Source organism: Scyliorhinus torazame, chromosome 1, assembly GCF_047496885.1.
Source record: "Scyliorhinus torazame isolate Kashiwa2021f chromosome 1, sScyTor2.1, whole genome shotgun sequence".
In the NCBI taxonomy this organism is placed as follows: domain Eukaryota; kingdom Metazoa; phylum Chordata; class Chondrichthyes; order Carcharhiniformes; family Scyliorhinidae; genus Scyliorhinus; species Scyliorhinus torazame.
This window is the reverse complement of record NC_092707.1, coordinates 58929613-59466739: the sequence shown is the minus strand read 5'-3', so window position 1 is coordinate 59466739 and position 537127 is coordinate 58929613. Positions and strand designations below refer to the sequence as shown.

Genomic DNA, 537127 nt, shown 5'->3' with positions numbered 1-537127 from the left:
ATATCTATCTCCCCTCAATTTAAAGCTATGTCCCCTCGTGCTAGACATCACCATCCGAGGAAAAAGGCTCTCACTGTCCACCCTATCCAATCCTCTGATTGATGTTGGGTGTGGGGTAGATTGACCAAGTTGTGATCTTTCTCACAATCTAAAATCCTGCTTTATTGGGGAGATGTGGGGAAACATGCCTTGAGGTTTTATGGGGCTGCTGATAGTGTGGAACTGTGCCCCAGATTCATTCAATGCCTTTGAGCAATTGAGGAAATTAAAAGAAATAAATCAACATTATTTTTGGTTGACTGTAACTCAATATAGTGGTTATATTACTGGTAATCCAGAGGATTGGATCAAGAGAACCTGAATTGACTTCATCATTGTGGGTAGGTATCTTCTCCCTGGGGTGAATGGTATGGGGTACTCGGTGATCATTATCTGAGATCATACTCTGCATTTTGTGCACCTGATGTTGGAGCCAGGCTGCTCTCCTTGACCCCTGTGGAGCCTGGACACAGGAATAAGAGATTTGTGAGCGTAGATCCTCTGCCATTGGGGAGGACGTTAAGTTCAATGGGAATGAGGCGGCCTCACCTTCCACTCTCTGGGAAACCCTGAAGGCAGTTATTAGGAGGGAGATAATCTCTTATAAGGCGCATAGGGATAAATCTGGGGAGGTGGAAAGGTTGATTCCATTCTCAAAGTGGACCGCCAGTACTCGATCAACCCGACACCGCAGTTATTGGTGGACAGAAAGAAATTGCAACTGGATTTTGAGGATTTTGTTATATTCGTCCATGGGATGTGGGCATCGTTGGCTGGACCAGCATTTATTGCCCATTCCTGAGGGCATTTAAGAGTCAACTACATTGCTGTTGTTCTGGAGTCACATGTAGGCCAGACCAGGTAAGGACAACAGATTTCCTTCCCTAAGGACATTAGTGAACCAGATGGGTTTTTACAACAATCTACGATGGTTTCATGGTTATCTGTAGACTATTAATTCCAGATTTTTACTGTATTCAAATTTCACCATCTGCCGTGGTGGGATTTGAACCCGGGTCCCCAGAGCATGACTCTGGGTTACTGGATTACTTGTCCAGCAAGAATACCACTGCCTGCAACCCCACCCCCAATGTCAACGGGTAAGACAGTGAGCCAGCTCCATCACTCAAGGGGAACTTTTTAGGAGTATGGGAAGAAGGCCAATCGTCTGTTGGCTCACCAGTGGGGACGGCAGGTGGCCTCCTGGGAGATAGTGCAGATCAGGGTCTTGGGTGGCAGGTTGGTTTCTGCCCCAGTGAAGGTTAATGAAGTGTTCGAGGTCTTCTACATGTGGGCATATGAATCGGAACCATCGGAGGAGGATTCATCAATGGGGCAATTTTTAGATAGGAGCAGGAGAGAAGGCACAAGTTGGAGATGCCACCATGGCCAGAGGAGATCATGACCTGTATTTAGTTAATGCAGACGGGCAAAGCACCCTGTCCGGATGGGGTTCCCCATTTAATTTTGCAAACAGTTTTCTGGGCAGTTGGTCCCACTTCTGATGGATATTCATTCATTCATAGAATTTACAGTGCAGAAGGAGGCCATTCGGCCCATCGAGTCTGCACCGGCTCTTGGAAAGAGCACCCTACCCAAGGTCAACACCTCCACCTATTCCCATAACCCAGTAACCCCTCCCAACACTAAGGGCAATTTTGGACACTAAGGGCAATTTTGGACACTATGGGCAATTTATCATGGCCAATCCACCTAACCATATGTTTAATGGTTCCATGTTGCTGGCCGCACTGGTGCAGGCATTGAATTCCTTGATCCTGAAGAAGAACAAGGATCCCATGGAATGTGAGTCATAGTCAATTTTGTTGTTAAACGCTGATACTAAGTTGTTGGCAATGCATTTGGAGCCCTGCCTCCTTGGGGTGATTTCGGAGGAGCAGACTGAGTTTGTTAAGGGCCGGCAGTTGTCGGCCAATATTAAGAGATTGTTAAATGTTGTGTTTCACCCTCGGGGACCGAGCCAGAGGTGATTATTTTGATGGGCGCGGAGAAGGCGTTTGATAGGATTCAATCTTTGAGATCCTGGGGCAGTTTGGCTTCAGCCAAAATTTATTGCATGAATTAGGCTTTTGTACACGGCCCCAACCACTAAGTTCAGGTTATTTCCACCTGAACAGGGATACAAAGCAGGGGTGTCTGTTCTCTCCGTTTTTGTTTGCCTTAGCAATCGAGCTGCTGGCCATTGCATTGAAATCATCTACCACGAGGCGGATAGAGCATCAGCGATGGAGCATAGGGCGTCCTAAAATGCACAGGGCGTCCTTTTCTGCAGACAATTTGTTGCTATATATCACGGACCTACTCTCCAATGTGGGGGAGAAAAAGCAGTTGCTTAAGAAGTTTGGCTCCTTTATGGGGTACAAGCTGAATTTGGGCAACAGTGAATTTTTTCCAGTGAACCCTCCGGGGAGGGGAGCTGATCTGGGGAGACTGCCGTTTCATCCAGCTAGGACTAGCTTATGCTATCTGGGAATCCGGGTGGCCCATGACTGGGCATGCTCCATAAACATAACTTTTCTTGCCTGGTGGATGGGGTGAAGGCCGATTCGAAAAGGTGGGATGTCCTCCTTAAGACCTTAGCAGGAAGGGTACAGATAGTGAAGATGAATATTCTCCCGAGGTTTTTGTTCCAGATCTCCCAGTCTTCCCAAGGCTTTTGCAGGGTTAATCAATTGATATCTACCTTTGGGCTGTTGAGACTCCTCTAGTTCATAGGATGTTTTTGCAAAGGGAGAGGCAGATGTGGGGGCTGGCACTACCTAATCTGTGATGTTATTACTGGGTGGCAAACATTGTTAAGGTGCTGGGGTGGTTCAAGGATCTGGACTCTATATGGGGCGGATGGAGGAGGTTTTGTGCATAGGGTCGAGTCTGAGTGCTCTGGTTACTGCACTACTCCCATTTTCCCCTGCTAGATTCTCTTTGAGCCTGTGGTAATAGCCAGTTTGAGAATTAGTTTAGCATTTTAAACTGGGTTCCAGGTCACAGCTGGCTCCGATTTTCAGGAACCATAGGTTTGTGCCATCTGGCTTAGATTCGTCTGAGGGCATGGGAGAGGGAGGGGTTGGAGAGGTTTAGGGACATGTTTCTGGAAGGCCGGTTTGCCAGCCTAGACGAGTTGTTGGAGAGGTTCCAGCTCCCAAGAGGGAATGTATTCAGGTGTGCAATTTTTTTACACCGAGTTTCCTTAATTTTCCCTGGTGCCGTCGCCTTCGCTGTCTGTAGTTGAGTTAGGGGAGGACAAGATTTTGGATGTCTATGTATGAGCAGATGTTGGTAACAGAGCAGGCATAGTTGGAGGAGGTAAAGGGGAAGTGGGAGGGTAAGCTGCATTTGGAGTGAGGTTCTTCACAGGATCAACTTCACCTCCTCGTGTTCCTGATCCTGTTCAAGGTGGTGCACAGGGCACACCTGACTAGGAAGGGCATGAGTGGGTTCTTCTTGGGGGGTGGAGGATAGGTGCTCTCGCGCGCCAGCGAATCCAATGCACATGTTTTGATCTTGCCCGAAGCTTGTTCATTTCTAGGTCTCCTTTTTTGATACCATCTCGTGGATTTTGGGCCCATTGGCGGCCACTTTTACAGTATATAGAACTCGCCGGTGCTGCAGACTGGGATGAGGACAAATTTCCTAGCCTTTGCCTCGCTAATAGCCTGGAGGTGAGTTCTGCTTGGGTGGAGGACCCGGTGCTGCCTCAGGCCTTGACCTAGTTGGAGACTTGATGGAATCTTTACACCTTGAGAAGATCACGTATATCGTGAGAAGGTCGGTGGAAGAGTTCTCAAGGTGGCACCCCTTCAATATTTTCAGGGGACTTAATACTGTCAGCTGTTAGGGAGGGTGGGATTTGTCTTTTTATTTTGATTGAGGTTTTGTTTTCTTTGAGGGGAGAGGAGGATTGGATGGGTGCACTTTTTTTGAAAATATTTTATTAAGGCATATATAATGTTAATTTTTAAGATGAAAAACAAACCAAATAAAAACCATACCCAGCCAATATGGCTTACATACACAATTCCCCAATCCCCCTTTCCCACTATTTCCCACCTCAACCAGCCCCCATGCCTCCCTCTTTCCCTGACAGTTTAATTTTCCCCAAAGAAGTCGATAAACGGCTGCCACCTCCGGGCGAACCCTATCATCGATCCTCTCAGGCCGAACTTGATCTTCTCAAGCCTGAGACACCTGGCCATGTCACTAACCCATACCCCCGATTTCGGGGGCTCCAAGTCCCACCACGCCAACAAGATCCATCTCCAGGCTACCAGGGAGCAAAGGCCAAAACATCAGCCTCTCTCGCCCCTTGGACCTCCGGGTCTTCCGACACCCCAAAAATCGTCACCGCTGGACTCGGAATCAGCCGTACCTTGAGTACCTTTGACATGACATCAGCAAATCCCTGCCAAAATCCCCTGAGCCTCGGACATGCCCAAATTTGATTTGTGGGCCCTCCCACACACCGCCCACACCTATCCACCCCTTCAAAAAACCTCATCCGGGCCACAGTCATATGTGCTCCGTGGACCACTTTAAATTGTATCAGGCTAATCCTGGCACACGACGAGGACGCGTTGACTCTACTCGGGGCATCTTCCTTCAGTCTGTAATTCCCTGCCCAATTCTTCTCACTTTTGCTTCACCTCCCCTATCAGGGCCCCCTCCCATTCCATGAGCTTTTAAATTTCTGGGTCCATCCCCTCCCCCACTCCCATTTTTTGACACTATCTTGTCCTGTATCCCCTGGGGCGGCAGGTGCGGAAAGGTCGAGACCTGCCTCCACACAAAGTCCCTTGTCTGCAGGTAGCAGAACCCATCGGGCAGCTCAAACTACTCCAAGTACAGAAAGCTGCCGTCGATAAATCTCCAAACCGCTCGATCTGATGGGTGCACTACTGGTATAGCATGGGGTTGGGATTTGCAGTTTTGTGATTTTTGTTATGATGGAAAATCTTGTTTGAATAAAAATATTTCTGTAAAAAATGAAACAAAAACAATGTGCAATTCTCCCTCTTCCCAGTGGACACGATATAACCTGACATAGAAATTGCTCCCGTCCCTGGTGGTCATCAGAACATCTTCTGCTTTATCTAAAGTTACATTTGCACCACACAACTGCCAGGCAATGACCATCTCTTACAAGAGAGAATCTAACTTGACATTCGATAGCATTACCATAGCTGAATCCCCCACAATCAACACCCTGGGGGGTTACCATTGATCAGAAACTGAACTGGACTAGCCATAATATTGTGGCTCAACACCATCCAGGACAAAGCAGTCCGCTTCATTGCTCCGCCTTCCACAAACAATCAAACCCTCCATCACCGATGAACGGTGGCAGCCATGTGTACAATCTACAAGATGCACTGCAGTAACTCCTAAAGGTCCCTCAGGTAACACCTTCCAAACCCATGACCACTACCATCTAGGACAAGAGCAGCAGGTACCTGGGAACCCCACCACCTGGAGGTTCCCCTCCAAGTCACTCAGTACCCTGACTTGAAAATATATTGTCGTTCCTTCACTCACTGGGGCAAAATCCTGGAACTCCCTCCCTAACAGCACAATGGGTGTACCTACACCTCCAGGATTGCAGCGGTTCAAGAAGGCAACTCGACACCAACTTCTGAAGGGCCAACTAGGGATGGGCAATAAATGATGGCCTAACTAGCGATGCCCACATCCCGTAAATTAATTTTTTTTTAAAGATCAAAAAAGGACTATATCCGTGGGATGCAATGTACAAATCACTAGATCGTAGGGAACAGAGGATTAAATGCTGCCCTCATCCCTGCTGGCCACATTCGTGTGTGTGACATGAAGCTGGGCACAGACCCTTGGCATGCAACACCAAGTATCACTGCCTGATTAGATTCTGTCTGTCCCTGGTGTTGCAAAGGAAGGGTCTGGCCACATTGCCCAGATAGCTGCATTCAGGTGCACCGTGACAGATAGACACCTTTGACTACAAGTCTATCAGCAAATGAAAATGGTGGATCTGGTCTGATGATTTCCTGCGCTGACTGCTGAACTAATTTGGCAGAAGGTCTCATGGGCAGAACTCTCAAATAAGCACCAAAATGTAGCTTGATTGGTGGTGAAAAGGGCCTTCCCTGTCAAATCCTTCCTGTACACACAATCTCAGTGCCAGTGCGTCCTTCCCTCAACCTGGCTGAGGTAAAAGGTTATCACTTGCCTCCTTTGCAGAGCAGGGCTGGAAAGAAGTGCACTTTCTTTTAATCAAGGTTCATCCTGAGCAACTCCTTATCTCAAGACTCAGTGCTCCACAGATGTTCCCTGGGACTCATACTGAGATCAGAATCAACTGCTGCTGGAGGAGCATTGGTGAGAGATGCTCCTTGGGTGGCCCAAAATTTGTTGCTCTTCCTGTCCAAGAGCTGTCCTCGAATGTGTGTTGCAGACTGCTACATTCCAAGATTCAGGATTACATACTGAAGGGTGGACAAAAGCTTGGGGCTGGCATCATAAAGGCTCAATGGAAAAAGACCACTAATGAGGCTCTCACACCATACTATAAACCAAGAGGTTGGAAACCAGGTAAAACCTTTTGGGCTGTATGTTTGACATGGAATTGTACATTGCACATAGAGCCTGTTATGGCAATTGTAGAGAGGCACTCCCTGTACTTCATGTAATGTTGAATATGAACTGTTATGTGAGTTTTATAAATAAAGTATATTTTGCAAAAAAATAATTCTGTTTGTAAATGAATATACCCTGAAGCATGGTGAAGAGTACAGTATGCTTAAATATGCTAACTACTTGAAATTGCCTGTGGTCGGGGCGGCACAGTGGTTACCACTGCTGCCTCACAGCGCCGAGGTCCCAGGTTTGATCCCTGCCCTGGTTCATTCTCTGTGTGGAGTTTGCGCATTTTCCCCGTGTTTGCGTGGGTTTCGCCCCCACAACCCAAAGATGAGCAGGGTAGGTGGATTGACCAAGCTAAATTGCCCCTTAATTGGGAAAAAAAAGAATTGGGTACTCTAAATTTATTTTTTAAAAGATAGCTGAGACAGTTACAGTTTACATGCTGTTCCTTTTTGGCACCACCCTCAGTAGTGATCACTGTATATGTATATACATAAAGGGTTAATGTGTAGTCAGTCTCGTCAGATGATCACAAGGTGGCAACACTAACGGGGTATAAATACAAGCTCAATCTGTTTTCTCTCTCTTCAGGTGTGACTAGAGAACAAAAGTGTAGAGTTAGCTCAGAGTGTAAGTACAATATTCATAGTTTAATCTAATTCCATCTTGCTTAATTTAACTGCAAGTAAAAGTATTGAAGAATCAAACTCGCAAGTTAATTGGTTAGTTACTCAATAAATTATTTGTTATCGCTGGACGACTTTGAGTATTCATCATCATCAAAGTTTATGGGGTACAGGTCTCTGGCACAGAGTCTGTCCCTGTTGCTCAGAGGGGAAGGGGGGAGAGGGTAGAGCATTAGTCATTGGAGACTCCATAGTTAGGGGGATAGATAGGAGATTCTGTGGGAACGAGACAGACTCGCGGTTGGTGTGTTGCCTCCCAGGTGCCAGGGTGCGTGATGTCTCAGATTGTCTTTTCGGGATCCTTAAGGGGGAGGGGGAGCAGCCCCAAGTTGTGGTCCACATAGGTACCAACGACATAGGTAGGGATAGGGATGTAAGGCAGGAATTCAGTGAGCTAGGGTGGAAACTTAGATCTAGGACAGAGTTATAATATCTGGGTTGTTACCCGTGCCGCGTGATAGCGAGACGAGGAATAGGGAGAGAGAGGAGTTGAACACCTGGCTACAGGGATGGTGCAGGAGGGAGGGTTTCAGATTTCTGGATAATTGGGGCTCATTCTGGGGTCGGTGGGACCTCTACAAACAGGATGGGCTACAGCTGGACCAGAGGGGTACCAATATCCTGGGGGGGAAATTTGCCAATGCTCTTCGGGAGGGTTTAAACTAGTTCAGCAGGGGCTTGGGAACCTGAATTGTAGCTCCAGTATACAGGAGGTTGAGAGTAGTGAGGTCATGAGTAAGGTTTCAAAGTTGCAGCAGTGTACCGGCAGGCAGGAAGGTGGTTTAAAGTGTGTCTTCTTCAATGCCAGGAGCATCCGGAATAAGGTGGGTGAACTTGCGGCATGGGTTGGCCATTTCGTAGACATGGATAGAGCAGGGACAGGAATGGTTGTTGCAGGTGCCGGGGTTTAGATATTTCAGTAAGCTCAGGGAAGGTGGTAAAAGAGGGGGAGGGGTGGCATTGTTAGTCAAGGACAGTATTACGGTGGCAGAAAGGACGTTTGATGAGGACTCGTCTACTGAGGTAGTATGGGCTGAGGTTAGAAACAGGAAAGGAGAGGTCACCCTGTTAGGGGTTTTCTATAGGCCTCCGAAAAGTTCCAGAGATGTAGAGGAAAGGATTGCAAAGATGATTCTTGATAGGAGCGAAAGCAACAGGGTAGTTGTTATGGGGGACTTTAACGTTCCAAATATTGACTGGAAACGCTATAGTTCGAGTACTTTAGATGGGTCCGTTTTTGTCCAATGTTTGCAGGAGGGTTTCCTGACACAGTATGTAGATAGGCCAACGAGAGGCGAGGCCATATTGGATTTGGTACTGGGTAATGAACCAGGACAGGTGTTAGATTTGGAGGTAGGGACCACAATTCGATTACGTTTACTTTAGTGATGGAAAGGGATAGGTATATACCGCAGGGCAAGAGTTATATCTGGGGGAAAGGCAATTATGATGCGATGAGGCAAGACTTAGGATGCATAGGATGGAGAGGAAAACTGCAGGGGATGGGCACAATGGAAATGTGGAGCTTGTTCAAGGAACAGCTACTGCGTGTCCTTGATACGTATGTACCTGTCAGGCAGGGAGGAAGTGGTCGAGCGAGGGAACCGTGGTTTTCTAAAGCAGTCGAAACACTTGTCAAGAGGAAGAAGGAGGCTTATGTAAAGATGAGACATGAAGGTTCAGTTAGGGCGCTTGAGAGTTACAAGTTAGCTAGGAAGGACCTAAAGAGAGAGCTAAGAAAAGCCAGGAGGGGACATGAGAAGTCTTTGGCAGGTAGGATCAAGGATAACCCTAAAGCTTTCTATCGATATGTCAGGAATAAAAGAATGACGAGGGTAAGAGTTGGGCCAGTCAAGGACAGTAGTGGGAAGTTGTGCTTGGAGTCCGAGGAGATAGGAAAGGTGCTAAATGAATATTTTTCATCAGTATTCACACAGGAAAAAGACAATGTTGTTGAGGAGAATACTGAGATTCAGGCTACTAGACTAGAAGGGCTTGAGGTTCATAAGGAGGGGGTGTTAGCAATTCTGGAAAGTGTGAAAATAGATAAGTCCCCTGGGTCGGATGGGATTTATCCTAGGATTCTCTGGGAAGCTAGGGAGGAGATTGCTGACCCTTTGGCTTTGATCTTTAAATCATCTTAGTCTACGGGAATAGTGCCAGAAGACTGGAGGATAGCAAAAGTTGTCCCCTTGTTCAAGAAGGGGAGTAGAGACAACCCCGGTAACTATAGACCAGTGAGCCTTACTTCTGTTGTGGGCAAAATCTTGGAAAGGTTTATAAGAGATAGGATGTATAATCATCTGGAAAGGAATAATTTGATTAGAGATAGTCAACACGGTTTTGTGAAGGGTAGGCCGTGCCTCACAAACCTTATTGAGTTCTTTGAGAAGGTGACCAAACAGGTGGATGAGGGTAAAGCAGTTGATGTGGTGAATATGGATTTCAGTAAAGTATTTGATAAGGTTCCCCACGGTAGGCTACTGCAGAAAATACGGAGGCATGGGATTCAGGGTGATTTAGCAGTTTGGATTAGAAATTGGCTAGCTGGAAGAAGACAAAGGGTGGTGGTTGATGGGAAATGTTCAGACTGGAGTCCAGTTACTAGTGGTGTACCACAAGGATCTGTTTTGGGGCCACTGCTGTTTGTCATTTTGAAAAATGATCTGGAGGAGGGCGTAGAAGGATGGGTGAGTAAATTTGCAGATGACACTAAAGTCGGTGGAGTTGTGGACAGTGCGGAAGGATGTTACAAGTTACAGAGGGACATAGATAAGCTGCAGCGCTGGGCTGAGAGATGGCAAATGGAATTTAATGCAGAAAAGTGTGAGGTGATTCATTTTGGAAGGAATAACAGGAAGACAGAGTACTGGGCTAATGGTAAGATTCTTGGCAGTATGGATGAGCAGAGAGATCTCGGTGTCCATGTACATAGATCCCTGAAAGTTGCCACTCGGGTTGAGAGGGTTGTTAAGAAGGTGTACGGTGTGTTAGCTTTTATCATAGAATTTACAGTGCAGAAGGAGGCCATTCGGCTCATCGAGTCTGCACCGGCTCTTGGAAAGAGCACTTTCCCAAGGTCAACACCTCCACCCTATCCCCATAACCCAGTAACCCCACCCAACACTAAGGGCAGAGGTAGAGGGATTGAGTTTCGGAGCCATGAGGTCATGTTGCAGCTGTACAAAACTCTGGTGTGGCCGGATTTGGAGTATTGCGTGCAATTCTGGTCGCCGCATTATAGGAAGGATGTGGAAGCATTGGAAAGGGTGCAGAGGAGATTTACCAGAATGTTGCTTGGTATGGAGGGAAGATCTTATGAGGAGAGGCTGAGGGACTTGAGGCTGTTTTCGTTAGAGAGAAGAAGGTTAAGAGGTGACTTAATTGAGGCATACAAGATGATCAGAGGATTGGATAGGGTGGACAGTGAGAGCCTTTTTCTTCGGATGGTGATGTCTAGCACTAAGGGACATAGCTTTAAATTGAGGGGAGATAGATATAGGACAGATGTCAGAGGTAGGTTCTTTACTCTGAGAGTAGTAAGGGCGTGGAATGCCCTGCCTGCACCGGCAGTGGACTCGCCAACACTAAGGGCATTCAAATGGTCATTGGATAGACATATGGACGATAAGGGAATAGTGTAGATGGGCTTTAGAGTGGTTTCACAGGTCGGTGCAATATCGAGGGCCGAAGGGCCTGTGCTGCGCTGTTATGTTCTATGTTCTAAGAACGTCTCGGCATAAACAATTGAGTAACACATATTACTTCAAGTAATTTAACACCCTCCACCCCACCTCTTCTCCACTGTCTCCCCCCCCCCCCCCACACAGACACACACATACACACACACACTTCCCTTCTTTCGCTGTTTCCAGGTCTTATCCTGGGCCCTTTAATTCACTGTGAGCAGTTCCCTCCTTTTCCCTTCCCTCTCCCTGTTGCGTGGCCTCCCCTCCTTTTCCACTCTTCCCATTCTTTTGTCTGCCTGCTTTTTGAGGATTATTTTTTGTATGGCCTTGTGTTGGGCCCACTCGTTCCTGTGTCAGTCTCTCTTTTTTAAATCTTTATTATTGTCACAAGTAGGCTTACATTACCACTGCAGTGAAGTTACTGTGAAAATCCCCTCGTTACCACACTCCGGCACTTGGCCGGGTACACTGAGTGAGAATTCAGAATGCCCAAATTACCTAACAAGCATGCCTTTCGGGACTTGTGGGAGGAAACCGGAGCACCCAGAGGAAACCCACGCAGACATGGGGAGAACGTGCAGACTTCACACAGAGAGTGACCCATGCCGGGAATCGACCCTGGAACCCTGGCGTTGTGAAGCAACAGTGCTAACCATTGTGCTACTGTGTCGCCCTGGCCTCCCCCTTGGTGTTTCCACCAGTCTCTCCCCCTCTGTTTTCCCCCCCCCCTCATGTTTCTGTCTGCTCCCGTGAGTTCCCCTCCCCACCCCCGCTTTATCAGTTGTTAGCTTCAAACAGGTCTTGGAACAGATTGGTGAATGGCCCCCACGCTTTGTGGAAACAATCTTCAGACCCTTGTATGGTGTACTTAATCTTCTCCAGGTGGAGAAATTCCGATAGGTCTGCTAGCCAGTCTGCAGCTGTGGGTGGTGCTGCTGATCGCCAGCTGAGCAGGATTCTCCGGCGAGCGATTAGGGAAGCAAAGGCCAGGACGTCATCCCTCTTTCCCATATATAGTTCTGGCTGGTCCGATATCCTGAAGACTGCCACTCTCAGGCACAGCTCCACCCTCAGCCCCACAACCTTGGACATTGCCTCGGAAAAGAAAGACTTTCCAGAACCTGGCAAGTCTGGGTCAGGACCAGAACGTATCAGCGTGGTTGGCCGGGCCTCCCTGGCACCATTCACATTTATCCTCCACCCCCAGGAAGAACGTGCTCATTCGGGTTCTTGTCAGGTGCGCTCTGTGCACCACTTTTAACTGCATGAGGCTTAGCCTTTTCCAAGAGGAGGGGGAGTTGGCCCTGCTTAGTGCTTCACTCCAGGGTCCCCATCCTATTTCCGTCCCTAGCTCTTCCTCCCATTTTCCCCTTGTTTCATCCAGTGGGATGGGAATGCTGGCTTAGTAAGGATCCGGAGTGTCATTCCCGTACAGGAGGACTCCTTCATCTTTACCCTTTCCGTGTTTGGTTCCTTCACCCATTCACTCTCTCGACCGTGGCTGGCCAGTGGTACTATTGCAAGTTCAGGAGGGCCAGGCCTCCCATGCTTCTTTTCCTTTGTAGTACTGCTTTGGGGATTCTTGGATTTTTCCCTCCCCTCACAAACGCCATAATCATTTTGTGTATTGCTTTAAAAAAGGGCCTTGGGGATATAGATCGGTATGGATCTGAACAGGAAGTGGAACATAGAATCATAGAATTTACAGTGCAGAAGGAGGACATTCGGCCCATCAAGTCTGCACCGGCTCTTTGAAAGAGCACCCTACCCAAGACCACACCCCCACCCTATCCCCATAACCCAGTAACCCCACCCAGCACTAAGGGCAATTTTGGACACTAAGGGCAATTTATCATGGCCAATCCACCTAACCTGCACATCTTTGAACTGTGGGAGGAAATCGGAGCACCCGGAGGAAACCCACGCACAAACTGGGAGAACGTGCAGACTCCGCACAGACAGTGACCCAAGCCGGAATCAAACCTGGGACCCTGGAGCTGTGAAGCAATTGTGCTAAACACTATGCTACCATGCTGGAACAGGGCAGCACATTCATTTTGATCGTCTGCACACTCCTCGTCAGGGAAAGCCGGCGTGCATACCATCTCTGTAGGTCCTTTTTGACTTCCTCCACCAGACTGGTCAGGCTCCACTTGGGCTATCTGGATCCCCAGGTAGCGGAATTTGTTTCGGGCTATTTTAAATGGTAGACCCTCCACTCTACCCCTTCACCAGGAAATCTTCGCTTTTGCCCTGATTGAGTTTGTAGCCCGAGAAGGCTCCAAACCCTTCCAGGAGCTTAGTGATTTCTTTCATGTCATTTTGCGGGTCCGAGATGTAGAGGAGCAGGTCATCTGCGAAGAGTGAGACTCTGTGCTCTCTGCCTTCTCTTCAGATTCCCCTCCAGCCTCTCGCATCTCGCAGGGCGATCACCAGCTGCTCCATTGCCAGGATGAACAAGAGGGGGGATGGTGGGCATCACTTTCTTGTGCCTCTGTGCAGCTGGAAGTGTTCAGAGCTGGTGGTGTTGGCCTGAACGCTCGTCTTGTGGCTGTTCTCAGGAGATTCAACCTTGCTGTAAACGCTGTCCATAGCCCAAACCGCACTAGTTTCTCAATGAGGTACTTCCACTAGACTCTGTCGAAGGTCTTCTCTGAGTCCAGGGAGACGATCACCTCTGGTGTTCTCTCCCCGGATGGGGTTAGTATCACCCTTAACAAAATTTGTCCGGTCCTCTGCTTTCAGCTCTGATATGCAGTTCTCCAGTGTCTTGGCCAGGACTTTTGCGAGTATTTTCGCGTCCACATTGAGCAGCGAAATGGGTCGTATGATCCGCATTCTATTGGGTCTTTGTCTTTTTTGGGTATCAGTGGCCTGCGCTAGCGTAGGAGGCAGGGTGCCCCTCACTAGCGAGTCCGCAAACTTCGCTCGCATGTGCGGGGCCAGAGCCGGCGTGCATTTTTTGTGAAGGTCCTGGCACCTTCCCCACCTGCATGGAGCTGATGCTCTCCATGACCTCTTCCTGTCCGATTGGTGCTTCCAGCTCCCTCAGTCTATCGTCCCCCACAACCGATATGTCCAGTTTATCGAGGAACCGTCAATCCCTGAGTCCCCGTAGGGGCCCTCGGAGGTGTACAGCCCCCGTTAGAAGGCCTCAAAAGCTTTGTCGGCCAGGAGGTTTGTGTCCAACCTCCAAACGGGGTGTTGGGCCTGGCGCGTCTGCAGCCTCACATCCATGTACTGTGGAGCGTGGTCGGAGATTACGATTGCGGCGTACTCTGCTCTGACTATTTCTGAAAGCACCGATTTTCCCACTACAATGGAGTCAATGCAGGTGTAGACCTTGTGAACTGGCGAGCAGAACGAAAATTGCTTCTCACCTGGGTGTAGGAACCGCCACGGGTCCACTGCCTGTTCCCATGAAAGTTCCCAGTTCCTGAGCCATGCCTGCCCTTTTCCCCATTCGGTGATTTGATCTTTCCTTTAGTGGGTCCTGTACACAGTTGAAGACCCCCCCCCCCCCCCCTCCCCCCCCATGTTCAGTCAGTGGGTATCTATGTCGGGGATTTCCGCCATGGTACATAGATACATAGAAGCTAGGAGCAGGAGGAGGCCTTTTGGCCCTTCGAGCCTGCTCCACCATTCATCACGGTCATGGCTGATCATACAACTCAATATCCTAATCCTGCTTTCTCCTTGAGCTACCATTCCTGGCATACTTTTCTTCTTTATAAATTCCGTGTTGTCCCAGTTGGGTATGTACATGTTTACCAGGACTACCGGTGCCCCGTCCAGGTCACTGCTGACCATGATATACTGTCCCCGTTCATCTTTGTCTCCATGAAGACAGTCTGTTGCTAACTTTTGGTTGGTTCAATTGGCTCTGTTTTATAACCTTTGCTCTTGAGTCGCCAGGTATCTTTATGATACCGCCACGAGGTTCAAGTTCAAGTAATGATCAATAACTCAAAACATCAATTAGTAAGATTCAAATCAATACACATTTATTATACACAGTAATCACTACTCATGCATAAATTCTACTTTCTAAGCTATTTCTACAACTAACAGGCCTATACTTAGCTTCGAACTGGCCCACCAGGTCAGGGGAACAAATGGCCTTTCGTTTGGATTCTGAAACTGCGGGATACAAAGCTGGTATGGACTGGTAGTTAGGAGCACCTATCTCATAGCGAGAGTTGACTTAAGACTTACGTTCTTGGAGGCAGCTGGACAGGTCACTCTCAGGGGTTGCTTCGCGTTGCTGAGTGACCCTGTCAAGAAGGACGGTTTGAACTTGGAGGCTTAACTTTATAGTCCCCAGGGGCTTCCCGCCTTTCGGGGCGGACCCTGTACCTGGTTCCAAGTGATTGGACTTCATTCCAATCGCTTGGTTCGATTTCTACAATACTGGAGCGGGGTTCCCTGATCGATGGGCGGTCTTGAGGTGTCCGTTAACCTCTTTTGTGTTGGCTCCTGCTGGCGCCGAGGAGTCTGGCTTGGCTTTGTTGATCCCAAATGTTTCCATTGTACCTGGGGATCGCGCATTAGTATGTAGACGCCTACTACATTATTATGCAGATGGCTGCTTGTATCGATGCTGTCTGGGCTTTTGCAGAGTTTAATACACAGTAACTTGCACCTGCTGGTTTCTACCTGTGTTGGCTGAATTTCCCTGCAGCCTTTGCTGTTCTCCATTTTACGGCGGGAGTTGGCCAACCCAGGTGGCTACAAACCCTCCTTGTGATCCTAACGCAAAGCGTGAAGGATCACATAACTGCGTTGTTTTTCATTCCCTGACCCGGCGAGCACTCTTCTATGGCCTCTACACTGACCATAACTATGCAAAAAATTTTAACTGACAATTCTGAGGAGCGCTATGTCAAACAGGGACATGCATTACAAAACAAGAAAATCGGAACCGCTAACTATCCTTAATAAACTACACTCACTCAAACATTTCATCACACTAACTTCCTAAACCATACAAACAAAATTATCGCAGTATTATACACATTTTTCTGGCTTGGCAGTCAAGCTCAGGATTGTACAATCGCTCATGAACATTTCTTTATTTACAACAAATCGCAAACTCTTTATTGTAGATCGCGGGAGTCGGGGGTCTGGTCATGTCCGAAAATAGGGGATCTGATCCTATATACCAGGGTGCGAGCGCGGTAGGCTCTCCTTCTCCAATTTCTCAGACGAATAGTCTGCACGATGCTGCAGAGTATCGCCAATACCAATAGGGATTCTATCAAGTAGGACAGGGAGTACCAGGTTATAAACCTGTCACACCAAGATGGTGTGGTGTCGCTTGTGACTGGGCTCTGGGTACTGTGGGGAAGTGAATCATTAACGGCTGGGGGGTATTGAGGTCATGGGGTTCACGTTCGCGCGCAACCAAATGTCCATTAGGGTGATGAGCCACGCGGAGGAAGTCCTCATGGTTCTTCTTCTTTCACTTCTCTTCTCTTCTCTTCTCTGGTCCTGGAGCTTCTGGAGTTCTGTGGGATCAAGCATAGTGTCTGTTACTATCTTGGTTTAATATCTCGTATGATAGCCGGTCTGTCCTTTAGTGCCAATTACTCCCTTTATAATTGGTCACTATGTGTGACTCCCTCATTTTTTTTCAAAAACTGAATTTCAGGACAAGACACACTCACAAATACTGAACCAGTGCGAGCCATCTCGCAGACTGTGCGGTTTACCATCCAAATGTTTGAGGATGTAAATAGCAGAGGGTTGGCAACCTAAGGGTTACCTGAAAACAAAAACAAAACTTTTTGAACTAAATTGCCAAAATGAGGTGCGTATGGGCCGCGACGGGTAAGAGTTGGATGGAGTCCCCGGGTAGGTCGGCGACCAATGCCGTGTGCGCCCTACCCGAGCGTAACTGACCAGACGGGGGTCCTCAGGCAGGGCGGGTCCCAATGCTGTTTCTCCACTGCCTGAGCAACCGACAAGAACGGGAAAGAAATGTAGTCATCGTGGGGGGTTGCTGTATTGGTTCTTCCTTCGAACCAGAAGGGCAGTTACGAATGGGGGTCTGTGTTTCTGTGGACAGACGAGTTCCTCTGAACTGGCGTCTGGGACATTAACAAGTCTCTGCATGCAAGTTCTCAGAGGTTTCGGCCGAAAGGGCGTGGGGCTGTGGAAAAAGAATTCCGGTCTGACATACAACATTTAACAGTACAAGTACAAACAACATCAGAAAGGACACCGTTTCTCCCAAGCGGTTCCTTTTAAAACATCATCTGGACACCTCAGTTATCGGTTGCGAATAGAGTCGCAAAGGGGTTCTCGTTTTGGGAGTCAGTCTCAAAGTCGTCACCTTCTCCCGGATGCCAAACTCTCGAGAGTATCAGGGCGGATAGTGCTGCATGGTGTGATTTGGGATTACTCCCGTCATTCCGGACGAGTCTGTATGAATTATCTCGGTGCCAAAAGGTGGTGTCCAGTTCTGTGGGGACGGAATTGGGGTCGTCATTGGTGGTCGGTGATGGGGTTTGCTTAGGAAAGTGATCGTGAATGGATCACTCGAATCGTGGTCAGATTCGCTGGGTGTGGGTCCTGTTGCATGGGGATAGTAGGGAGGCGTGCTGTGGCTATTATCCGAGTCACAGTCGCTGTCGCTGCTGCTGCAGTCTGTGGGCGTTCCGGGGCGGAGTGTATATTTTGGGGGTGGGGTCGGGGTTGAGCCCGTGGCTGGGCTGGACGTGTTGGGGGAGGGGAGGGTTACATTGGCTGTGGGCGGGGCGTGGTCTGCTGCATCGAGCATGACGTGGTGTGCGTGGTTAGACTGTGTTCCATACGCCTTCATCTGGTTGATCTGGAACCGCGTAGTCTTTCCATTGGGGTACTTTATTTTGTAGACGGAAGGGCTTACTTTGTCCACAATGGAGTATGGACCCGAGTACTTTGGTGACAGGAATGTGCTGGAGTTGTATACGGAGTGCATGACTTGCTTTCCTACACTGAACTCAGTCGCATGCACTTTCTTATCGAAATAAGCCTTGCTCTGTTTCTTTCTTGTGTCCAATTTCACTGCGGCTGCTAGCTGAGCCGTTTTTACATTTTCCACTAATTGTTTGACTGCGTTCTCGTGTGTGAGGGCCGTCACTTCGGGGCTGGTCAAATCTAAGCCTAATAAAAATTCTGTGCCTTTCATGGGGCGTCCGGTCATGAGCGTGTGTGCGGTGTAACCTGTGGAAGTTGAAACTATATTTCGCAAAAACATCAGTGCAAAAGGGAGGACTGAGTCCCAAGTGGTGCTTTGCTGGACCATTTTTCTGAGGGTGGATTTTAGGGTCGGATTCATGCGCTCCATGATACCACACGACTGGGGGTGTGCAATGTGGAATTTTTGGGTAATGCCAAATATCGTGAGGACGTTCTTCATGACACGTCCCGTAAAATGGGAACCTTGGTCGGATTCAATGCTGCGGGGGAGTCCCCATCTTGTAAAGATGTGGTGGGTTAAAATCTTGGCTGTGGTCTTTGCCGTGTTAGTTCTGGATGGGAATGCTTCCACCCATTTGGTAAATGTGTCTATCACCACGAGTACATATTTATAACCATTCCTGCAAGGGGGCAATGGTCCAATATAATCAATCTGGAGGTTAGTCCAGGGGCCATTAACGGGTCGGGTGTGACTAAGCTGAGCTTTCTTGGCGTATCTGTCCGGATTGTTCTGGGCACAGATAAGACAATTATCAACGTAGTGAGTTACATCTTCCTTCAAACTCGGCCACCAACAGAGCTGCCTGAGGTGGGCTGTAGTGGGATCGATTCCCTGATGTCCATCACTATCATGGAATAAACAAATCAGTTGATTCCTGTCATGTTCAGGAACCACATAAAGGGTGTCTTTTAACACCACACCGTCATGTGTGGCCAGTGTATTCTTAAACCTATCAAAAGGTGCTGGGAATCTTCCTTTCAAAATCTCCCTGAGATTGCTGTCCTGCTTCTGGGCCTTCCCTAAATCCTCAGTATTAGTCTGCGTGACCCGAACTGCATTCACTGGTGCGCTTTCTGGGAGGTGTCCAAAAATATCCATGCCTGGAACCTGCCTTTGCCAATGTGTTGGCTTTTACATTTCCAGGGGGGGGAGGAACGATGGTGACTTCGAACTTTGACTATTCCAAAAGTCCTGTTCTGTGCTCTCTCTAAAATATGACGGACCAATGGGGCTGAGGGGAGGGGTTTTCCATCTGCAGAAACAAATCCTCTTGCTTTCCACAGGGGTAAGAATTCCGTAAGGCTGTTGCAGACATAGAGGCTGTCCGAATATATGTCTGCTGGGTTGGGGAAGGAATCTGGGTGTTCCACTATGTATGCGATGGCCGCATGTTCTGTTGCCTGTGCGCCTAAGTGTCCTGGAAGTTTTATTGCTATTTCTTCTAGGGCGCATCCCTGCGCGTCCTCGACATAAATACCGCATCCTGTTATGCGCTTCCCTTCTAATATTGTGGAAGATCCATCCACATATATTCTAATGGGTTCGCATGTGTCTGTGTGCTTGGGGCTCTGAGTTGAACTACCTATCTTTCTGGGGGGTGTTTTAGCAATAAAGGGGCCTGTGTTGTTGTGTGGCATGGGGCAACTGGGACCTTGTAGCTGCTGTGGGTGGTGTTCTCTTTCATATCTGGGGGCTAGTCTAGCTGGTGGGGGTCTCCTGCAATCTCGGGCGAAGTGTCCTGACTGCCCACAGTTGTAACATGACCCCTGGGGCGCATAAGGTGGAGCAGGCTCTCTGGTGCATTGTTCCCTTGGGTATGGTTCCCTGGGTGGGGGGTCGGGGCTGTTGGTGTCTTTGCTGGTTCGGGGGGCATTGGTGGGCTGACTCCGTGGCTGTTTCAGGGGGGCTTGACATTCTCGTGCGTGATGTCTTAACTGTTCACAATTGTAGCATTCCTGGGATTTATGCTGCTGTGGGCTATTTCCCTCATTTACCCATGCGGGGTTCTGGTGCGTCCTAACTGGATGCATGTCTGCCTGCTCTTCCTGCTGTTCTTCGGGTTTCCTAATTGTGGGTTTGTTTTGTACAGACTGCTCCCAGGCGCGGGGTAATCTTTTAAAAACCCATTTCTCATTCTGGGCTTCCTCTGAGGGGTCATAATTCGTACAGGATTTTTGTCCTGCCTCTGTGGCATGGGAGATAAGGGCGCGGGTCCATTTGGCCATGTTGTCTGGGGACAAATGGGCGTGGTCTAAGTCTCCGAAAACTGCTGCGAAATGGTTCCACAGGCGTCCAGCAAACGCTGTGGGGTGCTCGGCTTTCTTTTGCCTGCATTTGTTGAGGTCTTCTACGGGGTCACCCCGGTTATACCCGATCGCATCCAGGATCGCGGTATGCATTTCTGCAAGGGTGCCTCCTCCTACATTCTGTGGGTCGGGAAGGGCTGCTACGACCGAAGTGTCTAGACTCAAAACTGTGAGCTTTACTTGCTCTCGCTCATCCAGGCCGTACATGGTAGCCTGCTGTTTTACTCTGGCAAAGAAGTGGTGGGGGTCTGAGGTGGGGAGGAACGGTTTGATTTTATCGCACGTGTCCCGTAATTGGGTCACTGTTAAGGGGGTGGTGTACAGAAATTCCGTGTCGTCCAATGTGGCTGTGCGGTGGGTGGTTACTGGGTTCATTGGAGCCTGAACTATCTGCTCTGTGGGGTTTGGGGCGCTTTCCTCTTCTGGGGCTTTCCCTGCGCACATGTTCCCTGAACATATCTCTGCGCTGTCTCACTCAATTCTTCCCAATCAGGGCCGTCTTCCTCATCTAGCTGTGACCCAAAGGTTTCCTGGAATCCTTTTTGAACTGAAAGCAGATTTTGCAGTTCTGCAATCTGCTTCCGTCACTTTGTGTGGTCTAGTGGGCTTTGTTTTTGCTCCGTGGTGGCAGCATGAAGTGCTCTTAACGTTGCCTTTAGGTCACTACACTGCCTCTGCAATGCCTCTACCTGCTTCTCAGTTTCCTCTCGTACCAGGACTGCACGTAGTTTGTCCTGATGGGCCTTTTCGTACTGGGATTGGAAGCTGCTTAAGTGCGCCAGACAAGACTGGTGTGCCCTCTTGGCATCATCCACCTCTCCGTCTTTTGCTGCTAACTTCCATCTTAACTCTACGTTCTCTTTCTCTACCTCACTGACATCGACCTTACTCATTCGATGTATGCCTTCTATCTCTTTCTGGAGCGTCCTAACGACCTCCTCTGTGCCTCGCAATTGTGTCAAACAGGACACGATTGCCATCGGCTTGCGAGTTTTTCCTAAGCTCTTCTTGTGAATCTCGCTCAGGTTCTCCCACCACGTATGTCCTATACTCCCGGGACCTGTTTCCTCATTGTTACAGAATTCGCTCCAAAGGGGCCATCCTTTCCCTTTGAGGTACTTCCTGATTTCTTCTTCCCATACGGGACATTGTCCTACTCAACTGCTGCTGGTCGCTGCGACCGCAAATTCTTCTGGGTTCATGAGGTGTTGCATTGCCTGCATTGCCATCTTTCCTATCTGAATGCTTCTTTAAATTTGGAATAAGGGGTATTAAGGCGGTGCTGTAATTACGGGTACGGCTTTCGCTATTTTCCGGAATACAAACTCCCGACAGTTTTGTCGCACCAAAAATCTATCAGTATTACCTTATCGTCCTGTTAGTTATGCATGCATTTACACACTTCCGAATAATGAGGATTGATCAGAACTGCTTGAACACTTGTGGTTTTCTGTTTCCAATTGGATCTCTAATTCAAATTTTTGGGTTCTTCCAGAGTGGTTAAGCCGCTTCTAGTTTGGGTCGCGTCAGATGTCGCCAGTAATATGTTGCAAACTTTTGGTTGGTTCAATTGGCTCTGTTTTATAACCTTTGCTCTTGAGTCGCCAGGTATCTTTATGATACCGCCACGAGGTTCAAGTTCAAGTAATGATCAATAACTCAAAACATCAATTAGTAAGATTCAAATCAAAGCACATTTATTATACACAGTAAATCGCTACTCATGCATAAATTCTACTTTCTAAGCTATTTCTACAACTAACAGGCCTATACTTAACTTCGGACTGACCCACCAGGTCAGGGGAACAAATGGCCTTTCGTTCGGGTTCTGAGTCTGCGGGATTCAAAGCCGGTATGGACTGGTAGCTAGGAGCGCCTATCTCGTAGCGAGCATTGACTTAAGACTTACGTTCTTGGAGGCAGCTGGACAGGTCACTCTCAGGGGTTGCATCGCGTTGCTGAGTGACCCTGTCAAAAAGGACGGTTTGAACTTGGGGGCTTAACTTTATAGTCCCCAGGGGCTTCCCGCCTTTCGGGGCGGACCCTGTACCTGGTTCCAAGTGATTGGACTTCGTTCCAATCACTTGGTTCGATTTCTCCAATACTGGAGCGGTTCCCTGATCCATGGGTGGTCTTGAGGTGTCCGTTAACCTCTTTTGTGTTGGCTCCTGCTGGCGCCGAGGAGTCTGGCTTGGCTTTGTTTATCCCAAATGTTTCCATTGTACCTGGGGATCGCGCATTAGTATGTAGACGCCTACTACATTATTATGCAGATGGCTGCTTGTATCGATGCTGTCTGGGCTTTTGCAGAGTTTAATACACAGTAACTTGCACCTGCTGGTTTCTACCTGTGTTGGCTGAATTTTCCTGCAGCCTTTGCCATTCTCCATTTTAAGTCGGGGGTTGGCCAACCCAGGTGGCTACAAGTCCTTTTGCAATTAAAATTGCTACCCCCCTGGACCTCGTCCCGTAGCAGGAATGGTACGTCTGTCCCACCCAACTCTTCCTACCCACAGTTGGTCCTTCTCATTCAGGTGCGTCTCCTGGAGGAAGACTGTATCAGTTTTCATAGTTTTCAGGTGGACAAAGACTCTGGTTCTTTTCACTGGGCTGTTAAGTCCCCTAATGTTCCAGATGACTTTCCTGGTGGGGGGTTTCTGTCCCTCTCTTCCTGCAGGATCAACCATACTTACCTGGTGGATGCGCCCCTTCACTCCGGGGTTTCCCTTTGTTAGGGGGCCATCCAAAATGGCCATGGTCACCGTTCTCACTATGAGGCTGGGCCCCTGCATTCTGGGGTTTCCCTTTGTCCAGGGGGGCACCCAAAGTGGCTGTTTACGGTGCCATCTTGTTCCATCTTCCCGAGCCTGTCCTGCTGAAGCCAGCCTAGAACCCTTCCCTTCCTAATTGCAATGTTCCCCCTGTGGTCCCGATTGCCCCCTCTATGCCCCTCTCTGCCTCCCATGCCCCCCCTCAGTGCCCCCCTTTCTATTTGCCCCCCTACCTTACCTCCCATCCCCGTGCTCTTCATCCCTCTGCCAGGCGCTCTCTCCCCACTGGGTAATGCGCCGTGGCCCCCCCTCTCTCATGCTTCCTACCGTTACCTTTCCCTGCTAGCCCTCCTGGGGCTGCTATGACCACCTCCTATGCTTGTTCCGTTGCTGTCCTCCCTGTCTCCTCCTCACCCTCCCCTGTGCTCTGCTGCCTTCACCCCTTCCTTCCTATGAGCTAGCTCTCTTACTCATGGCGAGGCAATGCAGTCCCGCACAAAATTGTCCATTTCCATCACTTTTTCTCGGCCTCTTCTTCACTGCTGTCTCGTTTACTTTTTGTCCAGTCCGTTTGTATGGACGAACTCGCCCACCTCTGCCGGGGTGGTAAAATAATGTTCCTTCTTCTGGTATGTCACCCAGAGCCTGTCTGGGAATAACATCCCCAATTTCACATTGCTTTTGTACAGGTCCGACTTCGCATGGTTGCAGTCGGCCCTGCGCTTTGCCAGGTCTGCCCCAATGTCCCTTATTCTGTGTCCCTCCCAGCTGCTTGCTTTTGTCTGCCGAGCCCACCGCAGGATCCTCTCCTGATCCTGGTACCTGTGCAGCTTGGTTGTTATCACCTACTGCTGCTCCCTGACCCTGGGCTTTGGTCGGTGTGACATGTGGGCCTTGTTGATTTCCGAGGCTTGGGGAAGTTGCCCCTTCCAATCAAATTGCCCTGCAGCTCGGCCATGTAGTCAGTTGGGTCTCTGCCCTCAATTCCCACTGGCAAACCCACTATTTGAATGTTTTGTCGCCTGGATCGGTTCTCTTGGTCCTTCACCTTCCCTTCCAGGCTCCCTTGGGTTTCCACCAACCTCTTTATCTCGGCCTCCAGGGCGAGGATCCGGTTGCTGTGGTCCGTCGATGCCTTTTCGAGTTCTTGGATTGTTTTCCCCTGGGCCTTCAGCTTCCTTCCCATCCCGCATGGTGCCCAGCGCCTCAGCCTCCGCCACCCTGACTACTGTTTGAATCTCCACCTTAATCTCGGCTTGTATTGTGGTCAGTCCTTAGTTAGGAACGTCTTCCAACCATCTCCAGGTGTGGTGGGAGGCCGCTGTCCGGGTCACCAGTCTCCTTCTCTCGGGGGGTGGCCGGGAACCCCGCATCCCGTGGGCCCGCCGACCTCCTCGCTCGCTGCTCCTTCCCTTTTCCGCCTTTTCTGCCTTCCCTGTAGCCTCTTGAGCTACCTCTTCCTGGCATACTTTTCTTCTTCTCTCTCTTTGTTGGTGAGGGGCTGAATGAGTCCGATTTTCCAGGCTAAATTTGGCCAAAAGTGGAGGAGAGCCACCTGATGTGCAACTGCTCAGCACACCCCTGTCACCGGAAGTCTCTCCCATCATTTTCTTTAAAAGTTCCAAAGTTTTAGAGATTTTACATCCCCAATCAACATTCAAATATTAATACATGAAAAAAACGCTGTTCACGATAAGTAATATCGAGGAACAATTCCGTTGAGCATTTATAGAGAGCAACTATAACTGGAGGTTTCAGAAGTTGTTAACTGAATGTTTTGTGCAGATCACAATGATCTTGGATACTTTCAAAAAATCTGTGGCTCTACTGAGCCACCGACCCATTCACAGTCCCACTTTCGGTACCTCACCTCCATTCCCCCCACCCCGATGTTACTCAAAATCTTTGTTCCTATAACTGTATGTTGCTATTCCACTTGGCCGACATTGTGGTTGGTTACCCATTTCTTCCTCTGGTCTCCCCCGTTCCCAAAAATGTGCACCTACTCTGTGCCGTTAGTAAGGCTATTTATTCCCTTCATCCAATGTCCAAACATTCCTTTCCCTATGCTCAATAGTCTATTTAACCAATGCCCATGCACCCTTAACCCAGTACCCACACATCATTTATCCAGTGCCACTCTCCCTTTAGCCAATGCCCAAAATCTACCCAGAGTCTGTAACCAGTGCCCCCACCCCTTTACCCAGTGTCCACGCCTTTTTTTATTGATTTATAGAATGTGACCATTGATGGCTAGGCCAGCCCTTAAGAAGGTGATGCTGAACTGCATTCTTGAATTGCTGTAGTCCCTGAGGTGCAGATACACCCACTGTGCTCTTCGGGTGGGCGTTCCAGGATTTTGACCCAACCACAGTGCAGCAACAGCTATATATTTCCAAATCAAAATGGTGAATGACTTGGCGGGGTACTTCCAGGTGGTGGTGCTCCCATGTATCTGTTGACTTTGTCCTTCTAGATGGTAGCAGTTGTAGGTTTGGAAGATGCTTCCTAAGGAACCTTAGTGAGTTCCTGCAGTGCATATCATGGATGTTACACATTGCTGCCATTGTTCATCGGTGGTGGAGGGAGTTAATGTTTGTGGAATGGTTGCCAATCAAGTGGCTGCTTTGTCCTGGATGGTTTCGAGCTTCTTGGAGCATTATTGGAGCTGTACTCATCGAAGTAAGTGGGGAGTATTCCATCACACTCCTGACTTGTGTCCTGCAGTTGGTGGACAAACCTTGGGAAGTCAGGAGATGAGTTACTCTCCGTAGAGTTTCCAGTGCGTGACCTGCCCTTGTAGCCACAATATTTATATGGCTAGTCTGTTCAGTTTCTGGTCAATGGTAACCCCTAGGATGTTGATAATGGGGGATTCAGCGATAGAACATAGAACAGTACAGCACAGAACAGGCCCTTCGGCCCTCGATGTTGTGCCGTGCATTGTCCGAAACCAAGATCAAGCTATCCCACTCCCCATCATTCTGGTGTGCTCCATGTGCCTATCCAATAACCACTTGAAAGTTCCCAAAGTGTCCAACTCCACTATCACAGCAGGCAGTCCATTCCACACCCTAACCACTCTGAGTAAAGAACCTACCTCGGATATCCCTCCGATATCTCCCACCCTGAATCTTATAGTTACGTCCCCTTGTAACAGCTACATCCATCCGAGGAAATAGTCTCTGAACTTCCACTCTATCTAACCCCCTCATTATCTTATAAACCTCTATTAAGTCGCCTCTCATCCTCCTCCGCTCCAAAGAGAAAAGCCCTAGCTCCCTCAACCTTTCCTCATAAGACCTATCCTGCAAACCCGGCAGCATCCTGGTAAATCTCCTATGCACCCTTTCCAATGCTTCCACATCCTTCCTATAATGAGGTGACCAGAACTGCACACAATACTCCAAATGTGGTCTCACCAGGGTCATGTACAGTTGCAGCATAACCCCGCGGCTCTTAAACTCAAGCCCCCTGTTAATAAACGCTAACACACTATAAACCTTCTTCACAGCTCGATCCACTTGAGTGGCAACCTTCAGTGATCTGTGGACATGAACCCCAAGATCTCTCTGTTCCTCCACATTCCTCAGAATCCTGCCGTTGACCCTGTAATCCGCATTCCAATTTTTTCTATCAAAATGAATCACCTCGCACTTATCAGGGTTAAACTCCATCTGCCATTTTTCGGCCCAGCTCTGCATCCTATCAATGTCTCTTTGCAGCCGACAACAGCCCTCCACCTCATCCACTACTCCACCAATTTTGGTGTCATCAGCAAATTTACTGACCCACCCTTCAGCCCCCTCCTCCAAGTCATTGATAAAAATCACAAATAGCAGAGGACCCAGCACTGATCCCTGTGGTACACCGCTGGTAACTGGTCTCCAGTCTGAACATTTTCTATCCACCACCACCCTCTGTCTTCTATGTGATAGCCAGTTACTTATCCAATTGGCCAAATTTCCCTCTATCCCACACCTCCTTACTTTCTTCATGGGCTGACCATGGGGAACCTTATCAAACGCCTTACTAAAATCCATGTATACCACATCAACTGCTCTACCTTCATCTACACACTTAGTTACCCCCTCAAAGAATTCAATCAAATTTGTGAGGCAAGACCTATCCTTCACGAATCCGTGTTGACTATCCCGGATTAAGCTGCATCTTTCCAAATGGTCATAAATCCTATCCTTTAGGACCTTTTCCATTATCTTCCCAACCACCGAAGTAAGACTACCTGGCCTACATTACCAAGGTCATTCCTATTCCCTTTCTTGAACAGAGGAACAACATTCACCACTCTCCAGTCCTCTGGCACTATCCCCGTGGACAGCGAGGACCCAAAGATCAAAGCCAAAAGCTCTACAATCTCATCCCTTGCCTCACAAAGAATCCTTGGATATATCCCATCTGGCCCAGGGGACTTGTCGACCCTCAGGTTTTTCAAAATTGCTAATACATCCTGCCGCAGAACATCTACTTCCTCCAGCTTACCCGCCTGAATCACACTCTCATCCTCAAAAACATGGCCCCGCTCCTTTGTGAACACTGAGTATTCATTCAACGCCTCTCCTATTTTTTCTGACTCCATGCACAAGTTCCCACTACTGTCCTTGACCGGCCCTACCCTCACCCTGGTCATTCTTTTATTTCTCACATAAGAGTAAAAAGCCTTGGGGTTTTCCTTGATCCGACTCGCCAAGGACTTCTCATGCCCCCTCCTAGCTCTCCTAAGCCCTTTATTCAGCTCATTCCTTGCTACCTTGTAACCCTCAAGCGACCCTACTGAACCTTGTTTTCTCATCCTTACATACTCTTCCTTTTTCCTCTTGACAAGACATTCAACCTCTTTTGTGAACCATGGTTCCGTCACACGGCCATTTCCTCCCTGCCTGACAGGGACAGACCTATCAAGGACACGCAATATTTGTTCCTTGAACAAGCTTCACTTTTCATTTGTGCCTTTCCCTGACAGTTTCTGTTCCCATCTTATGCTCTCTAATTCTTGCCTAATCGCATCATAATTACCCCTCCCCCAATTATAAACCTTGCCCTGCCATATGCCCCAATCCCTCTCCATTGCAATGGTGAAAGACACCGAATTGTGGTCACTATCTCCAAAGTGCTCTCCCACAAACAAATCTAACACTTGGCCCGGTTCATTACCCAGTACCAAATCCAATGTGCCCCCCCACCCTCCTGTCAGCCATTTCACATATTGTGTCAGGAAACCCTTCTGCACACACTGTACAAAAACTGCCCCATCCGAACTGTTCGACCTATAGAGGTTCCAATCAATATTTGGAAAGTTGAGGACTTCCGGGTGCGGCGATGACCAGCTGAGTCGCACGTTTCGGCAGCTCCCTGTGAAACGGACTTTTGGGCTCTTGATAGGAGCCCCAACGGCAATTTTAACGGCTGAAAACACCGTGTGGTAAACCAGAAGGGTGTTCCCCCTGGACACGGATGGAAAAAGGAGAGGAAAGTGGCCGGATTGCAGCGGATCCTTTGGAACAACGGCAAGGAAGGCAAGCAGAAACCAAGATGGCGTCGGAAGGTGGCAGTTTCATATGGGGCCCTGAACAACAAGAGTTTTTGAAACGCTGCGTGGAGGAGATAAAAAAGGAAATGAAGAAAGAGTTGTTGGCCCCGATATTACAGGCGATTGAAGGGCTGAAAGAGGAACAAAAGACCCAGGAGCAGGAGCTTCGGGTCGTGAAGGCGAAAGCAGCAGAAAATGAAAACGACATACAGGGCCTGGTGGTGAAGTCGGAGATACAGGAGGCACACCAGAAACGATCTGTGGAGAGGTTGGAGGCACTGGAAAATAACGCAAGGAGGAACAACTTGAGGATTCTTGGCCTTCCTGAAGGTGTGGAGGGGGCGGACGTCGGGGCATATGTGAGCACGATGCTGCACTCGTTAATGGGAGTGGAGGCCCCGACGGGTCCGTTGGAGGTGGAGGGAGCATACCGAGTTATGGTGCGAGGATCGAGAGCAGGAGAAGCTCCCAGAGCCATAGTGGTGAGATTTCTCCGTTTTAAGGATAGAGAAATGGTCCTTAGATGGGCGAAGAAAACTCGGTGTAGTAAATGGGAGAACGCGGTGATCCGCGTCTACCAAGATTGGAGTGCGGAGGTGGCGAGAAGGAGGGCGAGCTTTAATCGGGCCAAAGCGGTACTTCACAAAAAAAAGATAAAGTTTGGAATGCTGCAACCGGCAAGACTGTGGGTCACATATCAAGGGAGGCACCACTACTTTGAGACGGCGGATGAAGCGTGGACTTTTATTGTAGAAGAAAAATTGGAATGATTGGACTACGAAAATGAACGTTTGGACAAAGTGGCGGGACGAGTGGGGGGGGGGGGGGCGAAGAGGGATTGTATGATTAATCCTGCGGTATGGTAACTTTTCTTTCTCCCACAGGTGGTGATGGGGGGAGGTGGGGAGGGAGAGGAGATGGGGCGTTGGCCATGGGAGGCGGGGCCGAGGGAGAGGCGCGGGCTTGGTTCCCGCGCTATGATAATTATGGCGGGAATAGAGAAGCAGGAAGGAGGGGGCGCCGCACGGGGCGAGCCGTGATCACGGGGGGAAGCCGAGGTCAGCCAGAGTTTGCTGACTTCTGGGAGCAACATGGGGGGAGTAATTACGCTAGCGGGGGGTCTAGCGGGGGGGGGGGGAGGGGGGAATTACTGGGTTGCTGCTGCTGGGGAAAGGGGGGAGTGGGTACGGGAAAGGATGGGCGGGGGGGCACCATCTGGGAGAAATACAACCGCGTGGGAACTGGGCGAGAAGCTGGAAAAAGATGATGGCTAACCGGCAAGGGGGGGGGGGTGGGAAGCCCCCCAACTCGGCTGATCACGTGGAACGTGAGGGCGCTTAACGGGCCGATAAAGAGGGCACGAGTACTCGCACACCTTAAGAAACTTAAAGCAGATGTGGTCATGTTACAGGAAACGCACCTGAAACTGTTAGATCAGGTTAGGTTGCGCAAAGGATGGGTAGGGCAGGTGTTCCATTCGGGGCTGGATGCGAAAAACAGGGGGGTGGCTATATTAGTGGGGAAGCGGGTAATGTTCGAGGCAAAGACTATAGTGGCGGATAACGGGGGCAGATACGTGATGGTGAGTGGCAAATTACAGGGAGAGATGGTGGTGTTGGTAAACGTGTATGCCCCGAATTGGGACGATGCCAATTTTATGAGGCGAATGCTAGGACGCATCCCAGACCTAGAGACCAGAAAGCTGATAATGGGGGGAGACTTTAACACGGTGTTGGAACCAAGGCTGGATACGTCGAAGTCCAGGACTGGTAGGAGGCCGGCAGCAGCCAAGGTGCTTAAGGATTTTATGGAGCAGATGGGAGGGGTGGACCCGTGGAGATTCAGTAGACCTAGGAGTAAGGAGTTCTCGTTTTTCTCCTATGTCCATAAAGTCTATTCACGCATAGACTTTTTTGTGTTGGGTAGGGCATTGATCCCGAGGGTGAGGGGAACGGAATATACGGCTATAGCCATTTTGGATCATGCCCCACACTGGGTAGACTTGGAGATAGGGGAGGAAACAAGAGGGCGTCCACCCTGGAGAATGGACATGGGACTAATGGCGGATGAGGGGGTGTGCTTAAGGGTGAGGGGATGCATTGAAAAGTACTTGGAACTCAATGACAATGGGGAGGTTCAGGTGGGAGTGGTCTGGGAGGCGTTGAAGGCGGTGGTTCGGGGGGAGCTGATATCAATAAGGACACATAAAGGGAAGCAGGAGAGTAAGGAACGGGAGCGGTTGTTGCAAGAACTTTTAAGGGTGGACAGACAGTATGCGGAAGCACCGGAGGAGGGACTGTATAGGGAAAGGCAAAGGCTGCATGTGGAATTTGACTTGCTGACCACAGGCACTGCAGAGGCACAATGGAGGAAGGCGCAGGGTGTACAGTATGAATATGGAGAGAAGGCGAGCAGATTGCTGGCACACCAATTGAGGAAAAGGGGAGCAGCGAGGGAAATAGGGGGGGTGAGAGACGAAGATGGAGAGACGGAACGGGGAGCGGAGAGAGTGAATGAAGTGTTTAAGACATTTTATAAAAAATTGTATGAAGCTCAACCCCCGGATGGGAGGGAGAGAATGATGGAGTTTTTGGATCGGCTGGAAATTCCCAAGGTGGAAGAGCAGGAAAGGATGGGATTGGGAGCACAGATCACGGTAGAAGAAGTGGTGAAAGGAATTAGGAACATGCAGACGGGAAAGGCCCCGGGACCGGACGGATTCCCAGTTGAATTTTACAGAAAATATTTGGACTTGCTCGCCCCGCTACTGACGAGGACCTTCAACGAGGCAAAGGAAAGGGGACAACTGCCCCCGACTATGTCAGAAGCAACGATATCGCTTCTTTTAAAGAAGGAAAAGGATCCGCTACAATGCGGGTCCTACAGACCAATCTCCCTCCTCAATGTAGATGCCAAGGTCTTGGCCAAGGTAATGGCAATGAGAATAGAGGAATGTGTCCCGGGGGTGGTTCATGAGGACCAAACTGGGTTTGTGAAGGGGAGACAGCTGAACACGAACATACGGAGGTTGTTAGGGGTAATGATGATGGCCCCACCAGAGGGTGAAACGGAGATAGTAGTGGCGATGGATGCCGAGAAAGCATTTGATAGAGTGGAGTGGGATTATCTGTGGGAGGTGTTGAGGAGATTTGGGTTCGGAGAGGGGTATGTTAGATGGGTGCAGCTGTTGTATAGGGCCCCAGTGGCGAGTGTGGTCACGAATGGACGGGGATCGGCATATTTTCGGCTCCATAGAGGGACAAGGCAGGGATGTCCTCTGTCCCCATTACTGTTTGCACTGGCGATTGTGCCCCTGGCGATAGCGCTGAGAGGTTCCATGGGATGGAGGGGAATACTTAGGGGAGGAGAAGAACACCGGGTATCTTTATATGCGGATGATCTGCTACTATATGTGGCGGATCCAGCGGAGGGGATGCCAGAAATAATGCGGATACTTGGGGAGTTTGGGGATTTTTCAGGGTATAAATTGAACATGGGGAAGAGTGAGCTGTTTGTGGTGCATCCAGGGGAGCAGAGTAGAGAAATAGAAGACCTACCGTTGAGGAAGGTAACAAGAGACTTTCGTTACCTGGGGATCCAGATAGCTAAGAATTGGAGCACATTGCACAGGCTAAATTTGACGCGGTTGGTGGAACAGATGGAGGAAGATTTCAAGAGATGGGATATGGTAGCATTGTCAATGGCAGGGAGGGTGCAGGCGGTTAAGATGGTGGTCCTCCCGAGATTCCTTTTTGTGTTTCAGTGTCTCCCGGTGGTGATCACGAAGGCTTTTTTCAAAAGGATAGAAAAGAGTATCATGGGTTTTGTTTGGGCCGGGAAGACTCCGAGAGTGAGGAAGGGATTCTTACAGCGTAGTAGGGATAGGGGGGGGGCTGGCGCTACCGAGCCTAAGTGAGTATTATTGGGCCGCTAATATCTCAGTGGTGAGTAAGTGGATGGGAGAGGAGGAAGGAGCGGCGTGGAAGAGATTAGAGAGGGCGTCCTGTAGGGGGACCAGCCTGCAGGCTATGGTGACAGCCCCATTGCCGTTCTCACCAAGGAACTATACCACGAGTCCGGTGGTGGTAGCTACACTGAAGATTTGGGGACAGTGGAGACGACATAGGGGAAAGACCGGAGCACTGGGGGGGTCCCCGATAAGAAACAACCATAGGTTTGCCCCGGGGGGAATGGATGGGGGATATGGAATGTGGCAAAGAGCAGGTATAACGCAATTGAAAGATCTATTTGTGGATGGGAAGTTTGCGAGTCTGGGAGCGCTGACCGAGAAATATGGGTTGCCCCAAGGGAATGCATTCAGGTACATGCAATTGAGGGCTTTTGCGAGGCAACAGGTGAGGGAATTCCCGCAGCTCCCGACACAAGAGGTGCAGGACAGAGTCATCTCAAAGAAATGGGTGGGGGACGGTAAGGTGTCGGATATATATAGGGAAATGAGAGACGAAGGGGAGACTATGATGGACGAACTAAAAGGGAAATGGGAAGAAGAGCTAGGGGAGGAGATTGAGGAGGGGATGTGGGCAGATGCCCTAAACAGGGTAAACTCGTCGTCCTCGTGCGCCAGGCTAAGCCTGATTCAGTTTAAGGTATTACACAGGGCACATATGACTGGAACACGGCTCAGTAAATATTTTGGGGTGGAGGATAGGTGTGCGAGGTGCTCGAGAAGCCCAGCGAATCATACCCATATGTTTTGGTCATGCCCGGCACTACAGGGGTTTTGGATGGGGGTGACAAAGGTGCTTTCGAAAGTAGTAGGAGTCCGGGTCGAACCAAGCTGGGGGTTGGCTATATTTGGGGTTGCACAAGAGCCGGGAGTGCAGGAGGCGAAAGAGGCCGATGTTTTGGCCTTTGCGTCCCTAGTAGCCCGGCGCAGAATATTGCTAATGTGGAAAGAAGCCAAGCCCCCGGGGGTGGAGACCTGGATAAATGATATGGCGGGGTTCATAAAGTTAGAGCGGATTAAGTTCGTCCTAAGGGGGTCGGCTCAAGGGTTTACTAGGCGGTGGCAACCGTTCGTCGAATATCTTGCGGAAAGATAGATAGGGGAGAACAAAGACGGCAGCAGCAGCGGCCCAGGACTTGGGGGGGGGGGGGGGGGGGATGGGGGAGGGGTGTGTGGCCTGAGACAAGGCAGTTGCCAATTAGGGCTAGTTTTTATTTTTTGTTATTTAATATTTATTTATTTGTTGTTGTTTTTGTTTAAATTTAAAAAGGTCATTATTATCTGTATTGTTACAATGTTGTGTAAAGGATGCACAATGTACTGTGTTGGTTGACCAAAAATTTTCAATAAAATATTATTTAAAAAAAAAAAAAATATTTGGAAAGTTAAAGTCACCCATGACAACTACCCTGAGACCTCCACACCTATCCATAATCTGTTTTGCAATTTCTTCCTCCACGTCTCTATTACTATTTGGGGGCCTATAGAAAACTCCTAACAATGTGACCACTCCTTTCCTATTTCTAACTTCGGCCCATATTACCTCAGTAGGCAGATCCCCTTCAAACTGCCTTTCTGCAGCTGTTAAACTATCCTTGATTAACAATGCTACTCCTCCACCTCTTTTACCACCTTCCCTACTCTTACTGAAACATCTATACCCTGGAATTTCCAACAACCATTCCTGTCCCTGTTCTAACCATGTCTCCGTAATGGCCACAACATCGCAGTCCCAAGTACCAATCCACGCTCCAAGTTCATCTACCTTATTCCGGATGCTCCTTGCCTTGAAGTAGACACACTTCAACCCACCTTTCTGTCTGCCAGTACACTCCTGCGACCTTGATACCCTCCTCAGTACCTCACTACTCTCGACACTGGCTTCTGGACTACAGCTCATTTTCCCAGCCACCTGACAAATTAGTTTAAACCCCCACAAAGAGCCGTAGCGAATTTCCCTCCCAAGATATTGGTGTCCCTCTGGTTCAGGTGCAAACCGTCCTGGCTGTACAGGTCCCACCTTCCCCAGAATGTGCTCCAATTATCCACGTAACTGAAACCCTCCCTCCTACATCATCCCTGCAGCCACGTGTTTATCTGCACTCTCTCCCTGTTCCTTACCTCACCAGCACGTGGCACCGGCAACAAACCAGAGATGACAACATGGTTTGTCCTGGCTCTCAACTTCCACCCTAGCTCCCTAAATTCCTGTTTTAAATCCCCACCCCTTCTCTTGATAGTAATACCACTGAATGTCAAACGCTGATGGTTAGCGTCTTGTCGGAGATGGTGATTGTCTGACACATGGGTGGCCCTGATGTTAGCTGCTGTTGCCAGCTGAAGCTTGGTTATTATCCAGGTCCTGTTACATTTGGACATGGACAGCTTCAGTATCTGAGGAGCTGCAAATGTTGCTGAACGTTGTACAGGCAGAAGTGAACATCCCCACTTCTGACCTTATGATTGGAGGAGGAAGGTTATTGATGAATCAGCTGAAGATGGGTGGGCCGAGGACACTACCCTGAGGAACTCCTGCAGTAATGTCCTTGGTGGTAACGGTAGAGTGGGGGATACGCCGGGCCATGAGGTTGCAGATTGTGGCTGATTACAATTCTGCTGCTGCTGATGGCCCACAGCACCTCATGGATGCCCAGTCTTGAATTGCTAGATCTGTTTGAAGTCTGTTCCGTTTAGCACAGTGGTTTTGCCATGCAACACCATGGAGGGTATCTTCAATGTGAAGATGGGACTTTGTCTTCACAAGGACTGTGCACTTGTCCTTTCCTTTATCCAGTGCCCACACTGCCTTCACCCAGTGTCCACACTCCCTTTTACCCAGTGCCTATGCTCCCATACCCAGTAACAACACATCTGTCCACATTCATTTTACCCACTGCTTACAGTCCCTTTCCACAGTACACAGTGCCAAACTCCCTTTGCCCAGTAAATACGCATATTTTACCCAATGCTACATTGTCTTTACTCAATGCCCACATTATGTTTCTATGTTCACATTCCCAAAGTGCAGTGCCAGCACACCCGTCGCACAGTGCTACGATTCTCCTTTACCCAGTGACCCCACTTTTTTTATTCAGTACCTATATTCTCTACCACACCCAGTGTCCATCAATTATCCCTATCCCATGCCCACGCAGTTTCAACCCAGCACTCAACCTTCCTTCATTCAATGCCGACACTCCCTGTGCACAGTGCCTGGAGTTTCTGTACCCAATCATAACACATCTTTTTTAAAATATAAATTTAAAGTGCCCAATTCATTTTTTTTCCAATTAAGGGGCAATTTAGTATGGCCAATCCACCTACCCTGCACATCTGCAGGTTGTGGGGGTGAGGCCCATGCAGACACGGGGAGAATGTGCAAACTCCCCTCCCCGGACCACTTACCTGAAGCCCTCAAAGCGATGGCCAAAGGTTTAATCGCCAATACAAACAGGAGGGAGATCATTGGACACCCCTATCTCATTCCCTTGTTTAATTAAAAGTACCCCAAGCTCATGGTGTTGGAGTCTTATATAACAAACACATCCACATCCTTTGGCCCAACCCAAACCTCTCCAAAACCGAAAGAGGCATCTCCATTCTACTCTGTCGAAAGCCTTTTCAGCTGCAATGAAGTTACTGTGAAAAGCCTCTAGTCGCCACACTCTGGCACTTGTTCTAGCACACTGAGGGAGATTTCAGAATGTCCAAATTATCTGACGGCGCGTCTTTAGGGAGGAAACCGGAGAACCCGGAGGAAACCCATGCAGAAAGAGGGAGAATGTGCAGAATCGAACCTGGGACCCTGGTGCTGTGAGGCAACAGTGCTAGCCACTGTGCTACCATGTGGCCTTTTAAACTACATTTAAACTACAATCACCGCACATTGGAATTCAGTTGCTGACCCTTAACAAATCCTGTTTGATCTTCGCCTATCACCTCAGGAAGACAGGTTTCCAACCTCAGCAACAACACCTTAGCCAATAACTTAGCATCCACATTAAGCAATGAGGTAGGACAGCATGACCGACACTCCCCAGGTCCTTATCCTTTTCAGTAGAAGGGAACTCGATGCCTGTCCAAATGTCGAAGGCCCTGGGCCAAAGAGTTCTTAACTCTGGGGGCAGCATAGTAGCACAAGTGATTGGCACTGTGGCTTCACAGCGCCAGGGTCCCAGGTTCGATTCCCCACTGGGTCACTGTCTGTGCAGAGTCTGCACGTTCTCCCCGTGTCTGCGTGGGTTTCCTCCGGGTGCTCCAGTTTCCTCCCACAGTCCAAAGATGTGCAGGTTAGGTGGATTGGCCATGATAAATTGCCCTTAGTGACCAAAAAGGTTAGGAGGGGTTATTGGGTTACGGGGATAGTGCTTAAGTGGGTCAGTGCAGACTCGAAGGGCCGAATGGCCTCCTTCTGCACTGTATATTCTATGTTAAGCATCTCTGCTAATAACCTTCCTCGAACGTCACAGCTTACCCGTGACAACAGATCAAACTGCATCTGCAGCTTCTTCCTGCTTGCCTGAAGCTCCAGGGTTGGGTGTTTCGAATACCTACAGTCCACCTCAATAATCCAGTCCACTAGCTTCTGCCACTTCTCCATAGACTCCCTATCTACATGTGCTTTATGCAATATAATCTCCCCTCTAATCACCGCCTTCAGGGCCTCCCACTAAACGGAGGGCAAGACCGATCCATTCCCATTACGTCCTGCGTATTCATCTTTAGTTTTCGATGTACACCCACAGAACCCCATGCCTGCCAATTAAAAAAAAAAATTTAGAATACCCAATTCTTTTTTTTCCAATTAAGTGGCAACTTAGGGTGGCCAGTTCACCTACCCTGCATATCTTTTTGGGTTGTGTGGGTGAGACCCACGCAGACACTGGGAGAATGTGAAAACTCCAAATGGACAGTGACGGGATCGAACCTGGGTCCTCGGCACCATGAAGCAACTGTGCTAACCATTTCACCCCCGTGCTGCCCTCCCATGTCTGCCAATAACCCCACATCCAGCCTCCACGCCGGGCGCTGAACCATAATCTGAAATGACAATGGCCAAGTACTCTGCTTTCCTTACCCTGTGAAGAAGGGACCTTCCCACCACAAAAAAGTCTGTCCTAGAATATACCTATGCACTGGGAATAGAACAATAATTATTAACCCTCAGGGTGCATAGACGCCCATGGATCGGCCACCCTATTTCCACCATAAATACCAACAGTGCCTCTGCCACCCCCAAAGGGGAAAACAACTTCAGTTTAGAATGATCAAGTCTTGGGCCTAACACACAATTTAAATCTCCCCTAAAATCAGCTGATGTGAGTATTGAAGACAACAGATTCCTTTTGAATGCTACATCATCCCAATTCGGGTGACCCAGTGACGATCACATATCTATCACCCTGATCCCCCACTGCCTTGTCCGCCAGAAAATTGACTCTTTTGTTGACTAAAATTGCCTACCCCCCAGCCCCACTATCGAAGTCTGAATGGAATACTTGGCTCACCCACCACCTCTACGGCCTGACCTAGTTCCTCACCCGCAGATGAGTCTCCTGCAAAAGCACCAGATCAGCCCTTAAATTCTTCAGCTGCCCGTTACTCATTGCAGTGTGGATACTCCCTATAATCCAGTGCTGACAATCACTGGTTACAGTGTAACATTCCGAATGTAATGCTGGAAAATTTGGAAGAACTGGGTTCACTCCCATCTCAATTCTAATACTCAAGTCATTAATTTTTTTATAAATATATTTTATTACAGTTTTTCGATCAAACAAAAATTTCCCATTTTACAACTTTGTAATAATATATACATTGATCGTTTTTTAAAAATAAATAATATGCTAACTAACGGCAACTGCCAACAACAAAATAAGAAACAACAGAAATAGTAACTAAAATAGTAACTTCGTAACATCTAATATAAATAACTAATATATAAACACACACATAAAACCCCTGAGAACCCAAATGAGCCCCCCCACCCCACCCTCTCCCCCCTGGGTTGCTGCTGCTACCTTTCCTATTTTCCCTTATCGCTCTGCGAGATAGTCGAGGAACGGTTGCCACCGCCTGGTGAACCCTTGAGCCGAACCTCTTAGTGCGTACTTTATCTGCTCCAATTTTATGAACCCTGCCATGTCATTGATCCAGGCCTCCACACCCGGGGGCTTAGCTTCTTTCCACATAAGTAGAATCCTTCGCCGGGCTACTAGGGACGCAAAGGCCAAAACATCGGCCTCTCTCGCCTCCTGCACTCCCGGCTCATCTGCAACCCCAAATATAGCCAACCCCCAGCCTGGTTCGACCCGGACCCCCACCACCTTTGAAATCACTTTTGCCACACCCACCCAGAACCCATGCAATACCGGACATGACCAAAACATGTGGGTGTGGTTCGCCGGGCTTCCCGCGCATCTCCCGCACCTATCCTCCACTCCAAAAAATCTACTCAGCCTTGCTCCAGTCATATGCGCCCTGTGTAGAACCTTGAATTGTATCAGGCTGAGCCTGGCACACGAGGACGAAGAGTTTACCCTACTTAGGGCATCTGCCCACAGCCCCTCCTCAATCTCTTCCCCCAGCTCCTCCTCCCATTTTCCCTTCAGCTCCTCTACCATCGTCTCCCCCTCGTCTCTCATTTCCCTATATATATCTGACACCTTACCATCACCCACCCATGCCCCCGAAATCACTCTGTCCTGGATCTCTTGCGCCGGGAGCTGTGGAAATTCCCTCACCTGTTGCCTCACAAATGCCCTCACTTGCATATAGTGAAATGCATTCCCAGGTGGCACCCCATATTTTTCTGTCAGTGCTCCCAGACTCGCGAACGTCCCGTCTAAGAACAAGCCCTTCAATTTCGCAATTCCTACTCGCTGCCAATATTTAAATCCCCCATCTATCCTTCCCGGGACGAACCTATGGTTGTTCCTTATCGGGGACCACACTGAGGCACCTGTCACTCCCTTATGTCGTCTCCACTGCCCCAAATTTTCAGAGTTGCCACTACCACTGGGTTTGTGGTGTATTTTTTCGGGGAAAACGGTAACGTCGCCGTCGCCAGTGCTTTCAGACTAGTTCCCCTACAGGATGCCATCTCCAATCTTTTCCACGCCGCTCCTTCCCCTTCCCTCATCCACTTACATATCATTGACACGTTGGCGGCCCAATAATAATCACTTAGACTCGGCAGTGCCAGTCCCCCTCTGTCCCTCCTGCGCTGCAGGAACACCCTCTTTACACTCGGGGGCCTTTCCAGCCCACACAAAGCTCATAATACTCTTGTCCACCTTCTTAAAAAAGGCCTTTGTAATCAGTACAGGGAGGCACTGGAACACAAAAAGAAACCTCGGAAGGACCACCATTTTAACCGCCTGCACCCTGCCCGCCAATGACAGGGGCGCCATGTCCCACCTCCTAAAGTCCTCTTCCATCTGCTCTAGCAGTCGTGCCAAGTTAAGCTTATGCAAGGTTCCCCAGTTCCTGGTCACCTGGATCCCTAAATACCGGAAATCCCTTGTTACCCTCCTCAACGGTAAATCGGCTATTCCCCTGCCCTGTTCCCCAGGGTGCATCACAAACAGTTCACTCTTCCCCATATTCAATTTATATCCTGAAAATTCTCCAAACTCCCTGAGTGTCTGCATTATCTCAGGCATCCCCTCCACTGGGTCCGCGACATACAACAACAAATCATCCGCGTATAATGACACCCGATGCTCTTCTCCTCCACTTCCTAGAGCCCCTCAGCGCTATGGGCAGTGGCTCAATTGCCAACGCAAACAGTAACGGGGACAGGGGACATCCCTGTCTTGTACCCCTATATAGTCGGAAGTGGTCAGATCGTTGCCTATTTGTAATCACACTTGCCACCGGGGCCCTGTACAGGAGCTGAACCCATCTAATGAACCCCTCTCCAAATCCAAATCTCCTCAGTACTTCCCACAGGTAGTCCCACTCCACTCTATCAAATGCTTTCTCTGCATCCATCGCCACCACTATCTCCGCCTCCCCCTCCGGTGGGGGCATCAACATCACCCCCAGCAGCCTCCGTATATTAGCATTCAATTGCCTCTCTTTAACAAACCCCGTTTGATCATCATGCACCACCCCAGGACACAGTCCTCTATCCTCGTCGCCATCACCTTGGCCAAAAGCTTGGCATCTACGTTCAAGAGGGAAATAGGCCTGTATGACCCGCATTGCAGCGGGTCCTTGTCTCTTTTCAGGATCAACGATATCGTCGCCTCCGACATCGTCGGGGGTAGTGTCCCCCTTTCCCTAGCCTCATTAAAGGTTCTCGTCAGAAGTGGGGCCAGCAGGTCCACGTATTTCCTATAGAACTCCACCGGGAACCCATCCAGTCCCGGGGCCTTCCCTGCCTGCATGTTCCCAATTCCTTTTACCACCTCCTCCACCTCAATCTGCGCTCCCAGTCCTGTCATCTCCTGTTCCTCAACCTTCGGGAACTCCAGCTGGTCTAGGAAACGCATCATTCCCTCTTTCCCTTCCGGGGGTTGAGCCTTATATAGCCTCTCGTAAAATACCTTAAACACCCCGTTCACCCTCTCTGCTCCCCGTTCCATCTTTCCCTCCTCGTCTCTAACCCCTCCGATCTCTCGCGCCGCCCCCCCTCTTCCTAAGTTGTTGGGCCAGCAGCCGGCTCGCCTTCTCTCCATATTCATACTGCACTCCCTGTGCCTTCCTCCATTGTGCCTCCGCCTTACCTGTGGTCAACAAGTCAAAGTCCGTGTGCAATCTCCGTTTTTTTCCCTGTATAGCCCTTCATCTGGAGTCTCCGCATATTGCCTATCCACCCTCAAAATCTCCCTCAACAATCTCTCCCTTTCTTTACCCTCTTGTTTCCCCTTATGGGCCCTTATGGAGATCAGCTCCCCTCTAACCACCGCCTTCAGCACCTCCCAGACCACTCCCACCTGGAACTCTCCATCATCATTAATCTCTAGGTACATTTCAATACATCCCCTCACCCTTACACATACCCCCTCGTCCGCCAACAGTCCCATATCTAATCTCCAGAGTGGGCACTGTTCCTTTTCCTCTCCTACTTCCAGATCTACCCAATGTGGGGCATGATCTGAAATGGCTATAGTCGAATACTCCGTTCCTGCCACCTTCGGGATCAGCGCCCTTCCCAGAACAAAGAAGTCTATCCGGGAGTACACTTTGTGGACATGGGAGAAGAAGGAAAACTCTTTACTCCTTGGCCTAGTAAATCTCCAGGGATCCACTCCTCCCATCTGCTCCATAAAGCCCTTAAGCACCTTGGCCGCTGCCGGCCTCCTCACGGTCCTAGATCTGGACCGGTCCAGCCCTGGGTCCAGCACCGTGTTGAACTTCCCCCCACATTACCAACTTTCCCATTTCCAGGTCCGGATTGCGCCCCAACATACGCTTCATAAAGTTCACGTCATCCCAGTTCGGGGCATATACATTCACCAGCACCACCGCCTCACCTTGCAATCTGCCACTCACCAGCACGTATCTACTCCCACTGTCCGCCACTATGGTCTTCGCCTCAAACAATACCCGTTTCCCCACCAGTATTGCCACCCCTCTATTTTTCGCATCCAAGCCCGAGTGGAATGCCTGTCCCACCCATCCTTTTCTTAATCTGACCTGATCCGCCAGTTTCAGATGCGTCTCCTGAAGCATGACCACGTCTGCCTTTAGCTTCTTTAGGTGCGCAAGTACCCTTTCCCACTTAATCGGCCCATTCAACCCTTTCACATTCCACGTGATCAACCCCCCCCTCGTCGACTAGCCATCCCCTTTTTTAGACCAGCTCCTCACCCGGTTCCCACGCACCCGCTTATCCCCCCGACGGCGCCCTCCCGTCCCTCCCATTCCATCCCGTAACAGCTCCCCCTTCCCCTTAGCAGCAGCAACCCAGTTAACCCCCCCCCCGCTAGATCCCTCTCTAGCTTAGTTGCTCCCCCCATATTGCTTCCGGAAGACAGCAAACTCTGGCTGACCTCGGCTTCCCCCGTTTATACTTAGCCTCCCATTATGTGAGGCCCCCTCCTTCCTGCGCCCCCTTTTCCCGCCACAATTTCCATAGCGCAGGAACAAAGCCCGCGCTTCCCTCTCGGCCCCGCCCCTGATGGCGCAGCTCCCTCTCTCCTTCCCCCTTCCCTTCCCCACCGGCGCCCACATTTCTTCATGTCCCCCCCTTCGAGGGGAAAGAAAATTTTCCCCCATCTGATTCACAGTCCCTTACCACCACCTCACTACTTCATTTCAAACACTCTTTCTCTCTTCAATAAATGTCCTCGCCTCTTCTGCCGTCTCGAAGTAGTGGTGTTTACCCTGGTATGTAACCCACAGTCTTGCCGGCTGCAACATTCCGAACTTCACTTTACTCTTGTGGAGCACTGCCTTGGCCCGATTGAAACTCGCCCTCCTTCTCGCCACCTCCGTACTCCAATCCTGATACACGCGGATCACCGCGTTCTCCCACCTGCTGCTCCGTGTCTTTTTCGCCCATCTCAGGACCATCTCCCTGTCCTTGTAGCGGTGGAACCTCACCACTATTGCTCGAGGTATTTCTCCTGCCTTTGGTCTTCTCACGAGGACTCGATACGCTCCCTCCACTTCCAGGGGGCCCGTCGGGGCCTCAGCTCCCATTAAGGTATGAAGCAACGTGCTCACATACGCCCCAACGTCGGCTCCCTCTGCCCCTTCGGGAAGACCCAAGATTCTTAAGTTCTTCCTCCTCGAGCTATTTTCCAGGGCTTCCAGTCTCTCCATACACCTCTTATGCAGTGCCTCGTGCGTCTCCGTCTTCACCACCAAGCCCTGTATCTCGTCCTCATTCTCGGCAGCTTTTGCCTTCACTCCACAGAGCTCCATCTCTTGGGTCTTCTGCGCCTCCTTTAACTCCTCAATTGCCTGCAGCATCGGCGCCAGCACCTCCTTCTTGAGCTCCTCCACACATCGCCGGAGGAACTCCTGCTGTTCTAGGCCCCATACCAACTGGCCTCCCTCCACCGCCATCTTGCTTCTCACTTCCCTTCTTTGCCGCTGCTCCAGAGGATCCTCCGCAATCTGGCCACTATTATCTCTTCCGTCCATTCACATCCGGGGGGACTCCCTTCTATGTCGCCTCACAGTGGGTTTAGCCTTCGAAAATTGCCGTTGGGGCTCCCGATAAGAGCCCAAAAGTCCGTTAAAACGGGAGGTGCCGAAACGTGCGACTTAGCTGGTCATCGCCGCACCCGGAAGTCTCTACTCAAGTCATTTATAATTGTCTGAATTAATTAGGAAAGTTATCCAAGGGCAATACGGTGGCGCAGTGGTTAGCATAGCTGCCTCACGGAGGTGAGGTCCCATTTTCAATCCCGGCTCTGGATCACTGTCCGTGTGGAGTTTGCACATTCTCCCTGTGCTTGCGTGGGTTTTGCCATGCTAAATTGCCCCTTAAGTGTTTAAAAAAAATTTGATACTCTAAATTTATTTTTAAAAATAATTTTTAAAAATAAAGCACATTAAGGTGATTTGTGATAAGAGGTAGGGATACACTTTGGAAGGAGTAATGTGACAAGGACGTATTCAATAAATGACTTGACATTGGGACGTTCCGAGGAACAAAGGGACCTTGGCATGTTTGTCCATAAATCTCTGAAGGCAGAAGAGTAGGTTAATAGGATGGTAAAAAAGGTATATGGGACATTTGCCTTTGTAAATCAAGTAAGAAGTCTTACAACACCAGGTTAAAGTCCAACAGGTTTATTTCAAATCACTAGCTTTCAGAGCACTGCTCCTTCCTCAGGTGAATGAAGAGGTAAATTCCAGAAACATTTCTCTAGACAAAGTCAAAGAAGCAAGACAATACTTTGAATGCGAGCATTTGCAGGGAATTAAGTCTTTACAGAGAGAGTGGTAATCCCAAGTTAAAGAGGTGTTAATTGTCTCAAGCCAGGACAGTTGGTAGGATTTCGCAAGCCCAGGCCAGATGGTGGGGGGTGAATGTAATGCAACATGAATCCAAGATCCCGGTTGAGGCCGTACTCATGTGTGCGGAACTTGGCTATAAGTTTCTGCTCGGCGAGACCATGCAGACGCTGCGACAACGAATGAATGGACATCACGCGACCATCGCCAGGCAGGAATGTTCCCTTCCAATCGGGGAACACTTCAGCAGTCAAGGGAATTCAGCCTCTGATCTTTGGATAAGCATTCTCCAAGGCGGCCTTAATGGCATGCGACAACGCAGAATCGCCGAGCAGAAACTTATAGCCAAATTCCGCACACATGAGTGCGGCCTCAACCGGGACCTTGGATTCATGTTGCATTACATTCACCCCCCACCATCTGGCCTGGGCTTGCGAAATCCTACCAACTGTCCTGGCTTGAGACAATTAACACCTCTTTAACCCCACTCTCTGGCTCTGTAAAGACTTAATTAAATGCAAATGCGTGCATTCAAAGTATTGTCTTGCACCTTTGACTTTGTCAATGTAAATGTTCCTGGAACTTACCTCTTCATTCACCTGAGGAAGGAGCAGTGCTCTGAAAGCTAGTGATTTGAAACAAACCTGTCGGACTTTAACCTGGTGTTGTAAGACTTCTTACTGTGCTCACCCCAGTCCAACGCTGGCATCTCCACTTCACATTTATAACTCAACGCATAGATTACAAAAGCAGGGAAGTCATGTTGGAGTTGAATAGAACTTTGGTGAGGCCACGGCTAGAGTACTGTGTGAAATTGTGGTTGCCACATTATAGGAAGGATGTGATTGACTGGAAGGGGTGTAGAGGCGGTTCACCAGATGTTGCCTGGGATGGAACATTTAAGTTATGAAGAGAGGTTGAGAGGTTCGATAGGCTTGGGTTGTTTGTGTTGGAGCAGAGAAGACTGAGGGGTGACCTGATCAAGGTGTACAAGATCATGGAGGGCATGGACTGGGTGGATCGGGAGCAGCTGTTCCCCTTAGTTGAAGGGTCAGGTATGAGGGGACAGAAGGTCAAGGTGAGGGGCAGGAGATTTAGGGGAGATTTGAGGAAAAACATTTTTACCCAGAGGGTGGTGACAGTCTAGAATGCACTGCCTGGGAGGGTGGTAGAGGGGATTGTCTCACATCTTTTTAAAGTATCTGGATGAGTACTTGGCACATCAGAACATTCAAGGATATGGGCCAAGTGCTGGCAAATGGAATTAGGTAGGCAGGTCAGGTGTTTTTCATGCATCGGTGCAGACTTGATGGGATGAAGGACCTCTTCTGCGTTGTATTATTCTGTGATTCAGTGATGTGTGGTGTCACTTCCTAATGATTGATTTCTTTTCGGGCTCATGTCCCAAAAGACTTAACTGATATGTCTGAGGTGTTCTGGAAAGTTTAAATGTCTATGTGTAATTTTTTACCAACTGCTGATGTCTGAAATATGTTACTTATTTTATGATCTCAGTTGACGTTATAACTGGACGGGAAGATTCCAGAATGGAACCCTGGCTCAAAAGTCTGTAACTTTTTGGTCGGCATGGTGGTGCAGTGGATGGCACTGCTGCCTCACGGTGTCAAGGACCCAGGTTCAATCCTGGCCCTGGGTCACTGTCTGTGTGGAGTTTGCACATTGGGCACTCTTAAAAAAAAAAAAAAAATTTTTTAACTTTTAATTTTTTAAATAAAATAAGGAGGAACAGGACCACTAATCAGTTTCAACAACAAAAAGAAAACATTTATTAAATATGAAAAGTGGGATTATTATGTAATACTCCTTTACTTCCTTCTTATCTTAATAAATATACCTATTTTTATATTGACATGGATTACAAAGTACAACTTACGCTACAATGGTCTCATTAACACAAAGTCTCTTTAAGCACACAGATTGGCTGTGGTCAAATACACACACTCCACTTTAAATCATAATTAGTGTCTGTGGAATTCTCCTCCAGATGATTGTCAAGCGAGAGTTTCCAAATTCCACTCCCAAAACATGTTTTGAGACAAATGCAGGATTTTAGACATATTGGATTGTAAACATTTGTCAATTTAAGGGTTGAAAGCTTGGGGTTGGAGCATGTTGACTGTATTAGTCATGTCTGAAAAAAAATCTTGTTTTCCAAGACCAGAACGCTTTTAGGAGCCAGAGATGAATTGACCAGGGTAATGTGTTTTCATCCTGGGCTAATGCAATGTTGTTTGACTAGGGTAGTCCCTGCGGAGTTGATGTCTGGAGAGTTAATTTGGCTTGGGGAGATGATAGATGATATCATTGCTGGCTGGAGTTAAGGTATTCAGACATTTTGAGAACGTTTTTGGGTTTTAATTTTGATCTGGCTACCTTTGTAGACCACAAGTAAAGTATTTTTCTCCCAGTAGGATAATTACAAAAGAGTAATAGAATTTAAAGCAGAGCAGATTTGTCTGAGGAAAAGGAAAAAGCTGAAACAAAGCAGTTGAAACAACCTTTTGAAGGCATCCAGCCAGAATCTGCAGGGTTCTAACGGAGGCCAAATCTGTTCTGGAAAGCAATAATTACTCCGTGCCATTGAGATGGATTGAGAGCTGTATGTTTTTTTCCCTTTCCTGTTGTTTACTTGGGAATAGTGAAAGTAATTAATCACTATTACAGTATTGAGTAGTATTGTTTAAAGGGTAATTGTGAGCTATTTTTGGGTGTGTTGTTAAAGAGTTTAATAGTGTATTAATAATTAAGATTTATTTTAAAATACCAAATTCCCATTTTTTTGTCCAATCACTCCTGGAGCAAAGTATTCTTTCTGCACAGTCTTACAAAAATAAAATAAAATATTGGAGTTTCGGTCCAGTATCCTAGCCACTGTTGGGGTCTAGTCTGGGATCATAATAGCTTTAAAATCTTCTCTCATAATAATGCTTTCCCTTGGCGGTTTGCATTCTGAAATCCAGTCCAGGCTTTATAAATGGCTCTTTTAAACAAAGCCTGCTCCACGTCTCACATCTGATCCAGTCCAGGTTTTACACCATCCCTTTAGGATTTCTTTTGTCTTAAAGGATTTTACACAAAATCCAAGGTTCAGTCATCAATTTCGACAATTATTTAAAATAATGTCTCCCAAACTGTAGTAATTTCCCACAAACCTTTGCACTACTGAGATATCTTTCTGGCCTCTCATGGTCCGATACCTTTTCAACTCTCTATGAATTTACTGAACAGTACGCTTCTCTGCCTTACAAGGCTCCATTTGCTTAGCAACCACTGCTGGTTTATTTACTCTTCACGCTGTAACCTTCTTTAAGCACAATAGAATCACGGTGGGAATTGAAACCAACCCCGCATATACAAACACCTTTGTCCAGGATGAATCTAACTGTAGGTTTTACCCTTCCATGGACAGAACATTAAATTAAACACACTTAAAACTATCTCTTATTTCTAATGTTTCTAACGAATTTCTAATTTCTAACGAATACAAATATAAACCAGCACGAACACTACCTGAAATTAGTGCTGACACCCCTATATCGAGTTCTAACACTCCCTGTATCCAGTGCTGACACTTTCCATTGTAGCCACCTGAGTTGGCCACTTCCCAACTTAAAATGGAGAACCGCAAAGGCTGAAGGGAAATTCAGCCAACACAGGCCAAAACTAGCAGGTGCAAAGTGCTGTGTATTAGACTCTGCAGAAACCCAGACAGCATCGATACAAGCAGCCATCTGCATAGTAATGTAGCAGCCATCTACATAGTAATGAGCGATCCCCAGGAACAATCGAAACATTTTAAGGTAAACAAGGCCAAGCCAGACTCCTCGGCGCCAGCAGGAGCCAACACAAAAGAGGTTAACGGACACTTAAAGACCGCCCAACGATCAGGGAACAGCTCCAGTATTGGAGAAATCGAACCAAGTGATTGGAACCAAGTCCAATCACTTGAAACCAGGTACGGGGTCCGCCCCGAAGGGCGGGAAGCCCCTGGGGACTATAAAGTAAAGCCCCCAAGTTCAAATCGTCCTTCTTGACAGGGTCACTCAGCAACGCAAAGCAACCCCTGAGAGTGAACTGTCCAGCGGCCTCCAAGAAAGTAAGTCTCAAGTCAACGCTTGCTACGAGATAGGCGCTCCTAGCTACCAGTCCATACCAGCTTTTGAATCCTGCAGACTCAGGACCTGAACGAAAGGCCATTTGTTCCCCTTACCTGGTGGGCCAGTCCGAAGCTAAGTATAGGCCTGTTAGTGATAGAAATAGCCTAGAAAGTAGAGTTTATGCATGAGTAGTGATTTACTGTGTGTAATAAATGTGCTTTGATTTGAATCTTACTTATTGGTGTGTTGAGTTATTGATCATTACTTGAACTTGAACCTCGTGGCGGTATCATAAAGATACCTGGCGACTCTAGAGTAAAGGTTATAAAACAGAGCCAATTGAACCAACCAAAAGTTAGCAACACCATACAAAGTGCTGACTCCTATATCGAGTACTGACACTTCTAATATACAGTACTGACACCCCTATATCATGCTGAAAATCCCGTATTCAATGCAGACTCCCTGGGCTGTATTTTCCGGTCGGTGACGCCAAAATCAAATTCGGCAATTGGCCGGAGAATCCAGGTTTCCGACCAAATCGGGTCGGCGCCGCTTTCGCGATGCTTCGCCCCCTCAAAAGCAGCGTACTCTCCGAGGACATTGCCTGAGGCCCGCCTCCCCGATGCTCTGGGCCGAGTTCCCGATGGCGTCGGTCGCGTGTGCTATCATCCGTCAGGAACTCGGCATGGCAGCTGCGGACTCAGTCCAGCGCCACCACAGTCGGGGAGGGCTGATCTGCGGACGGGGGGACTGTATTAGGAGCTGGGGGCACTGTGGGGGGGTGGTCTGGGGCGCGCGAGCTAGCCAAATTACGTGGGCCGGGTCTGTGAGCAGCCTCCGCCATGTAGCACAGTGCAGCCGCTGCAGGCCGCCGCTATGTGCATGCGCAGCCACCAACCTGGCAAATTCTCCGGGCCATATCGGCAGCTAGAGCTGGGTGCTCTACAATGCCGGCATGCTAGCCCTTAGCAAAACGGAGAATCGGTGGCCTTTTTGCGCCATTGTTTTTGGTGTAAATCCCCACCATTCCCACACCGGCATGGGGACATAGCCCCAGAATTGGAGAACCCAGCTCCCTATTTCCAATGCTGACACTCTCCAGTGCTGACTCTCCCTGAATCCAGTGTTGACACTCCCTGGAGCCTGTAGTGAAGCTCCCTGGAAACTGTGCTGATGTTCCCTAAACTCAATGCTGACTGCCTATATCCAATGGTGATATCCTCTGTATCCAGTGCTGATAATCTCCATATTCAGTACCATCACTCCTTGTTTCTAGCACTGGCATTCTCCATATAGAAGCAGTCACATCCCATATCCAGCACTAACATTGACTGAATCCAGTGCTGACACTCCTATATCCAGTTCTGATACTCGCTATATCCAGTGCTGACACTCCCTCATATCTAGTGTTGACACACCCCGTGCCCAGTGAAAGCTCGTTATATGCAATGCTCACACCCCTCATATCCAGTGCTGACCCCCTCATGTTTAGTGGCAACGCTCCCCATATCCAGTGCTGATTCCCTATTTCCAGTGCAAAACACTCCCTGTATCCAGTGTGGATGCTCCCCGTATCCTTAGAGTCATAGATGTTTACAGCATGGAAACAGGCCCTTCGGCCCAGCTTGTGGGCTGACTCAGTGTTGACACCCGTGTATCCATTGCTGCCACCATCATAACCACTGCTGACACCACATATTCAGTGATGAAACTCCCCCCATTCCAGCACCCACACTCCACGTATTCATTGCCAAAATCCCTGTATCCAACGCGGACATGCCCTACACACTGTGCTGATCTCTATAATTCAGTGGTGACATTCCCTGTATCTACTGCGAACACACCTTATACACCATGCTGATCCCTATATCCAGTGTGGGCACTTCTCATATCCAGTGCTAACACCTTCTCAATCCAATACTGATCCCTATATCCAGTTTTGACAACCCTGTATACAGTGTTGACACCCCATCCCATATCCAACGCTGGCAATTCTCCATTTGGGGCAGCACGGTAGCATAGTGGTTAGCACAATTGCTTCACAGCTTCAGGGTCCCAGGTTCGATTCCCGGCTTGGGCCACTGCCTGTGTGGAGTCTGCACGTTCTCCCCGTGTGTGCGTGGATTTGCTCCGGGTGCTCCGGTTTCCTCCCACAGTCCCACAGATGTGCAGGTTAGGTGGATTGGCCATGCTAAATTGCCCTTAGTGTCCAAAATTGACCTTAAGTGTTGGGTGGGGTTACTGGGTTGTGGGGATAGGGTAGAGGTGTGGACTTGGGTAGGGTACTCTTTCCAAGAGCCCGCATAGACTTGATGGGCCGATGGCCTCCTTCTGCACTGTAAATTCTATGATTTCCAGTACTGACACGCCCTGTATCCAGTGCTGACTCCCAATTTCCAGTTCTGACATACCCTGTATCTAGTGTTGACACCCCTATGTCCAGTGCTCACTCCCTGTATACAGTGCTGAAACACCCTGTATTCAGTGAAGACTCCCTGCAAACTCTGCTCACACCACTTCATATCCAGTGTTCCCCCCTCCCTCTATATCGAGCGCAGGCACTCTCCGTATCCAGTGCTGATTCCCTATCCACAGCCAGTGCTGACACTGGATTATCTCTGTGTGGGAGGTGGCGCCTGACGTCAGTTGGCGGGGCCGGCTTGTTGGGCTGGTTCGTTCACTGGAGCTCGGGCTCGGTGAGCAGAGAGGCCGGGTCGGGGGCGAGAGCCGGAAGCAAAGTTACCTCAAGTCCAGGTGAGTTTAAAAAAAAAAAACCCAGAGCTTTTGAAAGGGGAGCACCCCCTCCCGCCCCAGGCGGTCGGTTCACTGGAGGATTGGCCGGCGGGCGATGGCGGCCCTGGGACGGTGAGTGCGCCTGGGCCTCGGCTCTCTGGCTGGGCCTTTGGGAAAGGAAGCGGCTGGAAACTCCGCGTTGTCGGCAGCGGTTGGTGTTCCGAGCCGGGTTAATGTTTGAATGTGAACTTTGAAATCGTGAGTAAATGGTGACGGCGGGAACACCCATTCCATTCCCCCTTTTCTCTATCGACGGCGTTTTCCTAATAGAGAGGGACCGGGGAGACACACTGGTTGTCACTTCCAGCCGTCCTTTTCTCCACTTATCAGTGAGCATTTGATTATTCGGATTTTATTTTTAAGTATACACTTGCTGCTTCTCTCACATCGTTTTGCCTGTCAGATGACATGGGGAATGTGCCAACTCCCACAAGCGTTCTTTCACTTCAGTTCCTGCCAGCGTCTGCTCTGTTACTTTTCTTTCTCAAGTGTCCACTAAATTCATAACCTGTTGCGCACTATTGTAGACTGTGTCTCGAAATTATATCCACAAAATGAATAATGAAGTTGCATGAGCAACCCACGTTGTTGAATTCGTTTGTCATTAATAAATAGGTATGCCTGATGTTACTTCCATCAGATTTGTTTTAAAGTGGTTTAATCTGACTGGCAATAGGATTAAGTAGTGACAAACAGGTGAACTCTTCAGCTGGTCTTTTTCTGCTTGTCATTTTCGTAAATTTATAAGACTAGTTTTGTGTTCTTTACAGCTGCAGTTATCAGGTTTTTTTTTCGAATTCCTGTGTTACCGCCTAGCGGTTAATTCTTTAAAAAAAAATCCACGTGCAGAGATAGAGTTAATTGGATTGTACGCAATTGTATCCCAGTTTTAAGTCTCGCCATGGCGCCGCCCTCTCCCTTGCTCTATATCTCCTCCAGCACCACAACCCTGGCTGGATATCACCACTCCTTCTTTAGTTCTAGCCTCTTGAGCACCTCTGATTTTAATCCTTCCATCATAGGTGTTTGTGCCTTCATTTGCCTGGGCTCTGGAATTCCCCCTCCTTAAACTCCTCCGCACCCCTCTTTCCTCCTTAAAAACTATCTCCTTGACCATGTTTTTGGCCTTCTGTCTAAATATCACCTTCAGTGACCCAGAGTCCAGTGGACAATGTTGACATAACTGCAAGTCAGGATGTTATTGTGGCTTGGAGACGATCTTGCTGATAGGGTAGCACAAGTGGATAGCACTGTGGCTTCACAGCACCAGGGCCCCAGGTTTGATTCCCTGCTGGGTCACTATCTGTGCAGAGTCTGCACGTTCTCCCTGTATGTGCGTCGGTTTCCTCCGGGTGCTCTGGTTTCCTCCCACAGTCCAAAGATGTGCAGGTTAGGTGGATTGGCCATGCTAAATTGCCCTTGGTGTCCAAAAAGATGAGGAGGGGTTATTGGGTTACGGGGATGGGGTGGAAGTGAGGGCTTAAGTGGGTTGGTGCAGACTCGATGGGCTGAATGGCCTCCTTCTGCACTGTATGTTCTATAGTGGTGGTGTTATGCTGCACTTGTCCTTCTAGATTGTGGTAGTTGTGGGTTTGGAAAGTGCTGCTGAAGGAACCTTGGTGAGTTCCTACAGTACATCTGTAGGAACATACAGATACAGATAGGTACATACTGCTTCCAATGTTTCATCATTGGCAGAGGGATTAAATGTTTGTGGAAGGGGTAGTAGCATTCAAATAGGCTGCTTTGCCCTGGATGATGTTGAGCTTGAGTGCTATTGGAGCTGCACTCATCAAGGCAAGTGGGGAGTATACCATCACACTGCTGACTTGTGACTTGTAGATGGTGGGCAGGCTTTGGGGAGTCAGAAGGTGAGTTAACTTGCTACAGGATTCCTAGCCTTTGACCTCCTCTTGTAGCCACAGTATTTATATGGCTAGTCCAGTTACGTTTCTAATTAATGGTAACCCTCAGGATGTTGATAGTGGGGTTTCAGTGATGATAATGTCATCGCATGTCAAGAGACGATGGTTAGATCTTCTCTTGTAGGAGATGGCCTTGAACCGACACTTGTGTGTTGCGAATGGTTATATGCTACTTGTCAGCCCAAGCCTGGATATTGTCCAGGTCTTGCTACATTACTTCAGTATTTGATGAGTCTCAATTGATGCTGAACATTATGCAGTCATCAGCAATCGTCTCCATTTATGATGGGAGGCAGGTCATTGATGAAGCAGCTGATGGTAGTTGGGCCTAGGACACTACTGTGAGGAATTCTTGCAGTGATGCCCCAGAGTGGAGATGATTGACCTTCCTTTGTGCCAGGCATGTCTCAACCTGTAGATGGTTTACCTCCAGATCCGCATTTATTTCAGTTTTGCTAGGGCCCCTTGATACCATAGTAAACCGTGGCTTTGGTGTCCTGGGCAGTCACTCTCACCTCATTCCTTGAGTTCGGCTTTTTATCCATGTTTGGACAAAGGCTGCAATGAGGCCTGGAGCCATGTGCCTCTAGCAAAAACAAGACTTGGGAGTTGGTGAGCAGGTTTGATAGCACTGTTAATGACATCTTCCATCACTTTGCTGATGATTGACAGGAGGCTGAGAGGTAATTTACTGGATTTAGACTTGCCCTAATTGGACATTACTGGACAATTTTTCAGTCTTGAATGTTGTAGTTTGAATTCCCACCCCAGGTTTTAGATGTGTAATATAAGACGTTTCAGTGTTCTTGTAAGATCAACAGGGAGTTTTCATGAAACCCTGGCTGTCACCCCTCACCCAACAACACCAAAGAAAAAATTATTGGCCAGCTCTTTTCATTAGCTGTTTGGTGCTCGATGACTGCTGCATTTACCTAAATTAACAATGATGTCTTCTTGGAAAGTCATTGGCTGTGGAATTCTTGAGTGTGTGATACTATGCTCATGCATTTTAAAAATTAATTTATGGGATGTGGGTGTCACTGGCTAGCCTGTCACTAATTGCCCTTGAGAAGATGGTGATGAGCTGCCTCCCTGAGCCACTGCAATCCATCTGGTGTCGGTACTCTCTCTCCGTGCTATTCGGGAGGGAGTTCCACGATTTTGACCCAGTGACAGCGAAGGAATGGCATTGTATTTCCTTAGGAGCGTGAGTGGCCAACACATAAATAAATAAATAGCCAGGACACGATAGAAAGAGGAAAGCGAGGGAGGACCGGGGAGTTTTTGGGGGGGGGGGGAACAAGGTGAGGAGCAAAACCCATCAAGAAAAAATGGGGAACAGCAGTAAAAAAGGGGGGGGGTCAAGGAGAGAGGAGCTGGAATGGGGGGGGGGGGGGGGGCGATAGGGAGGATTGTAGGCTAAGCCAGCCAGACAGCAATAGACTGTAAATAGAAAAACCTAAGAAGGAACCTTTGTGACTGTACAATAAGTGAAAACGAACAGCAATATATATAATTTTGAAAATGCCAATAAAAAGATTTTTAAAAAAGTTTGTTGTTAAATGTCTTAATAGGAATGTAATGTGATGAAACATTACAATAAATTTGCTTTGGTGCAATTCTACATTGCCACACCCAAATGGTCATTTATTAGGTGTGAACCTCTGTTAATGTTGACATATTCACCACAGGGTGTATTTATTACAGCTGCTTCTGATAATACCCGTTTTCTATTGATAGTGGCTGAACAGCGATTAGGAGTGGAATAGCTGGCAGCATTGTTTCACTCTTTCCCAATCAGGGATGCTGAAGTCAGTTGCAGTATCTTCACCATTAACCTGGTGCGACCAAGCAGATTAAACTTGGCATGTTCTTGCTCTGCATGGCTTAGTTCAATGTCAAATGGCGTTTCGAGTTCATTGATTACAATTTGTAATATCTCCAAAGTACTGTTGAAGATTTATGCATTGGTTATACCCCTGAAAATTGTGCCAGTGAGTTTATGCTTGCTACTCATGGCAGGTTACTCCGATCCTCTTGCAAAAAAATGTTTTGTTAAGAATAATAGCCGCTGAATACATTCTCAGTGTTCTGGGTGGCTGGGTAGAAACATAAGGAATCTAATTTTTTAAAAAATAATTAAGAAGAACTTTTTGCTGTGTACTGGTTGCACGAGAGTAAAACACTATCAAAACAGAAGCCAACTTTGGTCCTATTGGAGGGGGTGTATTAACTATCTTACACTGTCTTAAAGAACATAGTCATTTTGAGAATTTTTTTTTTAAAAGGAACCAGCAGTGAAGTTTTCTGTCCCTCTCCCAGTGCGTACTTTATTTAGAAGGTAAAAGTAATTTTAAATTCTCCATTAAAATACTTTTAGGATTTATTTTCAGTCATAGAATCATGGAATCTACAGCGCAGAAGGAGGCCATTTGGCCCATCGAGTCTGCACTGGCCCTTGGAAAGAGCACCCTACTTAAGGCCACACCTCCACCCTGTAACCCAGTAACCCCACCTACCTTTTTTTGGACACTTGAGGGTAATTTAATATGACTAATCCACCTAACTTGCACATCTTTGGACTGTGGGAGGAAACCAGAGCACCCGGAAGAAACCCACGCAGACACAAGGAGAAAGTGCAGACTCCGTACAGACAGTGACCCAAGCCAGGAATCGAACCTGGGACCTTGGATTTGTGAAGTGGCAGTGCTAACCACTGTGCTACCGTGCAGCCCACTTTTTTGTAATTACAAAATAGCGTTTGCTTGTTGACTAGAAAGCCTAGGTTCTGTGCCTGCCTTGACTGCTAGGCATTCAGACTTCCCCAACAATTTCAATTTCACTAATCTTGGCTGCGATTCTCTGGGGCAGAGCCGCATGCTTTCAGAGGTGGAAAGAATCTCTTTCTGCATTATTCAAGACTGCCTTCCAGTGGCTGACATTCTTCAGTGTTACTCTGTGATTGGCTGATAGGAAATTTGCTTTTATTAGGCATAATTAATTATTCTCTCCCTGGGTGGGACACCCACTTTGACTATTGAGAACGCTGCACATTCATTGTCCTAACACTTGGTATAAAACATGTTGTGCCACTGTTACAATAGCCTTCTTTGCAATTATTAAACAATTTAATACTTGATGTGATAATGCCTTGTCATCTAAGAGGTAAACCTTATTAAACATTTGTTAAGTGGTTTGGAGTAACATAATGTTAAGATTGCATCTTCAAACTAGGTTAAAGATCAGTGATCAAACTAGTAAACCAATGACTGCAAATGTATTTATGCTTGTTTCTGTTGCGCTGGATTTTTACAAACAAACTGAAGAATTGCATTAAAAATATCTTGCCCCACCAGCTGCTTAATGGGCATTGGCTTGTGTCTGCTGTTCTTGGTGAATTTGGCATCTGGCTATACATAATGCATTAAATGTTGCAAATTTTGTAAAAAAGCACTATTTGGAGCAGCTAAATGATGTTTAGAATACACATTTCTTATATTTGATTCCTTGAGGAATCCTTTATTTGCCCTTATTTTTGGTTTCTGAACATCTGCACTCAACACAATTGAAAACTTGTAGGTTTTATTTCTGAAATGTTATGATGTAAAAGGAGGCATTACATGTGCTTTGATTTGTTTCCTTGTCTTTAAAATAGATGTGTCTCATTCACTGTTATTAACATCTTTGCATCTGTGCTCAGTAAGCGTGATACTGCAAAATTACACCTTATTAAAGCATAAGAAAAAAAGAACATACATTTGAAAAATGCCAGTGTATTTTGGAGCCTGTTACCTATTCTGCTAATTTGGTCCACAATGAATATTGGACGTGTTTTGACATTAAAATGTTTTTTTTCTTTTTACCTAAAAATAATTTTGAATGAAGAATCTACTAAATGCAGAAACAACTGATTTGTTTTTGGTCATGGATTAATGAGCGCTAGCAAATACTTTAGAATAATTAAGTAGTGGAAAGCTATAATATATTAATATGGATGCTTGGGAATGCAATTAATGATATGAATAAGACATTAAGATTATTCAAATAAACAATACATTTTTAATGATGGACCTGAAAGAGTTTGTTTATGTATGTATTTGTGTTCCTGTCGTATAATCAACATTTAATCCTCCTCAAATGTGTAGTTTAATCTCAATTCATCATGGACAATTGTTCTGGTGCAGATCAAACAGCTGTCGATTGGGTTTGCATGCACTCATAAGTATAGGTAAAATTACTTTCCAAAGGCAGGGATTAGAACTGTTATTTTGTCTTGAATGAGATGGGGGCATTGTCTTGCATGAAGTTAGAATTTTAAAGTGAAGGATGTAGGAGATTAGGAGTTGATGTTTGTCACCCAGAACAGGAGTTATGAGGTGAGCAAGGATTTATTGTGGAACAGGATACAGGTAGTAGTTTTGGATGAACTGAAACTTGGGGAGGAAGGAGGCCAAGCAGGTGAAATAGTTGAGCCTGCAAGGATGAGAGTTTCAGTAAGTAGGCGACCTTTGTGTCTCACCTTATTCAAGACTAGATATCAGATGGTTAAGTTGATAGACCTGGATATTTTCAGCATACATGTGGAAGTTGGGTCCATGTTTTTGGATCATGCCACCAAGGAGTAGTATATAGCTATGAAAGAGATGAAAGCTCATCATGGATTCTTGAGGGACTCCAAAGGTAACAGTGCTGGGTCAGAGGGGAGGCTATTGCTGGAGATGCACCACCTACTATTGTACAGGTAAAAGTGGAAATGAGGAAGGGAAATCACATTGAGCTGGGCCATGTAGGAGGCTTTGGAGAGGGCTACTGGTGTCATTAGTTGTGTCAAAAACCACAGCGGTTGAGAAGAACAATTGCAGCTATAGAAAGTAATTTGTAACTTCAATACCAGATATTACAGTGCTATGAAATCTGTTTAGAGAGATTAATACATGGATTTGCAGAAAGATAAGCATGGATTTGGGAGGCAGGAAACGGTTGTAGATTGGGCAGTAGTTTGCAAGGTTGGGGGGATGAGTGGGGTTCTTTCATGAGGTTGTTGATGCCAGCAGTTTTGAAATGGAGGGAGCTTGTAATAATAATCGCTTATTGCCACAAGTAGGCTTCAATGAAGTTACTGTGAAAAGCCCCTAGTTGCCACATTCTGGCGCTTGTTCGGGGAGGCTCGTACAGGAATTGAACCCGCACTGCTGGCCTTAATCTGCATTACAAGCCAGGTATTTAGCCCACTGTGCTAAACCAGCCGCTAACCTGAGGAGTGAATTATTTGCAATGTCAGCCATCCATGAGACCAGGAGAAAAAGTTGTGGTTCATCAGTTTAGAAAGTATGGGATCAAGGAAGTAGGAAATGGGTCTCTTGGACAAGATGAACTCCGAGGGCATAGGAAAATAGCACAGAAACTAGAGAAAGACATGGGTTCAGGCCTGGGCAGGAGATGGGAAGGTTTGGTGGGGAAGAAGCAGCAGAGATGCTAAATGGATGATAATTGTTGTTTCAACGTAATTCATTAGTTCATGGGTTCCTTGCACTTCTGTGGGGTGTAGGAGTTAAGAATACAGAGAGATGATTGATGTAGAGAAAAGCAATTGGATTATTTTAACTTTCCAGTGTGATCCTGGCAAAGTGGGTTTTGACGGAGGCGAGTGAGGCTTGATGTGCCCAGCAGATCTGGTGATGGGTTGCAAAACCAGGAGTGCATGAGGTGAGCTTGAGTTTGAATCACTTGGATTTGAAGAGCAGAGGCATTCATGGTAGAGGTTGGTTGGTATGGGAGAGATTAAAGGTTTTATTGAGTATAAAGATATCAAAGTTAGAGATGAAGGCATGACAAAACGGGTTGACAGCTGCAGAAGTATTGTAGTGCATTTAAGGTCATGGCAGTCAGCAACTTGAATGTGCTATTGTGAATGACTTGGGAGAGTTGGCTTTCCATGGTTGAAATGAAATAAAAGTAGAATTGGAAGGCAGTAGAAGATGTGGGTGATGAGATACAACAAGTAATTGGAGATTACTTAATCTATGATCAAGACCGTGGGAGTAGAGAAGACATGGAGATAGCAAGGTTTGGGAATTAGCCATGAATAATTTAGGGGGGGGGTCATGTGTATGGAGACGAGAGCTTTAGAGGAGACGGGAGGACAATGGAATCAGAGGAGAGCGTAATGTGTTGATCTGTAAATTGTGATCACTCGGGTTGAGGGTTGCTCCATAGAGGTTGAAGAAAGAAAAGGGATATAGAGGGGTTATAGGGTATGAAGGTAAAAGCAAACATGTTTTTCTTAAGGTGATGTAATGAGATGAAGTGTTCGAAGAGATGATGGTGAGGTGGGATTTCGCAATAAGGACCATGTGGCAATCGTATTTCGGGCAAGACTAGAAATTCCACAACAATGTTTTCTTGACTACAACAATGAAACTTCTGAGATTCTTGATCTTAACGTGTAGTTCAACCAGCTCAGTAGAAAATCACTTGACCAGTTTAGTTTGGCTCTCCCTCATGTAGGAACTGATATAAAGCAGTAACAGAAATAAACTTCTTTGCTGTCACTTAATATTTTCGCTGTTTGCATCTGGAGCGTACCAAACCATGTTGTAACTTTGAACTCCAGCAACCAGATGCAGAAAGACGTTTTGATTGCACATGGATAGTTTGAGTCAGTATGTTCTGCGTAGGTCTGTGCTGACTTATACCACCGACTGTAAGATCTACAGTTTTCTTTGATCTATACAGAAGCCGTGGTTTTCAATCAGACAGTGGTTTTTAATATATAATAATAATGTGGGTGACATGGTAACTTGGAGACTTCTATTTTCATCTGTGGGAATTGGGTTTGAATTTGTAGTGGACAGAGTACTTCTTGTCTTGCTGCAAGAGTTGCATGTCAGATGAGTTTGTTATTGCTACAAATCTAGGGCATAAAACTATTCTGAACCAAATTGGTATCCTAAAGAAGCAGAAAAATGGCTGGTGCGAGAACTGTAAACATTTTCATTAATATTTGTTAATGCTTTCACAAGTCGGTGCCTTGTGGCAGTCCACATAGAAAAGATTATTTTTTGGAGCAGTTTGCCAGACTTATCCTTCGGTTTTAAGAGACCATTAATATTCAAGAGGATCCTTAATAATGGGAATTCCATACTTATTAATGCATTTTATTTGTCCTCCTTTCGTAATCTTTTTGAAATACCTGACTCTTTTAAATCTACTGAGTAAGCCTTCCCTTCATGGTTTATCCATCACAATCTATACTGCTTCTCTTTGATTACCTCATACTCTAGTACTCAGGCACTCCATCCCTGATTATAGATTCCACTAATTGCCCTAGAACTGTCCGTCCCTCTTAAAATAATAGAATGCCTTTTGCATTTTCCAATCCAAAGACCGTTTTCTCACCTATTTTAATACCCGGGTTCAGAAACCATCAGGGTCTGTTTGTTCAGTCTCAGTCACATTATTTTTTCCAATGCCATTTTCCCCCTTCGACTTACTTTTAGACTCCCTTGTACTGTTTATTTTTAAAAAAAATTTAGAGTACTCAATTATTTTTTTTCCCAATTAAGGGGCAATCCACCTAACCACATCTTTTGGGTTGAGGGGGTGAAACGCACGCAGACACTGGGAGAATGTGCAATGCAAACTCCACACAGACAGTGGGCCGGGATCGAACCCGGCTCCTCAGTGCCATAGGCAGCAGTGCTAACCACTGTGCCACTGTGCTGCCCGACTCCTTGTACTGTTGATATTTTGTCCTTTTCCTTTACTGTGAAGTAGGTACAAATTTGGTTAACAAACCTGCCATTGCCGTATCCATTACAGTCTCACTTGTATCAGTCCTAATGGCCCACAAACTGCATTATTGTTCTTTTAATATATTTCTAGCATCTTTTACTGCTAAGTTTGATATTACTGCTAAGTTTGATAATCCTATTAAGTTTTTCTTTATTTTTTTTGAATCTCATTATTTTCTTTGTATCTCTTTGTCATTTTATAGTTCTTCCTGTCTGCTGCATCTCCACATGTCCTTGCGTTTGTGTAATTCTCTAATTTAGCTTAATATTGTCTTTCATCCATTTGTTGACAGTAGTTACTTTGCCATTTACCTTTCAGGGGTTAGTACTGTTTTTTTATTTTGCCAACAATTACTTTTCCTAGTTTTACCCATTAAATGTTCATCACTCTTAACGCAGTGAGTTTATTTCACATCCCTTTGAAATTTATGACTTGAATTTAAAGCTGGGTTTGTGACTCTCTTTCTCACAAAAGTAGAAATTTGTTGCCTTTCTGACTTGAGCGTTTAGCTTCTCCCAGGCTGGGAAGATTAAAGTAAGGAAAAGGTGAAACTCCTCGGTGAAATCTGATTGTACAATCTGATGTCATTTTCATTGTGTCAGCCATGAAGCACGGTGGGATTTATTTTCTTCAGGAATACAAATGGGAAACCATGTCTGCTTTTGGACTTTATGTACCCAGTTAAACATCTTCAAATAGTTGTTAATAGTACCGCATTAAGTGGTGAAATTTCAGAGTTTTAATACTAACTGCTTAATGATGTCCTAAGCACAGCAAGATCTTTTCTATTCACCTTTTCATAATATTGCACTGTCAGAATTATACCAAATGCAAGACCTGTATTAGAAACTGAAATAGGACCAAGTTGCAAAAGCAGAAATGAATTAAATTCCGAGGTAAAGGCAGCCTTTTAAGTAAATCAGATAAATTGTGTGTGATAGTCAATTGCCTGATACACTAATGGTGACAAACAAAAGGTTGCAAGGCATATTATTGCAAACTAACTTGGGTAGCTAAAAGTGGAGGAAAGTAATGAAGGATGTTCCCGATAGTCCAGAATCAGTGGTCACAGTCGAAGGATATGGAGTAAATCATTCAGGACTGATGATGAGAAGTTTCTTCACCCAGAGAGTGGTGAGCCTATGGAATACACTACCACAGAAAGTAGTCCAGGCCAAAACATTTGTGTGTTTTCAAGGAGGAGTTAGTTTTGGCTCTTGGGCTAAAAGGATCACAGTCCAAAGATGTGTGGGTTAGGTGGATTGGCCATGCTAAATTGCCCCTTAGAGTCCAAGGATGTGCAGGTTAGACTACTGGTTTATGGAGATAGGGCTAGATGGACTTGGTAGAGTGACCAATCGAAGGGTTAGTGCAGACTCAATGGCCGAATAGCCTCCTTCTGCATTGTAGGGATTCTATGATGTTGGTGGGTGGGGGGAGGGCGGAGAATGGGAGCTGAAACAGGTTACTGGGCTGGAGGATGAGCCATGACATTGAATAGCGGAGCAGACTCGAAGGGACAAATGGCATACTCCTGCTCCTATTTCCTATGTTTCTATGCAGTAATTATAAACTGAACAGCAAAATTAAAACTGTCTAGAGCAGTTAAAAGTTAATGGATATTTGTTTTGTGGTGATGGGTCACTTGTTCAAAGTCTTCACTTTACTGGTAACTTGAGAATCATAAATTTTGCAGGAACTTTAGTCATGTGTAATGCCATGTGATTATAAGCTACATTTTGGATTCAGTTGGACATCATTGTTATATATAATTAGTAAAAGCACATCTAGTGAGTTCATCTTGAAGCAGTAAGGATGGCCATTAGCTTAAATTAAATCAGGTGGTGACCAATTTCACTACTAAAGCAATCTTTTAAAAAATGAAACCGAGCTCCAGAGGCTTCCTGTACTATTTATATTTTAATGATTGTTGGTAAGCTCTTTCTAAATAATAAATATTTTAGCACCAATTGGAGACTGATGATCATTGCATATTACATGTGCTTAGCATGCATATGTCGAACTAAGCTTTCTCTTCATCCCTAAGTGACCAGGCAGTAAATGAATGTTTCCTTGCTCACGTAGACTTAAGAAGGACAGCACTCTTAGTATTTTATGGAAGAGGGGTAAGAAATGTACCACAGGGCCTAGATGTAGTCTAACAGGAACTATAAAGCACCATGTGATTGCATTAAACTACAGATTAAATGTATTTCTTCCATTCACCAAGACACCAAAGTTGTCAGATGATATCTAGGGTTAAAGTTACACCTGTTAAAAGTCTTTGCGTGAGCTATTAATCCTTTTCTAAACCCATTTCCTCCCCATAACTTTCAAGGTGTGTGCTCATTCCATTGACATTGGACAGCAGCCACACCCTTGGGTGTGTGTGTTCATTAAAGAGCTTTGGTTTGAATTTTGTTTGACTATTGTCCAAAAATGATGTAAGCCTTTGCGCACTATTTTCATATTTCGGTACCTTATTTCCATTTTAGTATTTTTTGTTTTTCATTATATGCGAGAAAACGCAGGCAGGGAGAATGGCGTCATGGCGGGAGTGGAAAATATCATGCAAAGGCCAAAAATCGTCTGGGCCTGTCGGACAATTAGAATAAGGTGTTTCACAACGGTGCACAAGAAATGTGCAGCTGGCAACCTGCATGTCACTCATGACTTTGAGGTTAGTTTGCGTAGCTTGCATCACACAGCTCTTGCAGGAACCAGCGGAGTCTTCACAGGCAGCACCACATCACTTTCAATGGGTTGTCACAGGCAGGTCTCCACCCACCAGACCAGTGGTAAACGGGTGTGGCTTTTGATGGGCAGCAGTGTTAGATTTGTTCTGGGGAGGGCAGCACGGTGGCGCAGTGGTTAGATCTGCTGCCTCATGGCGCCGAGGTCCCAGGTTGTATCCCGGCTTTGGGTCACTGTCCGTGTGGAGTTTGCACATTCTCCCCGTGTTTGTGTGGGTTTCGCCCTCACAACCCAAAGATGTACAGTGTGGGTGGATTGACCATGTTAAAATTGCCCCTTAATTGGAAACAATGAATTGGGTACTCTAAATTTAAAAAGAAAATGTCTGTTCTGCGGAAGTGGGTTATTTGACCTCTGGCAGGAAAGAAGGCTGCAGGGCTAGGACTCCCCTGGGAAAGGGGGCAACTGGCCTTGGGCAGGAGAAGGGGCTACATTGCCAGAAGGGGCCGGATTAGAGCAGTGCTGAGTGAAGAAGCACTCCAGTTTACATTGAGCTTGAAAAGACTGTCCTTGCCGAGTCCAGAGCGAGGGCTTATCAGTCCATTCTCAGTCATGCCCAGTTGTGCGCAGGGCATGATCTTAATGTCACATGCCTCGGTCTGTGGTGTTTCTGGCATTGTAATGGGCTGCAGGTTGCACACTCAGTCAAGGGTGACATCTGCAGCCAACAGATGGGGAAAGGGCACTAGTGGGCTATCTGAGACTGTATGGGGATGTATATGCTTAACTGTGTAAGTGGCCTCAAGATGGGGTGGGGTGAGATCAAAAATGTTCGGGGACTAACAAATGGATGTGCACTAGAAATTCCCGGTCAAGGAATACAGCGGGAGGATGGAGCTGTCCGTGAAGGGACAATATGAACTCTCTGGGATGATGGGAGGGGTTTCCATATTCTCTCAAGGAGTGTCCAAGCTGGTTTGGCAGAGAGTTTTCAGCATTGTCCAACCTGCAGTGATTGCACAGTACAAAATTAAAAAGAGGAGAAGCTCTGCTGGTGAAGGCTGCAGGTGGATTGGAGGGAACAAAGAACAAAGAAATGTACAGCACAGGAACAGGCCCTTCGGCCCTCCAAGCCCGTGCCGACCATGCTGCCCGACTAAACTACAATCTTCTACACTTCCTGGGTCCGTATCCCTCTATTCTCATCCTATTCATGTATTTGTCAAGATGCCCCTTAAATGTCACTATCGTCCCTGCTTCCACCACCACCTCCGGTAGCGAGTTCCAGGCACCCACTACCCTCTGTGTGAAGAAGGTGCATGTATTGGTGAAGGTCGGGTAGCAGTTGAAGGGATTCATAACTGAACTGTGCCTTTACAAATGAGGAGTGACACAGCTGAGACATGTTGGGAGCTTTTCAATGACACTGCAGGGAATCAGGAAAGTGAAACAATGATGCCCATTCATGCAAGTCTAATTTCACGAAGTTGCACAAATTGGGGATTTTCACAGTAACTTCATTGCAGTGTTTATGTAAGCCTACTTGTGACACTAATAAAGATTATTATTATCCTCCTTGTTTGCAGCATGGACATTCCCCAGAGTGATCATGTCCTCCAAAGCAACTGGAGAAGCTTCAGAATTCTTTTAGAAAGTTGGTGCTGGATGGTTCAAAGTAGGGAAGGACAGGCATCCCTTAAATAATCTTGTTCGAATTGAATTTGATTTATTGTCACGTGTACAGAGGTACAATGAAAAGTATTGTTCTGCAGACAGTCCAGTCCGATCGTTCCATACATGAAAAAACATAGGACATGCATAAATACACAATGTAAATACATAGGTACAGGCATCGGGTGAAGCATACGGAGTGTAGTACTCAGTAGAGATCAGTTCAGTCCATACGAGGGTCATTCAGAAGTCTGGTAACAGCTTGGAAGAAACTATTTTTGAACCTGTTAGCCCATGTTCTCAGACATTTGTATCTCCTGCCTGATGGAAGAAGTTGGAAGGGAGAATAACCCGGGTGAGAGGGGTCTTTGATTCTGCAGCCCGCTTTCCCAGTCAGTGGATGGAAGGCAGGCTTATGTGATGGACTGGGCTGTGTTCACAACTCTCTGTAGTTTCTTACTGTCTTGGGTCGAGAAGTTGCCATACCAGCTGTGATGCAGCCAGATAGGATGCTTTCTATTGTGCATATGTAAAAATTGATGAGTGGGCATGCCGAATTTCCTTAGTTTCCTGAGGAAGTATCGTCGCTGTTGTGCTTTCTTCGTTGTTGCGTCTCCGTGGGTGGATCAGGACAGATTTTTGGTGTTGTGCACACCTAGGAATTTGGACCTGTCAACCATCTCCACCTCGGCACCATTAATGACAGGGCTGTATATGATATTTTGCTTCTGAAGTCAATGACCAGCTCTTTAGTTTTGCTGACGTTGAAGGAGAGTAAGTTGTCATTGCACCACTCCACTGGATTCTCTATTTCCCTCCTGTACTGTGACTCATCGTTGTTAAGAGATCTGATCCACTATGGTCATATAAGCAAACGTATAGATGGAGTTGGAGCCAGATTTTGCCACAGTCGTGTGTGTGTATAGGGAGTATAGTAGGGGAGCTAAGTACGCAGCTTTGCGGGGCCCTGATATTGAGGACTATTGTGGAGGTGTTATTTATTCCTACTCATTGTGGTCTATGGGTCAGGATGTCGAGGATCCAGTTGCAGAGGGAGGAGCCAAATCCTAGGTATTGGAGCTTTGATATGTGCTTGGCTGAGATTATGGTGTTGAAAGTGGAGCTGTAGTCAATGAATAGGAGTCTGATGTGGGAGTCCTTGTTGTAGAGATGCTCCAGGAATGAGTGTAGGACCAGGGAGATGGGGTTCGCTGTGGGCTGGCTGTGGCGGTATGTGAACTGCAGTGGATCAAGGCATTCTGGGACAATGGAGTTGGTGTGTCTCATGACCAACCTCTTGAAGCACTTCACAGTGATAAATGTCAAGGCGACTGGACAGTAGCCATTGAGGCACATAACCTGGTGGTTCTTTGGCACCATTAAGATGGTGGTCTTCTTGAAGAAGGTGGGAACTTCGGAACGTAGTAGGGAGAGGTTGAAGATATCTGCGAACACATCTGCCGGTTGGTCCGCGCAGGATCTGAGTGTATAGCCAGGGTCTCTGCCAGGACCCGTCATTTTCCGAAGGTTCACTTTCAAGAAGGCCAATCTGACTTGGAAGCTGTGACGGTAGGTATGGGTTTGTCCGAGGCTGCTGGGGCAGTTGACAACGGTTTGGTGGTTTCTTGCTCGAACTGAGCATAGAATGCATTCATCGGAGAGGGATGTGCTAGTGCCGGAGATTCTACTCTGCTTTGCTTTGTAGCCCGTTATTAGATTTAAGCCTTGTCACAACAGCCAAGAGTCTGTGACGTTAGTCTAAGAATCTAGCTTAGCCTGGTATTGTCTCTTGGAATCCCTGATGGCTTTGCGGAGGTTGTACCTGAATTTCTTATATAGGTCAGGGTCGCCTGTCTTGAATGCCTCAGACCTGGCATTCAGTAGGGAATGAATCTCCCGATTCAACCATGGTCTCCGGTTGGGGAATGTACGTACTACCTTCTTTGGCACGCAGCCTTCTACACACTTACTAATGAAGTCTGTGATGGTGGTGGCATACTCATTTGGGTTGGCTGCTGAATTCTTGAATATGGACCAGTCGACTGACTCCAAGCAATCGTGTAGCCTTGGACTAGCATTGCACCACCTTCTTAACCTGATTCTCCTGCTTAAGTTTCTGCTTGGGTACTGGGAGAAGGAACATCATCTTCTGGTCTGAATTTTCCGAAACGCAGTCGGGGGTTGGATCGGTAGGTGCCCTTGATGTTTGTGTAACAGTGGTCAAGAATGTTGGCGCCCCTGGTGGGACAGGAGATGTGTTGGCAGAATTTTGGCAGTACACTCTTGAGGTTGGCCTGGTTGAAGTCCCTGACCATGATGAACAAGGCCTCCGGGTATTCTTTAAAAAAAAAAAAAAAAAAAAGTTTTTATTGAGGATTTTTAAGTTTACAATGAGGAGGAGCTTAAGCAAGCTAATGTCAGAGGGGAAGAGACCAGAGCATGGGCGAGACTAGGCAGGTGTGCACTTAAGGCCTTGTGATAACCACCAGGAAGATGATGCATTGCAATAAGTACTCTTGGAAAAACTGTCATGATCAACAAGTACACGAGCATTGCAATTCCTCGCATTTCAACCATGCACCTCAATATGAGAGTGAATTGTTACACATCAGGCTCGCGTTCTCCTGATCTTTTGAATGATGATGAAGCCTCTGGAACATATGTCCTCTACTGAGACAAAAAAGCTATGTCCTCTACTGAGGCAAAAAAGCTATCTCGAGGGGTGTGTCTCGGCATCAGAAAGTGCTGCTTCTTCAAGGATCTCTCCAGCATCCCAGTTGCAACAGCAACCTAAAGAGGCAGAAGCTGTTGTACAATCCCCAGTGGGTTTGTAGCTATATGCCTTCAATCTGCGAGGCTCCTGAAGGAGATCCATCCAAAGCAATGGGATAGCACTCTTTGTGGAACATGGTTAATCTGACAATTCACATTTGGAACAAGGCAGCGAATGATGTTCCGCTGCTTTAGAGATGACTTTGTTGACTGTGATGTATTCTTCCCAATCACAGTGACATCCGCTGATCTCTGGGATGCTGGGCTGCCTCAACATTGTCTAAAGCAACACTCCGCAATTCCAAAGCATGCTCAACGGCTCTATTGCTGCCAGAGATCATCATTTGGAATTAGCATCAGTGAGCTCGGTGAGTGCTCGGGTGAAGGGATGCACAGCTGTGTATCCCACTTTATGCCGAGAGCCTTGTCCTTGTAATACGTGCAACTGCTGGGTGAGGTGCTCAAGGTTGTGAGCGACAGGACAATCCTATGGCAAAGAGGGACAGAGCTTCGTCACCTTGAGGTAGCAAAGTGACCCCACTTATTGGTGAGGTCAGCAGGTGTACACTCAGTCAACGAGGTTGGCAGACAGTATTGCACAGAAGGTTGCCAATAGGTTCATAGCATGAAAACCCTGCCATGAGACACAGCATGATATATGACGGTGCTTTGTGTGAACACATCTCTCCTTGTACACTACACATTCCACCTTTTCAAGAATAGAGATGAGATAGAACACTTCTGCCTCGGTCTTCCATAGCTAAGAATAAACATGACATGACCCTGCAAAGTATGTGAATGACGTTTGCTCCACAAGCACACTTGACATTTAAAGTTGAGGCACCACTTGTCAAAAATAATCTGGAAAAGCCCACACACTGATGTTATTGAAGCACATGACATAGACGAGAGGCCCATGATAGCAACATCTGCAATAAGTGGGGATAGGGACCAATGTATCACACCTGACTGGCAGCAATACTGCTCTTCACAAAAATGAGGTATACTCAGAGGAGAGGTGAAATGGGTGCGATTCTATTTACATTTGTGAACATGTGAACACACCGCTGTGCTAAATGTTTCTAATTTTCATAACCCTAATGCTACGTCTGGGTGTATCCTGGACATCCACAATGAAGGTGCAGGCAGCCTGCTGAATACTGTGCTCTGTTTGGGATGATTTTGGCAAGTGTCCTCTGGAGAGCCCTGCTCTGCTTTGGGTTTTCTGCTGTAGGGCAGGTGGAACTTCAGCCTGTAGAGTTGGAGGTGACAGGGTCACAAGAAGAGGGGATTGAGGTCACCTGGGCGGATGGCCCATCTGCTGGTCCCTATGTGTGCCAGAGGACCCCTGGCTGACTGAGGAGAAGGGACAGCTGGAGTGACATTGATCTAGGGCCGAGCCCGGAGGCTCGTCATGTGACTCTGTCTCAGCAGATTCCTGTCATCCCGGTGACAGTGATCTCTGATGCCTCTGCCTGTTGTGGACCAGATTATGCGCTGTCCTCACCAGATTGTGACTCTGAGCCTGCTCTATAAGAAGATCCCACTGAGGTGTGTGTATCTTTGCTGGTGGAGGGTGTGGGTGAGCGTTGTAACAGATCTTCTGTCATGGTGTCATTGGGGTTTGGGCTAACGGCATGGCTGTCGGGTGCTTGGCTGAGGTTTCAATCAAAGAAAATAGAGATAATTCATGCATGGCAGAGAATTCTAAAATAGTACAATGCACTCAGCCTGGTGGTTTGAGGGATGAACTGATGCAGGATCCTCGTGGATTTTTGCCACCGACCTCGCTGTCGCTGCAAGTACACGTCCAGTCTGGCCAGCTCTGTGGTTCAGTTTTCAAACCGAGAGGACCTTGATTTCCGACATCACCCCTGGTCTGGGACTTCTTCCTGTGATGTTTTCGAACTTTATCGGGCATAAAGATGGATGAAGAGAGTGTGAGCAAGATGCATACCAAGGCAGATGACCAGGATGTGTGGGCGGTGAGTGGAGTCATGGACAGGGTGAGGACATGAATTTCAGAGGATATGAGGCTGGATGGATGTGAGAGTGAGTGGTGATGTCACTTGAGCTTGCAGCATGTGTTGATAGGCTTGTGAGTTGAGAGTGATGAGATGGCTGGCATACCCTGGTGGAACATTCATCCTCACCCTGTACTAGATGTCTCGCCTCTTCTGTATTGTATTAGCACAGACCACTGCTGCCACCAGCCTCCCAAGCTGGATTGGTTACCTCCTGGAGCTCCTGTGGCCAGAGCATGGGTTGAGGTCATTATGAGGGGGCCTCCACAACATCAAGCAGGCAACCCAATGAGGCATCAATAAATCTGTGGCTGCTGTCGTCTTGCCCATGGACGGTGTTTCTTTGAGGCAATCCTGGGCTGCCGACATGAGAAACCGGTGCGTGGCTGTAGTTTTGATATGGCACCTGGAGTGAGGAAGCGATTTCACTGCAAGGCTGGCAAATCAGACGCCACCCACCAGCGAGTCGTCGTGTTTCCCATACATGCTTCATCAGTGGGGAGCAGACGATGCCACTAATGCGGCCGGTGGGTAGAACACCGGTTTTCATACCTGCTGCTACACTTATTGCGATGCAGGAAAAATCCCGTCTTGTAGAGTCTATAAACTCTCAGAAATCTTAAGGCAATGGCACAGTGTGCTTTTTTAAACACAAAAAATGCTGCTGCCTCATGGCGTCGAGGTCGCAGGTTCGATCCTGGCTCTGGGTTACTGTCTGCGTGGAGTTTGCACATTCTCCCTGTGTTTGCGTGGGTTTCGCCCCCACAACCCAAATAATGTGCAGGGTAGGTGGATTGGGCATGCCAAATTGCCCCTTAATTGGAAAAAATGAATTGGGTACTCTAAATTTATATTTTTAAAAAAAAAAAGGTGTTTTCTCATATTTGGTTCTAAGGTTGTTCAAGAGGTGTAATCAATTTTACAAAAATACCTTTGACAAAGCGATGAATGTTTTATGAAAAGATTGTTTTATGAAAAGATTTATCAAAGAGCTGAGTAGGTAAGCACTTTTATTGTAAATTGGTAATAAACAAAATTATGCTGAATATGTACATTCCTCTCCTCACAGTACACGTGTGTAATCCAGGAAGAATAATAATGAAATAGGAGACTGATGTATTGGACACTGCCTCAACAACTCTTGGAATCTTGCCTCATGCCGCAGGATCCTATTTATCTTATTACTTCATCAGATTTTGTATTGGGAGTGTCTAGATTTTGTTTTGCTGACATAATGAGGAGTTGTGTAATCTGAAAGCTATTAATACTCTGCTTTTAATGTTAAATGATGAACTAGGAATATTTGTTAATTGTGTAATTTGGCATGTATTTAGTTAAAAGGTTTGAAATTCCCACATAGACTTTTTCTGTTTTTACTTTCCAGATTTTTTTTCCAACAAGGTTGCAATAATTTATTTTTAAATGAGTGTGAAATAACCTTTTCACCCCAGTTTTATTTTGTGTCAGTGGGCAGCTAGCTTTTTCAAAATGTTTTTACTTGGGATGTGGATGATGCTGATAAAACTTACTGCACATCCTTCGTTGCTGTAAGAAAGTGGGATTGGGTCATCTTGAATTGAAGTACTCATGAAGATGATACTCCCAGAATAGTGTACAGCAACACAACATTTATTAAATAGTGACTTTAATGTAATGAAACATTCCGAGGCACTTCACAGCGGCATAGTTAAGTAGGGAGTTCCAAGGTTTTCGATCAATGATATTAAAGGAAAGACAGTATATGACCAAATTAGTAAAGTAGATGACTTGGAAGGGAACTTTGAGGTGATGGTTCCTGTGACATTGTTGCTCTTGATCTTGTAGGTAGTGATGAAGGAGCTGGGTGGTACCTTAGTGTGTTGTGGTCGTGCATTTTCAGATAGAGCATATTGCCACTACTATTTACTGGTACAGGAGGGTGTGGGTATTGTCCAGTGGCCAGGGCATCGATCAGGTGAAACACTTTGTCTTGGATGGTGTGGAGCTTGAGTGTTATTGCAATTATATCCATCGAGATGACTGGTGGATATTTCATTGCACACCTGAATGAGCATGGCAAGTGGTGGACAGGCTTTGAGGAATCGGGAGGTGAGTCATGTGTCAGTGTTTTATATCTGACCTACTCTAATAACCATTTTGTCCTGTGGCTGGTGCAGTTCAGCTTTGCTCAATTTTTGCACTGTTGAAGATCAAATGCGGATGTGGTAGCCACTTGTCAATCCAGGTCTGGAGGCTGACCAGGTCATTCTGTAGGCTTTACTATCTGATGAGTTGCACATGGAGCTGAAAACTGTGGAATTTTCAGTGAATTGTCCGACAGGGGTATCATTTGGTAAAGGCGGAACCACAACAAGTCTGGTTTGAGACCACTCAGCTGACGATGCCAAAAAAAAACCCTACATAATAGCTCCCCTTCGAGAATAAAAGGTGAGGAGGCGATCTGATAGAGGTGTTCAAAATCTTGAGGGGTCCAGACCATATAGATGGCCCGAGTCTTCCCATTGGTGGCAGGATCGGGAATGAGTGGACACAGATTTAAAGTAATTGGCAAACAAGGCAATGGAGATATGAGGAAAAATATCTTTATTCAATAAGTAATTTGGAAGGGTTCTGGAATGCACTGCCTGAGAATGTGGTGGAACAGATTCAAGGAACATTAAAAGGACTAGCCTTAAGGTTTCGTACCTGAATGCTCGAAGCATTTGAAATAGAATAGGTGAACTTCAAAATGTGTTTATTCCTATTTGATGCAAGAGTAGAAAGGGAACTGTGGCAAAACCATTGCTTACAAGGGAAATTAGAGATAGTATTAGATTCAAAGATGAAGCATACAAATTATCAAGAAAAAGCAATAGACCTGAGGATTGGGAACAGTTTCAAATTCAGCAAAGGCGGATCAAGGGATTGATTAAGAAGGAGAAAATGCAATACGAAAGTAAGCTAGCAGGGAACATTAAAAACTGACTAAACGCTTCTATAGGTATGTAAAGAGAAAAAGATTTGACAAAAATAATGTAGGCTCCATACAGTCAGAATCGGGGGAATTCATAACTGGGAACAAGGAAATAGCTGAGGAACAAAATTCGTACTTTCTTTCTGTCTTCACAAAGGAAGTTCTGAGAAACATAAGTTTTAGTGAGGAGCTGAAGGAAATCAGTATTAGTAGGGAAATGGTTTGGGGGAAATTAATGGGATTGAAGGCGGATAATCTCCAGGGCCTGATGATCTTCATCCCAGAGTACTTAAGGAAGTATCCCTAGAAATGGGACCATTAGTGGTCATTTTCCAAAATTCTTTGGACTCTGGAAATGGTCCCTACAGATTGGAGGGCAGCTAATATAACCCGGCTATTCAAAAAGAGAGATAGAGAGAAAAGAGGGAACTGTCAACCAGTGAGCTTCTCTTCAGTACCAAATAAGGGAGATGCTAGAGTCCAAGAGGCTGGTTTAGCACACTGGGCTAAATCGCTGGCTTTTAAAGCAGACCAAGGCAGGCCAGCAGCACGGTTTGATTCCCGTACCAGCCTCCCCGAACAGGTGCCGGAATGTGGCGACTAGGGGCTTTTCACAGTAACTTCATTTGAAGCCTACATGTGACAATAATCGATTTTCATTTCATTTCATTTTCATTGGCAAGGATTTCGTAGCATATTATTTGGAAAACAGTGGTATAATCTAGCAGTCAGCATGGATTTACGAAAGGGAAATCATGCGTGACAAATCTACAGGAATTTGTTTGAAGATGTAACTAGTTTTGTTGATCAGGGAGAACCAGTGGATGTGGTTTCTTTAGACTTTCAGGAGGCTTTCGATGAGGTCTTCCATGGAAGATTACTGTATAAAATTAAAGCAAATGGGATTGTGGGTAATGTTATGGGTTAGATAGAAAAATGGTTAGCAGACAGGAGGCAGAGTTGCAATAAGTTGGTCTTTTTCCGATTGGCAAGCAGTGACCAGTGGGGTACTGCAGGATCTGTGCCAGGATTCCCAACTTTTCACATTATATATTTATGATTTGGACGAGGGAACTAAATGTATTATCTCCAGATTTGAAGATGATAAGTTGGGTGTGAGGGTCAGCTGTGAGGAGGATGCAGAGATGCTTCAGCGAGATTTGGACAGGCTGTGTGAGCAGGCATATGCAAGGCAGATGTAGTATAATGTGGATAGATATGCTAGGCATCATAGTTTGAGGATAAGGGGAAATCCTAGGACTGAGGTGAGGGGCAATTTCTTCATCCAGAGAGTGGTGAATCTGTGGAATTCACTACCACAGAAAGTAGTCGAGGCCAAAGCTTTGTGTGCTTTCAAGAAGGATATAGTTCTTGGGGCTAAAAGGATCAAGGGATATGGGGAAGGCGGGATCAGCCTTGATGATCAGCCATGAAATGACTAGCAGAGCAGGCTTGAGGGGCCAAACGGCCTACTCCTGTTTCAATTTTCTAAGTAATTTCTATTTTCAAAATAGAACTGGATCATTATCTGAAGAGAAACTTTGCAGGGCCATCGCAAAAAAGCAGGGGCATGACACTGGTGAATTACTCTTGCTGAGAACCAGCACGAATATGCTGGGCTGAATGGCCGCCTGCGTTGTAGCCATTCTACGATTTATTTTTTATTTATGGAATGTAGGTGTCACTGGTTGGCCAGCAATTATTGTCCATCCCTAGTTACCCTTTAGAAGGTGGTGGTGAGTTGCCACCTTGAATCGCTGCAGCCACTGAGGTGTGGGTACACCACTGTGCTCTTAGGGAGGAAGTTCCAGGATTTTGCCCAGCGACAGTGAAGGAATGGTGATATTTCCAAATCCGGGTCGTGAGTGACTTGGGGAACCCCCAGATTGTGAGGTTCACGGGTATCAGCTGCTCTTGTCCTTCTAGATGGTAGTGGTTGTGGGTTTGGAAAATGCTGTCTCAGGAACCTTGGTCAGTTACTGCAGTGCATCTTGTAGATGGTAAACAGGCTGCCACTGTTCGTCGGTGGTGGAGGTTTTGAATGTTTGTGGAAGGGGGAGCAATCGAGCGGGTTGCTTTGTCCTGGGATGGTGTCGATCTTCTTGAGTATTGTTGAAGCTGCACACACCCAGTCAAGTGTAGAGGACTCCATTACACTCCTGACTTGTGCCTTGTAGATGGCAGACAGGCTTTTTTTTGGTGGGGGGAGTCAGGAGGTGAGTTACGTGCCGTAGGATTCCTAGCCTTTGACTGCCCTGGTAGCCACAGTATTAATATGGCCAGTCCAGTTCAGATTCTGATCAATGGTAACCTCCAGGATGTTGATTGTGGGGATTCGGCGATGGTCAGATACTCTCTCGTAGGAGATGGCCATTGCCTGGCACTTGTGTGGGGTGAATGTAACTTGCCGTTTGCCAGCCCAAACCTGGGTATTGTCCAAGTCTTGCTGCATTCGGACATGGACTGCTTCATTATCTGAGGAGTCGTGAATGGTGGTGAACATTGTGCAGTCATCTGCAAACATCCCCACTTCTGACCTTATGATTAAAGGGAGGTCATTGATGAAGCAGTGAAGATGGTTGGGCCGAGGACACTATCCTGAGGGACTCCTGGAGTGATTGAATAATGCATGACATAAGCCCAGCAGGTAAATTATTTTTGGGAACAAGAAATTAGATGGATTTGAGGGTTTGTCCTGTCCACTCTGTGCATTGGCTTTGTAACTTTAAGAACGGAGTAAAGTTTTATTTAAAAAAAAACACCGCATAACCTGAAAGTAGCTAAGGCAGCTGTGCGCAAGGTGGAGATTTTGTGAAAATAAACACTGAATCAATTTATGGCAAGAAATCCAAACCCTCTGACGATGGAAAACTACACACTATGTATGAAGGGATTTCAATATTCTTTTTAAAATGGAAGCGACCAAGACGGTGCCGAAGTCAGCAGATGGTGAAATATTCACTGATAGAAGTGAGCAAATGTGTTTCTGTCCTGCACAGTACTCCTGTGAGCTGAACATTTCCCAGTCTGCCCTTGATCTCTCACAGCTTCCTGCCATAGATGAGTTAGATTAAGAAGCCTCATCACTTGAGCTCAATAAAACCGTAGACCAACTTGCCAACAACAAGCAGGAAATCCCAAGCCCAACTGCTCAAACATGGAAAGTCCCATTCATTGCCACAACTTTTATGACCACCTTCTTCTCTGTAGGAAGGTGGGTTGTTCAACAGGAGATGCGTGGTGTCAAACTTATCATACTACACAAAAGTACATTGAGACTACAACAGCTACAGGGGCAACTCAATCCTCAGCATGACAGGCAAGGCGCCACTTAAAAGACTCCATTTTATGTGCAGACCAAGTGTACTCTGAAGCACGGTGCGGTTTCCTCGGCAACAAATCTGCTGTTTGCTGGTGCTGTTGGGGAGAGTTTAAACTAATGTGGCAGGGGCATGGGAACCGATGCAGGATATCGGAGGGAAGTAAAACGGGGCCAGAAACAAAAAGCAGTAAGGGGGAAAGTGTAAGGCAGAAAAGCCATAGTCAAACATCAAAAAGGTCCACAGTACAGCGACTGAGGAGAGTGTGAAAGGGGAGGTGGTCAATGCAGGATTGTTGTACCTAAATGCGCGCAGTATATGGAACAAGATAAATGAGCTTGTTGCACACATTGAAATTGGCCAGTACGATGTTGTGGGCATCACCGAGACGTGGCTGAAGGGGATCCGGGCTGGGATCTAAATATACAAGGATATGTGTCCTATCGAAAGGACAGGCAGATGGGCAAAGGACCCGGGGTTGCATTGTCAGTAAGGAATGAAGTTAAATCGGGACTTCCGGGTGCGGCTATGCAGAGCTAGGTCGCATATTCAGTAGTTCCCGCTTGGAACGAACCTTTGGGCTCTTTTACAGGGCCCACGCGGCATTTGTTTGACATTTCCCAGTGTGGGAAGAAGACTGCAACATTCCCCCGACAGTGTCCCCCAGGAATGGTATGTCTTTTGGTTACCAGACCCGGCAGAAACAGTAAAGGATTTGGCTGTAACTGCAGGGGAGAGAGGGGCCTCTTCCAGCATGCAGGCGGGGGAAGGGCAAGCTTAAAGCTGCAAGCTGACTTGAGGGCCTCTATTAAAGGTGAATTCTAGCAGCAGAGCGAACCACTGTGAAAAGATCTACCAAGGCCATTGAAGAAGCAGGGACGAGGATTCCGGTGGCGGCCATGGAGGTGTAGGTCGCGCATTCGGCAGCTTCCGTCTGGAACGGACTTTCAGACCTTGTCCAGGAGTTTCCATAGACATTTTGGGGCAGATTGGTGAAGCGAACACTGCCAAAAGGATTCCCTCTCGAGACTTCCGGTTGCGGCTATGCGGAGCTAAGTCGCACATTTGGCGGCTCCCGCAAAAATGGACTTTTGGGCTCTTTTCGGGGCCCCCAAGGGCACTTTTTCGACGTTTCCCGGTGTGGGGAAGGAGTTAATAATAGCTCCCTGTCAGTATATGGCTTTAACTAGGAGCAGGGTGGCAAAAAAGGTGGTGGTGGACCAGAAGAAGGGAGGGAAGAAGGACAAAATGGCGGCGGGCGGAGACCAGGCAGCGTGGAGGCAGTGGGCGGAGGAGCAACAGGAGGGTATCCAGCGCTGCCTCAGAGAGATTAAAACGGACCTGCTAGAGCCGATGAAGGCTTCTATTGATCAGCTGCTGGAGACACAGACAGCCCAGGGGGTGGTGATCCGAGAGGCTCGACAAAAGATCTCTGACAATGAGGACGAGATCTTGGGCCTGGCGGTAAAGGTGGAGGCGCACGAGGCGCTCCACAAGAAATGGCAGGAGTGGTTCGAGGAGATGGAGAATCGGTCGAGGCGGAAGAATCTGCGGATTCTGGGCCTCCTGGAGGGGCTGGACGTGGGGGCTTATGTGGTCACCATGTTCAACTCGCTGATGGGAACGGGGTCCTTCCAGGGGCCCCTGGAGCTGGAAGGGGCCCATAGAGTGTTGGCGAGGAGGCCCAAGGCTAACGAGCCTCCGCGGGCGGTGCTGGTGCGGTTCCATCGGTCCGTTGATCGGGAGTGTGTGCTCAGGTGGGCCAAGAAGGAGAGGAGCAGCAGGTGGGAGAACGCGGAGGTTTGAAAATACCAGGACTGGAGTGCGGAGGTGGCGAAGAGGAGGGCCGGGTACAATCGAGCGAAGGCGGTGCTGCACAGGAAGGGGGTGAAGTTTGGCATGTTGCAGCCGGCGCGACTGTGGGATAACTACAAGGACCGGCATCATTATTTTGAGTCTCCGGAGGAGGTGTGGGCCTTTGTTCAGCCCGAGAAGCTGGACACAGACTGAGGGTCGGGATGGGCGATTGGGGACTGCGGTGGATATGTTATGCCTATTTTTGTTTGGGGGGGGGGGGGGGGCACTTTGCATTGTTTTGGGTTTCTTTTTCTCTGTTTTACTCTTTAGGGTTGGGGAGGGTGGATGGGGCGGGTTGGGCACTGTTTTGGTTGGTGGCGGGGGCTGGTAGGTGGAGAGCGCGGGCTTTTTTCCCGTGCCGAAGACTGGGGGGGGTGGGGCCAGGGTGGGGAAGCGAGGATTGTTTCCCGCGCTCAGAATGGAGGGGGGAGAGTCTGTGGATGGGGAGCGGGAGAGGAGGGTGTGCCACACAATGGGAGGAGTCGAAGAGGAGGCGGGAGTGGCCTGGGTCAGCAGGAGTCAGCTGACTTGCGGAAGTGCGAGGGGGGGGGTGGGGGTAGGAGGATGAGGAGAGAGAATCGAGTTGCTGCTGCTAAGGTCCAGGAGGAGCTGGAGCGAGTGAGGAGGAGGAGGAGAGGAGGGGGGGGGGGTGTTCGAGACGGGGCTATGCCGCTGTGGGGAATGGGCCGGGTGTGGGGTGCGGGTGCGTGGCTGGCCGAGGAGGGGGTCATGGCTAGTCGGCGGGGGAGGGGGGGGCGGGTAGACCCCTGATCCGGCTGATAACCTGGAATGTAAGGGGACTGAATGGGCCGGTTAAGCGGGCCCGCGTGTTCGCGCACCTGAAGGGGCTTAAGGCGGATGTGGTTATGCTTCAGGAGACACACCTGAAGGTGGCAGACCAGGTGAAACTGAAGAAACGGTGGGTAGGTCAGGTGTTTCACTCGGGGCTAGATTCCAAAAATCGAGGGGTGGCGACCTTGGTGGGAAAGAAGGTGTCATTCGAGGCGTCGAGCATTGTGGCAGATAATGGCGGTAGGTACATAATGGTAAGTGGTATGTTGCAGGGAGAGAGGGTGGTACTGGTCAATGTGTATGCTCCGAACTGGGACGATGCGGGTTTTATGCGGCGTATGTTGGGTCGGATCCGACCCAAACCCCATTATACATACTCCTGATAACCCGCCTGAAAAAAGCCTTTGGAATAAACACGGGGAGGCCCTGGAACAGGAACAAAAACCTTGGGAGCACCGTCATTTTGATTGACTGCACCCTACCCGCCAAGGACAGCGGCAACGTGTCCCACCTCTTGAACTCCTCCTCCATTTGCCCCACCAGCCTTTTAAAGTTAAGCCAATGCAGGGCCCTACAGCTCCTGGCCACCTGGACCCCCAAATATCTGAAGCTCCTCTCCGCCCTTTTTAGTGGGAGCTCGCTAATCCCCCTCTCCTGGTCCCCTAGCTGAACTACGAACAGCTCGCTCTTCCCCATATTGAGCTTGTACCCCGAAAAGTCCCCGAATTCCCTAAGGATCCTCTCTACCTCTGGCATTCCTCCCACCGGGTCCGTCACATCCAGCAGCAGGTCGTCCGCATAAAGCGACACCCTATGCTTCTCCCCACCCCGCACCAACCCTCTCCAGTTCCTCAACTCTCTCAGTGCCATAGCCAGGGGTTCAATCGCCAGTGCGAAGAGCAGGGGGGACAGGGGACACCCCTGTCTTGTCCCTCGGTGCAACCGAAAGTACTCGGACCTCCTCCTATTTGTGGCCACACTCGCCATCGGGATCTCATACAACAGCCTAACCCACCTGACAAAGCCCTCCCCAAACCCGAACCTCTTCAGCACCTCCCACAGGTACCCCCACTCTACCCTATCTGGAAAAGGCATGTAAAAAAAAAAAAAGCAATATTACAATAATCATGGGGACTTCAATATGCACGTGGACTGGGAAAGTCAGGTTGGTAGTGGATCCCAAGAAAAATAAATTGTGGAATGTCTAAGAGATGTTTTTTGGAGCAGCTTGTGACAGGGCCTACTAGGGAGCAGGCAATTCTGGATTTGGTGATGTGTAATGAGGCAGATTTGATTAGGGAACTTAAGGTGAAGGAAACATTAGGGAGCAATGACCACAATATGATAGAATTTACCCTGCAATTTGAGAGGGGGAAGCTGCAATCGGATGTAACGGTATTACAATTAAATAAGGGTAACTACAAAGACAGGAGGGAGGGAGGAGCTGGTCAGCGTTGATTGGAAAAGGAGCCTACCAGGGAAGACAGTGGAACAGCAATGGAGGGTTTTTTGGAGGTTATGAGGGAGGCACAACAGAATTAATCGCAAGGAGGAGGAAACATGTTAAGGGGAGGACAAGGCATCCATGGCTGACGAGGGATGTCAAGGACAGCATAAAAGCTAAAGAAAAAGCATACAAAGTGGTGAGGATTAGTGGGAAGCCAGAGGATTGGGAAGCCTTTAAAAGCGAGCAGTGGACAACTAAAAAGGCAATAAGGGGGGAGAAGATGAAGTATGAGTGCAAGCTAGCTAGTAATATAAAGGAAGATGGGAAGAGTTTTTTTCAATATATAAAAGGTAAGAGACAAAAATACACATTTGACCACTGGAAAATGTGGCAGGAAAAGTAATAATAGGAAACAAGAAATGGCAGACAAATTGAATAGTTACTTTGCATCAGTCTTCACGGTGGAAGACACCAGTGGGACGCCAGAGCTCTAGGAGTACCAGGGGGCAGAAGTGAGTGCAGTAACTATTACTATGGAGAAGGTTCTGGGGAAACTGAAAGGTCTGAAAGTGGATAAATCACCTGGACCAGATGGACTACACCCCAGGGTCCTAAAAGAGATAGCTGATGAAATTGTGGAGGCATTGGTGATGATCTTTCAGGAATCACTGGAGGCATGAAAGGTCCCAGAGGACTGATAAGTGGCTAATGTAACATCCCTGTTTAAGAAGGGAAGGAGGCAGAAGACGGGAAATTATAGGCCGGTTAGCCTGACTTCGGTCATTGGTAAGATTTTAGGGTTTATTAAAGGTGAGATCGCGAAGCACTTGGAAGTGCATGATAAAATAGGACTGAGTCAGCATGGCTCTGTCAAAGGGAGGTCGTGTCTGACAAATCTGTTAGAGTTCTTTGAGGAAGTAACAAGCAAGTTAGACAAAGGAGAACCAGTGGCCGTGATTTATTTAGATTTCCAGAAGGCCTTTGACAAGCTGCTGCATCGGAGACAGTTAAATAAGTTTAAAGCCCATGGTGTTTAGGGTAAGATCCTGGCATGAATGGAGGATTGGCTGACTGGCAGAAGGCAGAGAGTGGGGATAAAGGGGTCTTTTTCAGGATGGCAGCCGGTGACTAGTGGTGTCCCTCAGGGGTCTGTGCAGGGACCACAACCTTTCACAATATACATTAATGATCTGGAAGAAGGTACTGAAGGCACTGTTGCTAAGTTTGCAGATGATACAAAGATCTGTAGAGGGACAGGTAGTATTGAGGAAGCAAGGGGGCTGCAGAAGGATTTGGACAAGCTAGGAGAGTGGGCAAAGAAGTGGCAAATGAAATACAATGTAGAAAAGTGTGAGGTTATGCACGTTGGAAGGAGGAATTTAGGCATGGACTATTTACTAAATGGGGAAATGATTAGGAAATCTGAAGCACAAAGAGACTTGGGAGTCCTTGTTCACGATTCTCTTAAGGTTAACGTGCAGGTTCAGTCGGCAGTTAAGAAGGCAAATGCAATGTTAGCATTCATTTCAAAAGGGCTAGAATACAAGACTAGAGATGTACTTCTAAAGCTGAATAAGGCTCTGGTCAGACCCCATTTGGAATATTGTGAGCAGTTTTGGGCCCCGTACCTAAGGAAGGATGTGCTGGCCTTGGAAAGGGTCCAGAGGAGGTTCAGAAGAATGGTCACTGGAATGAAGAGCTTGTCGTATGAAGAACTGTTGAGGACTCTGGGTCTGTACTCGTTAGAGTTTAGATGGATGAGGGGGGATCTTATTGAAACTTACAAGATACTGCGTAGCCTGGATAGAGTGGACGTGGAGAGGATGTTTCCACTTGTAGGAAAAACTAGAAGCAGAGGACACAATCTCAGACTAAAGGGCCGATCCTGTAAAACAGAAATGAGGAGGAATCTCTTCAGCCAGAAGGTGGTGACTCTGTGGAACTCTTTGCCGCAGAAGGCTGTGGAGGCCAAATCACTGAGTGTCTTTAAGACAGAGATGGATAGGTTTTTGATCAGTAAGGGGATCAGAGTTTATGGGGAGAAGGCAGGAAAATGGGGATGAGAGAAATATCAGCCATGATTGAACGGCGGAGCAGACTCGATGGGCCGAGTGGCCTAATTCTGCTCCTATGTCTTATGGAGTCGCTCACACAAAAACTCAGCTACAAAGAATCATGGGCACTCTCTGCCATGCCTGTAACATGTTCTCCCTGACAATAAAAGTTAAGACAACTGGTCATGGACAAGGTATTGAATCTCTGTTCTAGATCATACATAGTAAATGGTACCCCACTGGACATGGTTAGCAAATTCTGCTACCTTGGGTCCACAATGACAGACAATTGCCCATTTGTGCAGACCGTAAGTCAGAGAGTCATAGACGTTTACAGCGTGGTAACGTGCCCTTCGGCCCAACTTGTCAATGCTGCCCAGTTTTTAACACTAAGCTAGTCCCAAATTCCTGCATTTGGCCCATATCCCTCTCTACCCATCTTACCCATATAACCGCCTAAATGCTTTTTAAAAGACAAAATTGTACCCGCCTCTACTACTGTCTCTGACCGCTCGTTCCAGACACTCGCCACCCTCTGAAAGAATTGCCCCTCTGGACCCTTTTGTATCTCTCCCCTTTCACCTTAAACCAAAGCCCTCTAATTTTAGACTCCTCTACCTTTGGGAAAATGTATACTAAAAGCAGCTACCACCTTTTGTTGACTTGTGAAACATGCATGGGATAATGCAAAGCTGAACATTAGGACAAAGCTGATGGTTTATGAGACCTGTGTTCTTCGCACCTTGCTGTATGACTGTAAAACATAAGTGACTTACAATTGGCAGAGCTCAAGTGTGCATGCGCTAGTCAAACAGCAGCTTTGGCACATCAGGCACATCCACAGGATGAAAGACGGTTCGCGTACTCAAGGACCTTCTCTATGGTGAGGTAACTGAAGACCTGTGGGGTGCCCAAGACTCCATTTCAAAGATGCTTGCAAGCATGACACGAAGATCCTAATCACTGACTGTTGGGATTCAGCTGGCAAAAGAGGGAAATGCTGACACCTCCTGTGGGCTGACATGCACTAACACTAAATTCAAACAAGCCATGATGTCACTTGGCAGCCTTTTTGGCATTTGTGTCAGAACTTGCCTCTCAAAGATTCGCCTTCATGGCCATCAGCAAAGGTGTACCAAGTGACAACACCCCACCTAAATGGATTGTTTGCTGTTTGTCCATCATCTTTCTTAGATGGAGGGATGCCAACATGCAGTCTTACTCCTGACCTTATGAGGGAGGTAAGGAGTTGGCAAACAGCTCAAGTTGGTTGAACTGGACTCCAGCCACCACCTTGAGGAACTTGAGGTTGGGAAGATTGTCTTGGTCTCTGACTACCATGTTCATCTGTGTGTGTCAAGTATGACTGAAACCACTCGTGAGTTTTCACTTTGATCCCCATTGATCTCTATTTTGCTAGGACTACTTCTCCTACTTAGTCAAATTGCCTTGATATTAAGTGCAGTTACACTTTATTTCTGGCATTCAGTGCTCATGCTCACACCTTAGATGTACCGAAACAATTGGGTGATTTAAGGTATTTCTTAATTAAGACTTTCTCTTGGAAAACAAGTTTGTTTATAGAGTTGCTGTGTAGATTACTATATACAACGACTTTAGTTATTTTCTCCAAACACAACTTTATGTGGGACCTACCCGTTACAAATCCCCATAAGTTCAAATTTCTCAAACGACTCAGTCGCTGTTCTTAATTATAAATTCCAATAACTTCTCACAACAGATGTTATGTTAACAGGTCTATAATTTCCAGGTTTCTCTCTTTCACCTTAAATGTTGTCTTTGGTGCAATAAGATAACCGACCATTGGCATCAGCGCATATTTCCAAATGAGGAAGGGAATGGAGTGCCTTGTTTATCTGTTGCTCATGTATTTACTCTCTACCCAGGCAACCTGACTACCAGAAAAGCAATTGCACTTTAAACATGCTTGTCTCAGATTAATGTTCCCCGAGTAACCTGGCCAGTCTGTAGTATATTAATACCGACTACCTCATACTTAATTTATTTTGTAGATCATTGCACGTTTGTTTCCTTGGGTAAGTCTTCATTTTAATTTAGGAGTGTTTGCTTCGGATTCAACTAATGAATGTCGTTTGTCATATTATTTTTGTTTAGTTGAAGGAGAGTTTTTTTTTCCAGTTGGCTAGGCAACTGTTGAGCACAGGAGTTTTAATGTTCTCCGATCCAATTGCAATTCTTTGGCATTGGGACAGAGAAGGCCGTTAATATTTATGAAATCTAAAAATTACTCCGTACAGAATGAGGCCTTTCAGCTCATCGTGTCTTTGCCAGTTTTGAATAAGTTACTCAATTAACCTCAAACCCTACTCTTTTGGGAGATCCTTAGTGATACTTTTTAATAATTAAATGGCATCTCTGTTGCTTGTACTTAATCTCGTAATAGTTTTGCAGTACAATAAATCAACCTGTTTTACTGCAGAACATTTCTGAGAAATACACATTGAAGGTTTTGACCGATGATGGCTGAGTCAACAGTGATGTTGGAGGTTTGAGAACAGATGAACCACCCCTTTCACTGAAGCCACCATGTGGTTTAGGATGAGAATGGAGGGCTTTAGTTCTGAAAAACAATGTCAGTTTTCCTGGGCAGTGAAATCAAGTGTCTATTGTGTAGAACATCGAACAATACAGCGCAGTACAGGCCCTTCGGCCCACGATGTTGCACCGAAACAAAAGCCATTTAACCTACACTATGCCATTATCATCCATATGTTTATCCAATAAACTTTTAAATGCCCTCAATGTTGGCGAGTTCACTACTGTAGCAAGTAGGGCATTCCACGGCCTCACTACTCTTTGCGTAAAGAACCTACCTCTGACCTCTGTCCTATATCTATTACCCCTCAGTTTAAAGTTATGTCCCCTCGTGCCAGCCATATCCATCCGCGGGAGAAGGCTCTCACTGTCCACCCTATCCAACCCCCTGCTCATTTTGTATGCCTCTATTAAGTCTCCTCTTAACCTTCTTCTCTCGAACGAAAGCAACCTCAAGTCCATCAGCCTTTCCTCATAAGATTTTCCCTCCATACCAGGCAACATCCTGGTAAATCTCCTCTGCACCCGCTCCAAAGCCTCCACGTCCTTCTTATAATGCGGTGACCAGAACTGTACGCAATACTCCAAATGCGGCCGTACCAGAGTTCTGTACAGCTGCAACATGACCTCCCGACTCCGGAACTCAATCCCTCAACCAATAAAGGCCAACACTCCATAGGCCTTCTTCACCACCCTATCAACCTGGGTGGCAACTTTCAGGGATCTATGTACATGGACACCTAGATCCCTCTGCTCATCCACACTTTCAAGAACTTTACCATTAGCCAAATATTCCGCATTCCTGTTATTCCTTCCAAAGTGAATCACCTCACACTTCTTTACATTAAACTCCATTTGCCACCTCTCAGCCCAGCTCTGCAGCTTATCTATATCCCTCTGTAACCTGCTACATCCTTCCACACTTTACTCACCCACCCTTCTGCGCCTTCCTCTAGGCCATTGATAAAAATGACAAACAGCAACGGCCCCAGAACAGATCCTTGTGGTACTCCACTTGTGACTGTACTCCATTCTGAACATTTCCCATCAACCACCACCCTCTGTCTTCTTTCAGCTAGCCAATTTCTGATCCACATCTCTAAATCGCCCTCAATCCCCAGCCTCCGTATTTTTTGCAATAGCCTACCGTGGGGAACCTTATCAAACGCTTTGCTGAAATCCATATACACCACATCAACTGCTCTACCCTCGTCTACCTGTTCAGTCACCTTCTCAAAGAACTCAATAAGGTTTGTGAGGCATGACCTACCCTTCACAAAGCCATGCTGACTATCCCTGATCATATTATTCCTATCTAGATGATTATAAATCTTGTCTCTTATAATCCCCTCCAAGACTTTACCCACTACAGACGTGAGGCTCACCGGTCTATAGTTGCCGGGGTTGTCTTTGCTCCCCTTTTTGAACAAAGGGACCACATTTGCTGTCCTCCAGTCCTCTGGCACTATTCCTGTAGCCAATGATGACATAAAAATCAAAGACAAAGGTCCAGCAATCTCTTCCCTGGCCTCCCAGAGAATCCTAGGATAAATCCCATCAGGTCCCGGGGACTTATCTATTTTCAGCCTGTCCAGAATTGCCAACACCTCTTCCCTACGTACCTCAATGCCATCTATTCTATTAGCCTGGGGCTCAGCATTCTCCTCCACAACATTATCTTTTTCCTGAGTGAATACTGATGAAAAATATTCATTTAGTATCTCGCCTATCTCTTCAGACTCCACACACAATTTCCCATCCCTGTCCTTGACTGGCCCTACTCTTTCCCTAGTCATTCGCTTATTCCTGACATACCTATAGAAAGCTTTTGGGTTTTCCTTGATCCTTCCTGCCAAATACTTCTCATGTCCCCTCCTTGCTCGTCTTAGCTCTCTCTTTAGATCCTTCCTCGCTACCTTGTAACTATCCATCGCCCCAACCGAAACTTCACACTTCATCTTCACATAGGCCTCCTTCTTCCTCTTAACAAGAGATTCCACTTCCTTGGTAAACCACGGTTCCCTCGCTCGACGCCTTCCTCCCTGCCTGACCGGTACATACTTATCAAGAACACGCAGTAGCTGATCCTTGAACAAGCCCCACTTATCCAGTGTGCCCAACACTTGCAGCCTACTTCTCCACCTTATCCCCCCCAAGTCACGTCTAATGGCATCATAATTGCCCTTCCCCCAGCTATAACTCTTGCCCTGCGGTGTATACTTATCCCTTTCCATCATTAACGTAAATGTCACCGAATTGTGGTCACTGTCCCCAAAGTGCTCTCCTACCTCCAAATCCAACACCTGGCCTGGTTCATTTCCCAAAACCAATGTGTATTCCTGTTGATATGAATGATATGAGTGCATAAGTGTATAACACCCTTGTTAAGGTGCAAATACCTTTTTTTTTTTTTTTGTAAAATATTTTTTTCTCCATTTTCACATTTTCTTCAGAATTTACACCTCACCAACAGGCAGTAAACGGTAACAAATACAAAGTCAATTCCCTTATCAACAACAACGATCCCATCCTCTCACCACCGCAGACAACGACCCACCTGACAATATAAGCATCAAATAAAACAAACCCTCCCAAGGTGGGACAAACAAAGGAGAAAAAAAGAAAAAGGAATCGCCTATGGTCACCGTTGACCTGTAGAGTCCCCCCCCCCCCCCGCACGGGTCTCTTTCCCCCTTGCCCGGTCCCAGGAAAACCAAGAAATCCCCTTTCGCACACAAACACCGCATACACACCCAAGCCCCAAAGAACCATCATTGCAAGTGAAAGTCCCATCTCTTCCCTTGTCCAAGTATATACAACGTTGGCTCATTTAGCACATACACCAGCCGCAGTGAAAAAATACAGTTACATGAGGCTACATCGGTACATGACCATTTCTCAATTCAGCAACAGTCCTTCTGCCTTCGCAAGCTCCTCCGCTGCTTCCGCCGTCCCGAAATAAAAGTCCTTGGATTTGTAGGTCACCCTCAACTTAGCTGGGTATACTATGCCGCACTGCACCTTACTGATGTACACTGCCTTCTTCACCCGGCTGAAGGCAGCCCGCCTCCTCGCCAGCTCCACCGTTAAGTCCTGATATATGCATATACCAGCTCCAGCCCACTGCACCATCCGCTTCTGCTTTGCCCAGCTCAGGACCTTCTCCTTCACACTGTACCTACGAAAGCACAAAGTTACTACTCTTGGTGGCTCACTCTCCTTTGGTACAGGCCTCCATGATCGATGAGCCCGATCCAGTTCATATCGGGAGGGATCATCACCCTCCCCCAATAGCTTTGCCAACATCGTGGCAAAATACTCAGTCGGCCTCGGGCCTTCCACTCCTTCGGGAAGACCCACAATCCTCCGATTCTGTCGCCTGAATTTGTTTTCCAAGTCCTCCATTTTGGCTCGCAGATCCTTGTTGATCTCTATCACCTTCCACATCTCCTTCCCCATCGAGGTAAGTTGATCACTGTGCTGCAGTAGTGTCTCTCCCACTTCCTTCAGCACCTCGCCTTGCTCCCGCACCTCTGCCACTGCGCTCAATACCGCTGCCCTCACCGGGGCAGTCGCCTCCTCCACCAGCACTTTCAATACCGCCCCCATCTCCTTCCTCATCGCCTCCCATGTGTTTTGTGAACTGCCTTTCGAGTTCCGCGGCCATCACCGTAGTCATTTCTTCAGCCGTGGGCAATGTGGCCTCCCCTGGTGCCCCATCCTCCATCTTTCTTGCTGTCCCCGCGGTGACCTTTCCACTCCCCGACGGACTTTCAGCTGCTTTTTTCACGGCCGTTTGTTTTACTTAAAATTTCCCTTCACTGTGCCTTCCTGCTTTTGCTACCTCTGTTGCCCCTGGGACTAGGCGTTAAACCCCGAAAATGCCATTCCCGAACGGGAGCCCTCCAATGTGCGGCGGCTGCCTCCTGCCTGCCGTCACCGGAAGTCGCAAATACCTTGTTAAAAAGTATTTTTATTCAACAAAATTTCAAAATTTATTTGATACAAAACAATCCCACAAAACACCCCTCCCCCAAACAGTCAACTCCCGAAAATGCATGATGAACAAACCCCAAGAATTGTAGAACCCATCACTCGCCGCTCTCTGAGCAAACCTCACTTCTTCCAGGATCAGAAACTCTAGAAAGCAGCACCCCCCCCCCCCCTCCCCCCCGGACACTCCGAGGCACAGGATGGAGAAGCTGACCTCCACCCAACAAAACCCACCTATGAGCAATAAGCGAGACGAAGGCTAAAACATCTGCCTCCACACCTGCCTGCAACTCCCACCGATCCGACACCACAAATATGGCTTAGAGGGCAGGGTTTTTTTAACTCAGGGTTGCGACCTGTGGGTGGGTGTTGGGAGGGTTGCGGAGCGATCAGTTGTGGCATTCCTGATCGTGGGACGAAGACCCCAACTGCCCCGACCAGCTTTTAAGAATGCCGACTACGATTGGTTACAGCTTTTGAGGGGGCGGGGTGGCCTGAGGCTGGGCTGTGTGCTGGTCACCATGCACACACTGGGTGGGGTGTGGGAAGATGGACAGACTGGCGTCTGTTGTCGACTGATGCTAACGGTGGTGGTCCCAGCTTGGAGCTCCGCTCTGTTGCTCAGACTCTGCGTGCTGCTTGCCTCTTTACTGCCACCGATCGTCAGTATGAGACCAGCCACTCTGTGGTCAAACTGCTCAACAGCCGGCACGACGTCCTCTTTAACTCCCACTATGTGAAGTGCTGGTCTGGAAGTGGTCAGCAGTCTGTGACTGGAGTGGATGCAGCTACTGATCAAACAAGGCCAGTCGATATAGGGTTGGCTCATGTCAACACTGGAAGAAACCTACACAGTCATCACTTTGTGTTGGGAACCAGGAAGTAAGTGCTTTTGGTAAGAATGGAGAAGGAGATGACTTGGCTGTTTGGACAGAGCAATGCAGTGGAACCAGTAAGAAATATTGTGACATTTTGTGTTTGACAAGTTACTTCATCTCGTCTAAGTCCTAGTTTGTAAAGTAAACACAAGATTGTACTTTTTTCTATACTTGTTTAATGAAATGGGAATATCTTTAAAACAAAGTTTGTGTGTAAACGTAAGGATGTGCATGTTCAACTGAAGTTGTTTTAATTTTCAGTAGTAAAAAATCAACTTGGAAAAGTTGGGTATTGGAAATAAAGTTTCAAAGTTTAAAAAAAAAAGAATGCTGGCCATGACTGGTCTTTAAATATGAACAATGGAGTGTTTCCACCAGAGGCAGCAGCAGAGAGAAGGTCCTGCGCCCAGCACGTACACTGCTGCCACACGCCCTGTACATCCGTGCTTTGGGTGCAAAATCATGGAGGAGAGATTCTTCCATTTTGTAGCTGCCAGCCAGCAAGCAACATAAGAACTAGGAGCAGGAGTAGGCCATCTGGCCCCTCGAGCCTGCTCCACCATTCAATGAGATCATGGCTGATCTTTTGTGGACTCAGCTCCACTTTCTGGCCCGAACACCATAGCCCTTAATCCCTTTATTCTTCAAAAAAACTATCTATCTTTATCTAAAAAACATTTAATGAAGGAGCCTTGACTGCTTCACTGGGCAAGGAATTCCATAGGTTCACAACCCTTTGGGTGAAGAAGTTCCTCCTAAACTCAGTCCTAAATCTACTTCCCCTTATTTTGAGGCTATGCCCCCTAGTTCTGCTTTCACCCACCAGTGGAAACAACCTGCCCGCATCTATCCTATCTATTCCCTTCATAATCTTATATGTTTCTATAAGATCCCCCCTCATCCTTCTAAATTCCAACGAGTACAGTCCCAGTCTATTCAACCTCTCCTCGTAATCCAACCCCTTCAGCTTTGGGATTAACCTAGTGAATCTCCTCTGCCCACCCTCCAGTGCCAGTACGTCCTTTCTCAAGTAAGGAGACCAAAACTGAACACACTACTCCAGGTGTGGCCTCACTAACACCTTATACAATTGCAGCATAACCTCCCTAGTCTTAAACTCCATCCTACTAGCAATGAAGGACAAAATTCCATTTGCCTCCTTAACCACCTGTTGCACCTGTAAACCAACGTTTTGCGACTCATGCACAAGCACACCCAGGTCTCTCTGCACAGCAGCATGTTTTAATATTTTATCATTTAAATAATAATCCCTTTTGCTGTTATTCCTACCAGAATGGATAACCTCACATTTGTCAACATTGTATTCCATCTGCCAGACCCTAGCCCATTCACTTAGCCTATCCAAATCCCTCTGCAGATTTCCAGTATCCTCTGCACTTTTTGCTTTACCACTTATCTTAGTGTCGTCTGCAAACTTGGACACATTGCCCTTGGTCCCCAACTCCAAATCATCTATGTAAATTGTGAACAGTTGTGGGCCCAACACTGATCCCTGAGGGACACCACGAGCTACTGATTGCCAACCAGAGAAACACCCATTAATCCCCACTCTTTGCTTTCTATTAATTGACCAATCCTCTATCCATGCTACTACTTTCCCCTTAATGCCTTGCATCTTTATCTTATGCAGCAACCTTTTGTGTGGCACCTTGTCAAAAGCTTTCTGGAAATCCAGATATACCACATCCATTGGCTCCCCGTTAACTACCGCACTGGTAATGTCCTCAAAAACTGGACTGTGTGAAGAGCTGAATAAATACGAGAGGGCCAGAGACACAAGCCAGGATCTCATAACTGAATCTGTGGAGAGAGCTTCTCCGGAGACTCCACGGCAGGACAAAGCAGTGCTGGTGTGAGCTGTATCCAGAGCCCCAGGGCCTCTGGTGAACAAACAATTAAAATCTGGAATCGGGAACATAACAGTATAAAGATGATTTCTTGAGGTATGGCTTTAATTGTGACAATGCAAATCAGTATTCAAAGCCCATATGTATTATATGCAGGGAAGTACTGGCAAATGGAAGTTTAAAACCCTCAAATCTTCAAAGACATTTGAAGACATGGCGAGTGAGAGAGCCAACCTCTTGATTTTTTTCGTAAGAATGCAGCGAGAACTTAAATCGTCAGCTGTAGTCCTTGGCAGAAATGTAACATTGAATGATTTTTTAATATTAATTTACAGTACCCAGTTTCTTTTTTGTTTTCAATTTAAGCGTGGCTAATTCACCTAGGCTGCACAGCTTTGTATTGTGGGGGTGAGACCCAAGCAAACATTGGCAGAATGTGCAAGCTCCACATGGACCGTGTGCCGGGATCGAACCTGGCTCCCCAAAGCCGTGAGGCAGCAGTGCTAACCACTGTGCCATCCTTGTAACATTGAATAATGAAGCAAGTGAGATTGCGAGGACCAAGCACACTCGCCTGTTCCATTAAAGGAAAGCAATAATGGTGTGTTGTGGACTTCCAGTGGTAGCCATGGTGCGAGTGGTCGCACACAGGGCAGCTCCTGCTTGAAGGCGTAGAAAAGAGCTCTTTTTACCTGAAATTGGGTGCAACTTCGACAAAGTGTAGCTGAAGGTCGGAGGAGAAGTCCCCCCCCCCCCCCCCCCCCCCCCGGAGTGGTATGTCTGGTTACCAAACCTGGCAGAAGAAGGTGAAAGACTTGGCGAAGGAGTTGGAAGAGGCCTGTGACGCAACAGCCAGTGGAAGGATGGCAGAGGGGGAAGTGCTAGTGCAAGTTGGAAAGTCCCAGATGGAACAGTTGATGGCCTTCATCAAGGAAGAGTTCCGCCGGCAGTGGAAGGAGGTGCAGGAGGATCACCCGAAGGCTGACGAAGGGGCTGTGGCACCCCTGAAAGGCTCGATGCAGTAACTCCGTCTAACTGAACCAGCCTTGCTCTAAGCCACGTGCTGGGGTGTGATGCTGAGGATACACCCTGTCTCACTCTGTAGATGTTGGTCTGTGGAAAGAGGCGGGGTGTCAGTGCCTCATCCCTTTTATAGTGCGATACCACCCCTGAGTATCCTGACTGCTCATTGGTTGTGTCCTATTCTGTGTGTTCATTAGCTGCATGTTTGCATATCATGACATCTCTCCCTTTTTAAAAATGTTTTGTTGGCATATGTTAATGTATTTACATGTGAATGAGTCTGTCTAACGTGACTGATGGAGGAGAACAGAACAAACAAAACAAACGTTCACAAGTCCAGTCTCCGAGGCTTGTGTCTGATCCTGGTTGACCGCTGGAGGGGACGACGGTGCCTTGACAGGCAGGATGGAAGCCTGACTGGTGGCCTCGTGGTGCGAGGCATCAGGAGATGGCAATTCAACCTATGGAAATGGAGGAGAAAGTGGTTGCGGGCAGGCAACTTTGCACAGGGCCTGTTGATTCCTTCGCACAATGGAGCCATCAGCCATACGTACAAAAGAGCGGGGCGCGGCCTGTCGAACAACGACAGCTGGGGCAGACCACCCACCATCCGGTATCTTGATCCTGACACTCTCTGCCGGGGATAGCACGCCCAGATCGGTGGCATGGGCATCATAGCCCTGCTTTTGACCGTCTCTGAGCTGCTGCACCTTCTGCAGCACCGGGACGTGATCCAGGTTGGGCAGGTGTATGGTTGGAAGCGTCGTCCGCAGGTCCCTGTTCATCAGGAGCTGAACCGGTGACGTGGCAGTGGACAATGGAGTCTCCCTGTACACGAGCAGTGCAAGGTGTATGTCGGAAGCAGAGTCTGCGGCCTTGCAGATGAGCTGTTTCACAATGTGCACCCCTTTATCGACTTTTCCATTGGACTGTGGATAGTGCGGACTGTAGGGGACATGCTGGAAACTGTATGACCTGGCAAACGTGGACCATTCTCGATTGTTAAAGCACGGGCCATTGTCGCTCATGACGGTGATTGGGATGCCATGCCTTGAACGTCTCCTTACAGGCTTTGATGACGGTCCAAGAGGTGAGGTCCGGGAGCTTCAGCACCTCGGGGTAATTCAAGAAATAGTCGATGATCAATACGTAATCGCGACCATACGTATGAAAGAGGTCGATGCCAACCTTCGACCACGGAGAGGTCACTATGTCATGCTGTTGGAGCGTCTCCTTGCTCTGTGCTGGCTGGAACCGCTGACGGGTAGCACAGTTCAGGACCATTTTCGTGATGTCCTGGCTGATGTCTAGCCAGTAGACAGCTTGCCTTGCTCTGAGTCTGCACTTCACGACGCCCAGGTGTCCCTCCTGAATCTGGCGCAGCACCAAGCTCTGGAGACTGAGCGGAATGACAATCCTGTCCAACTTGAGGAGGATACCATCAATCGCTGTCGGGCTGTCCTTCACATTGTAAAATTGTGGGCACTGCCCTTTCTGCCAGCCATTGGTGAGGTTGTGGATGACGCGCTGCAAGAGGGGGTCTTTGGCTGTCTCATCACGGATGAGAACTACCTTATCGTCTGTCGCCGGGAGAGTGCTAGCACACAGCTGCACCTGTGATTTGATGTGCTGGATGATCTCCAGCGGCTCACCTGGGTGAGGTGACGGAGCGGGATAAGGCATCAGCGATGATGAGCTCCTTGCCAGGTGTGTACACCAAGTTGAAGTCATAAGTAAGTTTAAGCAGAATTCTCTGCAACCGAGGCGTCATGTCGTTCAGGTCCTTGTGGATGATGTGGACCAGAGGCCTATGATCCGTCTTGACCGTGAATGTCGGCAGGCCGTAGACATAATCATGAAATTTGAGGATGCCGGTAAGAAGACCCAAGCACTCCTTCTCAATCTGTGCAAATCTGGTTTCAGTGGGCGTCATCGCCCTTGATGTGTACATAAGAACATAAGAACTAGGAGCAGGAGTAGGCCATCTGGCCCCTCGAGCCTGCTCCACCATTCAATGAGATCATGGCTGATCTTTTGTGGACTCAGCTCCACTTTCCGGCCCGAACACCATAACCCTTAATCCCTTTATTCTTCAAAAAACTATCTATCTTTATCTTAAAAACATTTAATGAAGGAGCCTCTACTGCTTCACTGGGCAAGGAATCCCATAGATTCACAACCCTTTGGGTGAAGAAATTCCTCCTAAACTCAGTCCTAAATCTACTTCCCCTCATTTTGAGGCTATGCCCCCTAGTTCTGCTTTCACCCGCCAGTGGAAACAACCTGCCCGCATCTATCCTATCTATTCCCTTCATAATCTTTTATGTTTCTATAAGATCCCCCCTCATCCTTCCAAATTTCAACGAGTACAGTCCCAGTCTACTCAACCTCTCCTCGTAATCCAACCCCTTCAGCTCTGGGATTAGACCATAAGACATAGGAGCGGAAGTAAGGCCATTCGGCCCATCGAGTCCACTCCGCAATTCATTCATGGCTGATTTCAACTCCATTTACCCGCTCTCTCTCCATAGCCCTTAATTCCTCGGGAAATCAAGAATTTATCAACTTCTGTCTTAAAGGCACTCAACGTCCCGGCCTCCACCGCCCTCTGTGGCAATGAATTCCACAGACCCACCACTCTGGCTGAAGAAATTTCTCCTCATCTCTGTTCTAAAGTGACTCCCTCTTATTCTAAGGCTGTGCCCCCGGGTCCTAGTCTCCCCTGCTAATGGAAACAACTTCCCTACAAGTTTCTATTAGATCTCCCCTCAACCTCCTAAACTCCAATGAATATAATCCCAGGATCCTCAGACGCTCATCGTACGTTAGGCCTACCATTCCTGGGATCATCCGTGTGAATCTCCGCTGGACCCGCTCCAGTGCCAGTATGTCCTTCCTGAGGTGTGGGGCCCAAAATTGCTCACAGTATTCTAAATGGGGCCTAACTAATGCTTTATAAAGCTTCAGAAGTACATCCCTGCTTTTATATTCCAAGCCTCTTGAGATGAATGACAACATTGCATTTGCTTTCTTAATTACAGACTCAACCTGCAAGTTTACCTTTAGAGAATCCTGGACTAGGACTCCCAAGTCCCTTTGCACTTCAGCATTATGAATTTTGTCACCGTTTAGAAAATAGTCCATGCCTCTATTCTTTTTTCCAAAGTGCAAGACCTCGCACTTGCCCACGTTGAATTTCATCAGCCATTTCTTGGACCACTCTCCTAAACTGTCTAAATCTTTCTGCAGCCTCCCCACCTCCTCCATACTACCTGCCCCTCCACCTATCTTTGTATCATCGGCAAACTTAGCCAGAATGCCCCCAGTCCCGTCATCTAGATCGTTAATATATAAAGAGAACAGCTGTGGCCCCAACACTGAACCCTGCGGGACACCACTCGTCACCGGTTGCCATTCCGAAAAATAACCTTTTTATCCCAACTCTCTGCCTTCTGCCTGACAGCCAATCGTCAATCCATGTTAGTACCTTGCCTCGAATACCATGGGCCCTTATTTTACTCAGCAGTCTCCCGTGAGGCACCTTATCAAAGGCCTTTTGGAAGTCAAGATAGATAACATCCATTGGCTCTCCTTGGTCTAACCTATTTGTTATCTCTTCAAAGAACTCTAGCAGGTTTGTCAGGCACGACCTCCCCTTACTAAATCCATGCTGACTTGTCCTAATCTGACCCTGCACTTCCAAGAATTTAGAAATCTCATCCTTAACAATGGACTCTAGAATCTTGCCAACAACCGAGGTTAGGCTAATTGGCCTATAATTTTCCATCTTTTTCCTTGTTCCCTTCTTGAACAGGGGGGTTACAACAGCGATTTTCCAATCCTCTGGGACTTTCCCGGACTCCAGTGACTTTTGAAAGATCATAACTAACACCTCCACTATTTCTTCAGCTATCTCCTTTAGAACTCTAGGACGTAGTCCATCTGGGCCCGGAGATTTATCAATTTTTAGACCTCTTAGTTTCTCTAGCACTTTCTCCTTTATGATGGCTACCATATTCAACTCTGCCCCTAGATTAACCTAGTGAATCTCCTCTGCACACCCTCCAGTGCCAGTACGTCCTTTCTCAAGTAAGGAGACCAAAACTGAACACAATACTCCAGGTGTGGCCTCACTAACACCTTATACAATTGCAGCAGAACCTCCCTAGTCTTAAACTCCATCCCTCTTGCAATGAAGGACAAAATTCCATTTGCCGCCTTAATCACCTGTTGCACCTGAAAACCAACTTTTTGCGACTCATGCACTAGCACACCCAGGTCTCTCTGCACAGCAGCATGTTTTAATATTTTATCATTTAAGTAATAATCCCTTTTGCTGTTATTCCTACCAAAATGGATAACCTCACATTTGTCAACATTGTATTCCATCTGCCAGACCCTAGCCCATTCACTTAGCCTATCCAAATCCCTCTACAGACTTCCAGTATCCTCTGCACTTTTTGCTTTACCACTTATTTTAGTGTCGTCTGCAAACTTGGACACATTGCCCTTGGTCCCCAACTCCAAATCATCTATGTAAATTGTGAACAGTTGTGGGCCCAACACTGATCCCTGAGGGACACCACTAGCTACTGATTGCCAACCAGAGAAACACCCATTAATCCCCACTCTTTGCTTTCTATTAATTAACCAATCCTCTATCCATGCTACTACTTTCCCCTTAATGCCATGCATCTTTATCTTATGCAACAACCTTTTGTGTGGCACCTTGTCAAAGGCTTTCTGGAAATCCAGATATACCACATCCATTGGCTCCCCGTTATCTACCGCACTGTTAATGTCCTCAAAAAATTCCACTAAATTAGTTAGGCACGACCTGCCCTTTATGAACCCATGCTGCGTTTGTCCAATGGGACAATTTCCATCCAGGTGCCTCGCTATTTCTTCCTTGATGATAGATTCCAGCATCTTCCCTACTACCGAAGTTAAGCTCACTGGCCTATAATTACCCGCTTTCTGCCTACCTCCTTTTTTAAACAGTGGTGTCACATTTGCTAATTTCCAATCCGCCGGGACCACCCCAGAGTCTAGTGAATTTTGGTAAATTATCACTAGTGCATTTGCAATTTCCCTAGCCATCTCTTTTAGCACTCTGGGATGCATTCCATCAGGTCCAGGAGACTTGTCTACCTTTAGCCCCATTAGCTTGCCCATCACTACCTCCTTGGTGATATCAATCCTCTCAAGGTCCTCACCTGTCATAGCCTCATTTCCATCAGTCACTGGCATGTTATTTGTGTCTTCCACTGAAGACCGACCCAAAAAACCTGTTCAGTTCCTCAGCCATTTCCTCATCTCCCATTATTAAATCTCCCTTCTCATCCTCTAAAGGACCAATATTTACCTTAGCCACTCTTTTTTGTTTGTTGTATTTGTAGAAACTTTTACTGTCTGTTTTTATATTCTGAGCAAGTTTACTCTCATAATCTATCTTACTCTTCTTTATAGCTTTTTTAGTAGCCTTATGTTGCCCCCTAAAGATTTCCCAGTCCTCTAGTCTCCCACTGATCTTTGCTACTTTGTATGTTTTTTCCTTCAATTTGATACTCTCCCTTATTTCCTTAGATATCCACGGTCGATTTTCCCTCTTTTTTCCGTCCTTCCTTTTTGTTGGTATAAACCTTTGCTGAGCACTGTGAAAAATCACTTGGAAGGTTCTCCACTAGTCCTCAACTGTTTCACCGTAAAGTCTTTGCTCCCAGTCTACCTTAGCTAGTTCTTCTCTCATCCCATTGTAATCTCCTTTGTTTCAGCACAAAACATTAGTGCTTGATTTTACCTTCTCACCCTCCATCTGTATTTTAAATTCCACCATATTGTGATCGCTCCTTCCGAGAGGATCCCTAACTATGAGATCCTGAATCAATCCTGTCTCATTACACAGGACCAGATCTAGGACCGCTTGTTCCCTCGTAGGTTCCATTACATACTGTTCTAGGAAACTATCGCGGATACATTCTATAAACTCCTCCTCAAGGCTGCCTTGACCGACCTGGTTAAACCAATCAACATGTAGATTAAAATCCCCCATGATAACTGCTGTACCATTTCTACATGCATCAGTTATTTCTTTGTTTATTGCCTGCCCCACCATAATGTTACTATTTGGTAGCCTTTTGATTACTCCTATCAGTGACTTTTTCACCTTACTGTTCCTGATTTCCACCCAAATGGATTCAACTTTATCCTCCATAGCACCGATGTCATCCCTTACTGTTGCCCGGATGTTATCCTTAAGTAACAGAGCTACACCACCTCCCTTACCATCCACTCTGTCCTTCCGAATAGTTTGATACCCTCGGATATTTAACTCCCAGTCGTGACCATCCTTTTACCATGTTTCAGTAATGGCCACTAAATCATAGTCATTCACGATGATTTGCGCCATCAACTCATTTACCTTATTCCGAATACTACAAGCATCCAGGTAAAGTACACTTATGTTGGCTTTTGTACCTCTGTTCTGAATCTTAACACCTCGATCAGTAACCTCTCCTAAGTTATATTTCCTCTTAACCTTTTTCCTTGTCGTCGAACCCATATCTTCCTGTAACAACCTGCCGCGTCGCTTACCATTAATGTTTTCACTTCCCGTTTTATTTCTTTTAGTATTCCTGGTCCTATTCACTGAGCTCCCCTCAGTCACTGTACCTTGTACTGTCGCCCTTTTTGATTTTTGACAATGGCTTCTCTGCCTTACACTTTCCCCCTTACTGCCTTTTATTTCTGTCCCTGTTTTACTCCCTTCCAACTTCCTGCATCGGTTCTCATCCCCCTGCCACATTAGTTTAAACTCTCCCCAACAGTGTAGGCTACTGCTGCCCAGGATGTGTCATCTCGTTGAAGCAACACCGCACTGATGCCATCCTGGCTCGCATCTGTGGCTACCTTTTGTCTCCTGGTCCGGGTCGAAGAATGCCAGGACTGGTGCAGTGGTGAGCTTGGCTTTCAGCTCCAGCTACTCTGGCGTGCCGCCTTCCACTCAAAGGCAGTTGACTTTTTCACCAGGTTGCGTAGGACCGTGGTGTGTGGGGCCATGTTTGGAATGAACTTGCCCAGAAAATTGACCATACCCAAGAAGCGCAGCACCGCCTTTTTGTTCTCTGGGACCTTCATCGCCTCGGCCTTAATTTGGTCTGTGTCCGGGCGCACACCATGCTGTGAGATCTGGTCGCCTAGGAACTTGAGCGTCGATGTGCCAAAACAACATTTGGACCTGTTTAACTTTAGGTCGTTGGCATGTACACGGCAGAATACTTTCATGGAGATGGGACACATGTTCTTCAGGGGTCGTGGACCATATGATGTCGTCCACGTACACACAAATCCCTTCAATGCCTTCCATCATCTGCTCCATGATGCGATGGAATATCTCCGATGCCGAGATAATGCCAAATGGCATGCGATTGTAGCCGTATCTGCCAAAAGGCGTGTTGAAGGTGCAGAGCCTTCTGCTGGACTCTTCCAGCTGGATTTGCCAAAATCCCTGTGATGCATCCAAGTTGGTGAAGAAGCGCGTGTGTGCCATCTCACGTATGAGTTCCTCCCGCTTCGGGATGGGGTAGCGTTCCCGCATGATATTCTTATTGAGATCCTTGGGATCAATGCAGATACGCAGGTCCCCCAAAGACTTTTTTTTTAAAAAACATGTTTTTATTAAGAATTTTTCAGTAACAATATTTTCTACCTTACAAACAAACACTTCCCCCCCCCCCCCCCCCTCCCCCCGTAACAAAAAAAAGAACTCGCGTGGCAAGACCTGAACATGGCAAGTCAATAAGATACAAGACTTTGTACAGTGGATTCTTCCCGTACATGTCAGTTTCCGGATCCTTCATGTGTTTTCTTGCTCAAATGCCCCCCAGAGAAACCCCCCTTCTCTTCTTTCTCCCCCCCCCCCCCCCCCCCCCCCCCCCCCCCCCCCCCCCCCCGGTTGCTGTTGCTGCTGTCCGACCTTCATCTAACACTCCGTGAGATGGTCTAGGAACGGTTGCCACCGCCTGTACAACCCCTGCGCAGACCCTCTAGGCAAACTTTATCCTTTCCAACTTGATAAACCCTGCCATATCATTTATCCAGGCCTCCACACTGGGGGGCTTCGTCTCCTTCCACATTAACAAGATCCTTCCCCGGGCTACTAGGGACGCAAAGGCCAGAATGCCGGCCTCTTTCGCCTCCTGCACTCCCGGCTCGTCCTCTACTCCAAATAGTGCTAGCCCCCAGCTTGGCTTGACCCGGGCTTTCACCACCTTAGGTACTGTTCCCGCCACTCCCTTCCAGAACCCCTCCAGTGCTGGGCATGACAAAAACATATGGACAAGGTTCGCCGGACTTCCTGAGCACCTCCCACATCTGTTCTCCACCCCAAAGAACGTACTCAGCCTCGCCTCCGTCATATGCGCTCTATGGACCACCTTAAATTGTATCCGGCTAAGCCTGGCACACGAGGAAGAGGGATTAACCCTACTTAGGGCATCAGCCCATAGCCCCTCCTCAATCTCCTCCCCCAACTCCTCCTCCCATTTACCCTTCAGCTCCTCTACCAAAGCCTCCCCCTCTTCTTTCGTCTCCTGGTATATCGCCGACACCTTGCCCTCCCCAACCCATACGCCCGAAATCACCCTATCTTGAATCCCCTGTGCCGGGAGTAGCGGAAATTCCCTCGCCTGCCGCCTCACAAACGCCCTCACTTGCATGTACCTGAAGGCGTTTCCCGGGGGTAGCCCAAACTTCTCCTCCAGCGCCCCTAAGCTTGCAAACGTCCCGTCAATGAACAGGTCCCCCATTCGTCTAATCCCGACCCGATGCCAGCTCTGAAATCCCCCGTCCATCCTTCCTGGGACAAACCGATGGTTGTCTCTAATGGGGGACCACTCCGAGGCTCCCGTCGTACCCCTATGCCGTCTCCACTGCCCCCAGATCCTTAGCGTTGCCGCCACCTCCGGGCTCGTGGTATACCTTGTCGGCGAGAGCGGCAGCGGTGCCGTCACCAGCGCCCCCAGGCTTGTTCCTTTGCAGGACGCCATCTCCAACATCTTCCACGCCACCCCCTCTCCCTCCCATCACCCACCCCGAAGACTTCTTTACGCACACCGTCGAGCTGACCCAGTCAGTCGGATCGGTGACCTTGGAAACGATGACTTGTTGCTGAAGATCCTTGAGCTGTGCCTTCAGGCGCTCTCTCAGTGGAGCAGGGACTCATCGTGGTGCGTGGACCACTGGCTTGGCATCAGGTCGTAGCAGAATCTTGTATCGATACGGCAGCGTGCCCATCCCGTTGAACACATCTGGATACTGGGCGAAGATGTTGTCGTTGCTGGCCTGACGATCCACATGGGAGGATGTTGTGGTGTAAACCCTTTGAATGAGGTTCAGCTGCTTGCAGGCGTGCGCACCTAGTAGGGATGACCTGTCCGGCGTAACAATTTCAAAGCGTAACCGTGCTTGTGTGTGTGTCGGTTGGATATGTGCAGATGGTAGGATCCCAGTGCCGTGATGGCATTCCCGTTGTAATCCAGGAGCTTGCAGGCAGCTGGAAGGACCGTGGGGGGCTTCTTAATGCGTCTGAAGTCTGCCTGTGAGAGGAGGTTGGCAGAGGCACCTGTGTCCAGCTTGAACTGGATAGGGCAGTGGTTGACCTTCATCACTGCTCGCCATTCGTTGTCGGAATCCACAGTTACGATCGATTGGACATGCGATGTGTCTGGTGTGGCATATTCACACTTGCAATAATGCCCACACTGTAGGCGTTGTCCAGGCATTCAGCATCTGGATCCATTGCACTGCCGGGATCAGAATCCTGTAGACATTGTTGCACACTCCAGATGTGCCGTTGTCGGAATTGGGAGCGCTGGCTCCTGACTGGTGGTGCATGTGTGCACAGGGTTGCATAGTGGCCTGGCTTCCCGCAGTTTAAACAGTGTCTGCCTCTTGCAGGGCAGTATTACTTTAAATGGGCGGTGCCACAGTTCGAACACGTCCTGACGCTCCATGCATCGTTGCACATGTGCAGTGCGGTTCTCAGACGTCTGCACCTGCGCAGTGCAGGTGTCGGCGGCTTCGTTAACCCGCTCGCATCGCGTATGCGTCGGGCCCCGGGAAGAGCACGCAAAATGGCCGCTTTCGTCAATGTTGGGGCGCTGCAACCGGGGGATGGCCTGCACACACTCCGCCTCGTGGGAGGCTAGCTCATCATTTTCTGCTGTTTTTGTACTGGGAATAGTGATTTTTAGCGTGCTCATGCACTGTGCATGTTTCAATCGCGACTGGCAGGGTCATATGCTTGATCTTCAGTAACTGCTGTCTCCGAGGATCAGAGTGAACCCCAAAAACGATTTGATCTCTGATCATGGAATTAGTGATATCACTGAAGTTGCAGGATTACGCTAGCTGTCTAAGGTTAGTTATATAGGAGTTGAAGGATTCGTCTTTACCTTGCAATCGCTGCTTGAATATGTAGCGCTCGAAGATTTTGTTGGTGTCCACCTCACAGTGGCTGTCAAACCTGTCCCGGATGGTCTGAAAGTTTGATTTATCCTGGTCTTCGGCGAAGTGAAAGGAGTTGAATATTTCCAAGGCGTGATCACCCGCTGTGGTGAGGAAAAGAGCTTTCTTCCGTGCATCAGACACACCATTGAGGTCTGATGCTTCGACGTAAAGCTGCAATTTCTGCTTGAATGTCTGCCAGTTGGCACTGAGATTGCCGGAGGTCCTGAGCTGGTGAGGACCCGGAATCTTTTCCATTGTGCCGGTATACATTCGCTGGTCGTCACGGATCTTGCTCAGTTGAACTAACTAGATTGAACAGACTCCTGGTATCATGTTGTGTTGTGTAATTTGGAATAACACAAGCTGCCACTTGATGCAGTTTTGAGTAAAAGATGCTCCAGACTTTGAACTGAGTTCAATGTGTTTTATTGAACTGTTAGCACAGTTCTCAATGAGTTCGACTCTCTGCTAATCTAAATGTAGTAACGCAGTCTAACTGAACCAGCCTTGCTCTAAGCCACGTGCTGGGGTGTGATGCTGAGGATACACCCTGTCTCACTCTGTAGAAGTTGGGCTGTGGAAAGAGGCTGGGTGTGAGTGCCTCATCCCTTTTATAGTGAGATACCACCCCCGAGTGTCCTGACTGCTCATTGGTCGTGTCCTATTCTATGTGTTCATTTAGCTGCATGTTTGCATATCATGACAGTAATCTCGGACCTTATGCCTCATTGGCTAGAGATTCGGCTTTGATCGGGTTGGGGTTGTTGGCAGATAGAGGATATTGTGACAAAGTGCGGGCTGTATGTTCTGTATGTTTTAGGTTTATTGCTTATATCCTAACCATACAAAGCAAAATATTCCTGTTTTTTTTTGTCCACATTGCAACGTATTTCTGAAGTTTTTCATGCAGTACTATTAACCTTTTATATATCTGTAACTTTCTGAATCGAGAGATTTGTATGAATGAATTTTGAGTACAACACTGATTTGAAAGGATAGTAAGTTTGAAATGATGTTTAAAATTATGAAAGGATGGACAGGGTAAATAGAAGCCAATTCTTTTCAGTAGTTGAGGCATCTAAAATGGGGGACCAAAGATGCAAGTTTAAATGTAGGACATTTAGAAGAGAAGTGGAAAATAGCTTCTTTGTAACACTGTGGAATTTGCATCCAAGGTTTATGGTATATGCAGCCTTCCAAATTGGGTTGGATAGTTGAATGAAGGAAAAGAGCAGAAAGACGTGTGGAAACTATCAGACAATTTTCTTGCATGGAGGGTAAATTATGTTAGACTAGTTGGGTTTCAGTTCTTGTGACAGTGTTGTAACTTGTATGTTGACTAACTGAAATCATAAGTGTGCCTGCCGTTCCTGATTGTGGATGCAGTAATTTCAAAAGGACTGCAGGGGTATGTTGAATTTCTATCTACCTGACTGTTATTGGCTCCCTCATGTGTTCAGTTAATTAATGTTTTGTGAATATTTTAATCTCGTTTTGAAAGTGACACTGTATTCCACATGACCATTGAATTGCAAGGAATGTTAAACAAAGGATATGCTGGTTCTTTGAACAAGAAACACCAATACAGTATTTTCTTTTGCCAGCGGTATAAATCACAGGCTGCTGTGAAGTGTGGTCATTAATAATACATGAGCTCCATGATTTAATCATATGTTACTGTCTTTGTTTTAAAAATGTATAATTATTTACTGGTAACTGCTTTCTGTGTTTTAGGTTAAAATGTCACTCCAGGTTTGATTATTCCCAATTATACGCGGCATAATTGCGAATACAAACCATTGGTCATATGCTCATGTTGCAAAGACTGAGATCTACACGATATCTTAATTGATTTAAAAAAAATAATCCAGCCATCTATCGTGTACTGTTACAAACTGTAATCTTACTTAAAGGTTCTTTCCTAACTTGGTGAAAAACAAAATTAGAAATTCTCAGATATTGAAAGTGGTTAATAATGAAACCAGCCCTGGAAAAAAATGGTCATCTTTCAAACGTTTCAGTCTTTTCAGAAAAAGCAGGATGCAAGCGCAGGGTAGTAGGGGAGGACCTCATTGAAGAGTCATTCATAGGAGCTCAGGCATGTGGAAAAGAGCATTGTGCTTTGTCAGGAGGAAGCTATTTTATGTACTGCTTCCTGCAACAATTCATTCAAATGTTCATTTCATAGCGTAAATATTTTTTTCAGTCTTGTGTAATATTGTCTCTTTCAGGTTTTAAATGATGTACAGAATCTAAAAGCAGTGCAGATGATTTGATGATTGGGAAATACTATTTGCGAGACAAAGGCTGAAGGAAGCGAAGAGGAAGGATGAGTCTGCTAAAACCTAGTGGGCTGAAAGCTCCTAGCAAGATTGCCAAGCCAGGGAGCACTGCAGTGAAGCAAGCTGCCTCTTTACAATCATCAAGTAAGTCTTTGGAATCCCCTGTCTAGACTTTATATGAGGTATAAATGGAGGTTGAGATTACCATTTAAATTTCTTTGTGCAAGATTATGCTTCATCTTTAAATCTTGGAGCAGTGCCTCGTTAAATTTACTGGACAGAAGAGATTTAATGCACAGTTCTAACATCTAAGGTCTGTCTGGTTTAAGTCTCTGATTGATGTATTGCATTGTATGTTTTAATACGAATCGAAGGTATTTTTTATGATATATTGAAACATTTTTCCATGGCTTGATAATCAAAATTTCAAAGGTAGCTCTACCTTTTTTAATTGTTGTATGATTGTAATGCTTTATGTTTAGTTTGTAGGCTTATTGCACACAATGAAGATCAGCTGAATATACAATTTGTTCCACGAGTTTTCATAAAATGAGTTGTGAATCACTTTGTTCTAAAATTACATGGAACAAATTGAATTGTTTGACTTAATAGAATACATCGAATTTGATTACAGATTTAAAAAATAAGCTTTTGATTGTTTCATTTTTTTAACACTGGCACTATTCCAGTATAGAGCTGACTTTAATACTTAATGTCGACCTCACTGCCTCGTTTGCTATTGTGCTGTCACTGTCAACAATTTTGAATTTGTAAAATTAATTTCAAATGGAATCTGTTTTTGGAGAGTGATGAGAGAATGGGAAAGGATATATCTGTTAAAGGAAAAAGATAACCTGCATTTTTCAGAATATAATTGAAGATGAACAGCTCTGGACCTGCAGTGATAAAACTGAATTTAACCAGGTTTGGTGGGAGAGAACCATGATTGGAAATGGGAAGGAACTGTTAATAAAGATCAGGGATTACTTAGATTCTCTATTGGACTCGTGGCCTCTATTATGTCTCTGTTTGGAATTTATAGAAGATTAGTCAAGATTCCTAATAAAATTTTAGTACAAGTGTAGAAGTTGTTTCAGGGTGTTCTGCAAAAAGTAAAATTGCCGTAAAATGATGCTGAGTTGCTGTGTTTGAGTCACCATCTGTATTAAAGCTAAAAATTATTTCTGGATAACCTGTATGGCTTTGTCTTCGGCCTTTGTGTCTTTTCCCAGTTGTAATAAGTTTAATCTCTTGTCCTTTTGTCTACCTTCTTCAATTATTATCTTTTCCTGATAACTGCTGAAAAGGCATTACAACTGAAGACCGAAATCAAAGGCAGCAAGGAGGTAGAAGTATTTTTTTTTAAAGTTAAAGAGAAAGGACAAACCATACGAATTCAGTTCTGCAAACAGCATTACTTCCCTGTGCTCCTTCCTGTTTTTTCTAGTATCACCATCCAAAAATAGAGGGTGAAGCAATAAGTCAAGACTTGAGATTTTGATTTTAGAGCTGGAAACACTTATTTTAATAAAACAAAATGGAGGAAAAGGAGGCAAAGGAGAACAATGTAAATTCCGTGAAAGCAATAGAAAGATAACCTGGAAAGAGAGCAATCCAATGAAGCAAGTCAATGAATAATGTGATCCAATGTTGAGTGGTGTGGAACTGAGTGGTACAGACCAGGATGGTATCAGATTCAGTTTCTGGCTTGTGTTGAGTCAGCAGATCTCAACTGGAATGGTACTAGGGAGATGAAAATTAGTGCCTTACAGCTGGTGAAAGGCCAAAAAAACTGTCAGGGTCTGCAACCTCTGATCGCAGTCAATGATTCCTACCTGAAAGTGCATATGCTCATATTGGAGAGCAACACTGCAGCATCTTCGTTCTGATGGTATAAGCTCCTTGTGTCCACCCCAGCACTCTGTGGAGGAATCCAATCAATGCCATTCCCCCACACTATTCGTAGCCCTGCAGGTTTATTTCACTCAAGTGCCCATCCAATGCCTCTGCCTCCAGTGCCCTTCCAGGCCATGAATTTCTAATTGCTATGTTCTTTCCCCTCGTATCTCCCAGCTGCATTTCTTGCTCCAAACCTTAAATCTATGCCCACGGTGCTTGTACCATCATCTATTGAGCATATGCCATGGTTAGCATTGATATGCATGTCCAAATTAGATTAAATAAATTGTTTGTCGGGTGGCGCAGTGGGTAGCACTGCTGCCTCATGGCGCCTAGGACCCGCGTTCGATCCCGGCCCCAGGTCACTGTCCATGTGGCGTTTGCACATTCTTCCCGTGTTTGCGTGGATCTCGCCCCCACAACCCAAAAAGATAAGCAGAGTAGTTAAACCCTGAGAAATAGTCTTCATGGGTGGCACGGTAGCATAGTGGTTAGCACTGTTGCTTCACAGCTCTAGGGTCCCAGGTTCAATTCCCGGCTTGGGTCACTGTCTGTGCGGAGTCTGCACGTTCTCCCCGTGCCTGCATGGGTTTCCTCTGGGTCCTCTAGTTTGAGATGTCCCACAGTCCAGCGATGTGCAGGTCAGGTGGATTGGCCATGCTAAATTGCTCTTGGAGCCCAAAAAGGTTAGGTTAGGTTGGGTTACTGGGGTACAGAGATAGGGTGGTGGGGTGCTCTTTTCCAAGGAAAGGTGCAGACTCCATGGGCCAAATAACTTCTCCTTCTGTACTGTAAATTGTACCTTTCTATGAACATGAATTTTTCCATTTCGTTTTAGAGATTACTTCCGCGGCATGTGTTGGCAATATCTTTATGAATAGTGGCCAAGTGCTACAGGCTCTTTATGGGATCCAGATAGGCAGATGAAACCTCAGTTTAACATGGAAGACTGATGGATAATTCAACAACCCCTCAATACTGCTTTTAGTTATCTAGTGCCCATAGTTGGAATTTTCTTCTGACACTAATAAGGCCAGGCTTGTCCAACCGCCGGATGTGGCCCCCAAGGCATTTGGATCCGGTCTGCCACATTGTTGGACTCAACTGTTGCAGTCTTCATGGATAGAATTTAGACATTTTGCTGCAAGCCTGACCATCCAATGACAGACTGGTTTCACCATGCCTTGGCTGTTGTTAAGATTAGATTTACCAGTGAATCTAACGAGAACCAGCCTGTGATTGGATGAGCAACACGTTGTCAGTTGCCAGGTAAATTCTAATTCTCGTACAGTATGAAGCAACTGCAGGGGCCCGGGGTGGAAATGATGTGATGTCACCAGGCTGGACCTGGGGATGCCTAAGGCGGCCTGTACTTTAATTTGGCACAGAGGAGGAGCTGGTCATATCACATGGGACTGGACCTCAGGAGGGTGAAGTGAGCCTTGCTCTCCCTTACCTGCACCAACATATACACATGCATCCACTCACAGTGGGTGAGGGTGAGTGAGTGAGCATGCTGACAATGTGAGTGAGCGCGAGCTGAATCCCCTGGTCATTTCTTATTAATTACTCTTTCTAACTTCTCAAATTAATGCTGTGACACTGCTTTACTTTTGCTCAGCACTGTTCTTATTTTCTTAATATCTCAAACCCATTGAAATTCAGTTTACTGTTGTGCCAGATGTCATCTTTCAGAAATGTGTTCATCGTCCCCTTGAGTAAGAGAAAAATGCAAATGTACACACCCTGCCTGAGTGAAAAGGTCAGACAAGCTTGCTCTAAGACCCTCCTTTTAAAATAAACCTTCTTTGACCAAAGAAGCATTTTGGTGTGTTTTATTTCTCTGTGTTAAAGACACCATAACCCCAAGTTGTTCTTGATGTGTCAGTCTAGTTTACGTACTAAAGTACTGGAATGAGGCTTGAGCTATCACATTTCTGGCTGCAAGGTGAAAGTAACACCAGCTAAGCCAAGCTGACGAGATCACTATGTAATTTATATAGTAAAGCTAAGTGGAAAAAAACTAATTTCTGCTTTTTAAAAAATCCATAGTCTGACTGAATGCATTATGTTGCCTTGTGACTTATCCAATTGTTGTTTTTATTCAGAAAGGCTCCCAAGCCTTTTTCCGCTAGCTAATTAACATAGGGAAAGATATTTAATTTTATTGAAGATTCTTGAATGTGGAATAATGAAGTTTCATTGTAGATGTACAGTATCATTTTAAATATGTAAAGTATTTATTTTATCTTTTATATGAGTCCATTAATCTCAATCAAAGTGATGGTGAGGACATCATTCTGGGTTAGGGAAGGGAAAATTTGCCAGGATTACTCGTCCTGATCGCTATCCAACAAACCCTCTGGCCGATGTGCATGTGTGAATGTTTGAGGACATGTTTGGGGTTCACTGTGTTGCCTACCACAAAATAATAACTTCCTTTAGCTTATTGTTAATAACCACAAATAAACAGCCATTTGAATGAGACGGGATTAATACTCCGATCTGTACCCCAACAAGGAATACTGAGAGGCGATGAGGGGAGAAAATGAGCAAAGTAAGAAAAAAATATTTTTTTAAATGAAATTATATTTTCAACTATTTAACACTTATCCCCCCTATGCCAACAGCATCTGTTCCTGCTACAGAAAAAACATCTCCTGGAGAGAAATCCTCGAATGCGTCCGCCACAGAGGCGCAGGAAGAATTTGTGGATGATTTTAGAATTGGAGAGCGCATCTGGGTAAATGGTAGTAAACCCGGATTCATCCAGTTCCTTGGTGAAAGTCAGTTTGCTCCAGGCCAGTGGGCTGGAATTGTTTTGGATGAACCAATTGGTAAAAATGATGGCTCAGTTGCTGGGGTTCGATATTTCCAGTGTGAACCATTGCGTGGAATATTTACAAGACCTTCAAAACTGTCTCGGAGCCCACTGACAGATGGTGAAGCCAATGGTTCACAGACCTGTGCAGCATCTGTTTCCAGAGCCACATCACCAACATCTACATCAGCCAGTGTTGTGACTGCTCCATCTACACCAACTGGACAAAAAGCAGCATTAGGTACACCAGGTGCAGCTCAGGAATCTGCACCATCTCCAACCATGACCAACCTCTTAAAAACAGCAAGTGAATCTGTGTCAAACCTTTCAGAAGCTGGCTCTGTTAAGAAGGGAGAACGTGAATTGAAGATCGGAGACCGGGTCCTGGTAGGTTTGTTATTTAAATGTTATATTGTGATGATGTCCTGCACAGTGGTTTTCACATTTATGCACAAAGAGAAGAAACCAAATGAGTAATTTAACTCTAACATAAACAGAAAATTCTGGACAATCTCAGCAGGCCTGACAGCATCTGTGGAGAGAGAAACGGAGTTAATGTTTCGAGACTGGATGTCTTTATCTAGCTTTGACAAAGAGTCATCCAGATTCGAAACCTGGCTCCATTCTTTCTCTACCGATGTTGTCAGACCTGCTGAGATTGTCCAGCATTTCTTGTTTATGTTGCAGATTCAAGCAGATTAGTGCCACTTAGTTAGTTGTTGATATTTGCTTTTTGTTTATTTCTTTTTCCATCTGTTGTTAGTTTAATATATTATTTAAATAACGTTTAATGTATATGCCTTTATTAAGTTGTAAAAACGGAAAAGTTTTGTTTGAAAAACTTCAATAAAATATATTTCAAAAAAAAAAATAACGTCTAGCCATAATCCAAGTGCTCTTGGATCCTAAGATTGGCCTTGATTCTCCCACTCCGAGTATGCTCTCCCTATTTCTTACAAGTTGCAAGATTCCTTGCAGTGTAGATCCTATGATTGCCCCAGTATTTGAGGAAGCCTCCTCCCTGTGTTCTTGGATGCTTGCCTCAAAGTATTGGGCACCGATGGACCTTATTACTACTGTTACATTCTTGAGATCGCTTCCTAATAATACCAGGACTGACCCCAATGTTCATTTTTCATGGTTAATTTGATTTTTTGTTGAAATTAATTAGCATTTTTGTAGTCTTTACACAAGATAGTTTCCATTTGTTGTATATAGAAATGCAACCATGTAAGTTGAAATATTTCCCAACATAGCTTAAGAATTGTTCAATATTGTAATTATAAGATGTATTTGCAGACTGCCTGGCTAGCTGAATTCCACAGCAATGAGAGTTGAACACAGCTTGTATAATTTGCAGAGCTTCGGGGTAATAGCATGGGAGTGAAGCTAGCCAAGTTGCTTTTGCAGAGAGCCAGCATAGACACAATGAGCTGAATGGTTTGCTATGTTGTCGTCATTTTGATTCAAAATGTGATTCAAATGTATCTTTTTTCACTTCTCTGCATTAATTTAGTCTGCCACATGTCCTCCATTCTTTCGAACAAGGCTTTTTTTTTTGTAAGAAAAATAGTCTTTTTCCATAATTTCGGATTAGTCTTTTAATACGTGTGAGATAACCTATTAGGCAAAGGGGAGCATTCAACTCATTTCAAGTACAGAGCCATTACAGGTAATATTTAGAAGACTGTTGACATCTGAAATATGGCAGTAATCAAATTTAATTTCTATTGTCCATATTCTTTGTATGAAAACACTGTTTGAATAGTTCATACAAACTAGGGCGGCACGGTAGCACAGTGGTTTGCACTGTTGTTTCACAGCTCCAGGGTTCCAGGTTCGAATCCCAGCTTAGGTCACGGTCTGTGCGGAGTCTGCACGTTCTCCCCGTGTCTGTGTGGGTTTCCCCCGGGTGCTCCGGTGCCCCAGGATCGACTTGCCACATTGAAGGCTGAGTTGCTGAAGGTGTCGGATAACAACAAAGGATTGAGGCTGGACAATCTGGAGAACAGGTCAAGGTGGTCAAACCTCAGGTTGGTGGGACTGCTGGAGGGTTTGGAGTGCTCGATGCCGACCCAGTACTTTTTGTAGATATTTTCTCAGTTGGTGGGAGGGGATGAGATGTTCTTCCCTCAGGAGTTGGACAGAGTTCACTGGGTGATCAGGCAAAAGCCAAGACGGAGTAAGCTACCACCTTCTACGGAAGGAGAGGATCTTGCAGTGGACGAAGAGGATTCGGAATATCGACTGGGACGGGCACAGGGTGCGGATATATCAGGACATTGTGACTGAACTGGCGAAGAGGGGTGTGGTCTTCAACATGGTGAAGGCTGTTTTCTACAGCACGGGTGTGAGATTTCGGGTGATATACCCTGCAAGGTTGCAGGTCACCATGGACTTGAAATATCACTTTTTCGATACGCCGGAGCAGGCAGTGGCCCTCATCAGAGAGAAGAAGTCAGGGTCGCTGTGAGAACTGTGTGTGAAGGGGGAATGTTTGTGTACTATACTTATGCCTTTATGCTTTTAATAAAAATATGGGGAGTGCTCTGTTTGTTCTGGAGGGGGAAAATGTTTGTTAATGATGGAGGGGTTTTGACATGTGAGGAGTATGGGCTGGAAGGGATGGGGTGTCGTGGGGAGTATGGGCTGGAAGGGATAGGGTGGATGTTAGTTTTGAGGGGCTGTTGGAGTAGGATCCTGGTTGGGGCCACTTTGCTGGCAATAAGGAGAGGGAGGCTAGCGAATAGGAGTGGAGCGGGACCAGATCAGGTGCGGAAGGCTTGGGTGAGCCAGGTTTTACATTCAGGGTTCAATCGTAGATCGATGGTGGGTGGTAATTTTCATTAGCAAGAGGGTTAGTTTTCAGGCAGGGACAGTGATGGCTGATCAAGGGGGAGTCATTTTGTAATGGTTATGGGTACATTGGAAGGAAAGGCAGTTGTGTTGGTGAACACACCCCAAATTGGGTTGATAGGTTCATGGAACAGCTGTTGGCTGCATTTCTGGCGTTGGATTCCCACCAGCTGATTCTTTGGGGGGGGGGGGGGGGGGGCGGGGGGGGAAAGAAAGAACAGGCAGGGTTGATCCGTAGCGATTGGTCAACTCCTGGGTAAAGAGCTTTGTTTTTATCACCGGTGCACAAGTTCTACCCCAGGATTGACTTCTTGTTATGGTTAAAACTTGCCGTATAAAGTGTGGGGTATTCAGCGGTGGTCATTTTGGACCTTGCGTCGCAAGGGCTGCATTGTAGCACAGCGGTTACCACTGTCATAGCACCAGGGTCCCAACTTCAATTCCCGGCTTGGGTCACTGTCCATGCCGTGTCTGCGTGGGTTTCCTCCGGGTGCTCCAGTTTCCTCCCACAAGTCCTGAAAGATGTGCTGTTAGGTAGTTGGGTAATTTGGACTCTGAATTCTCCCTCAGTGTACCCGAACAGACGCTCGAATGTGGCGACTTGGGGCTTTTCACAGTGACTTTATTGCAGTGTTAATGTAAGCCTACTTGTGACAATAAAGATTAAGATTGGGTGGATTTGAAGCTGGAGGCGGCTCGGGCACAGTGCGGGGTTCCCCATCTGCAGGAATCATTTGTTTCAAACAGGGAAACCTAATGCCACTCTCGGTTTTGGGGGCGGAGGGAGAGGAGGACGACCATGTAAGGGAGAGGGTAAAGAACTTCATAGTGGAGGGTCGGTTTGCTGACTGGGAGGAGCTGAGGAAGAAAGCAGGCCTTGTTGGGGGTGGATATGGTTAAGTACTTTCAGATGCATGACTGGACAGGCAAGCTTTTTCAATGTTCCCGAGGGTGCCACCATCCATCTTGTTGGAATGGATTCTCCCCTGTGCGGGGACGGAGGAGCTAAGTACGTCCGGGTTATATGGTGGATCATGGAGGAAGAGCCGGTTTCAATGGAGGAGGTGAAGGCTAGGTGGGAAGAGGAGCTATGCCCAATTTTGGAGGAGGAGGTGTGGAGTGAGTCCCTCTGCAGAGTGAATGCTACATCATCTCGCGTGAGGCTCTGTTTGATACAGCTCAAGGTGGTGTTCAGGGCACATCTCACTAAGGTTAAAATGAGTTGGTTTTTGAAGGGTTTGAGGATAGGTTTGAGCGGTGCTCGAGGGCCTGCGAATCATGTGCACATGTTCTGGCCCTGCCCCAAATTGGTGGGTTTCTGGGAGTCTTTTTTTCAACACCATAACAGCAAATTTAAATATAAATTTAGAACCCTTCCCATTAGTAGTGATATTTGGGGTGTGAGACCAGCCAAATTGAGGCCTGGGGTGATGGCGGATGCTCTGGCCTTTGCCCCATTGCTGGCTTGGTGGCAGATTCTGCTGAGTTGGAGGTAGGCGACTTCTCCCAGTGTCGCAGCTTGGCTGGGTGATTTGATGGAGTACTTGCACCTTGAGAAGGTCACGTTCACGCTGAGGGGAGCGATTGATGGGTTCTATAATAGATGCCAACTGTTTATATTGCATTTCAAGGATCTGGTTACTGTTAGCTGGTGGGGATGGGGTTATAATTGTTAGCGGGGTTTGTATTTTAATAGGTTTGCTGAAGTTGTTGATACATGTTATTGTTTGATTGTTTATGTATAAAATGTTACAAATTTAAAAAAAATATATATAAATTTAGAGTACCCAATTAATTGTTTTCCAATTAAGGGGCAATTTAGCATGGCCAATCCACCTAGCCTGCACGTCTTTGGGTTGTGGGGGCAAAGCCCACACAAACACGTGGAGAATGTGCAAACTCCACATGGACAACGACCAAGAGCTGGGATTGAACCTGGGACCTCGGCGCCCTGAGGGTGCATGGCTAACCCACTGTGCAACCGTGCTGCCCCCAAAATGACCCCTGGTATGGCAACTGCTCGGCCCAGGACCGCAAGAAACTTCAGAGTCGTGAACACCGCCCAGTCCATCACACGAACCTGCCTCCCATCCATTGACTCCATTTAACCTCCCGCTGCCTGGGAAAAGTGGGCAGCATAATCAAAGATCCCTCCCACCCGGCTTACTCACTCTTCCAACTTCTTCCATCGGGCAGGAGATACAGAAGTCTGAGAACATGCACGAACAGACTCAAAAACAGCTTCTTCCTCGCTGTTACCAGACTCCTAAATGACCCTTTTATGGACTGACCTCATTAGCACTACACCCCTGTATGCTTCATCTGATGCCAGTGCTTATGTAGTTAAATTGTATATGTTGTGTTGCCCTATTTTGTATTTTCTTTTATTCCCTTTTTTTCCCATGTATTTAATCTGTTGAGCTGCTCGCAGAAAAATACTTTTCACTGTACCTCGGTGCACGTGACAATAAACAAATCCAAATCCAAAATGTTACAAATTTAATAAAAATGTTTTCCAAAAATAAATACTGTGGCTACCAGAGCAGGTCAAAGGCTAGGAATCCTACAGCAAGTAACTCACTCCCTGATTCCCCAAAGCCTGTCCTCCATCTACAAGGCACAAGTCAGGACTGTAATGGAATCCTCTACACTTGCCTGGTTCAATACAGCTCCAACAACACTCAACGAGCTTTACACCATCCACGACAAAGCTGTGATATCTCATACGGGGTGGGAATGCTTGTCTACCCCATGCTCCTTGAGGAGTACGAGCTCCCGCACTAGGGACTGGATAGCCCAATTACCCAGTGTATATAAGGTCGGCCAGTAAGGCGGGGACCAGAGAGAAAAACTCAAAGTGTACATATCTAGTTTGTTAATAAAACTTTTGTTCTTATTTACTCGGTGTGGACTCCTGTGTCCTTATTAATAAGCAGCCTGCTTGATTCCTACCCCTTCCACAGACATTAAATCCCTCCACATCAATGAACAGTGGCAATAATGTGTACCATCTACAAGATGCACTGCAGGAACTCAGCAAGGTTCCTCAGGCAGCACCTTCCAAGCCCATAATCACTACCATCTAGGACAAGTGCAGCAGATACCTGGGAACACCATCACCTGGAGATTCCGCCGTTTAGTCTCTATCGCTCGGCCAAAATCCTGGAATTCCCTCCCTTGCAGCACAGTAGCCGTATCTACACTTCAGTGACTGCAGCGGTTCAAGAAGCAGCTCACCACCGCCTTCTCAAGGGCAACTAGGTATGGGCAATAAACGCTAGTCTAGTCACTGATGCCCACGCCAAATGAATAAAAAAAATATAGCAAGAATATTCTCTTTCCAAGAGCCGGTGCAGACTTGATGGGCCGAATGGCCACCTTCTGCACTGTAAATGCTATGATAATCTATGACCTGATGGTTATAAAATGAAAGTTGTTTTCTGCACCTGATAATATCGAGATTAAGTTTGTATTGGCCAGACAACTTCCTCCACTCAGGCATCAGCTACTGACGCAGTGTGTTCTTGGATCTAATTTATTTATACATAATAATCCATATTGGGTCTTTTGGCAGCCCTTTGGAAATATGTGCTAAATGCCAATAGTATCTTGATGACTCAGCCCAGATGACCTACAATAATCACTGGTTCACTTGTGTGGAGCAGTTTATTGAGCTGCTGTTCTGCTCTTTGTAGTCCTATAAGACATGGGAGCGGAAGTAAGGCCATTCGGCCCATCGAGTCCACTCCACCATTCAATCATGGCTGATTTCAACTCCATTTACACGCTCTCTCCATAGCCCTTAATTCCGCGAGAAATCAAGAATTTATCAACTTCTGTCTTAAAGACACTCAACGTCCCGGCCTCCACCGCCCTCTGTGGCAATGAATTCCACAGACCCACCACTCTCTGGCTGAAGAAATTTCTCCTCATCTCTGTTCTAAAGTGACTCCCTTTTATTCTAAGGCTGTGCCCCCGGGTGCTAGTCTCCCCTGCTAATGGAAACAACTTCCCTACATCCAGCCTATCTAAGCCATTCATTATCTTGTAAGTTTCTATTAGATCTCCCCTCAACCTCCTAAACTCCAATGAATATAATCCCAGGATCCTCAGACGTTCATCGTATGTTAGGCCTACCATTCCTGGGATCATCCGTGTGAATCTCCGCTGGACCCGCTCCAGTGCCAGTATGTCCTTCCTGAGGTGTGGGGCCCAAAATTGCTCACAGTATTCCAAATGGGGCCTAACTAATGCTTTATAAAGCTTCAGAAGTACATCCCTGCTTTTATATTCCTAGCCTCTTGAGATAAATGACAACATTGCATTTGCTTTCTTAATTATGGACTCAACCTGCAAGTTTACCTTTAGAGAATCCTATGCCATCTGTGGCCCTCAAAAGAGATTGTTGAAAGGTTTTTCTTTCAAACATTGAAGCAGTAATGTTAACAACTTGGTTTCGGACAATGCTCGGCACAACATCAAGGGCCGAAGGGCCTGTTCTGTGCTGTACTGTTCTATGTTCTAACAGTGGTTAATTCGCAAAGGAAAAAGGCAGCATGGTATTACTATCTTTTTGGCATCAAGGAGATTCCTTAACATTTATTCCCTCCATCCTCCCACAGTATCATGTTTCCTATATTTTTGCACTAAACTTTATTTTTCATTGAAAAAGGTTGTCATAATAGCACAATACTCTGGAAATGAGAAAAAAGTCTGTTTCCTAACAATTGATGTGGCAATGGAACATAAAACTGCATCTGGTTGGCAGCACGGTGACACAGTGGGTTAGCACTGCAGCCTCACGGCGCTGAGATCCCAGGTTCGATCCCGGCTCTGGGTCACTGTCCATGTGGAGTTTACATGTTCTCCCCGTGTTTGCGTGGGTTTCGCCCCCACAACCCAAAAAATGTGCAAGCTAGGTGGATTGGCCACGCTAAATTGCCCCTTAATTGGAAAAAAATTAATTGGGTACTCTAAATAAAAACAAAACGCAACTGCATTTGGCATGTTTGACAACCTCTAAAAGACTTGCTCTAATTAAAATTGAGAAGTACAAAGTTGTCGGTAACAAGTCTGATCTGTATTACATAAAGATACAGCATTAAAAATCTGATCTTGCATTTGTTGCGAGCGAGCACGATCCAACACAGGTTATTGGACAGAAACGAAAGAGAAAATGCTGGAAAATCTCAGCAGGTCTGGCAGCATCTGTAGGGAGAGAAAAGAGTTTCGAGTCCGATGGCTCTTCGTCAAAGCTAACACTTATACTGTGGAGTGAGAATGAAAGATGAGTCATAGCCACAGAAACCCAGGGAAACTGGTTTTGGAACAGACCAACAAACTGCCCCCAAGTATCCAGGAAGCCCCTCTGACCTTCGGGTGGTGTACTTAATCTTCTCCATGTGGAGAAATTCCAAAAGCTGTCCGTATATTTTCCCACATAGGCCCCCCCCCCCTTTCGTTGCTTGTGCCTATCAGGTCCTCTAGTAGTGTGTTTTTTTTGGGCCCTGGGGTACCCTACTGTCTCTTTGTGGAGGAAGTGTTTTATTTGGAGGTGTCTCATTTCCTGTCCTTTTGCTTCACTCCACTTCCTCGTCAGTTTGCCGAGTGTGGCCAGTCTGTGCCCTACATAGAAGTCCCCGACCATCAGTGTGCCCCCGTGCCGCCTCCATCTTTTGAAGGTGGTATCCCGCATGGCTGGGGGGAATCTGTGATTGCCGCATATGGGAGCCATGGGGACATTCTGGCTATCCCGAAGTGTTGTCTCAGCTGGGTCCACGTTCTCAGCGTGGCCACTACCACTGGGCTCATTGTGTACCTTGTTGGGGAGGATGGGAGTGCTGCTGTGGCCAGGGCCTGGAAGGTCGTTCCTTTACAGGATGCCTCCTTTATTTGTACCCAATCGGGGTCGGGTTTTTGTACCCATCCCCTCACACTTTTTCTGTCGTTGCTGCCCAGTGGTTGTATTGTAGGTTTGGTAAGGCCAAGCCCCCTTTGATTTTCCTTCTTTGCAGTGTCTGTTTGGGAATTCTCTGGTTCTTAAACCCCCCCCCCCCCCAACACAAACGTCATGATTAGACTGTCTACGTTTTGGAAACAGGCCTTGGGGATGAAGATCGTAATGGATCGAAACAGGAAGAGGAACCTTGGGCGGTATGTTCATCTTGATCGTCTGCACACTCCCCACCACGGAGAGTTGGAGTGAACCCCACCTTTGAAGGTCTCTTCTTACTTCCTCCACCAGCCTGGTCAGGTTCCACTTGTGGATCTGTATCCAGTCTCTGGCTATCTGGATCCCCAGGTAGCGGAATCTGTTCTGGGCTGTTTTGAACGGGAGCCCCTCCAGCTCTCTCCCTCCCCTGTTTGGGTTCACTGGGAATGCCTCGCTTTTGCCCAGGTTAACTTCATAACCCAAGAAGGTTCCAAACTCTTTCAGTATTTGCAGTATTGCCTTCAGTAGCTCCTGTGGCTTCGAGACATAAGCGGAGCAGGTCATCTGCATAGAGTGAGACTCTGTGCTCTCTGTCTCCTCTTCGGATTTCCTTCCAGCTTTTCGCATCCGGCAGGGCTATTGCCAGGGGTTTGATCGCTAGCGCGAACAAGAGTCTGGACAGGGGGCAGCCCTGTCTTGTGCCTCTCTGCAGCTGGAAGTATTCCGAGCTGGTGGTGTTAGTTCGGACTCTCGCTTTGGGAGTGTGTACAGGAGCCTCACCCAGATGGTGAACCCCACTCCTAGCCCAAACCGTTCCAGCCTCGAGGAGGTATTTCCATTTGACTCTTGTCGAAGGCCTTTTCTGCGTCCAGGGAGACAAACGCCTCCTGAAATTGTGGCCTGCGCTAGCATGGGGACAGGGTGCCCCATGCCAGTGAGTCCGTAAACATGTCCCTTAAGTGTGGGGCCAGGACTGGTGCAAATGTTTGTAGAAGTCGCCGGGAACCCATCCGGTCCCGGTGCCTCCCCCAGCTGCATGGAGCTGATGCTCTCCATGATCTCCCAGATCTGTTGGTGCTTCCAGCTCCCCCCTCTGTCTTCCCCCACAACTGGTAATTCCAGTCCGTCTAGGAACTGTTTCACCCCCGCGCCCCCGTTGGTGGGGGGGCTCGGAGGCGTGCAGTCCCCGGTGGAAGGAAATGCCCGATTGACCTCCTTTGGTTCTGTTACCAGTCTGCCTCTGCTATCCTTTACCTGCGCTATTTCCCTTGTGGCTGCCTGCTTTGTCAGCTGGTGAGCCAATAGGCGGCCAACCTCGTCTCCGTGTTCGTAGAAGGTCCCCCGTGTGTGGCGGAGTTGGTACACTGCTTTCCTAGTGGATAGCAGGTTAAAGTCCATTTGTGATTACAAACTTTTAGTATGTTTACCCAAATCATTGAGGGAACAAAGTGCACTGTTATTTCCCTTTCATAATGTACTGAAAATAACTTCAGTTACACTACTGCAACTCTGAAGATTACAATGCAATGTTGTGGACAAGTGGATTTCAACAGAGGTAAATGGGAGATCGCCCCTCTGGACCGAGTATTTTTTTGAATGGTGAAAAGTCAGGAATAATGGATACCCAAAGAGTTTGGGATCCCATTACACAGATCGCAAAGTGGCCAGGTGCAAAAAAACAAAAATCCAAAAGGCTAATGCAAAATGGAGGGGTAGAATTTAAAGGGAAGAGATTTTGCTGGAGCTATCTAGAGTGCAGTGTATGGTTCTGGGTGTTGCACCTCAGGATATGTTGGCCTTGGAGGAAGCACACTACTACAGGGTCACAAGAATATTACAAGGGTTCCAAGAGTTCAGTTCTGAGAAGAGATTACATAAACTAGGCTTGTGTTCCCTGGAATATAAAAGATTAAGAGGTGATTGATTAAGGTTTTTAAAGGGCAGCATGCTGGTGTAGTGGTTAGCACTGCTGCCTCAGTGCCGAGGACCTGGGTTTGATCCCAACCCGGGTCACTGTTTGTGTGAAGTTTGCACATTCACCCCGTGTCTGCGTGGGTCTCACGCCCACAACCCAAAAAGATGTGCAGGGTAGGTGAATTGGCCACGCTAAATTGCCCCTTAATTGAAAAATAAAATTGGGTACTCTAAATTAAAAAAAAAAAAATGATTAAGATTTTTAGGATTTTGAAAGGATTTGGTAGCGTAGAAAAATTAGAGGTATTTTCGATTGCTGGAAGAAGCCTAAGACGAGGGGATTCAGTAGCCTCTAAGATGCGAGCCAGGCCATTCAGGAGAGAAACTGGTCACTTTGTCATGCAAAGATTGGTAGAATTGTGAACTTTCTATCTCAAAGCAGTAGATGCTAGCTCAATTAATAATTTTAATTGGTGATTGCTATAGTTATGCTCGATGGGTGATTAGAGTTGGGGTACAGGTTATCCATAATATCATTGTGTGTGTGTTGTATCATATTGGCTTGTTAAACAGTAAATGTAATTTAAGACTTTGTAATATGGCGACATGTAAGTGAAGTAATTGCTTCCTGAAAGGCTCATAAGCCAGTAAAAGTGAACTGGAATATATTAATGGCCCAGAATTTGCTGGAGCATGCCTCATTAGTTAGATTTTTTTTCCTTACCATAGAGGTTTACAGCATGAAAACAGGCCCTTCGGCCCAACTTGTCCATGCCACCCACCACTAAGCCAGTCCCAATTGCCCGCATTTGGCCCATAACCCTCTAGTAAATCTTTTCTGCACTCTTTCTAGTTTAATAATATCCTTTCTATAATAGGGTGATCAGAACTCTACACCGTATTCCAAGTGTGACCTTACTGATGTCTTGTACAATTCAGCAAGATATCCCAACTCCTGTATTCAGTGTTCTGACCAATGAAACCAAGCATGCCGAATGCCTTCTTCACCACCCTGTCCACCTGTGACTCCACTTTCAAGGAGCTATGAACCTGTACTCCTAGATCTCTTTGTTCTATAACTCTCCCCAACTCCCTACCATTAACTGAGTAGGTTCTGCCCCAATTTAATCTAGCAAAATGCATCACCTCACATTTATCTAAATAAAACTGCATATGCCATTCATCGGTCTACTGGCCCAATTGACCAAGATCCCGTTGCAATTCTACATAACCTTCTTAACTGTCCACTATCCTTTCAAAATCTGGCATCATCTGCAAACTTTTCTAACCATGCCTCCTAAATTCTCATCCAAACTATTAATGTCAATTACAAATAACAGTGGACCAGCTATGATCCCTGAGGCACACCGCTGGTCGCACGCCTCCAATTTGACAAACAACCCTCTACAACACTTTGTCTTCTGTCGTCAAGCCAATTTTGTATCCAATTGGCTACCTCACCCTGGATCCTGGTGAGATATAACCTGATGCAACCACCTACCATACTCTACCTTGTCAAAGGCCTTGGTAACGTCCACGTCGACTGCTGCCCTCATCTACCTGCTTGGTTACCCCTTCAAAAAATTCAATCCAAGTCGTGAGACATGATTTTCCACTCTCAAAGCCGGTGTTTTTCAAACTTTTTTTCTGGGGACCCAATTTTGCCAACTGGCTCCGGCCAACCTTCAGGACCCACCATTTTCCCTTGCCTTTAATGCGAGAGATGAGCCTGCTTGGTCCTCACGATCGCGCTCCAATCCGGTTCACAGGAGGAGAGGGCTATGCACATATCGGGTGCAGGATTCAGCCGGTTCCTTTTTGCCGTCTTCAGCTTTGTGAGGACAGAAAATCCAACCTCGCACATGTACGTCGTTGTGAAGGACAAAAGCAACAAAATGCTTGTTTTATTCAGCTCTGGATACTCCTCGGAGACGCTACTTCAGAACACTACAGTGTCATTGACTTGTGCCATGTTTTTAATGTGGTGTGAAAGCTGAGGCGCTGAAGTTCAGACAGCTTCATTTGGAATTGGGCTTGCCAGTCCATTTACAGTTTCCTTACTGATTCTGTTTTATTCGATGTGTCGTAGCAGTGTGGGGAACATGTAGTAATTTTGGCTTTGCACTCTCAATTACCAAACCTTCAATGAGTTGGGAAGCTGCGATTCCTTCACAGTGCCGAAAGCAATCATCAGCCTTCCCTTGCAATTTGAAGTTCAGTTCATTTAGGATTGAAAAGGTGTCTGCAAGGTAAGACATAATTGGTATCCAAGTTTCATCAGGAAACAAAATAGCCAGAGAGGACAATTTGAGGAGGAAAGCATGGATTTCGTACCCCCAGTTGGTAAACTCTGTAGCTCCCCTATTGACTGATCATTACAGTAACTCTTGAAGCAGATGAGGTCCACCGTTATAGGGATTGACTGGTAACTGTTTCAATTCAATGCTTTAATGTAGTCTGAAAGGTCAGCAAAAAACTTATAGCCACCGTTCCGTACACAGCAAGCGACGATGTGATGATTTTCCATGGCTTTCATTATATCCCTTGCCAAAAGTTCGGTTCTGTCCCATGATTAAACCATGAGGAATATGTACTCTCTCCAGATCATTTAAGTAATGTTTAGGGATGCAAAACAGATCGCGGTCATAGCATTGTTCATCATCGGTGATCACCACGCAGTCAGTCACAGGCATGCCACGATCGCACTTTGACCCCAGGTTCAGGTCCCAACACTCCAGGGCTGCATGCACATTGGTGAGCGGGCACGCATGCGCAGTGTACCCACATTTGTTTAGCTGGTCGCGGCTGTCATTTTCAAAGCCGCTCACAGCCGGCATTGTTAAATGCCGACAGCCGTGGCTGTTGTGTGTGAATCCCCGCGATTGGGCACGCCGTGATGGACGGCTCCGTGACTCTCCCGACACCAGCCCGCAACCCACCGTGGGTCGTGACCCTCACTTTGAAAATGCCTACTCAAAGCCATGCTGACTGTCTGTCTTGATGCACTTTAAGACTTCCAGCACCTCTTTCTCTGTAATATGTACACTCCTCAAGACATCACTATTTATTTCCCCAAGGTCCCTAACATCCATGCCTTTCTCAACTGTAAATACTGATGAGAAATATTCATTTAGGATCTTAACCCATCACTTGTGGATCTGCACATCGAGGGCTTGTGACAATAAAAGGTTGTCGTGTTGTTATTATTATTATGACCTTGTAGATCCTTAAGAGGTCCTACTCTCTCCCTCGTTACTCTTTTGCCCTTTATGTATTTGTAGAAGCTCTTTGGATTCTCCTTTGCCTTATCTGCCAAAGCAATCTCATGTCCCCTTTTTGCCCTCCTGATTTCTCTCAACTCTACTCTGACAACCTCTATACTCTTCAGGGGATCCACTTGACCCCAGGTGCCGATGCATGTCATATGCCTCCTTCTTCTTTTTGACCAGGGCCTCAATCTCCCGAGTCATCCAGGGTTCCCTACTTCTACCAGCCTTGCCCTTCATTCTAAAAGGATGTGCTTACCCTGAACCCTTTTGGAAGCTTCCCACTTACCAGCCGTCCCTTTACCTGCCAACAGACTCCCCCAATCAACTTTTGAAAGTTCCAGTCTAATATCACCCTAATTTAGAATTTTAACTTTTGGGCCAGCCTCCATAGCTATCTTAAAATTAATGGAATTATGGTCACTGGTCCCAAAGTGATCCCTCACTAACACTTCTGTTACCTGCCCGCCCTTATTTCCCAAGAGGAGGTCAAGTTTTGCCCCCTCTCTAGGCGGGCCATCCACATACTGAATGAGAAACTCCTCCTGAATACACTCAACAAATTTCTTTCCATCCAAGCCCCTAAAGTTAAAGTCCCAACTATTACCACCCTATTTTTCTTGCAGCCATCTGTAATCTCCTGATATATTTGCTCCTCAATTTCCTGCTGACTATTTTGGGGCTTGTAGTACAATCCTATCAAAGTGATCTCTCACTACTAATTTTTCAGTTCTACCCATAGACTCAGTGGACGAACCCTCGATATATCCCCTCTCAGTACTGCTGTGGTATTCTCTCGAATCAAAAACTTCAGCTTGAAATCTTTTACACTGCAAATTGCTGGACGTTTGTGCTGATGAAAGCAGAGTGAGGTCGGGAATGTTGGTGAATGACAGGACCAACAATCTAGCTCCTTGATTAATGAGACTGAAGGTTAGAGAAAAAACAAGAATGGTAAAGAATGAAAGAGGATGAACTAAAATCAAAGTAGGTTCAGAAAGAGAAATAAAGTGGGGAAAAAAGGCAAGTAAAATACTTTAAAATATACAACTTTAGATTTTAAAACCCCCTAAGAATCATTTACTACCTGTGAAATGACACTCCACAGTTACATGTTCCCTTCTGGACCGAGAAATATTGAATGACATCGCAGGAACATAAATCTTGTCGCTAAAGGGCTCCTGACTCACTTTCTGCAGTGGGCATAGTTATGAATTACTGTAGGAATTTCTTGAAATTCACAGGCAAGGTTGATGGTAAACTACCATTTTTGCAAGGCAAACAGCAGAGCAACGCAAATTGTACTGCAATCTATGGCGATTTGCAATTCTCTTGCCACAAATTGCTGAATGATTTGCACATTAATAAGTGTGTAGGTTATTTTTCCAGCAAATTCAGGTCCATTGATCCATGAAAGATTTGGTTGTACCGATGTAAGTAATAGTGGTGGCATATTTATAACATTGTTAGCATGGACAAAGTGACGTTCATAACCTGGTGCCTTAATGGCTTTGTACAATTTTTGTAGAGGCAGTCATTGTTTGTTTTTGGCTATAAGACCATAAGCTATAGGAGCAGAATTAGATCATTAGGGCCATCGAGTATGTTCCACCATTCGATCATGGCTAATATGTTTCTCATTCCCAGTCTCCCCATAACCCTTGATCCCGTTATTAATCAAGAATCTATCTATCTCTGTCTTAAAGACACTTGGTGACATGGCCTCACCATAGCTTTGTGATTTTATTTTTCTTCAAAAGTGTTTTCCTCCCCTCTACTAATGGTGGTGGTTCTTACTTGAATAATGTTTAATGGGTTTGGCTGCCCATGAATACCTTGACTAAGTCTTTCTTCCATATGTAAGAGTAGGCAAGCATTTTAGTCATGGAGGGCTTCAGAAATCATTTTCCTATTTTCTTTCTGTACACATTTCCACATGTGTTATCCGCAAATGCATACCTTCCATCATGGATCATTGGATACCACTCAATCCAGAACATGTGGCTGATTTCCCAAATCTTTCTATGCTTATTTTTTTCCACAATGTCTTCTGCACATACTGATGGGCTGCTTTTTTTATTTATTATTCCTAATGACCGTTTCAGAGTTTAACTGCTATTAATACCTCTTGGAGATGTTTGACATTTTTCTCTTGTTTTTTGAAACCACATTTTTATGTGGTTAATATCTATGGGTTAACAGAGACATAAATGGACTACATCTGTGTATACAATCTTGACTTTAAAGTTTTAAATAATATTTAAGAAAATATAGGGGAGGCACTTATGTTTTTAAAATAATTCTGTTCAGTGATGGGAAGCATTGCATTCTTCCAAATATCAGTTGGTAAGTTTTAGAAAAACCGTCCCTAGCTCTGAATTGTGACTGCACCTTGAAAGAGTATAAAAATGTGCTAACGGCCTGGATTTTCAACTAGCTGGGTTGACTTGGGAGCCCTTTTAAAAATGGCAGTTGGGTCCTGATTCTGGGATTCCTGACTCCATTCCCTAACTGTGATTTGTCGGGAGTGCCTTCAAAGGGTTTGTGTTATGATGCATGTAGAAAATTGTTATATATCATATTTTGTAGTCAGTAATGTTATTAAATATGCTAGTTAAAATACATACAGGCAATATGTCTTCTAAAGCTGTGAATCTGTGATTAAGGGGTTGGAAAGGTGAGGCAATAATTGAGGTTGGCCATTCATTTGTTTTACATATAGATGGCTAATGGGATATTGTTTATGTTTAGGAGGTTCCCTAGGGTGTAGATAATTTGAGGGATTATGTTTAGTTGTAGCTAAGCAGATCATGGAACAATTTAGTGGGAGGAGACTGGAGAAAACCTTGTGCTTGGGGTTATGTAATTAGTGGGAGGAGCCTGGTCTCTGGAGTTTTGCAGTCTGCTGTAAGTTGAACAGCAGTTTGACAAAAGATTTTACGAGAAAGATTTTCAGGTTGCTCCTGAAAGAGTCTCTCCAAAGGTCTGTATAGAGAAGTAAATAACCATGATTGTTAACCTTATTTCTAAATGGCCTTTAAACTGTATTGGTTTTCTTAATTGGAGTGTATAATGGCAGGTGTAGATTGGGAGTTTTCGTCCTTGTATTTAAGAACTGTTTTAACTATTAATTGGGAAGCTATTACTGTGTTGCTAATGTGATTTGATTCTTTATTTAAATTAAAGTTTTTTTTTTTTTGTGAAAATCCCTTCATTCCCAGTTACCGCCACGCTTGCAAATCTCCCTTTATTCCCAGTTATCTCCCACTGTGATAATCCTCTTCATTCCCAGTTACCCCACCAATGCAGTGATAACCCTTCTCATTCACCGTTACACCTTCCCGGCTATGGTAATCCCTTCATTCCCAGTAATCTTCTCCCTCGCTCTGATAACCCTCTTTAATTCCCAGTTATGCCATCTCCCACTGTTTTAATCCCCCTCCATTCCCCATGAATCACCTTCATTCCCCAGTTACCCCCTGCCCACTGTTATAATCCCCATTCATTCCAAGTTACCCCCACCATTTCACATATACCCCCTTGCTGCTGTGGTAAACTCCTTCATTCCCAGTTACCCCCTCCCCCGCTGTGGTAAACCTCCTCCACTCCGCATTTACCCCCTCCTCCCCTGCTGTAAAAAAAAAAAAAGCCCTCCCTTCCCCAGTTACCCCTCCCCCACTGTGATAAACGCCCTCCCTTCACCAGTTAATTAAAGTTTGTTTTAACATAAAAGATATTTATTGGTGTCACTCCTGTGGTTTAGTAGTCTTCCCTCATTATTGGGATTCTCATACGGGAGACCTGACACTGTTGAAAACCCTCAGTCAACACGCCTGGCTGTCTCCTGTCATACTCCGCAGTTTTCATGCAGTCGGATCAGGATTTTAAAGAGTCGTGACTCATGACCCCTCAAAAGATTCGTGAACCCTAGACTGCATTGGGAACCTTTTTATAAAAAATAAAAATATCCTAAATTAAAACAAGTGCAGTTCAAAATGCCATCATGTCCCTATGCTGAGCTCTCCCTGTGCCCCCCTCCACCCCTTCACCACCCCAAATGGTTATTCATGTCTCTCTATGCCAAGCTCTACCTGTTCACCATCCCCTATGGCCACTCATTCCTCCATGCCCATTGACTCACTGAAGACTTTCCAGAACCACTGGACCCTCTATATAGTGTAAAAACAAAAGCTTTGAAATAAAGGGAATCCATTCATAACTTTCTCCTATTTTTAAAATAAATCTTCACTGCAGGTTGTGTTAATCTTCTGGGCCAATTACAGTGTCACTAAGAAAAACCACAAACCCTTGACACCACTTAATTTGTGTAAACAAACATTGTGAAATTGACAGCAAAAACCAGTGAGCCCGAGCTGTCAAATAAAAATGTCAGAGGAAACAGCAATGAAGATCCTGCTTTTGCAGGCACTTTCTCTAAGTGGGTGGACCTAGTCAGGAATTTTTCTGACTTCCCCCTACTCGCCTCGAGGATGAAAATCCAAGGCAATATTTCACGTCCACATAATTACATGTCCAATTATATGTAAAATGATTTGGTGAGTCTATATCCCATCTAAAACGTCCAGTATGGGCTTCTCTCACGTTGAGTATGGTAATTGATGAAATACTACATCACTGATTTAATTTGGAAACTCAAGGCATTCTCCAGTTAGGAGTTTGTGCACATCCGACTACTGCATGTGGAGTGCCAATCTGCAATCTGGTAGACTGTTTAGCTTGATGCAACAAATAGTTTAGTCTCAGGGTGCAAATAATAATTTTCAGATAAAATCAAGACTGTATCTAACATAACTGGACTTGTTTTAATTTAGGATGGTTTTACAAAGTTGCAATTGAAACAATTTAGTACACTGTTGAATTTTTGAAACCAAAACCCCGTTCAGATCCAAGTTTTTAAATTTTGTACCTTTAAAGCTATTGTACTGACTGCTCATGAGATAATTGGATCATGAATTAAACAATTACTTCCGCAATACACCTGAATTTAAAGAAATGTTGGAGTTGCTCATATTGAGTCGGAGAATGCATTGTTTTAAACACAAGGTACAATATATTGTCGAAGCAGATGATTTATAACTTACACAAATAAAAACAAAATACTGCAGATGCTGGAATCTGAAACAAAATCAAAAAATGCTGGAAAAGCTCAGCTGGTCTGGAAGCGTCTGTGGAGAGAGAAATTAGAGTTAATTTTTTTAGTCCATATGACTCTTTAGCGCTAAAGAGAGGGAGAAATGTGTTGGATTATATACTGTTTAAGAGGGGGTGGATCAGCTGGAACAGCGTAGAAGGTCAGTAAAAGATGTAAGTTAAGAGAAATTGTAGCAAAGATGTGTAGGCTATGAGCAGAGGCAGCGTTAATGGCAGAAGAAGGCGTTAGTTGTTGCATAAAGGTAAGATATCGGAGTGGGTTAATGGGTGAAAAAACGTCAGTGCTCAGTGAAAGCAAAACTTGCAAACAAATGATGTTTAGCCCAGTGGGGGAGGGAGAATGTGTTTTTTTGATTGGGACAAAATATGTTTGGGGATATAAAACAACGGTCCAGATGGAGGAGAAAGGTCCCAATATAAAGTTGTTGAACTCCATGTTGATTCCTGAGGGCTGGAACCTGCCTAATCGGAATATGAAATGCTGTCTTCCAGTTTGTGTTGGGCTACACTGGAGCATTGTGGTCGTCCAAGGATTGGCCCGTGGGCATTAGAGCAATGTGCTGAGTTGAAATGGCAAGTAGTAGGAGGGTCATGCTTGCAGGCTGAGTGATGATGTCTCGTAAAATGGTCACCCAGTCTGCGTTTAGTCTCCCCAGTGAGGAGGCTACCATAGTGGAAGCAGCAAAAGAGTAGACCAAATTGAAGAAATGTTGCTCCACCTGAAAGAAGTGTTTGGGGTCTTGAATGGGTGCTGTATCTTCTGCGATCGGACAAAAAGGTGTTGTGGGAAGGGCATGGGGAGTTGGGGGGGGGATGGAGGAGTGGACCAGGGTGTCATGGAGGGGGCTGCCTCTGCGGAATGTTGGTGTGGGGTGAGTAAATGTGTTTCGTGACTAGAAATGGCAGGGGATGATCGCTTGGATGTGGAGGGTATTGGTGTGGAAAGTGAGGACAAGGGGAACCCTATCATGGTCCTGTGAGGGAGAGGAAGAAAGGAGGGAGTCAGGGCAGAGGTCTGGGAAATGAGTCAAACCCGCTACTGCCCTGTCAACCACGGGGAGAAATCGCGGTTATCAATGAAGGCAGACATGTCAGAAGTGACATTTTCAAAGGTAACATCATCAGAACTGACGTGAGGGAAGTTGAGAAATTAGGAGAACGGGATAAAATCCTTGCAGGAAGCAGGGTGTGAAGAACTGTTGTGGTAGCCGTGGGAATTGGGGTTGTAATGAATATTGGTGGTCAGTCTATCACTGAAAATAGAGACAGAGTTCAAGGAAGGGACATGAAGTGTCGGAGTTAGACCATGTGAAGGTGAGAAGAAGGGTGGTAATAGAAGCAAAATTGATAAATTTTTCCAGATCCAAATGAGAGCATGAAGCGGCAGATATACATGCATCGATGTGATGGGAAAAGAGTTGCGTCCATAGGTTTCAGTCAGACTGGAACAAGGAGTATTCCACACAACCCACAAGTAGACGGGCATAACTGGGGCCCATGCGACTACCCATGGATGAACATTTTATTTGCAGAAGTGAGACGAGGAAAAACTGTTGAGTGACAACAAGAGTTTAGCCAGACCTCAGTCCTAAATGGTTTACCCCTTATCATCAAACACTGACCCCTAGTTCTGGATTCCCCACCATCAGGAACATTCTTTCTGAATCTACCCTGTCTACTCCTGGTAGAATTTTGTACGTTTCTATCCCCGCTCACTCTTCTAAACTCCAATGAATATAATCCTAACCGACTTAGTCTCTCTTCATATGACAGTCCTGCCATCCCAGGAATCAGCCTGGTAAACCTTTGCTGCACTCCATAGCAAGAATATCCTTCCTTCGATAAGGAAAGCAGAACTGCACACAATACTCCAGGTGTGGCCTCACCAATGCCCTACACAATTGCAATAAAACATCTATATTCCTATACTCCAATCTTCTCGCAATGAAGGCCAACATACCATTTGCCTTCTTTACTGCCTGCTATACCTGCGCACTTACTTTCAACGACTGGTGCATACGGACACCAAGGTCTCAACGAGTATCCATCTCAGTTTACACCCATTCAAATAATAATCTGCCTTATTTTTCCTACCGGTGGATAACCTCACATTTATCCACATTATACTGTATCTGCCATGCATGTGCCCCCTTAGCCTGTTCAAATCCCGCTGAAGGATCTCTGTATCCTCCTCACAGCTCACCCACACAACTTAATTTCCTGTCTGCTGCATCCCTCTATTCTTAAACAGCGGTGCTACATTAGCCATTTTCCAGTCCTCTGGGACCCTCAGTGCCTCCAATGATTCCTGAAAGATCACCACCTCCACGGTCTCCTCCGCTGTCTCCTTCAGAACCTGGGGTGTAGTCTCTGGTGTCCGGGTGATTTATCCACCTTCAGACCTTTCAGTTTCCCCAGCACCTTCTTCTTTAGTGATGATCACTACACTCACCTCTGCCCCCTGACTCTACTTGAAGTTCTGAGATGCCACTGGTGTCTTCCACTGTGAAGACTGATGCACGGTACCTATTCAGTTCCTCTGCCATTTCCTTGCTCGCTATTACTACTTCTCCAGCCTCAAAATGTCTATTCTTGCCTCTCTCTTACCTTGTATATCAGGGGAAAAAAACCTCTTGCAATCTTCTTTTATATTACTAGCTAGCTTACGGTCATATTTCACCCCCCCGCCCCTCCCAATTGCTTTTTTAGTTGTCCTCTGCTTGCTTTTAAAGGCTTCCCAATCTTCTGGCTTTCCACTAATACTCGCCACATTGTATGCTTTGTACATTGCTTTTATGCTGCCCTTGACTTCCTCGTCAGCCATGGTTGCCTTATCCTCTTATTAGCATGTTTCCTCCTCCTTGGGATGAATTTCTGCTGTGCCTCCTGAATAACCCCCAAAAACTCCTGCCATTGCTGTTCCACTGTCTTCCCTGCTAGTCTCCTTTTCCAATCAACTCTGGTCAGCTCCTCCCTCATGTCTTTGTAGTTACCCTTATTTAATTGTAAAACTGCTGCATCTGATTCCAGCTTCTCCCCCTCAAACTGCAGCGTAAGCTCTATCATATTGTGGTCACTGCCCCTAAGGGTTCCTTCACCTTAAGTTCCCTAATCAGGTCTGCTTCATTACACATCACCAAATCCAGAATTGCTTGTTGCCTAGTGGGTTCTACCACAAGTTGCTCCAAAAACAATCTCGTAGACATTCCACAAATTCCTTTTCTTGAGATCCGCCACCAACCTGACTGTCCTAGTTCACCTACATAGAGAGAGAATACTAGTGGCGGGTGACAGGATCCTTTGAATGGGGGAGGACTTCTGCCGAAAGAAATGAGCATGGAGATGGAGGCGACAGAAGAGTTAAGCATTGTGCCGAGCCTGAACATTGTTATTGTTATTTACAGCACAGAAGGATATCATTTGGCCCATCGTGTCTGCATCAGCTCCCAAAAGCTAGCTTGTCCCTTTCCCCAGCCCTATCTCCGCAGCCCTCTAAATTAATCCCTTTCAAATGTATATGCAGCTCTCTTTTGAAACCTATGGAATCCACCACATCTCTCCTCGGGCTGTTTAGCACCTCAGGGGCTGTTTAGCACAGGGCTAAATCACTGGCTTTGAAAGCAGACCAAGGCAGGCCAGCAGCACGGTTCAATTCCCATAACAGCCTCCCCGAAGAGGCGCCGGAATGTGGCGACTAGGGGCTTTTCACAGTAACTTCATTTGAAGCCTACTTGTGACAAGTGATTTTCCATTTCCATTTCCAGGCAACACCTTCCAAACCCCAATAACTCTGAATGAATAAAGATGTTTCTCCTCCTCTCACTCCTAACTCTCTTGCTGACTATCTTGAAATTGTGATCCCGAGACATTGACATACCAACTAGTGGAAACAGAATATCCTTCTTCTTTGAGGTGAGAATGTAAGGAGATGAAGCTGAGTCCTTGCTGAATACTGAATGTTTAGCGTCAGAGAGGGGCAGGTCAGAGGGTATAGTGAATAAACACAAGAACTGGGATTAGATGGATGGGATCAGAGTGACTGAAAGAGATGGAGGATTCCAGAATGGCTTTGGCGTCAGTATGTTGTTGGAGCTTGCATTCCTTTACAGCTGAAAGCAAATCAAAAAGCTTCTGGTTGAGGCATCGGATGAGCTGAAGAATAAAATGGAACTGAGGGCAAGAACAGATTTTGAGATGGGGTGAGTTGGTGCTGCTGGAGAGAGAGGTAGAGTGTGTATATATGGAGGTGCATGGCACTTTGTGGATCTCAGAATGTAATGAGAACAGCAGTCCAAGGAGCGTTGTGAATCCCAGAGATCCCCGTAACCCTGGGTGGATTCAAAGCATGAGGGATGGTACCTCAAGTTGGAATCCATATGGGGTGAGACTGAGATGGAAGCAGTCATTAAGAAATGTGGCTGAGGAAGCAGTTTTTGGTAAACAGCTTGTCAAACATCAAGAGGGAAAAGGAAAGCAATGAAGGGGAACATGGTAAAGAGCGACTGATGGATATCCCGTCGGAGAGAAGAGCAGTACTTCCTCAAGGTGGACATTCTTGGAAGAGAAATGGCAGCAAATTAAATAAAAGAATAATACTGTGGATGCTGGCATCTGAAACAAAAACAAAGTGCTGGAAAAACTCTGCAGGTCTGGCAGCATCTGTGGAGAGAGAAAATAAGAGTTAACATTTTGAGCCTTTGACTCTTCAGAGCTAAAGAGAGGGACACATTTGTTGGGTTATACACTGTATAAGAGGTGATGGAATAGCTGGTTTATAACTTGATTCTTCTTTTGTCATTGGAGCAATGTGTCATGTGAGAGTACCTTCAAGAAATGGATGTTTAAGCAATGTACCTTTAAGAAAACAGTGATGTCAGAGAGCTCAGTTCAGCCATTTTGAAGTTTCAGTTTGGAAAAGTGCCTGGCTGGTTTTGCTGAGAGCTGCTTAAAAGGAGAAAGCCAGTTTGAGGCAGCAGCTTGAGAAGTTCTGGTTTGCTGTGAGTTGCTTGAAGGGAGAAAGCCGGTTTGAAAAAGCAGCTTGTGTGTGTCTGTGTGTTTCCAGAGAGCTGCGGGAAGAAAAACAAGGTGCTGGAACTGAAGTCAACCAAGCTGATATATCACTGCCATTTAACAGGAAATATCTATATTCTGTAATATGGTGTGTTACTGTTTTGAAGGTTTGAAGCTTTTTGGATGTTTGAAGGAACATTTTGAGGGATTATTTAGTGTTGTATTATGTTCGGGGTTATCTTTAAGTAAGGGGTGTTAAGAGATCCAATGTTTATTTAATAGGTTAATTTGAGTTCATGGAATAAACATGGTTATGTGTTAAAAACCACGTGTCCATAATTGTAATATCACACCTGGAGAACAAGCCGCGTGCTTCAAAAGCAACAATCCATTAAAGGGAGAGGTTGGTTGAACTCCATGATACATTTTGTGGTTCTGAAAACGCCTCGTCCATAACAAATACCAGTCAATTCTATCTTGGGCTTTTGACTCGAGCTTGCATAGTTACAAGTGCACTTCACTTGCATGTCTTCTTATTGTAATGTGTGCAGTTTTCTTGGAAGAACTAGCTTGTTTCCATTATGATTTCTATTTCCACGTTTGCTTAGGAATCCCTTTGTCAAACATTCTCAGAAATTCCCTTTCCCGCAAAGGCAAGGGGGCACATAACATGAATGAGACATGACTGAGGAAAGTTGAGGTGGCCATTTATTGTCCAACTACTCACACCTCTGGTGCCAGGTACTAGGCATGCCCTCTCCCTTATTGCTGCCAGATTCGGGTATCTCTTCTCTGTTAGTGTAGCTAGAACTAGTGGTACCATCCAGTGTTGCTAGACCTGAGGACCCTCCTTCCCCATACTAACATGTCTCCTATCACTAGTGTTTTCCATTCTCATGAGATTGCCCTCGCTTGAAGCCAGTTTTGTTTCTGTTGCAATGTTTGTTCAAACATAATTGCCAGTTAGTTTTAATTGCAGCCACAAGTATATTAAAACCATACGGAATAACAAGTTTAGGCCTGACCATCTAGGTATGGGTCTGACAGGCCAAAAGAGCTGAGAATGGGGTTTGGGGTGAATAGTGCTTACAGTTTGGTAATTTTCTATTCCTGAGGTTTGGTAGTACTGGGGTGGGAATCATTGGTTTGGAAGGATAAATGTGGTTTATAGGTTTTGCTACCAATACTGGTTTATTCCACTGGTTTATTCCAGTATAATTGAGCAATATTTGATATTTTCTGGCACCTGGCATGAGTATGTCGTTCAGCAATATTTACAGAGGTAACCCTGGGTTGAGATACGCTTGTGGGCTTCCTGGCGTCTAGCGGCATTGGTGAACAACAGACTCGCAAGTCTCACATATTTGGGAAGGTCCCATAGTCTAGCAGTACTGAGGTTTCCAAGTGTCTAGTCTATTCAGTTGGAGAAAACTCTCAAATCTGGCAATAATAGGGAGTGGGAGAAGTGGGAAGAGAGCTAATTTATAAAAATTTTATACTATAAAGGTGGAACAGTGTCCCTTAAAGTTGCAGGCCAATGATTATTGAGCTCCGTTCAGTCAACATTTGCTGTTTGGTCAAGGAACTTTGAAAATTGGAAAGTACTAATCCGCTCAGGTTGCATTATACTGTACCACGCAATGCACATTCTGCTGTTACGGTGGAATTTAAGGTATCTGGACCACAAAGTCAATGAGTACACACATGTTGAAGTCATTTATTTGGTGCCTTAATTTTGTTGATTAGACTTGCCAGTTTCAAACTTGGAAATGCCACCATTTTAAACAAGTCAGACAGCATCTGTAGAGAAAGAAACAGAGTTAATGTTTCTCGTTGAATATGATTCTTCACCATTTTAAGATTGCATTGTGTCTGAACCAAACTATGATGTCTGAGTAGACTGGGATTATACTCCGTGGAATTTAGAAGAATGAGGGGGAATCTTATAGAAACATATGAAGAGAATAGATAAGAATCAGGAAGGTTGTTTCCACTGGCGGGTGAAACTAGAACTAGGGGGCATGGCCTCACAAAAATGGGGAGCCGATTTAGGACCGAGTTAAGGAACTTCTTCACCCTAAAGGTTGTGAATCTGTGGAATTCCATGCCCAGTGAAGCAGTTGAGGCTACCTTGTTGAATGTTTTTAATGCAAAGATAGATAGATTTTTGAACAGTAAAGGAATTAAGGGTTATGGTGAGCGGGCGGGTAAGTGGAGCTGAGCCAAACAAAAATGATCTGAGTGAATGGCAGGGCAGGCTCGAGGGGCCAGATGGCTGTTCAGACTCAACATCATACCTTTCCATTCATAATTTAAGATGGACATAGGGTACTCCTAACCGGTTGCTTATGTTCCGTACGAACTAAAAAGTAAGCCATCTTTCCTTCGGGAATAAATACGCATTAGCAAACCTCTTGTGGCCTTATTTGTGCTCTGTTTAAGGCAAGCAGTATACTGTAAAATTCAATATTTAGTTTGGATGGAATTTTGTTTCTTCAAGGCAATAAATAAATAAAGACAAGGGTCATTCAGGATTTATTTGTTTGGTCTGGGAAGTTTGAAGCTGGCATGTGTTTATTCGGTTTAGGGGATTAGAAATTCATATAGATATTTTAATATTGTTTTACATCTATAATAAATTGTGATGTGGAGATGCTGGCGTTGGACTGGGGTGGACAGAGTAAGAAGTCTTACAATGCCAGGTTAATGTCCAACAGGTTTGTTTGAAGTTGCTAGCTTTCGGAGCACAGCTCCTTCATAACTCACCTGATGAAGGAGCTGTGGGCAGCACGGTAGCATTGTGGATAGCACAATTGCTTCACAGCTCCAGGGTCCCAGGTTCGATTCCGGCTTGGGTCACTGTCTGTGCGGAGTCTGCACATCCTCCCCGTGTGTGTGTGGGTTTCCTCCGGGTGCTTTGGTTTCCTCCCACAGTCCAAAGATGTGCAGGTTAGGTGGATTGGCCATGCTAAATTGCCCTTAGTGTCCAAAATTGTCCTTCGTGTTGGGTGGAGTTACTGGGTTATGGGGATAGGGTGTGGAGGTGTTGACTTTGGGTAGGGTGCTCTTTCCAAGAGCCGGTGCAGACTCGATGGACCGAATGGCGGCCTCCTGCGCTGTAAATTCTATGATAATCTATGAAAGCTAGTGACCCCCCAAAAAAACTGTTGGACTTTAACATAATAGATTGTGACATTGAATATGACACCTGCACACACTGCATTGTTTTAATGTTACCAGTCAATCTCCTCTGTCATGGGAAAATGGCATTTTTATAAGGACAAATGCGTACACCAGGAAGGGTATATTGACTTGAATGGATGCAGGACATTCATCAGAATTATACCAGGGCTAATGGCAGTTAAATTATGAGGTTATAGTAATTATCTTTATCATTGTCTGGTGGAAGAGTCCAATGTTCGTGTGGCAAGTTCTTAAACAATATAATTATAGCGTGTCTGTTCAGAGATGGAAGTTGGGAAAGACTTCTTCACAAAAAGGGTAGTAGAGGTCTGGAACTCTTTTCCCACTGCTCTCAAAAAGAGCTGTTGAAGCTAGGGAAATTAAAGATTTCAGGGAATAATAGATTTTTGTTCAACGGTAACTGGATTTGCGATACATTTTAGGCAACATTATGGTGAAAGAGGCTTGACGGACTGAATAACTAACCTCTGTTTCTATATCATGTGACACTCTTGTTCTGCTGAAGTGCAACTGTCATTCATATATCTGTCTAGATGCATCTTAAATGATGCTATTGTACCCGCCTCTACCACCTCCGCTGGCAAAGCGTTCCAGGCACCCACCACCCTCTGCATAAAAAAACTTTCCACGCACATCTCCCTTAAACTTTCCCCCTCTCACCTTGAAATCGTGACCCCTTGTTTTTTAGAAAAAAAAAAAATTTTTTTATATAGGTTTTCACAAAATATCAACAACAAAATGAAAAAGGAACCCAATTGAATTAAATACAGAACAAAATAAAACAACCCCCATGCCCCCCTCCCCTATACATAAATAATAAATTAACACCCTGAATTAAAACATAGCAAATATATACACCCCCTCAGATCCTCCAGTGTAAACAAACAAAAATAAAATAGACCCCCCCCGCCCCGGGTTGCTGCTGCTGACCATTGTCTACCGTTCTGCCAGGAAGTCCAAGAACGGATGCCACCGCCTGAAAAACTCTTGCACCGATCCCCTTGAGGCAAATTTCACTCTCTCCAATTTAATAAATCCCGCCATATCGTTGATCCAGGATTCCACGCTTGGGGGCCTCGCATCCTTCCACTGAAGAAGAATCCTTCGTCGGGCTACCAGGGCCGCAAAGGCCAGAATACCGGCCTCTTTCGCCTCCTGCACTCCTGGCTCCCCTGCAACCCCAAATATTGCGAGCCCCCTGCCTGGTTTCACTCTGGATCCTGACACCGTCCTCGCTACGCCCTTCCAAAATTCCTCTAGCGCTGGGCATGCCCAGAACATATGGGTGTGATTTGCTGGGCTCCCTGAGCACCTAACACACCTGTCCTCACCCCAATTCCACCACTTGCCGCCTGGCAAACGCCCTTACCTGTAAATACTTAAAGGTGTTCGCTGGGGGGAGCCCATACTTCTCCTCCAGCTCACCCAGGCTCGCGAACTTCCCATCCACAAACAGGTCCCCCAACCTTCTTATCCCTGCCCTGTGCCACACCGAAAACACGCCATCTATTCTCCCTGGGACAAACCGGTGGTTCCCCCGAATTGGGGTCCACACCGAGGCCCCCACATTCCCCCTGTGCCGCCTCCACTGCCCCCAGATTTTGAGGGTAGCCGCCACCACCGGGCTTGTGGTATACCTCATTGGAGGGAGCGGCAGCGGCGCCGTTGCCAGCACCTCCAGACTCTTACCCTCAAGACACCGTCTCCAGCCTCTTCCATGCAGCCCCCTCCCCCCCATCACCCATTCACGCACCATCGCCACATTGGCGGCCCAGTAATACCCACAGAGGTTGGGTAGTGCCAGCCCCCCCCCCCCAATCTCTACTCCGCTCTAGGAAACACCCTTCTCACCCTCGCGCCCACACAAACCCCGTTATGCTCCTGTTGATCCGTCTAAAGAAGGCCTTCGGGATAAGAATGGGGAGGCACTGTAACAGGAACTAAAACCTTGGGAGCACAGTCATCTTAACTGACTGCACCCTACCCGCCAGGGACAGCGGCAACGAGTCCCACCTCTTGAACTCCTCCTCCATTTGCTCTGCTAGCCTCGTGAAATTAAGTCTATGCAGGGCCCCCCAGCTCCTGGCCACCTGGACCCCCAAATACCTGAAGCTCCTCTCCGCCCTTTTTAGTGGGAGCTCGCCAATCCCCCTCTCCTGGTCCCCTGGGTGAACCACGAACAACTCGCTCTTCCCCATGTTGCGCTTGTACCCTGTGAAATCCCCGAACTCCCTGAGGATCCTCATTACCTCGGCATTCCCTCCCACCGGGTCCGCCACATATAGCAGCAAATCGTCCGCATTGAGCAACACCCTCAGCTCCTCCCCGCACTAACCCCCTCCAGTTCCTCGACTCCCTCAGTGTCATAGCCAGGGGCCCCATCCCCCTCTTGCCTCATTGAAGGTCCTAAGTCGCAACGGGCCCAACAGGTCCACATATTTTTTGTAGAATTCGACCGGGAAACTGTCTGGCCCCGGTGCCTTCTCCGCCTGCATGCTCCCTATCCCTTTGGCCAGCTCCTCCAGCCCAATCAGGGCCCCCAATCCCGCCATCAGTCCCTCCTCCACCTTCGGAAACCTCAATTGCTCCAGGAAGCGGCTCATCCCTCCCTCCTCCAGTGGGGGCTCGGACTGATATAGTTCCTCATAAAAGTCCCTGAAGACCCCATTGATGCCAACCACACTCCCTCCCCTGTCCTTAACTCCCCCGATCTCCCTAGCTGCGTCCCGCTTCCGAAGTGGATGCGCCAGCATCCGACTTGCCTTTTCCCCAAACTCATAAATCGCCCCCTGGGCCTTCGTCCACTGCGCCTCTGTCTTCCTGGTGGTCAACAGGTTGAATTCGGCCTAGAGGCTACGCCTCTCCCTCAACAGTCCCTCCTCAGGCACCTCTGCATACCTCCTGTCTACCCTCACCATCTCCCCCACCAGCCTCTCCCTCTGCTCTCTCTCCTTGTGGGCCCTAATGGAGATCCGCTCTCCCCTAACCACCGCCTTCAGCGCCACCCCCAGACCATCCCCACTCGGACCTCCCCGTTATCGTTGACCTCCAGGTATATCTCTATGCTTCCTCTGACCCGCTCACTCACCTCCTAGTCCGCCAACAGCCCCACCTCCAAGCACCACAACGGGCGCTGGTCCCTCTCCTCCCCCAGCTCTAGGTCTACCCAATGTGGGCGTGATCCGAAATGGATATCGCCGAGTACTCTGTACCCTCTACTCTCGCTATCAGCGCCCTACTCATAATAAAAAAGTCGATCTGGGAATAAGCCTTATGAACATGCGAGAAGAATGAAAATTCCCTCGCCCCCGTCCTTGCAAATCTCCAAGGAACCATCCCTCCCGTCTGGTCCATAAACCCCCTCGGCACTTTAGCCGCAGCCGGCTTCCTACCCATCCTAGACCTGGAGCGATCCAGTGCCGGATCCAACACCGTGTTAAAGACCCCGCCCCCATTATCAGGCCCCCCACTTCCAGTCCGGGATCCGACCCAACATGCGCCGCATAAAACCCGCATCGTCCCTGTTCGGGGCGTACACGTTGACCACCACCACCCTCTCCACTTGCAGCTTACCACTTACCATTACATACCTGTCGCCATTGTCTGTCACAATGCTCGACGCCTCGAATGACACCTTTGTTTCCACCAAGATCGCCACCCCCCGATTTTTGGCATCCAGCCCCGAATGAAACACCTGACCTACACATTCCTTCCTCAATCTTACCTGGTCTGCCACCTTCAGGTGTGTCTCCTGGAGCATGACCACATCCGCCTTCAGCCCCTTAACACCCGGGCCCGCTTGACCCCCTCAGATCCTCCAGTGTAAACAAACAAAAATAAAATAGACCCCCCCCCCCCATATATACACCCCCTCAGATCCTCCAGTGTAAACAAACAAAAATAAAATAGACCCCCCCCCCCCCCATATATACACCCCCTCAGATCCTCCAGTGTAAACAAACAAAAATAAAATAGACCCCCCCCCCCCCCATTGCACTCCCGCAAGTCAGCTGACTCCTGCTGACCCCGGCCACTCCTGCCTCTCCTTCGACTCCTCCCATTGTGGGACATACCCTCCTCCTCCATTACCCATCAGCAGGCTCTCCACCTCCCCCTTCCATCCCAAGCACAGGAAAAACCCATGCTTCCCCGCCCCGGCCCCGGCCCCGTCCCCTCCAGCCTTCAGCATGGGAAAAAGCCCACGCTTTCCACTTGCCCGGCTCCGCCACCTCTGACGCAGTTCCTTTTACAGTCCCCTCACCCCCGACTCGGGCCTCCTCCTCCCCCGCGGGGCCCCATTCCCCCCCCCCCCCCCCCCCCCCCCCCCAACCGGCTATCCAACACTACTCCATTTACTTGCCCCCCTCCAAGAGCCCACCCGACACACCCAACCAAAACAGTGCCCAAACCACCCACACCGAACCAAAAAGAAACCAGAGCAAAGAACCCCCCCTCAAAGTGTGACACCCCAACAGCAATCCCTGACCACCCATCCCGACCCTCAGTTTGTGTCCAGCTTCTCGGCCTGAACAAAGGCCCACGCCTCCTCGGGGACTCAAAATAATGGTGCCGGTCTTTGTAGGTGACCCACAGTCGCGCCGGCTGCAGCATGCCAAACTTCACCCCCTTCCTGTGCAACACCGCCTTCGCCCGGTTGTACCCGGCCCTCCTCTTCGCCACCTCCGCACTCCAGTCCTGATCTATTCGAACCTCCGCGTTCTCCCACCTGCTGCTCCTCTCTTTCTTGGCCCACCTGAGCATGCACTCCCGATCAGCGAATCGATGAAACCGCACCAGCACGGCCCGCGGCGGCTCGTTAGCCTTGGGCCTCCTCGCCAGCACTCTATGGGCCCCTTCCAGCTCCAGGGGCCCCTGGAAGGACCCCGCTCCCATCAGTGAGTTTAACATGGTGACCACATAGGGCCCAGGATCCGCAAATTCTTCCGCCTCGACCGATTCTCCATCTCCTCGAACCGCTCCTGCCATTTCTTGTGTAGCGCCTCGTGCGCCTCCACCTTTACCGCCAGGACTAAGATCTCGTCCTCATTGTCAGAGATCGTTTGTTGGACCTCGTGGATCGCCACCCCCTGGGCCGTCTGGGTCTCCAGCAGCTTGCCGATAGAAGCCTTCATCGGCTCCAGCAGGTCCGCTTTGAGCTCCCTGAAGCAGCGCTGGATAACCTCCTGCTGCTCCTGCGCCCACTGCATCCACGCTGCCTGGCCCCTGCCCGCCGCCAGCTTGCTCTTCAAACCTCGCACTTTCCACGGGTTCACCACCATTTTTTTAGTCGCCCCGCTTGTGGTCCAAGCCATACACTGTCGGGGGAATATTGCAATCTTCTTCCCACACCGGGAAATGTCGAAGAAAATACCGTTGGGGGCCCTGAAAAGAGCCCAAAAGTCTGTTCCAAGCGGGAGCTGCCGAACATGCGACTTAGCTCTGCATAGCCGCAACCGGAAGTCAAAATCGTGACCCCTTGTAATTGACACTCCCACTCTTGGAAAAAGCTTGTTGCTATCCACCCTGTCCATACCTCTCATAATTTTGTAGACCTCAATCAGGTCCCCCCTCAACCTCTGTCTTTCCAACGAAAACAATCCTAATCTACTCAACCTTTCTTCATAGCTAGCACCCTCCATACCAGGCAACATCCTGGTGAATCTCCTCTGTACCCTCTCTAAAGCATCCACATCCTTCTGGTAATGTGGCGATCAGAACTGCACTCAGTATTCCAAATGTGGCCTAACCAAAGTCCTATACAACAGTAACATGACCTGCTGACTCTTGTACTCAATACCCCGTCCGATGAAGGCAAGCATGCTGTATGCCTTCTTGACCACTCTATCGACCTACGTTGCCACCTTCAGGGTACAATGGACCTGAACTCCCAGATCTCTCTGGACATCAATTTCCCCCAGGACTCTTCCATTGACCGTATAGTCCGTTCTTGAATTAGATCTTCCAAAATGCATCACCTCGCATTTGCCTGGATTGAACTCCATCTGCTATTTCTCTGCCCAACTCTCCAATCTATTTATATTTTGCTGTATTCTCTGACAGTCCTCCTCGCTATCTGCAACTCCACCAATCTTAGTATCATCTGCAAACTTGCTAATCAGACCACCTATACCTTTGTCCAGATCATTTATGTATATCACAAACAACAGTGGTCCGAGCACGGATCCCTTTGGAACACCACTAGGCACCTTTCTCCATTTTGAGATACTCCCTTCCACCACTACTCTGTTTCCTGTTGCCCAGCCAGTTCTTTATCCATCTAGCCAGTACACACTGAACCCCATACGACTTCACTTTTTCCATCAACCTGCCATGGGACACTTTATCAAACGCCTTACTGAAGTCCATGTATATGACATCTACAGCCCTGCCTTCATCAATTAACGTTGTCACTTCCTCAAAGAATTCTATTAGGTTTGTAAGACATGAACTTCCCTGCACAAAACCATGCTGCCTATCACTGATAAGTCTATTTTCTTCCAAATGTGAATAGATCCTATCCCTCAGTATCTTCTCCAACAGTTTGCCTACCACTGACGTCAAGCTCACAGGTCTATAATTCCCTGGATTATCCCTGCTACCCTTCTTAAACAAAGGGACAACATTAGCAATTCTCCAGTTCTCCGGGACCTCACCCGTGCTCAAGGATGCTCCAAAGATAGCTGTTAAGGCCCCAGCTATTTCTTCCCTTGCTTCCCTCAGTAACCTGGGATAGATCCCTCCAGACCTGGGGACTTGTCCACCTTAATGCCTTTTACAATACTCAAAACTTCCCCCTTCCTTATGCCGACTTCACCTAGAGTATTTAAACATCCATCCTTAGCCTCAACATTCGTCACGTCCCTCTCCTTGGTGAATACCAATGCAAAGTACTCATCAAGAATCTCACCCATTTCCTCTGACTCCACGCATAAATTCCCTCTTTTGTCTTTGAGTGGGCCAATCCTTTCTCTAGTTACCCTCTTGCTCCTTGTATACGAATAAAAGGCTTTGGGATTTTCCTTAACCCTGTTAGCCGAACATATCTCATGACCTCTTTTAGCCCTCTTTATTGCGCGTTTGAGATTTGTCCTACTTTCCCGATATTCCTCCAAAGCTTCATCAGATTTAAGTCGCCTAGATCTTATGTATCCTTCCTTTTACATCTTAGCTAGTCTCACAATTCCACCCGTCATCCATGGTTCCCTAATCTTGCCATTTCTATCCCTCATTTTCACAGGGACATGTCTGTCCTGCACTCTATTCAACCTTTCCTCAAAAGACTCCCACATTTCAAATGTAGATTTACCCTTAAAGAACTGCTCCCAATCCACATCCCTAGCTCCTGCCGAATTTTGTTACACATGGCCTTTCCCCAATTTAGCACTCTTTCTTTAGGACCACTCTCTTCTTTGTCCATGAGTATTCTAAAACTTACGGAATTGTGATCGCTGTTCCCAAAGTAATCACCGACTGAAACTTTAACCACCTGGCTGGGATCATTCCCCAATACCAGGTCCAGTATGGCCCCTTCCCGAGTTGGACTATTTACATACTGCTCTAAAAAACTCTCCTGGATGCTCCTTACAAATTCTGCTCCATCTACGCCTCCAACACGACATGAGTCCCATTCAATGTTGGGGAAGTTAAAATCTCCCATCACGACCACCCTATCGCTCCTACATTTTTCTATAATCTGTCTACACATTTGTACCTCTACTTCACGCTCGCTTTTGGGAGGCCTGTAGTAAAGTCCCAACAATGTTAGTGCACCCTTCCTATTTCTTAGCTCTACCCATATTGCCTCAGTGCTCGAATCCTCCATCGTGCCCTCCTTAATCAAAGCTGTGATATCATCTCTGACCAGTAATGCAACTCCTCCACCCCTTTTATTCCCTCCCTAGCCCTCCTGGAGCATCTATTCCCTGGGATATTTAGTTGCCAGTCTTGCCCTTCCCTCAATCAAGTCTCCGTAATACCAATAACATCATATTCCCAGGTACTAATCCAAGCCCTAAGTTCATCTGCCTTACCTGCTACACTTCTCGCATTGAAACAAATGCACCTCAGACGATGTGTCCCTTTGCGTTCATCATCTCTTCCCTGTCTACTCTTCCCCTTAGTCACATTGAGTTATTATCTGGTACCTTACTGGCTTTAGTTGCTGCCTCTTTACTGACCTCTTAACTTCCTAATCTGGTTCCCATCCCCCTGCCACATTAGTTTAAAACCTCCCCAACAGTGTTAGCAAAAGCACCCCCTAGGACATTGGTTCCAGTCCTGCCCAGGTGTAGACCATCTGATTTGTAATGGTCCCACCGCCCCCTGGACCGGTTCCAATGTCCCAGAAATCTGAATCCCTCCCTCCTGTACCATCTCTTAAGCCACGTATTCATTCTGACTATTCTTGAATTTCTACTCTGACTGTCTCGTGGCACTGGTAGCAATCCTGAGATTACTACCTTTGAGATCCTACTTTTTAAACTTATCTCCTAACTCTCTAAATTCTGATTGTAGGACGTCATCCTGTTTTTTTACCTATATCGCTGGTGCCTATATGCGCCACAACAACTGGCTGTTCACCCCGCCCCCCCCCCCCCTTCAGTATGTCCTGCAGCTGATCTGAGACATCCGTGCACCCGGGAGGCAACATACCATTCGGGAGTCTCGTTTTCGACCACAGAAACACCTGTCTACTCCCCTTACGATTGAATCCCCTATGACTATAGCCCTGCCAGTCTTTTTACTGCCCTTCTGTGCAGCAGAGCCAACCACGGTGCCATGAGCCTGGCTACTACTGCCTTCCCCTGGTGAGTCTTCTCCCCCCAACAGTGTCCCAAACGGTATACCTGTTTTTGAGGGAGATGACCGCAGGGGACACCTGCACTGCCTTCCTGCTCTTTCTCTGCCTTTTGGTCACCCATTCCCTGTCTCCCTCACCAATCCTAATCTGCGGTGTGACCAATTCACTGAACGTGCTATCCACGACCTCCTCGGCATCGCGGATGCTCCAAAGTGAGCCCATCCGCAGCTCCAGAGCCGTCATGCAGTCTTAACAGGAGCTGCAGCTGGACACACTTCCCACACATGAAGGAGTCAGGAGCATCGGCCGCGTCCCTGAACTCCCACATTGAGCACGAAGAGCATAACACTGGTCTGGGATCTCCTGCCGGCTAGGCAGCAACTGGTCGACTCCATATTGGAGGTGGACTGCCAGTACTCTACGGCCCTGACCTTAGAGCTGCTAGCAGAGAGGAAGAAGCTACAAATGGACTTTGACCTGCTCTGCACAAGGAAAGCAGTGCACCAAGTCCGCCAGACACGGGAGACCTTTTATGAACATGGAGACTAAGTCAGCCGCCTGCCGGCTCACCAGCTGAGAAAGCAGGCAGCCACAAGGGAGATAGCGCAGGTTAGGGACAACAGTGGGAGGCTGGGCGCTGCGACAAATAAGTTCAACAAAGCCTTTGAGACCTCCTACTGGGCCTGTACACCTCTGAGTCCCTCCAGGGGAGACTCTGGGATGAAGCAGTTCCTCGATGGACTGGGCATGGGAGAAGATAGGAGATGGGGCCCAGAAGCACCATTAGACCTGGTAGAAGTTATGGCAAGTATAACTCCATACAGGTGGGGAAGGCGCCGGGGCCAGATGGCGAGCTGTGTACCCGAGGTGGTCATGGAGGACCAGACTGGCTTTGTCAAGGGCAGGCAGCTGACATTGAACATCAGGTGCCTGCTGAATGTGATAATGACCCTATCCGGGGAGAGAACAACAGAAGTGAGCATCTCCCTGGACAGAGAAAAGGCCCTCGGTAGACAAGTGCAAGTACCTCAGAGGTACTGGAACGGTTTGGGCTTGGGCCAGGGTTCACCACCTCGGTGAAACTACTGTACAGTGATCCCAGGGCGAGCGTACGGACTAACACCAGCTCTAAATCATAGAATCCCGACAGTGCAGAAGGAGGCCATTTGGCCTATTGAGTCTGCACCGACTTTTCGGATGAGCATTCTATCCATGTCTTCCCCGCCCATCTCCATAACCTAAACTGCACATCCCATGACACCTAAGGGGCAATTTAACATGGCCAATCCAACAACCTGCACATCTTTGGACTTAATGCTTCCTGCTGCACAGGCAGGAGCCAGGGATGCACTCTTATCACCGTTGCTGATTGCTCCGGCAATCGAGCCACTAGCGATCGCCCTCAGTACGCAAAGGGCTGGAGAGGTATCCAGAGGGGGGACAGAGCACATAGAGTTTCACTCTATGCAGGATGACCTGCTCCTCTACATCGCAAACCCCCAAGTCAGCATGGAAGGGATCATGAAGCTTCTAAAGGAATTCGGAACCTTCTCCGGCTACAAACACAACCTGAGCCAAAATGAAATCTTCCCGGTGAACCTGCAAGGAAGAAGGACAGAGCTGGAGGGACTAGCTTTCAAACAAGCCCAAATTCTGTTATCTGGGGAACCAAATAGCCCATGACTAAACACTGATCCACAAATGGAACCTGACTAGTCTGGTGGAGGAAATAAAAAGGGACCTGCAGAGGTGGGGTGCACTCTCTCGCTGGCAGGGAGCATGCAGATGATCACAATGAATGTACTGCCCAGGTTCCTCTTCCTGTTTAGATCCCTCCCAATCTATCCCCAAGGCTGCGTTCAACACAGTAGACACATGAGTGTGTACGTGTACACAACAGTATCCGACAAAGGAGAAGACGCATGGAAGGCCTGACCCTCCCAAACCTACCGTTCTACTACTGGACGACCACAGCAGATGGATTGAGGGAATCGGTGCAGGAATAACTGCACTCCCATCTTCTCCAACCAAGTACTCAAGAAGCCGATTGGTGATGGCCATGCTCCAAACGTGGTATCAACCAAAATGTCCACTAAGACTCCCATCTGTAACAACCACAGGTTTACATCTGCAGCAATGGACGCCACCTTCAAAAGGTGGAGACAGAACGAGGGCACACTGACGGTTAGACAGATACACGGATGACAGAACAGTGACCTTGGAGGAACTCACTGGGAGATTAAAGCACCACAGGACGAACGCCACCTCCCATGTGCGCAGGGCTGAGCCTAATGCAGCTAAAGGCGGTGCACAGAGCTCACCTAACCAGTAACCCAATGTGCAGGTTCTTCCCGGAAGTGGAAGACAAATGCAAACGGTGTCAGGCAGGCCCGGACAAACACACCCACATGCTCTGGGCCTACCTCAGATTTGCTGGATGCTGGACGACCGTCTTTGAGGTAATGTCAAGGTTGTGGGGGTGAGGGTGGAGCCATACCCCCAAAGTGGTGGTCTTTGGGATCTCGGAGCAGCCAAAACGCTTTATGGCCTCCAGATTGCCCGCCGAAGAATCCTGCTCGGCTGGCAATTGGCAGCACTACCCAAAGCTGCAAACTGGCTGTCTGACCTGTCGGAATTCCTCCAACTGGAGAAGATACAATTTACCATCCAGGGGTCGGAAGAGGGCTTCCACAGGACGTGGAAGCCATTCTCCAACTTGTTCTAAGACCTGTTCATAGTCAGCAAATAGTAGAGCGGGGGACAGGGGTGGGTGGGACAGACGAGCCAGGGAACATAAGGGAAGGGGTGGGGGAGGGGGGGGGGGGTGTCAAAGGCTCACTAAAAGATCACATGGGACAAAACCCCAGGGGACAGGCCCGATGGCACATGGAAAACCAGAGTGAACAACAAAAACATGCCGGTTAATACACGCTCTGGCTACACTGGGAAATATAGTTGAGACAGATCGGCCAGAGTGGGACCGCAGCCACAGAGGGTGGGGAGACAAGTGAATACAAATATATATAATGATCTTCGTTTGTTTCTGTTTTCAGTGGTATTTCTCTTTTGTATTTCTCTTTTGTAACTTTAATTTTTCATTGATTGTTTTTGCTTTGTATTATGTGTGGTTATGCAACTTAAAATTTAACTTGCGAATGGAAATATGTAACCAAATGTAAAAACCAATAAAATCATTTTAAAAAAGAATCTAAACAGGAATTTCTGTGTGACACTTAAGCAACAATGGACCAGGAAGATGTGCATTCTATGCAATTTTTATGCTGTTAATCTTTGCCAATAAATGAGAGTTCATTCTTTGTCAGGACACCTGAAGATTGATTGCAATGGGACTGACTAAATGGAAGGAGTTGTGAGAGGGAAAATTGAGGAATCTAATAATTGGGAACACTGTAAATAGATTTTTACATAAGTGGATAACAATAGGAACTAAAATTTCAGGAGTTAAAGCACAGAAGGTCAAAGTTCAAAAGAGATGAGGATGAATTTCACACTTGCATTCTAAAAGCGAGTTCATATAGTTTTTTCAAAATTTAAAAAAAAATTCTCCATTTTCACATTTTCTCCCACATTTACATCCATCAACAATAAACAATAATCAGCAAGATATGTCAGTCCCCATAATAACAACAACGATCCCATCTACCCACTAACCCCCAAACCTCAACCCGCATGTTTACATAAACAAATTTCAAAAAGAAATCAGGGATTACCCGTAGTCACCCTTAATCTTACACAGCCCCACCCCAGGTCTCCAGCTCCTCCCGTCCACTGCCTCTTGTAAAACTCCTCCCCCTACCCTCGGTTCCTTCCCCCCCCCCCAACTTTCCACCCCGGCTAGACCACTCGGACCCTGTTCTGCCAGGCTCCGATGGCCGCAGCCCCTCTCCCCACCTCGCTCCCGTTCACTGGCCAGCTTAAACCAGCCAGCGTGGAGGCCCCTGCCCGGGTCCCTTTCCCACTTGCCCGGCCCCAGGAAAGCCCAAAGATCCCCTTTTAGCGCACAAACCCCGCCTATCCACCTACACCCCAAAGAACTCTCATTTCGAGTGAAAGTCCCGTCCCTTCCCTTGTCCAAATATATACCACCTTGGCTCCTTTAATCTCTACACCCGCGCGCAGTGATACAAAAAAGAAGAAAATACAGTCATGAGGTTACATCGGCACATGGCCATTCCTCAATTTGTCAGTACTGCCACAGTCCTTCTGCTTTCGCAAACTCCTCCGCTGCTTCCGGCGTTCCAAAATAAAAGTCCCTGAGCTTGTAAGTCACCCTCCGCTTCGCTGGATATACAATGCCGCACCGCACCTTGCTAATGTACAGTGCCCTCTTCACCCGGTTGAAGGCAGCCCACCTCCTTGCCAGCTCCACCGTAAAGTCCTGGTATACACGTATACCAGCTCCAGCCCACTGCACCACCCGCTTCTGCTTGGCCCAGCTCAGGACCTTCTTCACCCTGTACCTACGGAAGCACAGAGTCACTGCCCTTGGCGGCTCACTCGCCTTTGGTACAAGTCTCCACGACCGATGAGCCCAATCCAGTTCATATCGGGAGGGGTCCTCCCCCTCCCCCAATAGTTTTGCCAGCATCGCGGGAAAATACTCAGTCGGCTTTGGTCCATCAACTCCTTCGGGCAGCCCCACAATCCTCAAATTCTGTCGCCTGGATCTATTTTCCAGGTCTTCCATTTTTCCTCGCAGATCCTTGTTAGTATCCATCACCTTCCGCATCTCTTTCCCCATCGAGGCAAATTGATCACCGTGCTGTAATAACATCTCCTTCACTTCCTTCACTTCCTTCACTTCCTGCGCTCGCCACCTCCGTCCTCACCGGGGAAACCGCCTCCTCCACCAGCACAATCAAAACCTCCCTCATCTCCTTCCTCACCGCCTCCATGCATTTCGCAATCTGCGCCAACTGCTTTTCAAATTCCGCAGCCATCACCTTGGTTATTTCTTCAGCCGTAAGCAGTGCGGCCTTCCCTGGTGCTCCAGCCTCCATTTTTCCTGGTGACCCCGCGGTGACCTTTCCACTCCCCGACGGACCTCCAGCTGGGTTTTTTTCGGCCGTTTGTTTGCTCACCCTCGACATTTTTCTTTGGGGGTTTTTTCCCTCCTGTGTCTTCTCAGTGCCTCCTCCGTGCCTTCTCCCTGCTTCTGCCGCCTCCGTGGACCCTGGGACCGGGCGTAAAGCCCCGAAATTGCAGTTCCCGAGCGGGGGCTCTCCATTGTGCGGCCGCCTCCCGCCCGCCGTCACCGGAAGTCCGAGTTCATATAAGAGGACAGATGCGAGACCACGCAAAATACAAAGCAAAAACAATCAATGAAAAATTAAAGAAAGACTAGTAGTTCTGATAAGAAACGATCAGAAAAAGCATTGTATCAGTGGCAGAGTTCATCCTATACAGTGTGCTGAACTGAGCAGCGCTGGTCCAAGATCACAATCACATATAGGAAGCTGTGTTCACTCCAAACTGGCCAATAACCGGGGAATCCTATTTGAACTGCCAGTTTCTGTTCTGAACCATAAGTCAATAAGACACAGGAGCTGAATTAGGCAATTCAGCCCATTGAGTCTGCTCCGCCATTCAATTATGGCTGATGGGTTTCTCATCCCCATTTTCTTGCCTTCTCCCCATAACCCCTTACCCCCTTATTAATCAAGAACCTATCTATCTCTGTTTTGTAACTTGTCCTCCACGGCCTTCTATAGCAATGAGTTCCGCAGATTCACCACCCTCTGGCTGAAGAAATTTCCTCCATTCAGTCTGAGGCTGTGCCCTCGAATTCTAGTTTCTCCTACTAGTAGAGATATCTTCTTCATGTCGACTCTATCTAGGCCTCTCGGTATTCTGTAAATTTTAATGAAATCCCACCCCCATATCCTTCTAAACTCCATTGAGTACAGGCCCAGAGTGCTCAACTGCTCCTCATATGACAAGTTCTTCATTCCCGGCATCGTTCTTGTGAACCTCCTTTGGACCATCTCCTTGGCCAGCACATCCTTCCTTCGATACGGGGCCCAAAAAGATATAGGTACCAAGTGTTGGAACGACTGTTGTTTTTTGCTTATAGTTTTAAAACCTATGGGATGTTGTTTGGAGAGGTTTAGCTCGGAGTTTAGGATAATAGAGGGGTGTGGAACTGGGTCAATTTAATATTGTGTGCGCCATTATTTAGTTAACTGTCTTTTTAGTTGCCATTTCTTGTTAAGTACTTTACTGTTAATCAATTATTTGTTTAATTAGTACAACAAGACTGGAACCGTCATCACTGGCGTTCACTTCTTTCCTTGCATTATATCAAATTGCAAACAATGCAGCTAGTGCATTTATAGTATAAACATAATTAGCTTTATAATGTAATAGTCTCACTGGCAAAATGAGTTGTTTTGATATTGCTGATCTATTAGACTGGCACAAGTTCAATTATGCTCCCCAGTGATGACACTGCATTGTTTGTTCTGCTGGTTACTAGTAATAGAACTCAGTTTATTATTAAGTGTCTCCTATGTTGATGTACAGTGTAATGTGTTGGGGTGTTTTGGCGTGGCTTAGTGGAAAATAATCTTGATATAACAAACTTCTGAGTGGTTCATTTTTTAATACTGTTCTAGTTATAAGGCTGACTTCAATGCATGAAGTAAGCTGAAGTTGAAATACATATGTATGATTTTGGCAGTGAGTAGCAGTAGAAAAAAAGTGCAGATTTCTTCTGTATTTACAAATGAGGGGCGATATTGGTGGAGAGGACAGTGTGAAACAGATTGGTAAGCTCGAGGAAATACTTGTTAGGAAGGAAGATGTGTTGGGCATTTTGAAAAACTTGAGGATAGACAAGTCCCCCGGGCCTGACGGGATATATCCAAGGATTCTATGGGAAGCAAGAGATGAAATTGCAGAGCCGTTGGCAATGATCTTTTCGTCCTCACTGTCAACAGGGGTGGTACCAGGGGATTGGAGAGTGGCGAATGTCGTGCCCCTGTTCAAAAAAGGAACTAGGGATAACCCTGGGAATTACAGGCCAGTTAGTCTTACTTCAGTGGTAGGCAAAGTAATGGAAAGGGTACTGAAGGATAGGATTTCTGAGCATTTGGAAAGACACTGCTTGATTAGGGATAGTCAGCACGGATTTGTGAGGGGTAGGTCTTGCCTTACAAGTCTTATTGAATTCTTTGAGGAGGTAACCAAGCATGTGGATGAAGGTAAAGCAGTGGTTGTAGTGTACATGGATTTTAGTAAGGCATTTGATAAAGTTCCCCATGGTAGGCTTATGCAGAAAGTAAGGAGGCATGGGATAGTGGGAAATTTGGCCAGTTGGATAACGAACTGGCTAACCGATAGAAGTCAGAGCATGGTGGTGGATGGCAAATATTCAGCCTGGATCCCAGTTACCAGTGGCGTACCGCAGGGATCAGTTCTGGGTCCTCTGCTGTTTGTGATTTTCATTAATGACTTGGATGAGGGAGTTGAAGGGTGGGTCAGTAAATTTGCAGACGATACGAAGATTGGTGGAGTTGTGGATAGTAAGGAGGGCTGTTGTCGGCTGCAAAGAGACATAGATAGGATGCAGAGCTGGGCTGAGAAGTGGCAGATGGAGTTTAACCCTGAAAAGTGTGAGGTTGTCCATTTTGGAAGGACAAATATGAATGCGGAATACAGGGTTAATGGTAGAGTTCTTGGCAATGTGGAGGAGCAGAGAGACCTTGGGGTCTATGTTCATACATCTTTGAAAGTTGCCACTCAAGTGGATAGAGCTGTGAAGAAGGCCTATGGTGTGCTCGCATTCATTAACAGAGGGATTGAATTTAAGAGCCGTGAGGTGATGATGCAGCTGTACAAAACTTTGGTACGGCCACATTTGGAGTACTGTGTACAGTTCTGGTCGACTCATTTTAGGAAGGATGTGGAAGCTTTGGAAAAGGTGCAAAGAAGATTTACCAGGATGTTGCCTGGAATGGAGAGTAGGTCTTACGAGGAAAGGTTGAGGGTGCGAGGCCTTTTCTCATTAGAACGGAGAAGGATGAGGGGCGACTTGATAGAGGTTTATAAGATGATCAGGGGACTAGATAGAGTAGACAGTCAGAAACTTTTTCCCCGGGTGGAACAAACCATTACAAGGGGACATAAATTTAAGGTGAAAAGTGGAGGATATAGGAGGGATATCAGAGGTAGGTTATTTACCCAGAGAGTAGTGGGGGCATGGAATGCACTGCCTGTGGAAGTAGTTGAGTCGGAAACATTTGGGACCTTCAAGCAGCTATTGGATAGGTACATGGATTACGGTAAAATGATATAGTGTAGATTTATTTGTTCTTAAGGGCAGCACGGTAGCATTGTGGATGGCACAATTGCTTGACAGCTCCAGGGTCCCAGGTTCGATTCCGGCTTGGGTCGCTGTCTGTGCGGAGTCTGCACGTCCTCCCCATGTCTGCGTGGGTTTCCTCCGGGTGCTCCGGTTTCCTCCCACAGTCCAAAGATGTGCGGGTTAGGTGAATTGGCCAATGATAAATTGCCCTTAATGTCCAAAATTGCCCTTGGTGTTGGGTGGAGGTGTTGAGTTTGGGTAGGGTGCTCTTTCCAAGAGCCGGTGCAGACTCAAAGGGCCGAATGGCTTCCTTCTGCACTGTAAATTCAATGATAATCTATGATTAATCTAGGACAAAGGTTCGGCACAACATCGTGGGCCGAAGGGCCTGTTCTGTGCTGTATTTTCTATGTTCTATGTGTTTATCCAGTCTTGCGCCTGATCCTGTGTTCCATTTTGATTTAATTTTCAGTCACATTTTGTCGAGACAGAACAAAAATGTTAATACCTTATTTATAATATAGCTTCATATGTCTTTCTGTAGGTTGGTGGTACAAAAGCAGGAGTGGTACGCTTCCTGGGAGAGACTGACTTTGCTAAAGGGGAATGGTGTGGAGTGGAACTGGATGAACCCCTTGGAAAGAATGATGGAGCTGTGGCTGGCACCAGGTTTGTTTTGGATGATGTGCACTGTTTAGATTAGAACCCTTTGAAAACATGTCATTTTGAACTTTTGAATAAAACTTTTGAATTAATAATGTTTGAGTTTTTTTACTTATGTGAGGCGATGTTTGTGACAGGATAGAGAGGTGCTGATTGTTGACGGTGGTAAAAACCATATTACATTAGGCAGTGTTAATGAGCGACAGTTCAGCAAGTTCTACAGAACCAGATAGGCAAATAATATATTATAATTTTCTATGTGGGGGGGGGGGGAGAAATAATCAGAGGTGGCAAAAATAAATAAATAATACCACATCAATTTTATGTATGAGATTTTCTTGGGGGAGGAAGACAAAATTACTTAAATTCAAAGTTTTAGCAAGATTTAAAAAGTAGTAGCTTTGAGACCTGCATCCTTTAATAGAATTTTTCCTTGAGTCACTCGTTGGATATGTTGCTGCAAAGTATCACAATGGGCCAATTACTCTCATTTACATTACTTAATTATTCATCCTGCCCTCTTTAGATACATTTTCATTAAATCAATTGAATATGCCGCAAAATACACAGACATCAGCAACTCCCAACATAAAAGGTTTTTTAAACCATGCCTAAATTGAATCTTGGTATCGCTGCACTTCAAGCAATGTTTTCTGGTGCATTGGATTTTGTGAAATTGTCCTGTGGTTCATTCTGTGAACAGATGGTGTACTTTTTGAAAGAAATAACTTGCATTTATATAGTTCCTTTCATGACCTCAGGATGTCCCAGAGCATTTCACAACCAATGAACTCGGAGCGGCTGCAGGACATTCTGGGGGGGGGGGGGGGGGGAGGGTGAACAGCCAGCTGTCATGGTGCACATAGGTACCAACGATATAGGTAAAAAACGGGACGAGGTCCTACAAGCTAAATTTAGGGAGCTAGGAGTTAAACTAAAAAGTAGGACTTCAAAGGTAGTAATCTCAGGATTGCTACCAGTGCCACGGGCTAGTCAGAGTAGGAATGTCAGGATAGAGAGGATGAATACGTGGCTCGAGAGATAGTGCAAGAGGGAGGGATTCAAATTCCTGGGACATTGGAACCGGTTCTGGGGGAGGTGGGACCAGTACAAACCGGACGGTCTGCACCTGGGCAGGACTGGAACCGATGTCATAGGGGGGTGTTTGCTAGAGCTGTTGGGGAGAGTTTAAACTAATGCAGAGAAGCCATAGTCAAAAATCAAAAAGGGCGACAGTACAAGGTACAGTGACTGAGGGGAGCTCAGTGAATAGGACCAGGAATACTAAAAGAAATAAAACGGGAAGTGAAAACATTAATGGTAAGCGACGCGGCAGGTTGTTACAGGAAGATATGGGTTCGACGACAAGGAAAAAGGTTAAGAGGAAATATAACTTGGGAGAGGTTACTGATCGAGGTGTTAAGATTAAGAACAGAGGTAAAAAAGCAAACATAAGTGTACTTTACCTGAATGCTCGTAGTATTCGGAATAAGGTAAATGAGTTGATGGCGCAAATCATCGTGAATGACTATGATTTAGTGGCCATTACTGAAACATGGTTAAAGGATGGTCACGACTAGGAGTTAAATATCCGAGGGTATCAAACTTTTCGGAAGGACAGAGTGGATGGTAAGGGAGGTGGTGTAGCTCTGTTACTTAAGGATGACATCCGGGCAACAGTAAGGGATGACATCGGTGCTATGGAGGATAAGGTTGAATCCATTTGGGTGGAAATCAGGAATAGTAAGGCGAAAAAGTCACTGATAGGAGTAATCTCGGCCACCAAATAGTAACATTATGGTGGGGCAGGCAATAAACAAAGAAATAACAGATGCATGTAGAAATGGTACAGCAGTTATCATGGGGGATTTTAATCTACATGTTGATTGGTTTAACCAGGTCGGTCAAGGCAGCCTTGAGGAGGAGTTTATAGAATGTATCCGCGATAGTTTCCTAGAACAGTATGTAACGGAACCTACGAGGGAACAAGCGGTCCTAGATCTGGTCCTGTGTAATGAGACAGGATTGATTCAGGATCTCATAGTTAGGGATCCTCTCGGAAGGAGCGATTACAATATGGTGGAATTTAAAATACAGATGGAGGGTGAGAAGGTAAAATCAAGCACTAGTGTTTTGTGCTTAAACAAAGGAGATTACAATGGGATGAGAGAAGAACTAGCTAAGGTAGACTGGGAGCAAAGACTTTACGGTGAAACAGTTGAGGACCAGTGGAGAACCTTCCAAGTGATTTTTCACAGTGCCCAGCAAAGGTTTATACCAACAAAAAGGAAGGACGGTAAAAAGAGGGAAAATCGACCGTGGATATCTAAGGAAATAAGGGAGAGTATCAAATTGAAGGAAAAAACATACAAAGTAGCCAAGATCAGTGGGAGACTAGAGGACTGGGAAATCTTTAGGGGGCAACAGAAAGCTACTAAAAAAGCTATAAAGAAGAGCAAGATAGATTATGAGAGTAAACTTGCTCAGAATATAAAAACAGATAGTAAAAGTTTCTACAAATACATAAAACAAAAAAGAGTGGCTAAGGTAAATATTGGTCCTTTAGAGGATGAGAAGGGAGATTTAATAATGGGAGATGAGGAAATGGCTGAGGAACTGAACAGGGTTTTTGGGTCGGTCTTCACAGTGGAAGACACAAATAACATGCCAGTGACTGATGGAAATGAGGCTATGACAGGTGAGGACCTTGAGAGGATTGATATCACCAAGGAGGTAGTGATGGGCAAGCTAATGGGGATAAAGGTAGACAAGTCTCCTGGCCCTGATGGAATGCATCCCAGAGTGCTAAAAGAGATGGCTAGGGAAATTGCAAATGCACTCGTGATAATTTACCAAAATTCACTAGACTCTGGGGTGGTCCCAGTGGATTGGAAATGAGCAAACGTGACACCACTGTTTAAAAAAGGAGGTAGGCAGAAAGCGGGTAATTATAGGCCAGTGAGCTTAACTTCGGTAGTAGGGAAGATGCTGGAATCTATCATCAAGGAAGAAATAGCGAGGCATCTGGATGGAAATTGTCCTATTGGACAGACGCAGCATGGGTTCATAAAGGGCAGGTCGTGCCTAACTAATTTAGTGGAATTTTTTGAGGACATTAACAGTGCGGTAGATAACGGGGAGCCAATGGATGTGGTATATCTGGATTTCCAGAAAGCCTTTGACAAGGTGCCACACAAAAGGTTGTTGCATAAGATAAAGATGCATGGCATTAAGGGGAAAGTAGTAGCATGGATAGAGGATTGGTTAATTAATAGAAAGCAAAGAGTGGGGATTAATGGGTGTTTCTCTGGTTGGCAATCAGTAGCTAGTGGTGTCCCTCAGGGATCAGTGTTGGGCCCACAACTGTTCACAATTTACATAGATGATTTGGAGTTGGGGACCAAGGGCAATGTGTCCAAGTTTGCAGATGACACTAAGATAAGTGGTAAAGCAAAAAGTGCAGAGGATACTGGAAGTCTGCAGAGTGATTTGGATAGGCTAAGTGAATGGGCTAGGGTCTGGCAGATGGAATACAATGTTGACAAATGTGAGGTTATCCATTTTGGTAGGAATAACAGCAAAAGGGATTATTACTTAAATGATAAAATATTAAAACATCCTGCTGTGCAGAGAGACCTGGGTGTGCTGGTGTATGAGTCGCAGAAAGTTGGTTTACAGGTGCAACAGGTGATTAAGGCGGCAAATGGAATTTTGTCCTTCATTGCTGGAGGGATGGAGTTTAAGACTAGGGAGGTTATGCTGCAATTGTATAAGGTGTTAGTGAGGCCACACCTGGAGTATTGTGTTCAGTTTTGGTCTCCTTACTTGAGAAAGGACGTACTGGCACTGGAGGGTGTGCAGAGGAGATTTACTAGGTTAATCCCAGAGCTGAAGTGGTTGGATTACGAGGAGAGGTTGAGTAGACTGGGACTGTACTCGTTGGAATTTAGAAGGATGAGGGGCGATCTTATAGATACATAAGGTTATGAAGGGAATAGATAGGATAGATGCGGGCAGGTTGTTTCCACTGGCGGGTGAAAGCAGAACTAGGGGGCATAGCCTCAAAATAAGGGGAAGTAGATTTAGGACTGAGTTTAGGAGGAACTTCTTCACCCAAAGGGTTGTGAATCTATGGAATTCCTTGCCCAGTGAAGCAGTAGAGGCTCTTTCATTAAATGTTTTTAAGATAAAGATAGATAGTTTTTTGAAGATTAAGGGTTATGGTGTTCGGGCCAGAAAGTGGAGCTGAGTCCACAAAAGATCAGCCATGATCTCATTGAATGGTGGAGCAGGCTCGAGGGGCCAGATGGCCTACTCCTGCTCCTAGTTCTTATGTTCTTATGTTCTTATGAACTCTTGAGCTGTAGTCACTTGTAATGTGGGGAAATGCAATCAATTTCCATGCCATAGAGTCCCACAAGCAACAATGAGACAAATGGAAAGTTAAAGAATTTTAGTCCTATTTTTGGGAAGGAAATGTTAGCCAGGGTAGGAGGAGAATCTTCCGTACTTTCTTTCATGCATAGTGTCATGGGGTGTTTCATTTCCACCCATGGCATTTATGACCTGGTTTTCATATCTCATCTGAAAGACAGAACCTCTCAGTAGGGCATTCCCTCAGTACTGCACTGAAGTGTCAGATATAAGTTGTGCTTAAGTCCTGGAGTAGGCTTGAACTCACAAGCTTCAGTCTCAAAAGGCAAGGGTGGTACCGCTGATACGTGGCTGCCAATTTGCATGGAATACGGACATTGATCGGTAAGACGCGTTCAAATGAGTTACTGAGCACAGATCTGAGACACTAGAGTGAATAAGCAAGTACGGTAAATTACACAATCAATGCCTTAAAAAAAAAAAAAAAATTTTTTTTAAAAATTATACCACTGGGCACAGACGTTCTGGGGATCTGCAAAATAATGTGAAACTAATCTTGATGCTAGCCAGGAGGTAAGAATGAATTACAGAAAACATCACCTAGAAGAGAAAAACTTTTTAGTAAGCAGCAGATACACTCATCTCATTATTATCTGTAAGTAAATAACTGTTTTAAAGACATTAGGAAGAAACTTTTTACATGCAGCAATTTCATATTATGAGTACTTTATTGGATGGAGAGGGTCTGTGAAAACTGATCTTTTTGATCAAGGGCCCTTCCATGAGGGTCCTTTGAGACAACTGGTTCAGTTAGTGACAACAGTATCGATAACAATGGCTTCACCGATGGTGTGCCCAGCTTCACTGTCAATTGTTATTCTGTTGATTTATTTCTAAAGCATATTGGAGTTTTTTTCACAAGAATGAAGAGTGATGCAAGGATTGCCTCTGTTATATAGGCCATTGTTGGCATTAGCCTGATCTTTAATGGGTAGCATTAAGTAAGCTTAGAAAGGTTGACGGCACTAATTTTAAAACGCAAATTTAAAAAAGAATACTTTTTACTTTTTGTCAGGTATTTTCAATGCCAGACAAAATATGGTCTGTTTGCACCAGTTCATAAGGTTACCAAAATTGGATTTCCCTCAACGACACCAGCTAAAGCCAAGACAACAGTACGGAAAATGATGACAACTCCATCAAATCTCAAGCGCAGTCCTAGTGCATCATCGATCAGCTCTTTGAGCTCCATAGCATCTTCTATCAGTGGTAGACCTAGTCGTTCAGGATTGGTAAGGAATCACATTAACATTAAAATCTGTTTAATCTGTCTTTTTCAACTTGTGAAATGTTGTTTAAGATATAGTCGTCAAATCTTGTAGTACTGTATATGGGGAGTCAGTTTAAGGCCAGATTAGGGAGGGAGTGCAGAGGAAGTAGGGAGAAGTAGGGAGTGCAGAGGAAAGGAAAGGGTAAGGACAAGGGAGGGGGCATGGAAGGGATGGACAAGAAGGAAGGAGGGGGGTAAGGATGGGACAAGGGCTTGGGGTACGGAGAGATGATTTGTTAAGAGGGGGGAATAAAGAGAGTAGAGAATGGCAAAAGGAAGATATGGAAGACGGAGGAAAGGGTGGATGGGAAAGCAGAGAAGGAGGGACGTATAGGGAATAGAAGAGGGAAGAAATGGGAAGAACAGGGGAAAGGGAAGAAGGATGCATGGGAAACCAGAGGAGGAGAAAATGTGGATTTGCCTCAGCAGATATTGAGGGAGAATCTACCATTTTCCTCAGGTGATGGGCTGGGGAATTCCTTTTGATGCAGTAGGGATGAAGAGAGGTCATTGACTTTTAAAAATAAAAAAATAAAAAATGTTTTATCAAAGGTTTTCATAAAATATCAATAACAAAATGAGAAAAAAAAAGAACCCGACAGGGTTAAGTACAAAACACAATCTAGTAAAGCAACCCCCCCGGTGCATAAATAATAAATTAACATTAACACCCCAACTTAACACAACAGGTATATACACCCCCACAGACCCTTCAGTGTAAATAACAAAAACAATAATAAAGTAAACCCCCCCCCCCCCCAACCCGAGCTGCTGCTGCCATTGACCAATTTCTATCGTTCTGCCAGAAAGTCTAAGAACAGTTGCCACTGCCTAAAGAACCCTTGTACCAACACTCTCAAGGCGAATTTCACCCTCTCCAATTTAATGAACCCTGCCATATCACTGATCCAGGATTCCACGCTTGGGGGGCCTCGCATCTTTCCACTGAAGAAGAATCCTTCGCCGGGCTACCAGGGACTCAAAGGCCAGAATACCGGCCTCTTTCGCCTCCTGCACTCCTGGCTCCTCGGCCACCCAAAATATTGAGAGCCCCCAGCCCGGTTTGACCCTGGATCCTACCACCCTCGACACCGTCCTCACTATGCCCTTCCAAAATTCCTCCAGTGATTGGCATGCCCAGAACATATGGGTGTGATTTGCTGGGCTCCCTGAGCACCTAACACACCTGTCCTCACCCCCAAAAAACCGGCTCATCCTTGTCCCGGTCATGTGTGCTCTGTGCAGCACCTTAAACTGTATGAGGCTGAGTCTCGCGCACGATGAGGAAGAGTTCACCCTCCCTACGGCATCTGCCCACGTCCCTTCCCCAATTTCCTCTCCCAACTCCTCCTCCCACTTGTACCTTTTACCTCCACCACTGAGGCCGCCTCCTCCTCCTGCATCACCTAGTCAGTTTCCGAGACACCCCCCCCCCCCCCCCCCCCCGGGGACACCCTGTCCTGTACTTCTCCTCCAGCTCACCCAAGCTCGCGAACTTCCCGTCCACAAACGGGTCCCCCAACGTTCGAATCCCTACCCTGTGCAACCCCAAAAACCCTCCACCTGTTTTTCCTGCGGCGAACCGGTGGTTCCCCCGTAATGGGGTCCACGCCGAGGCCCCAACCTCCCCCCTGTGCCGCCTCCACTACCCCCAAGATTTGAGACAGCCACCACCACCGGGCTCGTGGTATACCTCCTTGGAGGGAGCGGCAGCGGCGCCGTTGCCAGCGCCCACAGACTCGTACCCACACAAGACGCCGTCTCCATCCTCTTCCATGCAGCCCCTTCCCCTTCCATCACCCACTTGTGCACCATCGTCGCATTGGCGGCCCAGTAGTACCCACCGAGGTTGGGCAGCGCCAGTCCCCCCCCTATCTCTACTCCGCTCCAGGAGCACCCTTCTCACCCTCTGAGTCCCTCGCGCCCACACAAACCCCATTATACTCCTGTTAACCCGCCTGAAAAAAGCCTTCGGGATAAACATGGGGAGGCACTGGAACAGGAACAAAAACCTTGGGAGCACCGTAATTTTGATTGACTGCACCCTACCCGCCAAGGACAGCGGCAACGCGTCCCACCTCTTAAACTCCTCCTCCATTTGCTCCACCAGCCTTGCAAAATTAAGCCTATGCAGGGGTCCCCAGCTCCTGGCCACCTGGACCCCCAAATACCTGAAGCTCCTCTCCGCCCTGTTTAGTGGGAGCTCGCCAATCCCCCTCTCCTGATCCCCTGGATGAACTACGAACAGCTCGCTCTTCCTCATGTTGAGCTTGTACCCCCGAAAAGTCCCCGAATTCCCTAAGAATCCTCATTACCTCCGGCATTCCTGCCACCAGGTCACCACATACAGCAGCAGGCCGTCCGCATAAAGTGACACCCTATGCTCCGCACCCCGCACCAACCCCCTCCGGTTCCTTGACTCCTTGAGTGCCATAGCCAGGGGTTCAATCGCCAGTGCGACGAGCAGGGGGGGACAAGGGACACCCCTGTCTCGTCCCTCGGTGCAACCGAAAGTACTCTGACCTCCTCCTGTTTGTGGCCACACTCTCCATCGGGACCTCATACAACAGTCTAACCCACCTGACAAACCCCTCCCCAAACCTCTTCAGCACCTCCCACAGGTACCCCCACTCTACCCTATCGAAGGCTTTCTCAGCGTCCATCGCCACCACTATCTCCGCCTCCCCCTTCCTCGCCGGCATCATGATAATGTTCAAAAGCCTCCACACATTCGTGTTCAACTGTCTCCCCTTCACAAACCCCGTCTGGTCTTCATGTATGATCTGCGGCACACAATCCTCAATCCTCGTGGCTAAGACCTTCGCCAGCACCTTGGCATCTACATTTAGCAAGGAAATCGGTCTGTAAGACCCACATTGCAGGGGATCCTTGTCCCGCTTCAGGATCAAGGAGATCAGTGCCCGGGACATCGTCGGGGGCAAAGCCCCCCCTCTCTTTCCCCCCCCCCCCTCCCTTGCCTCATTAAAGGTCCTGACTAACAGCGGGCCCAACAGGTACATATATTATTTTATAGAATTTGACCGGGAAACCGTCCGGCCCCGGTGCCTTCCCCGCCTGCATGCTTCCTATCCCTTTGATCAGCTCCTCCAGCCCAATCGGGGGCCCCCAATCCCGCCACCAGTCCCTCTTCCATCTTTGGAAACCTCAATTGCTCCAGGAAGCGGCCCATCCCTCCCTCCTCCCGTGGGGGCTCGGATCGGTACAATTCCTCGTAGAAGTCCCTGAAGACCCCATTGATGTCAACCCCACTCCGCACCTTACTCCCTTCCCTGTCCTTAACTCCCCCGATCTCCCTAGCTGCATCACGCTTCCGACGCTGAGGCGCCAGCATCCGGCTTGCCTTTTCCCCATACTCGTAAATTGCCCCCTGTGCCTTCCTCCACTGCACCTCCGCCTTCCTGGTGGTCACCAGGTCGAATTTGGCCTGGAGGCTACGCCTCTTCCTCAACAATCTTTCTTCGGGCTCCTCCGCATACCTCCTGTCTACCCTCACCATCTCCCCCTCCAGCCTTTCCCTCTCCCCCCGCTCCCTCCTCTCCTTGTGGGCCGTAATGGAGATCAGCTCTACCCTCACCACTGCCTTCAGTGCCTCCCATACAATCCCCACTCTGACCTCCCCGTTGTCGTTGGTCTCCAAGTACCTCTCTATACTTCCTCTGACCCGCTTGCTCACCTCCTCGTCCGCCAACAGCCCCACCTCCAAGCGCCACAGCGGGCGCTGGTCCCTCTCCTCCCCCATCTCCAAGTCCATCCAATGCGGGGCGTGATCCGAAATGCCTATTGCCGAATACTCAGTATCCTCTACTCTCGCTATCAGCGCCCTACTCAAAATGAAAAAGTCGATTCGGGAATAATCCTTATGGACATGTGAGAAGAATTTAAAATCCCTCGCCCCGGCCTTGCAAATCTACAAGGGTCCACCCCTCCAATCTGGCCCATAAACCCCCTCAGGACTCTAGGCGTTGCCGGCTTTCAGCCTTGAGCCCATTCAGGTGCGCGAACACGCGGGCCCGCTTAACCGGCCCATTCAGTCCCCTTACATTCCAGGTTATCAGCCGGATCAGGGGTCTACCCGCCCCCCTCCCCCACCGACTAGCCATGAACCCTCCTCGGCCAGCCACGCGCCCGCACCCCACACCCGGCCCGTTCCCCACAGCGGCATACCCCCGTCCCAACCCCCCCCTCACTCGCTCCAGCTCCTCCTTGACCATAGCAACAGCACCCCTGACTCGGGCCTCCCCCTCCCCCGCGGGGCCCCATCTCACCGCCGTGCCTGCCCCCCCCCCCCCCCCCCGACCAACCCAACCAAAACAGTGCCCAACCCGCCCCAGCCACCCTCACCGACCCGAAAGAGAAAAACACAGAGAAAAAGAAACCTGGAGCAATACAAAGGCCCCCCCCCCCGCCCCTCGAAAAATAAATAAATAAACATAACATATCAACCGCAGTCCCCAATCGCCCATCCCGACCCTCAATCTGTGTCCAACTTCTCGGCTTGAACAAAGGCCCACGCCTCCTCCGGAGACTCAAAATAATGGTGCCGGTCCTTGTAGGTAACCCACAGTCACGCCGGCTGCAACATGCCAAACTTCACCCCCTTCCTGTGCAGCACCGCCTTTGCTCGATTGTACCCGGCCCCCCTCTTCGCCACCACCGCACGCCAGTCCTGGTATATTCGAACCTCCGCGTTCTCCCACCTGCTGTTCCCCTCCTTCTTGGCCCACCTGAGCACATACTCCCGATCGACGAACCGATGGAACCTCACCAGCACCGCCCGCGGAGGCTCGTTCGCCTTGGGCCTTCTCGCCAGCACTCTCTGGGCCCCTTCCAGCTCCAGGGGGCCCTGGAAGGACCCTGCTCCCATCAGCGAGTTCAACATGGTGACCACATAGGCCCCCACGTCCGGCCCCCTCCGGGAGGCCCAGAATCCGCAGATTCTTCCGCCTCGACCGATTCTCCATCTCCTCAAACCGCTCCTGCCATATCTTGTGGTGCGCCTCACCTTTACCGCCAGGCCTAAGATCTTGTCCTCATTGTCAGAGATCTTTTGTCGAGCCTCGTGGATCGCCACCCCCTGGCCCGTCAGTGTCTCCAGCAGCTTTTCAATAGAAGCCTTCATCGGCTCTAGCAGGTCCGTTTTAATCTCTCTGAAGCAGCGTTGGATACCCTCCTGCTGCTCCTCCGCCCACTGCATCCACGCTGCCTGGTCTCCATCCGCCGCCATTTTGTCCTCCTTCCCTCGCACCTTCTTCGGGTCCACCACCACCTTTTTTGTCGCCCCGCACCTAGTTGACGCCATATGCTAACGGGGAGCTGTTATAGACTCCTTCCCACACCGGGAAATGTCGAAAAAGTGCCGTTGGGGGCCCTGAAAAGAGCCCAAAAGTCAGTTTTTGCAGGAGCCGCCGAATGTGCTACTTAGCTCCACATAGCCGCAACCAGAAGTCCCGCATAGCCGCAACCGGAAGTCCGAGAGGTCATTGACTTGAAGGGCAAGTGGAAAGAGTGAGTGAGCAGATGGAGGAACAGAAATGAAGAAGTGAAATGGCAGTGACAGAAAAAAAAAATTGCCGTTAGGATGGGAGGATATCTGGGTGCTGTTTTTCTATCGACCAGGGGAGAGAACTGGTTAGATTTTAGTTCCATTTGGATGGAGGTTGTCACCAACTAATTCAATTAGTCCAAATCCCAAATGAGTCGTTCCTTGTTGTCTCTTACACTCCAAGTCACAAATCGTGAACTTTAAGTTCTTTGCTTTGCAGTAGATGGGATTTACGTGTATATAAAAAGACAAGGATTCGAAGGTCGCTTATGATCCTCGCTTTGGGGCATTCATTGACTTAAGTGTACAGGAGATCTGATGTTCAGGTCCAGGAAGTAGCCCTTTCGTGATGTCTCTTGCAGTCCATTACAAGTTAAGTTCGGAAAGGCTGGCTGCCAATTTCTGTTCCAGGTTGGGGTGGGGCGAGAGAAAGGAAGGGGGAGGGATGGAAGACTCAGATGGATGCTCTCTGCAAAGTTGGAAGTGGATTTTGCCTCAGGGGAGGTTGGCTGCTTTAGCTTTTGCAATGGAGTGACAAGGTCTTATTCTCCAATTGGAGGATGTGTTACCCCTCCTCCGTTTTAAACTGAAGTTGCTCGCAATTTGTGACTCAGCAGAGGTTTGAAGGGGTGTAAGAAAAGGCAAGGATAGGAGGGGTGAAGAAGAAAGGAGGCGGAGAGGAGGAAGATTTCCCTTATTGTCGCAGAAAGAGGTGGTCCCAAAATACTTTTGCTTTAACAGCCTGAGTGGTTGGTGGGGAAGGTAGCAGGGCTAGGTTGCCACAGTCAATTTGAGGATCAGTTGTTGGGGGCAGGGTGGCTGGGGGGTAGGTGGGAGCTGACAGTTTGTAATTGTCTTCTGTGATTTCTTCGCCATTTTGTGGTGCATCTTTCAATTCATGCGACTTCACTTCATTTGAAACAATGTTGCCAATCCCGTTGCTGCTTTTTAAGTTTGGCACTGTAAATTCCTTTTGACCGATCTTCTGAAATATGAAACCTTGCATTCTGTCTGTTGTGCTATGATTGGCAGTGGCTGGTCAGATTTGCCTTTATGACCACTCAATTAAATTCACTCTCTGCATTCATCCTATTGTTCCTCTATCTCATTCCAACATTGTGTATGGACTTTTAATGTTTTCCTCATTTTGTTTTGCTTTATTTTTATTGTTTATGCTGTGTTGTTCCCAGGGTAGACTATTCACATCACTGTTGGTTGATCCTGTGGTGCAACATTAGACAATGTAATGTTATGCTTAGTGCCACCTGCAGTTACAATACCTGTGGCAGGTTGTAGTTATTAAAACAATACCAAATGTTTCTTTACTTGCCCACAATAATGCTTTTAAATTGTCTCTGCCCAGAATAGTTACATACTTGTTCCAGTTCAATACTCTGAAGTTTTAAACTTCAATAAAAGTGAACTCTCCTGTTCTTTACTAGCTCAAATGGCTATCTATTTCTCAGGTCAGACGTGACCATGGTGATTTTTCTGTCTTTTTTTCCTTGTCTAATCAGTACATTTTTTTTAAACCAACAAGGCCATAGAGTATTTGTCACTTTTGCCCACTCAGCTAAACTATTGGAGAGAAGATCACAATACTGGAGGGGAGAAAAGGGGATAAAAATGAATTTTCCGAATCATCTGCAATAATTAATATACATTAACTTTAATGACTGAGATGCTGAACTCTTTTTCTCAGCTAACCGAAACATCCTCACGTTATGCAAGAAAAATTTCAGGCACCACTGCATTACAAGAGGCTTTGAAGGAAAAACAGCAGCATATTGAGCAGCTTCTGGCTGAACGAGACCTGGAAAGAGCAGAGGTTGCAAAAGCAACCAGCCATGTGGGAGAAGTTGAACAGGAACTCACATTACTTCGGACAGGCCATGAACAGGTAAGAACATACTCAAACTGTGAGCTTGATTGGCTTTATGTGCATTTATAGAATGTACAATAGAAATTAGGTGGGGCACCACAAGAATCAGAAGCTATAGATATGATGAGGAATAATATGCTATTGAGAGAGCCTTTTGGATTAGATCTATTTATAGTTTTTAAGTAAAAATGTTTGTAAGCCTCTTTCCTAAGCGGGAATGCTCTTTTTTGACCAGTAACATCATTGCCTGAATCAGGTGCAACTGGATCTCCATTCAAATCTATTTTAATTTCTACCATTAAGAAATGTCTGTGCGGAGTCTGCACATCCTCCCCGTGTGTGCGTGGGTTTCCTCCGGGTGCTCCGGTTTCCTCCCACAGTCCAAAGATGTGCAGGTTAGGTGGATTGGCCATGATAAATTGCCCTTAGTGTCCAGAATTGCCCTTAGTGTTGGGTGGGGTTACTGGGTTATGGGGATAGGGTGGCGGTGTTGACCTTGGGTAGGGTGCTCTTTCCAAGAGCCGGTGCAGACTCGATGGGCCGAATGGCCTCCTTCTGCACTATAAATTCTATGATAATCTATGATAATGTAGAGATCAGCATCTTTTCCATCCTTGGCAAAAAGATTAGGTATTTATTTTTAACTGAAAGTTTGTTATAACCTAGAGATCGTGTCCACCAAATAATTCACATGATCAGGTCTTTTACAGCAAGGTTAGCAGTAAGGGCATTTTGGTCTTCCATAAATTTACACACCCACTGGCAAGAGAGAATGATTTTTCATTGAAATGTTCTTCATCTTTCTTGAAGGGAATGCTTTTGATTCCTAAGAAAGCAATAAGTTGCCCCTGGGAAAACAATGGGGAGGATGAATGCATTAGAAATGTTTCTGAAGATAAAATCAACATTTTGGGTCAGCAGGGTGGCACAATGGTTAGCACTGCTGTTTCATAATGTCAGGGATCCGGGTTCAATTCCGACCTTGGGTGACTGTGTGGCGTTTGCACTTTCTCCCCGTATCTGCGTGGGTTTCCTCCGGGTGCTCCGGTTTCCTCCCACAGGCCAACGGTGAGTAGGTTAGGTGGATTGGCCACGATAAATGGCACCTTGGTGTCCAAAGATTAGGTGGGGTTATGGGTTTGTGGGGTAGTGGACCTAGGTAGAGTGTACTTTGAGTACCGGCTCTGGGTCACTGTCCATGTGGAGTTTGCACATTCTCCCCGTGTTTGCGTGGGTTTCGCCCCTGCAACCCAAAAATGCGCAGGGCAAGTCAATTGGCCACACTAAATTGCCCCTTAATTGGAAAAAATGAATTGGGTATTCTAAAAAAAATTTTTTAAAGTGAAAGAATTAATGTTTGCCGTCCGTATGACTTTCCGTAAAATCCCTAAACTGCAGAAGGAGGCCATTCGGACCATCGAGTCTGCACCAACCCTCTGAAAGAGCGCCCCACCCAAGCCCACTCCCCTGCCCTAGCCCCATAACACCACTTAATCTTTAAGGGGCAATTTAGCAAGACCAATCCACCTAACCTGCACATCTTTGGACAGTGGGACGAAACCATAACACCTGGAGGAAACCCACACAGACACTGGGAGAACGTACAAATGCCACACAGTCACCCCAGGCTGGAATTGAACCTGGGACCCTGGCGTTAACCCAGGTTCAATTCCAGCTTTGGGTGATTGCCTGTGTGGAATGTTAACTTTGTTTCTCTCTCTCCACAGTTCCTATCAGACTGGTGCATTTTTCCAGGACTTTGTGTTTATGTCCGATTTCCAGCATCCTCAGCATTTTGCTTTTGTTCTGTGCTTGATTAGTTATTTTCTTTAAACTTAATTTTTAAACCTCTTTTTTCATCATCCTTTTCTCAGTAATTCCACCTGATACTACGCATTACCATGCAACCTTCCGCACTTTGTGGGGTAACATGGTGTGTGTTGTAAAAGTCTCCATATATTAAGGGGTACTTGATTTGTAAGGTGACTGGAACCTGTTTCATATCACATTTCATGAAATATCAGATAATCGCTACATTATACCTTTGCACTTGAGAAAAGCAATCTATATGAACAGTACAGTTAAAGATGTAGCCCTGCATTTGTTTTGACTTTATATGTATGAATGAGTCTCTACCACTGTTGTATGTTCATTTGAAACCAAAGCAATTGCTGCATCTTGTAGCAGAAGAGTTAGTGCAGTTATCATGATAAATATACCACATTGACAGAAGTGATGATGGAATTTCTATCATGTGATAAATTTAAAATCTCTATGCAATGCCTTGAACAAAACAAAACCCATGGCACTTAGAACATAGAACATAGAACAATACAGCGCAGTACAGGCCCTTCGGCCCACGATGTTGCACCGAAACAAAAGCCATCTAACCTACACTTCACTGATGGGTGTAAGAGTACATTGTGTCAAGCCAGGAAGGGAGAGCTCTCTGGTGCTTTTCTTCTCTCTCTCTTCCCTTTTCCCCTCCCCAATCCTCAAACAATTTTCCTTGCACTGTCATTGCTACTAAGTAGGCTGTTCATTAATTGTAGTATATATGGAATGATAATCAATAGAGGTCAGTGGTTGCAACAATAGAATTTAGCACTCCACTAAGCACCGTTTAACATCAATATATAGTCACTCTTTCATATATGATTATATAATCTGTTAAATAGTAAATGTATAAATTATTTTCATACATTAATTGTCATGATCATCATAAAAGTTCATTTTCTAAAGCGCGAGGTTGTAATATGTTAAGCCAGAATTTTCTACTTTGCTCTGTTGCAAGAGGGATCATTTACTTGGGCAGATTGGTGGTGGCGGTGATCCCGCTGCCTTCCCACCTCTAACACGCCAAGTCCATGGTGGAAAGGCCAGTGCACGGCCTTGTCAACCTGCCACTAATTGAGGCCCAGAGGGGAAATCAATGCCCGATTTTAGGGTCCACTTCCTGCCACTGCTAATATTTACACAGCACCTTCAAGTGTGCCTGTCACCATGTGGGGAGCATGACATGCACACTAATGCAGGTTGCTTGTGGTCTCCCTGAGGGGATGTGTCATTGAAAGGCACTAAATACCTGATTGGGGGACCTGGCATCGGGAAGTCTGGTGCCCACTGAAAACCACCCCTCTGCCCTTGCGGAACCCCCTGCCTCCCCAGTCCCCTCTCCATGACCCTGACTCTATTAAAACGCTCCTTCCATCACTTAGCTCTGGCCTGGGTCACTGTGATACTGGGCATATAAAGGGTTTTGTTCTGGCAGCAACAGTGCTGCTTGCCTCTGATTGGCAGACAGCTTGATGGACTGCACTCCCACCCTTGGGATCCTGATCCCATGGAATGGTTACCTCTGATAATTGCCAGGGCAGCACAGTGGTTAGCACCGTAGCTTCACAGCGCCAGGGTCCCAGGTTCGATTTCCCCATTGGGTCACTGTCTGTGCGGAGTGTGCACGTTCTCCCCGTGTCTGCATGGGTTTCCTCCGGGTGCTCCATTTCCTCCCACAGTCCAAAGACCAGCAAGTTAGGTGGATTGGACATGCTAAATTGCCCTTCGTGTCCAAAAAGGTGAGGAGGGGTTATTGGGTTACGAGGGTAGGGTGGAAGTGAGGGCTTAAAGTGGGTTGGTGCAGACTCGATGGGCCGAATGGCCTCCTTCTGCACTATGTTCTATGTTGACATTTAATACCAACAGGCCTTCATGCAGAAGGCACTGTGGGTCTCTCGGGGTGGTATGGTGGCATGGGGTGGCACAGTAGTTAGCATTGCTGCCTCACATGGGGATGAGGACATTATCAGCTATGATTGAATGGTGGAGCAGACTTGATGGGCCGAATGGCTTAATTCTGCTCCTCTGTCTTATGGTCTCACAGCTCCAGGGACCCAAGTTCAATTCTGGCCTCGGGTGATTCTCTGTGTGGAGTTTGTACTTTCTCCCCATGTCTGTGTGGGTTTTCACTGGGTGCTCCGATTTCCTCCCACAGTCCCAAGATGTGCAGGCTAGGGTGAATGGCCATGTTAAATTGCCCCTTCGTATCCAAAGGGTTAGTTGGGGTTACGGAGATAGGGTGGCAGTGTGGGTTTAAGTAGGGTGCTCTTTCCAAGGAACAGTGCAGACTCGATTGGCTGAATGGCCTCCTGCACTCTAAATTCTATGATCCTTACCAGCTCTCCACTACCTCCATAAAATTCATCCTCTGTTGTATGCCCAAGTTACGTGATCAACGTCCGATAATGCAGTTACCCACAATGTTAAAATTTCATTCATTTCATGTAGCATGTGTTGGAGATGGAGACGAAAATGGACCAATTACGAGCGCTGGTTGAGGCAGCTGATAGAGAGAAGGTGGAACTGCTGAACCAGTTGGAAGAAGAAAAAAGGTACCAGTTACTAATATGAATTTCAAAGTATTATCAATAATGTGTGAGATACCCTCAATTACGACTCGAGAGAACGTTTAATTTGCAGAGAACCAGACAGCTGCCGAGAAGTGTGCACGCTGCCCACTGAACACTACCTTATATACGGCTCTTTTGGGGGGGGGGGGGGGGGGGGTGAGCCGGAGGCGGAGTCCCCCAATGTTCCAAGCCCGGTCTTAAAGGGATCATTACATTCAGGGTACAGTTATCATTCATCACATTCACCCCCTGTTTTAAAAAAACGCATAGTCCATCGGAGGTGAAGTGGAATTACATGTCCAGTCTTTTGCGTGGTCTGGTTGTCCCTGTTGACCTTCTCAGCTCCGGTGGTGGTGCGGCGGATACAGTCGTCCTCGGTGGGGGTATATCCGGGAGCACGGTTGTCTGAGCCTTTGCCCGTGTTGGAGCAGGGGGTGTATCTGGGGTGACTAGGGAGATTGGTGCCGACCCCGGCGGGGGGGGGGGGGGGGGGGCGGGCAGGGCGGGGGGGGTCGCTGTCAGGGTCGACTGTCAGGGTCGACTGTCGGTGTGGGAAGGGGGGCGTCGGTGGGAGAGCCAGCGGGTTCCAGGTCTCGCAAGGAAACTGTCTTGCCTTCCGTCGAGGTGCTCGACGTAGGCGTATTGAGGGTTTGCGAGTAGCAGTTGGAGCCTCTCGACTAGTGGGTCTGTCGTATGGCTCCTCGCGTGTCTCCGGAGTAGAACTGGTCCCGGAGTCGTCAGCCAACGTGGAAGCGAGACCCCAGAGGTGGACTTCCTGGGGAAGACAAACAAATGGTTGTGAGGGGTCTCGTTCATGGCCGTGCAGAGGAGCGACCTAATGGAATGTAGGGCATCGGGTAGGACCTCCTGCCAGCGGGTGGTTGGGAGACTTCTTGACCGTAGGGCCAGAAGGACAGCCTTCCACACTGTTGCGTTCTCCCTCTCCACCTGCCCGTTTCCCTGTGGGTTATAGCTGGTCGTTCTGCTCGAGGCGATGCCCTTGTTGAGCAGATACTGACGCAGCTCATCGCTCATGAACGATGTACCCCAGACGCTGTGGATATAAGCGGGGAAACCAAACAGGGTGAAGATGGTGTGCAGTGCCTTGATTACGGAGGCCGAGGTCATATCGGGGCAGGGGACAGCGAATGGGAAGCGGGAGAATTTGTCGATGACAGTGAGGAAATAAATGTTGCGGTTGATAGACTGGAGGAGCCCTTTGAAGTCCACGCTTAGTCGCTCAAAGGGCCCAGAGGCTTTTACCAGGAGAGCCTTGTCTGGTCGGTAGAAGTGCGGTTTGCACTCCGCATAGATCTGGCAAGCCTTGGTCATGGCCTTCACCTCCTCGGTGGAGTAAGGTAGGTTTCGGGACTTGATGAAGTGAGCAAGCCGCGTGACCCCCGGGTGACAGAGGTCATCGTGGATGGCCTGCAGACGGTCTTTCTGCGCGTTGGCGCTCGTGCCGCGGGACAGGGCATCTGGGGACTCATTGAGCTTCCCCAGACAATATGTAATATCGGACGTATAGGTGGAGAGTTTGATCCTCCGCCTCTGAATTTTATCATTCTTTATTTTGTCCCTTTGTGCGTTGTCGAACATAATGGCGACCGACCGTTGGTCGGTGACGAGGGTGAACCTCCTACTGGCCAGGTAGTACCTCCAGTGCCGCACGGCCTCCACTATGGCTTGTGCCTCCTTCTCGACTGCAGAGTGCCGAATTTCCAAGGCGGTGCGGGTTCGGGAGAAAAAGGCTACTGGCCTGCCCGCCTGGTTGAGGGTAGCAGCCAGGGCGACGCTTTCTACCTGGAAGGGGATGGTTTCGTCCACCGTGTGCATGAATGGCTTAGATAGGGTGGATGTAGGGAAGTTATTTCCATTAGCAGGGGAGACTAGGACCCGGGGGCACAGCCTTAGAATAAAAGGGAGTCACTTTAGAACAGAGATGAGGAGAAATTTCTTCAGCCAGAGAGTGGTGGGTCTGTGGAATTCATTGCCACAGAGGGCGGTGGAGGCCGGGACGTTGAGTGTCTTTAAGACAGAAGTTGATAAATTCTTGATTTCTCAAGGAATTAAGGGCTATGGAGAGAGAGCGGGTAAATGGAGTTGAAATCAGCCATGATTGAATGGTGGAGTGGACTGGATGGGCCGAATGGCCTTACTTCCACTCCTATGTCTTATGGTCTTATGGTGGCCTTGATACGACTGAAGGCCGACTGGGCCTCGGGTGGTCTGGAGGAACTTCCTTCGGTTTGTCTCGTGGTCCTGCCAGTCATGGCCGCAGATGGTGATGTTGTCCAAGTACGGGTATGTAGCCCGTAAGCCGTACTGGTCCACCATTTGATCCATCGCCCTTTGAAAAACGGAGACTCCATTTGTGACGCCAAAGGAGAACTGAGGAAGTGGAAAAGCCGACCGGCTGCTTCGAAGGCCGTGTAGGGGCGGTCCTCCGGGTGGACAGGGAGCTGATGATAGGCAGGTTTTAGATCAACCGTGGAGCATACTCTGTACTGGGCGATTTGGTTCACCATTTCTGCTATGCGGGGAAGGGGGTACGCATCGAGTTGCGTAAAACAGTTTATGGTCTGACTGTAGCCCACTACCATTCGTTGTTTTTCCCCAGACCGGACTACCAATACTTGTGCTCTCCAAGGACTGTTGCTAGCCTCTAGGACCCCTTTTAGTAGCCGCTGAACCTCTGACTTGATGAAAGTCATGTCTTGGGCACTGTACCGCCGACTCCTGGTGGCGACGGACTTGCAGTTGGGAGTGAGGTTCGCGAAGAGGGGGGGGGGGGGGGGGGGGGGGTGCAACTTTAAGTGTTGCCAGGCTACATACCGTGAGTGGGGGCAGGGGACTGCCGAACTTCAATGTCAGGTTCCAGTGGCCGCACTGAAAGACCGAGCAGCAGGGGGGCGCAGAGGTGAGGGAGGATATAAAGTTCAAAACTGATGTATATGGCGCCTTGGATGGCGAGGTTCGCGACATAATACCCGTGATTTGGACTGAATGGGACCCAGATGCGAGGGCGATAGTTTGGGAGGCGGGATAGGTGTGCAAGGAGCAGCGTCTTACCGTGTCTGGGTGAATAAAGCTCTCCGTGCTCCCGGAGTCAAAAAGGCAGGGGGTGTTGCGACTGTTGATTTGGACCTGCATCATTGAGTTCCGCAGGTGCTTCGGCCGTGATTGATCAAGAGGGATTGTTCCCAGTTGCGGGTAGTTCGAGTCCTCAGTTGAGTCGGACTCACAAAATGGCCACCGGGAGTCACAAAATGGCCGCCGCCGTCGGTCACTCGTGTCGGATTTTGAAGAAGGCCTCCGCCAAGATGACTGCCCCCATGACTCGCACGAGGCCGATGACGCGTCAGAAGTGGGCGTGTCCGGCCGGCGGCAGCCACGTTGCGGGGCCTGTGGGCCCACGAGTTCGATTTTTGGGCTTGATGAGGCTTTTGTTTCTGACCTTTGGGCACAACCAGGCAGACCTTTGCGAAGTGTCCCTTCTTTCCGCAGTCGTTGCAGATAGCGGAGCGAGCTGGGCAACGCTGGCCTTGCCGCAGAAATAGCATGGTGTGCTGTCGGTGTGAGTGGGTCGCCGCGTGGCGCAGGCCTATAGCGTGGCCGAGTCTGGAGGGGATCGAGAGGTGTTCGCAAGATCCGTGGAGTACGTGCGGAGATTATGGTGGGCCGCTTCCAGAGAAGAGGCGAGCGTTAGTTACCGTGCCTTGGAGGTCCTTTGCTCTGTCTTCTAGGAGCCGCTGCCTGATGTATGTGGATCGTATACCGGACACGAAAGCATCTCTAAAGTGCAAGTTCATATGGACTTCTGCCGTCACCTCCTTATGGTCGCAGTTCCTAGCGAGCGCGGTGAGTCCGCCAAGTATTCGTCCAACGTTTCCATCTCGAAGTATTCTGCTAATTAAATTGAGATATCCTCAATTACAACTCGAGAGAGATGATTGGTAATACAAAGGCTTTAATTAGCAGAGAACCAGACAGCTGCTGAGAAGTGTGCTCACTGTATGCTTTGCCCACTGAACATGACCTTATATACGGCTCCCTGGGGTGGTGGCGGAGCCGGAGGCGGAGTCCCCCAGGGTTCCAAGCCCGGTCTTACAGGGATCATTACATTAAGGGTACAGTTATCATTCATCACAATGTGACTCCTTTCTAAAAGTATATAAAATTATACTACAGATTTAGAAAAAAAACTTGTATGGAATCATCATTGTTATTGTCAGTCAAATGCAACTTCTTTTGATTTGAACCAACTCAGAAAACTCGGTTCATCTTGAAACTACAAACCGTACTTTACAGCGCCAATTTTCTAACATTTTTATACGAACGGAGAAGACTTGTCTTCTGAGTATAATTTTCTTCCTACTTTCCTTTCTTCCTAATACTAAACATTCAAAACCTCCAGGATATGATATTCTTTCTCCTTAATAGTGTGTCGATTGGCTCTTCCAGGAATTAGCTTTTGTCTTTACCAACAGGAAAGTGGAAGACCTACAGTTCCGTGTTGAGGAAGAGTCCATTACCAAAGGAGATTTAGAGGTAAACAAACTACTGATTTGCAAAGAACTGGATCCAAAGACAATGACACTGTGGTTGAGAAGTTGATGGGACTTTGTGTTTAAAAAAAATTAGCCTCTAGTGCTTAAATATCTGGAGTGCATTGACACTTAATGTTGCCAACATCTGTTGATAAAAACGGGATGAGAGGTTGTGAATAATTTATATTAGTCGCTGATAACTTAATGGCAAATTGGGGCTTAAATATTTGAACATTTCAGATTAATTGCTATTGGGATGATTGGGTTATTTGGCATGGTGCTTGTGGCTCGGTGCAGTGGTGGCAGAACATTGTTGATTAATTAATGGTTTACAAGCTGATCTTTTCACCTGAAGGGATCATTTTAAATGATTTAAGGTACTGGTGAAGCAAGTATTCGATTGAGGACAAACGTTTATATTCTATGTGTTTTACAAGTTCTATTGCTGCCTCATAATTTCTTTATGTTGAACTCGGATATTCAAATATTTGGACATCTCATAAATATACGAACTATACTTATAAAACTGGCAGCCTTTGGTTCATTGGTTCAGAATTAATTTGATTGGATGTCCTTCTGTTTATATTTTCCAATCTTAGTGATACTGGTTTACGGCACAACATAGGGAGTTCTTCACTTTCTTTTAAATCTCTGAAAGTGTTTTCTTTTTCAAAACTGCATCAAGAAAAGGAGACAAGAAAATTAGGCAAGTAATAGAAAATGCTTTGGGAAATTATCTTCAAAGTTACTTTGTGGTGGGTTTTTCAGCAAGTTCCCCACCACTTTTCAATGACAATTTTTTGGGCTCCAGAGAGTTTCTCACTGGTTTAGGCCACACTTAGAATTTTTTTTTTTAACACTGGGGAGCTGAACTCTGAGATCGGACGCCATTTTGAAAGAGTTCCACGATCTCAGTGAGCTTGTGGGTCCCCCACACCCCACAATGTCACTCCCCTCACACACATGGACACTACCCCACATCCCCCAAGTGAGGAAACCCCAGTCTAGGGGGTCCCTCTCCAGCCCCCCAAGCCTCTTTACAGCACCCCCTCCCTTCTAGGACCCCCAACCATCACACACCCAAACTTCCAGAGGCCCTTACTTACCTGCTCTGCACTCCTCCCTTCAACCCCCCCCCCCCTCCCACCCTCACTTCATGGGCATGGCCCTCCTCGCCAAGGGAGGGCCAAGTGGCCACACTACCTTGACCACCTCGGGGTCTCAGTTGACCCGGGAGACTCCCCGGGTGCCGTACCGCCTGGTCCTCAGTTGTGTGGACCAGCACTGATCCGGGCCCGGCAACAGCCTCCCTGGGGAGGCTGAAGAATCAAGGGAGGCTGGTGGATCCCGCATAGATAGGTCGTAAGTAGGTTTACAACCTACTTCCGTGAGCATCATTCGGTTCCGCGCATTTGGGGCGGGGTTCCGACTTCTCGCGGGACTTTGGAGAATCTTGCGAGACACGGAGCCTGTCAGGAGACCCACTGGAGGGCTTTCCCGAGATTCTCCAGCCGCATTTACTCTCGCTGGAACGGAACGTGAATTACACCCATGGGTTTGCTATGCCTTTGCTTGAAATCTTCTAAGAGGTAACCAGGAACTGGTAAGATCTACCCACTGGATCTTATTTATTCGGATATTAAGGCATTTCATAAAGTTTCCTTTTCTCAGAAATAATAATCAATCTTAGTGTCACAAGTAGGCTTACCTTAACACTGCAATGAAGTTGCTGCGGAAATCCCCTAGTCACCACACTACGGTGCCTGTTCGGGTACACTGAGGGAGAATTCAGAATGTCCAATTTACCTAACCTGTCCGTCTTCCGGAGGAAACCAGCATGGGGAGAACGTGCTGACTCCGCACAGATTGTGACCCAAGCCAGGAATCTAACCTGGGCCCCTGGTGCTTTGAAGCAACAGTGGTAACCACTGTGCTACCGTGCTACCCAAGTCTGTAATAAGGTAGATTGTTTATGGACTGTTGAAAGTGAAGGCTTGGTAAGCCAAATGGCCTCTATTCATTTACATGCATTTTAAGGCTTATTTAAAATAAAATGGAAAATTAATGTTAAAAAAGGAGTGTGCAAAAGTTTAAGCCACATTTGGCTAATTGTATATGTATTTTAGTTTTTGACTGCACCTGAATATTAAACAAGAACCTTTAAATAGAAGCTTTACTTCAACATTATAAAGTATCTCCCAATTTAGTGAGGTGTTATTATGTCACAAGGGTCGTTGAAGGATTTTGATACCTGTCTAGAATTGCAATTTTGGATTTGAGGTCAAAAACGGCAACTGTGGGCGGCATGTGGCACAGTGGTTAGCACAGGGACTGGTGCTCTGAGGACCCAGGTTTGAATCCCGGCCCTGGGTCACTGTCCGGGTGGAGTTTGCACATTCTCCCCATGTCTGCGTGGGTTTCACCCCCACAACCCAAAGATGTGCAGGTTGGGTGGATTGGCTGCACTAAATTGCCCCTTAATTGGAGAAAAAATAACTGGGTATTCTAAAAAATTTTTTAAAACGGCAGCTGTGAAATAGATATTAGGTGATTAGAGAGAAGCAAAGTGAAATTAAACAAAAAGTAAAACAGAAGAATATAATTGAAATACTGCTATGAATTGTGCCTTTAACAACTTTTTGTACTCTTCAAGATCAAGTTCAGACAACTTTCACCTGGGTATTGCCTGCTTTTATTGTAATGTTTAAAAAAAATCAACTTCAATCATGATGCAAGACTATAGCATAGGTAAATCTCAGAAGTGCAGTGATCAGACCACATTTGCTTTCTTCAATATGGAATTGAAATATTTTATATCTAAATCGGATGTAAAAATCTTAAGGGACGATTTAAATATTGAATAGCATACAAATGGAAATTGTGATTTATGCTCTCTGACACAATCATGTTTAAATTCAATATGAATTCTAGTCATTGAAAAATACACAACCATTATAAACACAAGCATTTTTTGTAATGTGCTTAAATAATATTAGCATTGAATAAAAATAATCTGCTGAATATTTGCAGATTAGTTTTAATAGATTTCATGCACAAATAAATTTAATATCATGGAATTAATGTCAGAGACCGAAATGAGAAGAATTAGGACTTTAGAACAAGTTCAAGAAACTCTTTGGACCAAATCCTGCCAGTTTTACAGGAAACTTTGGATGTCTTCAAAAGTAGTGTTGATTAAATGTAGAATATTGTGATAATAAAGTTGAATGGTTCTGTCCTTGATGTGCAGAAATATGAAGTTTGTTTCAAAGCATCAATGTAGAAAATGATATTGTTGCCTAAAAGTATTGACCAAACTAAACTTAAGTGTAGTTATGAGATGACAGCCTGTGAGCGACCACAATTAATAGATTGCTAATCTATGCATTAAGCATTACTTGATGATAAATTCCAATCCACCACAATAATCGATCCTTACCGTATTATATTGCATATAATTCAAAAATATATACTTTGTTTCCCCCGCAATTCAGTGAATTTATGCAACAAGTAGCTGAGCCATGCCAATCGGGAATACCTCTGGTTTGATCTATGTACAAAGTTAGTTGATCTCCGATTGTGTACTGCATTGGCTTTTTGGAATGGGCAAATTGTTCAGTTCCGTCTGCTAATTTCTATCCAGTGGCTGATCATGAGAATTATTCCAGCGATGCACCATTTTTGCCGACTTTCAGCAGAGATTAGGAGTGCAAACTGGTCAATTATACTTCCAAAAGGGTAATGCAACACACTAGCTGAGATTAGCTAACTCTAGTTCATGGATCGGACCACAGATTGCTGCCTGAGACTTGCTATAAAGCTTCAAGCATGAATAATGTAAACTAAGTGACGTATGCAGTGTGCTTCTGGCCCCATACTACAGTAAGAATAGAATTATTACTAAAAGGGAGGAAATAAATTTGGCAAGCAAAATAACTAAATGCAATTCATAAAATTGAAAAATGCATTGAAATGTGAGATAAAACAAAATGGATTTTATGACAAAGTAAGTAATTTCTCACAAGGTGACACCACTGTCACATAGTGGCCAACTTTATATAACAGGCTTTTAGGGACTTTTGTACAGCATTGTGTTTAATTTATGTTACTTTTTAAACTGGAAAGTTATAATGAATGATTCTGTCTTTGAAAGAGTATTGGATTCATACAGAGAATCGTATATGGTTTAGCACATGTGAAGACATCCAATGTTTAAAATAGTTTCTAATCAGAGCAATTCAAAATACTACTTTGGAACAAATTGCAGAACTAACTGTACTGACTGATCTCTCAGCATTGACCTACTGATATGCATGTTGCTTTCACAGCTGCAAAGAATGAAAAACAATATATGTGAAGAGTGATTATACTGTAAACCCTGAGTCAATTGTAGGATTATCATCAATTTTGCTGTCATTATTTGTCTGTCCATCTGTTAGATTACTTAAAGCTAAGCATCACTTTGAGGGTGATCTATTACTTCCCTTATTTAAAGAAATTACATTTTATTTAAATTTGCAGGCACCAAATTTTAAAAATGCATTGGAATATTTCTCCTTAATTTGAATTTTGTGCAAACACTTGGGTTTTGATTCATGGAGAAACTTGAGAACTGCTCCATGCCTCTCGAGACTCTTATACATGTCTGGTATTAGCTCCCCTGTGATCACTGTATTGTGATCACAGGTCAATAGCTTTCCTTTCTTGGTTTGTAAGTCGACCAATCCACTCTTGTTAACACATTGGAAGGAGGGAAAACATTTTTCATTTTAATGAGGACTACCAGGTCTGCATTATGGACCTGAATTCTCCCCTTCCCAGTAGGAGAAAAATATGATTGGAGAGATGTCACATCATGAGTACACTTCAAGAGGAAATTACTAGATAGGAAATTGTTATCCGTTTATTTATGCCAGCAGAGATTGTAGTTGTAGTGATGGTGAAACTGTCAAGCGTTCAATGTCATTACCCTGTGAAACAGAGGAATTTTTGGCGAAGTGCGGAAATCCAGACGTTGCTATCAATGACTGCTCCTCTAAAGGGAGTGTTGCTGAAGTTCCTGCAGAAGTTGGTGGTCTTTTGGAACCATTGAGATGATATGAATTTCATATTTTACCCTAAATCCACTTTAAAAGTTACCCTTATTAATTAGGTGTACCTGGGTTTTTAATACTGTAAAAGTCAAGTCCTGCTGAACAACCTTTTAATGATTAAATGCGCTACCGAATCCTCAATCTCCACCAATGACGGCAGCAGCCGATCAGGTAATGTTTTATAAAACTTTGCCGGGAACCCATCCAACCCTAGCGTCTTGCCAGTTTGCATTCACCCAATAGCTGCCTGGACCTCCTCCACTTCTTCCCAATCTTCCTCCTCCACCTTGTGACACTCCAACCCCTCCAGGAAATCCACCATATCCAACTCCTCCCCCAGTGGCTCCGACCTATAAAGATTCTTACAAAAAGCGGCGCATCGCCTTATCAGTGGATGATCAAACTGCATCTATAACTTCTTCCTACTAGCCAGGAGCTCTGGAAGACGGCTACTCGAATACCTACCATCTACCTCCAAGATCTCATCTACCAACCTTTTCATGTTTCTCCCTTGCCTCCATATCCATCCACTCCATAATATCTTATACGACATTATCTCCCCTCTCACCACTGCCTTCAAGGCCTCCCACAGTACCGAGGGCAAAACCTCCACATTTTTGTTAAACCCCACATACTCATCGATCACCTGTGCCATCTTCACACAAAATTCCAAATCTGCCAACATCCCCACATCCAAACTCCACGCCAATCGGTGAACCGGCCCCGTCTCCAAAACCACATCTACCAGGTACGGAGTGTGATCTGAAATATCTATCATGGAATATTCTGCTTTCCACACCCCTGGCAATAGAATCCTCCCCATCACAAAGAAACCGATACCCGAATACACGTTGTGCACCAGAGAAAAAGTGAATAATTCCCTACCCGCCCGGGTGCAAAAATCGCCATTGATCCATTTCGCCCATCTCCTTCATAAACGGCATCAATACCTTTGCTACCCCTGAAGGAGCCAGCGACTTCGGCTTAGACCGATCCAACTTAGGACTCTAAACGCAATTCAAATCTCCCCCCCAAGATCAACTGGTGCGTGTCCATGTCTGGTATGGCAGCCCAACATCCTCTTCATAAATCATTGACTTGCCTTCCAATGTCCCCGTAACTATGACATAGTTACATAGCTGATCCACTATCATCTTCCCCATCTGAAACCAAACTTTTTAAAATTAGTACCGTCACCCCCCCCCCCCCCCCCCCCCCCCCAACCCAAAACCTCTGCTGTCAAAACCCGAGTGGAACATCTGACTCGCCCTACCCTTACAGAGCCTACTCTGATCCCTCACTCGCTCGCAAGTGGGTCTCCTGCAAAAGCACCATGTCAGTCCTGAAAACTCTTCAAATGTGAAAAAACTCTTGCACGCTTCACTGGGCCCCCCAAACCCCGCACACGCACCTTGCCACGCCCCTTCCCACTCAAGTCAGCGATTTCCCACCATCTCCCATGTTCCTGAAACCAGAGCTCACCCAAGATGGCGCACAGACTCTCACACCACACACCAGATGGGACAAAGAATGACTTCCAGTCATCGTCAGCAATCTACCCCCCTCCCCTATCCCAGAAAATCCCCAACACTTCTCTTGAACCAACACCTCTCTCCTCCAAATCCTTCCTTCCAGCATTCACACCTTCTAGGCTCATTGAAACCTGCCTAAGGAGATCCAGCAAGCCGCAGTCCCTCCCCACATCTCGCACTATTCACTAGCCAACCTCAGCCTGTTAGCGAGGTAGGCCACCTGCCAGAGCCCACTTCACCGAAGTAAACAACAAAAGAAAAAAAACAAAACCCAAACCCAATAGCTGAAACTCCTCCCCCCCCCCCCCTCCTAAACCCTGAAACATCCAAGTACCCCTCACCTTCCCCCCGAGCCATGCACTCCCTCAAAAACAAAAGTAACAACTAAAAATAAGAGGAAACACAAATTTCAGTTCACACCAAGTCTATACAAAAAACAAGGGAATGGGAAAAAAGAGAAATAAGAAAAAATACCCAATTGTACAACAATGTCCCAATGCAAACCCATCCCAACCACCAGCAAAGTCCCATTCCAACTCCCTCTGTTCAGTCCAAGCCCTTGAACCATAAAGAAAGCCTCCTCTTCCTCTGCTGTCTCAATGAAATGGTCTTTGGATTTATGCGTAACTCTCCGCCTCGCTGAGTATACCACACAAAAATGATCGCCGCTCTTACAAAGCGCTGATTTTGCCGTGTTAAAGGCTTCCTTGCCAATTCTCCTGCGATGTCCTGGTATATGCGATTAATGCTGCTGCCCTGCCGCACCTTCAGATTCTCCATGGCCCACTTCAGGACCCTCTCCTTCGTCCGATAGCAATGGAAACCATCACTGCTCGTGATAAGAACATAAGAACTAGGAGCAGGAGTAGGCCATCTGGCCCCTCGAGCCTGCTCCACCATTCAATGAGATCATGGCTGATCTTTTGTGGACTCAGCTCCACTTTCCGGCCCGAACACCATAACCCTTAATCCCTTTATTCTTCAAAAAACTATCTATCTTTATCTTAAAAACATTTAATGAAGGAGCCTCTACTGCTTCACTGGGCAAGGAATTCCATAGATTCACAACCCTTTGGGTGAAGAAGTTCCTCCTAAACTCAGCCTCAAAATAAGGGGAAGTAGATTTAGGACTATGCCCCCTAGTTCTGCTTTCACCCGCCAGTGGAAACAACCTGCCCGCATCTATCCTATCTATTCCCTTCATAATCTTATGTTTCTATAAGATCACCCCTCATCCTTCTAAATTCCAACGAGTACAGTCCCAGTCTACTCAACCTCTCCTCGTAATCCAACCCCTTCAGCTCTGGGATTAACCTAGTAAATCTCCTGTGCACACCCTCCAGTGCCAGTACGTCCTTTCTCAAGTAAGGAGACCAAAACTGAACACACTACTCCAGGTGTGGCCTCACTAACACCTTATACAATTGCAGCATAACCTCCCTAGTCTTAAACTCCATCCCTCTAGCAATGAAGGACAAAATTCCATTTGCCGCCTTAATCACCTGTTGCACCTGTAAACCAACTTTTTGCGACTCATGCACTAGCACACCCAGGTCTCTCTGCACAGCAGCATGTTTTAATATTTTATCATTTAAATAATAATCCCTTCTGCTGTTATTCCTACCAAAATGGATAATCTCACATTTGTCAACATTGTATTCCATCTGCCAGACCCTAGCCCATTCACTTAGCCTATCCAAATCCCTCTGCAGACTCCCAGTATCCTCTGCACTTTTTGCTTTACCACTTATCTTGGTGTCGTCTGCAAACTTGGACACATTGCCCTTGGTCCCCAACTCCAAATCATCTCCCGAACTCCAAATCATCTATGTAAATTGTGAACAGTTGTGGTCCCAACACTGATCCCTGAGGGACACCACTAGCTACTGATTGCCAACCAGAACAACACCCATTAATCCCCACTCTTTGCTTTCTATTAATTAACCAATCCTCTATCCATGCTACTACTTTCCCCTTAATGCCATGCATCTTTATCTTATGCAGTAACCTTTTGTGTGGCACCTTGTCAAAGGCTTTCTGGAAATCCAGATATACCACATCCATTGGCTCCCCGTTATCTACCGCACCGTTAATGTCCTCAAAAAATTCCACTAAATTCGTTCGGCACGACCTGCCCTTTATGAACCCATGCTGCGTCTGCCCAATGGGACAATTTCCATCTAGATGCCTCGCTATTTCTTCCTTGATAGATTCCAGCATCTTCCCTACTACCGAAGTTAAGCTCACTGGCCTATAATTACCCGCTTTCTGCCTACCTCCTTTATTAAACAGTGGTGTCACGTTTGTTAACTTCCAATCTGCCAGGACCACCCCAGAGTCTAGTGAATTTTGGTAAATTATCACTAGTGCATTTGCAATTTCCCTAGCCATCTCTTTTAGCACTCTGGGATGCATTCCATCAGGTCCAGGAGACTTGTCTACCTTTAGCCCCATTAGCTTGCCCATCACTATCTCCTTGGTGATAACAATCCTCTCAAGGTCCTCACCTGTCATAGCCTCATTTCCATCAGTCACTGGCATGTTATTTGTGTCTTCCACTGTGAAGACCGACCCAAAAAACCTGTTCAGTTCCTCAGCCATTTCCTCATCTCCCATTATTAAATCTCCCTTCTCATCCTCTAAAGGACCAATATTTATCGTAGCCACTCTTTTTTGTTTTATATATTTGTAGAAACTTTTACTATCTGTTTTTATATTCTGAGCAAGTTTACTCTCATAATCTATCTTACTCTTCTTTATAGCTTTTTTAGTAGCTTTCTGTTGCCCCTTAAAGCTTTCCCAGTCCTCTAGTCTCCCACTGATCTTTGCTACTTTGTATGTTTTTTCCTTCAATTTGATACTCTCCCTTATTTCCTTAGATATCCACGGTCGATTTTCCCTCTTTTTACCGTCCTTCCTTTTTGTTGGTATAAACCTTTGCTGAGCACTGTGAAAAATCACTTGGAAGGTTCTCCACTGGTCCTCAACTGTTTCACCGTAAAGTCTTTGCTCCCAGTCTACCTTAGCTAGTTCTTCTCTCATCCCATTGTAATCTCCTTTGTTTAAGCACAAAACACTAGTGCTTGATTTTACCTTCTCACCCTCCATCTGTATTTTAAATTCCACCATATTGTGATCGCTCCTTCCGAGAGGATCCCTAACTATGAGATCCAGAATCAATCCTGAGTCATTACACAGGACCAGATCGAGGACCGCTTGTTCCCTCGTAGGTTCCATTACATACTGTTCTAGGAAACTATCGCGGATACATTCTATAAACTCCTCCTCAAGGCTGCCTTGACCGACCTGGTTAAACCAATCAACATGTAGATTAAAATCCCCCATGATAACTGCTGTACCATTTCTACATGCATCAGTTATTTCTTTGTTTATTGCCTGCCCCACCATAATGTTACTATTTGGTGGCCTATAGACTACTCCTATCAGTGACTTTTTCGCCTTACTATTCCTGATTTCCACCCAAATGGATTCAACCTTATCCTCCATAGCACCGATGTCATCCCTTACTGTTGCCCGGATGTTATCCTTAAGTAACAGAGCTACACCACCTCCCTTACCATCCACTCTGTCCTTCCGAATAGTTTGATACCCTCGGATATTTAACTCCCAGTCGTGACCATCCTTTAACCATGTTTCAGTAATGGCCACTAAATCATAGTCATTCACGATGATTTGTGCCATCAACTCATTTACCTTATTCCAAATACTACGAGCATTCAGGTAAAGTACACTTATGTTGGCTTTTTTACCTCTGTTCTGAACCTTAACACCTCGATCAGTAACCTCTCCTAAGTTATATTTCCTCTTAACCTTTCTCCTAATTTTCCTTGTCGTTGAACCCATATCTTCATGTAACAACCTGCTGCGTCGCTTACCATTAATGTTTTCACTTCCCGTTTTATTCCTTTTAGTATTCCTGGTCCTATTCACTGAGATCCCCTCAGTCACTGTACCTTGTACTGTCGCCCTTTTTGATTTTTGGCTATGGCTTCTCTGCCTTACACTTTCCCCCTTACTGCCTTTTGTTTCTGTCCCTGTTTTACTACCTTCCAACTTCCTGCATTGGTTCCCATCCCCCTGCCACATTAGTTTAAAACTCTCCCCAACAGCTCAAGCAACCCCCCCCCCCCCGGACATCGGTTCCAGTCCTGCCCAAGTGCAGACCGTCCGGTTTGTACTGGTCCCACCTCCCCCAGAATCGGTTCCAATGTCCCAGGAATTTGAATCCCTCCCTCTTGCACCATCTCTCGAGCCACGCATTCATCCTATCCATCCTGACATTCTTAGTCTGACTAGCTTGTGGCACTGGTAGCAATCCTGAGATTACTACCTTTTGAGGTCCGACTTTTTAGTTTAACTCCTAACTCCCTAAATTCAGCTTGTAGGACCTCGTCCCGTTTTTTACCTATATCGTTGGTGCCTATGTGCGGTCAGAGACATCCTTGACCCTTGCACCAGGGAGGCAACATATCATCCTGGAGTCTCGATTGCGTCCGCAGAACCGTCTGTCTATTCCCCTTACAATTGAGTCCCCTATCACTATAGCCCTGCAATTCTTCTTCCTGCCCAGCTGCGCAGCAGAGCCAGCCATGGTGCTATGAACCTGGCTGCTGCTACCTTCCCCTGGTGAGCCATCTCCCTCAACAGTATCCAAAGCGGTATATCTGTTTTGCAGGGAGATGACCGCAGAGGACACCTTGACTGCCTTCCTACTCTTGCTCTGTCTTTTGGTCACCCATTTTCTATCTCCCTCAGTACCTTTCACCTGCGGTGTGACCAACTCGCTAAACGTGCTATCCACGACGTCCTCAGCATCGCGGATGCTCCAACGTGAGTCCATCCGCAGCTCCAGAGCCGTCAAGCAGTCTAACAGGAGCTGCAACTGGACACACTTCTTGCACGTGAAGGAGCCAGGGACAGTGGACGTGTCCCTGAGCTCCCACATCGCACACGAAGAGCATGACACGGGTCTGAGATCTCCTGCCACGTCTTAAACCTTCGGTTAACTTCAACAATTACAATTTACCCAAAGAAATTAAATAAATAAATAAACAACGAAGAAAAAAATATATCAATATACCAATGAAAAGAAAAAGAAAACAGAAACACTACTTACCAGTCACTGACCTCGGACCTTCCTCTTGATCTTCACAGCAGTTGTTTATTTTTTGGTTAGAGGAGGGGGTAGGGAGGGAAACACTGAAGAAGTGTTTTGGGTTTAAGTGTCACTTGACAACAGCTCCACCACAAACTACCTTCAAATTAGGGTGACCACGACGGAGATGTGCAAATCTCCCTTGCAACACCAATCAGCAGCTCCACTCTACTGCCCTCTGCTGGATGCTTGTCTTCACTCGAACAGCTAGGGTCTCTAGCTCAGGTACACGTTCAATTTAGGGTGACCACGACAGAGGTATGCAAATTTCCCTTGCAACACCAATCAGCAGCTCCGCTCTACTGCCCTCTGCTGGATGGCTCGTTCACCCGTGGTTCCACCCCAAGTGACCGGTGGGCCCTATCCAGCTGATTTTGGGGGGGGGTGGCTGACCCTCCTCCCCCTCCTCCCCCACCAACTTCAGAAACATTGCTTCAAAATACTCAGCTGGCCTCAGACCCTCCACCCACTCAGGCTCCCCACGATCCTGAGGTTCTGCTGACTCAACCTATTCTCCAGGCCCTTAATCTTGGTCCTTAGGCCCTTGTTCCTTTCCACCTTCCGCAGCTCAGCATCCAGCTCGGCCACTGTGTCGCGACAGTGTCTCCTGCATCCCTTTCAGCACCTCACCATGCCCCTGCACTGCCTCCGAAGTCTTTGCCAACGCCTCCTTTATCGGGACCAGTGCCTCTTTCACTGACTTTGAGGGTCTCCAACATCTCCCTCCCTTGCCTTTGAAACACTTGCCGAAACATCTTTCAAATTTGATCGGCATTACCTCCGTCAGCTTATCCATCATAAGAGGCAAGGCCCTACCCTACAAGCTTGCGTCCGCCATCTTCGATCCCACTGGACTCTGCATCTTGCTCAGCTCCTCAGAGGAGGGCTACCACTCACCCCTTTCTTCCCAATATTTCTTCTTGCATTTTTTGACATTCTCTTACAAAAGGCTCTCAAATGGGTGGACTCTGTCGACCAATTACCCCCAGCAACTGGGTGAAAAGGGTCAAAAAACAAGGACTCCAGAAGGGAGTCTGCATGCCACTCCTAGAAGTCATTTCTTTAGTTTGCCCGCTGGGAAAAAAAAAGAAGAATTGAACAATAATCTTGTACATTTTACTTTGTGGTTTGCAGTTTGTGAAAATTCCTCAAGGTAACAAGTTGTTCACTCTGCTACATCACTTTTGCTGAATGCCTAGCGATTCCCTTGAATTGATGCCAGATTCAAGTGAACTCTGGGGAAAGTTACAATTTGCATCATAAAGTAGTTCACTTGATCTTTGTGGGCATCGTTTATAGAGCTCAGTGGCGAATGTTGCTGGGAGCAAAATTCGGGCCTCCAGTTTCTTTCCAGTTTCTCTTGAATTTGGTATATGACATCCAAGTCTAAAGTGGTTGGTTTGGTTTTCTTCATCTTTGGTCATTTGCAAAAGTATTTGGGAATTATTGCAAGGGACCTACTTTAAAGTACATTTTAATGGCTGATCAAAATGTTTTCTCCTTAAGTGAGTATTAATAGCCTACTTTGTTTATTTAGCAATACTGCTGAGTTCTTCAGCATTGCTGTTCATGGTATTTAATGGATTAGTAAAGTGCAGTGTTCTTGCTGACCCCAGTTTTTCCAGCTGGTGACATTTCTTACAATTTGGGTTAAACTCAGTTATTTTTCTCCTGTGTCCAATGCAAAAGTTTGCTTAGGTGGGCAAGCCTTCACTCTCATCTGAAATATAACTTCTTTTTTGATGGTGAACTCTTAAACCAATGAAACCTGCACTGAAAATAAGACCATTCTGAACACACACCAACCTATGGTAAATACCATGTTGACAGATACATTTGCGTTTAATGAGCAACAATATTGAACAGAAGCAAAAACAACAATCTGCAGATTTAGATGACCACATTTCATTTAACTTATAATATCCATTTCAAAATAATAAAGGCTCTGAAACCTTCATTTCTCTGCAGTATGTTAAACTGCTTGGAGCATGTACATTCTTGATGTAGAATGAGAAGTGAAACCCACAAGTCACCTGCTAGAGTTTGTCCTTGCAGTTTTTTGGAGAAAAGGGAATTGAGAAGTTCCTTGCGTTATATCCTCTTTCCATATAAATACAAGTTATTTTTTGCTCTTCAATGTTAAGTAGCTACAAAAGATCAAAATATATCCTCCATTGCTTAAAACGGTAAATCAAAATGGGAGTCAAATGCAAAACACTGCCCGACTTCCTGACTTGTTCCCCGATTCACAGTAACTTCATTGCAGTGTTAATGTAAGCCTACACTAAAAGATTATTATTTTCACCTTTGAACAAAGCAACAGTGTCACAATGTGAGAGCTTCCCAACAAAACTTGGTGGAATGTGAATATTAATAATAGCTTGTCTCCAGTTCTTTTAAGCAATTTGCAGACAGTAAACCGGGATCAAGCAAATCCTTTTAGGTTGTGGATTAGTTCCACTCTTAACTGCCCAGTGCAATTCAGTGCAAAAATCAGACATTCTTTTTTTAAAAAAATATTTTATTGAAAATTTTTGGTCAACCATCACAGTACATTGTGTATCCTTTACACAATAATATAACAGTATAAATAACAATGACCTGTTTTATAAACAAAGAATAAATAATATATAACAAAAACGAAAACTAAAACTAAATGGCAACTGCCTTGTCTCAGATAAACACTCTCCCCAAAATATGATTTAACAGTCCAATATACAATCCGTTCCAGCTTTATAAACCCTGCCATGTCATTTATCCAGGTCTCCACCCCCGGGGGCTTGGCTTCCTTCCACATCAACAGTATCCTGCGCCGGGCTACTAGGGACGCAAAGGCCAAAACATCGGCCTCTCTCGCCTCCTGCACTCCCGGCTCTTGTGCAACCCCAAATATAGCCAACCCCCAGCTTGGTTCGACCTGGACCCCCACTACTTTCGAAAGCACCTTTGTCACCCCCACCCAGAACCCCTGTATAGTGCCGGACATGACCAGAACATGTGGGTATGATTCGCTGGGCTTCTCGAGCATCTTGCACACCTATCCTCTACCCCAAAAAATGTACTGAGCCGTGCTCCAGTCATATGCGCCCTGTGTAATACCTTAAACTGAATCAGGCTTAGCCTGGCACACGAGGACGATGAGTTTGCCCTACTTAGGGCATCCGCCCACAGCCCCTCCTCAATCTCCTCCCCCAGCTCTTCTTCCCATTTCCCTTTCAGCTCCTCTACCATAATCTCCCCCTCGTCCCTCATTTCCCTATATATATCTGACACCTTACCGTCCCCCACCCATGTCTTTGAGATCACTCTGTCCTGCACCTCATGCGTCGGGAGCTGCGGGAATTCCCTCACCTGCTGCCTCGCAAAAGCCCTCAGTTGCATATACCTGAATGCATTCCCTTGGGGCAACCCATATTTCTCGGTCAGCGCTCCCAGACTTGCGAACTTCCCATCCACAAACAGATCTTTCAGTTGCGTTACTCCTGCTCTTTGCCATATTCCAAATCCCCCATCCATTCTCCCCGGGGCAAACCTATGGTTATTTCTTATCGGGGACCCCACCAAGGCTCCCGTCTTTCCCCTATGCCGTCTCCACTGTCCCCAAATTTTCAAAGTCGCCACCACCACCGGGCTTGTGGTGTATTTCTTCGGTGAGAACGGCAATGGGGCCGTCACCATAGCTTGTAGGCTAGTCCCCCTACAGGACGCCCTCTCCAATCTCTTCCACGCCGCTCCCTCCTCTTCTCCCATCCACTTACTCACCATTGAGATATTGGCGGCCCAGTAGTACTCACTTAGGCTCGGTAGTGCCAGCCCCCCCCTATCCCTACTACGCTGTAAGAATCCCTTCCTCACTCTCGGGATCTTCCCACACAACTCATGATACTCTTTTCAATCCTTTTAAAAAAAGCCTTAGTGATCACCACCGGGAGGCACTGAAACACAAAGAGGAATCTCGGGAGGACTACCATTTTAACCGCCTGCACCCTCCCTGCCAGTGACAGGGATACCATGTCCCATTTCTTGAAGTCCTCCTCCATTTGTTCCACCAATCGCGTTAAATTTAACCTATGCAATGTACCCCAATTCTTGGCTATCTGGATCCCCAAGTAACGAAAGTCCCTTGTTAAAAATCAGACATTCTTACATGCATATGAAACTTTGGAGAGATTAGCTTCCCCAAAGAAATTGCCATGGGGCGGCATGGTGGCACAGTGGTTAGCATTGCTGTCTCACAGCGCCAGGGACCCAGGTCCAATTTTGGCCTTGAGGGACTGTCTGAGTTGAGTTTGCACTTTCTCTCCATGTCTGCGTGGGTTTCCTCTGGATACTCCGGTTTCCTCCCACAGTTCAAAGATGTGCAGACTAGGAGGATTGGCCATGATAAAAAAAAAATGCCCCTTAGTGTCCAGAAATGTACAGGTTAGGTAGGGTTATGAAGAGAAGGGTGCTCTTTCAGAGGGTTGGTGCAGACTCGATGTGCCAAATGGCCTCCTGCACTGTAGAGATTCTAACATTCTTCTAACTCAGTTTGAATTTGCTAAAAATTGCATTAAATTATATAATGAGGAATTTGTTGGGATTCGGAATGTGGCGACTAGGGGCTTTTCACAGTAATTTCATTTGAAGCCTACTTATGACTATAAACTATTTTCATTTCATTTCATTTCAAAATTAGACACATCTTTGATCTGTTATTGCTTGTCGCTCAGTGTTTCTTATGCTATGATTTGGCCTTGCATTATTCAAAAGAAGACAAATCACATAATGTCTCAAAGCCTCCCCTCTACTGATTTTGACCTGCTTATTCTCAACACGCATCTGTGAAAGATGCTTATGGCTCTTGCCGTAATTTTCAAAATTTGATTGGTTAGTTCTAATGTTGAGTATCCTGCTATTCTAAATATGCTCTGGATTCTTGATATTTTTGGAAAACTTCATTATTATCCAACAAGTCAATTATCTTTGTAAAATTCTCATTTAAGGGCGTCAAAAAAATCTCTGAACTAAAGGTTAAACTATGTATTAGCACCTTGGTACTGACCAGGCAGTTAATGCAATTAATTTATCAACATTCTGCTGCCAACTGGATATTTAGGGGGTTGCATTATCTGGGAAATGTGCCTACTTCAGGAGCTCGGCAAATTATTCTGAGCTCATAATGTCGGGATGACGCATTAGCATGGATGGAGGATTGGCTAACTAACAGGAAACCGAGTCAGTATTAAGTGGGTCATTTTCAGGATGGTAAGTTGTAACTAGTTGAGCAGTGTTTGTTGGGGCCACAAATATTTACAATATAAATATAGATGAAGGGACCGACAATTTTCGTCAAATTTGTTGCTGACACATGGTAGATCGGAGAGCAAGTTGTGAGGTTACAAAGAGCCAGCAAAGGGATTGATTGAGGGGCAAAGGTTTGGCAAATGGAGTACAATGTGGCAAAATGTGAGTTTGTCCATTTTGAGAGGACGATTAGAAGCAGAATATTATTTAAACTTTAAACAGAATACAGCTGTGCAGTGGTCTTGGTTCCCTTGTACATGAATCGTGGACGGTTAGCATTTAGGGAACTTTAATGAAAATGGAATGGAGTATGGGGTTAGGGGCGGCTTGCAACAGTTGTGCACAGGACATTCACCTAGAATACTGTGCATAATTTTGGTCTCCTTACTTAAGGGTGTAGAAAGACAAATCAGTAGGATATATTTAAAAACCTTGTACCTAAATGCAGTATTCCGAATATGGTCAGTGAGCTGACGGCACAAATAGAGACAAATGGGTATGATTTGGTGGGGATTACTGAAACATGGTTGCAGGAGGACTGGGACTGGGAGTTGAATGTCCAAGGGTGCTCAGTATTCCGAAAGGATAGACACGATGGAGCAGGAGGTGGAGTTGTTTTATTGATTAAAGATGACATCAAGGCTGCATTAAGAAATGATGCTGGCACTAAAGAGCCAAAATGTTGAATTGATCTGTTTGGAAATAAAAAAACAAGGGAAAAAAAACTCATTGGTAGGAGTAATTTACAGACCCCCGAGCAATACTTTCAAAGTGGGGCATAGTAAAAAAACAAAAAATAATGAGGGCTTGTGAAAAGGGCACAGCGGCAATCATGGGTGATTCTGAAGTGCATATTTACTGGTTTAATCAAATTGGCAAGGGTAGCCTCGAGGGAGATTTCATAGTGTATGAGGGATTGTTAGAGCGCAATGTTTTGGAGCCAACCAAGGAGCAGGCTATTTTAGATTTAATGAAGGAGGGTTGATAAATAGTCTTGTTGTTAAGGATCCTCTTGGAAGAAGTGATCACAGCATGCTAGAATTTCAAATTTGGATTGAGCGATGTATTTGCATTGGAACCAATTCAAAGAAAGTTCACGAGACTGCTTTCTATGTTGGAGGGGCTTGTCTTATGAGGAAAGGTTGAGCAGGTTGGGCCTATACTCATTGGACATGAGAAGAATGAGAGGTGATGTTATTGAAACATCTAGGATCCTAAGAGGATTTGACAAGGTATCTGAGAAAATGTTTCCCCATGGGGGCATTGAGAACTGAGGGGCACAGCATAAAAATAAGGAATGTCCCAATTAAAATGGAGATCCGGAGGAATCTCCTCTCTGGTTTGTTGATCTTTGGAATTCTGTTGCCCAGAGAGCAATGGAGGTGGAGGCCGGGTCATCGAATATATTCAAGGCTAAATTAGACTGATTTTTGAATGACAAAGGAGTTGATGGTTATTGGGGCAAACAGGAAAGGCCACAATCAGGTCAACTATGATCTTATTGAATGGTGGAGCAAGTTTAATAGGCCAAATGGCCTATTATTTCTTATGATCTTGTATCAAATCTTTGAAATGCACATACCCCATTTAGGGTATGTGTATAAAATAAGTTGAGTATCAAGGTAGCTTTTATATCATTATATTGTTGGTGTCCTTTGAACTTCGATTTAGACTGTAGCTCTGGTCTCATGCAAGACAATGGATAACCTGAGCGGGTGTGTGAAATTTGAATTGTTAATAAATTGAGGTTCTTCACAAGATCTTCTGGACACCGGCACATGTTCTCAGTTCCCAGTTCTCAGTCCCCATAGCTCATTACTCAAAGACAGTAATAGAATTGTACATAGCTCTCACGGAGGCATGGACTAGTTTATTTTACAAAATGTATATATATTTTCAAGAATGACTAATTCCAAACCCAAGTGACTGAAAACTGTTTTGAGTGCAACCTCAAAAAATGCAGCAAGAAATATATTTTGAACTAAATGACCTTAATTAACTACTTGCAAAAACAAAATAAAATTTGCGTAAAAAGTAGTGAGGAAAACTATGCAAATGTTTATTGTTTTCTCTTAAATGTTTTGCCTTTTAGCTGTAATTTCAAATTCTTTTTTTGTTTGGTTAAGCCAGCTATCTTTCAAACACCAAAACAACAAAGGGGTTTACAGTATTAAACTAAAATTTAAGTATTAACTGTTCTGATTTGAACTATGCTGATATTAAAACTGTACACTGTCTGCATGAAACTTGAATCTGCCTTTTTTAAAAACTGTATTTCCCTTTAAATTCCCATTTATCTTTTCCTCTGCATACTTTTGGTTAAATTTTCCATTAAACGTTTCTGTTTTCTTCCATTCTGTTTCTGTCCAATTTACCCTTTGCTTTCCTAACTGTTAAAAAGGCAGAAGGTGCTGGTGGATAAGCCTGCATGTGGCTCCCTCCTGTCGTGCTGGCATGTGATGGTGGCACTGGTGTGTTCTCTTCCTCTCCCTTTTTACTAACAGACGCAGACCAAACTGGAGCATGCCCGCATTAAGGAGCTTGAACAGAGCCTGCTCTTTGAAAAGACCAAAGCTGAAAAACTCCAGAGGGAGTTAGAAGACACTAGGGTAATGGATTTCAGTGTTTCCGATGAACTCCATTCAGTTTATCAGCATGTACCCAAAACTGCTTATAAGTCACCGTGATTAATTTTATTGTGGTAATGCTTGGCCCCCTACCAATAGAAAGTCTACTGATACACTAAGAAAAAAAATGTTTATTTTGTTTTACTAACTTCAGGAGCATTTTAAAATTAAACATTGCCAATATAACATCTTTGTGTTGACTAACAAAACTAATAATTTTTAAAAGTGGTATTTTACTAGTTTAGGCCTTAGTCCATACACCCTGCCTTGACTGAGTGGGCAAATATGCAGAGTGCTCTTAAATTTCATCTAATGGTCCTGTATAACCTTTTGATAGGAGCTGTGCAAGAAATGTTGACACTATCTTGAAGTTTTCCCTGTACTAGGAAAAATGCCTCTGCACAGCATTTTCCTGAAGATCTAGCTGAAAATAGAAGTCACTGTTGTGGGGACTAGTCTGATATCAACTCACATTCTACTGCTGTGGTGCAGTATGTTAGTGTACCCTAGTGTGCAATGTTGCTCGGTCATCTGCATGATCGGTTGTTCCCTGAAAATGTGTTTTTGATTAAATTGTAAGTAAAAATTATTTTAAAACTAAAGATAGAGGTAAATACTTCCCGTTCCAGCCTCCCCGAACAGGCGCCGGAATGTGGCGACTCGGGGTTTTCCACAGTAACTTCTTTGAAGCCTACATGTGACAAGCGATTATTATTATTATTACTTAGTGCAAATATATATAATTTCACGGGCTCCAATCGTTTTGAAGTACCAGGATCATTTTTGGAGAAATCTTTCCCCAGAAATTTCCACTATTTCACTAAAGATAGGATCTAGTTGCAACAGTTGAGGGATTCTTGAGTGCCATGTCAGTTTGCATCAACCAACATGGGCACATGATGCTTTGTTTTCAGACTAGTTTGAGCTGGAGATGCAACGTTACATCAGAATGTTTAGGATGAGTTCCTTTTTTTCTCACCATTTTCACTGGTCTCACCAAGTCATGCAAAAGCGGCAACAAGAGAATGCTGAGTGCCTTAATCCAACTGTTCTGCAGATTCCCACGACAAACACCCTCCTTTAGCCACTGATTTGAACCTGATCCCTGACCATAGTCTTGGGCTAATCCAGGCTGTTTGCCATCTTGGAGGCCGAATTGATGCTGAGTTGAATTCCAACCCCCAAATCCTGTCCATTATCATGATGACCTACCTCCACCTGGCCTCCGACCATCTGCCACTGAAACCCCCATTCATACTTTTGGAACCGGAAGGTTCGGACTATTTTCGGTTATCAGCAAAGCTATGGAAATTGTTGACAGTGACAACGAGCAGCATTTGCTCACTAATAACCTGCTCGCTGATGCTTAGCTTGTGCTCTGCCAGAAGCACTTCTGACCTCATTACAACCCTAGTACAAACATGGACAAAACAATTGAATTCCGGAGGTGAGGTGAGAGTAACTATTCTTGACGTTAAGGCAGCACTTGACTGAGTGTGCCATCGATGAGTGACATCAAAAAACATATTAGTCAAGGAAGAGCCTGGAAAAGAGGAGTCGAAGTGGTTTACTTCTAACACTCCAGTTAGGAAAGGTAGATACAAAGCAATAGCCCTAGTCCCATCCAGGACCATTCTGAGATGTCTTGGACCGGCTTTTATCCTATGAAATTAATATGCCCGCTGACGGGTCTCTGCCCATCAAATGGGGACTTGTGCATGACCAAGCCCCCCACAAGAGGATGCCATCCTCCACTCTTAAGCTCCTGCTGCATGGCTTCAGAAGCTTGTAGCTCTTTGGACAGCTTCCCTTGCTGGCCTCTGAGCAGTTCGACATGGTGCAACTTCGCCAGCGCTGGGTCCTTCTGCGCCCAGTCGAGTAAGTGGGCGGCGGTGACCAAGGTGTCCATGAAGTTCAGGGTGGATACTACCTCGCCGGTCCTCGGTGGGGATGGGGGAGCCGGTTCAGAAAATCCACATTTGCAATCTGCGTTTCTTTCTCAGTTTGGACGTAGTTGCATTCCGCAGCAGCCAAAGAACACGAAGCATATGCAATTAGCCTCTCAGTCCATCATCCAGGCAGTGATTCCATAAGGTGAGGTGCCGCATGCCACCAAAAGGGTCTTTGAAGGCTCGTATTAGGTCAGCAACCCCGATGGTACAGCCGCTGTTTTACCCTAGCAAAAGCCTCCTCCTACGGCGCTTTCCACACCCATTCTTCTTTAGCAATGCATGAAGCAGTGTGAGGATGGTCACCAGGCCAGGAATAAAGTTTCTGTAGTAGTTCACAAGACCCAAGAACGACCTCAACTCCGTCTCCATTGGGTATAAGCCATCCCGATCAACACGATACCCCAAGTATGTGACTTCCTTGGCACAGAAAATGCACTTTCTCTTGAGGCACAAGTCCATCGAAGATAACCGGCGGATGACTTCCTCCAGGTTGTTTAGGTGCTTTTTAAAAATTGGCTCCGGTAACAAAGATGTCGTCCAAGTAGTCTGCCACTCGCGGTAGTCCTTTGCGGATGCTCTCCATGACATGCTGGAAAATCACTCCGCCGTGGACCTTCCTCCACTGAGCCTGGAAGGAGTCTCATCTGGTTGCAGTGGCCTTTGGCCAACGGGCCTGGTCCTGACTGTGTTCGGGACAGGGTGGGATTCCTGCGGGATGTTCATCTGGATTGGGAAGGGGAAGGAACCTACAATACTTGCCTCCATCCCCAACATCCCCAGGAATTCCTGGAGTCCCTCCTCTGCGTCCTCCCGTGAGAGGGAAATCTCGACCGTCTTTTTTAGGTCCAGCAATGCTTGGCCAGCAATGTCTGAGGGGTGGCCATATTATTTACTCTGCATGCAAGGCGGTCCCGTAGCACCTCGGGTAGGGATGGCACATAATTGCAATATTCCGCCAGTTTGCATAAACCGTGCCAAAACTGCAGAAATGGATTCCCCCAGGGTTCTCTCTGAAATGTTAAATTGGTATCTTTGAAAAATGACCAATGGCTTGGGACCGTAGTGATTTGTCACAAGCACTACTAATACCTCTAATGTCTTGGGAGTCCAGGGCCGCGAGGTAGGTTAGGCTCTTTATGACACTAAAAGTGGGAGTACCACAGGCAGTCATAAGAATCCCAGCCTGGCGATCATGCCCGCAATTGCGTTGGCTTTAAAGAAAAGCACATGCGCTCCCCGTACTGGGTCCAGTCCTCCGCATCAAGCGCATTGAGTCTGCCAAAGAGCAACATTTTGCCTTATTCCTTAGAGTTGAAAAGTAGCCATGCTCTGAAACGCCAACAGTAGTTCAGTTTTACCCTCGTCGCCAATGTATGTAGTCGAGGAGTAGCCTGGAAAAGGAGCGTCAAAGTGGTTTATTTCAGCTCTCAAAGCAATAGTTCCAAGTCCCAGCCAGGACCATTCTGAGATGCTGGCTCCTACCTGGGCTGACATTTATCTCATGAAATTAACAAACCTGCAGATGGGCCTCCACCCCCTCAGCAGGGGAGCTCGTACTCCACGAGCCTATGGGGATCAATTGGGTCATCCCCGTAGGTCTCGTGGGGCTCATAACAGAACTATCGTGAAATTGAAATCAGTGGCAATCAGTGAATACTCTCCGCTGGCTGGAGTCATACCGAGCAACATGGAAGATGGTTGTGCTTGTTGGAGGCCAATCATCTCAGCTTTAGGACATTGCTGAGGCAATTCCTTAGGGTAGTGTCCTCTGCCAACTATCTGCAGATGTTTCATTAAAGACCTTCCTTCTATCATAAGACCAGAAATGGGGATGTTCGCTGATGATTGCACAGTGTTCTGTTGCATTTATAACTCCTCAAATGCCAAAGCAGCCCATGCCCGCATCCAGTAAAACTTGAACATCATCCAGGGGGCTTCTAACTGGCCAGCAACATTTATGCTGCGCAAGTGCCAGATAAAGGGGTGACATGGTGGCGCAGTGGTTAGCACTGCTGCCTCATGGTCCAAGGACCTGGGTTCGATCCCGGCCCCAGGTCACTGCCCGTGCGGAGTTTGCACCTTCTCTCCATGACTGGGTGGGTCTCACCCTCTCAACCCAAAGATGTGCAGGGTAGGTGGATTGACCACGCTAAATTGCCCCCTTGATTGGGAAAAAGAAAAATTGGGTACTTTAATTTTATATGCCAGGCAATGACCATCACCAGCAAGATGGAATCTTAACCATTTCCCCTTGCTGTTCCATGGTATTGCCATTCCAAAATCCTCCTCCAACATCCTGGGTATCATCGTTAACCAGAAATTTAATTGTATCAGTCACATAAATGCTGTGGCTTCAAGAGCAGGTCAGAGATTGGGTATTCTATGGTGAGTGAATCGCCTCCTGACTCGCCAAAGCTTTTCCACAATCCAAAAGGCACAATGCAGGAGTGTGCTGGAATGCTTTCTGCTTACTTGTTATGAGTGCCACCCCAAGAAACTCAACGCCACATCGGACAAAGTAACCCACTTGATTGGTGCGTACAGTGGTTGGAATCTGTACCATTTGCAAATGTATCGCAGCAACTTGCCAAGCTACCTTCGCCAGGACCTCCCAAACCTATAACCTCTATTGCCTGGAAGGACATAGAGAGCAGGTAAAAGGCAGCAGCAAATTCCTGTCCACATGCCATCATGAAATATTTCACTATTCCTTTATTGTCATTAGGTCTAAGTCTTAGAACTCTCGGCACGGGAAGTACTTCGACCACACACACTGCAGTGGTTCAAAAATGTGGCTCATAACCACCTACTCAAGGACATGAGGAACAATCAATAAATACTGGCTTTGTCAGTGAATTCCGCATCCTAAAAACAAATGTTAAAACTCTTTGTCCAATTCTGGCATCTTGTGCATTCCCTCTTCACTTTGTCCCATTAGCAGCCGTGTCTTCAGCTATCCCGGCATAAAGCTCTGGATTTCTCTCCCTGAAATTCTCGTCCGTTAAGAAATCTCAGAAAACCTACTTTTGACATTGTCAAGTTTTGTCTGCACCCCTGTGAAGAGACGTGCTAAAGTGTGCTATATAAATGCAAGCTTTTGTTGCTTTGAACTGTCCAGAAGGAGTTTCCAACTGATGATTGTTCCTTTTATTTACATTTCTTTTCTCACATGGGAATACCTGGTGTTTTCTTTGTTTTTGATATCCATGGCCAGGAACCCGCAAACCACAATGAACCACACTGCTTTGTATTTTAAATAGATGTCATGCTGGGTCTGCAGAAAGCTTTCCAATATTATTTTCCCTGAAAATAATGGGAAAAAAACCTAAAATTCCATAAAACTGCAGCTCCGCTTTTATGAAGAAAATCCAAGAAATGATTGTGCGGTTACTCTTCTGTACGCTGTGGTCGACGATCAATCTGATTCTCAAAATACCCATTTGACATTGTCAGTGCACCATGGAGCTAAACTTTTAAGAAATGTTTTGATAAAGGTTAATTCACAAAAATTCCATGTAAAGTTCAGCATGTTATTGATGACCATGTGAGCTATTGTTCACAGTTCAGTAATGAAAAGCAGCAACGTTTTAAATACTAGTTCATAAATATTTTGGTACTCTATAACGGATAGAAAATTAAGTGGTAGAGTTGTATAATTTAAAATAATTAATTGCAGTCTCTAATCTCTCATTGTATTAACGCTGTTCAAGATGGAAACTCCTGATTGCAAATCAAGAGATCAAACATTTTCATGCACAATGTGACTGATTATACCACTTTCTTTTAAATGATTATGGATGTGGAATTTAGGAGAGTGATGCTCAAATACAGGGTAGTTCCGTAAAGTATTATGCTTAAACTCTATGGTATTCAACGCTGAACAATTAGTGAGGGTTCAGAAGAAAGCAGTATTATTGTTATGGGACATCAGACTCCCAAGATGCAAAGAGATTCTCAATAGATGTGTTTTCATGAGAGCAAAGAGGATATAAATGACAAGTCATCCAAATATTTGAAATGCTAATGGGATTAAGATGTGTAAATGCAATCAGAATTTTGTAATCTAAACTGCGAGTGTAGACGTGTGGATTATGAAAATAACAATTCTTAGCTAAATTTGTTACATGTCTGTATTTGAAGTAGGCTTTCAGACAAAGTGGTTGCTGATATGTCAATTAACACTTCACAAGCTGGGTGAATGTCTGATTTGAAGCTAGATTAAAGCTTGTAATAAAATATTTTGGATTTGAACTTGACTTTGGGAATTGAGGGAAAATGGATGCAAAAGAGCAGTTGTACGTGGTGGGTGTACAAAGAGAAGGTACCAAGTAGCTTTTCTCTTTTTGTTTGTTTGTAATTATATTAACATTGAAAAGATTGTGGTTGACTCTGTCATTGACATGAACACAAACGGCATATCAATTTGTACTATATTCAGGAGTTTCTGTTTTCTACTTGAAAATATTTTGATGGACTTTTACACAAACAATGGAAAATCTATTAATATTTATTTTTACTTTCTCCATCTCTTCTGAAAGCACCAACAGTCACTAGGGTACACATTCACTTTGTCCAAGTAATCATTCATTATCCATTCTTCTGAATAGTGCAAAGGGCCTGTTCTGTGCTGTGTTTTCCATGTTCCATGTTGTTACATTATTATACTATGGAAAACATCACAGTTGAGCCTGATTCTTTAGTGCTTTTGAGGAGGGATAACTGGACAATGATCCGAGTAGGAACTTTAGCTTATTTTTATTTTATTGACTCTTTCCCAGCCGGATGATCTAAGCCAATTTTTAACCTGCGCTTAGATTAACAATTCAGCTATTCTATTTCTTTGTACTTTTTACCATAATGTACATGTAACTTTTGTTTACTATTTGAGGCAGTGGTTTTCATTATAAATATGAAGAAATTAATGCTTTTTTTTTAACTAATTCTCCTCCCAGCCCACATGCCACCAGCCTCCTTCACAAACCACCCCCCTTTTCCTGGAGATGGTGATGCATGCCAAGATGCAATTCTTGGGCAATGGTATTCCTCTGGACCACTTGGCTGGGTATCCATTATTCATCTGTGTGTTTGATTTTGTGTCAGCACATCACAAACAAAACAAATCCTCTTGGCACATCACCCATGTTTCACTGCACAGAGATAAAGATTGAGGGCCCCATCTGACATTTCACACTCTAATTCAGGTATTCATTGTCAAATTGATGTACCTTCACTACGATCCCAGCTGATATTATCTAGTATCACAGGTAAATAATTGAGTTTGGTACTTTGCTGGCCTGTATGGCTGTTTTATCAGATTACATGATTCCGTTTCCCCCACAACCAGTGGAAGAATTATTGATCTACATTTGACTTCAAAATGGAGAGAGTTATATTTGTTATAACTAAATATGCAGGAGGTGTATTTGCACCTTAAAATTGTTAACAAGACCACTAATAATAGTATTGCAATAATTTACTTAAATATATTAAGTATGGGATAAAATGATCTCTAATGACAGAAATTAAATGTATTTAATTGTAAAAAAATATGAAAATATATCAGTTATTTCACATTGTTATATTTATATTTCTTTGGGGGTAAATGTACTTCAGGTGGCCACAGTATCTGAGAAGTCTCGGATTATGGAGTTAGAAAGGGATCTTCTGTCAAGCACGAAGGAGGTCTCCGAGCTTCGACATAGACTCATGAATACTGAAGGCTCTGGTAATGTGGACAATACTTCACCTCTATTGGACGAAATCAACTGCATGCGAGATAAACTTACAACAATAAGTAAAGAACATCAAATTGAACTTAATACATTGAAAGAAAAACTCGAAACCTCAGAAGCAGCCCACCAAAAGGTAGTTAAACAACTGCAAGTCGCCAGTGAAAAAATATCCAAGGAGAATGAGACTTTTCGGTCAAAATTGGATCAAGCCAATATTGAAAATTCGGAGGTTATTAATCTGTGGAAGTGCAAGTTGGAGTCTGCAATTGAATCTCATCAGCAAGCCATGGAAGAACTCCAGTGTTCTTTCAGTAAAGGAGCCAGTGGCCAAACTACAGAGCTTCTAGAGTTGAAGAGTACCGTAGAAAAGCTTAAATCTAAGCATCAAATGGAACTTGAGAATATTAAAATTAAGCAAGATTTTGAAAAGTCTAACCACCTAAAAGAGACTGAAGAACTAAAATCCCAACTTTTAGCACTCTCTACAGAGAAGGAGAAAGATACAGAAATTCTGAAGTCTCAGCTGGAATCTGCTACAAATCAACATCTGGAAGAGTTGGAAGAAACCTTGGCAAAGCTACAAGAGACTCAACTGAAGGTAAAGGAACTGCAAGTGTTGCAGGATAAGTGCACTGAACAGGCACAAATTGTAGAAGTCCTAACAGCTAAGGTGACAACAGCTGAAGAGAAGGTGATGGGATATGATTTACTGCAAGAAGCTGAGTCACAAGGTAAAGAGGAAATCAAAAGACTTGAAGAGAAGCTTATGGTAGTTGAGTCACAAATGAAAACCAGTGAAGCTTTAAAACTTTCTGAAGGTAGCAAGGTTTGTATCTATTTTTCCATCATTTTGTTTTACCCTAATTTTTATCCCTTTTTCAAATTTTGTTTTGATTTAAGTTTGTTTTACCATTTAAGCATCCAAAAATAATTAACAGGCAGAATAGAAATCTGTGGTAAGTTTCTGGTTACATTTTCAGAATTGATTTTGTGAAATTTGGAAGATTTTTTCTGGAATTGTTCATTACTTTTAAAAGTAATACAAATACTGACTTATTATTCAGTTTACTTCATTAACATTTGATTCTAAACCATTCAAAGGCGGTGCAATTTTGGAACTCACATCCTTCATTTTAAAAGAATCTTGATTATATTTTCCTTTTCTGTGGGTGTGTGATGCTCACTTTGTGGGAACAGATTTTCTTTTGAACAAATAGCACCTCTTGTTTGACATTAAATTGCTAGAGGTCAAATTATTAAATTGATAAATTTCTGAGAAAATTAAACAATAGATTGCAAATATTTTCGAGATCAAAATATTGTCCACCTTCTTCTACTGCCCTTAATTACCATGTGTAACAAGTACAGTTGGCAATGAAATTGAGAGTCTCAATCATTTCTCGTGATTTATGGTATGTCGTTTGCATAGAAGAGTCCTATTTGTCCAGAATAAATATAGGGCTGGATTCTCCCACCCCGCCCGCCGCCCCAAGAACACCACGGACGAGCCGCGGAACTCCATTGACCTCGGGCAGGATTCACCGGGCGGGCGCAGCTGGAGAATCCCACCCATAGTGTAGGAATAGCATGGCATCACTGAGAGTTCACAAAATCTTTCTTTATTCAAAATATGCTTAAATGTAGGCTGTGCCCCCTACTTTTTACAAATAAATGCTATATTAAACATTGAAATTTTCATGCAATATTTCAGAATGGGAAACTTATCTGCTCAACCAGTGCAGGCTTAAGATTTCAGGTCAGTTGTCAGACTGAGTTGGTAGAACTAAGGGGACCCTTAGTTCAGACTAGCTTCAGACATGCTGGGTATGAGTATGTTTTCACAAGCTTCCCAGAAAATATTAAGCCAATTACAATAAGTACAAATGAGATGTTTAACAAAGGCAGTGATATATAGTCTCTTCACTCTGGAACGCTAAAATTCATAAGCTTCTGGTTGACTGCGATGCTGCCTCTATCTGCCTTCTTTGACCATGGTCTATCTTCTCTCTGCTAACGGTCTTTGAACTGCGCTCTGAAAGATTCCAAGAGTTTGCTCTTTGTACGCTTTTGGACCAAGCCCATGTAAATGATCAGTGGTAGTTTTGTGATCTCATCGGCTTAGGCAGTGCATGATCTGTCTGATTGATTTCATAAGGGTGGCAGTCATCTTCTGCTTTGTCCTGACTGTTTCCCTGAAGTGTCTGTTAACTGTGGGATGTCCTACTCATTAAAGCTTTTTCTTTTTTTTCATTAAGTTCTCTGGTTTTCTTCAGAGGTAATGGGGTGACTAAAGGTATTCTTGGTATCTGCTTCTTTGAGATAAGAAAGCATGTGGTGCCAATGAATAATATCTGGGCCCATCATCCCAAATATCTAACTGGTGCATTGGTATCTTGTAGATATTCCATTTATCAGAATGTTGCTAGTGCATGCTATTACAGTTGCTACTAGTTCTTGGAACAAAACTAATTAAAACGGTATAATGTGACACACAATCTTGACCGGATTCCGAGATTACAAAGTCACTTCATACCTAAAATCTATACATATATCAGTGCACAAGGACAATATGTTAAGTGAAGGTAACAAGAGTACTTAAATTTGTTTAACATTTTGAAATGAAGTCATTTTTTATTTAAGGCTATACATCAAAACAAAAGTATAGCTTTGTGGCAAAGTGGTTAACCCTGCTGCCTCATAGCTCCCTGGTCCAGATTCAATTCCAGCCTTGGGTGACTGTGTGGAGTTCGCACTTTCTCCCCGTATCTGCGTGGGTTTCCTCCGTGTGCTCCAGTTTCCTCCCACAGTCCAAAGATGTGCAGGTTAGGTAGATTGGCCATGCTAAATTGCCCCTTGGTGTCCAAAAGGTTAGGTGGGGTAACGGGGATAGGTGGAGGCGTGGGCTTAAGTGGGGTGCTCTTTCCAAAGGCCGGTGCAGACTTGATGGGCCGAATGGCCTCCTTCTGCACTGTACATTCTATGTAACCTAGGGTCATGTGGTGTATTTCCACCTGTCCTATAAGAACGCCACCTGTCCTATAAGAACGCCTCAACAGTCAAAGGCTTCTAAAGTGTAATAATTGACCGTAATTACACAGAATAGATTCAGGTACCCTGAGCACCTAATTGTAAAATGTGGCTAAACTACAAGCTAATTATTCAGCATGGCCTTTCTTGTAATAATTTTATTGTCCATCCATGAGCGCTTAGTAAGGTTGTACACGTCTAAAATTCTAGATGGAGGAGATTCTTGGTTTTACCACCTTTCTCAGGAATCTCGAAGGTCACATTTTTAACTAATATTGCTTACTTCTCTCTGCTTCTGCCAGATCCATGGCATCTCATTTCTCCTTTTCTCTGGTCAGCATGTGCCAAACATTTCTTTCCAAGTTTGACCAGATAAAGGTTAGCAGCTCTCCTAACCTCAATATTACATTTGCCGTTATATATTCCAGCAGAGCTTGTGCATTTAGCAAGACTCTTACATTGACCAAATTAACCACCATGCACCTCTTCTTGGCCTTTTGTGGATCATAAGTATGTCAAGAAACAAAAATTACACAAACCTACATGCACTTACAGTTATCGGTTTGATACTATTATAGGTTTTATACTAGTGTTAAAATTTAAATAAAAATTTGAACTTGGCTATGTTCTTGTTCCTGTAGCAACAAATTTAAAACTACGTTATTTCTTTCCATTTAAATGAATGCTTATTTAGATAATTGAGGGTTGTATAGATATAGATGCATAGATTTGGTAAATTTAAACAGTTCCAAAATTCTCAGCAATGACATTACTGTAATATGGCCAGCCGCTATTATACGTGTTTGAAGAATCTTTCTTTCAGTTATGGCAACTTATGAATATATGCTTTGTCGTTATCTGGAAAAGCCTTATATCCATATTAACAACAGCCGAATAATAGTTGCTTATCAATGAGTAAAATCGTTCAATTTTTCTGATCACAGCATTATATAGTTCATTATAATATAGGTATCTAAATATTTCATTTAGTCTAAAGAGTTCTAAATTGGGAGAGATTAGATGTTTTCAGGTTTGGATCCATTATATTTTAACCTATTAATGAATATTTGTGCTGTGTTAAACTTTTGACTCTCTTTCTTCATTGCCAAATTGTTTTGTCCCATATGTTTGCCTGTAATTTATTGATTTATCATGTTTTGTTAATTTTGATTAAAATGAAGATACATATTTCTGCTTACATTTGAGTTTATTCTGCTAAATTAAAGCTGCAATATTCAAGAAAGAATATTTAAGTGCAGCAACTTTCAGGTAAAACAATTATTCAGCAATTCTTACTTTCCTTATGTTGACAAGCATATGCCATTCTCAAATTCTTTCATAGAAGCTAACCAATCTGCCTCAGTTGTTACTGATACTGCTGAGCCTCAAACTGAAATTTACAATAAACGATAAAACAGTTAAATAAAAAATGAACACACAAAAGTTTAATTCATGTATTATGTGTTTTTATCTTGTGGAAGTAACTCAAATTGGACTCTGTGCTAACATTTCAAACAATGGTTTTGTATATTGTAGCTTTAAATTTTGAATTCAATCTGTTTTGAGTTTATTCTTGATTTCCGCTGTTTCAGCACGTTCATCCTTTTTACTTTAATTTTTGCAATGACTGCATGCTTGTATCAGGTTACTGATTTGGCCAAACAGCTAGAAGAACGAGATCAGTCAGTTACTAAGCTGGAGCAAAACTTGGCTGTGGTGAGCCAGGATAAGCAGAATTTGGAACAGCAACTGCAGTCCATGGTAAGTGATTCATTGCACTTCACCTTCTGTATGAGAAAGCCTGTTTGAGATAAGAATGAGACACTTTATAAAAGGTAGGTCCCAGTTTGTCTGCCAGCCCTGTGAAATGTGGAAATTCATCAGCTGAAAAATTTCAACTGTTCGTTTCTTGCCAAATAATTAAGAGAACAATTAGTTAGTAGTTATGGTCATGCTTGTTGAGGACACACAGAATAAATAAGACAATGCCCTTGGTTTAATAGTTTTGCGTTATTCTTCAGCAGTGTTTGAGAATCCATTTTTACAATGATAAATTTCTTGAGAATAAAATCTAAGCCCAAATCTCAAAAACCTTATAACTACTTTAAAACTTTGTTCTGATTCTGTCCCTTCAAACTTAATAGATGTGGTAAGTGAAAAGTAGTAACAATATTTCAATTTGGCCAGTAACTTACTGTCAAGCTAGATGAAAATAATGCTGCCTGGATATACAGGTTTTTGTAGTGCCTAAATAGAAAGTGGAATATCACACCCTTATTTCAAGTATTGCAGTGTGAAATAATTTTTACCTATTCGTAATTTCCATTTTTAAAAGTCCTCTGACAAAGTTTAGCAATGAGGGAGCGCCATTACTTTATTGACCTGGGATAAAATGAATTGAAACCTTTCTTTTAATCTGTGTGCTTACTTTCAGAAAGAAAAACTTGACAACACAATGGAGACACAACATAAATTGCAGCAGACAATGCAAGGTGAACAAAATTTGTTAAAAACATAATAATAAAAGGCTTCCTTGTTGGAATGTCGTCTAGTGCATAAGTAGTTTGTGCCAAAGGTATTGGTGCGTGGGTTTAAAGACAATGTGGTCAGATGGATAAAGAGATGATTGGAGGGTAGAAAGTGAATAGTTGGATTAAATTAAAGTCTCTCAGCTGCAAAGATGCATAAAGTGATGTTATACAGAGGCCTCTGTTGTGACTATTACATGATATTTGGACTTGGGGAGTTAAGAGAACACTATCAAAATTTGCTGACAACATTGGAATTTAGGTCACGGCAAATTGAGCTAAAAATCACAAAATACCGTAGGCTAATGTATGCTAGCAGGATCAGCAGGTTGGTGATAAATTAAGTTCATGGATGAAAATGTGAAATACATTTTGGAAGTAAGAAAAGGGTAAGGATATGTACCAAATTTGGTACGATTTTCATAGGTGTGCCGTGTGACCTTGATATGTATTAGAAAAACAACAACTTTTTTTAAATGTTCTTTCTACATGGAACTTTTATTTGTTCATGGGACATGGGTGTCGCTGGCTGGACCACCATTTATTGTCCATCCCTAATTGCCCTTGAGGGGGCAGTTAAGAACCAACCACATGAGAGCAGCACAGTGGTGCAGTGGTTAGCACCGCTGCCTCACGGTGCCGAGGTCCCAGGTTCGATCCTGGCTCTGAGTAACTGTCCATGTGAAGTTTGCACATTTTTGTGTGTTTGTGTGGGTTTCGCCCCCACAACCCAAAGGCTCGGTGGATTGGCCACGCTAAATTGCCCCTTAATTGGAAAGAAATGAATTGGGCACTCTAAATTTATTTTAAAAATGAAAAAAAGAATCAACCACATTGCTGTGGGTCTGAGTCACATGTAGGCCAGACCAGGTAAGGATGGCAGATTTCCTTCCCTAATGAACCAGATGGGTTTTTACAACAATCGACACTGATTTCATCGTCATCGATTGACTTTTAATTTAAGATTTTTAAAATTGAATTCAAATTTCACCAACTGCAGTGGCGAGATTCAAACCTGGGTCCCCCGAGCATTACCTTGGGTTTCTAGTTTACCAATCCAGTGACAATACCACTTTGCCACTGCCTCCTATTGGATGAGGCAGCTAATTGGATCGTCTCGATCTTGGTGACAAAGAAATCCATGAATTTCACTGCTTATTGTTGGAGGTGATGATGGAAGAGACAGAGGAGAAGAGTTTTAAGATGATAATAGAGAAAAGCCAGGGGTTATCTTTCGTTCCAGGATGATCCTGAGGGGCCGACCGGTTTTGGCAAAAATCGGTAGGACCTGATAATGCTTTGTGATCCAGCCAGATCCATTCAAGTCTATGTCTCTTGGACTTCAAGGAACATAAGTGAAGACTATCTGTGAGGAATGGCCATGGTGAGAGACTAATAGTTATAATGGGGACAACGGCATCAAAGATGGAGCTAATGATGTAGTTGAGCAGATTGGTAGCTGCTGAAATGTTATGGTGAATGAAAGGCCAAAGGCATTTGGAATTTGAAAGTGCAGTTGTAAGTGTATTAGAATAGAGTTTTGTTCCAAGGGTGAATGCACAATTAAAATAGGTAGAAAAGAGAAGGTGAATGTGGATGGAGAGCAATACAATTAAGTGATCAGTGAGGGCCCATGTGAGAGCTATGTTAAGAGATAACAGAATGAGAATATAAGGACACTTGAAGTGAGAATGGAATCCTAGAGTTGAATATTGTGGTACAGAACAAAACGTCAAGGAGATAATGCTGAACTTTCCAAGATCGTGGTTCACCTGGTGTTACAACATGTTAGCAGTTTTGGACATTGTGGGTAGGATATAAAATCAATAGAAAAGGTGCACTGTAGATTGTTATATGGGATGAACAGTTAGTTGTTTTTAACAAGTGATGAAAAGGTGATGGGTTACTTTTCATGTTTCTGAAGGGATGTGTTCAAGTTGTTTTCTGTGAGACAGTAACAAGCGGGAACCCACAAAAAGAATTAATGGGACAATTAAGAAACATTATTAGCATAAGGAATGGCGAGAATACGGAATCATTTTTGAAATAGAGCTTCGAAAAGAGAATTAAAAAGTGACTTGAATAGGAGGACGATTTGTGGTAAGTAAGCACAGAAATGAGATTAAACATGACAGTTTCTGGGGCGGCATGGAAGAGGCTGGAGACGGCGCCCGTGTGGGTACGAGTCTGGGGGTGATGGCAATGGCGCCTCTGCCGCTCCCTCCAAGGAGGCATACCACGAGCCCGGTGGTGGTGGCGGCCCTCAAAATTTGGGGGCAATGGAGGCGGCATAGGGGGGAAGTTGGGGCCTCGGCGTGGACCCCATTACGGGGGAACCACCGGTTAGCCCCAGGAAGAACAGGTGGAGGGTTTTCGGGGTGGCACAGGGCAGGGATACGAAAGTTGGGGGACCTGTTTGTGGACGGGAAGTTCACGAGCTTGGGTGAGCTGGAGGAGAAGTACGGGCTCCCCCCGGGGAACACCTTCGGGTACTTAAAGGTAAGGGCGTTTGCCAGACGGCAGGTGGTGGAATTCCCGCGGCTACTGCCACACACAGTACAGGACAGGGTGCTCCGGGGGGGGGGGGGGAGGGGGGAGAGGAGGAGATCTCGGAAACTTACCAGGTGATGCACGAGGAGGAGGAGGCCTCGGTGGCGGAGTTGAAAGGTAAGTGGGAGGAGGAGTTGGGGGAGGAGATCGAAGAGGGGATGTGGGCAGATGCCCTAGGGAGGGTGAATTCTTCCTCTTCGTGCGCGAGGCTCAGCCTCATACAGTTTAAGGTGCTGCACAGGGCACACATGACCGGGACAAGGATGAGCCGGTTCTTTGGGGGTGAGGACTGGTATGTTAGGTGCTCAGGGAGCCCAGCAAATCACACCCATATGTTCTGGGCATGCCCAGCGCCTGAGGAATTTTGGAAGGGCGTAGCGAGGACGGTGTCGAGGGTGGTAGGATCCAGGGTCAGACCGGGCTGGGGGCTCGCAATATTTGGGGTGGCAGAGGAGCCGGGAGTGCAGGAGGAGAAAGAGGCCGGAATTCTGGCCTTTGCGTCCCTGGTAGCCCGGCGAAGGATTCTCCTTCAGTGGAAAGATGTGAGGCCCCCAAGTGTGGAATCCTGGATCAGCGATATGGCAGTGTTCATTAAATTGGAGAGGGTGAAATTCGCCTTGAGAGGGTCGGTACAAGGGTTCTTTAGGCGGTGGCAACCGTTCTTCGACTTTCTGGCAGAACGATAGACATTGGTCAATGGCAGCAGCAGCTCGGGGGGGGGGGGGGGGGGGGGGGGGTTACTTTATTTTTGTTTATGTTATTTATACTGAAGGGTCTGAGGGGGTGTATACACCTGTTGTGTTCAGTCGGGGTGTTAATGTTAATTTATTATTTATGTACAGTGGGGGAGGGGTTTTGGGGGTTGCTTTTTTAGATTGTGTTTTGTACTTAACCCTGTGGGTTCTTTTTTATTTCTCATTTTGTTATTGATATTTTATGAAAACCTTTAATAAAAAATTTTTAAAAAAAGACATGACAGTTTCTGTGATCCTGTGCTGGGGAGCAGAAAATAGGCAGGTTTTAGTTGCTTATCACTATCAAGTAACTGTGTGTTTTAATATGTGGGTCATAACACCATGATTGGCCGATTCTTGCACCTGACTACTAGTTAGTTGTGGAGGCTCACATGAAGATGAAGTGAGGTGCTCGCATGAGCACCCTGCATGAGTAACCAGTATGTATGGTGGAAATCTGGTATGGTTAGAGTGTACAGATACCATTAGATGCTTTTGAAAGGGTATTGGCTATTCTTCAACTCTTTGGGCAAAAATAATATTTAACAATGTGATCTGCCAGTTTGGGGGATATTAAAATATGTTCTTCATGTTTCATTTTCATAATTAGAAACACTTGCAGAACTGAATGTGAAAGAGGAGCGGAATACTTCACTTTCATCTGAATTAGTGGAGCTAAAATCTCAACTTTCTGGTAAACAATTTGTGAAGTTCACTAAAGCTAAGTTTAATTCTTGTGTAAAGTGCACATCTCTGTTGTGAATTTAGCTATTCAATTACTTAGGCGGGATAATTAATCACTTCAAATCCATTAGTTTTTCAGGTATAGAATTGTTCAGCGGTTTAAAAAAAAAAGTGTACATATTACACACAAATTAAATATACCTTTTTATGCTAGGGGTGGTGAAAATCATTCACCACCGTTAGTCATGATCTTGTATCATTTTAAAAAAAAAAATGTTTTTATTCTCCATTTTCCTTCAAAATTTACACCCCACCCACAAACAGTAAACGGTAACAAATACAAAATCAATCCCCTTAACAATGCCAACGATCCCACCGCCCCAAACAACGGCCCACCTGTCAATATATGCATCCAATAAAACAAACCCTCCCACGGTGGAAACAAAAAACAAAGGAGAAAAAGGAGTCCGGGACCGCCCATGGTCACCATTGACCTATAGAGTCCGTGTCCTGTCCCCCCCCCCCCCCCCAAACGCCAACCTAACCTCTGAAAGGTACCGTACCTGATACCCAAGAGTTGTACACCCCCCCCCCCCCCCCCCCCCCCCAAATCTCCAACTCCTCCCGTCCACTGTCTCTTGTAAAACTCCTCCCCCAACCTCGGTTCCTTCCCCCCCCAACTTTCCAACCCGGCTAGACCACTCGGACCCTGTTCTGCCGCAACCCCTCCCCCCACCTCACTCCTGTTCACTGGCCGGCTTAAACCGGCCAGCGTGGAGGCCCCCGCCCGGCCCTAGGAAAGCCCAGAAATCCCCTTTCAGCACACAAATCCCGCATATCCGCCTACACCCCAAAGAGCCCTCATTTCGAGTGAAAGTCCCATCACTTCCCTTGTCCAAATATATACAACATTGGCTCCTTTAGCCCATACACCCGCGCGCAGTGAAACAAAAAAAAGAAGAAAATGAAGGTCAGTCATGAGGTCACATCGGCACATGGCCATTTCTCAATTTCTCAGTTCTGCCACAGTCCTTCTGCCTTCGCAAACTCCTCCGCTGCTTCCGCCGTTCTAAATTAAAAGTCCCTGAGCTTGTACGGCACCCTCAGCTTCGCTGGATATACAATGCCGCACCGCACCTTGCTAATGTACAGTGCCCTCTTCACCAGGTTGAAGGCAGCCCGCCTCCTCGCCAGCTCCACCGTAAAGTCCTGGTATACACGTATACCAGCTCCAGCCCACTGCACCACCCGCTTCTGCTTGGTCCAGCTCAGGACCTTCTCCTTCGCACTGTACCTCCGGAAGCACAGAGTCACTACCCTTGGTGGCTCACTCGCCATTGGTACAGGCCTCCACGACCAATGAGCCCGATCCAGTTCACATCGGGAGGGATCCTCCCCCTCCCCCAATAGTTTCGCCAGCATTGCGGCAAAATACTCAATCGGCCTCGGTCCTTCAACTCCTTCGGGCAGCCCCACAATCCTCAAATTCAGTCGCCTGGATCTGTTTTCCAGGTCTTCCATTTTTCCTCGCAGATCCTTGTTAAGTCCATCACCTTCCGCATCTCCTTCCCCATCGAGGCAAATTGATCACCGTGCTGCAATAACGTCTCCTCCACTTCCTTCAGCGCTTCCCCTTGCTCTCGCACCTCCGCCACTGCACTCGCCACCGCCGCCATCACCGGGGAAATCGCCTCCTCCACCAGCGCACTCAAAACCTCTCTCATCTCCTTCCTCATTGTCTCCATGTATCTTGTAAACTGCCTTTCGAATTCCGCAGCCATCACCGTAGTTATTTCTTCAGCCATAAGCAATGCGGCCTCCCCTGGTGCTCCAGCCTCCATTTTCCTTGGTGACCCCGTGGTGACCTTTCCACTCCCCGACGGGCCTTCAGCTGTTTTCTTTACGGACGATTTTTTGCTTACCCTCGACATTTTTCTTCACTGTGCCTTCACTCTTTCTTCCTGCTTTTGCCGCCTCCATGGACCCTGGGACCGGGCTTAAAGCCCCGAAAATGCCGTTCCCGAACGGGAGCCCTCCATTGTGCGGCCGCCTCCTGCCCGCCGTCACCGGAAGTCCCGATCTTGTATCATTTTAACTGGCAGAATCTTTTGGATGTCCAGCTAACTTTCCATTATTCCAGATCCAATTTGCAGCTGTTTTGAGTGATCCATTCAGCATCCCAATTGTGAATCTTGCACATATGTCTAAATGATTGCATGCTCTTGATATTCAATGTAGGAGTAATCACCCAACCTTGCAGTTGGCTGATGCTGAGATTTCAATGAGAAACCACTGTACAGTCCACCATGGCACAACTGGGTACTGTTAGCAATCTGACAATGGTCTCACCTTGAAGTTATGTCTCCTTTCATCTTTGGTTTTGGTTTCTTTGATAAATAGTGCGAGGAGATCTCTAAGCGCTTTACAAGGCAGAAACCAAAATAAACTCTGAAAAGGAAGGAGAAATGAAATGGAAGGATTCAGAAAAGCGGTATTTTTAGTCCATATTTTAGGAACATATTGACTTACATTAGTCAGCACCAGGGAAGAAAATAGAAGTCAATGAGTGCATATAGTTCGAGGGCTGGAGGAGATCACAAATTTATTGATCCAAAGGACATAAGTAACCAGAACAGTTTAGCCAAGAGCTGAGTAATGTGGGGCTTAGTGGGTTGTAGCATTTCGAGTGAACTTCAGAAGGCAGTGGGACTGTTGAAAACTTAGCAGAAGTTCAGCCTTTCCAAGGAGACATTGTCAAAGCTTTCTGAAAGTCAAAATAAACTGTACCATATAGAGTTCAATTATATATTTAACCTATAACATCCTCAAAGATGTATGGGAATTTATTTTAGACTCCCAAGTCTGATTGATACTAAATCCTGAATTTAAATAACTTGCATTAAACTAAAGGGACAGACTTTCAAATTGAATAACCTATTGATAAAATTAGTGTATAACTGTTTACACCACCTCCTACATATTAAGAGTTTGCACAATACCAATATGACTCAGATGTTTAATAATGGTGTAAACAGGACATTTATGTACAGCTAACCGGTTGGCTGGATGGCTGGTTCATGATGTGGAGTGACTCTCAACACCGTGGATTCAATTTCCAACGGCTGAGGTTATTCATGGAGGCCCTGCCTTCTCAACCTTTCCCCTCGCCTGAGGTGTGGTTACCCTCGGGTTAAATCACTATCAATCAGTTTTCTCCCTCCAAGGGGAGAGCAGCCAATGGCCCTCTGGGACTGTGGTGACATTTACATTTACTAACATGGCAGCATTCTGAACAAGTGTGACATTTTTAGAAAACTTTTTTCCAGAAATAATTGAGCATTTGAACCTTCTTTTGGGGTATTTTGAAACTTGAAAGAATTTCATCATGTTGCAACATCTTTTTGCGTTTTGTACTTTTTGCTGCTTTGTTATTGTGTGTGATGGATTCTACTTTCATCAGCTGTGGAGAGAAAAGTAAAAGTTGAAGAGGACAAAGCTGAACAACTATCTCAGGATAAATCCAAACTTGAGAATACCATCTCTGACATGATGAAGTCTTCAGGGGATAACTCTGCTCAGCTCACAAAGATGAATGACGAGCTGAAAAAAAAAGAAAGGTACCTTATTTAAATGTGTGTGTGGTTACTTGCATGAGATTATTGTGAATGGTTATTGATCTTGAACAAATTATTTATTCTCAATTTGTATAGGCTGTAAAACTGATTTCTAGTGTCTCTTAATTAAAAAAAATTTGGGAAAGTATTTAGAAGCCAGATCATAATCAGTAAGATTTTATTAGCCTATATTCTAACCTCCGTAAGAGAAAACTGTAAAGTCAACCCTGTTACATGATGGGTTGCAGTGGATAAAAGTTGTAACCAGGGTTTTATGTAACAAGACCAACAAAATGAGGGACAAAACTGAAAAGTGCATTTTCTGTTGTTTTTTTCTGGGTTTTCTGTATTGAGACATTTATCTTGCTGCTCAATATTATCATTTGGAGGGTAATCAAATAACAGCCTTTCTTTTCTCTTTAGGAAGCAGGATGAACTTCAAGCTCTGTATCATCAATCCAATGAAAAGATTGCTCGTTTACAGGAAACTTTGGAGCAACTCACATGTAAAGCAGAACAGACTCAGCAGGAGGAAGTACAGAAACATCAACTTGAGCTCAAAGCAACACTGGAGAAAATGACAGACCTGGTACGAGCAACCATTCTACTGTTGTTTTAGTACCGACTATGAATAAATTTCTGATGACAAACATTTATAACTCCTTCTAAAAACGAAAGTACAAATCTAGACAGCATTTGGACTCTTTTAAAATACAAGTGAATCATCTTATTCTTTAATGGTTTTTCAACTAATATTTCATCCAGTTGTTGTATAATGTTTTAAATTTGTACAGTTTAGATTTATCAAGTTTTTATAAAGGATGTCTCTATACTTTGCGAATTAGTGATTAATTGGAATGTGACATTTTTCTGCTGGAGATTATCGCACCTGAAATGTGCAGCATTATATATTATTTCAGATGTGAATAATCAGACAATTGCATGAAAGAACACGGCATACTGACAAACTATTTCCCACTTTCAAAATCTTTGATTTTCTAAGCATTTGCAGGAGTGGCATCTTAATTTCCTTCTGTACTGCATATTCACTTCAATTCATCTCTTTACTCAGCAAGTTGATATTTTTAAAAACTCATTCCCATATATATTAAAAAAGGCTATAAACGCATTTTTATGATTCACAGAGAAGCTTATACTGTTTTCTTTTGTTACATTTGCGACATAATCGGATGGATGTTGCAAGAGCTGCTCTCAATTGTTTGTTGATTCCCACAGCAAAAGCATGTGGAGATGCACAGTGCACAAAACAAGGAGCTGCAAATCACTCATAAGAAAGTCCTTTCAGAAATGAATGCCAGCAATGGTGCTTTAGTTAAAGAGCTCAAGAAGGACCTAGAGGAAACCAAACAAGCACTGAAGAGCACTCGGGAGAAGAACAATGAAAGGGAAAAACGAGTAGAAGACCTGACACAGCAAGTGGAAGAAGCCCAGGTATTTGTGCAACTGTTAAATTTGGTTGTTCACTTAAACCTGTATATTTTACAGTGAGTAGTTTAACTATTTATTTTGGAATGTGGAAAACTCCGAGATTGTTGAAAAGCTCTGATGTAATTTATCGTCTTTTTATCCACATGCAAGGTATTGCTGGGCTCTTAATTTAAACAAAAAGCTGATTTTAAAAATAAAATAAAAAATTGAGGTGACCTGTTTTCTGATTTGAGGCCATCTTATAGAATGATATGTTTTATTTTTAGTGTCTTAACTATGGTGTTCTTTGTGTTGCTTATTTCAGGATGGTTGGCGTAGTGTTCACACAGACCACAAAATAGCTTGAACTTAAACAAAGCTATAACTTTATTAACACTAATTTGGATTCAATATGTACTCCTAAAGAATACACAGTTGATTAATGACATTTAACTACAACCATCTACAGCTAATCCTAATGCTGATATAAAGTAGATCTTCTCTCTTACACTATTTGTACTTCTGACCCTTTCTAGCTAACCCCTGCGCGTGCACACTCCCCACAGGGCTTAGCAACACTGCCTTATAGATACTTCACTAACCTTTGTAGTTCTTACAGTTATGATAATACCTCATCCCCTTTTCTTTGTGAAAGAAAATGATTATAAATTTGGTTGTGATATTTTCTTTAACCATTACATTTCAGGTGAGAATCTGACTTAGCTAGTATTCATCATAAACTCGCTAGAATCCTATACATTAATTTGTAAGTAACTGTTACATCACTTAGATGAGCAAATGATTAATTATGCAATCATCACAAGTGAAATCTTTCAGGCGGTCGTCGTCTTGTAGACCTTCTTAACGGTGTCTTCAAGATATTCAATTGCTCTGCCATATCTTCTTGCTGTGTCTGTCAAGTAAGGATTGGGAAAGTCAATGTCCTTGAAGATGTTATCTGGTTCTGTAACATTCCTAAGCTGAGGTTGAGCTTTATGCTTTATACGTAACAGTGCTCGTCTGCTTCTCCTGAACAGGCGACCCCTGTTCTGTTTTGACTAAGTATGACCTTGGTGCTACTTGTTTCAGAACTTTTGCAATGTGGTACCATCCGCCTTCTGGATTCTGAATCCCTACGAAGTCACCTTCTCTAAGTTCAGATAGAGGTTTGGTTTGTTTATCATAGCCCTCTTTTTGCTTCTTTTTCTTTGATATGATACGTTCTTGTAATTCTCCATTATCCATAACCGGAATGGTGATCTCAGTAATGTGGTGCGAAGTCGTCTACCCATTAGCATCTGAGCAGGTGATAATCCAGTTGACAGTGGTGTCACTCTGTACGCTAACAACGCCAATGATAGATCTTGATATCATCAATCGCTTTGCGGAACAATTTCTTTATTATTCCCACTCCTTTCTCTGCTTTTCCATTTGATTGAGGATAACATGGGCTTGAAGTAATGTGATTGAAGTTGTATTGCTCTGCAAACTGTCCACTCCCAACTTGAGAAACACGGACCATTGTCAAAGACAACGTTGAGAGGCATCCCATGGCGTGCAAAAATTGATTTTGTTGCCTTTATCACAGATCTGGCAGTCGATCATTCTGCATCATCACCTCTGGAAAGTTGGAGTAATAGTCTATGACCACTAGATAGTCATGATCCTGAAAATAAAACAAATCCATGCCCACTTTGCTCCATGGACTTACAATGATTTCCAAGTCTTTCATGCTTTCTCTGCTCTGTACCGGCTGATGCATCTGGCAGATTGTGCATTCTTGTACATACTGATCAATATCTCTTGATTCCCGGCCAATACATCGACTGTCTGGCTCATCTACGACACTTTTCTATGCCTTGATGAACCTTATAATCTGCTGCAGAATCCCTAAACACCAAGTGGCAGGAATCACAATCCTATCTCCCTTGAGTAGGAAACCATCTATTGCAGAAACATCATCTCGTATATCTCGAAAGGCAGATCGAAATCCAGTAGACCATCCTTCTTTTAGATATTGCTTCACATTCTGGAGCATCAAATCCTTTTCAGTTTCAGCTTTGATTATGCATAGTTTGTGGTCAGAAACTGGTAGTATCTCGGTGAAGAAACAGGCTTGAGATTCCACTATTTGGACTATCTCTGGTTCTGATGTTTCAGCATCAGGTAGTTTTGGAGAGGTTGTCCACAACACCCAAGTCTTCTGTTGACTCTTCATTTCGGTCAGCTGAAGCACTGGTTGAGTATACCCTTTGAAGTAGCTGCAGTTTTTCACAAGCATCCATCCCAATTAATGATGATTTCTCACACTCTACCACCTCGAAGTCGATGGGTGTCTTGATGTTCCCATTCCTAACAACAAGATGGCAGGATCCTCTTGTGACTATTGTGTTATCATTGCAACCTGTGAGCCCCCAAGTGGATTGCTTTATCAGTGGTATCTTATAAGCATGTCTTAAATATTGTTCCATGATAATATTTGTGTGCTCCTGTCAATTTTAAATGGTATTTGTTTGCAATTTATTTCCAATGAGACAGTCCACTCCTTAATTATCTTCGAGAGTTCTTGTACTGGTCTATCGTTGCAATCCAATAAATTAATCCTAGTGACTAGCTCAATCATGAAAGTATCCGTAAGTATATGGTGAGCAATCCTCTTTATCCGCTACGATGTTGGATTTTTTTTCTCTTCACTCTTAACACTTTGGATCCATCTGAAAGAACTATAGGTCTTTTTAAATTCTGGTACTGGAGCAGTTGCTGATAAACAACACTGTGCTGCAAAGTGTTTCAACTTGCAGCAATTGGAACAATGTTTGCCTTTTGCCAGACAATTGTTTTTACTGTGGGCGTGGCCACAGCGTGTGCCTGTCATCGCGTTCGTGACGTCACTCTCAAAATGTCCGCCAGCCATTGTACGCAGTTTTCTTTGCTGCGACGCAGCTTGAATTGCGTCAGCCAGGTTTCCTGATTTTGTGCTCTTTTGCCACGAACGTTGCATATTCAGTCGATGCCTGTTCACTGGCCTTGCACATATTAATCGTATCTACAGGCGGTAAAACCGGTCATCTTCGCATTTTCCCGTGCAAACGTTGATCATTTATCCCGAACTCCACTTGATCAGGCAGCATTGAATCTGATCATGAGGAAAAATTACAAGACTGCGCTCTTGGTTCTAAAGCTGTTATGAAAGAATCTACCGAATCCCCTCTTAACTGCAGCCATTTTCTGAACATGTAGCGCTCATGGGTCTCATTCACCTGCTTCTTACGGTGTATATCGAACTTTTGTAGCACCATGTTGTATTTAGTTTTTATCCTCATTAGCATAATTAAAACAAATTTAAAAGTTCTAATGCTTGCGGTCCTGCCAAATTAATAGGTGTGCTATTTTCCTTTGGTCTGAGGCATTTTCAAGCGTGGAGCAGAAAGGAAAAATTCAAACTACTGTTTAAAGAATGCCCAGTTTTGGCATAGGTTCTTGTGTGTCCTTAAGTGGTCAGGCTTCTTGAGACCCTCCTCTTCCGATTAGTCTTCGTCGTAGATTTTGAGTTTTGTAGCTTCTGGATTGTTTCTTCAATCTCCTAATGCTATTCTTTCCTAATTTAACTGTTGCTTATTAATAGAAATAAACTCCTGGTTCCATGTGGTGTTCTTTGTGTTGCTTATTTCAGGATGGTTGGCGTAGTGTTCACCAAGACCACAAAATAGCTTGAACTTAAACAAAGCTATAAATTTACTAACGCTACTAATTTGGGTTTGACACGTACGCCTAAAGAATACACAGTTGATTAATAACATTGAACTACACTCATCTACTGCTAATCTTAATACTGATATAAACTGTGATCTGCTCTCACGCTATTTGTACTTCTGACTCTCTGTAGCTAACTCATGCACACACTCCCCCCACAAGGCTTAGCAACACTGCTGTATATAGTTGTAACTGTAGCTGCCTCCAGTGGCTACTCTAGATACTTTATTAACCCTTGCAGTTCTTACAGTTATGATAATACCACATTAATCAAAACTTATTCTGTTTGGGTAATAAATGATAATACATATAATTAATTCTGTATTGCACATTTGAAGTTTTGAGACAATCTGTATTGTTCATTCTACATTTAATATTAAATGGCTTCAAAATCCACAACAAGTTACTGATATGCAGTACACAGTCTTATTTCCTACATAATTCAACAACACTACTTGCTGATTGTTTCTACTGTACTAATGTGTACAGTTCAATAATTACGTTAAAATTATTTTAACTACATTATTAGAATGTTATATGCAGTAAATAAATGTTCACATCAGTTGAGAATCATGGACAAGATTAATTTTTAGAATTGGAATAAAGGTCCTGAAACATAATTAATAACGACTGTTGCCAAATATGTGATTTGCTCAGCCTTGCCTTAACCAAATTATCTAACACAAATTTGGTATGCTAGGAAATATGGTACATGTTTTATTTAACTTAATGATAATATCATATACTAGTTAAGCTTGTAAGCATTTGTTTAATATGCTAATTATTTACATTCCTATTTTCACGAAGCTTGCATTTGTAGTAGTGATAGTATAAGAATTCTTATTAATTGGCTGTTCATCTGCACCCTGTGGTTTATTTATTGATTTTTGTCTTCCATTCATCACATTTCATAATAATCCTTTGTGTTTGTTATGCTCTTGCAAAAAATAAGAAACATTGCCATTGACATGAGAATTTGACATGCCTCCAGGTTCCTCAGCTGATTATCAGGAACAAATTCACGTTCTTTTTTTTTAGTTTCCAGAGTTGCCAATCTCAAGGGTTTTGGTAGTTCTGTAACTTGAAGAGACACCAATCTAGATGGGGTTTTAACATCTAAAATACCTGCTTTGGAAAACTGTGATCACCAAGTTAACAAAGTCCTCTAATTCAATCCTTTGACCAGAATCGAATGCACTCCCCATTTTAACTTTCCCCTCTGGTGATTCCATGCTCTCTGATTTGCTTGAATATGGGTACAGTCCTCGCCCCTTCATTTGATGATTAACCCTAAAGCAGCCCATTACTTCTGCTTGACATAACAGGACCTGTTGTGGGTCTACTTAGAATCATAGAATAGATTCCCTACAGTGCAGAAGGAGACTATTCGCCCATCGAGTCGGCACCGACCATTGGAAAAAGTACCCTACCTAGACCATATCCCCATAATCCAATAGCCCCACCTAACCTTTTTGAACACTAAGGGTCAATTTAGACTGGCCAATCCACATAACCTGCACATCTTTGGACTGTGGGAGGAAACCGGAGCACCCGGAGGAAATCCAGGCAGGCACTGGGAGAAAATACAAATTCCCCACAGTCACCCAAAGTCGGTATTGAACCCGGGTCCTTGGTGCTGTGAGGCAGTGGTGCTGTGAGGCAGCAGTGCTAGCCACTGTGCCACCCCAAATCCTTCCCCCAAATCCTTCAGTCTGTCTCTCTCTTTGGCTGTAAACTGTGTTCCCTTTGTGTCCAGGTGTTAAAGTTCGCTCCTGACTTTGAACAAGTTTTCACCTGGGCCCCTGGCAACCAGGCCACATGGACTTATCACTGGGCAGAATTCAGCTCAATCAATCCCCCATTCCAGGACATTCTGTTTTACCTTAAATTACAAGAGGCAGTTTAAAACATAACTGTCTTACAAAATCTAGCAGTCCTAAGAATTTAATGAAATGTGCCAGAATGCTAGACAGGTGGAAATGGAGTATAATCAGAAAAATAATTCTTCACTAATTTAGTTAGGCCAGTTTGCATATTCCCATCTTCTTGGGCAAGCCATCTTTAAGCTTTCAATGCCTGTGCTAAAATAAGCAAAGTTATTGTGAATGAAATGTTGGATAAGAAAGATATCTGTTAACCTCACTGCAGTAAAGACTTAAAGTACAATTTTAAATTAAATAAATTATACGGCAGAGTAAATTTTTTTTGTAAGACCGTATAGGCGTACAAATCTGCTTTGAGGTAATGCTCTTTTTGATTTATACTCCACTTCTTCAGGTTAAAAACGTCCTTTAAAGAGCAATCAAAATTTGATTAAAGCCAGACTCCTTATCTATGGTGTAGACAATGCAGTGGAATGTTTAACACCCTTCCCACCTTTTTAAATCTGAACATATCACAGAGCTGTAAAATTGCTGTAAATTCTAATATTGCTTATCTGGGGGCTTTGCCACATCTTTTTCATGTCTTGTGGAAAAACATTGCTGACAATGCAAATTAATTTATGCTTTATGATGTTTCTGAGAGAAGTGACCAGAGTAGTGAAATTTGTCACCATTACTCCCCCCTATTTCAATGATATGACTTTGTTTTGCCTCCAAATTGATTACAGCGGCACCCACCAGGCGCCAGTTTGCTGAGTATTTAGCATGTATGGAGGGTGCATCCACCAGAGATATGCAGAGTAGGCACATAGTGTCGGCAGTCAGGACATCACATTGATTTCATGCCAGTGCTGCCACCTTGGAGCTCAATGTTCCAACTATTGCCCTTTGTTAACCTTGCACAGCTGACCATGTATTCAATAGCAGGAATAACCCCACTCACTGGGTAATCTTGGTTGGTTGATCTTTTTCTTCCTGCATAAATCTGCTGAGAAATCCAAGGTCATGTTGGTTATGGTGTTTTTTATTTTGTGCTTGAGTAGCACACTTTACTTTTGCATTGTCTTTAATCCATGCTGTTTTCATTTGTTTGCTTGACTATGTCTTTATTTTCCTTTCTCCCCCATTTAAAATCTCAAGTCTTTGTCCAATGAGCTAGCATCAGCTAAAACTCAGTCTGAGCAAATAACAGAGGAGTTAAGAACTTTGAAGGGGGATAAAGAAAAGATGATCCAGCAAGCAGATGCACTGAAATCCAAGAAAGAGTCCATATTCTCTGAACTTTCAGAGATGAAGTTACAGTGTATTTCCATGCAGAAAGAGCAGCAAGTGTTAGATTCAAAGAATGAGGATCTCCTGTTGGAAAAAACAGCATTTTTAAAAGAAAGGCAGGAATTTGAGTGTAAACTACAACAACTTGGCTTAGAAATGGAAGCTATGAAGATTGACAAAGATCAGTTGCTCGTGGAAATCAAACATTTGCAGCAGCTACTTGATAAGTTAACAAAAGAAAATGAAGACCTCCAAGACTCACAATCCAATCTAAATAAACTACTGGCAGAAGTTCAGATTAACAGAGAAGTGACAGAATGTGAACGAACGCAACTGCTTCAAGCCAAGGAAGAATTGTTCCTGGCCCACAAGAAAGTGATTGCAGAAAAAGAGGAACTTGTAAAAGTAAAAGACAGGATTACAGAAAGTTTCCACCAATCATTTGCAGAGACTGCCATTGCTCTTGAGCGGTTGACAAAAGAAAGAGATGGTCTGATGGTGGAAAAAGAATTCCTTTCGCAGAAATACTTGAAGCTTGAAGCTCAGTATGAATCTTTAGCGAAGGAGAAAAGTCTGCTTCAATCGGCAGGTGAGGAACTTGCATCAGAAAACAAAATGCTTGAGAACGAGAAGCAACATCTTAGTTTAAGTTTGCAAGAGACTATCCTTGAAAAACAAACCTTCATTAAAGAAAGGGATCAACTGCAGAATAATGGAGATCTTTTGAAAGAAGAACTAAGAAAATATGTGAAGGAAAATGCAGAACTTAAGGCCTCAATATCCAGCCAATCAAAACTCTTGGATGAGATTAAAAATAGCAGGGAGGTAACAGACTCTGAACATGTCCAGCTGCTTCAAGAGAAGGAAATGCTAACCACGTCGCAGAGAAAACTTACTGTAGAAAGGGATGAACTTACGAAGGAAAAAATGAAGTTGATTGCAAAGCTGCAGAAATCAATTGAGGAGGTAGCCATCGTTGAGAAGAAACTGAATGAAGAGAAAGGTGTTCTGAAAACCGAGAAAGATGTGCTTCAGCTGAAGCACTCACAACTCGAAACTCAATGTGAATCTTTACAAAAGGAGATGGAGATCTTGAAATCAAAAATTAATGTGCAATTGTCAGATAATGAATCACTCTTGGGTGAGATAGCCAAAATCAAATCACAGCAACAGCAGGTAGTCTCTGAAAATTCAGCTAGAGCTACAGAACGGGATCAACTCGTCAGCAACATTGAGCTTTTAAAGAAGGAACTTGACAAATTGACCACAGAAAATGGAGAGCTCCAGGTCTCAAAATCAGATTTGTCCATGCTTTTGGATGAGATTCAGAACAGCAAAAAGGTTGTGGAATCAGAGAATTTCTGTCTGTTGCAGGAGAAGCAGAGACTGGCAGCTGAACTTGAGGAACAGTGCTCTAAAAAAGAAAATCTTGCTGCACAAAAGAAAGAATTAGAAGAAAAATATAATAAATTAAAGGAACACGTGAGAGTATTTGAGAACCAACTAATGCAAGACAGGGATGCAGCAAAAATTGAAAAAGAGAGTATCATTATGGCTCATTCAAAACTTGAAAATGACTTCCAGCTATGGCAGAAAGAAATGGATGTTCTTAAAACTAAAAATGGTGAACTACTTTCAGAAAAAGACTTGCTAGTAAAAGAAAAAGAGATCATTGATGCTGAAGGAAAGACGGCTGCTCGTGAGAAAGAAGACCTCACGGTTGAGAAAAATTGGCTGCTGTCCAATGTTGAACAGCTGAAGAAGGAGCTTTGTATATTAACGAAAGAGAACGTAGAGATTGAAGATGCAAAATCGAATCTTTTGCAACTCTTGGATGAATTTCGCAGCAGCCAGGAATTATGTGACTTGGATCAGTTAAAACTATGGGAAGAGAAAGATCATTTACTGGCCAAAGTTCAAAAGTTACACACCGAAAAAGAAGAGCTTTTTCAAGTGAAGGAGGAGCTAGCTGAATCCCTCCACAACATACGTGAAGAGGCTGCTCTTTCTGTTCGTGAAAACAGAGAAGCTGTTGCCAAACTCAAACAGCTGCTTTTTGAAAAAGAGGTTTTGCTGAAACATGAAGAGGACCTTGCTTCCAAAATAAAAGATCTTCAGGTTCATCAGAATATTACTTTATCAGAGAAAATTGAGGTACCAGATATAAACATTCCAATAACTGCCGAAAGTTATGGGTACTTTTGTTTACTAATGAGTCCACTAATAGGTTTGGTTTTGTATTTTTTGATCACTATTAACAATGTTTGTAAATTATGTTTTAAATTGCATTAATTCTGGGAAATGATTCTTTTGTAAATTGTCTGTCCAATAAATGGTGTGGGGTACTTCACACGGGTGATGATAGAAATGATAAAAATCTAGAAAATTATTTCTCCTGAATTAATTTGCATTATACACTGTTATCTTGTTCAAGACTGTGGATGCCATGAAGCTTTAAGCTTGAATGCACATTAACATGGAAAGAATGAGGGCTTTTCTGTTCATAAACTTGAACGCAACTAAAATTATTTAAATTCTGTTAGCCAGAGGAATTACTTTACATGTTTCCAAATTTAATTGACTGATTACCCTCATCAAGTCGATTTCCTGGTTAATTTACAAAAAAGAAACCTGATCTTGTGTTTTAAGCAGAACGCAGTCATTTCTAAAATCTTAGAACTTCACACTTATCCACCGTGAAACCAGTGTTTACTGCCAACAGCTAATTTTAACAGAAGCATAAGCAGCTTGAAGCCATCAGGCAGAACTGTACAAGTGTAAAATTATTGTGTGAATGCATACGTTTATGAAGTTTAGTTCCATAGTGGTTATGTACTGGATTAGTAATTCTGAGACCTGGATTGTTGATTGGAGACATGGTCTCACTGTAGCGGTTGGAAAATGTAAAATTAATTGAATAAAATCTGAAATAAAAAGCTAAGCTAGTATCAGTAATAATGGCCATGAAATGACCAGATTGTCATCAAAACAGATCTGGTTTGGTAATGTCCTTTAGGCCAGACATCTGCCTTCTTTGTCCAGTCTGATTTATGTGATTCTAGACACATTGAAATGTGCCTGATTTTTAGTGGCTTGCTAGGCTATTTCTGTAATTGGGTTAGTATTGAAGAAGATGGCTCATCTCCACCGCCTCAATTTGGCAATTAGTGATGGGCAATAAATTTCAGCTTGACTAACTTTAAAAAAATTTTAGAATACCCAATTCTGTTTTTTCCCCAAAAAAGCAGCAATTTAGCTTCACCAATTCACCTACCCTGCACATCTTTGAGTTGTGGGGGTGAAACCCACGCAGACATGGGGAGAATGTGCAAACTCCACACTGGCCGGGATCAAACCCGGGTCCTCAGTACAGTGAGACAGCAGTGCTGCCCTTCAACTTTACTATCAACACCCACATCCTTTAAATTAATTTTTTAAAAGTTGCACAGAACCATGCAGGTCAGGAAGTTCCCAAGTTTTATTGTGATCCGTGCTGAGTTTGCTGATCGTAATTGGGGTGGCCATAGTGCTGCTACAACTGTCCCAAGTGGCCCTGAATCAGGGGGGGAAAGACTTAACATTTATATATATTTTTTAATTTAGAGTACCCACTTATTTTTTCCAATTAAGGGGCAATTTAGCCTGGCCAATCCACCTACCCTGCACATCTTTGGGTTGTGGGGGTGAAACCCCCGCATACACAGGAAGAACGTGCAAACTCCACACGGACAGTGTCCCAAGGCCGGGATTCGAACCCGGGTCCTCAGCGCCGTAGGCAGCAATGCTAACCACTGTGCCACCGTGCTGCCCTAAGACTTGCATTTATAAACAACCAAAAGAAATGTCTCAAGTTTCACTCACAAAGAACCACTTCTATTCCTCTGTGAAACACCTTGGAATATTTTTCTTTGTCTAAGGTGCTTTGTAATTGTAAATTGTTATAGCAGGAGAGTTAAAGAAGCATTATATTCGCAAGCGTTTCCACTGCAGTTCACTACTTGGTGACCCCTGGTGGACAGTAGATGCTTGTGAGAGAGATGTGCGGAAAGGATTATGATCTGCCCTACGCCCGTGATTCAATTGGTGTGGATGCTCATCATCTCAGTTCAGGCATGAAAAATGACCACTTAAAACACCAGAGGTGTGCTAGTGCTCATTGGAAACATAGTCCAGCATGGGTCCCTTTGTTCTGGTGGTTGTGGACTGCGAGTTTGTGCATTTAAGCTAATCCTTTAAAATTTTGATAGCAATATCCAAATAATAATTCCAAACTCAGCTTTAAATTTAAAGCAAGCTAAATGAATATGTAGACTTGGCAACAAAGTAATATGTGGCACATAATGTTTGTCGCTTCAAAACAAATACCAACTTTTTTTTAAAAAATCTCTGAAATTTAGAAGGTGAATTGGCTTGTTGGCAGTTTCTAATACCTGAGAATGTTAGCCTTGCTTTTCTCTGTTAACCGCATGTTTGGCATGAAACTGGATCTGACATTGGAATATTAGATTTTGTTGCATATACTTTCTGCACGCTTTTAAGAATATTTAATATAATAACAACGAACAGTCAACTTGATTCGATGGAATATAATGTTTAGGAGAAAAATAAATGTATAGTTTACAATATCTAAAAATATAATTTGCATAAATTATTTTTCAAGTCAGAGCTTTATTATGAGTAAGACATAATTAACTTTATCCATCTACATGCAAGAAGTGTTAACTTTTGGAATTTTTCTGTAACCTGTTTAGGTGAAATTCTAAACCATTATATTAAATAATGTTATTCTTATTTTTAGGCTTCAAAAAAAGTTGAAGAGTCTGGGAAGTTATTAGAGAAGGTTATGAAGGAGAAGAATATACTAGACCAACAGAAGACTGAAACATTGGTAGAATTGGAAGAATCCAGGCTGAAAAACAAGAAGCTGCAAAATGAGGTAAGAGCTGACCTATGTAGGCTTCAAAGTTAGTTTATATCTCCATACAGCAATGTTGCGTTTGTGTGTATGTATAATAGTTTTTTTAAAATTCTGTCATGGAATCTGGGCGCCACCGACAAGGCCAGCATTGATTGCCCTTGGGAAGGTGGTGGCGAGCACTGCCTTCTTGAACTCCTTCAGTCCATGTGGTGTAATACACCCTCAGTTTTGTCAGAAAGGAAGTTCCAGGAATTTGGCCCAGCGAAAATGAAGGAATAGGAGAAGAGCTCAAGTTGGGATGGTGTGTCAGGGCAGCATGGTGGTGCAGTGGGTTAGCACTGCGGCCTCACGGCGCTGAGGTCCCAGGTTCGATCCCGGCGCTGGATCACTGTCCGTGTGGAGTTTACACATTCTCCCCACGTTTGCATGGGTTTCGTCCCCACAACCCAAAAATATGCAAGCTAGGTGGATTGGCCACACTAAATTGCCCCTTAATTGAAAAAAATGAATTGTGTACTCTAAATTTTTTTTTTTAAAGTTGGGATGGTGTGTGACTTGGAGGGAAACTTGCAGGTGATGATATTCCCATACATCTGCTGTTGTTGCCCTGGTGTGTGACTTGGAGGGGAACTTGCAGGTGAGGGTGTTCCTACGCATCTGCTGCCCTTGTCGTTTTGAGGTGGTGGCGGTTACGGATTTGGAAGATGCTGTTGAAAGAGCCTTGGTGAGTTGCTGAGTGCATCTTGTAGTTTTGACTGTGCATTGGTGGTGGGGGATGAATGTTGAAGGTGGTAGATGGGGTGCCAATCGAGCCGGCTGGTTTGTCCTGGATGGTGGTCAAGCTTCTTGAGTGCTGTGGAACTGTACTCATCCAGGCAAGTGGAGAGTATTTCATCGCTCTCTTGACTTGTGCCGTGTAGATGGTGGGCAGGCTTTAGGGAGTCAGAAAGTGAGTTACTTTGCACAAAATTCCCAACCTCTTTGTTCTTGTCTCTACAATATTTATGTGATTGGTCCAGTTCAGTTTCTAGTCAATGGTAACTCCCAGAATATCAATAGTGAGCAATTCAGGGATGGTAATGCCATTGACTGTCAACGGGAGATGATTGGATTCTTTCTTGTTGGAGACATTGTTTCCCGACACCTGTGTGGGTTGAATGTTACTTACACTTATCACAAGCCTTAATGCTTCAGTATCTGAGTCACGAATGGTGCTGTCACCAGCAAACATCCCTATTTCTGACCTTATGATGGTGGGAAGGTCTTTTAGTTAGCAGCTGCTGATGATTGGGCCTAAGACACTACCCTGAGGAACTCCTGCAGTGATGTCCTGAGACTGAGAATATTGACCTCCAACAACCACAACCATGTTCTGTTGTGCTCACTATGACTCCAACCGGTGCAGTTTTCCCTGATTCCCATTGACTCCAATTTTGCTAGAGCTCCTTGGTGCCACACGCGATCAAATATTGCTTTGATGTCAAGGGCATCCTCCTTGCGTCTTGAGTTCATCTGTTTTTGTCCATGTTTGGACCAAGGCTATAATGAAGTCAGGAGTTGGGTGGCCCTGGTGGAACCTATGCTGAGCGTCAATGGGCAGGTTGTTGTTGAGTCTCAAGTGCCACTTGTTAGCACTGTCAGTGGCACCTCCCATCACTTTGCTGATGATCGAGAGTAGTTAGACTGGTGGTAATTGGCTGGGTTGGATTTGTCCTTTTTCTGGACAAGACATGCCTGGGCAATTTTCCATATTGCCGGGTAGATGCCAGTTTTGCAGTTGTACTGGAACAGCTTGGCTTGGGGTGCAGTTAGTTCTGAAGAACAAGTCTTCACTATTATTGCCAGAATGCTGTCTATAGTCTTTGCAGTCCATTCAGCCATTTCTAAATATCACATGAAGTGTATCAAATTGGCAGAAGAATGGCATTTGTGGTGATGGGAGCGTCGAGAGGAGGCTGAAATGGATCATCCAGTCAGCACATCTGGCTGAAGATGATTGCAAATGCTTCAGCTTGTCTTTTACACTGATTTTCTGGGCTTCCTCTTCATTGAAAATGGGATACATATGGTACATCCTCCTCCAGTTAGTTGACTAATTGTCCACCACCAGTCACGATTGACTGTGGCAGGACTGCAGATCTTGGATCTAATCCATTGGTGGTGGAATTTATTTTCTCTGTCAGTCACATGCTGCTTACCCTGCTTGGCATGCAAGGAGTTCTGTGTTGTGGCTTCACCAGGTAGACCTCTCCTCTTTAGGTGGTGCAACTCCTGGCATGCTCTCACCGTCTTCATTGAACCGAGGTTGAGCCTCGTATTTGATGGTAGTAGTACGCTGGGGGATATGCTGGACCATGAGGTTATATTTGTGGCCGAATTCAGTGCTGCTGCTGATGACACACAGAGCATCATGGATGCCCAGTTTTGTGTACAAGATCTGTTTAAAATCTACCCCACTTGCCACGGTGGTAGTGCCACATGGCACGATGGAGAGTATTCTCAATGTGTAAACGGGACCATCTCCACAAGGACTGTACAATGGTCACTGCTACCAATGATATCATGGACAGATGCATCTGCAATGGCTGGATTGATGAGGACAAGATCAAGTAAGTTTTTCCTCTTGGTTCCCTCACTTGCTGCAGGCCCAGTCTAGCAGCTGTGTCCTTTCGGATCTGACCAGCCCAGTCAGTAATGGTGCTACCAAGCCACTCTTTGTGATGGACATTGAACTCCCATAACCCCTTCCCCTAGAGTACATTCTGTGCCCTTACCGTGCTCCTTCCTCCAGGTGCTGTTCAACACAGAAGAGGACCGATTCATCAGCTGAGGAGGTGGAGCATGGTAGGTGGTAACCGGCAAGAGATTTCCTTGTCTGTTTGACCTGCTGCCATCAGGCTTTGAGTTCTGAAGTAAATGTTGAGGACTCTCAGCACAACTTGCTCCCGACTGTATTTCACTGTGCTGCCACCTCTGGTACATCTATCCTGTCAGTGGGACAGGGCATACTCCGGAGTAGTGATTGAGGAGTCTGGAACATTGTCTTTAAGTATGATTTGGTGAGTACGATTATGTCAGGCTGTTGCTTGACTAGTTTGTGCAGCATTTCTCTCAATTTTTGCACAGGCCCCAATATATTGCTAAGGAGGACTTTACAGGGTTGATAGGGCTGGGTGTGTGTGCTGTTGTTGATACTATGTAGTCCATCCAGTTTAATTCCTTTTAAACATTGTCGGGGTTTGATACAACTGAGTGGCTTGCTGGGCCATTTCGGAGGTCTTGAATCAACCACATTACTATGGGTCTGGAATTATGTAGGACAGACCAGGTAAGGGTAAAAGATTTCCTTCCCTAAAGGGCATTAATGAAGCAGGTAGGCTTTTACGACAATCAACAATAGGTTATTTTTTCATTCATTCATTCATGGGATGTTGGCTTTACTGGCTAGGCCAGCATTCATTTCCCATCCCTAATTTTGTTAATACATTTTTTTCTTTTTCTTACAAAATTTAGTACCCGATTATTTTTTTTCAATTAAGGGGCAGTTTAGCGTAGCCAATCCACCTACCATGTACATCTTTGGATTGTGGGAATAAAGCTCACGCAGTTACAGGAAGAATGTGCAAACTCCACATGGACAGTGACCTGGGGTCAGGATCGAACCTGGACCCTCGGCACCATGAGGCAACAGTGCTAACCACTGCTCTCGTTTCCCATCCCTAATTTCCCCTAAGAAGGTGGTGGAAAGCTGCTTTCTTAAACCGCTATAGTCCAAATGGTGTAGGTATATCCACGGTGCTGTTAGGGATGGAGTTCCAAGTGACAGTGAAGGAGCCATAATGTATTTCCAAGTGAGGATGGTGAGTGACTTGGAGGGGAATTTCCAGGTGCTGTGTTCCCATGTATCTGCTGCCCTTGGCCTTCTAAATGGTAGTGGTTGCGGGTTTGAAAGGTGCAGGTCAGTGAGCCTTGGTGAGTTCTTGTTGTGCATCTTGTAGATGGTACACACTGCTGCTACCTGTCTTGGTAGTGGAAGTAGTTAATGTTTGTGGATGGGATGCTTTGTCGTGGATGGTGTCAAACCTCTTGAGTGTTGTTCATGCGGACAAGTGGAGAGTATTCCATCACACTCCTGACTTGTAGATCATGGACAGACTTTGGGGAGCCGAGAGGTGCGTTACTTGCTGCAGGATTCCTAGCCTCTGACCTGCGCTTGTAGCCACAGCATTTATATGGCTGCTCCAGTTCAGGGTTCAGTGGAGGGTTTGGTGATGGTAATTCCATTGAACGTCATGGGGCAATGGTTAAATGCTCTCTTGTTCGAGATGTTATAGCCTGGCACGTAAGGTGTGAATGTTACTTGTCAATCCAAGCTTGGATATTGTTCAGGTCTTGCTGTATTTGGACATGGATTGCTTCAGTATCTGAGGATCATGGTCCCTGTTAACGAGATTAGCTTTTAATTCCAGATTTAGTAATTGAATTTAAATTCCACCAGCTACTGCGGTGGGATTTGAACCCATGTCCACAGACCATTAGCCTGGGCAAGTTCATTGACATTACTACGACACCACTGCCTCCCCACCAAGAGGCAAGAGTGGGTCTGTTTTCTCTAATTAGCGTTTATTTTAGTTTAAATGTCTTCTGAGTATTCTCATGTCTTTATGTTTTTAACTAAAGTAATGAAAATGACGTGCTTTTAGTGTCACTCACCTTGAACTTCGGCATCACAATTACTTTAAGACAGTGTCTTTCTAACTTTTTTTCTTGGGACCCACTTTTGCCAACTGGCCGACCATCACGACCCCTGCCTGTTGCGGCACGTGTCACGTTTGCTTACCTTTAATGCTAAAGGGGAGCCTGCTTGGTCCTCACGATTTCACTCCAATCAGATTCAAAGGAGGAGAGGGCAATACACATATCAGGTGCAGACTTCAGCCAGTTCCTTTGTGCAGTCTTCACCTTTGTGAAAATGGAAAATCCAACCTTGCATGTGTCGGTCATCAAGGGCAATAGCAAGAAATTGCTTGTTTTACTCAGCACTGAATGCTCCTTGGAGATGCTACTCAAGAATGCAGACAGCCTCATGGGCTTTTGGCATATTTTTAATGTGGTATCACAGGTCAGGTACAACAGCGCCTCTTTTAATTTAGAGTTGGTTGTAATTTAAAAATTGACTCTATGGTCTCAACCTCAAAAGGAATTTTTCACCTACCACTTATCTTTCAAAATCGTGAAACCTCCTCTGATTTGCCAATACTTCCATGCATAAATCAAACATACCTCAAGCAATCAACTTTATACTGCTTTGTTCCCGAGTTATTTTTCTTCTTTATAGGTTAACCAGAAGCCCTGGAGCTCTGTGCAGAGCTAACACTAGCACTGCTTTGTCCTGCCCTGGACTCTTCTGTGCAGCTCTCTCTAGCAGATTCTATTGTGAGATCGTGTCCAGTAGGTACACTGCCTATTTGTGTCTCTGGCCATCTCTTTCTTGTAAGACAATGATTCATCTTCACAGGCCTCTTGTCTTGCTTGGCAGCAGCTAGAAAACGGAAGAAGCTCTCCTCTATGATTTGGTGCCAAAAGCACCAGGGTGTTTGACGTCAAGTGTACTTGCAGGTTGAGTGACTTTCTCACTGCTGCCGCTTCTGGCCAGAAGACTGCACATAGCCTTTTCATTTAAAAGGTGGCAGCAGCCACCATTCTCAATTTAGAAACCGGTAGATTCTCCCCTGATCGATACCACTCCAAGAACAACGTGCCTGCTCTCTGACCCTCCCGACACCTGTCTGCAACCCACCCGCGGGTCACGACCCGCACTTTGAAAAACCCTGCTTTAAGATGCTTGCAAGGTAATTTAATGCTGCTCAGCCACAACAATTTTCATTTTAATAAGCATGTTGCAAGGAGTGTCAAGGGCAGTAGCCTGACCAATATTGACATAGACAAAGGAGACCTGAGAACCAGTAACCAAAAAGCTTTATCGAAGATCTAGGATTTAGAGAGGATCTTAAAGGAGGAGAGGGAGGCGGACAGACAGAGGTTTAGGGAAGGAATTCCAGAGCTTAGCTGTAGACAGCTGACAATGTGATCATCAATGGCCAGACAAGAGAATGAGAGATGCTTAAGAGGTTGGAGTTGGAGGAATGCATAGCTTTGTGTTGTCGATTTTGACTTTTATTTAATTGGAGGAAATTCCTGCTCTCCCAGGACTGAATGTCGGACAAGTAATCTGACAACAAAGGCAGAGTCAGTGGAGATATTGATGAGGAAAAATTTGTTGTCATCAGCATATATGTAGAATCTGCTGTAGTTTTGTTATTTTGGGCACCACCGCAAACTCTGCTGTCCACTTTGTCAGGGTGTTCTCTATATTTCTCTTGCGTCCCTCTCCAACAGTTGTTATTGCCAGGTTTTTTTGGTATTTTCTTTCCTCGCGATTCTTCATTTGAGTCCTTCTGTGGGTGTGGCTTCCAGAGCTAGTCTTGCTTGATCATTGCATCTGTTTTTATGACAACAGCAGAGCTTAATATCAGCTGCAGAGGAGCTTGGGTGTTGGGCAGGAGTGACACCAAAAACCCTGGTGGGGTGGAGAACCAATTGACATAGTGGATATAGTGCTACTTCACAGTCCTGGCAGTGACAACATGGTCAGTAATAAAACTTGCTTAACATTGATATATATATATATATATATATATGTATCCATGTACACCCAGTTCAAGCAAAAGTGGGATGGTGCATTAGGAATCAAAAGGTTTTCAGTTGAAAGCAATTCTTTATTGGATACAGGTGACTTTAAAATAAACCTATTAAGTTTAATACAGGGAAGTGAATTTGTTTAATTGGCAAGTTACACAATAATAATAATAATTAACAGATGATTTCATTGGTTACTTGGTTGCTTCAGGATTGTCATTGTGTAGAAATTGTACATTCCAAAAATATAAACTTGGCTTTTAAGGCGAGAAAGGTTGTATAAGAACCCAGTTGCACTTCATTTAACAAGATGTAACTTTCTCAAGTGTTATTGCAGCGAGATGAATAGCATGCAAGATCATGCTCTCCTCAGTTCAGTTATTTTTGATTGATGCAGTAGGGGGCACTTTAGAGCGCTCTATTGACAGTCGCTTCTACATTTTTGCAGGTAACCGTGTACAGACTCCAGAAGTTGCTGTTAGTTTCTGAGGAGAGATGACAATGAGCATTGACAGTTTCAGTGCTATCATAAAATCTGGGCCAATATTTTATTAGTCAAAAGTCCATGCAAGCCTAATTAGAGACTACATTAATGAACAGTTAACAAGTCTATCAAACCTAATCTAATACAAGCCATAATTAAGCAGTTGACTGCATACTTTCAGCTTGGAACACTTGACTGAGTTTGGATGTGGTCTCTTTTCCTGGAGTGAAGTCGCAAGTACTTCTTTAAAATTCTTTATTGTCATTCCATTGCCCTTGTAGGGCCACATTTGGGACTTCACCACATTTGTGACTTTCACAATTTACACACATCATCAAATTTTAGCATGCAACCCAAAGGTCAATTCAATAATTTCATTAACCATCCTACACCCCTTTGGCCTTTGAACGGAATGCTGAACACAATGATAAGAGTCTTATACTTATCAGAACTTATGCCCTTATCCCATTGTCAAAATTGATCATCCTTTTAGACAGTGGTCAACTATCTTGTATTACACATGCAACTGAAATACTTTCCTGCCCAGCTGTAAATTCTGCTTCCTGTATGCTTTGCCCATGGTATTTTCTCTATCTTGGCTTCATAGAAAAAACTGCAAAACCAAATGTATTTTGGAATAATCTGCAATGGAATCGCCTAAGGATATCTAGGCTACTATGATTAAAAATTATAATAGTAAACTGTTATCAGCAAAATTAAGTTTTAAAATAAGTTTTTATGTTTTAAGTTTTAGAACTGATAAATGACTTAAAAAGTGAAATGAGAGAAAAATAACTGGATTTGCATTTTGAATGATTGATCGTGTTTTAATGTTAGTTATGACTTTTTTTGAGAAGCAATCAAGATGCCTATTGCTTGCTGAAATTTATCATTCCTAACCCGGTTAAAGTTGCCCGTCAGGCAGTTTTCTAGTGCAGGACGATGAGGTGTATTAGATGTCTATTGCTTGTTTATGTTGTAATCTGGTTTGTGATGAGTTTGAGATTTAAACTTGATAATCCTGTAATTTGTGTATCATCCCTGATTAGAGATCAGTAACAGATTCAGTTGTTTTATGCTGCAATTTATCATTTCTAACCCGATTAAAGTTACCTGTCAGGCAATTTTCTAGTACAGGACGATGAGCAGTGTGCAGAATGCAATGCAAGAAAGGTGGATTTCTTGTTTATTGTCCCTGACTTGCCTAATGCCAGAAAGGTTAATTTTTTGTAAGGCGAATAGAGAAGAGATTTGTTGGAAGAGATATGTAATTTTATATATCGTTTAAGTACCTTTTTGTGATATTTTCAGAAATTTCTGTTATTTTAATGAGTACTTGCAAATGAAGATGACAAACTGAGACCACAGACCTTTAGATGATGTCACTTGTGCATAAAAGCTGATTTGTTGGTAGTGATATAGTTAAAGATTCAGGAGTCTGTATTTGTAGGACAGCTGGTTGGAGGCTGTACACGAGATTCTCGTGTTATGCAACTCGGCATTGGTGCGTATGACAGATTATGGCACTGAGCATTCAGGATCATTATCTAACGCACATCATTGGATCATACCTTCAGAATTTTCAAGGAAGAACATTTCTTCAGATCAGTAATGGATATCAGAGCTTTAAAAGATAATTATTCTCATTATTTCTCTGTGCAGTTTAAGGTATGATTTTCTTTTAGGAACAGGTGGCGTTCCGTTTTCTTTATAAATAGCCTGGTGATCAGTAATGGTATATTCTGCTAATCGGTACTCTGTTGTACAGTGGATGCTTTTGTAGCAACTAAGATAAATTATGTGGCCTTGTGTGTTGTGTTTCTTCTATCTGAAGGAGTCACATCCTTTACTCAGGTAGGCAGCAGTTGTAATTTGATTCTGAGGTGGGGGAACATCTGGAAAGCTGCATTGTGTGGTTTTGGTAGTAAATCACAAAGAAGTAATGGAGCATGCCTTTAAAATAAGGTTTTAATGTTTTACATAATTAATGGTGGTAAGGGCAGTCCTGTTTTTCTTTACTGATCGGCAAGCCTTTGAAATGCTCAATGCACAGCATGATGGATTCACATTTTATACCCATTTTCTTTTTACTTGTGTGTTGAAACAAAAGCTGTCTTTTAAATTAGAGTACACTCGGATGTTAGTTTTGTTTATTTTCTGCAAGTGTGGAAGATTCTGAAGATATTTTATGTGACTGGAAACGAAAGACATTTTTGTTTCCCTTTTGTCAGCTGGAAGCTCTCGAGGGACAAAACAGTAAATGCCAAGAGGATTTGAACCATTCGAAACAGCAGCTCAGCTCTGAAAATAAGAGAATAGGAAGCCTTTGCAAACAAATGTGAGTAACTACATTTAATGATCAAAATAATGATATTCCTCGGTAGGTAGATTCTTTATTTAACACCGTTGCCATTTTTTAACTTGACTATATGGCTTAATTTCACTAATGTTCTTTAACTTTTCTATTTTCACCCTTTGCAATAGTGGAGAACTGTAGAATTTATTTTATTCTGAACAGTAATCAATGAAAGGCTTCTTGTAACCTTAATGATATTAAAATACAGCAATTTCGGATTGCCACCAGAAGGTGTACGCTCTGTGTTCACATTTGTTTTCTCCTTGTGGGGAGATGCTTGATTTCTGGACGGAACCTTTCTTTGCCGGTTAAAATTGGAAACACGTTGGTGTTATTTAATTGTGCTGAAACTACTAGACAATAATCATATAAGCAGTCTTGTCAAATTTGCAATGCCAGTCAGCCTGAAGCTGACTGATTAGCTTAACTCTCCCCAGCACAATTTTCTTCCCTCTTCCCTTGAAGGCATTAATTACTTGATGATACCATGGTTCCTTGCCTTGCCATTAATCTGGAAGGTTTTTGTTTAATACCAATTGTACCCAATTATGTTTTTCCAATTAAGGGGCAATTTAGTGTGGCCAATCCAACTAACCTGCACATCTTTGGGTTGTGGGGGTAAAACCCACGCAGACACTGGGAGAATGTGCAAACTCCACATGGACAGTGACCTGGGGCCGGGATCGAACCCGGGTCCTCAGCGCCGTAGGCAGCAGTGCTAACCACTGTGCCGCCCTGGAAGCTTTTTTAAAAAAATGGTACATAGACATTTTATAGTTCAGGTATTCACCTGACCAAATATATCATCAATGTTCAGCAGTTCAGATCTCTGGAAATAATGTATTTCCTGAGTTTATATCATTCCTAAATCCATAGCATTCCTTTTTGCGTACAAAAGGAATTAGTGAGTGACCTTGGTTAAGTTCTATTTTCACAGTAACTTCATTGCAGTGTTAATGACACTAATAAAGATTATTATATTATACAAATCTATTTTACACTAGATTACAATCTTTATTTCCAAGTTCTCCTTGTATACTAAACATTATTTATCCAGGGAATGTAATAATTTCAGAAATAACAAGAATTTGCATTTATATAGTGCCTTCAACATTATGAAATTGTTCCAAAATATTTAGTGAGTATTTATCAATTTTTAAAAATCTTGACACTGAACCACAGAAGGAGGTATCCAGACAGATGACCAAGGCTTGGTCAAAGAGGCAGATCTTAAAGAACATCTTAAAGTCGGATTGATTGATATTTATTATCACATGTACTGAAGTGCAGTGAAAAATATTTTTCTGGGGCCAAGGGAACATACACAGTCCGTACATAGTAGACAAAAGAATAATTGACAGATTATATTGACAAATGGTACATCAACAAATAGTGATTTGTAACAGTACGGAACAATGGGCAAACAAGAGCAAGTTTAGAACTAAGGCAGCTGAAACCAAGACTGCTACTGGTGGAGCAATTAAAATTAGGAATGAGTGTCATGCCAGAATTAGAGGTGTGCAGACATCTCCATGGTTTGTCGGGCTAGAAGTTGCGGAGAAAGGAAGCTAATAAGACCTCTCTTATTGAATAATTTAAATACTAAAAAAGCACATTGTAGGAAATAAATAGAGCAGTGGGTGGCATTTCACCTCTGGGATTAGGATCCTTAGCTCAGGATGTGACAGAAGTATCTGCAAGTCCGTTGTGAAGTGGGTACGTGCATTCCTGGCAGATTTGTGCTGGTAAAATTGTCAATATAGGTTGCCATGGCAGCATAATATGGACCTGCCTAACGGTAGTTGATGTGAGGTGGAGAAAATGCAGGCTGGTGCAGTGGAGACCGAGGCCACCTATTTTCACCTTTAATATTGCCCAACTCGGCCCCTGTCTCAGTTCATCTGCTTCTGAAACCCTCATCCTTACTTACATGAGCTAGTTTTAAAACCCCTTCATGTCTTGTCCCTTCCCCATCTCTGTAATCGCCTCCTTCACGATATCTGTACTCTCTAGTTCTGGTCTCTTGACCATTTCTGATTTTAATTGCTTCATCATTGAACATCTGCCCTAATATCTCCTCTGTTTCAAATGTTGCTTGTTAATCCTCCTGTGTCCGAGAACATTTTATTCTTTGCTCGAAGACTCACCTCTGAACCACAAGGTTCTAGGTCCAAGTACCAATCCAAATTAAGTGTTGAGCACAAAAATCAAAGCTGAAACTCCAGTGTAATACTGAGGGAGTTTCTTCTTCGGCGATCACTCACTAATGAGTATTATTATCCACTAAAGAAACCTCGTCATTGGAGGAGGTGGTGGAAGCAGGTACAATAGTGACCTTTAAGGGGCGTCTTGATAAATACATGAATAGGATGGGAATAGTGTGATATGTACCCCGGAAGTGTAGAAGGTTTCCGATTCGACGGGCAGCATGGTCGGCAATCTATGCATTTGGCCAGCCCAACAGAATTGGTTTCAGATGATCAGGGCCTCCATGCTGGTGCTCTTCGTTCCTTCAAGGAGCATGCCCTCCCAGCTGAAGCGGAGAATCCGTCTCATAGCATCGATGGTACCTCTCCAGGCGGCATCTATACGTAATCCAGGTTTCTGAGCCATATAGCAGAGTTGTGAGGATGACTATCATGTTCACGAGGATCGTGGTGTCAGCAAGGATGATGCAGATCTACAGGCTGCAGATCTATATATCACCCACGAGGGGGCGGAGCCACAGGCGGAGCCCACAAGGGCATGAACATAATACAATACAATGCAGTGGTGAATTGTAGCAGCAATATGTTCGCCACATTCACCCCCTGTTTAAAAAATTGAAGTCCAGCGGGGGTCAAGTGGGCTCACAGATCGAGTCTGTCCGGCGCCTTGATCGTTCTCTGTGATCGCCTCAGCTCCGGCTTCGCTGCGGGCACGGGTGTTGGACTCATTGACTCCGGGAGCGTGTCGTCTGGAGCTTCATCACGGTGGGTCGACGATGGGGAGAGGGGGGTGTAGGCCGTGGAGGGGTGGGGGTGGTATTCGGTGTAGGGGGAGTGTACGTGATGGTCGCTGGGGAACCGGCAGGTGCTAGATCCCGGAGGGAGACGATCTTGTCGGCCGTCGCGGTGCGCCACATAGGCATACTGAGGGTTGGCATGTAGGAGCTGGACCCTCTTGACAGGGGTTCGGACTTGCGGCTCCTCGCGTGCTTCCGGAGGAGGACAGGCCCCGGTGTTGTCAACCAGGACGGAAGCGAGACCCCGGAGGTGGATTTTCTGAGGAAGACAAATAGACGGTCGTGGGGGGTCTCGTTCGTGGCTGTGCAGAGGAGCGACCGAATGGAGTGGAGCGGGTCGGGGAGGACCTCCTGCCAGCGGGAAACCAGGAGACTTCTAGACCGTAGGGCCAGAAGGACGGCCTTCCATACTGTCGCTTTCTCCCTCTCCACCTGTCCGTTTCCCCGGGGATTGTAGCTGGTAGTCCTGCTCGAGGCAATGCCCATACCGAGCAGGTACTGACGCAGCTCATCGCACATAAACGAGGAGCCCCGGCCACTGTGGACATAAGTGGGGAAACCGAACAGGGTGAAGATGCTGGCAGGGCCTTAATGACCGTGGCCACGGTCATGTCGGGGCAAGGGATGGCAAAGGGGAAACGGGAGTACTCGTCAACAACGTTGAGAAAATACACGTTGTGGTCAGTGGAGGGGAGTGGCCCTTTGAAATCGACGCTGAGGTGCTCAAAGGGGCGGGATGCCTTCACCAGGTGGGCCTTGCCTGGCCGATAGAAGTGTAGCTTGCACTCCGCGCAGACTTGGCAGTCCCTGGTCATGGCCCTGACCTCCTCGGTGAAGTAGGGCAGGTTGTGGGCCTTGATGAAGTGGAGAAGCCGGGTGACCCCCGGGTGACAGAGGTCATTGTGGATGGCCCAAAGTCGGTAATTTTGAGCGCTGGCACATGTGCCGCGGGACAGGGCATCTGGGGGCTGATTGAGCTTCCCAGGACGATACACGATATCGTAATTACAGGTGGAGAGTTTGATTCTCCACCTCTAAGATTTTATCATTTTTGATCTTGCCCCGTTGTGTGTTGTTGAACATAAAGGCTACCGATCGTTGGTTGGTGACGAGGGTGAACCTCCTACCGGCCAAGTAGTGCCTCCAATGCCGCACAGCTTCCACAATGGCTTGAGCTTCCTTCTCGACAGAGGGGTGTCGAACCTTGGAGGAGTTGAGGGTACGGGAAAAGAAGGCCACGGGCCTGCCTGCCTGGTTAAGGGTAGCAGCCAGGGCGACATCCGCCGCGTCGCTCTCCACCTGGAAGGGGATGAACTCGTCCACCGCGTGCATCGCGGCCTTGGTAATGTCTGCCTTGATGCGGCTGAAGGCCAGGCGGGCCTCAGTCGTCAGGGGAAAGATGGTGGCATTGATAAGGGTGGGCTTTGTCCACATAGTTGGGGATCCACTGGGCATAATATGAGAAGAACCCCAGGCATCTTTTCAGGGCCTTGGGGCAGTGGGGAAGGGGAAGTTGCAGGAGGGGGCGCATGCGGTCGGGGTCGGGCCCTATGACTCCGTTTTCCACGACATAGCCGATGGCTAGTCGAGTTGTGCGGAAAACGCATTTCTCCTTCTTGTCGGTGTGATTGAGGGCTTTTGCGGTTTGGAGAAACTTCTGACGGTTAGCGTCGTGGTCCTACTGATCATGGCAGCAGATGGTGACGTTATCCAAGTACCGGAACGTGGCCCACAGCCCGTACTGGTCAACTGTTCATTCCATCATTCTTTGGAATTGGTGACGCCGAAGGGGACCCTGAGGAAGTGGAAGAGGCGGCCCTCTGCCTCAAAGGCAGTGTAGTGGCGGTCTTTCGGGCGGATCGGAAGCTGGTGGTATGCGGACTTCAGATCTACCGTGGAGAAAACCCGGTAGTGTGCAATCTGATTCGCCATGTCCGCTATGCGGGGAAGGGGGTACGCATCGAGTTGCGTGTAACGATTTATGGTCTGGCTGTAGTCTACAACCATCCGGTTCTTTTCCCTGGTCCTGACGACCACCACTTGGGCTCTCCAGGATCTATTACTGGCCTCGATGATCCCCTCCCTCAAGAGCCGCTGGACCTCCGACTTGATAAAAGTCCTGTCCTGGGCACTGTACCGCCTGCTCCGGTGGCGATGGGTTTACAGTCGGAGGTGAGGTTTGCGAAGAGCAGGGGAGTGGCTACCTTAAGGGTCGCGAGGCTACAAACGGTGAGAGGGGGTAGGGGCCTGCCGAACTTCAGGGTCAGGCTTCTGAGGTTGCACTGGAAATCCAGTCCTAACGAGAGGAACGCAGAGATGGGGGAGGACATACAGTTTAAAATCGGCGTGCTCGGAGCCCTGTATCGCGAGGTTCACACACAGTAGCCCCGGATCTGTACTGAATGTGATCCGGAAGCAGGGGAGATTGTTTGGGATGCGGGGGAAATCTGGAGGGAACAGCGCCTTAGTGTCCGGATGGATGAAGCTCTCCGTGCTCCCAGAGTCAAACAGACAGGGCGTTTCGTGCCCATTGACCCGGACGGTCATGGAGTTCTTGAGGTGCTTGGGCACTGACTGGTTGAGAGTGACAGTGCCAAGCTGCGGGTAGCCGGCGTGGTCGGTGGTAGTGGGGTGGTCCCAAGATGGCGGCCCCCATCGGTCGCACACGTCGGGCGGTGTTGAAGATGACGGCCAAGATTGCGGCCCCCGTCGGTCGCACATGTCGGGTGGTGTCCAAGATGGTGGCCCCCATGAGTCGCACGTGTTGGGTAGGGTTAAAGATGGTGGCCCCATGGATAGCACGAGGCGGATGAAGCATCAGAATGGGGCGTTACCGGCAGGCACGCAGCCACGCTGCGGCGTCTGAGTCGGGCCTGCGATTTTGGCACTTTGGGTCGGGCCAAGCAGATTTTGGCAAAATGTCCTTTCTTGCCGCAGTTGCTGCAGGTCGCATTCCAAGCTGGGCAACGCTGCCTGGGGTGCTGGTTCTGACCGCAGAAATAGCGAGGTGGCCCTCCGGGTTGGGCGGGCAGCTGCGCGGCTCAGGCCTGGGACACCCTCGGGTCGCGTGATGGTCGCGCCTCCGGCGCCCACGAGGAAATCGCATGGTCAGAAGGGAAAGCATTTAGGCTCTGGAAGGCTGCCTCGAATGAGGTGGATAGTTTTACCGTCTCGTCTAGGTTGAGGGCGCTGTTTTCGAGCAGGCGCTGTCTGACATAGTTGGACCGACTCCAGCCACATAGGTGTCTCGGATGGCGAGTTCCATGTGCTGCGAGGCCGTGACGTCCTTGTAGTTGCAGTTTCAAGCGAGTACCCTCGGGTCGCACAGATATTTCTCCAGTGATTCCCCAGGGCGTTGACGACGTGTGGTGAGGAGATGCCGCGCGAACACTTCGTTCACCGGCCTCACATAATGTCTTTTCAGGATCGCGACCGTGTCTGCGTACGTGGTCGCGTCTTCGATTAGTACAGAGATTCTGTGGCTCACCCGGGCGTGGAGGAGACTCTGCTTCTGTGTTTCGGTGACAGCGGGCGAGGAGGAGGCGGCGAGGTAGGCCTCAAAGCAGCAGAGCCAGTGTGAAAAGATTCCTTTTGCTTCAGCTGCCTGTGGGTCGGGTTCCAGTCGATCAGGTTTGAGGGCGGCTTCCATTGCATATTTTAGCTTATTAAATTGACGCAACCATCAATTCACACAAGACGATTAGTAGAAATGAAGTGGTTTTAATAAGCTAGATCTGTGCGTGCCTGCGACTGCTCTGTACTGAGTGCCGCCTGCAGGCTGCAGATCTATATATCACCCCCGAGGGGGCGGAGCCACAGGTGGAGCCCACAAGGGCATCAACATAATATAATACATTACAGTGGTGAATTGTAGTGAGGTTGGAGGAGAGGGTGCTGTCGCTGGCCGGGTTGGAGGAGGAGGGCGAAACATCAGTTATCTATGGGAGGCTGCTGGCAGAGAGCTGGAGGAGTTTAAGACAAAATGGGAGGAGGAGGTGAGTTGGAGGAGGGGGTGTGGTGTGAGACCTTGGGGAGGGTGAATGCCAAGTCGCCATGTGCGAGGCTCGGGCTCATAAAACTGGAGGTGGTGCATCGGGCGCACTAAACAAGGGCAAGAATGAGTCGGGAGCTTGAGTGGTTAGAAGGTAAGTGTGAGTGGTGTGAGAGGGGTCCAGCGAATCGCCTACATATGTTGTGGGCATGTTCTAAGGTAGCAAACTTTTGGGGCTCGCTCTTACCATGTCGGTGATCTTCGGCAGGGAGCTGGAGCTGCGCCCCCAGAGGCCATATTTGGGATGTCAGAACTGCCGGATTTGCAGGCTGTTTGCTCATCGGTAGGTTTTATTGAAGTGGAGGTCAACTTCTTCACCCAGTGCCTCGGTGTGGCTGGGAGACCTCCCGGAATTTTTGTATTTTAAGAAAGTTAAATACACACTAATGGGCTCAATTGGGAGGTTCTATATAAGATGGCAACCATTTGTTATGTATGTTCGATAAAGGCCAGCATCGCCCTCGCCTACCCCCGAAGGAGCCAACGACTTGCGCCTATATCCATCCAACATAGGATAATAATAATAAAAAATAATAATAATAATCGCTTATTGTCACAAGTGGGCTTCAATGAAGTTACTGTGAGAAGACCCTAGTCGCCACATTCCGCCGCCTGTTGGGGGAGGCTGGTACGGAAATTGAACCCGCGCTGCTGCCTTGTTCTGCATTACAAGCCAACTGTTTAGCCCACTGTGCTAAACCAGCCCCTGGTTCAAGTACACAGTTGAAGTACTCTTCTCTTTCTCTCCTCTTTCCCCCCCCCCCCCCCCCCACCACAAAACCAGTTGGTGCATGTCCAGATCAGGAATGGAAGCCACTAGTCTCCTAACAAGCACCGCATTGTCCCACCGCATTGCCCCAATTTGGCACATGGATGTTTACCAATATCACCCCAGTGCCTGCCAAAGACCTGCTGACCGTCACAAATCTCCCGCTGAGATCTGCCACAGTCCTGGTGGCCGAGAATGGAACGCATTTGTTAACTAAAATCGCTCCTCGGGGCCCTTCCATCAAAGCCTGAGTGATGTACAGCTCACCCCCACCCCTTCTGCAATTTGGTCTGATCCCCCACCCACAAATGAGCCTCTGCAGAAACACCACAATACCATTCATATTCTTTAGGTGAACAAAAACCTTGACCTTTTTACTGGACCCCCTCCCCAATCCCCTTTTGTTCCAGGTGTCCAACCAAATTGGGGGCTGCCCACCCCCCTTCATCCCCGAGTCAGTCAATTCCCTGAAAGGGATAATCAAGTAACTACTCAGAGTACAGGCCCAAGACCCACCCATAAAATGAAACAAAGAACAGCCCGTAGTCACCATCAGCTCCAAGGATAAAACATGCAACATAAAACAGTATCCCCACACACCCAAGTTCCCAACAGAAACTATATATTTTCAACAGACTAACATGAGACAACAGCCCTCATAACAGTTCTCCCCCCCCCCCCCCCCCAAACAATAAACACAAACCCATTAACCCCAAGAACAATGAAATACCCACAAACAATTTCAAATATGTACGAGATACCGTAATTCCCTCCTCCACCCACAGCAATCAAAGCCCTCACATAGCACAGTTAACTAGAGCCAAGTCCATGCTTTGCAACAAAGGCATCTGCCTCCTCCAGTGCATCAAAATAATAATCCTTTGACTCGTGTAACATGCAGCTTCGCTGGGTACACCACTCCAAACCAAACTCCCTTCTTATGTAATGCGGCCATAGCATTGTTAAAGTCAGCCCTCATCTTGCCTATTCGGCTCCAACATTCTGGTAGAGCCTAACTAGATTATCCTTCCACTTCCAATTTGATGTTCCTTGGCCCACCTTAGGACCTGTTACTTCTCCTGAAAGCTCATGGTGGTTCGATTGGCCGGGCTGAGTGTCCGATGGGCCCTACCCATCACTGGAGGAGACGCGGGTCTACCATCCCCCATCATCTTCCCAAACATCTGCAAGAAATACGCAGTGGGAGTCGGGCCCTCCGCCATTCCCACGACTCTGAGGTTCTGCCGCCTCAAATGATTCTCCATCATCGACTTGGGTCCCTACCTCTCTTTCTCATCAACTACCATGGCTATCTCTGCCTCCAATGAGGCAATTTGTCACCATGCCTCGGCAGAGCCTTCTCCACACTCTTTAACATCTCGCCATGTACTTCATGGTAGCACTGTTGCTTCACAGCTCCAGGGTCCCAGGTTCGATTCCCGGCTTGGGTCACTGGCTGTGTGGAGTCTGCACGTTCTCCCCGTGTCTGTGTGGGTTTCTTCTGGGTGGTCTGGTTTCCTCCCACAAGTCCCAAAAGACATGATGTTAGGTAGTTTGGACATTCTGAATTTTTCCCTCTGTACCAGAACAGGTGCCGAATGTGGTGGCGGGGCTTTTCACAGTAAACTCATTGCAATTTTAATGTAAGCCTACTTGTGACAATAAAGATTATTATTTATTTTCACCATCTCGGCAGTCTTCTCCAGTCTCGAATGGACTGGAGAGCCTCCTCCAGCGACTTAAACAAACATAAAAGCTGCATTTTGAGCGTAATTTTGCAGCATTGTCAAGTCTCTGTAACAACAAAAAATTGATAGTGTTGCTCGAACATCTGGTGAAAAAGAATGCTTATGGTTTATACTTAAATGTATTATTTTGGGAAAAATTAAATTGGGTTTGCTTTCAGTATTTAAACTAATACTGTCATATTTTAAAAAAGATTTAAAGGAAATGTAACTCCAGGGGTAAAATGCTTTGAATATTCGTTAGTTGCCCCAATTATTCCTGTTTGCCTCCTAAATATTCCTTTCGAAAAAATCCAGTTCCTCGCTCCCTTTGTGGAGCTCAGGACATGGCCTGTGAAAGAAAGCTGGAGGAATGCGCAGAGATTTGAGTTAAGGAAAGCTCAGTTAGGTCGGAAATCAAACTAGAAAATGGATAACTTCCAAGAGCTGAGGGGGATTCTCGTATTACTACGACTACACTTTTCGCTTGTCTTTCTGACAGGCACAAAGTGTTTTTCCTGGGGCCCTCTGAAAGATCATTTAAGAAATTTTGCCCTTGAATTTTTGAAGAACTAAAATATGCATTGGATGGATCTAGAGATGAAGCAATTGAACAATTTAAATAGAATGACAATTTAGCTACTTATTTCATTGTTGCAATTGCTCGTATCCAGTGTGTGTATCACTACTTTTTAAGTACTTGTTTATAAATAATTAGAGGTTGCAAATAATTTATTCTGAATGTGCAAAATATCTTCATGTCCCATTAACTTGAAGAACCACAATGCTCCGTAATGATAGTCTAACATAACCCCAAATGTTTTGTACGATCCTCATGATGTAATCTGCCATTGCCGCAGTTACGTTCTACAAAATGTTGTTAATTTCCTGAAAGAAATGCATTTTTTGGCAGTTATTTTAATTCATTGAAATGCAGATAATACATTGGTGGAGAAATTATGATGGGCAGAAAATACTGTGCTGATGTCTTCAGTACATTATTAGTCTTTTGCACAGCTGAAGATGTTTTAATTAGTGACTAGACGATGATCTTGTGATGTGTGTAACGTCTTGTTAGATCACCGCTGAAGGCAGCTAGTGTTACAGCTAGGCTTTAATTCAAAGCTTCATGATAGCACAGTGCTAACAGTGGTTAGCGCTGTTGCTTCACAGCACCAGGGCCCCGGGTTCAGTTCCCGGCTTGGGTCATTGTCTGTGTGGAGTCTGCACGTTCTCCCCGTGTCTGCATGGGATTCCTCCTGGTACTCCGGTTTCCTCCCACAAAAGTCCTGAAAGATGTGCTTGTTAGGTGAATTGGACATTCTGAATTCTCCCTCAGTGTACCCGAACAGGCGCCGTAGTGTGCTGACTAGGGGATTTTCCACAGTAACTGCAGTGTTACTGTAAGCCTACTTGTGAAACTACTAAAGATTATTATTATGATAAACAATGTTGCTCTTTGGTCAAAGGCTTTCCAGATGGGGTTTAGATATTTCAGTAAGCTCGGGGAAGGTGGTAAAAGAGGGGGAGGGGTGGCATTGTTAGTCAAGGACAGTATTAAGGTGGCAGAAAGGACGTTTGATGAGGACTCGTCTACTGAAGTAGTATGGGCTGAGGTTAGAAACAGGAAAGGAGAGGTCACCCTGTTGGGGGTTTTCTATAGGCCTCCGAAAAGTTCCAGAGATGTAGAGGAGAGGTTTGCAAAGATGATTCTGGATAGGAGCGAAAGCAACAGGGTAGTTGTTGTGGGGGACTTTAACTTTCCAAATATTGACTGGAAACGCTATAGTTCGAGTACTTTAGATGGGTCCGTTTTTGTCCAATGTGTGCAGGAGGGTTTCCTGACACAGTATGTAGATAGGCCAACGAGAGGCAAGGCCATATTGGATTTGGTACTGGGTAATGAATCAGGACAGGTGTTAGATTTGGAGGTAGGTGAGCACTTTGGAGATAGTGACCACAATTCGATTACGTTTACTTTAGTGATGGAAAGGGATAGGTATATACCGCAGGGCAAGAGCTATATCTGGGGGAAAGGCAATTATGATGCGATGAGGCAAGACGGGATGCATCGGATGGAGAGGAAAACTGCAGGGGATGGGCACAATGGAAATGTGGAGCTTGTTCAAGGAACAGCTACTGCATGTCCTTGATAAGTATGTACCTGTCAGGCAGGGAGGAAGTGGTCGAGCGTGGGAACCGTGGTTTTCTAAAGCAGTCGAAACACTTGTCAAGAGGAAGAAGGAGGCTTATGTAAAGAATGGACATGAAGGTTCAGTTAGGGCGCTTGAGAGTTACAAGTTAGCTAGGAAGGACCTAAAGAGAGAGCTAAGAAGAGCCAGGAGGAGACATGAGAAGTCTTTGGCAGGTAGGATCAAGGATAACCCTAAAGCTTTCTATAGATATGTCAGGAATAAAAGAACGACGAGGGTAAGAGTTGGGCCAGTCCAGGACAGTAGTGGGAAGTTGTGCTCGGAGTCCGAGGAGATAGGAGAGGTGCTAAATGAATATTTTTCATCAGTATTGACGCAGGAAAAAGACAGTTGTTGAGGAGAATACTGAGATTCAGGCTACTAGACTAGAAGGGCTTGAGGTTCATAAGGAGGAGGTGTTAGCAATTCTGGAAAGTGTGAAAATAGCCAAGTCCCCTGGGTCGGGTGGGATTTATCCTAGGATTCTCTGAGAAGCTAGGGAGGAGATTGCTGAGCCTTTGGCTTTGATCTTTAAGTCATCTTTGTCTACAGGAATAGTGCCAGAAGACTGGAGGCTAGCAAATGTTGTCCCCTTGTTCAAGAATGGGAGTAGAGACAACCCCGGTAACTATAGACCAGTGAGCCTTACTTCTGTTGGAAAGGTTTATAAGAGATAGGATGTATAATCATCTAGAAAGGAATAATTTGATTAGAGATAGTCAACACGGTTTTGTGAAGGGTAGGTCGTGCCTCACAAACCTTATTGAGTTCTTTGAGAAGGTGGATGAGGGTAAAGCAGTTGATGTGGTGTATATGGATTTCAGTAAAGCGTTTGATAAGGTTCCCCACGGTAGGCTACTGCCGAAAATACGGAGGCATGGGATTCAGGGTGATTTAGCAGTTTGGATCAGAAATTGGTTAGCTGGAAGAAGACAAAGGGTGGTGGTTGATGGGAAATGTTCAGTTGGAGTCCAGTTACTAGTGGTGTACCACAAGGATCTGTTTTGGGGCCACTGCTGTCTGTCATTTTTATAAATGACCTGGAGGAGGGCGTAGAAGGATGGGTGAGTAAATTTGCAGATGACACTAAAGTCGGTGGAGTTGTGGGCAGTGCGGAAGGATGTTACAAGTTACAGAGGGACATAGATAAGCTGCAGCGCTGGGCTGAGAGATGGCAAATGGAATTTAATGCAGAAAAGTGAGAGGTGATTCATTTTGGAAGGAATAACAGGAAGACTGAGTACTGGGCTAATGGTAAGATTCTTGGCAGTGTGGATGAGCAGAGAGATCTCGGTGTCCATGTACATAGATCCCTGAAAGTTGCCACCCAGGTTGAGAGGGTTGTTAAGAAGGCGTACGGTGTGTTAGCTTTTCTTGGTAGAGGGATTGAGTTTCGGAGCCATGAGGTCATGTTGCAGCTGTACAAAACTCTGGTGCGGCCGCATTTGGAGTATTGCGTGCAATTCTGGTCGCCGCATTATAGGAAGGATGTGGAAGCATTGGAAAGGGTGCAGAGGAGATTTACCAGAATGTTGCCTGGTATGGAGGGAAGATCTTATGTGGAAAGGCTGAGGGACTTGAGGCTGTTTTCGTTAGAGAGAAGAAGGTTAAGAGGTGACTTAATTGAGGCATACAAGATGATCAGAGGATTGGATAGGGTGGACAGTGAAAGCCTTTTTCCTCGGATGGTGATGTCTAGCATGAGGGGACATAGCTTTAAATTGAGGGGAGATAGAAGACAGATGTCAGAGGTAGGTCTTTACTCAGAGAGTAGTAAGGGCGTGGAATGCCCTGCCTGCAACAGTAGTGGACTCACTTCCGGGTGCGGCTATGCAGAGCTAGGTCGCATATTCGGCAGCTCCTGCTTGGAACGGACTTTTGGGCTCTTTTACAGGGCCCCCATGGCATTTGTTTGACATTTCCCGGTGTGGGAAGAAGGCTGCAATATTCCCCCGACAGTGTCCCCCAGGAAAGGTATGTCTCTTGGTTGCCAGACACACGCAGAAACAGTAAAAGATTTGGCTGCAACTGCAGGATAAACAGGGCCTCTTCCAGCATGCAGGCGGGGGAAGGGCAAGCTTAAAGCTGCAAGCTGACCTGAGGGCCTGTATCAAAAGTGAATTCTAGCAGCAGAGGGAACAACTGTGAAAAAACCTCATCAAGGCCACTGAAGGGACTTCCGGTTGCGGTGATGCCTAGCTAGCCGCACGCTTCGGCGGCTCCAGCTCCGACGGACCTTCGGGCTCTTTTAAGAGCCCCAACGGGGAATTTTTCGACGACGCAACCCGGTGTGGGGCGTGTGAGAAGGGAGTCCCCCCCAAACGAAGGAGGAAAAAACCGGCGGCGGCGGCTGCAGCGCGAGGAATCGTCGACCAAAGGGTCAGAAAGAGAGAAGTACAAGATGGCGGCGGAGAAAGCGCAGGCGACATGGGGGCCTGAGCATGAAATTGTGAGAAGGTGCGTGGAGCTGCTGAAGAGGGAGGTGCTGACCCCGTTGCTACAGGCAATTGAGGGGCTCAAGGAGACATTAAAGACCCAGGAGACAGAGCTCCGTGTGGTGGAGCAGAAGGTGACAGATATTGAGGACGAGATCCTGGGCCTGGCGGTTAAGACACAGACGCACGAGGCACTTCATAAAAAGTGTACTGAAAGGATTGAAGCCCTAGAAAATGGAGCGCGAAGGAAGAACCTTCGGATACTGGGTCTCCCTGAGGGTGTGGAAGGAGTGGACTGTGGAGCGTACGCAAGTACGATGCTGAGCTCACTGATGGGTGCTGAGGCCCCTACGGGCCCCTTGGAGGTGGAGTGGGCAAATCGGATTCCGGCAAGAAGACCAAAAGCGGGAGAACCACCCAGGGCGATAATCGTGCGATTTTACCGCCTTAAGGATAGAGAAGAGGTCCTGAGATGGGCTAAAAAGGTGCGGAGTAGCAGATGGGAGAATGCAGTGGTACGGGTATACCAGGATTGGAGTGCGGAGGTGGCGAGAAGGAGGGCGAGCTTCAACCGAGCCAAAGAGGTGTTGCATAAAAGGAAGGTGAAGTTCGGGATGCTGCAGCCGGCAAGACTATGGGTCACATATCAGGAGAGGCACCATTATTTCGAGACGGCGGAGGAAGCATGGACCTTCATCAAAGAAGAGAAATTGGATCGGAACTGAGGGACTGATGCTGCACGAAATGTTATTGTTAATGTTACGGTGGAAGTTAATTGAGAAGTAAACAGGGAAGGGGGGAGACATTGGGGAAATGTGGGCGCCGGTGAGGGGGGAAAGACGGGACATAGTTGGAGAATGGGGAAGGGGAGGGGGAGGGGAAAGGGAGCTGCGCCATAAGAGGCGGGTCAGGTAAAGGGATGTTCCCGCACCAGAAAGAATAAGGCGGGAAGACAGGCGCAAGGCGGATGGGAGTTCCCCACATGGGGGGGGTCGAGGAGTGAGCAGGAGTAGCCGGGGTCAGTTGAAGTCAGCTGACTTACGGAAGTAATATGGGGGGAGCAATCATGCTAGAAAGAGATCTAGCGGGGAGGGGGGAGGGGGGGGGGGAACAACTGGGTTGCTGCTGCGGAAATCCAAAAGGAAATGGCTAAAGAGTGGGTGGGCGGGGATGGTGTGCGACGCTGGGGGAGCGAGCGGGAGCGCGGAGGCGGGATATGGGACTGGCCTAGAGAAGGTAATGGCTAGTCGACACGGGAGGGGGGCAGGTAGCCCCCTAGTGAGGCTGATCACGTGGAACGTGAGAGGCCTGAACGGACCGATAAAAAGGGCCAGAGTGCTCGCGCATTTGAAAGGAACAAGGGCAGACGTGGTTATGCTCCAAGAGACGCACCTAAAGGTGGCGGACCAAGTTAGGCTAAGGAAAGGATGGGTGGGACAGGTGTTCCACTCAGGACTGGACGCAAAGAATAGAGGGGTGGCCATTTTGGTGGGGAAACAGGTCGCATTTGAAGCAAAGAACATCGTAGCAGATAGCGGAGGTAGATATGTAATGGTGAGTGGCAGGCTGGAGGGAATGGAGGTCGTGTTGGTTAACGTGTATGCCCCAAACTGGGACGATGCGGGATTTATGAGACGGATGCTGGGGCGTATACCGGACCTGGAGGTAGGAAACTTGATTTTAGGAGGGGACTTTAATACGGTGCTGGACCCGGGGCTAGATAGATCCAGCTCAAGGACCGGAAGAAGGCCGGCAGCGGCCAAGGTACTTAAGGGGTTTATGGACCAAATGGGGGGAGTGGATCCATGGCGATTTCTTAGACCTAGGGCTAGGGAGTTTTCCTTCTTCTCCCATGTCCATAAAGTGTACTCCCGGATAGATTTTTTTGTTTTGGGAAGGTCGTTGATCTCTAGGGTGGAAGAAGCTGAGTACTCAGCCATAGCGGTTTCGGATCATGCCCCACATTGGGTGGACCTGGAATTAGGAGAGGAAAGGGAGCAGAGAACACTCTGGCGATTAGATGTGGGACTGATGGCAGATGAGGGAGTGTGTGCAAGAGTGCGGGGGTGTATTGAGAGATATCTGGAGGTCAATGACGACGGCGAGGTCCCTGTGGGAGTGGTATGGGAAGCACTAAAAGCGGTGGTCAGAGGAGAGCTGATCTCCATTGGGGCCCACAAAAGGAAAACAGAGGCCAAGGAAAGGGAAAGGTTACTGGGGGAGATTTTAAGGGTGGATAGGGAATTTGCAGAGACCCCGGAGGAGGAATTGTACAGGGAGAGGAGACGACTCCAGACGGAATTTGACCTTCTGACCACCAGAAAGGCGGAGGTACTGTGGAGGAAGGCACAGGGGAGGAGGTATGAATATGGGGAAAAGGCGAGTCGCCTGTTGGCTCATCAATTGCGAAAGAGGGCAGCAGCGAGGGAGATAGGAGGAATTAGAGACGAAAGGGGAGACACGGTGCGAAGGGCAGGAAAGATAAATGAGGTGTTCAAGACCTTCTATGAGGAACTGTATAGGTCTCAACCCCCAGAGGGAGAGGAGGGGATGCGGCAGTTCCTGGACCAATTGAGGTTCCCGAAAGTGGAGGAGCGGGGGTTGGTAGGCCTGGGGGCACCGATTGGGGTGGACGAGGTTATTAAGGGACTGGGAAGCATGCAAGCAGGGAAGGCCCCAGGACCAGACGGGTTCCCGGTGGAGTATTACCGAAAATATGTGGACTTGTTGGCCCCGTTGATGGTGAGGACGTTCAATGAGGCCAGGAAAGGGGGGACTCTACCCCCGACGATGTCGGAGGCGACGATATCGTTAATTTTGAAGAGGGATAAAGATCCGTTGCAGTGCGGGTCCTATAGACCCATTTCATTGTTGAACGTGGACGCCAAATTGTTGGCAAAGGTACTGGCATCGAGGATAGAGGACTGTGTCCCGGGGGTGGTGCACGAAGACCAGACAGGGTTCGTAAAAGGGAGACAACTGAATGTTAACGTGCGACGACTATTAGGGGTGATAATGATGCCCCCAGTGGAGGGGGAGGCAGAGATAGTGGCGGCAATGGACGCAGAGAAGGCATTTGATAGGGTGGAGTGGGAGTATTTATGGGAAGTGTTAAGGAGGTTTGGGTTTGGGAACGGGTTTATTAGCTGGGTTAGACTTCTTTATGGGGCTCCAACGGCAAGCGTAGTTACAGGTCGACATAGATCGGAGTATTTCCGACTATATAGGGGAACAAGACAGGGATGCCCGCTGTCTCCATTGTTGTTCGCGTTGGCAATTGAACCTCTGGCCATGGCGTTGAGAGACTCCAGGAAATGGAGAGGGGTGATTAGAGGGGGAGAAGAACACCGAGTCTCGTTATATGCGGATGACCTATTGTTATACGTGTCGGACCCAGCGGGGGGAATGATAGAGGTTATGCGAATTTTGAGGGGGTTCGGGGATTTCTCGGGGTATAGGCTAAACATGGGGAAGAGTGAATTATTTGTGATACATCCAGGGGACCAGAGTAGAGAGATAGAAGGCTTGCCTCTAAGGAAAGTGGAAAGAAACTTCCGATACCTGGGGATTCAGATCGCTAGGAGCTGGGGAACCTTGCACAGACTTAATCTGACACGGTTGGTAGAACAAATGGAGGAGGACTTCAAGAGGTGGGACATGCAGCCTCTATCGCTGGCGGGCAGGGTGCAAGCAATTAAGATGATGGTCCTCCCGAGGTTCTTATTTGTATTTCAATGTCTCCCTATACTAATCACTAAGACCTTTTTTAATAAAATAGACAGGAGCATCACGAGCTTCGTGTGGGCAGGGAAAGTTCCGAGAGTAAGGAGGGGGTTCCTTCAGCGTAGTAGGGACAGAGGAGGATTGGCACTACCGAACTTGGGCGATTACTATTGGGCCGCCAATGTGGCAATGATACGTAAATGGATGATGGAGGGTGAGGGAGCGGCGTGGGAAAGACTGGAGAGAAAGTCCTGTAAAGGGACGAGTTTAGAGGCGCTGGTGACGGCGCCGCTACCGATCTCACCTAAAAGGTTTACCACGAACCCGGTGGTGGCAGCAACATTGAATATCTGGGGACAGTGGAGGCGACAGAGAGGGGTGCGGGGAGCCCTGGTGGGGTCCCCAATCAGGAACAACCATAGGTTCGCCCCAGGAAGAATGGATGGAGGATTTCAGAGCTGGTTCCAGTTGGGAATTAGGAGGGTGGGAGATTTATTTATAGATGGGACTTTTGCGAGCTTGGGAGCATTGGAGGAAAAGTATAAGTTGCCCCGGGGAAATTTCTTGAGATATATGCAGGTGAGGGCATTTACTAGACAACAGGTGAGGGAATTTCCGTTGCTCCCGACACAGGGGATACAGGACAGGGTGCTTTCAGGGGTGTGGGTCGGAGAGGGCAAGGTGTCAGAGATTTACCGAGAGATGAGGGAAGAGGGGGAGGAGTCGGTGGGCGAACTAAAAGGAAAGTGGGAAGAAGAACTAGGGGAGGAGATAGAGGAGGGTATGTGGGCTGATGCCCTAAGCAGGGTAAATTCCTCTTCCTCATGCGCCAGGCTTAGCCTGATTCAATTTAAGGTGCTACATAGAGCACACATAACGGGAGCAAGATTGAGCAGGTTCTTTGGAGTGGAGGACAAATGTGGGAGGTGTGGCGGGAGCCCGGCAAACCACGCACATACGTTTTGGGCATGCCCGGCACTGGAAGGGTATTGGAAGGGAGTGACGGGAGTGATTTCGCGGGTGGTGAAGGCCCGGGTCAAACCAGGCTGGGGGTTAGCTCTATTTGGAGTTGCGGAAGAGCCGGGAGTGCAGGAGGCGAAAGAGGCCGACGTTGTGGCCTTTGCGTCCCTAGTAGCCCGGCGCAGGATCCTACTCCTGTGGAAGGAGGCGAAACCCCCCGGACTGGAGGCCTGGGTAAATGATATGGCGGGGTTCATTAAACTGGAGCAGATAAAGTTTGCCCTGAGAGGATCGGCTCAAGGGTTCACCAGGCGGTGGCAGCCATTTCTCGACTACCTAGGGGAACGTTAGAGGGAAGACAGATGACCAGCAGCAGCAACCCAGGGGGAGGGGGGGGGGGGGGGGGGGTTAGTTTAGGTCAAAGATAAAGGGGTTTTGTTACTTGTGTATTGTTTAAAATTTCTGTATTGTTATTGTTGCGTTTGCTTTGTAAGAGGGGAAAAATTGTTGTTTGGGAAAAAATTTTCAATAAAACATTTATAAAAAAAAACAGTAGTGGACTCACCAACACGAAAGGCATTCAAATGGTCATTGGATAGACATATGGATGATAAGTGAATAGTGTAAATGGGCTTTAGAGTGGTTTCACAGGTTGGCGCAACATCGAAGGGCCTGTACTGCGCTGTAATGTTCTATGTTCTAGATATGCAAAGATAAGTGAAATTAAAATATTAACATGGCATTAGCACAGTGACACTATACAGTGTGATTAGATGGGTGGGATTTTCATGTGGGTTGATTTTCTTTTGTTTCTCCGCGCAATAAGTCTTCAGTCAATTACTTGTCCTATTTTCAGCAGAGCCTAGGTTACTGATCTACTTGGAAGAAGAAAGGAAAGGAAATAGGAGAATCATCTCAGGCCACATTCACATCCATAAGTTTGGTTATAAAGTCACCCTGAAGGGCGTCATGGTGGCGCAGTGGTTAGCATTGCTGCCTACAGCGCTGAGGACCTGGGTTCGATCCCGGTCCCGGGTCACTGTTTGTGTGGAGTTTGCACATTTTCCCTGTGCCTGCGTGGGTGTCACCCCTACAACCCAAAGATGTAGAGGTTGGGTGGATTTGCCATGCTAAATTGCCCCTTAATTGGGAAAAAGATAATTGGGTACTCTACACCTATATTTAAAAAAATAAAGTGACCCTGAATAAGACCGTGCAATCACTTGCATGCTTTTTTAGTTACAGAATAATGCAATACAACACACTGGGAGACTAAAAGGTAAAGGGGAAATAATGCAGATGATTATAAAATGCCTTGTATAATTCATGAATCAAGTCATTATCAATAATGAAATATGAAGTGATATTTCACAATCTCGCCATCCCTCATTCTTTTTTCGTGATACCAAAGTCAAATGTATTGAATTATTTGTTTAAACTGGTGAAGATATTGTGGTGTTTTTAGATAAGAGTCTGGATTTGTTGATTCAAATTGAGTGCAGGACATATTATTTTACAACCATTTGCTGAGTACCTTAGCATAGTATAAACGGAGATTTGATCAGAATTGGATATCGCTTAATGTAGCTGACGACGCTTTTTAATTCTTCCCCCACGCTGCAGAAGCGGGGTGCTGCATGGTATGATACGGTCTACTCGCCAACTGTGGACAATTTCTGCTTATTAGAATAAGTAAAACGCCTTTTCAGGTTGTAGACATGCTTCATTAGATTTTAACTACACTTCATGGGCGATGACTTTGCAGTGAGTCTCTCTTGAGTTTCTTTCAACAATGAGCATGCTGGCACCTATATGGGCATGTGCACGTGCACGCACGTTTGTGTCCATGAACACTGATGTAGCACTTCAGTTTTTAAAATACAGAGTTTTGTAAGTAGTCTCAAACATCAGGCACTAAGGGCAACACTTTAACTCACTCAATGCCCATCCACTTCACAAGAGTTAAAATTGAGTCTGAAGTCTTTACAAAGAGATGTGCCAAGAGGATGTGTGTGCATGTATGTTCATACATCTATAAATTGTAACCTACCACTGACTGTATATTGGAGATATTCCATTAGATTGTAACCAAAATTTCTCAATTTATCAGGCACTGAGTTGCTTCCACAATGTAATCATCATGTGCTATTTAAAGTATTAAGCAATGTTATTCAGTGAAATGCGTAGTGTGCTTAAGGGAAGTTCTTGCATTCCCCATTGAGTTTATTCATGGCTGATAATTGAAATGAAAGTTGTATTAATATGTATACAAAATACGAGTTCAACTACAGTTTCTCGATGATGAATTTGAATGCTGTTCCCAAAATTATGTTGTAGTTTGTGATGTGAAAAGATATTGTCTTAATCTATTACAAATGCGAAATATTTGTAATCGTTACAAATTGCAAACTTCATTTTACTCTATTCTGCAACAAAATCCAATGACATTACCATAATAGTATGTTACTGTAGTATTTCTGTTCATAAATGTTCACATCATCAGACTACATTTTTCACACTTTTTAAAACATACTCCAAATTTACAATTTAGTTTTCTGATTCAGTTGCATTTAGTTGCTGAATGGCTTTAACAGCAGCCGAAGGCTGAAATTGTTCAGCTGCTTTATGTTGTTTAAACTTTATTCTCACAGATCCTGTTGCTGTACATTAAATATAAGCATTTACTTCTATGTTTATAATCTAATGTTCTGTGAACAAAATTGCATGTTGTATATTACAGGTAATTAACCAAATTTGTTGCTTTAAACCTGAGTGAATCTATTTGGGAAATGTAATTGTATTAGGATTTCTGCATTTTTTTACCGAACTACATCATGTTTGAAGTCAAGTTTTTGCCTATTGTTGCTAGTATTGTCATCTCAACCTGCCTGCAACACTTGACACGATTGGCTACACTATCTTCCTCCAATACCTCTCTCCACTTTTGTCCAGCTGGGTGGGAGAGCTCTCATGTGGCCCCATTTTTAGCTATCTGATTGTATCCAGAGTATAGCTTGCAGTGACTTCTCTAACTGCTCCTGTGCCATTACCTCTGGTGTCCTCTTAGATCTTTTCCTTATCCCCTTCCTAATGACATACAGCTTTACCTCACCACTACCTCTCTCAGCTCCTGCGTTGTTGCAAGTTAACAAATTGTTAATCCAACATCCAATACTAAATCAACAGAAATTTCCTCCGACTAAATGTACGGAAAACTGAAGCTATTGTATTCGCTCCTTGCTCTGAACTCTGTTCCCTAGCTACTGACTCCATCCCTCTCTCTGGCAATATCTGACTAAACCAGTCTGTTCACAAGTTTTGTGTCATATTTGACCTCTGAGGTTCCAATCTCATATTCACCTCATCACTACTACCTACTTTCACTTCAGTAACATTGCCTGACTTCACCTCTGCATCAGCTCTTCTTCTGAAACTGCAATTCGTGCCTTCATTACCACTTGACTTGACTATTCTAAAGCATTCCTAGTTGATCTCCACATTCTGTCCTTCTAAACGCGAGGTCATTCTAAGGTTTGCTATCTGTGTTTTAACTCGCATCAAATACCATTTACATATTGCCCCTGTGCTCGCTAACCTACGTTGGCTCCGGTTCAAGTAACATCTTGATTTTTACGTTCTGATCCACGTTTTACATTTCCGCGTTTTACATTTCCTCCATAACCTCACCTTTCCCTATCTCTGTAATCTCAGCTAGCCCCACAATCCTCCCAAGATATCTGCGCTCGTCTGATTCTGTCCTCCTGAGCACTTAGGCTTTTTAATTTTTTCATCACTTGAGTTGACTTGAGCTCTGGATGTCCCTCCCTGCATGTACCTCACTTGCCCTCATAAGATGCCCCTTATAAACACCTGACCTAATCTCATATTTTGCTCTTACCTTCTGTAAAGCCACTTAGTGCACTTTATTATGTTAAAAGCACCATATAAATATAAGTTATTGAATGCATTTAGTGTATCAAATTGAATCACCGGGATATATTCGGAAGTAAATGAATCAAAGGAGATAATCAATGGGGTCCATAATATTAATGATGGAGTTTTTAAGGATGGTCTTAAAGGAGAGATGAATTAGAAAGATTTCAATTGGAAACTTAAAAGCATGGGGTCAAGGCTGGTGATTGCAATCTTATCATTGGTACAATAAATGTGTTTGTAGGGAGGAAGTCAGTCAGAGGAACAAAAAATCAGGGAGGTGGATGAGGCCATCAAGGCATTTTAGCACGCGGAAGAAAATTTTAAATTGGAGGCATTTTTGCTTGTGCGAGTTATCATGAATCAGTGACACAGGTGGTGAGAGAGAATATGGGCAAAGAGTTTTTAGTGAGCTGCAATTTATTGAGGGTGGTCGGCCATCTATTGAAAGTCTGCAGATGCCAAGACTTTTAGTGAGGATTTTAGCATTTGTTTATAACTAGGCTATTCTTCCTAATTTTCCCAAAATTGTAAACTACAGGCTTTTCATAGCAATTGTCAAACCTTGTTTGTTTGGCCTATAATGTTACCACAGTTATGCATGCATAGTGCTTTAAAACTAATTTTAATTGCTCCTGTGCATTAACTATGGGCATGATGTAATGACCGTGTTGCGCTTAAGCGAGAGTGCAACGAGGCTGTTAAATCACTGGAGAGGCCAAAAACGAGAACCGTGCTGGGTGCCTATCTGTTTGCAATTGAACCGGCCTGCTCCCGTTGCCGAAATTGGGATCCCGCTGTAGCATGGCGAGAAACCAATAATCACCATAAGGCCAATCTCCGTACAATTAACGTGAGCGACCCCCTATCTAACGGCCTCCTGTGATCTAACTGCCTCTCCAGCAAGTGGTCACGTGGGTGCCGATTAGTATATTTTAAAAATGCAAAGCTGGCGGAATGGCTGCTGCTGGGACCCGAGGAGGTGAATAGCCATCTTCGCTCCCATGCAAAGGGCCCAGGGGGCAGCGGGTTGCAGCCCCGGTTATCAGAGGTGGGTGGGGGAGCCAAGGGCGGGGGAGGGGGTGCGCAGCCTCGATCAGGGTGGGCTGTCATCAGGAGAGGAGGAGGGGGGTGTTGTGGAGCAGTAGGGGAGGGTTGCTGAGCAGGGGGGTGGCTGCCCATGGCCTGAGATAAGCTTGGGGGCAGGGAGGAGGAAATGGGTGTCTCAATGCCCGCAGGTCCACCATCCCAAACCTTGGACCATGTAGTCCCGTTCCGGGCGCAACCCCAGCCCGCCTGCCCCACCGAACGCACACAACTCCCACTGACTGTCGGGGCCTCTGGCCGCGCGGCTGAAGGCTATTGCTAATTGAGAATTGGCAATCATAGTTTAAGTGGGCACTTCATAAATCCCGTGGATTCCCATGGGTAGGCGTGTGATGTAGCATTTTGGTGTTATTACCGTGCATCCCAATCAGACCGTGATGCCTGGACACTACCTGTACATTGCGGGAGGCAACGGCCAACAACAGAACACCCAGGGGGTGGGCCCCATCGCCAAAGACACTTCCGCGACCAGAGGATGGGTGTGTGCACTGAGGTGTGGACCAGCGCTCGATCCTAGTAACGTTACGTGTGGGTGTCCCAGGGTACAGGGTCCGGTGACCAATGGCTTGGGGTGTTTGGGCAGGGCATGTCGGATGGGATGGGGAGGTGTGGTACAAACAATGTGGGGCATGGAGGGTCCTGGGGTGGAAGACACCACTGGTTGTTAGTCTTGCACCCTCCCCAATACCTTACAGATATTGCATGGGCCTGACGATATCTTGGAGCCCGCGGAACTTGCCCTGGTGATGCTGGCAGACTGAGGGGGCCAGACGGGGGAGAAGGCGGCAGTAGTAACGTCGACAGAGGCACGAGGCTGTGGCTCATGTGCAGGGCCCAACCCCACACCCAGAGGACCCAGATACCCATTAGGCCTGGGAGGGACCCATAAGAGGAGGCCTGTGACGGGCCAAGGTGAACAGACGTCACTGGTCTTTCGAACTGATGATGGACACCTTGTGCTGCAGGAGGCTCCATTTCAACAAAGGGTAATGTGGCACCTGTGCCTTGTTCTTGCGGACGTGGCACCACATGGAGGAGGAGGATACCTGCTCCCGGTGGCCATCAAGTTCACTGCAGTCCTGAACTTTTACATCTCCGGATCATTCTAAGGCTCGATCAGTGACTTCTGTGGCATCTCACAAGCTACAGTCCGCAAGTGCATCCGTCATGTCACCGATCCCCTGTTTACCCAGGCAGAAAACTATATAAACTTTGACAGGGACCAGGCTCAACAAGACGCTCAGGCAGCAGGATTCTCCGCCATCACTGGGATGCCCCAGGTCCAGGGGCTAATAGGTAGGATGCATGTCACCTTGCACTCATTGGGCCGTCTTGGAGTGCCCTACATCAACAGGAAGAGGTTCCATTCTCTGAACATCCAGCTCATGTACGACCACCACCCGAAGATCATGCACATGTGTGTACGCTTTCCAAGGAGTGTGAATGACCTCTACATCCAGGGGCATCCCCCGGCCTCTTTGAGGACCACCGCAAATGGCCAGTTGGCTCTTGTGGGAAAAGGGGTACCCACTGAGGACCTGGCTAATGACACCATTACGGAGGGCGGTGACCGACATGGAGACCTGACACAAGAGGCCCATGAGGCCACCCGGGATGTCATTGAACAGTGCATCGGACTCGTCAAAAAGCCTTGGATACCTCAACCACTCTGGTAGAATTCAGGACAGCTGGTGGCTGCCGTCACCACTCTGTAGGATGGCTCTGGGTTGACACCCAGCGCCGCCTCCCGGTCAGTACCCTTAGGGCCCTGGGGTTTAGCTCTGGATGAGAGGCAGTTGGATCGAGCCCTGCTGCTCCGCACCATCTGGCTCGGACAGCCATGGCAACTCCCTACTGTCTGCAGCATTGTGACAACGTCCTCGGCAATGCTCCTCAGCAACCCGGACATGCTCTGCAGCACCTCGGTTATGCCCACCTGAGACTGGGACATGGTCTGTAGCACCTTGGCAATGCCCACCTGACTGGGACATACGCCACAGCACCTCATCAAGGTTCATCTGCTACTGGGTGACTGGGACATCCTGCTGAGGTGCTCAGCCGTGGCCGTCACCGACTGAGCCATGCCTTGGACACTGCCGCTCATGCTGCTGACGTCATACACCAGGCTCTCCACTGTGGTCGCCACCCGAGGAAGTAGATTAGATTTAGATTTATTGTAAGGTTTACCAAGGTACAGTGAAAAGTATTGTTTGGCATACAGTCCAAGCAGATCACTCCACACACAAAAACATGGAACATTTGATAATACAAAATGTAAATACATAAACCTAGACATTAGTTGAGGCATACAGAATATAGTGCTGCAACTGTAGAGAAGATGCGTAGAAAGAACAGTTCAGTCCATAAGAGGGCCATTCAGGAGTCTGGAAACAGTGGGGAAGAAGCTGTTTTTCAATCTATTGGTGCATGTTCTCAAACTTTTTGTATCTTGTGCCCAATGGAAGAGGTTGGAAGAGAGAATAACCCAAGTAGGGGGGTCTTTGATTATACAGCCCACTTTCCCAAGGCAGCGGGAAGCATAGATGCTGTCAATGGATGGGAGGTATGCTCGTGCGATGGACTGGGCTGTTTTCACGACTCTGTAGTTTCTTACGGCCTTGCATCAAGCAGTTGCACATACAAAGCTGTGGTACAGACAGATAGGATGCTTTCTATGATACATTTATAAAAATTGGTAAGAGTCATTGTGTACATGCCGAATTTCCTGAGCAAGTAGAGGCTCTGTTGTGCTTTCTTGGTCGTAGAGTCAACGGGAGTGGACTAGGACAGATTGTTGGTGATGTTTACACCTAGGAATTTGAAGCTGTCAACCATCTCCACCTCGGCACCATTGATACAGACAATGTTTGCCTCAGTGCCACGCATTGCCGGTGCCATCTGTGCCTGTAGCCTCTGCGATTCCTCCAGTCGGCTATGGACTTGCTGGAGTGTCACTGACATCCCCCTCTGAATTTCACAGCCGCACCCTATCGGCTGCATCAGCTCTGGGTAAATCTGTTCGAGGCTCAGCATCTGACTGGGACCTGCCCCCAGCTGGGCCCCCTCCTGTCGGTTGTGGCCAACCTCTCCTGTGGGAACATGGAGCATCGTTAGCCGCACGAGTGGTAACTTGATTGAGGGGAGCTTGGAGAGATGGACCATACTGAGGTTTTTTAGGGGGAAGGGGGTGGGGTGGGGGGGGCAGTGGTCGGGGGTCTGGTGCAAACTCACCCGAGCCACCCGGTGGAGGCCTTCTTGCGGCACTGGGTGTTGGTCCTCCTGCGACATTGTTGGGGGGAGGGCTCCCTTCTCTCTTGCTTCGGTAAATGTCCTCAACAGCAATGGGCTCAATATCTCTGAAAACTTCTTATAGAATTCCACCGGGTAGCCATCAGGCCCCGGGGTCTTGCCCGACTGCATGCCCTCCAGCCCCTTGATTATTTCCTCAATCTCAATTGGGGCCCTCAACCCCTCCACCAGGTCCTCCTCCACCCTCTGGAACCTCAACTGATCCAGAAATTGCCTCATCCTCTCCACTCCAGCCGGGGGTTCCAATTAATACAATTTACTATAAAAAATCCTTAAAACACCTCGTTCACCCCCGCTGGGTCCAGGACTGTATTGCTGTCTCCACTCTTTACTCTACCTATCTCCCTGGCGGCGCCTCTTTTCCTGAGCTTGTGCGCCAACATTCTGCTTGCCTTTTCCCCGTACTCATAGATCGCTCCCCTTGCCTTCCTCAGCTGTTCCACTGCTTTCCCTGTGGTCAACAGCCCAAACTCCACCTGCAACCTCCGCCGCTCCCGCGTTCGGGGCCTCCGAGTATCTCATGTCCACCTGGAGTATCTCCTCCACTAATCTATCCCTCTCAGCCCGTTCCACTGTTTCTCTGTGGGCCCGTATCGAGATTAATTCCCCTCTGACTACTGCCTTCAAAGCTTCCCAGACCGTCGCTGCAGAGACCTCCCCCATATCGTTTGTTTCCAGGTCGTTCTGGATAGACTTGTTAACACGCCCACAAACCGCCTCGTCTGCTAGCAACCCCACATCCAGTCTCCACAGCGGGCGTTGCCCTCTCTCCACACTAACCTGTAGATCCACCCAGTGCGGGGCGTGATCCGACACTGCAATAGCCGAATACTCAGTATCCACCACCTTCGGTATTAGCCCCCTGCTCGAACAAAAAAGTCGATGCGAGAGTATACCTTGTGGACATGAGAAAAAAAGGAAAACTCCTTCGTCCTCGGCCGTGCAAACCTCCATGGGTCTACACCCCCCATCTGTTCCATAAAATCCTTCATAGATCATAGAATTTACAGTGCAGAAGGAGGCCATTCGGCCCATCGAGTCTGCACCGGCTCTTGGAAAGAGCACCCTACCCAAGGTCAACACCTCCACCCTATCCCCATAACCCAGTAACCCCACCCAACACTAAGGCCAATTTTGGACACGAAGGGCAATTTATCATGGCCAATCCACCTAACCTGCACATCTTTGGACTGTGGGAGGAAACCGGAGCACCCGGAGGAAACCCACGCGCACACAGGGAGGATGTGCAGACTCCGCACAGACAGTGACCCAAGCCGGAATCGAACCTGGGACCCTGGAGCTGTGAAGCAATTGTGCTATCCACAATGCTACCATGCTGCCCCTTTTTTTTCTTTTTTAATTAAGGGGCAAGTTAGCATAGCCAATCCACCTACCCTGCACATCTTTGGGTTGTGGGGGTGAGACCCACAGGTCACGAGGAAACTCCACTGGGACAGAGACCCAGGAGCGGGATGAACCCCAGGTCCATGGTGGCGTGAGGCATCAGTGCTAACCATTATGCCACCGTGCCGCCATTGTCTGATGTTTGTGTTTGTTCCTTATCTTTTGTGTCTGTGTAGATGCGAAATTCGTGTTTTGCTTTAGTCTTTTGTGTGTCCCGATGTCTTTATAAGTGTCATTGTGTGTGTTCCTATCATCTCGGGGGTCGCGTAACTATTCAGTTCCTTTGCCGCAGCCGGCCTCCTCCCTGTCCTGGATATTGACCGGTCCAATTCCGGATCAATGACTATGTTGAAGCCCCCTCCCATGATCAGGTTATGTGACTCTAAATTTGGGATCTTACCTAACACCCGCCTCATAAATTCCCCGTCACCATTATGTACTTAGCCCTCTTGTCTGACACGATTCTCCCAGCCTCGAATGCCACTCGTTTGCTGATCAAGATTGCTACCCCCCTGGTCTTTGAGTCCAGCCCTGAGTGGAACACTTGGCTAACCCACCCCTTCCTCAATCTCATCTGGTCTGTAACCTGTAGGTGTATCTCTTGTAGCATTGCCACGTCCGCCTTTAGTTCCCTCAAATGTGCGAACACAGGAGCCCTCTTGACCGGCCCATTCAGTCCTCTCACGTTCCATGTGATCAGCCTGGACGGGGGGCTTCCAACCCCCCCCCCCCCCCCCCCTGCCGACTCGCCATCACCCTTTTTAAGCCAGCCTCAAGCCCCCACTTCCTCGAGTCCCCCCTCGGGCTATCGCCATTCCCAACCTTCCATTTGTCCCTAATAACAGTTCCTGCGCTGTCAGCAAAGCAGCCCCCCCCCCCCCCCCCAAGCAACAACACTTTAAAAACCCAATCCCCCAATTCAAGCTCCAGTTTAACACCTGTCCACCCCCCACTCCGCTTCCGGGAGTCAGCAGACCCATGCTGACTCGATAGCTCCCACCCCTGGCACCAAGCAGTCTGTCTCTCCCTATTGTTCACTCCTCTTCCCCCCCCACATGAATAAACATTTTAATAGCATCACATTAAACAAACAACAGGAAAAAAAAAGTGAAGAAACGAACACTTTTTAGAAAAATAGTCACCCAAAAAGCAGAACTAAATTCAAAGCCCATCCCCCCCCCCCCCCCCCCCCCAAAATAAGGTCTCTGCAAGACCAAACAATCTTTAACCATCCACACAGCCCCTTATTTCACACAGAACTACTTACATTTTTACAATCCAACACCACAAATCGCCGCCACAGAACTTCTCTGAGGCTTAAATGTCTTTTAATTCGCCTGCCGCTTTTCTTTAATAAAGGTCCATACTTCATCTGGTTTTGATGTAGAAGTCCCTTTCCTCATGTGTGACCCACAGCCGGGCTGGGTACAGCATCCCAAACTTCACCCCTTCTTAAAGAGGGTTGTTTTTGCCCAATTGAACCCAGCTCGCCTCTTGGCCATATCTGCTCGCAGGTCCTGATAAACACGCAACTCACAGTTCTCCCACTTGCTGCTCCGTTCTTTCTTGGCCCACCGCGAAATGTGTTCCTTGCCCATAAAACGGTGAAAATGTACCATCATGGCCCTCGGCGGTTTGTTCGCTCTGGGCTTCCTCGTGAGGGCTCTGTGCGCTCTGTCCACTTCCAGGGGCCGAGGGAATGCCCCAGTCCCCATCAACTTCTCCAACATGTCCGCCACATAGGCCCTCTCATCCGATCCCTCACTGTCTTCAGGGAGGCCAACAATTCTGAGATTCTGCCTCCTGGACCTATTCTCCAGGTCCTCCAGCTTCTCCTGCATTCTTTTCTAGCGGTCGTTCATCATCCCCAACTTGCTTTCCAGCACGGTTATATCCTCCTCATGCTCGGATAACATTTGTTCGACCTGCTGGATCGCTCTCCCGTGGGTTTCTTGATTCTGAACCACTTGATCAATCGAAGCCTTAATCGGGTTCAGCGTGTCCTCCTTCAGCTTGGCGAAGCAATCCTCGAAAAACTTCCAGCTGCTCCGTCGACCACTGCGCCGTCTCTCCGCGGCCCTTACCCTCCGTGATATCAGCTCTGCTTGCTTCTCCCTTATAGGACTTTGTCGTCTCACCCGGCCACATCTGGTCCAATTCTCCATACACCGGAGGGGGATTTCTCCTTGCTGTTCAACTCTTCACTGATTTATCCCATAAAATCCGAACAAAACCAGGGGAAAAAGGTCCAAAAGTCCGTTACAGGCGGGAGCTATCAAATGTGCGACCTACTCCTCCATGGCCGCCACCGGAAGTCACATCCACTGTTCTTCTTGAGACACCTCCTGAGGACAGCACTTCCTGTCCCTGAGGAGCAGTAGTCCCACTCTTGCCTTGTGAAGAACACCCCAAACATACTGTAGTGCAACTGTATTTAAAGTTAGTGAGGTGCTGACTTTTGAACCGGGATGTGTGTTCTCCCCCTGTCTGCCCCCATTAAAAAAAATCCATGATCTTTTTAAGGTTCTTCCTATCCTGTGCAGATGCCACACACACTTCCTCGGGAAATTCCCAGGCATGCGTTCATGCTGCAGTCTACTTAGCTCAGAGGTGCATTCAGGGCAGACTGGCCTGTTTGATTTTTGTCCTTTTTCCCCTCATGGCACATCACATACCCATGATGCCTCCTCTTGACAAGCCATACACAATCTGGAGCTCCCTTTTTGGAGAATCATGAAGATAAAAAGTGCAGATGATTGTATAAATCTGCAAGATTTCATAAAATGTCAGTTCCTGCACTATTGCATCCTAAGCTGTATTGTTTTGCCATTGCAAAATATTAAATTGAAGAGACCAAAAATGCAAATAATTTCAGTTTGGTAATTAAACTGTTAAATGTTTCCGTTCTTTCAAAACTAATATCTTTTGAATTTCTTGTTAATTGCAATTCTTTTAATTCCGTTATTTTTAAAATGCAACCGCATATTTTGCTTACATTCAATATATGCAGAATTTCACTTACGATTTGTTCTTCTGGTTTTCACCCACCTCTTGCCCTTCACATCCATTTCAGCTCTTTCAAGCCCTTCTTGGACTTTCCACCGATTGAGCTTCCCACAGGCACCTATTAACTAATTACCTTGACTCTACTTCTTCCCACCCCACTCCCCGTCGATGGACAACATTTTTTTCTCCCTGTTTCTCTGAGTTCTGTTTTGCTTCCTTTGACTCAACTTTCCTCACTAAAGCATTTAAAATTTCCTCAACTATGATTTGAGTTGGAGACTCCTAGTCACAAACCATTTTGGCTGGAATTTGGATTTGAGGTCATGGAAGTGATCTGCATGAATTTTATGTTTTAATTTCAGATTTGCATATGCAGTTTGTTTGTTCTTTTTTTACCATTTTTTATTCATGCAAAATAGATTCTGCTATTTGTCTCTAATCATAGAATAACAGTGCAGAAGGAGGCCATTCGGCCCATCGAGACTGCGCCAGCCCTTGAAAAGAGCACCCCACCCAAGCCCATGCCTCCACCCTATCCCCGTAACCCCACTTAACCTTTTTTGTGGACACGAAGGGCGATTTAGCACAGCCAATCCACCTAACCTGCACATCTTTAGACTGGGAGGAAACCGGAGCACCCAGAGGAAACCCTTGCAGACATGAGGAGAACGTGCAGACTCCACACAGACAGTGACCCAAGCCGGGAATCGAACCCGGGACCCTGGATCTGTGAAGCAACTGTGCTAACCACTGTACTACCATGCCGGCCCCAAATGTTTTATTGTTTCTTTTGTTTTTTAATATCTTTGCTTTATTTCACTGATCCTTTTATATCACACTAGATTTCTGTTGAGCAAGTTGCAGGATATTTACATTAACAACCTCGCTGTGATTCTCTTCCCCACATCACAAACCTGATGCACGTTTTGTTTTTCGTTACAGGTACCAATAGACCTGCTGACTATTTTTATTTCCAATTTCAGATTGAGTTTTTTTCCTTTTAATGATTTTGCATCTTGTTCACTGCCTCAACATTGGAAATTTGACACGCCCCCTGCTGTGTTGTGTTCATGTATTGCTCTTCAGCTTGTACCAATAACGATTGCTAAATATTTCCAGGTTTTCTGCCAATGCTGTCCTCAGCTACATGATAGGTGACCTGAGCTGACATATCCTCTTATTGTTCCATTTCACCCTCATTTCCACCTATCCCCTACAAGAATCATTTTCTTCACTCCTACCTTTTCATATAGTTCTGTCTGAGATCGGTCAGCGCACATTATCCCTGTGTTATAGTGATTCAGTATATAAATCTACTTGCATCATTGAGATAATTTTTTTTCAATGGATTAGGTCACCTAAGTAGCCCATTTTAAATGTAGATTTTGTACATTAGGTCATTAAAAGGGAAAGCAACTGAGTTTAGCAATGTTGCCTTTCAATGAGATTCATTATTGTAATGTAAATGTGGAGCATAATAAATGTGTACATTTTGCTATTGTGAACAGTCAACGAAATTGATGCCAATTAAGCTATGGTTTTAGCTGCAGCCGTATAATAGATTGATCTGTTTGTTAGTAGCAATGAACGTGGGAAAGCTTACTAAATAATTCTAAAAATATTTCTCCTGCTATTGTTTAAGACCTCGTGGTCGCTCCCTGGGCAGAGGTTTTGCAGCTCTGAAGCCTGTGGAGTATTTTTGAAGTGCAAGGTTTATATTTGTAGCCATAAAAATTATATTGCACATTTCACATCAGATTAGCATTCGTGACCTAGAAACATTTTAAAGATATGATGCTGATTCTCTCCCACTGCTTCACTTGACTCTCATCAGTGGTTACTATAGTAACCATGCACTCAATTTGCCTTTGCAGAGAGGAGCTGAAGCTGGCAGCAGCCCAGAAGTCCCAGCAGCTGGCAGCACTAAATGAGGAAAACGGCAAACTTGCAAGCGAGCTGGGCAGAAGCAAGGACGAAGTCACCAGTAATCAGAAGGTATGTGCTGAGAAAAGGTGTTTGGACCAACAAATTCAATACTGGCACTTATTGAATTTCAAACTGAACAACACTAATGCATAAATTCATAATTTGAATAATCTAACATTTTTCTAAGACTTTAAATAATTTACCCAATTTTCTTTTCTATTTAGCCATTTTATTCTACAAACCACATTTAATATGTATTCAAGAGGTGTGTTTTTGTTAATGATGTAATGGCCAGGTTAGTTACATAGATGGCTGAGCTTGTCAAAAATCTTTGGCATTTTTTGTCTTTTGGTCATTTAAAGATTTGGATTTGGGATAACTATAACCACAATCTGCTCAGCACCATACCCCTAGTAACATGCATTCAAAAATCTCTATTTACATTATTTAATTCTGCTTTTGTTTTGCTGTATGTTAGGCATCTGTTTACCATCGAACTTTGTGATAATAGTATTTCCATTGATGACTTAAATCTGCTTGTGATTTTGCTAATTTTCTCTAAGTTGGCAGGCAGAATGTTCTCTGCTGGATTTCATGCTTGTTCACATCAACCTACAGAGCTATGATTGGCTCTGTGTAGGCACTTGGAAGCAATACTCTGCAAACACTAACTTCCATTTTCAAAATTCACCAACAAAAGTTTTACAGGATGAAAATAATTCATTAATGTTGATTTGCAAAACTTAAATTAATTTCATTTAAAAAAAATACCAAAAATTCTGTTACGCAGAAAAAAAACTTCCAGATCCTCAACTAAGTGAGTTATCATTACCTTGGGTATTAGGGAAATAAAGCACAAGGTCTTTTTATGGTAATCCGAGCTTATCCGGTTAAGTTACGGTTTTAACAATTTTCCTAAATATTTTATAGAATAGTTTAATACACATTTTTCTTGGACAAAATTAATTTATAACTGTTAGATCAGATGCTGATTAAGATGGAATTAACCTAACCCTGATACAGTTTGTAACCATGACCCAAGAGTGGCCTTTACCTTATGTGTCCGAAAGACCCTGCATCCCAAACTATACCTTAAGCTTTGCAATGCTACTGATTTTAGACATTTGAATAATACACTGTACTTTATTATTTAGAATTAGGCAGGTTATTGCCAGCAACGAACAGCAGTAAATCTGGGCGAACCAGCAAAAATCATGTTTCATTATCTAGCTTCAAAAATGCTGGGTTAACAATCCTGGTGCAGAGACGGGCTTGTTTGTGGTGATTTTTTTAAAGTTACAATTTTATAAATTAGACAAAGTGTATTTCTTAAATTTACATTTGATAATACCATTATGTGTCAGCCCTCAGCCCCCATTTCACAAGCAAGAACATATTGATTTTGTATCTTAGTCATTTTATAGCCTGGCGATTGAGGCTGTCTTTAATTATCGGTACCTTTGTGCAAATTAACCTATGGTTGCAAAAACTTGGATTAAAGCTATCCAAAAGTAACAAGTGAAGAAAGACCGGCAGCAAGGTGGTGATGTGGTTAGCACTGCTGCCTCACTGTGCCGAGGACCTGGGTTCAATCCCAGCACCGGGGTACTGTCTGCTCCCTGTGTCTGCGTGGGCCTCATCCCCACCACCCAAAAAGATGTGCAGAGCAGGTGAATTGGCCACGCTAAATTGCCCCTTAATTGGGGAAAAAAAATAAGAATTGGGTACTCTTTTATAAAAAAAAAAATTTTTTAAATGTTTTTAATTAGTGAAGAAAGAAGACTTGGTATCCTTGGACAAGGTGACAGATTCCGAGAGATGAAAAGATCCATTGTGGCACCTTGTGTCCCTAACCTGATTGATTCTTTCTAGTTCCAGCTGAGAATTTCATTCCCTTTCACAGTTGTAGTAGGATTAACACTTGTAAGTTACGAGGCTGTTTTTAAACAGTGTATTATAACTTCTTAAAACTTCATTTAGTTTTATTATGCTCTTGCTTTATTAATAACATTGATTGATCTACATTTTTTACAGTAGTTGTTTCAATTAACAAATTTGCATTTTCCTGACTGTCAAACAAAAATCAACCTTTAGGGTCAATGGCATTTCAATTGACAAGAAGCCACGGCAATTTTAAGTCTGACAAGCAACCTTGTAAAGTCAGGTTAATTATATAAAATAAAGACAGACATTTACATAGCCCCTTTCACGACTTCAGGATATCACCAAGCACTTTTCAGCCAATGGAGGTACTTTTGAATTCGTGTTGCTGTTGTAGGAAATATGCAGCTTTTCTATCTTAAAATGTGTGGAATCTCTTGGCCAAGGTGCGGGTGCACAAGATATATTTAAGTTCATTTGTTTAAATCAGAACCAAAACTAAACTTCAAAACACTGGAAGGCCAAAGTTTGATACAAAGTAGATTTTAATTATATGGAGTGATCAATTCAGAGGAGAACACTTGTGAAAATATATTGTCTGAATATTCTTCTTGATGAATGTGCAGTCTTGGAATCCCGCCAGTGCAGAAGGACGCCATTCGGACCATTGAACCTGCACAGAACCTCCGAAGGAGCACCCTACCTAACCTTATGGATACTAAGGGGCAATTTAGCATGACCAATCCACCTAACCTGCACATCTTTGGACCGGAGCACCTTAAAGGAACCCACATGGACAGGGGGGAATGTACAAACTCCACACAGACTGTCACCCAAGGTCGGCATTGAACCCAGGTCCCTTGTGCTGTGAGGCAGCAGAGCTAACCGCCACTCATGTATTGTCACCAGATTTATTGGCAATGCAAAGTTCGAACAGCAGTTTGTGAGGAGCATGCATCATGGGCAGCACGGTAGCACAAGTGATTAGCACTGTGGCTTCACAGCGCCAGGGTCCCAGGTTCGATTCCCCGCTGGGTCACTGTCTGTGCGGAGTTTGCACGTTCTCCCCGTGTCCGCGTGGGTTTCCTCCGGGTGCTCCGGTTTCCTCCCACAGTCCAAAGACGTGCAGGTTAGGTGGATTGGCCATGCTAAATTACCCGTAGTGTCCATAAGGGTTGGGAGGGGTTATTGGGTTGCGGGGATAAGGTGGAAGTGAGGGATTAATGTGGGTCGGTGCAGACTCGATGGGCCGAATGGCCTCCTTCTGCACTGTATGTTCTATGTAATCTATGCTAATGGGTATAGGTAGGTTGTGTGAGTGGGCAATGATTTGGCAATCTCTCACACTCCTGGTCGTTGAGTCAACCGCCCAGTTCTGACCGCAGTCCAAATATCCTAGCCTCATCACTCTCCGACGAAGCCCTCCTTTTCGTGGTTTACCTTTGCAATCTTGCAGCTCAAAGCTGCTCTCGCTCTGAAGGTGCTCTTCCTGCCTCTTGAAGCTCATCTCTCAGGTTCCTGCTCACAGCAAGGTTTCAGGAACAAGAGGTGGCAAGCAGGGGAGTTGGAGAGTCGTTATGTCACCCAGCAGAAGAGTCAGTGTGTGAGAGGGGCAGCTAATTAGAAAGAGTTAGCATGATTCCCTTTTATTTTTAAATTTATTTTAAAAGTTAGTTCATTTATGAAAATAGGAATTTAGCAATGCACAGTATTTCAACTTGTTAGGTTTTTTTTCCCCACTGAGGGGAAAGGTCCTACAGAAACTAACTTAATAGGCCGACTGATTCACTGTTAACCGAGGTCGACTACATCTGCAGCAAGTGTAACCAATGGCAGCCCCCACAGACCACGTGGTTCGGTTGGAGCAGCAGTTGGATGCACTTAGGAGCATGCAGATGCTGGAAAGCGTCATAGATAGCAGTTATAGAGACGTAGTCACACCCAAGGTGCAGGCAAAAGATGGGTGACCGCTAGAAAGGGCAGGCAGTCAGCGCAGGAATCCTCTGTGGCTGTCCCCCTTTCTAACAGGTATACCGTTTTGGATACTGTTGAGGGCAATAGCCTATCAGGGGAAAACAACAGCAGCCAGAACAGTGGCACCACAACTGGCTCTGTTGCTCAGCGGGGGCGGGCAAAGTGCAGGAAAGTGATCGTTATGGGGGACTCTATAGTAAGGGGCACAGATAGGCGCTTCTGTGGACGTGAACCCCAGGATGGTATGTTGCCTCCTGGTGCCAGGATCAAGGATGTTTCTGAACGAACACAGGACACCCTGAAGGGGGAGGGTGAACAGCCAGAGGTCGTAGTACGTATAGATACTAACGACATAGGCGGGAAGAGTGATGAGGTCCTGCAGAAGGAGTTCAGGGAGTTAGGCAATAAGCTAAAAAGCAGGACCTCTCGGGTTGTATCATAGAATCATAGAATTTACAGTGCAGAAGGAGGCCATTCGGCCCATCGAGTCTGCACCGGCCCTTGGAAAGAGCACCATACCCAAACCCATACAATCACTCTATCCCCTCAACCCAGTAACCCCACCCAACCTTTTTGGACACTAAGGGACAATTTAGCACAGCCAATCCACCTACCCTGCACAACTTTGGACTCCGGAATCTTTGGACTTTGGAATCTCAGGATTACTCCCTGTGCCACGTGCCAGTGAGGCTAGAACTAGGAGGATAGTGCAGCTAAACACGTGGATAAACTGGTGGTGTAGGAGGGAGGGTTTCGTATTTTTGGACCATTGGGATCTCTTCCGAGGCAGGTGGGACCTGTACAAGAAGAACGGGATACATCTAAACTGGAGGGGCATTGATATCCCGGCTGGGAGGTTTGCTAAATTCACTCGGGAGGATTTAAACTAGTATGGCAGCGGGGTGGGAACCAGAATGTGAGCTTAGAAGATGTAATAACTGAAAGGGAAATAGAGAACCAAAATAACCCTCAGACAGAGCAAAAAAGGTGACAAGTGTGAAAAGGGAGGTGGTCAATGCAGGTTTGAGGGTGCTGTACCTAAATGCACGCAGTATACCGAACAAGATAAATGAGCTTGTTGCGCACATTGAAATTGGCTGGTACAATATTGTGGGCATCACAGAGACGTGGCTGCAAGGGAATCAGGGCTGGCATCTAAATATACAAGGATATGTGTCCTATCGAAAGGACAGGCAGATGGGCAAAGGGGGCGGGATTGCATTGTTAGTAAGGAATAAAGTTAAATCTATAGCAAGGAGTGATCCAGGATCAGAAGACATAGAATCTCTGTGGATAGAGTTGAGGAATCGCAAAGGTAAAAAGGACCCTGATGGGAGTTATGTACTGGCCCCCTAGCAGTAGTCAGGAGGTGGGGCAGAAAATAAATCAGGAGATAGAATAGGCATGTAAAAAAGGCAATATTACAATAATCATGGGGGACTTCAATATGCAGGTGGATTGGGAAAATCAGGTTGGTAGTGGCTCCCAAGAAAAGGAATTTGTGGAATGTCTAAGATGTTTTTTTGGAGCAGCTTGTGGTAGAACCCACTAGGGAACAGGCAATTCTGATTTGGTGATGTGTAATGAGGCAGACTTGATCAGGGAACTTAAGGTGAAGGAACCCTTAGGGAGAAGTGACCACAATATGATAGAATTTACACTGCAGTTTGAGAGGGAGAAGCTGCAATCAGATGTAACGGTATTACAATTAAATAAGGGTAACTGCAAAGACATGAGGGAGGAGCTGGCCAGAGTTGATTGAAAAAGGAGCCTAGACCGTGGAAGAGCAATGGCAGGTGTTTTGGGGGGTTTATTCGTGAGGCACAACAGAAATTCATCCCAAGGAGGAGGAAACATGCTAAGGGGAGGACAAAGCATCCATGGCTGACGAGGGAAGTCAAGGACAGCATTAAAGCTAAAGAAAAAGCATACAAAGTGGCAAGGATTAGTGGGATGCCAGAGGATTGGGAAGCCTTTAAAAGTGAGCAGAGGACAACTAAAAAAGCAATAAGGGGAGAGAAGATGAAATATGAGTGCAAGCTAGCTCGTAATGTAAAGGAAGATAGGAAGAATTTTTTTCAATAGAAAAAAGTAAGAGAGAGGCAAAAATAGTCATTGGACCACTGGAAAATATGGCTGGAGAAGTAATAATAGGAAACAAAGAAATGGCAGACAAACTGAATAGTTACTTTGCATCAGTCTTCACGGTGGAAGACACCAGTGGGATGCCAGAGCTCCAGAAGAGCCAGTGACCATTACGAAGGAGAAGGTTCTGGGGAAACTGAAAGGTTTGAAGGTGGATAAATCACCTGGACTGGATGGACTACACCCCAGAGTCCTAAAAGAGATAGCTGAGGATATTGTGGAGGCATTGGTGATGATCTCTCAGGAATCACTGGAGGCAGGAAGGGACCCAGAGGACTGGAAAGTAGTGAATGTAACACCACTGTTTCAGAAGGGAGGGAGGCAGAAGACAGGAAATTATAGGCCGGTTAGCCTGACTTCGGTCATTGGTAAGATTTTAGAGTCTGTTATTAAAGATGAGATCGCGGAGTAATTGGAAATGCATGATAAAATAGGACTGAGTCAGCATGGCTTCGTCAAGGGGAGGTCATGTCTGACAAATCTGTTGGGAAATAACAAATAAGTTAAGACCAAGGAGAACCAGTGGATGTGATTTATTTAGATTTCCAGAAGGCTTTTGACAAGGTGCCACATAGGCTGTTAAATAAGTTAAGAGCCCATGGTGTTAAGGGTAAGATCCTTCCATGGATAGAAGATTGGCTGACTGGCAGAAGGCAGAGTGTGGGGATAAAAGGGGTCTTTTTCAAGATGGCAGCCGGTGACTGACTAGTGGTGTCCCTCAGGGGTCGGTGCTGGGACCACAAGTTTTCACAATATACATTAATGATCTGGAGGAAGGAACTGAAGGCACTGTTGCTACGTTTGCAGATGATACAAAGATATGTAGAGGGGCAGGTAGTATTGAGGAAGCAGATGGGCTGCAGAAGGACTTGGACAGGCTAGGAGAGTGGGCAAAGAAATGGCAGATGGAATACAATGTGGAAAGGTGTGAGGTTATGCACTTTGGAAGGAGAAATGGAGGCATAGACTATTTTCGAAATGGGGAAATGCTGAGGAAATCAGCACAAAGGGACTTGGGAGTCCTTGTTCACGATTCTCTTAAGGTTAACATGCAGGTTCATTCAGCAGTTACGAAGGTAAATGCAATGTTAGCATTCATGTCGAGAGGGTGAGAATACAAGACCAGAGATGAGGCAATATAAGGGTCTGGTCAGACCCCATTTGGAGTATTGTGAGCAGTTTTTGGCCCCGTATCTAAGGGAGGATGTGCTGGCCTTGGAAAGGGTCCAGGGGAGGTTCACAAGAATGATCCCTGGAATGAAGAGCTTGCCGTATATGGAACGGTTGAGGACTCTGGATCTGTACTCATTGGGGTTTAGAAGGATGAGGGGGATCTGATTGAAACTTACAAGATACTGCGAGGCCTGGATAGAGTGGACGTGGAGAGGATGTTTCCACTTGTAGGAAAAAGTAGAAACAGAGGACACAATCTCTGATTAAAGAGACGATCCTTTAAAACAGATGAGGAAGAATTTCTTCAGCCAGAGAGTGGTGAATCTGTGGAACTCTTTGCTGCAAAAGTCTGTGGAGGCCCAATCAATGAGTGTCTTTAAAACAGAGATAGATAGGTTTTTGATCAATAAGGGGATCAGGGGTTATGGGGGAAAAGGCAGGAGAATGGGGATGAGAAAAATATCAGCCATGATTGAATGGCGAAGGGCAGCACGGTGGCACAGTGAGTAGCACACCTGCCTCACGACGCCGAGGTCCTAGGTTCGAATCCCGGCTCTGGGTCACTGTCCGTGTGGAGTTTGCACATTCTCCCCGTGCCTGTGTGCGTTTCGCCCCCATAACCTAAAGATGTATAGGTGCATTGACCACGCTTATGGGTTTTTGTTGCGATAAAATGCGAGAGGTCACAGGTTCAAATACAGGACGAGCCCAGCAAAGGATTTATTTAGGGCAGCACGGTGGTGCAGTGGTTAGCACTGCTGCATCATGGCACCAAGGACCTAAGTTCAATCCTGGCCCCGGGTCACTGTCTGTGTGGAGTTTGCACATTTTCCTCGTGTTTGCGTGGGTCTCACCCCCACAGCCCAAAGATGTGCAGGGTACTTGGATTGGCCACACTAAATTGCCCCTTAATTAGAAATCATTTTTTAAGATGGAAATAGCAACAAGAGTGCCTATCTCACCTGTGACCATATCTTGGAAGTAGAAAAGAATTTGCAGGGTGACACAATGGCGCAGCGGTTAGCACTGCTGCCTCACGTGCCAACCACCCAGGTTCGATAAGGGCCTCGTGTCACTGTCTGTGTGGAGTTTGCACAATCTGTCAGTGTCTGCGTGGGTCTCACCCCCACAACCCAAAGATGTGCAGGGAAGTGGATTGGCCGCGCTAAATTGCCCCTTAATTGCGAAAAAATGGAAATAGCAGCAAGAGTGCATACCTTCGCCTGTGACCATATCTTGGGAGTCAGACGGAATTTTATGGAGCGGTATGGCAGCGCAGTGGTTAGCACAGCTGCCTCACAGTGCCAGGGACCCGGGTTCAATTCAGACCTTGGGTGAAACCGCCTGTGTTGTTTGCACATTCTCCTGGTATATGGCTTTCCTCCAGGTGCTCTGGTTTCCTCCCACAGTCCAAAGATGTGCAGGTTAGGTGGATTGGCCATGCTAAATTGCCCCTTCGTGTCCAGGGATGTGAAGGTTAGGTTAAGGGGTTATTGGGAAATGGATTTGGGTGGAGTGCTCTTTCAGAGGATTGGTGCAGACTCAATGGACCAAATGGCCTTCTATACTGTAAGGATTGTAGTATCTGGTAAGTGGTTAAGGTGTATTGTGGGCCGCACGGTGGCACAGTGGTTAGCATTGCTGCTTCACAGCTCCAGTGACCAAGGTTCAATTCTGGCCTCTGGTGAATCTGTGGAGTTTGCACTTCCTCCCCGTGCCTGCGTGGGTTTCCTCCGGGTGCTCCGGTTTCCTCTCTCGGTCCAAAGATGTGCAGATTAGGTGGATTGGCCATGCTAAATTGCCCCTTAGCGTCCAAACGATTATGCTGGGTTACTGGGTTACAGGGGTAAAGTGGATGGAAGCGTGGGCTTGAGTAGGGTGCTGTTTCCGAGGGCTGGTGCAGACTCTTAGCCAAATGGCCTCCTGCACTGTAGGGCAGGCATTATCAAACTCGGGCGTGACCCGTGGGCGGGTGTCGGGAGGGTCGCGGAGCCATCTGTCGCGGCGCTCCCAATCGCGCAAATCCGCGCGCAGCAGCCGGCTTTTAATAATACCGGCTGCGAGTGGCCTTCAAAATGGCCAGGAACAAACAAAAACAATTTGGCCTCACTGCGCATGCGTGCCCGATCATCAGTGCGCATGCGCAAAACTATGCGCATGCGCACCGATGATCGGACACGCTTGCGCAGTGCGGCCGCATTTGTTTTTATATGGTCGCAGCCTTTTTTTCCCCAAGTTCGGGGGGCCAAAGGGACCAATGGGGGCAAAGGAACCCAAAACCATTTCCTCCATTTTTGTCAGCAACAAACAAGGTAAGAGAAAATGGTGGGTCGCGAAGGTTGGCCGGCGTGGGTCGCGAAGGTTGGCCGGCGTGGGTCGCGAAGGTTGGCCGGCGTGGGTCGCGAAGGTTGGCCGGCGTGGGTCGCGAAGGTTGGCCGGCGTGGGTCGCGAAGGTTGGCCGGCGTGGGTCGCGAAGGTTGGCCGGCGTGGGTCGCGAAGGTTGGCCGGCGTGGGTCGCGAAGGTTGGCCGGCGTGGGTCGCGAAGGTTGGCCGGCGTGGGTCGCGAAGGTTGGCCGGCGTGGGTCGCGAAGGTTGGCCGGCGTGGGTCGCGAAGGTTGGCCGGCGTGGGTCGCGAAGGTTGGCCGGCGTGGGTCGCGAAGGTTGGCCGGCGTGGGTCGCGAAGGTTGGCCGGCGTGGGTCGCGAAGGTTGGCCGGCGTGGGTCGCGAAGGTCGGCCGGTTGGTAAAAATGGGTCCCCGGAAAAAAAGTTTGAAAAACACTGCTGTAGGGGTTCTATGGATTCTACGTTCCCCTTGTGGGTGAATCTAGAACTGGGGGCACAGTTTCAAAATGAGGGATCTCCCATTTAAGGTAAGGATGGGGGGGGGTATTTGTTCTCGCAGAGTTGTTAGTTATTGGAATTCTCTACCCTGGAGACCAATGGAGGCTGAGTCATTGAATGTCTTGGGCTTTGCTGAATTTTAAACTGTTGTCAATCCTCAGGTCTGTTGCTTTTTCTTGTTAACTTGTATGCCTCTTCTTTGAATCTAATACTATCTCTAATTTCCCTGGTAAGCCATAGTTTGGCTGGCCACAGTTCCCTTTCAACTCTTGTGCCAAATAGGAATAAACAACTTTTGGAGTTCACCTATTCGTTCCTTGAATGCCTGCCATTGCCTGTCACTGTCCTTCCTTTCAATAGTGTTTCCCAGTCCAGCATAGCCTGTACATGCCTCGTACCATCATAGTTACCCTTATTGAGGTTCAGGACCCTGGTCTCCGAATTAACTACCTCGGTAGAATTACTATTCACCTTGATAAAGAATTCTACCATATTATGGTCACTCATCCTCCAGGGTTCTCTCACAACTAAATTGCCAACTAATTGTTTCTCATTGCACAACACCAAGTCCAAGATGGCCTGTTCCCTTGTTGGTTCCTCAACATCCTGGTACGAAAACTATCTTCTGTACACTCCAGTAATTTCTCCTCTATTGTACCGTCACTAATTTGAGTCCCCCAATCTGTATGCAGATTCAAGTCACGGATGTTCCTTTATCACATGAATCTCTGATTTGTTCAATACTATTCCCAACATTACCACTGCAGTTTGGTAGTTTCGCCTAAAACTGTTTTTTGCCTCTTGATGTTTCTTAACTCTAGCCAGACATTCCACATCATCTGTATTGATATCTTTCCTCAATATTGTATCAATATTTTCTTTAATAACCCCAGCTTCTTCAATCTATCAACATATACAAAGTCCCTCATTCCTGGAACCATTCTTGTAAACCTTTTCTGCACCCTCTCTAATGCCTTCACGTCCTTCCTACAGTGTAGGACGCAGAATTGGACACGATACTCCAGTTGAACCCAAAAAGTTTTTTTTATTACATGTTCACCATAATTTTCTTACTTCCGTACTCAATATCTCTATTTATAAAGCATAAGATTCCATATGCCTCTTTTAAAAAAATATATATATTTATTAAAGTTTTTTAACACAATTTTTCTCCCTTACAAACAATATACCCACCCCTCCCCGTAACATAATAACGAGAAATCGCGCAGAGCAAGATATATACATGGCAAAATGATATATTTACATGTCTTTGTACACTGGCTCTCTCCCATATGTGCCAGTTTCCCCAACCCTTCATGTTATCCCTTGCTCATCCACCCTCCTAGGCAGCTCCACCTTCTCTTCCCCCCCCCCCCCCCCCCAAGACGTCCCCCCCTCCCCAGATTGCTGCTGTTGCTGACCGATCTTCCTCTAACGCTCCGCGAGATAGTCTAGGAACGGTTGCCACCGCCTGTAGAACCCCTGCGCAGACCCTCTCAAGGCGAACTTAATCCTCTCCAACTTTATGAACCCAGCCATATCGTTTATCCAGGCCTCCACGCTGGGGGGCTTCGCCTCCTTCCACATTAGCAAGATCCTTCGCCGGGCTACTAGGGACGCAAAGGCCAGAATGCCGGCCTCTTTCGCCTCCTGCACTCCCGGTTCACCCACCACTCCCAATATTGCTAGCCCCCAGCTTGCCTTGACCCGGACTTTCACCACCTGAGATATTGCTCCCGCCACTCCTCCCCAGAACCCCTCCAGTGCCGGGCATGACCAAAACATATGGACATGGTTCGCTGGCTCCCTGAGCACCTTCCACATCTGTCCTCTACCCCAAAGAACCTGCTCAACCTCGCCCCCGTCAGGTGAGCTCTGTGAACCACCTTAAATTGTATCAGGCAGAGCCTGGCACACGAGGAGGAGGAATTAACCCTACCCAGGGCATCAGCCCACAGACCTTCCTCGATCTCCTCCCCCAGCTCCTCCTCCCATTTACCCTTCAACTCTTCTACCAGTGCTTCCCCCTCTTTCATCTCCTGGTGTATTGCCGACACTTTGCCCTCCCCGACCCATACACCCGAGATTACTCTGTCTTGAATTTCTTGTGCCGGGAGCAACGGGAATCCCCTCACCTGTCGCCTCACAAAAGCCCTCACCTGCATATATCTAAAGGCATTTCCCCGGGGTAATTCAAACTTCTCCTCCAGTGCCCCTAGGCTCGCAAACGTTCCGTCAATGAACAGGTCCCCCATTCTTCTGATCCCCGCCCGCTGCCAGCTCTGGAACCCCCCCGTCCATCTTCCCCGGGACAAACCGATGGTTACCCCTGATCGGGGACCACAACGATGCTCCCATTGCACCCCTGTGCCGTCTCCACTGGCCCCAAATCCTTAGCGTTGCCGCCACCACCGGGCTCGTGGTATACTTTGTCGGCGAGAGCGGCAGCGGTGCCGTCACCAACGCCCCCAGGCTCGTTCCTTTACAGGACGCCATCTCCATCCTCTCCCATGCCGCCCCCTCTCCTTCCATAACCCACTTGCGGATCATCGACACATTTGCTGCCCAGTAGTAGCTCCCCAGGTTTGGCAGCGCCAACCCTCCTCGGTCCCTACTGCATTCCAGGAACCCTCTCCTTACACTCGGGGTCTTATTCGCCCACACAAACCCCATAATACGCCTACCTACTCTCTTAAAAAAGGCCTTCGTGATCACGATGGGAAGGCACTGAAACACAAACAAAAACCTCGGAAGGACCACCATTTTGACCAACTGCACTCTACCCGCCAGCGAGAGCGGTAACATGTCCCATCTTTTAAAATCCTCCTCCATTTGCTCCACCAACCTCATCAAATTCTGTTCATGTAGGGCCCCCCAATCCTGGCTATCTGGATCCCCAGATAACGAAAGCTCCCCTCCGCCCTCCTCAGCGGTAGGTCCCCTATCTCTCTTTCTTGGTCCCCCGCCTGTAATACAAAGAGCTCACTCTTCCCTACATTGAGCTTATAGCCCGAAAACTCCCTCAGAGTTTGCATGACCTCCACCATCCCCTCCATTGGATCCGCCACGTACAGTAACAGGTCATCCGCATATAGCGACACCCGATGCTCTTCTCCCCCTCGGACCACCCCCCTCCATTTATTAGACTCCCTCAATGACATGGCCAATGGTTCGATCGCCAATGCGAACAACAGGGGGACAGGGGGCACCCCTGCCTCGTCCCTCGGTACAGCCAAAAGTACTCCGACCTCCGCCGGTTCGTCACTACACTCTCCACCGGGGCTCTGTAAAGGAGCTTAACCCAACTTATAAACCCTCCCCCGAACCCAAACCTACGCAGCACCTCCCAGAGGTACTCCTACTCTACTCGGTCAAAGGCCTTCTCCGCGTCCATAGCTGCCACTATCTCCGCCTCTCCCTCCACCGATGGCATCATTATCACGTTTAAGAGCCGCCGCACATTGGTGTTTAGCTGCCTACCCTTTACAAATCCTGTCTGGTCCTCGTGATTCACCCCCGGGACACAATCCTCGATCCTCGTGGCCAGCACTTTTGCCAGCAACTTTGCATCCACATTAAGGAGCGAGATCGGCCTGTACGATCCACGTTGCAGTGGGTCCTTGTCCCGCTTTAGGATCAAAGAAATTGTCGCTTCCGACATTGTCGGAGGTAGGGTCCCCTCCTCTCTTGCCTCATTAAAGGTCCTCACTAGTAGCGGGGCCAACAGGTCTACGTACTTCCTGTAGAACTCCACCGGGAACCCGTCCGGTCCTGGGGCCTTCCCCGCCTGCATGCTCCCCAAACCCTTGCTCAGCTCCTCCAACCCAATTCGTGACCCCAAACCAGCCACCTCTTGCTCCTTCACCCTCGGGAATCTCAGTTGGTCTAGGAATCGTCTCATACTCTCTTCATAGAATTTACAGTGCAGAAGGAGACCATTCGGCCCATCAAGTCTGCACCGGCTCTTGGAAAGAGCACCCTACCCAAGGTCAACACCTCCACCATATCCCCATAACCCAGCAGCCCCACCCAACACTAAGGGCAATTTTGGACACTAAGGGCAATTTATCATGGCCAATCCACCTAACCTGCACATCTTTGGACTGTGGGAGGAAACCGGAGCACCCGGAGGAAACCCACGCACACACGGGGAGGATGTGCAGACTCCGCACAGACAGTGACCCAAGCCGGAATCGAACCTGGGACCCTGGAGCTGTGAAGCAATTGTGCTATCCACAATGCTACCGTGCTGCCCGCTGGGGGCTGGGATCTGTACAGCTCTTCATAGAAGGCCTTAAATACCTCGTTTATTTTCGTCGCACTCCGAACCATGGCTCCCCTTCCATCTTTGACTCCCCCTATTTCCCTCGCTGCTATCCTTTTACGGAGTTGGTGTGCCAGCATCCGACTAGCCTTTTCCCCATACTCGTAGGTTGCCCCCTGCGCTTTCCTCCACTGTGTCTCCGCCTTCCCTGTGGCCAACAGGTGAAACTCCGTCTGGAGCCGTCGTCTTTCCCCAAGTAATCTTTCCTCCGGGACCTCTGCGTATCTCCTGTCCACTCTCAAAATCTCCCCCACTAACCTCTCCCTTTCCATGCCCTCTGTCTTCTCCCTATGAGCCTTAATGGAGATTAGCTCTCCCCTGACCACCGCCTTCAACGCCTCCCATACCACCCCTACCCGCACCTCCCCGTTGTCATTGGCCTCCAAGTACCTTTCGATACACCCCCTCACCTTCTCACACACCACCTCGTCCGCCAGCAGTCGCACATCCAGCCGCCACAGCGGGCGTTGGTCCCTCTCCTCTCCCAGCTCCAGTTCCACCCAGTGCGGAGCATGGTCAGAAATGGCTATGGCCGAATACTCCGTCCCCTCCACCCTCGGGATGAGCGCCCTGCCCAGAACAAAAAAATCTATCTGGGAGTAGGCTTTGTGTACATGGGAAAAGAAAGAAGTTCCCTGGCCTGCGGCCTTGCAAACCGCCATGGGTCCACTTGCCCCCCATCTGATCCATAAACCCCCGAAGTAGCTTGGCCGCCGCCGGCCTCTTTCCAGTCCTTGATTTGGAGCGGTCCAGTGCTGGATCCAACACTGCATTGAAGTCCCCTCCCATTATCAGGCCTCCTATCTCCAGTTCCAGAATGCGCCCCAACATGCGCTTCATGAATCCTGCATCATCCCAGTTCGGGGCGTATACGTTTACCAACACCACCCACGTCCCTTGCAGCCTACCGCTCACCATTACATATCGCCCTCCACTGTCCACCTCAATAGTCTTGGCCTCAAATGACACCCGCTTTCCCACTATTATTGCCACCCCTCTTCTTCGCGTCCAGTCCCGAGTGGAATACCTGTCCTACCCATCCCTTTCTTAACCTGACCTGGTCCGCCACCTTCAGGTGAGTCTCTTGGCGCATGACCACGTCCGCCTTCAGTCCCTTTAAGTGCGTGAACACTCGAGCCCTCTTCACCGGCCCATTCAGCCCCCTCGTGTTCCACGTTATCAGCCGGATTGAAGGGGCTCTCACACCCCACCCCCTGCCGACTAGCCATCTCCTTTTCTGGGCCAGTCCCGTGTCCACGCCTCTCTCACCCTCCAGTCCCCCAGACGGGGGACCCCTGTCTCGACCACCTCCTCTGTGTCCCATTCCTTTTCGGCCAGTGCAGCAGCAACCCTTTGTCTCCCCTCCCCCCCGCTAGACCCTGTCTAGCTTTTTTGCTCCCCCCATGTCACTCCCGTAAGTCAGCTGACACCTGCTGACCCCGGCTTCTCCCGCCGTCCCATTGACCTCCCCGTGTGGGAGTCTCCCAATCCATATGCGTTCCTTCGTTCCCCTTCTCGCCTTTCTTCCCGCGTGCGGGAGAAACCCTGCGCTTTCCACAGCCCACTCCGCCCCTTCTGGCGCAGCTCCTGTCGCGGCCTTGTCTCTCTTCCCCCAGCCCATATAACATTTCCTGCGCGTGATTGACCCCCTATATACAACACCCATCACACATCAAACATAGAACGATACAGTGCAGTACAAGCCCTTCAGTCCACGATGTTGCACCGACATGGGAAGTCAAAAAACAAAAGCCATCTAACCTACACTATGCCATTATCATCCATATGCTTATCCAATAAACTTTTAAATTCCCTCAATGTTGGCGAGTTCACTACTGTTGCAGGTAGGGCATTCCACGGCCTCACCACTCTTTGTGTAAAGAACCTACCTCTGACCTCTGTCCTATATCTCTTACCCCTCAGTTTAAGGCTATGTCCCCTCGTGCTAGCCATTTCCATCCGCGGGAGAAGGCTCTCACTGTCCACCCTATCTAACCCCCTGATCATTTTGTATGCCTCTATTAAGTCTCCTCTTAACCTTCTTCTCTCTAACGAAAGCAACCTCAAGTCCATCAGCCTTTCCTCATAAGATTTTCCCTCCATACCAGGCAACATCCTGGTAAATCTCCTCTGCACCCGTTCCAAAGCTTCCACGTCCTTCCTATAATGAGGTGACCAGAACTGTACGCAATACTCCAAATGCGGCCGTACCAGAGTTTTGTACAGCTGCAACATGACCTCATGACTCCGGAACTCCATCCCTCTACCAATAAAGGCCAATACTCCTTCTTCACAACCCTATCAACCTGGGTGGCAACTTTCAGGGATCTATGTACATGGACACAGAGATCCCTCTGCTCATCCACACTTCCAAGAATTTTACCATTAGCCAAATATTCTGCATTCCTGTTATTCCTGCCAAAGTGAATCACCTCACACTTCTCTACATTAAACTCCATTTGCCACTTCTCAGCCCAGCTCTGCAGCTTATCTATGTCCCTCTGTAACCTGCAACATCCTTCCGCACTGTCGACAACACCACCGACTTTAGTGTTGTCTGCAAATTTACTCATCCACCCTTCTGCGCCCTCCTCTAGGTCATTTATAAAAATGACAAACAGCAACGGCCCCAGAACAGATCCTGTGGTACGCCACTTGTAACTGAACTTCATTCTGAACATTTCCCATCAACCAACACCCTCTGTCTTCTTTCAGCTAGCCAATTTCTGATCCACATCTCTAAATCACCCTCAATCCCCAGCCTCCGTATTTTCTGCAATAGCCTACAGTGGGGAACCTTATCAAACGCTTTACTGAAATCCATATACACCACATCAACTGCTCTACCCTCGTCTACCTGTTCAGTCACCTTCTCAAAGAACTCGATAAGGTTTGTGAGGCATGACCTACCCTTCACAAAGCCATGCTGACTATCCCTGATCATATTATTCCTATCTAGATGATTATAAATCTTGTCTCTTATAATCCCCTCCAAGACTTTACCCACAACAGACGTGAGGCTCACCGGTCTATAGTGCCGGGGTTGTCTCTACTCCCCTTCTTGAACAAAGGAACCACATTTGCTATCCTCCAGTCCTCCGGCACTATTCCTGTAGCCAATTATGACATAAAAATCAAAGCTAAAGGCTCAGCAATCTCTTCCCTGGCTTCCCAGAGAATCCTAGGATAAATCCCATTGGGCCCCGGGGACTTATCTATTTTCAGCCTGTCCAGAATTGCCAACACCTCTTCCCTACGTACCTCAATGCCATCTATTCTAATAGCCTAAACCTCAAACATCCCCCCCCCCCCCCCCCCCCACCCTCTCAAACCCTCAATTAGAGTCCAACTTTTCGGTTTGTACAAAGGTCCACGCCTCTTCAGGCGTTTCGAAGTAATAGTGTTGGCCCTTGTATGTGACCCACAGTCGCGCTGACTGCACCATTCCGAATTTCACTTCTTTCCGGTGCAACACCGCTTTGGCCCGGTTAAAACCTGCTCTCCGCTTTGCCACCTCCGTGCTCCAGTCTGGGTATATTCTGATCTCTGCATTGTCCCACTTACTGCTCCGCTCCTTCTTGGCCCATTTCAGGACCAACTCTCTGTCCGTGAACCGATGAAACCTCACCACCATCGCCCTTGGTGGCTCATTTGCCTGGGGCTTCCTCGCCAGCACCCGGTGTGCTCCGTCCAACTCCAGCGACCTCGAAGGGGCCTCCGCGCCCATCATCGTCCCAAGCATCGTGCTCGCGTATGCCCCGGCATCAGCCTCCTTCAGGGAGACCAAGGATCCGCAGATTCTTTCTCCTCGACCTGTTCTCCAGGTCTTTGAGTCTTCCCGCCCACCTCTTGTGTAGCGCCTCGTGCTACTCCACTCTCACCGCCAGGCCCAAGAGCTCGTCCTCGTTCTGGCTGACTCTTTTCTCTACTTCCTGGATCTTAACCTCGTGGGCCTTCCGGGTGATCCCGAGTCCTTCGATTGCCGAAAGCATAGGCGCCAGCATCTCCTTGCGCATCTCCTCGCACTGCTCTTCGAAGCAGTGCTTGATGAACTCCTGCAGCTCCCCTTTGTCCCTGGCCGGCGCCATTTTGTTTTTTTTACCCTGCTTCTCTCGTTGCTCCAGTGCCACTTTTCTGGCCGTTGCACTTCGGGTCTGTTTCATAGGCGTTGGAGGTGGACCTTCTCTTCCCTTCCCCACGGGTTTTTGTCAAAAAAAAGTTCCGTTGGGGCTCCTCTAGCGAGCCCGAAAGTCCGTGGTAGCGGGAGCTGCCGACTCGTGCGGCTTAGCTCCGCATAGCTGCAACTGGAAGTCCTCCATGTGCCTCTTAAATCACTTTCTCAACCACATTCTTCCCATCACTTCGCTGCATTAAATTTTATCTGCCATGTGATAACTGCAAAGATGCAGATAACGCACAACATTGTGTAAGTTAAAATTGAATGCAGATTTTTTTCAACCTGATTACAATCTTTAATTCACTGCTAGGGTTCCATACCGCCATATCTACTTCAGCTGCTGCTGACACCCTCAATTATGCCACTCCCCTGCCTTTCCTCCATACCCATGAATATTTTTTATTTTCAGATAACAATCCAGTTTTGAGACCCTCCATTGATCCCGTCTCCATTGGAGCATGATTTTCCTAACAAGCCAGAATAAATCTATGCAGAAATAAATAGCAATATCGTGTGTGCCTGCTCCTGTGCTGCTGCTTACAATATATATGGCATTTATCTTATTAACTTAGCAATGTAATATTCAGGAATTCATACCTGTAGTGGTAATATTTTAAAAAATATTTTAATTAAACGTTTTCCACTTATGACAACACAGGATGTTACATAATGCAATATTAGAAAAACACAACAAAATATTCGTCCCACCCAAGAACGAAACACCCTTTCCCCAACACTAAGAACTGATGCCCGCCACATGTTGACTAATTCTTTAAAGTAGGAAATGAATGGCTGCCACCTCCGGTAGAACCCCTCAACCGACATGCTGACGGTGCACTTGACCTTCTCCAGATGTAAAAATTTCATAAGGTCACCCAACCAGACCGAGGAACTAGGTGGAGTAGTTAAAACTTTGTCAATAGCTCTTCCAATCTACCAAATCGTCCCTCCGCAAACAAATCCCCAAGACACTCAAGGCCACTTCCCTCCCTTGAACATCACACCCAGACTCGACAGTACAAATAGGTGGTTGTCGCAAATATTGGCCAGCAATGACATGGAGCCCAATTTATAATGTTGCCTAAATTGTTTCCATATCCTTAAAGTAGATACCACCACCGGGTTTGAAGAGTACCTCACCTGAGAGAAGGGAAGCAAGGTCTTTGCCAAAGCCTTTAAACTAGAGCCCCTACAGGAGCTTGCCTCCGTCTGCCCCCATAAGAAGCTCGGCTCCCCAGTCCACTCCAGCACCTTCTTGATGTTGGCCGATCAATAATGCTAGACCCTCTGAAGGAATGCGTTATGGATTCTTGGTGGGTCTTCCTCACCCAAATGAAGGAGGTCATTAACTTATTAATCCTAGCAAAAAAAGATTTAGGAAGAAAAATAGGGAGACACAGAAAATAAAATAAAGCCCTTGAGAGGATATTCATTTTTATGGTCTGGATCCTGCCCACCAAGGGCACTGAGGTTAACCCACTTCAGCAAAATCAGATCACATCCTGCTTACCGGACCAGCGTAATTCAATCTATGGAGCAATGGCCAATCATGAGCCACCCGGATAACCAGATAATGAAAGCTTCCTCTGGCAAGACAAAAAGGTATTACCCCCGGATTGGCTTCCCTCCCAGGGGGATTAACTGGAAGATATTCACTCTTCTCTGGGTTCAGTTGTACCCCAAAGGAGAAACTGTTCCTGAGTAGCCTCATTATTTCATCCATAGAGGAGACCGGATCAATAATATACAAATGCAGGTCATCGGCATATAAGGACACCCTATGTTCTTTCTCCTCTTCCTACCCCCAACCACCTTAACTCCCTCCATTTACCCGAGATCTCAACTCTGTGGTCAGAGGCCCACTTGCCAAGGCAAACCGGAGTGGCGATAGAGGACACCCCTGCCTAGTATCCCCTACTCAGTTTTTTTAAAAACTTGAGCTTGAAGCTTTGATATGTACACTGGCCTTAAGGGCCCTATTCAGCAGCCAAACAAATGTTACATCGTCCCAATTTGCATGTAGACTTGTACCAGTACCAGCACTACCTGCCAAAGACCCACTGACCATCACTCATCTGCTGTTGGGATCTGTCATGGTTTATTAACTAAAATCGCCGCACCTCGGACCCTTCCATCAAGTGGAAGTCGAGTTCTTTTGCCAGCACATGCACTGTCATCGTGGAGGTCGCCGATGCAGCCTCTGCCATTTTCTCCACAGAAGAGCTGCATGATGCCACCAAATCAGTCAACAAATTACCTTCTGCGGGTTGTTTACTGCCTTTTTGTGGCATTGTAACGGCACAGGTGTTCTGTATACATAACCAAAAAGGTTTTTCTGCGAGAGATTTTCTGAAAACTGGCAAAAAGGACTTTAAAATGAGGGTCCTGGCGGGAGTTGCTTAGTGAGCGACTTCTTTCCATACCACCACCAGAAGTCTACTTGTAATGGTAATTAAGATGGTAAACATGTAGGCATTGGATAATGTTAATGGCATCAGTATTACAATACTGGTAGTTGATTTATTTTTAAATATTTAATTGGAGCTCGAGTATTTGGACAACAAATGTAGGTTGTCCACAGCACCCTGGTAACTAAGATTTTACTTTTTACTTCAGCTCGAAGAAGAGCGATCTGCACTCAATAATCAGCTACTAGAAATGAAAAAGAGGTAAGCGCTCCTAATTGTGTTTCACAATGCTATGTTTGTGCACTTCAAAAGATATATCTTGGCATCAGTTGATGTGCAAGCACAGTGGTAGTTAACCAAATCAGTTTGTAAATAATGCAGATATACTTGCCTGTTATATACGAATGACTCAGTGGTAGAAAAAAAAAAATTTAAATGGACTGATTAGATTTCTCTACAGAGAACCAACATGGACTAGATTGGCCCAATGGCCGCCTCCTGTGCCATAGTGACTCTAATAAATTGCCTCCATCACAATATACTATGCAAAATTGACGGACAGTATATTCACTGTGCATAATACTTTAGCCCAGTAATTTCAAAATTATTTAATAAATTTGTTGATCAAATAATTTAATTGTAACCAGAATAAATCTTTTTTACCATGTTAATTTTGAACTAAAACATAAAATCAATTTCATAGTCACTACACATGGAGGAGCTATAATTTTATTTTACTAGAAATAGAAATATTAATGGAACCAAAACTGTTTTCAAACAAAACGTTGTTCTTTTAATAGGAGGGTTTTCTTGTGCGCTTACTATTAGGTACAGTTTGGAATGTTCAATTAATGTTTTCTGGGGTGAGGCAATATTACTTTTTCCTTTGTTAGCGGTTTAAAAAAATCTTGAATCATAATTTAACGGGAATTCTTTCATTGCATAAATTAGGACAAAATTATCTTAGAACTGGTCATTTTATGGGAAATACAATCTCATCATTTTTCATATAGACACCAAAAATGGAACTACTGTGAAAATACTCAATTACATAATATGTGCTGGAAAGCAGAGCTTGATCTCAATCTTACATTTAATGTGCAACTTCCACTTCCAAAATGTACAATTCAATAGTTGTACAGTATTTCAGGCCATTTTATGTTCGGCTTCTGTTAAAAATCTGATATTATGAGGGCAGTGGTTAGCACGACGCCAAGGTCCCACGTCCAATCCCGGCTCTGGGTCACTGTCCGTGAGGAGTTTGCACATTCTCCCCATGTTTGCATGGGTTTTGCCTCCACAACCCAAAGATATGCAGGGTAGGTGGATTGACAACACTAAATTGCCCCTTAATTGGAAAAAATGAATTCGGTACTCTAAATTAAAAAAAATAAAAATCTGATATTATGAAATAGTAATTGGATATGGGCTTTTTTTCCCCCTTCAGCGATAGCTTTGAAGCATTGCCACTAAACTCCCCAAATGGGAAATTAATAGACTATAAATTTAGGTTTAATGTTTGAAATATTTCCATAGTTTTAGTTTTTGACTAAAAGTAATTTAAACATTGTTTAATGAAGTTCATGAAGTTCTTCGCCTTATTTCTGAAATGCCAATCTCTGCTACCGGACCTTCGTAAGCTAATTTAGTATTTACACTTTAATGTTGAAACAATAAAGAGACGTAAATAAATATATTACAAGAGCACAGTACTGCAAATGCAGGAAATCTGAAATAAAAACAGAAAATACAGGAAATACTCATCAGGTCTAACAAAATCTAAAGGAGAGAGAAATAGAGTTAACATTTCAGGTCAGTGACCCTTCATCAGGTCTAACAACATCTAAAGGAGAGAGAAATAGAATTAACATTTCAGGTCAGTGACCCTTTATCAGATCTGTTCTGATATAGGGTCACTGTCTTGAAACATTAAACCTGTTTCCATCTCCGTAGATGCTACCAGATCAGTGTATTTCCAGCATGTTCTGTAAATAAGTATGTTGTTGGAGGTGAACTCTAATGTAGGTAGAAATTGTTTAACTTTTTTCCAATTAATGCAATCCAATCACTTGTGTGAAAGTACACCAGTATCAAGATTATATATTAACTTGCAATCACTTGTGTTTGATTAAATTATTTGAATAAGATAAGGAATTTTGCAAATGCACAAAGCACTTTTGCACTTAATTTCAATGCAGAAATGACTTGTTTCTCTTTGTGCAATAAAATGTTTTAAATTGGTAAGGAATAAGTATCCTCAAATTCCTCTTCCATATTCTGTGACCCAGATTTTGCTCTGTTGAGATTAAATGAAACTAAGAACACCAAATTTACCAAAGGAGAGATGATTTTCCTTCTGCTTTATGCTTATGCATGTTTGGTAGAATACAACCAATTATATTGGAGTAAAGGTCGAGTGTGGGGTGCTGTATAATGTTCTCAAATTTTGTGGGAGAGCATAGAAAAGTAGACCAAACTTGCTAATATGATGCAATTCTATCAAGAATGAATTTCCTGAAGGAAAAACAGTAGCATTCTAATTGTGTGGAAAATGCAATGTTATGAGCAGGATTCCATTCGCAATATAGCAAGATCAGGTCACACTTAACTGCATACTATAATTCCATCACATTTGAAATTGGGTCAATACATTACCTTTTCAAGTTCCTTTTTCAATTCCAGGTCAGTAAAATATATAATCAGCTTATGTGGGTCACTGTTGAAAATACGTATAAATCCTTTGAGAACTATTTTACTTTAAAATAACTCCGGAAAGTATCTTTTCCCCAAATCATTATATGATGGTTGTTTCAGCCTAACTAAAAATGAATACTTAGACCATGTCCAAGTCCATCAAAATGGACATTTTATTGGTTTTTGAGAAAATGATTCAGGGCCTCAAATTATTTTTTAAAAATAAGGAAGCAATTAAATTTGCATTTGTTGTGAAGCAGAAAGCTGATCATCTCTGACTTTCCAAACATCAAGTGAACTTGCATTGTAAATGTTGTAAACATGTGACTCTAGAATGTTAAGCTTTAATGCATAAATGGATATCTATTTTAATGAACATTGACTTGTATTTCTGTGCTAACGCAAGCTTGTCAAACAAGTCACTGTGGCTTGTAAAGTGTCATTGTGTCTCTGCACTACTTACAAAACCTCATCTCGCTCCTTTCTCTCTCCTTCTCCTAATTTTGCTGTCCTTGCTAAATCTGTCTGTCTTTGATGGTAAGACTGAAAAAAGTCTATCCACGTTACAATAAGTAGCCAAAACCAATCGAACCATAATTTTTTTTGTACATACTATGGCTGCAACCTTCCTTTACTGTGTCTTGCTTCTGTGTGAATTATTTCCGGCAGCTTTTTAACGAAATAAACCATTTAATGCGGAATTTTGTAACTTCCTGGATTGTAATTTGCATTTTTCTTACATATTTCTAACTTGTGCTTCTTGTTATCTTGCATTTTTAAAGCTTGCCCAATAACACTTCAAGGTATTGCTTCATGACTAGACTTTTTTCTTACTTTCTTAGTAAGAGGAGAATCTGGGTGATGCAAGGAACCTTTGAGACAAATTTCAAAAAACAAAAAGCACTGCTAAATTTGTTTTGGAGAAACAGTAGTAGTAGTAATTCTAAGTATTGTTACTTACAATAATTGTTGGGATTCCTGCATAGTTGCAGATAATGTTAGTATTTTGAGGATCGAATCATTAAATTTCAAACATCTAATCTGATAATTCAGAGTTTTAGGTTCAGAATGCTTCGTTGGATATGTTGATCTAAATTCTCTAATTCAATGATCAGATTTATACAGCTATTATCATAGCTGCCTATTTAAGTTGTTATGGGATCTAGTAGTTCGAAAAGTACATTCACAAAATACTCTTATATCTAAAGTGAATTTCAACCTTTTTAATCATCTCACAGCAAGTTCTGAAAACAGTTTATTTAACCAGCACAGTGAAACAAAACTGCATGAGATATGTCTACATTTAAAGTTCAATTTTGAAACCTGGCCAGTTGCTTTTATGACATTTCCATGGTCAAAGCATAAGTGGAGCCATTGTGTTCCATCAAGTACATGATCTCACACTGTATTTATCCATATCATCTTCAATCCCATTCCAAACTATCTATGTGTCTGGGTCTGTGATGGAATTAATAGACAAAGCATCAACTGCATTTCTTCGGACTGTTCTAAATTACTTGGGATAAAAAAAATTCCATTTGCTGGGTGACTGATGAAGATTAACATGCATACTAAATTGAAATGATTACTTGATTTGGAGAGGCAAGTCTGATCCAGTGGCTAGAACGCTGTCCTTTACTTTCACCTCTGGGATGTTTAAATTCTGTTGACAAGGTGATGATCTCCCTGATGGCCATAAAGGAGTCCTAAGGGAAGTGTGTTTGAGACATCAGAAGTCAATTCTGAGACACACACACAGATGATGTGCAAAATTTAAGTGTTAGACACTAATACTGCAGAGATTGGCGAGAATTGTCCTGCTTTGGGTTGAGGTAATGGAGAGGAAATATATTCTTTCTTCCACATCATAGAATTTACAGAGCAGAAGGAGGCCATTCAGCCCATCGAGTCTGCACCGGCTCTTGGAAAGAGCACCCTACCCAAGGTCAACACCGCCACCCTATCCCCATAACCCAGCAACCCCACCCAACACTAAGGGCAATTTTGGACACTAAAGGGCAATTTATCATGGCCAATCCGCCTAACCCGCACATCTTTGGACTGTGGGAGGAAACCGGAGCACCCGGAGGAAACCCACGCACACACTGGGAGGATGTGCAGACTCCGCACAGACAGTGACCCAAGCCAGAATCGAACCTGGGACCCTGGAGCTGTGAAGCAATTGTGCTATCCACAAGGCTACCGTGCTGCCCCACATTGTTTGTGAGCTACATTTGGTTGATGATGGAACTAAAAGGGTAACATTCTGATTCTTTCATTGTTGATAAAGCCTTGTCCATTGTGAAAATTCAGCCACATGCTGCTTTATTATCTGAATAATGGCTGGAAATGTCATTTAAAATATGCTCAAATTTCCAACCTGACGGAGACGCACGTTATAAAATAGTCCCTAAGATGTACGGAAAGTGTTAAAAGTCTTGTATACCAGAGAAACCGCTAACTTCACAACAATGAAACTCCAGGGGCTATATACATAGTACCATGAATCTGTTCATATTTTGAAGTGACGAGTTGCTTTTTAAATCAGTTCAAACTGGTAGTTTAAATTGTAAAGCACTGAATTTGTTTTTAAAAGGGATTTAGGTACTGAGATATTTATTTGAGTTTTATTACAAGAAATAGACAGACTCAGGTTTATTGACCTTCCAACAGTCAATTTCAACTCTAATTCAAAATTTTAAAAAAGCAGAGATTCACTGCACTTTCTATGGATTTATGATTTTAAATCACATTTCGCATGAAAATGATTTGAGTAACTTAAAAGCTGCTGCTGAACCTGGAATCTTTAATCCATTCCATGAACTGCCGTACTCAAATGGTTCATGATATTAGATGACTGCAATTTATCACCGAAGAGTGTTGCATTGAAGCTATTAATCAATAATTATAATTTCTAGATAGGACTATGTCCAACTATTGACAGCAAAGTCGGCACAATGGCGCAGTGTTTAGCATTGCTGCCTCATGGCGCCGAGAAACCTGGTTCGATCCCGGTCCCGGGCCATTATCTGTATGGAGTTTGCACATTCTCCCTGTGTCTGCGTGGGTCTCACCCCTACAACCCAAAGATGTGCAGGGTGGGTGATTGACCTTTCTAAATTGCCCCTTAATTGGAAAAATAAATAATAGAGTACTCTAAATGTTAAAGAAGTATTCAAAGTAAAATAAGATCTGAACACACAACCATTTGTAATGAAGGTGTAAGATCTTTACACACAATCATTTGTGATGAAGGTGTAAGGAATTTGTGTATAATTAAGGGACTTCAACAACGCATATTCTTTTGCCCTATAGGTGCATCCAAGGTCACCTAATAGAAAAGCTCATCTCTCTGCTGGGTCTAGCAAAACTGATTTAATGTTGTTTCCTCATGCTCATCATCAGCTTCCCAGCTGCTGAAGTGGCAACTGAAGGCAGCTTGTGCTCACCTCTGTTAATTGGCAGCCTCCAAAGCACTACCTTCAGTAGAATTGCTGATTCTAAAATTGAGAGGCTTCTGCTTAACTTCACTGCTTGTCCTGCCGATATTCACAAGTGCTGTGCTCACCTGTACAGAAGACCATCTAAACAAGCAAATTTGCCATTGATTATAAAATCTGACCTCCGATCAGATCAAACTGGTGCACGTAAGCTTTAGCATTATAATAATAATTACTTATTGTCACAAGTAGGCTTCAATGAAGTTACTGTGAAAAGCCCCTAGTCGCCATATTCCGGCGCCTGTTCGGGGAGGCCAGTACGGGAATTGAACCCGCGCTGCTGGCATTATTCTGCATTACAAGCCAGCTGTTTAGCCCACTGTGCTAAACCAGCCCCTAATCTCTATAACTGGAGAGTATAGTTAATAGTGAGTGTACACTTTTGATCGGATATTGCAGGGGATGTTGAGCAGATAGATCAGCTGTTTCATCTCTAGTAACCTGACTGAGCAAGAACAGTCAAAAAAGAAGTGAAGTTGAAACATAACTCTGCTGTTCTCGTTTGCTTGCAGAAAATCCGAAATTATACTGTAAATCTTTACATTCCTACATCTCAAACGTTGAACCAGTTTATCAAACCTATTTTGTTTCCAGACCAGACTCCAATTTATATTGGGAAACTGAATGAGACCCCAACAATTTTTCAATTTATAATAGTGATGAAAGAATACTTCACCCCAGGAGTGATTCCATTGACGAATAGGGATCTTTTATATTAAAACAAATTTTATTATTAGCACAGGGGTAACCTCATTAAAGTCACAGAAAATAGCTTTTAAATTAACAGTTAAACAATTCTTAAAATAAACGGATACCTTTTAACTATGCCTTCTCTATCTCCAATTAAGCAAAGCCCATTACAGATCAAAAGCCACTGGTAAATAAAGTTAGGAAACACAGGAAACCTTGCTGTATTCTTGTGTAGAGATTTCATGAAAAGAATGCTGAGAGAGAGAAAGTCTTTCAGGGACACCCTGAAGATCCTTCTGCCGTTTTCAGACTCCTGCTCAACCTGACATCATTTGGCAAAACTGCTGCTCAACTTAACTCCTAGCAGACTGCAAAACCTATATAAAACTGCAGGCCTGGCTCCTCCCATTAATTACATCATTTCTATCCCACTCCGATGTCATGACCTGACCTGCCTCAAGTTATCTACTTTCCAGAAATCTCCAGCAATCATAACCAAGTTCCACTCGGCACCTCTTTGTCAACAAGTAAATGGTTTAAATTAATCATGACCTCTTAACTGCATCTTTTGCAGACACACCACCTGCCTGTATGTTAAACCAAGATTTTGAAAAATATTATTGGAACAATATATAATACAATCTATATAAATATTTCCTACATTCATCAATGTATACTAATAGCTTTGCTGGGTGGCGCAGTGGTTAGCACTGCTGCCTCACAACGCCAAGGACCCTGGTTCGATCCTGGTCCCGGGTCACTGTTCATGTGGAGTTTGCACATTCTCCCCGTGCCTGTGTGGGTCTCACCCCCAGAACCCAAAAAGATGTGTAGGGTAGGTGAATTGTCCACGCTAAATTGCTCCTTAAGTGAAAAAAAAAAATTGGGGACTATAAATGTTTTAAAAAAGAAATCTGCACTTTATCTGGTCCTTCTACACTAGATTCCAAGCATATAAACGACCAATAAAACATTTTTTAAAAATAAATAAATAATAGCTTTGCTATAAAGTTTTTTGGTCAATTTCCCGTCCTCATTGAGTACTTTTATCTTCGTGAAATCTGTAGATCCTGCTAATAGGACAGTTGTTGCATCTTGTATATTTTATACCATTTTAATTTTTTTGATATGCTTCACCAATCCTTTGCTATGAAAATATGTACATTAATCAGACGCAAAAATTACAACATCTTCTGAAAACAGTTGTAATGTAGGTCAAATTATTGGACCAAAATGTACATCTATGACTATTTTTACAAATCAACATGAAATGCACCAGTTGTCGTGCTAGTGTGCTTCCTCAAGGATAATCGTGCAACATAATGAGTACCTTTTGACATTTGACTGTACATAACTAAAGCAGTTAGAATTCAGACACTGAAGGGCTGAAATGTCTGCTAAAAATTGATCAAATTATTGATTGCATTAAAAATGTTAGTGAACAAATAGAACATTTTTATGCACCTATTTTTGCTAAATGCCATTTGGGAATAATTGCTGATTTGGCATTGAAGTAAGGGAGCACTTAGGAGGCAGTGATCATAATATGGTAGAATTCAATCTCCAATTTGAAAGAAAGAAGGTAGAATCAGATGTAAAGGTGTTACAGTTAAATAAAGGTAACTACAGGGGCATGAGGGAGGAACTGACGAAAATCGACTGGGAGCAGAGCCTAGTGGGAAAGACAGTAGAACAGCAATGGCAGGAGTTTCTGGGAGTAATTGAGGACACAGTGCAGAGGTTCATCCCAAAGAAAAGAAAGGTTATCAGAGGGGGGATTAGGCAGCCATGGCTGACAAAGGAAGTTAGGGAATGCATCAAAGCAAAAGAGAAAGCCTAATATGTGGCAACGAGTAGTGGGAAGTCAGAAGATTGGGAAGGCTACAAAAACAGAGGATAACAAAGAGAGAAATAAGGAAAGAGAGGATCAAATATGAAGGTAGGCTAGCCAGTAACATTAGGAATGATAGTAAAAGTTTCTTTAAATACATTAAAAACAAACGGGAGGCAAAAGTTGACATTGGGCCGCTCCAAAATGACGCTGGTAATTTTGTGATGGGAGACAAGGAAATAGCTGAGGAACTAAATAAGTACTTTGCGTCAGTCTTCACAGTAGAAGACATGAGTAGTATCCCACCAATTCCGGAGAGTCAGGGGGCAGAGTTGAATATGGTAGCCATCACAAAGGAGAAAGTGCTAGAGAAACTAAGAGATCTAAAAATTGATAAATCTCCGGGCCCAGATGGACTACATCCTAGAGTTCTAAAGGAGATAGCTGAAGAAATAGTGGAGGCGTTAGTTATGATCTTTCAAAAGTCACTGGAATCCGGGAAAGTCCCAGAGGATTGGAAAATCGCTGTTGTAACCCCCCTGTTCAAGAAGGGAACAAGGAAAAAGATGGAAAATTATAGGCCAATTAGCCTAACCTCGATTGTTGGCAAGATTCTAGAATCCATTGTTAAGGATGAGATTTCTAAATTCTTGGAAGTGCAGGGTCAGATTAGGACAAGTCAGCATGGATTTAGTAAGGGGAGGTCGTGCCTGACAAACCTGCTAGAGTTCTTTGAAGAGATAACAAATAGGTTAGACCAAGGAGAGCCAATGGATGTTATCTATCTTGACTTCCAAAAGGCCTTTGATAAGGTGCCTCACGGGAGACTGCTGAGTAAAATAAGGGCCCATGGTATTCGAGGCAAGGTACTAACATGGATTGACGATTGGCTGTCGGGCAGAAGGCAGAGAGTTGGGATAAAAGGTTCTTTTTCGGAATGGCAACTGGTGACGAGTGGTGTCCCGCAGGGTTCAGTGTTGGGGCCACAGCTGTTCTCTTTATATATTAACGATCTAGAGGACGGGACTGAGGGCATTCTGGCTAAGTTTGCCGATGATACAAAGATAGGTGATGGGGCAGGTAGTATGGAGGAGGTGGGGAGGCTGCAGAAAGATTTAGACAGTTTAGGAGAGTGGTCCAAGAAATGGCTGATGAAATTCAACGTGGGCAAGTGCGAGGTCTTGCACTTTGGAAAAAAAAAATAGAGGCATGGACTATTTTCTAAACGGTGACAAAATTCATACTGCTGAAGTGCAAAGGGACTTGGGAGTCCTAGTCCAGGATTCTCTAAAGGTAAACTTGCAGGTTGAGTCCGTAATTAAGAAAGCAAATGCAATGTTGTCATTCATCTCAAGAGGCTTGGAATATAAAAGCAGGGATGTACTTCTGAAGCTTTATAAAGCATTAGTTAGGCCCCATTTAGAATACTGTGAGCAATTTTGGGCCCCACACCTCAGGAAGGACATACTGGCACTGGAGCGGGTCCAGCGGAGATTCACACGGATGATCCCTAACATACGATGAACGTCTGAGGATCCTGGGATTATATTCATTGGAGTTTAGGAGGTTGAGGGGAGATCTAATAGAAACTTACAAGATAATGAATGGCTTAGATAGGGTGGATGTAGGGAAGTTGTTTCCATTAGCAGGGGAGACTAGGACCTGGGGGCACAGCCTTAGAATAAAAGGGAGTCACTTTAGAACAGAGATGAGGAGAAATTTCTTCAGCCAGAGAGTGGTGGGTCTGTGGAATTCATTGCCACAGAGGGCGGTGGAGGCCGGGACGTTGAGTGTCTTTAAGACCGAAGTTGATAAATTCTTGATTTCTCGAGGAATTAAGGGCTATGGAGAGAGAGCGGGTAAATGGAGTTGAAATCAGCCATGATTGAATGGCGGAGTGGACTCGATGGGCCGAATGGCCTTACTTCCGCTCCTATGTCTTATGGTCTTATGGAATCCCAACTGATAGGCAGATAATAGGAATAAAGGATGAGATCTATAACACCCGATTTGAATATGAAGTGTTAATTGTGTGGATGCAGAGTAGCTTGGAAAGCAATTCAGGGATCCAGAAAGAGGATCAACGGTTTGATTAATTTCCTTTTTTTAAAATTAGGGATTTCCCCCTTTCACATTCTGTTTGAGTTAATTAAATTGAGGTTTATGTACTGATGGATCTCTTCTCTTTGAATTGGCAAAACTAGATCAAGAAATGTTCGCGATGTGAAAAAATAAATAAGCAACCAGAGTGCATTCCAAATATTTGCCTGGCAACCTTGCTTGTAAAATATAGACAACTACTGAGCAGTCATTTAGTTTTCATAGTTTTGTTGGACATGTTTTCCTTTCAATCATACCCAAAGTTCCTCTGCTATACAATGCTGATATTCTACCATTAAGTAACTTTTTTTCATAAATCCCATTCCAGCTATATATTGAACTATATCCTTATAGAATTTCATAGAATTTACAGTGCAGAAGGAGGCCATTCTGCCCATCGATGCCTGCACCGGCTCCTGGAAAGAGCACCCTACCTAAACCCACACCTCCACCCTATCCCCATTACCCAGTAACCCCACCCAACACTAAGGGCAATTTTGGACACTATGGGCGTCATCCTCCGACCCCCCGCCGGGTCGGAGAATGGCCGTTGGCCGCCGTGAATCCCGCCCCCGCCGAAGTCTCCGAAGGGAGAAAAGTCGGCGGGGCGTTAATGGCGCCGCTGCCGCGGAGAATGTCACGGGTCTGCGCAAGGCAGCCAATTTTCGGCCTGCCGATATTCTCCCTTCCGGATGGGCCGAAGTCCCGTCGACGTGATGACCGTTCACGTCGACGTGAATCAAACCTCCTTTTCATCGGCGTGACCCGGTGCTCCAGGCTCACGCCGACCAGCGAGGAGGTGAGTGACGGCCTGGGGGGTTGGCTCTGGGCAGGAAATGGCGTGGCCGCAGACTGATTGCGTGAGGAGAGGTGTGTCTCGGCTTGTGTGTGTGCGCGCGGCGGGGGGGGTGGGGGTGGGGGGGGGGTGGTTAGAGTAGGCTGGGCTCCGGGGGAGTGTCGGGAGGGGGTCCGTGCCGGGGTGGAGGTTGGGGGTTGGGGAGGGGGTCCGTGCCGGGGTGGAGGTTGGGGGGGGGTCCGTGCCGGGGTGGAGGTTGGGGGGGGTGTCTGTGCTGGGGTGGAGGTTGGGGGTTGGAAGGGGTCCGTGCTGGGGTGGAGGCTGGGGAGGGGGGTCCGTGCTGGGGTGGAGGTTGGGGAGGGGGTCCGTGCCGGGGTGGAGGTTGGGGGGGGGGTCCGTGCTGGGGTGGAGGTTGGGGGGGGGGGGGGGTCCGTGCTGGGGTGGAGGTTGGGGGTTGGGGAGGGGGTCCGTGCCGGGGTGGAGGTTGGGGGGGGGGGTCCGTGCTGGGGTGGAGGTTGGGGAGGGGGTCCGTGCCGGGGTGGAGGTTGGGGGGGGGGGTCCGTGCTGGGGTGGAGGTTGGGGGTTGGGGGGGGTCCGTGCTGGGGTGGAGGTTGGGGGTTGGGGTGGGTCCGTGCTGGGGTGGAGGTTGGGGAGGGGGTCCGTGCTGGGGTGGAGGTTGGGTGTTGGGGAGGGGGTCCGTGCCGGGGTGGAGGTTGGGGGGGGTCCGTGCTGGGGTGGAGGTTGGGGAGGGGGTCCGTGCTGGGGTGGAGGTTGGGGAGGGGTTCCGTGCTGGGGTGGAGGTTGAGGGGGGGGGTCCGTGCTGGGGTGGAGGTTGGGGGTTGGGGAGGGGGTCCGTGCCGGGGTGGGTGATGGGAGGGCAAATGAGTTGGTCCACCTGGCCAGGTGCCAGCCTCCAACAGTTGGACCCATGCGGTCCATGCCACCTGGCTAGGGGGAGGAGGGGATATGGGCAATGATGACATGTCGTCGTTCCCCTTCTCTCCCCCCCCCCCCCCCCCCCCGCCCCCCCCCAACCAGGCCGTCATGTTTTCAGACCATCCAGCGATGTTGGCCGCCGAGGTGGCAGCCGCTCATGTCTATGTTGCCCTGGATGAGGAGGAGGAGGAGGAGGAGCGTGCCAGAGAGGCGGCGCAGGCTGCCGCAGAGGGGCAGGCGGCAGCCGCCCAGGCTGGAGGGACACCTGACCGACAGGACGAGGAGGGGGAGGAGGACGTCGCGGCCCCACGGCAACGGAGGCACCCGAGGGCGCCCCGTGTGTACCGGCCCCGGCAGTCATAACAGGACCTCACGGACCGGGAATGCAGGAGGAGACTCCGGATGAGCCGGGAAACCGTGGCACACATCTGCCACCTGCTGGCACACCTGTCACCGCGTGGCACTGGCGGGGGACACCCTCTCCCCGTGTCCGTCAAGGTTACGGTGGCCCTGAACTTTTATGCAACGGGGTCATTCCAGGCACCGAGTGGGGACCTGTCCGGCATATCGCAGACATCGGTGCATCCGGGCAGTGACAGATGCCCTTTATGCCATGGCGCACCGCTACATCCGCTTCCCCGTGGACCGGGCCAGCCAAGATGCCCGGGCCGTGGGCTTCTCTGCCGTTGCCGGGTTCCCCATCGTCCAGGGCGCGATCGATGGGATGCACGTCGCCGTGCGGCCACCTGCAGAGAACAGGGCCGTGTTCACTAATAGGAAGGGGACCTATTCAATGAACGTACAGGTGGTCTGCGACCACCGCATGATGATCCTGCACGTCTGCGCCCGTCACCCAGGCAGTGTACATGACTCATTCATGTTGTCGCGGTCATCCATCCCCGGCATGTACGAGGGACGCCATTCCCGGCTGAGGGGCTGGTTGCTGGGCGAAAGGGGCTACCCATTGCGATCGTGGCTGATGACGCCTATACGGAGGCCACGCAATGAGGCGGAGAACCGCTACAATGATGCCCATGTAGCGACAAGGGGAGTGATCGAGAGGTGCTTTGGCGTGCTGAAGATGCGTTTCAGGTGCCTGGACCTCTCTGGGGGCGCCCTCCAGTATCGGTCAGATAGGGTCGGCCGCATCATTGTGGTGTGCTGTGTCCTGCACAACATAGCCCAGCAGAGGGGCGATGTGCCGCAGGCAGAGGAGGGCGGAGTGGAGGAGCAGCAGGAAGAGGCCCAGTCCTCCCAGATGAGGGGGATGGGGGCAATGGTCAGGGCAGACGGGGTAGACACAGGCGGCTGTCCACCGTTACCGGCTGGCCCAGCGGGCACGGGACAGACTGATAGACGCCCGCTTCACTGACTAGATGGGCGTGGGAATCGGGTAGTATGGCCACAGACCGCACACCATGACAACAGCCGACCACCCACACCCCACACCCATCCACCCACCCAGCACCCCCCTCCCCAACCCCACACACCCCACCCGCATGCACACCACCCCCCCCCCCCCCCCCCCCCCCCCCCCCCCCAATTGCCGATCCACCGGCGGCACAACGGGCCGGGCTCACCCAGTTGCGGGTGGACGCGTGTCTATCGCAGGCCATGGAGGATGATGACAACCCGCCTCCGATGAGCTCCTGGCTCTACATCGTTGGACTATGTCTGACCCATGGCCACAGTACCACCATCCACCCGGACCATCCCTGCATGCGGCTGTGACACTGCAGCGCACGGTCCCGTCCTCTGCCCGGGGGATGTTGATGGCGGCCCAGGGGGAAGGGGGCAGACTCACCTGGGGCTGAGGTAAGACCACCCGTCACACACACACTTGCACTCAACGTACATGACACGCCCGCACACTTTGGACAGAGCACAAAGGCAGCTTCGGTAGGTGTAACATTGACTTTAATAACCAAAGGAGTTCATGCACGTGCCCTAGCCCCTAAAACTCATCTGTGCCCTGCACCCGTGCCAACTTACTCAGTGTCTAATTGTTTGGCCTTACGGGCCCTTTGACTACGTCTACGTGGTTCCCCAGACGGTACAGCAGAACTGGAGGTGGACTCCTGTGATTCCTGCCCTCTGACACTGGATCCCTTTGGCGGCCGTTTCCTGGGGCGTCCTGGCCTAGATGCGCCAGGCTGCGGCCCGGGCGACTGGGATGGCGAGCTGCCAGCCTGTCCTGCCCGTTGCCCACCCGATGCACCTGGGACGGAAGGGGGGGGAGTCCGAGGTGTCGCGGTGTACCGGGACCTCCCCTACAGAGGGAGCCGGGACGGACCACACCACCTCCTCCTCCCTCGGGGTGCCCGATGGCCCCCAGGCCTCTACATGGGTGGGGGATGCGAACGGACTGGCCATCCGACGCGCCCCCGACATCTGGCGCTGCCAGTCCTGGAGGCCCGTGCTGGTATCGACAGGGGTCTGCAGGTTTGCAGCCATGGAGCCCAGGGGGTTGTCGAACCCTGTCTGTGACAGTGCGACGCCGGCTCGCACATGGCCACTGGCGCCGATGCCCTCAGCGATGGCCAGCTGAGACTGGGCCATGGCCTGCAGAGACTGGGCCATGGCCTGCTGAGACTGGGCCATGGCCTGCTGAGACTGGGCTATGGCGTTGAGCGCATCTGGCGCTGGCACTGGCTCATTGCCTCCTGTGAGAGGGCAGCCATTTCCTGGGCCACAGACGCCGACTGCACGGAAGGCCCCAGGCCTCGCAAACCGTTCCCCATGTCTGACACCGTCGCACCCATTGCCTCCACCGCGGACGCCACCCGTGCGGTGTCAGCCTGGGTGGCACGCATGACCGGGACCACTCCCAGCTCCTGGACGCGGGTGGACTCCTCCACCTGCGACCGCAGCCGCCGCAAGCCACCCGTCACCCTATTCGCTCGTCTCCGTGTCGGTGGTTGCATCGGATCTATGTGTGGGTGTGGTAACTGCAGGAACCCGGGATCCATCTGGGCGGCAGATGTTCGCTTGGCCTGGGCTGCCCTCCGACCGCCCGGTCCCTCTGCTGCTCCTACCTCCACCTGCTGTACCGGGACGGCTGTGTTGTGCGCACCAGTGAGTGTACCAGACGCCTCATCACTAAAGTGCCCAACCGTGGTGAGTGTTTCTGCGATGGTGGAGGATGTTGGTGACAGCAGTGGCGTTGTGTCGTGCTCTTCGTCCCACTCTGAGTCCATGGCACTTTGGGGTGGGGGTTCGTCTCCACCCATCCACTCTGAGTCACTGTCCGGTATTTCGTCGTCCCGGGTAGTGCTGTCCCGGGTAGTGCTGTCCCGGGTAGTGCTGTCCCGGGTAGTGCTGTCCCGGGTAGGGGTGTCCCGGCTCGGATGTGATGGGGGCCTGTGGCTGCCCCCCTCATCGCTAGGTGGTCGCTCCCGCACGTGACGGGGGTGTCGTCTCCCTGTTGCTCCAGGTCTCTCCGTCTCCCGTGGTGTGCGAGGGGCATCCTGCGGGCGTCGCATGCTGGAGGGTCCGGGTCTCTCCGTCTCCCGTGGTCTCCGAGGGGCATCCTGCGGGCGTCGCATGCTGGAGGGTCCGGGTCTCTCCGTCTCCCGTGGTGTGCGAGGGGCATCCTGCGGGCGTCGCATGCTGGAGGGTCCGGGTCTCTCCGTCTCCGAGGGGCATCCTGCGGGCGTCGCATGCTGGAGAGTGCGGGTCTCTCCGTCTCCTGTGGTCTCCGAGGGGCATCCTGCGGGCGGTGTGCATCTGCGGGGATGGGTGCCTGGACGTTTGGTCCTGCGATACACAATGAAGCATGCATGGTTAGACATCAGGCAGTGATCAGGTGATACGGGGGAGAGGGATATAGGGGAGGGGGGATATGGGGACGGGCTGTTGGTGGCTCACTTGCTCGTGGGGCCCCGACCTCTGCATCAGCAACCTCCCGGTCCTCAGGTCCGCCAGCCAGTTCCAGGGCCCTTTCCTCGTGTACGGTCAGTGGCCTCTCATCAGCGGGCCCTCCTCCAGTCCTCACATGCTCACTGTTGTTGTGTGCGCGCTTCTCCTGTGGGGGGGGGGGGTGTGGTGGCAGGGGTAAAAGGCAACAGTGTTAGACAGGTATATGAATGCACGCCATCGGTTGCGCGTGTATTGCAGAGGTTAAGGTTAGGGCTGGATTCACTTGGGGATATGGGGGAGGGGGGGATATGGGGGGAGGGGGGGATATGGGGGATGGAGGGGGGATATGGGGGATGGAGGGGGGGATATGGGGGATGGAGGGGGGGATATGGGGGATGGAGGGGGGGATATGGGGGATGGAGAGGGGGGAGGGGGGGGATAGGGGGGGGAGGGGGGGTATGGGGGAGGGGGGGGATTATGGGGAGGGGGGGGATATGGGGGAGGGGGGGATATGGGGGAGGGGGGATATGGGGAGGCTCACCCTGCCTGCTCTGACGAGGTCGTTCACCTTCTTGTGGCACTGGGTGCCTGTCCGTGGTGTTAGGGCCACAGCGGTGACGGCCTCTGCCACTTCCCTCCACAGACGCCGGCTGTGGCGTGGGGCAACTCTGCGGCCGTGCCCGGGATACAGGGCGTCCCTCCTCTGCTCCACCGCGTCCAGGAGCGCCTCCACATCGCGTGACTCGAACCTCGGGGCTGAGCGACGGCTAGCCATCCAGTCGGGTGTTGCGGTCGGGTGTTCCGGTCGGGTGGGGGGGAGCTGCGCGGCCTTATGAGCCGTCACGCCGTGCAGCGCGTATGACGCTGCACGGCGTGAACCATTGCGCAAGCGCGGATCCAGTCACGTCGCTGCTAGCCCATTTCGGGCCGGAGACTATCGGCCCATTTTTATGACGTGACGCAAGTGGGATTTGCGCCGATCGGCGGACTTTCCGCCGATAACGGAGAATTTCGCCCTATGTTAGCATGGCCAATCCACCTAACCAGCACATCTTTGGACTGTGGGAGGAAACCGGAGCACCCGGAGGAAACCCACACGCACACACGGGGAGAACGTGCAGACTCCGCACAGACAGGGACTCAGCAGGGAATCGAACCTGGGACCCTGGAGCTGTGAAGCAATTGTGCTAACCACTATGCTACCGTGCTGCCCAAAGTGCTCTGATAGTTCGGCAAACAGGATTTTAAACTTTTGAACTTTATTCTTTACAAAGGGGCTAGAGTTTAAAGTAAGCCACCACCACTTGCAGATTTATTTTATTAAAATATTGCAGCAATGTTGATGCCTGCTATAATTGTATTGAAGTATCCTTGTCCTAAATCTCAGACAACAGTTGCAGTACTGCAGCACCATGCGTCAAATTATCATCATGCTACAGCAATTTGGTAATCATATCACATGGAACTAGGCTACTCCACCACAGTGTATTTACATTAACTATTGAGCTGTTTTAATACCTGGTGAAAGATTTTAGAGAAAGCATTTGTGACCATGTTTATTTTTAATTTTGTAGTATATTCTTTTCTTTGGGGTGAGCGGGCAATAAGGTGGAAAATGGAGTATAATGAGGGAGTTTGAGGTTATTCACTGTGATTGTAGAATAGAAAAGGTGTGAGATTTAGTGTTGATGTTCGAAGAGACCTGGGTGTACTTGTACAAGGAATACAAAGCTAGAATGCAGGTACAGCAAACAATTAGAAAATCTTTATTGCAAGGGGATTGGAGTACAAGAATAAAAATGTGAACAGCTTGGACAGGCTTATGGTCTTCTCCTGTTTCTCCTGTGCTCTTTCATCCATTCCTCAATTTCCACAAATTAGACCAGTAACCTCCAGCTAAACTGTCACCAGTGCTGCTGCTACTCACCATCACTCACAAGCACGAGACTGAGACAACAATAACTCGTTTTCCAGATTTATTCTCCAATAGGGTTCTGGCCACTGCTTCATTTTACTTTTCTCCACACAGTTTGTCAGGTTTTTTGGAATGCACAAGAAAATCCTGACACTCCTGGTGCATTGCGAACCTGATGGAATGAATGTCTCCCATCACTGATAAATTTGGGCAGCAGCAAGATAATTTCTTTGGGTACGCACAGCATAAAAGTTTTCCAATAGTGCAAAATTTAAATATCAGTGCCTCATTGGAACAGCACCTTTTGGTGCTATTTCAGGGTTGGGTTTCCGTGCAGCAGTTATGACCCAAGTGAAAAATCTGTTCCATATTCTAGTACTGATATCCATCATGTTCAAGGATATAATATGCAGGCCCAATATATAGAAATAAAAGATGATGCACCATATTCTATTTTGTTATGCACCTTTTAATTTATCTTTGCATTCTTCATTCATTGATAACTGGCTGCAAACACATTGTTTCCTAACCTTTTCCTATCACTAGCTATTTCTAGCTGGTAATGTATATATTCTGTAATATCAAGTGAAGGTGACTTCATTGAGCATTTATATAATGCAAATTTGTATTAGCTGGGTCTTTTCTCTTTGGTCATAATAACATTACACTAGAAATCGTTACTCAGTTCAAACCTTGTCCCTGCCAATGTTCCCGTTTCAGGGATATGTGGCCATGCAACAATCACAGGGAAGAAATGGGCCCCGCATGAGCAACCTGTAGGATGCACACATGCGTGGCCGATTGTCAATCTTGAAGGGACTGCACGGTACAAAATTGCAGGGAACATTGGTCCCTGCACCAGAACTGTGTTTAACATGTAGTTACCATTTTTTAATTTCCCACCAAAAAAATCAACACTGCAATTTTTAAAATATAGATTAAGTACTTTAGTTAATTGTACTCATCTCATTTCTGTGCTTCTGCTAGGGTCAGGAGGGTGATTGGCATTGGGGTCCCAAGTTACAAAGCAACTCTTCACACTACATGAGGTCCTATGGTGCATTGAATATACATATATACACAAAAGAATAAAAATGTATCGAGCAGAAAAGAGGACTTCAAGCAGACCAGAAGAATTTTTAATTTACCAAAAGATGGGAAAATCACTTGTAATTTATAAATTATAAAACATCAGAATTCAGAAATATATTCACCAAAAATAAATGTGATCTTTGAAATGTTGTAGAATATACTTTTTATTACAAAAGATTACATACAGTGGAGGAAACCAAATTCACTGCCTCAGTTACCTTTCTGTTTATCTCTGATATTTTAAACAAATTGGCACTGGGAAATAAATACTGTAAGGTGGAACCAGGGTCACTAATGACGAACATTGTGTTCTATTGCTTTAAAACCCAGATTCTCCACTTAATTTTCTCATTCCTGTTTATGACTGATAGCATGGAAATCAATTTAGCAATTTATATTGCCTTCTCCGCTCAAAGAATTGGTTTCATTTCGTTCAGCATGCTGTGTGTCTTAATGAACCTGCTCTGCCTGCTGGATCTGTATGCTTCCTCATCCAAGCTGAAATTTGTGTAATCGTAATTATTTATAGTCTCTTTATTTAAAAGTTCAGGTCAGTATAATTTCAGAGAGGGAACATGCAGATATCAGCAGGATTCACAACAGATATTTATTTGCATGGCGCTGGTAATTGCAGTGAAGCTATGCATGTAATCGTTGTTGCTTGGCATCATGTGCCTTTAATGAATGTCAGATTCACAGTCAGGATTTTGTTTCTTGTGTTAAATTATTTTAACTGTAAAATATACAATGTTGTTAAATTGAATAGTAGTGTGCTTTATAAGTAACATGGATACAGTCATTGGTATGCAAAACTATGCATGTTCAGATCACCGAAAGTGCAATTTGGTGTCAGTGTGGCCCGATCTACTTTGGAATAGTTTTTATGTCTTACTGCAGTTCTAAAATGTCACAATATTGACACAACAAACAGTGAAAATGTAAGTATGAGATTTCCTATTTCTAAAAAGAAATGCAAAAATATTTTAATGAGTAAATTCTGCATACTGAATTTTGATAGTGGCTTGATTTGGATAATTTTGGACAATTGTATGCTGCTGTATACCAGTGAATGTGAAACTAAAATTTAGCCTTTTTAAACTTTTTTGGTTTGATATTTTTCTGAGACATTTAATTTTTCTGCAGAGAAACTTTATTAAAAAAAGAGTTTGATGAAGACAAAAAATCCTTGCAGAAATCCATCACTACTACTAGTGCCTTGATCACAGATAGAGACAAGGAGCTAGAGAAACTCAGGAACGAAGTAAGTTATTTATCTAAGCAGATGATAAAAGTTTGGAATATGCAAATATTCCACAAAAAATAATAGTAAAATTAAAGTGGTTCATTAAATGACTCTTGCCTTGCAATTACTCATAAGCATGTTTATTGATCACTTGTCGCATTGCTCATGGATTAAAACACATAGAACATAGAACATAGAAAATACAGCACAGAACAGGCCCTTCGGCCCACGATGTTGTGCCGAACCTTTGTCCTAGATTAATCATAGATTATCATTGTATTTACAGTGCAGAAGGAGGCCATTCGGCCCTTTGAGTCTGCACCGGCTCTTGGAAAGAGCACCATACCCAAACTCAACACCTCCACCCAACACCAAGGGCAATTTGGACATTAAGGGCAATTTATCATTGGCCAATTCACCTAACCCGCACATCTTTGGACTGTGGGAGGAAACCGGAGCACCCGGAGGAAACCCACGCAGACACGGGGAGGACGTGCAGACTCCGCACAGACAATGACCCAAGCCGGAATCGAACCTGGGACCATGGAGCTGTGAAGCAATTGTGCTATCCACAATGCTACCGTGCTGCCCTTAAGAACAAATAAATCTACACTATATCATTTTACAATTTACCCAACATTGTTTGAGGGGGGTGGATGGTGGTGGTTGAGAAGCTAGATTAATTTGGTAATACACTTTATATTGCAGTGAGAGTGACAGTATGATTTTTCCAAATGATAAATGTGATAAACTCATACTAGGCTGTGTGAGCTTTTTGGACTTGTGCAGATGAATTGTGCTGATTTACCATCCTTCGACTGTAGGTCCATCTGTGTTTCTAGACATCATGTGCCTCTGGTTTAAAAATATACCTCACTACATCTTGAGGAACTTTAAGAAATTGATTTTGGTTAGATGCTGTGGGTTTGTTTAGAGAATAAAGTGCCTCTTGATTTGAAAAAAAGAGTAACCATTTTCTATTTCTGCACTTTTAAAAAAAAAACCTATGGTTGACCATGGTAAACATTAGGACCATAGGTTTTCTGATTGGTGCATTGATGGGAGCCCACCAAAATGTATAGGTTACCATCAGTGTTCACAGTCAGACAACGTAAGTGTTAATGTTCATTACATCACATGAATGTAAACTGGCTTGCAAGCGGTTCTCGACCTGACCACGTGAGGGAGCTGATTTGAAGTTCATAGACATATTTAATCGACAGTCACAATCTAGGTCAGTAATTTGTCAGTTTGAAAAAAGAAAGGCTTACCTTGGAGCCTTTCAGAACCTCAAGTTATATTTAGCCAACAAAGTATTTTTTTAATTTTATTGTTGTAATGTAGGAAATGTGTAAATCAGCTCCCACAAACAGCAATGTAATAATAACCAGGTAATCTGTTTTAGTGATCTTGGTTTGAGGGATAAATATTGATCAGAACAAACTCCCGTGCTCCTCCTCTTCAAAATGGAATCTTTCAAATACACCGGAGGGGGAAAACGGTGTTTCATTCGTTCTAACATTTCATCAAAATGACAGCACCTCTGACAGCATTACATTGGTACTGCACTTGGAGTGTCAGCCTAGATTTTATGCTCAAATCTCTAAGTTGTCAATGCTACCATTGAACCGCAGCTGACAATATGCTGGCAGGTCACTGGTCCCATTATATCATCAATACTCGACGTTTAAACAAAAAATATTCAAATAAAGAAAATGAAAGTTCTGAATTAATTTTTAAAAATGTTTTTATTGAATTTTTGGTATATAAATATAAACATGGACAAACAGTAGGAGACAAAAAGAGGAAATAAAAAGTAAAACCAAAACTATTTACACACCGGTCGGCTTCAACTATTTACATACATACGTCTTGGATTCTCTCCCCCCTCCCCCCCACAAAAAAAACATTATTTGCAGTGACAGTTGTGGTTTCCTGTGTTTCATTCTCCACCGATTTTCTCTTTTGTTTTCTCCCTTTGGTTCAGGTTCTCTACCCCCGTGTCTCATGCTTATTTTGTTGGGTATGGTTGGGTTCCATGTTTCCCTGCCCCCCCCCCCCCCCCCCCCCCCTTTGCTGTGTCATAGCAACCCCCTCCTGTTCTTTGGTTTCCTAGTTGTTAGCTACAAACTGGTCTTGGAACAACCGACTGCATGGCTCCCACGTTTTGTGGAAGCCTTCTTCCGACCCTTGGATGGTGAATTTAATTTTCTCCATTTGGAAAAATGAATTAATAACTGCAACTGTCTGATTTTTCAAAAAGCAACCAAATGTTCAAATTTATGTTGGAATTTTAATCAAAGTTAATTGCATTTGACTCCTCCACTAGATTCCTTTCAAAAATAGGCATTGCTTGGAACTGGGACTGTTAATGTATTGGAATTTGTGTCTACATTTTTTTCACTTCGATGGTATATCAATAATGCAAAAATACAAAACTTCAGATTCATTGGGTGCTTTAGTAGATTAAAGTGTTGAGAAGCTTTTCACAAAAGCAATGATTTGGAGATGAAACAAGTTTTGACGCAAGCAATTTAAATTAAAATATTTCTCATAGACATTGGTCTTTTTAAAAATAGCAAAATGTGAACTTTAGATTGTTGCAGACCATTTCTATCTGTCAGAAGTGGAATAAACATTTAAGCACTTATGTAAATGTAATCCAATGGTATTTTGGTGACATATTCAATGGTTTTCATAAATGAAATATCATTTCTAAATAAGGTTATGGGCACATCACTCGCATTTGAAATTGACCCTGTATTTTAGATCATTCAGATACATTCAATCAGAGTTCTTCATAGAATTTGCAGTGTAGAAGAAGGCCATTTGGCCCATCGAGTCTGCACTGGCTCTTCAAAAGAGCATCCTACCTATGCCCACACCACCTCCCTATCTGTACACCTCCACCCTATCCCCATAACCCCACCTAACCTTTTTTGGACACTTATGGGCAATTTAGCATGGCCAATTGACGTAACCTGCTCGTCTTTGGACTGTGGGAGGAAACCGGAGCACCCGGAGTAAACGCGCGCCGACACTGGGAGAACGTGCAGACTCCGCACAGACAGTGACCCAAGCTGGGAATTGAACCTGGGACCCTGAAGCTATGAAGAAATTGTGCTAACCACTATGCTACCGTGCATAATTACTTTATTTTTCTGGTGTGACAATAGACTAAGAGCAGAATTTTCTTATTTTGTGTGTATGTGAAGTCTGGAGGCAAGAGCGGTGTGGATCCTGCCAGCCACATTTCTGGCTTTTCCCACCATGTTTATTGACACATTCTCAAAAGCAATCCTGGAGGGAGACCCCACGATGTCACACTGACGGGTCATGCTCCAGAACCTCGGCCCCTACCAGAGCGGGGTGCCATTTTTTAAAGGACGCCCCAACCTGAAAAAAGTAAAAATATATTCCCCCTCCCCTCCCCACCAGCCTGCCAGCAATATATCCTTCTTTATAAACTTCTTTGTAACCAATTTTTGTGACTCACTGACCCAGTTGAAGGCTAACAAATCTTGATGTTGTCCGAATGCAAATGAAAAAGCTTTCTAAAGGGTCAAAGCTAAATGGAGGAGGCAACACCAAAAGCAGCCCAGAAATCTTAATTAGGGGAAGTAAACATTTGTTAGGTCAATCTCATCACACTAATGAATTCTCAATTGCTTGTAGTTTGTTACAGTTTCTGTCTTGAAATGTAAAGCAGTTTGTAAAGCTTCAACTTTACTAGAAATTCCTTTAGTAAATATTTTTTGGCAGCTCCTGGAACACATCAGTCATGCTTGACTTTGGTTTGTAGATCACAGAGCTACGAAGTGAAAATGCCATAGCAAAAAGATTGCAGTCAGTAGTCCAATCGTTGGAATCCGACAAATCAAAACTTGAACAAAAGGTGCAGAATTTGGAGAAGAAAATCAATGATAACCAGAGGCAGCGTGACAATGTTGCATCCTCTTCAGGTAAATAGACATGAATAGTTCTTCATATTTGCACTCTGTTTTTTTTAATAAGGCTTTCTGTACTAAGGATTCTATGAATGCATTACTGTACTAATTATATTAATATTGATACATATTTTAATCAATGTGATGTATGATTATTGTCAAATTTAGTTTGAATGCTTTATTCTACTCTTAGTAGTTCCATGTGCAGGACATGAAAGATGCAAAACCTCCCTCAAACCACTTAGCAGTGTGGTACATTGACCCATAAAGTGCTGGTGTGTCATGATGGTGGGCTGGGGTGTTGATGTTAGCTGTCACTAGACCTCCAGTGGAAAACACTGGCTTCACTTTCCCACTTACATTGCGAGGCCACAGAACTTTTAACCACAGAAAGCAGCTGCTGGCCTCCAGAAAATCATGGTACTCAGGCATGTACAGGAATGGAGGTTCTGGAGTATCACGCAATGGGAGTGGGACCACGTTGGTAGAATGTTGGTGCGATTGTGTTTGTATGTGGCCCACTGAATACCTGTTTGTTTGCCCTGGTTCCACAAATAAAAGTTTTACGAAACATAAACTGGAGGACCTCTCCAACCACCTAACCCTCTTCATGCTCAGTAAGAAGTCTTACAACACCAGGTTAAAGTCCAACAGGTTTGTTTCAAATCACTAGCTTTCGGAGCACTGCTCCTTCCTCAGGTGAATCCTCAGTGCTCCGAAAGCTAGTGATTTGAAACAAATCTGTTGGACTTTAACCTGGTGTTGTAAGACCTCTTACTGTGCTCACCCCAGTCCAACGCCGGCATCTCCATATCATGGCTACTTCTTCATGCTGACCATTACGTGGTGAACAAGCACAGCTTTCCCACACAAGCTGGTTGCAATCGTTCTTGTGGCCCAAGCATGTCAATAGACTCTAATTAGATACAAAATTGAGATCCAGCCAGTTTTGAATGGACGGTTTATCTGCTTGGTCAGACATCCATTAAAACCAGAAATGGAAGGCAAATAACTCAAGACATTTTAACTGTCCACTCCCTCCCCCACCAACACCATCCAATTGTGCCCCATATTATAAAATATACTGTGCCAAAATGTTTCAAGTTTCCAAAGTTCATGGGCGGGATTCTACGCCGGCAGGATGCTCCGTTTTGCCGGCGCCAGATGTTTCCCAACAGCATGGGGCTGCCCCACAATGGGTAATGGAGAATCCCGCCAGCGTGGTGAGGCAGAAATCCCACCCCCTATCTTCGCTTTACCTGGACCAATTGGTTGTGGATTTCTATATGAGTTGATATTGGCCAAAATGTGGGGAAAATGAACAACTAATCTAAAATGAGATGGAAGCAAATATGAGTGACATAAATAATCAATTTGTGACAGAGTTACAAATGAATTATTTGAAAACTGAAAGACATTGACCTCTCCGATGAATAAAGAAAAAAATAATTTGTTTAGAATAGTACCTCTAGACATTTCCAAAGCATTTTACAGCTCATGTTGAACTTGATAAATGTACCGTGATCTCAATAGAGACCAGGAGCTTTTTTTTTTTTTAAAAAGTGGATGACGTTTGAAATCCCAATTATTGACTAAATGAATGGAGCAGAAAAAAATTACTATACAAGAATCAGCAAAGTGAACAAGAAATACTATTTAGCCTATACTCTAACATCCAGAATTAACATGATTTAAACATTAATTAATGCAAACAAATTGCAGTTAAATAGAAACTCTTAATGGCAGGTATAGCTAAGACAGATCTTGTGAATTAGCTCATCAGTCCACGCAGTGAGTCACAGTCTTTTCAACCGTCTTCCCCACAAAGAATTTCAGTTTCCCTCCTAGGAGATCATCTGATCCCCAGCTGAGCAGCGCACAGCCAACTCGAGTTCCACCAGCTTCACCACAAATGGCACGTTTGCATAACCTGCTCAACTTGCTCATATTTGCGTAGGTCCTCCAAGTAACAGAAACAGCTGCAGTAACATATTTGCTTTGTTTATTCTCAGCTTCTATATCCAGCTGCTTCTTCAGACTTCAGCTTGTCTGTTCTGCTCCAGTGGACTCAACAATTGCTATTGTATAGCTTTGATCTAATCTGTAACCGTTAATATATTTCAACATGTTTTTTAGTTTTGATTTCCCAGCCTCTGCTTGCTTCTGATTTCCTTAGAGATTGGAAAATTCAGATCAGTTTTGTGTTGACTTTTTCTGTTGCCCTTAGTTTTGTTTTCAGTTCTTCTGCTTTGGGATAGGGTCTGCCTCAAAAGCATACTAATTGAACTTTTAAAATGTAGGTTCACTCACAGGATTTGCTGTTGAAATGCAGTAGAAAATTTGCACAGTCCAACAAATGCATTACTATATTTGTTTTAAATGTTCACGAGGACAGAGATTGCCACTGCCCATCTCTAAATATTTCCAAGACCGTTTACATCCACCTCAGAGGGTAGACAAAGATTTTGTTTAACATCTCGTCAATACTGCACTGAAGAATGAGCCGAGTTGTGTGTTAAAGTCAATTAAGTGGGGTTTGATTTCTGAGCCTGCTGAGTATGCAAGAGTGATACTACTGAGCCACAGCTGACACCTCTATGAAGGAAATTATAGGATTATGTTCATTGGAGTTTAGAAGAGTGAGAGAGGATCTCATAGAAACAAGATTAGGCAGGGTAGATTCAGAAAGAATGTTCCCGGTGTTGAGAGAGTCCAAAACGAGGGGTCATAGTTTGAGGATAAGGGTAAACCTTTTAGGACTGAGGTGAGGAGAAATTTCTTCACCCAGAGAGTGGTGAAACTGTAGAATTTACTGCCACAGAATGTAGTTGAGGCTAAAACAATTTCCAAAAGGAATTGAATATAGCTCTTTTCATTAAAGAAGGCAAAACCTTAAGATAATAATCTCCTTCAGAATCACTTGTCGGGATGGAACAATCCATTCCAGAATCAATCTATCTCTTTCTGAAACCTATTTCCTTTGCTTGCTTTTGCTAAATCGCCATCTTTCTTTTGTTTAAATCACTCAGTCATTTTATACTGTGTATTATGATTTGAAGAATTACCACGATTTGTAATTGAATGAAAACTCAACTACTGTATTCGCTGAAGACAATCAATCTGACCTAATTTTGTATTGACAAATCAAGTTTACTAGTGGCACAAGCTGACAAATAAAGTTCAAATGAACTTTGCCAAAAAGCACAGACTTGACCTCTGTTATTTGGGAACTGAGAAGGAATAACGGATATCCAGGGTTCCGAATAGACACAGAGATCCATCAGCCTTCTTAACTACCTGTCCTGCTGTCTTCAGAGATCTGTGAACCTGCACACCTTGGTCCCTTTAATCCTCTGTACTTCCTAGGGTTTGACCATTTATTGTATATTCCCTTGCCTTGTTAGTCCTCCCAAAATGCATGACCTCACATTTTTCATGGTTAAATTTCATTTGCCACTCTGCTGCGCATCTAACCAGCCTGTCTATATCGTCCCGTAATCCAAGGCTTCCCTCCTATTTACCGCACCACTAATTTTCGTGTCATCTGCGAATTTGCTGATCACACCTTCTACTTTCACATCTAGATTATTGTACACTGCAAACAGCAAAGGACCCAGCATGATCCCTGTGGTACATGCTGACTGGATGCAGGCTCCCAGTCACAAAAACAACCTTTGACCATCACCCTCTAGCTCCTGCTACAAAGCCAATATTGGATCCAATTTGAGAAAATTCCCTGAAACCCTTCTTGACCAATCTCCCATGCGGGACCTTGTCAAAAGCCTTACTGAAATCCATGTAGGTTATATCAACTGCACTACCCTCACCTACATACCTAGTTACCACCCCAAAAAATTTAATCAAATTTGTTAGAAAAAAATCTGCTCCTGACAAAGCCATGCTGACTATCCTTGATTAATTCTTGCCCCCCGAGTGGAGATTAAATCTGTCCCTCAGAATTTTTTCAAATAATTTCCCTACCACTGATGTTAGGCCCACTGTAATTACCTGGTTTATCCCTACTTCCCTTCTTGAATAATGGGACCATATTAGCTGTCCTCCAGTCCTCTGCATCTCTCCTGTGTTCAGAGAGGATTTGAAATTTAGCATCAGAGAGCCCCTGCAATCTCCTCCCTTGCCATCCACTGCAGACAAGGACACGTCTCATCTGGGAATGGGGAGTTGTCCACTTTTAAGCCCATTAAAACTGCTAATGCATCCTCCCTCCCAATGCTGATTTGTTCAATTATAGTTTTCAAGCATGTGTAGTCATTCATGATGAAATTAGCAATTTGTAGGCACAGACCTTTGGGCTGATAGCCTCCTTCTATACTGCAAGCTCCTATGATTCTTTGGCCAGCCAACAAAATAAAAAATAATCCTTGATATCTGTCTGCTGGAAACACAGTTAATGAACCTTGTAACTTCAAAGTCTCACCTAATGTTTTGAAGTATGAAAAATTGGCACATATTTCATAAAAAGATGGAGAATATATTCTTAAAATGTTCCCCCATATTCCTTAGGGTGGTACACACATTTATTGTTTTTAAACTGCTTATCTTTTTTTTATCTAAAGGTGAACCAGTCATTGAAAAACAAAGAGATGATGCACCTGAGAGTCAGGTAAATCTTTTATTTTGTAACTTAGCAACAAAATTACTTTGTTAAAATAAAACAGACTGCTAAACAGATGTATAAGAGGTGAAATATGTATTGAACCTGTGGTAGTAAAGCATCCCTACTAATTAGGAGTCGGCCACTCAGCCCTTCGAGATTGCTCCGTCATTCAGTGAAATCATGGCTGATCTGATTGTACCCTCAACTCCACATTCGCACCTACTCTGCTAACTTTTCACCCCCTTGTTTATCAAGAATCTATCTACCTATATCTTAAACATGTTCAAAGACTCTACTTATCACTGTCTTTTGAGGAAGAGAGTTCCAAAGACATTCAACCCTCCTTGAGAGCAAAGATTTCTCCTCATCCTGGTCCTAAATGGGCGACCCCTTATTTTTACACCGTGCCACCGAGTACTAGATTGTCCCACAGGACGAAACATCCTCTCCACATTTGATCCTGTCAAAACCCCTCAGGATCTTGTACATTTCAATCAAGTATTTTTCTCTACTCTTTGATTGACCACATCTTCCCAAATTTGATCCCTTGCCCCCACGGTTTAGTCTAAAACCCCTCTCTACTTCCCTTGTTATGTGACTTGCTATAACACTGGTCCCAGCACAGTTCAGGTGTTGATTGCCCCAATGGCGCAGCCCCACTTTCCCCCAATACAGCTGCCAGTGCTCCACAAACTGTAATCAACTTCTCCTCCACAAATCTTCTGACCTGCCACCAATATTTGCACATTTTTCTTAAAGCTTGATATACTGTCTTTAATATTTTTAGTTAACCACAGATGGTTGGTCTTTGAGCCAGGTATCTAGCTCCCTAATTTTATGGACCCTCTGCCAATTTACACATGGCTCAGGTAATAACCCAAAGGTTAGAACTTTTGAAGTTCTGCTCTTTAATTTAGTGCCTAGCTCCTCATAATCTCTATGCAGAATCTCTTTCCTACTTCTATGTTGTTGGTACCTACATAGACCATGACATCTGGATTCTCCCCCTCCCGCTGCATGCTCCTCTCCAGCATTGAGCAGATGTCCGGAACCCTGGCACTGGACAAGCACCACAGTTGTCTGGACACCCTCTCTTTGCTGCAGAAAGCAGTGTCAATCCCTCTCACTATGCAGTGCCCTACTACCTCAACGTTCCTTTTTGCTTTATTAATCTCTTGCAGGTATTTCTACAAATGTTGTTTTCCATTTCTTAGATTTTTTTCAAATCTGAGAATTGCTGAATATAGAGACGAGCTGTTGAAGCTTTTCATAAACATCTATTCATATGCAGGGACCTGTCCTCTGCAGGCAAAAGGAGTATATCCAGAGATTGCACCTTACTCAAGTAAACGGGAGCATTCACTCCCTGGTGCATTCGCCATTGCAGTGCAACGACCAATCAGGGCTGACCTGTCAATCAATCAGCACCCCGTTTCCCATGCTGTAAAAATTCTTGCTCTCTTTGAAAATTGGCATCCTGAGGTCTGCCCTGATGTGTGCCCGGTGAACATCTTTCAGCAATTCTCGAGCTCTGTACTTCAAGAAACTAAATCTGAGAATAGTTTGCTGTAGTAATAGTTATTGATTTTTCATTTCAGGAATGGGGGAGCTGTCTGGTAGCTTGTGAGCAGGCAAAGGTGGGCAGCACGGTAGCATTGTGGATAGCACAATTGCTTCACAGCTCCAGGGTCCCAGGTTCGATTCTGGCTTGGGTCACTGTCTGTGCGGAGTCTGCACATCCTCCCCGTGTGTGCGTGGGTTTCCTCCGGGTTCTCTGGTTTCCTCCCACAGTCCAAAGATGTGCAGGTTAGGTGGATTGGCCATGATAAATTGCCCTTAGTGTCCAAAATTGGCCTTAGTGTTGGGTGGGGTTACTGGGTTATGGGGATAGGGTGGAGGTGTTGACCTTGGGTAGGATACTTTTCCGGGGGCCGGTGTAGACTCGATGGGCCGAATGGCCTCCTTCTGCACTGTAAATTCTATGATAAAATCATTGAAAACAAAAAACAAAGATGCACCAGCAGCTTTACAATGTAACAAGTATTTTTCCATACTTTTAAAAACAAGTTGTTCTTCTTTGAAAGAGAGGATCTATTACATCTATTTGAGTAGGTAGATGAGGTAGGACTCTATTTAACATCTCATCTGAGAGACAGCATCTCTGACAGTACTGCACTGGAATGTCAGCCTTGATTTTTTTTTTGTGTGCGCGTGTTCACACGTCTAGGAGTGGAACTTGAACAATTAGAAAGAATAACAGATAATGGAAAAGATAATGTGCAAAGTAATGGAATGGGGAGATATTTTTCCAATAACTGGATTATTCTGCAATAAGTGATTACTAACATAACTGTGTAAAATATCAAATGTAAGCCAAAACATTTTATTTGAAATTATTTTGGAACTTTGTCAGGTTCATCACGTTATGTCTTACATTTATTTTTTGTCAAAGAAAACAAAACACTAAAGGCATCTGGTTACAATTCTGTGTAAACTTATTCTGCTTATTTCCGAATATTTGTACAAAACCTTTCGTTGGATACGTAATGCTGCATTGTACTAACAGATTTCTCCATTTTCCCCCCTCTTGATGCTGACGATGCTTCTCTCCAAACAGCAAATGGTTCGTTTTTCCTTGCCTTTTTTTCATATTTGTTTGTTCTGCATTTATATCGTTGGCAAAATTCCCTAACTAAGATCATCCTGGTACTTTTTAATCACACAATAATTATTGTCAGGCAGAAATGTATATTGAAAGAAAAAAAAAAGCAAACATTGAATGTGTCTTATACAGGATGATCTTAAGTATTATCCATTACTGTTGTGAGTCTTTAAGATTGCAGCACGTTTGTCAATTAAATATATCCACAATATGTGTTGAACTTAGCGCTCAATTCCTATTTGCCATATCTTTGTGATTGTACTTTTTCCCATAACACTGAATCAAAGTAAATCAGCAAGTCAAAACAAAGTATGAATCAAGAGCAAGAAAATGAGGAAAATGACAGTAAGAAACTACTCATAACTTACAAAAACATCCAATCCCAAATGATCGCTGAAAATAAACCACCATTAAAAATGACAGGGGAAAGTGGCAAAAAAAAGTGCAATGCAAATTTTATTAACTTTATCCATTGGATTTTCTTCTAATGCCGCCATTAAATAAATGTGACCCCAATGGTGACTAGAATACTGGACCAAAACGCCAACATTTTAGTTTATTTTGTAAGACTGTGCAGTGAAAAATGATTCGTTCCAAGAATGATTGCATGAAGAAATAGGGATTTGCTTTTTTTAAGACAAAACTTTGTTACGAATACGATATTAAACTCTTTAACTTCACACCCGAAAAGAATAGCTTTCAATTACCCCTTAAAGACTACTGCTCAATTCCCCATTAATCAACAAGGAAAGAAACGTACAGCTTTCAATTCGGAACAGATTTGGCTCCTCTTAGAAACCCTTCAGACTCTGGCTAAATATCTTCAAAAAGCTGGTTCACCTGGCATGTTTCAGCTTCTTGTCCTGCTCTGCTATAAATATTAATACTCTTTATGACTATCATACTGGAAGAGAATTGTGGACTCCGTGTCAGACAGATCAGACTTCAAATCCTCTCCGAATCTTTCTCAAAATGTTTCTCTAAATTCTTCAGCTTCACCCAGAAATGACATCGTCGCCCCAAGCTAAAAAAACAAATGAACTCCCTCCAGGCTGAAAACACACAATCTCCCCAGTCAAACCACAGTGCATTAGCCCAGACTGAAATACACATTCTTCTGGTCAATTTCACCTTCTGGCTCCTAAAAACACCCAGACCCAGCAAACAGGGTTTTTTTTAGTCAAATACACTAGCCCCTGGATTTCAACCCTTAAATGGCCAAATGTTTGGAATTCAATATTCCTTAAAAAAAAAACATTCATCACAAATGGAAGATCTCAACGTCTCCCAATATCTGGTTCTTAAATCTCATGTAATGGTCCACTGATAGCTGAATGCAGACCCAACATTCTGAATTCTCCCTCAGTGTACCTGAACAGGCGCCGGAATGTGGCGACTAGGGGATTTTCACAGTAACTTCATTGCAGTGTTAATGTAAGCCTACTTGTGACACTAATAAAGATTATTATTATTAACAGTCAGTTATTCCAACTGACGCAATAAATGGATCAAGCCGAGAGAATATGTATTTGACTTTTTATTTTTCCCAAATAAGCAAATGAATTGAATTTTGAATATTCTCAGAAAATCAAAGATTGTTAACATCACCTGAGTTCTATTGTTTCTTACAAAATCTGAATATCCTAATTTGTGACAACTGTGAAATGGACAGGGACAGTTAAAAACAGATGCATGATCGGCAGCTCGCTGTAAAACATTGAATTCAATCTTTATAGAGATCTCACAGAAACTTGCTGCCCGATCCAGTAGTGCTTGCCCAATCCCCCACCCCATATGCTGTGTCAGCCCTGTGTCCTTCCGCTCCTTAAAAACTCCCAACATTTACCTTGAAGATCTGGTGCACCTTAAACTCCCTCTCATAGTAGTACTATACCCTCTTTATACTACCAAATCTAAGAACATCCACCAGTGCTATCAGACCCCAAGAACTGCTCACCCCAACTATGTAATTTCTCCCCAGGATGTCTAAATGCCAGTTTGCTGCTGCCAGCTGATACCTTTATACCATCATGTTGTATATTTTGAGCTTTAAAAATTATTAGGGCTAAAATTTAAAGTAACCCATTTTTAATCTGCATAGAATAATTAGCATTATGAACTTGACCCCCAAAGCACCAGGGAAAAACTCGAAAGTGCTCTACAATAAAATAGAATTATTTAAGTACAATAAACCCATGGTTCTGACAATCTGCTGTAGATGCCATAAACGTCTGTCCCTATTTAAAATACAATGTATCCTCCAACTGCCCTTTTGCTATGGCGTGAGAGATCAACTTGTGTTATATAGATAGAACATAGAACGATACAGCGCAATAATTATTCCTTCGGCCCACGATGTTGCACCGAAACAAAAGCCATCTAACCTACACTATGCCATTATCATCCATATGTTTATCCAATAAACTTTTAAATGCCCTCAATGTTGGCGAGTTCACTACTGTAGCAGGTAGGGCATTCCACGGCCTCACTACTCTTTGCGTAAAGAACCTACCTCTGACCTCTGTCCTATATCTATTACCCCTCAGTTTAAAGCTATGTCCCCTCGTGCCAGCCATTTCCATCCGCGGGAGAAGGCTCTCACTGTCCACCCTATCTAACCCCCTGATCATTTTGTATGCCTCTATTAAGTCTCCTCTTAACCACCTTCTCGCCAACGAAAACAACCTCAAGTCCATCAGCCTTTCCTCATAAGATTTTCCCTCCATACCAGGCAACATCCTGGTAAATCTCCTCTGCACCCGCTCCAAAGCCTCCACGTCCTTCCTATAATGCGGTGACCAGAACTGTACGCAATACTCCAAATGCGGCCGTACCAGAGTTCTGTACAGCTGCAACATGACCTCCTGACTCCGGAACTCAATCCCTCTACCAGTACATTAAACTCCATTTGCCACCTCTCAGCCCAGCTCTGCAGCTTATCTATATCCCTCTGTAACCTGCTACATCCTTCCACACCATCGACAACACCACCGACTTTAGTATCGTCTGCAAATTTACTCACCCACCCTTCTGCGCCTTCCTCTAGGTCATTGATAAAAATGACAAACAGCAACGGCCCCAGAACAGATCCTTGTGGTACGCCGCTTGTAACTGAACTTCATTCTGAACATTTCCCATTAACCAACACCCTCTGTCTTCTTTCAGCTAGCCAATTTCTGATCCACATCTCTAAATCACCCTCAATCCCCAGCCTCCGTATTTTCTGCAATAGCCTACCGTGGGGAACCTTATCAAGCGCGATATATTAGAAATGTACTCTTTTATCTCTGTCTTTCTAGATTATTACCTATTGTAATTAATCTTTCTCATCAGACATCAGCAACATGGTACCAGCTGCCTGTTGCTGTCTGATTTTACGTTGCTCCCAGGGGGAAATAACAGCTGCCTCCGTGATCTTATCAACATATATTCTGACAAATAGCAATGGAGGATTTATATATTATCATTTTGATTTAGGGTGCACATGTTGCTTATCAGTATTAATTGAATAATATAATTTGCTGTCTGGTAATCATCCAATTCCTGAAGTTGGATCATGTTGTTTTAGTTGCACAAAACATTGCTGAGCACCAAGTACAAAATGGTCCAGCCACAGGTACACAAATATGAAATGGGTCATATTTATGTTTGCATGAGTGAGTTGGTCAATTTCTGCATGAGCCAATCGACCTGCTTCTCTCTTTCAGTGTCTTTTTACAGATCAAACATTTAGAAAAACATTAAATTACCAGGTGGCCGTCTGTGATACTGGGTTGTCCAATTTAAACATACATGTTGGTCAACCTTCGATGAAAGTTCCAGATAACCTTTCTTTAAGATTACTTCATAAAAGCTTATGCCTTGGCCTTCTTTGAATTGCATTAACGTAAATTTTCCTCAGATCGTTTTAACATAATACAAGCATGCTACTAAGTTATAGAGATAACATTACAATGATGGTGATTTATTATTTTACCTTTTCATAATGTTTGATCCATATTTCAAAATCCAAAGTTGAAATAATTACATGATTGCATTCTTAGCTTGCAAAGAGGTGTGATCTGTGATATTTAGTAACTAATTATTTTGTAAATTATTATAATTGTGTTTTATATTTATTGAATATTTGCCTCTTTGTTGTGATACTGAATTGCTTTCCAATGTTTGGAAGTACTGATCATATTTAGGACCCACTTCAATTTTCTCTTTACAGAATTTTTTTTGTCTTTCTGTAAGTCTGCCAACTGTCTGAGTCAGAAGGGTTATGAAGCTTCTTCCTGCGGTTTGACTTACAAACCCCAAATATTCTCATTGTTTTTGTGCATGATTGTGCAGAATGTTTTCAATTAGCTTGGACCCTCTTTCTTTTCAAAAATTAAGCCTACATATTCCTATTCAATTTTCATTGAGATCAGAGCTTACACCCCATTTTAAGGATTTATATATGTTTATACCTCTATCTTAGATTGAATTCCTGAACTCTGTAATAGTGGATTTACAAAAGAAGAATGAAGAACTGAATGCGAAGCTAGCACATTTGACTGAAGCATCCTTTAATGGCAATGATGCTACTGATATAAACAATTTTGGCAGGTAAGCTGAAATAATAAATGTCTTGTGACTTTGTGGGTACAATTTGGAATATGTTAATAGTCTGTACTGGGAAATCTGCAACTCATTCTTCACACAGGGCAGCATGGCAGCACAGTGGTTAGCACAGTTGCCTCACAGCTCCAGGGTCCCAGGTTCGATTCCCGGCTTGGGTCACTGTCTGTGCGGAGTCTGCACGTTCTCCCTGTGTCTACGTGGGTTTCCTCCGAGTGCTCAGGTTTCCTCCCACAGTCCAGAAATGTGCAGGTTAGGTGGATTGGCTATGCTAAATTGCCCTTGATGTCCAAAGAGGTTGGGTTAGGTGGGGTTACAGGGATACGGTGGAGGTGTGGGTTTAGGTAGGGTGCCCTTTTTGAGGGCCAGTGCAGACTTGATGGGCTGAATGGCCTCCTTCTGCACTGTAAATTCTATGATTCTATGACTTTGAGTCCTTGATATTAGGCCATTGAGAGTGTGAAAAGACAGGAAGTGCCGATAGGTGTGTGTGTGTCTCTATTAAACTACCTAACACCTATAATGCTTGAGAAATGTTACTTGCTTCCCATACAGTTCCACTTTATTAAACTTAATTGTGCTATTGTGAGCAATGTTGAAACGTGGATCCTGTTCAAGGCATTGTCACCAGGCCCCTGCCATAACTTATTATTGGCCAGATTTCAGTCAATTTGTTTCCTGAAGATGGCATGGAAACCATGGGAAAATGGGGAAATAAGTGCAAAGGTTTTTAAAACAAAAGGACCATATGGGTCTTTCACATTTCCTTCCACCATTTGATGTTTCTACCTTTAGGAAAGGGACACAAAAATCTAGCTTGCATATCATTTTGAAGAGGATAGAATTAAACGCCACTGATATTACTATGCTACATATCTTCTTTGCAGCTTGGATGAAACACAAACAAAGAAAAAACCACCACCTCGTCTCTTCTGTGATATCTGTGATTGTTTTGACCTCCATGATACAGAGGATTGTCCCACACAAGCACAGATGTCTGACTTTCCTCCACATACTACTTACCATGGCAATAGAAATGATGAACGCCCCTATTGTGACATCTGTGAGGTTTTTGGGCACTGGACAAACAGCTGCAATGATGATGAAACCTTCTAATGCAATACTGAAATAAAGACATGTTTGTGTAAATTTGCAACTTTATTTTGCTCTTCTTTTCTGCTTAAACATTTTTTTCTCCTTCATTACTCTGTACTGCACATTCATTTAACTGCATTTATTACAGTTTCAGTATCAACTAACTTAGAAAAATTATTAAGTTTGGATTTAATTTCAGTGTATAAAAACCTTGTAGCATTTGAAACTGCTTCTGAATGTCTGACTTTAGTCTATGTATAAAGAGAGTGTGGACATTATAATGTTTTTCATACAGTATGTAAAATATGTGGGAAATTAGACTTATAAACATGTACATACCTTGATTTATTTTGCCCAAAAGTAATTTACTCAGAAATCAGCATATGGATATGTTGAATATTTTTTCTTCGTTTCTAAGTTTGGGTTTTGAAATGAATGTATAGTATTACAGTTGTTGCAGGGAGAAGGCAAATGTAAAGACAGTATTAACCCAACACTGTACCGTATCAACTTTAATAAATTATTATCTTTGACTGTTTTGATTGCCTTCATTGATCTGTATATAATGCATCTTGTTCAATTCAACATCTTCTGTCATTTTAATTTGAAGTGTTTTACATTCAGACTATTGTTTCCCTTGCTGCTTTTAATTTTAGACAGTTAGAGTCAAACCAATATCAGGAAAAGATATTGGGGGCGATACTCTGGGGCTGCTAGCCGCAGGCGGGAATCGCATGATTCACTGAATAGGGCACGAGGGCTAAAATGGGATTTTCGCCGGGCGTCGAACCCATAACGAGTCTCACGGCCCGCTTCACCTGCCTTGATCAGGTTCTCGCCCAGAGCTGGTGAGAGCATGCTAATTCACATTTGATTCATTAGAATGTGATTAACAGGCAGGTTGCCCGATTCACCAACCTCGTGGGATGCTCTGTCCTCCCAGCCGAGAGTCACGTTAACACATGGGGACCTGGTGCCGTGGGGGTGGGGTGGCAAGGGGATGGGCATCTCTCTACATTTGCCTCCAAGATGCCACTTGGTTTCGTTCAGGGGAGGTGGGGGCCGGAGGGACTTAGGCTGGGCTGTAGGGCTCAGGTTGGGGGTCTTTACTGCGATGGGGGTTGTTTGGCAGGTCTTCCCTCCGCAGCATTGAAAATCATTAAACTGCCTTTCAGCTTGTTGTCGAAGTTTAAAATCTCTGATATGTTGGAACCCTTTGGTGTCTCTCCCAGCATGTCAATATCAATGATCTGTCAGAAGAAGGCAAAATGTGTTGGAAACCTTTTGAAGTGCTTTTTTCACAATCAATTTTATTCCCTTCAATGTTTTCAAGCCTCTGGGCAAGCCAGGAATCCTAAAAGCTTTGAACTCCATTGTTTACATTCAATTTCTCAGTCCATTGCCTTTTGCAATCTTCCATAGAATCCATACAGTACAAGAGGAGGCCATTCAGCTCAGCGAGTCTACTCCTGCAGAAACCGAGCGGGAGAGACAACAGGAGCACATGGTAGGATAGAGATGAACAATAGATTTATTACGGTATGCGCAAAATGATGAAACTATAACTCCTTGGCCCGAAGGGCCACCTTTCCTTTTTTTTTATAAAAACAATTTTAAAATATAAATTTAGAGTACCCAATTCATTTTTTCCAATTAAGGAGCAATTTAGCATGGGCAATCCACCTAGCCTGCACATCTTTTGGGTTGTGGGGGCAAAGCCCACACAAACAAGGGGAGAATGTGCAAACTCCACACGGAAAGTGACCCAGAGCCGGGATCGAACCTGGGACCTCGGCGCCGTGAGGAAGCAGCACTAACCACTGCGCCACCGTGCTGCCTAGGGCCACCCTTCCTGACGTGCACCCAGGTCAGGGTTTTTATACGGAGTAGTTTCCCCTTTGCTAAGGGGAAACCCCATGCCCAATTACCGGGAGAGTTCATACACATCTTTGTAAGGGGGGAATCATATGGTGCACAGTCCTTGCCCCCTAAAGGGTCACAACAGCACCAACCCTCCAAAAGAGCACTGTACCTAGGCCCTCCTGCCCTATCCGTGGAACGCCACCTCACCACATCTTTAGATACCAAGGGGAAATTTAACATAGTCAATCTGCCTAACCTGCACATCTTTACACTGGGAGGAAACCGGAGCATGCAGACATCGGGAGAATGTGCAAACTTCACACGGTCACCCAAGACTGGAATTGGACCTGGGTCCCTGACGCTGTGCGGTAGCAGTCCTAACCACCGTGTCACCAAACCAATACGCAGGTTTTTTTTTAAAGAGACCATTTCTTTGTTTGAGGAGCTATCTAGAAAGAGCAGTTGCTCTGTCTGACGTGTTGAAGGCTGCAAAGAAGATATCGTAGTTTCTCCGCTCCGGGGAAGTACTGGACGACGAAGGGTACTTTGTCGGTTGTGTCCCGTGTTTGTCTTCTGAGGAGGTCGGTACGGTTTTTTGCTGTGGCGTGTTGGAACTGTCGATCGATGAGTCGAGCACCATATCCCGTTGATTAACAGGAGCGGAGAAACAACGACATCTTCATTGCAGCCTTCAACACATCAGTGAAGACGAACATTTTGCGAAGGTCATCCCCACACCCCCACTACTTGCCTTCAAACAACCGCGCAACCTCAAACTAAACATTGTTTGCAGCAAACTACCCAGCCTTTAGAACAGCGACCACGACACCACACAATCCTGCCATGGCAATTGCTGCAAGACATGCCAGATCATCGACATGGGTATAACCATTACACGTGAGAACACCACCCACCAGGTACGCGGTACATACTCGGCCAACGTTGTCTACCTCATACGCTGCAGGAAAGTATGTTCCGAAGTGTGGTACATTGGCGAGACCATGCAGACGCTGCGACAACAGATGAACAGACTTCGCGCGACAATCGCCAGGCAGGAATGTTCCCTTCCAGTCGGGGAACACTTCAGCAGTCAAGGGCATTCAGCCTCTGATCTTCGGGTAAGCGTTCTCCAAGACAGCCTTCAGGACGCGCGACAATGCAGAATCGCCGAGCAGAAACTTATAGCCAAGTTCCGCGCACAGGAGTACGGCCTCAACCGGGACCTTGGATTCATGTCGCATTACATTCACCCCTACCAACTATCCAGGCTTGAGACAATTCGCACCTCTTTAACCTGGGATTACCCCTCTCTGGATCTGTAAAGACTTAATTACCTGCAAATGCTCGCAATCTAAGTTTCGTCTTGCATATTTGACTTTGTCTATATATATGTTTCTGGAATCAGCCTCTTCATTCACCTGAGGAAGGAGCAGTGCTCCAAAAGCTAGTGATTTGAAACAAATCTGTTGGACTTTAACCTGGTGTTGTAAAACTTCTGAATGTATAATCTAAGGCAAGTAAAGGTTTAACAAGATGATCATTTATATATACACTAGATGGCATCACTGAATAGTCTTCTAAAAGGCTGCGTCTCTAAACATTCTGGGAGAAGCTGATGGAAAAGGTTAGTGAGAGGTTGAGAGTGTTAGTTGTATTAGAGAGATAATTAATTACTGTAACATAGATTCAATACTATTATTTTGTTAGCTGTTACTCAGTAGAATGTGCGAACCATTTCAAGTAGTGTCAATTAAACTAGCTTTGGTTTAAATAGATAGCTCAATGTTCTTTGTAAACACTATGACTTTGGCTATCTTGGAGAACAATACAAGGAACATTACATGATACCAGTAGTGGAAATTTCTTACCTGGTCCCAGGTAATTACTGAAGTAATTAAGCTAAATTTAGATACAAACAAAGAAAAATACAGCACAGGAACAGGCACTTCGGCCCTCCAAGCCCGTGCCGACCATGCTGCCCGTCTAAACTAAACACTTCCTGGGTCCGTATCCCTCTATTCCCATCCTATTCATGTATTTGTCAAGATGCCCTTAAACGACACTATCGTGACTTCCGGTTGTGGTGGGGATGAGCTAGCCGCACGTTTCGGCGGCTCCAGCTCCGACGGAACTTCGGGCTCTTTTAAGAGCCCCAACAGGGACTTTGCCGGCCGAAAAACCCGGTGCGAGGTGCGTGGCAAGGGAGTCGTCGTCCCCCCCCCCCCCCCCCCCGTCCCCCCCCCCGAACGACGGAGGGAAAAACCGGCGGCGGCGGCTGCAGCCCGAAGAAAATGGAGCGTGAAGGAAGAACCTTAGGATACTAGGTCTCCCGGAGGGTGTGGAAGGAGTGGACTGTGGAGCGTACGCAAGTAAGATGCTGAGCTCACTGATGGGTGCTGAGGCCCCTGCGGGCCCCATGGAGGTGGAGTGGGCAAATCGGATCCCGGCGAGAAGACCAAAAGCGGGAGAACCACTGAGGGCGATAATCGTGCGATTCTACCGCCTTAAGGACAGAGAAGAGGTCCTGAGATGGGCTAAAAAGGTGCGGAGTAGCAGATGGGAGAATGCTGTGGTAAGGATCTACCAGGATTGGAGTGCGGAGGTGGCGAGAAGGAGGGCGAGCTTCAACCGAGCCAAAGAGGTTTTGCACAAAAGGAAGGTGAAGTTTGGGATGCTGCAGCCAGCAAGACTATGGGTCACGCATCAGGAGAGACACTATTATTTCAAGACGGCGGAGGAAGCATGGTCCTTCATCAAAGAAGAGAAACTGGACCGGAACTGAGGGACTGATGCTGCAGGGAACTGTTATTGTTGTTATTGTTTTTGTTAATGTGATGGTGAAAGTCAATCGAGAAGTAAACAGGGAAGGGGGGGGACACTGGGGAAATGTGGGCGCCGGTGAGGGGGGAAAGGCGGGACATAGTCGGAGAATGGGGAAGGGGAGGGGAAAGGGAGCTGCGCCAGAAGAGGCGGGTCAGGTAAAGGGATGTTCCCGTGCCAGAAAGAATAAGGCGGGAAAACAGGCGCAAGGCGGATGGGAGTTCCCTCACACCGGGGGGGTCGAGGAGCGAGCAGGAGTAGCCGGGGTCAGTTGAAGTCAGCTGACTTACGGAAGTGATATGGGGGGAGCAATCAAGCTCGATAGGGATCTAGCGGGGGGGGGGGGGGGACAACTGGGTTGCTGCTGCGGAAATCCAAAAGGAAATGGCTAAAGAGTGGGTGGTCGGGGGCGGAATGCGACGCTGGGGGAGCGAGCGGGAGCACGGAGGCGGGATATGGGACTGGCCTAGAGAAGGTAATGGCTAGTCGACACTGGAGGGGGGCAGGTAGCCCCCCAGTGAGGCTGATCACGTGGAACGTGAGAGGCCTGAATGGACCGAAAGAAAGGGCCCGAGCGCTCGCGCATTTGAAAGGACTAAGGGCAGACGTGGTTATGCTCCAAGACACGCACCTAAAGGTGGCGGACCAAGTTAGGCTAAGGAAAGGATGGGTGGGACAGGTGTTCCACTCAGGACTGGACGCAAAGAACAGAGGGGTGGCCATTTTGGTGGGGAAACGGGTAGCATTTGAAGCAAAGAACATCGTAGCTGATAGTGGAGGTAGATATGTAATGGTGAGTGGTAGGCTGGAGGGAATGGAGGTCGTGTTGGTTAATGTGTATGCCCCAAATTGGGACGATGCGGGGTTCATGAGACGGATGCTGGGGTGTATTCCGGACCTGGAGGCAGGAAATTTGATTTTAGGAGGGGACTTCAATACGGTGCTGGACCCGGGGCTAGATAGATCCAGCTCCAAGGACTGGAAGAAGGCCGGCAGCGGCCAAGGTACTTAAGGGGTTTATGGACCAAATGGGGGGAGTGGATCCATGGCGATTTCTTAGACCCAGGGCTTGGGAGTATTCCTTCTTCTCCCACGTCCATAAAGTGTACTCCCGGATAGATTTTTTTGTTTTAGGAAGGTCGTTGATCTCTAGGGTGGAAGAAGCTGAATACTCAGCCATAGCGGTTTCGGACCATGCCCCACATTGGGTGGACCTGGAGGTAGGAGAGGACAGGGAGCAAAGAACACTCTGGCGATTAGATGTGGGACTGATGGCGGATAAGGGAGTGTGTGCAAGAGTGAGGGGGTGTATTGAGAGATACCTGGAGGTCAATGACGACGGCGAGGTCCCTGTGGGAGTGGCCTGGGAAGCACTAAAAGCGGTGGTCAGAGGAGAGCTGATTTCTATTGGGGCCCACAAAAGGAAAACAGAGGCCAAGGAAAGGGATAGATTACTGGGGGAGATTTTAAGGGTGGACAGGGAATTTGCAGAGACCCCGGAGGAGGAGCTGTACAGGGAGAGGAGACGACTCCAGACCGAGTTTGACCTTCTGACCACCAGAAAGGCGGAGGTACTGTGGAGGAAGGCACAGGAGAGGAGGTATGAATATGGGGAAAAGGCTAATCGCCTGCTGGCGCACCAACTGTGAAAGAGGGCAGCAGCGAGGGAGATAGGAGGAATTAGGGATGAAAGGGGAGACACTGTGCGAAGGGCAGGAAAGATAAATGAGGTGTTTAAGACCTTTTATGAGGAACTGTATAGGTCTCAGCCTCCAGAGGGAGAGGAGGGGATGCGGCAGTTCCTGGACCAATTGAGGTTCCCGAAAGTGGAGGAGCAGGCGGTGGCAGGCCTGGGGGCGCCGATTGAGGTGGATGAGGTTATTAAGGGACTGGGAAGCAGGGAAGGCCCCGGGGCCGGACGGGTTCCCGGTGGAATTCTACAGAACATATGTGGACTTGTTGGCCCCGTTGTTGGCGAGGACGTTCAATGAGGCCAGGGAAGGGGGGGGACTCTACCCCCGACGATGTCGGAGGCGACGATATCGCTAATTTTGAAGAGGGACAAAGATCCGTTGCAGTGTGGGTCCTATAGACCCATTTCACTATTGAACGTGGACGCCAAATTGCTGGCAAAGGTGCTGGCATCGAGGATAGAGGACTGTGTCCCAGGGGTGGTGCACGAAGACCAGACAGGGTTCGTAAAAGGGAGACAATTGAATGTTAACGTGCGACGACTATTAGGGGTGATAATGATGCCCTCAGTGGAGGGGGAGGCAGAGATAGTGGCGGCAATGGACGCAGAGAAGGCATTTGATAGGGTGGAGTGGGAATATTTATGGGAAGTGTTAAGGAGGTTTGGGTTTGGAAACGGGTTTATTCGCTGGGTTAGACTACTTTATGGGGCACCAATGGCAAGCGTAGTTACAGGTCGACATAGATCGAAGTATTTCCGATTATATAGGGGAACAAGACAGGGATGCCCGCTGTCTCCATTGTTGTTTGCATTGGCAATTGAACCTCTGGCCATGGCGTTGAGAGACTCCAGGAAATGGAGAGGGGTGACTAGAGGGGGAGAAGAACACCGAGTCTCGTTATACGCGGATGACCTATTGTTATACGTGTCGGACCCAGCGGGGGGGATGATAGAGGTTATGCGAATTTTGAGGAGGTTCGGGGAATTTTTGGGGTATAGGTTAAACATGGGGAAGAGTGAATTATATGTGATACATCCAGGGGACCAGAGTAGAGAGATAGAAGGCTTATCGCTAAGGAAAGTGGAAAGAAACTTCCGATACTTGGGGATTCAGATCGCTAGGAGCTGGGGAACCTTGCACAAACTTAATCTGACACGGCTGGTAGAACAAATGGAGGAGGACTTTAAGAGGTGGGACATGCAGCCTTTATCGCTGGCGGGCAGGGTGCAAGCAATTAAGATGATGGTCCTCCCGAGGTTCTTATTTGTATTTCAATGTCTCCCTATTTTAATCACCAGGACCTTTTTTAATAAAATAGATAGGAGCATTACAACCTTTGTGTGGGCAGGGAAAGTTCTGAGAGTAAGGAGGGGGTTCCTTCAGCGCAGTAGGGACAGAGGAGGACTGGCACTACCGAACTTGGGAGATTATTATTGGGCCGCCAATGTGGCAATGATACGTAGATGGATGATGGAGGGTGAGGGAGCGGCGTGGAAAAGGTTGGAGAGAAGGTCCTGTAAAGGGACGAGTCTAGAGGCGTTGGTGACTGCACCGCTACCGCTCTCACCTAAAAAGTACACCACGAACCCGGTGGTGGCGGCAACACTGATCATATGGGGACAGTGGAGGCGACAGAGAGGGGTGCGGGGAGCCCTGGTGGGGTCCCCTATCAGGAACAACCATAGGTTCGCCCCAGGAAGAATGGATGGAGGATTTCAGAGCTGGTACCAGTTGGCAATTAGGAAGGTGGGAAATTTATTCATGGATGGGACTTTTGGGAGCTTGGGAGCACTGGATGAAAAGTATAAGTTACCCCAGGGAAATTTCTTGAGATCTATGCAGGTGAGGGCGTTTACTAGACAACAGGTGAGGGAATTTCCACGTCTCCCGACACGGGATACAGGACAGGGTGCTTTCAGGGGTGTGGGTCGGAGAGGGCAAGGTGTCAGAGATTTACAGAGAGATGAGGGAAGAGGGGGAGGAGTCGGTGGGCGAACTAAAAGGAAAGTGGGAAGAAGAACTAGGGGAGGAGATAGAGGAGGGTGTGTGGGCTGATGCCCTGAGCAGGGTAAACTCCTCTTCCTCATGCGCCAGGCTTCACCTGATTCAATTTAAGGTGCTACATAGAGCACACATAACAGGGGCAAGATTGAGCAGGTTCTTTGGAGTGGAGAACAGATCTGGGAGGTGTGGCGGGAGCCCGGCAAACCACGCACATATGTTTTGGGCGTGCCCGGCACTGGTAGGATATTGGAAGGGAGTGACGGGAGTGATCTCACAGGTGGTGAATGCCCGGGTCAAACCAAGCTGGGGGTTAGCTCTATTTGGAGTTGCGGAAGAGCCGGGAGTGCAGGAGGCGAAAGAGGCCGATGTCGTGGCCTTTGCGTCCCTCGTAGCCCGGCGCAGGATCCTACTCATGTGGAAGGAGGCGAAACCCCCCGGATTGGAGGCCTGGGTAAACGATATGGCTGGGTTTATTAAACTGGAGCAGATAAAGTTTGCCCTGAGAGGATCGGCTCAAGGGTTCACCAGGCGGTGGCAGCCATTTCTCGACTACCTAGGGGATCGTTAGAGGGAAGACAGATGACCAGCAGCAGCAACCCGGAGGGGGGGAGGAGGTTTAGTTGAGTATAGGTCAATAGAGTATGAGGTTTTGTTACTTGTGCATTATTATTATTGTTAAAAAGTTAAAAATTTCTGTTTTGTTATTGTTATCGTTTCGTTTGTTTTGTAAGCGGGAAAAATGTTGCTCAGGGAAAAAAAATTTAAATAAAATATATATATTTTTTTAAAAGACACTATCGTCCCTGCTTCCACCATCTCCTTCGGCAGCGAGTTCCAGGCACCCACTACCCTCTGTGTAAAAATTTAAAAAACTTGCCTCGTACATCTCCTCGAAAGCTTGCCCCTCGCAACTTAAACCTATGCCCCCTAGTAATTGACCTCTCTACCCTGGGGAAAAGCCCCTGACTATCCACTCTGTCTATGCCCCTCATAATTTTGTAGACCTCTATCAGGTCACCCCTCAACCTCCATCGTTCCAGTGAGAACAAACCGAGTTTATTCAACCGCTCCTCATAGCTAATGCCCTCCATACCAGGCAACATCCTGGTAAATCTCTTCTTCACCCTCTCTAAAGCCTCCACATCCTTCTGGTAGTGTGGCGACCAGAATTGAATACTATAATCCACGTGTGGCCTAACTAAGGTTCTATACAGCTGCAACATGACTTGCCAATTCTTATACTCAATGCCCCGGCCGATGAAGGCAAGCATGCCGTATGCCTTCTTGACTACCTTCTCCACCTGTGTTGCCCATTTCAGTGACCTGTGGACCTGTACACCTAGATCTCTCTGACTTTCAATACTCTTGAGGGTTCTACTATTCACTGCATATTCCCTCCCTGCATTAGAACTTCCAAAATGCATTACCTCACATTTGTCTGGATTAAACTCCATCTGCCATCTCTCCGCCCAAGTCTCCAAACAATCTAAATCCTGCTGTATCCTCTGACAGTCCTCATCGCTATCCGCAATTCCACCAACCTTTGTGTCGTCTGCAAACTTACTAATCGGACCAGTTACATTTTCCTCCAAATCATTTATATATACTACAAACAGCAAAGGTCCCAGCACTGATCCCTGCAGAACACCACTAGTCACAGCCCTCCAATTAGAAAAGCATCCTTCCATTGCTACTCTCTGCCTTCTATGACCCAGCCAGTTCTGTATCCACCTTGCCAGCTCACCCCTGATCCCGTGTGACTTCACCTTTTGTAGTAGTCTACCATGAGGGACCTTGTCAAAGGCCTTACTGAAGTCCATATAGACAACATCCCCTGCCCTACCTGCATCAATCATCTTTGTGACTTCTTCAAAAAACTCTTATGAAGTTAGTGAGACACGACCTCCCCTTCACAAAACCATGCTGCCTCTCACTAATACGTCCATTTGCTTCCAAATGGGAGTAGATCCTGTCTCGAAGAATTCTCTCCAGTAATTTCCCTACCACTGACGTAAGGCTCACCGGCCTGTAGTTCCCTGGATTATCCTTGCTACACAATCTAAGAAGAAAGAAAATCAACACGCTCAGACGTAGAAGGCAAGACTGCTTCCAGACCTGTTACATCAACTCACACAGACCAGTCCAGACCTCATGGAGAAACTGCTGACTCTGAAACAGTTCTGGACTTCAGGTAAAATTGATGTAAAGTGGTTATCGCTGCTGCCTACGGCACTGAGGACCCGGGTTCAAATCCCGGCCCTGGGTCACTGTCCGTGTGGTGTTTGTACATTCTCCTCGAGTCTGCTTGGGTTTCACCACCACAACTCAAAGATGTGCAGGTTAGGTGGATTGGCCATGCTACGTTGCCCCTTAATTGGGAAAAAATAATTGGGTACTCTAACTTTATTTTTAAAATTTATGTAAATTAGAAAATATTTAAGCAGCAATTTCAACTGTACCTCTCTGCCTCAGATTTAGATACTGCTAGTGATAACAGAAAACTCACGTTATTATTAACAATAGCTGAACCACAGGCTATTGAACTATATAACTCCTTCCAATTCTCCACGGAAGAGGATAAAAAGAAATTTGACCTTCATTGCAAAGCTCAAATTAATGAAACTTAAGAATGATTTGTCTTTACAATGAGAGTGCAGAAAGGTGGAGAATCTGTACATTGCTTCATTACTGATTTAAGATTAAAGTCACAAACCTGCAATTTCTCAATTTTGTCATACTCGATGATCAGGGATCAAATCGTTTTTGGCATCAAAGATAAGAAACTCAGAACGTTTATTCAGGCAAAAGGAATTAAAATTTGAAGATGCAATTGAAATGTGTAGAGTGAATGAAATATCCAAAAATCAGTATTCAGAAATACTGATACAGGAAAAGGGCGTGAAAACACACCTCCGGGATGACTGCGTTGGATCTGTGGCGCAGTTGAGAAACATGGCCGTTTCGGATGGCAACCGTATTGCACATGCGTTCCGAGATTATGTTCAAACTGGACACTGCAGCATCTGAAAATGTAATCGATACTCTTGATTTATCACAACTATGTCATAATCCTAAGATTCAGAAAACTGACTCTCAGTTACGTGACTGCAATGGTAACATGATTACTTCTTTCGGGTCATGCTATCTCTTAGTGACAAACAACGACACTGTGATATCCTTGTGGTTTGACATTGTTGAAGCTAAACGATCTTCACTATTAGGTGCATAAGCCTTTCAAGACTTACACATTGTGAAACAAATCTACAACACAGACAAACCTCTTCCACCTGTGCAGGAAGGTATTGAAAGCATCCTCACTAAATATCCTCAGGTATTTGAAGGTATGGGTACTCTTCCTTTCCAATACAACATTCAACTAAAAGCAAATGCTAAACCAGTGGTACAACCTCCAAGAAGAGTTCCTGCTCCATTACGTGACCGTCTCAAACAAGAACTGGAACACATGCAGCACCTTGGAATCATTTCCAAGATCACAGGACTGACAGTTTGGGTCAGCTCGATGGTGTGCGTTAAAAAACCAAATGGTGACCTCAGGATTTGTATTGATCCGAAGGATCTGAATATGAACATCCGACGTGAACACTATCCAGTACCAAAATGTGAAGAAATAACGAGTGAAATGGCAAATGCCAAGATATTCTCTAAAATAGATGCTTCCAGAGGTTTTTGGCAAATGCAACTGGATGACACGAGCAAAACATTGTGTACATACAACACACCGTTTGGTCATTACTGTTAACAGAATGCCATTTGGCATAATCTCAGGATCTGAGATATTCCATCGTGCCATGGAACAGATGACAGAAGGCATAGATGGAGTTTGGGTGTATGTTGATGACATTATAATACGGTCATCTACTCGTGAAGAACACCATGCCAGACTCCTGCAAATGTTACAGAGATTACACATGCAGATTGAAGCTCAATCAGGCTAAGTGCAACTTTGGTATCTCAACGTTAAAATTTCTGGGTGACCAAATCTCGGAACATGGTATGCAACCAGATAATGTTAGGATTGCTGCCAACCAGAAGATGTCCATCCCAGAAGATAAAAAAGCAATTCTGAGATTCCTTGGTGTCGTGAATTTCTTAGGAAAATTCATCCCCAACCTTGCTTCACGAACAACTGCCACGAACAACTGCCTTGCGTAACCTCATTAAGAAGAACACATTCTTCTCGTGGACTGTATAGAGCACAAAAAAAGAATGGTCAGATCTCAAGTCAGCATTGACTACGGCACCTGTCCTTTCCTTCTTTGACCCTGGGCGAGAAACAAAGATTTCCGCAGATGCGAGTCAAAATGGGATTGGGGCAGTCCTCCTTCAAAAGAATGATACTTTTTGGAGACCCATTGCATCTGCATCCAGATCTATGACAACCACAGAGGAATGGTAGGTTCAGATCGAGAAAGAGTGTTTAGGCTTGCTTACAGGAATACAGAAATTCCATGACTACGTATATGGACTTCCGATGTTCACGGTTGAAGCAGATCACCATCCATTAGTTCATATAAAGACTCAAAGACTGCAACGAATAATCATGAAAATAAGAAGGCACAACTTTCAGCTGGTCCACACTCGAGTTAGATCTTATCATTGCTGACGCATTATCTCGTGCTACAGAAACAGATGAACAGCAACCTGAGATAGTTCAACTAATATAAGCTCAAGCGGAACTTCTAGCTGAAACTCTTCCTGTCTCTGATGAAAAACTCAAGCTCATCAGAGCGGTGACTGAAAAAGATATATGCTACAACGCGTAATCAGCCATAAGAAAAATGCTTGGACGAAAGGACACTGTTCAAATTTCAGAAATATTAAATCTGATCTCACTGTCGTAGATGGATTTCTACTTTGTCTCGATCGTCTTGTTATTCCTACGACACTAAGGCACATGATCCTCCAGAAGGTTTGTGTGAGACAAGCAGTATATTAGCCTGGAATAAATACTGACATAGCCAATTTTGTGCTAGAATGTGAAACATGCCAGCGAAATCAGTCGACGGAGTAAAGAGAAACTCACAACTCAGGATCGCGAGAAGACTCCTTGGTCGAAAGTTGATATTGATCTTTTTCATTTTCAAGGTCGTGATTATGTCTTGATCATTGACTATTTTTCAAATTACCAGCAAGTAATGAAATTGTCTGATTCTACTTCAAAATCTGTGATCAAAGCGACTAAAGAAATATTTGCCCGTCATGGGATACCTTGCAGAGTCATGACAGACAATGGACCTTGCTTTGATAGTGATGATTGGACAGAATTTGCTCGTAACTATAATTTCACTCATATCATGTCTAGTCCTCTTTATCCGCAATCTAATGGCAAGATTGAAAAAGGCATTCACATTGTGAAACAACTTTTCAAGAAAGCACTTGACTCTGATTCAGATATGTTCTTAGCTTTATTGAATTATAGGGCTACTCCTCTCTCAACTGATTTATCTCCTGCGCAGTTGTTAATGAACAGATTGTTGCTTACAACTCTTCTATGTTTACAACTAGCTGATCTTCAGCAAGTCATAGAGAAAATGCAGCATCAAAACCTTCTTCAGGAGAAATACTACAATGAACATGCAAAATCGATGGGACCACTTGATCCAGATGATCTAGTGAGCATTCAGATTCCCACTGGAGGATGGTCTGATTTAGCAAAGGTCATATGCCAAGCAACACCTCACTCGTGCATTGTTAAAGCGACTGATGGTTCTGGTCTTCGAAGAAATTGACGTGCTCTTCTGAAAGTCAAACCTTCTCGTATGTTATTTCCATGTCTTCAGTTTATTTATTACATACTACAGCATCTGACGAGCAACAAGATGACTTTCAGAAGCCATTGGACAAATCTGCAATTCAATTGACTGGATTGAGGAGATCATCCAGAATCAGAAAGAAACCTGACGGACTGAATTTATAAAGAAACACAAATGAACTTTTTAACAAATTCATGTAATATCGTTACTTATATTTTCCTGTTTGTGCTGTACAAATGTCTTTTTTTTTAAAAAGGGGGGGATGTAATGATATGTATAATCGAAGGAGAGTGCAGGGTTAACAAGATGTTGTTCATATATATTAACACTAGATGGCATCACAGAGTAGTCTTATAAAAGGCTGTGTCTCTCAGCATTCTGGGAGAAGCTGATGGAGAAAGATAGTGTAAGGTTGAGTTAGAGTGTTGGTTGTATTAGAGAGCGATAATTAATTACTGTAGATTCAATACTATTATTTTGATAGCTGTTACTCCGTAGAATGTGCGAACCATTTCAGGTAGTGTAAAATAAACTAGCTTTGGTTTAAATATGATGTGGAGATGCCGGCGTTGGACTGGGGTGAGCACAGTAAGGAGTTTTACAACACCAGATTAAAGTCCAACAGGTTTGTTTCAAACACTAGCTTTCGGAGCACTGCTCCTTCCTCAAGTGAATTCAGCTGAGGAAGGAGCAGTGCTCCGAAAGCTAGTGTTTGAAACAAACTTGTTGGACTTTCACCTGGTGTTGTAAGACTTCTTACTTAGTTTAAATATATAGCTCAATGTTCTTTGTAAACACTACAACTTTGGCGATCTTGGAGAACAATACAAGGAACATTACAACCCCACAACCCAAAAGATATGCAGGGCAGGTGGATTGGCCATGCTAAATTACCCTTTAATTGGGAAAAAAAATAACTGGATACTCTAAATTTAAAAAAAACATTTGCTGAAAAGTAGAAGCACTTCAGAGTTAATGGATCCCTGCAGAGCTATAAAAACAAACAATGCTAAACCCTGTCAATCAAAAGGTTTATAAAAGTCAATGGATCATAAAATTGAATGAACAATGTCGTTCAAAACTGTTAGGCATATAAGCATGCCTGAGTGCTTGAAAAAGATAAAGGGGAATGAAATTGGCTGTGCAAAAACACTTCAAAGATACCCACCACATTCAAAGGAAGACTTTCACCTTCATCTGACCGATCTTTGAAATTGACATGCTGGGAGAGACATCAAAGGATCCCAACACAGAGAGAAGGCTTTAAAACTGTGTTTCAGTGTGTCAGTTTAAAGTTCAACAATTTTCAGTGTTACAGAGAGTGCCTACTAAGCAACCCCCATCCTGGGTAAGACCCCAAACTTGAGTCCCTCCAGCCTAAGCTGCCCCTACAACCTCCCATTAAGGACACCCTCGAGGCAAGTGTAGAGAGCTATCTCCTTGCCCTCCCCACCTCGGCGTCCAAGGCACACGGTTTGCACTGAAAGGGGTTAGGGCCTGAAAGAGGCATTTGGTGAACCCATAATGGGGTGTCACTTGGGGGAGGTGGGGCTGCATGATTATTCTGAGATTGAAAGGGCTCCCCAATTTCAGAGAAGCAGGACCTGTGCGCGAGCTTATGGTTCCACAAGTCTAGCGCAAAACCCGCCCCTATCAAAAAAAAGTTTGTAAATGTAATTGGATAACACCTGAACAGCACTCCCAGCATCCGCAGGAAGCACTCCCGATTCCCCACAGGCATTTATGATTTCAGCAGAATCGTCCCTAGTATGTACATTTTTTTCTATTCGTTCATGGGAAGTGTGGGCTGTGCCAGGATTTATTGATCATCCATAATTGCCCCTTGAACTGATTGGCTTGCTACCCGATTTCAGAGGGCAGTTAAGGGTCAACAATTGCTCTGGAGTCACATGTAGGTCAGACCAGATAAGGATGACAAATTTCCTTCCCTAAAGGACATTAGTGAACCAGGTGGGTTTTACGACAATTAACAATGGTTTCATGGTTTTCATTCGCCTTTTAATTCCAGATTTTATTTACTGAATTCACATTTCACAATCTGCAGTGGTGGGATTTGAACCTGGGTCCCGGAGCATCACTCTGGGTTTCTGGTTTACTAGTCCAGTGACAATACCACTGCGCCAATGCCTCCCCATGCACATTCACAATTATAACATCTCCTCTCATGACAAGTGAAATTTTTTCTCTATTAGTTCTCAGTAAATATCTAGAATAGTTAAATCATTTAATATTTCTAAACCAACCACAACAACTTTTATAGCACCTTCAATGTAATGAAACATCCCAGATTGCTTCAAAGGAGCATCATAAATCAAGAATGACATGTAGCCATGTGAAATGGCCACCTGCAAAGGACCATGGGAATTGTGGTCAATTTGGGACACACACAGGTACACAGCCTTTGTATATTGTGCAAGGAAACCAGACTTGGCTGAAACTTGTATCCATTAAGAGTCAATCACCATTTCCCCCAGGACAATAGAGTTTGAATCAAGGAGCTACAACAGTAGCAGACTAACCGGCACCACTTCCCCATAATGAGAAAGGCCTAGGTGCCTAGGGCAATGATAGCTAGGACCTGCCCTGCTATCGAGGTATCCGCCCCCTAATTGGCCAGGATCAATGAGGGGGATAGAAACCCTATCGATCCATTGGAGCAGGAGATAGGACTGCCCAAAAAGGAGTGAAAGAGAGGAAGGATAAGAAGCCCTGTGCATGAGGGCTCGGCCTCTTTTGGACCGGCCTGTGTGCAACCAACTGCAGCATATTAACTAGCCAAGCGACCTGCGATCGCTACCTGAAGGACGAGCCCAGCCGAGATGAGCCTGAAGACTTCCAAACGACCCACATGGACACAGATAAAGGCCTTATCTCGCACAGAGCCGGTCACCCCGAAATTAAGTAAAGGTCATCTTAGTTATTAGGTGTGTAGTTTAGTGCGTAGTCGGCTGTATTATTGCATACAGAAATAAGTCTTGTGTTATTAATAAACTGTCTTTGAACTAAAACACGAGTTGTGTGGGCATTCAGTCAATATAAGAAACAGCTTGTGATTCACATAGAAATAAAGAAGTCAACAGACACCAAGCTGCACAAGGAGACATTAGGTCAGATGGCCAGAGATAAGTTTGAAGGAGTGTCTCAAGGGAGGAAGTGAGATAGAGAAGCAAAGAGGTGGAGGGTGAGAATTCCAGAGCTTGGGGTCAGGTCTCACCCCCACACCCCAAAGATGTGCAGGGTAGGTGGATTGGCCACGCTAAATTTCTCCTTAATTGGGAAAAAAAGAATTGGGTGCTTTAAATTTATATTAAATAAAGACTGTGTGAGAGGACTAAGGCCTTGCCTTGTATTTCTTTACATATAGTATTCCAGAAATTGGCTATTTTTGCAATTTTAAAAACAGGACAAAGTCCTTTTAAAAGTTATGCATGACGAAGATTAGGAGGGAATCTCGCTATCGGGTCACCGTTTTGAGCGGGTGGCCCAATAGCAAGATCCCGCAGCTGGCCACACCATACATTGCAACTCAGCACTGCCCCGCATCGCAAATCAGCCCCCCCACCCCATCCCTGGATTTTCTAGGTCTTCCCCCAAGTACTGGGTGACCCAACCTGCTACCCCGCAGAGACCCCCTAAATAGAGAGAACCTCCGCAGAAGCTGGAGAACAGTCCAGACAGAGGCATGGAAAATAATTACTGTTGTAACACTCACCTGGGTATACACCTGCAGACTCAGACAAAGGAGGCACCACATGTCAATTCCTGGAAAGTGAAAGCAGTAACCTGTGTTTAAACCCCTCAGATCCTTGAGCTACAAGCCATTCATTCATTTGCCCTCTGCAATGACATAGCAAGCCACCCATCTCAAGGGCAATTAGGGATGGACAACAACTGCTGGCCCAGCCACCCAAGCTAGAAGTTCGACGGGGGTGAGTGGTGAAACCCATCCACTCTGGCTTCTCATAATGATTTAACGCTGGGAGCAGCGCATGAATGGCTTTAAGGCGAGACACCCACACCTATTCCGCCTTAGAGAGCTGCTGGCCAGTTGAATGGCTGGCAGCTCTGTATCCTCAGCAGAGTCACTGGGAACGGTAACCACTGCTTGGACTATGGGCTGTCTGCAATACTGAGGAAGCCAGGTAAGTCCATGGTCGGAGTCTCACAGGGGCCTGCCATCTTGGTCCCGGTGAGAGGGCGTGAGGAAATTGGGAACCTGGTTCAAGAGGCCACAGGGATGGTTTAAAGGGGGGAATGACCTTGAGGAGGTGCAAAGGCAGTCCCCCCACACCTTGTCTGACCCAAGCCTGCACAACTAAAGCTGCCATATTTCCACACATTGTGTGGATCTACCCCAGCCAAAGGTAAAATAAATGGGCTACAAACCTGCCAGCAGAGCATTAAATCCAACCCAGAGTGAATTCACGTTATACCCTCACTAAAGCATCAATACCCTTCCCATAGTGTGAAACACGATACAGCACCTAGTACTCTAACTGAGGACTTACGGCTTTTATACAGACTCATCATTTCTTGACTTTCATTTGCTGTATCTGTGACAAAGCCTAGAATTCCATTTGTTTTTGTTTAACTGCTTTACAGTCCTGAGGTGCTGCCCCCAATGTTCTGTACATCTGTACCCTTAAATCCCTCTGGTTTTTACAGACCTTCTATTCAAAGGATATTTTGTGTTTTCTTTAACCAAAATATTCCGGGCTGGATTCTCCGTAGCCCGACGCCGAAATCGTGATCGGCGATCAGGTGGAGAATGGATTCCGACGCCAGATTCGGGGCAGGCGGCAGTTTGATGCCGGGCCGCCATGCTCTGCTCTCTCCCAATCAGCATCATCGAGATGCATGGCGCGCGCCGTTGCAACACCGTTGTTGCGTCATCGGCCGGCTCACCCACGATGCTCTGCCTCGAAGAACCGAGTTCCCGACGGTGTGGGCCACGTGTGGTCCCAGCGGTTGGGAACCCGGCGTGCCAGCTGCAGACAATGTCCAGTGCCACCACACTTGTCCGGGATGCGTGCCGCTGGCCAGGGTGGGCTTCTGCTAGCGCTGGGGGGAGTGGGGGGGGGGGGGGGGGGGGTGGACACAGGGTGGGTTATGGGGTCGCGGTTGCCGGGTTAGGGTTAGAGCACGTTTTCCGGTCCCTGCGCATGGGCGATCCGGGACCGGCCGATTCTGCGGCTGTTTTCAGCTCAATCTGTGGGTGTTCACACGGAGCCGGTGCGAGCCCCTCACCGGGACCGGAATTGGTGAGGGGTTCACGCCAATTTTCCTGTCATGAAACTCCCGCAGATTTTCCGGGCTGGATTCTCCACACCCTGATGCCAAAATCAAGGTCGGCGGCGGGGCGGAGAATCCATTTTGGTGCACAAAATCGGGACCGCCGCCGGTTCCCCGATTCTCTGGGCCACGAATCGCCTTCCTGTGGCCATTGCTGGAGGCCAGCCCTGCAATTCTCCGCCCCTGACTCGCCGAAGCCCCAACAGCATGGATCTAATGTGGTCCTGCCAGCCGGGAAACTAGCGTAGCGAATGCGGATTCAGTCCGCAGATTTAACCAAATATCCTATTTTGGTAAAGGCTACAAATTTCAACACCTCTCTCTCTGAATCGACATCCAAATTATCGATAGATGTATTACATAGAACATAGAACAGTACAGCACAGAACAGGCCCTTCGGCCCTCGATGTTGTGCCGAGCTTTGTCCAAAACCAAGATCAAGCTATCCCACTCCCTGTCATTCTGGTGTGCTCCATGTGCCTATCCAATAACCGCTTGAAAGTTCCCAAAGTGTCCGACTCCACTATCACAGCAGGCAGTCCATTCCACACCCTAACCACTCTCTGAGTAAAGAGCCTACCTTGGACATCCCTCCTATATCTCCCACCCCGAACCTCATAGTTATGCCCCCTTGTAACAGCTACATCCACCCGAGAAAATAGTCTCTGAACGTCCACTTTATCTATCCCCCTCATCATCTTAGAAACCTCTATTAAGTCACCTCTCATCCTCCTCCGCTCCAAAGAGAAAAGCCCTAGCTCCCTCAACCTTTCCTCATAAGACCTACCCTCCAAACCAGGCAGCATCCTGGTAAATCTCCTTTGCACCCTTTCCAATGCTTCCACATCCCCCCTATAGTGAGGTGACCAGAACTGCACACAATACTCCAAATGTGGTCTCACCAGGGGTCCTGTACAGTTGCAGCATAACCCCACGTCTCTTAAATTCAAGCTCCCTGTTAATAAACGCTAACACACTATAGGCCTTCTTCACGGCTCTATCCACTTGAGTGGCAACCTTCAGAGATCTGTAAATGGAATAGAAGTAGCCTAGAACTGAACCATAACGGACACCGCTACCTACTGAAACAGGAACTTCAACATCAGGAAGTAACCAACTTAATCTTATCGCCAACTGACTTATTACAGACTCATGTAATGAATGGTAGCATTGGTAAAAGTGATCAACTTGATACAGGTAACGGGGGTACCTTTAATCTAACTGTTTCAGATAGCCCTGCTATTTTACAGACCAATGGAAGGTAAAACCAGATAGTGTAAAATGGACAGCAATTCTGTACCCATCAATTCCGCAGTGAACACATTGCATCCATCTTATCTTCAATCTATCGTCTCTACTGAAAAGACCTCCTCCATTGTTTGTTGTGGCGCTGCTACTGTGTTAAAGTGAGAAGAATTAAGAATAGTCCAGCAGCTGAAAATTGTGCCTTCATGAGACAATGTAGGCCACATAATCAGCATTGTTTACAACTACAGTCTGTAACCTTGTGGGGTGGCACATCCCACACTCTTGACCACTATCAGGTGAAGAGGCCACCCCGATTCAGCATAGAGATAAAAGGATTTGTCAAAAAACAACATTGACTAAATCTTTGTGGTAATCCCAACAGGGCCTTGTTTTATGGCCGATTAAATTGGATATCCTAAATTAAAGAATTGGGCATTTTAAAATCACATTGCAGTCAAACGTCAGGCAGGCTGTTGGAATTCAGACTTGACCAAAGTCAAATACGCAACCAACAGACAAGCTGGCAGAATATGTCTGGACCTGCCCTGTCAATCGCCCATCAGGAGATCATCGCACCCTATTGAAAGGCACAGGTCTATTCTCAGTTGCCCAGATTGGGCCAGACTTTCTGTCACCCAGAATTCCTACAACCTTATTTGGCAACAGGTTATGTGTAAGCAAGCACCACGGAGATGGACACCTGGGGGCAGGCCCCGAAGTCCTGTCAAGCGGACATCAAGAAACCCACTGGGTGTTGGTACCCCATCCCGAGACCTCATTGGCCAGAAGCCAGAGTAGTTTCTGGAAAAGCCGGGGAGGGGGGAGGATAAGAATAGATGTCCAAGACACACCTGCAGCGAAGACTCCAGGCAGAGGCAATCGAGACATCTGAGAAGGAAGAAGCTCCCAGCGAGACCCACCTTTGTGACGATACCCCGGGGAATTGGACCCTTTAATCAAATCCTCTTTGCGGGTAGTATATGAATCTTGGGTGCTTCTAGTATTATATATTCTGGGTTAATTGTGTGTTTAATAAAGAATGTTGAATTTATATTCGTGTTTGTCCTTTGTTCAGCTCACAACTAAGGGCACCAAGGTGAAACTTTGATTAATATACTGGTCGAAGTATTTGATAATTGAACAGATACACACCTTAGAATGATGTATTAAGTTTGAAAATTTAACTCACAAGGCTGCACACTAACCACCAGAAGCCTAGTATGAGTTTATCACATTTATCATTTGGAAAAATCATACTGTCACTCTCACTGCAATATAAAGTGTATTACCAAATTAATCTAGCTTCTCAACCACCACCATCCACCCCCCTCAAACAATGTTGGGTAAATTGTAAAATGATATAGTGTAGATTTATTTGTTCTTAAGGGCAGCACGGTAGCATTGTGGATAGCACAATTGCTTCACAGCTCCAGGGTCCCAGGTTCGATTCCGGCTTGGGTCATTGTCTGTGCGGAGTCTGCACGTCCTCCCCGTGTCTGCGTGGGTTTCCTCCGGGTGCTCCGGTTTCCTCCCACAGTCCAAAGATGTGCAGGTTAGGTGGATTGGCCATGATAAATTGCCCTTAGTGTCCAAAAAAAGGTTAGGTGGGGTTACTGGGTTACGGGGATAGGGTTGAGGTGTGAGTTTAGGTAGGGTGCTCTTTCCAAGGGCCGGTGCAGTCTCGATGGGCCGAATGGCCTCCTTCTGCACTGTAAATTCTATGATTCTATGAAACTTAATTCACAGGTGCAAGGGTGAGGACAAATAATCTTTCTTTCCCCACTACTACACATATCACATTTAATCTAAAAGTGAAAAAGATGTGCATTTATATAGCACCTGTTATGGCCTCAGAACATTCCAAAATGCTTTGCAGTCAAACTAGTACTTAAAAAAAATATATTTTTATTCAAAGCTTTTTCATACAAACAAACAAAAGCAGAACAACCAAACAACTTTATAAATAACCAACACCCACTCCCCCACTGCTTCCCTAATACTGCCCCCTTCTCACATCTGCCATCCCCATTTTTACCCCCTTAATCCCCCCCCCCCAACCATTCTCCCCCACCGTTGACCCTCAAACCTCCTTAAAGAAGTCAATGAACAAAGCGTTTGACTGGGTAGAATGAGGGTACTTGATGGCAGTTCTAGAGCAGTTTGGAATTGGACCCAGATTTGTGGACTGGGTAAAGCTACTATATAAGGAGCCGAGGGCCAGCGTCCGCACAAATAACATCAGCTCAGAATACTTTCATCTCCACTGTGGGACTAGGTCCCCCCTGCTGTTTACACTCGCGATTGAGCCATTGGCCATCGCATTAAGAAGTTTGGGGGTATAGAAAGGGATAGTGCGGGGGTTGGGGGATAGAGCATATGGTGTCCTTATCTGCCGATGACTTGTTATTATACGTGTTGGAACCGAGTGTGTCAATAGGGGGAATACTGGAGCTGCTTCAGGTGTTTGGGTCTTTCTCAGGGTACAAATTAAATCTAGACAAGAGTGAATATTTTGTGGTGTCTCAGCCAGGGGTGGGGGCAGGGGTGGGGGGGGCTGCCATTCCGTAAGGCAGGGACTCACTTTAGATACCTGGGGGTGCAGGTTGCCCGTGATTGGGGGGGCTCCGTAGGTACAACATGTCTAGTTTGGTGGGGAGGGTGAAAGCTGATCTGGCAAGGTGGGATAGTCTCCCTCTGTCACTGGCGGGTCAGGTACAGGCGATTAAAATGAATGTGCTGCCCTGTTTTTTTTTTTTTCTGTTTTTGTTATAAAATTTTACAAATATTTCAATTAAAATTTTTTTTTTTAAAATGAATGTGCTGCCACGATTCCTGTTTATTTTTCAATGACTGCCGATTTTCCTGCCAAAGGCATTTTTTAGAGAGATTGAAGGGATGATTTCCTCGTTCATATGGGATGGGAAGGTGGCCAGAATTAAAAAGGTGCTACTACAGAGAGGAAGGCAGGCAGGGGGTTTGGGTCTTCCGAACCTGATGTATTATTACTGGGCGGCGAATGTGGCGAAGGTACGGAGCTGGGTCAGAGGGGTTGACTCTCAATGGGTCAGAATGGAGGAGAGTTTGGGTAGGGGGTTGGGATTGAAGGCGCTAGCGACAGCGCCGCTCCCGAAGGCCCCGGGGAGATACTCAGGGAGTCCGGTAATAATAGCTTCATTGAGAATTTGGAGGCAGTTTCGACAACACTTCAGGTTGGGGGCAGGGTCAAGGGAAATGCCGTTTCGGGGGAACTATAGATTTGAGCCAGGGAAGTGGGATGGTAATTTTCAGAGATGAGAAGAGAAAGGAATTAGGACACTAAAAGATTTGTTTCTTGGGGGTCGTTTTGCGGGATTGAAGGAGCTGGGAGCGAAGTATGGGCTGGAGCAGGGGGAAATATTTAGATACATGCAGGTTCGAGACTTTGCCAGAAAGGAGATACAGAGCTTCCCAGTAGAGCCAACTTCCACATTGCTGGAGGAGGTGCTGACGACAGGGGGACTGGAGAAGGGGGTAGTATCGGCGGTTTACGGAGCTATTTTGGAGGAGGAGAAGATGCAACTAGAAGGGATCAAGGCAAAATGGGAGGAAGAGTTGGAGAGGGTATGGAGGAGGGGTTCTGGTGTGAGGTGCTCCGGAGGGCGAATGCCTCCACCTGGTGTGCGAGGTTGGGGCTGATACAGCTGATGGTGGTATATAGAACACACCTTACAAGGGCGAGGATGAGCCGGCTCTTTGAGGGGGTAGAAGATGTGTGTGAACGTTGCGGGGGGGCCCCGCAAACCCGTTCATATGTTTTGGTCCTGTCCAAAGCTAGAGGATTACTGGAAGGAGGTGTTTAGGGTAATCTCTAAAGTGGTGCACGTGAAACTGGACCCGGGCCCTCGGGAGGCCATATTCGGGGTGTCGGACGGGCTGGGGTTGGAAACGGGCACGGAGGCAGATGTTGTAGCCTTCGCCTCATTGATCGCCCAAAGGCCGATCCTGTTAGGGTGGAGATCAACCTCTCCACCCTGTGCCCTGGCGTGGTGGTGGTGGTGGGGGGGGTGGGGGGAGACCTGCTGGAATTCTTAACGCTTGAAAAGGTCAAATTTGAACTGAGGGGAAGGATGGAGGGGTTCTACAATTCATGGGTGTTATTTATTATGCATTTTCGAGAATTGGATCACATCGAACATTAAGGGGGTTAGGGGTTGGGGGAGGGGGTCTGATTGTGTTAATGGTGACTATGGGTGATTCCAGATTCCTTTTTGTCACTTGTTTATTTAACATGCGGGCTAATGTCTGGGGTTTAGTGGGAGGATGGGATCGTTGTTATTGATATGAGGATTGACATTACATTCGTTACTGATTATTGTTTATTGCTGGGTGTAAATTTGGGAGAAAATGTGAAAAAGGAGGAGAATAAAAATTTTTTTTAAAAAAAGAATTCAATGAACGGCTCTGAATGAACCCATCTACCGACACCCTCAAGACGAACTTGACCTTCTCCGACTTCAGGACTTCCGCAAGGTCACTCAACCACACGACCGCTTTTGGCGATTCCGAGACCCGCCACCCAAGCACGATCCACCTCCGAGCTAGCAGGGAGGCAAAGGGACCACCTCCATGCCCAGTACCTCAGACATTACATCCGCAAACCCCTGCCAGAACCCCTTTAGACTTGGATACCCCCAAAACATTTGGATGTGATTCACGGACTCTCCGCACATGGCCTACACCCATCCTCTACCCCCTCAAAGAACCTACTCATTCTTGCTATCGTCATATGCACCCTATACATTACTTTAAACTGGATGAGGCCTTTCCCACCCACACAAACCCAGAGATCAATGCATTAACCTTCTTTAAAATGACTTCAGGATGAAAATTGGGAGGTTCGGAAACACAAACAGGTACCTTGGCAGCACTGTCATTTTTACTGTCTGCACCCACCCAGCCAGTAGCAGCACATCCCACCTCTTGACATCCACTTTCATCTGTTCCACCAGCTGAGTCAGGTTCAACTTGTGCAGCTGTGCCCAGCCCCGCATCACCTGGATACCTAAGTATCTGAAGCTCGCCCCCACCACCCTGAACGGCTGTTCCCCTAACCTCCTCTCCTGCCCTCTTGTCTCAATTGGGAACACCTCGCTCTTTCTCTATTCAAGACCGGCCAAATTCCTCTAACATCCCCAAGATGACAGCATTTGCGGGCAGCACGGTAACATAGCGGTTAGCACAGTTGCTTCACAGTGCCAGTGTCCCAGGTTCGATTCCCCGCTGGGTCACTGTCTGTGCAGAGTCTGTGCGTTCTCCCCATGTCTGCATGGGTTTCCTCCAGGTGCTCCGGTTTCCTCCCACAGTCCAAAGATGAGCGGGTTAGGAGGATTGGCCATGCTAAATTGCCCTTAGTGTCCAAAATAACAATGCTGTAACAATGAGCGCCGCCCACAGGCGGCAGGTCTATATACCGCCCTGGGGGGGGCGGACCCTGAGGCGGAGCCCACCAGGATTCCAGTACAATACATGGAAGAGATCATATTACCATTCACTGGCCATAGGCCACAGTACTATACAGACGACTTATATTATGGTGAATACATTCACCACACCCACTCTGCCTCACTTTGTTATACGCCCTCACCAGCAGTGTCCCCCACAAACATTTATAGAACTCTACCGGGAACCCGTCTGGCCCCGGGGCCTTCCCGGCCTGCATTGTTCCCATACTGTCCATCACCTCCCTCAGCCCAATGGGGGCCCAGAATCCCTGAACCAATTCCTCCTCTACCTTGGGAAACTCTAGTCCATCCAAAAAACTGCCACATCCCCTCCCCCCTGGCCAGGGCCTCCGACTTGTGTAGCCTTCTGTAGAACGCCTCAAACATATCATTCACCCCCCTCTGGGTCCACCACCACCTTACCATTACCATCCCTCACTCTGCCAATCTCCCTCGCCACCTCTCACTTCCTCAACTGATATGCCAACATCCTGCTCACCTTCTCCCCGTATTCATATACTGCCCCTCTGGCCCCTCTGTAATTGCCCCAATGCCTTTTCCCTGGACACTAGCCCAAACTCTATCTGGAGCCTCTGCTTCTCCTTCAACAGCCCTGCCAAATGCCTCCTGTCAATCCGCAAATCCCGTCTACCAGCTTTGCCAGCTTTACCCGCTCTACGTTCTCCCTGTGTGCCTGAATTGAGTTAAATCCACGACCCCCCGACCACCTTGAGAGCTGTGATCTCCCCCATGTCGTTTAGCTCTACGTATCCCCAAGTGGCAGCCCTCTCCCGCTTGCACACCTACTCATCTGCCAACAACCCCACATCCATCCCCCCCACCCCCCCCCACCCCCCCCCACTACCCCGCCCTGGGCCACGCGCAAATCCACCCAATGCGGCGCATGGTCAGAGACCACAATCGGCGAAACCCCGAATCTACCACCCCCACCAGCAACGCCTTGTCCAACACAAACAAAATCAATCTGGGAGTGCCCCGAAGCTCGGTTCTATAACTGTATTAAACTCCCCCCCCCCCATAATCAACCGGTGCTAATCCAAGTCAGGAATCCTCCCTAACAACTGTCTCATAAAATCTATCTCATCCCAATTCGGATAAACGTTTACCAGGACCACCGGCATCCCCACTGAATTTCTATTAACCATCACGAACCTCCCCCCCCCCCCCCCCGAGTCAGCTACAATGTTCCCCACTTCGAACACCACCCGTTTATTCACCAACACCGCCACCTCCCTCGTCTTCATGTCCAGTCCTGAATGAAACACCTGCCCCACCCGTCCCTCCTTCAACCTCGTCTGGCCTCCTATCTTCAGGTGCGTCTCTTGCAAAAAGGCCACGTCCACCTTCAGGCTCCTCAGGTGGGCGAACACATGTGACCATTGACTGGCCCATTCATCCCCCTCGCATTCCACGTGACCAACCTGGGAGGGGACCTCACCACCCCCCTCCCCTGCCAATTAGCCATACCCCTTCCTGGGCCAGCCCCTGGCCTGTATCACGCAACTGCCCAGGCCCACCCTGGGATGTCCACCGTCACCGACTCTTTTACCGCTGCGCCACACTAACCATACCCTTGTCAGCAACCCTCCCCTCCCCACCCTTGAACAAAGCACCGATCCCAAATCCCCATGCCTGCCTCCTGACAACCCCCTACTTCACTCCTGTTAACTAGCCTGCCCAGCTAGCATGGTGGCCCCCACCCAAGGCCTCCAACCTCTCTACCTCCCACAGTTCCCCTCCCACCCCTAATCGTACACCCCTAAAGAGTAACAAAAGATGCACTCAATCACTTCGAGGTTCTCCCATGGAAAACTTGCCCTCCAAAAACCCAGCATCAAAAACTGAAAAAAAAACCACACACAAACTCCTCCAAAGTTCAATGTCCTCACTCTCCTCCCAGTCCATTGCCCTTCACAAACCCCATTGTCTCCTCTTTTTGTGCCAAATAGTACTCTCGCTTCTGGAACGTCACCTGCAGGTGGGCCGGGTACAATACTGCGAACTTCACCGCCATTTTGAAGAGGCTAGAGGGCAGCATTTACCCGGTTGAACGCGGTCTTCTTCGGCAGTTCTGCTCCCGGATCCCGGTACACCCGCAGTTCACTCCCTTCCCAGGTAAATCTCCTGGTCTCCAAGGAGAATCTTCTCCATGACCAGAAAACGGTAGCACCGCACCACCATCGCCCTCGGTGGTTTGCCCGTCTGCGGCCTGATCAGCGCCCTGTGTGCTCGGTCGACCCCATCAGCTTCTCCAGCATTTTTTTTTTTTTTTAATAAATATTTTATTGAAAATTTTTGGTCAACCAACACAGTACATTGTGCATCCTTTACACAACATTATAACAATACAGATAATAATGACCTTTTTTATTTAAACAAGAAAAAAAAAACAACAACAAATAAATAAATATTAAATAACAAAAATAAAAACTAGCCCTAATTGGCAACTGCCTTGTCTCAGGCCACCCCCCCCCACCCCCCCCACCCCCCATCCCTCCCCCCCCCCCCCCCCCCCCCCAAGTCCTGGGCTGCTGCTGCTGCCTTCTTTTTCCCCCATCTATCTTTCCGCAAGATATTCGACGAACGGTTGCCACCGCCTGGTGAACCCTTGAGCCGACTCCCTTAGGACGAACTTAATCCGCTCTAACTTTATGAACCCCGCCATATCATTTATCCAGGTCTCCACCCCCGGGGCTTGGCTTCTTTCCACATTAGCAATATCCTGCGCCGGGCTACTAGGGACGCAAAGGCCAAAACATCGGCCTCTCTCGCCTCCTGCACTCCCGGCTCTTGTGCAACCCCAAATATAGCCAACCCCCAGCTTGGTTCGACCCGGACTCCTACTACTTTCGAAAGCACCTTTGTCACCCCCATCCAAAACCCCTGTAGTGCCGGGCATGACCAAAACATATGGGTATGATTCGCTGGGCTTCTCGAGCACCTCGCACACCTATCCTCCACCCCAAAAAATTTACTGAGCCGTGTTCCAGTCATATGTGCCCTGTGTAATACCTTAAACTGAATCAGGCTTAGCCTGGCGCACGAGGACGACGAGTTTACCCTGTTTAGGGCATCTGCCCACAGCCCCTCCTCGATCTCCTCCCCTAGCTCTTCTTCCCATTTCCCTTTTAGTTCGTCCACCATAGTCTCCCCTTCGTCCCTCATTTCCCTATATATATCCGACACCTTACCATCCCCCACCCATTTCTTTGAGATCACTCTGTCCTGCACCTCTTGTGTCGGGAGCTGCGGGAATTCCCTCACCTGTTGCCTCGCAAAAGCCCTCAATTGCATGTACCTGAATGCATTCCCTTGGGGCAACCCATATTTCTCGGTCAGCGCTCCCAGACTCGCGAACTTCCCATCCACAAATAGATCTTTCAATTGCGTTATTCCTGCTCTTTGCCACATTCCATATCCCCCATCCATTCCCCCCTGGGCAAACCTATGGTTGTTTCTTATCGGGGACCCCCCCAATGCTCCGGTCTTTCCCCTATGTCGTCTCCACTGTCCCCAAATCTTCAGTGTAGCTACCACCACCGGACTCGTGGTATAGTTCCTCGATGAGAACGGCAATGGGGCTGTCACCATAGCCTGCAGGCTGGTCCCCCTACAGGACGCCCTCTCTAATCTCTTCCACGCCGCTCCTTCCTCTTCTCCCATCCACTTACTCACCATTGAAATATTAGCGGCCCAATAATACTCACTTAGGCTCGGTAGTGCCAGCCCCCCCCTATCCCTACTACGCTGTAAGAATCCCTTCCTCACTCTCGGAGTCTTCCCGGCCCAAACAAAACCCATGATGCTCTTTTCTATCCTTTTAAAAAAAGCCTTCGTGATCACCACCGGGAGGCACTGAAACACAAAGAGGAATCTCGGGAGGACCACCATCTTAACCGCCTGCACCCTCCCTGCCATTGACAGTGCTACCATATCCCATCTCTTGAAATCTTCCTCCATCTGTTCCACCAACCGCGTCAAATTTAGCCTGTGCAATGTGCCCCAATTCTTAGCTATCTGGATCCCCAGGTAACGAAAGTCTCTTGTTACCTTCCTCAACGGTAGGTCTTCTATTTCTCTACTCTGCTCCCCTGGATGCACCACAAACAGCTCACTCTTCCCCATGTTCAATTTATACCCTGAAAAATCCCCAAACTCCCCAAGTATCCGCATTATTTCTGGCATCCCCTCCGCCGGATCCGCCACATATAGTAGCAGATCATCCGCATATAAAGATACCCGGTGTTCTTCTCCTCCCCTAAGTATTCCCCTCCATCTCTTGGAACCTCTCAGCGCTATCGCCAGGGGCTCAATCGCCAGTGCAAACAGTAACGGGGACAGAGGACATCCCTGCCTTGTCCCTCTATGGAGCCGAAAATATGCCGATCCCCGTCCATTCGTGACCACACTCGCCACTGGGGCCCTATACAACAGCTGAACCCATCTAACATACCCCTCTCCAAAACCAAATCTCCTCAACACCTCCCACAGATAATCCCATTCCACTCTATCAAATGCTTTCTCGGCATCCATCGCCACTACTATCTCCGTTTCACCCTCTGGTGGGGCCATCATCATTACCCCTAACAGCCTCCGTATATTCGTGTTCAACTGTCTCCCCTTCACAAACCCAGTTTGGTCCTCATGAACCACCCCCGGGATACATTCCTCTATTCTCATTGCCATTACCTTGGCCAGGACCTTGGCATCCACATTTAGGAGGGAAATTGGTCTGTAGGACCCGCATTGTAGCGGATCCTTTTCCTTCTTTAAGAGAAGCGATATCGTTGCTTCAGACATAGTCGGGGGCAGTTGTCCCCTTTCCTTTGCCTCGTTAAAGGTCCTCGTCAGTAGCGGGGCGAGCAAGTCCAAATATTTTCTGTAAAATTCAACTGGGAATCCGTCCGGTCCCGGGGCCTTTCCCGTCTGCATGTTCCTAATTCCTTTTACCACTTCTTCTACCGTGATCTGTGCTCCCAGTCCCACCCTTTCCTGCTCTTCCACCTTGGGAATTTCCAGCCGATCCAAAAAATCCATCATTCTCTCCCTCCCATCCGGGGGTTGAGCTTCATACAATTTTTTATAAAATGTCTTGAACACTTCATTCACTCTCTCCGCTCCCCGCTCCGTCTCTCCTTCCTCGTCCCTCACCCCCCCTATTTCCCTCGCTGCTCCCCTTTTCCTCAATTGGTGTGCCAGCAATCTGCTCGCCTTCTCTCCATATTCATACTGTACACCCTGCGCCTTCCTCCATTGTGCCTCTGCAGTGCCCGTAGTCAGCAAGTCAAATTCCACATGCAGCCTTTGCCTTTCCCTGTACAGTCCCTCCTCCGGTGCTTCCGCATATTGTCTGTCCACCCTCAAAAGTTCTTGCAGCAACCGCTCCCGTTCCTTACTCTCCTGCTTCCCTTTATGTGTCCTTATTGATATCAGCTCCCCCCTAACCACCGCCTTCAACGCCTCCCAGACCACTCCCACCTGAACCTCCCCATTGTCATTGAGTTCCAAGTACTTTTCAATGCATCCCCTCACCCTTAGGCACACCCCCTCATCCGCCATTAGTCCCATGTCCATTCTCCAGGGTGGGCGCCCTCTTGTTTCCTCCCCTATCTCCAAGTCTACCCAGTGTGGGGCATGATCCGAAATGGCTATAGCCGTATATTCCGTTCCCCTCACCCTCGGGATCAATGCCCTACCCAACACAAAAAAGTCTATGCGCGAATAGACTTTATGGACATAGGAGAAAAACGAGAACTCCTTACTCCTAGGTCTACTGAATCTCCACGGGTCCACCCCTCCCATCTGCTCCATAAAATCCTGAAGCACCTTGGCTGCTGCCGGCCTCCTACCAGTCCTGGACTTCGACCTATCCAACCTTGGTTCCAACACCGTGTTAAAGTCTCCCCCCATTATCAGCTTTCCTGTCTCTAGGTCCGGGATGCGTCCTAGCATTCGCCTCATAAAGTTGGCATCGTCCCAGTTCGGGGCATACACGTTTACCAAAACCACCATCTCTCCCTGTAATTTGCCACTCACCATCACGTATCTGCCCCCGTTATCCGCCACTACAGTCTTTGCCTCGAACATTACCCGCTTCCCCACTAATATAGCCACCCCCCTGTTTTTCGCATCCAGCCCCGAATGGAACACCTGCCCCACCCATCCTTTGCGCAGCCTAACCTGGTCTATCAGTTTCAGGTGCGTTTCCTGTAACATAACCACATCTGCTTTAAGTTTCTTAAGGTGTGCGAGTACTCGTGCCCTCTTTATCGGCCCGTTAAGCCCTCTCACGTTCCACGTGATCAGCCGAGTTGGGGGGCTTCCCACCCCCCCCCCCTTGCCGGTTAGCCATCATCTTTTTCCAGCTTCTCACCCAGTTCCCACGCAGCTGTATCTCCCCCAGGCGGTGCCCCCCCGCCCATCCTCTCCCGTACCCACTCCCCCCTTTCCCCAGCAGCAGCAACCCAGTAATTCCCCCCTCCCACCCCCCCCGCTAGACCCCCCGCTAGCGTAATTACTCCCCCCATGTTGCTCCCAGAAGTCAGCAAACTCTGGCTGACCTCGGCTTCCCCCCGTGATCACGGCTCGCACCGTGCGACGCCCCCTCCTTCCTGCTTCTCTATTCCCGCCATAATTATCATAGCGCGGGAACCAAGCCCGTGCCTCTCCCTCGGCCCCGCCTCCCATGGCCAACGCCCCATCTCCTCTCCCTCCCCACCTCCCCCCATCACCACCTGTGGGAGAAAGAAAAGTTACCATACCGCAGGATTAAAACATAAAACCCCTCTTCGTCCCCCCCCCCATTCGCCCCACCACTTTGTCCAAACGTTCATTTTCATAATCCACTCATTCCAATTTTTCTTCTACAATAAAAGTCCACGCTTCATCCGCCATCTCAAAGTAGTGGTGCCTCCCTTGATATGTGACCCACAGTCTTGCCGGTTGCAGCATTCCAAATTTTATCTTCCTTTTGTAAAGTACCGCCTTGGCCCGATTAAAGCTCGCCCTCCTTCTCGCCACCTCCGCACTCCAATCTTGATAAACGCGGATCACCGCGTTCTCCCATTTACTGCACCGAGTTTTCTTCGCCCATCTAAGGACCATTTCTCTATCCTTAAAACGGAGGAATCTCACCACTATGGCTCTGGGAGTTTCTCCTGCTCTCGATCCTCGCACCATAACTCGGTATGCTCCCTCCACCTCCAACGGACCCGTCGGGGCCTCCGCTCCCATTAACGAGTGCAGCATCGTGCTCACATATGCCCCGACGTCCGCCCCCTCCACACCTTCAGGAAGGCCAAGAATCCTCAAGTTGTTCCTCCTTGCGTTGTTTTCCAGTGCCTCCAACCTCTCCACACATCGTTTCTGGTGTGCCTCCTGTATCTCCGACATCACCACCAGGCCCTGTATATCGTTCTCATTCTTGGCTGCTTTCGCCTTCATGACCCGAAGCTCCTGCTCCTGGGTCTTTTGTTCCTCTTTCAGCCCTTCGATCGCCTGTAATATCGGGGCCAACAACTCTTTCTTCATTTCCTTTTTTATCTCCTCCACGCAGCATTTCAAGAACTCTTGTTGTTCAGGGCCCCATATGAAACTGCCACCTTCCGACGCCATCTTGGTTTCTGCTTGCCTTCCTTGCCGTTGTCCCAAAGGATCCGCTGCAATCCGGCCACTTTCCTCTCCTTTCTCCATCCGTGTCCAGGGGGAACACCCTTCTGGTTTACCGCACGGTGTTTTTAGCCGTTAAAATTGCCGTTGGGGCTCCTATCAAAAGCCCAAAAGTCCGTTCCACCGGGAGCTGCCGAAACGTGCGACTTAGCTGGTCATCGCCGCACCCGGAAGTCCCTTCTCCAGCATTTTAGCCACATGCACGCCAGCCTCCACACCTTCGATGCCTTCGGGCATCCCCATGATCCTCAGATTCTGTATTCTGGAGTGATTTTACAGATCCTCCACCTTCTCCTTCAGCCTCTTTTGGGTTTCCTGCATCACCCCTACCTCGGCCACCAACGAGGCCAAAGATTCCTCGTGCTCCCCCTCTGCCTCCTCCACATTCTGGATCGCCCGGCCCTGGGACTCCAGCCTCTTCTCCACTCTCTCGATCCCCGATTTAATCGGTTCCACCACCTTGGCCAGGACTTCCAGGGATCTGCTGACAGAACTTTCCATTGAGGAACTCTGTTAACTGCTCCACTGACCACTGGGCAGGCAGAGTAGCCCGCTTGACTTCCGCCACGTGGCGCACCACGAAAACTCTCCTGCTCCAGCATCTCTTTCCTTCTAGCCCCACTCCCAATCCATGGATCCATCCACCAACCACACCAGAGGAGTAAAACCTTCCCCAGGCACTCCTGTACCTCAATTTCGGGTGGGGAAAATACCGAAAAAATCCACCTTGAGCGGGAGCCACCAAATGTGCGACCACTCACTCCATGGCTGCCGCCGGAAGTCCCCAAACCAGTATTTACGAAGTGCTGTCACAGTTGTAATGTCGGAAATGCAGCAATCAATCTCGAGCAGAAAGATTCCACAAACAGCAATGAGATAGTGACTAAATAACGTGCTTTATTGATGTGGATGAGTGGTGATGTCTGTCAGGACACTTGGAAGAACTTCCCCTTCGTCAAATTGTGCATTGGAAACCTTTGCATTCACATGTGAGGACAAATGGGGCCTTGGTTTAATGTCTCTCTTGATGCCCCATTCAAAAGTGCAATGCTCATTAGTGCACAGAAGTGTCAGTCCAGGTTTTGTGTTTAGATTTCTGGAGTGAGTCTTTAACCCACAGACTGCTGACCCAGAGGAAAGAGCGTTACCATTGAGTCACTGACACCCAAGTGGTACATTTACAGCCTTTAAACACACGGACCACTTCCAAATATTACTATAAAAAGCTGACCGGAGTTCAATGACTTCAAAGTATGTGCACTACTGTTTCCGCAATCATTTTTCCAATATTATCTCCCAATGAAACGCCTAATCTCAATTACAGAAAGCTTTGCTCAGTGTTAGTTGTACCAAGTGACTGATTTGATTGCAACTTTACAATTCTGGCGTGCAAGAACTTAAATAAAAATGAGGAAGATTCAGGTGGGAAAGGGGACCCAGGTGAATGACAACAGGAGCCACTGGAGTCACACAGAGGTAGAGATGGAGAGAGGTAGAGAGCGTCCAAAGGCTCTTTGTGAGCCTCAAAGATTATTCCTACTCCTCCTGACTTACAAGGAAATCTAAAATCAAATGTAATTATTGACCTGCCTGCATCTCTTCGGGCCTATGGTACACTCTGTAAGTTCTTGATATTATTTGACCTCAAAGTGAATTTCATTCATTTGAGACCTTAACCAAAAGAGACAACAGGAGACAGTCCAGTGAAGTAACTTGGGAAACTTCATTTAAGTTATAAATTATTACTTAATAAAGCAGGACATCAAATTGCCGGGTGTACTGTGGCTCTTGCTTTCCTGTTCAGTTTAGGGCGAGGCGGCACTCGGCCAACATTCTCCCCTCGTAACCTTGGTGGGTTTCTGCCTGATACACAATCAATACGCTTGAGTCCACGTGGAGTCATATCGATTCAGCTTTAATCAGATGGCAGTGGCTTGGGCGCGCGTGGGGCTCCGGCGGGCGCCAGGTCCCGGAGGGAGACCATATCTTGGCGTCCGTCGGGGAATGCTACGTAGGCGTACTGGGGGTTGGCATTCAGCAGGCGGACCCTTTCGACCAGCGGGTCCGACTTGTGCGCCCTCGCATGTTTCCGCAGCAGGACAGTTCCAGGTGTTGCTAGCCAGGTTGGGAGCGAGGTCCCCAAGGAGGACTTCCTGGGGAAAACAAGGAGACGTTCATGAGGTGTCTGGTTCGTGGTAGTACATAGCAGTGACCGAATGGAGTGCAGGGCCACTGGGAGGACTTCTTGCCAGCGGGAGACTGGGAGATTCCTGGACCGAAGGGCCAGCAGGACGGTCTTCCAGACCGTTCCGTTCTCCCTTTCTACCTGCCCGTTTCCCCGTGGGTTGTAGCTGGTCGTCCTGCTCGAGGCGATGCCTTTGCTGAGCAGGAACTGGCGCAGCTCGTCGCTCATAAAGGAGGACCCCCTATCACTGTGGATGTATGCGGGGAAACCGAACAGTGTAAAAATAGTTTGGAGTGCCTTGATGACGGTGGTTGTGGTCATGTCCGGGCAGGGGATGGCGAATGGGAACCGGGAGTACTCATCAATCACGTTCAGGAAATACGTGTTGCGGTCGGTGGAGGTGAGGGGGCCTTTGAAGTCCATGCTGAGGCGTTCAAAGGGACGGGAAGCCTTTATCAGATGCGCCCTCTCTGGTCGGTAGAAGTGCGGTTTGCACTCCGCGCAGATTTGGCAGTCCCTGGTGACAGTCCTGACCTCCTCGATGGAGTAGGGCAGGTTGCGGGCCTTAATGAAGTGGAAAAAGCGAGTGACCCCCAGGTGGCAGAGGTCCTCATGGAGGGCTCGGAGGCAGTCTACTTATGCGGTGGCACAAGTGCCGCAGGATAGGGCATCAGGAGGCTCGTTCAGCTTCCCGGGACGATACAAGATCTCGTAATTGAAGGTGGAGAGTTCGATCCTCCACCGCAAGATCTTGTCGTTCTTAATCTTGCCCCGCTGTGCATTATCGAACATGAAGGCCACCGACCGTTGGTCTGTGAGGAGAGTGAATCTCCTGCCGGCCAGGTAATGCCTCCAGTGCTGCACAGCTTCCACTATGGCCTGGGCCTCCTTTTCAACCGAGGAGTGGAGGATTTCGGAGGCATGGAGATTGCGGGAGAAGAAAGCCACGGGCCTGCCTGCTTGGTTGAGGGTGGCGGCCAGAGCTACGTCAGACGCGTCGCTCTCGACCTGGAAGGGGAGGGACTCGTCGATGGCGCGCATCGTGGCTTTTGCGATGTCTGCTTTGATGCGGCAGAAGGCATGGCGGGCCTCCGTCGACAGGGGGAAGGTCGTGGATTGGATATGGGGTCGAGCCTTGTCGGCGTAATTAGGGACCCATTGTGCATAGTAGCTAAAGAAGCCGAGGCAGCGCTTTAGGGCCTTGGGGCAGTGAGGGAGGGGGAACTCCATAAGGGGGCGCATGCGTTCGGGGTCGGGGCCTATGATTCCATTTCACACTACGTAGCCTAGGATGGCTAGACGGTCGGTGCTAAACACGCACTTCTCCTTATTGTAGGTCAGATTGAGGAGGTGCGCGGTCTGGAGAAATGTACGGAGGTTGGTGTCGTGGTCCTGCAGATGGTGACGTTGTCAAGATACGGGAACGTTGCGTGTAAGCCGTACCGGTCAACCAATCGGTCCATCTCACGCTGGTAGGCCGAGACCCCGTTTGTGACACCGAAGGGAACCCTTAAAAAGTGGTAGAGCCGCCCATCTGCTTCGAAGGCAGTGTACTGGCGGTCGCTTTTCCGGAGGGGTAGCTGGTGGTAGGCAGACTTGAGATCCACCGTGGAGAAGACCTGGTATTGCGCGATCCTGTTTACCAGGTCGGCAATACGGGGGAGGGGGTACGCGTCCAGTTGCGTAAACCGGTTGATGGTCTGGCTATAGTCGATGACCATCCTATGCTTCTCCCCGGTCTTTACCACCACTACTTGAGCCCTCCAGGGGCTGTTGCTCGCTTCGATGACCCCTTCCTTCAGCAGCCTTTGGACCTCGGACCTGATGAAGGTCCGGTCCTGGGCGCTGTACCGTCTGCTCCTGGTGGCGACGGGTTTGCAATCCGGGGTGAGGTTCGCAAACAGGAAAGGCGGGTCGACCATAAGGGTCGCGAGGCAGCAAACAGTAAGGGGGGTATAGGGCCACCAAATTTAAAGGTAAGGCTTTGTAGGTGGCACTGGAAATCCAGTCCCAGAAGGGTGGCTGCGCAGAGGTGCGGCAGCACGTATAGGCGGAAATTGCGGAATTCCCTGCCTTGGACAGTGAGGTTCGCGAGGCAGAACCCTTTTATCTGCACCGCGTGTGACCCGGAGGCCAGGGAGATCCTTTGTTGGGTGGGGTAGGTGACCAGAGAACAGCGCCTTACCGTGTCGGGGTTGACAAAGCTCTCCGTGCTCCCGGAGTCGATGAGGCATGACGTCACGTGGCCATTGATGCCGATCATCGTGGTGGCCTTTGCTAGCGTTCGGGGCCGACTCAGGTCCAGGGTAACGGAGGCCAGCTGCAGCAATGAGTGAAGATCGGGCAGCGCATCGTCAGCCGTGTTGGGGGCTTGAGGCCCCATCCAAGATGGCGCCGTCCATGGATCGCGCATGGAGTCCGGGGACTCCGAGGATGGCGGCGGGAGAAACAAAATGGCGGCGGAGAGAGACAAAATGGCGGCGCACGCTGCTCCCACGAGGCGGAGGCCAGCTGCAACAAAGGGTTTTGGTCGGGCAGCGCGTAGCCAGCCGCGCTGGGGGCTTGAGGCCCCATCCAAGATGGCGCCGGCCAGGGATCGCCCATGGAGTTCGGGGACGGAGACCCTGAGGATTGGACCGGCGAGGGACAAAATGGCTGTGCGTACTCCTCCAGCATGGTTGCCGGGGGGAAAAATGGCTGTGGCTGCGACGCTGCCTGGCGGGGCAAAGGCTGCGGTGTGCGTTGGGCCGGCGGGGCTGGGAAAAGGGAGTGCGGCGGTGGGCCTGGGACGGTCGGGACGTGGAAGAACGGCTGTGGTTGCGCAGCGGGCGGCTGGAGGAATGGCTGAGGGTAGTCATTCGACACCGTGTTCACCGCGCGGGTGAGGCAGACCGCGGCATAGTGGCCTTTCTTGCCACACCCTTTGCAGGTGACGGTGCGGGCCGGGCAGCGCGCACGCGGGTGATTCGCCTGGCTGCAGAAGAAGCAGCGTTGGCCGACGGCGGTAGCGGAGCGCCTTGCCGCGCAGGCCTGTGGAGTTGGCGGGTAAGTCTGGGGGTTAAGCAGGTAAGTCTGGGGGGCTGCCGCGGCAGGGTTCCACACAGCCCAGGGGGCGCGGTGCACGCGGGGGCGTATGCAAGGGCGTTTTTGTACGCCACGTCCATGGACCCTGCCAGGGTCCGGGCCTCGGTGAGGCCCAGCGTCTCCATTTCGAGCAGCCTTCGGCGAATGTCGGGGGAGATCGTACCTGCCACGAAGGCGTCTCGAATTAAAAGTTCGGAGTGCTCGTTCGCCGTCACCGCTGGGCAGCTGCAGTTTTGGCCCAGCACGATCAGTGCCCTGTAGAAATCTTCTAGCGTCTCATCTGGGCTCTGCCGTCTCGTTGCCAGCAGGTGACGGGCGTAGACCTGATTAAGTGGACGAATGTAGTGTCCTTCCAGCAGTTCCATGGCTTTATCATAGTTCGCCGCCCCTTCGATCAGGGGGTAGATCGCCGGGCTGACCCGCGAGCGTAGGAGGTGCATTTTCTGCCTTTCCGTGGGGGTGTCGGCAGCCGTCTCGAGGTAGCTCTGGAAGCATGCCAGCCAATGCTTAAAAATCTCGGCAGAGTTTTCTGCGTGAGGGCTGAGCTGAAGGCACGCCGGCTTGATGCGGAGATCCATCCTTCAAAGTACTTATCTGATTAAATTGATACACAATCAATACTCTTGGAGTCATATCGATTCCGCTTTAATCAGTTAGAACTGTACCCAGCAGCGATGTTACAGAAGTGGAGGCTGCTGGCACGGCATCGGTTCTTATACCCCGCCTCTCAGGGCGGGGCTATGTACATTGCCCAATGGTAGACCCCGCGGTCTAGCCAATGGTTATTCCTCTCTCTGGTACCGCAATACCTGGTATTACCACACTGCCTTTCTCTGCAAACTTCGCCTTCAAACTTGGTGCTTGCCTTGCTCACTGAAAGCTGCTGTTTATTAACCCTTTCCAAGCCATAACCAACAGATTGATTAATCTGTGATTGGTCTAGGTGGGCATGATCAGTTTCTGATTGGTTTCTTAAGACTGATGGTTATCTATTGATGTTATTTCCCATAGTCCTCTGACCGGCCCTCTGAGGTGTCAATTACTCGTGGGACCATCCCTCTCATTAAAGTATGATGTGGAGCTGCCGGCGCTGGACTGGGGTGGGCCCAGTAAGAAATCTCACAACACCAGGTTAAAGTCCAATGGTTTATTTGAAATCACAAGCTTTCGGAGCGCTGCTCCTTCATCAGGGGTGGCATGGTGGCACAGTGGTTAGCACTGCTGCTTCAGAGCGCCAAGGTCCCAGGTTCGATTCCCGGCTTGGGTCACTGTCTGTGCAGAGTCTGTACATTCTCCCTGTGTCTGCATGTGTTTCCTCCGGGTGCCCCGGTTTTCTCCCGCAAGTCCAGAAAGATGTGTTTGTTCGGTGAATTGGATATTTTGAATCCTCCCTCAGTGTACCCGAACAGGCACTGGACTGTGGTGACTAAAGGCTTTCACAGTAACTTCATTGCACTGTTAATGTTCGCCTACTTGTGACACCAATACAGATTATTATGAGGTAAAGTGGAGACACAATCGCAAAATAATTACAGATTGGAATTTGAAGAATAGTTGGAATGTGAATCTTTACAGGTGAACAAGTCTTTACAGGAACAGTGTGAGTGGAGTGACTGATAATCACAGATAATTGAGGTGTGAATTGTCTCAAGCCAGGACAGTTAGTAGGATTCTGCAAACCCGGGCAGTATGGTGGGGGTTTAATGTAATGTGCCATGAACCCGAGATCCTGGGTGAGGCCATCCTAATGCATGTGAAACCTGGCTACCAGTTTCTGCTCGGGAATTCTGCAATGTTGTGTGTCTTGAAAGCTGCCTTGTAGAATGTTTACCCGAAGATCAGAGGCTGAATGTCCTTGACTGCTGAAGTGTTACCCAACTGGAAGGGAACACTCCTGCCTGGCGATTGTTGCGTGGTGTCCGTTCATCCATTGTCATAGCGTCTGCATGGTCTCGCCGACTACGCCTCGGGACATCCTTTCCTGTGGCGTACGTGGTAGACAACGTTGGCCGAGTCGCATGAGTATGTACCGCGTACCTGGTGTTCTCGTGTGATGGTAGTGTCCATGTCAAGATCCGGCCTATCTTGCAGAGGTTGATGTGGCAGGGCTGTGTGGTGTCATGGTCGCTGTAAAGTATGTTTCTGTAATCTCTTGCTAAGATCCAAGGATGTTTCATGGTATTTATGGGGCTGGTTTAGCTCAGTGGGCTAGACAGCTGGTTTGTGATGCAGAACAAGGCAGCAGCGCGGGTTCAATTCCCGTACCAGCTGGAGAATTCTGAACTCTCCCTCTGTGTACCCGAACAGGCGCCGGAATATGGCGACTAGGGGCTTTTCACAGCAACTTCATTGCAGTATTAATGTAAGCCAATTGTGACAATAAAGGATCTTTATCTTTTTATCTTGTCTTTATCTTCCTTGCCCATTTGTTTTGAATAGGGAAGAAGTATGCTGTCTTATCCTTATGAATGGTGACCTGAGCACTTTGTCTCAGGATTTGCTTCATTGGTGCAAGCTCCTTGATGCACTATCAATCACGACAAGACGAGAGTAGAATGTAATTGAGGCTTTATTACACAGAGATGTGTGGCCTCCTACAGCAGCTTACGAAATGGCTGCTGTTCGGAGAGCCCACACATTTATACTCCGCTTCCTGGGCGGAGCCAGCAGGCAGGGATCTACCCCCGTATCTGTAGTACAGGGGCCTTACCGTAATACCCATATATACAATATAATGCAACAGTGGTGACTACCACACTCCTCATTATATCTAATCCTCATCAGTGACTGTGTGAGAGGCCCTGTCCTTCCCTCTGTAGGTATTGGGGCTTGGAATGAGTCACTTCAATGTTAGAATAAAGAATAAACTGGTAATGTTGCTAACAACTTGAAACTATGTATATCTAATGCAGAATACTACAAAGTACGAATACAGGAAGGTACAATGCAAGTTGTACTTAAAGTTATACGGAGTGAATATACAATATATGTGCAGAGCAATAGTCACTGTTAAAATGTTACATTTTAAACCAATCTCCTTATACATTTAGTTAATACATAGCGTTGAATAATAATGATCTAAAGCAGAGTTTTTCAAAGTGAGAGTCGTGACCCATTGATGGGTTGTAGGCGGGGTGTTGAGAGGGTCTTAGAGCGATCGGTTGCGCCGTTCCCCATTGCAGGAGAAGTGCTCGATGGCCGCAACCGACGTTTAACTTTAGAATGCCGACTGCGACCGGGTTTTAAATGGAATTGCAGAATCTTCTGGCCAGAAGCGGCGGCAGAGAGCAGGTCACCCACCTGGCACATACACTGATGTCACGCTCCCTGTACGTCTGTGCTTTTGGCGCAAAATCATGGAGGAGAGATTCCTCCATTTTCTAGCTGTGAGCAAGCAAGGCAGCAGGACTATGGAGAACTGAAGATGTATCATTTTATTATAAGGAAGAGAAGGCCAGAGACACAAACAGGCAGTGTACCTCCTGGCCAGGAACTCACAATTGAATCAGCTGGGAGAAGTTGCTTGGGATAGTGCACGGCAGGACAGAGCAGTGCTAGTTTTAGCTCTATCTAGAGCTCCAGGGCCTCTGGTGACCAGCCACCAAAGAAAAAACTGAAATCGGGAACAAAGCAGTATAACGGTGATTTCTCGAGGAATGGCTTTGTTAATTGTGCAAATGCAAATCAGGATGCAAAGCCCATGTGTGTTACATGCAGGGAAGTACTGGCAAATGAGAGTTTAAAACCCTCAAAACTTCAAAGGCATTTGGAAACTGAGCATGGCGAGTGTGAGGACAAACCTTTTGATTTTTTTCAGGAATCAGCGAGAACTTAAATTATCAGCTGAAGTCCTTAGCAGAAATGTAACATTGAATGAAATGAAATGAAAATGAAAATCGCTTATTGTCACAAGTAGGCTTCAAATGAAGTTACTGTGAAAAGTATATATTCCGGGTGCCGCTAGCCAAGTTGGGAGCGAGGTCCCGGCGCCTGTTCGGGGAGGCTGGTACAGGAATTGAACCGTGCTGCTGACCTGCCTTGGTCTGCTTTCAAAGCCAGCGATTTAGCCCTGTGCTAAACAGTCCAGTGAGATTGTGAAGACCAATCAAACTCACCTGTTACATTAAAGCCAAGTGAAAATGGTGCATCGTGGAGGCCGGCCAGCGTGGTTCCCGAAGGTCGGCTGGTTGTAAAAGTGAGTCCCGGGCAAGAAAGTTTGAAAAACAATTTCTAAAGAATTGTACGATTACAACTAATTACAGATTGTCACAAAGTTTAACTCCAATACAAAGTTAAAAGTAATTTTTTCTTCTTAAAACCTGTGAGCTAAACTAATATATGGAACATTTGCTGTTATACTTCCCTCCCTTGCTCCCATAAATTCCTGCTAGCCTTTTTGCTGATAACAAATGTGAACTGTCCATTCAACCTTGAAGGCTACAAACTCCTGCTGTAGTTATCAACAGGAGCTTCTTCAGGTGTTATCCGTGATTAGCTCATCCATAGTTGGCTTTATTTTAATAATTAGCTTTAATTAATAAGGGGATCAGGGTTTCTGGGCAGAAGGCAGGAGAATGGGGATGAGAAAATAACAGCCGTGATTGAATGGCGGAGCAGACTCGATGGGCCGAGTGGCCTAATTCTGCTCCTATGTCTTATGGTCTAAAATCCCAAGATGCAACATCTTGTCAAGTGAAGCTAAGAATAATCATATGGTGCTAAAACGAAAATTCACTGCGAGATTAATCAGAATCATATAATAGTATGTTCATTGATTATTACACTAAACTAAAACTATTCATGTGACATCAATTTATCTACAACTCCTATAGCACGAGTAGCCTGTTAGTCAAGCTGTCGCTGCTCTGCTCCTCAGACTTCCAAATATAATTGCAGATTGATTCCCAGTGTCACCAAATTTTGCATCAGGATGTTCCTGCGAAGCAGTCTGGAGTGTTTCATTACATTAAAGGTGATATATAAATGCAAGTTGATGTTGTTAAAGACAGCTCACTACTGCCTTCCCATGAATGTTTCACTCACTTGCTCAAAAGAGCAGGACACATAAAGAAAGCTGCGGGGTTAGAGAAGGGAGTGACTGCATTTGTTCGATTGCCCTCTACCTGGTTTCCACTGCAAGGCACGGGAGTTTTAAACTGGACCCAATTTATTTGAGTACATAGAATCCCGACACTGCAGAAGGAGGTCATTCAGCCCATCGAGTCTGCACTGGCCCTCTGAAAGAGCACTCTATCCAGCCCCTATTCCCTGCCCTATGCCCATAACTTACCCTGTACATCCCTGTACACAAGGGGGCAGTCCCTGGACACTAAGGGTGGCACGGTGACACAGTGGTTAGGACTGCTGCCTCACACCATGAGGGAGCCACATACAGTTCTGGCCTTGGGTGACAGTCTGTGTGGAGTTTACATGTTCTCTGTGTGTCTGCGTGGTTTCCTCCCACAGTCCAAAGATGTGCAGGTTAGGTGAATTGGCCATGCTAAGTTGCTCCTTAGTGCTCAAAGATGGGGTTGCGGGGATGTCGGCTTGGGTGAGGGTGCTCTTTTGGAGGGTCGATGCAGACTCGATGGGCAGCTTGTCCTCCTTCTTCACTCTAGGGATTCTATGATCTATGAATTTCTATAATATAATAATCTTTATTGTCACAAGTAGGCTTACATTAACACTGCAATGAAGCTCCCGTGTGATGCACGATCAATTAAACTCGAAGATGAAGACTTTAATAGACTAGATCTGTTCCCCAGCAGCTTCGGTACATAATGAGGGCTGCTGGGACGGCATCTGTTCTTATACCCCGCCTGTCAGGGCGGAGCCACATACCAAACAGCCAATCGTAGGCTGCTAGGCTTACCCAATGGTCTACAGCCTCTCGGGTACTGCTATACCTGATACTACCACATTCACCCCCTGTTAAAAAAGAGTCCGGCGGGGGTGGTGGCCAGTGGTTACAATTGCATTGAACATGGTATGATCAGATATGGAGGTACCGTGAGTATTTACAAGTGTGGAAGATATATACAGTCAGTGTTCATGCACAGTTAAAGTTACAGTGGAGCAGTCGGTCGGGTGGCCTGGTCGTCCTCCTAGATCGTCTGAGCCTCTGTGGTGGTTCTGGTGGGGATCCGGGCGTCTGCGACTCTGGGAGCGTGGCTTAGTCGTCCATGGCAGCTTTGTCACCCCTAGGCGGCGCTGGTGGGGCAAACGGTTGACACGAGAGGGGGGCACCTGTAGGGGGCATCGGTGGGTGGGATGGCCTAGGTAGGAGCGGCGGGAGGACCGACCCTCCCCAGTGAGGTGCTGTGGGAGGGGAGGGGGTGGGGGTAATGGTTCGGGTGCGTGTGGGGTTCCGGCGGGCGCCAGGTCCCGGAGGGAGACTGTATCTTGCCGGCCGTCAGGGAACGCCACGCAGGCGTACTGGGGGTTAGCGTGCAGCAGGTGGACCCTCTCGACCAACGGGTCCGACTTGTGCGCCCGCACGTGCTTCTGAAGCAGGATGGGTCCGGGTGCCGCTAGCCAAGTTGGGAGCGAGGTCCCGGAGGAGGACTTCCTGGGGAAGACAAGGAGATGTTCATGAGGTGTCTGATTGGTAGTTGTTCAGAGCAGCGACCGGATGGCGTGGAGGGCCTCCGGGAGGACTTCTTGCCAGCGGGAGATGGGGAGAGTCCTGGACCGCAGGGCCAGTAGAACGGTCTTCCAGACCGTTCCGTTCTCCCTCTCTACCTGCCCGTTTCCCCGGAGGTTGTAACTGGTCGTCCTGCTTGAGGCGATGCCCTTGCTGAGCAGGAATTGACGCAGTTCATCGCTCATAAAGGAGGACCCCCTATCACTGTGTATGTACGCGGGGAACCCGAACAGTGTAAAGAAACCCTGGAGGGCCTTGATGACGGTGGTTGTGGTCATGCCGGGGCAGGGGATAGCGAATGGGAACCGGGAGTACTCGTCAATCACGTTCAGGAAATACGTGTTGCGGTCGGTGGAGGGGAGGGGGCCTTTGAAGTCCATACTGAGGCGCTCAAAGGGACGGGAAGCCTTTATCAGGTGCGCCCTCTCTGGCCGATAGAAGTGCGGTATGCACTCCGCGCGGATTTAGCAGTCCCTGGTGACTGTCCTGACCTCCTCGATGGAGTAGGGCAGGTTGCAGGCCTTAATGAAGTGGAAAAAGCGAGTGACCCCCGGGCGGCAGAGGTCCTCGTGGAGGGCACGGAGGCGGTCCACTTGTGCGGTGGCATACGTGCCGCGGGACAGGGCATCGGAAGGCTCGTTTAGCTTCCCAGGACGGTACAAGATCTCGTAGTTGTAGGTGGAGAGTTCTATCCTCCACTGCAAGATCTTGTCGTTCTTTATCTTGCCCCGCTGTGCATTATCAAACATGAACGCCACCGACCGTTGGTCAGTGAGGAGAGTAAATCTCCTGCTGGCCAGGTAATGCCTCCAGTGTCGCACAGCTTCTACTATGGCCTGGGCCTCCTTTTCGACTGAGGAGTGGCGGATTTCGGAAGCATGGAGGGTACGGGAGAAGAAGGCCACAGGTCTGCCCGCTTGGTTGAGGGTGGCAGCCAGAGCTACGTCAGACGCATCGCTCTCGACCTGGAAGGGGAGGGACTCGTCAATGGCGCGCATCGTGGCCTTTGCAATGTCTGCTTTGATGCGGCAGAAGGCCTGGCGGGCCTCCGTCGACAGGGGGAAGGTTGTGGACTGGATTAGGGGTCGGGCTTTTTCTGCGTAGTTGGGGACCCACTGTGCGTAATTGCTGAAAAACCTGAGGCAGCGTTTCAGGGCCTCGGGGCAGTGAGGGAGGGGGAACTCCATAAGGGGACGCATGCGTTCAGGGTCGGGGCCTATAACTCCATTTCGCACTACGTAGATGAGAATGGCTAGGCGGTTGCTGCTAAAGACGCATTTATCCTTATTGTACGTCAAGTTAAGGATTTTCGCAGTCTGGAGAAATGTTCGGAGGTTGGTGTCGCGGTCCTGCTGGTCATGGCCGCAGATGGTGACGTTATCAAGATACGGGAACGTTGCGCGTAAGCCGTACCGGTCAACCATTCGGTCCATCTCGCGTTGGAAGACCGAGACCCCATTAGTGACACCAAAGGGAACACTTAAAAATTGGTCGAGCCGCCCATCTGCTTCGAAGGCAGTGTACTTGCGGTCACTTAGTGCGGAGGGGTAGCTGATGGTAGGCGAACTTGAGATCCACCGTGGAGAAGACCTTGTATTGCGCGATCCTGTTCACCAGGTCGGATATGCGGGGAGAGGGTACGCATCCAGCTGCGTAAACCTGTTGATGGTCTGACTGTAGTCAATGACCATCCTATGTTTCTCCCCGGTCTTTACCACCACTACCGGAGCTCTCCAGGGACTGTTGCTAGCTTCAATGACCCCTTCCCTCAGTAGCTTCCTGCTGGTTCCAAACTGGCCAGCTTTATTTATACATGGAGTTTACTAATGGTTTCTCTGCCCCCCTCATTGGGGAAGCTCCTACTCCCACAGGATTGTGGGATTGTCATTAGTCCCCAGCCAATGGTAAGTAAGCAGGTTATAACATCCGTCCCCCCCAAAGTCCAAGGAATCCACCGAAGACCCTGGCGAAGGAGGGCGTCGGACTCGTTTTGCCGCAGGCCGGACACCATTTGCACGCGGCGCTGGATCAGGCGGCGTGTAATGAGACGGAGACCGGCGCTTCCGTGATGAACGGTGTAACGGTTTTACATCCACGGCCCGTGGGCCCGAGGATTCCCCCTCTGATGCATCCTGTGTCTCCATCTCGGAGTCAGAGTCTGCTGCCTCTGTCATCTCGGCGTCTCTATCTCCGCGCGGTTCTGTAACGACCTGCGGAGGCTTTGAATGAGGCACCAGAGGAAGATTGTGAGGACTACCTTCCATTGTCTCTGGTCTCTGTGGCTGTAGCAATGAGCTCCGGGGGCGGGGAATCTTTGGAAGGGATAGTCTTCTGGACCGAACGTGGTCTACATGTTTGCGCTGGAGACGACCCTGGGCTTGCACCTGGTAAGATATAGGGCCCGTTTGGCGAAAGATTACGCCAGGAACCCACTGGGCACCACCAGCAAAATTCCGAACGAACACTGGGTCACCGGGCGCAAACTGCCGAATCGGCCGATGCCGAGAAAATCCCTGTCCCTGCCATTCTTGTGTGCGGCGTACTTTTGCGCCAATGTCCGGGAAAACCATACTAAGGCGGGTGCAAAGTCTCCGGCCCATTAGGAGTTCTGCGGGAGCTACCCCAGTCACTGCATGGGGGGTGGTCCTATACGAAAACAAAAAGCGAGCCAGTCTCGTGCCCATTGATCCGGAAGACTGCTTCTTTAGGCCTCGTTTGAATGTCTGCACTGCGCGCTCTGCCAACCCATTTGAAGCCGGGTGGTAAGGGGCAGTGCGGATATGGCGGATGCCATTCATCTTCATGAACCTCGCAAACTCCTCACTTGTGAATGGAGTGCCGTTATCCGTGACCAGCACCTCGGGGAGGCCATGCGTATTAAAAGACAAATGCATCTTCTCAATTGTTGCACAGGATGTTGTGCCCAGCATCTTATGCACCTCTAGCCATTTAGACTGGGCGTCGATTAATAGAAGGAACATGGATCCTTGAAAAGGGCCTGCGAAATCCGCATGCAAGCGTGCCCAAGGCCGCCCTGGCCATTCCCAGTGATGTAGGGCGCGGCCGGCGGAAGCTTCTGATGCTCCTGGAAAATGGAGCAGTTTTGGACCATCTTCTCAATGTTGGTGTCGAGGCCTGGCCACCAGACATAACTCCGGGCCAACATTTTCATTTTGGTCACACCTGGATGCCCATTGTGCAAGTCTCAGCTCCTGTCCTTTTTCCGGGACAATCACACGCGTCCCCCACAAGAGGATGCCGTCTTCCACGCTGAATTCTGAAAGCTTGGAGGAAAATGCCCGCAACTCGCCTGGGAGCTGTCTATGTTGCCCACCATACAGGACTATGTGCCGAACCTTTGACAGGACTGGCTCCGTCTGGGTCCACTCATGGATCTGTGATGCCGTGACAGGCAAGGTGTCCATAAAATCTAGGGTTGCAACCACCTCACCGGTCGTGGGGGTCGACATGGGGCCGGTCGATAAAGGCAATCGGCTCAGTGCGTCGGCATTCGCTGGCTGCGTTCCTGGTTTGTGCTCCAGAGAATACTCATATGCAGCAAGCAACAAAACCCAGCGCTGGATAAGTGCGGAAGCAATGGGCGGTAGTGGCTTATCCTCTCTGAAAAGTCCCAGCAGAGGCTTATGATCAGTCACGATAGTGAAATGGTGGCGATACACGTACTGGTAGAAGCGTTTCGCCGCAAAAACCACTGCCAGGCCCTCCTTCTCGATCCGCGCGTACTTTTTCTCCGCTGCAGTCAATGAGCGGGAGGCGAAAACTATCGGCTGCTCGGCCCCGTTCTCCATCTTGTGGGACAGGACGGCCCCAATACCATTCGGGGATGCATCACATGTGACGAGCAAAGGCTTTCCAGGATCATAATGGGTTAGTAACCCAGACGACGACAATTGTTGCTTTACCTGCCGGAAAACGGTTTCTTGCGGCTGACCCCAAACTCAGGTGTGATTTTTCTTTAGCAGAAGGTGCAACGGGGCCAGCGTAGTTGCCAGATTGGGGAGGAACTTCCCATAATAGTTTACGAGACCGAGAAAAGAACAAAGATGCAAAGTGTCAATCGGGGCGGTGGCCTGTTGAATCGCGCGCACCTTCTCTGCGACGGGGTGCAAACCTTGGCGGTCCACCCAATAACCTAGGTAGACTACATCCTTTGCCTGAAATACGCACTTTGTGCGGCGTAAACGGACTCCAGCCTCCGAAAAGTGTCTAAGAACAGCCTCCAGATTTTCCAAATGTTCCTGCTCCGACGTCCCTGTAATCAAAACGTCATCTAAGTAGACAGCGACACGCGGTAAACCTCTCAAAATGCCCTCCATAACACGTTGAAAAATGGCGCAGGCAGAAGATACGCCAAAGGGCAACCGTGTATATTCATACAGGCCCCCGTGTGTCTTAATCGTTACATATGGTTGGGAGGCAGGGTCCAGCTCCAACTGTAGGTAGGCGTGACTCATACCTAATTTTGTGAATGAGAGTCCGCCTGCAAGCTTCGCAGAGATCCTCTATGCGAGGCATTGGATATCGGTCGAGTCGGGAAGCCGTATTCACTGTAAGTTTATAGTCGCCACCCAAGTGAACTGTGGCATCTGGCTTCCTTACAGGTACAATTGGTGCTGCCCAGTCAGCGAAACGGACGGGCCTTATAATACCCAAACGAGTGAGCTCCCCTTCTACCTTCTCGAGCAAGGCGTAAGGCACCAGGCGCGCCCGGAAATAGCGCGGCGTGGCTCCTGGCGCGACTTGGATACGGGCTACGGCCCCTTTTATTTTCCCCAAGCCGGGCTGGAATACATCTGGGTATCGTCCTAGCACCTCAGTCAACCCTCCAGAAACTGTTTGGAGGATGTGCTGCCATTGCAACCGCAAATGGCGCAACCAGTCCCGACCCAACAGGCTGGGCCCGTGGCCCACGATAAGTGGCACCACGATAAGTGGGAAACGCCTCTCCTGGCGTCCATAAACAACAGGGGTAATTGTAGTTCCTGCAATGTCCAGTGGTTCCCCCGTGTAGGTGGCCAACCTGGCCTGTGAGTCGGTTAATGTAAGGTTCTGTATACCCTGCTTGATGCGGTCGAATGTCCTCTGGGCGATCACGGAGACCGTTGCACCAGTGTCCAACTCCATCTCAAGCGGGTGACCATTGATCCGTACTGTCACCTTAATGGGGGCCACACGGGGAGCTGCCACACAATGCAGCTGCAGGCAGTCGTCCTCCGTCTCCACGTCCTCAGGAGTAGTTGCCGCAGGTTCATCCACATGGAAGGTACGGCCCCTTGGCTGGTCCCAGTTTCGGTCGGAACGACGGCGCCTCTGGCACCCCCGGACCGGCGTCCGTGACGGGGTCAGCGCCTACAAGTCTGACATGGACATGGCTCCTCATCCATTGGTTCTGGAGAAGGCTCCCTTCGGGGAGGAATGTCCGACGGCCACTGGCATCGGTCCGGACGTCGCCTCGCCCAAGGTACCACAGGAGTGCGGGGGGACATTTTCGGATGGAAGGGGTTGCGCCCCAAGGCATGCACCTCCATTTCCTGTAGCTCCTGCACTCCTCGTTCTGCGCTCTCTTGGGACAATACTATTTGAATGGCCTGTTGAAAAGTCAATGTTGGCTCAGCTAACAACTTTCTCTGGGTGGCTGCATTGTTAATACCGCAAACCAAACGGTCGCGTAACATTTCTGACAAGGTCTCCCCATAATCACAGTACTCCGTAATCCTGCATAGCCTGGATAGAAAATCGGCAAGGGATTCTCCTGGGGTCCTCTCAGCGGTATTAAACCGGTAACGCTGGACCATCGTGGACGGGGTTGGGTTAAAATGTTGCCGCACTAAATTCACAAGTTCATCAAACGTTTTGATGTCCGGCGCAGCTGGGTACGTAAGGCTCCTAATCATCCCAAACGTATGCGGGCCGCAGGCGGTGAGCAATATGACCACCTGGCGCTCATTTTCGGTGGTTTCTTGTGGGGGACGCGTGTGATTGTCCCGGAAATAGTAACACATCCGTTGTGTGTACTGGTTCCAGCTTTCCAGCGCAGCATCAAAAACATCCAAAAGTCCGTACAAAGGCATGGTATAATAGAAAACAACTTCCAACCTGTATCCAACAAAAATCCAGGGAGGTGGCTTCAGCAGTGTAGATAGCTATTCACTTTAACCCTCGTCGCCAGTTTTGTGAGGGCCACGAAGAATCCAGCACGAGTTTTAAGGATACAAAGTAATAACATTTATTTACAATAACATATATATATACATATATATGTGTATATATATATATACCAGCAGCAGCAACTTCCCTTGCTGCATGCTCCTTCCTGCTGGTTCCAAACTGGCCAGCTTTATTTATACATTTATTTATATATGGAGTTTACTAATGGTTTCTACGCCCCCCTCATTGGGGAAGCTCATACTCCCACAGGATTGTGGGATTGTCATTAGTCCACAGCCAATGGTAAGCAGGCAGGTTATAACAGTAGCCTTTGGACCTCTGACCTGATGAAGGTCCGGTCCTAGGCACTGTACCGTCTGCTCTTGATGGCGGCGGGTTTGCAATCCGGGGTGAGGTTCGCAAACAGGGAAGGCGGGTCAACCTTAAGGGTCGCGAGGCCGCAGACAGTAAGGGGGGGCTGTAGGGCAGAGGTGCGGCAGGACATAAAGGCGGAAATTGTTGAATTTCCTGCCTTGGACAGTGAAGTTTGCTAGGCAGAACCCCTTTATCTCCACTGAGTGTGACCCGGAGGCCAGGGAGATTTTTTGGTTTACAGGATGGGTAACAAGTGAACAGTGCCTTACCATGTCGGGGTGTATAAAGCTCTCCATGCTCCCAGAGTCGATCAGGCAAGACGACTCGTGGCCGTTGATGAAGATTGTCGTCGTTGCTGTTGCGAGTGTCCGAGGTCGATTTTGGTCCAGCGTCACCGAGGCCAGATGGAGCAGTTGTGGGTTATGATCAGGCAGCATGTAGTCGGCTGTGCTGGGGGCCTGGGGCCCCATCCAAGATGGCGTCGCCCATGGATTGCACATGGTGGTCGGGGATGTACAAAATGGCGGGGGATGGACAAAATGGCGGTGCCCATCCGTCCAACGTGGCGTCCGAGGGGCAAGATGGCCGCGGCTGTGGGTCGGGCGTGGCCCTCAGGTAGGGGGGTGGCGGTGAGTGCTGGCCGCCTGGGGCATGAAGGGAAGGTTGCCGCGGCGGTCCGGAGTTGTTGGAGACCGCGGCCACGGCTCGTGCTTGGCAGACCCCCACAAAATGGCCCTACTTGCCGCACCCTTTGCAGGTGGAGGTGCGGGCTGGGCAGCGCTGGCGGGGGTGCTTCGCCTGCCCGCAGAAGAAGTAACGGGGCCCAACGGAGCTAGCGGGCCGTCTTACAGCGCAGGACTGCGGGGACACGGGGATGGTCAGTGGGGCTGCCGCTGCGGGATGCCGCGCAGCCCAGGGGGCCGCTGCGCGGTCGGGCGCATAGGACTGCGTGTTTCTGGCGGCAACACCATGGACCCTGCCAGGGCCCGTGCTTCTCTCAGTCCCAGGGTGTCCTTTTCTAAAAGTCTTTGGCGGATCTCTGAAGAGCTTATACCTGCTACGAAGGCATCCCGGATTAGAAATTCCGTGTGCTCGCTGCCCGAAACTTGCGGACAGCCACAGTTTCTGCCCAGCACCAGTAGCGCACGGTAGAAGTCCTCCAGCGATTCCCCGGGGCTTTGCCGTCTAGTTGCAAGAAGGTGACGTGCATAGACCTGGTTTACAGGGCGTATATAATGTCCCTTTAACAGTTCGATCGCATCATCATAGTCATCCGCCTCCTCGATGAGGGAGAAGATTCCAAGGCTTACTCTCGAGTGCAGGAGATGCAGTTTCTGTTCTGCTGAGGGGGTGCCTCCGGCCGGCTCGAGGTAGCCTTTAAAGCACGCCAGCCAGTGCTTAAAAATCGCAGCCGAGTTCTCCGCGTGGGGGCTGAGTTGTAGACACTCCGGCTTGATTCGGAGATCCATTCTTTCAGCTCAAGAGTAGTTTTAAATTGATGCACGATCAATTAAACTCGACGACGAGGTTGTATCATAACTGAAGGCTTTAATAGACTAGATCTGTTCCCCAGCAGCCTTGGTACAGAATGAGGGCTGCTGGAACGGCACCTGTTCTTATACTCCACCTGTCAGGGTGGAGCCACATACCAAACAGCCAATGATAGGCTGCTTGGCTCACCCAATGGTCTACAGCCTCTCGGGTACTGCAATACCTGATACTCCCATACCGTGAAAAGCCCCTCTTCACCACATTTTGGCGCCTGTTCGGGTACATAGAGGGAGAATTCAGAATTTCCAAATTAACAGCACGTCTTTCTGGACTTGTGGGAGGAAACTGGAGCACCCCAGAGGAAACCCACTCAGACACGGGGAGAACGTGCGGACTCCGCAGAGACAGGGGCCCAAGCCGGGAATCGAACCTGGGACCCTAGCACTGTGAAGCAACAGTGCCAACCACTGTACTGCTATCCTGGCCATTTAACATGGTCATTCCACCTAACCTGCACACCTTTGGACTGTCGGAGGAAACTAGAGCACCTGGAGGAAATCCACACAGACACAGGGAGAACATTCAAACTCCAGTCACCCAAGGCCAGACTCGATCTCAGGTCCTTGGTGCTGTGAGGCAGGTGCCAACTGCCATACATGTTAGTGTGCATCATCAAAACATAAACTTGAATTTGTCCAGTGATGGGTGCACTGACCGTTACTGCAATTTAGTTCTAAGCTTCTCTTAATTGGAAGAACCTTCGTGAAAATATTTAACTGTCCTTCTAGGGGGCATTTGTAATAATGATAATATTGTGACATAAATGGCACTGGGCTGGAACGTTTATTGGTTAATTTCCAATGGTGTTTTCCCAAGAAGCAATGCTGTTGGCCTGATCCTTTAAGTGCAGTTGGTTACTGATGTGCAATTTTCTTCACTGAGTCCCCAGTGTCAGAGCAGCTCGTCCAGGCCCAGGCTGCTCCCAGGCGCCCCCTGATGGAGAGGCCGCATCACGTGGGGCGGCGCCCGCCGCGGCACGTCACCCGGCTAAAGATGGCGGCGCACCTGAGCTACGGAAGGGTGATTCTCAACAACCTGCGGGAGGCCGTCCGCAAGGAGCTGCGCGAATTCCTCGATAAATGTGAAGGCAGCAAGGTCCGGAGTTGTGGTGGTGGAGCGGGGCCCGGGGGTGCGCGTTGCCGGCCTGAATCTTGCCAGCAGCTAATGGCAACGTCGGTGCTCTCAAACTGGGGTGCAGGATGACCTGTTCCTTATTAATCTCCAGAAATCTGGGGGGCAGGATGACCTGTTCCTTATTAATCACCAGAAATCTGGGGGGTGCAGGATGACCTGTTCCTTATTAATCACCAGAAATCTGGGGGGTGCAGGATGACCTGTTCCTTATTAATCCCCAGAAATCTGGGGGGTGCAGGATGACCTGTTCCTTATTAATCACCAGAAATCTGGGGGGTGCAGGATGACCTGTTCCTTATTAATCCCCAGAAATCTGGGGGGTGCAGGATGACCTGTTCCTTATTAGTCTCCAGAAATCTGGGGGGTGCAGGGCGATCTGTTCCTTATTAATCCCCAGAAATCTGGGGGGTGCAGGATGACCTGTTCCTTATTAATCCCCAGAAATCTGGGGGGTGCAGGGCGATCTGTTCCTTATTAATCCCCAGAAATCTGGGGGGTGCAGGATGACCTGTTCCTTATTAATCCCCAGAAATCTGGGGGGTGCAGGGCGATCTGTTCCTTATTAATCCCCAGAAATCTGGGGGGTGCAGGATGACCTGTTCCTTATTAATCCCCAGAAATCTGGGGGGTGCAGGGCGATCTGTTCCTTATTAATCACCAGAAATCTGGGGGGTGCAGGATGACCTGTTCCTTATTAATCCCCAGAAATCTGGGGGGTGCAGGGCGATCTGTTCCTTATTAATCCCCAGAAATCTGGGGGGGGTGCAGGGCGATCTGTTCCTTATTAATCCCCAGAAATCTGGGGGGTGCAGGGCGATCTGTTCCTTATTAATCCCCAGAAATCTGGGGGGGGGGGGGCTGCCAAGGTGACTTGTCCCTTATTGGTGGGTGGGCAACCTGTTCCTTATTAATGCTTGGAAACTTCATTGGGGGGGGGGGGGGTTAGTGGGTGACCTGTTCATTATTAATATTAACCTGCAGGAAACTGGGAGGTACTGGGTGACGCGTTCCTTATTCCTAGAAATCTGGGGGTGCTTGGTGACCTGTTTCTTCTTAACCCCTAGAAAACTGGAGTGCTGGGTGATCCTTTCCTTATTAATCCCTAGAAACCTGCTTGTGCTCGGTCACCCTTTCCTTGTTAACTTCTAGCAAATCTAGGACAGGATAACTTTTATTAATCTTTAGAAATGTGGTGTCTGCATTATCCACAGAATCGCTACAGTTTGGGAGGCTAGTTGGCCCATCGAGTCTCCAAAAGAGCACTCTGCTTGGACCCCCTCCCCCCATCATCGTAGCCCCACACATTGATCATGGCTTTATTTGTGATGTAATTAATTTTACTGCCTTTTTATTTAGGCTGTACTGTTCTCATTTATGAAATCTAACTGATTTACCGGAGTGCTGATATTTCTTTTATGCTCTCCAAGTTCAAGAAATTAAGTTTAATGACATTGTTGAGTGACTGAATTACATTCTTTACCCTTCCTCAACCTACAAATAAAATGTGCAAGAAAGTTTACATTAAAATAATGGTTTGTTGGGTGTGAGCTTGCTCAAGTGTACAGTAGCTACACGTGTATATCATGCATTTTTAACAACTGAAAATGGAATATTTTTCAGCGATGAAGCAGTATTAGAAATTGAGGCCCCCTTCCCTCCCCAAGCCATCACAAAACCAATAATAAAGTGCTGAAAATAATCATGTCAAGCAGCATTTGTGGAGAGAGGGGAAAACAATTCTTCCGGTTGGATGGCCATTTGTCAGAAGTGGAAAATGTTAGAGATGTAGCAGGCTTTAAGTAAATTGTGTGGGATGTGATGAGGTGAGAACAAAAGGGAAGGCCAGTGGCAGAATAGAAGGCAGGAGTGATTAGACAACAAGGGATGGAGTTGCAAGGCAAACGTGGATGCTATTGGGACAAGTCTATAAACAAAATGTGATGGAGGTGAGCTGTAAATGGTAATAGCAAAGCCATTACCTGTATCAGTTTTGCAGTAAGGAGAGATGATATCTTGGAGAGGTAGAGCTTGGGAACAAAAAAGGGACAGCCACATTGCTAGGTGTTTATTATAGACCCCCTGATAGTAAGCGGGAAATCGAGGAGCAAATATTTGCGCAATTCGCAGAGGTATGTAAAAATAAATGGGTAATTATATTAAGTGATTTCAACTTTCCCGCAGTAATTGGGATAGTCACTGTTAAGGGCTTAGATCGAGTGGAGTTCTTAAAATGTATACAGGAGAACTTTTAGCTCAATATGTAGAGGGTCCAACAAGGGACGGTGCAGTGCTGGACCTAATTTTGGGGAATGAAGCTGGACAGGTGGTTGATGTGTTGGTGGGGGAGCATTTTGGTGATAGCAACCACAACATGGTACAATTTAAGTTTGTTATGGACAAAGAAATGGACAAGTTGCAAAAAAAGTATTGTGGATGCGGGGAGAGCAGATTTTAGTAAAATAAGGCAGGATCTGGTCAAGGTAGACTAGAAAGAGTTACTTGTGGGGGAAATCTACAGAAGAGCAGTGGGGGGCATTCATAAAAGAAATGGGGAGGGTACAAGCCCAAATGTTCCCTCTAGGGTAATAGGAAGGAGTAACAAGCCCAGAGAACCATGGATGACCAGAGACATTCAGGATACAATGAAAAGGAAAATAGCGACTTTTAGCAAGTACAAGGGGAGCAAATCAATGGAGGCATTAGTCGAGTACAGAAAGTGCAGCGTGGAGTTTTAAGAAATCAGTTAGGAGAGCAAAGGGGGGATATGAGAAACCAAGGCTGGTCAAAGTAGGGAAAATCCCAAGATATTCTATAGGATATTCGAAACAGGATAACCAGAGAAAGACATTAGGGACCAACAGAAAAATTTGTGGGTGGAGCCAGAGATGTTGAATGAATACTTCATATCTGTTTTCACCCAAGAGAATGAGGAGGTAGATATAGAACTCTGAGAGAGACTGTGAGGTTCTTGAACAAATTGTCATAGGGAGTGACAAGCAAGGTGTTGGCAGGCTTAAAAGTGGACAAATCTCCAGGTCCGGATGAATTGTGTCCCAGGATGCTGTGGAAGCGAGGGAGGAGATTGCAGGGGCTCTGACCCAAATTTTTAATTCCTCTCTGGTCATGGGGGAGGTGCCAAAGGACTGGATAACAGCCAATGTGGTCCCACTATTTAAGGAAGGTTGTAGAGATAAGCCAGGGAACTACAGACCAGTGAGTCTCACGTCAATGGTAGGGAAACTATTGGAGAAAATTCTGAAGGAGAGAATCTATCTCCATTTGGAGAGCCAAGGTTTCATCGGGAATAGTTGTATGGCTTTGTCAGAGGGAGGTCATGCCTAACCAATTTGATTAAAATTTTTGAGCATGTGACCAGGTGTGTAGATTAGGGTAGTGCAGTTGATGTAGTTTACATGGATTTCAGCAAAGCCTTTGACAAGGTCCCACATGGGAGACTTATAAAGAAGACAATTGCACATGGGATACAGGGTAAGTTGATAAGGTGGATTCATAATTGGCTTAGCTGTAGGAGACAGAGGGTGTTGACAGACTGTTGCTTTAGTGATTGGAAGCCATTGCCCAGTGGCGTACCACAGGGATCTGTGGGTCCCCTATTGCTTGTCATTTATATAGACATAGATGACTATGTGGGGGATAGGATCAGTAAGTTTTCGGATGACACAAAGATTGGCCGGGTGGTTAACAATGAGGTTGAGTGTCTTGGGTTACAGGAAGATATAGACTGGATGGTCAAATGGGCAGAAAAGTGGCTGATGGAATTTAATCCTGAAAAGTGTGAGGTGATACACTTTGGAAGTAGTAATGTGACAAGAAAGTATTCAATGAATGGCATGACACTGGGAAGTTCTGAGGAACAAAGGGACCCTGGGTGTGTTTGTCCATAGATCTCTGAAGGCAGAAGGGCAGGTTTTAGAGTGGTGAAAAAGGCATATGGGACACTATCCTTTATCAATCGAGGCATAGATTACAAAAGCAGGGTGGTCATGTTGGAGCTGTATAGAACTTTGATGAGGCCATAGCTGGAGTACTGTGTGCAGTTCTGGTCGCTGCATTATAGGAAGGATGTGATTGCACTGGAGGTGATTCACCAGGATGTTGCCTGGGATGGAATGTTTGGGTTATGAAGAGAGGTTGGATAGGCTTGGGTTGTTTTTGCTGGAGCAGAGAAGATTGAGGATTGTCCTGATTGAGGTGTACAAGATCAAGAGGGGCATGGACTGGGTGGATAGGGAGCTGCTGTTCCCCTTAGCTGAAGGGTCAGTTACAAGGGGACACGAGTTCAAGATGAGCGGCAGGAGGTTTTGGGGGGATTTGAGAAAAGCCTTTTTTACCCAGAGGGTGGTGACGCTCTGGAACGCTCTGACTGGGAGGGTGTTAGAGGTGGGTTGTCTCACATCCTTTAAAAAGTACCTGAATGAGCACTTGGAACATTTTAACATTCAAGGATATGAGCCCAAGTGCTGGCAAATGGGATTAGGTAATAATTTATTGTCACAAGTAGGCTTACATTCACACTGCAATGAAGTTACTGTGAAAATCCCCTAGTCGCCACATTCCGGCGTCTGTTCGGGTACACAGAGGGAGAATTCAGAATGTCCAATTCACCAAACAGCACGTCTTTCGGGACTTGTGGGAGGAAACCGGAGTACCCGGAGGAAACCCACGCAGACACAGGGAGAACGTGCAGACTCCACAGCAACAGTGACCCGAGCCGGGAATCAAACCTGGGACCCTGGAGCTGTAAAGCAACAATAGGCAGGTCAGCTGTCTTTCATGTGTCAGTGCAGACTCGATGGGCCAAAGGGCCTCTTCTGTGCTGTGTTATTCTGTGATCTGCTGTCACAAAGGCAAGGCTAGCATTTGCTGCCCATCCTTGAAGTAACCATTTTTCTGAGACAGTTAAGATCAACTGCATTGCCAGATGTTGCTATCCTTAGTGTGCTGCCACTTTTTGTCCAATCTATTACTTTTTTTTACAACTACAAGCTAGAATTTTTAAAAAATAGTTCAGAAAATAGAGGTGACCCTAAATTTCTTTCTTTGATGAGTGACTGGGGGCTGCTTTAGCACAGTGGGCTAAATAGCTGGCTTGTAATGCAGAACAAGGCAGCACCGCCGGTTCAATTCCCGTACCGGCCTCCCCGAACAGGCGTCGGAATGTGGCGACTAGGTACTTTTCACAGTAACGTCATTGAAGCCTACTTGTGACAATAAGCGATTATTATAAGATATTGAATGAATCACCTACTTTGCCTTTGAGCATAATGGGTGGCTTGACAATCTTTTAAATTGTGTAATATATCCGACTGAAAGGTTATGCTAGCTTGCTAATGAAATAAATTGGAATATGGGACAATATGGTTTTGTCTAGTATTCGATTACACTTGTGTTTCCTCAAGCTTGCCACTTTTTGCCTATGGAAATGAAGTGATAGAAATGTACTTTTGCTTTTGTTGAGAATTACACGTGTAAACTTTGGATTCACCTTATTTGACTGCTCTTTACTTTTACTTGGACAGAGAGTAATACTGATGGTTTGTACTTGTATGTCTACCAGACCAGCTGATATATGCAAGAACTCAAATGGTTTTACCTTGATCTCAGAAATGTACCTTTCAAAAGATGTCTGGAAACACATCATTCTAACCCAAGCTGGTTCACTAATGTATTTTAGGGAAGGCAACCTGTTATTCTAACCTGATCTGGTCCGTATGTTATTCCAATACCGCACTGTTGTGGTTGACACATTGCAGTCCTTTGAAGTGGTTTCGACAGAAAACACTCCTTTTTAAGCCATTCAGCAATTCAATTAAGGGTGGATAATACATACTGACTTTACCAGGGCATCCATATCCTGAGAAATAGATTGGAAAATCTGCATTCTCTGCTTTCTGGGTCTGATAAATTGACTGATTTGATTTTCAAATATTGATGACCGATATTGACTGTCGATTTCCCTGCTGCAAGTGTAGGTATAAGACTGTTTGAGACATCAAGACTTTGTGAATTTCTGGCACCTGACTAACGGTCTGTTTTTCTTGTACAGGCAATAGTTTGGGACGAGCACCTTACTGGACCATTTGGATTAATTGCACAGTATTCACTATTGAAGGTAAATATTTTTTTCCTAAGACTTGAGCACTAGAATGATCAATGCTGGTCTGTTTTATAAATATCACACTTCTAATGTGTAATGCTGATCCTCTTAATGCATCCCTTTCCAAAAATGGATATTAGTTTTGAAATGCTTGGAACCAATATTGGCAACTAACCTGTTTTATTCCATGAATGTAAAATACTTTGCTGACATGGGAATTTCTATAGAACTAATGATTTTGAACTTAATGTTGAACATTGCCTGGGACCCATTTCAAAGCAGAATTTGAGGTTCTGTAAAACGTAATGCACCAACACATTTTTGTACATTTTGCTATGTAGACAACAATGCTACTAAATATTTTTCTGTAATTGCTATAATCCGTTTCTGTTCAGGAGTGTGGTACTCCCCCTTTCTAACAATTCTAGAATTTTTAAACAAAGACAAATTTGATTAACAGATTAATTCTTAAAATCCTGCAGATAAGTATATTTTTCCATGATATTTTGTGTTTTTTCTCTTTGTCTTCAAGGGTCATGGTACTTACAGTAATGGTAATGTTTAACAATCCTTTAGGAACATGAAGTGGATAAAATGTTTACCCTGAAGGAAGGGCGTATACCTCCAGCTGATGTCAAAAACATAATTTTCTTTGTGAGGCCTAGACTGGAACTAATGGACATCATCGCTGATAATATTCGTTGGTAGGTGCTATTCGTTGGTAGGTGCTTTTCAGTTTTAAACCAGATTGCCGATTTTCTTTTTTCTAATTTATCATTTTTCAAATTGGTGTCTCTCTTGTCCCTTGATGTTAAAACGGATGCTCTGCCCCTAGATTTCTGCTCCGATCTCTATGCAGCCAAGGACATATGTTGATGATGTTATGGTTCTTTCCTGTCCGGTCGGGGAACCATTACTTCTGTAATCCAGGCATTCAGTTAAAGCTTTTGGCTATATAATAGCATAGACAAGGAACAGGAAGCATGCATCCTTGCTGCCTTTTCAGTCAGAGAATTTTGTGCATCTCCTAAGGAGATGTCGCATTAACAAGAAAAATACATTTATATATATATATTTTAAAAAATCCTTTTTGAAATGGCTCTAATGGTCTGGTGACATGTTGTCTTTTTTATTCTGCGTTTCCCTCTCTCACTCTCCTCAGTGTGATAACTGCAACAGTCAAATGTTGCATCTGTTGGCAGCTGAACTTTTCCCATTATTCCATTTGGAAAACAACGTCCTTGTTCTAGCTGACATAATGATGGCGAAACTATTGTTGCTTACCGATGATGATGTAATTGAATTTCGTTTTTTAATTGGACAGCCAAATGTTTAGGGTGGTCACTCAATTGTAAGGAACAAACACGAGAGAGTAAACACTGATTTTTCAAATGCTATCTTTCAAAACATCGGTGGACATATGTTTACAATGAACATTAAATTTATGTGCACAAGAAGGCTGTTTTGTGCATGTACAAGTAATCCTATTGATGTACAGTCTTTCCCAACCCATTTTGGTTTTAGCTCAAATAAATCTATCTATATCACTAATCAGATAACTAGCAGTATGCAGTTACTTGTGGCAGGAGAGTGAGAATGTGGAAGTGGTAGAAATGGGACTTGAAATTCCATACAATTTGACCCTGAACGGTGTAAATCATTACTAGATACATTAATGTTTTTAATTTTTATTTTTAGTGAAGACAGACTTCATGGGCCTCACAGAGATTTCCATATCTTGTTCCTGCCACGTCGAAGTCTCCTGTGTGAACAACGACTGAAAGAACAAGGACTTTTGGTCCACATCACCCATATTGAGGAATACAGCCTGGATTTAATTCCATTTGATAGTGATCTGATGTCCATGGAATCTGAAAGTGCATTTCGGGTAATTGGTTATTTCACCTCCTTCTTTCCAGTGCAAGGTCTCAGGTTTACTTTAAGTATTAGATAATTTATCTCTCTTTGAAATGAATATGGTTGAAATTTAGGCATTCTGTCTTGCTTGGTTGGTTGGATAAAATCGTTACATTTTCTACGAGAATAATTTTAATTGCTCTCTTGTTATGACACCCTGAGCTAGTGCGTGGTCAATTCCAGCCCCACTTGAACCAGAGTTGCAACACAGGTGAAATTAGCTTTTACATTAATACCTGTGACATTGGTTGAGTTAAATTCACAACAGTCACCAGGTTTGTAAAGTTTAAACAAGTAATCTTTAAAATAAAAGAATAAGGATCTTTGATTCCAACGGATATCTTCCAGTTAGTTCTATTTCCAAGGTTAGGCCTTCAGCTGGGTACTTTCTTCAGCTGTAATGATCTTCACTGTAGGCGCAGAGCGACAGCAGGCAAACAGCAGCAGAAAGAGAGAGAAAACACAAAGCTCCTCTTCTTTCGAGAGTCTAGAGGCTTCTGGCAGGTTCTCTGGGGGGGAAAAAAAACACCTGGCAGGAGCCAATTGCTGACTTGTCGGACAGAACACTGCCCCTGGCCAGCCCACCAGTTGCCAGTTAGCCAACCAAACCGACCACCTCCAAAACCGGTTCCCAACATTCACTCTGCGCTGACAAGTCTGGGTTATCCTCTCCAAAGTAAAACCTTGGAACACCACTGTCCTGGCAAGCACACTTCTGCTTAAAGGCACATCCCGATTAGGGATTCACAGACCAAAAATTAATCAAAGGAAATAAACAGGAAGGACTCTTACACTCAGTTGCATTGAATGTAGCTTCATATAATCTCTGCAATGATCAGGGCTCTTGTGTTAAGTTGGGATCCCCATCACTACGAAGTTTGGCACTTAAGCCCGATGTACAAAATTAAATATAAAAACGAGGAGATAATGCCCCAAATTTTATGATCTGATCTGTACTGAAGCTGTGGCATACACCGCTGACAGCGCTAAAAAATACATACATCTTAGCTTGTTGACTGCTGAGTGAATATCAGCTTGTCCCCAGAGGAGATGAGCGGTGGGGAATATTCTAGGTGATATCACGTCCCTTAATAACATGAGCTGTAAACACCCCTTCAGGTCAGATTACAGCTCCAAGTCAAGGGAGTGTTATGATTTTAAAACTTCTTTATTAGTGTTTGGAAAAACCTAATAAACTTTAAGAATTTCAACAAAATTGATTGCTACTGGAAAATATCTTGGACAAACTGTCTTGGTTTTGAACAGAATGTGCAAGTTCACAGTGGACCTTAGAATGTGAAATACTTAAAATCATCGGAGAAAAGAACAAACGGTGTTTCCAAGAAATAAATTTGGCCCCCATCTCAATAGTGAACACAAATCTGACTCCCTCTCTCTAGACTGGAATTACATTGAAACAGTTTTCCCCACATCACCTTTCCCAAACCCTTTTAAATGTGGAGAAAAGCAAAAAGCTAACATTTATAATCCTTAGTTATTTTGTTCATTTGCGGGATGTGGACATCGCTAGCTAGGCCAATATTTATTGCCCATCCCTAGTTACCCTTGAGAAGGCGGTGGTGAGCTGCCTTCTTGAACTGCTACTGTCCCTGTGGTGTAGGTACACCCTCAGTGCTGTTAGGGTGGGAATTCCAGGACTTTTATCCAGTGACAGTGAAGGAACGGTAAAATATTTCCAAGTCAGGATGGTGGATGGCTTGGGGAGCATCCAGGTGGTGTTGCTCCCAGATATCTGCTGTCCTTGTCCTGTAGATGGTAGTGGTCATGGGTTTGGAACCTTGGTGAGTTCCTGCAGTGCATCCTGTAGATGCTGCCACGGTGCGTCGGTGGTGGAGGGAGTGAATGTTTGTGGAAGGGGTAGGGGTTCCAATCAAGCGGGCTGCTTTGTCCTGATGGTGCGAGCTCCTGGAGTGTTGTTGAAGCTGCACTCATCCAGGCAAGTGGAGAGTGTTCATTACACTCCTGACTTGTGCCTTGTAGATGGTTGTCAGGCTTTGGGGAGTTGGGTGAGTTACTTGCCACAGGATTCCTAGCCTCTGACCTGCTCTAGTAGCCACAGTATATGGCTAGTCCAATTCAGTTTCTGGTCAGTGATATTCCCCAGGATATTGATTGTGGGGGTTTCAGTGATGGTAATGCCATGGGATGTCAAGGAGTGAAAGTTAGAACCTCTCTTGTTGGAGATAGTTACCTCCTAGCAATTATGTGGTGCAAATGTTACTTGCCACTTGTCATCCAAGCTTGGACATTGTCCAAGTCTTGCTCCATTTGGACACAAACTGCTTCAGTATCTGAGGAGTCGCAAATGGTGCTGAACATTGGTGCAGGCATCAGCAGACATCCCACTTCTGGCCTTATGATGGGAGAAAGGTCATTGATGAAGCAGCTGAAGATGGTTGGCCTAGTATACTACCCTGAAGAACTTCTGCAGTGATGTCCTGGAGCTGAGATGATTTGACCACCAACCACCAGACCCATCTTTCTTCCAACCAGCGGAGAGTTTTCCCCTGATTCCCGTTGACTCCAGTTTTGCTAGCGCTGCTTCATGCCATACTTGGTTAAATGCTCCCTCGATGTCAAGGGCAGTCACACTCACTTCACCACCAATGTTCAGCACCATTTGCGACTCCTCAGATACTGAAGCAGTTTGTGTCCAAATGGAGCAAGACTTGGACAATGTCCAAGCTTGGATGACAAGTGGCAAGTAACATTTGCACCACATAATTGCTAGGAGGTAACTATCTCCAACAAGAGAGGTTCACTTCACCACAGGTAACGGCACAAAATACAGGGGTATCTTGCAGCCAGTGACAGCAGAGTGCATGAGTCAGTGCATGCATTCAGTTTATTGTTTCTTCGAGTTAATGTAACATTGAAATAAACCTTCGACTACAGGGAATGTGCTATTGTCACAGGTACTGTCCTCTTACTAGTGGCACCTCTTGAAGGACTAACAATCGTTCAAGATTAAAGCTCCGCGTTTGAGACTTCAGTATTTACAGTAATTTACATTTGGTATGAGTGAAATCAAAATCATTCAAAAACTGTCCTGATTAAGTGGTACATTCCTTGCTTGTAATTAATTGTGTTAACTGAAGTTGATGTGCTCCCGAGCAGGCTCTGTGCCTGCAGATACCAGCTCTAAAACATTAATCCATTGCTAATTGTGGGCTGTCAGCACGGGTCGCTGCCGCTTTAAAAATGGCTCAGCAGGAAGGTGCCTCTTGAGCATGTTAAAGTGGACTACAAGATACGGTTTATGGCGCAGGTGCACATGACCGATACCGGTTTGCCCCCCTATAGCAGTGAACATTTCCACATTCGCATAATAGGGATTACGGAATCTAGACCAATGTAACTTCAAGAAAGTAGAAACATGGACACATTGACTGTTTATTTTCACTCAAGCGTTTGCATTGGATTCTTTTTGCAGCAAGTAAATAAGTCATTTGTTACATAGAAACATTGAAAATAGGGCAGGAGGAGGCCCTTCGAGACTGCTCCGCCATTCATTATGATCATGGCTGATCATCCAACTCAATAGCCTAATCCCACTTTTTCCCCATATCATTTGATCCCCTTTGCCTAAGTGCTATACCTAACTGCTTATTTAAAACATACAATGTTTTGGCCTCAACTACTTCCTGTGGTAACGAATTCCACAGACTCGCCACCCTGAGTGAAGAAATGTCTCCTCATCTTTGGCCTAAATGGTCTACCCCATTCTTTGAAATGTGTCATAATCTTCCCAAAGCTCCCAGTTTGTGCAATTTTTTGAGACGTTTTCCTCTTCGGAAATACTAATATTAAATAATATTAAATAATAAATACTATTATTTTGACCCCCTTTCTGATGCAGCTGGGCGAGTGGTTTGTATTTACGCACCCAATTACAGTGTTGCAGGATGAATTTCTTTTTAACAGTCCAAGGGGCCTGACCAGCAGTGGCCAGCATTGAAGTGTGGCAAAGGCACACTTGTCATGGTTGCCTTCAGTGCGTGTTGGAGAAATTTCTAAGCACTGGAAAATTAACCGTTCGAAACAAAAGACTGCCTACCAACAGTTTGGTGTGTGTGTGTACCCTGGAGCTGATATGCCATTGATGCACAGACATATGCACCGTGTCTGTGCCAGCTATGGTGCGCTACTTCAATATCCGCCACAGACCTCTTCCTGGCTGCTACCAATATTACTCTAATGTGTTGTCAAGAGCTATGCGGACCAGTATGAATACTGCACAGTAGTACTTCAAATTGTGATGCTCTTTGCAGCCCAATGTTAAAATTGCATTGCCTTGGATTTTTGATCATTTATAATCTTTGCAAGTTACTAAGCTCTCCAATATTTTAGTTGTTGTTAGAGGTGCATGACCCCCTGAGCTAGTGTGTAAATCAATTCCAGCCCCACTTGAAGTTGAGTCGTAACAACCAGTGAAATTAGATGTTATTTTAAAATACCTGCGGACCTTAACTGAGCCCAATAAACTGCAGTCACCAGGTTGGTAAATTTTAAACACCTCTTTATTTCACAGTAATATAATTAAACTGACAAAGATGTAACTGACTACTTAATACCCGTTTCCTCACCCACACATACAGACCACATAGAGGAAAACAGTGGTGGCGAGGAAAGAAAATATTAATAATATCAAAGGATCTCCGATGCAAGGGGGCTTCTAGATAGAGTTAAGCTTTCATTTCGATACTACTTCCTTCTAGGATTCAGATGGTTTACTTTGGCAAGGCTGTCTATTTTTGAGAGAGATCATTTCAAATATATAGTAAAGATGTGCCAGGCACTCACTGGTTTTAGAACAACAAAGCAGTTCTTTGCTTCAGCGAGAGTTCCTTCTTTCAAGGTCTAATCACTTCTGCCCAGCTCTCTCTCTCTCTCTCTCGAGCATCACACGGGAACCAATCACTGACGTTGTCAGCCAGAACCCTGTCCCTGGCCAACCCGCAAGTTGCCAGCCAGCCAATCGAACCAACTCCCTCTAAAACTGGGGCTTAAAATTCACCTAGCCCCGACAAGTCTGTTTTGCCTCTCCAAGATACCAATCATGGAACACACTGTCCTGACTAGCAGGCTGCCTCCGCTTAAGTCCACTGCTTAAAGACACATTCTAATTATTGGTCCACGGACCAATACTAATAGAAATGAAATAAATGGGAACAGGGAGGACAGATGGGAGTACTTGTTTTCTTCTAAAATTATAAACAAAGTTGATAATATTTCCAGGAGCTCCAGTAAATCAGATGGACACTTTTAACATCCACAAGAAGCTGATCTGATTTACTGTTAAGGGCCTTGTTTTACAGAAAATAATTAAAAGTTTTGTTATATTTGCAAATAGGAATGTTATCTGGAGAATGACCAGACCGTTCTATTCCATGTCGCCAAAGGACTAATGACTCTGCAAACTTTGTACGGAACCATCCCACAGATATTTGGGAAGGGTGAATGTGCACGGGTATGTTCAAACCTTTTCCATATTGCTTGTAAGTTTTAGGTTCTTCAGTGCAAAGAATAAGATTTGAGGATGACTGTTTATAAATTGAGATAAGTGTCAAATGTACTTTTTAATTGTTATTTAACTCAGCATGTCATTTAATTAAGTTTGAGCTGCAAACAAAACCACCGTTCTACATCATTAACTTCTGGTGCAGAACAGTGATGTTTTATAAAGTAGATAAATGTTATCTACAATTGTGTTCAGTGACAGTGAATGGATGATGTGATCCTGTTATTGGTGACTATGAAAATCACGTACTTCATAGCAGGGAGAGAATGCAACTTGCAGTAACAATTGTGAAGTTTCACTATTCAGTAGGCTTGGGTGTGGGTCTGCAGATTGTGGGGCCTGTCAAACTCCTTTTAAGATTTTCTAGACTCCTTTCACAATGCACTCCTATTCCTCCAGCAGTCATCTTCTCCCCACTCTCCCAGGTGTATGCTACAGGTGATTTATTATCTGGCGCTTGCCCTATCTCCCCAATTCTGCTGTTAGCGATACTTATGAAGTTCTGTTCCCATATATTTTGCTTTTGGTGATCTGAAATCTGCTACTGGCTCTATTTCTGGGCCCTTAACTTTATTGTAATTTAAGAGACAAATGTGGTGCCAAGAGTGTTAGTATTTTAGAAATTCTGTTCAGTGGGAGGTTTAAACAAGGGCTTGGCTCATGGCATGATTTTTAACCCTGATTGTTTCTCCACAGCTGGTGGCAAATATGATGCTAAGAATGAAACGAGAATTTGCTGGAAGTCAGAACCAGATTTTACCCGTCTTTGATAAACTCCTGTTACTTGATCGTAATGTTGACTTGTTAACACCTCTAGCAACGCAGCTGACCTATGAAGGACTGATTGATGAAATATATGGCATTCAAAATAGTAAGTTCTGAAAATCTACAGTTGCTGCTGCATTTGTAATTGACGACTAAATAAACATTTTGTTCTTCAGCAATTGCAAAATGTTTAAGGGAAAATAATGTACTCCATGTTTTGGAATCTTGTATGCTTCATAAACACTTAACTTCTGGAATTGTAGATAAGGACGAGCAAGTTAATTAACATTTGCCTGAGATTTGAAACCGTTATCACCCAATTCAATTATGAAGGGGGAAACAAAGTGGAGAAAGGGTAAGGAAAGGTGGATAAGATGATGGGGGGGGGTTAATATATATGAAGAAAAAAAAAATGGTAAAAGACAGTTAAAATGAAATGGGATGAAAACAAATGGGTCGAGGTGGGGTGGAGCTAATCATCTGAAGTTGTTGAATTCGATGTTGAGACCGGAAGGCTGTAGCGTGCCTAACCGGGAGATGAGATGTTGTTCCTCCAGTTTGCGTTGAGCTTCACTGGAACATTGCATCAGGCCAAGGACAGACATGTGGGCATGGAAGCAGGGTCTTTTGTTAAAATGGCAAGCAATGTGAAAGTCAGGATCCTGAATGGTAAACACGCGGCAAGGGCTGGGGCTGGGAGAAATGGGGTACGAAGGATTGGGACTGGTGGAGGGCCTGGCAAAGGTTCTCAGCAAAGGACTCCGCTTTGCACCCGTAGGTCCCCACCTCAATGAATTCCGGGCTCGACATGATGTTGAACTCTTCTTTCGCCGCCTTCGTCTCCCTGCCCACTTCTCTGGGCAAGAATCCTGCCCCCGTTCCACTGATCCTTTCATGTGCCTCCAACTTTCTGCCTCCAAGTGGACCCCCCCCCCGCCGGGATAATTACCTGCCCTTGATCTTTTCATTGTGAACTGTCGAAGGGAAATTGGCCGTCTTAATTTTTCTGCCCCCTCACCCATTCCAACCTCTCTCCTTCTGCTCTTCACTCTGTCAGGTCTAACCCCGACTTTGTCATCAAACATGCCGACAAAGGGGTTGCTGTTGTCGTCTGGCACACTGACCTCTACCTCGCAGAGGCGGAGCACCAACTCTCAGATACTTCCTCTTACCTCCCCCTTGACCATGACCAGACCATTGAACATCAAGCCATTATCTCCAACACCGTTAGCGATCTCATTTCCTCCGGATGCCTTCCCCCTACGGCCTCCAACCTCATAGTCTCCCAACCCAGGACAGCCTTTGCCTACTTCCCAAAATCCACAAAAAGGACTGTCCGGGCAGGCCCATTGTGTCAGCATGCTCCTGCCCACTGAACCTATTTCCTCTTATCTTGATTCTATCCTCACTCGTCTGGTCCATTCCCTCCCCACCTACATCCGGGATTCCTCTGATGCCCTGTGTCATATTGACAGCTTCCAGTTCGCGAGCCCTAACCGCATTCATTCACCATGGATGTGTAATCCCTCTACACCATCCCACACCAGGATGGCCTGAGAGCTCTTCACTTCTTTCTCAAAGAGAGGCCTGGACAATTCCCATCCACCACCACTCTCCTCCACCTGGCTGAACTCGTTCTATCCCTCAACAACTTCTCCTTTAACTCATCTCACTTTCTCCAAATCAAAGGTGTAGCAATGGGTACCCGCATGGGTCCTAGCTACGCTTGCCTTTTTATGGGGTAAGTGGAACATTCCTTGTTCCAGGCCTACCCAGGTCCCCTCCCACAACTCCTTTCCCGATACATTGATGACTATTTTGGTGTCGCTTCATGCTCTCGTCCGGACCTGGAAAAATTCATCAACTTCGCTTCCAGTTTCCACCCCTCCATCACTTTCACCTGGTCCATCTCAGACACATCCCTTCCCTTCCTTGATCTTTCTGTCTCCATCTCCAGCAATAGACTATCCACTAATATCCACTACAAGCCCACTGACTCCCACAGCTTTCTGGACTACAGCTCTTCGCACCCTACATCCTGTGAGGACTCCATCCCTTTCTCTCAACTCCATCGCCTCCGTCGCATTTGTTCCGATGATGCATCTTTCCAAAATGGTGCTTCGAAAATGTGTTCCTTCTTCCTCAACCGTGATTTCCCACCTACAGTTGTTGACAGGGCCCTCAACAGTGCGTGGTCCATCTCCTGCGCCACTACCCTCGCCCCCTCCCCTCCCTCCCAGAACAAGGATAGAGTCCCCCTCGTTCTCACATTTCATCCCACCAGCCTCCATCTGCAAAGCATAATCCTCTGCCATTTTCGCCAACTCCAGCGTGATGCCACCACCAAACACATCTTCCCTTTACTCCCTCTGTTAGCGTTCCGCAGAGACCGTTCCCTCCGAGACAATCTAGTCCACTCCTCCACCATACCAAGTACCTCTCCCATCACCCATGGCACCTTCCCATGCAATCGTAGAAGGTGTAACACCTGCCCCTTTACCTCTTCTATGCTTAACATCCCAGGCCCAAAACACTGATTCCAGGTTCAGCAGCGTTTCACTTGCATCTCTTCCAATTTGGTCTATTGTATTCGCTGCTCCCAATGTGGTTGTCTCTATATCGGAGAGACCAAACGCAGACTGGATGATTGCTTTGCTGAGAATCTCCGGTCTGTGCGCATTCAGGATCCTGACTTCCCGTTGCTTGCCATTTTAACAAAAGACCCTGCTCCCATGCCCACATGTCTGTCATAGAATTTAGATCATAGAATTTACAGTGCAGAAGGAGGCCATTCAGCCCATCGAGTCTGCACCGGCTCTTGGAAAGAGCACCCTACCCAAGGTCAACACCGCCACCCTATCCCCATAACCCAGTAACCCCACCCAACACTAAGGGCAATTTTGGACACTAAGGGCAATTTTGGACACTAAGGGCAATTTATCATGGCCAATCCACCTAACCTGCATATCTTTGGACTGTGGGAGGAAACTGGAGCACCCGGAGGAAACCCACGCACACACGGGGAGGATGTGCAGACTCCGCACAGACAGTGACCCAAGCCAGAATCGAACCTGGGACCCTGGAGCTGTGAAGCAGTTGTGCTATCCACAAGGCTACCGTGCTGTCCTTGGCCTGCTGCAATGTTCCAGTGAAGCTCAACGCAAACTGGAGGAACAACATCTCATCTTCTGGTTAGGCACACTACTCCGGTCTGAACATCAAATTCAACAACTTCAGATGATTAGCTCCACCCCACCTGGACCCATTTGTTTTCATCCCATTTCATTTTAACTGTCTTTTACCATTTTTTTCTTAATATATATTAACCCCCCCCCCCCCCCACCATCTTTTTTAAAAAAAAAATATTTATTAAGAAATTTTCAACAAAAGTTTTTTCAACGCCTGTAGAACCCCTGCGCAGACCCTCTCAAGGCAAACTTTATCCTCGCCAACTTGATAAACCCTGCCATATCATTTATCCAGGCTTCCACGCTGGGGGGCTTCACCTCTTTCCACATTAGCAAGATCCTTCGCCGGGCTACTAAGGATGCAAAGACCAGAATGCCGGCCTCTTTCGCCTCTTGCACTCCCGGCTCGTCCGCTACTCCGAATAGTGCTAGCCCCCAACTTGGCTTGACCCGGACTTTCACCACCTTGGATATGGTTCTCGCAACTCCCCTCCAGAATCCATCCAATGCCGGGCACGACCAAAACATATGGGCATGGTTCGCCGGGCTTCCTGAGCACCTCCCACATCTGTCCTCCACCCCAAAGAACCTTCTCCACCTCGTCCCCGTCATATGCGCTCTGTGAACAACCTTAAATTGTATCAGGCTAAGCCTGGCACACGAGGAAGAGGAATTAACCCTACTTGGGGCTTCAGCCCACAGACCCTCCTCAATCTCCTCCCCCAGCTCCTCTTCCCATTTACCCTTCAGCTCCTCTACCAAAGCCTCACCCTCTTCTTTCATCTCCTGGTATATTGCCGACACCTTGCCTTCTCCGACCCATACCCCCGAGATCACCCTGTCTTGAATCCCCTGTGCCGGGAGCAGCGGGAATTCCCTCACCTGCCGCCTCACAAACGCCCTCACTTGCATGTACCTGAAGGCATTTCCCGGGGGTAGCCCAAACTTCTCCTCCAGCGCCCCTAAGCTCGCAAACGTCCCATCGATGAACAGGTCCCCCATTCTTCTAATCACTGCCCGATGCCAGCTCTGAAACCCCCCGTCCATCCTCCCTGGGACAAACTGATGGTTACCCCTGATCAGGGACCACACCGAGCTCCCATTGCCCCCCTGTGCCGTCTCCACTGGCCCCAGATCTTTAGCGTTGCCGCCACCACCGGACTCGTGGTATACCTAGTGGGCGAGAGTGGCAGCGGTGCCGTCACCAGCGCCCCCAGGCTCGTCCCTTTACAGGACCCCATTTCCAACCTCTTCCATGCCGCCCCCTCTCCCTCTATCACCCACTTACGGGTCATCGCCACGTTGGCTGCCCAGTAGTAGCCACCCAGATTTGGCAACGCCAGCCCTCCTCTGTCCCTACTGCGCTCCAGAAACCCCCTCCTTACCCTCGGTGTCTTATTCGCCCACACAAACCCCATAATGCTCCTGCCTACCCTCTTAAAAAAGGCCTTGGTGATCACGATTGGAAGGCACTGGAACACAAAAAGAAACCTCGGGAGGACCACCATTTTGACCGACTGCACTCTACCCGCTAGCGAGAGCGGCAACATGTCCCATCGTTTGAAGTCCTCCTCCATCTGCTACACCAGCCTCGTCAAATTAAGTTTATGTAGGGCCCCCCAACTCCTAGCTATTTGGATCCCCAGGTACCGAAAGCTCCTTTCCGCCCTCCTCAACGGTAAATCATCTATCCCCCTTTCCTGGTCTCCTGACTGTACTACAAAGAGCTCACTCTTCCCTACATTGAGCTTATAGCCCGAAAAATCCCCAAACTCCCTTAAGATCCGCATGACCTCCACCACCCCCTCCACTGGATCTGCCACATACAGCAACAGGTCATCCGCATACAGCGACACCCGATGCTCCTCTCCCCCTCGAACCACCCCCTCTATTTCCTGGACTCCCTTAATGCCATGGCCAAAGGCTCAATTGCTAATGCAAACAACAGTGGGGACAGGGGGCACCTCTGCCTCGTCCCTCGATACAGCTGAAAATACTCCGACCTCCGCCAATTCGTAACCGCACTCGCCACCGGGGCTCTCTAAAGGAGCTTAACCCAACTGATAAACCCCTCCCCAAATCCAAACCTCCGCAACACTTCCCAGAGATACTCCCACTCCACCCGGTCAAAGGCCTTCTCCGCGTCCATTGCTGCCACTATCTCCGCCTCTCCCTCCACCGATGGCATCATAATCACGTTTAGGAGCCTCCGCACATTGGTGTTTAGCTGCCTGCCCTTTACAAATCCCGTCTGGTCCTCGTGAATCACCCCCGGGACACAGTCCTCGATCCTCGTAGCCAGCACTTTTGCCAGCAACTTAGCATCCACGTTGAGGAGCGAGATCGGCCTGTACGACCCACATTGCAGTGGGTCCTTAACCCGCTTCAGGATCAAAGAGATCGTCGCCTCCGACATTGTCGGGGGCAGGGTCCCCCCCTCGACTCATTAAAAGTCCTTACCAGCAAAGGGGCTAACAGGTCTACGTACTTCCTGTAGAACTCAACCGGGAACCCATCCGGTCCCGGGGCCTTCCCTGCCTGCATGCTCCCCAGTCCTTTAATCAGCTCCTCCAACCCAATTGGTGCCCCCAAACCAGCCACCTCCTGCTCCTCCACCTTCGGGAACCCCAGTTGGTCCAAGAATCGTCGCATCCCCCCTTCCCCCGCTAGGGGCTGGGATCTATACATCTCCTCATAGAAGGCCTTGAATGCCTCATTTACTTTCATCGCACTCCGCACCGTAGTTCCCCTTCCATCCTTGACTCCACCTATCTCCCTCGCTGCCATCCTCTTACGGAGCTGGTGTGCCAGCATCCGGCTCGCCTTCTTCCCATACTCGTACGTCGCCCCCTGCGCTTTCCTCCACTGTGCCTCTGCCTTCCCTGTGGTCATCAGGTCGAACTCCGTCTGGAGACTTCGCCTCTCCCTGAGTAGTCCCTCTTCAGGGGCCTCTGCGTATCTCCTATCCACTCTTAAAATTTCCCCCACTAACCTCTTCCTTTCCTTCCCCTCTCTCTTCTCCCTGTGAGCCCTGATGGAGATTAACTCTCCCCTGACCACCGCCTTCAGTGCCTCCCATACTACCCCCACCTGCACCTCCCCGTTGTCGTTGGCCTCCAAATACCTTTCAATGCACCCCCTCACCCTCCCACACACTGCCTCGTCTGCCAGCAGTCCCACATCCAACCGCCACAACGGGCGTTGGTCCCTCTCCTCTCCCAACTCCAGTTCCACCCAGTGCGGGGCGTGATCTGAAATGGCTATGGCCGAATACTCCGTTCCCTCCACTTTCGGGATCAGCGCCCTGCCCAGAACAAAGAAATCTATCCGGGAGTAGGCCTTGTGCATGTGGGAGAAAAAAGAAAATTCCCTGGCCTGCGACCTGGCAAACCTCCACGGATCCACTCCCCCATCTGGTCCATAAACCCCCTAAGCACCTTGGCCGCAGCCGGCCTCTTTCCGGTCCTAGATCTGGAGCGATCCAGTGCTGGGTCCAACACCGTGTTGAAATTCCCACCCATTATCAAGCTTCCTACCTCCAGGTCCGGAATGCGCCCCAACATACGCTTCATGAATCCAGCATCGTCCCAGTTCGGGGCGTATACATTTACCAATACCACCCACGTCCCCTGCAACCTACCGCTCACCATCACATATCGGCCTCCCTTGTCCACTACCATATTCTTAGCCTCAAACGACACCTGCTTCCCCACCAATATTGCCACCCCTCTTCTTTGCATCCGGCCCCGAATGGAATATCTGTCCTACCCATCCCTTTCTTAACCTGACCTGGTCTGCCACCTTCAAATGTGTCTCCTGAAGCATGACCACGTCTGCCTTCAGTCCCTTCAAGTGCGCGAACACTCGGGACCTCTTTACCGGCACATTCAGGCCCCTCACATTCCACGTCATCAGCCGGATTGGGACCCCACCCCCCCTGCCAACTAGCCATCACCTCTTCTAGGCCAGTCCCGTGTCCGCGCCACCCTCCCCCTCCCCGGACCACCTCTTCTATGTCCAATTCCCCCTCGGCCAGTGCAGCAGCAACCTTATTTCCCCCCAGACCCCAGTCTAGCTCTTTTGCTCCCCCCATAGCACTCCCGTAAGTCAGCTGACTCCTGCTGACCCCGGCTTCCCCCGCTGTCCCATTGACCCCCCCCCCCCCCCCCCGTGTGGGAGTCTCTCCCCCCCTCCTCCCCAACAATCAGTGTGCGCTCCTCCACTCTCCTCAGGCGTTTCAAAGTAATGGTGTTGATCTTGGAATGTGACGCACAATCGCGCTGGCTGCAGCATTCCGAATCTCACTCCCTTCCTATGTAGCACCGCCTTGGCCCGGTTAAAACCAGCTCTCTTCTTTGACACCTTTGCGCTCCAGTCCGGGTAGATTCTGATCTCCGCATTCTCCCAGCTGTTGCTCCGCTCTTTCTTGGCCCATCTCAAGACCCTCTCTCTGTCCGTGAAATGGTGAAACCTCACCACAACCGCCCTTGACGGCTCGTTGGCTTTGGGCCTCCTCGCCAACACCCGATGTGCCCCATCCAGCTCCAGAGGCCTCGGACAGGCCTCCGCACCCATCAGCGATTCGAGCATCGTGCTCGCATATGCCCCGGCATTGGCCCCCTCCACTCCTTCAGGGAGACCCAGGATCCGAAGATTCTTTCGCCTCGACCTGTTCTCCAGGTCCTCTAATCTTTCCGCCCATCTTTTATGCAGCGACTCGTGCCTCTCCAACTTCACCGCCAGGCCCAAGACCTCACCCTCGTTCCCTTCGACTTTTTTCTGCATCTTCCGGATCTTTACCTCGTGGGCCTTCTGGGTCATCCCTAATCCTTCGATCGCTGACAGCATTGGCGCCAGCATCTCTTTTCAGCTCCTCAAAACAGCGCTTGATAACCTCTTGCAGCTCTGGCCCACATTCCTCTTTATCTCCGGCCGTCGCCATCTTGTTTTTTTTCCCTCGCTGCTCCAAAGCCGTTTTTTTTGCCGTTTCACTCCTTGTCCGGTCCATGTACTGTGGAGGGGGACCTTGCTCTCACCTTCCCACACGTGACGTCTTCAAAAAAATTCCGTTGGGGCTCCTCTGGAGAGCCCAAAAGTCCGTGATCGCGGGAGCTGCCGAAACGTGCGGCTTAGCTCCGCATCGCCGCAACCGGAAGTCCCCCCCCCCCCGTCCCCCCCCCCCCCCCCCCACAACCATCTTATCCACCTTTCCTTACCCTTTCTCCACTTTGTTTCCCCTTCCCCTCCCCCCACATCTACATCTGTCAGAGTTTAACCTCTGATGTCAATTTCTCTGCTGTTTGGCCTTTCACATCTTTTGTCCTCTCTGGGGACTGCCATTAGCATTCTTTCCCCTTGGTTTCTGTGGCCATTAGCACCCGGTTTCCCTGGGTTTCTGTGGCTATGACTCATCTTTCATTCTCACTCCACAGTATAAATATTTCCCACTTTCTCTGTCTGTTTGCTTTGACAAAGAGTCATCGGACTCGAAACGTTAGCTCTTTTCTCTCCCTACAGATGCTGCCAGACCTGCTGAGATTTTCCAGCATTTTCTTTTTGGTTTCATCACATCCAGTGTAGGACTTTGACAATGGGTCTTCTGCACTGTAAATTCAATGATAATCTATGATTAATCTAGGACAAAGGTTCGGCACAACATCTTGGGCCGAAGGGCCTGTTCTGTGCTGTATTTTCTATGTTCTATGTTCTATTCCTGGATCAGCAAAGGTGGAAATCAACTAGACGTTCCTGCACCTTGCAGTCAGTGATGTATATTGGGCAATGCTTGCAGGTATCTTTTGGATGACTACCAGTTTCAGCTGCAGTGCCCCCTCCCAGAAATGAACACCCTAATGATGCTCACTATTTAAACTCACACATAATGAATGGCCATAGTCAATTTACTGAAGGTACCTTCAGATCTGTCCTGTAACATAAACATTTCCCAGAAGAAAAGGAATTATCCCCCGCCCCGTTTTATATGTTGTTTTTGACCTTCGCTTGGGGCTTACACTAGGGCATTTTAACTGGGAAGCTCAATGGAGGCTAATGTGCTGGGATCTTTTGAGAAACAATGGGATGCTGAAAATTGGGATTTTCAGGATTAGAATAGCCTTTCCCCATTTATGATTACCTTGTTGATGTCTTATCACTTACAACTCCGAGTGTCTCTCCACAAAGACAGGTATGGGTGTCCTTGTATGTGAGAGTGTGCAGTTTCTGAATTGAATATCCATACCTAAACCATTTTACTGTGTGTTTTCCCCATACCCCACAACATTGAAATTTGCATATTACTGTTTAGGAATTTTTTTTGAGATATTATTAGCTAAGCAACTTACCAATAAGGTAACTTTTTATATGTGATTCAGAGGAAATAAAAATTAATTTAACTTGCATTATTATCTTCCATTTAAAATTGGGAAAGGGATCCTTCAAGACAATTTTTGATCAAGTTGAATGATACTGTTTAGCATATTGTGATAATTTGCTGTAGATAAGGTCGCCTGTAAATAAGTTATTGTTTTGAATCATATCTCTGCTGCTTCTATTCTTACGCATAGTTTTCACTTCCAAGGCAGTAAAGAGATCTCCTCCAAAATCTACCTCTGATTGTACCATTTCTTGCAGAGGCTGGTCTTTCCCATTATACATCCTAGGATATTCAGATAAAGGGCATTCAGATAAAGGGGTACGTTGACCTGAATTCTGATTTTTGATTTTTTTTTTTGTGAACAGTGATCCTTAATATTTAAATGAGCTAATGAAAATCCATGTGCAAAATACTGGATCTAATGCTCCGCTACAAGTAACTAGCATTTGAAGATCCATTCGGTTTTGGTGGTTTTTTTATGGACTCCACACTTGGCAAATAAGTAACACCATTTTCGGCCTCTTTTAAGGCCAAATCAAACTATCAATTGCAAATAGCTGCCACTAAAGAATGTAATTTTTTAACAGTAACTTGTTTTGCTTTGTTAGATGAAAGATGACATGCTATGAGAAAGAGATAAAAAAACTTGTTCTCAACAAATGATTATATGAATTAGTACATGAGTAAAGTAGTGTATTTTTAAAATTATTCTTTGTTAAAATGGGTAACACTGCAATGTTATGTCCATGAGCATAAAACAGCAACTTCCATTTGTGTAGCATCTTTGACGTAGTAAAACATCCCTAGAGGATTCACATCAGCATTATCAAACAAAATTTGACACCAAGCTGCATAAGTAGATATTGGCACCATTGACCAAAGGAGTAGGTTCGTTGACCAAAGGTTTTATTGAGAATTGTAAAGCGATCTGGAGAACAAAGATCCAAAGCTTCAGACCTAGACAACCAATGGGATGTCTACCATTGTGGAGCGATTAAAATCAAGAGACACACAAGACCAGAATTGGAGGAGTGCAGAAATGTGTGAGGTTTGGATGTCTGGAAGTGGTTAATGAGATTGGAAGGGGGGAGGCCATGGAGGAATTTGAAGACACAGGTTGAGAATTTTGATATGTTGCCGGGCCAGGATCCAGCATAGGTTAGTAAGCACAGGGGATGATGGATGAATGATCTTTATGTAAATGAGGATATGGGTGACCGAGTTTTGAATGAGCTCCAGTTTATCTAGGGTGGAAAGTGGGAGGCTGGGAAAGCATTGAAATAATCAAGAATACATAGAGGTAGCAAAGATCTGTATTAAAATTCCAACAGCAGATGAGCTGAGAGAAAGCAGAGTCAGGCAATGTTATGGAGTTGGAAATGAGGGTGGTCTTGTTGCTGGTGTGGACATGTTGTTGGAAGCTAATCTTGGGGTCAGATGCAACACCAAGGTTGCAAGTGGTGTGTTTCAGCAATTTCTGCTCCCTCACCACTGTTTCCTGGATAGGTTAATTGAAACTTCTCCCTTTGCCCTTTCTTCCTGTCTGTCACCCCAATCCAAAGAAACTGGTCAACTCTCTTATGTGGAAATGTCATTTTGATGCTTCTTGGGTTTATATTTGTGACTTATGTTTTTCAGCTAATGTAAAACTGCCTCCTGAGAAATTTGCACCAAAAAAACAAAACGAAACTGGCCGAGATCTTCCCACTGAACCTAAAAAGCTACAGTTAAACTCTGCTGAAGAACTCTACGCCGAAATCAGAGACAAAAATTTCAATGCCGTTGGTTCAGTCCTCAGTAAAAAGGCCAAGTTCATCTCTGCCGCGTTTGAGGTAATGCATCTTGTAAAGTCTGAGATTGGCTACGCCTTCAGTGATGCAGATTGTGTTCCTAATTTCTGCAGTCAGAACAGAATTAACTTTGGTCTTAAAACCTTGCTTTCTCTGTTGTTTTGCAGAGTAACTTGGGGAATATTGTACTTTTATTTTGTTGCAGTAAGAATTTTGTTTGACTTATTAATTATAGGAAAGGAAAATGACAATTCACCTGACATTTTATCGATAAAATCTAGGCAAAAGCAGATTCAGTTGGATGCTTTGAAACATTCTGGTTTGTTAATTATCAATAAGTGATGATGAAGAATGACCAATAAATGACGTTTGTTAATCAATATATAGTTCACTTGAACAACATTATATCTGAATTCAAATGGACATTGAGTGTTGTGTTGGGAAGTAAATATATTCATTATATTTCTAACACTAGGAGTTGCATCTCCACAATTTTAAGGCTTCATTAACACCTCCGTGTCTCAACTTGCCCAATTTCTTCAATCTACCAATATTTTCATTATGAAAGCAGTCAGCTAGATGCATGCTATTTAAAATTCATGAAAGATCTAATGCTTCAATTGTTTTTAAAACTGGATTGTAGTGTATAATTCTTCAGTCCTCATCAAATTGACTAAAATTATTATGCATTAATTAATATTAAGATGCATAACAAGGTGCAGCTGGGGACAGTTATAAAGACAATCCATGCCTCTCCGATTTGACCCTGCTGGTTGCTGTAAATGCAGAAAGTCAGGGATAAAAGTGTGGGCTAGGGATAGATTTTCTGTATAACTTGGCAAACCAAACTATCTGGTCACTGTTCTATACCATTTATAGAGCACTGTTGCTAAGGAAGGTTTTGTGGGCAGGGCCTTTGGCAGGATGTTAGCATCACCCTGGAGTTCAGTGTTATTTTCTTGTACAGTAAATTTCACTCTGGCGCATGCTATTAAGAATGTCATGCTCTTGTCTATTGGGAGGGTCACTCAAGCTGGTGATCCTGTATAATTCTTTATCACCTTAGTAACATAGATTGCCTTTTGGGCGGGAAGCAAATCTTTATTTAAAAGTAAATTGAAATGCTCTTTTCATTTGAAATGGTATCAAAACTAATTTATAATCATAACCAGAACTCTTTTATTTTTTTGTTGCAGGGAAGACATAATGCAAAGACTGTAGGTGAAATTAAACAGTTTGTCTCCCAGCTTCCACACATGCAAGCAGCAAGAACCTCACTAGCTAATCATACATCTATTGCTGAACTCATCAAAGACATTACCGGTAAAGCTTTGAAAAATATATTAATTGTCCCCCCCCTCTTAAATTATTTCTAAATATCAACGGTTTTCACAACTTGAGAAATAGGAGCAAGCCTACTCCGCCATTCAGGAGGATCATGATTGATCTTCACGCTCAACTCCACATTTTCACAGCATCCCCATATCTCTTCATTTACTTTTGATTTCTAGAATTATTGCTCTCGACCTTGAATGTAAAAGTTTTGAAAGAATAATCAAATAAGCTAAATTGAAAATCAACTTCACTGAAAGTAGCCGTCTTTTACTTGCTGTAATTGTTTTCTCTTAGCATCGGAAACATTCTTTGACAATTTGACTGTGGAACAAGAATTTATGTCTGGGATTGATACTGACAAGGTAATAACAAAACCACAGCTTGCCCTTTTAAACGTGTTTATACTATACTTCCATTTCCATCCAGTAGCTGTATTAGCTGGTAGCCATTACATTTAACACATCCATCAAAAAACTATAATTAAATATCATATGCTTCCGGGTAGTATCTGCTAGAAGGCAAACTATTTCATTTTAAATATAGGAATAGTAATTATTGAGATGTTTTGGAGCATTTGGCACTGAAGAAGTAACTTAAATACTGATGTGACAAGTATGCAAGGGACATGAGTTCTACATTGCAACAGGGTTTGATTTGTTAGGTAGGCCGAAAAGTATTGTTGTAAAAGTAATTTGAACGTGGCCCTAATGGTACTAGTTTCGGCTGAGTGGCTATTTGGTTAGAAGTAGTGAAACTGGTTGCAATTCTTCAATAATTGACCCGCAGATAATCGATTAATGTGAGTTTGCTCAAATGGAACTGCTTCAAGTACCAATTGCATTTGTTCCTACAGGTTAATAGTTACATTGAAGACTCCATTGCTCAAAAAGAACCTTTGATAAAGATTCTGCGACTTGTTTGCATGCAGTCAGTGTGCAATAATGGCTTGAAACAGAAAGTGCTGGACTACTACAAGAGAGAGATTTTACAGGTCAGACAGCATAATTAATCTACTTAACTTCATACTGAAATTCCACTTCTGTTTTTACAGAACATTTGGGAAAAGTCAGTTTGGAGTTCCGAACGACTTGTTTCATTCACAGTGATTGAGAAATATGAATTTTTTAAAAAAGGCAAATCTGTCATGAAACATGAATGTTCCTCTAAGTAAACTTGCATGTCATACTTGAGGTTATCAATCAGTTAGCTGTTTAACTTGATTCCCCACAAATGGATGTTGGTGTGGTAACCAATTTACAAGTATAGTGTTTATGTAAATTGCTAAGTTTTCCATGTATTAAATTTTACAATCAAGGGCTGCTTCCAAAACCTACACAGTATAACAATGAGGCAGTTTACAGTTTGACCTACGCTTCTAGGATCCAACGCTTGTCAGCCTTATTTGTGGACTGGATGGTTTGGTATGGTATGTGATGGGACTAATAATAACCATTTTGTGAGTTTTAGAGTGGAAAGATGCATATAATAGCATCATGCTCTCCTGATAATCCTCTTGGGTGGAATAATACCATATGATGGACTAAACATTTTAGGCTGTGCTAACAAGATTTATTTACTGTTAAGTTGGAAATTTATGTAGGGGCAAAAAAAGTTGCATACGGTTGCAGTTACAGCACTTTGATACTTCTGAAAACAAAAGTATAACACATTTGGAATTATAGGCAACCTTTAATTTACTTGTAATACTGTAACGTGAATCCTTTGTCTTCATACAAAACTGTTGTACCACTGCAACATGGAGCTAAATGGTTGAAACACATAAACCAAAGAAATTTGAAAGGCTGCTGATCCAGGGCTGGGCATCTTTGAAACAGCTCCAAATTCCTCTTTGGTATTAATTGGTTCTATCACCACAATGAGTTGGGAGATAAAAAAAAATAACTTCTCCTTGCTGTCTTAAGCTTAGGCTTTGTTTGCTGCCACCACGTTCATGGGTTGTATGCACGCCTGCCATCTTTATAGGGGGCAATGTAAGACATGACCGCAGCTTCTTTAGTTTCAAGAACTAATGTAACATGCCTCAAAATAAAGTAGCTGTCAGTACTTTACAAAATTATATTTGGATCTGCAACATCATTAATTATACTAAAGGCATTTGAGAATGTGACAGAATATGCAGGTGTTTTAAGACCTGATTCTGCCCCTTTGCTAAACTGCTAGAATTAGTAAGAGCAGCACACATTCAACAGTATTTTCTTTCTGTCCTGACTGAATCTTTTGGATCACTGTGTTCATAAATTGATAGATGACAGATTATTAAGGTGAGTTGAAGTATCAGTGTTCAGTATTACGATCCCAGACCAGACCCCAACAGTGGCCAGGATACTGAACCAAAACCCCAATATTTTATTTTCTAAGACTTTGTGGAAAGAATACTTCGCTCCAGAAGTGATTGCACAACGAAATAGGCATTTGATATTTTAAAACGAAACTTTATTATTAGCACACTATTAAACTATTTTTAATAACACACCCGAAAGTAACCTGCAATTACCCCTTAAACAATACTACTCAATACAGTAAATGCCATACCCTTAATTAATATCTCTATCTCTATTCCCAATTTAAAAAAACAAGAAAGGTAAAAAACATCTCTCCATGCATCCCAATGGCACAGAGTAATACTTGCTTCCCAGAACAAATTTGGCTCCTGTTAGTTTTTTGAAGGCATTCAGCCAGAGCCTGCAGGGGCTCTGTTTCAACTGGCTTGTTTCAGCTTTCCCCTTGTCTTCAAGTCTACCCTGCTTTAAATACTATTACTTTTTTTTTAATCTATCCTACTGGGAGCAGAAGACCCTACTCGTGGTCTAAAGGGTTAGTCAGATCAGAACTCTGCTTTCTCAAAATGTCTGAATACTGTGGCTCTACCCAGCAATTACATTTCCCCAAGCTGAAAACAAATGAAATGAAATGAAAATCGCTTATTGTCACAAGTAGGCTTCAAATGAAGTGACTGTGAACAGCCCCTAGTCGCCACATTCCGGCGCCTGTTCGGGGAGGCTGTTACAGGAATCGAACCGTGCTGCTGGCCTGCCTTGGTCTGCTTTCAAAGCCAGCGATTTAGCCCTGTGCTAAACAGCCCCTATGAACTCTCCAGGCTGAAAACACATTACTCTGGTCAATTTCACCTCTGGCTCCTAAACCCTTTTTGGTCTTGCAAAAACCAGATTCTTTTTAAAAACATGACTACTGCAGTCAAACACACTTTAATCCTTAAATTGCCAAATGTTTATAATCCAATATATCTAAAATCCTGCATTCATCACATCAGTAACGATGTCCATGCAACCCCTCATAAAATACTGTGCAAGCTAGATATACTGAGTAACCTTCTGATGACATGATGTGTGAGACCCACAAACTAAGAACTTATTGCAATAACTGAGTTAGAAAGCAAAATGAGTTGGCGGTGTGATTTGCTGAAATAGAGCCTTTAATTTGCCCCAAACTTTATAGATGTGGAAAAATTATATATATAAGCAGTATGTTGCCTTCCCTTCCTCTAAATGAAAAATGATTCCAGATTACTCGAGCAATTTAAAAATGTGCCAACTCAGGGTTTTGTTGACTGAAGCAAAGGAACGTAACTATCCTGTCAAGCGGGTATTAGCAGGATGGGCCTAAGACAGGAGAGTAAACATGTTAATTTGGAAGAGTGCAGGTGAATTTCCCAGATACTTTCAGCACATTTCCAGTGTGTAATAAGGACAAGGACATTTTGTGGCAGGAAAATTATGTAGAGTCTGTCTTGCTAGTTTTATGCTATTAATTTCTTCCCGGAGTTCCCTCCATCCCCTCATTTAAATATATAGTTACAAAACCGAAGACCTAACTTTCCACTCACATTGAACATTGTAACTTAGTCTGAGAATTACATTGTGCAGATGTTGCCAGTATTAGCTGGGATAGGTATTAAGGATCATTTTTCAACATCCACATGCTTCTAGAAGGGTCATATCGCAAGTGAATTTTCACCTTTTTCCTCTCCCCTCAGCAAGAGGTTCCCATTCTTTTTTTAAAAAAAATATTTATTCAAATTTTTCAACAATTTTTCAACAAACAACCCCCAACAGAAAGAAACAAGAACACAACAATCAGAAATTATACATTGGATTTCCCCCATATACAATAACCCCCCATATAACATTTAAAAACACAAATAGGAACCCCCCCCCGCCCCCGCCCTTGGGCTGCTGCTGACCTCCTGCTAACACTCCGCGAGATAGTCTAGGAACGGTTGCCACCGCGTGAAGAACCTTTGCACAGACCCTCGCAAGGCAAACTTTTTCCTCTCCAGCTTGATGAACCCTGCCATGTCATTGATCCAAGCTTCCACACTCGGGGGCTTTGCATCTTTCCATAGTAGCAAAATCCTCCGCCGGGCTACCAGGGACGTAAAGGCCAGAATACCGGCCTCTTTCGCCTCCTGCACTCCCAGCTCGTCCGATACCCCAAATAATGCCAATCCCCAGCTCGGCTTGACCCGGGCGTTTACCACCTTGGACATAGTCCTCGCAAAACCCCTCCAAAACCCATCCAGCGCCGGGCACGACCAGAACATATGGACGTGATTTGCCGGGCTCTCCGAGCACCTCCCACATCTGTCCTCCACCCCAAAGAACCTACTCCACCTCTCCCCTGTCATATGCGCTCTGTGAGTAACTTTGAACTGTATTAGGCTGAGCCTGGCACAAGAGGAGGAAGAATTAACCCTACTCAGGGCATCAGCTCAAGCTCCTCCTCCCACTTGCCCTTGAGGCCTCCTCCTCTTCCTTCAACTCCTGGTAAATCGCCAAAACCTTGCCTTCCCTAACCCATACACCCAAAATCACCCTGTCCTGAATCCCACGTGCCGGAAGCAGCGGGAATTCCCTCACCTGCCGCCTCACAAACACCCTCACTTGCATGTACCTGGAAGCGTTTCCCGGGGGTAGCCCAAACTTCTCCTCCAGCGCCCCTAGGCTCGCAAACGTCCCATCGATGAACAGGTCCCCCATTCTTCTAATCCCTGCCCGATGCCAGCTCCGAAGCCCCCCATCCATCCTTCCCGGGACGAACCGATGATTCTCCCGAATCGGGGACCAAACTGAGGCTCCCACCTCGCCCCTGTATCGCCACTGCCCCCAGATCTTCAGCATTGCCACCACCACCGAACTCGTGGTGTACCTTGTCGGCGTGAGCGGCAGTGGTGCCGTCACCAGTGTCCTCAGGCTCATGCCCACACAGGACGCCATCTCTAGCCTCTTCCACGCCGCCCCCTCCCCCTCCAATACCCACTTACGGATCATCGCCACATTGGCTGCCCAATAATAGCCACACAAATTCGGCAGCGGCAGCCCCCCCCCCTGTCCCTGCTACGCTCCAGAAACACTCTCTTCACTCTCGGGGTCTTATTCGCCTCACAAATCCCATGATGCTCCTGCTTACTCGTTTGAAAAAGGCCTTTGAGATCATAATGGGAAGGCACTGGAACACACAGAGAAACCTCGGGAGGACCGTCATTTTGACCGACTGCACCCTACCCGCTAGTGAGAGTGGCAGCATATCCCATCTTTCAAAATCCTCCTCCATCTGCGTCAAATTAAGTTTATGCAGGGCCCCCCAACTCCTAGCTACTTGGATCCCTAGGTACCGAAAGCTCCTTTCCGCCCTCTTCAGCGGTAGCTCGTCTATCCCCCTTCCCTGGTCCCCTGAATGCACCACAAAGAGCTCACTCTTCCCTACGTTGGGTTTATACCCCGAAAAGTCCCCAAACTCCCTAAGGATCCGCATGACCTCCGCCATCCCCTCCACTGGATCCGCCACATACAACAACAGGTCGTCGGCATACAACGACACCCGGTGATCCTCTTCTCCCCCCCCCCCCCCCCCCCCCCCCCCCCCGACCAGTCCCCTCCATTTCCTGGACTCCCTCAGTGCCATGGCCAGCGGCTCAATTGCCAGTGCAAACAACAAGGTACAGCCGAAAGTACTCCGACCTCCGGCGGTTCGTAGCCACACTCGCCACCGGAGCTCTATATAGCAGCCTGACCCAACTGATGAACCCCTCCCCGAACCCAAATCTCCGCAACACTTCCCAAAGATACTCCCACTCCACCCGATCAAAGGCCTTCTCCGTGTCCATAGCTGCCACTACCTCCGCTTCCCCCTCCACCGAGGGCATCATAATCACATTGAGGAGCCTCCGCAAATTTGTGTTTAGCTGCCTACCCTTCACAAATCCCGTCTGGTCCTCATGAATCACCCCCGGGACACCGTCCTCAATTCTCGTAGCCAGCACCTTCGCCAGCAACTTAGCGTCAACATTGAGGAGCGAGATCGGTCTATACGACCCACATTGCAATGGATCCTTGTCCCGCTTCAAGATCAAAGAAATCAGCGCCCTGGACATTGTCGGGGGCAAGGTCCCTCCCCTCCCTCGCCTTATTAAAAGTCCTCACTGGCAACGGGCCCAGCAGGTCCACGTATTTCCTGTAGAATTCAACCGGGAACCCATCTGGCCCTGGGGCCTTCCCCGCCTGCATGCTCCCCAATCCTTTAACCAGCTCCTCCAGCCCAATCGGCACCCACAAACCAGCCACCTCCTCCTCCTCCACCCTCGGGAACCTCAGCTGATCTAGGAATCGTCGCATCCCCTCCTCCCCCGCTGGGGGCTCAGACCTGTACAGATCCCCATAGAAGTCCCTAAATACCTTGTTTATTCTCACCGCACTCCACACCGTATTCCCCCCTCTATCCTTAACTCCACCAATCTCCCTCGCTGCCTCCCTCTTACGAAGCTGATGTGCCAGCATCCGACTCGCCTTCTCCCCATACTCCTACGTCGCTCCCTCCGCTTTCCTCCACTGTGCCTCTGCTTTCCCTGTGGTCAACAGGTCGAATTCCGTCTGGAGGTTCCGTCGCTCCCTAAGTAGCCCCTCCCCCTCCTCGGGGGGCCTCTGCATACCTCCTGTCTACCCTTAAAATCTCCCCCACCAACCTCTCCCCCTCGCTCCCCTCTCTTCTCCCGGTGGGCCCTAATGGAGATTAGCTCTCCCCTGACCACTGCCTTCAACGCTTCCCAGACTACCCCCACCTGCACCTCCCCGTTGTCGTTGGCCTCCAAATATCTTTCAATACACCCCCGCACCCGCCCGCACACCCCCTCATCCGCCAACAGTCCCACATCGAGGCGCCACAGCGGGCGCCGGTCCCTCTCCTCCCCCAACTCCAGCTCCACCCAATGCGGGGCGTGGTCCGAGATGGCTATGGCCGAATATTCCGTTCCCTCCACTTTCGGGATTAGTGCCCTACTCAAAATGAAAAAATCTATCCGGGAGTACCCATTATCAAGCTTCCTACCTCCAGATCCGGAATCCGACCCAGCATGCGTTTCATAAATCCGGCAACATCCCTATTCGGGGCATATACGTTCACCAGTACCACCTGCACCCCCTGCAACCTACCACTCACCATCACATCGACCTCCATTATCCACTACAATATTCAGTGCCTCGAAAGACGCCTGCTTCCCCACCAGTATTGCAACCCCTCTGTTCTTCGCATCCAGCCCTGAATGAAAGACCTGCCCTACCCATCCCTTTCTCAGCCTAACCTGATCTGCCACCTTCAGATGTGTCTCCTGGAGAAGAGGTTCCCATTCTGTATGAACATACCTTCTATAGCATTGTCATGGAGCAGCACCAGATGGAGCAGAGAATAGTGAGTATTTAGCTTTTATTGGTAGAGGGATTGAGTTTTGGAGCCATGAGGTCATGTTGCAGCTGTACAAAACTCTGGTGCAGCCGCATTTGGAGTATTGTGTGCAATTCTGGTCACCGCATTATAGGAAGGATGTGGAAGCATTGGAAAGGGTGCAGAGGAGATCTACCAGAATGTTGCCTGGTATGGAGGGAAGATCTTCTGAGGAAAGGCTGAGGGACTTGAGGCTGTTTTCGTTAGAGAGAAGAAGGTTAAGAGGTGACTTAATTGAGGCATACAAGATGATCAGAGGATTGGATAGGGTGGACAGTGAGAGCCTTTTTCCTCGGATGGTGATGTCTAGCACGAGGGGACATAGCTGTAAATTGAGGGGAGATAGATGTAAGACAGATGTCAGAGGTAGGTTCTTTACTCAGAGAGTAGTAAGGGTGTGGAATGCCCTGCCTGCAACAGTAGTGGACTCGCCAACACTAAGGGTATTCAAATGGTCATTGGATAGACATATGGATGATAAGTGAATAGTGTAAATGGGCTTTAGAGTGGTTTCACAGGTTGGCGCAACATCGAGGGCCGAAGGGCCTGTACTGCGCTGTAATGTTCTATGTTCTATTTGAAAAGGATGGAGTACACATATTGCCTCCTTTCTTTCTCACCCCAGACTAGCACAGTAGAGTGTCTACAAGTCAAAATGAGGATCTAACTGAGGAAATGTGAATGAACGCACTCCACCAAAAAAGCACTTGCAGCCAAATGTATTTCCCTATACTGCTCTCTCTGGCTATGAAGTTAATCGCCGCAGTCGACTTGAATGGAACGGGCTCAATCGTGTATTTATGGCCAATCTTAGTTAAATGAACCAAGCTGTAGTACAGTCATGCATTCACAAGGTGACTTCCCCATCTCTTGTGGCAAGAGAATGATATCCATAAGCTTCCTGGCATTTTATGATAGTGATGATTGTTTTATATTGGTGATGACCCCCTCTAGTAGCCTGTCTGTTTTGGGGATTGTGCTCTGATTTCCCCTCCAAGAAAGTTGTGTAAATGGGAGGAAGACTAACATTTGAATGAATATGCCAAGTAGTACAGGAGAACTCGAGTGAGAGTTAGAATTGTGGCAATATTAGTCTGTTGAATTGGAGGAAGTGTTTTTAAGGTTGTGCTTGTTAGTAATTCCGATTTAAGTGAGCTAGTTCGTCATACTGCAAGATACTGAATCAAAGCACTGGTACCTCCTGCAGATGTTGAAAAGCATAAGAAAAAGACTGGGACATAGAGTTACAATATCTGCGTGTCCAGTGAGTGATCCACGTCCTATCTCTTCATTAATCCGTTCTATCATTATGTGGCTGCATTGTTCAGCCAGAACTGACTTTTAAAAGGCTGCACTGAAATTTCCATGCACCCCAGCAGACCACACTCATTTCTACACCAATCTCATAGCCATTACTGAGTGCAAATCTTTTCCACCAGTGTCACAGTCACGATTGAGGAATTAATTTATTTTATTAACTGATTCCCGGCTTGGGTCACTGTCTGTGTGGCGTCTGCATGTTCCTCCCGTGTGTGTAGATTTCCTCCGGGTGCTACGGTTTCCTCCCACAGTCCAAAGATGTGCAGGATAGGTGGATTGGCCATGCTGAATTGCTCTTGGTGTCCATAAAAGGTTAGGTGGGGTTACTGGGTTACAGGGATAGGGTGGAGGTGTGGGCTTAAGTAGGGTGCTCTTTCCAAGACTCGATGGGCCGAATGGCCTCCTTCTGCACTGTAAATACTATGAAAACATTTAGGAATAGTTACATAAGTTCTTGTTAATTGTCTATAGCACATAATTTGATGAGTATCAAATACTATTTTCGGATATAAGCTTTTTTTAGGGATTTGAGGTCATAATTTAAACAAAGAGACTTGATTTTTTCTGCTTCTTCTGTGCATGACTTTTATTATATATTTCAGACATATGGTTATGAACACATTTTAACCTTGAATAACCTAGAAAAGGCTGGGTTATTGAAACCTCAGACTAGCACCAGGAATAATTATCCAACTATAAGAAAAACTCTGCGCCTTTGGATGGACGACATCAATGAACAGGTTGGTTAGTTCAGACCTTTTGATGTGAATAACCAATGTCAATTCAACAAAGTAGATTTTAAAATGAGAATTTTAATGCTAAGCTCTTTAAGTCTTTGAATAAATTCAAACTAACCATTTTCTAAATCTGATGGAGACCGAGTCCTGTTTTTTTATAGTGCATTCTCATTATCTGGAATGAGTCGATCAGATGAATCAAAATCAAGTTGGTTAGTTCCATTCGCTGGCAAATCTGCCTTGCGAGAGAGCAGGGAAAAGATAAATTGAGAATTTTTGATGCAACAAGAAAATGAATCCATTCACAGAAAAAGTTAAGAGATTGTTATTGAACTAGGGACATTTCCTCTTTTTTTTTTACTGGGTACAATAAAGTTCTGTCATGTGAAACAGTCAACAGCTTCTTGTTTCATTATTAACAAAGTGATCTTCATTACCAAATAAGCAAATTCTTGCTAAATGAATTTTTACTGTAGATTTTCTACATACTCCCCTGTAGTGATAGATGTGAGGTGAGCTATAATGCCTCTTTCCATTGGTTTGTCTCTGCCAATCCTTTTACTCCAGACATCAATGGAATGGCTTGAACTCACTTAATGAAAGTAGCACATGGTATGACTTTCATGTGAATGACTGATATAAAGTCCTCTAGTGTTGTCAATGGATGGATGGCTTATGTAATACTCAGTCTGGGAGCAAGTGATGGTAGCTATTACTCCAGTAATTTAATCATCACATGACCTAAAATTCAAGAAAGCCTTCAAATGTTTAATGGGCATTGAGGTGTCTGACATATGTGGGGTTTATTTTTATAAACCATTTCTCTCGCCTTATTTATTTATTTTTGACTGTTGCACCACAGGTTGATAGACTTGAACTGGCCACTTGAACAGGGGTGCATTAGTTTTAACTGGCAATCCAAGAGGTATCAAACACGCTCTCACAAGTCTTTTCCTTTTTCCCTGTTGGCTAACTTATTGATCAAACTTCTTATCCTTGTGTTCAATTTCAATCATTTAATGTACCAAAATGATTAATTTGAAAACGGTCTCGCAGTACAATGTCTAATGTTTTTATGTCTGAACTTAAATGCTGCATGCAGTTTTTAAAATCCTTTAAAATGGTCTTTAAGGATTTTATGTAATTTTGTTTTCCGATTACAGAATCCCAATGATATCTCTTACGTGTACAGTGGTTATGCCCCTCTGAGTGTGCGGTTAACACAGTTGCTGGCTCGTCCTGGATGGCGAAGCATAGAGGAGGTACTGAAGATGCTGCCGGGACCTCATTTTGAAGAAAGACAGCAACTACCTTCTGGATTGCACAAAAAACGTAAGCTGCAACAACTTGTATTTATATAGTTCCTTTAACATGGTAAGTGTGTCCCCAAGGCACTTGAGCTTCATCAAACAAAATTTGACACTGAGCCAGATGAGCATGTCTTAGGACTGATGACCAAAAGCTTAGCCAAAGAGACAGATTTTAGAGCTTAGGCATTTGACAGCTGAAGGCATGACCAATTGTAGAGCAGATAAAATCAGCGATGGACAATTGCAGGAATTTCAGAGGGCTGCAGGACATTAGAGATGGGGTGCAGTGAGGCCATGGAGGAACTTGTCAACAAGGGTTTGAAAATTGAGATGTTGCTCAACCAAATTATGCTAACAAACAGGGCTGTGATGGATGACCAGTACATGGAGGTAGTAAAGATGTAGCGATCAAAGCATTCAAATGTATGGAGAGTAGAAGATGATAGGCCATCAGGAGTGCATTGGAATAGTCAAGTCTAGAGGTTACATAGGTTTGGATAAGGAAGAGAAATATAGAAATAGTTTGACAGAACTGTGATTGATATCCTGTTAAGGATGTATGTGTACTGAAACTTCAGCATTACAGCAAAGCAGTTTCTCATTCACACTGACAAACAACAGGTCTGGATAGTTGCATGTATTGGTCGATACTGCTGCAGAAACAGTAAGATTCCCTGGAGCTGCAGCTGCCTGAAAATGGGCTCGAAATGGATTTATTGTACTAATCTATAATCACATTGTAAGAAACAGAAACCTCCTCCTTATTTTTACGTTTCAGGACTACTCAGTCAATTTTTATTTTGAAGGCTCTTGCATGATGTGTTGTTGCAATTATACAAGGCCTTGGTGAGGCTACACCTAGAATATTGTGTGCAATTTTAGTCTCCTTTTCTGAGGAAGGATGTTCTTGCTCTCGAGGGTGTGCAGCAAAGGTTTACCAGACCGATTCCAGGGATGGCGGGACTGTCATATGAGGAGAGATTCACTAGGTTAGGATTGTTCTCGCTGGAGTTCAGAAGAATGAGGAGGATTCATAGAGACTTATAAAATTCTAACCGCACTAGACAGGGTAGATGCAGGGAAGATATTCCCGATGGTGGGTGTGCCCAGATCCAGGGGTCACAATCTGAGGATTCAGGGTAAACCATTTCAGACAGAGATGAGGAGACATTTCTTCACCCAAAGAGTGGTGAGCCTGTGTATTCATTACCACAGGAAGTAGTTGATGCTAAAACATTGAATATATTCAAGAGGTGCCTAGATATAGAACTTGGGGCGAATGGATCAAAGGTTATGGAGAGAAAGCAGGATTAGGCTATTTAGTTGGATGAACAACCATGATCGTGATAAATGTTGGAGCAGGCTCGAAGGGCAAAAGGCCTCCTCCTCCTCTTGCTCCTGTCTTCTATGTATCTATGTAACATGCTGAATCTACCATCTAGCAAAGTCAAAATGGCCATCATGCCCCTTTTATGCTTCCCTGTGTCTTCCCAAAGCATGTAAACCATGGTTTCAGAAATAAATTCCAAGATTGTTGCATCAGTGTTCACTGTTTTCTTGCCAAGTGTGTTCTCTAAGTATACAAAGGGAAGAATTTCACAAATCGCATTCTGCCATGTGTTGTATTATCACTAATGGCAACTTTATATTTCTTGCATTTTCCTCCAAGACAGGCAGATATGCAGTGTTGGCAAAGAATATACAAATAAGAAGTTTGAATCAAAACTCATTTATTTTACACTACTGAACTAAAATGAAGTTCGCACACTCTACATGAGTTACAGATAAACTAATAATTCTGAATCTGTAGTACAATATTCTATCTAACTATTAAACTACACTATGACTTGACCTTGTGCTATATTTCTACATTCCATTCTCATTCTGCCCTCTTCATGTTCTCTTCAGCTTCTCTCAGAATTCCTAGAGATGCTGTCTTATATACAGTGAATTAGTGACGCCCTCTAGTGTTTCATTTACACACTGTTTCAGATGTGAACCCTTTACTATACTGACATTATACATATCATTACACCATGTGGTTTTGCTCCATGGGTATTGCATTTTCCATTGTTTTAAATGGTTCCTGGGGGGTGAAATAAAGTGGAAAATCATCAACTAAAATGTGTTTGGAAGACCAGACTAAGAGGCTAATGAAGAGTTAAATGTGTATTTTTGAGACGGGGATTATAAAATCTGTCTTTTTCTTTCCTGATCTCTAGGCCAACAGGGAGAGAACCGAGTCACTCTAGTGTTCTTTCTTGGAGGTGTGACCTATGCTGAAATTGCAGCACTTAGATTCTTATCCCAGATGGAAGAAGGAGGTACAGAATATATTATTGCCACCACAAAACTGATAAATGGAACAAGCTGGATTAAATCTATGATGGACAAGTTAGAGCCATCTCTATTCTAAAAGGGTAATGTGATGGACAGCATTAATCCAGATAAAGTTTTATGTTTATTGACCCCCAGATGCATTTGGAAAATAAGTGTAGCTCATATGTTTCAGTTGAGAAACTGAATTGAGCATGGCCTGGGATGCGGAAAACATTCTTATGTGGACATCTGTTCACATTCAGCTGCACTGCCTCTTCTGAGTCGCCTTCAGCTCGTTCAATGGTGGAGTAGCACGTGGAACTGAAATGCTTCGGAATTCGGTGTGCTTCAGAAATCACATTATAGCTGCCTGAAACATGTTTATATAGGCAGAATTCATAGACCATTTGTACCACTGAATTGATTTAATTTGCATGCAGACGTTGCACAAATTCCAAGCACTCTGGTATCCTTGGAAACCTGAAATGCTGATGCATTTGGGCAAGAATAGGTAATGCACGGTATACACACGAGGTACATGAGCAGTGACATCCTTAATTTAGAAACTGATGGGCAAAATGCAAATGTAAGAAACCTTAAGCAGTATGATGGAATAGGGTTAATAAATATGCATCATTTTTGCCATCATAGTAAATATAATGCTTTGAAGCTTTGTTTATACTGGTGGAATCAATCGTTGAAATTTCATTTTCTTAAGTTCCTGTTCTGACTTCTGTTTCCTCTTTTACCATCTAACACTATATTAAAAGCTTTGTTACCCTCGGAGGGTAAAACTAAATCTCAATGCTGGTCTTTTCTGCTTTATTTTTGATGTACTGTTCTATTTATTGAATGGTTGCATAGTTTCAAGAAAAATTGTATTGTGTAATCTGTGTATGAACTGACTTTCAGCAAAAGTGTAGTTTTTTTTATTAAAACTTGGAATATGATTGGGCTTTATGCACCTTATTATTGTATATCAATTTTATAACATCAATGCAGAAAGAGCAAGGATTCTTCAAGAATTAAGTCAGATGAAATATGTTCCTATTGTCTGCAGATAGTTGAAGTTGTGAATTGCAGGCAGTAATTTCTCCCATTCAAATACTTTTTATTCCCCCCCACCACCAAACTAAATCAACTTCTGCAGGAGGAAGAATAATAATCATCTGAGTTCCATGAATTAAATAACTTGTGGGCTTGTACGAAAATCTTTGTTTGCCAAACCTCAATCAGCGGTCTTGTGTCCTAATGTAGTTTGAGAAAAGGTTGATTCTTTGTGATGGCCATCATAATATTGTAAGTATACAACAAAGAAACTGGCCATTTGGCCAGTTGTCGATGCCAGCAATTTTCTTTTAATTTATCTAGATAATTTGTTGCCCATCACTAGTTGCCTGAAGGGAATTAGCAGTCAACCGCTTTATAATCAACAGCAGTTGCAGTAGGACAGAGGTTGCAGGTTTCCTTTCTTGAAGGAGAGATGTTAATGAATCCAGCTATTTTCATGGTCGCTTTCTGGTGCCAGTCTATAAAGGACTAAATTTGTGGATAAGACATCGGAGCAGAATTAGGCCATTCAGCCCATCTCAGTTTGCTCCTCTAATCAATCATGGCTGATGTGTTTCTCATGCCCATTTTCCTGCTTTCTCCCCATAATCCCTGATCCCCTTATTAATCAAGAATTTATCTATACCTGTCATAAAGACATTCAATGACTTGGCCTCCATAACCTTCTGCTGCAAGGAGTTCCACAGATTCACCAGCCTCCTGACTGAAGAAATTCCTCCTCATCTCTGTTTCTGAAGGATTGTCCCTTCAGTCTAGGCTGTGCCCCCGGGTTCTAGTTTCCCCTACTACTGAAAACATCTTCTCCATGTTCACTCTATCTAGGCCTCTCAGTATTCTGTAAGTTTCAATGAGATCCCTCTCATCCTTCTAAACTCTATTGAATACAGACCCAGAGTCCTCAACCGCTCCTCGTATAGCAAGTCTTTCATTCCGGGGATCATTTTTGTGAATCTCCTCTGGAACCCCTCCAAGGCCAGCACGTTCTTCCTTAGATATGGGGCCCAAAACTGCTCACAAGATTCCAAATGGGGGTCTGACCAGACCCTTGAACAACCCCGACAGTACATCCCTGCTCTTGTATTCTAGCCCTCATGAATGCTAACATTGTCTTTGCCTTCCTAACTGCCTTCTACACTGTAAATTCTGTGATAATTTATGATAAACTGAACCTGCATGAATCCTGAACTAGGACTCCTAAGTCCCTGGTGCTTCTGATTTCTGACACCTTTTCCCATTTAGAAAATAATCTATGCCTCTATTCTTCCTACCAAAGTGCATAACCTCACACTTTTCCACATTGTATTGCATCTGCCACTTCTTTGCCCACTCTCTTAACCTGCCCAGGTCCTTCTGCAGCCTCTCTTCTTCCTCAACACAACCTGTGCCCTAAGTTCCTTCTTCCAGCTCATTAACATATATTGTGAATAGCTGTGGTCCCAACATTGACCCCTGCGGAACACTTCTAGTCACCGACTACCATCCTGAAAAGGACCCTTTTATCCCCAATCTCTCCCTCCTACCAGTCAGCTAATCCTCGATCCATGCCATTATCTTGCCCCTAACATTATGGGCTCTTATCTTATTTAGTAGCCTCCTTGTACGACACCTTGTCAAAGGCCTTCTGGAAATTCAAATAGTTCATGTCCACTGGTTCTCCTTTGTCTAACTTCCTCTTTACTTCTTCAAAGAACTCTATAACAGATGTGTCAGGCATGACCTTCCTTTGATGGATCCTTGCTGACTCAATCCTATTTTACCTAAGTATCCTGCAATTTCATCCTTAATAATAATAATAGACTTTAGGGGGGGCTGGCCCTACCGAATTTCAGGAAGTGGGTAGTGGGGGAGGGGTTGGTGTGGGAGCAGGTGGAGGTGGTCTCATGTCGGAGCACTGTTAACGGCACCTCTGCCGTTCTCGCCGGCTCAGTACTCCACAAGCCTGGTGGTAGTGGCAGCCTTGAGGGTGTGGGGACAGTGGTGGAAGCACATGGGAATGGATGGGGCATTGGTATGGACACGTATTTGTAGCAACCACTGGTTTGCACCGGGGGGGGTTCTGGAGGTGTCAGCGAGCTGGGATCGAACAGTTTGGGGACCTGTTTATTGACGGCAGCTTTCCGTGCTTGGAGGTTTTGGAGGAGGAGTTTCAGCTACGCAGTAGAAATGGGTTCTGGTACCTGCAAGCGAGGGACTTTGGGCGGAGGCAGGCCTCGATCTATCCGCACCTACTGCCCCAGGGATACGGGATAGTTTCGCCCTGAGAGTATTGATGCTAGGGTTCGCCCGGAGGTGGCAGCCGTTTATCAACTTCTTTGGGGGAAAATTAAGCTGTCAGCAGATAAGGGCGAGGGGGGGGGTAGTTGCTGTGGGAAATAGTTAGTGGGAAAGGGGAATTGGGAACCGTGTATGTGGGTTTGGTTGTTGGTTCGGTACGTGTTATTTGTTTTGTTGTTCTTGAATTGTAAAAATTTTATATACCTTAATTTTGTTTTATAAATTTAGAGTGCCCAATTAATTTTTTCCAAGTAAGGGGCAATTTAGCGTGGCCAATCCACCTACCCTACACCTCTTTGGGTTGTGGGGGCGAAACCCACACGGGGAGAATGTGCAAACTCTACATGGACAATGACCCAGAGCCGGGATCGAACCTGGGACGTCGGCGCCGTGAGGCAGCAATGTTAACCACTGCGCCACAATGCTGCTATTATATATGCCGTAATAAAATATTTTCAAAAGAAAAGTCAGGCTAACTGGCCTATAATTTCCTATCTTCTCCCTCCCTCCCTTAAACAGCGGTGTTACATTAGCCATTTTCCAATCCTCTGGGACCCTCTCTGCCTAATGATTCCTGAAAGATCACCACCAATGCCTCCACAATCTCCTCAGCTATGTCCTTCAGAAACCTGGGGCATTGTTTATCTGGTCAGGGTGTTTATTCACCTTCAGACCTTCCAGTTTCCCCAGCACATTCTCCTTGGTGATAGCCACTTCACTCACCTCTGCCCCCTAACTCTTGAAGTTCTGGTATGCCACTGGTGTATTCCACACTTCCATCATCTTCAACATTCACTCCTTTTACCACTGGTGCACAGTGGCAGCAGTGTGTACCATCTAACCAGGTGCACAACAGCAGCTTGCCAAAGCTCCTTTGACAGCACCTTTCAAACCTGTGACCTCCACCAGCTAGGACAGAGGCAGCAGACGCATTGGAACATTGCCACCTGCAAGTTCCACAATCCTAACTTGGAAAATGTCTACACTCTCACTTGGTCAGAATCCTGAACTCCCTTTGGAAGGAGCCAAACCATGTTGACAGCAACAGTTCAAGAAGGTGGCTCACATCACTTTCTCAAGGGTATTTAAGAATTGGACAATAAATGTGGAATTTGAGGCCTATAAACAGGGAAGCCACGTGCTTGTCTGCATTGTGTGTGCTACTTTGCCGGACGAGAGTTCTTTGGAGTTGGGTGAAAACAGGTAGTTCAAGTGGTGAGTTATAAGGGAGTTAATAGTAATTAAACTTATCTTCAGGTCTTCGGGCAATCAAAAGCTGCGTTACACTCAACTGTAGCTAATAAATTGTGCAACGGGTTTAATCCAGTTTCCAAAGTATTGCCATTTGAGGACCATAAGACATAGGAGCGGAAGTAAGGCCATTCGGCCCATCGAGTCCACTCCACCATTCAATCATGGCTGATTTCAACTCCATTTACCTGCTCTCTCTCCATAGCCCTTAATTCCTCGAGAAATCAAGAATTTATTAACTTCTGTCTTAAAGACACTCAACGTCCCGGCCTCCACCGCCCTCTGTGGCAATGAATTCCACAGACCCACCACTCTCTGGCTGAAGAAATTTCTCCCCATCTCTGTTCTAAAGTGACTCCCTTTTATTCTAAGGCTGTGCCCCCGGGTCCTAGTCTCCCCTGCTAATGGAAACAACTTCCCTACATCCAGCCTATCTAAGCCATTCATTATCTTGTAAGTTTCTATTAGATCTCCCCTCAACCTCCTAAACTCCAATGAATATAATCCCAGGATCCTCAGACGTTCATCGTATGTTAGGCCTACCATTCCTGGGATCATCCGTGTGAATCTCCGCTGGACCCCCTCCAGTGCCAGTATGTCCTTCCTGAGGTGTGGGGCCCAAAATTGCTCACAGTATTCTAAATGGGGCCTAACTAATGCTTTATAAAGCTTCAGAAGTACATCCCTGCTTTTATATTCCAAGCCTCTTGAGATGAATGACAACATTGCATTTGATTTCTTAATTACGGACTCAACCTGCAAGTTTACCTTTAGAGAATCCTGGACTAGGACTCCCAAGTCCCTTTGCACTTCAGCATTATGAATTTTGTCACCGTTTAGAAAATAGTCCATGCCTCTATTCTTTTTTCCAAATTGCAAGACCTCGCACTTGCCCACGTTGAATTTCATCAGCCATTTCCTGAACCACTCTCCTAAACTGTCTAAATCTTTCTGCAGCCTCCCCACATCCTCCATACTACCTGCCCCTCCACCTATCTTTGTATCATCGGCAAACTTAGCCAGAATGCCCCCAGTCCCGTCATCTAGATCATTAATATATAAAGAGAACAGCTGTGGCCCCAACACTGAACCCTGCGGGACACCACTCGTCACCGGTTGCCATTCCGAAAAAGAACCTTTTATCCCAACTCTCTGCCTTCTGCCTGACAGCCAATCGTCAATCCATGTTAGTACCTTGCCTCGAATACCATGGGCCCTTATTTTACTCAGCAGTCTCCCGTGAGGTACCTTATCAAAGGCCTTTTGGAAGTCAAGATAGATAACATCCATTGGCTCTCCTTGGTCTAACCTATTTGTTATCTCTTCAAAGAACTCTAACAGGTTTGTCAGGCACGACCTCCCCTTACTAAATCCATGCTGACTTGTCCTAATCTGACCCTGCACTTCCAAGAATTTAGAAATCTCATCCTTAACAATGGATTCTAGAATCTTGCCAACAACCGAGGTTAGGCTAATTGGCCTATAATTTTCCATCTTTTTCCTTGTTCCCTTCTTGAACAGGGGGGTTACAACAGCGATTTTCCAATCCTCTGGGACTTTCCCTGACTCCAGTGACATTTGAAAGATCATAACTAACGCCTCCACTATTTCTTCAGCTATCTCCTTTAGAACTCTAGGATGTAGTCCACCTGGGCCCGGAGATTTATCAATTTTTAGACCTCTTAGTTTCTCTAGCACTTTCTCCTTTGTGATGGCTACCATATTCAACTCTGCCCCCTGACTCTCCGGAATTGTTAACAGGGAAGCCACTCAGTGCTGCTTGTCTGCACTTACTAACAATCTGTATTAATGTCACAAGTAGGCTTACATTACCACTGCAATGAAATTACTGTGAAAATCCCCAGTCGCCACACTCCAGCACCTGTTCGGGTACACAGAGGGATAATTCAGAATGTCCAATTTGCCTAACAGCATGTCTTTCGGGACTATTGGAGATAACCAGAGCACCCAGAGGAAACCCACGCAGACACGGGGAGAATGTGCAGACTCCGCACAGACAGTGACCCAAGCCGGGAATTGAACCTGGGACCCTGGTGCTGTGAAGCAACAGTGCTAACCGCTGTGCTACTTTGCCACCCAGCTGGACGAGAGTGCTTTGGAGTTGGGTGAAACTGGGAGAGGGTGAAACTGAAACATCGGGGGCAAAGCTGAGCGGGAGATTTTGGAACAGAGGCCTGGGAAGGGGAGTGCTTTGACTGATTCACTGACGGTGTGTTCCGACTGGGGGGAAAAAAGCTGAAAAGTGGCAATACAGGAAGTCTGTGATTTGATTGGCTAATAAGATCTGTGCAAATTTGAAAACTTTTACATTTAGCATTTTGCATTTATAGTAGAAATCTAGAACGAGGAAGCATAAAGTTGACTAACTTATTAATTTAGTGGAAAGTGCAATAGACGGGTTTTAGAGACGTGGTTACACCCAAGATACAGGAAGATAGATGGGTGACCGCTAGAAGGGACAGTCAGTCAGTGCAGGAATCCCCTGTGGTCATCCCGTCTCTAACAAGTATACCATTTTAGATACTGTTGAGGGGGATGGCCTACCAAGGGAAAACAGCAGCAGCAGCCAGAGCAGTGGCACCATGGCTGGCTGTTGTTATGCAGGGAGGGGACAAAGCGGAGAAGAGCAATAGTTATGGGCGACTCTAGTCCGGGGCACAGATAGACGGTTCTGTGGATGTGAAAGCAACTCCAGGATGGTATGTTGCCTCCCTGGTGCCAGGATCCAGGATATCTCTGAACGGGGGCATTCTGAAGGGGGTGGGTGAACAGCCAGAGGTTGTGGCACATATTGGTACTAAAAATGTAGGCAGGAAGAGTGACAAGGCCCTGCAGCAGCAGTTCAGGGAGTTGGGTAGAAAGTTTAAAAAACAGGAACTCTAGCATTGTAATCTTGGGATTACTCCCTGTACCACGTGCCAGTAAGGCGAGTAATAGGAAGATAGTACAGCTAAACACGTGGCTAAACAGCTGGTGTAGGAGGAATGATTTCAGATATCTGGACCATTGGGATCTCTTCCGGGGCAGGTGGGACCTGGACAAGAAGGACCGGTTTATCTAAACTAGAGGGGCATAAATATCCTGGCTGGGAGGTTTGCAAGTGTCACACAGGAGGATTTAAACTAGTGTGGCAATGGGGTGGGAGCCGGAGCAATAGGTCAGAAGAAAAAATAACTGAGGGAGAACTAGAGAATAGGGCCAGTAAGACTCCGAGGAAGAGCAGGCAGGGAGATGTTGCAAAACACAGCAGGACTGGTGGTCTGAAGTGCATTTGTTTCAATGCGAGAAGTATAACAGGTCAGGGCGATTAATTTAGAGCTTGGATTAGTACTTGGAACTATGATGTTGTCATTATAGAGACATGGTTGAGTGAGGAACTGGATTGGCAGCTAAACATTCCAGGATGTTTCAGGCGGGATAGATGATGTAAAAGGGGTGGGGGGAGTTGCACTACTGTTTAAGGAGAATATCACAGCTGTACTGTGGGAGAACACCTCAGAAGGCTCCTGCAGCGAGGCAATCTGGGTAGAGCACAGGAATAGGAAGGGTGCAGTCACAATGTTGGGGTTTACTACAGGCCTCCCAACAGCCACCAGGAGTTAGAGGAGCAGATACGAAGGCAGATTTTGGAAAGGTGTAAAAGCAACAGGATTGTTGTGGTGGGTGATTTTAACTTCCCCTATATTAACTGGGACTCACTTAGTGCTAGGAGCTTGGATGGGGCAGTTTGCAAAGAGCATCCAGGATAGCTTCTTGAAACAATTTTCAGATAGTCCAGGGGAAGGGGCCATATTGGATCTGGTATTGGGGAATGAGCCCGGCCAGGTGTCAGTTGGGGAGCATTTCGGGAACAGTTACCTTTATCTAACAGTACCTTAAAACTTACTGAATTATGGTCAGTCTCCCTCGGGTGAAGGTGCTAAATTGGGGAAAGGTTAATAACTATATTCAGCAGGAACTGAAGAATCTAGATTGGGGGTTGATGTTTCAGTAAATTACCATCTGGCATGTCGGAGGCTTTCAAATGTCAGTTGATAGGAATTCAGGACCAGCACTTTCCTTTGAGGAAGAAGGATCGGAATTCAGAACCGGCATTTTCCTTTGAGGAAGAAGGATCAGAATTCATAAGACCATAAGACATAGGAGCGGAAGTAAGGCCATTCGGCCCATCGAGTCCACTCCGCCATTCAATCATGGCTGATTTCAACTCCATTTACCCGCTCTCTCTCCATAGCCCTTAATTCCTCGAGAAATCAAGAATTTATCAACTTCTGTCTTAAAGACACTCAACGTCCCGGCCTCCACCGCCCTCTGTGGTAATGAATTCCACAGACCCACCACTCTCTGGCTGAAGAAATTTCTCCTCATCTCTGTTCTAAAGTGACTCCCTTTTATTCTAAGGCTGTGCCCCCGGGTCCTAGTCTCCCCTGCTAATGGAAACAACTTCCCTACATCCAGCCTATCTAAGCCATTCATTATCTTGTAAGTTTCTATTAGATCTCCCCTCAACCTCCTAAACTCCAATGAATATAATCCCAGGATCCTCAGACGTTCATCGTATGTTAGGCCTACCATTCCTGGGATCATCCGTGTGAATCTCCGCTGGACCCGCTCCAGTGCCAGTATGTCCTTCCTGAGGTGTGGGGCCCAAAATTGCTCACAGTATTCTAAATGGGGCCTAACTAATGCTTTATAAAGCTTCAGAAGTACATCCCTGCTTTTATATTCCAAGCCTGTTGAGATGAATGACAACATTGCATTTGCTTTCTTAATTATGGACTCAACCTGCAAGTTTACCTTCAGAGAATCCTGGACTAGGACTCCCAAGTCCCTTTGCACTTCAGCATTATGAATTTTGTCACCGTTTAGAAAATAGTCCATGCCTCTATTCTTTTTTCCAAAGTGCAAGACCTCGCACTTGCCCACGTTGAATTTCATCAGCCATTTCTTGGACCACTCTCCTAAACTGTCTAAATCTTTCTGCAGCCTCCCCACCTCCTCCATACTACCTGCCCCTCCACCTATCTTTGTATCATCGGCAAACTTAGCCAGAATGCCCCCAGTCCCGTCATCTAGATCGTTAATATATAAAGAGAACAGCTGTGGTCCCAACACTGAACCCTGTGGGACACCACTCGTCACCGGTTGCCATTCCGAAAAAGAACCTTTTATCCCAACTCTCTGCCTTCTGCCTGACAGCCAATCGTCAATCCATGTTAGTACCTTGCCTCGAATACCATGGGCCCTTATTTTACTCAGCAGTCTCCCGTGAGGCACCTTATCAAAGGCCTTTTGGAAGTCAAGATAGGTAACATCCATTGGCTCTCCTTGGTCTAACCTATTTGTTATCTCTTCAAAGAACTCTAACAGGTTTGTCAGGCACGACCTCCCCTTACTAAATCCATGCTGACGTGTCCTAATCTGACCCTGCACTTCCAAGAATTTAGAAATCTCATCCTTAACAATGGATTCTAGAATCTTGCCAACAACCGAGGTTAGACTAATTGGCCGATAATTTTCCATCTTTTTCCTTGTTCCCTTCTTGAACAGGGGGGTTACAACAGCGATTTTCCAATCCTCTGGGACTTTCCCGGACTCCAGTGACTTTTGAAAGATCATAACTAACGCCTCCACTATTTCTTCAGCTATCTCCTTTAGAACTCTAGGATGTAGTCCATCTGGGCCCGGAGATTTATCAATTTTTAGACCTCTTAGTTTCTCTAGCACTTTCTCCTTTGTGATGGCTACCATATTCAACTCTGCCCCCTGACTCTCTGGAATTGGTGGGATATTACTCATGTCTTCTACTGTGAAGACTGACGCAAAGTACTTATTTAGTTCCTCAGCTATTTCCTTGTCTCCCATCACAAAATTACCAGCGTCATTTTGGAGCGGCCCAATGTCAACTTTTGCCTCCCGTTTGTTTTTAATGCATTTAAAGAAACTTTTACTATCATTCCTAATGTTACTGGCTAGCCTACCTTCATATTTGATCCTCTCTTTCCTTATTTCTCTCTTTGTTATCCTCTGTTTGTTTTTGTAGCCTTCCCAATCTTCTGACTTCCCACTACTCTTCGCCACATTATAGGCTTTCTCTTTTGCTTTGATACATTCCCTAACTTCCTTTGTCAGCCATGGCTGCCTAATCCCCCCTCTGATAACCTTTCTTTTCTTTGGGATGAACCTCTGCACTGTGTCCTCAATTACTCCCAGAAACTCCTGCCATTGCTGTTCTACTGTCTTTCCCACTAGGCTCTGCTCCCAGTCGATTTTCGTCAGTTCCTCCCTCATGCCCCTGTAGTTACCTTTATTTAACTGTAACACCTTTACATCTGATTCTACCTTCTTTCTTTCAAATTGGAGATTGAATTCTACCATATTATGATCACTGCCTCCTAAGTGCTCCCTTACTTTAAGATCTTTAATCAAGTCTGGCTCATTACATAACACTAAGTCCAGAATGGCCTGTTCCCTCGTGGGCTCCATCACAAGCTGTTCCAAAAAGCCCTCCTGTAAACATTCAATGAATTCCCTTTCCTTGGGTCCACTGGCAGCATTATTTACCCAGTCCACCTGCATATTGAAGCCCCCATGATCACTGTGACCTTGCCTTTCTGACATGCACTTTCTATTTTGTGGTGCATTTTGTGCCCCCGGTCCTGACCACTGTTAGGAGGCCTGTACATAACTCCCATTATGGTTTTTTTGCCTTTGTGGTTCCTCAACTCTACCCACACAGACTCCACATCATCTGACCCTATGTCATTTAGTGCTATTGATTTAATTTAATTCCTAATTAACAAGGCAACCCCGCCCCCTCTGCCCACCTCCCTGTCTTTTTGATAGGTTGTGAATCCCTGGATGTTTAAATGCCAGTCCTGAACCCCCTGCAACCATGTCTCTGTGATGCCTACCACATCATACCTTCCAGTCACAATCTGGGCCACAAGCTCATCTACCTTGTTCCGTACACTGCGCGCATTTAAATATAGCACCTTTAATTCTCTATTGACCGTCCCTTTTTGTTTTCTTAGTGTGGTGGACCTTGGTTTACTGAGCCTTTCCATACACTGTGTCATATTTTGTGGGATGGGGACTATCGTAACCTCTCCTGAGTTCTGTCTTTTCGTGCTTTTTTGTATTCCTAAGCAGCTACGCTTCCCACTGATTACTTCACCTCTTGGTTCCCTGACTTTCCCTTCCCCCCCAATCTTTAGTTTAAAGTCCTATTGACCACCCTATTTATTCTTTTCGCCAGAACACTGGTCCCAGCTCAGTTCAGGTGGAGACCATCCCAACGGTATAGGTCCCCACTGTCCCAAAACTGATGCCAGTGTCCCATGAAAAGGAACCCCTCGTTCCCACACCACTCTTTCAGCCACGTGTTAACTGCCCTTATTCTTGCCTCCCTATGCCAATTTGCACGTGGCTCGGGCAGTAATCCGGAGATTATGACCCTTGAGGACCTGTTTTTTAATTTGAATCCTAGCTCTTTATAATCTCTAAACAGGTCCTCTTTTCTAGACTTGCCTATGTTGTTGGTACCGACATGGACCACAACAACTGGATCCTCCACCTCCCTCTCCAGTATCCTTTCAAGCCGGTCAGAGATGTCCCGCACCCTAGCACCGGGCAGGCAACATACCATGCGGGACTCTTTATCCTGCTCACAAAGGATACTATCTATCCCCCTGATAATAGAATCCCCAACAACTACAACTTGCCTATTTACTCCCCCCCCTTGAATGGCCTGCTGAACCATGGTGCCTTGGTCAGCTGACTCATCCTTCCTGCAGCCTTGTTCGCCATCCACACAGGGAGCAAGTGCCTCATACCTGTTGGACAGAGTCAAGGGCTGATGCTCCTGAGTTCCTGACTGCTGGTTCCCTTTACCTGCCTGACTTGCAGTCACACCCTGCTGTCCCTGGCCACTGGCAGGATTTAAACTACTTACTCTGACAGGTGTGACTGCCTCCTGAAACACAGTGTCCAGGTAAGTCTCCCCCTCCCGGATGTGCCTCAGTGTTTGAAGCTCAGACTCCAGCTCATCAACTCTGAGCCGGAGCTCTTCGAGCAGCCAACACTTACTGCAGATGTGGTCGCTGCAGCTCGCAATGGGATCTGCCAGCTCCCACATCAAGCAGCTCAAGCACATCACCTGACCAGCCATCACTAATTAATTAATTAGTTTAATTTAAGTTTATGAGTTTAGCTGTGTTTTTTTTTAAATTTGGGGCAGATTTGCTATCAACCACTCCGATCACAGCTTCCCCCTGACGTCACTTTTGGGAAACAAACTGGAAAACAGGAAGTTTCCGTTAGGTTTTTATACTCACAGAGACTGCTCCTCCTCCTCCGAACGGCTCCCGAAATTAGGCCCGAAGAAAGAGAGAGAACAAAACAGTAGGGAAAAAGCACCTTCTCCCACTCTTCACCGAATTACCTCACTGCACCAAATTACCAAATTCTCACTCGGTCTGTATCTCTCTCAATTCAGGACCGGCATTTTCCTTTGAGGAAGAAGGATACGTATGGCAAGTTTTGGGAACCTTGGATAACGAGAGATACTGTGAGCCTAGTCCAAAAGAAAAAGGAAGCATTTGTCAAGGCTAAAAGGCTGGGAATAGACGAAACCCATGAGGAATATAAGGAAAGTAGGAAGTAACTTATGCAAGGGGTCAGGAGGGCTAAAAGGGGACATGAAAAGTTATTGGCAAACAGGATTAAGGAAAATCCCAAGGCTTTTTACATGTGACATAAAGAGCAAGAGGGTAGTCAGGGAAAAGGTTGGCCCTCTCAAGGACAGGAGAGGGAATCTATGCATGGAGTCAGAGGAAATGTGCAAGATACTGAATGAGTACTTTGCATCAGTATTCACCAAAGAGAAAGATTTGGTGGATGATGACTCCGGGGAGTGTAGATAGTCTGGGTCACATTGAGATAAAAAAAGGTGTTGGGCGTCTTGAAAAACATTAAGGTCGATAAGTCCCCAGGGCCTGATGGAATATACCCCAGATTACTGAGGGAGGAAATTGCTGGGGCCTTGACAAAAATCTTTGTATCCTCACTGGCTACAGGTGAGGTCCCAGAGGACTGGAGAATAGCTAATTATGTTCCTTTGTTTATGAAGGGTAGCAAGGGTAATCCAGGAAATTACAGGCTGGTGAGCCTTACGTCAGTGGTAGGGAAATTATTGGAGAGGATTCTTCGAGACAGTATTTAGTGCCATTTAGAAGCAAATGGACGTATTAGCGAGAGATAGCGTAGTTTTGTGAAGGGGAGGTCGTGTCTCACTGACTTGAGTTTTTCGTTGAAGTGACTAAAGGTGATTGAAGGTAGGGCAGTGGATGTTCAGTAACGCCTTTGACAAGGACCCTCATGGCAGAATGGTACAGAAGGTGAAGTCACACTGGATCAGAGGTGAGCTGGCAAGATGGATACAGAATTGACTCAGTCATAAAAGAGAGGGTAGCAGTGTAAGGGTGCTTTTCTGATTGGAGGGCTGTGACTAGTGGTGTTCCGCAGGGATCAGTGCTGGGACATTTGCTGTTTAAATGATTTGGAGGAAAATGTAACTGGTCTGCTTAGTAAGTTTGCAGCCAGCACGAGAGTTGATGGTATTGTGGATAATGATGAGGACCGTCAGAGGATAGAGTCAGGATTTAGATCGGTTGGAAACTTGGGCAGAGAGATGGCAGATGGAGTTTAATCCAGACAAATGTGAGGTAATGTATTTTGGAAGGTCTAATACAGGTGGGAAATATACAGTAAATGGCAGAATCTCTAAGAGTATTGGCAGGCAGAGGGATCTCGGTATACAGGTCCACAGGTCACTGAAAGTGGCAATGCAGGTAGAGAAGGTAGTCAAGAAGGCATACGGCATGATTGCCTTCATCGGCCGGGGCATTGAGTAGAAAAACTGGCAAGTCATGCTGCAGCTGTATAGAACCTTAGTTCGGTCACAACTTGTGATATCTGGTCGCCACACTACCAGAAGGATGTGGAGGCTTTAGAGAGGGTACAGAAGAGGTTTACCAGGATGTTGCCTGATATGGAGGGTATTAGCTATGAGGGAGAGTTTGGATAACAATATAATCATCTTTATTGTCACAAGTAGGTTTACATTAACACTGCAATGAAGTTACGAAATAAATCCCCTAGTTGCCACACTCCGATGCCTTTTCGGGTACACTGAGAATTAAGAATGTCCAATTCACCCAACAGCACGTCTTTCGGGACTTGTGGGAGGAAACCGGAGCACCCGGAGGTAACCCACGCAGACATGTGGAGAATGTGCAGACTCAGCACAGACAGTGACCTAAGCCAGGAATCGAACCTGAGACCATGGTGCTGTGAAGCAACACTGCTACCCACTGTGCTACCATGCTGCCCCACAGTTTGTTCTCATTTGAACGACAAGAGGTTTAGTGGGCGACCTGATAGAAGTCTACAAAATTATGACGGGCATGGACAGAATCGTTAGAAGCTTTTTCACAGGGTGGAAGAGTCAATTACTAAGGAACATAGGTTTAAGATGCGAGGGACAAAGTTTAGGAGAGGTGTGTGAGGGAGGTTTTTTTTACAGAGAGTAGTGGGTGCCTGAGGAGGGAGTGGAAGCAGATATGATAGTGATGTTTAGGGGGCGTCTTGACAAATAAATGAATAGGATGGGAATAGAGGGATACAGACCCCGCAAGTGTAAAAGGTTTTAGGTTAGACGGGCAGCATGGTCGGTGCAGGCTTGGAGGGCCGAAGGGCCTGTTCCTGTGCAGTATTGTTCTTTGTTCTTTCCAGCAATGTTCATATCCCAAGAATGAATTTAAAAACAACTTTCCACATTTGGATTTTAATATTTAACGACTGGTCTAACCACTAGTCCAGTCCCATAACAATTCGGCGACCGTGCCATTCTGCCCAGTGCCTTTGCCTCGTATGACATTGTGGAATTTTTACATTTGGACACGGTCAAGAACACTTGGGGGTTGGTAGAAGGATTCTACCTCAGATAGAGTCTATTAATATTGTTTTCAAAGTGTTTGTCACTGTCAGTTGTTAAGGGGGTTTTGTTTTAGTTTATAGGCGGGGAGAAGATTGGATGTGTTGATTGCTGATTATATTCTTTCTGTATCGTAACTGGTGGCATTTGTTGAACATTTGGTTGATTTGTTCTATTGAAAAAGCTATTAATAAAAATATTTTTAATAAAAGAAAGAAGTATACCTTAATCGCTGCTTCACCTGGAAGGAGTGTTTGGGGGAAGCTGGGTAGGTATTACATCCTCCTGTGTTTGCATTGAAAGGTGTGGGCTGTGGATGGTATTTGAGGAGTGGACCAGGGTATCACAGAATAAATGGTCCCCTTTGGATTGCTGGGAGGGGGAGGGGAAGATGTGTCTGGTGGTGGAATCCTGCTGAAGGTGTTGCAAATAGTAGAAAATCATCTGTTGAATATGGAGGCTCATGAGGGTCAAGGTGATGGCAAACAGGTGCTATCACTGCTTTGGGAGGAAGGGAAAGTTGAGAGTGGATGTGCAGCAAATGTAGCAGACACGCTGGAGTTCCCTGACAGCACAGTGCAGGGGGTGAGGGAAAACAGAGAAAATCCTCAGTTGAGAAAAGAAAAGGACATCTTGGAAACACTGGTGTGAAGGGATGGCACAGTGGTTAGCACTGCTCGCTCACAGTGCCAGGGACCTGGATTTGATTTCAGCTGTGGGTGACTGTATGGAGTTCGATCTTTCTCCCTGTGCCTGTGTGGGGTTCCTCTGGGTGCACCGGTTTCCTCCCACAGTTCAAAGATGTGCAGGTTATGTAAATTGACCATGATTAATGCACCGGGATAGAGCGGTGGAATGGGCCAAGGTACAATGCTCTTTCAGAGGGTCAGTGTAGCCTCTATGGCCGAATGGACTCCTTCTGCACTGAAGGGATTCTATGCAAGGATGCACATTCTAATATTCAACTACTATTCATTATAAACCCACTAACTCGCAGAGGTACCACCACTGCACTTCCCGACTCCCTGTAAAATTCCAATCTAATTTCTTAATTCTTCCATCTCTGTTGCATCTGTTCCAATGGTGCAACCAGCATCTTCTCTTGTCATCAACCAAGGATTCTCCCCACCCACCTATTGTTGATGGGGCCCTCAACTGTGTCTGTCATATTTCCTGCACTTCTCTCGGAACCCCCTTGTTCCTTTCTTTCTTCGTATCCAAGACAGCATTTCCACCAGGGGGAGAATCTAGTACTAGATGTCACTGTTTTAAAAATAAGGGGTTACCCATTTTGAACAGAGATGAGAAGATTTTTTTCTCTCTCACAGGGTTGAGAGTCTTTGGCACATTCTTTCTCAAAAGCTGGTGGAAGCAAAGTCATAGAATATACAATGCAGAAGGAGGTCATTCGGCCCATCGCGTCTGCACCAGCTCTTGGAAAGAGAACCCTACATAAGACCACACCTCCACCCTATCCCTGTAACCTAGTAAAACCACCTAACCTTTTTGGACACTAAGGGTAATTTAGCATGGCCAATCCACCTACCCTGCACGTCTTTGGACTGTGGGAGGAAACCAGAGCACCCGGAGGAAACCCACGCAGGCACGGGGAGAACGTGCAAACTCCGCACAGACAGTGACCCAAGCCGGAATCGAACCTGGGACCTTGGAACTGTGAAGCAACAGTGCTAACCACTGCTACCGTACCACCCATCTTTGAATATTTTTAAGGCAGAGGTAGAAATAGTCTTGATCAGCAAGAGGGTGAGTTTATTGGGGTAGGTAGGGGGTGTTGTTGAGGTTGCAATCCAATCAGATATTTCATTGAATGGTGGAGCAAACATACACCTGCTCCTAATTTGTAGGTTTGTATGATGTCACCCCAACACACACCCCTCTACACTCCCCTTCCCACCACACCTCTCCCTGCAAACACAGATGTACCACTTTTCCCTCCTCACCGCACAAACCCAACAACATGTGCACTCCTATTGACCACCCACAGAGCTTTAGAAAAGGAGGGAAGGGGAGAATGAACAGAAAATAACCAAGGGATGTGGGATATTTGGACAAGGTTGATAATCCAATGCAGATCTTGCATATTTGTCTTGATGAGCAATTTTGGAAAGTGGTTCACGGAAAGGGGCCTGTTGGGGTCACGTCACATATCTCCAGTAATTGTTCATGTGCGTTTTCCCGTCTTCATGAACAAGACCTTTTCATGCTATAAAGCACAATAACTTGTTTTTTTTAAAAACCAAACAAGAGAGCAATACGCCTCGAGTGGACTTCGTCTCCAGAGGAGCACTTATCGCTAATAGCTTTTCTGATCAGCTCGTTAATGACCTGTTTCCGTCTGGAGACAGCAGTGGACGAGGTAATGATTTGATAGCGGGGAATCCTGATTGGATTAGAGGCCCATTTTGCTCCTGGTTGGCAAGGGATAATTTGCCTGTTGCTGGAGCAGTTTGATCCAGGATTGATGGAATAGCAATTCGTGCCTCACCATTCTGCTCGCTTGTTTTCCGGGGTATTTTTTTAAAAATACACTGACGACTGAAACTGCTAATTGGTCACCGATGATTCAGGTCCTCTTGATCCATGAACATGAGAAGTTGGTCGTTCTAAATGTTTGAGACACATTTAGACGTGCATGTAACGAGTGTGAATACATATGTAGTGATTTCCGGTTAGGTACACGAAATATAACCGAAAACAGTGAACTTTGTTCCCTCCTGGAAACCGGCTTCCGGAAAAGGCGGGAGAAAAATCAATTATTAATAGAAATATCTATGCAAATTCTTCAGTTTAAAAAAAAAAAATGTGCAATCCATTTACTGCCTTAAAGTAGTTTGACCCTATTTTCCTGCTTCGGTTTATTAGTGGTGGTGGACACTGTGTTTGGAACTGAGAGTTTTAGATTTTGATCACAAAGGAATGATTTAATTTAGAGATTGCGTTATTAACAAACGATTGCAACAATTTCTAGCACTTCCTCTGTCTTTATTATTTATTAATGGTGGGTCTCTCTGCACAAACTTTCCCTTTTTAAAGAAAAAGTGTTGGTGATCCTCCCCAGCAGCCAGGAGCGCTGGAGTGGTTGAAACAAAAGGTGAATTTGCCCCCTCCCCTGACATGCAGTCAGTTTAATACCCACCCACCCGGCCACACCTATTCCATTGGCAGTGAATGTGAGCAAGGTCATGTGATGAGTTGTTCTCCGAGTGGCATCATCCTGGAGGCTGATTTGCACTAAGTGCAGTGTTTGGTGCAGAGATTTACGTTTGGGGAGGAAAATTAAGCACCATTTCCTCGAGGCAGACGCTGAAAAAGGTAAGCACTTCTTACAACTTCACAGAGTGAATACGTGGAGTAATTTTCTGAGGAGGGAGGGGCAGTTGGATGCAGCCACAGTAGAATTCTCTATTTTTTGTTTGCCAGGTTTTATACGGTTGGATAGAATATTTTAATTGTGGGTCGATTTTCCAGTACTGTAATTGACTTCTATTCGAAGTTTTCCAAAGTCAGAAGGGCAGGATCAGATTCTCACACCATTGGTCTTAAACGTGCGGGAGAACATTTCCACATAGCCCGCACCAGAGTTAGGGACGCGGTTGTGTCTGTTGACTGCGGTGCTGTCCAAATGCATGTTTTTAAAAGAATAAAAGTGAGTCTGTGGCCAACTAAAGCGGATCTCTCCTAGTTAATATCCGAAAACGAAGGGGTGCGGACGCGGTTTACTTTGGCAAAGGTTAAATCCTGATATTTTCGGTAATGGGACTGAATTCAGCCGCTGTGGGAACATGATAAGCTGATACTGGTGGGAACAACCTGCACCTGGCGCAGTGAGCAATTGACCTGTTGCAGGTTTTCCTACCGGGGGGGGGGGGGGGGGGGATCCCAGTTCTATCCAAATATGTTTTCCAAAGTGTCAAGTACGTCTTGATTTTGTAAAACCTTATAGCAAACGACAGGACCATGCTCCGATAAAACCAGACGATATTCAACACGTTTCTGCCCTTTTACTGGTTTCCATCACTTTATTTCTGTTTTTTGGGAGCTTCCCGGTTTCCTGTTTTGGAAACAGTAATGTGTAAGCACCCTCCTCTTGTGCATGATCCGTACAAGTATTGGCGAGGCAAAAAATCTTTACTGCTTTGAACCATTACTATTATTATCTTTTGAGGAAACTCGGACTAAAGCCCAATTGCAAACCAATCAATGCGCTGCGGAGGGAGCATTCGCAATATTAAATATTTATGTTAAAACATCCCCTCAACATTTACCTGAGTGACTGTTAATACGTGACAATGGAAAAAAGCACTAACGCTTGTACAGTCAATCCACCGTGTCTGCGTTAGATCAGAAACTCCGGGCTGGGGGTGACTGTTGTGATCTCGGTGTAGGTCGCATGTTTTGTTATAATTTAAAACCAATAGTCCGATGTGAGTTTGAATGAATTGGCACTGCCCAGTGATAGAACGGGACTTTGCCCTCAGTAATAACAGTGTAGTTTCCAGGTCATTTCACCTCGCACTCTTCCTCCTGACCCGTTTCCACATTCTCCCGCCCAGAACTCGCCGATTAAACGTGGGGGGGGTGGGGGGGAGGAAAGAGTAGTGTTCTGCCGCCCGTCTCTCTCCCAACTAACCATCACTTTTTTCCAAAGGTCGAATTCCCACCATGACTGGGAGGAAAGCCCCGGTGCAGCCGTTCGCTGTCCACTACCTGCGGGTGCTGAAAGAAGTCCTCGCCTTCGTTCTCTTCAGCTACACGGTTTTATTGGGAGCGCTGCTGATCGCTGGATGGACAACTTACTTGCTGATCGTTAAGTGACCCGCTTCTGGCCTCTTGCAAACGGAAGAAATGCCTCGAATAAGATATATGCAACTCATTTAAGTAACTAGAGACACCGCTTACTGATCAAGACATAGAAGATATTTGCACTATCTGTGTAGAACATGCGAGAACGTGATATAATCAGGTCCAAATAATAAATGTAATCCACCTGGGTCGGTTTATTGCATTAGATATTCAGTTTGCTATTGTATCAAGTATGTAGATTCGATATTCACAGGAGTTAAGCAAAAACAAATAAAGAATGAAGCAAACACGTGGATGTGTAACATATTTGTGGTAGGGTGCCGTCTATTTGTACCTGTTAAAGAAAAATCCTGGTTCAATGGTCTTCACGCCCACGGAATTGTCTCAACTGGGATTTGGATGAGGAAAATGTGTCCAACAAAAAGGAATTGGTTGGCCATGAACATGTCAAAGGGAGCAGCTCTACACAGCAAATGAGGTTCAGGTATGGTGAAATTATAAAATGTCAAAATCCTGCGAAATAAAAAGAGGGTTAATGCAAAATGACCTCCACGAGAGGCTAATCATTTCGGACAAGAAGCCCGAAGATAAATGATTAAAAAATAGACGGACAGCTAAGAATAAAAGTGAATTCAAATGGTGTTTAAAGTTTGTGTTCTATACTCGAACCTTTAAAGAATCAATCCACCAAACTCGTTACAATTACACTCATTACCCCATATCGTGGCATTATTTCTAACAATTCCCCATTAAATATTACACTGAACGAGTTTATACATTTAAAAGAAATGACATGCAATTGTCCTTTAGCAAGATAGGGCGGGGTTCAACATGATTTTTTAACGAAAAATAAGTTTAACACCGCGAGTTATTCATTTCCAGAAAAACAAAATAAATATTCGCCACCTTTTTGTCGAATAATTTCATTAACAAGTGTTTGTAGAAGCTTTCTATTTTAAAATCGCGGTTTGTCCATGATGATCCATTGGGATAACATTCCACCGATGAATCTTGGATTTAACACGAGCAGTGTGCAATTATTAATGGGTATTATTATCCAGAATGCTCTCGGGCGCACTTTCCCGTATTGGCTCGCGTGTTGCTTTTCACGGGGTGGTTTCTCGGTGATGTGAAATGATTCAGAAAGTTGCTGATTTTGGACCTCCTGCTTTCCAACTCTGCTGTGGCGAAACCAAACAGGGCCAGGTTACACCGATTCTCACTGAATTTTAAGTCGGTAATTGTGTCCTGCGACTGCCTAATGTTTGGACGGTTTCGGGATGTTTTACTGTTGATTTATACAGGGCGATGTGGGGAATGTATCAAAGATGAGGCTGTCGGCGAGTCTCCCGCTTGATTCTGGTCTTTGCAGCTATTTTGTCAGGTGGGGAGGGGTGGATTGCTTGAATCTTTCTCTATTGTATATTTCTTCCTCTTTTCTCTTTTAAAACTCGTATAACTCCTCTTTGTGGGGAAGAGTAAAATGGGGTGACACTAGGAAGAACCGGTTTTTCTTTAATGGTCCAACCGCAGAGGTCAGGTTTTTAGGGAAATTAAAGTCTGCTTTTGTCTTGGGGTTATTCTATTTCCAGCCGTTGCACAGCATTATGGACACGTGTTGTTTAAGTAGTGAGGATTGAGGCTGACTCCTGTCTACAACTACAGCGAACTGTCAATAAGAAGGAATCCAAAGGTTTTCCAGAATGCAAAGGAGGTGGCTATTGGCAAATAGGAGGAGCAAAATCCGAAATTGTCATTTTGTCATTTTCAGTTCACAAGAGAATGAAGGTTGTGCATCATTAGTGTGTCCAGACTATCCCCATAGACCACATGTTGTTCTTGTCGCCTATCAAACTGGCTCACAATGGCCAGGAAAGTTCTATTCGCCCATATTCTTATTTAACTTATTTGAATTTGCGAAGAGCTGTTGATAAGGTCCCTCTTGGCAGACTGGTACAAAAGGTGAAGTCACACGGGATCAGGGGTGAGCTGGCTAGATGGATACAGAACTGGCTAGGTCATAGAAGGCAGAGAGTAGCAATGGAAGGGTGCTTTTCTAATTGGAGATCTGTGACTAGTGGTGTTCTGCAGGGATCAGTGCTGGGACCTTTGCTGTTCATAGTATATGTAAATGATTTGGAGGAAAATGTAACTGCTCTGATTAGTAGGTTTTCAGACGACACAAAGGTTGGTGGAATTGCGGATAGTGATGAGGACTGTCAGAGGACACAGCAGGATTTAGATCGTTTGGAGACTTGGGCGGAGAGATGGCAGATGGAGTTTAATCTGGGCAAATGTGAGGTAATGCATTTTGGGAGGTCTAATGCAGATAGGGAATATACAGTGAATAGTAGAAGCCTCAAGAGTATTGACAGTCAGAGAGACCTATGTGTATAGGTCCACAGGTCACTGAAAGGGGCAACACAGGTGAAGAAGGTAGTCAAGAAGGCATACGGCATGCTTGTCTTCATTGGCCGAGGCATTGAGTATAAGAATTGGCAAGTCATGTTGCAGCTGTATAGAACCTTAGTTAGGCCACACTTGGAGTATAGTGTTCAATTCTGGTCGCCACACTACCAGAAGGATGTGGAGGCTTTAGAGAGGGTGCAGAAGAGATTTACCAGAATGTTGCCTGGTATGGAGGGCATAAGCTATGAGGAGCAATTGAATAAATTCGGTTTGTTCTCACTGGAACGACGGAGGTTGAAGGGTGATCTGATAGAGGTCTACAAAATTATGAGGAGCATAGACAGAGTGGATAGTCAGAGGCTTTTTCCCAGGGTAGAGGGGTCAATTACTAGGGGGCATTGGTTTAAGGGGCAAGGTTTAGAGGAGATGTTTGAGGCAAGTTTTTTTTACACAGAGGGTAGTGGGTGCCTGGAACTCGCAGCCGGAGGAGGTGGTGGAAGCAGGGACGATAGTGACATTTAAGGGGCATCTTGACAAATACATGAATAGAATGGGAATAGAGGGATACGGACCCAGGAAGTGCAGAAGATTTTAGTTTAGACGGGCAGCATGGTTGGCACAGGCTTGGAGGGCTGAAGGGTCTGTTCCTGTGCTCTACTTTTCTTTGTTATTTGTTCTTTGTTCTAAGTGTTGATACCCAACTTTTCGATAAATCTTAAGTCAGAACACCATGTTACACAAATTATTGCAAATATTCATTTAAAGTTTGTATGAGGCTCCTTGATACTCCAGGGTATCTACCTAATTGGCCCACAAATGGAAACCGCCTGGATGATGCTAATGTGTTTCACAGCCCGATTAAAAATATAAACTGAGGGCAGCACGGTGGTGCAGTGGGTTAGCCCTGCAGCCTTGCAGCGCCGAGGTCCCAGGTTCGATCCCGACTGTGTGGGGTTTGCGTGGGTTTCGCCCCACAACCCAAAAATGTGCAGGATTTGTGGATTGGCTACACAAATTAAACCATGTGAGTGATGCCATTTGTGCATTGAATGGAGTATAAAATTAGGTGACACACAATGAGTGGACATGTAAGAAAATTGCTTTATTTAGAGAGGGCGGCCACCTTGATCCATCTCCGTTACATTTGTGTTTATGAATAGTATCAACTGATGAGGTGAACCCCGTTGTGTTTGGATAACTACAATCTTTATTAATTTTCCTTTATTCGATGATAATCTGGGAATGTATTTGTCCATCAGTGAAGACAGTTTGGCGGACCATGATTGGGAATATTTGGGACAGGGAATGTGGTCAACATCTTAATACATTGATACTCCACTAAGAACAGGTGCTACCACGTAGCCTTGTATACCATTGATTGATTTCATAGATTTGGAACTATTTCTTGCTATTCACTGTTCTCTACTTTCTTGCTTCATGGTTTGGGATTTGGCAGATGGACAGCCGAGACACGCAGTTTTGTACTCATTTTTTTTATGTTCCTGTTTTCTTTAGATCCAATGGAGCTCTTCCTTGCCCACCAAATAATTACATTGCCAAAAATAAAATATTTCTTTTTACCATTATTATTCTTTTCTAGGATATATTTTTTGATAAATAAAATGTGATCCAATTACAAAGAAATGCTTTAGGTTTACACAGCACCTAGAAGGGGGTAGTGTCAGCGATGTACGAAGCTATTTTGGAAGAGGAGAAGGGACCAAAGCAAAGTGGGAGGAAGAGTTGGGAGAGGGTATGTAGGAGGGGTTCTGGAATGAGGTCCTCCAGGTTCACCAACCTCCAGCTCATGCGCGAGGTTTGGGCTGATACAGCTTAAGGTGGTATATAGAGCGCGAGGATGAGCCGGCTCTTTGAGGGGGTAGAAGATGTGTGTGAACGTTGCAGGGGGGGTGTCCGCAAATCATGTTCATGTGTTCTGGTCCTGTCCAGAGCTGGAGGATAACTGGAAGGAGGTTTTTAGGGTAATCTCTAAAGGGTTGCATGTGAAACTGGACCCGGGCCCTCAGGAGGCCATAATCGGGGTGTCGGACCAGCCGGGGTTGGAAACAAGCGTGGAGCCTGTTGTAGCCTTCGCCTCGTTGATCACCCGAAGGTGGATCCTGTTGGGATGGAAAGCAACCTCTCCACCCTGTGCCCTGGCGTGGCGGGGGGACCTGTTGGAATTCTTGACTCTTGAGAAGGTTAAGTTTGAACTGAGGGGAAGGATGGAGGGGTTCTATAATTTTTTTTTTTTTTAATTTAGAGTACCCAATTCATTTTTATCAATTAAGGGGCAATTTAGCATGGCCAATCTACCTACCCTGCACATCTTTGGGTTGTGGGGGCGAAACCCACGCAAACACAGGGAGAATGTGCAAACTCCACACGGACAGTGACACAGAGCCGGGATCGAACCTGGGACCTCGGCGCAGTGAGGCTGCAGTACTAACCCACTGCGCCACCGTGCTGCCCGGGTTCTACAATTCATGGGCATTGTTCATTATGCACTTTCAAAAATTGGATGGTGGTTGTGAGGGTTGGGGGGAGGGGGTTGCTGTATGTGTTAATGGTGACTATGGGTGATTCCTGATTCCTTTTTTGTTATTTGTTTATGTTAAAATGTGGGCAGTTGTTTGGGGGTTGGTGGGAGGATTGGATTGTTGTTGCTGATATGGGGATTGACATTATGTTCATTGCTGCTTATTATTTATTATTGGTGGGTGCAAATTTGGGAGAAAATGTGAAAAAAGGAGAATTAAAATTTTTTTTTTTAAATAGTTTACACAGCACCTAACACTGTCATTGTTCAGCAAGTCCTTAATAATTCAAATTGCATCCATTAGCTGTCATGTATTGCTGTTGTGCTAATCAGTTTGTAGACTTCTTACAAATTAAGAGACGTTATTTGGCTCAAAATTACACATAATTAGCTGAAGGAAGTTATACACTACTCCAGTGCTTTTAGCAATTGAGCAACAGAAGAAAGAGGACTCCAGCAAACCGTTGTCAGAATTCTTCAGCTAAACAATCATGACAGTGAGTCTTCAACGTCTGTTCTGCATGATGATTGAGGTTTGTATTAACACATTTACAGTAAATAGCAACTCTGCATACAAATCTTGTTTTGACAAAGGGTCATCTGGACTCAAAACATTTGTTCTTTTCTCTCCTTACAGATGCTGCCGGACCTGCATTTTCTCTTTTTTGGTTTCAGATTCCAGCATCCGCAGTAATTTGCTTTTAGTCAAATCTACAGTGCCATGTAAAGACTGGCAGTTGATTGTTGCCGTGCGACCTCTAAATGTCAGAACAAAATATATCTATGTCTTTGTTCTGCAAGTTCTTAATAATTCAGATTGCCCTGTTATAAAATGTTTCGGTCATAAAGAACTGAACTGAAGTGGAAACCTCATCAATAAATATCATCAAACAACAACTTGCATTTGTGTTGGACCGTTAATGTACAAAAATGTCTCTGTGCACTTTACAGAGGGGAAACATCTTTCTGCTTACAAACAAGTACAAAATAGTTCTTCCTATCATGCCATTATCCTTTTGAAATTTAGGTTCTCAACTGATATAATTGAGTATAATTCTGCCAGAAAAATCTTTTTGTTGAAATGGAAAGCATATGAAGATTTCACTCATTGGGAAACTATGAATGTCAGAGTCAAGAAAAAATATACATAGAATGAACTAGGAGCAGGAGTAGGCCATCTGGCCCCTCGAGCCTGCTCAATGAGATCATGGCTGATCTTTTGTGGACTCATCTCCACTTTCCGGCCCGAACACCATAACCCTTAATCCCTTTATTCTTCAAAAAACGATCTATCTTTACCTTGAAAACATTTAATGAAGGAGCCTCAACTGCTTCACTGGGCAAGGAATTCCATAGATTCACAACCCTTTGGGTGAAGGAGTTCCTCCTAAACTCGGTCCTAAATCTACTTCCCCTTATTTTGAGGCTATGCCCCTAGTTCTGCTTTCACCCGCCAGTGGAAACAACCTGCCCGCATCTATCCTATCCCCTTCAGAATTTTATATGTTTCTATAAGATCCCCCCCTCATCCTTCTAAATTCCAACGAGTACAATCCCAGTCTACTCAACCTCTCCTCATAATTCAACCCCTTCAGCTCTGGGATTAACCTAGTGAATCTCCTCTGCACACCCTCCAGCGCCAGTACGTCCTTTCTCAAGTAACGAGACCAAAACTAAACACAATACTCCAGGTGTGGCCTCACTAACACCTTATACAATTGCAGCAAAACCTTCCTAGTCTTAAACACATCAGAAGTCCAATTCCTTCATTAGCTCCCAACTCTAATTCTGGTTGTCTATTTTTTTTATTAGAGGATGTGAGCAACACTGGCCAGGCCAGCATTTATTGCCCTTGAGAAGGTGGTGGTGAGCTGCTGCAGTCTGAGATATAGGTAAACCCACAGTGCTGCTAAGGTGGGAGTTCCAAGATTTTGAGCCAGCACCAGTGAAGGAACAGCAATATATTTCCAATTTGGTGTGGTGAGTGACTTGGAGGGGAACCTCCAGCTGGTGGGGTTCCCAGGTATCTGCTGCTCTGTTCTTCTAGATGGTAGCAGCATGGGTTTGAAAGGTGCTGCTTAAAGAACCTTTGTGAGTTCCTGCAGTGCATCTTGTAGATGGTGTACACAGCTGCCACTGTTCAACAGTGGCAGAGGGATTGAATATTTGTGGAAGGGGGACCAATCAAACAGGCATATTTGTCCTGGATGTTGTTGAACTTCTTGAGTGTTGTTGGAGCTGCACTCTTCCAGGCAAGTAGAAAGTATTCCATCACAAGCCTGACTTGTGTGGACAAGCTTTGGCAAGTTAGGAGGAGAGTTACTCGCTGCAGGATTCCTAGCCTTTGGCCTGCTCTGGTAGCCATAGTATTTATATGCCTAGTCCAGTTCAGTTTCTGATCAGTGGTAACCCCCAGGATATTGTTAATGGGGGATTCAATGATGAGAATAAAACATAGAACATAGAAAATTCAGCACAGAACAGGCCCTTCGGCCTACGATGTTGTGCCGAACCTTTGTCCTGGATTAATCATAGATTATAATTGAATTTACAGTGCAGAAGGAGGCCATTCGGCCCTTTGAGTCTGCACCGGCTCTTGTAAAGAGAATGCCATTGAATGTCAAGGGGCGATGATTAGATTCTCTCTTGTAGGAGATACTCATCGACTGACACTTAATGTTCATTATGCGAATGATGCTGTGAATCCAAATTGCTATCCAATAAATAGAATTGTTGAGACTTGTGTGTACTGGGGTCAAAACCTCTTTATAATATTTTAATTCTATGAATTCTTCCTTTGTATCCTTGTGATTTGTGCTGCTTTGATTTAAACTAAGACCAAATAAATTTTCACAGCTGCAATCTATCTGATACCAGCCAGCATAGAAATCCACGTAATTATTTTTCTGTCCCACTAACTGTTTGTTTGATGATGACCAGCAAGAATTTGAAATTCACTGTTGGGAATTCAAGTGAAAGTCAGCCGATTGTGAGATGTTAGTTTTTCCAGTTTAACACTAATGCATTGACATTATGCATCTGGTGAAGGTTTCCTTTATAAGCTCTCTTAGACAGATATTATATTGATGTCCAAAACAAAATGGATTTCCCCAACATATCTTCACACTAAACTATGGGGAAAATTCACTAACCTCAAAATTAAAATTAAAGAGCTCATGGAGTGTTTTTCTGAGGCAAACAATATCAAGGATAACTCCCCTGTGTCTGCGTGGGCTTCCTCAGAGTGCTCCGGTTTCCTCCCACAAGTCCCGAAAGACTTGCTTGTTAGGTGAATTGGATATTCTGAATTCTCCCTCTGTGTACCTGAACAACCACCGGAATGTGGTGACTAGGAGATTTTCACAGTAACTTCATTGCAGTAAATGTAAGCTTACATGTGACACTAATAAACATTATTATTTAATAAACATTATTATTATCGAAAGAACAAAAATTAACATTTGGTGTGTATCAAAATTGTTACGATCCCATTTGATATAACTGGATGAGAACATTCCAGAATGGAGCCCTGGCAACTTTTACTTTAAAAAAAAAAAATCAAACGCGGAGGAAGAGAGTGACAGGACCGTTAAATTGTTAAAACTAATTATTAAACATGGAAAAATTGAATTATACTACAATACACCTTTACTCTCTCTTTAGCTTAACAATTACACACAGGTCTCAAGAATAACCCTGATTACAATGTACATCTTAAACTGCAATGGTCTCATTAATACATGAAGTCTCTTTAATGCACACACAAGATGATTGTGGTCAAATACACACACTTTCCTGAAACCCCAAGTGAGTATCTGTGAATGGTCCTTCAGAATCCCCCAGATGATTGTCATGTAAGTGTTTCCAAAATCTACTTCCCAAAACACATTTGAAAATCTCTCATAATTATGCTTTTCATTAGCGATTTGCATTCCAAAATCCAGTCCAGGATTTTCAAATGACAGTTTTAAACAAAGCTTCTGCTCCACTTTTAGCACTGACTCCAGACCAGGATTGTACACTGCTCCCTTCAGGATTCATTTGTCTCGACTGACTTCCACTGTTAATACAACTCTAACATACAGCCAAATTGTCTTCCCAATTACTTTAACATTTGTTTCAGACTGTAGTAAGACATTTCAAACTTCAGGATTACTTTATAAACCTTTAGAAATCCAGTTTCTCACCAGCGGACTCTTCCTCCGCCTTATCTATAATGCCCTTTTCTATTTCCAGATTTCTAGAACCAACCATCCTTTAGTTTCTCTGGGGCTTGCTTCCTTGAACATTACTCCATTGTACAACTTTTCCTGCTTTGAGCAAAGTTGAGAGATGTTCCCTCTCCGGCTTTCTATCTGCAACTGCTCTGGCGTTCAGTTTAAAAAAAGCTAAGAACAAAGGAAAGCTTTCACTCTCTGGAAAGTGGCCTCCTGTTGCTAAGCAATGCCTTACTTCTATTTATTCTTCAGACCTTAGCCCTCTCTAAACACAATAGAATCCCAGCTGGAATTGAAGCCAACCCCCACACATACAAAAACCTTGGTCCAACATGAATCGGCTTTAGGTCCCTTCCAGGCTCAGAAACATTAAATTAAATCCACCAAAAACTATACCTTATTTTTAATGTTTATCCCCATGTATATAAATCCTGGAAAACTATCTTTTTTCCTAACACGATCAAGTGATCTCTCCTGCTCAATGAGTTTGCAGAATATCCATTCGCCAATGAGCAAAGAGTAGTATGTGACCCTCACAAAATTAAGCAACTTTAATGTTTACAGAATTCACTATAGTAACGTGATTCTACAAGTATACCATGGATTCTGGAAGTAACTAAACACATCAGTTTTTTCTCTCTCTCCAGCAGCCTGGATAAGATGAGTGGGGTGAAAAATGACACGCCTGATTATAAAACCGAAGAGAAAGAAAGGATTGTTCGGTGATAAAGCCAAAGTTTGACTGGATGCATTATACTGCAGCTGCTCTTCTGTGATTCATTTGATTGGGATCTAATGTAATTTTGCTGTTACTGCATTCATATGAAAGTAGAGTTCTGTTGGACTGTGTTTCACAAACCGAGCAGAATATTGAGAGAGATTGCCGTTGTCTTCCAATAAATTATCTTTTTTTTTGTTTCTATTTGTACTCTACCTCCATCTTTTATTTAAACCTCAGCCTGGCCTAGCCCCAGTCATTAACTACGCCACCTAATTCTGTTAATTCCACCAGGGTACTCTTCATTGAAATTTGTTCATTGCGAGTGGGAGGAAAATAAAAATGATGGACTGCAAAGGATAATCTATTTACCATATTGCTTAATTTTATTTTTCGCATAATGTAGTAATGGAGATCTGAGAAACTGCATTCTGTGCAATGATTGTTGTTCCAGGTTGCTGGAAAAGTTTGTATTCTTAGTCTTTTGTAAGAAGTCTTACAACACCAGGTTGTTTCAAATCATTAGCTTTCGGAGCGCAGCTCCTTCTTCAGGTGAGCAGTGCTCTGAAAGCGAGTGATTTGAAACAAACCTGCTGGACTTTAACCTGGTGTTGTAAGACTTCTTACTGTGTTCACCCCAGTGCACATTAGTCTTTTGTGGCTGCCTTTTGAGAAGTGGTCAGTATGAAAAGGGAAGTTCTTGTTGTAGCCAGGAACTCTGCTGATGTGTTTGCCCATTTCTGTGTTGATCATTCGCAAAGGTATTCTGTTGGAGAGAACAGAAAGTGTTGCCAAAACAACATGTACTTTATTATTACATAGCAACGCACTGTAAGGTCCCTTGGAACTTTTCAATGCTTCTAGACTTCAAAAACTTTTTAAAGTATAAGTGTTAACATTTTGGAGCTCACTCCATGCCTGGAAATGTTGGGGCAGGACATCTGCCCACTTGCCTGCCCCAGCCCCCATCCTGCCCCAAATACTGTGGATAGGGTACAAAGAACAAAGAAATGTACAGCACAGGAACCGGCCCTTCGGCCCTCCAAGCCCGTGCCGACCATGCTGCCGGACTAACTACAATCTACTACACTTCCTGGGTCTGTATCCCTCTATTCCCATCCTATTCATGTATTTGTCAAGATGCCCCTTAAATGTCACTATCGCCCCTGCTTCCACTACCTCCTCCAGTAGTGAGTTCCAGGCACCCACTACCCTCTGTGTAAAAAAAAAAAACTTGCCTTGTACATCTACACTAAACCTTGCCCCTCTCACCTTAAACCTATGCCCCCTAGTAATTGACCCCTCTACCCTGGGGAAAAGCCTCTGACTATCCACTCTGTCTATGCCCCTCAACCTCCGTCGTTCCAGTGAGAACAAACCGAGTTTATTCAACCGCTCCTCATAGCTAATGCCTTCCATACCAGGCAACATTCTGGTAAATCTTTTCTGCACCCTCTCTAAAGCCTCCACATCCTTCTGGTAGTGTGGCGACCAGAATTGAACACTATACTCCAAGTGTGGCCTAACTAAGGTTCTATTCAGCTGCAACATGACTTGCCAATTCTTATACTCAATGCCCCGGCCAATGAAGGCAAGCATGCCGTATGCCTTCTTGACTACCTTCTCCACCTGTGTTGCCCCTTTCAGTGACCTGTGGACCTGTACACCTAGATCTCTTTGACTTTCAATACTCTTGAGGGTTCTACCATTCACTGTATAGTTTGAATAATGTAGTTTGAATAATGAGGCACTTTTGACATTATTAGGATGCGCGCCTTGTGGAGGTTGGGGTGGGAATTCCAAAAGGGTCAATGTTACTGACCAGCTTGGCCCAGGTTATAAAGAGATCACAATTTTTGCTTACTTAGTCGGTCATTGTTGAAATCAATTACGAATTGGATTAGGCAATGTGTGGCCTTGCAGCATTTGTGCAGTATCTATGTCAGTTTTAAGCTGAGCAGGAATGGCAGCATTCTTGCCACTCCTGTCTCCAAATGTGCTGTCACAATGGGAGGAGAGTGTGGGGAGAAGATGTGCTTGTCTCCTCCAGCCCACTACACATCAGAGTTTTTCAGTAAAGGTATAAAAGAGTCAATCCAAATTCCTCTTCTACTACATCGCAATCCACTGCGCACAAAACAAGCCAGAATTTTCAGCGAGTGTGATCTCTAAACTTAAAGAAAAAATGTTTTTAATGAAGCTCTGAATTTAGTTTAGCCAACCTCATGTTTCAGAAAAGTGCATTGGGTCCCAATGCTGAAAATCATCATCTTTATTTCTGGCTGGCTATTCTTATTAGTGCAGTTTTATATTCAGCCTCTGTGATGGATCCTGTGTTTTAGGGTTTCCTGCATAAATTCTAAATGTTCATCAAATTTCTTAGTCCTTTTAGCCATGATGTGTAGTTTCAAACAAGTCTGTTCATGTTGTGCATGTCATGGGACTCAATCGCTTGAGTTTCTGATGCTTACTCACAGATGCTTTCAGATAGCATTACATTGGTATCAATTATCACCTAATAAAGGGAAGCTTCACAGGTTAAAGGAGGATGTTAAAGATATAAGGAAGCATCTCCTTGAAAAAATCAGATGATTGAAGAAACAATTATTAAATTCTGTTTTTATTTCCCCTCCCTCTTTGATTTTTGATTAGCTTTTTAATAAAGCATCTATGTCATACTAGAAACCATCATTCCATTTCTCTCTCTCTCTCTCTCATAGTTAAGTCCATAGAATCCGGACAGTGCAGAAGGGGGCCATCGAGTTTACATCGACCCTTCGAAAGAGTACTCTACTGAGGCCAACCTCCCTATCTTATCCCCGTAACCGACGCATTGATCATGGCCAATCCACCTAATCTGTACATCTATGGACTGTGGGAGGAAACCCACGCAGACATGGGGGGAATGTGCAAACTCCACACAGTCAGTCAAGGCAGGAATCGAACCCAGGTCCCTGGTGCTGTGAGGTAGCAGTGCTAACCACTGTGCCACCCAGAAGTCTCCATTCTTCTCCCCTTTTTAATTTTTAACTATAGATACACAGGCCCATAATTGGGCCCAAATGTAAAAGGAGCAGACCTCTTAACGGGGCCTTGAATTTGGACAGAACTCGAATTCAACTAGAATTCTGCCGAACTATGCTGGTCAGCAAAATTCTGCGGTTGGAGGTGGGAGAGAAAAGGTCCTTTTCCTATTCGCCACCTCAGGAGATTGAGAGTTCCTGCTCCGAAGTAGGTCTCCATACAATTCCCTGGATGAGAGCTGGTGAGAGTTCTGTGGAGACCCTGAGATAGATCCGAGACTTTGATTTAACAAAATTAATTGGTCAGATCTAAAAGCTCCCAAGTTTAAACAATAACATTTTATAATCTTAGGTCCATAAGGCACTTCACTACACCACCCCACCGCCACAACCACCGCTCCCTTCCAAACCCCACCCCTATCCGTACTGAAACATCACCCTCTTTGGAATCCACCCGATTCCAAACTTCACCCTCTCTCTGACCCCGCCCCCTCTCTGACCCTGCCCCCTCTCTGACCCCGCCCCATCTCTGACCTCCACCTCTGACCCTGCCCCCACCACCCTGACCCCGCCCTCTCTCTGACACCGCCCCTTGCAAACCCCGCCCACCTACAGTCCCTACTTCCAACTCGCATCTCTTCACCCACCACACTTCAGCATAAAAAAATCAAAGTTATACATTAACAAAAAGTACATTGAATGTTTAATATAAACAATGATTAATATAACATTTATTGCTCCCCTCATTGAATTCATGTAAACGCGGTTTCTGATGGAACAGACACAGGTTAGTTTCATACTGGTCTCCTCCAGCCCCAGTACAGAAAATATAGTAAAAAAACCATGGGAGAGTCCTGGGCTGTGAAGATCCAAGTACAATTCTGGAGGAGGGCGGGATCAATCTTTTTTGATTGAATTAGTCATCAATCAGCAATTTTGTCTTGCCCTGTCACAAGTAAACCAATCTGAAATTGCAACTTACGGTGGAGTTCTAATTGCTTAGCAGCCCTGGAACAAAGAGCCATCTGCATCCAGCAGTTAATTGACAACTGGTAAAGCATCATAGAAATTATACCTGTCTGTCAAAGTGTATGCATTAACACTTTTTAAACCTGTTTTCCCAGAGCTGCTTTCATCAGCTGCCTGCTTTTCATTTTTAAAATGGTGGTAAATAATCTTCCTTTTAGACCTAACTAACCACTTTAAACAAATTCATCAAGGCATTCATTCTTTCCCAATACCTATCTACTACACTGATAATGTGTTGAATCCAACTCCCTTTCTTTATTTGCCCCTATTTATACTGAGAAACGTAACACTGTGAACACTAACACTTTGTGCTGAGATCCAGTCTGTAACAAAGGGTTTGTATTTAATCAGTTTCTGTAGTCTAAAACATTATAAAACAAGGATTATTTGATATCCCTCTATATGTTCTTTTTCTGAAATATTTTTATTGACATTTTCAATTTTATATACAGTTGCATTTTGAGCTCTATATTGTACAGTAAATGAGATTCTTTTATATCTATTTACATTTTGTCACCATATGTCTCGGTGCGCTATCCTCTCTTCCCCCCCCCCCCCCCCTGATATCCTCTCTGTTCGCTCGGGGTGGGGGGGTGGGACTCGCTTCAACTCACCCCCTTCCCCCCCCTTCCTTCCTTTGTGTTTTCTGCCGTGTCTTCCTTGTGGATGGGGGGGGGGGGGGGTCATCTGGCCCCCTCCTTCCCTTTGTGGTGTTCCCTTCATTTCCCTTAGATTCCCTCTTATCCCCTGCCACCAGAGTTGTGTATTCCTGTCAGTCTTCTAATTTTTATTTTTATTCCTCTCTAGTTCTTGTTGCTTTCGACCAGGTCTTGGAACAGGCAGACAAATTGGCCCCAAGCTTTGAAGAAGCTTTCCTCCGACCCTCTGATGGTGTATTTGATCTTCTCCAAGTGGAGAAATTCCGATAGGTCTGCCAGCCAGTCTGCAGCTGTGGGCGGAGCTGCTGATCGCCAGCCGAGCAGGATTCTCCGGCGTGCCATTAGGGAAGCGAAAGCTAGTGTATCTGCCCTCTTCCCATGTCCAGTTCTGGCTGCTCTGATACCCCGAAGATTGCCACTTTTGGGCAGGCTCCACCCTCACCCCCACAACCTTGGACTTCGACTCGAAGAAGGCTGTCCAGAACCTTACAAATCTGGGCAGGCCCAGAACCTGTGGGCATGGTTGGCCGGGCCTCTCTGGGGCCGTTCACATTTGTCCTCCACCTCCGGGAAGAACCTGTTCATTCGGGTTCTGGTTAGGTGCGCTCTGTGCACCACTTTAAACTGCATGAGGTTGAGCCTTGCGCAGGAGGAGATGCAGTTGACCCTGCTCAGTGCTTCGCTCCAGAGTCTCCAACCCACATCTATCCCCAGTTTGTCCCCCCCCACTTTCGTCTGCTCTTGTCTAGTGGCGTTCGGACCCTGTCCAGTAGTTGTCCGTACATTTTCCCACAATTTCTCGCTTATTGTCTGTATTTATCAGGTACTCTAATAGTGTGGTCTCCAGGGGCCATGGGAGGACATCTTGTTCAGACCGAAATGTTGCCTCATTTGGTTCCACATTTTCAGTGTGGCAACTACCACTGGGCTGGATGTGTATTTCGTCAGGGGGGATGGGAGTGCTGCTGTAGCTAGGGCCTGGAGGGTCGTACCTCTGCAGGAGCCCCCCACACACACACACACAAACACCACGAGTAAGCTGTCTACATTTTGGAAGAAAGCCTTGGGGATGAAGATCAGTATAGATCTGAACAGGAAGAGAACCTCGGCAGTACGTTCATTCCCTCTATTTATTCTTTATGATTATTACAAGGATGTGACTACAGCTGTGTGTGTATCTTATTATGGATTGTGGCACTCCTGCCATCTCTAATTAAAATGACAAAGGCTTGCCAGAAATTGCAGTAATGATCTAGGTTATTTTTAGTTTCTGAGACCCAGGCATAAGGAGGTAATGTACCTGACTTCTTGTGAAATTTATGGTTTATCTATCTTACCTGCGGGTACCTTTCAAACTGCAAAGTAGTAATATATGGAGCAGATAAATTGGTAAGTACCCTCCGCTTTATCTGCAATCCCTACCTCCCAAGGTTTTAGTTGGCATTAACACATGCTCAATATCTGGATTCTGCAGGATTATGACACGAGCACTCTACTCCAAAATACTTTTCATCACAACGAAGCAATTTTCTAAAATTAATTTACATATGACTCGAGTACATTATTGTAGTTCTCAGGATTTCCATATATAAAGAGATAGTGCTGTGTTCTGGATTTACTCTGTTTAATTATTGTTACCAAAACAATGCAAAGAATCTCAGGCTGGATTCCGCCAAAATGGGACTATGTCCCCACGCCGGTGTAAAAACACTGGCGTTTCACTCAGAAGATTCCTATTAAAAAGATCAACCAATTCACTGGCCAGCAGGGGGTAGCAGGGACCCAGAGTAGTTCACGCATCTTTAGCTGTGGATACGGGCCCCCTCACTTCCGGTTTTGAGTCCGCGCATGTGCACGGCGACACCGAGCGCCATTGCGGACTCGGACCGCGGAGGCAGATGAAGAATGTAGACATCTCGATCAGCCGATCTGTCCCTCGGCCGCCTATAAGGCCCCCCTCCGGTGTCCGATCCCTCCCGCCCCCCACCAGGGCGACTACGGACTGAGATTGCAGCCGCCACCTGGGCTTCCCGAATGGCAATAGGTGGTTAGAACCACGCCGTCGGAAACTTGGCTGGTCGGGAGCAGAGGATCACTGGGCAGGCCTCTGGCAATGGGCCCCCAGCCGCACGGAGTATTCCGCGAACACGGCAATTCTTGGGTCCCGGAGAATCACCAGGCCCGATTTTGGCACGAAATTGGATTCTCCACCCCCGCGCCAAACACGATTTTGGTACGGGGCTGCGGAGAATCCAGCCCCTCATCTCTAGCTTCTTTTACTGACTGTTAAGTGTAGAATCCATCTACACTTCTATACAATCAATACTATTGTTTTAATATTACATTGGCTCTTATTCACTTTTATCCTCTTGTTCTTCTGTAAATTCATGGAACTTTTCTGAAAAATTGTCGTCTATCCATATATTCAATATACCATTTCATATATACCATTACCAAAAAGGTAGTGGTGACATTTGTTTTACTGGGTTTTTCGGTTAACTAAATGTTTCTACTTGCTTATTTCAAAGACTACAAGAGTTGAAATAAGTACTTGCAATTAGATAGAACCTTGTTACATCAAGATGCATCAAAGCACTTGACACTGTGGAGTCCAATGACTGTCATTGCAGTAAAGTGTGTTATTTCATCGGAAGCAATGAGATACATGATGAATTAATCTTTTTTTATCTTGATACTGGTTGAGAGAAGAATATTGGTCAAGGCGTGTGGAGAATTCCTTGGAAACTGTCCCATCTCTCACTTGCTGCTGACAAACCTACCAAACAGCAGCCTTGATACTGCCCTTCAACTCCACTAATATTCAAAGACTCAAAGTTGATGGCTTCAGGCATGAGTTCTTGCTTATTCCATTTTAATTTTTAAAAGTATATTTATTAATATTTCCAGCAAAAACACAAGTATACAAATAAAACAAACAAAACCGAGAAAAAGATAACTGACTTAAATAATATACCGAAAACCTCTTAACAGCTGACGGTGTCCAGGTCTTTGAAAAAGGAAATAAACGGTTGCCATCTCAGGTAGAATCTCTCCTCTGAACCCCTGATGGCGAATTTAATTTTCTATAAGTGCAAAAAGGACATTAAGTCCCCCAACCAGCCAGAAGCATTAGGCAGAACAGAGACCTCTAACCCAACAGTATCTGCCTCCGGGCTAACAGTGAGGCAAAGGCGATAATGTCCGTCTCTACTCCAGAGTGACCTGTCGGTGAGTCCAAAACCCCAAATATGACCACCAGTGGACATGGAGTACATCCAAATGGAGAATCTCAGACATGATGCTAAAAAAGGAAGCTCAGAATCAAGCAAGCATGGGCAGGACCAAAACATTTGTGTATAATCAGCGGGGGCAAGCAAACAGCGCTCACATCGGTTCTCAACATTCGGAAAAAAAGATACTCACCCTTGCTTTGGTCAAGTGCATCCTATGTAGCACCTTGAACTGAATTAAGCTCAACCAGGCACATGAGGACGTGGAGTTGACCCTGTAAAGGGCCTCTCCCCAAGCCTCGGTAGTGAGTTTAGGGCCCATTTCATCCTCCCATTTTGCACTCACCCTGTTTAGTAGAGAGCGATCAGATGAGAGAATGTGGTCATATAGATGAGATAGACCCTTGCCAGGCTGAGCCGTGGATAGAACCCTTTTCAGCAAGGAGCCAGAGGAAAGGAAGGGAACGCCGTGCGAGAGAAATCACAAAGTTGAAAGTAGCGAAAAAGACTAGAGTTGGGTAGCTGAAATTTGTCCACTAACTCACTAAAGCTGGCAAACCTCACCTCCAAGAACAGGTTACCAAAGTGTTCAAGGCCCTTCGATTTCCACAAGTTAAATGTTGAGTCCAGCCCAGAAGGCATGAAAAGGTGATTGTTACAGATAGGGGCCAGTGAGGACAAGTAAGGGAGTTTAAAATGCTGTCAGAACTGTTTCCAGATTCTAAGAGAGGAGACTGCCACTGGGTTTGAGCAGAATCTAGTGGGAGAAAAGGTAAATGGTGCAGTAACTATGGCTGGGAGCGTGGATGTCGTGCAAGAGCGAGTCTCCATTTGGCCCTTGATTGAATCAGGATCACTGACCCACAATAGGATTTTTTGGATATTGGCGGCCCAGTAATAAAACAATAGGCTTGGGAGGACCAATCCACCTCCCCTGTCTGTCTATCCCTCTGGGGTAGTGTGGTGGTATGTATTAGGGGTCATGTGGGACTGTGAAGCCGTGATGCTATTGGCTGACAGATCCCGGGTCCTGTTTGGCTGTTGATTCCTGGCTCCGCCCTGAAGGCAGAGTATAAGAACCCAAGCTTCTCCCCGCCGCTTCATTCTGTTGCTGAACTGCTGGGGACAAGTCTCGCTTAATAAAGCCTCATCGACTTCATCACTACTCGTCTCTCTCGTAAGTCATTGTGCGCTACAATTTATTAAGCGAGACTTGTCCCCAGCAGTTCAGCAACAGAATAACATGGCCGAAATTTTCCTCCCAGGACCAGCCTTGTAAACCCCTACCACCATGCGAACCACCACCCCGCCGGGTTCCTTTTTAACAAGGGGTGAATGTGGTGGTATGTATTAGGGGTCATGTGGGACTGTGAAGCCGTGATGCTATTGGCTGACAAATCCCGGGTCCTGGTTGGCTGTTGACTCCTGGCTCCGCCCTGAAGGCGGACTATAAGAACCCAAGCTTCTCCCCGCCGCTTCATTCTGTTGCTGAACTGCTGGGGACAAGTCTCGCTTAATAAAGCCTCATCGACTTCATCACTACTCGTCTCTCTCGTAAGTCATTGTGCGCTACAGGTAGTACACTGTAGATTCTGGGATTCTTATCCGCTCAAATAAAGGCAGATATCAGTGTATTAATCTTAATAAAAAAAGGATTTGGGGAGGAAAATGGGGAGACATTGAAAGAAACAGCTAGGGAGTATGTTCATTTTTATTGTTTGAATTCTGCCCACCAAAGAGAGAGAAAGGTTGTTCCACCTCAGTAGGTCCATTTTGACATTGTTGACCAGGCTTGAATAATTCAATTTGTGAAGCGAGGCCCAATAGTTGGCCACCCTGAGCCCCAAGTAACGAAAACGTGTACTATAGAGGCTGAAGGGTAATGTGTCTAAGTCCTGAAAGACGTCCTTATTGGACATTCTGAATTCTCCCTCGGTGTACCCGAACAGGCGCCGGAGTGTGGTGACTAGGGGATTTTCACAGTAACTTCATTGCAGTGTTAATGTAAGCCTGTGCCAATAATAAAGATTATTATTAAATGGGCTCACCTTCTGGAGGGTTGATTGGAAAACATTATTCTTTCCTAGATTTAATTTATAGTCAGAGAAGGAACCAAAGGTATTAAGTGTCTTCATTATGCCATCAATGGAGGGAATTGGGTCCAATGTATATAAAGGTAAGTCATCTGCATAAAGAGATACCAGATATCCCATCCCAATTAATATCCCTCCATTGATTTAAAGCTCTCAAGGCTATAGAGAGCGGCTCTTTTGCTCGGGCAAATAAAAGTGGAGAGTCTGGGCAACTCTGCCTATTGCCCCTATTCAAGGGGAAATAGTCTGAGTATAAAGTGTTCATGTGAACGCTGGCCATAGGGACATTGTATAACAAGCAGATCAAAGAGACAAATTTATGGTCAAAGCTAAATCTTCCGAGAATCTCAAACAAATAGACCCATTCTCACTGTTAAATGCTTTCTATGGGTTGAGAGATACTGTCACTTCTGACTCCTGCACAAGGAAGGGAGAAAGTATAACATTTAAAGGCGGCATATGGTAGTTGATAATTGACTGCCTTTCACAAAGTCTGTTTGGTCCTCAAAAATTATACTTGGAAGGCAAGGCTCCAACCAGAGCACCAGAACCTTAGCAAGCAAAGAACAATGTACAAAACTCTGGTGCGGCCGCATTTGGAGTATTGCATGCAATTCTGGTCGCCGCATTATAGGAAGGATGTGGAAGCATTGGAAAGGGTGCAGAGGAGATTTACCAGAACGTTGCCTGGTATGGAGGGAAGATCTTATGAGGAAAGACTGAGGGACTTGAGGCTGTTTTCGTTAGAGAGAAGAAGGTTAAGAGGTGACTTAATTGAGGCATACAAGATGATCAGACGATTGGATAGGGTGGACAGTGAGAGCCTTTTTCCTCGGATGGTGATGTCTAACACAAGGGGACATAGCTTTAAATTGAGGGGAGATAGGTATAGGACAGATGTCAGAGGTAGGTTCTTTACTCAGAGAATAGTAAGGGCGTGGAATGCCCTGCCTGCAACAGTAGTGGACTCGCCAACACTAAAGGCATTCAAATGGTCATTGGATAGACATATGGACGATAAGGGAATAGTGTAGATGGGCTTTAGAGCTGTTTCACAGGTCGGTGCAACATCGAGGGCCGAAGTGCCTCTACTGCACTGTAAGGTTCTATGTTCTAATACAGCACAGGAACAGGCCCTTCAGCCCTCCAAGCCTGCGTCGATCATGTGTCCTATCTAGACCAACCGCTTGTATCCTTCTATACCCCGTCTGTTATGTGCCTATCCAGATATGCCTTAAAGGTCACTAACGTATCTGCCTCAACCACCTCACTTGCCAGTGCTTTCCAGGCTACCACCACCCTCTGTGTAAAAAACTTCCTCCATATATCTCCATTGAATCTTTCCCCTCTCACCTTGAACTTGTGTCCCCTTGTAATTGTCATTTCCGCCCTGGGAAAAAGCCTCCAACTGTTCACCCTATCTATACCCCTAATAATTTTATAAACTTCTATTAAGTTGCCCCTCAGCCTCCAGTCTCTCTAGGGAGAACAATCCCAGTTTATTCAATCTCTCCTCATAGATACGCTCCATACTAGGCAACATCCTGGTAAACCTTTTTTGCACTCTCTCCAAAGCCTCCACATCCTTCTGGTGCGGTGACCAGAGTTGGACACAAGTCTTCCAAATGTGGCCTAACCAGTATTCCATATAACTGCAACATAATTTTCGAGCTTTTATACTCGATACTCCGTCCTATGAAGGTAAGCATCCCATATGGTTTCTTTTAAAAAAAATATATTTTATTCAAATTTTTCGGCCAAACAAAACCATACAAAGGTTTTTCCTTGTTACAACAATAAAACAATATAAATAACAGTGACCGTTTTTTAACAAATAGATAAATAATATATAAACTAAATGGCAACTGCCATAGCAAAAATAATAACTCTCCCAAATAACAAAATCAAACAATCCAGTATACATAACCAAGTACAAATATCTATACAAAAACACCCCTGAGGACCCACCTGAGCGCCCCCCCCCTCCCCCCTGGGTTGCTGCTGCTGCCTTCCCATTTCCTTTATCGTTCTGCGAGATAGTCAATGAACGGTTGCCACCGCCTGGTGAACCCCTGAGCCGAACCCCTTAGTACAAACTTTATCCATTCTAGTTTTATAAACCCTGCCATGTCGTTTATCCAGGTCTCCACGCCCGGGGGTCTGGCTTCCTTCCACATAAGCAATATCCTTTGCCGGGCTACTAGAGACGCAAAGACCAAAACATCAGCCTCTCTCGCCTCCTGCACTCCCGGCTCTTCTGCAACCCCAAATATAGCCAACCCCCAGCTTGGCTCGACCCGGACCCCCACCACCTTCGAAAGCACATTCGCCACCCCCACCCAGAACCCCTGCAGTGCCGGGCATGACCAAAACATGTGGGTGTGGTTTGCTGGGCTCCTCGAGCATCTCCCACACCTATCCTCTACCCCGAAAAATTTACTGAGCCTTGCTCCGGTCATATGCGCCCTGTGCAAAACCTTGAATTGTATCAGGCTAAGCCTGGCGCACGAGGACGAAGAGTTTACCCTACGTAGGACATTTGCCCACAGCCCCTCTTCAATCTCTTCCCCCAGCTCTTCTTCCCATTTTTCCTTCAGCTCATCCACCATGATCTCCCCCTCGTCTCTCATTTCCCTGTACATATCCGACACCCTACCATCCCCCACCCATGTCCCCGAGATCACTCTATCCTGAACTCCTGCGTCGGGAGCTGCGGGAATTCCCTCACCTGTTGCCTCGCAAAAGCCCTCAGTTGCATGTACCGAAATGCAGTCCCTTGGGGCAACCCGTATTGTTCCGTCAGCGCTCCCAGACTCGCAAACGTCCCGTCTAAGAACAGATCCCTCAGTTGCACAATCCCAGCTCTCTGCCAAGCTCTAAATCCCCCATCTATTCTCCCCGGGACAAACCTATGATTATTTCTTATCGGGGACCGCACCGAGGCTCCTGTGGAGGCTTTGGAGAGAGTGCAAAAAAGGTTTACCAGGATGTTGCCTAGTATGGAGCGTATCTATGAGGAGAGATTGAATAAACTGGGATTGTTCTCCCTAGAGAGACTGGAGGCTGAGGGGCAACTTAATAGAAGTTTATAAAATTATTCCCCTATGCCGTCTCCACTGCCCCCAAATTTTCAGTGTTGCCTCCACCACTGGACTTGTGTATTTCTTCGGGGAGAACAGCAACGGCGCCGTCGCCAGTGCTTGTAGGCTGGTTCCTTTGCAGGACACCATCTCCAATCTCTTCCACACCGCTCCCTCTCCTTCTCCCATCCATTTACACACCATTGAGATATTGGCGGCCCAATAGTACTCACTTAAGCTCGGTAGTGCCAGTCCCCCCCTATCCCTGCTACGCTGCAAGAACCCCCTCCTCACTCTCGGGGTCTTCCCAGCCCACACAAAACTCATAACACTTTTCTCGATTTTCTTGAAAAAAGCCTTTGTGACCATCACCGGGAGGCACTGAAACACAAAAAGGAATCTCGGGAGGACTACCATTTTGACCGTCTGCACCCTACCCACCAGTGACAGAGGCACCTTGTCCCATCTCTTAAAATCCTCCTCCATCTGTTCCACCAATCGTGTTAGATTAAGCCTATGTAAGGTTCCCCAACTCCTGGCTATCTGAATCCCTAAGTACCGGAAATCTCTTGCTACCTTCCTCAGCGGTAGATCATCTATTCCCCTGCTCTGCTCCCCCGAATGCACCACAAACAACTCACTCTTCCCCATATTCAGTTTATACCCCGAGAATTCCCCAAACTCCCTGAGTGTCCGCATTATCTCTGGCATCCCCTCCACCGGGTCCGCAACATACAGCAATAAGTCATCTGCATACAATGATACCCGGTGTTCTTCTCCTCCCCTGAGTACTCCTCTCCACTTCCTGGAGCCCCTCAGTGCTATGGCCAGGGGCTCAATTGCTAATGCAAACAGTAACGGAGACAGGGGACACCCCTGCCTCGTCCCTCTATAAAGACAGAAGTAGTCAGACCTCTGCCTATTCGTGACCACACTCTCCACCGGGGCCCTATACAGCAGCTGTACCCATCCAATAAACCCTTCTCCAAAACCAAATCTCCTCAGCACTTCCCACAGATAATCCCACTCCACTCTGTCGAATGCTTTCTCGGAGTACATCGCCACCACTATCTCCGCCTCCCCCTCTGGTGGGGGCATCATTATCACCCCTAGCAGCCTCCGTATGTTCGTGTTCAGCTGTCTCCCCTTAACGAACCCAGTTTGATCCTCGTGGACCACCCCCGGGACACAATCCTCTATCCTCGTCGCCATCACCTTGGCCAGGAGCTTAGCATCTACATTTAAAAGGGAAATGGGCCTGTAGGACCCACACTGCAGCAGGTCTTTTTCCTTCTTCAAAAGTAGCGATATCGTCGCCTCCGACATAGTCGGGGGCAACTTCCCCCTTTCCCTGGCCTCATTAAAGGTTCTCGTCAAGAGCGGGGCCAGTAGGTCCATATATTTCCTATAAAATTCCACCGGGAACCCATCCGGTCCCGGGGCCTTCCCCGCCTGCATGTTCCCAATCCCCTTTACCACCTGCTCCATCTCAATCTGTGCTCCCAGCCCCGCCCTCTCCTGCTCCTCCACCTTCGGGAATTCCAGCTGATCCAGGAAACACATCATTCCCTCCTTCCCTTCCGGGGGCTGAGCCTTATATAACCTCTCATAGAATGCCTTGAACACCCCGTTTACTCCCTCCGCTCCCCGTTCCATCTCTCCCTCCTCGTCTCTCACCCCACCTATCTCCCTCGCCGCTTCCCTCTCCCTCAATTGGTGGGCCAGTAGCCGACTCGCCTTCTCTCCATACTCATACTGTACACCCTGTGCCCTCCTCCACTGTGCCTCTGCCTTACCCGTGGTCAGCAGGTCAAATTCCACATGTAACTTTTGTCTTTCCCTGTACAGTCCCTCCTCCGGTGCCTCTGCATATTGCCTGTCCACCGTCAGAAGTTCTCTCAACAATCGCTCCCTTTCTTTACCCTCTTGCTTCCCTTTATGTGCCCTTATGGATATCAGTTCCCCTCTGACCACTGCCTTCAACGCCTCCCAGACCACTCCCACCTGAACCTCTCCGTTGTCATTAAGCTCCAAGTACCTTTCGATACACCCCCTCCCCCTTAGACATACCCCCTCATCCGCCAATAAGCCCATATCCATTCTCCAGAGTGGGTGCTGTTCTTTTTCCTCTCCTACCTCCAGATCTACCCAATGTGGAGCGTGGTCCGAAATGGCTATGGCCGTATACTCCGTCCCTGTCACCTTCGGAATCAGTGCCCTTCCCAAGACAAAAAAGTCTATCTGTGAATATACCTTGTGAACATGGGAGAAAAATGAGAACTCCTTACTCCTAGGCCTAATAAATCTCCAGGGGTCTACTCCTCCCATCTGCTCCATGAAGTCCTTGAGCACCCTGGCCGCCGCCGGCCTCCTCCCGGTCCTGGACCTCGACCGGTCCAGCCCTGGATCAAGCTCCGTATTGAAGTCTCCCCCCATTACCAACTTTCCCGCCTCCAGGTCCGGGATACGCCCCAACATACGCCTCATAAAGTCTGCATCATCCCAGTTCGGGGCGTATACGTTCACCAGAACCACCGGCCCCCCATGCAATCTGCCACTCACCATCACATATCTACCCCCACTATCCGCCACTATGGTCTTTGCCTCAAACAGTACCCGTTTCCCCACTAGGATAGCCACCCCCCTATTCTTCGCATCTAAACCCGAGTGAAACACCTGCCCCACCCATCCTTTACATAGTCTGACCTGGTCTATCAGTTTCAAGTGCGTCTCCTGCAACATAACCACATCTGCCTTTAATTTCTTTAGGTGTGCGAGTACCCGTGCCTCGGCCCGTTCAGCCCTCTCACGTTCCACGTGATCAGCCGGGTTGGGGGGCTCTTTACTCCCCCCCCCCACCCCCCCACCCCCCCCTTGTCGACTAGCCATCCCTTTTTTTAACCCAGCTCCTCACCCGGTTCCCACGTACCTGTATATCCCACCGACAGTGCCCCCCCCCCCCCCGTCTCGACCACCCCGTCCCATAACAGCTCCCCCTTCTCCTTGGCAGCAGCAACCCAGTTAACTCCCCCCCCCCCACCCTCCCCCCTCCGCTAGATCCCCCTCTAGCGTAGTTGCACCCCCCATGTTGCTCCCAGAAGTCAGCGAACTCTGGCTGACCTCGGCTTCCCCCTTTGCCCTCGGCCCCTCACTGTGCGAGGCCCCCTCCTTCCTGCGTCCCTGTTCCCGCTACAATTATCATAATGCGGGAGCAAAGCCCGCGTTTCCCACTTGACCCCGCCCCTAATGGCGCATTTCCCTTCTCCTTCCCCTTTCCTTCCCACCGGCGCCCACAGTTCCTCATGCTCCCCCTCCCCCTAACGAGGGGAAGAGATAAAAGTTACAGGGTCGAAGGATTAACAAATTGAAAAAATCATCCCCCCCCCCCCTTCCCCTTCCTCGTCCCACATAATCACCCCACCACTTTATCCCAGAAGCTCTTTCTCTCGCCAGACTATTCCAGCTTCTCGTCCACAATGAATGTCCACGCCTCTTCTGCCGTCTCAAAGTAGTGGTGCTTCCCTTGGTGTGTGACCCACAGTCTCGCCGGTTGCAACATTCCAAATTGAACCTTCTTTTTGTGAAGCACCGCCTTAGCCCGATTGAAACTTGCTCTCCTTCTCGCCACCTCCGCACTCCAATCCTGGTATACGCGGATCACCGCGTTCTCCCACCTACAGTTCCGAGTCTTCTTCGCCCATCTGAGGATCGTCTCTCTGTCGTTGTAGCGGAGAAACCTCACCACTATAGCTCGAGGTATTTCTCCAGCATTTGGTCTTCGCACCAGAACTCGATAAGCACCCTCCACCTCCAAGGGGCCCGTCGGGGCCTCCGATCCCATTAGCGAGTGAAGCATCGTGCTTACATATGCCCCGACGTCCGCCCCCTCTGCGCCTTCGGGAAGACCCAGGACTCTTAAATTCTTCCTCCTCGAATTATTCTCCAGTGCTGCCAACCTCTCCACACACCTTTTGTGTTGAGCCTCGTGCGTCTCTGTCTTCACCACCAGGCCCTGTATTTCGTCCTCATTCTCAGCAGCCTTTGCCTTCACGACCCGAAGCTCCAGCTCCTGGGTCTTCTGCTCCTCCTTTAGCCCTTCAATCGCCTGTAATATCGGGGCCAACAGCTCCTTCTTCAACTCCTTCTTCAGCTCTTCCACACAGCGCCGCAGGAACTCTTGTTGCTCTGGGCCCCATAACAAACGGCCGCCTTCCGACGCCATCTTGCTTCAAGCTTCTCTTCCTTGCCGCTGCTCCAGTGGATCTTCTGCAATCCGGCCGCTATCCTCTCCTTTTTCCATGTGTATCCGGGGGGGGATTCCCTTCTAGTTTACCGCACAGTAATTCTGGCCGTTTAAATTGCCGTTGGGGCTCCTAATAAGAGCCCAAAAGTCCGATCCAACGGGAGATGCCGAAACGTGCGACTCAGCTGGTCATCGCCGCACCCGGAACCATATGGTTTCTTTACCACCATTCCCACCTGTGCTGCCACTTTTAAGGATCTGTGGACCTGCACGCCCAGATCTCTCTGTGTCTCCATGCTCCTAATGGTTCTGCCATTTATTTTATAGCTCCCACCTGAATTGGATCTACCAAAATGCATCACCTTGCATTTGTCCAGGTTAAATTCCATCTGCCATTTCTCTGCCTAATTTTGCAGCCTATCTATATCCTGTTGTATTCTCTGACAATCTTCATCACTAACCGCAATTCCTGCAATCTTAGTATCATCCGCAAACTTGTTAATCAGACCCGCTAAGTTTTCTTCCAAGTCATTTATATATATATTACAAAGGTCCAAGTACTGATCCCTGCGGAATACCACTAGTTACAGACCTCCATTCAGAAAAACACCTTTCCACTGTTTCCCTCTATCTTCTCTTCTATGGCCAAGAAAGATCTGCATCCATCCAGCTAGTTCACACCTGACCCCATGTGATCTAATCTTTTGCACCAGACTGCCATGAGGGACCTTATCAAATGCTTTACTAAAGTCCATGTAGACAACATCCACAGCCCTTCCTTCATCAATCATTTTTGTCACCTCAAAAAATTCAATTAAATGAGTGAGACATGACCTCCCTCATACAAAACCATGCTGCCTGTCGCTAATAAGACCATTCACTTCTAAATGTGCATAGATCTTATCTCTGAGAATCTTTTCTAACAATTTCACTATCACTGATGTCAAGCTCACTGGTCTATAATTACCCGGATTATCCTTCTTAAATAATGGTACAACATTTCCAATCCTCTGGGATCTCACCTGTGGCCAACGAGGACACAAAGATTTCTGTCAGAGGCCCAGCGATTTCATCCCTTGTTTCCCTGAGGAATCTGGGATAGATGCCATCTGGCCCTGAGGATTTGTCTACCTTAATGCTTTTTAACTCACTTAACATTTCCTCCCTCATAATAACGACCTATTCTAAAGTGTTTACACATAAAAGTGAGATGGGTCGGAATGAACTGCACTCGGTCGGGTCCTTGTCCCTCTTAAGGAACAAGGAAATAGAGGCTTGAGTAGGGGTCAGAGGTAATGAAGTGTGGGGTAAGGAGTCAAAGGTGCGAGCTGTTCCGAGAATTTCTTATAAAATTTGATTGGAAAACCATCCAGGCCAGAGACCTTACCAGCCTGCCTCAGACCAATGCATTTTAAAATCTCGTCAGGGCGTAACGGGGAACCCAACTGCTTCAACAGTTGGGATAAGCAGGTTACCAGAAAATCAAACGTGATTGACTTGTCTGTGGGAAGCTCAGATTTATGCAGATCACAGTAATAGGATTTAAAAGTTGTATTAACCTGGAGAGGGGCGTAAATGAGGTTGCTGCCTGGCATGAGTATCTGGGGGATCTCATTCGAGGCCGCTTGGCGTTTAAGTTGGTGAGCCAGACGATAACTAGCCTTCTCCCCATATTTGTAAGAAGTACCCCTGGAGCGCTGTATCTGACAATACAGCCTTATTGGTGGTCAGCAGCTCAAGATGGGTCTGCAACATCTTCTGCTTGCGTATAGCTCTGGAGTGGAATCAGAAAGTATTGGTGATCCATCTCTAAAAGGGAGTCCACCAGCCTCTACTGTTCTAACCTCTTCGTCGTTAGCACACGTGCGCTATAATAAATAATTTCCCCCCTCAGCATGGGCTTAAAAGCCTCCAATAACATGAAGGGGAGATTGAGTCAGACCTACTTAATTTGATGTAGTCGTCAATAGAGGTGGATAGGCTCCTGCAAAATATTTTATTGGTCAGCAAAGTAGTATCCAACCTCCAGGGTGAGCGTTGGGTGGGGCCGGACTCCAGCAACAGATCAACAAAACGTGGGGCTAGGTCAGAGGTTACAATTGCTGAGTACTCAGCCGCCACTACAAATGGGAGGAGAGCCGTATCTAAAATGAAAAAGTCGATGCGGGAGTAGAAATGGTGGACATGAAAAAGAGAGAAATCTCTGTCCTTCAACAGCAGAAAATGGCAGGAATCTACCCCCCCCCCCCCCACCACCACCACCTCAATCTGGGCCATGAAAGAAGGCAAAGGCCCTGGCCACTCCTGATAGGGCCAAAGATTTGGGTTTCGAGCGATCCAATTTAGGGTCCAGAACACAGTTCAGATCGCCTCCTAAAATAAGATGGTGTGATTCGAAGTCGGGGAGGGAAGCCAACAGGGAGTTAATGAAATTTGTATCATCCCAGTTAGGGGCACAGACATTGACCAGAACCACTGGGGTGTTAACAGGAGCTGCAAACAATTATATATCGACCGTTCGGATCAGCCACAATCTGGAATGAGGAGAATTGGACTCGTTTTTTTTTATTAAGTAAAATCACTTTGCCCCTGGCCATACTATTGAAACTAGAATGAAAATCTTGCCCAACCCATCATTTCCCCTGGTCTGATCCTTAATGCGTAAATGGGTTTCCTGCAAAAAAACAATATCAAGAGTTTAGGCTCTTAAGATGAGCGAATATTCTCACGTGTTTTACAGGGCCATTTAAACGCCTGACATTCCAGGTAATCAGTAGGATTGGCGGTCTCCCTCCAGCCCTCAGACCGGAGTTAGCCATTCCCAAGACTAGACATTGAACAAGGGGCACAAATAAGACAAAGCAAGAAGATCCATCCAAGATGGCCACTGAGCCAAGTCAGGTGACTCGACAAAGTGAGACCATCAGACACCGTCAGCAAACTCAAACTAACACTAAAACCCACCCCACCCTCCCCAACCCAAAGACGCCATCACAGTCGTGCATAGCCACACCCAAAAGCAAATGGAAAGATGGTAACCAATAACTTAAAGCATAAAACCTACAAATACCAAAACAAAACCTTGTTATGAGCTGCAGAAGACCCTTTGATACCACTTCCGTTAACTAACACACCTTGTTAGCAGGGAGATTTCCCAACTGGAGAGTAAAAGCTTATTTAACCTACAATGCCATGCTGATAACTAAAGGTCACGCCAAATTATTACAAAAAGAGAAAGGAAAAAATAGGTTAATGTAAGGAACGAGCAGCAGAAATCTGTCATATGTAACTAAAGACATTAAAGTACACCCAAACAACCAACTGGAACAGAAAGCCATATAATAGATTAAACAGAGCACAAATTGTGCTTCTGGACAAAAGAGTCAGCATCTCCCTATGAGTCAAAAATGTAGTCTTTTTCTCCTAATGTTAGTTGAAGGAGAGCTGGGTAAATCATCCCGAACTTGACTCCACTCTTGTACAGGGCAGATTTCACTCTATTAAAGGCATCTATTTTCTTAGTGAGGTCTGCACTCAAGTCCCGATACAGCTTAATAGAGTGACCTTCCCACATAAAATCCTGGTGCTCCTTGCCCATCAAAGTACCAACTCGTTTAGAACTGTGAAATCTTGTGATCACTGCACAAGAAGGATCTCTACTGCGAGGCTTGGATCGAGCTGGGCCCAGTTGAATCTGTTGTCCAGGTCATTCAGTTTGGCAGTTAATGTTCTGTTATCTTCGATCACGGGAGCCAGGTTGGACTCCAAGGAGGTGAACCTGTCACTGTGGTCAAATAATGCAATTTGCATGTCCTTGATTATAGCTCCATGAGCTTCGACAGTCTTGCTGGTAGTTTCGAGAACTAAATGAATGGAGGCCAAGGCCGCCTCAATTGATCCTTTAAGATCCACAGACAAGCTTTGCTGATATTTCTCGAGCTCATTCACCAAGAGTTTGGTAAGAGCAGCGGCCGTTAGTGGAGTGGTTGGAGAAGAAGCTGCCTCCGCTATCTTACCTCCAGTTGATCCCTGAGAGGCTTCAGAGTCTGTCAACGGTATTCTTGCCAATTCTTTTCTGGCTTTTTCTCTCTTGGGCATTGCCGAGATGAGAGAACTCTACCCAACCAAATTCTAGGACTTTTTCTGAGAGGTTAAAGATCTGTGGCATTGAAAAAAGGGAGAAAGGGTCAGGTTTCCAGCAGGAGCCACCTTGTGCGCCTCTTCCCCTCACATCGTGCCACTGGACGTCCCCGTGCATGCTTATTCCTTTCTAAAAAAAATTTAGAGTATCCAATTCATTTTTTCCACTTAAGGGGCAATTTAGCGTGGCCAATCCATCTATCCTGCACATCTTTTGGGCAGGGATTTGCTAACGCCATGTCCAAGGTATTAAATATGAGGGTGGCAATGGGTCCAGAGGTAGCGATTATCGGGGTTTTGCAGGATTCAGGAATCCAGGAGAAAGATCCAGGCAGATTTTCTGGCCTTTGCTTCCCTGGTAGCCCGGAGGCGGATATTACTAGTATGGGGGGGACTCGACGCCCCCAAATTCGGAGAGAAATACCTCAATAAAATGTTTATTAAAAAAAAAAATTCACTTCCCTCCGATATTGTCCCTGACACCTTCAAAACTATTGTTAGTAAAGGCCCTCTTTAAAAAGTCCACCCTGACCTCCTCCATTTTCTCAATTCCAAATTCTCCATCCTATTACAAATGTTTCCTATCGAAAATCGTAACCATGTTATTTGCGTCAGCATCACATCCTGCTCTCCAATCCTGATCAGAGCAATATATTCTGGCAGCGTGTTACCTACATATTAATAAAATGTTATTTTCCATCTACTGAATCTGCAGATAATCATGAATGTTTAACAGATTTATACTTCAGTGAGGAAAAAAATCCAATCTCCAAATTAAGGCAAAATGGTTGAATACACATTATTCCTGTGCATATCGGACACCAGTTTTTTTTAACGCTGAAACGTGCATGATGCAAGAGGAGTGTAACAATATGTGACTGGTATTGTTGAAGTTAGGCAGAATGCCCCATGTGTGCCTGGGTTAGAATTTGCCTCGGAGCCTGGACATTTTCCAACTGGTTGTCATTCCAAGTACACTGAACACAGATGAAGACCACGATGAGATTTTTGTTTTCTCTACACAATCGCACTACTCAGTTTTGAGTTTCTCCGCACCGCTGTGCGCCGGCGCGAGCTCACTGACAGTCACGTGCTGGCTTCTGCAGTGGAACGTCACGACGTCACGACGAACAGCTGGAAGGAATGTTGATACAATGGCCGCGGCGTTCTACAGGCTGATGTCTCGGTGTAGCCGCTTGTCCAGGTAATCAACATCAGATTGTCAATTCATTCCATTTGGTTACATGTCGCCCACCTGTCTGGACAGAGTTGGTGCGGAGAGTCTGTGCTGTACTCTTTTGGACATGTAACACTCCAAGAATGTGATATTGTCGGCCCTACCGCCCCACTGCCGGGTTTAACTTCTTTATTTTGTCTTTCAAAAGGACCTTCTCCGTGGCTCTGTACCACAGCCGGAGCCCCTGTAGAAGGTGGCAGAGAGTGGCGCTGGGACTGGGCGCAACGCTGGCAGCTGTTCCCATTTCACAGGTACAATTTATCTAGTTGTTAAATTGTGCGTTGAGAAAGAGAGAGCCAGAGAGTAGTTATTGCATGAAGTTCAGACCCGTAAATGCTGATGACTCATTTGGAATTTGAATATTTGAGAGAGGCAATAGTAGCATGTTATCTGATTTATCAATTGTCGTTTTGGGGGAAAAGTTAAAACCTCTCTGCACATTTTGGGCCTGATCTGTGTAAACTAACAATTGATACAGTTCCATAACGCTAGTGGCTTATTTAGTCACTGAGGATTTTGCTGTGATATGAGCTGATATAATTTTGAAAATAAGTATTCAATGCCTGCATTCTTCACGTACTTTAGTTCATTCTAAGGATGCAGTATTACCAGTGAATTTTTTGCAGGGTTGCAAAGTTATCAAAATGGCAGGCAGGAATTATGTTCTTCATTAGCTGTTAACTTTTGGGATGTCCTGAAGTTGTGAAAGATGCTGTATAGCGGAGGGTAGGTTTTTTGCTTTAATGTCTTGGGTGAATGAAGCATTGAACAGATAAAAACTCAAGACCATGTTGGGAAGAGTAAAATCTGGTAAATTCCTCTCTGACCATCTGAGATGATCATAACTAGTCCAGGAAACCACATTGATCGCTCTGTTACCTTCAGCGAATTCATGAGCTCAGCTCTATCTGGGAATTGGTGCTTTTCACTTTTTTAGGTGCTCACTGAGCAAACTGCGACATCTTCTATTGTTTTACAATCCTTTGGGAGAAGTACAACCACTGAACATTTAATTTAGCCCTAAATCTGCATAATTTAAAAGTATAAATAACCCTTCAGCTGGAACACAATCCAGCCTTTTGACTATCTTTACAAATCTGTCATATCACTCTGAAATCATCTGGCTTTTTAACCCTGTCTAAGGTTGTTTAAGCAGTGTATCATTCTTGTGACCCTCTTCTGCATCTTTTTAGAAGCTCCTGCACCCCAGAGTGACAGTGGACCAAAACTCAACTTGATATTCTAAACTTGATCAAACTTAGTTCTTGTACAAAGACAAACTGTTGTGCTTTGTTTTATATTGAATATTACAACCTAAAACCCTGTTTGCTTTGGTAACAACTTGTCTATATTGGTCAAGGACATTTTGGATAATTATGTTGAGATAGGGGAGCTAATATTTGCTGAATCCTTCACTTATCTACTCAGCTTTTATTTCGTATCCTTTTCAGACTGAAGGATGCAGGCCTGACATACAGCCAGCATCGTGGTTCTGCTGCTGAGGAATATGTGGGCAGAGTTGGCAGGTCTTCCCCAATCTTTCCACTTCAGGGTCTGCCAGTGCATGCACTCCTTCATGGGTGGCCATTTGCTCTTCATACTCCCTCTTCTCTTTGTCACAGGAGGAGAGAGCATGCTCAAAGTGAGTGGAGAAATAATGGTGTTTGGGAGCAGTGGAAAAAGGCAATTTAAAATTAGTTAACTTCGGATTAACGTCTTTATAATTATTAAGGCATCTTTGTTATTAGGCAACAGCCATGATTTATTTATCCTGCCGGGCAGGATTATCCAAAATGGTTTGTGGCCACATTTGCTCTCCTCTCCCAAGTTTGGGATATTTCTCTTTGGAGATCAGGAAATGAAATCTCTTTAGTGCTTATTTCTTATTCTCTGGGTTGCCTTGTTTCAATTTTGTGGGTATGGAGGGTTGTATTATGCTGCTGCCACATTGCTGATTAAAATCTAAATCTTTGGCTCGAGATGCAAAGAGTACATGGAGTGACCCCTGGCCAAGCACCAGAATGGGACTCCCTGCTATTTAGAAGTCTAATTGTAGTTTGGACCTGTATCATAATTTGCCGTGCTGCTCTTTAGAAGGTAAGTTTAATGCACTGTTACAGTGTCTCCATGGGTTGTGAGCATCGCTGGAAAGGCCGGCATTTGTTGCTCACCCACAATTGCCCTCGAGAAGGTCATGAGCTGCTTTTTGAACTGCTGCAGACCCTCTGTTGTAGACACTCACCCACGGTGCGTTTGTGTAGAAAGTTCCAGTGACAGCGATATAGTCCCGAGTCAGGGCAGTGAGTGGTGTGTAGGGGAACTTGTGCATCTTCTGCCCTTGACCTTCTAGCTGGTTGAGCTTACAGGTTTGGAAGGTGTTGTCGAAGTTTCTGCCGTGCATCTTTTATATGGTACACTGCTGCCACTGCATCGGTGGTGGAGGGAGTGGATATTTAAGGTGGTGGATAAAGCAAGTTGTTCCTGGTTAGTGTCAAGCTTCTTGAGTGTTGTTGGAGCCGGACTCATCCAGGCAAGGGGAGAGTATTCTGTAGTGCTCCTGACTTGTGCCTTGTAGAATGTGCCAGGCTTTGGGGATTCAGGCGAGTTGCTCACTGGAGGTTCAGTTTCTGGTCAATAGTAACCCCCAGGATGTTGTTGATAGGTGATTCAACAATGAAATGAAAATCGCTTATTGTCACTAGTAGGCTTCAATGAAGTTACTGTGAAAAGTCCCTAGTCGCCACATTCCGGCGCCTGTTCGGGGAAGTTGGTACGGGAATCGAACCGTGCTGCTGGCCTGCCTTGGTCTGCTTTAAAAGCCAATGATTTAGCCCAGTGTGCTAAACCAGCCCCTATGGTAACAATGGTAATACCATTGAATGAATGTTGGTTAGACCCTCTCTTTTTGGAGATGGTCGTTGCCTGGCACTTGTGTGGTGCGAGTGTTACTTGCCATTTCCCAGCCCAAGCCTGAATGTTGTCCAGGTCTTGTTGCATGTGGGCATGGACTGCTTCTGATGATGTCTCATTGTAGCTTTAAGTTATTGTTGGATGACAGAGGGAGGCTCATTCTGAACAATGCAGTGAATTTGCAAAAGATGAACCCAGCATTCTTGGACATTTTCTTGTCCCGGGGCTTATAATGTGACCTAGTGTGTTTCAGGGCATCAGTTCACAATATAACACATAGAAAACTGCTGCACAGAATGGAAAGATCCCTTCCTTTTTTTTTTTTGACACCCTGATTTATAAAGGGCAAGATCTAATCACTGCATCCATTGTTTATACATAGTAGCTTTCTCTCCTTGCTCAGCTTGCTACCACATATGTTTGAGAGAGAAGGAGCATCTTCTCATTAGCCATCCACAATAAGATAGCCTGCAGAACCGGCTTTACTGCAGATGTTCCTTCCATTTCCTCCCCTCACACCTGTTTGCAGTCTTGAACCTGTGCTGTTGAAACAAAGCAGTTCGGCTAGAAGAAGTTTGCTGATGGACTCACGCTACGCAAGTATCTACTGGACCAGCACAGCTGCGTTGTTTTAACATCTATGTAGATAGTTTGCCATATGCTTTTCCATCATGTTTTCTTGTGCCTAGTTACACTATTTTGAAGCTGGATGAAGAGAAACATTGTGCGATAACTTTGTGATTTATTTTCCCCCTTTCCATCTCCCCACAGCTTGTAGAATTTGTTTTTGTTTCATAAAACTACAGATCCCCTTTTACATGGATGCAATGTGATCTCTGAACAACAGAGGGTTTGTACATAACCAGGTGCTCCTTGGGCAGAATGTGCTGCTATACTTGAGCATATCCATTGGATAATGTCAGTATGTTGTTGATGAGCAATATTTCATTGTGACCACTTTAAGGGGTATATGTCATGCTAACCAACTTTGGGAAACTCTCTCCTACTTAAATTCAATTTTGCTGTCAGGACTATTTAGTTATTTGACTATTAAAGATGCACCTTTACATCTTGAAATATCTTTGAGAGCTGCAGTATATATAGTTCATCCACTTTGGATGTAGCAACACCAATTTAATGACAGGATGCATATACATTGGATTACCAGCACTTTTTGTAGCTATTGAGTGTTATCCTTTTGTTATAGTTGAATGTTAATAAATGCATAATTGCTTTCCTTTAAATAGATTTATAAAAGGTCCACTGACCCTTTGTTTTCTACCTTGCCCCTATTTTTAGTCACTGTTTGGATTGGTATCTCCAATGTCTTTCCAAGGTGTTATCGCTTTTCAAGTTGTTTTGTTGTTTTCTCCACAATCTCATTGATCTCTCATAGCATCTAACAATTCCCTGTAAAATGATTTGCAAATTCTTAAACCCGCTGGCCCAGATTTTATGGTCAGCGGGGAAGCAATGGCATGTGTCCTTCCAGTGCTGATAGGAAGCCCTGGACTTTTGAGCTCTAATTGGGTGTCAAGTCCAGCACAGCGCCCTCCACAGGGCACCTGTGCTGTCTGTGAGCTGGACAAGAAAGAGCAAGGTTTTTCACTCAAGATCGTTGAATCCTCACTAGTAACGGCACCGCTGCCGTTCTCGCCGGTGCGATACACCACAAGCCCGGTGATGATGGCGGCAGGAAGGAGGAGGGGGCCTCAGTTTGGACCCCGATACGGAATAACCAAAGATTTGCTCCGGGTAGGATAAATGGGGGGTTTCAAGGCTGGTATAGGGCAGGCATTAGAAGGATGGGGGACCTGTTTATAGTTGGGATTTTCCCTAACGTGCTGGTGCTGGAGGAGAAGTTTGGCCTGCCCCTGGGGAATGCTTTCAGATCCCTCCAGGTTCAGGACTTTCTCAAGAAACAGGTGGGAACATTTCTGCTGTTACCCCCTCAAAGGATACAGGACAGGGTTCATCAGGTGGGGGGGACTTGTTGATATAATGTGTTTTTTCATTTTGTATAATGATAGCAGCCACCTTGTTTTGTTAAATATTTTTCTTTTACTGTTCGTTTTTTTTTTTTGTTATGTAAAAGTCCTGGTTGAAAAAAGCTTTAATAAAAATAATTTTTTAAAAAAGATTGTTGAATCCTCATTGAGCCAGGCAGAATCTAAACCAACAAGTATAAATTAGATTTAAATTATGTACAGAAAGCTAACTAAAGATTGAAAATGAAATATGGGAATAAGAGTGAAAGATAAGATACATAGAGAAAAAGTTTAAAAAAAAAAGTTTTTAAAAGCTTGAATACAAACTTCTGATTGAATGAGAGTCCACGTTTATAACATTTATATTTTCAGGCCCAGAGAGGTTGTTTTGCACTAATAATCATTTATCGCACCTTTTTGAAATAAAACACAACGCTCCATGCACCTTAACCTTAGCTGTCATTTTGGTGGGTAAAGGACCCAAATTTCATGCTGCTGTGTGTCTTTCCAAGCCATGTCGATTGGCGATATTCTGTAATAGTGCAGTTTGTGAAGGGGCAGGGTAACACACACTGCAGCTCCCAGATTTACACCTTTAATTGCACCTGTGCAGACTATAGAATATACTCCACGATGAGGTGAGTGCTGATGGCCTCAATTTTATCATCAGTGTAAAATCTAGGCCATTTGTTAATGGGACATCTCTTTTCCTCTCTCTTTTCTTGCATAAATTAAGTTTTCAGTTCAGGTGAAATGTTGGCACAGGAAACAGTAACTTATTGTCCCCGACCACTTAACAATACCTAACATCTGCATTTATTTTCTACAACAGTCTGAATCAACGGCTCTCACTCATGAAGATTTAATCAAACGGGCTGTCTCCTTGGTGACTGATGGTGCCAATACCTTTTTGTCACAAACAACACTGGCACTAATTGATGCTTTAACCGAATATACTAAGGTATGCTGAAGGAAAATTGCTTTTTCTTTTTCAATTTGGAAAGAATCCTGAAGTTACAATTTTATTTGTTTATTTTTCCTGTTGGAGTTTGCATCACCAGATTGTTTCCTTCAGCTGCTGCACTTTCCAGTCAGTTGAGCTTTCATTTGCTACTCTAATCCTCTGATAGGTAACTGACACAGCTTGCTAGAAACTTTTTATTTCTGCAGTTAGGCTTTGGGCTAAAGCAAGGTGCTGTGCCTGAGCATCTTACATTCCTAGTGGTGATAAGCAAACCAACCTCCCCCAATCGTGTCAACATATGTAGAATCATAGAGTAGTGTTGTTAGGAAAGAGTTAATGTTCCCTAGTACTTAAGTTAGAATTTGCATTTTAATATTTACCAGATTGCACTTATTGTTTAATAGATTGCACCAATATATAAAGGGGATACAGGAAACACTGTTTGTTGTTGGAGAAATGATTACTGAACTTGCAGACTTGCTTCTTTGTTATTACAGAGTTGCCATCGGAGCTTAACAAGTGTAACACAAAAGAGGCGGTTTGGTCCATTGATTTTGCAACATAGTTGAAAAGCAGATCCTGTTTATCGGTAGCACATTGTTTAAAAAAAAATCCTTCTATTTTCTTTATGGAAAGCTACCGCTCTCAGAGATTGCAATGTTATCAATATGTAACTTTTTATATAAATTAGTTGAAATCTCATGATTTCCCCTAACCCAACTAGATAGCTGTCATTAAAGTGCTAGAGAAAGGAAACAGAAATTGTATTTTTCTTTTCTAAAATAAATAAATGTCTTGAAATATATATGTTGATATGCTCTAGGCTGTCCACATCCTGATCTCACTTCAGCGGAGGTATGCTGGTCTAGTCGGCCATATAAGTGAAAAAGAGGAAGAAGCTATTTGGCAAGTCATTATTGAGGCTCGCGTAAAGGTATTGTTACACCTCAACTTCGGTCAACTCTCATTACGAACAAAACACTCAAATTATTATACAACAATCTCCTTATTGTAACTTACCAAGTTACCACATACGTATCAAACAGCCACTATAAAAAGTATCAAAAGCTCTATTACACGCCATATCAGAACTCTGTTCTCAAAAGGCATCAAAATTCACTGCCTAAATACCAGCCGTTAAGAGGTGAAGGGATGGATGGCATGGTGGCGCAATGGTCAGCACTTCTGCCTCACTTGGCTGAGGACCTGGGTTCGACCTGGGCCCAGGGTCACTGTCCGTGTGGAGTGTGCACATTCTCCCCGTGTTTGCGTGGGCCTCACCCCCACAACCCAAAGATGTGCAGGGTAGGTGAATTGGCCATGCTAAATTGGCCCATAATTGGAAAGAAATAATTGGGTACTTTAAATTTATTTTTAAAAAGAGGTGAAGTGATCAGTTTCCCTCATAGTGGATTCTGATGTCCTCTTTGGGTTCTGGTCCCAGGGCTCTGCTTCATTCAATGGTTATTTTTACAGGCTATCACTCCAGAAGTTCCTTTGTGTCTCCTTTTTATGCAGATCTTGCACATGCTTCCAGCCACGTATTCACAGTGAGCCACTAATCAATCACTGTCCTTTAGTCACGAATGCTCGGGAATCATGACTCTCTCTGGTGTATTTCTTTTTTTATATAATAATGTTTATTGTCACAAGTAGGCTTACATTAATACTGCGATGAAGTTACTGAAGCCCCTAGTCGCCACATTCCGGCACCTGTTTGGGTACACAGAGGGACAATTCAGAATGTCCAAATTACCTAACAGCACGTCTTTCGGGACCAGTGTTAGGAAACCGGAGGAAACCCACGCAGACACGGGGAGAACGTGCATACTCCGCACAGACAGTGACCCAGCTGGGAATTGAACCTGGGACCCTGGCGCTGTGAAGCCACAGTGCTAACCACTGTGCTACCTTGTTGCTTTCAGGGATCTGTGTTCAATCACTTGTCTGTTGAAGACATATCAACAGACACTGTCCAATCGGTTCCTGTGCTCACTCCCGACCTGCACAACCTGTTCACTGCAGACTCCCACAGCCTTGGGGGAATCCTCAGCCTGATCCAGAGTGAGCTCTTTGACCATCAGGCTTTGCTGGTGTCTTCACTTTCCGAACACCCATCAGGCTGCAGTACATTTCAATGCTTTCTGCCAAATGATATGTACTTTCAAGCTACAATGGGCAGAGAACATTTTCCTATTTTAGATTTCCAACATCAGTGACCAAACGATCCAATTGTTTGTAATCCATGCAAAGTAGTACCCCACCCCCATTACACCACAGCACTGTCCTTCATCTCTAACATCTGAGCCGCATTCTCTATTTTGCCAGTCACTCTGTTTCACACATCAAGTTTGCCAATCTGGTTTCAAATTGAAGGTATTTTTGTTTGGAGACAACATGTGCAAAAGGCATTTAGGGAGTGGCTGCCAGAAAAGAGAGGCCTTCTATCCTATTCGGCAAAGTTAGATTTAAATCCAGGTTCCAGAGGTCCAAAGATGGTGTGTTAACCCTCCGCACAGCCTACCTGTAAATAGGTAATACTCAGAAACCACACCAATTCAGAAGGTTGGGAACATATTGTAAAATGAGAACACCAATGAAGTTGCAATTAAATACTGTTTATTATAAACCAACTTTTTCCAGGGCCAATTTTCAGAAGTTACAGGAATATTACGGATGAAGAAGCCATTCTGTCTGACCCTCCAAAATGTCCCTAAAGTATCTCCAACGCAACATCGAATTGGTTCTTAAATGATTCTAGGGTTTTCATCTCCACTACTGTCTGGGGAAGTCCACATTATGTGTATCGTCACTCCTGGGTGAAATAAAGCTTCCATATATTGATCCTAAATTCAATAATTTGAACCTCTGATACCTTATCATATTCAATATAATTTTAAATAATTTATTAAAATTATTTATAACTGAAAGTATCTTAAAAACAAATTAATTTTCCCCATGGGGGATTCATAAAGGGATGTGTATATTGTTAGCAAAAAAAAACTTGAAAACTTTCTATTTATTTCCAGGTAAGTGATTTATAACTTTTGATATCTTTTGAAATTAATTACAGATGAACATGCATCGAGAAAAATATCTAAGTTTTGAGGCCAGGTGGATGGCTGCAGTCAGCCTCTCTGAAAAGGCGGCTGAGGCTGCATATCAAGCAGGTATTGTGCACATTGAAGCTCTGAAAGAGATTGTTTGACCATAAGACAAAGGAGCAGAATTAGGCCACTCGGCCCATCGAGTCTTCTCCGCCATTCAATCATGGCTGATCTTTTTCTCATCCCCATTCTCCTGCCTTCTCCCCATAACCCCTGATCCCCTTATTGATCAAAATCCTATCTATCTCTGTGTTAAAGACACTCAGTGACACTTTGGTTGCAGTAATTTTCAAGTGAAGATACTTGAGAAAGACATGAGTGAAACTCTTCGACTGGAAGCATTGCTTGTACTCTATACACGTGTTTGGAGCGTTTCACGAAAAATATCTTCTCGGATCGAAGACTGAGGCATTCATTGAACGTCTGATTAAACGTGAATACAATCACTATTAAAAGTTTTTAGCGAATTTGACTCCTGGAAGCCAAAGACTAGGTTAAATATACAATGGAAATACTTGGATAGAATAATTTAAAATATCTATTGTATATACACACACGCGCACACTATTTGCAAACCATTGCGCTGAAGAATTTAAGTTTTTGAAACTTATTACCCAGATAGTTTGCTCATTGCTAACCCTCAATCAGCATAAAGCTGTGGAAGGACCGAGCAAGAACAACAACAAAAGTGGACATTTAAGAGATTTTAGAAAAGACATTTTGGAAGTTCACCAGCATGCTTGGCTCTCGAAGCAGCCCAACGTTGACCTTTTTTCTGAGCTGTTTCTTCATCTTCCACTGGTTCTGGTGGAGTTTGATGAACAAGTGGAGCGGATGAGCCGGTGGTCTGTCCAGCAGTCATCTGCACTGGTCATTGCTTTGATGATGAGGGCATCCTTTTGGTCTCGGGATCAGGCGATGACGAAGTTGATCATGTGCCAGTGATTTTATCGTGGATGTCTCAAGGAAGTCTTGAACTTGGATAATCAAGAAGACTCCAGTCCTTTACCAACCCATCCCAGTGCAAGATCTAATCTCTCACTCCAAGATAAATGGAAAAACCCTACCAAACCTGGAACATTTCCCAAACCTGGGGAGCCACCTCTCATCTAAGGCTAACATCGATGCGGAGATCCAACATTGTATTCAATCCATGAGTGTCTCCTTCGGGTGCCTAAGGTCGAGAGTCTTTGATGACCGCAGCATCCGTGCTGATACCAAGATCCTTGCGGACAAGGTGGTCGTCCTCCCAACTATTCTTTATGGCTCAGAAACTTGGACTACATACAGACATCACCTCAAGGCCCTGGAGAGGTACTATCAATGCTGTCTGAGATTCTCTGCATCAGCAGGGAAGACAGGCGTACTAACATCAGTATCCTTGATGGAACCTTGAGCACTAGCATTGAGGCCATGATCATTCAATACCAACTCTGCTGGGCTAGCCATGTGCTTAGGATGTCAAGAGTCCTGACTGCCAAAGCAAATCTTGACCAGATCAAGGAAGGCTCCAGTACAAGGGGGAGACAAAGGAAGAACTTCAAATATAACCTGAAAGCTGATCTCAAGATAGACATCAATGCCTGGGAGACCCTTGCTCAGAAGAGACCTACTTGAAGGATCCTCCTGTTTCAAGGAACCCAATTCTTCAAGGATCACCGGCAACAAGAAGAGGCCCAGAAAGGGAGCCTGAGAAACTAACACTGGCCATCTACAGTTCAAGGACCAATCCCACCTCCTGGAATCACCTGCCAAGTGTGCAATCGAAGATGTGACTCTAAGCTCATCAGTCATGCAAGGACCCGCAAAACCCATAGAATCCCTACAGTGCAGAAGGAGGCCATTTCAGCCCATTGGATCTGCACCAACCCTCCAAAAGAGCACCCCGCCCTATACCCGCAAGCCCATCTACCTGTACATCTCTGGACTATAGGAAGAAACCGGAGTACCCAGAGGAAACCGAATCAGACACTGGGAGAATGTGCAAGCTCCACACAGACAGTCACCCAAGGCCAGAATTGAACCCGGGTCCCTGGTGGTGTGAGGCAGCAGTGCTAACCACCGTGCCACCCCTAATAGAGAATGGTTTTAATCCATTGATCTCTGGGTTATGGGCCCAGCATACATCTGCTGTGCCACTCTGCTACCCACGACCAGTAACAGAGTTTCTTCGATGGACAATCATACTCGTCAACGAGTGATCATCGAAGAAGGAGAATAAGATGTACACACACGCACACTATTTTCAAACCATTGCAATATAGAGTTGTTTTTGAAACATACTACCCAGTTAGTTTGTTCATAACTCTCAGCAGAAAGATGTAGATGGACAGAGCAAGAACAACAACTTGCATTTATACAGCACTTTTGATATAGTAAAACATCCCAAGGTGCATCATGGGAACAGTATCAACCAAAAATCTGACACCGAGCCACATAACAAATGTCACAGGTGAAAAACTTGGTCAAAGAAGTTAAATAACCTCTTAAAGGAGGTAGAGAATATGAAAGGTTCAGGCAGAGGAGTTCAGAACTTGGGACCCTAAACTGCGTAAGACATGGTTGTATTTGATGGGGAAATTTGGGATGTGAAGAGGCTAGAACTGGAGGAGCACAGATTCTTGGAGGGTTCGAGGACTGGAATAGGTCAGAGGTGGGGAGAAGCGGAATCATTTTTTGAATTTGAGGCATTGCTGGACTAGGAGTTAGAGTAGGGCAACGAGCTCGGGGATCAGGAGAAAGAGCTAAATCTACTTATGGAGTGGGAGTGCAGGCTAATATTCTCTATAGTCTACTTGTTTGTTTTCCTTTAGTTTTCTAATTGGTGAGTTTTTTTCTTCTCTCTGGGGAGCAGTGTGGTCTCGCGCCGTAGAGTTTCATCACCGTCAAGCGCTGAGTATGTCTTTCTGGGATTGTGATTTTGCTCTCGTTGGTAACCTGGAGCTGCCAACACCTCTTCATTTGGTGGTCATGAATGTGGTGATTTTCAGATTTGAAAGTGCCCCAAAATAATTAGTGCCGATTTATAATTTGCCAAGACGATGCATCAGAAGGACACCCTTGCTGGACCAGTGTGAATTCTTTTCCGTTTGTGACACCAATGGTTCTTGTGAGGTGGGAGATTAGTTAGTTAGTTATTTATTGATTAATTGATTGAAAAATATGGGGAAAATTCAAGCTGTGAACTCCAAGCTATGTAGGGTTTTGAGTTGAACATAAATATTTCCAATTCTTGTGGTGTCTTGAGATGTCCAATAATGTTGAATTCTGGCTGTGGTGCTGTGAACCCAGAACAATTGGAGTGGAGTATGTACATCCTTGTTTTCTGTAGGACCCTTGCAATTGTCAGAGAACGTTCAAATTCGGTGCTTGCTGCCTCAAGAGGGGAAAGGACATTTGATCAGATTTTGCTTCCTCCTCTTCCTTCTGTTTCCCATCTCCCACTGTTGGTTCGAATGCCGTAGGAATAGGATTAAATTATTTAGCCACCTTCCTCTCCCCAGCTCCCCCAAAACTGTTTTGCCATTCAGGTTGACCATGGCTGATCTGTATTTCAATTCCGTTGTCTCCTATGTTGGCCTTGCCCAATATTGATCTGTCTTACGTTTCAATTGACCCAGCATCCACGGTCCTTCGATGTAGGGGCTCTAATTTTAAAGTGTTTTTTTTCCCCACAGGTGCAGATTCCGCCTCGGTCACTGCGCACACGCACATTCAGATGGCACAGAGTCAGGTGGAGGAGATTAAACAACTGGCCCTCAAAGCCGAGGCTAAATTGGCTCAAGTACAGGTAGAAGAAATTGTTGTGAAAAGAATAGAAGAGGCTGCAGTGAAAGCCAGGAAAGAGGCTGGGAACCTGCCAGCAAAAGAAGAAGTGCCCGAACAGTATCTACGGGAAGACTAATCTGTAGAAATAAACCAGTCGCTGCACTTGAGAATCGGGGATTTCTCGCAGTTTCGGCTGATGTGAAGGGTTTTGCAAATGTTTGTAAGATATAACAATTTTGTAATAAACAGTTCTTTTCATTGAGAATTTAGAATCTCTACAGAATTAATTAATTCTATGATACCAAGCCACATAAAATATTCTCTAAATAGAATTGTGCTTTGCCTAAAATCGGATATGTTTACATGATGTTAATTGTGTCGATGTGCTGTGTGTGTAATCCACGGTGGAAACATGTTTCATTCTCCAACACTGGAAAGAATCCTTCATTCCTTTGGTAACGTTCAAACAATTCTGAAGTTGGCTTTATTATTCAGTTAAACTGAAGGCTAATGACCTGGGACAATGAGGGGCTCCATGCTTGGGGGACGGTGGGGTGGGAGATCTGCTTCTGACTTTATATTTTATATTCCAGCTCCCCTTTATCTTTTATTCCTATAATTTGCCCCGCAAAACATGCAACCAAAGAAAGAGATTTGATCCATTGCCCTTTCTGCCTAATGCACCAGACTTTATTTAATTGACATTGCACCACACCAAACTGGAAGCGATTAATAAAAGCTCCTCCTTGTAAAGCCACGGGTTCCAAACCAAAAGACCATGAACTGAATGTTTAGGATATTATCCGAGCGGAACTCTCACTTTCAATTTCCCCCGATAGATGAATGTTGGGTGTGAACCCATCAGCAAACGTAGCAAATGTTCACAGAATATTTGATCCGCTTTGTATTATCTTTACAACCATGGGTAGAAAGATATCCATCCATCTGTTTGTTTATCGGTCCATATCTCTGGGAGGAGAGGGCGGGGGTGACCTATTGCTCCTTCCCCCATATTGTGTTCGGTATGATAGAACAGGAACAGGCCCTTCAAGCCTAGACCAGTTATGACATCACCCTTGGCCAAAACCCTCCGTATCCCTCTCTACCCATCCTATCCATGTATTTGGCGAGATGCCTTTTGAACGCCGTTAATGAACCTGCTTCCACAACCTCCCCTGGCAACACGTTCCAGGCACTCGCCACCCTGTGTAAAAATCCTGACTCACACATTGAGGCACGATCATTTTGACTGGAGACGAAGTTGAATCCAAACTGAGGCTTTATTAGTATCAGATGTGTGGCCTCCCACAGCAGCTGATGAAATGGCTGCGAGCTGGAGGCCACGCATATTTATAACCCGGCTCCTGGGCAGAGCTAGCATGCAGGGGCCCAGGTGAACCTGTAGTGCAGGTTCTACCGTACAACCCCTAATATCAGAACACAGTGGTTTACCACATTCACCCCCTGTTAAAATTGAGTCCGGTGGGGGTGGTGGATAACTACATACAATTAGCAATCTTTAATATTTTGAAAGCAGTAAAAAATAAGTCTCTGGTCATCCGGCGGGCGTGTCAGAGGTTCAGCCGGTCCGGCACCTTGATCGTCCTCTGGGATCGACGAAGTGGAGCCGGAGATGTTGGTGCTGTCGTGGTCGAAGTTGACTCCGGGAGCATGCCGAAATCCTCTTCATCAACGGGGGTGGGCAGAGGGAGGACGGATGGTCTCGGGGGGGGTGATGGGGGCGGCGGGGGGGGGGGGAGGGGAGGGTGGCGACGGGGGTGGTGTGGGGGTGGAACCTGCTGGTGCCAGGTCCCTGAGGGAGATGGTATCCTGGCGACTGTCGGGGAACGCCACGTAGGCGTACTGTGAATTTGTGGAGCAGGTGCACCCTTTCCACCAATGGATCCGCCTTGTGTAGCCACACATGTTTATGGAGAAGCACGGTTCCCGGAGCTGTGAGCCAAGTTGGGAGCGATACCCCGGATGTGGACTTCCTGGGGAAGGCAAAAAGACGTTCATGCGGTGTACTGTTAGTAGCAGTGCAGAGTAATGAGCGAATAGAATGTAGTGCATCAGGGAGGACCTCTTGCCAGCCGGAGGCCGGGAGATTTCTGGACCGTAGGGCCAGCTGGACGGTCCTCCATACCGTCCCGTTCTCCCTCTCTACCTGTCCATTTCCCCAGGGGTTGTAGCTCGTCGTTCTGCTGGAGGCGATACCCCTGCTGAGCAGGAACTGACATAGCTCATCACTCATGAATGAGGATCCCCTGTCACTGTGGATGTAGGCGGGGAAGCCGAACAGAGTGAAGATAGAATTAAGGGCTTTAATGACGGTGGCAGACGTCATGTCGGGGCATGGGATGACGAAGGGAAACCGGGAGTATTCATCGATCACAATGAGGAAATATGCATGTCGATCGGAGGAGGGGAGGGGGCCTTTGAAATCCATGCTGAGGCGTTCAAAGGGGCGGGAGGCCTTCACCAGGTGCGCGCGGTCCGGCCGGTAGAAGTGCGGTTTGCACTTCGCACAGACCTGGTAGTCCTTGGTGATCGTCCTTACTTCCTTGACGGAGTAGGGCAAATTTTGTGCCTTAATGAAATGGTACAACCGAGTGACCCCTGGGTGACAAAGGCTGTCATGCAGGGCCCGGAGTCAGTCTACCTGTGTGCTGCCACATGTACCTCGGGATAGGGCGTCTGGGGGCTCGTTGAGTTTGCCAGGGCGATACTTAATCTCGTAATTATCGGTGAAGAGCTCGATTCTCCACCGCAAGATTTTATCATTTTTGATCTTGCCCCGCTGTGTGTTGTTGAACATGAAGGCTACCGACCGTTGGTCAGTGAGGAGGGTGAATCTCCTGCCGGCCAGGTAATGCCTCCAATGTCGCACAGCCTCAACGATAGCCTGGGCCTCCTTTTCGACGGAGGAATGCCAAATTTCGGAGGCATGGAGGGTGCGGGAAAAGAATGCCACGGGCCTGCCTGCCTGGTTGAGGGTGGCGGCAAGGGCGTCGTCTGATGCGTCACTTTCTACTTGGAAAGGAAGTGTTTCGTCTACAGCGTGCATTCCAGCTTTGGCAATATCAGCTCTGATCTGGGCGAAAGCCTGTTGGGCCTCGGCCGTCAGGGGGAAGTGAGTGGACTGTATGAGTGGGCGGGCCTTGTCCGCATAGTTTGGGACCCACTGTGCGTAATACGAGAAGGACCCCAGGCAGCGTTTGCAGGCCTTGGGGCAGTGGGGGAGGGGGAGCTCCATGAGGGGGCGCATGCGGTCGGTATCGGGCCCCAGAACTCCGTTCTGGACTACGTAGCCGAGGATGGCTAAGTGGTTTGTACGGAACACATACTTCTCCTTGTTATACGTGAGGTTGAGGAGAGTGGCGGTGCAGAGAAATTTAGCGAGGTTGGCGTCATGGTCCTGCTGATCATGGCCACAGATGGTCACATTGTCCAAATACGGAAACGTGGCCCGCAAGCCATACCGGTCGACCATTCGGTCCATCTCCCTTTGGAAGACCAAAACCTCATTGGTGATGCCGAAGGGGACCGTAAGGAAGTGATATAGCCGGCCGTCTGCCTTGAAGGCGGTGTATGGCTGGTCCGATTTACGGATGGGGAGCTGGTGGTAAGCGGATTTCAGGTCCACCGTTGAGAAGACCCGGTACTGTGCAATCTGGTTAACCATGTCAGATATGCGTGGGAGGGGTTACGCGTCGAGCTGCGTGTACCTGTTGATGGTCTGGCTGTAGTCCACAACCATTCGGTTTTTCTCCCCAGACTTAACCACTACCACTTGAGCTCTCCAGGAACTGTTGCTGGCCTTGATGACTCCCTCCCGAAGCAACCGCTGGACCTCGGACCTGATGAAGGCCTTATTCTGGGTGCTGTACCGTCTGCTCCTGGTGGCGACGAGTTTCCAATTAGGAGTTAGATTGGCAAAGAGGGAAGGAGGATCGACCTTTAGGGTCACGAGACCGCACACAGTGATGGGTGGTAAGGGTCCGCCGAATTTAAGGGTCAGGCTCTGGAGTTTGCACTGAAAGTCCAGGCCGAGGATAAGTGCACCGCAGAGGTTAGGGAGGACATAGAGGCGAAAGCCGTAGAACTCTACGCCTTGGACTGTGAGCGTGACCGTGTAGTACCCCCGGATCGCTACGCGATGGGATCCGGAGGCCAGGGAGATACTTTGATTGATAGGGTGTACCTTAAGGGAGCAGCGCCTTACCGTATTTGGGTGTACAAAGCACTCGGTGCTCACATGGCCGTTGACTTTCACACTGGTGGATGCGTTGGTCAGAGTATGTTGTCGGGACTGGTCCATTGCCATGGAGGCGAGCCGTGGTTGATCGTCGGGTAGTGAGGCGGCCGTTGAGTTGGAGTCCTGAGACGCCGTTGGTATCCATGTGCTGCGGGGTGGACAAGATGGCGGCGCCTGGAGATCCTGTGGATTACAAAATGGCGGCGCCCATGGAACGCACGTGTTGTGCGAGGGAGAAGATGGCGGTGTCCATTGCTCGCACATGGCCTGGGGAGGAGAAGAGAATAGCGGCGCCCATTGTCCGTGACCGGGGGGGGTCGACCGCGGCCGCTGAGCGGGCCTGGCACACCGCTGCGTAGTGGCCCTTCTTCCCGCAGGCCTTACAAAGGGCAGCGCGGGCCGGGCAGCGTTAGCGGGGTGTCTTGGTATTTCCTGGCCGCAAAAATAGCATCGGGGCCCCCCGGAGATCACTGGCTGGTGCGTAGCACAGGCGTATTGGGTGGGTAGCCCCCCGCTGGGGCGGCTGCCTCTGGGGCCCATGAAGCGTAGGAGTGGGCCGCGCGGTTGGGGGCGTAGGACTGGACATTGCGCAGGGCGACCGTCATGGAAAGCGCTAGTGTTTTGGTCTCTGCAAGGTCGCGCGTGGCCCCTTCTAGGAGCCGCTGCCTGATAATATCAGACCCAATCCCAGTTACAAAAGTGTCCCGCATGAGGAGATCTGAGTGCTCCTTAGCTGTAACGTCCTGGCAGTCACAGTCCCACACTAGTGGGATCAGGGCCCTCCAGAAGTCCTCGATTGACTCACCAGCTAGTTGAGTACGTGTTGCGAGCGCGTATCTGGTGAAGAGCGTGTTCGTCTTCTGCTCATAATTTTCTTTGAGTCGAGTCATGGCATCAGCGTAATTGGGCGCATCCTGGATCAGCGGGAAGAGTTTGGAGCTGAGTCTGGAGTACAATATTTGAATCTTCTGAGCCTCTGGAACAGGGGTCGGCGCCGCGTTGATATACGCTTCAAAACAAGCTAGCCAGTGCTGGAAGTCCTTTCTGGCGTCGCTTGCGTGTGGATCCAGCTGCAGGCGATCTGGTTTAATCCGGAGGTCCATCTTCTGAATCTGATACTAATAAATTGAGGCACAATCAATTTGGCTGGAGACGAAGTTGAATCCAAACTGAGGCTTTATTAGTATCAGATTTGTGACCTCCCACAGCAGCTGACGAAATGGCTGCGAGCTGGAGGCCACGCATATTTATAACCCGGCTCCAGGGCGGAGCTAGCATGCAGGGGCCCAGGTGAACCTGTAGTGCAGGTTCTACCGTACTACCCCTAAAATCAGAACACAGTGGTTTACCACACACATCTCCTCTAAACTTTGCCCCACGGACCTTAAACCTATGCCCCCTGGTAACTGACCCCTCCACCCTGGGAAAGAGTACCTGCCCATCCACTCGATCCATGCCTCTCATAATCTTGTAGACCACTATCAGGTCACCCCTCAACCTCTGTCGTTCTAATGAAAACAATCTGAGTCTATTCAGCCTCTCCGCATAGCTAACACCCTCCAGACCAGGCGATAGATGATTACTTTATCTTGGTACTTTTCCAGTTGTGCGAAGCTTGACAAAACTACCAGGAGTGGTTTGCACTGCTGCCTTGAATCACGTACAGATTTCTGGTCCTGCCCGGAGTTCAAGAAATTTTGGGGGATGTTTTTCAGCACCATGTCGGTGATCTTGCATGTGGATTTGGAGTCCATTCGCCTGGGGGCCATATTTGGGGTGTCGGAGTTGTGAGCGGGGGCAGATATTTTAGCCTTCGCCTCGTTGATCGCTTGCAGGCGGGTCCTGTTGGGGTGCAGGTCAGTTTCTCCGCTCTGTGCCTTAGTGTGGCTGGGGGATTTAAAAGAGTTCTTGGGCGGAATTCTCGGCCAGCTGCCGGCGGAGAATGGCCACGGGGACCTCTTTCAATGGCCCCCGGCCGGCGCCGCGTTGACCGCGTGCGCACGTCTGGCGCTGATTCTCTGGTCCGTGGAGAATCGCGGGTCTGACATCCCATTCTCCGCCCCCGCGCCGGGCGCGATTTCGCCGCGGAGGCTCGGAGAATCCCCCCCCCTTGTATTTGGAAAAGATTAAACTTGCTCTGAGGGGAGTGATTGAGAGGGATTCCATAAGAGTGTGTTTGTGCTACATTTCAAAGAACTGGTTACTGCCAACTGATAGGGGGAAGTGGAGGAGATGAGGTGGAGAGGTTGGTTTGGGTGTGGGGGGAGGGGAGCAGGTCTGATGTTTTTGTGTTTCATAGAATCATAGAATTTACAGTGCAGAAGGAGGCCATTCGGCCCATCGGGTCTGCACCGGCTCTTGGAAAGAGCACCCTACCCAAAGTCAACACCTCCACCCTATCCCCATAACCCAGTAACCCCAACCAACACTAAGGGCAATTTTGGACACTAAGGACAATTTATCATGGCCAATCCACCTAACCTGCACATCTTTGGACTGTGGGAGGAAACCAGAGCACCCGGAGGAAACCCACGCACACACGGGGAGGATGTGCAGACTCCGCACAGACAGTGACCCAAGCCGGAATCGAACCTGGGACCCTGGAGCTGTGAAGCAATTGTGCTATCCACAAGGCTACCGTGCTGTTTGTTTTACTTTGTCATGTGTTTCAAATGTTAAAATGTTTTAAAAAAACACTGCTGCCTCACAGGAACTTGGGTTCAATTCCTGTTTTGGGTGAGTTTGCATGTTCTCTGTGTCTGCGTGGGTTTCCTCCGGGTGCTCCAGTTTCCTCGCACAGTCTAAAGATATGCAGGTTAGGTGGACTGCCGTGCTAAATTGCCCCATATTGTAAAACGCTGTGTAGATTAGGTTATGGGGATAGGGTGGGGGATGAGCCTAGCTGGAGTACTCTTTCGGAGAGTAGGTGCATACCCAAAGGGCCAAATGGCCTCCTTCAGCATTCTGGAGATCCTGTGATATTGACTGATGGATTATCCCTTTGGCAGCTTCATGCACAGCCCAGTATTGTCCAGTGATAAGAGACCATAAGACATAGGAGCAGAATTAGGCCACTCGGCCCATCGAGTCTGCTCCGCCATTCAATCATGGCTGATATTTTCTCATCCCCATTCTACTGCCTTCTCCCCATAACCCCTGATCCCCTTACTGATCAAAAACCTATCTACCTCTGTCTTCAAGACAGTCAGTGAATTGGCCTCCACAGTCTTCTGCGGCAAAGAGTTCCACAGATTCACCACCCTCTGGCTGAAGAAATTCCTCCTCATCTCTGTTTTAGTCTGAGATGGTGTCCTCTGGTTCTAGTTTTTCCTACAAGTGGAAACATCCTCTCCGCATCCACTCTATCCAGGCCTCGCAGAGAGCTAAGCTTTTGCTCAGTTTGGGCATTTTACATATTTGTTATAATCTCACTGTTGTTAACTTCAAAATGACTATATAGTAGGATAGCCTTTTTCAAATGTAGTTCCTTTCTACAAATGCTTAGATGTGCTGTAAAGTACAAGTGAGAGAAATTTAGTGTAGTTTAGTTTAGTGTAGCATTATTCATGTGACCAAACGGGGTTGATTGTGAGATTTTGGAAGAGATATAGTCATTAGCAGTTGATTGCGATGAAGTATTGATTATGTTGTTTCTCAAGAAGCTAACAATCACCAGGGTGACAGGTTGCACAGTGTCCATCATTTTAGTTATGGGACATGTACATTTTAGTGAAATTGCCTGAATGGCTAGTGTGAAACTCAGCACAATGATTGGTGCTTATTACATCTGGAATGGGATTTTGGTGGGAGAGAACACTTACAACAATGTTGTTCTAGCAGAAGGCTGAACTATTGTGTTTACTTTTGCCACAGTGGCGACCCTTCCAAATGAATATTATCCAGCCATGATGAGTTGAATAATCACTTTACAATTGATTCTGTTTTTGCTGAATCTTGCACATGTGCATTACCAACATCCATTAACAAGCAAAACATTGACATCTGCTTCTTTTTATTAGCAACTTGCATTTGCAAAATGCTTTTAATGTAGTTAGGTAGGAATGTTAGCAGAGTTTGGCACTAATGCAATATTGGGACAGTTGTGGTAGCTTTCAAGAAATTCCTTAGGAGAAAGGTTTTTTTTTAGTTTAGATGGGCAGCATGGTCGGCGCAGGCTTGGGGGGGTCGAAGGGCCTGCTCCTGTGCTGTACTTTTCTTTGTTCTTTGTGGAGAGCTTTTAGGGAGTGAATGCCAGAGCTTAAGGTCTAGGCACCTGAAAGCATTGCTGCCAATGGTGGAAAGATTAAAATCAGGGATGCCAAACGCGAAGAACTGGAAGAGTGCGGAGATCTCTGACAGTTGTAGGGCTAAAGGAAGTACAGAGACATGGAGGAGTGAGGTCAAGGAGGAATAAGGCATCGTCAGTCAGTGTTTGTCAATGAACATGGACGCTAGGTAATTGGAAAATTTAACTTGGGTGCAGTACTATGAATAATAAGTGCCAAATACAGTGATTATTTGTATTTCTGCTATTGCAAATGTTTTGAGATAACATGAACTATAAGAAGTATCTTGTGTGTCAAGGGAGCTAGACCTGATATCTATTAATGACTTAGATGAGACTAAGTGGAACGATCAAAATTTGTTGACAATACAAAGACCAGTAGGGGAGGTGGTGGCACAGTGGTTGTGATGATATGCATAAGCAACCTTGTGTATAATAATGTACACGACTTCTGACCAGCAGGTGGCAGTGTAAACTTACCATGTGACTCTGTGCCTCGGGGAGGGGGGAGTAAGTTGTGTTGGTGGATAGACGTGTTTTGCAGTGACCCGAGAATCATTAGTTAATGTTAGTAGTTTGTAATATATTTATTCCAGTTATCTTTACCACGCACTTGTTTTATAATAAATTATTTTAACTAGTCAAGAACTAGATGTTCTGTAGTGCCAGTGCACAAGAACATGACAGTGGTGTTGTCACTGGATGAGTAAGCCAGAGACCCCTGGTAATGCTCTGGACATCTGTGATCAAATCTCACTACGGCAGATGGTGACATTTTAATGATGACCATAAAACCATTGCTGATTGTCGTTAAAAACCCATCTGGTTCACAAATGTTCTTTCTGCCATCCTCACCTGGTATCTGACTTCTGATTTACAGCAATGTGGTCGACTTTAAGTGCTCGTTGAAAGGGCTGAGCAAGCAAACTAGTTCAAGGGCAATTAGGGATGGGCAATAAATGCTGGCCCAGCCAGTAATGCCCAGATACCATGAATTGATTTTTAAAAAGCAAAGTAAGCAGGAGGTTGGTGCATTGGGACTTGGAGGATATTGATAGATTGGGTGAGTGGGCAGGAACATGGTGCAGCATGTAATGAGGAAGAAATAGTATGTTAGCCTTTTGTTGCAAAGGGTTTGAAGTCATTATACCACAATCATTCATGGCATTGGTGAAGCCACACCTGGAGTCCTTTGTGCAGTTTTGGTCTCCTTACCTAAGGAAGGCCATACTTGGCTATCGCTAGAGGGAGTGCAATAAAGGTGTTCTAGACTGGTTCCCTGGATAAGGGGATTATTCTATGAGAGATTAAATAGTCAAGGCTTATTATACCTGGAGTATAGAAGAATGAAGGCTGAACTAATTGAAACATGAAATCCTGAAGGGGCTTGATGGTGGATGTTGAGAAAAAAATGTGTCCCCTAACTGGGAAATCTAGAACATTATGTCACAGATTCAGAATAAGCGGTTGGCCATTTTGGACTGGGATGATGAGGAAGTTCTTCACTCAAAGAGTTGTGAATGTTTGGAATTCTCCACCTTAGAGAGCTGAGGATGCTCATCATCGAGTATATTCAAGTCAAAGACAATTGATTTTTCAGTCTGAAGGGATTTGGGATAATGTGTGAAGATGGAGTTGAGATAGAAGGTCAGCCATGATCTTATTGAATAAGCAGAGCTGATTTGAAGGGCTAAAAGGTCTACTCCTGTAATTATTCCTTACATTCTTACCGTGAATGTTATTTCTGAATCTTATTTGCTTCACGTTCCAGAAAGACAATTGCCAGAATCATGTCATTATTAATCACTGAAGTAGTAGGTGTGGGGTTGCTTGCAATACTTGTGCCTTGCATAGGAAGAGTTTTTACACTGATACAATGCAAGAGCACACGGCAAGTATTGATTTGTCAACAACCTTGTAGTTTTGCAACTCTGAAAATCTAAGCTAGAAATGTTCATGGAAAATGTACCAGTCGAGTTACTGAACAGAATGTGGAAATAAAAGTCAATTAATAGGCTGCAAAACAAAGGGAGTGGAGAGCAAATGTACCAAAAGGTGATAATTTCTGTTAACTTTTGAAGAAAACACGTCATTTCTTTTTGTCTGAATAATACAAAGAATACAGCACAGGAACAGGCCCTTCGGCCCTCCAAGCCTGCGCCGATCAAGTGTCCTATCTAGACCAATTGCCTGTATCCTTCTATACCCCGTCTGTTCATGTGCCTATCCAGACAAGTCTTAAAGGTCGTTAACGTATCTGCCTCAACCACCTCACTTGGCAGTGCATTCCAGACCACCACCCTCTGTGTAAAAAAGCATTCCCCCACACATCGCCACTGAACCTTTCCCCCCTCACCTTGAATTTGTGCCCCTTTGTAATTGTCATTTCCGCCCTGGGAAAAAGCCTCCAACTCTATCTATACCCCTAATGATTTTATAAACTGCCATCAGGTCGCCCCTCAGCCTTCGTCTCTCTAGGGAGAACAAGCCAGTTTATTCAATCTCTCCTCCTAGCTAAATAATAATCTTTATTGTCACAAGTAGGCTTACATTAACACTTCAATGAAGTTACTGTGACCCAAGCCGTGAATCGAACCTGGGGCCCTGGCCCTGTGAAGCAACTGTGCTAACCACTGTGCTACTGTGTGGCCCATACCTGTGTGAAACACTTGCTACGCTTCTCTACATTAAAGCCACTGACATAACAGCAGGTTGTTTCTGGATGCATAGCGTGAAGTAGTGATCACCGATAGTAGTCATGACCCACCTTCGATCCAGTGAGTTATGATGAGCCACAAAGAATAACCCACCAGTGAGAACAGAAACCTTCATGGGAATTGGACATTACATTTCACAAATTAGCTGAACCACAGAAAGGTCAAATTGAGCCACCGAGAGATAAGAAAAACCTTAAGTAAATCATGCAGCAGTCAATCAATACTTCTGTTAGAAGACAGGTATTAAATTATTTTGCAGGAAGCTCACCTGTTTCCAGTACTGTAAATCTGAATCTCAGGCACTGGGATTAAAGCAGGCTACAGCGCCATCTAGAGATTTAGAGTGCCCTCAGCAATTAAAGCCAAAATAAGCAGAAAGGAGTATCGTTTATTCAACTTACATTTAATTTACATTTTGAGTACATTTTTATTTATCCAAACTACAAATCAGCAGAATAAACTAGCGATACACGAATTATAAACAGTGTTAAAATACTGCCGAGGCTGCTGCCACCAACGTAAATTGATTAACACATAGCTTAGCTCATCTCTTAAAATTCTAACAGCATCTTTTGATAAAGAGCTCAATAGAGTGAGGGAGGGATCTTAGCTTGAAGTAAAATGAATTATGGTGATAAATTTAGTCAAGTACTTAAAAGTGGCAGTGATTATTAGCACTGCCTCCTCGCCATGCTAGGAACCCGGGTTCAATGCCGGCCTTGGGTGACTGTAGAGTTTGTACATTCTCCTCATGTTTGTGTGGGTTTCTTCCAGATTCTCCAATTTCCTTCCACAGTCCAAAGATGTGAAGGGTAGGTGGATTAGCCATGCTAAATTGCCCCTTAGTGACCAAAGATTAAATGGGGTTATGGGGATAGGAGAGGGGTGTGAGCATAGGTAGGGTGCTCTTTTAGAGGGTTCAGTGCAGGCCCGATGGACCAAGTGGCCTCCTTCTGCACTGTAGGGATTCTATGAAGTAGAGGTGGTGATCTTGAGAATTGGGCTGCTTGGGAACAGCCCGAAAGACGAGTGGTGCCTGTTTTAGCCAATGGAGCAAGTGAAGGAAGCAGAAAAGCTGTCATCGTAACATTTACCATCAATACAGTTCTGGAAAGTACAGAGGAAGAGTTTTTTTTTGTCTCCACGATAGTATGACTAAAATGATTTAGTGCGGTGAATGCCTTGGGGAGAATGTAAGGGAGGAGGGGATGAAGGTGGCGGAGGGGGTCATGTGTGGGGTAAGTTTGAGGGCGCTGGATGAAACCCCCTTCCATTTGCCCCGGGGAGGTTTACGGTGAGTCCAGTGGTGGCTTTGTCCTTAAAAGTTTGGAACCAGCTGAGGTGGAATTTTGGTTGGGGGGGGGGGGGGGGATGTCGGTGTTGGCTCCTATTTGTGGGAATGACAGGTTCTCCCCGGCAGGGCTGAACGGGACACATAGGACATAGGGAAGGGGCGGAGTGGGTGAGGGACTTGTTCGTGGAAGAAAGGTTTGCAGGTTTGGGTGATTTGCAGGAGAAATATGAGTTGCCGAGGTGGAGGGCAAGAGTTCAGGTATATACAGTTACAGGATTTTGTGCAGAAGGAAGGTGTGGGTGCCCAGTTCCCTCAGCTGCCGGAGCACACTTTGTTGGACAGCTTATTGTTGCCAGATGAGTTGGGGGATGGGATGATTGTGGATATTTATGGGTGGCTGGTGGGCACGGGAAGCATCAAATGAGCAGGTGAAGCAGAAGTGGGAGGAGGAGCTGGGCATGGAGTTGGGATCGGGGGCGTGCGTGGAGTGAGATTATACAACGTTATCTTGTGCTGGGATGAGCTTGGTGCAGTTCAAAGAGGTGCACAGGGCTCACATGACGTGGATGCGGATGAGTGGGTTATTTTCAGAGGTAGAGGATAAGCGTGAGAGATGTGGCGGGGCGACCGGCAACTCATGGCCACATGTTCTGGTCATGTCCGAGATGGGTGGGGCTTTGGGACCTGATATTTGACGCATTATTGAAATTTGTGGGGGTTGGAGATGTCGCCCGGCCCTCTGGTGGCGATCTTTGAGGTGTCGGAGCTGTTGGCGGGGAAGGGGGCTGATGTTATGGCCCTCGCCACTCTGATTGCCTGGTGGTGAATTCTACTGGAGAAGAGGCTGATGGAGCCATCGATGGTGTCAGCATGGTTTGGGGGATGTAGCAAAACTCCTTAAGTCGGAAAAGATTAAGTTTGCCTTGAGGGGCTCGGAGTGGGGGGTTCCTTTATATATAATATAATAATAATCTTTATTGTCACAAGTAGGCTTACATTAACAATGCAATGAAGTTATTGTGAAAAGCCCCTAGTCACCTGTTCGGGTACACAGAGGGAGAATTCAGAATGTCCACTTCACCTAACAGCACATCTTTCGGGACTTGCGGGAGGAACCGGAGCACCCGGAGGAAACCCACGCAGACACAGGGAGAACGTGCAGACTCCATACAGACAGTGACCCAAGCCGGGAATCAAACCTGGGACCCTGGTGCTGTGAAGCAACTGTGCTAACCACTGTGCTACCGCGCTGCCCTCCAGGCTAGATGGAGGTTATTCTTGTCTCTGTTTGAAGACTTGTTTGTTGCCAGCAGGTGAGTGGGGGGGCGAGTGTTCAGGGGAGAAAAAGGGGGAAAAATGTTAAACTGTGGGGATTGTGTTTTGAATTATTGTTTTATGAATAATAATAATCTTTATTCTCACAAGTAGACTTACATTAACACTGCAATGAAGTTACTGTGAAAAGCCCCTAGTCGCCACATTCCGGGGCCTGTTCAGGTACACGGAGGGAGAATTCAGTCTGTCCAAATTACCTAACAGCATGTCTTTCGGGAGGAAACTGGAGCACCCGGAGGAAACCCACGCAGATACAAGGAGAACTTGCAGACTTCGCACAGACAGTGACCCAAGCTGGGAATCGAACTTGGGACCCTGATGCTATGAAGCAACAGTGCTAACCACTGTGCTACTGTGCCGCCGTGTGTTCATGTTTATGTGTGCACTGGTTTGAATAAAAAAATTTTTTTAAACATAAAGTGATTTAGTAGTACTAGCCTCAAAGATCCAAGAGATCTTTACTTCTATTTGTCACTTAACACAGGCACATCAGGCAGCACAGTGGCGCAGTGGGTTAGCCTCATACCGCCGAGGTCCCAGGTTCGATCCCGGCTCTGGGTCACTGTCCGTGTGGAGTTTGCACATTCTCCCCGTGTTTGCGTGGGTTTCGCCCCCACAACCCAAAGATATGCAGGCTAGGTGGATTGAACACGCTAAGTTGCTCCTTAATTGGAAAAAATGAATTGGGTACTCTAAATTTAAAAAAACCCACAGGCACATCAATATCTTATGGAACAATTAGAGCTTTTAAATATTCCTTTGTTGGGTTTTCCGGGTGCGGCGATGACCAGCTAAGTCGCACGTTTCGGCAGCTCCTGGTGGAACGGACTTTTGGGCTCTTAATAAGAGCCCCAACGGCAATTTTAACGGCTAAAAGCACTGTGCGGTGAACCAGAAGGGAATCCCCCCTGGATACGGATGGAAAAAGGAGAGGAAAGTGGCCGGATTGCGGTGGATCCTTTAGAGCAGCGGCAAGGAAGGCAAGCTCAAACCAAGATGGCGTCGGAAGGTGGCAGTTTAATATGGGGCCCTGAACAACACGAGTTTTTGAAATGCTGCGTGGAAGAGCTTAAAAAGGAGATGAAGAAGGAGCTGTTGGCCCCGATATTACAAGCGATTGAAGGGCTAACAGATGAGCAAAAGACCCAGGAGCGGGAGCTTCGGGTCGTGAAGGCAAAGGCTGCCGAGAACGAGGACGATATACAGGGCCTGGTGGTGAAGACGGAGATGCACGAGGCACATCAGAAACGATGTGTGGAAAGGCTGGAGGTGCTGGAGAATAATGCGAGGAGGAAGAATTTAAGGATTCTTGGTCTTCCTGAAGGTGCAGAAGGGGCGGACGTCGGGGCATATGTGAGCACGATGCTGCACTCGTTAATGGGAGCGGAGGCCCCGACGGGTCCATTGGAGGTGGAGGGAGCATACTGAGTGACGGCGCGAGGACCGAGAGCAGGAGAAATTTCCAGAGCCATAGTGGTGAGATTCCTCCATTTTAAGGACAGAGAGATGGTCCTCAGATGGGCAAAGAAAACTCGGAGCAGTAGGTGGGAGAACGCGGTGATCCGCGTATATCAAGACTGGAATGCGGAGGTGGCGGGAAGGAGGGCGAGCTTTAATCGGGCCAAGGCGGTGCTTCATAAAAAGAAGATTAAATTTGGAATGCTGCAGCCGGCAAGACTGTGGGTCACATATCAAGGGAAGCACCACTACTTTGAAACGGCGGATGAGGCGTGGACATTTATTGTTTTTTTAAAATATGTTTTATTGAAATTTTTTTCCCAAACAACAATTTTTCCTCTTACAAAGCTAACGCAACAATAACAATACAGAAATTTTTAACAATACACAAGTAACAAAACCCCTTTATCTTTGACCTAAACTAAACTAACCCCCCCCCCCCCCACCCCCCTCCCCCCCCCCCCTTCCCCCTGGGTTGCTGCTGCTGGTCATCTGTCTTCCCTCTAACGTTCCCCTAGGTAGTCGAGAAATGGCTGCCACCGCCTGGTGAACCCTTGAGCCGATCCTCTCAGGGCAAACTTTATCTGCTCCAGTTTAATGAACCCCGCCATATCATTTACCTAGGCCTCCAGTCCGGGGGGTTTCGCCTCCTTCCACATGAGTAGGATCCTGCGCCGGGCTACTAGGGACGCAAAGGCCACAACATCGGCCTCTTTCGCCTCCTGCACTCCCGGCTCTTCCGCAACTCCAAATAGAGCTAGCCCCCAGTCTGGTTTGACCCGGGCCTTCACCACCTGCGAAATCACTCCCGTCACTCCCTTCCAATACCCTTCCAGTGCCGGGCACGCCCAAAACATATGTGCGTGGTTTGCCGGGCTCCCGCCACACCTCCCACATTTGTCCTCCACTCCAAAGAACCTGCTCAATCTTGCTCCCGTTATGTGTGCTCTATGTAGCACCTTAAATTGAATCAGGCTAAGCCTGGCGCATGAGGAAGAGGAATTTACCCTGCTTAGGGCATCAGCCCACATACCCTCCTCTATCTCCTCCCCTAGTTCTTCTTCCCACTTTCCTTTTAGTTCGCCCACCGACTCCTCCCCCTCTTCCCTCATCTCTCGGTAAATCTCTGACACCTTGCCCTCTCCGACCCACACCCCTGAAAGCACCCTGTCCTGTATCCCCTGTGTCGGGAGCAACGGAAATTCCCTCACCTGTTGTCGAGTAAACGCCCTCACCTGCATATATCTCAAGAAATTTCCCCGGGGCAACTTATACTTTTCCTCCAATGCTCCCAAGCTCGCAAAAGTCCCATCTATAAATAAACCTCCCACCCTCCTAATTCCCAACTGGTACCAGCTCTGAAATCCTCCATCCATTCTTCCTGGGGCGAACCTATGGTTGTTCCTGATTGGGGACCCCACCAGGGCTCCCCGCACCCCTCTCTGTCGCCTCCACTGTCCCCAGATATTCAATGTTGCCGCCACCACCGGGTTCGTGGTAAACCTTTTAGGTGAGATCGGTAGCGGCGCCGTCACCAGCGCCTCTAAACTCGTCCCTTTACAGGACTTTCTCTCCAGTCTTTTCCACGCCGCCCCCTCACCCTCCATCATCCATTTACGTATCATTGCCACATTGGCGGCCCAATAGTAATCGCCCAAGTTCGGTAGTGCCAATCCTCCTCTGTCCCTATTACGCTGAAGGAACCCCCTCCTTACTCTCGGAACTTTCCCTGCCCACACGAAGCTCGTGATGCTCCTGTCTATTTTATTAAAAAAGGTCTTGGTGATTAGTATAGGGAGACATTGAAATACAAATAAGAACCTCGGGAGGACCATCATCTTAATTGCTTGCACCCTGCCCGCCAGCGATAGAGGCTGCATGTCCCACCTCTTGAAGTCCTCCTCCATTTGTTCTACCAGCCATGTCAGATTAAGTCTGTGCAAGGTTCCCCAGCTCCTTGCGATCTGAATCCCCAGGTATCGGAAGTTTCTTTCCACTTTCCTTAGAGGCAAGCCTTCTATCTCTCTACTCTGGTCCCCTGGATGTATCACAAATAATTCACTCTTCCCCATGTTTAGCCTATACCCCGAGAAATCCCCGAACCCCCTCAAAATTCGCATAACCTCTATCATCCCCCCCGCTGGGTCCGACACGTATAACAATAGGTCATCCGCGTATAACGAGACTCGGTGTTCTTCTCCCCCTCTAATCACCCCTCTCCATTTCCTGGAGTCTCTCAACGCCATGGCCAGAGGTTCAATTGCCAACGCGAACAACAATGGAGACAGCGGGCATCCCTGTCTTGTTCCCCTATATAGTCGGAAATACTCCGATCTATGTCGACCTGTAACTACGCTTGCCGTTGGAGCCCCATAAAGAAGTCTAACCCAGCTAATAAACCCGTTCCCAAACCCAAACCTCCTTAACACTTCCCATAAATACTCCCACTCCACCCTATCAAATGCCTTCTCTGCGTCCATTGCCGCCACTATCTCTGCCTCCCCCTCCACTGGGGGGCATCATTATCACCCCTAATAGTCGTCGCACGTTAACATTCAGTTGTCTCCCTTTTACGAACCCTGTCTGGTCTTTGTGCACCACCCCCGGGACACAGTCCTCTATCCTCGATGCCAGTACCTTTGCCAACAATTTGGCGTCCACGTTCAATAATGAAATGGGTCTATAGGACCCGCACTGCAACGGATCTTTATCCCTCTTCAAAATAAACGAAATCGTCGCCTCCGACATCGTCGGGGGTAGAGTCCCCCCTTTCCTGGCCTCATTGAACATCCTCACCATCAACGGGGCCAACAAGTCCACATATTTTCTGTAATACTCCACCGGGAACCCGTCTGGTCCTGGGGCCTTCCCTGCTTGCATGCTTCCCAGTCCCTTAATAACCTCGTCCACCCCAATCGGTGCCCCCAGGCCTACCACCCCCCGCTCCTCCACTTTCGGGAACCTCAATTGGTCCAGGAACTGCCACATCCCCTCCTCTCCCTCTGGGGGTTGAGACATATACACTTCCTCATAGAAGGTCTTGAACACCTCATTTATCTTTCCTGCCCTTCGCACCGTGTCTCCCCTTTCGTCTCTAATTCCTCCTATCTCCCTCGCTGCTGCCCTCTTTCGCAATTGATGAGCCAACAGGCGACTAGCCTTTTCCCCATATTCATACCTCCTCTCCTGTGCCTTCCTCCACAGTACCTCCGCCTTTCTGGTGGTCAGAAGGTCAAATTCCGTCTGGAGTCGTCTCCTCTCCCTGTACAATTCCTCCTCCGGGGTCTCTGCAAATTCCCTATCCACCCTTAAAATCTCCCCCAGTAATCTTTCCCTTTCCTTGGCCTCTGTTTTCCTTTTGTGGGCCCCAATGGAGATCAGCTCTCCTCTGACCACCGCTTTTAGTGCTTCCCATACCACTCCCACAGGGACCTCGCCGTCGTCATTGACCTCCAGGTATCTCTCAATACACCCCCGCACTCTTGCACACACTCCCTCATCCGCCATCAGTCCCACATCTAATCGCCAGAGTGTTCTCTGCTCCCTTTCCTCTCCTAATTCCAGGTCCACCCAATGTGGGGCCTGATCCGAAACCGCTATGGCTGAGTACTCAGCTTCTTCCACCCTACAGATCAACGACCTTCCCAAAACAAAAAAATCTATCTGGGAGTACACTTTATGGACATGGGAGAAGAAGGAAAACTCCCTACCCCTAGGTCTAAGAAATCTCCATGGATCCACTCCCCTCATTTGGTCCATAAACCCCTTAAGTACCTTGGCCGCTGCCAGCCTCCTTCCGATCCTTGAGCTGGATCTATCTAGCCCCGGGTCCAGCACCGTATTAAAGTCCCCTCCTAAAATCAAGTTTCCTACCTCCAGGTCCGGTATACGCCCCAGCATCCGTCTCATAAATCCCGCATCGTCCCAGTTTGGGGCATACACATTAACCAACACGACCTCCATTCCCTCCAGCCTGCCACTCACCATTACATATCTACCTCCGCTATCTGCTACGATGTTCTTTGCTTCAAATGCTACCCGTTTCCCCACCAAAATGGCCACCCCTCTATTCTTTGCGTCCAGTCCTGAGTGGAACACCTGTCCCACCCATCCTTTCCTTAGCCTAACTTGGTCCGCCACCTTTAGGTGCGTCTCTTGGAGCATAACCACGTCTGCCCTTAGTCCTTTCAAATACGCGAGCACTCGGGCCCTTTTTATCGGTCCGTTCAGGCCTCTCACGTTCCACGTGATCAGCCTATGGACATTTGTTGTTGAAGAGAAATTGAAATAAGCGGGTTATTAAAAAAAAAAGAACGTTTGAGACAAAGTGGTGGGGCGAATATGGGGGGCGAAGAGGGAGGAAAAAGGGGGGAGAGATGATTTTTATGTTGTTAATCCTGCGACCCGGTAACTTTTCTCTCTTCCACAGGTTGTGGGGGAGGGAGGAAGGGAGGTGGAGGAGCTGGGGGCGTTGGCCATTGGGGGCGGGGCCAAAAGGGAAGCGCGGGCTTTGTTCCCGCGCTATGATAATTATGGCGGGAATAGGGAAGCAGGAAGGAGGGGGCGTCGCACGGTGCGAGCCGAGGTCACGGGGGGAAGCCGAGGTCGGCCAGAGTTTGCTGACTTCTGGGAGCAACACGGGGGGGTGTAACTACGCTAGTGGGGGATCTAGCGGGGGGGTGGGAGGGGGGGGATTTACTGGGTTGCTGCTGCTGGGGAGAAGGGGGAGCTGGTATGGGGTGGGGTGGGCGGGGCGGGAGGGCACCGCCTGGGGGGGACACAGCTGCGTGGGAACCGGGTGAGGAACTGGATAAAAGGGGATGGCTAATCGACAAGGTGGGGGGGGGGGGGTAAAGAGCCCCCCAACACGGCTGATCACGTGGAATGTGAGAGGGCTGAACGGGCCGATAAAGAGGGCACGGGTACTCGCACACCTTAAGAAACTTAAGGCAGATGTGGTTATGTTACAGGAGACGCATTTGAAACTGATAGACCAGGTTAGACTACGCAAAGGATGGGTGGGGCAGGTGTTTCATTCGGGGCTAGATGTGAAAAACAGGGGGGTGGCTATACTAGTGGGGAAGCGGGTAATGTTTGAGGCAAAGACCATAGTAGCGGATAGTGGGGGCAGATACGTGATGGTGAGTGGCAAATTGCAAGGGGAGGCGGTGGTCTTAGTGAACGTATATGCCCCGAACTGGGATGATGCCAACTTTATGAGGCGCATGTTAGGACGTATCCCGGACCTAGAGGTGGGGAAGTTGTTAATGGGTGGAGATTTTAACACGGTGCTGGAACCAGGGCTGGACAGATCGAGGTCCAGGACTGGAAGGAGGCCGGCAGCAGCCAAGGTGCTTAAAGACTTTATGGAGCAGATGGGAGGAGTAGACCCGTGGAGATTTAGCAGACCTAGGAGTAAGGAGTTTTCGTTTTTCTCCTATGTCCACAAAGTTTATTCGCGAATAGACTTTTTTGTTTTGGGAAGGGCGTTGATCCCGAAGGTGAGGGGGACGGAGTATACGGCTATAGCTATTTCGGATCACGCTCCACACTGGGTGGACTTGGAGATAGGGGAGGAAAAAGAACGGCGTCCACCCTGGAGAATGGACATGGGACTAATGGCGGATGAGGGAGTGTGTCTAAGGGTGAGGGGGTGTATTGAAAAGTACTTGGAACTCAATGATAATGGGGAGGTCCAGGTGGGAGTGGTCTGGGAGGCGCTGAAGGCAGTGGTTAGAGGGGAGCTGATATCAATCAGGGCACATAAAGGAAAGCAGGAGAGTAGGGAACGGGAGCGGTTGCTGCAAGAACTTCTGAGGGTGGACAGGCAATATGCGGAGGCACCGGAGGAGGGACTGTACAGGGAAAGGCAAAGGCTACATGTAGAATTTGATTTGCTGACAACGGGCACTGCAGAGGCACAGTGGAGGAAGGCACAGAGTGTACAGTACGAATATGGGGAGAAGGCGAGCAGGTTGCTGGCCCACCAATTGAGGAAAAGGGGAGCAGCGAGGGAAATAGGGGGAGTGAGGGATGAGGAGGGAGAGATGGAGCGGGGAGCGGAGAGAGTGAATGGAGTGTTCAAGGCATTCTATGAAAGATTATATGAAGCTCAGCCCCCGGATGGGAAGGAGAGAATGATGTGTTTTCTGGACCAGCTGGAATTTCCTAAGGTGGAGGAGCAGGAGAGGGTGGGACTGGGAGCACAGATCGAAATGGAGGAAGTAGTGAAAGGAATTAGGAGCATGCAGGCGGGGAAGGCCCCGGGACCGGATGGATTCCCAGTTGAATTTTACAGGAAATATGTGGACTTGCTCGCCCCGCTACTGATGAGAACCTTTAATGAGGCGAGGGAAAGGGGACAGCTGCCCGCGACTATGTCGGAGGCAACGATATCGCTTCTCCTAAAGAAGGAAAAAGCAGCGGGTCCTATAGGCCTATTTCCCTCCTGAACGTAGACGCTATGATTCTGGCCAAGGTAATGGCAATGAGGATAGAGGATTGTGTCCCGGGGGTGGTCCATGAGGACCAAACTGGGTTTGTGAAGGGGAGACAGCTGAATACGAATATACGGAGGCTGCTAGGGGTAATGATGATGCCCCCACCAGAGGGGGAAGCGGAGATAGTGGTGGCGATGGATGCCGAGAAAGCATTTGATAGAGTGGAGTGGGATTATTTGTGGGAGGTGTTGAGGAGATTTGGCTTTGGAGATGAGTATATTAGATGGGTACAGCTGCTGTATAGGGCCCCGATGGCGAGCGTGGTCACGAATGGACGGGAGTCTGCGTATTTTCGGCTCCATAGAGGGACGAGGCAGGGATGTCCTCTGTCCCCATTATTGTTTGCACTGGCGATTGAGCCCCTGGCAATAGCATTGAGAGGTTCCAGGAAGTGGAGGGGAGTACTCAGGGGAGGAGAAGAACACCGGGTATCTCTGTATGCGGACGATTTGTTGTTGTATGTGGCGGACCCGGCGGAGGGGATGCCAGAGATAATGCAGATATTTGGGGAGTTTGGAGAATTTTCAGAATATAAACTGAACATGGGGAAAAGTGAGTTGTTTGTGGTGCATCCAGGGGAGCAGAGCAGAGAAATAGAGGACTTACCGCTGAGGAAGGTAACAAGGGACTTTCGCTACTTGGGGATCCAGATAGCCAAGAATTGGGGTACATTGCATAGGTTAAATTTAACGCGGTTGGTGGAACAGATGGAGGAGGACTTCAAGAGATGGGACATGGTATCCCTGTCACTGGCAGGGAGGGTGCAGGCGGTTAAAATGGTGGTCCTCCCGAGATTCCTCTTTGTGTTTCAGTGCCTCCCGGTGGTGATCACAAAGGCTTTTTTCAAAAGGATTGAGAAGAGTATCATGAGTTTTGTGTGAGCCGGGAAGACCCCGAGAGTGAGGAAGGGATTTTTGCAGCGTAGTAGGGATAGGGGGGGGCTGGCACTACCGAGCCTAAGTGAGTACTACTGGGCCGCCAATATCTCAATGGTATGTAAGTGGATGGGAGAAGAGGAGGGAGCGGCGTGGAAGTGATTGGAGAGGGCGTCCTGCAGGGGGACTAGCCTACAAGCTATGGCGACGGCGCCGTTGCCGTTCTCACCGAAGAAATACACCACAAGCCCGGTGGTGGTGGCTACTCTGAAAATTTGGGGGCAGTGGAGACGGCATAGGGGAAAGACGGGAGCCTCGGTGTGGTCCCCGATAAGAAATAACCATAGGATTGCTCCGGGGAGAATGGATGGGGGATTTGGAACATGGCAAAGAGCAGGAGTAACACAATTGAGAGATCGGTTTGTAGATGGGACGTTTGCAAGTCTGGGAGCGCTGACCGAAAAATATGGGTTGCCCCAAGGGAATGCATTCCGGTATATGCAACTGAGGGCTTTTGCGAGGCAACAGGTGAGGGAATTCCCGCAGCTCCCGACGCAGGAGGTGCAGGACAGAGTGATCTCAAAGACATGGGTGGGGGACGGTAAGGTATCAGACATATATAGGGAAATGAGGGACGAGGGGGAGATTATGGTAGATGAGCTGAAAGGGAAATGGGAAGAAGAGCTGGGGGAGGAGATTGAGGAGGGGCAGTGGGCTGATGCCCTAAGTAGGGTAAACACATCGTCCTCGTGTGCCAGGCTAAGCCTGATACAATTTAAGGTGTTACACAGGGCGCATATGACTGGAGCACGGCTCAGTAAATTTTTTGGAGTAGAGGATAGGTGTGCGAGATGCTCGAGAAGCCCAGCGAATCACACCCACATGTTCTGGTCATGTCCGGCACTACAGGGGTTTTGGGTGGGGGTGACAAAGGTGCTTTCGAAGGTGGTGGGGGTCCAGGTCGAACCAAGCTGGGGGTTGGCTATATTCGGGGTTGTAGAAGAGCCGGGAGTGCAGGAGGCGAAAGAGGCTGATGTTTTGGCCTTTGCGTCCCTAGTAGCCCGGCGCAGGATACTGTTGATGTGGAAGGAAGCCAAGCCCCCGGGTGTGGAGACCTGGATAAATGACATGGCAGGGTTCATAAAGCTGGAACGGATTAAGTTCGTCCTAAGGGGATCGGCTCAAGGGTTCACCAGGCGGTGGCAACCGTTCGTCGAATACCTCGCAGAAAGATAGAGGGAATGGAAAAGAAGAAGACAGCAGCAGCAACCCAGGGGGGGTGGGGGGGTGGGGAGTGGGGGGGGTGGGGGGTGGGAGGGGGGGGAGGAACCAGAAGGACTCTCAGGGATGTTAGTGTATAAGTATAATATGTATAGGTTGTTGTTATAGGTAATTGTATCCTGGACTGCTGAATTGTATTTTTGGAGAATATTTATTTGGGACAAGGCAGTTGCCATTTAGTTTTGTTTTTTAATTTTGATGTTGTTTATATATTATTTATTTCTTGTTTAAAAAACTGGCCATTGTTATTTATATTGTTATATTACTGTGTAAAAGATACACAATGTACTGTAATGGTTGGCCAAAAATTTTGAATAAAATATATTTTTTTAAAAAAAATTCCTTTGTTAAAATAATTTTGTCAATTAAAAATCCGGGTAGTTTCACATAGTTTACAAATAGAAACACATGGCAAGGAAATCTGATATTGTACACCAAGATTTATTGAATTGTTTTTCTATCATCTCACCTCACTTTCCTTCACTCCAGCTCATCCTGCTCCCTGAATTCTTGTTTTTTTCTCCACTGTTTCCTTCTTTCTCTCCATGTGCCTCATACACTTTTTCTCACTATCTTCTATCTTTCGCCAACTCTTCCTCATTCTTCTCTTCTGTAAGTCTGGTCTAATTTCTGTCTCTCTTATGCTTTAATGCCAGATTCTGAACTTTCTGAGTTGTTGTGATAAAGCCCGGCATTAACAGCTAGACAGTGGACTGGTTGGGTAGGCTGTAGTGTTGATGGAGCAGAACCCAGGTGACAGAAAACTAGGCATTAGGGCAAAAGTGGGAAGGGATGGCGGGGTGGGAATATCTGGGAGATGAGTTGAAATAGATAGAATTAATTCCCATTGCAAATGTGGTTATTTAGACACCAGTTTCCATTGTCAAGAATGGTCACTGCGTTTGGAGGTATACACCTGTGAGTTGCTAATACCTTCAGGAGACAATGAATAGGAACAACATTCAGGAGAAGGTTTCAGAGAGAGAAAAACAATGGAAGCCTAACAAGCCAGTCTTTGCTAATGCTCTAACATCCCTACGCTGGGAAATACTTAAGAAAAAGATAATCCACCGAGACTGACACAATCACTTTCAAGAAAATGGCAAATGTATTTGAACATTGACAATCTGATGTTCTCTTTGTTCTTGTGCCAATAATTCTTAAGACATTCCTTCAATTTCCAACAGGAGTTCGAATTATGTTTGAGTGGAGACACAGCTACCAGAAGCAGGGTAGATAATCCAATGGTAACTTTAGAATGACAGAGTTAGAGCAATTCCATTAACGCACAGTGCACAGAATATGAAATATTTCAGCACGTCTTTTTGCCTCTCATCCTTGGCCTTTGGTTGCTCCATACACGTTACCATCTGCACTTTGACCAATTTTATAATAAACTTTTTATTGCCCTTCACTTTCACAGCATCCTGCTAGCTCGGCACTGATTTCAGTGATTATATCAAATTTACATTCAATTTTCTGGCGCTGTCCTTTTCATCCTTAGCACATCTGAAGTTTGTGTCTGTCACAAGGCTCCACATGATCCATATCTGTGCTGGGTTCAATCTGTGCACTACTATGAGATCTTTATATAAGCATGGATCAAACATGAATGCATCAGGTACACCAAGTGTCCTGAAGCCATTGTGTGGAACCGGAGTTATCTTCAGCCGGAACAAACACATCCCAACAAACACGTCATCTATCGGGAAGAGGTCCACATCTGCTGCAACCTGATGCAGCTGTAATACAGTTCTCCTGGACATTACATATCCACCACCTCCAGCATATGGAGGATAGGCTTTATTTTTGTACATGATGTCAGGGATAAAGTACTTAAGTTTCTTATTCCTTTTTGGAATAGCATTGTATAAGATATGCCCAACAAAGAGGTCACGATCTGGATTAAAATATTTGACATATTCAATGATATTGAATACATTCACAAAGACATCATCATCTCCTTTGAAAACATATTTTGCTGAGGAACAATCTGTTGCAAACCATCTGAGGAACTGGATCTCCTTCAACGTCAAGTTGAAAAAGCTGTCCTGGAAGTCCCATTGAAGGATGTCACCATACTGTCTGTATTCAGTTGCCAATGACTGATAAAGTGGCTGACCCAGGAACCTTTCTGTTATTCCCAGAAGAAACACTAGCTTGACTTTGACTCCATTAATAACTCCTCCTTTCCCCCACGTGTTTCGAATTGTGACTCGCCTGTCTATGTTGGGAGCTGTGGACTTGATAACTAATAATAAAAACAATCCTGCAGTGCATTCCTTTGGTTTCAGCAGAGCTTGGAAAGTCCTGCAGTGTTTATATGCCAAGAATTTCTGGTACATCTTGGGTAGATTTGAAGACTGGTTGATGTATTCTCTATTTGGTAAACACTGAATTGTTTCAGTTATATTTCTCCTTACTTGGGGGACCAAAATAGAGTGCTTTCTTTCATTATCCTTCTTAGTCGCTGTTATTCCAGTTTGCCATTTGAAAACTAACACACAAATTGAGAATATCAAAGCCAGCCAGAGTGTTTTTCTTTTCCCCTTTGAAAACATTATGAACCAGAGATAATACAACACCAACTCTGTAAGGACACAAGGAATATTAAGAGGATACAGTAATTTTAAAATATATCATCATTCTTATAACTTTATACATCAGTCAGCCAGCCACCCTTAGTGGTTTCAATTAATAATATTAACAAGCTAATACATTGGAATTAAAACAGTTTAAAGTCACAATAAACGGGTGGCACGGCGGCGCAGTGGTTAGCACTGCTGTCTCACGGTGCTGAGGACCCAGGTTCGAACCCGGGTCCGGGTCATTGTCCGTGTGGAGTTTGCACATTCTCCCCATGTTTGCATGGGTTTCGCCCCCACCATCCAAAGATGTGCAGGGTAAGTGGATTGGCCACGCTAATGTGTCCCTTAATTGGAAAAAAGAATTGGGTAATCTAAATTTATTTTTTAAAAGTCACAAAAACCTATCAGGTGCATCCCTCTGAAGGTCCTGCCTACTTTATGTGTGCATCGCTGTAATGTCTCAAACATCTACACATTTCTTGATGCTTTATTGTGTAACAGCAATTTTAAAACTATAAATAATTGTTATGGAAGTGCATGCATATTGTTTTGGCATTTGGACATACAGCAAGCCTTCAGCCAGAGGCTCGTGAATCTGTGGAACTCATCTTGATTAATAAGCGGAGAAGGCAGCAGAATGGGGATGAGAAACATATCAGCCATGATCGAATGGCGGAGCAGACTCGATGGGCCAAATGGCCTAATTCTGCTCCTATGACTTATAATTCCTTTTTTAAAAAGAATTTAGATTACCCAATTCTTTTTTTTTCAATTAAGGGGCAATTGAATCGACCTGCACTCTTTGGGTTGTGGGAGTGAAACGCACGCAGACATGGGGAGAATGTGCAAACTCCACACGGACAGTGACCCAAGGCTGAGATGCCGAACTCGGGTCCTCAGCGCCGTGGGGCAGCAGTGTTAACCACTGTGCCCCTATACTTCCTTTTAACCATTGGAAAATAAGTCAAGAATGGAGCACCTGGAGTTCTTAGATTGATTACAGGTCCTGCATTTTCAGTACACGTTGGACACTGTGCCAGAGTCCAAGGGAAGTTTGTTGATATTGAGATTCTGAGGTAATTTATTCTCATACAGCTCACTGAAGACATTTTTTTTAAAACAAATATTTTAAACCTAGAAATGAATTAACATTACTTTTGAATGGAACTACTATATCTGTGGTAAATTTGTGGGGCGGCACTGCGGCCTCACAGCTCCGGGGCCTTGGGTTCAATTCCGGCCTTGGGTGACTGAGTGGAGTTTACACTTTCTCCCCGTGTCTGCGGGGTTTCCTCCGGGTGCTCCGGTTTTCTCCCACAGTCCAAAGATATGCGGGTTAGGTGGATTGGCCATGATAAATTGTCCCTTGGTGTCCAAAAGGTTAAGTGGGGTTACTGGGTTATGGGGAGAGGGTGGCCCCTGGGTGCTCTTTCCTAGGGCCGGTGCAAACTCGATGGCCAAATGGCTTCCTTCTGCACTGTAAATTCTCTGAATTTTATGGTCATTTGAAAAATGAAATGTCAATGCAATTAGAGATGTAACGGTATGGCACAGGCCAGGGAAAGTCCTGCAGAGAGGAGACTACAATGACTCTCCACTTCTGCCGACTTAACGCAGAGCAACATTGGTGGAGACTGCCCGCCTCCCGGCCCACTTACCGGCTTGGCTCAGGAAGGTGGAAGTAAAGAGGTTCAGAAAAACCTGGGAAGCAGAGAGACCTGGGAATCACCTCACAAAAAGAACTTTAAATTATGACTTCAATTTTCTTTTCTTGTAATGTGATGCAAACATTAATTTAGCCTTTGCTTTAAATGTTCATTGGGAGTGGGAATCTTATTTTGGAGAGCTAATTCAAGTACCAAGGGTGGGATCCTCCTTTTCAGAGACTAAGGCCGGGATCTCCGACCCGAATCCCCGGGACGACGCGAGTATAGTGCCCCGCCGGTCAGGGGCCATTGACAACAGCCCCCCCCCCCCCCCCCCAGCGATTCTCCGGGCCCCGATGGGCCGAGTTTGGCCGAGTCCCGCCGGCATGGGTTACTCAGATCCCACACGGCGTGACCTGGAAGGTGAGTCTGCGGGTGCCGTCCTGGAGGGAGGGCGGGGGGATCCGACCCCCGGGGGGGGGGGGGGGGCACAGTGGCCTGGCCAGTGATCGGGGCCTACCGATTGGCAGGCAGGCTGGTTCCATGGGGGCCTATTTTACTCCGCGCCGGGCCCCTGTAGGGCTCGCTATATTGCCCGGGGCCCGGCACGGAGAGGGGCAGAAGTACGCCGCGCATGCGCCGCGCAGAAATACGCTGGCCGTAGCGCGCATGCGCGGAATCACGCCGGCTGTTCTGCGCATGCGCGGACTCGCGCAGGCCGTTCTGCACTGGCTGGAGCTGTGGGGACCACTCCGTCACAAACCTAGCCCTCTAGGAAGGGGAGCATTCCCCATTATCGGGGACCGTTGACACCAGAGTGGTTGGCGCCGCTTTTCACACCGGCGTGGGGACACCCCCATTATTGGAGATTCCCACCCTAAGTGTTGACGCCGGGTCTGAATGGGTGGATTTCCACGACAACAAAATTGGTGCCAGTCCTGCACCAATTCATCAATAGGCTAGCAGCGGCGCCACTTAGAACGTGCAATTCCAATGCACAGCAGTGTCTGATTTGCTGGGATCGGGATTGACACTCGAGAGAGCTGCGGCCTCATATAAGCACTCTACTCCCCACACACTCATATCCCAGCCAACAAGATGGCAGCATGGAGAGGTGGCATCCCATTTTGCAGATGCGGAGCTCGAGACACTGTTGGACGCCATGGATGAAAGGCGGGCTATACTGTACCCTGCGTGGGAAGAAGGTTGCCAGCCGCCACCATGCAGAGGTCATGAGCGCCGTAGCCCCGACGCCAGGACCAGTCAGCAGTGCAGAAAGAAGTTGCACAACCTTCTCAGGGCGGCAGGGTGAGCAGGCAGCACTGTGCCCCTGGCACCAACTCTCATCCCAAACACACGTAACCCCCACACCCCCCACTCATAAGGTGACTGAACCCCACCACATGCCAGCACCCATACTGACCACCGTAGCCAGGTGCCCTGGCCACGAAGGCCACCAGCTGCCCACTCCCCCTGCTGCATTTTCTGTCTCTGCAGCACCCTCCCACCCCATGGCACTTGTGTCACCATCCCCTCACCACCCCCACTCTACTTGCTAACCACCCCACGCCAACCCCTCACACCAAACACACTCCACTCGCTCACCACCCCACAGCATCCCCTCACCACCCCCTCACCACCCCCACTCTACTCGCTCACCACCCCACACCAACCCCTCACCACCACACCAACCCCTCACACCAAACACACTCCACTCGCTCACCACCCCACAGCATCCCCTCACCACTCCCACACCAACCACCCAAACATGCAATCCAATCATGCGTCATGTCTTGTGCCTGGCGATGGGGCGGGCCCTTCTGCTGTTCCCCTACCCTAACCCCAAGCAGATTCCAGCAACGAGGACAACATGGACACTGAAGGGAGCCCGGGACACCCCGGAACACCAGTCCGGGGACGACACTGACTTCCCATCACAGCTGTCTCCCACACGGTCCATCATCCCAGAGACACTCACCTCGGTTGGGCATGTCAGTGAAGAGCCTCCTGGGCACTACATGAGGGGTTGACAATGACCATCCAGAGCTTGCAGGTGCAGTTGGACGAATCCAACCACCTGCAGGGGCAGGAGGAGCTGCCGACCATGCGTACCACCCAGGCCCACACCGCAGCTGGCCGAGGCACAGGCCAGGTCTGCCCTGTACCAGGGCCACCTGGACATTGCAGCGCACTCCAGTGCTTTGCCCAGCCACGTCTGAGGGTGTCAGTGACATTGCCCGGGAGCTGGCTGACCTGAGCCAGTCACAGAGGGAAGTGGCACAGTCACTGGGTGATGTGGCACAGTCACAGAGGGAGGTGGCCCACTCTCTGTGCTCCATGGCTGTGAACATTAAGACCCTGGTGAAGATGGGAGCGGGATCCAGGCCTGGCTGGTAGCGTGAGGTTAGCCTCAAAAGATAGCCCCAGTCGCATCCCTGTGCCATTGGTTACCCTGAGGGAGGAGGCGGTAATGGGCCCCATGTCAGTGGCTCCCGCAGGGGTGATGCAAGAACACCACATGCGCTTCAGACTCACCACTCCTGTCCCTGGTGCATCCTATGGGCAGCGTGCAGAACAGGGTGGCACAATGCCACCTAGGACATCCAGGCGACTGCCGGACCCATCCAGGCCTGGTCGTTCCAGAGTACGGCCGCCAAAGGGGACCCATGTCACATGGCGGGAACCGCACCAGGCCACCTCCACCTGGGGATCCACCTAGATGTAGCATTAGGGCCCGTAAGGCCATAAAGGTAGACACCAGTTGGTTTGGCACGGGTGCAGCACACAGTACAGCATTAGGTGGGAGGGAACTAACCTGTCCATATATGTTCACCGTATCACAACAAATGTTACAACCAGCCTGCGTGCTCTGTCAGGAGGGTGTGAGGGATGGGCTGGGCTGGCTGCAGGAGGGTGTGAGGGATGGGCTGGGCTGGCTGCAGGAGGGTGTGAGGGATGGGCTGGGCTGGCTGCAGGAGGGTGTGAGGGATGGGCTGGGCTGGCTGCAGGAGGGTGTGAGGGATGGGCTGGGCTGGCTGCAGGAGGGTGTGAGGGATGGGCTGGGCTGGCTGCAGGAGGGTGTGAGGGATGGGCTGGGCTGGCTGCAGGAGGGTGTGAGGGATGGGCTGGGCTGGCTGCAGGAGGGTGTGAGGGATGGGCTGGGCTGGCTGCAGGAGGGTGTGAGGGATGGGCTGGGCTGGCTGCAGGAGGGTGTGAGGGATGGGCTGGGCTGGCTGCAGGAGGGTGTGAGGGATGGGCTGGGCTGGCTGCAGGAGGGTGTGAGGGATGGGCTGGGCTGGCTGCAGGAGGGTGTGAGGGATGGGCTGGGCTGGCTGCAGGAGGGTGTGAGGGATGGGCTGGGCTGGCTGCAGGAGGGTGTGAGGGATGGGCTGGGCTGGCTGCAGGAGGGTGTGAGGGATGGGCTGGGCTGGCTGCAGGAGGGTGTGAGGGATGGGCTGGGCTGGCTGCAGGAGGGTGTGAGGGATGGGCTGGGCTGGCTGCAGGAGGGTGTGAGGGATGGGCTGGGCTGGCTGCAGGAGGGTGTGAGGGATGGGCTGGGCTGGCTGCAGGAGGGTGTGAGGGATGGGCTGGGCTGGCTGCAGGAGGGTGTTGGTGGGCGGGGTGGGGGGAGATAGGCGGACTTCGGGGGTGGGTTCGGGACAGGGACCCCAGTGCAGCCACCACTCATTGCCCCGCCCCACTCTGATCCCTCTCCACCCAAACCCCCCCCCCCCCCCACCCTCGGCACCACCCCAGGGGTTCAGTGGGACTGTGTGATGGAATGGCCAGCTCGCATGCAGGGATCACCCAGGTGGACGGTGGAAAGTGATACCATGGGCAGGAGTCAGACATTGTCAAACGATGCGGTGCACCAGAGCTCATCGCAATGCAAGTCGTCATCGTCCTCCATTCCATGGACCAGACCCAGTTACTGCCAACCCAGGGCCCGCATCCCGTAGTGAGGCAGGTAGGAATCATGGAGGGGGTTGAAGAGGGGTGGCACAGGGAAGGTGGTCATGGGAGGGGGTTGACGTTCATGCCAGTTGGTGAACCTGGAGGCGATGAGGACATCCCATACGCGTCAGCCCAGGCTCACACATTGGGTGGCCTCCCGTGTCTGCCTGGGCCCAATGTCCTGCCCATCCTTGCCCTTCCCCACATCCTCCTCGCAGAAGAGGCCTGGAGTTCAAATCCCTCCTCCAACATGTTGCCCCACTGCTGCGCGATGCTGTGGAGGCCACCACGATGTGGGGACTCTCCTAGTGCTAAACTGGAGGACCCCTCCAGAGCGGTCCAGGGACCTGAATCGCATCTTCACACTGCTGAAGCACCGCTCGATCACGCCCCTGGTCACTGCATGGGTGTCGTTTTAGCGGAACTCCACATCGATCTGTGACCTCCGGGTGGACATCATCAGCCACGACCGCAGCCGAAAACCTCTGTTGCCCAAAAGCCAACTCTTCACCCGGAGGCACACCTCAAAGATATCAGGAACCATCAAGTGTGCCAAGATGAAGACATTGTGCACACTGTGGCACAGACATGTATGATGTGCAGCTCAGTCACACACCAGCTGCACGTTCATCGAGTGGAACTCCTTTTGGTTTGTGAAGACCGGCCCACACGCATCCCATCGATCACCCCCTGGACCTGGGGAACCCGGCGATGTCCGTGAACCCCACTGCCCAGACACCGTGGTGGGCTTGGTCCATATTGAATTTGATGTATTGTGCCGACTGGGCATATAGGGCCTCCGTTATGGCGCATATGCACCTGTGCACTGAGGTCTGTGAAATCCCAGACGAATCCCCACTTGGCGCCAGAAAGGACCCCGTGGCGTAAAGGTTTAGGACGACCGTCACTGTGGCGGCCACCGGGAGCGTGTGCCCTCCACCATACCCCCGCGGTGCCAGGTGCGCCATGATCCAGCAGATATGCTGTACGGACCCCCAGTTCAGCAGAGTCTTTGGCGACATGTCCGGTGCAGCAGTCCTCGGGTGACAGGCGCTGCCGGTACACACAAGGCCTCATGCGCCGCATCCATCCTCACTGGCTGCCTCCCATTCCTCTGGGGCAAGCTACCTGGTTTGCAGGGTCCCCCTCGAGCAGCTCCTGCTCGAACAGCCTCAGGGTATCCGCCAGGGCTGCGGCGGCTAGGATGAAGGCCACCATTCCTGGTTGGATTCCGCAGTCCATTGTCTGCAGGGGTGAAAGGCAGATATGTTAGCATGGTGCGTACCCCTGTGCCCAACTAAACCACAAGTGAAACTCACCATTGGTAATTCCTCCTGTCGGAGGCGGAACATCGCAAAGTCCCCGTAGAATACCGGGTCAGGCCTGCTAATGATATGCCGACGGCATTTACTGTACTTGCGGAGTAAAATGCACTGATGCCGCTGTCAAGGCATGGCATTCTGTCGGGCGCCCAACGCCGGCTACGATTTTCACCTCACGCGCAATTCTCCGTCCAATCGTCTTTCGTGGTTCCGGCGTCGGCAGATGAAGAATCTCACTCCATAAGTCTGTTATGATTCATCAAAATAATAGCACTACTGACCAGTGGGGAATAAGTCTGACTGGTATTATTGCTGCTAATTTTGTACATGCTTGAAAAGGGGAAGTGTGCATGATTATAGGGAGGAAACAGTGATTGGGGCTAATTGGATGGCTGTCACAGAGAGCCAGGGCAGGGACAGGGCTTGTTTTAAGGATAGTTTTTCTACTTTGAGTATTCCAGCCAACAACTACAACGGAGATAGAAAGTGAGATTCACTGGACCAAAGTTAAAGCCCTGTTTTGGGCGCATTTGGCGGGGAGTTTTGCGAAGGCTGGGTTGGCGTATTCAACAGCAACTAGTGCCAAGAATGAGCCCCCACGAGATTCCTGACATTGCTGGCTCCCTCACTGTCTGATTCGCCTGACTCACACCTCAGCTGCTCACTGCTAAAAAGGGGGAGCTTGCTTTAAAACTTGCTTCACCACTCACTCCCAGTCATGAATCATAGAATTTACAATGCAGGAGGCCATATCGGCCCATCGAGTCTGCACCGGCCCTCGGAAAGAGCATTAAGCCCACATCTCCACCCTATCCCCATAACCCAGTAACCTCACCTAACCTTTTTGGACACTAAGGGCAATTTAGCATGGCCAATCCACCTAACCTGCACATCGTTGGACTGTGGGAGGAAACTGTAGCACCAGGAGGAAACCCACGCACACACGGGGAGAACATGCAGACCCGGCACAAGCCAGGAATCGAACCTGGAACCCTGGAGCTGTTAAGCAGCAGTGCTGACCACTGAGGTACTGTGTCGCCCGGAGGTGTCAAGGTTTAGGACTGCAGTGACATTCACAGCCAATGGGAGCGGGTGTCCACCTCCTCCATGGGGGTGCCATGTCCATAATGACATAGCACAGGTGCCGCACTGTCTCTCTGCTGAGACGGAGTCTTCTGTGGCACATGCTGTCCGTCATCTCATTGAAAGACCAAGATCTTGTGTGAGTCCACAAAAGATCAGCCATAATCTCATTGAATGGCGGAGCAGGCCAGAAGGGCCAGATGGCCTACTCCTGCTCCTAGTTCTTATGACACCTGTACACCTTGGGCCATTGCTGGCTGCCCCTTCTGGGTCCCTTCTCAGCCTGATAAGAGGCCGGATCTTCAGGTTGTGCGTCAGCATGCTGAACATGGGATGCCGCCTCCAGTCTGAGTTGGTGCTGCTACCTTTTATGGCCTCTGCCCTCCTTAGCTGCCACAAACACCGCGAGGGCAGCCTCCGCAGCATCAACTCCAGAAAACATTGTTTATCTGGAAGGAATTGGAGACGGTGACAGACCGACAATCAGTTAGGGCTTTCACCCCGTGACCCTCAAATCCCCCAACCCTCCCCCACCCTTACCATGACTGTCCCGCCTTCTCTCAGGCAAGGGAAGGCACAACAAATGATGGGAAACTGAAAAGTGTAGAAGAAGCATGTAGCAAATCCCTGAAAGAAGCGTGAGAGATAGATAAGGTGGTTAAGATTTTATAGATTTTACAGATTTTAATAGGATCAAGGGGTAATAATAATCGCTTATTGTCACAAGTGGGCTTCAATGAAGTTACTGTGAAAAGCCCCTAGTTGCCACATTCCGGCGCCTGTGCAATTGAACCCATGCTGCTGGCATTGTTCTGCTTTGCAAGCCAGCTATTTAGCCCGCTGTGCTAAACCAGCCCTGCATGGGTATGAGGAGAAAGAGGGAATATGGTATTGAGGTAGAGTTTCATCGTTGGGCCGAATGGCCTACTCCTGCTCCTAGTTTCTGGGCATAGAGTACAAGAGCAGGATGGTTCTATATAAACTAATTAAATCACTAATTAGGCCACAGCTACAGTGCTGTACGCAGTTCTGTCACATTACAAGAACGTATGTATAAAATCAATGCCACCTCTCAGGATATGCTGCTTTAAATATGAAAATACTCACTGTGCTTACCACAACTTCACAATATTCATCCTTGGAAATTATTCAGCAGGGAAATACCGACCAGCGTGTTGGAGACTCAATCCTGAGGACATTTTCTCTCATTTGCTGATTTAAGTTCAAAATCGGTGCTAATAAAAGTGTGGTCCACCCACTGTTGATACTTGTCTTGAGGATCTCCTGGAATCTGCAGTAGCAGCAGGCCAGTGGGAAAGCCTGATAAAGGCTTTGCGAGGAGGCCCCAATAGTTCCTGGTAAATGCACCTTGAACTCACAGGGGCTGTGAACGGCCTCGAGTAGAGACGAGCGGAAGTTTCCTACAGAGAGAGAAAAAAATCTCAATAACTGGCAGTGGGAAGAGAAGACTTTGGAAGCTCGAAGCAGACATCTGAGCGATGCAATCAGCCCGAATATCAGCGCGTCGCCGCTAGAAGCAGGGAGGGCCCGCCTCGCCATGCAAATCCCGCCAAAATGCAGACACTGCATGCGGTAAGAAGTCTGACAACACAGAGTTTTTGACTGCTTGGGAAAGGTAGCTTTACTCCCATCAGCCTTGTTGACAGGTTGTCTGTCCGTCTGTCTGACTATCTGATATCTAGTGATGAGTGAACCAGCTGACAACATCTGTTGCTTTCTCAAACTGAACCTGGGAGTTCCAAAGGATTAGACAATGCACAATTTCTGTGGAGTCCTCAAGTCCTGAGTTGCATTTCCAAGTCCACCATTGCCAAGACTGTCTAATCCTTTGCAGTCTTGGCCCATTCAATACCAAATGAAATGAAATGAAAATCGCTTATTGTCACAAGTAGGCTTCAATGAAGTTACTGTGAAAAGCCCCTAGTCGCCACATTCCGGCGCCTGTTCGGGGAGGCTGGTACGGGAATTGAACCGTGCTGCTGGCCTGCCTTGGTCTACTTTAAAAGCCAGCGATTTAGCCCAGTGTGTATCTGTGCAGGATGTTGGGACATGTAACTACATTAAAGGTGCTTCATGTTGTTATTTTGAATATGTGATCCTCTGTTTATCTGCATTGTTTCTTAGCGATACATCCAAGGCGCATATGTTATATTGGTTTCTTAAAGGAGCTCCCAATGAGACTTCCCTCCTTTTCAGAGTATATCACTAATTGGTCTGTAATGATCACCGACCCACACAACAACCTTATTGCAGTATCAAGCGAATGATTTCTCTCAAAATGTAGAATGCAGCACTTATTGGCGCTCAGAAGTAATGCATGGTTAAAATCCACATCCCATGAGTGGGATTAATTCCTCCAGCTGTTGTTTCTGAGTTACTGTATATTGGGTTACTGATCCATGACTGCAACCGTGACACTACTACACCTTGAGAAAGCCCCCATATCCGAGTTGGAGGCTGGGTTATGGGAGGAGGCTCTGAGGAAGGTGAATGCGTCCCCTTTGAGCGCCAGGCTGAGTGTCATTCAATTTAAAGTAGTCCACAGGGCACACATGACGGTGGCTAGAATGAGTAGTTGCTTTGAGGGGGTGGAGGATAGGTGTGCGCCGTGTGCAGGGGACGATAAGACATAGGAGCAGAATTAGGCCACTCGGCCCATCGAGTCTGCTCTGCCATCAATCATGGCTAATATTTTTCTCATCCCCATTCTCCTGTCTTCTCCCCATAACCCCTGATCCCCTTATTAATCAAGAACCTATTTATCTCTGTCGTAAAGACACTCAGTGATTTGGCCTCCACAGCCTTCTGTGGCAAAGAGTTCCACAGGTTCACCACCCTCTGGTTGAAGAAATTCCTCCTCATCTCTGTTTTAAAGGATCACCCCTTTGGTCTGAGATGGTGTCCTTTGCTTTTAGTTTTTCCTACAAGTGGAAACATCCTCTCCACGTCCACTCTATCCAGGCCTCGCAGTGTCCTGTAAGTTTCAATAAGATCCCCCCTCATCCTTCTAAACTCCAACTAGTACAGACCCAGAGTCCTTAACCAATTAAGTTCGCTTTGAGAGGGTCGGTGGAAGGGTTTGCCTGGAGATGGAAACTGTTTATTGACTTCTTCCAGGACAGTCAAGTCAACAGGGAGTGTGGGGGGGGGGGGGGGGGGGGTATTCTGGGGTTAATACGAAAAGTTAGAGGCAGAGAGGGTGGAGGACGGGGTAGGGAGGGTGGGTTGTGGTTGTTGGTTACTTATTTAGTTATGATGCAATCTCCTGTTTGCTCTCTTTTTGGGCTTGGTTTTGGTTCTGTTTGATGTTTATTTATAAATGCCTTAATAAAAATATTTACAATAAAAAGAGAATGCACCCATATCCCTTATGAATACATACTTCCCGTGATTCTGCTCCAATCCTCTGATACTGTGAGTGTTAAATGGCAACTCTCCTTCCTGACTTCAGTGCAGTTAGGTTTGAAGTGAATGTAGCTCTGCAGAATAGGTGTTATTCCTATTTTCCTCTCCCAAGCTGTTAGTTCCATAGAGACATAAATTAATCACCTTGTGCACAAAGGTATCGGGTAGGTCACATGGGCGCTTTTCTATTGGGAAATTAAATAGGAAACCAGTTTCAAAAGCCATTTACACTTTGCAGATGTGTAAGAGATTAGGCTTGGTGTTATACCTTTGGCGATGTTTTTCCTTCTTGTGTGTTGACAATCCTCACTTTACACTGAAAGTAAATATCTCTCTAGGATGACATAATAATAATCGCTTATTGTCACGAGTAGGCTTCAATGAAGTGACTCTGAAAAGCCCCTAGTCGCCACATTCTGGCACCTGTTCGGGGAGGCTGGTACGGGAATTGGACCCGTGCAGCTGGCCTTGTTCTGCCATTACAAGTGAGCTGTTTAGCCCACTGTGCTAAACCAGCCCCTTTCCTTCACATTGTGAGGGAAAAAGGCAGTACATTACCAGTGTTAGCACAACTCTACTGAATACTACACTTCCTTATACACATATGCATCATAACTGTTGTATCCTCTTTTCAGCTTTAAGATTAAATTCAGTCCAGAAGAGAAACACACTGTAAAATATATATCTCTTTTAAAAGCAGGTAAATGGAATTAACTTATTTTCAGAGGTTAATTATCTTGAAGATTAATGATACATCCTGTTACAGCGTGTTAGAGCAATGAATTATTGGAATTACTCAATGTAATTGGTGTAATTTTTGGACTGAAAAAATATTCTTGCATTTTAATTGATCCAACAGCCATTAAAACATAGACCAAAGGCTGCACTTAAGCATCCACCCATATATTTGCAATGAGGTGTTCAATTTAGCAGTTAGCGAAATGAGTCAAACATTGCCAAAGATGCATTTGGGCCTTACCTGGTTAATAGTTTAGCTTGGTTAGGTTTTCAGAACTCTTGATGGAACATGGTCATCGTAACTGAAAATTCTTGAGGTAGGAGGTACTGATAGGTTTCAGTGCTGTTTACTCGTTTACTGCTTGTCGAAGGAGCTTTAACGTCAGTGCATTACAAAGATATGCACCTAGTGGCCATTCCTCGGGGATTCTGAGGGAGTGTAACTATGGAGATCTGAGATAAAGATGCGTACGCTGAAAATGTACTTGTGAAGTAATGGGGAGATACAAACGTCAGGGAATACACCATTTTAATTTGGCTAATAATCCATAGAGGTAATTAAGAGGTTAGTAAATTAACTGGTTTCGCATTTCCCACCAGCGTTAATATATTGATGTCAATGGACAGGTTGAACGTTAGCTTATTTTTTGGCATTGTTGATTCCAAAAATAATTTCCTGAACATGATAAGGAGGCTTCATACTCCTTGGAAAATAAGAAAGGCAGTGAGATTTGGGAGCAATTCATTAGAAGTTGCAACACAGGTTAATTAAGGCCACACAGAAGCAGAATTGAAAAGGAGAGAAACCATACTGGTCTTATGTGAGGTCGCACTCTGAATACTGCTCACAGTTCTGGTCTCCAAATTACAAATGTGTATCGAGGTATTGGCGAAGATGCAAAAATGACTTGCCAAAGGGATCCAGTCAGGAAAGAATGAACAGGTGAGGACTCTTTTCTCCAGAATAGAAAATGTATTTTTTTAATAAACATATTATTGAAGTATTCTTTTGGCATTGTAACAGCAGCAATATAAACAATGTACATAAAAATATAAACATAGTGCAAATACCACCACCTTCTCCCACAGGTCCCACCATTACTTAACCCCCTAATCTACACTAATCTACCCCCCCCCCCCTTCTACAAACGGTTAATTCTCTGCAAAGAAGTCGATGAATGGTTGGCACCTCCGGGCGAACCCTAACAATGACCCTCTCAAGGCGAACTTAATTTTCTCCAGGCAGAGAAAGCCAGCCATGTCCGATAGCCAGGTCTCCGACTTCGGGGGCTTCGAGTCCCTCCATGCTAGTAATATCCGCCTCCGGGCTACCAGGGAAGCAAAGGCCAGAACGTCTTTCTCCTCCTGGATTCCCGGATCCTACGACACCCCGAAAATTGCCACCTCTGGACTCAGTGCCACCCTTGTTTTTAATACCTTTGACATGACGGCGGCAAACCCCTGCCAAAATCCCCTGAGCTTCGGACACGCCCAGAACATGTGGACATGGTTCGCCGGTCCTCACGCACATTTTGCGCACCTATCTTCCACCCCAAAGAATCTGCTCATCCGGGCCACTGTCATGTGAGCCCGGTGCACGACCTTGAATTGAATCAGGCTGAGCCTGGCATACGTCGCGGTCGCGTTGACTCTGCTCAACACGTCCGCCCAAAGGCCCTCCTCTATCTCTCCCCCCAGTTCCTCTGCCCACTTTCATTTCAGCTCCTCAGTCTGCATCACCTCTGATCCCATAAGCTCCTTATATATGTCCGAGATGCTCCCCGCTCCTATCCATCCGCTAGAAACCACCCTATCCTGAATCCCTCTTAGTGGCAGGAGTGGGAAGGTTGGTACCTGTCTACGCAGAAAGTCCCGCACCTGCAGGTAACAAAATTTGTTACCCCCCGCCTATGCAAACTTCTCCTCCAGCGCCCTCATATACGGAAAGCTCCCATCTATAAACAAGTCCCCCATCCTCTCAATCCCCGCTCTCCGCCAAATTCGGAACCCCACCATCCTCCCCGGGGCAAACCGGTGATTATTACAGATTGGGGACCAGACCAATGCTCCCACTGCTCCCACACGTCTCCTCCACTGCCCCCAGACTCTCAAGGCCACCACCACCATGGGGCTGGAGAAGTGCCGCGCCGGTGGGAATGGCAGAGGCACAGTTACCAGTACCCCCTTGTGCTCGACAAGAAGCCGCCTCCATACGCACCCATGCCGACCCCCCCTCTCCCCCCACCAGCCACGTCCTAATCAATGCTATGTTAGCCGCCCAGTAATAATTACTAAAGTTCGGCAGCGCCAGCCGTCCCTCTCCCCGACTCCGCTCCAGCATTACCCTCCTCACTCGCGGGGACCTGCCCCCCCATAGAAAGCCTGCTATAACTTTATTGACCCGCTTGAAGAAGGACCGTGGGATGAAGATGGGGAGACATTGGAAAACAAATAGGAATCTCGGGAGGACCGTCATTTTCACTGTTTGCACTCTGCCCGCCAGAGACAACGGGAGCGCATCCCAGCTCTGGAAATCCTCCTTCATCTGATCCACCAACCAGGCCAAGTTCAATTTATGTAGCCGGTCCCACTGATTAGCACAGGGCTAAATTGCTGGCTTTGAAAGCAGACCAAGGCAGGTCAGCAGCACGGTTCAATTCCCGTAACAGCCTCCCCGAACAGGCGCTGGAATGTGGTGACTAGGGGCTTTTCACAGTAACTTCATTTTTGAAGCCTACTTGTGACAATAAGCGATTTTCATTTCAGTCCCGCACCACTTGGATACCTAGGTACCTGAAACTGTCCCCTACCACTCTAAACTGGACCACAAACATCTCGCTCTTCCCCATATTAAGCTTATACCCCGAAAACCGGCCGAATTCCTCTAAAATTCCCATAATTTCTTCCATCCCCTCCATTGGATCTGAAACATACAAAAGCAGGTCATCCGCATACAGTGAGACTCTGTGCTCCCCCCTCCCCGCCCCCCCCCCCCCCCCCAAGACCAGCCCCCTCCAGCCCCTCGAGGCCCTCAGAGCAATTGCCAGCGGCTCGATAGCCAACGCAAACAGCAGTGGGGAGAGGGGGCATCCCTGTCTCATCCGCCGGTGCAGTCTAAAATAGTCTGAAGTAGTCCTGTTTGTCCGTACACTTGCCACAAGAGCCTGGTACAGCAACCTGACCCAGTCAATAAAGCCCCTCCCAAATCCAAACCGCTCCGGAACCTCCCATGAATAATCCCACTCAACCCGGTCAAAATCTTTCTCTGCATCCATCGCGACCACTACCTCCACCTCTCTACTTTCCGGGGGCATCATGATCACGTTTAACAGCCTTCTTACATTGGCCAATAGCTGTCTGCCCTTAATGAATCCCATCTGATTCTCCACAATAACGTCTGGTACGCAATCCTCAATCCTGGAGGACAAAATTTGGGCCAACGGTTTGGCGTCCATGTTCAACAGAGAAATCGGCCTGTAAGACCCACATAGCTCCGGGTCCTTGTCCCATTTCAGGATAAGCGAAATCGTGGCCTGTGACATTGTCTGGGGCAGAACCCCTCTTTCCCTTGCCTCGTTAAACACCTTCCCAATACCAGTCCCAATATCCCAGAGACCTTTTCATAGATGATATGCCATCAATGAACACACGACGAGTGGTAAACGTAACTGAGGCTTTAATACACTAAACAGAAAGCCTCCTGGCCTCTGATCTCGAACTGGATCAGAGGCGGAGACCAGCCAATTTTATACATGAGCCCGAATTAGAGTCGATTTCAGCGGGAGCGGAGCAGGTTAGTCAATTTCAGCGGGAGCAGTGCGCAAGTGATTTCTGGGAGGTACGTTTCTCCTTTAAAAACACTTGTCTTTGCA

At 46.4% G+C, this 537127-nt stretch overlaps 4 protein-coding genes across 15 annotated transcripts; 3 read left to right on the top strand and 1 right to left on the bottom strand.

Annotated features, from left to right (window-relative positions):
* Positions 1 to 51193: 51193 nt before the first annotated feature.
* Positions 51194 to 333748, top strand: clip1a (CAP-GLY domain containing linker protein 1a). Of its 12 annotated transcripts, none has more exons than XM_072495418.1 (29): positions 51201 to 51394; positions 105816 to 106010; positions 107174 to 107212; positions 110396 to 110973; positions 155611 to 155735; positions 161179 to 161395; positions 168699 to 168896; positions 173163 to 173266; positions 177775 to 177835; positions 197426 to 197530; positions 205114 to 205830; positions 209904 to 210020; positions 210694 to 210751; positions 214682 to 214765; positions 218216 to 218372; positions 218793 to 218958; positions 219606 to 219821; positions 226574 to 228859; positions 231504 to 231641; positions 241038 to 241144; positions 274654 to 274774; positions 295837 to 295889; positions 298865 to 298894; positions 299105 to 299125; positions 316184 to 316301; positions 320086 to 320245; positions 324808 to 324854; positions 331976 to 332103; positions 333003 to 333748. In XM_072495418.1, exons 2-29 carry the CDS (start codon positions 105914 to 105916, stop codon positions 333229 to 333231), a joined length of 6477 nt encoding a protein of 2158 aa, XP_072351519.1. In that variant the 5' UTR covers positions 51201 to 51394; positions 105816 to 105913; the 3' UTR covers positions 333232 to 333748. The 12 variants fall into 12 exon arrangements, with proteins under 12 accessions (XP_072351528.1, XP_072351519.1, XP_072351536.1 ...); XM_072495375.1 differs by having other exon boundaries at positions 51202 to 51394; positions 205114 to 206058; XM_072495427.1 differs by lacking the exons at positions 331976 to 332103; positions 333003 to 333748 and adding an exon at positions 327466 to 330000 and having other exon boundaries at positions 51194 to 51394; positions 205114 to 206058.
* Positions 333749 to 388024: 54276 nt separating this feature from the next.
* vps33a (VPS33A core subunit of CORVET and HOPS complexes) lies at positions 388025 to 429654 on the top strand. Its single transcript, XM_072495364.1, has 13 exons — positions 388025 to 388196; positions 394303 to 394368; positions 394930 to 395057; positions 396052 to 396241; positions 401645 to 401761; positions 402509 to 402683; positions 413777 to 413970; positions 415125 to 415251; positions 415558 to 415625; positions 416117 to 416254; positions 424941 to 425078; positions 426239 to 426407; positions 428608 to 429654. The coding sequence occupies exons 1-13, from the start codon at positions 388038 to 388040 to the stop codon at positions 428799 to 428801; spliced, it is 1863 nt and encodes a 620-aa protein (XP_072351465.1). The 5' UTR covers positions 388025 to 388037; the 3' UTR covers positions 428802 to 429654.
* Positions 429655 to 481590: 51936 nt separating this feature from the next.
* LOC140408316 (diablo IAP-binding mitochondrial protein-like) lies at positions 481591 to 494760 on the top strand. Its single transcript, XM_072495351.1, has 6 exons — positions 481591 to 481725; positions 481907 to 482009; positions 487489 to 487617; positions 488444 to 488554; positions 490694 to 490790; positions 494405 to 494760. Exons 1-6 carry the CDS (start codon positions 481676 to 481678, stop codon positions 494629 to 494631), a joined length of 717 nt encoding a protein of 238 aa, XP_072351452.1. The 5' UTR covers positions 481591 to 481675; the 3' UTR covers positions 494632 to 494760.
* Positions 494761 to 519783: 25023 nt separating this feature from the next.
* Positions 519784 to 530313, bottom strand: LOC140429445 (N-acetyllactosaminide beta-1,3-N-acetylglucosaminyltransferase 4-like). The gene is made up of 2 exons (XM_072516452.1): positions 530199 to 530313; positions 519784 to 521088 (listed from the first exon to the last, which is right to left on the bottom strand). Exon 2 carries the CDS (start codon positions 521057 to 521059, stop codon positions 519953 to 519955), a length of 1107 nt encoding a protein of 368 aa, XP_072372553.1. The 5' UTR covers positions 521060 to 521088; positions 530199 to 530313; the 3' UTR covers positions 519784 to 519952.
* Positions 530314 to 537127: the final 6814 nt, after the last annotated feature.

Bases quoted from the DNA above. Each gene is read 5' to 3' on its own strand.
- clip1a (XM_072495375.1), top strand. From the start codon at position 105,914: ATGAGTCTGCTAAAACCTAGTGGGCTGAAAGCTCCTAGCAAGATTGCC. The intron at 274,775-295,836 runs GTATGTGCTGAG...TTTTTACTTCAG, and splicing joins AAGTCACCAGTAATCAGAAG to CTCGAAGAAGAGCGATCTGC. The intron at 298,895-299,104 runs GTAGCCAAAACC...GCATTTTTAAAG, and splicing joins GTCTATCCACGTTACAATAA to CTTGCCCAATAACACTTCAA.
- vps33a (XM_072495364.1), top strand. From the start codon at position 388,038: ATGGAGAGGCCGCATCACGTGGGGCGGCGCCCGCCGCGGCACGTCACC. The intron at 396,242-401,644 runs GTAATTGGTTAT...ATTTGCAAATAG, and splicing joins AATCTGAAAGTGCATTTCGG to GAATGTTATCTGGAGAATGA. The intron at 415,626-416,116 runs GTAATAACAAAA...TTGTTCCTACAG, and splicing joins CTGGGATTGATACTGACAAG to GTTAATAGTTACATTGAAGA.
- LOC140408316 (XM_072495351.1), top strand. From the start codon at position 481,676: ATGGCCGCGGCGTTCTACAGGCTGATGTCTCGGTGTAGCCGCTTGTCC. The intron at 488,555-490,693 runs GTATTGTTACAC...AATTAATTACAG, and splicing joins TTATTGAGGCTCGCGTAAAG to ATGAACATGCATCGAGAAAA. The intron at 490,791-494,404 runs GTATTGTGCACA...TTTTCCCCACAG, and splicing joins TGAGGCTGCATATCAAGCAG to GTGCAGATTCCGCCTCGGTC.
- LOC140429445 (XM_072516452.1), bottom strand. From the start codon at position 521,059: ATGTTTTCAAAGGGGAAAAGAAAAACACTCTGGCTGGCTTTGATATTC.